Source organism: Leucopleurus acutus, assembly GCF_964270905.1.
Source record: "Leucopleurus acutus genome assembly, chromosome: X".
Lineage (NCBI taxonomy): Eukaryota > Metazoa > Chordata > Mammalia > Artiodactyla > Delphinidae > Leucopleurus > Leucopleurus acutus.
The window spans coordinates 114,029,560-114,606,275 of record NC_139148.1 but is presented as its reverse complement, the minus strand read 5'-3'; the positions used below and the strand labels follow the sequence as shown (position 1 = coordinate 114,606,275).

Here is a 576,716-nt window from a genome sequence, read left to right as displayed (position 1 = left end):
TCACTGGAAAGAGAGGTAGTCTCTCTGGCTCCTATAACATTGACTCATGGGGCCTTTATTAGGTCTTTGATGGCAGCATTTTTCATATATGTTAATCAACAAACACATTTCCACTATGAGGAGAGTACAGGTATCTTCACTGGTCTGGTTGGGGTCAATTGTATTCCTCCACATTATAAGCTAGCTCATATTTTTTGTAGAAATAAGTTTTTTTCAATTTATTTTTTATTGAAGTATAGTTGAATTACAACATTGTGTTAATTACTGCTGTACAGCAAAATGACTCAGTTATACATATATATGCATTCGTTTTCATATATGCTTTTCCATTATGGTTTATCACAGGATATTGAATATAGTGCCCTATGCTATACAGTAGGACCTTGTTGTTTAACCATTATATATACACAAGTTTGCATCTGCTAATCCCAAACTCCCACTCCTACCCTCCCCCAACCCCTCCCCCTTGGCAACCACCAGTCCATTCTCTATGTCCCTGATTCATTTTCTGTTTCATACATAGGTTCATTTGTGTCATATTTTAGATTCTACATATAAGTGATATCATATGGGATTTGTCTTTCCCTTCCTGACTTACTTCACTTGGTATGATAATCTCTAGGTCCATCCATGTTGCTGCAAATGGCATTATTTCATTCTTTTTTATGGCTGAGTAATATTCCATTGTATATATGTACCACATCTTCTTTATCCACTCATCTGTCAGTGGATACTTAGGTTGCTTCCATGTCTTGGCTATTGTGACTAGTGATGCTATGAACATAGGGGTGCATGTATCTTTTTGAATTATACTTTTGTCTGGATAATATAATTAATTTGTATATAACTTAATAAAACACTTTGTTCTCTCCTTCTTCTGCCCAGGTTGGTTCTTCGATCAATTCTAAACAACTCCAGCAGATTAATTGTCCTGAAACACCAAGCTGGGAGTAGTATTTCCCCACTCAATAGAGTCCAGTGCCCTCCCCACTGCTAACCAAATTCAGAACTTCCCAGCCTAGAAGTCAAGGCCACATCTGGGACCTTTATAGTTTTATTCTCTGTTGCTCTAAACTAAGGGATCAGTAAATGGCTAGCAGTCAATTTCTGTTGACCTGAAACAAATAGATTGCCATGTATTTCTCCAGCAAAGATGGGTTTATTCAGGATCAGCAGAGAGTTGCAATTTGGGGTCTGCAACCACAGTGAGTCACATGCAAGTCCAAGGGAAGGAGACCGAGGGGAAAGGGAAATTGGGAGGGCTGTAGTAAACAAAGAGGCCATGGCTTTTCATTGGCGGAATCCTTGCCTGGGCAGAAGAGGAGTCTTTCTTCTTCCTGTTGGGCTCTGCTATCATCACAGGGCATGAGAGCTACCCCTTCTGGTCTCCCAACTCTATTTAATTGAGGTTTCTGTTTATTAATGTTTAATATTTCCTGTATACAACATGTGCTTTCTTGGAAAGTGCTTTGGAAGAGAAGGAGAGAAGGTAGGAAAGAAAAAGTGGAGAATTACTACAGGGATTTCAACATGTGTGCATGGGTATGTACATGTACACACACTTGTGTGTGTGTGTGTGTGTGTGTGTGTGTGTGTGTATGTGTATAAGCCAGCCAACTTTTCTCATGCTCTAAGAGGACAACTTCTCCTGTGAAAAGACAACTGGAAAGAGTTACTTCTCTAGTCTATGCAGCCACTAACTGAACTACCATTATTCCTTCAACTTGCTTCAATTGGTCTTGTCTCCACCCTTTGGCTCACAATATCTGCTGTCTAGGATGTTCCACTTTCTCCCCTGCACCCATCTCCATCTTCACCTGTGAAAATCCTACCCTGCCATCAAGGTCAGGTTCAATTTCTACTTCCACTTCATGTTCCTTCCCTCTCTTCCGAGTTCTTTATGTACTGCATATGCAGTGTCAATCTCTTCTAACCTTGCATATTAGTGTTTCATGTTTCTTCCCTGATAGCAGGGCTGCCAAACACAGTTGTTCGGGTTGTGAATAAAGGTGCCTGGCTGACAGGGGCAAATAGGGACTGAAATCCATCTGCCAAGCGGGATTGGGAGTACTTGATGGGAGCACTTTTTCTAATTAACACAGATACACAGTGTGTGCTATCAGCTGTTAGATTAACAGCACTTTGAGGAAGAGACTAGATCATGAGCATCTTTGTGCCTCCCCAGCACTTTGACAAATGCTTGCTGGAGGCCTCCTTGTAGGCATCAAACACCATGACTCCTCTCTCTCTCCTTCTGATGGTTAATTTTTTGTGTCATCTTGACTGAGCTAAGGGATGCCCAGACAGCTGGTAAAACCTTATTTCTGGGTGTATCTGTGAGAGTGTTTCCAGAAGAGATTAGCATTTGAATCAGTAGAAGAATCAAGAAGGTCTACCTTCATCAATGTGGACGGGCATCACCTCTTCCACTGAGGGTCCCAATAGCACAAAAAGGCAGATGAAGGGCAAACGCTCTTTCTGTCTTCTTGAGCTGGGACAGCCATCTTCTCCTGCCTGCAGACACTGGTGCTTATAGTTTTCGGGCCGGCAATCTTGTACTAAATTATACCACCCGTTTCCCTGTTTCTGCAGCTTGCAGATGACAGCATATTGCGGCATATCTCGGCCTCCATAATCATGTGAGCCAAGTCTCGTACATATCTCTAGGTAATCTATTGGTTCTGTTTCTCTGGAGAATGTTAATATACTTTCTCACCCACCATATCCAGTTAATCACCCTGTCTTGTTGATTCTACCTCTTAAATAACCTCTCTAATCTTCTACTCGTTTCTATTTCCCTTGCTGCCCCACCCCAAGGTATTATCACCTTGCTTAGACTTCAATAGAAATCCAATAGAAAAAGTTTCTCAGCCTCCTGTCTTGCTCCCTTCCTACATCTTCTCATCACAGCTGCCAGATCATCTAAAAGAGAAAACTGACCATGTCATGCCCCATTGCCATGCCTTCGTAATCTCTTTCTGCTCCAGCTTTTCTCTCTCCATCCCTGTTAACAGCCCCTTCCCTATCCTGGGTTGCCTAATTTTACCATTCCTCAGAGACCTTATAGTCTCTCCTTTGTCCATCCTTTTCTTTCTGCCTAGATTTTCTTCCTGCCAGCTCAAGCCTTTAACTGGATAACTCCTATTCATTTTTCAGGTCCTAGTTTGGACGTCACATTCTTCGGTATCCTAAATCAACCCCAAGTTCAGGCTGGACACTTTGCCTAGATGTTCACACACACACACACACACACACACACACACACACACCTGTCCTTTCCCTGCTACACCGTATTGCAATTGTCCATTGATGTTTCTGTCTCCTCTATCAGACTGTGAGCTCGCAGAGGGAATGTAGCATGCCTATCTTTTTCGTGGTGATTTCCCTCTCCCATCTCTTCCCACAGTGCCTGATACACAGGAAGAGTCCAGTAGTTGTTTGTTGAGTGAATACTTGAACTTCAGAGGCTCATTAGTTCTTATTCAAGGATAGATTTTTTTACACACCACTTCAGATGGTGCCAGTGGTAAATTTAACTTTATAATAAGGAAGACATTTTTAAAAAGGATTGACTATCTTTCACCAGCAGTGAGTATAATGATATACATCTAGCTACACTAATTCAAATATACAGGTCAGAATGAAAAGTGTATATTTCAGGGAAAAAATCCTGTATTGTTTGAATTTAGACAGAGCATCTAGGAAAAGCGCCCCCGCACCCATTTCAGCATTCCTTTCACTGTTATTTACTCGGTGACTATGGTTTCCTTTGTCATTTAGTGGTGGGCTTTTCCCCCATGGTTTAAAATGTCTTCAGCCCAAAGTAGCATTTACCAAATCCCCCAACCAGATGTGTCCTCTCCATAACCTGAACTCTTCCATAAGAACCTTACATGGTTCTCTCATGATACCTAGTGTTGCAATTATGAGGTTACATGTCTTACCACCCATCCTACTTTGTCAGCTTCTTGAGAACAGGGACTATCTTCTTTCATTTTTGTAACCCAAGTTCCTAGCAAAATGCTTAATATGTAGTGGTATCCAAGGCATATTTGTTGAATGAATGGATGCTCTAGGCTAAAGGATTCACCTTGAGAGCAAAAAGTCTTATTTGTGGCTAAGGCATAAGCCAGGAGTAAACATCCTCTAATGCAATATACGGAATGCAGTCTCTAGTTGGCTGTTCTCCGGTCCACCAGTCATCATTCCTTTCTAAATGGTTTGCATAGCCCATATTTATTTAATTGGAACTTAACTGCACCAAAAGAAATTAATGTAGATAAAGTGGACTTCATTAAAATTAAGAACTTGTGTGCGTCAAAGGATACAATCAAGAAAGTGAGATGGCAACACACAGAATGGGAGAAAATATTTGTAAGTCACTTATCTGATAAGGATTGAACATCCAGAGTATATAAAGAACTCTTACAATGCAACAATAAAAGGACAACCACCCAATTAATACATGAGCAAAGGCTCTGAATAGACATTTCCCCAAAGAAGATATACATATGGCCAACAGGCACCTGGAAGGATGCTCAACATCATTAGCCGTTAGGGAAATGCAAGTCAAAACCACAGTGAGATACCACTTCACACCTACTAGGATGGCTCTAACAATAAAAATAGTAATAATAATAACAATAAACATAATAAAAGTTGGTGAGGATGTAGAGCAACTGGAAGCCTCCCACATTGCTGGTGGGAGTGTAAAATGCAGCCATTTTGGAAAACAGTGTTGCTCAAACAATTGAACAGAGAGTTATCATATGACCCAGCAATTCCATTCCTGGATATGTACCTAAGAGGAATGAAAACAAATACTCAACACAAAAACTCATATGTGAATGTCCATAGAAACATTATTTACAGTATCTAAAAAGTGGAAATAATCAACAATATATAAGGAACTCGTGCAACTCAATAACAGCAACAACAAAAAAACTCAATTAAAAATTGGGCAAGGCATGGACCTATATACACTACCAAACGTAAGGTAGATAGCTAGTGGGAAGCAGCCGCATAGCACAGGGAGATCAGCTCGGTGCTTTGTGACCGCCTGGAGGGGTGGGATAGGGAGGGTGGGAGGGAGGGAGACGCAAGAGGGAAGAGATATGGGAACATATGTATATGTACAACTGATTCACTTTGTTATAAAGCACAAACTAACACCATTGTAAAGCAATTATACCCCAATAAAGATGTTGAAAAAATAATCATAGCTAAAAAATAAAAAAAAAATTGGGCAAGGATCTGAACAGACATTTCTCAGAAGAAGATATACAAATTGCCAACAGGTACATGAAAAGATGCTCAACTTTCCTAATCATCAGGGAAATGCAAATCAAAACCACAATGACATTTCATCTCACACCTGTTAGAATTGCTATTATCAGAAAAAAAGGAAACTTTGTGCACTGTTGGTAGGAATGTAAATTGATGCAGCCACTGTGGAAAGCAGTAAGGAGGTTCCTCAGGAAATTGAAAATAGGGACTTCCCTGGTGGTCCAGTGGTTAGGACTCAGCGCTTTCATTGCCAGGGCCCGGGTTAGCTTCCTGGTTGGGGAACTAAGGTCCCGCAAGTGTTGCAGCATGGCCGAAAAAAAGAAAATTAAAATAGATCCACCTTATGATCCAGCAATTCTACTTCTGGGTATATAACCAAAGGAAAAGAAATCAGTATCTTGAAGAGATGTGTGCACTCTCACTTTCATTACAGCATTAGTCAGTCTTAGAAGGAAATCCTGCCATTTGTGACGACAGGATGAACCTGGGGGACATTATGCTACACGAAAAAAGTCAGACGCAGAAAGACAAATACTGGATGATGTCTAAATCTAAAATATCATGTTCATAGAAACAGAGTAGGATGGAGGGTTATTAGGGGATGGGGGGGAAAAGGACATGGAGAGATGTTGGTCAAGGGGTACAAAGTTTCAGTTATGCAAGATGAATAAGTTCTGGAGATAATGTACAGCCACCTGACTATAGTTAGCAATATTGTGTTGTATATTTGGAATTTGTTAAGAAGGTAGATCTGAAGTGTTCTCACCACTCACAAAAAAATGATAACCATGTGAGGTGATGAATATGTTACTTAGCTTGATTATGATGAATATTTAACAATTTATACTATGTCAAATCATGTTGTACATCTTAAGTTCATACAATTTTAATTGTCAACTATCACAATAAAGTTGGAAAAAGTTTAAAGATATATATATATATATATATATATATAAATTAAAGTACAAAAATAGTGGAAGCAATCCAAATGTCCATCAACAAATGACTCGAAACAAGATGTCATTCCTTCCTTAAATGCTGAAGACAATTTTAAATGTTTAAGAGAAATTAAAATTAAATAGAAATGTTTAATACAATTTACTGGTGAAGCCATCTGGGCTTGGCGGTTTTTTTGTAGGAAGGATTTTATTTATTTATTTTTGGCTGCGTTGGGTTTTCGTCGCTGCATGCGGGCTTCCTCTAGTTGTGGAAAGCAGGGGCTACTCTTTGCGACACACAGGCTTCTCATTGCGGTGGCTTCTTGTTGGACAGTGTGAGCTCTAGGCGTGCAGGCTCAGTTGCTCTGTGGCATGTGGGATCTTCCCGGACCAGGGCTTGAGCCCGTGTCCCCTGCATTGGCAGGCAGATTCTTAACCACTGCACCACCAGGGAAGTCCCTACTGTAGGAAGGTTTTTAATTACAAATTCAATTTCTTTTATAGATATAGGGCTATTGAGGTTAATTACTTCTTTACTAAGGTTTGATTGTGTCTGTCAAGAAATCTTTCTATTCATCTAAGTTGTTTAATGTATTGGATTAAAGTTTCTATGATATAAAACAAACCAAATGTGGTATATCTTCACAATGGAATATTATTCAGCCATAAAAAATGAAGTACTCATACATGTTACAACATGGGTGAACCTTGAAAACATATTAAGTGAAAGAAGGCTGTCAAAAAAGACCTTGTAATGTATTATTCCATTTATACAAAATGTCCAGAACAGGCATATCCACAGATGCAGAAAGTAGACTTGTAGTTGTCAGGGTCTGGGCAGAAACAGGAATGAGGAGTGAGTGCTTAATGAGTAAGTGTTTCTTTCCGGAGTGATGAAACTCTTCTAAAATGAGATGGTGGTGGGAATTCCCTGGCAGTCCAGTGGTTAGGACTTGTCACTTTCACTGCCGTGGCCCCAAGTTCGATCCCTGGTCGGGGAACTAAGATCCCTCAAGTTGCATGGTGTGCCCAATAAATAAATTAACTAATTAAATTAAATGAGATGGGGACAATGGTTATACTACCCTGTGAATGTACTGAAAGCAACTGAATTGTAGACTTTAGAAGGATGAACTTTATGATGTGTGAATTGTATCTCAATAAAGCTGTTATTTTAAAAAAGAAATGAACGTAAGTGTCTTATCACCCCAATTCACTTCCAGTACCTGTCAGTGCTTACATATATATTCATTTTTATATTTGTAATTAGTGAGTGTCCAATATTTTGTGTGATACTTTCTCATTTACAGTAGTCTGCTCTTATCTGCAGGGGATATGTTCCAAGACCCCCAGTGGATACCTGAAACCAAACCTTACATATACCACTTTTCCTATACATACATACCTATGATAAAGTTTAATTTATAAATTAGACACAGTAATAGATTAACAACAATGATAATAAAATAGAACAATTAAAGCAATATAGTGTAATAAAAGTCATGTGAATGTGGTCTCTCTTTCTCTCTCTCGAAGTATCTTATTGTATTGTACTCACCCTTCTTGTGCTGATGTGACATGACAAGATGCCTACGTGATGAGATGAAGTGAGGTAGATGATGGAGGCATTGTGATGTAGCCTTAGGCTACAATTGACCTTCTGACAATACCTCAAAAGGAGGATCATTTGCTTCTGGTGGTCTTGGATCATTGAGCCACGGCAATGTCGATGGATGGATGTCAGGAGCAGATGATGTCATGGTTGGGGATCCTGGGCGGCATGAAGCAGGATGGCACGAAATTTCATCACCTTACTCAGACCAGCTGCACTTTAAAACTTATAAATTGTTGGGCTTCCCTGCTGGCGCAGTGGTTGGGAGTCCGCCTGCCGATGCAGGGGACACGGGTTCGTGCCCCGGTCCGGGAGGATCCCACATGCCGCGGAGCAGCTGGGCCCGTGAGCCATGGCCGCTGAGCCTGCGCGTCCGGAGTCTGTGCTCCGCAACGGGAGAGGCCACAACAGTGAGAGGCCCGCATACCGCAAAAAAAACTTATAAATTGTTGATTTCTGGATTTTTCCATTTAATATTTTCTGAGCACAGTTGACTGCAGTAACCTCAGAAAGCAAAACCAGGGATAAAGAGGGAGCACTGTAACATCATTTCACGTGCATTTCAATGTGCTCTATTAACCTAGTTTATATGTTTGCAATTTTTAAAATAAAATTTTATCGAAGTACAGCATATGTAATATATAGAAAAGTGCACAAATTATATGAGTACAACTTGGTGGATTTTCCCAAAATGAGTACACTCAACTGTTTGTAATGTTGCATAGCAAAAATAAAGTGCATCATGATGCCATACCATAGTTTGCTTGACTATTTCCTTATTTGGGGTGCGGGAGCTTTTGAGTTGTTTTTGAATTTTCAAAATTATAAATAACAATGCTATAATCATCTTTGTATATACTACCACTGTGCCATGTTCTTTCTTTCTTTTTTTTTTTTAAATTTGGCTGCATCAGGTCTTAGCTGCTGCACGCGGGACCTTTTGTCCTTCATTGAGCCTCACGGGCTTCTCTCTAGTTGTGGCGACTGGGCTCAGTATTTGCAGTGCGTGGGCTCTCTAGTTGTGGCACGAGGCTCTAGAGCGCATGGGCTTAGTTGCCCCGTGGCATGTGGGATCTTAGTTCCCCGACCAGGGATCGAACCCTCATCCCCTGCATTGGAAGGCAGATTCCTAACCACTGGATCACCAGGGAAGTCCCCATGTTATTTCTATAGAGTATATTTTCCAAAGCAAGATTAATACATCAAAAAGTATGTCAGCTACCAGTAGACTACTTTTTCTGAAAACACAAATTAATTTCTAGTTCCACCAGCAATGTGTAACTGTACCTAATTCACCACAGCTTCACAAACATTAGGTTTTATCATTTTAACCTTTACTCCCCTAGTTTATAAGGTGTACAATAACACTTTACATCGGTTTTAATTTCTCCTCTGTCATGGCTAGGGTGACTGTTCATTTTTCTATAGGGTAGTTTGTTGTCTGTAGTCCTAACCTATAAGCTGCCTAGCTCCTTTGATCACTTTTCTAGTGGTATCTGAATGCTGATTTCATATCTTTTTTTCAATTCTAAATACATTCCAATAGTACAATCTCATCGATTATGTTTCCACCTTTGTGTTTACATCTTGCAAGCTTTAAAAAGATTTGTTTGATTTTATGTCATTTCAAAAATATCTACTGAAACGTGATAACTGATAGCCTCCATTTATTCGATAGCAAATGATTTCCCTCTTCTGTAGCTGGGGTAAAAATGTTAGTGCATTTTCTTCTTGAGGTTTTATTTTATTTAAGACTTTGAATCATCTAGAATTTATTTTATTCTGTGATTTAAGCTATCGATCTAAGTTGCTTTTCCCCACACTGAAATCCATTAATTAAGTAGTGATTTCTTTTTCTACTACTCTGTTTTTTCTGGCTTGTTGTATGTTGAGTTATTAATCAACTCTATTCTGGAATATTAATATTTTCTTCAGCATTTAAAAATTATATATCATATAGTTCTTTTAACATCTTTATTGGAGTATAATTGCTTTACAATGGTGTGTTAGTTTCTGCTTTACAACAAAATGAATCAGCCATACACATACATATGTTCCCATATCTCTTCGCTCTTGCATCTCCCTCCCTCCCACTCTCCCCATCCCACCCCTCCAGGCAGTCACAAAGCACGGAGCTGATCTCCCTGTGCTATAATTTGTTTAAAAACCTTAAAGAAAGAGTCTACAATAATTGTATTCTTCAGACCAATTATTCTAACAAGTTTGTCAAAGTCTAAAACCTCTCTCAGTGGCTTTCATTTGCATTAAATTTATATGTAGACAAGCTATCTTTATATTTGGCCTCTCAAGTATTACTTCTTCTCAGTAAATAGCATCATTATTCGTGTCTTCCTTTATTTCTCCCATTGGTATTTTATAATTTTCTTTCAGTATATCTTTATTCTCTCAAATTAAGTGAATAACCCAGTATTTAATATTTTGTCATTATTGTGAATCTCCTTTTTCATTATATTGTCTAGCTTTGTGTCACTCTTACTAGGAATGCAACTGACTTTTGTCAGTTATATATGTTGCTGAACATATTTATTATTTTTAATGAATTTTATGTTGATGCCTTGGACTTCTTTATGTAATCCTGTCATTTGAAAGGAGTGATATTTTTATTTCTTCATTCCACATATTTATAACTCATTTATTTTTCTTCTTCAATCACATTTTATTACAAAGTTAATTAAGACTGATGAGAGAGACATCCTTGTCATATTCATGTTTTTATGGAGTGTCTCCAGTGCCTCTGGCTCTTGATTTTATTTTTATCATTATTATTTTTTACTGAACAAATCATTTTAATATTGTAATATCAGTACATCAACAAACAAACATTTCTAGTTGTCTGCATAGAGAACTTTCTAATGATGGTAAGAATTCACAGTCAACCATTTTATGGTTTTAGAAAGGTCTTAGGCTCTTGATTTTAGATATGTATTTAATGATCCTGTTAAGAAAGAAAATCTTCCATACCTTTTTATTTTGTTTAGCCAGTGGAAGTTATGAATTTTAAGAAATGTCTTCTCACCATCTTTTGAAGTATCAGGCCTCAGCTCAAACAGCTCCAGAGAGGCCTTCCTTGATAACTTAATCTAATGTGACCACTCACCTGTGGTCACACTCTATCATATCACTCTCTCTCCTTTCGGCAGAATGCTTGTCACCATGTAAAACTGTTCTAGTTAGTTATTGCCTTACTTGTCTCTCACTCCCATGAGAATGGACGCTTCAAGAGAGCAGGGCTTTTTGACTGTTCACTGCTGCATCCCCAGTGCCTAGAACAGTGCCTGATACATGCTAGGCACTCAATACGTATTTTTGAAGGCACAAATGAATATAATTTTTAGACTTAATCCATTTATTTTGGCCACGCCACACGACTTGAGGGATCTTAGTTCTCCGACCAGGGATTGAACCTGGGCCCTCGGCAGTGAAAGCTCAGAGTCCTAACCACTGGACAGCCAGGGAATTCCCTAGATTTTATCCATTAATGTGGTATCTTATATTAAACTGTTTCTAAGTTTATAACACTTTTGTACCTAGCTCACAGTAGTTTTGTGTATTCTTTTTGTGATGATATTGCTTAGAATGTTTGTATCTATATTCATAAAACCAACCTATCATTTTCTTTCTTGATATTGTTGTTTTTGAGCATTTAAATAAAAACCATATCAAGAATGTAAATTGGTGCAGCCACTATGGAAAACAGTGTGGAGGTCTCTCAAAAATTAAGACTAGAACTACCATATGATCCAGCTATTCCACTTCTGGGTATTTATTCAAAGAAAACAAAAACACTAATTAGAAAAGATATATGCACCCCTATGTTCATTGCAGCATTATTTACAATAGTTAAGATATGGAAACAACCTAATGGCCCATCAACAGATGAATGAAAAAGCTGTGGTATATATACACAATGGAATGCTACTCAGCCACAAAAAAAGAATGAAAATTTGCCATTTGTGACAAAATGGATGGACCTTGATGGTATTATGCTTGGTGAAATAAGACAGACAGGAAAAGACAAATACTGTGTAATTTCACTCATATATGGAATATAAAAAAGCAAAATAAACAAAACAAATCAACAAACTAAACAAAAACAAACACTTAGATACAGAGAATAGAGGAGCAGTTACCAGAAGGGAAAGGGGATGGGGGAGAGTGAAATGAGGAAAGGGGTTCAACAGTATGGTGACAGTTGGAAACTAAACTTGTGGTGGTGAGTACGCTGTAGGGTACACAGAAGTCAAAGTATAATGTTGTGTACATGAAACTTAGATAATGTCACAGACCAATGTCACCTCAACTAAAAATAAATAAAAACCATATTTGCTTCACAAAACAAGTTTGCTAGCATACCCTTTTCTGGCTTTTTTGGACAGATTGTTTAATAGAAGGATTGTTTCTTGGAAAAATTCTCCAGTGAATCAATCAAAGCCAGGTGCCTGATTCTATATTATTTTATTTTTACTTATTTTAATTTAAGCTTTATTCATGCATAATTGACAATATATTCTCTTTTCTATTGTTTCATTTATGAATAGTCTACTCATGCTGATTCTCTGTGTCATAGTTGGCATTGCATATGTTTACATAAGTCCTCATTCATAGCTACTCAGTTATCGCTTTCAATAGCATGTAGCTGGGAATGATAACTCACTCAATCCAGTCATTCACTCAATCAACAGACACTTTTTGAATCAGTGCCCCTAGGTGCTGGTGGCACAAAAACGAATACAGTCGCTGGGCCCGTTAGCCATGGCCGCCGAGCCTGCGCGTCTGGAGCCTGTGCTCCGCAACGGGAGAGGCCACAACGGTGAGAGGCCCGCGTACCGCAAAAAAAAAAAAAAAAAAAAAAGGGGGTCTCCTGCAGCATACCCTCCTTTTTTTTTTTTTGTTTTTTTTTTGTTTTTTGCGGTACCCGGGGCTCCGGACGCGCAGGCCCAGCGGCCCTGGCTAACGGGCCCAGCCGCTCAGCGGCATGTGGGATCCTCCCGGACCAGGGCACGAACCCGCGACCCCCGCATTAGCAGGCGGACTCCCAACCACTGCGCCACCAGGGAAGCCCCTACCCTCCTTTTTTTAAACCAAGATCTGAACAACTAATTGGACTCAAACCTCAAAGTTTGTCCTGATTTTTTTCTTTTGGCGACGGTGAGGTTGCTTCTCTGTACTCTCGTAGCCACTGACTTTGTTATTCATTTTCTATTATGCCTTTGGCCCTTTGGAATTAATGAATGAATGCCACTTTCTTCTGTCTGACAACTTTAGCTGCTCTGATGGTTACCGAACTCAGGTTAGGCTGCTTGCCACTCAAAAACCAATAATTCCAGAGGCAAGTGTCAGTAGAAAGGAAACGTGCTGTAATCAGAAAAGCCAGCAATCTGGGGATAAGGTCAACTTATGTCCAGAGACCAACTCCAGAGATTCTGCTCAGCCATGACAGTTTTTAACGGGAAAAAAGGGGGGAAGAATCTCAGTGAATCATTGAAGCAGGAGATTGGGTTCTGCATCATTCTCCATTGAGTGCAGACTGACTGACTCTCTTCAGATGTTGTTTTGATCCCTGTGATCTGCCTAGGATTGCTAAGGGGGCTGTCGGGGGGTAGAGAGCTAGTCATTTTTAACTGCTTAATTCTTCATTCTTCTTTTTATCTAGGAAAAGAATCAACAGGTTAGACAAGGCAAGGTGGGCATTCTGGAGAGCATTTAAGTCAGGAGTTACATTGCTTAGGGATCTCATTCCTATAATTAGGTTCTTTTAAGGTTAGAGGGGAACAGAAATGGGCAAACAGGAAAGGTGCAAAAGAGCTGCTTTCATGATAACTCTACTTTGACTTTAGGCCACTTCAGGTAATGCGTCTCCCAGTTGCATCTGCCCTTCAGCCTTGCAATGAACTCATGGACAAATGCTACCTTATTTTCTATGTTTGACTTTGTTTCATTGTTTGGTCTTTGCCCCTCTGTCGCAAAAGTGGCTAACTGGTCCATCGAAAATAACCCTGCTCCCTCTTGCATTGTATGGAATTGCTCCTGGCAGGTAGCTGCAAAACCAGGCACTAAGTTTCCCAGTTCCCTTTGCATCTAGGCGTGGTCGTGTTCTCTGGAATGCAATGGAATGAGCTGACATGGTCTGTGTCAGCTCCAGTCTGGGGCCACTGAGAAGTCGTGGGGTTTTTCCACTCTCTCTTTGCTCTTCTGATGGCCAGGAATGGAGGACTCCGGGGTCCTAGGAGAATGGTGGAAACACAGAACGGAAGCAACTTGGCCTCTTAATTATTACAAGAAAGAAAGCTGCCCACCAATCAGGAACATCTACATTCTACTATTCAGTCAGTGAGAAACTTCTAAGGTGTTAAGCCATTGAATGTTGGGATTTATTTGGTTTATAAAAGCTAGCATCACTCTAATTAATATGCTTTTTGAACTGTCCTATCTCAAATATTAAGATCTCTAATTAAATTTAATGTGATTCTTTCTTCTGACATTTTTTCCAGTTTTATTTTATTTTTTTGTAGGGAGGTTATGTAACTTTTTTAAAAAAAAATAAATTTATTTATTTATGTCTGCGTTGGGTCTTCGTTGCTGGTGCGGGCTTTCTTTAGTTGAGGAAAGAGGGGTTACTCTTCCTTGTGGTGTGCAGGCTTCTTATTGTGGTGCCTTCTCTTGTTGTGGAGCACAGGCTCTAGGCGCGTGTGCTTCAGTGGTTGTGGTGCGTGGGCTCAGTAGTTGTGGCTCATGGGCTCTAGTGCGCAGGCTCAGTAGTTGTGGCACACAGGCTTAGTTGCTCTGTGGCATGTGGGATCTTCCCAGACCAGGGATCGAACCCGTGTCCCCTGCACTGGCAGGTGGATTCTTAACCACTGCGCCACCAGGGAAGTCCCAGGTTATGTAACTTTTATTGAGATCAATTAATTACAAATATTCTTGATGTATTCTTAAAATAATCCAGGAATGACTTTTCCGTGTTGTATTATTATATAGTGATTTGTTTATGTTGTGTATCTACTAAAGTCTTTATGTCCCTAATTTAGCAGGTATATACCACTTTACATGCAAAACTAAAAAGTAACCCAACTTCATTCCCATCCATTAAAAAAGTAAATCCTTGAGTAATTTTTAAACGTCTCGAAATTCTTATTCGGACTCTCATTGAACCCATAGTTCAGTAGGGCAAGCATTGAAGAATTTTAATAAAATGTGATAAACCCTATCATTGGGTAAGAATAGTGGTAAGGATGTGTGTGACCCATCAAGGTCTTTCAGAGGGACATTTTAAAAAACCTGGAGACTCACAGGTGTGGGGCTGGTGGGTGATACGAGAGGAAGAATGAAGTAGATGGGGACTCCTTTTAAAGCACAGCTAATGGGTATGTCTGTATATGTTCTGTGTATGTTAAGAGCAAAAGGAAGCCTCCTGAAGCTACAGCAGGAGTGACCAAGATGCCAATGGCCTAAAACAAGGTATCTGGCATTTTTAATAGGTGTAAGAGACTAGAAGTAAGAAGATACGAATTTCAGTATTCCCTGAAAGACGTTGGTGTGGATGAGGTTGATGATTGAACAAGTAGATATTTCTGAGAATTAGTTGGAAAGACTTAAGGACACTATACATGAAAGCCCCAAACAAGTCACTAGCTTTGGAGCCAAATTCATTGACCACCACTGTAGTTTCTGGATCCAGTGGCTGCGTGACTTTGGGCAAATAACAGCATGTCCTTTGCTGAGCTGTTGAGCAGATTAGAGCTATGTAGAATGAATTTAGCAGTTCTGGAACATGGTGGACATGCAGTAAATGTTGGCAATATGCCCCAGTGCCACACATCCTATAGTATATTTACATGACTATCCAGGTTGTTTTACTTTGTGTGAATTCCTAGGCACTGACCTACCTTTCTGTGCCCTCTTGGGGCCTGCAGAATTTATCCCTCTGGGGTTTTGTTGTCCTGACCAAAATCTGAGCTGTGATCCAAAATTTCGATGCAAAAGTCCATTGACAGTAGTTTCGTTCAACCATTATTTATCTTGGTGTCACATGGGGCTGACAGACATCTGAGGTCCTGATGGAGTCAGGCTTCTCACTTAGGTGAAGGCATCTGAAAATTCCAGACACAGACCGTTCACCTGCCACTAATTCCCTCTTTTCAGGAGGGCCCAGGATGCCCAACTTTCAAGGGGCTGCATCTGCCCAAAGTCCACAGCAGGCTCCTCTGTATGTGTCAGGATATATTCTTAAAATAATCTAGGAATGACTTTTCCATGTTGTATTATTAGATAATGGTTTGTTTATGTTGTGTATCTACTAAAGTCTTTATGTCTCTAATTTAGCAGTTATATACCATTTTATGTGCAAAACTAAAAAGGGAACCCAACTCCTTTCCCATCCACTAAAAAAGTAAATCCTTGAGGAATTTTTAAATGTCTTGAAATTCTTATTTGGGCCCTCATTGAACCCTCATTGAGCTTGGAGGGGACACACCATCCTGGGCAAGAAAGGGGAAAGCTTGTCCATTTTATTTTCAAATGTAAGTTGTTGCATTGTAGTTTGGGACATAAAAATTCATGATATTAGATTTTGTTAACTTTTTTATAATCGTTTCCTTGTTTAACCTCTTATTCTTTGGCTGTGATATGTGTTTTGTCTTATATAATCAGGAATCACTGTTTTACTGACACTTACATCTTTTTCTTATTGAAGTATAGTTGCCGTACCATATTATATAATTTACAGGTGTACAATATAGTGATTCACAATTTTTAAAGGTCATACACCATTTAGCATTATTATAGAATATTGGCTATATTCCCCGTGTTGTACAATATATCATTGTAGCTTATTTTATACCTAATAATTTGTGCCTCTTAATCCTCTACCCCTATCTTGCCCCTCCCCCATTCCCTCTCCCCAGTGGTAACCACTAGGTTGTTCTCTATATCTGGAAGTCTGCTTCTTTTTTGTTATATTCACTAGTTTGTTGTATTTTTTAGATTCCACATATAAATGATGTCATACAGTATTTGTCTTTCTCTGTCTGACTTATTTCGCTAAGCACAATGCCCTCCAAGTCCATTCATGTTGTTTCAAATGGCAACATTTCATTGGGATTACATTTTAATATTAACAGATCTTAAACTAGCTCTTAACTTTGAATCAATTTATGTCTTTTTATTTAAAATAAGTTTCTTGTGGGTGATAAGTTGTATTTTTAAAAAGTCATTCTATCACTCTTCTTTTTAGGAGAGAATTCAACAAATATATACTGTTCCTATAACGGATATCCTGCCAGTGTGATTCACTGAGAGGAACACTGCATTTGGAGTACAGATCGATCCAAGTCCCAGCTCCCCCATTCTCTAGATGTGTGACCTTGGCCAAGTCCTCTACTCCTTCTGAACCTTAATTTTCTTATCTATTAAATATGAACCAAATATTACAGGAATGCTGCGAGCATTCAATGAAATAAAAATGTGAAATGTCCCTGTCGGACTCTGTTGACAGTTTGCTTCAGTTTTTCTAGAACTAAAATATATTGCTTTCCAGAGGACCTTCAGGATGGCAGAAGAGTAAGACGTGGAGATCACCTTCCTCACGACAAATACATCAGAAATACATCTACACGTGGAACAACTCCTACAGAACACCTACTGACAGAGAAATAGGGAGCAGATGAAGGAGCAAGGTAAAACCTCACCAGAGCAAACAAATGAAGAGGAAATAGGCAGTCTACCTGAAAAAGAATTCACAGTAATGATACTAAAGATGATCCAAAATCTTGGAAATAGAATGTAGAAAATAAAAGAAACATTGAACAAGGGCCTAGAAGAACTAAAGAGCAAACAAACAATGATGAACACAATAAATAAAATAAAAAATTCTCTAGAAGGAATCAATAGCAGAATGAGGCAGAAGAACGGCTAAGTGACCTGGAAGATAAAATACTGGAAATAACGACTGCAGAGCAGAATAAAGAAAAAAGAATGAAAAGAACTGAGGAAAGTCTCAGAGACCTCTGGGACAACATTAAATACATGATTATTCAAATTAAAGGGGTCCCAGAAGAAGAGAAAAAGAAAGGGAATGAGAAAATATTTGAAGAGATTATAGTTGAAAACTTCCCTAATAGGGGAAAGGAAATAGTCAATCAAGTCCAGGAAGTACAGAGAGTCCCATACAGGAGAAATCCAAGGAGAAATATGCCAAGACACATATTAATCAAACTATCAAAAATTAAATACAAAGAAAAAATATTAAAAGCAGCAAAGGGAAAAACAACAAATAACACACAAGGGAATCCCCATAAGGTTAACAGCTGATCTTTCAGTAGAAACTCTGCAAGCCAGAAGGGAATGGCAGGACATATATAAACTGATGAAAGGGAAAACCCTACAACCGAGATTACTCTACCCAGCAAGGATCTCATTTAGATTCGACAGAGAAATTAAAACGTTTACAGATAAGCAAAAGCTAAGAGAATTCAGCACCACCAAACCAGTTTTAAAACGAATGTTAAAGGAACTTCTCTAGGCAGAAAAACACAACAGAAGGAAAAGACCTACAATAACAAACGCAAAACAATTAAGAAAATGGGAATAGGAACATACATATTGATAATTACCTTAAATGTAAATGGATTAAATGCACCAACCAAAAGACATAGACCAGCTGAATGGATACCAAAACAAGACCCGTATATATGCTGTCTACAAGAGACCCACTTCAGACCGAGGGACACACACAAACTGAAAGTGAGGGGATGGAAAAAGATATTCCATGCAAATGGAAATCAAGAGAAAGCTGGAGGGCTTCCCTGGTGGCACAGTGGTTGAGAGTCCGCCTGCCGATGCAGGGGACACGGGTTCCTGTCCCGGTCCGGGAAGATCCCACATGCCGCAGAGCGGCTGGGCCCGTGAGCCATGGCCGCTGAGCCTGCACGTCCGGAGCCTGTGCTCCACAATGGGAGAGGCCACAACAGTGAGAGGCCCGCGTACTGCAAAAAAAAAAAAAAAAAAAAACCATATCAGACAAAATAGACTTTAAAATAAAGACTATTACAAGAGACAAAGAAGGACACAACATAATGATCAAGGGATCAATCCAAGAAGAAGATATAACAATTGTAAATATTTATGCACCCAACATATGCACCTCAATGCATAAGGCAAATGCTAACAGCCATAAAAGGGGAAATCGACAGTAACACTGTCATAGTAGGGGACTTTAACACCCCACTTTCACCAATGGGAAGATTATCCAAAATGAAAATAAATAAGGAAACACAAGCTTTAAATAATACATTAAACAAGATGGACTTAATTGATATTTATAGGACATTACATCCAAAAACAACAGAATACACTTTCTTCTCAAGTGCTCATGGAACATTCTCCAGGATAGATGATATCTTGGGTCACAAATCAAGCCTTGGTAAATTTAACAAAATTGAAATCATATCAAGTATCTTTTCTGACCACAATGCTATGAGACTAGATATCAATTACAGGAAAAAATCGTAAAAAATACAAACACATGGAGGCTAAACAATATGCTACTAAATAACTAAGAGATCACTGAAGGAATTAAAGAGGAAATAAAAAAATACCTAGAAACAAATGACAATGAAAACACGACAACCCAAAACCTATGGGATGCAGCAAAAGCAGTTCTAAGAGGGAAGTTTATAACAATACAATCCTACATCAAGAAACAAGAAAAACCTCAAATTAACAACCTAACCTTACACCTATAGCAATTAGAGAAAGAAGAACAAAAAAACCCCCAAATTTAGCAGAAGGAAAGAAATCATAAAGATCAGATCAGAAATAAATGAAGAAGCAATGAAGGAAACAATAACAAAGATCAATAAAACTAAAAGCTGGTTCTTTGAGAAGATAAACAAAATTGGTAAACCATTATCCAGACTCATCAAGGAAAAAAGGGAGAAGACTCAAATCAATAGAATTAGAAATGGAAAAGGAGAAGTAACAACTGACACTGCAGAAATACAAAAGATCATGAGAGATTACTACAAGCAACTATATGCCCATAAAATGGACAATCTGGAAGAAATGGACAAAGTCTTAGAAAAGCAGTATTGGCAGGTCATAATTGCCAACCTTAAAAATGGACTTGAGGATATGGGGAGGGGAAGGGTGAGCTGTGACAGGGCGAGAGAGCGGCATGGACATATATACACTACCAAACGTAAGGTAGAAAGCTAATGGGAAGCAGCCGCATAGCACAGGGAGATCAGCTCGGTGCTTTGTGACCGCCTGGAGGGGTGGGATAGGGAGGGTGGGAGGGAGGGAGACGCAAGAGGGAAGAGATATGGGAACATATGTATATGTATAACTGATTCACTTTGTTATAAAGCAGAAACTAACACACCATTGTGAAGCAATTATACTCCAATAAAGATGTTAAAATAAAATATATTGTTTTCCAAAAGAAACTTCAATTTGGTTGGATCCTTGTGATAATAGCTCCAATTCCCTTAGTTTTGTGTAGGCTTTCTGTCATGATTTTTTTTTTTTCTTCTCCAGAGCATGACGGGAAGATTTGGAGGCACACTTTAAATATTTTATTTTCCTTGGGCAGGTCAATAATGTCCTTCATCTTAAAGTGGAAATATTTGATATGTACGTAGCAAGATGTGAACCCAGATTTTCTGACTCTTAAATCCAGAAAATTGCTAGTAGAAGATGAGGCAATAACTTCCCTCCTCGTCTCTCACTACCATTAAAACAAAACCACAATATCAATGACCCTTTACATAATTCAAATAATCATGAAAGGTGTGGTCGGTGGTTTAGGGCCAATGAGGTTTTATTGAATTCTGGGATTTCCCCCCCTTCAATTAACTTGGTAATCCCTAGATATAATAGGTTTCTGGATGATTAAGAGATTTGGAAACAGTGATGCAGGCTAAGCCGTATGAGAGACAACCTTGTAATGCTGCTGACTTGTTATATAATTGTCTTAAACCTGAATGCCGGTGGTACCAGACAATGCTTTGCTGTTCTCAGAAATTTTGTGAGAGCAACTCTGGCATAACAACTTTCACTTCCCAGGGAAAATACAGCTTTCCATGAGCAATCCAATTGTGGGTTTAGGGAGAACGTTTTCTGGGGACAGAGAATGAGTATCCAGTGTTGTGGCTTTGCAGTGAGATCCGTCATTGTGTGTTCCCAAGGGAAGAGGTTCAAGAAGGGCATCTCAGAGGGAAATTTCAGCCCTCCTCTGTGGCTCAAGTACGACCACGGGAGCAGAAAAGTAGATATATGGAAAGGCTAGAGCCAGGCCTGGGCTTCTGGGAAGACAATTATTTGCATGGTGTACTTTAAGTGGCATCAGAAAAGCCTCTCTTCACTACCCACTCTCTCCCTCACCCCGCCACTGATGCCAGCAACTTCACCTGAGCATACTCAGGTTAAGCATTGCCATCTTAAAAAAACACAAGGTGCCCTGGTACCAGTACCCATCCAGCTGCTAGCTCCTCTCTACGAATGAGTTTCTCAGCTCCTTTCCTTTCCTTTCTGACCACAGAGCAGGCTTGGATTGCTTTGGGAGGAAGTGTGAGTTGGGAGAGAGCTGTTACCTGCCCAATTCACATTTGCTGCAGCCATCGTAGACCCCATTCCCTTGGCATTATTGGAACGCTCCTCTGCCCATCATCTACTCCACAAAGGCTTCAAGATCCTCAGCAGGAGCCCCTGAGGCCTTTACAGGAGTCGTTCCTTTTGGCAGGCTTGGGTCAAGACCCTTAGTGGGCTCTGTGTCTAGGAATGATGGCCACGGTACTGGCAGAGGCAGGTGGGAGGTGGCCTTCTGGCTGGGGACCCGGAGCTGGAGCGGCTCCTCTCCAGGCCAGGGTCGCCTTTCCTATGCCTCTGCTTCTCAGCCCCAGAGGGTGCCCCTTGCTCTTGGGAAGAAGAGGCTCTTCTGGGCTTCCTTGAAGGCGCTGGCTGCTGAGGAGGGGAATGGGCCAGGAAGTGGAAGACCAATGTTCAAATTGCAAAGGGGAAGGGTGGAGTCCAGAAGGAAATCAATGATTTGTGGGTATGATCTCGTGTGTGTATAGGAAGAAAATGTTACCTGACTAACAGCTGGCGGAGGGGAGAGAGGAAGTAGCGAGAGTGCTGGCGGGGAGGGACACGTACGTGTCCTAGCTCCTGAGGGACCGGCCTGTGTGCCTTCCCTCCTGGTGGCCAAGGCCCAGGCCTTCTTGGGCTGTTAGACTGCCAGGGTGGGCCTGGCCAAATCCTGAAGCAGGCAGAGTCCCTCTCCCCAGCTCTGTCTTCAGGCCCCATCCCAGACCCCTTCACCCCTTTCTGCGCCCAGTACTTCTGAGTTCTCTCTAGTGCCTCCCGAGAATGAACCTAGGGCCTCATTCAAAATTTAGGGGGTGACATTTTCAAGTGGCATCCTACCCAGGGGAAGTGTTTTTTAAGAGAATGGTGGGAAGGCAGGGGAGGGCTCCCCACCAGGCCTGAAGCTCTAGTGGAGGAATTCCAGGACAAAGCAGGGGGCGGGGAGGAGACAAAACTCAGTGTCCCTGGAAGGGGGGAGCCTGGCACTGGGAGCCTTGAAGAGCAGCCCAAGAATCGCCGTCCCCAGCAGAGGGAATTCTGAGCCATTTTCCAGCCCACGACCGTGGGTCCTGGCTCTCGCCCACCCCCAGCATGCACCTCGCTAGCATTTTGGGAACAGCAGCTACCCTTGCTTTCTGCCAACTGCTGTCAGTGTACACAGTGATAGTTTAGGCCGAGGCTGTGTCTGAATGAAATCCAAACAGTCTGCCCTGCCTTACATCAGAATTCAGACAAGTGGGAAAACTCTCAAAGCCTCACCTGTTTGTGGTTAATCTCCACCAATCAGAGCCCTACACTCTAAATGCAGTTACTGAGAATTAGAGTCTCCAAATGGAGGGGAGAATCTCCTAATCCCCCTTTCCCAGTTCCAGAACCAAAGAGAGCCGAACAGAGAAGACAGCTTTTAATGGAGTCCGGGAGACTCCTAAACAAATGTCAGGTTTAGCATGAATGTGTTTAGAAAAGTCACCCAAGATCATTCTTTTGAAATCTATTGTGTAAACTGCTAGCTAGCAGGCCTCCCAGGATCATTTTGAATTTGTTGGGTCTCATAGATGAAAACTGTCCCTCAGAGATCCCAGGCAGCTGGAACCATCCTCCTACTGATAAGAAAAAAAGAGGAATCGTGAGAAGAGCATTTTAGAGCAAGAACTGAATGTATTCAAAGACAAATTAAAATTCGGAGTCAGCCTGAAGAAACATATGGCTTGAAAATGACCATTCCAACCTCTGTGGGGGAGTTTTCCATTCTCTATGCCAGGCCCTTAAGTGCATCCCTGTGGAACCAAACAGGAGTTCCCAGGCCAGTCTTCAGGCAATTGCGTCAATCAATTACCTTCCTGTTTGGTGAAGAGAGTAAGCCATTATTTACACTTGTCTTTCAGGAGCCTCTGGGAGATGCAAAATAATTGTAGTTCCCAGCAATGTGATTAAATTGTATATAAGAGTTGCCCTGCAGCTAGAGCTGAGCAGAAAAGTGAGGAAGTACTTTGTTCCAATGGGCATTTAAGTTGGAAAAGCTCGCACAGGAATTTCCAGTCAAACAAAGGACGAAGCTTGAAGGACATCATTGTAAAAGTTTGCTGGAGCTTCAGGTTGGTGTCTCCAGAGCTGGCTGGGGTGAAGGGCAGCCGGGGCCTGTGAATTAGTGGCCTGATGTGCACCTGGGAAGAGCCTAATTTTAGAGCGGGCTCTTCTGGACCCTCCAAACACTCAGCACCTCCAGGAATGGAGTCTCCAAGGAAAAACCTGGGGGCCCCTCATGAGAAGGAAGTGGGGAGACGGGAAAAGGTATGGGAAAAACAAGAGAATAAACATTCCAAAAGGTGTAAGGGAAGACTCCAGAAAATTCCTGCTTTTCCCTATGTGAAATTCCCCTACTTGAAATTTAAGTGTGTGGACATTTGTTTTTTCTTTCCATAATTTCTCAATTGAAAACTCAGGGCAAACCCCCTTGCTGTGGACCGAGACCTCAGGCTCACATCAGCCAGAAAGCACACCTGTATCAGGATGGGGAGAGCACATCGCCTTCCATCTTAACGTGTGTCTTTTGTTTGGGCAAATCAGGAAAGGAATTCCTCTCAACTCAACTGACTTCGTGGAGGAAAGGAGATCACTGGGACAGAAAAAGAAAGAGTGCTTGTCTGGCCGTCAGAAAACTTTATTCTAGTCACAGCCTGCACTCTCTTTCGGGTTTATGACGTTGGGAGAGCCCTTTCCCTTCTTGGGGCCTTAGTTTTCTTATCTTTAAAATGAAGAGATTCACAGATAGAGAGAACATTCTTGTGGTTGCCACTCTTGGTGGGTGGGAGAGGAAAGGATTGGGAGTTTGGGATTAGCAGATGCAAACTATTATATATAGGATGGATAAACAACAAGGTCCTACTGTGTAGCACAGGGAACTATATTCAATATCCTGTGATAAACCATAACGGAAAAGAATATGAAAAAAATATATACATAGGTATAACTGAATCACTTTGTTGTACAGCAGAAATTAATACATTGTAAATCAACTATACTTCAATAAAATTTTAAAAATAATTTAAAAAAATAAAATAATGCGATAAATCATCTTTCAAACTGCCTTGTCCTAGGAATCTGTCGGCTCTGAGGATAAAAGCTGTCATCTCAGGCCCTATGTGTTCTATTCAAGTTCATTTCCCTCTTTACAAAGGTCATGCTCCCTGTGGTTTAGGGCCCATACTCTAGTCTCGCATTCATTCCCATCATCTGGTAGAGTCTCCTTGGAAGTGAGCGCTTCATGAAAACACGAAGAATTTTTTTTTATTAAAGTATAGTTGAATTACAATATTGTGTTACTTACTGCTATGACTCAGTTACCTTAAGATATATTACCAGATCTCCCTAAGCATAACCTTCCTCAGTTAGGAAAAGAGTGAGAATTAAACAAGTTGACACAGATAAAACACCTACCTGTAAGGTGCCTGGGACATAGTATTCAAGCAATGTAGCCATTGTTGTTCTTGTTACTTTGCCTGGCTAATATCAAATCACCACTTCTGCGTTTGCGGTGGTAGGTGCTTAGAAGCACCTGGCTTTCACACTGGTGAGTGTTTGCTGCTGGATTCTCTGCCTCTCTCCTGCCCCTCCCCCGGCCCTGTCCATTCCTCTCCCACCTTATCTTCCTCTTCCTCCCTCCTCCCTGACCTTTTGGTTTTCCTCCCTCCCCTCCTGTTCTTTCCTCCACCTCCCTACTCCTCATACACCCACTCTCACACAAGCATCCTTTGTACCTGTCTTGGCTGCTTTCCTAGTTCAGTCTAACTCAGGATGTGACCTTAACATTCAGAACAATAGCAGTTCCCTCATACAGCCCACATGATGTGCTTTACGCATAACGACTCAATTCATCCTCACAATCCCGAGAGGTAGCTACTGTTAGTATCCCTATTTTAAAGATGAAAGCATGAAATACAGAGAGATTACATGAGCTGTTGAAGGTCACAGGACCAACGAGGGGTGGAAATGGGATTCAAGCCCAGAGAGTTTGGCTCCGGAACCTGGATTCCAGGATCAGTGCTCTTAGGCATACAGGATACTGCCTCTGTGAAGCAAAGAGATGGGAGACTCTTGTGTCTCCACAGATAATCCAAACAGTGAACAATACACTTACCGATGATTGAATAGAGTTTGAGGGTCTGTCCTTTCTGAGGTTGTCATATGCTATGAGTTGAACCTTTGCTTCTCTAGGTCATAACAGCAGGAAGGGGTGGGGGGGGCAAGATAGAGTGGTGGAGTATAGCAGGGTGTCAGAAATGGTCCCAATGAGAATGAAAATAGCCCTTCAGTCCAGACCTTCCCCAAGTTGCATCCCTGAGCAGGCCCTAGGAGCTCTCTTGCAGGCACCAGGAAGCTGAGGCTTCCAGTTCCTGCATGGGTCACCTTTGCTGTCCCACCTTGAATGGACCTCGCCCTTCCTGTTGCTGCTGAGGCAGGTCTGCCTGAGGTAGCTAAGGGTTCTCTTCCCACCAGGGTTAACAGCTGTTTTAGTAGGTCTCCTGACCACTCAGTTTCCTCAGCTGTAAAATGGGAATTGTAGGGTAGAGTAACTGTGTGAACTTAAAGAAGACAGGGTGTATAAAGCACCCTTAATACTATTCATGGCTCAGAGTGGGAGCTTTTAATAGACTTCCAAAAGGATGACCTGTACCTTTCAGTTTTTTCTTGCCCACCCTATCCTCTACCTGACTCCCCCTCCCCCACCTACTCCCAATCCTTTGTGGAAATTCTGGTCCCTGGGGATAATTCCTTGCCCCTCTGGTGCACCCTCTTCTCCATCTTCATCAGCCCCTGGTGAAGCTAAGAACTGTAGCCTTCGACATTTTTTTATCTCTTTGGGAGCTTAATCCAAGTGTCCCCCCCATCCGCCACGCAGCAAAGTGTGTGACCTTGTACAAGTCATTTCCCTTTAATGGGCTTTAGTTCCCCCCATACTAGTTCATGTTCATAACTTGGGGACCCTGGAGGTTGTGGGACGCTCTGCGAACATTTACAGGCACAGGATTACTCAAATATCTGATATCTGTGCTGAGCCAGTGCGCATGTCTTATTGGAAAGTTATGTGCATCAGTTTTTTTTTGTTTTTTTTTTTTTTTGCCACACCACTTGGCATACCAGATCTTAGTTCCCCAACTAGGGAATGTAACCCCCACCCCCTGCAGTGGAAGCACGGAGTCTTAACCACTGGACCACCAGGGAAGCCCATGTGCATCTTTAAACATGGTAGTTGCTGCGGCTTCTGGGAATTTTCCCATTGGTTAGTTCTTTTTTAAAAAAATTAATTAATTTATTTATTGTTTTTATTTTTGGCTGTGTTGGGTCTTCATTGCTGCACACCGGCTTTCTCTAGTTGCAGCGAGTGGGGGTTACTCTTCATTGCGGTGCACGGGCTTCTCATTGCAGTAGCTTCTCTTGTTGCAGAGCACGGGTTCTAGGCACGCGTGGGCTTCAGTAGTTGTGGCACGTGGGTTCAGTAGGTGTGGCACGTGAGCTCTAGAGTGCAGGCTCAGTAGTTGTGGTCCCACAGGTTAAGGGTTCAGTCCTACAAGACTGCCCTCCACCCCACCCCTGCCTTCAGATGCCAATCATAAGCCCCGGTTGTCACCTGTGCTTCTGACCAATCAGTATACATAGGAGGTTCCCATGACTCCCTCCTTGGGTTTGATTAATTTCCTAGAGTTGCTCACAGAACTCAGAGAAGCACTTTACTTACTAGATGACTGGTTTATTATAAAAGGATGTACCTCAGGAACAGCAAGATGGAAGAGATGCATACAGCAGGGTATGGGGAAGGGGTATGGCTCTTCTACGCCCTCTCAAAGCCCAGCACTCTCCAGAAATCTCCACACGTTCACCAACCCAGAAGCTCTCTGAACCCCATCCTTTTCGTTCTTTACGGAGGCTTCATTACGTAGGCATGATTGATTAAATCATTGGCCATTGACAGTAGATTCTAACTCCAGCCCTTCTTTCTTCTCTGGAGGTCAGGTGCGTGCGTGCGTGTGTGTGTGTGTGTGTGTGTGTGTGTGTGTGTGAAATTTACCATATTTTGATAAGGTACAAATAGATTCTTTACACTGTGATTTTCTTTTCAGCTCAATTTGGGTGGTGTTTCTTTAATCTAATTAAACATCTTAAGAACATTTTAAAATAACCAGAATAAAAACGAAGCCCTGAGGGGTTTCCAGGTGGGGCAAGGGCTGAAAACTTCCTCTGTGCGCTTTGTTTTGGAACCTGTAGCAGGTGGTTTGTAAATCATGTCCTCAACTCCAGAAGGTACACATCAGATAAGGAAGGGGGAAAGAGTTTCCCCCCTCCCCCACTAGTTTAATGCTTTGTTTTAAGCTTCCCCACATGAAAATCATTTACCTGACATGAAGTTAAGAGATTCTGAATGAAGAGGTCTTACTCTCATTATTGGTCCCTCTGTTTGGGAGATACTTTAATTTCCCTGGCCTAGTGGGATAGGCTGATGATTGACTTACAACAGGGGTCTCCAATCCCCGGGCCACGGTACCACTGTGAGGCCTGTTAGGAACCGGGCCGCACAACAGGAGGTGAGTGGCGGGCAAGCAAGTGAAACTTCATCTGTATTCACAGCCGCTCCCCATAACTTGCATTACCGCCTGAGCTCCACCTCCTCTCAGCTTTATGGTGAGTTGTATAATTATTTCATCATATATTACAATGTAATAATAATAGAAATAAAGTGCACAATAAATGTAATGCACTTGAATCATGCCTAAACAATCTCCCCTGCACCGGTCCATGGAAAAATTGTCTTCCAAGAAACCGGTCCCTGGTGCTAAAATGGTTGGGGACTGCTGACTTACAAGACCCCTTTTACTGAATGGTTCTGAAATGAAAGTACCAAAGGTAGAATATCACTTCCCTGGATGCCGCTCCTCGATAGCCCTTTGAGTTCTCTCTCCTCCAGCCCTATAGCTACTGCCTTGGCCTCAGGGCTGGGCTAGGGTGAGGCCAGTGAGGCACTCGTCTCTGCCGCAAAATTTAAGGATTTGCCAAAAACTCACATTTTAATGCATTATTATTATTATTTTTTGGCCGTGCTGCACGGCATGTGGGATCTTAGTTCCCTAACCAGGGATCGAACCCACGCCCCCTGCAATGGAAGCACGGAGTCTTAGCCACTGAACTGCCAGGGAAGTCCTAATGCAGTATTTTTAATATCCAAATTAAAACAAAACAATCTGTGATGAACAAAACGTCAAAAATTTAAGTACAGAATCCAACAGCACAGTTCCAAGCCATATTGGAGCCTGAGGCAAAGGAAAAAGTGTGTGTCCCTATATATGTGTTTTCATATATTTCTAAAGACTTTTTCCCCCAGAAATAGATTTTGAAAATATCATTGATGTGCTTGTTTCAATTAAATCCAGCAAAGGAAAATTATAATGAATTCTGTTTGGGGTATAAATAAAATATTGAAGCCTAAAATAATGTGAGTTTTGAAATACTTTAAACTTTTTCGTGTTTTTTTTTTAACTCTCTTAGTTTTGTGAGGTAGTGCTCCTGTTTCCCTTGTCTGGCTTGAGAAATTCAACCAGCAAACCAGCAAACGTGACTTAATTACTATCTATCTGGCACTGGACTGGATCCTGGGCATGAGACAAACATGGTAGGATAAAGTGGTTCCCTTGAAGGAGCTCACAGTCTACAGGCAGAGAGTTCAGACGATGCACTCCAGGGCTTCAGAAGAGGGAGGTGTCACAGCGGCTCCTTCAGCTCAAGGAGACTTCTTGGAACAGTGGTGGAAACAGAATGTGTGAAAGCCTACAGTATGACAGAGGGAAACCCACTGGCCACAGCATGGAGTGTGTGTAGAGGGAACTGGGAGGGGTTGAGATGGGAAAGGTAGGGGAGCCCAGAAATGCAGAATCCGATCGGGCAGCTGAGGATGGGCTCTGCAGTCGGACTGCTCTGGGTTCAAGTCTCAGCTCCTCGCTTCCCTCACCGAGTAGGTTATTTTGCCTCAGTTTGCTTACTAGTGGCATGAGGGCGTGCCGGATGTTCCCTGCCTGCCCCTCCAGGTCCTTCTCCAACCTGCTTTGTTACCAAGAGAAGGGTCTTATCAACTCTTTTTTTTTCTTTTTAGACATGCCACGTGGCCTGTGGGATCTTAGTTCCCTGACCAGGGATCGAAACTGGGCAGTGGAAGTGCTGAGTCTTGACCGCTGGACCTCTAGGAAACTCCCCGGGAGAAAGGTCTTAATGGACGGCATCAATGGGCTCCCATCCCCTCCGGCTTCTGTTTGGATCGCACTGGTGGGAGGCAGTAACAGGAGAAGGGAGAACAAGAGGAGAGTGAAGGCAGTGTATTTATTCACCAGGCTTCCTCCTTGCTTCAATGCTGTGGGTCGGCTGCATCCCTCTCCCCATAGCCACCCATAGCTTCTTTTAGGCACAGATGACCTTTTGTTCCACACCCGCCTGCAGCCTGGGTGTGGTAAGTGCCCCCAGCTGATGCAAGCTCCGGGTGCTTTGGCATCCTTTGTTGATACTGTAATGCTGCCTGTACTTTTGCAAACAATCTCTTCATTAAATTCTCCTTATTTACCTGGTTTGAATGTGCCATCTGTTTTCCGCCAGTTATTGGCACATAGTAAGTGCTCAGTAAACATTCACCCTTATACCACACGTATGCCTAGATGAACTCCTCGATGGTAATGTCTCCTGCTGGAAGTCTCCATTCTTTGCAGAGATCTGCCTGGGGCCCTGTGTTAGCCTACTTGTCAGCTAAATACAACAAAGGATTCTCAATTCTAAGTCAGCAGCTGTGCCAGGGTAAATGCCAGAACTGGCTTCCCCAACAGGCTGGCTCTGTGATGCCAGCCAGATAATTATTCCAGGCAATTTCTCCTGTCATTTTCCCCTTGGACCAGGTCCATCACTTTGTCACCTGGTTCAGAGGCTTCAGTGAGTGGTGTATCAATATTCATTACAAGCGACTGTGTTTCCATTTCGGTTTTTGTTTCTGTCTTTGGATTAGTGCAGGTCAACCTCTCGCTGAACTCACAGTCTATAAGATAAAGACCTTGACTGAGGTTCCATCTTGCCCCTCACACTCACTTATGGGAGGCTGGATGTGGGAGTGTAGCACTGTCAGGGTCTCCACAGCAATACCACTAGGCATTTTATCAAGGACCTCCACGGATGGATGTTTATGTTGTGTTGATCAGTCAGTGGAGAGGAGTTGTTGCATAAAGCTATAATTCATGGCCTTGGCAGAGATATTACATTGGCTTCCTTCTTCTCCATAAAGCTGCCAGAAATCCCAATTCTGTCCCCTCTCAGTTCACTGTTGGTGTCATCACTGAAGATGCTGTTCCAAAAACGGTGCCTCTGACTTATCCTGTTTACAAAGTTTACAGAAACTACAAACACTGTTCTGAGATGACACACATCCATTCTTCCGGGCGACTTTACAGTTACCCATGAGGTGTGGACTTAACACCTGCTGCAAGTCGATTCCGAGAGACCCCTGTTTATTATCCGTGTGTCTGTTATAGTCACTTCTCATTAAAGCAGAGCACAGCAACCCTGGAGTACTAGAAAAGTGGGAAATAAACAATGGCACAGGTAATCTAAACCACAAACAAGTGAAAGGGGACGTGAACTTGAACTCACCTACATCACACTAAACTCTATTTAACTAGTGAAGTCCAATAAATCTTTACAGATCATTTAGTACCAATCTCCTTATTTTACAGATGAAGAAAATGGTGTGACAATATCAGTAACCACTGGCATTGTGGGTAGCAGCCTTCTAGTAGTAATCTGTCTCTTAATAAATGTAAATACAACAGTGAACTTTATAAGCACAATTTTTCAGAAGTGTCACTCTGTATTTTTTTAATCACCTGACTTATTTGCATATAGTAAATTTCTAATGACCACCACTTTTCAGTTAATGCAATCAGGAGAACAGTATGCTTAATAAAGCCTTAAAAATGCACAGAGAATCTGGCAAGCCCTGCCCTGGGGAAGCCACGCAAACCTTACTTATTGTATCCACTTACGCAAACAGTCCAGCGGTCCGCATGGTGCTGCCTCTGATGTGAAACTGGGGGAGTGTTGGCTGCAGTCCAGGCCTGGGAACTGCACAGCCTCCCCTTCCTCTTCCCTGCTGATAAAGGTGCAGAAGAGGAGAAAGACATAAGGTGGGAAAAGGAATTTAAAAATGGATAAGCCAGGGCTGCTCGGCTTCTCCCCAGGCACGGCCGAGTGTCTGGTCAGGTTATCTGGAGAAAGGACGTCCCAGCAGTGTAGGTAGAGCAACCACGGCTTCATTGTCATGGACTCTGCCTGTCTGTGAGGAAATCTAGGTAGGCGGTTTTTGTGTGGTGGCTTCAGGTCACTCTGGTGTCCCAGCCCTCCAACAGGGCCTTCACTCCCATCTCCAGAGACAAAGCCCAGGCCCTGGGCTTTCGGCTTGACATTTCTCTACCAATCACAATTCCTCCTTAGGTTCATTTGAAAACACGGACATCTACACACTTGATTTGAAATGCAGGCATATGAAAAGTAAATAATCCCCCTTAATTCTGGGGAAGGGAATCCTGTTCAAACAGAATGCATACTGCCTGTCCAGCTCATCTACGGTATCATTAAAATTCTGCTTGAGCCCATTACTGTCTCAGTGTTGTGTTTCTAGGCAAGTCCCTTTGTTTGCTGTGTCACCATGTCATCCTTCTACTGTTTGCTCCCTTTCTGGAGTTGGTGGATTTGGATTTCAATACGTGCTTCATGACTACACAGGTTTGGAACTGCAGTGGTATTTTTTTTTTACCCCTTTCATTTATTTTTATTGTGAGCTTAAACAACTCTACTGGGAAAAAAAAGACTCAGGATCTCATGCACATTTAATTCATTTGTGTCACTCCAAGTTCGTTTATGATCTTGGCTGATGTACAGACCGGGTTCCTGCAGGGCTGTAATCAATGCGTACACACTGTTTCACTTAACATTATTATGTATACACATTTCCATAGCTCAACAAAGTCTGCATCCTTGTCATCTTTAATGGCCATAGAGAATTCCACCGTGGAACCGCAGCACTTTAGAAGACATCAACTGTGCATGTTTTCCTATTTGTGGGCGGCACTTCGAAATGTACTAGCCGTAAAGACAGCTCTGCTACACTCTGGCCACAAATCAATAACCAGACACAATATAAATTAAGTCACATTGGAACGAAACCTCACCAAGTTGAATTTAATCAGTATATATTGTTTCAGGGTCTATTCCCTCCTGGCTTAGGCTCCAGATGTTTCAGGTTCCAGCTATTATTCACTCAGCTTAGTATAGAAGATATGATTTGAAATAAACCTGAGTGGTTTGGGACTGTGATTCTAAGTGAGCTTGACTTTCACCTTTGAGACATCCACCTTCTGCTGGGTTCCTCTGCTTGGAGCCTCTACATTTGTCCCACAGGGAACTAGATCTATGTTGTTTTCCTCCAAGCGTTCACGTCTTTCTAATTTCCTAGCTGTTGTGGTCTGACAGAGCTGAAGCGCTGACCTGAAGCGCTGACCCGACAGCCCTGTTACACACTGCCAAGATACCACAGCGTTTCATTTATTCATGTTGCAGCTGGTTAGTCTGAGGAGTGTCAGGAATATTCTGCTATTGGCATCACGGTACATTTTACTTAAAAGGAGAGATTTACTTAAAAGGAGAGATATTTCATTTTTGGTATCTATTTGTTTTGTATCCCTTGCGAGTTGGAGTTGGTAACTGGGTTCATTTTCCTCCCAGTGGGGGGTAAGTATATAGTCTCCTGCTGAGGATAGACTAGTCCCCTGGATGTGATGCTTTAAGGCTATTCAAAACCTTTTGACTTATCTACCTGTTTCAGCCAAATTCAACATTGGGATATTACACTTCATATCTGTGACAGATTCTAGTGCAGCAGTAACATCTCTACCATCTTGAAATAGCCAGAGGAAGGACTTTACCATTTGCAAGGCAGGTCAGGTGGATGAGAGAAGACACTGAGGATTTGTTCAAAAGAAACTGCTCAGTTGCCAGGAGCTGCACCGTGTCCACGGCGGCTGCACGCTTCATTTCAGAGCAGTGCAAGCAAGACAGCATAGCACTCCCCTGTGCTGAGAATGGTCCCAAAGGACGCTCACCCCACAGTCATCCCGAGCGGCTTTCTTTGTACTTGGTATCCGCAAGGAGCCAAGAGACCTAATGAGGAGGACCTGGTGTCCTGTCCCAAGATGAAAGCTCCTGACAGACTATCAGCAGAACAGACAATTTTACCTGCAGGCTTCACCAAGTTCTCCAGGCTCATACGTGATGGCTCTCATAAAAACTGGCTCACACTGAAGGGATATATGTATATGTAGAGCTGATTCACTTTGCTGTACAGTAGAAACTAACACGACATTGTAAAGCAACTATACTCCAATGACAATTAAAAAAAGCAAACTGGCTCACACTTACAAGTTACCTGCCTAGAGTTAGGGATGCATTCTGTGGGCAGACTACAGAATTAAGTGAACTAGCCTACATGAAAACCAAGCCATGAACTTGGCCTCCTTTTAAACTATAATCTAAGCAGTTGAATTTACCAGTTCCTGCTTACAAGCCATCTCTGCTACTGGAAAAGCAATTCAGGCAGGCTTCCTACTGATAACAGGATGTAATAAGCCAATACAGTGGGTGGTCCAGGAAATTGGTCTTTTCAAGTCTGAAGAGGCAGTAAGTAGCATGGTAGTCCTTTGGATATTTAGGAAGCTCTGTTTAGTGTGCATAGGAACCTTGCACTAACAAGCCTTCATCTTTTGTTTGCTTATTGATTCATGAATTCATTTATTCAATGATTCATATATTCACTCATTTACCAAATATTTATTAAGCACCTTATGTGTGCCAGGCATTTCACTAGGCTTAGAGGCTACAGAGATGAATAAGGCAGTTTCTATTCTGGAGGGCCTCAATATAAATCAATACTGCCATTACTAATAATCACAATACTATTGTATAAATATTATTAGATTATAGAGTGATAAATGCTAAAACCAAGGCATATGCAAGTACTTAGGGATCACAGTTGAAGTGACTACTTCAATCTTGGGGCAGGAGGTGGTTAGGGAGAAGGTCACAGACTTGGTGTTGAAGGTTGTATAGGAGTTCACTAAAGAAAGAATGGCAAGGATTCATCTGGTTATTAAGATCAGACACTGTTTCATTTTAATGTAACAAGAGAAGAAAATTTCCCTTATGCAAAAAATGGTCCATATTTTTCCTAATTTCAGTTGAACCTGTATTCATTTACTCATTCATTCATTCAACATATTTAAATTTTTTCCAGTTTTATTGAGATATAATTGACTATAATATTGTATTAGTTTAAGGTGTACGACATAATGATTTGATATATGTATATATAGCAAAACAATTGTCATAATATGTTTAGTTAACGTCCATCACCTCACATAGTTACAAATTTTTTTCCTTGTGATAAGAATTTTTTGTTTTGGCCATACCGCTCCGCTTGCGGGATCTTAGTTCCCAACCAGGGATTGAACCTGCGCCCTTGGCAGTGAAAGTGCAGAGTCCTAACCACTGGACCGCCAGGAAATTCCCAAGATTTTTTTTTTTTTTTTGCGGTACGCGGGCCTCTCACTGCCGTGGCCTCTCTCGTTGCGGAGCACAGGCTCCGGACGCGCAGGCTCAGCTGCCATGGCTCACGGGCCCAGCCTCTCCGCGGCATGTGGGATCCTCCCGGACCGGGGCACGAACCCGTGTCCTCTGCATCGGCAGGCGGACTCCCAACCACTGCGCCACCAGGGAAGCCCCTCCCAAGAATTTTTAAGATCTACTGTCTTAGCAATGTTCAGATATACATTATTGTTAACTACAGTCATCATGGTGTACATTTCATCTCCAGAACTTACTTACCTTATAACTGGAAGTTTGTATCTTTTGACCACCTTCAATCAATTCCCCCCCTCCCCCTGCCTCTGGCAACCACCAATCTGATCTCTGTTACTGAGTTTGAGTTTGTGTTTTTTTAGATTCCACATATAAGTGAGATCAAGCAGTATTTGTCTTTCTCTCTCTGACATATTTCACTTAGTATAATGTCCTCAAGTTTCATCCATGCTTTTGCAACTGGCAGGATTTCCTTTTTAATGGCTGAATATTACTGCTGTGTGTTATCCACTCATCTGTTGATGAACACAGATTGTTTCTATGTCTTGTCTATTGTGCATAGTGCTACAGTGAACATGGGGCATTCATTCAATATTTACTGAGTATGTACCACATGCTTTACACTATTGTAGGCATTGAGGATACAGCTCTAAAATAACAGACAAAAATTCCTGCCCTGCTAGAGCTTACCTTTTAATAGCTAAGGAGATATATCATAAAGAAATGAGCCATATATGATACAGTAGAGGGTAATAAGTTCTTTGGCGATAAAGTAAGAAAGGGATATAGGGGATGCTCACACTTCAGGTGGTAGGTAAAGGCCTTGGGGAGAAGGTAATATTTGAGGACAGGGACAAGTCATGAGGCTACGGGGGGAACAGTGTTCCAGATAGGCCCATCAGTGTGGCTGGAGCAGACTGGGAGGGATGGTAGCAGGAAATGAGATCAGAGAGGTAACAGGAGGTCAGACTGTGTAAAACCTTGTAAAATCTAGTAAGGGATCTGGCTTTTACACTGAGACAAGAAGCCACTGGAAGCAATAAAATCATGGATGCTGGTTGTAAATCTGGTTCTCAGACTTTCGGGAAACTCCTGCACTGAAACAAGCATTCATATTTTCCAATGTAAAAAATAAAATGATTTTTTAAAGCTTTTTTTTTTTTGCAGTAAGTGAGTTTAAAACATTTCATTAAGCTAAAAAATTAAGAGGTTTTCCTGAAAGTTATTATTTTAGAATATTTTGTTCCATAACTCAGTGTTTCCCCTTATTACGCCTTGCTCCTGATTCTAACACTCTCTATACTCCCCTTTCACCCCAAATTTAGAAAACGCTGTGTGTAAGATTGCAGATGGACTGATAAGAATGTGAAGTGTATCCCAGAAACATTATCCCCAAGGAAAGGGGCAGGGAGGAGAGCAGATGTGGAATGACTTCACAGGGAGTGGGTGTTTGGTGGATCCTGAAAGAAAAAAACACTTGCTGAAGAATCCTTAAAGCGCCTTCTGAATCTCTGGAAAATACTTCTGATGAGTCTTTTAAATAAATGGGTCAATAAATCAGACAATTACAAGATCCTATCCTTGACGACCGTTACTGCTTAAAATTTAAGAACACCGATTAACATGGATTTCAGCATGCTTTTTTAAAACAAATAAACAAATTAAGAAAATAAAATATAGCTCAAGCCTTCATATTTAGCCCTCCCTAAAAACACTAGAGAGTTAACAGAACTGGTAGGTCTCTTTTGGGTATTTCTCCAAGCGGCCACTGAATGGCAGTCCAGGTAAAATTATAAAGCACAACCTTGCTGAATCCACCGTGATTAAGGGGAACTGACATAATGCTGGGGGTGAAAACATTTTCTGCCCTTGGACTCCACAGCTCTGATTCCTGCCATGGACACAGTGCAGACAAAGGCAGGGCCATTTGTCACTGGCCTGCCATTATTGAAGGCCACACATCTCTCACGGCCCCTCTGGGGAGTGTGTGAGGGTATCGTGAGCAGGTATGGGTTTATGTACATATGTGTAGGTCATGAACATTCATCTGTCAGTGCCGCTCAGATGGCACCTAGAGAGTTTCTCGTTTAGCTGCAAAATGTGCTCTTTAAATAGAACTAAATCAATTTGCAAATGCAGCCTTATTCAGCAATTTGGTGGGGTGTTAGTGAGAGAGTGGGGGAAGAAATAGTGCTGCCAACGTGGAATAGTCGAGATGAAAATAGCAGGGGCTGGGAGGTGGCAGGGAAGGGGCTGAAACGGAAGCTACCAAAATGTACTGTTACTTCTAGAAGTCAAAGCTATTCCTTGTGCCATTAGCTGGCCCCTGCTATCCTACTAAAATTGCTGTGTCCTAGTGCTTTATCTCTGAATGCCTCTCAAATGCAAGCCTTCCAAGAAGTTCAATCTTTGCCTCTTTTCTTTCCTTCTAGAGTCTTCCCCTGGGAGCTATTGTTCACTATTACAAAGAGGACTCCCATCTCCTGCCCTGGCCCCCACTAGAAGATATCTCAGCTGGACATCCCACAAACACCTCAACCAATATAGCCATTTTATGGGCTGATTTGTGCCCCCCAAAGTTCAGATGAATTCTTTCCTTTGAAGTCCTGACTCCTAGTACCTCAGAATATGACTGTATTTACAGAGGGTCTTGTTTTTTGTTTGTTTGATTTTTATTGAAGTATAGTTGATTTACAATATTGTGTCAGTTTCAGGTGTACAGCACAGTGACTCAGTTATATATATATATATATATATATATATATATATATATATATATTCTTTTCAGATTCTTTTCCATTATAGGTTATTACAAGATATTGACTATAGTACCCTATGCTATACAATAGGTGCTTGTTGTTTATCTATTTTATATGTTGCAGTGTGTATATGTTAATCCCAAACTCCTAATTTATCCCTTCCATCTTTTTTCCTTTTTGGTAACCATAAGTTTCCTTTCTATGTCTGTGAGTCTATTTCTGTTTTCTAAATAAAAGTTCATTTGTACCATTTTTTTAGATTCCACATATAAGTGATATCATTTATTTGTTTTTCTCTGTCTGACTTACCTCACTTTATATGATAATCTTCTAGGTCCATCCATGTTGCTGCAAACAGCATTATTCCATTCTTTTTTATGGCTGAGTAATATTCCATTATATATCTTAGTCAATCACATCTTCTTTATCCATTCATCTGTCGATGGACATTTAGGCTAGGTTGCTTCCAAGTCCGGGCTATTGTAAATAGTGCAGCAATGAACATTGGGGTGCATGTATCTTTTGGAAGTATGGTTATCTTTGGATATATGCCCAGGAGTGGGATTGCTGGATCAAGTCTATTTTGAGTTTTTTAAGAAACTACAGGGGGTCTTTACAGACGTAATTAAGTTAACATGAAGTCATTAGGGTGGGCCCTACTCCAATACGACTGGTGTCATAAGAAAAGATTAGGACATAGACACATACGGAGGGAAGTCCATGTGATGACAGAGGGAGAAGATGGCCATCGACAAGCCAGAAAGGGAGGCCTCGGAAGGAACCACCCTGGTGACACCTTGAGCTCAGACTTCCAGCTTCCAGAATTGTGAAGAAATAAATTTCTGTTTAAACCACCTAGTCTGTGGTACTATGTTATGGCAACCCTAGAAAATGAATACAGGTCTCAAACACAACTCAATTTCCCTATTTGTTAGTTGATGACATTGCTATTTGCACTTCACCCAGGCAGAACCATCTTAGTGCCCTCTCTCTTTTTCTCTTCTCCTTCCAACTCCTTTGCTATCCCCATGTAATGGGACCCCAAGCTCTATCTCTTCTGTCACTGAAATGTCTCCTGACTCCATCTTCTCCATTCAGTCCTCACTTCCACTGTCTTCATTCAACCCACATCATCTCCCATCTGAACCGTGCAATAGCCTCTTCAAGCATATTTTGGCCTCTCATCTCTCCCTTCTTCCACCTACCCTTCATTTTGCCACCAGTTGGCACTTTAGGGGCGAAAATATTAGCATGATTGTGTACTGATGGGAATAACGCAGTGGAGAGGGAAAGATGATGAGGCAGGAGAGAGGTGGTAGAATTTCTGGTGTTATAACCTGGCGCAGGCGAGATGGGAGGGAATCTAGTACACCAATGTGCCAGCGCACAGGAGTAGACTTAGGAACCCAGAAAGCTCATCTGTAGTAACAGGAAGGAAAGTAGAGAATGTGGTTCAGGTGTAGATAGTTTCTAGATTTGGTGGTGGGAGTGTAGAAATTCTCTTCTGACTGCTGTTATTTTCTCAATGGAAGAGGAAGCGAGGTCATCAATCACCCAAGAGTGAGAATAGTAAGGATGGGTCGTAGGTTTGAGAAGAACAGAGAAGGTAAGAAATCATCACCTAGGCCTGTGGGAGAATGGCCTGGGGAGACATAACATGATGCTAAGCCGCACTCAGAGCCCCTGGAGGTTTGTGGTCTTGGAGGTAAAGTGTGAGCATTCAGCAGAGCTTGATGTTTTCTCCAGCTCTAACGGGCTGCACAGATGCAGGTCCAGTGCTGGTGGAGAGGTGATTTAACCTGGGGGGGGGGGGCGTGTTTTGCCAGGTGAGAATAAGAGAGGAAGATGGAGACAAGGGAATTGAGGGTATGTACAAGAAAATGACCAGAAGGGTGGGCCACAGAGTTTAAGGCCAGGAAGGAAGTGAAGATTTGAGGGGCTAAGGGGCAGTGAAAAGATGGTAAGATCAGTAGACTTTAGGGCCCTATGAGGTTGAGGGATTCTTGGGTTATGGCTCTAAGGCAGGTGAGCTGGAGAGTTAGGAGATGCTGCCCAGGGTGGGAGGCTTGAAAATGAGATTCTAGGATGAGAGGCCAAGGCAGCATGGAGGACAAGATCATTGGTGGAAAGGAGTTCAAGGAATTGAGAGGCCAGAGTATATGAAAACCACTAAGAATGATGATAGGTATAGAGTTTTAGAGAGATTATGATCCTAGAGGTAATTTTTTTTTTCCTAGAGTTAAAATTGAAAGCAGGAATATACAGTTTGGGCCCTTTGGAAAAGACAGGACTCAACCAACACCAAGCAAAGCCATCTATAATTTCTGCCAACGTTGCTTTCAATGTCTGTCACATTCCCCATCGTCACCACCTCTTGATTAAAGCCAAGACCTATTTGCTTTACTGCTCCGATACACATAGCCTTTGCTAACATGTCTCTAATTTCCAAAGCAAATACCTTCACTAGAACAGGTTTTTGTCTTCTAAAATTTCCCAAGGCATCAATCCACCTTTCTGAAAATATTTACATGTTTTCAAATATAACGTGCCTTTGGCATTCACAGACTTCACTTTGAGATCTCTACCTTTAGGAGAAATCCAGGATGCCCATGCCATGCAGTGATTTGCAACTTTGCTGAGGCACAAACTTGAACTTCATTCTCTACGAGGCAGATGTGCAAAGTGAGACAATGCTTGACCAACCCTTGTTGAACCTGGATAATCACTCAGATTCCACAGCTAAGAACAGGAATTCCTATGAAGTCAAAACAATTTTGCTTCTCCTACCCCTTGTGTAAAAAAAGGCCCTGAAAAGAAAACCAGCTTCTAGTGCTGGCAGTGAAAATGAGCAAAAGTGAAGGGAATATAAGAAGGTGATGCTTCTTTTGCAGAACACAGAGGTTTTATGAGGGAAATCCCATGCTACAGTGATATTTGGGAATTTCAAGGACCTCTGTACAGCTGTATAGAAGAAAGGCAGTCTGCATATTCTTTTTCAAACACTTCTGCTCTGGAATAGGCAAAACATGTCCTCACATCCATAACCCCGCCACCACCCCCAACTGGTACTCTTTTAAATTAAGTACAATAACAAACATTCATTTTGTGTGAGAAAAATTAAAACCACAAAGAGTTGGCTCTTCTCTACACCTTATAACAGCAGGTTTCCCTCTCATGGAGATTAGGCTAAAACTAGCAATTTTGGTGTCAAACTTGTTCAAATAGGATTCTACCTGTACAGGCAAATCACACAAAGGCCAAAGAAAGATTTAGGTCAGATGGACGTGTACTTAATCATCAGCTGTGCATGTTTTCAGATCTGAAAGCCTTTTGTGAAACCCCAGGCTGCCTGCCCCAGGTAACTACTCTATTATTGAAGTGAGTTGGAGAGGACCTCTTCAGGGAGAAATTATAATTGGAAGCGCCATTTATCCTAAACTTGTATCCTAAAAGACAAGATCCTGGGCACAAAGCCAAGAGCCCCATATATTTAGAATATTTTTTAAACCCTCAAACGAGGATACATGCTTCAGTGTAAGTTTAATATTCAGGGTTCTCTTGAGACAACATTTTTATTTTTTATTTTTTTATTTTTTTGTGTTACACGGGCCTCTCACTGTTGTGGCCTCTCCAGTTGCAGAGCACAGGCTCCGGACGCGCAGGCTCAGCGGCCATAGCTCACGGGCCCAGCCGCTCCACAACATGTGGGATCCTCCCGGACCAGGGCACGAACCCGTGTCCCTTGCATTGGCAGGCGGACTCTCCACCACTGCGCCACCAGGGAAGCCTGAGACAACACTTTTAAAAGGAGGGCAAATAATAGATACTTAGCTTTATTTTAATGATATCTCTGTGCAGGTCCCTAAGGTCCCTTCCAGCCTTAAGATTCTGTGATTCTAGGTCTGGTGAAACTATTTTAAAGGACTCACTGAAGGAATAACTACAAATGAGCTACGTTGGGGTGGATTTTTAATGATCAATCGATGTGCATTGTAAGAAGTATTAGACCACATCTTGAACTACTTTGGTATCCATCACAGGGTCTAACAGAAACTTGACCTACAGATTTTTATCCAGGAAATCCTCTTGTTGACAGATTTCTTAAGAATAATGAAATTTGGGAGGGCATTGCATTATTTTTTGTGAGAGGTCATAATGATGAATTATAGACTCATAGATCTTCAGAGCTTGATGAGACCACTGGGATCATGTAATTCATATTTTCAATTTTTAAAGACATAAAAACCTTTCTTCAAATAGAATATATTAGTTTGCAGTGGGGATGGGGATCCTGGAGACCTAGACCTCTGCAGAACACAATTTTAAAAAATACTGATCTAGTCCAACCCCCTCACTCAAGAGACTGGGCAACCAAAACTAGAGAGGGAAAAGGCCTTGGCCAAGGGTACACAGTAAATCAGTGCTGAAGTCTTAACTCTCCTTTGTTTCATGGATTTTCCTGGGTTATGTCATAGATACTTTGGTTCTTAATGAGGTCCTATATCTGTGATCATTTGATCATCACAACTGTATCTGAACTGGAATATTTCCATTCACCTCTATCTTTATTTCATTGGACAGAGAGGAAGAATAAATCTAAATTCCATGGGATATTTGGCCTGGAATTCAGATTTTTAATGACATTTCCAAACCATGTGAAATGCAAATCCAATACTGACAGATGGTGTCAGGAAGCAATATTAATGGGTTTACTGTTCTTTATTCTGAAGTTCGTAATTACTGAAATTAAAGGAAGAGCAAAGTCTTCATTGCACGTATATAAAGGGAAATTAAGACAAAAAAGGACTGAGAGTTCTGTGAGGGTAGGGATATTGCCTATTATATTACTACTATATTGCCAGCAGTTAGTACAATGCCTGACTGATAGTGTGATAGTTAATTTTATGTGCCAACTTGACTGGGCTAAGAGATGCCCAGGTAGCGGGTAAAATATTATTTCTGGATGTGTCTGTGCCAGTGTCTCTGGGAGAGATTAGCCCTTGAATCAGTAGACTGTGTGGAAATAAGATCACCCTCACCAATGTGGATGGGCATTATCCAATTCACTGAGGGCCTGAATAGAAAAAAAAGGCTAAAGAAAGGTAAATTCACTCTCTACTTGAGCTGAGGCATCCATCTTCTCTTGCCTTTAGACATTGGTACTCCTGGTTCTTGGGCTTTTAGATTCATGCAGGGACTTAGATCATTGGCTCCCTAATTCTCAGTCCTTCAGAGTCAGACTGAATTACACCACTGGTTTTTCTGCTCCAACTTGCACTTGAAATTATCAAGTTGGAGGAGCAGGAAGAAAAAAGAATAGCTCAAAATTCCCTGGGTTGGCAATTTGGGCAGAGCTCAGCAAGTGGTTCACCTGGCCTTGGCTGGGTTTTCTCTTAGAATTGTAGGCAGCTGCTGGGTGGGCTGCAGGCTAGCTGGTCTAAGATGATTTGCCTCAGCAGGAATGGCATGTCTCTGCTTTGTGGTCTCTCATCCTCCAGTAAACTAACCCGGGCTTGGTCATGGCAACTGGGCAGGCTCCAAGAGAAGTGTGCAGGATCTCTTAAGGCTTAGGCTCTGAACTGATACACTCTCCCTTCTGCCATATTCTATTGGCCAAAGCAAGGCACAAGCCCAGTCCAGATTCAAGGGGTGTAATAATAGACTCCACCTCTTGGTGAGAGGAGCCAAAGTCACACTGCAAAGGGCCTGGATAGAGGGAGGAAAGGATTGAGGCCATTTTTGTAAATATCTGCAAAAGAGCCACTTCAGGGCCTTAGAACATGCTGGTTCCTTTTCCTGGAACTCTCTTTTCTTCACTCTGTTCATGTCTGGACTTTCTCATCTTTCAGCTCATGGCTTAATTGTCACCTTTTGTGAGAGGTCTTCCTACCAGCCTGTCCTGCTATTCTCTAAAATCTCGGTTGGTTTTTTTTTTCTGTTCAAGTACTTATCTCACTTTGTAATAGTATTATTTATGTGTTTATTGATTTCTCTCAATTGTACCACTATAACAAGAGTTCCATAAAGTCAGGGAATAAGTTTGTCTTTTTACCATTGTATCAATAGTATTTAGCCTAGTGCCTGGCCCATAGTAGGCCCTCAATAGAGACATGTCCAATGAATGAACTGAATAAGAGGAAGGTGATATAATTTATCTAACTGAGGAAAAGACTGAGCATTTCAGAAGAGGGTAGAAGGGTTGGCCTGGTCATTGTGATAAGCAGAACATAGCAAAGAATCAAAGGAGATCAGTAAAAAGGCCCACTGAGTCCTGACAGCCTGCATGATGTCCATAAACGGGTGCTCTCTCCCCAAGATGGTCCTTCATACCTGAGGTTAAAGCATGTGGGGCTTGAACGGACCTTGAAACCTAAGATGACTTATTTCCAACCAAGAATCAGGGCATGTGTTTTGCCAAAAGATCATTTTTCTCATTCATGATTGTGTTAAAAGAAAGAGCACTAAACATATGATGGACATAGAAAAAGTTTATTTGTTTAACAAATCACTATCACTAGAGAAATAAGATGATGAAAAATGAGGATTTATTTTTGGAAAAGGGGCTATATGTTTGTCATACTTCAGGATAACCTGGAGCCTAGAATTTCAGCATCAGAGTATCAATCCTTTATGTCTTGAGGCTTTTGGCATTCAAGCCACTGCAAATCTACAATTTTTCTGAGGACCAGCCCTGTTCCCAGCCCTACCTTGCTGGACTCTAGGTGAATGGTTCTTACCTAGGCAGATTTTTCTCCCCAAGGATTTTGACAATATCTACACACATTTTTGGTCATTACAATTGGGAGAATGCTATTAGCATATAGCAAGGTAGAGCCCAGAGGTATGGCTAGGCATCCTACAATGCACAGGATACCACCTACAACAAGAATTGCCAGCCCCTCCATTACAGCATTATTTACAAATAGCCAAGCTGTGGAAACAACCTAAGTGTCCATCAATAGATGAATGGATAGAAAAAGAAATGAAATCGGGGGACTTCCCTGGTGATGCAGTGGTTAAGAATCCACCTGCCAATGCAGGGGACATGGGTTTGATCCCTGGCCCAGGAAGATCCCACATGCCGCAGAACAACTAAGCCCGTGCGCCACAACTACTGAGCCTGTGCTCTAGAGCCCATGAGCCACAACTACTAAGCCTGTGTGCCACAACTACTGAAGCCCACGCACCTAGAGCCCGTGCTCCACAACAAGAGAAGCCACCGCAATGAGAAGCCCGCGCACTGCAACGAAGAGTAGCTCCTGCTCGCCGCAACTAGAGGAAGCTCTGGTGCAGCAATGAAGACCCAATGCAGCCAAAAATAAAATTAATTAATTAATTATTTATTTTAAAAGAAATGAAATTGGGTCATTTGTACAGATGTGGATGGACCTAGAGTCTGTCATACAGAGTGAAGTAAGTCTGAAAGAGAAAAACAAATATCGTATATTAACGCATATATGTGGAATCTAGAAAAATGGTACAAGTGAACCTGTTTGCAGGGCAGGAATAGAAACACAGATGTAGAGAACAGACGTATGGACACAGTGAAGGGGAGGGTGGAATTAATTGGGAGATTAGGCTTGATGTAAATACACTACCATGTGTAAAATATATAGCTAGTGGGAACCTGCTGTGTAGCACAGGGAGCTCAGCTTGGTGCTCTGTGATGACCTCGAGGGGTGGGATGGTGGGGGGAGGGAGGTCCAAGAGGGAAGGGATATGTGTATACATATAGTTGGTTCACTTCACTGTACAGCAGAAACTAACACAACATTGTAAAGCAGTTATACTCCAATAAAAAATAGATGAATGGATAAAGAAATGTGAGTTTTATATATATAACAAAATGTGAGTTTTATATATAATTCAGTCATAAAAAGAAGAAAATCCTGCCAATTGAAGCAACATGGATTGACGTTAAGGGCATTATGCTAAGTGAAATAAGTCAAACACAGAAGGACAAATACTGTATGATCTCATTTATATGTGGAATCTAAGAAAACCAAACTCATAGAAACAGAGATCAGATTTGTGGTTGCCAGAGGCGGGGGTGGGAGTAGGAGTGGGAAGTGGAGAAATTGGGTGGTGGTCAGAAGGTACAAACTTCTAGTTATAAGATTAATAAGTTCTGGGGGATGTAACAGACAGCATGGTGACTGTGGTTAACAATACCATATTGTGTATTTATTTTTGCAAATCTTTTTTTAAAGATTATTTTTGATGTGGACCATTTTAAAGTCTTTATTGAATTTGTTACAATACTGCTTCTGTTTTATTATATTTTATTTTATTTATTTATTATTATTATTATTATTTTTTGTGGTACGCGGGCCTCTCACCGTTGTGGCCTCTCCCGTTGTGGAGCACAGGCTCCTGACGCGCAGGCTCAGCAGCCGTGGCTCATGGGCCCAGCCGCTCCGCGGCATGTGGGATCTTCCCGGACCGGGGCACGAACCCGTGTCCCCTGCATCGGCAGGCGGACTCTCAACCACTGCGCCACCAGGGAAGCCCTATGTTTTGTTTTTTTGGCTGTGAGGCATGTGGGATCTTAGCTCCCCGACTGGGTATCAAACCCACACCCCCTGCATTAGAAGGCGAAGTCTTAACCACTGGACCACCAGGGAAGTCCCCCATATTATCTATTTGAAAGTCGCTAAGAGAGTAGATCTTAAAAGTTCTCATCAGAAGGGAAAAGATTTTTTGAACTATGTGAGGTGATGGATGTTAACTAAACTTCTTGTGGTGATTGTTTCACTATATATATGCATATCAAGTTATTTTGTTGTACACCTTAAGCGAATACAAGGTTATATGTCAATTATATCTCAATAAAACTGGATAACAAAAAAAAAAAAATCAACAACAACAGAAAAAGAGTTAGTCAGCCCCAAATGTCAATGGTGCCAAAGTTGAGAAACCCTACCGTCGAGGAAAAGACCCGGAATGAAGTACATCAGTGGGTATGGAGAAGGAATTCTGACATAAACTATGATATGGATGAACCTTGAAGAAATTATGCCAGACGAAACAAGCCAGTCACAAAAGATCAAATACTGTATGATTCCACTTATATGAGGTGCTTAGAGTAGTCAAATTCATAGAGACAGAAAGAATTATAGCTGCAAAATGCTGGGGGGAGGGGAGACTGGGGAATTATTTAGTGGGTATGGAGTTTCAGTTTTGGAAGATAAAAAGAAAGTTCTGGAGATGGGTGGTGGTGCTAATTGCACAGCAATGTGAATATACTTATTGCCACTGAATTGTACACTTAAAAACATTTTTTTTAAATAAGCAAAATATTTGAATAGACATTTATCCAAGGAAGATAAACAAATGACCAACAAACACATGAAAAGACACTCAATGTGATTAGTCATTATGGAAATGCAAATCAAAGGCACAATGAGATACCACTTCACACCCAGTAGATTGGCAAGAATCAGAAACAGAGAAAAACGCAAACTTCCAGTTATAAGATAAATAAGTACTAGGGATGTAATGTACAACATGACTAATATAATTAACACTGATGTACGTTATATAGGAAAGTTGTTAAGACAGTAAATGCTGAGTTCTCACTACAAGGAAAAAATATTTTTTCTATTTCTTTAATTTTGTATCTATATGAGATGATGTAGTCATCATTTCATGACGTATGGAAGTCAAATCATTATGCCGCACACCTGAAACGTATACAGTGCTGTATGTCAATTATATCTCAATAAAACTGGAAGGAAAAAATGAAACAAACAAAAACAAATGACAGCAGGGATGTGGAGAAAGTGGAACACTCATACCTTGTTGCTGGGATTGTAAAATTGTGCAGCTGCTTTGGAAAATAGTCTGACAGTTCCTCACAAAGTTAAACATATAGCTACCACATGACCTATCAGTTCCACTCATCGGTTTATACACAAGAGATCTGAAAATATGTAACCACACAGCTTGTATACAAAGATTTTACAACAGTATTATTCCTAATAGCCAGAAAAATGGAAGCAACCTAAATGCCCATCAGCGTTGATGGATAGATAATCAAAATGTTGTATATACCACAGTGGATTATTATTTGGCCATAAAAAGGAATGAAATACTGATACATGCTACAATATGGATGAATATTGAAAACGTTATGCTAAGTGAAAGAAGCCGGTCAGAAAGGACCATATTTTGTATGGTTCTATTATACGAAATTTCCAGTATAGACAAATATTAGAATCACAAAAGCTGACTAGTGGTTGCCAGGGCCAGAGTGGAGAGGGAAATGGGGAGTGATTGCTAATAGGTAAAAGGTTTGTTTTGAGGGTTATGGAAATGTCCTAACATTAGTGATGATTGTTTCACAATTTGGTAATATGCTAAAAAAGAAAACCCCACTGAAATGTACACCTTTAAATGGGTGAATTTTGTGGAATATCCACTAGATCTCAATAAAGCTGTTATAAAGCAGTGATAGACAATATTATTAAAAAACAAACTAGAAAAAAGTACAATTCAGAATCCAGAGTTGATATTGTTGCATTCCCACTTTCCGTTGGAAGAAATTTAACATAGACTACAACATTATTACAGAAAATTAGCCATTGATAATTTGGGTACAAATTCTAACACAAATTGTGGAGTGGAAAAAACAAAAATGGGCAGATTTCCCTCAGGTTCCGAAAAATGGTTATGTATAGCTGGCAACAAAAAGTTCAATGTCAGCAGTGCAAGCAGACAATTGGAGACAGGAAAATTATAATGTGTGATGACTTGAAAGATAGTGAAAGACACACATCGCCATAATGAAACTTGTCAATGGGTTAAGACTAGCGTTCACACTCGACTAATATTAATACTTGGTGTTTGTTTTTTTTCCTTTTAGTTGTTTCTGTTCTCCCATCATTAAAATAATTGTAACTTGTTTGCCTCAGAGATGGTCTTCAGCCCCTCGTTTTACAGACAGGGAAACCCAAGGACAGTTAGTTCCGTACATGAAGCTGGTACAACTCAGGTCTTCTCATTTCCAGGTCAGCCTTTATACTGACCTGCCTGTGCTTTGTTGAACATCTATCTGAAACCTATTTATACACTTCGTAATTTTAAAAAAAGCTTGGGAGGACCTCCCTGGTGGTCCAGTGGTTAAGACTCTGCTCTTCCACTGCAGGGGGCGTGGGTTTCACCTCTGGTCAGGGAACTAAGACCCCACATGCTGCTCCATGTGGCAAGAAAAAAAAACAAAACAAAACTTGGGAACCAATCACTAAAGTTACATTTTAATGTTTGAGAGGCAGTAGAGTGAGGTAGTCAAGATCCACTGGTCTCAGAATGAAACAGACCTGGGTTCTCTCCTGGCTCTGGCCATGACTGGCTTTGTGCCCTTGGAAAGTTTTTTCAAGTCTCTGAGCTTCTGTTTCTGCATTTTTTAATGGGGTAGTAATAGAACTTACTTAATGGGGTGGTTATGAGGATAAAGTGAGTTAGCACACGTACAGTGTCACAAACATAACACTGGCTCAATAAACTAGAGCCGTGGTGATCATGCTCGTGGGGCTGTTTGGAGCCAGGGTTCATCTCTTTGCCAGCCAGGGGGTTATTCGGAAGACCTTGATGCTGGGATGGCACTCAGTAGGCTACAAAAGCAACTTTTCAACCCCCCGTAAAGCTCCCTGGCACGCTGAAACTGCTGCCCCCTGGCTCTTCCGCTTCCAAGCTCCCATATCTTGTTTACTGTTGACGTGACCATTTTCAACTCCTACGCAGCCTATTTTAATAAAAAGAACCAAAACATTTCTCTTTCAAATTTCTCTCTCTCACCTTCCCTTTCCTCGTGCCCTTACCCATCCCTCTTTCCCCCACCAATGTACACTCCTCTGTGTCCTAGGCACTCCCAGCACAAGGGGACGGGGCTGCCAAAGCCTCAGGCTTCTCCCTGTGAAAAGATTTAGAGAAGTGATTTTCACTCTTGAGCTTGACATTTCACCCTTCTCCCTTTACCTCCAGTAGTAAGCCCTGAGACATGGACAGTCAGTCCCTTTCTCTCTCTCTCCCTCTGCCTCTCTCCCCTCCTCTCTCTCTGTCTCTATTTCTCTGTTTCTGTCTCTGTCTCCCTTCCCTCTCTCTTCCACGTCAATATAGATGCTGACCTGGAAATGAGAAGCCCTGGTTAGTGTAAGGAAATAAGTGCCCACTCCCTTTTGGGCTTTGATTTCCTTGTCTGTAAAATGAGGGACTGGAAACAATCTCTATCTGAGGCAAACAAGTTACGTGTGTGTGTGTGTGTGTGTGTGTGTGTGTGTGTGTGTGTGCGCGCATGTGTGTGAGATATTTGCTCACTAAAGAAGAGGACAAGTAGAAGCCAAGCACTTGAAATGATAAATATCTGCCCTTTCAAATATTCTTAAAATAACAAAACAAAACATTATTTGGGGAAAAGCCTTCTTAAAGGACTCTTTAAGATTCCCTGGGTGGGAATAGAAAGAAATGGAATGGAAGCAAAATGCTAATATAAAGTGAGCTCCTCCTTGGCATTTTGTATGTTCTTGATACAAATTACTCCAGTAATTTATTCATAGAAACCAGGTAAAGAGTCACAATAATGACAAATGTCAAAGAAAAGAGGGACAATGGGGCATTGAACATTAGTGCCCAGGCAGGACCAGCATCCCCTTACCTGACTTCCAAGAGTCTTTGAAAGATTGGAAGGTTTTCTTCTCAAAAGCTCTCCAAGTCAGAGGCTGTTCTTTTTCTCTCTGCTCCTGACTGTCTCTGTCTGCCTCTGTCTCCCTCTTCCCTTTTTTTGCCTCCCTCTCTTCCCTCAGGTCTACATTGCTGCCTGTGCCTGGATTTCCAGTGTGTCCTTAACTTGCAGGCAGCCATGCCATGTTATCCAAGGCTGTTTATTCTTCCTCCCTTTGGGACAGGGGGGTGACTTGGGGCATGGAGCATGCTCAGAGAGATTTTATTTGTAGTTTATCACAGCTATCCCTGTGACTTCAGTTGACTGCTGGAAATGATGAGTCTTCAGTGTGTGACACCCTGTAAAGCAGCAGAGGGCTGGCTTCAGAGAGTCGTTCACCATTCTCTGTGGGTTTTGGAAGCATGCAGACAAAATACCAAGACACAAGGCCAAATCCATGACTAGGAATATTAAAGGGGTTTGAAGTAGCAGCAGCAGCAACATAGCTGGAGTACCAATTCTGCATTTTGTCTCAGACAGCAACTGGAGAGAAATACTGTAAATGACTTTTCTGGCTCGCAAGGAGTCTAAAAATGCATATGAAAATATGCCAATGGTTTTTTAAAGCAGATTTGGATTTTTTCTTCTTCTCCAAAGCATACACAGCAATGCCAAAATGAGAATTTCCATTCAGCAGAAGCCCCCTCTAACGGAATTTGGTAAAGTTGCAGGGTACAAAATTAATGCACAGAAATATCATGCATTCCTATATACTAACAATGAAAGATCAGAAAGAGAAATTAAGGAAACAATCCCATTCACCACTGCAACAAAAAGAATAAAATACCTAGGAATAAACCTAACTAAGGAGGTAAAAGACCTGTGCTCAGAAAACTATAAGACACTGATGAAAGAAATTAAAGATGACACAAACAGATGGAGAGGTATACCATGTTCTTGGATTGGAAGAATCAATACTGTCAAAATGACTATACTACCCAAAGCAATCTACAGATTCAGTGCAATTCTTATTAAATTACCAATGGCATTTTTTACAGAACTCGAACAAAAAAACTTAAAATTTGTATGGAGACACAAAAGACCCCGAATAGCCAAAGCAATCTTGAGGGAATAAAATGGAACTGGAGGAATCAGACTCCCTGACTTCAGACTATACTACAAAGCTACAGTAATCAAGACAATATGGTACTGGCACAAAAACAGGAATATAGATCAATGGAACAGGATAGAAAGCCCAGAGATAAACCCACACACCTATAGTCAACTAATCTATGACAAAGCAGGCAAGGATATGCGATGGAGAAAAGACACTCTCTTTAATGAGTGGTGCTGGGAAAACTGGACAGCTATATGTAAGAGAATGAAATTAGAACACTCCCTAACACCATACACAAAAATAAACTCAAAATGGGTTAAAGACCTAAATGTAAGACCGGACACTATAAAACTCTTAGAGGAAAACATAGGAAGACCACTCTTTGACATAAACTACAGCAAGATCTTTTTTGACCCATTTGACCCACCTCCTAGAGTAAGGGAAATAAAACTAAAAATAAAAATGGGTTTTTATTAAAATGTCTTGTTTTACATGGTTCCTTCAGTTTCCAGTGTCTGTGCTCATGAAAATGGGATCGATCAAAAGAATTAATGGTTGTATAACTGCCAGGTGACCTCCTCCCTGGTATTTTGTATGTTGTTGATTTGATGTGTCAATGTTTCCCTGCTAATGATTGTTAACAAAGAAACCTTTCAGAGAACCCCAGCATGCTTATTGTGGCTATAATTATCTCTGGCTATCTCTGCAGCTGTCCCCAGTGGTTATTTTGGTTTAATAGAGCTGCACTATGATTGTTGGTGGGAATGTAAAATGATGCAGCCACTATGGAAAACAGTAGAAAGGTTCCTCAAAAAATTAAAATTAGGAGGAGGGGAAAGATGGTGGAAGAATAAGATGCGGAGATCACCTTCCTCCCCACAGGTACATCAGAAATACATCTACACGTGGAACTGCTCCTATAGAACACCCACTGAACACCGGCAGAAGACCTCAGACCCCCCAAAAGGCAAGAAACTCCCCACGTACCTGGGTAGGGCAAAAGAGAAAAGGAAAAACAGAGACAAAAGGATAGGGACGGGACCTGCACCAGTGGGAGGGAGCTGTGAAGGAGGAAAGGTTTCCACACACTAGGTAGCCCCTTCAGGGGCGGAGACTGCGGGTGGCGAAGGGGGAAGCTCCGGAGCCGCGGAGGAGAGCGCAGCCACAGGGGTGCGGAGGGCAAAGCGGAGACATTCCCGCACAGAGGATCAGGACTGACTGGCACTCACCAAGCCGAGAGGCTTGTCTGCTCACCCGCCGGGGCGGGCGGGGCTGGGAGCTGAGGCTTGGGCTTCAGTTGGAGTGCCTGGAGAGCACTGGGGCTGGCGGCGTGAACACAGCCTGAAGGGGTTAGTGCGCCACAGCTAGCCGGCAGGAAGTCCGGGGAAAAGTCTGGAGCTGCCGAAGAGGCAAGAGACTTTTTCTTCCCTCTTTGTTTCCTGGTGCACGAGGAGAGGGGATTAAGAGCGCTGCTTAAAGGAGCTCCAGAGACGGGCGCGAGCCACGGCTATCAGCGCGGACCCCAGAGACGGGCATGAGACGCTAAGGCCGCTGCTGCCGCCACCAAGAAGCCTGTGTGCAAGCACAGGTCACTCTCCACACCTCCCCTCCCGGGAGCCACTGCAGCCCGCAACCGCCAGGGTTCTGTGACCCAGGGACATCTTCCCCGGAAGAATGCATGGCGCGCCTCAGGCCGCTGCAACGTCACACCGGCCTCTTCCACCGCAGGCTCGCCCCGCACCTGTACCTCTCCCTCACCCTGGCCTGAGTGAGCCAGAGCCCCCGAATCAGCGGCTCCTTTAACCCCGTCCTGACTGAGCGAAGAACAGACGCCCTCCGGCGACCTACACGCAGAGGCGGGGCCAAATCCAAAGCTGAACCCCGGCAGCTGTGGGAACAAAGAAGAGAAAGGAAAATCTCTCCCAGCAGCCTCAGGAGCAGCAGATTAAAGCTCCACAATCAACTTGATGTACCATGCATCTGTGGAATACCTGAATAGACAACGATCATCCCAAATTGAGGAGGTGGACATTGAGAGCAAGATTTATTATTTTCTCCCCTTTTCCTCTGTTTGTGTGTATGTGTATGCTTCTGTGTGAGATCTTGTCTGCATAGCTTTGCTGTCACCATTTGTCCTAGGGTTCTGTCCGTCCATTATTTTTTTTTTTACTTAAAAAAATTTTTTTTCTTAATAATTATTTTTTATTTTAATAACTTTATTTTATTTTGATTTTATTTTATTTTACCCTCTTTCTTTCTTTCTACTTTTTCTCCCTTTTATTCTGAGCCGTATGGATGAAAGGCTCTTGGTGCTCCAGCAAGGAGTCTGTGCTATGCCTCTGACGTGGGAGAGCCAACTTCAGGACACTGGTTCACAAGAGACCTCCCAGCTCCACGTAATATCAAACGGCAAAAATCTCCCAGAGATCTCCATCTCAACACCAACACCCAGCTTCACTCAACGACCAGCAAGCTACAGTGCTGGACACCCTATGACAAGCAACTAGCAAGACAGGAACACAACCCCACCCATTAGCAGAGAGGCTGCCTAAAATCATAATAAGTCCACAGATACCCCAAAACACACCACCAGACGTGGACCTGCCCACCAGAAAGACAAGATCATGCCTCATCCACCAGAACACGGGCACTAGTCCCTTCCACCAGGAAGCCTACACAACCCACTGAACCAAACTTAGCCACTGGGGGCAGACACCGAAAACAACGGGAACTAAGAAACTGCAGCCTGCAGAAAGGAGACCCAAACACAGTAAGATAAGCAAAATGAGAAGACAGAAAAACACACAGCAGATGAAGGAGCAAGATAAAAACCCACCAGACCTAACAAATGAAGAGGAAATAGGCAGTCTACCAGAAAAAGAATTCAGACTAATGATACTAAAGATGATCCAAAATCTTGGAAACAGAATAGAGAAAATGAAAGAAACATTTAACAAGGACCTAGAAGAACTAAAGAGGAAACAAGCAATGATGAACAACACAATAAATGAAATTAAAAATACTCTAGACGGGATCAGTAGCAGAATAACTGAGTCAGAAGAACGGATAAGTGACCTGGAAGATAAAATAGTGGAAATAACTACTGCAGAGCAGAATAAAGAAAAAAGAATTAAAGGAACTGAGGACAGTCTCAGAGACTTCTGGGACAAAAATAAACACACCAACATTCGAATTATAGGGGTTCCAGAAGAAGAAGAGAAAAAGAAAGGGACTGAGAAAATATTTGAAGAGATTATAGTTGAAAACTTCCCTAATATGGGAAAAGAAATAGTTAATCAAGTCCAGGAAGCACAGAGAGTCCCATACAGGATAAATCCAAGGAGAAACACTCCAAGACACATATTAATCAAGCTGTCAAAAATTAAATACAAAGAAAACGTATTAAAAGCAGCACGGGAAAAACAACAAATAACACACAAGGGAATCCCCATAAGGTTAACAACTGATCTTTCAGCAGAAACTCTGCAAGCCAGAAGGGAGTGGCAGGACATATTGAAAGTGATGAAGGAGAAAAACCTACAACCAGGATTACTCTACCCAGCAAGGATCTCATTCAGATTTGATGGAGAAATTAAAACCTTTACAGACAAGGAAAAGCTGAGAGAGTTCAGTGCCACCAAACCAGCTTTACAACAAATGATAAAGGAACTTCTCTAGGCAGGAAACACAAGAGAAGGAAAAGACCTACAATAACGAACCCAAAACAATTAAGAAAATGGGAATAGGAACATACATATCGATAATTACCTTTAATGTAAATGGATTAAATGCTCCCACCAAAAGACACAGACTGGCTGAATGGATACAAAAACAAGACCCATATATATGCTGTCTACAAGAGACCCACTTCAGACCTAGAGACACATACAGACTGAAAGTGAGGGGATGGAAAAAGATATTCCATGCAAATGGAAATCAAAAGAAAGCTGGAGTAGCAATTCTCACATCAGATAAAATAGACTTTAAAATAAAGAATATTAGAAGAGACAAAGAAGGACACTACATAATGATCAAGGGATTGATCCAAGAAGAAGATATAACAATTGTAAGTATTTATGCACCCAACATAGGAGCACCTCAATACATAAGGCAAATACTAACAGTCATGAAAGGGGAATTCGACACATTCATAGTAGGGGACTTTAACACCCCACTTTCACCAATGGACAGATCATCCAAAATGAAAATAAATAAGGAAACACAAGCTTTAAATGATACATTAAACAAGATGGACTTAATTGATATTTATAGGACATTCCATCCAAAAACAACAGAATACATATTTTTCTCAAGTGCTCATGGAACATTCTCCAGGATAGGTCATAACTTGGGTCACAAATCAAGCCTTGGTAAATGTAAGAAAGTTGAAATCGTATCAAGTATCTTTTCCTACCACAACGCTATGAGACTAGATATCAATAGTCTAGAGGGAGGGAGACGCAAGAGGGAAGAGATATGGGAACATATGTATATGTATAACTGATTCACTTTGTTGTAAAGCAGAAACTAACACACCATTGTAAAGCAATTATACTCCAATAAAGATGTTAAAAAAATTCAAATTCCCATATGATCTAGCAATGCCACTTCTGGGTATACATCCCAAATAAAGTAGGATCTCAGAGATATTTGCACACGCATGTCCATTGCAGCATTATTCAAAATAGCCAAGAGGTGAAGCAGTTCAAATGTCCATCAGTGGATGAATGGATAAACAAAATGTGGTATTTGCAGAAAATGAAATATTACTCACTCTTAAAAAAGAAGGTAATCCTGTTACATACTACAGTACAGATGAAGCTTGAGGACAGTGTGCTAAGTGAAATAAGCCAGTCACAAAAAAAGACAAGTACTGTAAGATTCCACTTGTATGAGGTATATAATGTAGTCAAACTCATAGAGACAGAATGCAGAATGGTGGTTTCCAGGGGTCGGAGGGAGGGGGAAATGGGGATTTGGGTAATGCGTTTTGATTTTCAGTTTTAGAAGATGAAAAATTCTGGAGATCTGTCGCACAATATTGTGAATGTATTTAACACTACACAAGTGTACACTTTAAATGTTTAAGATGGTAAATTTTCTGTTACATGGTTTTCCCCACAATTACAATTTTTTTTTTTTTTTTTGCGGTACTCGGGCCTCTCACTGTTGTGGTCCCTCCCGTTGCGGAGCACAGGCTCCAGACGCGCAGGCTCAGCAGCCATAGCTCACGGGCCCAGCCGCTCCGCGGCATGTGGGATCTTCCCGGACCGGGTCACGAACCCGTGTCCCCTGCATCGGCAGGCGGACTCTCAACCACTGCGCTGCCAGGTAAGCCCGCACAATTACAATTTTTAAAACCACTAAAAATAAAAACAGAGCTGTACTATGAAGTTTGTTTTTGTGTGGGTCTTAGTGCCCGTTTTGTTTCAAACGCTCCCACAGTGGTGTAGCAGGAACAGTAGAAGATGGGCTCCTCCCAATGTGCTGATCGTGTGGATGGTGGGGGTAGCCCCTTAAGGCATTTGCACTCTGTCCCTCTGTCCCCAAGTCAGGTGTGGTCAGACAGACAGCTCCTCCACCTTCTGAAGACCTGGCTTTCAGAAAATTCAGGCAAAAGGTGTGCATAGAAATCCCCCCAAATCTGGCCAAACGCTTATGATTTCCAACAGTGGTACATGACACCATGAATAGTATCAGGGATTACAAAATAGGGATTCCGTTTCCCTCTTCTTTGCTAGTGTGCACTGAAGCAGCTCTGCATACCGCTCTCCTCGCCTTTTGGCTCTGTGTTTTGTTCTAGAGGAGGATGGGGTTGTTTATTATGTTTTCTGCTTTTCAATTATTTGCCTGAAAGAGGCCTGGGTCCACCTCTCAGGGAGAATGTGGTAAAAAAAAAAAAAGTGTTAAATTTAAATAAAGTGTTTGTGTTTTTTCTCACCATGATATTAGCTGCTTAAAATGATTTGAAATAATTTTACTCCTTTTCTGTAATGCAGCTCAGTTTAGGACACCAGAAACTGCTTCTCTCGCTTCTGCTCACTTCCCTTTTCTTCAATATTCCTCCCTTCTCCTTTTTAAATTTATTTTTATCTTTTCTTTTTCTCTCCCCATGTAATTTTTCTTCCTCCATTTTTCCTGTTTCTTTTGATTTATCTCCTTTCATTCTTTCTCTTTCCCTTTTCCTCTCATCTCTCCATTTCTCTCTTTTCTCTCTCCCTCTATCATCTTCATTGCGCTCTCATCCTCTCCCCTTCCCATTCTCTTTTCCCCTTTCCCTTTCCCTGTCTTATCCTGTCTCCTCTTCTCTCCCTTAACCTTAGGAAGTTTAAAGGAACCTTGGAAAGGAGAGAAATGACCGCTGAACTAGCACCATTGTATCCACTGGAGGGAGATAGGCTGCCCAGGTGTTGTGCTTCCTTCTTAGAGGCAGGAATAATTTGTCCTTTACTTTTGAGGGGCTACCCTGGCATGCCACAAACCACTGGACATCTAAAAACTGAAGTGGCATGTTCTCTGAGTCTTCATTGTGTTTTTCTCTTACCCTCTGTATACACAGGTGTCATACCAAGGCTCCCAACACACTTGCTACTTCTTGCTTATCTCGTTCAATTAATATGATGTCATCACTATAACAGACCAAAGCAATGTTCTGAGAAATGTCCTCATCCCTTTGGACTTTATTAAGACAGAGGACTGGAAAGTTAATATAGCCTTGGGGCAAAATCATAAATGCATTCTATTGTCTTGTCAGTTTCATGTAAATGTGCTCTGTCTCTGGTAATCTTTCCTGATAGGATGGAAAAAAACTTTCTTTCCAGATTTCAGTGACCACACACCATGAACCTGAGGCTGTGTTAAGTTACTCTAGAAAAGATACTATATCTGGCAGAGGAGCTACAGGTACTACTTGATTGCATGTGCAGGAGTCTGCTGTCATTCTTCAGGATCTGTCTGGTTTTTGTAGTGTCCAGTCTGGTGAATTAAATAGGAATTTGATGGGAACAACCACCTCTACATCATTTAGGTGTCCAGGGGTGGCACTGATCTCTGCCATTCATCCAGAAAAATTTGTTTTTAATTTTATTTTTATTTATTGATTTTTGGCTGCGTTGGGTCTTTGCTGCTGCGCGCGGGCTTTCTCTAGTTGCAGTGAGTGGGGGCTACTCTTCGTTGCGGTGTGTGGGCATCCAGAAAATTTTAATATACCCTACTTCTGGGGAATAGAAGGCAGTTTCGGTAATGCATGCTGTCTTCTAAGACAGAAGCCTCTTCATTGTCTGTAAGAAAGAGGTGGGCACTAGCTTTTCACAGGGAGAAGTGGGCTGCTTTTGTAGGCCTGGAGAGGAATCTAAGGACCCAAGACTTTTGTGTGCATAACCTTAGACTCACCAGTCCAAGTCTTAGGATCCCACTCACAGCCCCGACCTCAGTACCCCAAACGTGCCGGGAATGAGGATTCAATCTTCTCTGGAGATCTGCTACTCTTATAATTCATTCTTGACTCTGATATTTAGCTGCTTTTCACATTGGAAGAAGCAAAACACAAAGTCTTAGACAGCTTAATGTGAGTTAATTTAATTATAGCACCTCTCTCCCTAGTACCAGGATTCAGAAGAGCATGAGAACGCTGAATTGAAGAGTGATGGAAGGGATACTCAGAGCAGGGATGAGGATAAAGAAAGAGGAGGCGGGACTTCCCTGGAGGTCCAGCGGTTAAGATTCCACGCTCCCAATGCAGGGGGCCCGGGTTGATCCCTGCAGTCAGGAAACTGGATCCTGCATGCCACAGATAAGAGCCCGCATGCAGCAACTAAAAGAGTCCACTTAAAGATCCCACGCGCCACAACAAAGATCCTGCATGCTACAACTAAGACCTGGCGCAGCCAAATAAATAAATAAATTTTTATTTTTAAAGAGGAGGCAATGGAGAGGATGGTGGACAGAGAGTCTACAGAAGAAAAACTTCACAAACTTGGCAATATTTTGTCTTGTTGCAATGTTAGACTCCATCTGCAGCTGTTTGCCAACGAGCTAGGCTGTCACAAAACTCCAGCCTTGATGGGTGAAGAAACACCAATCTGCAGCCCTGTCAGGGGCCTTGTGGGAGCTGCAGCTTTGTTTACTGAACAATCTGGTACAAGGGGACTAATATCTTCCTACTAGGATTCTTGGCCTGAAGATCTGAGTCAGTTGTAAATACAGTAAGTTGTCCCTGACTCTAGGGCCATCATAACGAGTCATTTACCTCGGGTTGCATTTCTTTTTTCATTTTCATAAGTAAATAATTACTGTAGAACTCTGAAGAAAGCAAGTCTGAGCATTATTCTGGACAAGTGAGTATCTTGAAATGCTTTCTTTTGGGGACTTCCCTGGCCATCCAGTGGTTAAGATTCCATGCTCTCAATGCAGGGGGCCCAGGTTCGATCCCTGGTCAGGGAACTAAGATCCCACGTACTGCAACTAAGCAAGTGTGCTGCAACTACTGAGCCCACGTTCTCTTGAGCCTGCGTGCCGCAACTAGAGAAGCCTGTGTGCCGCAAGTACCCAGTGCAGCCAAAAATAAATTAATTTTAAAAAAGAAATACTTTCTTTTTTCTTTTCCTTTTATTAGGCCATGTTGTGCAGCATGCGGGATCTTAGTTCCCCGACCAGGGACTGAGCCCATGCCCCCTGCACTGGGAGCATGGAGTCTTAACCACTGGACCACCAGGGAAGTCCCTTGAAATACTTTCTTGAAATTGCACATCAGAAAGAAAATAGCCAAGGTGGTAAGTTTCTCACTAGATTACAGAAAGGGCTGGGAGACCAGCATGAATTTTAATACCAAGTGATCAAGTGGCCTTCCTGTCTATATATAGCAGTATATACAGGGAGCAGAAAGAATATGTTTATGCCATGGTTTATCATTTTTGTGCCAATCAAGAAGAACATATATACCTGCTTAACCATTTATGATGTCCATCCTACCAGCTCCAGCTATTTTTCAGCCTTCTCCTGGACCACTACAGCAGTCTCCTAATTGACCTTCCTGCCATCAATCTCATCCCCTTTCAATCTTTCCTCCCAACTGCCCCAGATAAATGTTTCTATACCACAAACGTGCCGACATCACTTCCATCTGTAACTCCCAGTTGTCTGTAGGATTAAGTTCCTTGACATGTCTTACCAGGATTGCCATGTTTTGACCCCTCCCAATAGCTCACATTTTTATTGAGCATATACTATGTGCCAGTAGCATACTAAAGGCTTTAGGAGCATCATTTAATTTTGTTTCATTTAAAGGCTTCCATTTTAAACCCTAAGAAGTATGATTATACTGCTATTTTACAGATAAGGAAACTAAGCCATAGACTCCTTAACCTCCTTGTCCAACGTCACAAGACCAGAAATTGGTAGAGTTGGAATTTGAACCCAGATCTTCTTGATGACAAAACTCAAAGCCACAACCCACAGATCTATATTTCCTGTCTCTCCAGCTTCACTTCCTGCCGTATCTTCCCTCACTTCACTTTCTAATAACACCAAACTGCCTTGTCTTTTCTTATACCCTATGCCTTATGTCTCTGCCCACATTGTCCCATAACTAGTTTTTGTCTTCCCACTTAATTGTGAAATTCTTTCAGTCAGAAACCATTGTCTTAAGCACTTTTAAATCTATATTAGTTATCTATTGCCACATAACAACATTACCACTAACATAACAGCTTGAAGGAACACACAAATACTACCACATAGTTTCTGCGGACCAGGAGTCTGGGCACAGCTTAGCTGGGTCCTCTGCTTAAAGTCTCACAGGACTGCAGTCAAGGTGTCAGCTGGGATTTCTGTTTTACCTGAGGTGTGACTGGGAAAGGATTTGCTTCCAAGTTCGTATGGGGTTGAGAGAATTCAGACCTTTGTAGGCTGCCAGACTAAGTGCCTCAGTTTGTTGGTTTTTTGTTTTGTTTCGTTCTGTTTTCAAGATCAACAATATTTTATTTTATTTTTTATAGTTTTAAATATTTATTATTTATTTAATTATTTGGCTGCATCGGGTCTTAGTTGCAGCACACGGGATCTTCGTTGCAGCATGTAGGATCTTTCCTTGTGGTGTGCAGACTTCTCTCTAGTTGTGGTGCGCAGGCTCCAGGGCTTGTGGGCTCTGCAGTTGTGGCATGCGGGTTCTCTCGTAGAGGCGCGTGAGCTCAGTAGTTGTGGTGTGCGGACTTAGTTGCCCCGTGGCATGTGGGATCCTGGTTCCCCGATCCGGGATGGAACCCACATCCCCTGCATTAGAAGGCAGATTCTTACCACTGGACCACCAGGGAAGTCCCAAGATCAACAATATTTTAAGGAGACTATTTTAAAGAATCTCAATTAATGCCAAAAAATTCATGGTGAAAAACACAACAAAGTTTTAAATAAAAACAAGATCTGAGAGTGCTATGTCAAGCCATTGGAGGCTAAGGCAAAAGGAAAAATGTGCAGCCCGATATACATGTTTTTATGTCTGTTTACTGTTTAATTACAATCAGGGCTATGTAACAATGTCTTCTACATATATGATTTTTTCCAGAACATTAGAGTAGTTAAGAAATATTAAAAAATTGAGAAGTAGATATATTAAAACTCTCATTATTTTAAGTTTAAATATTTTATTTATACTCAAGACAGAATTTGTTATCATTTTACTTTCCTGGTTTGAATAGAAGCAAACTCATTGATGATATTTTCCTTAAAGCCATTAGCCAGTTTTAAAAATACATAAAACCAGGCTTCCCTGGTGGCGCAGTGGTTGAGAGTCCGCCTGCCAATGCAGGGGACATGGGTTCGTGACCCAGTCTGGGAAGATCCCACATGCCGCGGAGCGGCTGGGCCCGTGAGCCATGGCCGCTGAGCCTGCGCGTCTGGAGCCTGTGCTCCGCAATGGGAGAGGCCACAACAGTGAGAGGCCCGCATACCGCAAAAAAAAAAAAAACCCAAAAAACATAAAACCGTCTGTATAGTGATATATAGTCATATACAGTACGTAACACAGATTCGTCCTTTTGCTTCAGGCTCCCGTATGGCTCAGCATAGCACTGGCCGGGTCCGTGACTTAAACAACCAGCCTCAAGCATCATAGGGGCTCTGTAAATGGGAGTAGAACATTCGATAATATATACTCCTCAGCTCTCCTATTGCAGCTCCTTGGGGTGGTAGCTTCTCTTTTCATAGAAAAATATCCTCAGTTTGTTGTTGATTGTCAGCTGGGAGACGGTCCTCAGCTCTTTCTCCATAAGGCAGCTCACAACACAGCAGCTTTCTTCTTCAGAGTCAGCAAGGGGGAGCATCTCTCTTAGCAAGGCAGGCATTAGGATCTTATGTAACGTAATCAGTAATCATGTATCCATAATCACACACCTTCTGTCATCTTTTCTGTATTCTATTAGCTAGAAGCAGCCACAGGTCTTGCCAACACTCAAGGGGAGGGGATCACACAATGGTGTGAACACCAGGAGGTGGGGATCGGTGGGCCACAGTCTCTCACCATCTAGACTTTGAGCTGCCATCTCACGCAACTTCCTGGAGTTGTGCATTATGACAATCCTTTACTAAGTGCTCAGTAAATATTTGCTGCCTGAAGGCACAAATAAACCAGAGTTAGACCAGCTTTGGAACAAAATTAATTGAGTGTAGTATTATAGAAAGAGTTTTAACATGGGAATCCAGAGTTTCATCAGTCTGGGTCTCAGTTTCCTTATCTGTAAAATGGGTGGCATAAACCAGTTGATCTTCTGGAAGTCTAGAACATCTGTTTTTTTCTCTCTTTATCCATCCTTAACTTCTTCATGACATAATAATAGCTAATGTTTATATAGCACTGACTTGTGCCAGATATTGTTCTAAATGATTTCTGTGTTCCAGACTCTTACAACACCACTTTGAGGTAGGTCCTTTTATTTTCCCCATTATACGGATGAGGTAGCTGAGATTCAGAGAGTTAAGTAACATCAGTCTGGCCCTGGAGTATATGCAGTGATCCCTATGTGGAACGGTCCTCCTAAAGGAGAGAGACAGAAGAGGGGGTAAAGGAGAGGAAACTAATTTTCAAGGCTTGGCTGGTTATATTTAGGATTTCCTTTTCTTTCAAGGTCAAATTTGAGGTTTAAGTGCCACAAGTCTAGGGACAGAAGAAAAGACAATTGCGGCAGCTCTTTCTTAAACCTGGCATCTCCCCAGAGCATGAAAGGCATATCGGTAGAGCCAAAGCTCAGCTCAGCCAGCCAGAAGCAGTGGGAGGGAGAAGACTCCAAAGCTCAAACAGGGAATTAGAAAACTCAATGCGGAATCCCTCCCCTGTCTGCTGCCCCAGGCAGTGACTGGCAGGCACTGGCTCCCTATGGCCATTCTTTATCTGCTTTGGCTGGACAATGCCCCGTCCATGTTTGGAATTTCCAAGTAGAAAGACAAGTAGGTAGGGGTCAGGCTGGTGTGGATGGTGGGAGGGAGCTGGGTAAGAAAGGCAGTGAAGCAGAACATACCCAAGAGTGACAGTTTCTTATTCATTAAATTATCAACTCTCTGACAGAACAGACTGAGTCAAAGTAAATCCTTATTAGGCCTTAACTGGACTGGCTTAGCCCTGACACTTTACTCTATAAGTCATTCTTTTATTTCTCTACCAGATATAATCCTATATCAAAGAGCAAGGTGTATTCTGACTTTTTATTGCTTTCCTGTGAAGTGGTGGTTTCTGGTGCCGGGGAAGATGTAGGGCTAAATCATGCATCATCGTCTCTCAACCCCTTTCTATCAAAATTATATAGAAAGTCAGAAGCATAGCAAGATGCCTACTTTGTTCTACCCTTGGGGACTACATTTTAGCTTTTTTTTTTTTTTTTTTTTTTTTTTTTTGTGGTACGCAGGCCTCTCACTGCTGTGGCCTCTCCCATCGCGGAGCACAGGCTCCAGACGCACAGGCCCAGCAGCCATGGCTCACAGGCCCAGCCGCTCCGCGGCATGTGGGATCCTCCCAGACCGGGGCACGAACCCGCGTCCCCTGCATCGGCAGGCGTACTCTCAACCACTGCGCCACCAGGAAAGCCCCATTTTAACTTTTATGGAACAGAATCAACAATTTAATGGAGAGAAATAAAAATTTATGTCCTTAATGATCACCTTGGAAAGAATGAAAACTCTGTCAACCTCCATGAGCCAGCCTGCAGACACAAAAAGGGGATGTGCAGGCAGAAAATGACTTCATAAACCCCCTGGGTATGGGGTGGGTTTTGGGACTCTGAGGCCCCGCCTCCACTGAGTTGGCAATCGTGCCTGGGCAAATTATCCCCGGGAGGCAAGGTAACTTGCTGCAGTGCTTCCGACTATGATGCCTGCTTTTTCTTCTCACATCAGAATAGCTTGCAGAGGTTTAAATTTAATGGTGGGAAATAAAATACAATGGAAAGTCCTTCTATTTGGATGAATCATTAGAAGGTTTTAATGGTAGGGAATTCAGAAAGTCCGACGTAGCCTAATAGTTAAGTAACATAATAGTTAGGAATGTGGACTCTCAAGCTAGACTGTCTGTGTTCAAGTCTGGATGCTCCCATTTGCTAGCTGTGCAACTGTGGGGAAGTTGCTCAGCCTCTCTGTGCCTCATCTGTATTATGAAGATAATAACGGCACCTATACTCACAGGGTTGTTATAAGGATTGAGTTAAAATTTGTAAAGTGTTTAGAATAGCGCATGGCAGATAATGAGACTTATGTAAGTATAAAATGAGTAGGGATTTCCCTGGTGGTCCAATGGGTAAGACTCCGTGCTCCCAATGCAGTGGGCCTGGGTTCGATCCCTAGTCGGGGAACTAAATCCTGCATGCATGCTGCAACAAAGAGTTTGCATGCTGCAACTAAGAAGTCTGCATGCCACAACTAAAAAAAGATCCTGCGTGCTGCAACTAAGACCCAGTGCAGCCAAAATAAATAAATAAACAAAAATGAGTAAATTAATATTTATTCACTCACTCACTGCTAGGTCTTATGTTGTAGATTTCTTTTTTGTTGAACACAACTACACTGAAATGTAGGTATTGTTATTCCCCGTTTATTGATATGGAAATTGAGCCTCAGACAGGTTACAGGCCACACAAGTTGTATGTTTCAGACCAAGATTCAAAATCAAATATGCCGGGACTTCCCTGGTGGTGCAGTGGTTAAGAATCCGCCTGCCAGTGCAGGGGACAAGGGTTCAAGCCCTGGTCCGGGAAGATCCCACATGCCACGGAGCAACTAAGCCCGTGCATCACAACTACGGAGCCTGTGCTCTGGAGCCCGCGAGCCACAACTACTGAAGCCCGCGCGCCTAGAGACTGTGCTACGCAACAAGAGAAGCCACCACTGTGAGAAGCCTGCGCACCACAATGAAGAGTAGCCCCCGCTCACCGCAACTAGAGAAAGCCCGTGCACAGCAACAAAGACCCAATGCAGCCAAAAATAAATAAATAAATTTATTAAAAAAAAACAACAACTGACCCTACTCAGTGCAAGCTCTGGGCCCAACTATGTCTTCACTTGGCCCTCTGACCTACTTCTTTTTGTCTAAAGGACATTTCCTCCAAATGAGAGTGTTCAAAGAATAGATAAAGTGAGCCTGTGATGCAGGCCATTGCATCCCAATTTCATTTAAACTATAATTCATTATGTTTTTCCTACATTTATTCAAGAACTCATTGTTCATTATTCTTTCATCACTCTGTGATTAGAACAATTTGTATGCATCCCTTGTACGTTGGCTAGATAATGAAATAACCATTTGTGCATTTACACAGTACTTTACACTTAGAGTTCACAGTCTAATTCACTCTATAAAGCCATTTTATCATTCTCTAACAAAGAGGGGAATTTCTAAAGTATCTGGTCAAAGGGGACAGTGCATTTATTTATTTGACAAATATTTGTTGGATACCTACTATGTGCTAGGCACTGGAACAGCAGACAAGAATCCTTATCCTTTTGGAATTTATATGCTAGAGAGGAGAGACAGACAGTAAATAAAGACGTAAAATACATAGTGTGTAGGAGGGTTAAAAAGTGCTATAGAAAAGATAAATAGAGAAGGGGGGAAGAGTGTTTGGCAGGAGATGTGTGTAATTTTAATTAGGATTATTGAGGAATGCCTATTGATAAAATGGTTTGAACAAAAACCAGAAGGATGTGAGGGAGGCAATAAACTATGTGGATACTTGGCAAAGAGTTTTCCAGGCAGAGAGAAAAACAAGTGCAAAGGCCCTGAGGCAGGAATAAGCTTAAATGTGTTTAAGGAACAATAAACTCCATTCCATTTGTGTGGAATGGAGTGAGAGGAAGGGTAGAAGATAAGGGAATGGAGAAGGGTATTGTTCAGGTTCTTATAGGCCACTAGAGGGCTTTGTCCTTTAGATGTGAGGGGAGCCACTAGAGCAGCGGTCCCCAACCTTTTTGGCACCAGGGACTGGTTTCGTGGAAGACAATTTTTCCACGGACAGGGTTGGGGGGGGATGGGGGATGGTTTGGGGATGATTCAAGCACATTACGTTTATCGTGCACTTTATTTCTATTATTATTACATCAGCTCCACCTCAGATCACTAGGCATTAGATCCTGGGGGTTGGGGACCCCTGCACTAGAGGCACAAATCCTACACCTGATTATAATCTTATATTTTAACAGAATCACTGTTTGCTGTCTTGAGAATTGACTACAGAGTAGTAAAATCAGGAAGAGGAATTAGGAAGCTACTGCAGTAACGGAGGTGAGATATGATGGTGGCTTGGACCAAGGTGGTAGCAGTGAGAAGTGACGGCATTCTGTATATATTTTGTAGGTAAGAACTGCAGGATTTGCTAAAAGATTGGATGGAGGGCCTGACAGAAAGAGAAGGCAAGGATGACTCCAAGATTTTAGGCTGAGCCACTGTTAAGTATTGGGTTGCTGTTTACTAAGACAGGAAGACTGATGGAAGAGCTAGTTTTGGTGGAAAAATAAGGAAGTTCTTTTTGGACCTGTTGGTGTGTGAGGTTGTTTGTTCCAGGGCCCAGCGGTGAGGCCAGGTAAGGACCACAGGATTGGAGATATACTAAAGTAGCCAATATTCAATTCATGAATCTCTCAGTTTATTGCACCTAATTAGCACACAACAGAGTTTAGAAAGCGTGTGGGGGGTAAGGAAGCACTCCAGGGAGAAGTCCTGGGAGGAGGTGCTTCCGCAGGAGCAGCGTCTTGGGTCTCACGACAAGCACGACAGGGACTCTAGCAGCTACCCTCTGAAGAGCGCCCAGCAGCATGGATCTGTGTCCTCCAGCGAGGAGCCTTCAAGTCGCTCGGCACAGTGGCCCCTTTTTAAGGGTAAAAGTTACTTCGGGGGGATCTTTTTTTCATTTTTTGTTTATTTTTACTTTTTGTCTTTTTAAAAATTGAAGTATAGTTGATTTACAATATTGTGTCAGTTTCAGGTGTACAGCAAAGTGATTCAGTTATATATATCATTTTCTGTTATAGGTTATTACAAGATATTGAATATATTTTCCTGTATTATACAGTAGTTCCTTGTTGCTAATCTATTTTATGTATAGTAGTTTGTATCTCTTAATCCCATACTCCTAATTTATCCCTCCCCCTCCCTTTCTCATTCTGTAACTATAAGTTTTTTCTATGTATCCGAGTCTCTTTCTGTTTTGTATTCACTAGTTTGTTTTCTTTTTTAGATTCCACATATAAGTGATATCATACAGTATTTGTCTTTGTCTGACTTATTTCACTAAGCATAATACCCTCCAAGTTGTTGCAAATGTTAGAATTTCCCTTTTTTTTTTTTTAATGGCTGAGTAGTACTGCATTGTGTATACTTACCACATCTTCTTTTTTCTTTCTTTTTTTTTTTTTTTGCGGTACGCGGGCCTCTCACTGTTGCGGCCTCTCCCACTGTGGAGCACAGGCTCCGGACGCGCAGGCTCAGCAGCCATGGCTCACGGGCCCAGCCGCTCCGCGGCATGTGGGAGCTTCCCGGACCGGGGAACGAACCTGTGTCCCCTGCATCGGCAGGCGGACTCTCAACCACTGTGCCACCAGGGAAACCCCTCATTGTAGTTTTGATTTGCATTTCTCTAATACTTAGTGATGTTGAGCAGCTTTTCATGTGCTTCTTGGCCATCTGTATGTCCTCTTTGGAGAAATGTCTGTTTAGGTCTTCTGCCCACTTTTGGATTGGGTTGTTTGTTTTTTGGATATTGAGCTGCATGAGCTGTTTGTGTATTTTGGAAATTAACCCTTTGTCGGGTGCAGCATTTGCAAATATTTCCCACAAGAGGGGGTCGTGACTCTTATTCGTGACTCTTTTCAGTTGCTTCTTCTGTTCCAGTGACGTACATTCCCCAACAAATTTCTTATCTAAAGTAATATTCCTTGTTTAGCACTTTAAGACACTGACAGTCCTACAGTGGATGTTTCAAAACTACTATGGCAGTTCACATACTGTGACTCCATTTTGAACTGTTTAAGGTCACTTAAATCCTATAAGTTTCACACAGATGAATAGAAATCATAACATAAATCACATCATAATGAAGGCATCTACTAGACTCTCAGGAAGAGATGTCTAGTAGGCAATTGGGTATATATGACTGGAGTATAGGGGAGAGATCTGGCCTGGGGAGATATATTATGGAGTCATCATTGAAGATGGCATTTAAGCCATGGAAGCAAATGAGATCACTACAGGGGTCAAGGTGGATAGAAAAGAGACTCAAGGCCTGAGCCCTGTGCATTCCAAGTAAGGGGGAATCAGGAATGAGCAAGGGGTTAGTGCAGCTAGTTGCCACTGTTTGAAGGTGGCCACCTGCGAACGGACAAAAGCGTTTATGTCTAGAATCTTGGTAAATCTAACTGATGCTCTAACAAAGACCCTCTAATGGAAGGGAAATAAATGAAAAAAAAGAAGTGAAATAATTCTTTGTATTTAAAACACTAGAATTATAGATTGTTTGAACTCAAAGGGACCTTAGAGATCTTCTAGTTCAACTCTTTCAATGTGTACAAGTGGAAACTAAGGTCAAGGTCACAGGGCTGTTAGGTACCCAACTAGAACTCAAACTGAAGTCGCCTGGCTTCCTGACACATGCTCTTCAGTGCATAGCTAGTTCCCTCAGGGCACCAGGGATGAGAATATTCCAATAGATGCAAACTTTGAGAGGCAACAAATCAAGATTTCTTCTCAGGGTCAAGAGTTGAGGTAAATAAAAGAATTATTATATCAGAGAGGAATATTACCAATTGGTGTTTCCATTTCCTTTTGATAAATCTGTTTCTAGTCAATTAATTAAAAAGACATGTGTTTTGCTCTCTGGATATCACATATTAGTACGTAAAGATAGGCTTAGTTGTTAGAAAAGGTCAGAGCCTGTGTTGCAATGCTATAGTGAGCTACTATCCCCTTCAGAAACTTCGTAATCACTTATTTATCGAGATTTTATGACGTTAAGTGTTTTTTAGGTCACAAGATTAGATGTCATTGTTTGCTAAGAAATCGCCCATCAGTGAATGACAATGTCAATTTACGCTTGTTCTTTTTTTTTTTAGTGTGAAAAATAAGTTAGACATTAACTTTCAGTCCTCTGCTCACACCAAATGGCTAGCCTGTGGTCGAAGGAAATCTATTCAATAAATCACCTTTCTCCCTCACATTTGAAACCCTGTAGTAATCAATTTGTTCAATGTACATTTGGGCTTATTTTTAGGATTTTTATCATATCCCATTAATTTGTTAGTCTATTCTTACTACAGTAACACATAGTTTTTATTACCATATCCTTGTAATTCATTTTAATATCTAGTGCTAGTCACCTCTCATTTCTCTTCTTGTTCAAAATGTTTTTGGCAGTTTCCTCATGATTATTTTCTAGATGAATTTTGGATTTATATATTCAAGTTTCAAAGCAATATATTATATTAGTATATTTGTTGGGATTACATGGAATATTTAGATTAATATAATTGAATTTTTAAAACTATTTGCACCTTCTTTTACAAGAATATATATGTCTTTTTCATTTACCGAAGTTTTCTTTTATGGTTATCTGTAGAGTTTTACAATTTTGTTTTTTTTCATATAGGTCTTGTACATATCTTGTTAAGTTTATGTCAAGGGAATTAACCTTTACTATTACTTTTATAAATGAGATGTGTTTATACATCTCATTTATATTAATATAATTATAAATGTTACTGAATTCTTAACAATTCTAACCAATTACGTTGTAAATTATCTTCTAATAATTTATCATTTCTCTGAGTTTTTAATGACATATAGTCATTTCATATGTTGATAATAATTTTCCATCTTTCTTTTTTTATATATCTTATTTTTTCTCTTTTTAATGCAATGGCTAATACTTCCAGAACAATGTTAAACGACAGTCAACACAGTGTTTTCCTTGCCTTGTTTTTGATTTTAATGAAAATGTTTCTGTTATTTCAAAATTAACAACCTTTTGTTTGACACAGGGTTAAGGAGGGTATCCATTTATTTCATATTTTATTAAGCATCACTAAATCAGGTGTAGAAATATTTTATCATTTATCTGTTTTGGTATTTACTGAGATAACCACATGCTGAATCATTTTTCCTTTGATTTATTAGACATTGAATAATATTAATTTAATCTTGACTAGTTCTTTCCTTTCTAGGGAAAAATTCCACTGGTTATCTGTGTTACTGTATTAATTCATGTGAAGATGGATTCTATTTGCTTTTCTAATATTTAAGGGTTTTATATCAATATTCAGAGATGGGATATATCTGCATTTTTCTATTTTGTCTGAATTTTCTGGTTTTGGTATCAGTATTGTCTTTTTCCATTAACCTCTTCCCCACTCAACATGCACAAACACACATACACCTTTTCAAAGTAGATAGTTAATGGATGGTCTATTTTTTTTCCCAAAGCAACCGCCTTTCTTTTTTTTTTTTCCACACTATAAAATATTTGTTTAATGAACATATGAGTGGGAAAAAGGCTTGTGCTTGCCCACTTAGGAAACTGTGGACCAGGTTTCCGAGAGGCTTATGGTATTAAAAGTTGGTGTTCTTTTTTGTTTTTTTTCTTTTGGACTCCCTTCACCCATTGTCTCCCACCCACACTCTAATTTGTGCTTATTCTTCTGAGAGTTGTTGTGGGAGATGGTTCAGGCTATCTGCCTTCAAGAATATGAATTTCCCTTGGCAAGTCAAAGCTGGCATCTTATGCAAAACACAGTAAACGGGATGGTGCTCTCATCGCCCACCCGCTCCTTAGAGTAGCACGTGATGCTAGACTGGGAAGAGAGCATTGATGTTTAGGAATAGAGTTTTGGCTTAGGTAGGTCCCAGTGTTTAGAGGTCCAAAGCTGAACTGAGCTCTGAAAGGCAATCATATGAGGCCTGGGGTTCCCATATGACTATTGCCTTCTCCCCGTCTAATGCTGACAAGGCCATGAGTAATCCTGACCAATTTTGAAACAGACTGTTGTGAAGGCACTGAATTTTCCCTTTTGGTGGTATCACATTGAGCTGGCCATTGCCTCTTCGTTCCTATCTCCCAGAGAAAGGGACGCATTAGTCTGAATTCCCCAGGGAATTCTTTCTGTGCGCTCCTTGTCAGAACTAGGTCCGTCTGAGCCTCTACTGGCCAGTGGTCATCCAGTCAACTGTAACAAACACTGCAATAGGCCAGGTGAGGGCAGCAAAGGGCTGATCATGCAGCAGGATTCGTGTCCAGCGTCAAATAATTAGCCCAGAAGGCAGATGCAAAGAGGTCCATGCCTGATGCCACGTCTTTATTAGGAAGGCCAAGGTTGCAAGGATGAGATGAGAGTGGGAAGGAGTGAAGGATGTTCCGGAGAGAAATGAGGGCAATTCAGAAGCACAAGCAGAGAAGGAAACTATAAGTGCGTGGGAGCCAAGCTAAGACCAGGAAAGGTGGGAAGGAATTTTCTGGCACCTATTTTGAGCCAAATACTTTTCTCTAATAATAAATAACTACCATTTAGGTAAAAATGAACACCATTTTTCAGTTACTATGTCTTAGATATTGTGTTAGGCTGCTAATGTTTTTACATATATACATACACACATATATATATACAAATATATTTTTATGTAGTATTTAAGCTCTGAAATCAATACATGGATAAGGGTAGCTAGAGAAGAGTCTCAAGGCCTGAGACTTGAGCACTCACTCTGTTGTTTAGAGGTGAGAAAGAGAACCAGCAAGAAGCCCTAAAAAGGAACTGCTAGTTCCTGAAGTATAAATATATGTATATTTATAATACATAAAATATATAATGTTTCCTTATATATAATCTAGTGTTATGTATAACATATGTAATTTATAATCCTAAAAAGATACACAGGGTAGGTGTTATTATCCATTTTTAATAGCTGAGGAAACTGAAATCCAGAGAAGTAATTTTCCCAAGCTCACAGTATATGGTTAAGCTGATGCACAAACTCACAACTTTCTGATTCAAAATCAACACTTTCTAAAACATCATATATTATATGCCTTACAACGTACTTCTATGAATTTATCCATTTCATCTGTATTATCTAGTTTGGTGGCATACAATTTTTCATAGTATTCCCTTATAATTCCATTTATTTCTGTAATGTCAGTAGTAAAGTCCTCTCATTGTTGATTTTTGTGTAGTTAGTATTCTCCTTTTTTCTTGGTCAGTTTAGCTAAAAGTTTGTCGGTTTTGCTAATCTTTCAAATAACTAACTTTTTACTTTGTTGATAGTCTCTATTATTTTTCTATTTCCTTTCATTGGTTTTTGCTTTAATCTTTATTATATTTTTCCTTCTGCTTGCTTTCAGTTTAGTTGGTTCTTCTTCTTTTACTTCCTTAAGGGGAAAGTTTAGGTAACTGATTTGAGATATTTCTTCTTTTTTAATATAGGCCTTTACCTCTGTAAAGTTATCACTAAGTACTGCTTTTCCTGTGTCACATAAGTTTTGTTATGTTGTATTTTAGTTTTCATTCATCTCAAAGTATTTTCTAATTTCCCTTGTGATTTTTTTCCTTTGGCCCATTGGTTGTTAAGGTGTGTGTTGTTTAATTTTCACATATTTGTGAATTTACCAAATTTATTTATCTTATGAACTTCTAACTACATCCCATTGTTGTTTTGTGAAGGTACTTTGTCTAATTTCAATCCCTTTAAATTTATCAAGACTTGATTTAGGGCCTGTGTATGGTCTATCCTGTAGTTAGTTCCACGTGGATTTCGGAATAAGATGATTTCTGCTATTTTGGGGTGGAGTGTTCTATAGTTTGCTGTCTAATTGGTTTATAATGTCAACCAAGTCTTCTGCTCCCCTGTTGATCTTTGATCTTCTGTCTAGTTATTCAGTCCATTATCGAAATTATCAAAGTCTCCAACCGTTAATTTTAAATTGTTTATTTCCCCCTTCCATTTTGTCACTCTTTGCTTCCGGTATTTTGGGATTCTGTTGTTAGGTGTATACACGTTTATAAATGTTATAATTTCTGGAGTGATTTCACCTTTTCTCATTAGAAGATGTTCCTTGTCTCTAGTAACAATTTTTGTCTTAAAGTCTATTTTGTCTTGTATTAAAATAGCCATTCCAGCTCTCTTTGATTACCGTTTGCATGGTATATCTTTTTCATTTGTTTTGCTTTCAACTTATTTCTGTCTGAATGCAAAGTGTGTGTACTACAGGTAATATATACTCAGATCATTTTTTAAAGCCCTTCTGCTAATCTTTGCCTTTTCATCGCAGTGTTTCATTTACAGTAATCCATGCACAATTAATTTAAATATTCGTAAGTTAGGATATATGTTTGTCATTTTAATATTTACTTTCTATGTCTTACAGACTTTTTGTTCTTCTAGTCCTCCATTACTGCCACCTTTTGTATTAAGTAGATATTTTCTAGTATATCATTTAAATCCCTTTAATTTCTTTTACAACCTATTTTTTAGTTATTATTTTCTTAGTGGTTGCCCTGGAGATTACAATTGACCTCTTAACTTATAACAATATAGTTCTGATTAATACCAACTAAATTTCAATAGCATATGATGGAGATTGACTGCTTAATAGGTACAGGGTGTCTTTTGGGGATGATTTTTTAAAAAAGTTTGGAACTCAATAGTGGGGATGGTTGCACAACATGATGAATATACTTAATGCCACTGAATTGTATACTTGTAAGTGGCTAAAGTGGTAAATGTATGTTATGTTTGTTTTACTACGACAAAAAAAAAAGAAGAAAAAAGGAGGATAAATTAAGACATTCCCAGATAAACAAAAAGAAAGACTTTGTTGCTAGCAAAGCTGCCCTTACAAGAAACACTATTGGCAGCTCTTCATGCTAAAATTAAAAGATAATCTCTCCACTTGAATCCACATGAAGAAATAAAAGTATCAGTAAAAGTAACTACATAGATAGATGTTAAAGAAAGTATAAAGGTACTTTGTTTGTAACTCTATTTTAATCCTATCAGATTTAGAAGATATCTGTATAAACAAGTAATTATGAATATGTATTGGATGAACCTCAAAATCAGTAAGCTAAATGAAAGGTGTCAGGCACAAAGGTCACGTACTGCATGACTCCATTTATAGGAAATGTCTAGAATAGGCAATCCATACAGACGGAAGGCAGATTGATGGTTGCCAGGGGCTGGGGAAAGGGGGAATGAGAATCAACTGCTTAACAGGTTCTGGATTTCCTTTTGGGGTGATGAAGATATTCTGGAATTACATAGAAGTGGTGGTTGCACAACACTGTAAATGTACTAAATGCCACTGAATTATTCACTTTGAAATGTTAATTTTATGTTATGTGAATCTCATCTCAATAACAAAAGAATGCAGCTCCCTAACTGATATGGATGCAGGGGACTTGGGAACCGCACTTTGGTCAACCAATCCTATGGTCAACCAATCCTAATCACATGATTTGGGCCTCCAAGGGGTGAGGATTTTAATTCTTCTGTGTTCTCTCCCCTTGAAGGCCTCTGGAGAGTCAGGTAGAAAGAATTGAAATAGCGGACCATACCATCCCCACCACACCCCCTGATTGCACAAGTGCACTTGTCTGGTTCGGTCCATTTAGCCACTCCCTCCACCCCTCCAGTTTCCCGTTATGGTGGTATGCTCCTGCCCATTCTGAAACATTATTACCATGTAGGCTCTTGGTTCTGACCATTCTGTACAAACACTCCACGCTGGAATCCTTGATTGTGATGCAGGCAGGTGTTCCCCTTACAGAGAAAGAGCGAGTGGATACTATCCCTGTCAGTCATTCTTGCCCCAACCAATCAGGATCTTTATGGGCGGAGCCGTCAACTGGCTATAAAAGGAGGGTTCTGCGTGGTCTCGGGGCCCCTTTCTATCTTGGGTCCTCAGGTGGGCGGGCGGTGAAGCAGTGCTCTCAGAGGTGACCTAACAAGGCGTTGCTCCCACCTGCATAAGGTTGGTTTAATTCTTATTTGTCATTGATAGTTGGCTAGTTACAGTGTGCTTTTTATAGAGGAGTATATAGCGTGTAGTAATATACATTAATAATATTGTAATTAATAATATACTTCGTCTGGAGGGCTTTGGATTTTTGACAATGTGGATCACTTAGCTGAACTTGGGCACAGTGTTGTGCTTTACGTTACAACATGATTGACTCTGTAATGTTTTATTTGTTTAAATATTGGTCTTGGTCATATACACCTTTGTATATGGTGTTAAGGTGCTGTTGGCTGAGCAGGTACAGGAGAGCGCTGTGGCTTCCAGGGAACTGATTTTGGCTTTTTATTTTAAATCTTTGCACGACTATTGTCACTGTGTATTTAATTCTTGGTTGGCCCCTCAGAGAGTAATTTTGTGTGTGTGTGTGTGTGTGTGTGTGTGTGTGTGTGTGTGTGCTTTTCTCGTCAGATTGCGTGCCGTTTACTCGGCAATTGTGTACTTGGCATAGCTTTATTTGTCTAAATTGTGCTCTGGTCTAGGTCCTCTTTCCCAGGTGTTATGCCACAGGGGGGAAAGTGATTTGTTCAGTTTCTATTTATAAGCAAGAAGGCCAGCAGGGTTGGGTACCAGGTTAGTCAGGACAGGAAAACGCGGGAATTCAGGCTCCTCCCCCACGCGCTGCTGACCCCGCCCCTTTGGTGAGGTGCTGCGGAGGAGGTTTGTGCTGTTGAAGATTCCGTCCAGGCAGGCTTCTGAAATCGGTAACAGTCGCCCGTCTACGTTCGTGCCTCCATGACGAACATCTTTCGTGCCTCCATAACGAACATCTAACTTCTTATTCGGGGGAAGACATCTAACTTCTATTCAGGGGGAGAATTAAATGAAAGGAAGACCGTTGTTTCTCTCAGAAACCTGACGACCGAACTCAGTGAGAGGAACCCCGATTCTCGCTTTGAGGTAAAATGGTGCTGGTATTGAATTTGTCTGGCTTGTTCTTGATTTCTACTTGAATTTTGTATACTGTTCAGTATCTCAGTGACTTTATTGCTGGAACACTAGTGATCTCCAAATATTCTCTTCCTGTATTATGTTTAGAAATTAGAAAGAGACTGTTGGTAGGATCGAAAGCTGCCTCTGCCTTTGTGACTATGAGGTACCGAGGTTTTAGGCATTGGGGCATTAACTAGCCTCACAAATACTACCGTTTCAAGCCCTAAACGTTGAAAAAACTTTTTTTTGCGGTACGCGGGCCTCTCACTCTTGCGGCCGTTCCCGTCAAGGAGCACAGACGGGACGCGCAGGCGCAGCGGCCACGGCTCACAGGCCCAGCTGCCCCGCGGCATGTGGGATCCTCTCAGACCGGGGCACGAACCCGCGTCCCCTCAGACCGGGGCAAGACCCCGCGTCCCCTCAGACGGAGGCAAGAGCCCGCGTCCCCTCAGACGGAGGCAAGAGCCCGCGTCCCCTCAGACCGAGGCAAGGGCCAGCATCCCCTCAGATGGAGGCAAGAGCCCGCGTCCCCTCAGAGCGAGGCAAGAGCCCGCGTCCCCTCAGAGCGAAGCAAGAGCCAGCATCCCCTCAGATGGAGGCAAGAGCCCGCGTCCCCTCAGAGCGAGGCAAGAGCCCGCGTCCCCTCAGACCGGGGCAAGGGCCAGCATCCCCTCAGATGGAGGCAAGAGCCCGCGTCCCCTCAGACCAGGGCAAGAGCCCGCGTCCCCTCAGACCGGGGCAAGAGCCCGCGTGTTCTCAGACCGGGACAAGACCCCACGTCCCCTCAGACCAGGGCAAGACCCCACGTCCCCTCAGACCAGGGCAAGAGCCCGCGTCCCCTCAGACCAGGGCAAGAGCCCGCGTCCCCTCAGACCGGGGCAAGGGCCAGCATCCCCTCAGATGGAGGCAAGAGCCCGCGTCCCCTCAGACCAGGGCAAGAGCCCGCGTCCCCTCAGACCGGGGCAAGAGCCCGCGTGTTCTCAGACCGGGACAAGACCCCACGTCCCCTCAGACCAGGGCAAGACCCCACGTCCCCTCAGACCAGGGCAAGAGCCCGCATCCCCTCAGACCGGGGCAAGAGCCCGCGTGTTCTCAGACCGGGGCAAGACCCCACGTCCCCTCAGACCGAGGGAAGAGGCCGCGTCCTCTCAGACCGGGACAAGACCCCACGTCCCCTCAGACCAGGGCAACAACCCGCGTCCCCTCAGACCGGGGCAAGAGCACGCGTCCCCTCAGACCGGGGCAAGAGCACGCGTCCCCTCAGACCGGGGCAACAACCCGCGTCCCCTCAGACCGGGGCAAGAGCCCGCGTCCCCTGCATCAGCAGGCGGACTCTCAACCACTGCGCCACCAGGGAAGCCCCTTGAAAAATGTTTAACTGTGGTATTTAGGTCCAGGGGTCAGGCTTGAAGGCATCTTTTTTGCGTCCACTTTGCTCATAGGATTCTTACAGGGGCGGATATTTTCCAGAGGCCACATCCACACAAGCCAATATTAGCACCTGTCAAATTTCTTTTATTGTTACTGCCTTGAAGGATCTATTGTCAGTTTCAGACAGTAGCAATGTTATGTAATGGTTGGGGTTATTCCTAAAAGTACCCTAAATGATACTAGCTGCTTTTTGATGCCTGTGATTTTCTAACTTACTGTGTTACTGGTTACTTACACCAATACCCCATGAAATGTTGTTGTGGAATCTGGTGAACAGCTCAGCCTCCCATTTCAAAGGTTTATTACCCGTAATCCTGCCTGAGTCTCTAGCTATGGTATTGAATAGAATAAACAGATTTGTTCGAGACTCCGTCTCATAGAAGTTAAGGGACATTGCCTTTTAGCCTAATATTTCCTACTTTCCCTGTGGTGTTTGATTAAAGCAGGATGAACTATGGTTCATTTTGAAGGGGCAATCAAACCTCTGAAGCAGCAGTCTCATCTGATCTGGTAGCCACAGGATGAGTGCAGTCCCTGTCTTATCTTTCACTCTGCCTGATTCGGGACCCTGGCCCCCCCAGCCATTTCCAAAAGTTCCTCTGGATAAGGAGGAAAAAAGAGGATGTTTGTCTCAGCCACTCAGCTAAATAAGTTTCCAAGTTAAGTAACTTTCCCACTGTGGTGCTAAGCTGTCCACCCTCATTAAGTCTCCTGGCAGATTTGTTCAATCATCACCTTTCTCAGGTCCTGCTGTGGAAAAGTCCAGTAATGATCAGTCTGTGGGCTTGTAACATGAAGAAGAAGGCACCAGAACCAGTAGTGAGAACCAGCCAGATGATTAAGTGCGTGTCTGTGTAGTGTTGTAGTGTGAGGTGAGGGGCGTCGGGCAGAGGGCAACTCTGCTGTCTCCTGTTTCATTAAACACGATTGAACCCCTTCCCTGGGTCTCTAGAAATGGGAACTACCAGCAGTGGCAGGGTCACTTCCGGCACTGCTGACTAGCTCTATGGTGGAGACCCTGTTTGTACAACCAGTTCCTTTAATTAAGCAGGAGAGTCTTTTGCCCCATACTTATTTGTATTCCTCTGTACACTGTGCGTGCCACTGTTACAGAGACATTGGCATAATCAAACTGTTCTGATTTCAAAGAAACCTCACTTCGCCTTTTTAACACCAAAGTTTTGATCTTTCTTTTTATTCTTTTTGGAAAGCCAGTAGCAGACAGCAGAAGGGTGGAACGCACTAGATTGTAGAAGACAAACTTCGGGAGTCAAAGGAGCTCGGGGTGCTGCTTAGCTTCCTTCGTTTCAACAGGTATGAGAATGTGGATCTGAATGTAATTTTAGAGCTCAGCTCTATGGAAAAGGGGAGAGATGAGATTCATGGACCAAGTGGGAAGCAGGGAATGGCAATCGGCCAGCCTACCTACCCTCCCTGTGGCATTTATTTGGTAGGGGTCCTGAAGGCATAGGCCAGGAATTAAATTAATATGTAGGTCATACTCCTCCAAATCTTTACCCCTCCATACATTGTTGGCCATTTTCCTGATCTGCAGACATTGCTGGGACCACATACCATATTTAATACACAGAAAGCCTCCAGTCTCTGAGTCTGAGAGACACTCAGTTCATTTTCACTCTAAGGCAAGTCTGGTAGCTCAGCTGGCTTCTAACATATTATTTCAACACTTTGTGCCACTGTTAAAAATTTTCAGTGAATTCAGGTATTGGAAGCTGGGGGCAAGGTTTGAGATTTGCATGCTTAAGGCTCCCTGACCCCTGTTGTTTCCTGTTCCATTACACAGTGGAATGAATGGGTTTGGGTGAGGTGATCATGACAAAAAGTGCTAATGTTGATTGGGTTACATTTAATGCTCCTGTATAATAAATGCTGTCTCTTGTCCCTGTCCTGGTCGTAGTCTCTGTCCAATACACGCGTCCAAACCACAAGACTTGATTGGTAAGAATTCCCCATTTGGTGCTGTTTCACCCAGATTGCTATCTGATATGTTTCTTTAAAACATGTACAGGTCCTGTGTGTGCACTTGATTTCACCTTTGCTAACTGTCAATTTTCTGGCAAGGTGTGTGGTAACTGGGTCAGGATTCCTTTCTGATGAATGATGAGATTTCCTATTAATTTGGGATTGAAGCTTTCAGAATACGGGAATACCAAATCTCAGTGCGGGGCATCTTCTAACCGTAGTTTATACACTTGGAGTTGTTGCTCACTCTGGCCTACGCTTTGGGATGTGGTCTCCCCCTGCAGCCATGTACCAGTAAGTCTTATGAGTTGCACTTACTATAATCATCTGTAGAGTAAATGCCTGCACGACGTAGCTCTAATGCTTGGTGCTTTATAACTTGCCACTTGGGTTGCTTTGGAGTCAGTCAGATCACAGTTCCAGCCTGATTCCACCAGTAACTGTCTATCCTTAATTCCTAACTAACTTTTTGAGTCTCAGTTTCTTTATCTGCAAAACAGGGATCATACTTTGCTATCAGGAATGTGAGAATTAAATGTGATAATCTTTGTAATGCACCCAGGACACAGGAGATACTCAAGGAATTAACCCCCCACTCCCCAGTTTCCTGAATGCATGTATTGCTTGGTTTAGCACCTTCCCTGTCCCCTTCCTTTAATTATTTTCTTTCCTTTCTCAGGTACAGCAAATTCCTCATAGGTTACACTGGCTTCTCTTTGGAAACCACACCTCTGTGATCTTGCTATGAAGCAAGAGGTGGCCCAGGGACTCAGAATTTTCCTTGTTCTGAGCCCAGGTTCTGTCTCTGCTAACTTGGACACCTTATACCGAGGCTGACATGGCTCAGCACCCAGTGGGATTCTAGGATTTGTCAAGCTATGCGGGCTGGAGGGTGCCTGTTAACTGGCAGTCGTAGAAAGTTCTCCTCCATTTCCTTGCCTATAACAAGTCACTTCTGATCTGTGATTAGTTCATTTAAGATTAGGTAAAAACATTGGCAATGCGAAAGATGGGGGAAAATGCTAAATATAAATATGCACTATCCTAAGATGTTCTCAAGGAGACTTTTAACCTTTAGTCTCAAAAGAACTTCTAAAGATTACCCACCCAAGGTCCAAATATCCACATTTCTTTTTGATTAGAAACTAAAGGGTCTAGCTGTTACATAGCACATTGACATTTCAAGACCTTTGAATTTTCCCTGTAATTGGTTAAATTGCTTTAAGGCCCTGGATGGCAAGGATCATTGTTATTTCCCATTAAGTGAAAAACTGAGGCTAGCAGTATTTAGACTAAGCCTTACCCAAAACCGCGTAGGGGACTTCCCTGGTGGTCCAGAGGTTAAGAATCCATCTTGCAATGCAAGGGATGCCGGTTCCATCCCTGGTCAGAGAACTAAGATTCCACATGCCGCGGGGCAACCAAGCCCATGTGCCACAGCTAGAGAGCCTATGCACCCTGGAGCCTATGCCCAGCCACAACTAGAGAGGAGCCCGTGCTGCGCAACAAAAGATCCCACGTGGCATTTAAAAAGTTGCATGGTTGATGCAGGATTTATTGCCTGTCTGACTTCAATAATAACATTTGTAGGAATGGTGAGAAGATCATGGAAGAGTTGCAGGTCATTTGTATATCTTGATGGAGACTAATTATAGGTCTGGCCCATGAGAATAAAAACACAAGTGAGAGAGAGGCTTTCTCTGTCCTGTTCATATTTGCATTCCAAGTGTCTGGAATTGATTCTAGGAGTGAACTGCCTCCTAGTGAAGGACCTTAGGTCTAGGTGAGATGTCAAAAGGGACAAGAGACATTGCTGTCTGTCTGTGTGTAGACACACACTTTAAGAAGTTCTGTCCAAAGTCTAGAAGGAGCTGATGAGATTGCCGCACTGTGGCTGGATCAGGCAGAATCTGCAGGTAACTCTAGTAGAATACTGCATTAAGACTCTAGATAGCCACGAGGGCCTCAGGAGAGCCTCGTAACTGCTAGATGCCCAAAGAGCAGACCTGTGAGCTTCTGCTAGAGTTCTTCTTCCAGAGTCAAGAGTGGAGGTTCTGCTCTCCTTGCTTGGGTCTTTCTCTAGCTGATGATGCAGCGTTTAAGGTCTAGGGACAGATTTCCCTAGAGGAAGCAGGGCAAGAGCTGCCAGCTAGAAACATGCTGGCAGCAGAGTAAAGAGAGAAGAATGATCGTTCATAGTGCACAAGGGTACATGAGTAGCTTGCTGGTCAGGGAGTAACTTTTCTAAATTTGGTCTCTTCTCAACAGATCCAGTTTTACTGTTCCCGCCTGAACTGATAAAGGCCTGCCTCTCTCAGGACGCTTGTCGAGGTGAGGACATATGAGAGTCACAGAAGAGAAGCATTTTTAATAATATATCATTTTGGGCTTCCCTGGTGGCACAGTGGTTGGGAGTCCGCCTGCCGATGCAGGGGACACGGCTTCGTGCCCTGGTCCGGGAGGATCCCACGTGCCGCGGAGCGGCTAGGCCCGTGAGCCATGGCCGCTGAGCCTGCGCCTCCGGAACCTGTGCTCCGCAACGGGAGAGGCCACAACAGTGAGAGGCCCGCATACCGCAAAATAATAATGATAATAATAATAATAATAATATATCATTTTGATTCACAAAATAAGCAAAATGGCTGCAGGTAAAGGTTTTCACAGCTTGCATGAGTGTTAATTAGAAACAGTTAGAAGCCTTGGCTGTGAGAGGCACTTGTTTAATTTAAATATCTATGCAAAGAAACTGCTCCTTATCAGTTAAAGCCATGGCTGGCACCCAGCCATCAGGAGACCCCAAAACCCATCTGTTCCCTTGCACTTTTGACCAAAGCAGTCATTCCCACACATGTAGTTAGTGTAAGTGTGTAGGTCATTTGGGTACTTGAACCCAGTGGGAATTTTGATTCCTCATTTAAGCAAAAAACACCTTCCAGCTACCTATTTGAGCATCTCTCATTTTTGGCTATCCTATAAACCTATTTTCTCCACGTGTGCATGCAGTTAGGTTGGAAATGTCAAGGGACCACAGGGGGATGTTTATGAAATTCCATAAAAATATGCTTTCACAAAGCTGAGGTTTATTGGTATTCTAGACTTCTTTTCCATCAGTCTGCTCCTCGCCCCGCCCCCTCACCTTGAACTTTTGCTTGCATCTGGGAATCAATTTTGCCTAATTTCCAAATGTTGCTTGTCGGTGGTTTGGCTGGATTCATACCCAGAATGGAAGGTAACTTGGTGCATCTTAATGACATAGATATTATCCTTATCCTGAAAGCTTTTTTCCTCCCTTCCTGTTATTTTGTTTTGTAATTTCTCAGCAGAATCAAGAAATATGTGATAATTTCATTAAAATGAGAGGTTCTCTTAACACTACAATGACCGTACTGTCTCATTTCATGATAAACTCTACTCATCATATGTAGGCATTTGTGGGAATTCATATTTTTCATGGAGTTCTAATGAGTCAAAAGTGATCCAGAAAAGACTGTCCATTGGTCACTGACTGTCCAACTATGGGGCTGACATGCATTTCCTGCAATCTGTCCGTGCAGAAACTGGGTGCACAAACCAGTCATGAAATAGAAGTTTGTGTTTTTTAGACACTTGTATCAAACTTATACCAGTACGACATTTAAAGAATAAAATAATTCCATGAGGTTTACTCATCAAAATAGTACTTCTCCCAACCTACCACCATCCCCCCATTTCCTGCTCACCATATTTATCCAGAAGTGACACATGTGATTTTGCAACTATAGAAAAACTGGTGCTGAAAGCTGCTCAAAAAATCATGAGAGCGCTAAAAGGATTTAAGATGGGGTTCTTTGGCCACTTTTTGTCTGTCTTTCTAGAGGGAGAAGAATTACAGAGGATAAATTCTCAGAAAGGGAATCAGGAGAAGGGGGAATGACAAATAAGAAATGGTCTCTTACCTTCAGGGGCCTACAGCCCAGCCCAGAAGGCTGTTGACAGCAGCACTGTGTAGAGCTGCTCCTGAGGATGAGGATAAAGCAGACAGAAGGACAAGGGCTTCTGGTGTGAAAGGTGTCATGGGCATTGTGTGTTCAGGGGGTGTCTCCTGCCCCCTTCCCCCTTCCCATTACTCCCTGTGCTTCAGCATCTCCCCGGCTGGAAAGTAACCTAAGGGGTATCACAGATCCGGGAGTTTTACTTCTATGGTCTGAGATGTAGCCAGCAAATATAGAAGGTGATGCATGTATCAGGAGGCAAAACTGTGACTTACTGTAAATACCACTTTTTCCTACACGTTTTAGCTTCAGAATATAGGCATTCAAAAGAAATGTCTAGCGCTGTTGTCACTTGATTTTTTAAACTTTCATGTGTCCTCCCACCTTCTGCCTTGTGGTTTGATTCAACTAATCGAAGTAATGGCTAAAGATGATTTCTCGTGGGCAAAGATATCACTGTAGATGAGACTTTAAATTTTAGTATCCTTGAAGGCAATCTCCGTTTGAGATGCAACAACTGCTGTAAACGCTTCATTTAGATATGTATGCCATCTATGGCCTATTTTTTATTTTTATTTATTTATTTATTTATTTATTTAGCATCTTTATTGGAGTACAATTGCTTTACAGTGTTGTGTTAGTTGCTGCTGTATATTGAATTTCTTTAATTTTTTTTTACCACCAACACAGGTATTTTCTTTCTTAATGTACATATTTAAAATTTATAAAATGAAGAAAGGAACGTGAGATGAAAATAATCTTCATCCCACCTTCTACAGATAACCATGGTTGAGAGTTCACTTCCTCACTTTCCAGTCATTTGTCTTAAACATGGATAAGTATTATTATTTTTCTACAAAAATGGGATCATACTGTAGGTGGTGTTTTGCAGCCAATTTTTTTTGTAACATCTTTATTGGAGTGTAATTGCTTTACAACGGTGTGTTAGTTTCTGCTGTATAACAAAGTGAATCAGCTATACATATACATATACATATATTGCCATATCTCCTCCCTCTTGCGTCTCCCTCCCTCCCACCCTCCCTATCCCACCCCTCTATGTGGTCACAAAACACCCAGCTGATCTCCGTCTGCTATATGCGGCTGCTTCCCACGAGCTATCTATTTTATATTTGGTAGTGTATATATGTCCATGCCACTCTCTCACTTTGTCCCAGCTTACCCTTCCCCCTCCCCATGTCCTCAAGTCCATTCTCTACGTCTGTGTCTTTATTCCTGTCCTGCCCCTAGGTTCATCAGAACCATTTTCTAAATTTTAGATTCCATATACGTGTGTTAGCATACGCTATTTGTTTTTCTCTTTCTGACTGACTTCACTCTGTATGACAGACTCTAGGTCCATCCACCTCACTACAAATAACTCAGTTTCATTTCTTTTTTTGGCTGAGGAATATTCCATTGTATATATGTGCCACATCTTCTTTATCCATTCATCTGTCGATGGACACTTAGGTGGCTTCCATACCCGGGTTGTTGTAAATAGTGCTGCAGTGAACATCGTGGTACATGGCTCTTTTTGAATTATGGTTTTCTCAGGGTGTATGCCCAGTAGTGGGATTGCTGGGTCATATGGTAGCTGTATTTTTAGTTTTTTGAGGAACCTCCATACTGTTCTTCATAGTGGCTGTATCAATTTACATTCCCACCAACACTGCAAGAGGGTTCTCTTTTCTCCACACCCTCTCCAACATTTATTGTTTGTAGATTTTTTGATGATGGCCGTTCTCACCAGCGTGAGGTGATACCTACTGTGGTTTTGATTTGCATTTCTCTAATGATTAGTGATGTGGGCATCCTTTCATGTGTTTGTTGGCAATCTGTATATCTTATTTGGAGAAATGTCTATTTAGGTCTTCTGCCCATTTTTGGATTGGGTTATTTGTGTTTTTGATATTGAGCTGCATGAGCTGCTTGTATATTTTGGAGATTAATCCTTTGTCAGTTGCTTCATTTGCAAATATTTTCTCCCGTTCTGAGGGTTGTCTTTTCGTCTTGTTTATGGTTTCCTTTGCTGTGCAAAAGCTCTTAAGTTACATTAGGTTCCATTTGTTTATTTTTGTTTTCATTTCCATTTCTCTAGGAGGTGGGGCAAAAAGGATCTTGCTGTGATGGATGTCATAGAGTGTTCTGGCTATGTTTTCCTCTAAGAGTTTTATAGTGTCTGGCCTTACATTTAGGTCTTTAATCCACTTTGAGTTTATTTCTGTGTATGGTGTTAGGGAGTGTTCTAATTTCATTCTTTTACACGTAGCTGTCCAGTTTTTCCAGCACCACTTATTGAAGAGGCTGTCTTTTCTCCATTGTATATGCTTGCCTCCTTTATCAAAGATAAGGTGACCATATGTACGTGGGTTTATCCCTGGGGTTTCTATCCTGTTCCATTGATCTATATGTCTGTTTTTGTGCCAGTACTGTACTCTCTTTTTTGTTTTCTTTTTTTATGGAAAACCAGTATATGTTTTATTTTTATTTATTTATTTATTTAATTTTTTTTAACCTCTTTATTGGGGTATAATTGCTTTACAATGGTGTGTTAGTTTCTGCTTTATAACAAAGTGAATCAGTTATACATATACATATGTTCCCATATCTCTTCCCTCTTGCGTCTCCCTCCCTCCCTCCCTCCCTATCCCACCCCTCCAGGCGGTCACAAAGCACCGAGCCGATATCCCTGTGCCATGCGGCTGCTTCCCACTAGCTATCTACCTTACGTTTGTTAGTGTATATATGTCCATGCCTCTCTCTCGCCCTGTCACAGCTCACCCTTCCCCCTCTCCATATCCTCAAGTCCGTTCTCCAGTAGGTCTGTGTCTTTATTCTTGTCTCACCCCTAGGTTCTTCATGACATTTTTTCCCTTAAATTCCATATATATGTGTTAGCATACGGTATTTGTCTTTTTCTCTCTGACTTACTTCAGTCTGTATGACAGACTCTAGGTCTATCCACCTCATTACAAATAGCTCAATTTCGTTTTTTTTATGGCTGAGTAATATTCCATTGTATATATGTGCCACATCTTCTTTATCTGTACTCTCTTGATTACTGTAGCTTTGTAGTAGAGTCTCAAGTCAGGGAGCCTGGTTCCTCGAGCTCCGTTTTTCTTTCTCAAGATTGCTTTGGCTATTGGGGGTCTTTTGTGTTTCCATACAAATTCTTGGTGGCTGCAGCCGCAGCCTTAGCGTCTCATGACCGTCTCTATAGTTTCCACGCTGATAGCCGCAGCTCGCGCCCGTCTCTGGAGCTCGTTTAGGCAGTGCTCTGAATCCCCTCTCCTCGCACATCCTGAAACAATGGTCTCTTGCCTCTTCGGCAGGTCCAGACGTTTTCCCGGACTCCTTCCCAGCTAGCGGTGGTGCACTAGCCCCATTGAGGCTGTGTTCACGCAGCCCACCCCAGTCCTCTCCTTGGGATCCGACCTCCAAAGCCCGAGCCTCAGCCCCCAGCCCCCACTCACCCCAGCGGGCGAGCAGACAAGCATCTCGGGCTGGTGAGTGCCGGTCGGCACCGATCCTCTGTGCGGGAATCTCCCCGCTTTGCCCTCTGCACCCCTGTTGCTGCTCTCTCCTCTGTGGCTCCGAAGCTTCCCCCCGGCCCACACCCTCTCTCCACCAGTGAAGGGGCTTCCTAGTGTGTGGAACCCTTTCCTCCTTCACAGCTCCCTCCCAGTGGTGCAGGTCCCGTCCCTATTCTTTTGTCTCTGTTTTTTCTTTTCTCTTTTGCCCTACCCAGGCACGTGGCGAGTTTCTTGCCTTTTGGGAGGTCTGAGGTCTTCTGCCAGCGTTCAGTAGGTGTTCTGTAGGAGTTCTTCCACATGTAGATGTATTTCTGATGTATTTGTGGGGAGGAAGGTGATCTCCACGTCTTAACTCCTCCACCATCTTGAAGGTCCCCCCTCTGGTCTATTTTTTAAACACTTCTGTAAAGAACTGGTAGCTCCATGCTTTTAACACTGTCATCTTACTTGGTCTATTATTAAAGTGACAGAAAAGCTGATTACTCTTGATATATGAGGAAAGGATGGTAGTATCGATCATCATCTTTTTATCATCCAGAGCTTGAGAATGGTTCCTTTCAGCCCTGAAAAGTTATTGTACTCACCAAAATACAGAAGAGTATTTAGACTCCACTGTAGGTGTTTTTAGATACTAATTTCTTAGTGGTAGTTTCTCAACCTGGAAAAATGATAGCTCAAAGTCTTATGCATATAAACACATGTCATGAGTGCACAGGAGACAGAGAAACTTAGGCAGTATGGAAACAAGTGAAGGGAAAGTGTGTGAACTGGGAAGTACTCAATAGGCAAGTCACAGTCAGACCATTTGTAAGGAGACCATCATCTAAGAACCTTTCAGTTCTCAGAATTAGTTTATATATTTGATGCATTTCTTTCCAAAACACCTTGAGCCCAGTGGAAAATGAGTAGTCTGGAAATGGATAGGTTTGTCTATGCAGACCTGCAGTAACATGGGAAGAGCATTTATGAATTGTAGAGATTTAAGGGTCCCTGATACAATGCTCCAAATATGTATAAGGAAGAAGAAGATACCAGTGCCCATTTTGAGTATAGGAGAGAGAACTGCCCTTTTGGCGAAGGTGAGAAACTGATGATGGAGACGGCTCTTTATTTACCATTTTCTCTGAATTCTGTATTTCTGAGTTGGTGTAGGCTTTGCTGCCCCTGCCGCTTGTGGATTTTTATTGGGTCTTTGAAAAATGGCTTTTGGGGTAGGTGGCCTCTCAACTTCTCATTTGTTTAGAGAGTTGAATTTCTGGGACAGACTTTTGCACACGAGCTGCTGTTTTGAGGGTGAGATTGTTCCGATATATTCCTCAAGACACTGTTTTCCTTCAGCTTTTCCGTAGGTCATATCTTTCTGCTGTACTTTAATCTGAAGTCATGGTTGCTGCCTGTAATATTTCATTTCCCTCTTGTGATCCCTCATTGATTTTTTGCAGGAGGGCTTAGCTAAATTTCTGAGTTTAAATTCCATACATTGATCAGTTTCTTTTTCTTTCTTATTTTGGGCTAGTTCTGTGTGCCGAGTTTCAGTGTCTTTTTTCCTCTGCTTTCTTGGTTTCTGGCCCAGATCTTTGTTTTCTTAGTATATTCTTGTTTGTGGGGTTTCACTGTGATGACATTACTGAAGCTGATACAGTTTGTGTGTGACAGAAGGCATCTATTCACCTAAATCCTGTCTCTTTTCCGTGAACACCAGCAGGCCATCTAAAATCTGCTTTAAGCTTTGGTTTTCTCCGTCCCTGCCCCGCTTAGCTAAAGTTTATCCGGTTTCATCTTTGATACATCTTTCCTAATTCCATAAATTCCTCGGCCCTGTGCCCTTAGGAAACATGCAATTCCTATATGCCAACTCACCTACAGTAGCTGCCACTAGAAAATCATCCAGTTAGTCTGTGACTATTTTATGCTGATAGTCCTGGACTTTTCTTCTAATCCGTCTAGATTTTTTGGTCTTAATCATCAAGAGGTATTTTCCTACTTGCTATTGCCATACACCTTGTGCTTCTTAATCATTTCCTGCTCATGGCTCCTTCAGTGAGTGGGATTGGAGTCATCCCCCTCTGATTATTGAGTTCTTACATCTCATCATTTCTTAGGTTCTCCGCAATCCTGGTCACCCGTTGTGATCTTTAAGAACTTAAACATCCTTCTTTATGTAATACACTCTTGAAGAGAATGTAGACCCAGGTGCATTTCCTTTTCTATTTTTATTTGTCCCTTCTGGTCTTAAAGATCTCCTATTTCCCTACCTGCACAGGCTGACTTCTAAGATCTCATACTTAATATTAAGAACTCTTACTTTGAACTTAAACTGTTTTCATTCTTCCACTGCTGATGTTCTTTGATTTGGCTGATTACTTAACTTCTCTGAACTTTAATTTCTCTAAGTATAAAGTAGAGATGATGAGATCTTCCCCAGCTTCTTAAAGGGGCTGTTATGAGGGCAGAAGGTAAAAGCATTGTTGCAATGCTGGGTCATCAGAAATACCACCGGAAATACTTGTTGGTAAGGCCAAGTTGAGTTTATCCTTATTGTGGTAAGGAAGAGTACTAACTTGAAGGCTAAATGGGGATAATTATGAGGTTTGGGAATCTGGTTAAAGGTGGCTGTTGGAGTATGGGAGATTGATTAGGATTAGGTAAGGATCATGATATAATACTTTAGGATTGGTGGACACAACAACGGGAGGTTTTTGAGACAGGGTATTGATCTCAGTCCTCTCTGCTGGAAGTCTGTAGTTCATTTGAGTATTTTTTCTGGAAGTTTCCAGAGTGAGCAACAGAATTATTTGCAATGTTTTTCTTCATGAGCAAGAGTAACCTGGAATTGTAAAGTCGTGCTGATGAATACAGTAGAATAGTAAAATTATGTTTGATAAGAGAGCTGAAGAGTAAAATCATGTTTATGTAGGCAGTGAGCTATGAGGGGGTTGAGGCTTTTAGTTCTCAGTATACAAAAGCTCTTTGTAAATGATAAGTACTATATAAATGGTGGTGGTATTCATAAGGCAAGTGTTTGCCTTGTTTTTGATTCTTACGCCTTTTTACCTAAATGCAATATTTTTCTGCTTAAATTCATTAGGAAGGGGAATCTTTATTCAAAATGACTAAACTTCTGAAATGTCATTTAGCTCTCTTTGATGCCTGGGCCCAAACTAGCTTGAAAAAGTCAAGTGTGTAACCACTACACAATTTTCCTCAACCCTTTTAGAAGGTGACTAATCGTGAGAGATAATGAAGGGCAAAATCAGGGGGTTTTAATTCCGGTTAATCCTTCAGAATAAGATAAAATGTTTGGGGGGCAAATATATGCCAACATGGTGAGTGAAACAAAACTCCTCACCTGGCCCATCAAGAGACAGCCTTCTGCCTTCCTTATCTGAAAATGCAATCTTGGTAGGGCTTTCCTTTTTAGCTTCCATTTTGGCCTTAATGCTGGCTTACTGGTTAACTCCAGCTACATGGTATATAGACTATTTTTAAAAACTCACTGGCCATAAACTGGAGAATAGGTTGTTTAACCCATAGACTAATGTAGGTAAAATATCATAAGAAGGTTATGTTTAACATTGGACTAGTGGTTAAAATTTAGTTCTCCATAGGTAGTTACTGCAGAGCCTATTATCTCTAGGCAACACAGACATCAAATCAGCATTATTGATTAGTTCTCTTTTAATTTGATAGTCAGGTGTGAATTCCTCTTAATGGATCTGACACTATCATAGAAAGTAAGTGGACACAGAGGAAAGAGTACTGAGGTATTTGACCATTGGAGTGCAAATGTGGACCATCATGAAACAGGAGAACTGGAACAGTCCTCAAAGGCTACATACAATAGAAATTTTCCTGTCTCATTTGGGAGGTAAAAACAATGAAGAAAATAAATTTGCTCAGGATTCAGAGTGCATGACATACTTGAAATAAACTCACGACAAGGCCAGACATTGAAGAGAGAATGAAAAAGCATGGCAAGAAATGATCCTTTTCTCAAGGACCTTACAATCTAGTTAGAGAGGCAAAACTAACTTAAATTTACTTAATCTGTATAACAAGTTGAGAGGAAGGGAACATTGCAATTTTGATAGAGAAGTCTTAGAAAATGTCAACGGTGGGGTGCTTCTTGCTTTGGCTTTCCAAGGATAGAGCAAAAGTAAGAATCCACGGAGGGGAGAGGGAGAGTACTCAAGAGAAAGGTGTGAGATGAGGGGACAAAAGTGGGAGGGCCCAGATAGACCTGTGATCTTCAAAGCTGAATTGCTGATTGAAATCTGCTGCCACTAGATTTACATGTTTCCCAGCACGGGTGCAACTTGGCCCTGAGTACACAGAGCCTTTATTGGATTATTACGTCTGTGACACTGCAGCTATTAGTCACACTCGGCCATAGGACCTGACAATATAATGATATTCTGTTTTTACTTCGGTCCCGATAATGTCCCAGAAGTACTGAAATTATGACCAGAAAGTTAATTTCTTTGCATTTGGACGAGAAGTAAAAGAACAGGGAATAATTCTACATTCAGGCTGTAAATCTCCAGAGTTTTTTGGACACATTTTGTGTTAACAGGTTAGGCTGAATTTTGCATTAAGCGTTGCACTTCTCCCCAGAGGAACTGGTGAGAAAAATATCTGATCAGAGCATTTTAATATTGTTCAAGGCTATCAAACAGATACTTGCACATATATGCACACACAGTTGTAACACTGATTATTTTGCAGGGTCACAAAAGGAATGGCTGTTTTGTGCCACATACTAGTTGCTTTACTGAGTATAGAAATAAAACCAGCTGCTTCATCCAATCTTCTCAGAGAAGGTTTTCTAGGAGATCCGTGTGTGTGTGTGTGTGTGTGTGTGTGTGTGTGTGTGTGTGTGTGTGTGTGTGTTTTAATACTGGGAAATTAACACACAGAACCATTTATGTTCTTATTCATATTGAATTCCTGATAAGATCAGTTAGGCCACATTCTCAATATTCTTCCCTAATATTTGGTCCACAGTCTCAAACCTTGGAGATCACTGTTCACTGGATAAGTGAAGAAGTGTCAATGTAGTGAGATAATGACCACATAGGTTATGATTGAGCTGACACTGCAATCTCGTCTCCTGCTTTGTATTGTTGTTTTCATTCCATTGTGTACCTTTCCTCTCTGGAGAACTCAAAACTCACATTTCCAGGAAGTTGACAGTTAAACAAAGGCAGCAAATTAGCCCCATTTTCAGATCGAAGAATGGGGAACCACAGTGACCTTAAATGATTTATCCACAGTCACAAGGCCTGAGAGAAGGCTTGGTCAAGGATCTGTGTCACCATTCTCTGGCCACGCTCTTGTTTGATAATTGCATCAATGTTTAGGAAGAAATGTCATGTAATTAGGTGGTTAAGTTTTCATTACTTAGACCAACTGATAAGGACTGCCATTAGAAAGTCTTTGCGGGACTTCCCTGGTGGTCCAGTGGTTAAGACTCTGCGCTTCCACTGCAGGGGGCACAGGTTCTATCCCTGGTCGGGGAACTAAGAGCCCGCCCGCATGCCGCTTGGCGTGGCCAAAAAAAAAAAGAAAGAAAAGAAAGAACGTCTTTGCCATCATTCTAGAATCCAGAGTTGTAAAGTGGTTTCTTATAAGTTTGTATCCAGAGTTAGGTTAGGGTTAGAGTTGAAATACTAGGGGTGGAAAGGGGGTAGTGACGTAGCGTACATAGTTGAATCCCATAGGAGTTTAGCCTTCCAGGAGCTCCTTAGCATGCATGCTTTATAATTACGTATTTCTAATTTCTTCATAAGCATGTTATTAGAACTTAGAATGTAGTAAGTGATATGATTGAGGTCTGGATATGGATCTAATGCTTTAAATCGGCACCCAGAAGAGTTACTGTAAGGCATAGACAAAAGGCACATGTTTTCTGTGAAGGTGGGGAAATCATTGGGCAAGATAGGAAATGAATAGAACCGTTAGATGCCCTTGGAGAAAAGTATCGTATTTATTTCTTTAGATCCCATGAAGCAGGTTTAGACAACCATCATTCCTTCCTTCATTAACTCAGCAAACAAGTATTGAATTCTATTTTATTAATAGAACAGATTGGGGACATTTAATAACTCACTGTTTAGCTTATGTGTTGAAATGAGCAATGAGAGTGAAGTACAAAGCCAGTGTTAACTCTGTGGATAGACTACCAGTTTGCTATTTAGAAATAGTTTCCAATCTCAGCTTTCCCACTAAAACCTACAATTAGTTTGAATGTTGTTGTACACTGATTACCATACCGCTTGCAGTAAAATATCACCCTCCCTTAATTGCAATTTCTTTCACAGTCTTTCCATTTGAATTATTCATCCTAGTTTTGAAAGAACTCTATGCAAATCAACAATGTAATAAATGCTTGTAGTACTTTTTTCAGAAAAATATATTCCAAATCATTTTATAAGGTGGTGTGAAAACAGTCATACGACCAACTTGGCTGTCTGTTGTTCGGACTGATTTTCTAATTCAGGCCAGTCTGTGTTCACAGGCTGTCAAGAATACTATGAAAGGGTCTCCTGAAGAGGGTGGGAGGTTAGCCCAGATGACCTAAAACGTCTCGTGCAGGTCATGTATATGTGATTCCATGACAGGCTAAATTGGTAGTAGATCAGATAGACACCATCTGCAAATGACATTTAAAGGGTTTTGAATTTTTTTTTCCTTAGAGCTGATATGGACCAAAATTCTTCTTGCCAAAGGGCACAGTTTACCTCTTCCTGTTTATGGTAGCCATTTTTCATTTGTCACACGATTTGAAGTTTATAATAGAGTATTATGTTCAACTTCATGATGCTATTGCTTTAAGTTGTAATAAATTTTTCTTCACGTGCATTTACAGAATGCTGTCATAGCTCAGCCTTGTTTTATCGAAGGACAAAAGTCGATAAGAACTTCACAGAGGTCCTTCACGTGTTAACCTATGTGTCTGAAGTGGCTGCGTGGAGAGCTGAAGCAGTGAGAGTGTGCCTGTTTGTGGGGAACGCTCTTCCAGTAAACGGGATGGTGCTCTCATCGCCCACCCGCTCCTTAGAGTAGCACGTGATGCTAGACTGGGAAGAGAGCATTGATGTTTAGGAATAGAGTTTTGGCTTAGGTAGGTCCCAGTGTTTAGAGGTCCAAAGCTGAACTGAGCTCTGAAAGGCAATCATATGAGGCCTGGGGTTCCCATATGACTATTGCCTTCTCCCCGTCTAATGCTGACAAGGCCATGAGTAATCCTGACCAATTTTGAAACAGACTGTTGTGAAGGCACTGAATTTTCCCTTTTGGTGGTATCACATTGAGCTGGCCATTGCCTCTTCGTTCCTATCTCCCAGAGAAAGGGACGCATTAGTCTGAATTCCCCAGGGAATTCTTTCTGTGCGCTCCTTGTCAGAACTAGGTCCGTCTGAGCCTCTACTGGCCAGTGGTCATCCAGTCAACTGTAACAAACACTGCAATAGGCCAGGTGAGGGCAGCAAAGGGCTGATCATGCAGCAGGATTCGTGTCCAGCGTCAAATAATTAGCCCAGAAGGCAGATGCAAAGAGGTCCATGCCTGATGCCACGTCTTTATTAGGAAGGCCAAGGTTGCAAGGATGAGATGAGAGTGGGAAGGAGTGAAGGATGTTCCGGAGAGAAATGAGGGCAATTCAGAAGCACAAGCAGAGAAGGAAACTATAAGTGCGTGGGAGCCAAGCTAAGACCAGGAAAGGTGGGAAGGAATTTTCTGGCACCTATTTTGAGCCAAATACTTTTCTCTAATAATAAATAACTACCATTTAGGTAAAAATGAACACCATTTTTCAGTTACTATGTCTTAGATATTGTGTTAGGCTGCTAATGTTTTTACATATATACATACACACATATATATATACAAATATATTTTTATGTAGTATTTAAGCTCTGAAATCAATACATGGATAAGGGTAGCTAGAGAAGAGTCTCAAGGCCTGAGACTTGAGCACTCACTCTGTTGTTTAGAGGTGAGAAAGAGAACCAGCAAGAAGCCCTAAAAAGGAACTGCTAGTTCCTGAAGTATAAATATATGTATATTTATAATACATAAAATATATAATGTTTCCTTATATATAATCTAGTGTTATGTATAACATATGTAATTTATAATCCTAAAAAGATACACAGGGTAGGTGTTATTATCCATTTTTAATAGCTGAGGAAACTGAAATCCAGAGAAGTAATTTTCCCAAGCTCACAGTATATGGTTAAGCTGATGCACAAACTCACAACTTTCTGATTCAAAATCAACACTTTCTAAAACATCATATATTATATGCCTTACAACGTACTTCTATGAATTTATCCATTTCATCTGTATTATCTAGTTTGGTGGCATACAATTTTTCATAGTATTCCCTTATAATTCCATTTATTTCTGTAATGTCAGTAGTAAAGTCCTCTCATTGTTGATTTTTGTGTAGTTAGTATTCTCCTTTTTTCTTGGTCAGTTTAGCTAAAAGTTTGTCGGTTTTGCTAATCTTTCAAATAACTAACTTTTTACTTTGTTGATAGTCTCTATTATTTTTCTATTTCCTTTCATTGGTTTTTGCTTTAATCTTTATTATATTTTTCCTTCTGCTTGCTTTCAGTTTAGTTGGTTCTTCTTCTTTTACTTCCTTAAGGGGAAAGTTTAGGTAACTGATTTGAGATATTTCTTCTTTTTTAATATAGGCCTTTACCTCTGTAAAGTTATCACTAAGTACTGCTTTTCCTGTGTCACATAAGTTTTGTTATGTTGTATTTTAGTTTTCATTCATCTCAAAGTATTTTCTAATTTCCCTTGTGATTTTTTTCCTTTGGCCCATTGGTTGTTAAGGTGTGTGTTGTTTAATTTTCACATATTTGTGAATTTACCAAATTTATTTATCTTATGAACTTCTAACTACATCCCATTGTTGTTTTGTGAAGGTACTTTGTCTAATTTCAATCCCTTTAAATTTATCAAGACTTGATTTAGGGCCTGTGTATGGTCTATCCTGTAGTTAGTTCCACGTGGATTTCGGAATAAGATGATTTCTGCTATTTTGGGGTGGAGTGTTCTATAGTTTGCTGTCTAATTGGTTTATAATGTCAACCAAGTCTTCTGCTCCCCTGTTGATCTTTGATCTTCTGTCTAGTTATTCAGTCCATTATCGAAATTATCAAAGTCTCCAACCGTTAATTTTAAATTGTTTATTTCCCCCTTCCATTTTGTCACTCTTTGCTTCCGGTATTTTGGGATTCTGTTGTTAGGTGTATACACGTTTATAAATGTTATAATTTCTGGAGTGATTTCACCTTTTCTCATTAGAAGATGTTCCTTGTCTCTAGTAACAATTTTTGTCTTAAAGTCTATTTTGTCTTGTATTAAAATAGCCATTCCAGCTCTCTTTGATTACCGTTTGCATGGTATATCTTTTTCATTTGTTTTGCTTTCAACTTATTTCTGTCTGAATGCAAAGTGTGTGTACTACAGGTAATATATACTCAGATCATTTTTTAAAGCCCTTCTGCTAATCTTTGCCTTTTCATCGCAGTGTTTCATTTACAGTAATCCATGCACAATTAATTTAAATATTCGTAAGTTAGGATATATGTTTGTCATTTTAATATTTACTTTCTATGTCTTACAGACTTTTTGTTCTTCTAGTCCTCCATTACTGCCACCTTTTGTATTAAGTAGATATTTTCTAGTATATCATTTAAATCCCTTTAATTTCTTTTACAACCTATTTTTTAGTTATTATTTTCTTAGTGGTTGCCCTGGAGATTACAATTGACCTCTTAACTTATAACAATATAGTTCTGATTAATACCAACTAAATTTCAATAGCATATGATGGAGATTGACTGCTTAATAGGTACAGGGTGTCTTTTGGGGATGATTTTTTAAAAAAGTTTGGAACTCAATAGTGGGGATGGTTGCACAACATGATGAATATACTTAATGCCACTGAATTGTATACTTGTAAGTGGCTAAAGTGGTAAATGTATGTTATGTTTGTTTTACTACGACAAAAAAAAAAGAAGAAAAAAGGAGGATAAATTAAGACATTCCCAGATAAACAAAAAGAAAGACTTTGTTGCTAGCAAAGCTGCCCTTACAAGAAACACTATTGGCAGCTCTTCATGCTAAAATTAAAAGATAATCTCTCCACTTGAATCCACATGAAGAAATAAAAGTATCAGTAAAAGTAACTACATAGATAGATGTTAAAGAAAGTATAAAGGTACTTTGTTTGTAACTCTATTTTAATCCTATCAGATTTAGAAGATATCTGTATAAACAAGTAATTATGAATATGTATTGGATGAACCTCAAAATCAGTAAGCTAAATGAAAGGTGTCAGGCACAAAGGTCACGTACTGCATGACTCCATTTATAGGAAATGTCTAGAATAGGCAATCCATACAGACGGAAGGCAGATTGATGGTTGCCAGGGGCTGGGGAAAGGGGGAATGAGAATCAACTGCTTAACAGGTTCTGGATTTCCTTTTGGGGTGATGAAGATATTCTGGAATTACATAGAAGTGGTGGTTGCACAACACTGTAAATGTACTAAATGCCACTGAATTATTCACTTTGAAATGTTAATTTTATGTTATGTGAATCTCATCTCAATAACAAAAGAATGCAGCTCCCTAACTGATATGGATGCAGGGGACTTGGGAACCGCACTTTGGTCAACCAATCCTATGGTCAACCAATCCTAATCACATGATTTGGGCCTCCAAGGGGTGAGGATTTTAATTCTTCTGTGTTCTCTCCCCTTGAAGGCCTCTGGAGAGTCAGGTAGAAAGAATTGAAATAGCGGACCATACCATCCCCACCACACCCCCTGATTGCACAAGTGCACTTGTCTGGTTCGGTCCATTTAGCCACTCCCTCCACCCCTCCAGTTTCCCGTTATGGTGGTATGCTCCTGCCCATTCTGAAACATTATTACCATGTAGGCTCTTGGTTCTGACCATTCTGTACAAACACTCCACGCTGGAATCCTTGATTGTGATGCAGGCAGGTGTTCCCCTTACAGAGAAAGAGCGAGTGGATACTATCCCTGTCAGTCATTCTTGCCCCAACCAATCAGGATCTTTATGGGCGGAGCCGTCAACTGGCTATAAAAGGAGGGTTCTGCGTGGTCTCGGGGCCCCTTTCTATCTTGGGTCCTCAGGTGGGCGGGCGGTGAAGCAGTGCTCTCAGAGGTGACCTAACAAGGCGTTGCTCCCACCTGCATAAGGTTGGTTTAATTCTTATTTGTCATTGATAGTTGGCTAGTTACAGTGTGCTTTTTATAGAGGAGTATATAGCGTGTAGTAATATACATTAATAATATTGTAATTAATAATATACTTCGTCTGGAGGGCTTTGGATTTTTGACAATGTGGATCACTTAGCTGAACTTGGGCACAGTGTTGTGCTTTACGTTACAACATGATTGACTCTGTAATGTTTTATTTGTTTAAATATTGGTCTTGGTCATATACACCTTTGTATATGGTGTTAAGGTGCTGTTGGCTGAGCAGGTACAGGAGAGCGCTGTGGCTTCCAGGGAACTGATTTTGGCTTTTTATTTTAAATCTTTGCACGACTATTGTCACTGTGTATTTAATTCTTGGTTGGCCCCTCAGAGAGTAATTTTGTGTGTGTGTGTGTGTGTGTGTGTGTGTGTGTGTGTGTGTGCTTTTCTCGTCAGATTGCGTGCCGTTTACTCGGCAATTGTGTACTTGGCATAGCTTTATTTGTCTAAATTGTGCTCTGGTCTAGGTCCTCTTTCCCAGGTGTTATGCCACAGGGGGGAAAGTGATTTGTTCAGTTTCTATTTATAAGCAAGAAGGCCAGCAGGGTTGGGTACCAGGTTAGTCAGGACAGGAAAACGCGGGAATTCAGGCTCCTCCCCCACGCGCTGCTGACCCCGCCCCTTTGGTGAGGTGCTGCGGAGGAGGTTTGTGCTGTTGAAGATTCCGTCCAGGCAGGCTTCTGAAATCGGTAACAGTCGCCCGTCTACGTTCGTGCCTCCATGACGAACATCTTTCGTGCCTCCATAACGAACATCTAACTTCTTATTCGGGGGAAGACATCTAACTTCTATTCAGGGGGAGAATTAAATGAAAGGAAGACCGTTGTTTCTCTCAGAAACCTGACGACCGAACTCAGTGAGAGGAACCCCGATTCTCGCTTTGAGGTAAAATGGTGCTGGTATTGAATTTGTCTGGCTTGTTCTTGATTTCTACTTGAATTTTGTATACTGTTCAGTATCTCAGTGACTTTATTGCTGGAACACTAGTGATCTCCAAATATTCTCTTCCTGTATTATGTTTAGAAATTAGAAAGAGACTGTTGGTAGGATCGAAAGCTGCCTCTGCCTTTGTGACTATGAGGTACCGAGGTTTTAGGCATTGGGGCATTAACTAGCCTCACAAATACTACCGTTTCAAGCCCTAAACGTTGAAAAAACTTTTTTTTGCGGTACGCGGGCCTCTCACTCTTGCGGCCGTTCCCGTCAAGGAGCACAGACGGGACGCGCAGGCGCAGCGGCCACGGCTCACAGGCCCAGCTGCCCCGCGGCATGTGGGATCCTCTCAGACCGGGGCACGAACCCGCGTCCCCTCAGACCGGGGCAAGACCCCGCGTCCCCTCAGACGGAGGCAAGAGCCCGCGTCCCCTCAGACGGAGGCAAGAGCCCGCGTCCCCTCAGACCGAGGCAAGGGCCAGCATCCCCTCAGATGGAGGCAAGAGCCCGCGTCCCCTCAGAGCGAGGCAAGAGCCCGCGTCCCCTCAGAGCGAAGCAAGAGCCAGCATCCCCTCAGATGGAGGCAAGAGCCCGCGTCCCCTCAGAGCGAGGCAAGAGCCCGCGTCCCCTCAGACCGGGGCAAGGGCCAGCATCCCCTCAGATGGAGGCAAGAGCCCGCGTCCCCTCAGACCAGGGCAAGAGCCCGCGTCCCCTCAGACCGGGGCAAGAGCCCGCGTGTTCTCAGACCGGGACAAGACCCCACGTCCCCTCAGACCAGGGCAAGACCCCACGTCCCCTCAGACCAGGGCAAGAGCCCGCGTCCCCTCAGACCAGGGCAAGAGCCCGCGTCCCCTCAGACCGGGGCAAGGGCCAGCATCCCCTCAGATGGAGGCAAGAGCCCGCGTCCCCTCAGACCAGGGCAAGAGCCCGCGTCCCCTCAGACCGGGGCAAGAGCCCGCGTGTTCTCAGACCGGGACAAGACCCCACGTCCCCTCAGACCAGGGCAAGACCCCACGTCCCCTCAGACCAGGGCAAGAGCCCGCATCCCCTCAGACCGGGGCAAGAGCCCGCGTGTTCTCAGACCGGGGCAAGACCCCACGTCCCCTCAGACCGAGGGAAGAGGCCGCGTCCTCTCAGACCGGGACAAGACCCCACGTCCCCTCAGACCAGGGCAACAACCCGCGTCCCCTCAGACCGGGGCAAGAGCACGCGTCCCCTCAGACCGGGGCAAGAGCACGCGTCCCCTCAGACCGGGGCAACAACCCGCGTCCCCTCAGACCGGGGCAAGAGCCCGCGTCCCCTGCATCAGCAGGCGGACTCTCAACCACTGCGCCACCAGGGAAGCCCCTTGAAAAATGTTTAACTGTGGTATTTAGGTCCAGGGGTCAGGCTTGAAGGCATCTTTTTTGCGTCCACTTTGCTCATAGGATTCTTACAGGGGCGGATATTTTCCAGAGGCCACATCCACACAAGCCAATATTAGCACCTGTCAAATTTCTTTTATTGTTACTGCCTTGAAGGATCTATTGTCAGTTTCAGACAGTAGCAATGTTATGTAATGGTTGGGGTTATTCCTAAAAGTACCCTAAATGATACTAGCTGCTTTTTGATGCCTGTGATTTTCTAACTTACTGTGTTACTGGTTACTTACACCAATACCCCATGAAATGTTGTTGTGGAATCTGGTGAACAGCTCAGCCTCCCATTTCAAAGGTTTATTACCCGTAATCCTGCCTGAGTCTCTAGCTATGGTATTGAATAGAATAAACAGATTTGTTCGAGACTCCGTCTCATAGAAGTTAAGGGACATTGCCTTTTAGCCTAATATTTCCTACTTTCCCTGTGGTGTTTGATTAAAGCAGGATGAACTATGGTTCATTTTGAAGGGGCAATCAAACCTCTGAAGCAGCAGTCTCATCTGATCTGGTAGCCACAGGATGAGTGCAGTCCCTGTCTTATCTTTCACTCTGCCTGATTCGGGACCCTGGCCCCCCCAGCCATTTCCAAAAGTTCCTCTGGATAAGGAGGAAAAAAGAGGATGTTTGTCTCAGCCACTCAGCTAAATAAGTTTCCAAGTTAAGTAACTTTCCCACTGTGGTGCTAAGCTGTCCACCCTCATTAAGTCTCCTGGCAGATTTGTTCAATCATCACCTTTCTCAGGTCCTGCTGTGGAAAAGTCCAGTAATGATCAGTCTGTGGGCTTGTAACATGAAGAAGAAGGCACCAGAACCAGTAGTGAGAACCAGCCAGATGATTAAGTGCGTGTCTGTGTAGTGTTGTAGTGTGAGGTGAGGGGCGTCGGGCAGAGGGCAACTCTGCTGTCTCCTGTTTCATTAAACACGATTGAACCCCTTCCCTGGGTCTCTAGAAATGGGAACTACCAGCAGTGGCAGGGTCACTTCCGGCACTGCTGACTAGCTCTATGGTGGAGACCCTGTTTGTACAACCAGTTCCTTTAATTAAGCAGGAGAGTCTTTTGCCCCATACTTATTTGTATTCCTCTGTACACTGTGCGTGCCACTGTTACAGAGACATTGGCATAATCAAACTGTTCTGATTTCAAAGAAACCTCACTTCGCCTTTTTAACACCAAAGTTTTGATCTTTCTTTTTATTCTTTTTGGAAAGCCAGTAGCAGACAGCAGAAGGGTGGAACGCACTAGATTGTAGAAGACAAACTTCGGGAGTCAAAGGAGCTCGGGGTGCTGCTTAGCTTCCTTCGTTTCAACAGGTATGAGAATGTGGATCTGAATGTAATTTTAGAGCTCAGCTCTATGGAAAAGGGGAGAGATGAGATTCATGGACCAAGTGGGAAGCAGGGAATGGCAATCGGCCAGCCTACCTACCCTCCCTGTGGCATTTATTTGGTAGGGGTCCTGAAGGCATAGGCCAGGAATTAAATTAATATGTAGGTCATACTCCTCCAAATCTTTACCCCTCCATACATTGTTGGCCATTTTCCTGATCTGCAGACATTGCTGGGACCACATACCATATTTAATACACAGAAAGCCTCCAGTCTCTGAGTCTGAGAGACACTCAGTTCATTTTCACTCTAAGGCAAGTCTGGTAGCTCAGCTGGCTTCTAACATATTATTTCAACACTTTGTGCCACTGTTAAAAATTTTCAGTGAATTCAGGTATTGGAAGCTGGGGGCAAGGTTTGAGATTTGCATGCTTAAGGCTCCCTGACCCCTGTTGTTTCCTGTTCCATTACACAGTGGAATGAATGGGTTTGGGTGAGGTGATCATGACAAAAAGTGCTAATGTTGATTGGGTTACATTTAATGCTCCTGTATAATAAATGCTGTCTCTTGTCCCTGTCCTGGTCGTAGTCTCTGTCCAATACACGCGTCCAAACCACAAGACTTGATTGGTAAGAATTCCCCATTTGGTGCTGTTTCACCCAGATTGCTATCTGATATGTTTCTTTAAAACATGTACAGGTCCTGTGTGTGCACTTGATTTCACCTTTGCTAACTGTCAATTTTCTGGCAAGGTGTGTGGTAACTGGGTCAGGATTCCTTTCTGATGAATGATGAGATTTCCTATTAATTTGGGATTGAAGCTTTCAGAATACGGGAATACCAAATCTCAGTGCGGGGCATCTTCTAACCGTAGTTTATACACTTGGAGTTGTTGCTCACTCTGGCCTACGCTTTGGGATGTGGTCTCCCCCTGCAGCCATGTACCAGTAAGTCTTATGAGTTGCACTTACTATAATCATCTGTAGAGTAAATGCCTGCACGACGTAGCTCTAATGCTTGGTGCTTTATAACTTGCCACTTGGGTTGCTTTGGAGTCAGTCAGATCACAGTTCCAGCCTGATTCCACCAGTAACTGTCTATCCTTAATTCCTAACTAACTTTTTGAGTCTCAGTTTCTTTATCTGCAAAACAGGGATCATACTTTGCTATCAGGAATGTGAGAATTAAATGTGATAATCTTTGTAATGCACCCAGGACACAGGAGATACTCAAGGAATTAACCCCCCACTCCCCAGTTTCCTGAATGCATGTATTGCTTGGTTTAGCACCTTCCCTGTCCCCTTCCTTTAATTATTTTCTTTCCTTTCTCAGGTACAGCAAATTCCTCATAGGTTACACTGGCTTCTCTTTGGAAACCACACCTCTGTGATCTTGCTATGAAGCAAGAGGTGGCCCAGGGACTCAGAATTTTCCTTGTTCTGAGCCCAGGTTCTGTCTCTGCTAACTTGGACACCTTATACCGAGGCTGACATGGCTCAGCACCCAGTGGGATTCTAGGATTTGTCAAGCTATGCGGGCTGGAGGGTGCCTGTTAACTGGCAGTCGTAGAAAGTTCTCCTCCATTTCCTTGCCTATAACAAGTCACTTCTGATCTGTGATTAGTTCATTTAAGATTAGGTAAAAACATTGGCAATGCGAAAGATGGGGGAAAATGCTAAATATAAATATGCACTATCCTAAGATGTTCTCAAGGAGACTTTTAACCTTTAGTCTCAAAAGAACTTCTAAAGATTACCCACCCAAGGTCCAAATATCCACATTTCTTTTTGATTAGAAACTAAAGGGTCTAGCTGTTACATAGCACATTGACATTTCAAGACCTTTGAATTTTCCCTGTAATTGGTTAAATTGCTTTAAGGCCCTGGATGGCAAGGATCATTGTTATTTCCCATTAAGTGAAAAACTGAGGCTAGCAGTATTTAGACTAAGCCTTACCCAAAACCGCGTAGGGGACTTCCCTGGTGGTCCAGAGGTTAAGAATCCATCTTGCAATGCAAGGGATGCCGGTTCCATCCCTGGTCAGAGAACTAAGATTCCACATGCCGCGGGGCAACCAAGCCCATGTGCCACAGCTAGAGAGCCTATGCACCCTGGAGCCTATGCCCAGCCACAACTAGAGAGGAGCCCGTGCTGCGCAACAAAAGATCCCACGTGGCATTTAAAAAGTTGCATGGTTGATGCAGGATTTATTGCCTGTCTGACTTCAATAATAACATTTGTAGGAATGGTGAGAAGATCATGGAAGAGTTGCAGGTCATTTGTATATCTTGATGGAGACTAATTATAGGTCTGGCCCATGAGAATAAAAACACAAGTGAGAGAGAGGCTTTCTCTGTCCTGTTCATATTTGCATTCCAAGTGTCTGGAATTGATTCTAGGAGTGAACTGCCTCCTAGTGAAGGACCTTAGGTCTAGGTGAGATGTCAAAAGGGACAAGAGACATTGCTGTCTGTCTGTGTGTAGACACACACTTTAAGAAGTTCTGTCCAAAGTCTAGAAGGAGCTGATGAGATTGCCGCACTGTGGCTGGATCAGGCAGAATCTGCAGGTAACTCTAGTAGAATACTGCATTAAGACTCTAGATAGCCACGAGGGCCTCAGGAGAGCCTCGTAACTGCTAGATGCCCAAAGAGCAGACCTGTGAGCTTCTGCTAGAGTTCTTCTTCCAGAGTCAAGAGTGGAGGTTCTGCTCTCCTTGCTTGGGTCTTTCTCTAGCTGATGATGCAGCGTTTAAGGTCTAGGGACAGATTTCCCTAGAGGAAGCAGGGCAAGAGCTGCCAGCTAGAAACATGCTGGCAGCAGAGTAAAGAGAGAAGAATGATCGTTCATAGTGCACAAGGGTACATGAGTAGCTTGCTGGTCAGGGAGTAACTTTTCTAAATTTGGTCTCTTCTCAACAGATCCAGTTTTACTGTTCCCGCCTGAACTGATAAAGGCCTGCCTCTCTCAGGACGCTTGTCGAGGTGAGGACATATGAGAGTCACAGAAGAGAAGCATTTTTAATAATATATCATTTTGGGCTTCCCTGGTGGCACAGTGGTTGGGAGTCCGCCTGCCGATGCAGGGGACACGGCTTCGTGCCCTGGTCCGGGAGGATCCCACGTGCCGCGGAGCGGCTAGGCCCGTGAGCCATGGCCGCTGAGCCTGCGCCTCCGGAACCTGTGCTCCGCAACGGGAGAGGCCACAACAGTGAGAGGCCCGCATACCGCAAAATAATAATGATAATAATAATAATAATAATATATCATTTTGATTCACAAAATAAGCAAAATGGCTGCAGGTAAAGGTTTTCACAGCTTGCATGAGTGTTAATTAGAAACAGTTAGAAGCCTTGGCTGTGAGAGGCACTTGTTTAATTTAAATATCTATGCAAAGAAACTGCTCCTTATCAGTTAAAGCCATGGCTGGCACCCAGCCATCAGGAGACCCCAAAACCCATCTGTTCCCTTGCACTTTTGACCAAAGCAGTCATTCCCACACATGTAGTTAGTGTAAGTGTGTAGGTCATTTGGGTACTTGAACCCAGTGGGAATTTTGATTCCTCATTTAAGCAAAAAACACCTTCCAGCTACCTATTTGAGCATCTCTCATTTTTGGCTATCCTATAAACCTATTTTCTCCACGTGTGCATGCAGTTAGGTTGGAAATGTCAAGGGACCACAGGGGGATGTTTATGAAATTCCATAAAAATATGCTTTCACAAAGCTGAGGTTTATTGGTATTCTAGACTTCTTTTCCATCAGTCTGCTCCTCGCCCCGCCCCCTCACCTTGAACTTTTGCTTGCATCTGGGAATCAATTTTGCCTAATTTCCAAATGTTGCTTGTCGGTGGTTTGGCTGGATTCATACCCAGAATGGAAGGTAACTTGGTGCATCTTAATGACATAGATATTATCCTTATCCTGAAAGCTTTTTTCCTCCCTTCCTGTTATTTTGTTTTGTAATTTCTCAGCAGAATCAAGAAATATGTGATAATTTCATTAAAATGAGAGGTTCTCTTAACACTACAATGACCGTACTGTCTCATTTCATGATAAACTCTACTCATCATATGTAGGCATTTGTGGGAATTCATATTTTTCATGGAGTTCTAATGAGTCAAAAGTGATCCAGAAAAGACTGTCCATTGGTCACTGACTGTCCAACTATGGGGCTGACATGCATTTCCTGCAATCTGTCCGTGCAGAAACTGGGTGCACAAACCAGTCATGAAATAGAAGTTTGTGTTTTTTAGACACTTGTATCAAACTTATACCAGTACGACATTTAAAGAATAAAATAATTCCATGAGGTTTACTCATCAAAATAGTACTTCTCCCAACCTACCACCATCCCCCCATTTCCTGCTCACCATATTTATCCAGAAGTGACACATGTGATTTTGCAACTATAGAAAAACTGGTGCTGAAAGCTGCTCAAAAAATCATGAGAGCGCTAAAAGGATTTAAGATGGGGTTCTTTGGCCACTTTTTGTCTGTCTTTCTAGAGGGAGAAGAATTACAGAGGATAAATTCTCAGAAAGGGAATCAGGAGAAGGGGGAATGACAAATAAGAAATGGTCTCTTACCTTCAGGGGCCTACAGCCCAGCCCAGAAGGCTGTTGACAGCAGCACTGTGTAGAGCTGCTCCTGAGGATGAGGATAAAGCAGACAGAAGGACAAGGGCTTCTGGTGTGAAAGGTGTCATGGGCATTGTGTGTTCAGGGGGTGTCTCCTGCCCCCTTCCCCCTTCCCATTACTCCCTGTGCTTCAGCATCTCCCCGGCTGGAAAGTAACCTAAGGGGTATCACAGATCCGGGAGTTTTACTTCTATGGTCTGAGATGTAGCCAGCAAATATAGAAGGTGATGCATGTATCAGGAGGCAAAACTGTGACTTACTGTAAATACCACTTTTTCCTACACGTTTTAGCTTCAGAATATAGGCATTCAAAAGAAATGTCTAGCGCTGTTGTCACTTGATTTTTTAAACTTTCATGTGTCCTCCCACCTTCTGCCTTGTGGTTTGATTCAACTAATCGAAGTAATGGCTAAAGATGATTTCTCGTGGGCAAAGATATCACTGTAGATGAGACTTTAAATTTTAGTATCCTTGAAGGCAATCTCCGTTTGAGATGCAACAACTGCTGTAAACGCTTCATTTAGATATGTATGCCATCTATGGCCTATTTTTTATTTTTATTTATTTATTTATTTATTTATTTAGCATCTTTATTGGAGTACAATTGCTTTACAGTGTTGTGTTAGTTGCTGCTGTATATTGAATTTCTTTAATTTTTTTTTACCACCAACACAGGTATTTTCTTTCTTAATGTACATATTTAAAATTTATAAAATGAAGAAAGGAACGTGAGATGAAAATAATCTTCATCCCACCTTCTACAGATAACCATGGTTGAGAGTTCACTTCCTCACTTTCCAGTCATTTGTCTTAAACATGGATAAGTATTATTATTTTTCTACAAAAATGGGATCATACTGTAGGTGGTGTTTTGCAGCCAATTTTTTTTGTAACATCTTTATTGGAGTGTAATTGCTTTACAACGGTGTGTTAGTTTCTGCTGTATAACAAAGTGAATCAGCTATACATATACATATACATATATTGCCATATCTCCTCCCTCTTGCGTCTCCCTCCCTCCCACCCTCCCTATCCCACCCCTCTATGTGGTCACAAAACACCCAGCTGATCTCCGTCTGCTATATGCGGCTGCTTCCCACGAGCTATCTATTTTATATTTGGTAGTGTATATATGTCCATGCCACTCTCTCACTTTGTCCCAGCTTACCCTTCCCCCTCCCCATGTCCTCAAGTCCATTCTCTACGTCTGTGTCTTTATTCCTGTCCTGCCCCTAGGTTCATCAGAACCATTTTTTAAATTTTAGATTCCATATACGTGTGTTAGCATACGCTATTTGTTTTTCTCTTTCTGACTGACTTCACTCTGTATGACAGACTCTAGGTCCATCCACCTCACTACAAATAACTCAGTTTCATTTCTTTTTTTGGCTGAGGAATATTCCATTGTATATATGTGCCACATCTTCTTTATCCATTCATCTGTCGATGGACACTTAGGTGGCTTCCATACCCGGGTTGTTGTAAATAGTGCTGCAGTGAACATCGTGGTACATGGCTCTTTTTGAATTATGGTTTTCTCAGGGTGTATGCCCAGTAGTGGGATTGCTGGGTCATATGGTAGCTGTATTTTTAGTTTTTTGAGGAACCTCCATACTGTTCTTCATAGTGGCTGTATCAATTTACATTCCCACCAACACTGCAAGAGGGTTCTCTTTTCTCCACACCCTCTCCAACATTTATTGTTTGTAGATTTTTTGATGATGGCCGTTCTCACCAGCGTGAGGTGATACCTACTGTGGTTTTGATTTGCATTTCTCTAATGATTAGTGATGTGGGCATCCTTTCATGTGTTTGTTGGCAATCTGTATATCTTATTTGGAGAAATGTCTATTTAGGTCTTCTGCCCATTTTTGGATTGGGTTATTTGTGTTTTTGATATTGAGCTGCATGAGCTGCTTGTATATTTTGGAGATTAATCCTTTGTCAGTTGCTTCATTTGCAAATATTTTCTCCCGTTCTGAGGGTTGTCTTTTCGTCTTGTTTATGGTTTCCTTTGCTGTGCAAAAGCTCTTAAGTTACATTAGGTTCCATTTGTTTATTTTTGTTTTCATTTCCATTTCTCTAGGAGGTGGGGCAAAAAGGATCTTGCTGTGATGGATGTCATAGAGTGTTCTGGCTATGTTTTCCTCTAAGAGTTTTATAGTGTCTGGCCTTACATTTAGGTCTTTAATCCACTTTGAGTTTATTTCTGTGTATGGTGTTAGGGAGTGTTCTAATTTCATTCTTTTACACGTAGCTGTCCAGTTTTTCCAGCACCACTTATTGAAGAGGCTGTCTTTTCTCCATTGTATATGCTTGCCTCCTTTATCAAAGATAAGGTGACCATATGTACGTGGGTTTATCCCTGGGGTTTCTATCCTGTTCCATTGATCTATATGTCTGTTTTTGTGCCAGTACTGTACTCTCTTTTTTGTTTTCTTTTTTTATGGAAAACCAGTATATGTTTTATTTTTATTTATTTATTTATTTAATTTTTTTTAACCTCTTTATTGGGGTATAATTGCTTTACAATGGTGTGTTAGTTTCTGCTTTATAACAAAGTGAATCAGTTATACATATACATATGTTCCCATATCTCTTCCCTCTTGCGTCTCCCTCCCTCCCTCCCTCCCTATCCCACCCCTCCAGGCGGTCACAAAGCACCGAGCCGATATCCCTGTGCCATGCGGCTGCTTCCCACTAGCTATCTACCTTACGTTTGTTAGTGTATATATGTCCATGCCTCTCTCTCGCCCTGTCACAGCTCACCCTTCCCCCTCTCCATATCCTCAAGTCCGTTCTCCAGTAGGTCTGTGTCTTTATTCTTGTCTCACCCCTAGGTTCTTCATGACATTTTTTCCCTTAAATTCCATATATATGTGTTAGCATACGGTATTTGTCTTTTTCTCTCTGACTTACTTCAGTCTGTATGACAGACTCTAGGTCTATCCACCTCATTACAAATAGCTCAATTTCGTTTTTTTTATGGCTGAGTAATATTCCATTGTATATATGTGCCACATCTTCTTTATCTGTACTCTCTTGATTACTGTAGCTTTGTAGTAGAGTCTCAAGTCAGGGAGCCTGGTTCCTCGAGCTCCGTTTTTCTTTCTCAAGATTGCTTTGGCTATTGGGGGTCTTTTGTGTTTCCATACAAATTCTTGGTGGCTGCAGCCGCAGCCTTAGCGTCTCATGACCGTCTCTATAGTTTCCACGCTGATAGCCGCAGCTCGCGCCCGTCTCTGGAGCTCGTTTAGGCAGTGCTCTGAATCCCCTCTCCTCGCACATCCTGAAACAATGGTCTCTTGCCTCTTCGGCAGGTCCAGACGTTTTCCCGGACTCCTTCCCAGCTAGCGGTGGTGCACTAGCCCCATTGAGGCTGTGTTCACGCAGCCCACCCCAGTCCTCTCCTTGGGATCCGACCTCCAAAGCCCGAGCCTCAGCCCCCAGCCCCCACTCACCCCAGCGGGCGAGCAGACAAGCATCTCGGGCTGGTGAGTGCCGGTCGGCACCGATCCTCTGTGCGGGAATCTCCCCGCTTTGCCCTCTGCACCCCTGTTGCTGCTCTCTCCTCTGTGGCTCCGAAGCTTCCCCCCGGCCCACACCCTCTCTCCACCAGTGAAGGGGCTTCCTAGTGTGTGGAACCCTTTCCTCCTTCACAGCTCCCTCCCAGTGGTGCAGGTCCCGTCCCTATTCTTTTGTCTCTGTTTTTTCTTTTCTCTTTTGCCCTACCCAGGCACGTGGCGAGTTTCTTGCCTTTTGGGAGGTCTGAGGTCTTCTGCCAGCGTTCAGTAGGTGTTCTGTAGGAGTTCTTCCACATGTAGATGTATTTCTGATGTATTTGTGGGGAGGAAGGTGATCTCCACGTCTTAACTCCTCCACCATCTTGAAGGTCCCCCCTCTGGTCTATTTTTTAAACACTTCTGTAAAGAACTGGTAGCTCCATGCTTTTAACACTGTCATCTTACTTGGTCTATTATTAAAGTGACAGAAAAGCTGATTACTCTTGATATATGAGGAAAGGATGGTAGTATCGATCATCATCTTTTTATCATCCAGAGCTTGAGAATGGTTCCTTTCAGCCCTGAAAAGTTATTGTACTCACCAAAATACAGAAGAGTATTTAGACTCCACTGTAGGTGTTTTTAGATACTAATTTCTTAGTGGTAGTTTCTCAACCTGGAAAAATGATAGCTCAAAGTCTTATGCATATAAACACATGTCATGAGTGCACAGGAGACAGAGAAACTTAGGCAGTATGGAAACAAGTGAAGGGAAAGTGTGTGAACTGGGAAGTACTCAATAGGCAAGTCACAGTCAGACCATTTGTAAGGAGACCATCATCTAAGAACCTTTCAGTTCTCAGAATTAGTTTATATATTTGATGCATTTCTTTCCAAAACACCTTGAGCCCAGTGGAAAATGAGTAGTCTGGAAATGGATAGGTTTGTCTATGCAGACCTGCAGTAACATGGGAAGAGCATTTATGAATTGTAGAGATTTAAGGGTCCCTGATACAATGCTCCAAATATGTATAAGGAAGAAGAAGATACCAGTGCCCATTTTGAGTATAGGAGAGAGAACTGCCCTTTTGGCGAAGGTGAGAAACTGATGATGGAGACGGCTCTTTATTTACCATTTTCTCTGAATTCTGTATTTCTGAGTTGGTGTAGGCTTTGCTGCCCCTGCCGCTTGTGGATTTTTATTGGGTCTTTGAAAAATGGCTTTTGGGGTAGGTGGCCTCTCAACTTCTCATTTGTTTAGAGAGTTGAATTTCTGGGACAGACTTTTGCACACGAGCTGCTGTTTTGAGGGTGAGATTGTTCCGATATATTCCTCAAGACACTGTTTTCCTTCAGCTTTTCCGTAGGTCATATCTTTCTGCTGTACTTTAATCTGAAGTCATGGTTGCTGCCTGTAATATTTCATTTCCCTCTTGTGATCCCTCATTGATTTTTTGCAGGAGGGCTTAGCTAAATTTCTGAGTTTAAATTCCATACATTGATCAGTTTCTTTTTCTTTCTTATTTTGGGCTAGTTCTGTGTGCTGAGTTTCAGTGTCTTTTTTCCTCTGCTTTCTTGGTTTCTGGCCCAGATCTTTGTTTTCTTAGTATATTCTTGTTTGTGGGGTTTCACTGTGATGACATTACTGAAGCTGATACAGTTTGTGTGTGACAGAAGGCATCTATTCACCTAAATCCTGTCTCTTTTCCGTGAACACCAGCAGGCCATCTAAAATCTGCTTTAAGCTTTGGTTTTCTCCGTCCCTGCCCCGCTTAGCTAAAGTTTATCCGGTTTCATCTTTGATACATCTTTCCTAATTCCATAAATTCCTCGGCCCTGTGCCCTTAGGAAACATGCAATTCCTATATGCCAACTCACCTACAGTAGCTGCCACTAGAAAATCATCCAGTTAGTCTGTGACTATTTTATGCTGATAGTCCTGGACTTTTCTTCTAATCCGTCTAGATTTTTTGGTCTTAATCATCAAGAGGTATTTTCCTACTTGCTATTGCCATACACCTTGTGCTTCTTAATCATTTCCTGCTCATGGCTCCTTCAGTGAGTGGGATTGGAGTCATCCCCCTCTGATTATTGAGTTCTTACATCTCATCATTTCTTAGGTTCTCCGCAATCCTGGTCACCCGTTGTGATCTTTAAGAACTTAAACATCCTTCTTTATGTAATACACTCTTGAAGAGAATGTAGACCCAGGTGCATTTCCTTTTCTATTTTTATTTGTCCCTTCTGGTCTTAAAGATCTCCTATTTCCCTACCTGCACAGGCTGACTTCTAAGATCTCATACTTAATATTAAGAACTCTTACTTTGAACTTAAACTGTTTTCATTCTTCCACTGCTGATGTTCTTTGATTTGGCTGATTACTTAACTTCTCTGAACTTTAATTTCTCTAAGTATAAAGTAGAGATGATGAGATCTTCCCCAGCTTCTTAAAGGGGCTGTTATGAGGGCAGAAGGTAAAAGCATTGTTGCAATGCTGGGTCATCAGAAATACCACCGGAAATACTTGTTGGTAAGGCCAAGTTGAGTTTATCCTTATTGTGGTAAGGAAGAGTACTAACTTGAAGGCTAAATGGGGATAATTATGAGGTTTGGGAATCTGGTTAAAGGTGGCTGTTGGAGTATGGGAGATTGATTAGGATTAGGTAAGGATCATGATATAATACTTTAGGATTGGTGGACACAACAACGGGAGGTTTTTGAGACAGGGTATTGATCTCAGTCCTCTCTGCTGGAAGTCTGTAGTTCATTTGAGTATTTTTTCTGGAAGTTTCCAGAGTGAGCAACAGAATTATTTGCAATGTTTTTCTTCATGAGCAAGAGTAACCTGGAATTGTAAAGTCGTGCTGATGAATACAGTAGAATAGTAAAATTATGTTTGATAAGAGAGCTGAAGAGTAAAATCATGTTTATGTAGGCAGTGAGCTATGAGGGGGTTGAGGCTTTTAGTTCTCAGTATACAAAAGCTCTTTGTAAATGATAAGTACTATATAAATGGTGGTGGTATTCATAAGGCAAGTGTTTGCCTTGTTTTTGATTCTTACGCCTTTTTACCTAAATGCAATATTTTTCTGCTTAAATTCATTAGGAAGGGGAATCTTTATTCAAAATGACTAAACTTCTGAAATGTCATTTAGCTCTCTTTGATGCCTGGGCCCAAACTAGCTTGAAAAAGTCAAGTGTGTAACCACTACACAATTTTCCTCAACCCTTTTAGAAGGTGACTAATCGTGAGAGATAATGAAGGGCAAAATCAGGGGGTTTTAATTCCGGTTAATCCTTCAGAATAAGATAAAATGTTTGGGGGGCAAATATATGCCAACATGGTGAGTGAAACAAAACTCCTCACCTGGCCCATCAAGAGACAGCCTTCTGCCTTCCTTATCTGAAAATGCAATCTTGGTAGGGCTTTCCTTTTTAGCTTCCATTTTGGCCTTAATGCTGGCTTACTGGTTAACTCCAGCTACATGGTATATAGACTATTTTTAAAAACTCACTGGCCATAAACTGGAGAATAGGTTGTTTAACCCATAGACTAATGTAGGTAAAATATCATAAGAAGGTTATGTTTAACATTGGACTAGTGGTTAAAATTTAGTTCTCCATAGGTAGTTACTGCAGAGCCTATTATCTCTAGGCAACACAGACATCAAATCAGCATTATTGATTAGTTCTCTTTTAATTTGATAGTCAGGTGTGAATTCCTCTTAATGGATCTGACACTATCATAGAAAGTAAGTGGACACAGAGGAAAGAGTACTGAGGTATTTGACCATTGGAGTGCAAATGTGGACCATCATGAAACAGGAGAACTGGAACAGTCCTCAAAGGCTACATACAATAGAAATTTTCCTGTCTCATTTGGGAGGTAAAAACAATGAAGAAAATAAATTTGCTCAGGATTCAGAGTGCATGACATACTTGAAATAAACTCACGACAAGGCCAGACATTGAAGAGAGAATGAAAAAGCATGGCAAGAAATGATCCTTTTCTCAAGGACCTTACAATCTAGTTAGAGAGGCAAAACTAACTTAAATTTACTTAATCTGTATAACAAGTTGAGAGGAAGGGAACATTGCAATTTTGATAGAGAAGTCTTAGAAAATGTCAACGGTGGGGTGCTTCTTGCTTTGGCTTTCCAAGGATAGAGCAAAAGTAAGAATCCACGGAGGGGAGAGGGAGAGTACTCAAGAGAAAGGTGTGAGATGAGGGGACAAAAGTGGGAGGGCCCAGATAGACCTGTGATCTTCAAAGCTGAATTGCTGATTGAAATCTGCTGCCACTAGATTTACATGTTTCCCAGCACGGGTGCAACTTGGCCCTGAGTACACAGAGCCTTTATTGGATTATTACGTCTGTGACACTGCAGCTATTAGTCACACTCGGCCATAGGACCTGACAATATAATGATATTCTGTTTTTACTTCGGTCCCGATAATGTCCCAGAAGTACTGAAATTATGACCAGAAAGTTAATTTCTTTGCATTTGGACGAGAAGTAAAAGAACAGGGAATAATTCTACATTCAGGCTGTAAATCTCCAGAGTTTTTTGGACACATTTTGTGTTAACAGGTTAGGCTGAATTTTGCATTAAGCGTTGCACTTCTCCCCAGAGGAACTGGTGAGAAAAATATCTGATCAGAGCATTTTAATATTGTTCAAAGCTATCAAACAGATACTTGCACATATATGCACACACAGTTGTAACACTGATTATTTTGCAGGGTCACAAAAGGAATGGCTGTTTTGTGCCACATACTAGTTGCTTTACTGAGTATAGAAATAAAACCAGCTGCTTCATCCAATCTTCTCAGAGAAGGTTTTCTAGGAGATCCGTGTGTGTGTGTGTGTGTGTGTGTGTGTGTGTGTGTGTGTGTGTGTGTGTGTGTTTTAATACTGGGAAATTAACACACAGAACCATTTATGTTCTTATTCATATTGAATTCCTGATAAGATCAGTTAGGCCACATTCTCAATATTCTTCCCTAATATTTGGTCCACAGTCTCAAACCTTGGAGATCACTGTTCACTGGATAAGTGAAGAAGTGTCAATGTAGTGAGATAATGACCACATAGGTTATGATTGAGCTGACACTGCAATCTCGTCTCCTGCTTTGTATTGTTGTTTTCATTCCATTGTGTACCTTTCCTCTCTGGAGAACTCAAAACTCACATTTCCAGGAAGTTGACAGTTAAACAAAGGCAGCAAATTAGCCCCATTTTCAGATCGAAGAATGGGGAACCACAGTGACCTTAAATGATTTATCCACAGTCACAAGGCCTGAGAGAAGGCTTGGTCAAGGATCTGTGTCACCATTCTCTGGCCACGCTCTTGTTTGATAATTGCATCAATGTTTAGGAAGAAATGTCATGTAATTAGGTGGTTAAGTTTTCATTACTTAGACCAACTGATAAGGACTGCCATTAGAAAGTCTTTGCGGGACTTCCCTGGTGGTCCAGTGGTTAAGACTCTGCGCTTCCACTGCAGGGGGCACAGGTTCTATCCCTGGTCGGGGAACTAAGAGCCCGCCCGCATGCCGCTTGGCGTGGCCAAAAAAAAAAAGAAAGAAAAGAAAGAACGTCTTTGCCATCATTCTAGAATCCAGAGTTGTAAAGTGGTTTCTTATAAGTTTGTATCCAGAGTTAGGTTAGGGTTAGAGTTGAAATACTAGGGGTGGAAAGGGGGTAGTGACGTAGCGTACATAGTTGAATCCCATAGGAGTTTAGCCTTCCAGGAGCTCCTTAGCATGCATGCTTTATAATTACATATTTCTAATTTCTTCATAAGCATGTTATTAGAACTTAGAATGTAGTAAGTGATATGATTGAGGTCTGGATATGGATCTAATGCTTTAAATCGGCACCCAGAAGAGTTACTGTAAGGCATAGACAAAAGGCACATGTTTTCTGTGAAGGTGGGGAAATCATTGGGCAAGATAGGAAATGAATAGAACCGTTAGATGCCCTTGGAGAAAAGTATCGTATTTATTTCTTTAGATCCCATGAAGCAGGTTTAGACAACCATCATTCCTTCCTTCATTAACTCAGCAAACAAGTATTGAATTCTATTTTATTAATAGAACAGATTGGGGACATTTAATAACTCACTGTTTAGCTTATGTGTTGAAATGAGCAATGAGAGTGAAGTACAAAGCCAGTGTTAACTCTGTGGATAGACTACCAGTTTGCTATTTAGAAATAGTTTCCAATCTCAGCTTTCCCACTAAAACCTACAATTAGTTTGAATGTTGTTGTACACTGATTACCATACCGCTTGCAGTAAAATATCACCCTCCCTTAATTGCAATTTCTTTCACAGTCTTTCCATTTGAATTATTCATCCTAGTTTTGAAAGAACTCTATGCAAATCAACAATGTAATAAATGCTTGTAGTACTTTTTTCAGAAAAATATATTCCAAATCATTTTATAAGGTGGTGTGAAAACAGTCATACGACCAACTTGGCTGTCTGTTGTTCGGACTGATTTTCTAATTCAGGCCAGTCTGTGTTCACAGGCTGTCAAGAATACTATGAAAGGGTCTCCTGAAGAGGGTGGGAGGTTAGCCCAGATGACCTAAAACGTCTCGTGCAGGTCATGTATATGTGATTCCATGACAGGCTAAATTGGTAGTAGATCAGATAGACACCATCTGCAAATGACATTTAAAGGGTTTTGAATTTTTTTTTCCTTAGAGCTGATATGGACCAAAATTCTTCTTGCCAAAGGGCACAGTTTACCTCTTCCTGTTTATGGTAGCCATTTTTCATTTGTCACACGATTTGAAGTTTATAATAGAGTATTATGTTCAACTTCATGATGCTATTGCTTTAAGTTGTAATAAATTTTTCTTCACGTGCATTTACAGAATGCTGTCATAGCTCAGCCTTGTTTTATCGAAGGACAAAAGTCGATAAGAACTTCACAGAGGTCCTTCACGTGTTAACCTATGTGTCTGAAGTGGCTGCGTGGAGAGCTGAAGCAGTGAGAGTGTGCCTGTTTGTGGGGAACGCTCTTCCAGTAAACGGGATGGTGCTCTCATCGCCCACCCGCTCCTTAGAGTAGCACGTGATGCTAGACTGGGAAGAGAGCATTGATGTTTAGGAATAGAGTTTTGGCTTAGGTAGGTCCCAGTGTTTAGAGGTCCAAAGCTGAACTGAGCTCTGAAAGGCAATCATATGAGGCCTGGGGTTCCCATATGACTATTGCCTTCTCCCCGTCTAATGCTGACAAGGCCATGAGTAATCCTGACCAATTTTGAAACAGACTGTTGTGAAGGCACTGAATTTTCCCTTTTGGTGGTATCACATTGAGCTGGCCATTGCCTCTTCGTTCCTATCTCCCAGAGAAAGGGACGCATTAGTCTGAATTCCCCAGGGAATTCTTTCTGTGCGCTCCTTGTCAGAACTAGGTCCGTCTGAGCCTCTACTGGCCAGTGGTCATCCAGTCAACTGTAACAAACACTGCAATAGGCCAGGTGAGGGCAGCAAAGGGCTGATCATGCAGCAGGATTCGTGTCCAGCGTCAAATAATTAGCCCAGAAGGCAGATGCAAAGAGGTCCATGCCTGATGCCACGTCTTTATTAGGAAGGCCAAGATTGCAAGGATGAGATGAGAGTGGGAAGGAGTGAAGGATGTTCCGGAGAGAAATGAGGGCAATTCAGAAGCACAAGCAGAGAAGGAAACTATAAGTGCGTGGGAGCCAAGCTAAGACCAGGAAAGGTGGGAAGGAATTTTCTGGCACCTATTTTGAGCCAAATACTTTTCTCTAATAATAAATAACTACCATTTAGGTAAAAATGAACACCATTTTTCAGTTACTATGTCTTAGATATTGTGTTAGGCTGCTAATGTTTTTACATATATACATACACACATATATATATACAAATATATTTTTATGTAGTATTTAAGCTCTGAAATCAATACATGGATAAGGGTAGCTAGAGAAGAGTCTCAAGGCCTGAGACTTGAGCACTCACTCTGTTGTTTAGAGGTGAGAAAGAGAACCAGCAAGAAGCCCTAAAAAGGAACTGCTAGTTCCTGAAGTATAAATATATGTATATTTATAATACATAAAATATATAATGTTTCCTTATATATAATCTAGTGTTATGTATAACATATGTAATTTATAATCCTAAAAAGATACACAGGGTAGGTGTTATTATCCATTTTTAATAGCTGAGGAAACTGAAATCCAGAGAAGTAATTTTCCCAAGCTCACAGTATATGGTTAAGCTGATGCACAAACTCACAACTTTCTGATTCAAAATCAACACTTTCTAAAACATCATATATTATATGCCTTACAACGTACTTCTATGAATTTATCCATTTCATCTGTATTATCTAGTTTGGTGGCATACAATTTTTCATAGTATTCCCTTATAATTCCATTTATTTCTGTAATGTCAGTAGTAAAGTCCTCTCATTGTTGATTTTTGTGTAGTTAGTATTCTCCTTTTTTCTTGGTCAGTTTAGCTAAAAGTTTGTCGGTTTTGCTAATCTTTCAAATAACTAACTTTTTACTTTGTTGATAGTCTCTATTATTTTTCTATTTCCTTTCATTGGTTTTTGCTTTAATCTTTATTATATTTTTCCTTCTGCTTGCTTTCAGTTTAGTTGGTTCTTCTTCTTTTACTTCCTTAAGGGGAAAGTTTAGGTAACTGATTTGAGATATTTCTTCTTTTTTAATATAGGCCTTTACCTCTGTAAAGTTATCACTAAGTACTGCTTTTCCTGTGTCACATAAGTTTTGTTATGTTGTATTTTAGTTTTCATTCATCTCAAAGTATTTTCTAATTTCCCTTGTGATTTTTTTCCTTTGGCCCATTGGTTGTTAAGGTGTGTGTTGTTTAATTTTCACATATTTGTGAATTTACCAAATTTATTTATCTTATGAACTTCTAACTACATCCCATTGTTGTTTTGTGAAGGTACTTTGTCTAATTTCAATCCCTTTAAATTTATCAAGACTTGATTTAGGGCCTGTGTATGGTCTATCCTGTAGTTAGTTCCACGTGGATTTCGGAATAAGATGATTTCTGCTATTTTGGGGTGGAGTGTTCTATAGTTTGCTGTCTAATTGGTTTATAATGTCAACCAAGTCTTCTGCTCCCCTGTTGATCTTTGATCTTCTGTCTAGTTATTCAGTCCATTATCGAAATTATCAAAGTCTCCAACCGTTAATTTTAAATTGTTTATTTCCCCCTTCCATTTTGTCACTCTTTGCTTCCGGTATTTTGGGATTCTGTTGTTAGGTGTATACACGTTTATAAATGTTATAATTTCTGGAGTGATTTCACCTTTTCTCATTAGAAGATGTTCCTTGTCTCTAGTAACAATTTTTGTCTTAAAGTCTATTTTGTCTTGTATTAAAATAGCCATTCCAGCTCTCTTTGATTACCGTTTGCATGGTATATCTTTTTCATTTGTTTTGCTTTCAACTTATTTCTGTCTGAATGCAAAGTGTGTGTACTACAGGTAATATATACTCAGATCATTTTTTAAAGCCCTTCTGCTAATCTTTGCCTTTTCATCGCAGTGTTTCATTTACAGTAATCCATGCACAATTAATTTAAATATTCGTAAGTTAGGATATATGTTTGTCATTTTAATATTTACTTTCTATGTCTTACAGACTTTTTGTTCTTCTAGTCCTCCATTACTGCCACCTTTTGTATTAAGTAGATATTTTCTAGTATATCATTTAAATCCCTTTAATTTCTTTTACAACCTATTTTTTAGTTATTATTTTCTTAGTGGTTGCCCTGGAGATTACAATTGACCTCTTAACTTATAACAATATAGTTCTGATTAATACCAACTAAATTTCAATAGCATATGATGGAGATTGACTGCTTAATAGGTACAGGGTGTCTTTTGGGGATGATTTTTTAAAAAAGTTTGGAACTCAATAGTGGGGATGGTTGCACAACATGATGAATATACTTAATGCCACTGAATTGTATACTTGTAAGTGGCTAAAGTGGTAAATGTATGTTATGTTTGTTTTACTACGACAAAAAAAAAAGAAGAAAAAAGGAGGATAAATTAAGACATTCCCAGATAAACAAAAAGAAAGACTTTGTTGCTAGCAAAGCTGCCCTTACAAGAAACACTATTGGCAGCTCTTCATGCTAAAATTAAAAGATAATCTCTCCACTTGAATCCACATGAAGAAATAAAAGTATCAGTAAAAGTAACTACATAGATAGATGTTAAAGAAAGTATAAAGGTACTTTGTTTGTAACTCTATTTTAATCCTATCAGATTTAGAAGATATCTGTATAAACAAGTAATTATGAATATGTATTGGATGAACCTCAAAATCAGTAAGCTAAATGAAAGGTGTCAGGCACAAAGGTCACGTACTGCATGACTCCATTTATAGGAAATGTCTAGAATAGGCAATCCATACAGACGGAAGGCAGATTGATGGTTGCCAGGGGCTGGGGAAAGGGGGAATGAGAATCAACTGCTTAACAGGTTCTGGATTTCCTTTTGGGGTGATGAAGATATTCTGGAATTACATAGAAGTGGTGGTTGCACAACACTGTAAATGTACTAAATGCCACTGAATTATTCACTTTGAAATGTTAATTTTATGTTATGTGAATCTCATCTCAATAACAAAAGAATGCAGCTCCCTAACTGATATGGATGCAGGGGACTTGGGAACCGCACTTTGGTCAACCAATCCTATGGTCAACCAATCCTAATCACATGATTTGGGCCTCCAAGGGGTGAGGATTTTAATTCTTCTGTGTTCTCTCCCCTTGAAGGCCTCTGGAGAGTCAGGTAGAAAGAATTGAAATAGCGGACCATACCATCCCCACCACACCCCCTGATTGCACAAGTGCACTTGTCTGGTTCGGTCCATTTAGCCACTCCCTCCACCCCTCCAGTTTCCCGTTATGGTGGTATGCTCCTGCCCATTCTGAAACATTATTACCATGTAGGCTCTTGGTTCTGACCATTCTGTACAAACACTCCACGCTGGAATCCTTGATTGTGATGCAGGCAGGTGTTCCCCTTACAGAGAAAGAGCGAGTGGATACTATCCCTGTCAGTCATTCTTGCCCCAACCAATCAGGATCTTTATGGGCGGAGCCGTCAACTGGCTATAAAAGGAGGGTTCTGCGTGGTCTCGGGGCCCCTTTCTATCTTGGGTCCTCAGGTGGGCGGGCGGTGAAGCAGTGCTCTCAGAGGTGACCTAACAAGGCGTTGCTCCCACCTGCATAAGGTTGGTTTAATTCTTATTTGTCATTGATAGTTGGCTAGTTACAGTGTGCTTTTTATAGAGGAGTATATAGCGTGTAGTAATATACATTAATAATATTGTAATTAATAATATACTTCGTCTGGAGGGCTTTGGATTTTTGACAATGTGGATCACTTAGCTGAACTTGGGCACAGTGTTGTGCTTTACGTTACAACATGATTGACTCTGTAATGTTTTATTTGTTTAAATATTGGTCTTGGTCATATACACCTTTGTATATGGTGTTAAGGTGCTGTTGGCTGAGCAGGTACAGGAGAGCGCTGTGGCTTCCAGGGAACTGATTTTGGCTTTTTATTTTAAATCTTTGCACGACTATTGTCACTGTGTATTTAATTCTTGGTTGGCCCCTCAGAGAGTAATTTTGTGTGTGTGTGTGTGTGTGTGTGTGTGTGTGTGTGTGTGCTTTTCTCGTCAGATTGCGTGCCGTTTACTCGGCAATTGTGTACTTGGCATAGCTTTATTTGTCTAAATTGTGCTCTGGTCTAGGTCCTCTTTCCCAGGTGTTATGCCACAGGGGGGAAAGTGATTTGTTCAGTTTCTATTTATAAGCAAGAAGGCCAGCAGGGTTGGGTACCAGGTTAGTCAGGACAGGAAAACGCGGGAATTCAGGCTCCTCCCCCACGCGCTGCTGACCCCGCCCCTTTGGTGAGGTGCTGCGGAGGAGGTTTGTGCTGTTGAAGATTCCGTCCAGGCAGGCTTCTGAAATCGGTAACAGTCGCCCGTCTACGTTCGTGCCTCCATGACGAACATCTTTCGTGCCTCCATAACGAACATCTAACTTCTTATTCGGGGGAAGACATCTAACTTCTATTCAGGGGGAGAATTAAATGAAAGGAAGACCGTTGTTTCTCTCAGAAACCTGACGACCGAACTCAGTGAGAGGAACCCCGATTCTCGCTTTGAGGTAAAATGGTGCTGGTATTGAATTTGTCTGGCTTGTTCTTGATTTCTACTTGAATTTTGTATACTGTTCAGTATCTCAGTGACTTTATTGCTGGAACACTAGTGATCTCCAAATATTCTCTTCCTGTATTATGTTTAGAAATTAGAAAGAGACTGTTGGTAGGATCGAAAGCTGCCTCTGCCTTTGTGACTATGAGGTACCGAGGTTTTAGGCATTGGGGCATTAACTAGCCTCACAAATACTACCGTTTCAAGCCCTAAACGTTGAAAAAACTTTTTTTTGCGGTACGCGGGCCTCTCACTCTTGCGGCCGTTCCCGTCAAGGAGCACAGACGGGACGCGCAGGCGCAGCGGCCACGGCTCACAGGCCCAGCTGCCCCGCGGCATGTGGGATCCTCTCAGACCGGGGCACGAACCCGCGTCCCCTCAGACCGGGGCAAGACCCCGCGTCCCCTCAGACGGAGGCAAGAGCCCGCGTCCCCTCAGACGGAGGCAAGAGCCCGCGTCCCCTCAGACCGAGGCAAGGGCCAGCATCCCCTCAGATGGAGGCAAGAGCCCGCGTCCCCTCAGAGCGAGGCAAGAGCCCGCGTCCCCTCAGAGCGAAGCAAGAGCCAGCATCCCCTCAGATGGAGGCAAGAGCCCGCGTCCCCTCAGACGGAGGCAAGAGCCCGCGTCCCCTCAGAGCGAGGCAAGAGCCCGCGTCCCCTCAGACCGGGGCAAGGGCCAGCATCCCCTCAGATGGAGGCAAGAGCCCGCGTCCCCTCAGACCAGGGCAAGAGCCCGCGTCCCCTCAGACCGGCGCAAGAGCCCGCGTGTTCTCAGACCGGGACAAGACCCCACGTCCCCTCAGACCAGGGCAAGACCCCACGTCCCCTCAGACCGGGGCAAGACCCCACGTCCCCTCAGACCAGGGCAAGAGCCCGCGTCCCCTCAGACCGGGGCAAGAGCCCGCGTGTTCTCAGACCGGGGCAAGACCCCACGTCCCCTCAGACCGAGGGAAGAGGCCGCGTCCTCTCAGACCGGGACAAGACCCCACGTCCCCTCAGACCAGGGCAACAACCCGCGTCCCCTCAGACCGGGGCAAGAGCACGCGTCCCCTCAGACCGGGGCAAGAGCACGCGTCCCCTCAGACCGGGGCAACAACCCGCGTCCCCTCAGACCGGGGCAAGAGCCCGCGTCCCCTGAGACCGAGGCAAGACCCCACGTCCCCTCAGACCGGGGCAAGAGCCCGCGTCCCCTCAGACCGGGGCAAGACCCCACGTCCCCTCAGACCGGGGCAAGACCCCCCACGTCTCCTCAGACCGGGGCAAGACCCCACGTCCCCTCAGACCGGGGCAACAACCCGCGTCCCCTCAGACCGGGGCAAGAGCCCGCGTCCCCTGCATCAGCAGGCGGACTCTCAACCACTGCGCCACCAGGGAAGCCCCTTGAAAAATGTTTAACTGTGGTATTTAGGTCCAGGGGTCAGGCTTGAAGGCATCTTTTTTGCGTCCACTTTGCTCATAGGATTCTTACAGGGGCGGATATTTTCCAGAGGCCACATCCACACAAGCCAATATTAGCACCTGTCAAATTTCTTTTATTGTTACTGCCTTGAAGGATCTATTGTCAGTTTCAGACAGTAGCAATGTTATGTAATGGTTGGGGTTATTCCTAAAAGTACCCTAAATGATACTAGCTGCTTTTTGATGCCTGTGATTTTCTAACTTACTGTGTTACTGGTTACTTACACCAATACCCCATGAAATGTTGTTGTGGAATCTGGTGAACAGCTCAGCCTCCCATTTCAAAGGTTTATTACCCGTAATCCTGCCTGAGTCTCTAGCTATGGTATTGAATAGAATAAACAGATTTGTTCGAGACTCCGTCTCATAGAAGTTAAGGGACATTGCCTTTTAGCCTAATATTTCCTACTTTCCCTGTGGTGTTTGATTAAAGCAGGATGAACTATGGTTCATTTTGAAGGGGCAATCAAACCTCTGAAGCAGCAGTCTCATCTGATCTGGTAGCCACAGGATGAGTGCAGTCCCTGTCTTATCTTTCACTCTGCCTGATTCGGGACCCTGGCCCCCCCAGCCATTTCCAAAAGTTCCTCTGGATAAGGAGGAAAAAAGAGGATGTTTGTCTCAGCCACTCAGCTAAATAAGTTTCCAAGTTAAGTAACTTTCCCACTGTGGTGCTAAGCTGTCCACCCTCATTAAGTCTCCTGGCAGATTTGTTCAATCATCACCTTTCTCAGGTCCTGCTGTGGAAAAGTCCAGTAATGATCAGTCTGTGGGCTTGTAACATGAAGAAGAAGGCACCAGAACCAGTAGTGAGAACCAGCCAGATGATTAAGTGCGTGTCTGTGTAGTGTTGTAGTGTGAGGTGAGGGGCGTCGGGCAGAGGGCAACTCTGCTGTCTCCTGTTTCATTAAACACGATTGAACCCCTTCCCTGGGTCTCTAGAAATGGGAACTACCAGCAGTGGCAGGGTCACTTCCGGCACTGCTGACTAGCTCTATGGTGGAGACCCTGTTTGTACAACCAGTTCCTTTAATTAAGCAGGAGAGTCTTTTGCCCCATACTTATTTGTATTCCTCTGTACACTGTGCGTGCCACTGTTACAGAGACATTGGCATAATCAAACTGTTCTGATTTCAAAGAAACCTCACTTCGCCTTTTTAACACCAAAGTTTTGATCTTTCTTTTTATTCTTTTTGGAAAGCCAGTAGCAGACAGCAGAAGGGTGGAACGCACTAGATTGTAGAAGACAAACTTCGGGAGTCAAAGGAGCTCGGGGTGCTGCTTAGCTTCCTTCGTTTCAACAGGTATGAGAATGTGGATCTGAATGTAATTTTAGAGCTCAGCTCTATGGAAAAGGGGAGAGATGAGATTCATGGACCAAGTGGGAAGCAGGGAATGGCAATCGGCCAGCCTACCTACCCTCCCTGTGGCATTTATTTGGTAGGGGTCCTGAAGGCATAGGCCAGGAATTAAATTAATATGTAGGTCATACTCCTCCAAATCTTTACCCCTCCATACATTGTTGGCCATTTTCCTGATCTGCAGACATTGCTGGGACCACATACCATATTTAATACACAGAAAGCCTCCAGTCTCTGAGTCTGAGAGACACTCAGTTCATTTTCACTCTAAGGCAAGTCTGGTAGCTCAGCTGGCTTCTAACATATTATTTCAACACTTTGTGCCACTGTTAAAAATTTTCAGTGAATTCAGGTATTGGAAGCTGGGGGCAAGGTTTGAGATTTGCATGCTTAAGGCTCCCTGACCCCTGTTGTTTCCTGTTCCATTACACAGTGGAATGAATGGGTTTGGGTGAGGTGATCATGACAAAAAGTGCTAATGTTGATTGGGTTACATTTAATGCTCCTGTATAATAAATGCTGTCTCTTGTCCCTGTCCTGGTCGTAGTCTCTGTCCAATACACGCGTCCAAACCACAAGACTTGATTGGTAAGAATTCCCCATTTGGTGCTGTTTCACCCAGATTGCTATCTGATATGTTTCTTTAAAACATGTACAGGTCCTGTGTGTGCACTTGATTTCACCTTTGCTAACTGTCAATTTTCTGGCAAGGTGTGTGGTAACTGGGTCAGGATTCCTTTCTGATGAATGATGAGATTTCCTATTAATTTGGGATTGAAGCTTTCAGAATACGGGAATACCAAATCTCAGTGCGGGGCATCTTCTAACCGTAGTTTATACACTTGGAGTTGTTGCTCACTCTGGTCTACGCTTTGGGATGTGGTCTCCCCCTGCAGCCATGTACCAGTAAGTCTTATGAGTTGCACTTACTATAATCATCTGTAGAGTAAATGCCTGCACGACGTAGCTCTAATGCTTGGTGCTTTATAACTTGCCACTTGGGTTGCTTTGGAGTCAGTCAGATCACAGTTCCAGCCTGATTCCACCAGTAACTGTCTATCCTTAATTCCTAACTAACTTTTTGAGTCTCAGTTTCTTTATCTGCAAAACAGGGATCATACTTTGCTATCAGGAATGTGAGAATTAAATGTGATAATCTTTGTAATGCACCCAGGACACAGGAGATACTCAAGGAATTAACCCCCCACTCCCCAGTTTCCTGAATGCATGTATTGCTTGGTTTAGCACCTTCCCTGTCCCCTTCCTTTAATTATTTTCTTTCCTTTCTCAGGTACAGCAAATTCCTCATAGGTTACACTGGCTTCTCTTTGGAAACCACACCTCTGTGATCTTGCTATGAAGCAAGAGGTGGCCCAGGGACTCAGAATTTTCCTTGTTCTGAGCCCAGGTTCTGTCTCTGCTAACTTGGACACCTTATACCGAGGCTGACATGGCTCAGCACCCAGTGGGATTCTAGGATTTGTCAAGCTATGCGGGCTGGAGGGTGCCTGTTAACTGGCAGTCGTAGAAAGTTCTCCTCCATTTCCTTGCCTATAACAAGTCACTTCTGATCTGTGATTAGTTCATTTAAGATTAGGTAAAAACATTGGCAATGCGAAAGATGGGGGAAAATGCTAAATATAAATATGCACTATCCTAAGATGTTCTCAAGGAGACTTTTAACCTTTAGTCTCAAAAGAACTTCTAAAGATTACCCACCCAAGGTCCAAATATCCACATTTCTTTTTGATTAGAAACTAAAGGGTCTAGCTGTTACATAGCACATTGACATTTCAAGACCTTTGAATTTTCCCTGTAATTGGTTAAATTGCTTTAAGGCCCTGGATGGCAAGGATCATTGTTATTTCCCATTAAGTGAAAAACTGAGGCTAGCAGTATTTAGACTAAGCCTTACCCAAAACCGCGTAGGGGACTTCCCTGGTGGTCCAGAGGTTAAGAATCCATCTTGCAATGCAAGGGATGCCGGTTCCATCCCTGGTCAGAGAACTAAGATTCCACATGCCGCGGGGCAACCAAGCCCATGTGCCACAGCTAGAGAGCCTATGCACCCTGGAGCCTATGCCCAGCCACAGCTAGAGAGGAGCCCGTGCTGCGCAACAAAAGATCCCACGTGGCATTTAAAAAGTTGCATGGTTGATGCAGGATTTATTGCCTGTCTGACTTCAATAATAACATTTGTAGGAATGGTGAGAAGATCATGGAAGGGTTGCAGGTCATTTGTATATCTTGATGGAGACTAATTATAGGTCTGGCCCATGAGAATAAAAACACAAGTGAGAGAGAGGCTTTCTCTGTCCTGTTCATATTTGCATTCCAAGTGTCTGGAATTGATTCTAGGAGTGAACTGCCTCCTAGTGAAGGACCTTAGGTCTAGGTGAGATGTCAAAAGGGACAAGAGACATTGCTGTCTGTCTGTGTGTAGACACACACTTTAAGAAGTTCTGTCCAAAGTCTAGAAGGAGCTGATGAGATTGCCGCACTGTGGCTGGATCAGGCAGAATCTGCAGGTAACTCTAGTAGAATACTGCATTAAGACTCTAGATAGCCACGAGGGCCTCAGGAGAGCCTCGTAACTGCTAGATGCCCAAAGAGCAGACCTGTGAGCTTCTGCTAGAGTTCTTCTTCCAGAGTCAAGAGTGGAGGTTCTGCTCTCCTTGCTTGGGTCTTTCTCTAGCTGATGATGCAGCGTTTAAGGTCTAGGGACAGATTTCCCTAGAGGAAGCAGGGCAAGAGCTGCCAGCTAGAAACATGCTGGCAGCAGAGTAAAGAGAGAAGAATGATCGTTCATAGTGCACAAGGGTACATGAGTAGCTTGCTGGTCAGGGAGTAACTTTTCTAAATTTGGTCTCTTCTCAACAGATCCAGTTTTACTGTTCCCGCCTGAACTGATAAAGGCCTGCCTCTCTCAGGACGCTTGTCGAGGTGAGGACATATGAGAGTCACAGAAGAGAAGCATTTTTAATAATATATCATTTTGGGCTTCCCTGGTGGCACAGTGGTTGGGAGTCCGCCTGCCGATGCAGGGGACACGGCTTCGTGCCCTGGTCCGGGAGGATCCCACGTGCCGCGGAGCGGCTAGGCCCGTGAGCCATGGCCGCTGAGCCTGCGCCTCCGGAACCTGTGCTCCGCAACGGGAGAGGCCACAACAGTGAGAGGCCCGCATACCGCAAAATAATAATGATAATAATAATAATAATAATATATCATTTTGATTCACAAAATAAGCAAAATGGCTGCAGGTAAAGGTTTTCACAGCTTGCATGAGTGTTAATTAGAAACAGTTAGAAGCCTTGGCTGTGAGAGGCACTTGTTTAATTTAAATATCTATGCAAAGAAACTGCTCCTTATCAGTTAAAGCCATGGCTGGCACCCAGCCATCAGGAGACCCCAAAACCCATCTGTTCCCTTGCACTTTTGACCAAAGCAGTCATTCCCACACATGTAGTTAGTGTAAGTGTGTAGGTCATTTGGGTACTTGAACCCAGTGGGAATTTTGATTCCTCATTTAAGCAAAAAACACCTTCCAGCTACCTATTTGAGCATCTCTCATTTTTGGCTATCCTATAAACCTATTTTCTCCACGTGTGCATGCAGTTAGGTTGGAAATGTCAAGGGACCACAGGGGGATGTTTATGAAATTCCATAAAAATATGCTTTCACAAAGCTGAGGTTTATTGGTATTCTAGACTTCTTTTCCATCAGTCTGCTCCTCGCCCCGCCCCCTCACCTTGAACTTTTGCTTGCATCTGGGAATCAATTTTGCCTAATTTCCAAATGTTGCTTGTCGGTGGTTTGGCTGGATTCATACCCAGAATGGAAGGTAACTTGGTGCATCTTAATGACATAGATATTATCCTTATCCTGAAAGCTTTTTTCCTCCCTTCCTGTTATTTTGTTTTGTAATTTCTCAGCAGAATCAAGAAATATGTGATAATTTCATTAAAATGAGAGGTTCTCTTAACACTACAATGACCGTACTGTCTCATTTCATGATAAACTCTACTCATCATATGTAGGCATTTGTGGGAATTCATATTTTTCATGGAGTTCTAATGAGTCAAAAGTGATCCAGAAAAGACTGTCCATTGGTCACTGACTGTCCAACTATGGGGCTGACATGCATTTCCTGCAATCTGTCCGTGCAGAAACTGGGTGCACAAACCAGTCATGAAATAGAAGTTTGTGTTTTTTAGACACTTGTATCAAACTTATACCAGTACGACATTTAAAGAATAAAATAATTCCATGAGGTTTACTCATCAAAATAGTACTTCTCCCAACCTACCACCATCCCCCCATTTCCTGCTCACCATATTTATCCAGAAGTGACACATGTGATTTTGCAACTATAGAAAAACTGGTGCTGAAAGCTGCTCAAAAAATCATGAGAGCGCTAAAAGGATTTAAGATGGGGTTCTTTGGCCACTTTTTGTCTGTCTTTCTAGAGGGAGAAGAATTACAGAGGATAAATTCTCAGAAAGGGAATCAGGAGAAGGGGGAATGACAAATAAGAAATGGTCTCTTACCTTCAGGGGCCTACAGCCCAGCCCAGAAGGCTGTTGACAGCAGCACTGTGTAGAGCTGCTCCTGAGGATGAGGATAAAGCAGACAGAAGGACAAGGGCTTCTGGTGTGAAAGGTGTCATGGGCATTGTGTGTTCAGGGGGTGTCTCCTGCCCCCTTCCCCCTTCCCATTACTCCCTGTGCTTCAGCATCTCCCCGGCTGGAAAGTAACCTAAGGGGTATCACAGATCCGGGAGTTTTACTTCTATGGTCTGAGATGTAGCCAGCAAATATAGAAGGTGATGCATGTATCAGGAGGCAAAACTGTGACTTACTGTAAATACCACTTTTTCCTACACGTTTTAGCTTCAGAATATAGGCATTCAAAAGAAATGTCTAGCGCTGTTGTCACTTGATTTTTTAAACTTTCATGTGTCCTCCCACCTTCTGCCTTGTGGTTTGATTCAACTAATCGAAGTAATGGCTAAAGATGATTTCTCGTGGGCAAAGATATCACTGTAGATGAGACTTTAAATTTTAGTATCCTTGAAGGCAATCTCCGTTTGAGATGCAACAACTGCTGTAAACGCTTCATTTAGATATGTATGCCATCTATGGCCTATTTTTTATTTTTATTTATTTATTTATTTATTTATTTAGCATCTTTATTGGAGTACAATTGCTTTACAGTGTTGTGTTAGTTGCTGCTGTATATTGAATTTCTTTAATTTTTTTTTACCACCAACACAGGTATTTTCTTTCTTAATGTACATATTTAAAATTTATAAAATGAAGAAAGGAACGTGAGATGAAAATAATCTTCATCCCACCTTCTACAGATAACCATGGTTGAGAGTTCACTTCCTCACTTTCCAGTCATTTGTCTTAAACATGGATAAGTATTATTATTTTTCTACAAAAATGGGATCATACTGTAGGTGGTGTTTTGCAGCCAATTTTTTTTGTAACATCTTTATTGGAGTGTAATTGCTTTACAACGGTGTGTTAGTTTCTGCTGTATAACAAAGTGAATCAGCTATACATATACATATACATATATTGCCATATCTCCTCCCTCTTGCGTCTCCCTCCCTCCCACCCTCCCTATCCCACCCCTCTATGTGGTCACAAAACACCCAGCTGATCTCCGTCTGCTATATGCGGCTGCTTCCCACGAGCTATCTATTTTATATTTGGTAGTGTATATATGTCCATGCCACTCTCTCACTTTGTCCCAGCTTACCCTTCCCCCTCCCCATGTCCTCAAGTCCATTCTCTACGTCTGTGTCTTTATTCCTGTCCTGCCCCTAGGTTCATCAGAACCATTTTCTAAATTTTAGATTCCATATACGTGTGTTAGCATACGCTATTTGTTTTTCTCTTTCTGACTGACTTCACTCTGTATGACAGACTCTAGGTCCATCCACCTCACTACAAATAACTCAGTTTCATTTCTTTTTTTGGCTGAGGAATATTCCATTGTATATATGTGCCACATCTTCTTTATCCATTCATCTGTCGATGGACACTTAGGTGGCTTCCATACCCGGGTTGTTGTAAATAGTGCTGCAGTGAACATCGTGGTACATGGCTCTTTTTGAATTATGGTTTTCTCAGGGTGTATGCCCAGTAGTGGGATTGCTGGGTCATATGGTAGCTGTATTTTTAGTTTTTTGAGGAACCTCCATACTGTTCTTCATAGTGGCTGTATCAATTTACATTCCCACCAACACTGCAAGAGGGTTCTCTTTTCTCCACACCCTCTCCAACATTTATTGTTTGTAGATTTTTTGATGATGGCCGTTCTCACCAGCGTGAGGTGATACCTACTGTGGTTTTGATTTGCATTTCTCTAATGATTAGTGATGTGGGCATCCTTTCATGTGTTTGTTGGCAATCTGTATATCTTATTTGGAGAAATGTCTATTTAGGTCTTCTGCCCATTTTTGGATTGGGTTATTTGTGTTTTTGATATTGAGCTGCATGAGCTGCTTGTATATTTTGGAGATTAATCCTTTGTCAGTTGCTTCATTTGCAAATATTTTCTCCCGTTCTGAGGGTTGTCTTTTCGTCTTGTTTATGGTTTCCTTTGCTGTGCAAAAGCTCTTAAGTTACATTAGGTTCCATTTGTTTATTTTTGTTTTCATTTCCATTTCTCTAGGAGGTGGGGCAAAAAGGATCTTGCTGTGATGGATGTCATAGAGTGTTCTGGCTATGTTTTCCTCTAAGAGTTTTATAGTGTCTGGCCTTACATTTAGGTCTTTAATCCACTTTGAGTTTATTTTTGTGTATGGTGTTAGGGAGTGTTCTAATTTCATTCTTTTACACGTAGCTGTCCAGTTTTTCCAGCACCACTTATTGAAGAGGCTGTCTTTTCTCCATTGTATATGCTTGCCTCCTTTATCAAAGATAAGGTGACCATATGTACGTGGGTTTATCCCTGGGGTTTCTATCCTGTTCCATTGATCTATATGTCTGTTTTTGTGCCAGTACTGTACTCTCTTTTTTGTTTTCTTTTTTTATGGAAAACCAGTATATGTTTTATTTTTATTTATTTATTTATTTAATTTTTTTTAACCTCTTTATTGGGGTATAATTGCTTTACAATGGTGTGTTAGTTTCTGCTTTATAACAAAGTGAATCAGTTATACATATACATATGTTCCCATATCTCTTCCCTCTTGCGTCTCCCTCCCTCCCTCCCTCCCTATCCCACCCCTCCAGGCGGTCACAAAGCACCGAGCCGATATCCCTGTGCCATGCGGCTGCTTCCCACTAGCTATCTACCTTACGTTTGTTAGTGTATATATGTCCATGCCTCTCTCTCGCCCTGTCACAGCTCACCCTTCCCCCTCTCCATATCCTCAAGTCCGTTCTCCAGTAGGTCTGTGTCTTTATTCTTGTCTCACCCCTAGGTTCTTCATGACATTTTTTCCCTTAAATTCCATATATATGTGTTAGCATACGGTATTTGTCTTTTTCTCTCTGACTTACTTCAGTCTGTATGACAGACTCTAGGTCTATCCACCTCATTACAAATAGCTCAATTTCGTTTTTTTTATGGCTGAGTAATATTCCATTGTATATATGTGCCACATCTTCTTTATCTGTACTCTCTTGATTACTGTAGCTTTGTAGTAGAGTCTCAAGTCAGGGAGCCTGGTTCCTCGAGCTCCGTTTTTCTTTCTCAAGATTGCTTTGGCTATTGGGGGTCTTTTGTGTTTCCATACAAATTCTTGGTGGCTGCAGCCGCAGCCTTAGCGTCTCATGACCGTCTCTATAGTTTCCACGCTGATAGCCGCAGCTCGCGCCCGTCTCTGGAGCTCGTTTAGGCAGTGCTCTGAATCCCCTCTCCTCGCACATCCTGAAACAATGGTCTCTTGCCTCTTCGGCAGGTCCAGACGTTTTCCCGGACTCCTTCCCAGCTAGCGGTGGTGCACTAGCCCCATTGAGGCTGTGTTCACGCAGCCCACCCCAGTCCTCTCCTTGGGATCCGACCTCCAAAGCCCGAGCCTCAGCCCCCAGCCCCCACTCACCCCAGCGGGCGAGCAGACAAGCATCTCGGGCTGGTGAGTGCCGGTCGGCACCGATCCTCTGTGCGGGAATCTCCCCGCTTTGCCCTCTGCACCCCTGTTGCTGCTCTCTCCTCTGTGGCTCCGAAGCTTCCCCCCGGCCCACACCCTCTCTCCACCAGTGAAGGGGCTTCCTAGTGTGTGGAACCCTTTCCTCCTTCACAGCTCCCTCCCAGTGGTGCAGGTCCCGTCCCTATTCTTTTGTCTCTGTTTTTTCTTTTCTCTTTTGCCCTACCCAGGCACGTGGCGAGTTTCTTGCCTTTTGGGAGGTCTGAGGTCTTCTGCCAGCGTTCAGTAGGTGTTCTGTAGGAGTTCTTCCACATGTAGATGTATTTCTGATGTATTTGTGGGGAGGAAGGTGATCTCCACGTCTTAACTCCTCCACCATCTTGAAGGTCCCCCCTCTGGTCTATTTTTTAAACACTTCTGTAAAGAACTGGTAGCTCCATGCTTTTAACACTGTCATCTTACTTGGTCTATTATTAAAGTGACAGAAAAGCTGATTACTCTTGATATATGAGGAAAGGATGGTAGTATCGATCATCATCTTTTTATCATCCAGAGCTTGAGAATGGTTCCTTTCAGCCCTGAAAAGTTATTGTACTCACCAAAATACAGAAGAGTATTTAGACTCCACTGTAGGTGTTTTTAGATACTAATTTCTTAGTGGTAGTTTCTCAACCTGGAAAAATGATAGCTCAAAGTCTTATGCATATAAACACATGTCATGAGTGCACAGGAGACAGAGAAACTTAGGCAGTATGGAAACAAGTGAAGGGAAAGTGTGTGAACTGGGAAGTACTCAATAGGCAAGTCACAGTCAGACCATTTGTAAGGAGACCATCATCTAAGAACCTTTCAGTTCTCAGAATTAGTTTATATATTTGATGCATTTCTTTCCAAAACACCTTGAGCCCAGTGGAAAATGAGTAGTCTGGAAATGGATAGGTTTGTCTATGCAGACCTGCAGTAACATGGGAAGAGCATTTATGAATTGTAGAGATTTAAGGGTCCCTGATACAATGCTCCAAATATGTATAAGGAAGAAGAAGATACCAGTGCCCATTTTGAGTATAGGAGAGAGAACTGCCCTTTTGGCGAAGGTGAGAAACTGATGATGGAGACGGCTCTTTATTTACCATTTTCTCTGAATTCTGTATTTCTGAGTTGGTGTAGGCTTTGCTGCCCCTGCCGCTTGTGGATTTTTATTGGGTCTTTGAAAAATGGCTTTTGGGGTAGGTGGCCTCTCAACTTCTCATTTGTTTAGAGAGTTGAATTTCTGGGACAGACTTTTGCACACGAGCTGCTGTTTTGAGGGTGAGATTGTTCCGATATATTCCTCAAGACACTGTTTTCCTTCAGCTTTTCCGTAGGTCATATCTTTCTGCTGTACTTTAATCTGAAGTCATGGTTGCTGCCTGTAATATTTCATTTCCCTCTTGTGATCCCTCATTGATTTTTTGCAGGAGGGCTTAGCTAAATTTCTGAGTTTAAATTCCATACATTGATCAGTTTCTTTTTCTTTCTTATTTTGGGCTAGTTCTGTGTGCTGAGTTTCAGTGTCTTTTTTCCTCTGCTTTCTTGGTTTCTGGCCCAGATCTTTGTTTTCTTAGTATATTCTTGTTTGTGGGGTTTCACTGTGATGACATTACTGAAGCTGATACAGTTTGTGTGTGACAGAAGGCATCTATTCACCTAAATCCTGTCTCTTTTCCGTGAACACCAGCAGGCCATCTAAAATCTGCTTTAAGCTTTGGTTTTCTCCGTCCCTGCCCCGCTTAGCTAAAGTTTATCCGGTTTCATCTTTGATACATCTTTCCTAATTCCATAAATTCCTCGGCCCTGTGCCCTTAGGAAACATGCAATTCCTATATGCCAACTCACCTACAGTAGCTGCCACTAGAAAATCATCCAGTTAGTCTGTGACTATTTTATGCTGATAGTCCTGGACTTTTCTTCTAATCCGTCTAGATTTTTTGGTCTTAATCATCAAGAGGTATTTTCCTACTTGCTATTGCCATACACCTTGTGCTTCTTAATCATTTCCTGCTCATGGCTCCTTCAGTGAGTGGGATTGGAGTCATCCCCCTCTGATTATTGAGTTCTTACATCTCATCATTTCTTAGGTTCTCCGCAATCCTGGTCACCCGTTGTGATCTTTAAGAACTTAAACATCCTTCTTTATGTAATACACTCTTGAAGAGAATGTAGACCCAGGTGCATTTCCTTTTCTATTTTTATTTGTCCCTTCTGGTCTTAAAGATCTCCTATTTCCCTACCTGCACAGGCTGACTTCTAAGATCTCATACTTAATATTAAGAACTCTTACTTTGAACTTAAACTGTTTTCATTCTTCCACTGCTGATGTTCTTTGATTTGGCTGATTACTTAACTTCTCTGAACTTTAATTTCTCTAAGTATAAAGTAGAGATGATGAGATCTTCCCCAGCTTCTTAAAGGGGCTGTTATGAGGGCAGAAGGTAAAAGCATTGTTGCAATGCTGGGTCATCAGAAATACCACCGGAAATACTTGTTGGTAAGGCCAAGTTGAGTTTATCCTTATTGTGGTAAGGAAGAGTACTAACTTGAAGGCTAAATGGGGATAATTATGAGGTTTGGGAATCTGGTTAAAGGTGGCTGTTGGAGTATGGGAGATTGATTAGGATTAGGTAAGGATCATGATATAATACTTTAGGATTGGTGGACACAACAACGGGAGGTTTTTGAGACAGGGTATTGATCTCAGTCCTCTCTGCTGGAAGTCTGTAGTTCATTTGAGTATTTTTTCTGGAAGTTTCCAGAGTGAGCAACAGAATTATTTGCAATGTTTTTCTTCATGAGCAAGAGTAACCTGGAATTGTAAAGTCGTGCTGATGAATACAGTAGAATAGTAAAATTATGTTTGATAAGAGAGCTGAAGAGTAAAATCATGTTTATGTAGGCAGTGAGCTATGAGGGGGTTGAGGCTTTTAGTTCTCAGTATACAAAAGCTCTTTGTAAATGATAAGTACTATATAAATGGTGGTGGTATTCATAAGGCAAGTGTTTGCCTTGTTTTTGATTCTTACGCCTTTTTACCTAAATGCAATATTTTTCTGCTTAAATTCATTAGGAAGGGGAATCTTTATTCAAAATGACTAAACTTCTGAAATGTCATTTAGCTCTCTTTGATGCCTGGGCCCAAACTAGCTTGAAAAAGTCAAGTGTGTAACCACTACACAATTTTCCTCAACCCTTTTAGAAGGTGACTAATCGTGAGAGATAATGAAGGGCAAAATCAGGGGGTTTTAATTCCGGTTAATCCTTCAGAATAAGATAAAATGTTTGGGGGGCAAATATATGCCAACATGGTGAGTGAAACAAAACTCCTCACCTGGCCCATCAAGAGACAGCCTTCTGCCTTCCTTATCTGAAAATGCAATCTTGGTAGGGCTTTCCTTTTTAGCTTCCATTTTGGCCTTAATGCTGGCTTACTGGTTAACTCCAGCTACATGGTATATAGACTATTTTTAAAAACTCACTGGCCATAAACTGGAGAATAGGTTGTTTAACCCATAGACTAATGTAGGTAAAATATCATAAGAAGGTTATGTTTAACATTGGACTAGTGGTTAAAATTTAGTTCTCCATAGGTAGTTACTGCAGAGCCTATTATCTCTAGGCAACACAGACATCAAATCAGCATTATTGATTAGTTCTCTTTTAATTTGATAGTCAGGTGTGAATTCCTCTTAATGGATCTGACACTATCATAGAAAGTAAGTGGACACAGAGGAAAGAGTACTGAGGTATTTGACCATTGGAGTGCAAATGTGGACCATCATGAAACAGGAGAACTGGAACAGTCCTCAAAGGCTACATACAATAGAAATTTTCCTGTCTCATTTGGGAGGTAAAAACAATGAAGAAAATAAATTTGCTCAGGATTCAGAGTGCATGACATACTTGAAATAAACTCACGACAAGGCCAGACATTGAAGAGAGAATGAAAAAGCATGGCAAGAAATGATCCTTTTCTCAAGGACCTTACAATCTAGTTAGAGAGGCAAAACTAACTTAAATTTACTTAATCTGTATAACAAGTTGAGAGGAAGGGAACATTGCAATTTTGATAGAGAAGTCTTAGAAAATGTCAACGGTGGGGTGCTTCTTGCTTTGGCTTTCCAAGGATAGAGCAAAAGTAAGAATCCACGGAGGGGAGAGGGAGAGTACTCAAGAGAAAGGTGTGAGATGAGGGGACAAAAGTGGGAGGGCCCAGATAGACCTGTGATCTTCAAAGCTGAATTGCTGATTGAAATCTGCTGCCACTAGATTTACATGTTTCCCAGCACGGGTGCAACTTGGCCCTGAGTACACAGAGCCTTTATTGGATTATTACGTCTGTGACACTGCAGCTATTAGTCACACTCGGCCATAGGACCTGACAATATAATGATATTCTGTTTTTACTTCGGTCCCGATAATGTCCCAGAAGTACTGAAATTATGACCAGAAAGTTAATTTCTTTGCATTTGGACGAGAAGTAAAAGAACAGGGAATAATTCTACATTCAGGCTGTAAATCTCCAGAGTTTTTTGGACACATTTTGTGTTAACAGGTTAGGCTGAATTTTGCATTAAGCGTTGCACTTCTCCCCAGAGGAACTGGTGAGAAAAATATCTGATCAGAGCATTTTAATATTGTTCAAAGCTATCAAACAGATACTTGCACATATATGCACACACAGTTGTAACACTGATTATTTTGCAGGGTCACAAAAGGAATGGCTGTTTTGTGCCACATACTAGTTGCTTTACTGAGTATAGAAATAAAACCAGCTGCTTCATCCAATCTTCTCAGAGAAGGTTTTCTAGGAGATCCGTGTGTGTGTGTGTGTGTGTGTGTGTGTGTGTGTGTGTGTGTGTGTGTGTTTTAATACTGGGAAATTAACACACAGAACCATTTATGTTCTTATTCATATTGAATTCCTGATAAGATCAGTTAGGCCACATTCTCAATATTCTTCCCTAATATTTGGTCCACAGTCTCAAACCTTGGAGATCACTGTTCACTGGATAAGTGAAGAAGTGTCAATGTAGTGAGATAATGACCACATAGGTTATGATTGAGCTGACACTGCAATCTCGTCTCCTGCTTTGTATTGTTGTTTTCATTCCATTGTGTACCTTTCCTCTCTGGAGAACTCAAAACTCACATTTCCAGGAAGTTGACAGTTAAACAAAGGCAGCAAATTAGCCCCATTTTCAGATCGAAGAATGGGGAACCACAGTGACCTTAAATGATTTATCCACAGTCACAAGGCCTGAGAGAAGGCTTGGTCAAGGATCTGTGTCACCATTCTCTGGCCACGCTCTTGTTTGATAATTGCATCAATGTTTAGGAAGAAATGTCATGTAATTAGGTGGTTAAGTTTTCATTACTTAGACCAACTGATAAGGACTGCCATTAGAAAGTCTTTGCGGGACTTCCCTGGTGGTCCAGTGGTTAAGACTCTGCGCTTCCACTGCAGGGGGCACAGGTTCTATCCCTGGTCGGGGAACTAAGAGCCCGCCCGCATGCCGCTTGGCGTGGCCAAAAAAAAAAAGAAAGAAAAGAAAGAACGTCTTTGCCATCATTCTAGAATCCAGAGTTGTAAAGTGGTTTCTTATAAGTTTGTATCCAGAGTTAGGTTAGGGTTAGAGTTGAAATACTAGGGGTGGAAAGGGGGTAGTGACGTAGCGTACATAGTTGAATCCCATAGGAGTTTAGCCTTCCAGGAGCTCCTTAGCATGCATGCTTTATAATTACGTATTTCTAATTTCTTCATAAGCATGTTATTAGAACTTAGAATGTAGTAAGTGATATGATTGAGGTCTGGATATGGATCTAATGCTTTAAATCGGCACCCAGAAGAGTTACTGTAAGGCATAGACAAAAGGCACATGTTTTCTGTGAAGGTGGGGAAATCATTGGGCAAGATAGGAAATGAATAGAACCGTTAGATGCCCTTGGAGAAAAGTATCGTATTTATTTCTTTAGATCCCATGAAGCAGGTTTAGACAACCATCATTCCTTCCTTCATTAACTCAGCAAACAAGTATTGAATTCTATTTTATTAATAGAACAGATTGGGGACATTTAATAACTCACTGTTTAGCTTATGTGTTGAAATGAGCAATGAGAGTGAAGTACAAAGCCAGTGTTAACTCTGTGGATAGACTACCAGTTTGCTATTTAGAAATAGTTTCCAATCTCAGCTTTCCCACTAAAACCTACAATTAGTTTGAATGTTGTTGTACACTGATTACCATACCGCTTGCAGTAAAATATCACCCTCCCTTAATTGCAATTTCTTTCACAGTCTTTCCATTTGAATTATTCATCCTAGTTTTGAAAGAACTCTATGCAAATCAACAATGTAATAAATGCTTGTAGTACTTTTTTCAGAAAAATATATTCCAAATCATTTTATAAGGTGGTGTGAAAACAGTCATACGACCAACTTGGCTGTCTGTTGTTCGGACTGATTTTCTAATTCAGGCCAGTCTGTGTTCACAGGCTGTCAAGAATACTATGAAAGGGTCTCCTGAAGAGGGTGGGAGGTTAGCCCAGATGACCTAAAACGTCTCGTGCAGGTCATGTATATGTGATTCCATGACAGGCTAAATTGGTAGTAGATCAGATAGACACCATCTGCAAATGACATTTAAAGGGTTTTGAATTTTTTTTTCCTTAGAGCTGATATGGACCAAAATTCTTCTTGCCAAAGGGCACAGTTTACCTCTTCCTGTTTATGGTAGCCATTTTTCATTTGTCACACGATTTGAAGTTTATAATAGAGTATTATGTTCAACTTCATGATGCTATTGCTTTAAGTTGTAATAAATTTTTCTTCACGTGCATTTACAGAACGCTGTCATAGCTCAGTCTTTTTTTTTTTAACATCTTTATTGGGGTATAATTGCTTTACAATGGTGTGTTAGTTTCTGCTTTATAACAAAGTGAATCAGTTATACATATACATATGTTCCCATATCTCTTCCCTCTTGCATCTCCCTCCCTCGCGCCCTCCCTATCCCATCCCTCCAGGTGGTCACAAAGCACCGAGCCGATATCCCTGTGCCTTGTTTTATCGAAGGAGAAGAGTCGACAAGAACTTCACAGAGGTCCTTCACGTGTTAACGTATGTGTTTGAAGTGGCTGCGCGGAGAGCTGAAACAGAGTGTGCCAGTTTGTGGGGAACGCTCTTCCACACACATGCATGTACACAGCAGGGTGGCCATATGGCAGCCTATACGCATCTTTAAGGCCAAGAGTTCTATTTGTAAAGATGCATTTTATTGGTTCTTAACTTTTTGGGGGGTCGCAGATTGAATTGATAACCTGCTGACATCGTATACCATCTCCTTGGGAAAAAAAGGCTTTTGCACATATCCATAGACTTTTAAAACTTTTTAAGAGTTTAGGAACTTAATGTAATTTAAGCAATTATTCCCTTATTTGGTCATAAGATATTTGATTGCCTACCATGTACTCCGAGCCCTGTTCCAGTTCCCTGCTGACCAGCCATGTGACCTTGGGGCCATTCTTTTACCTCCCCAACTCTAAGTTTCCTGTGTAATATAAGATTGGAGTGTTTTAATGTGATGATCCCTGAAGTCCCTTATAGTGTGTTATTTACTCAGCCTTGTTCTAGGTACAGATAGGAATGCACAGTGCAAGCATCCACTAAGGCAGGACAGTGACCAGAACCAGGCAAAAGCAAGAAACAAAGGGAACAGAGGCTGCTGTTAGGTCATTTGAGACCCAGACACTTAGGCAAAGAAACTGCGTCTCACTGGTGTGAGGGAACTGCAGCTCTGAGTCTGCTTCTATATGTGGCCTCTACATAATAATGAATGCTCATTTCATTAATCACTTTGGGCTATTGCATGTTTTTTTTTTTACTTTATTGATGGGTTGCTTTTAAACTTTTAAAAAATTGAATCCTTTTCAACCAAGTACTTAATGGGTCGAGTTACTGTTATGGGACTGCAGGAGGTCAGTGTGAGGAAGAGTGGAGTTTCACACAAACCTTTCCAAGTAGATTATATTTAAAATGTTTATGTTATTATAGGTTCTACTGAAAGCATTTCTAAAGCTCCTGGTAAACTTGTCCCTAGGCTGCTTGTGTCTCTATTTATTCAGCCTTCAAATATTCATTTGCTCATGTCGGGTGTGTGTTTGTTTTATTTTTTATCCAATATGATTTAATTTTATACTAGTGTTTGTTTAACTGAGACTTCAAGCGTGTATCAGGATGTCCAAATAAGTTCACAAATTCTGGGAGATTTTCTCCTAACAAGTAGGAATTCATCAACTTCAAATAATGACATATTAAACCTGTTAAATTGAAAATATCTTTATACTCACTCTGGAGTTTAAATATGTCAGCCAATAATAATCAGATGCCACCCAAACACTCACAGTTTTCTGAGAAGAGAAAATTAGCTGGTTTTAATATGTCTGGAAGATAAATCAGACCATCCATGTTTTATCTTTCATATGAGAAATTTATATAACTCACATTAAACACATCAGATCAACTGGAAAATTAGAGTAATTAAGTGCTAGAGGGGAAAGAATTTTATTAGAAGACCAACAAAGACACTCGTGCTGGCAAGATCATATCTGAAAGAGCTGAGAGAAAGTGCAGACACATGAGGCTAGAGGGTGTGATGAAGGAACAGGTTCCCTGAAATCCTTAGAAGTAAAGAGAGAGAGGCTGGCTAGGCCTAGAATATGCCAGCACGCTGGAGAAGAGGACAGATACTATAAAGGTTGACCTTACTCCCTTTTATTTAAATTTAAAACATTTTGAAGTAAAAAATAAAAATGCTTTTAAACATGGATGCATTTATAATGAAGATCAAGAGCCTTCTCTCCCATGTTTCTCTACCCCCTCCCTGATATTTGTTTTTAGTTTCGGCTATTTCCCTCTCTGCATATACTATCTTAATACCTATTGCTTAAAATTTTATCTTAGAAGATTGCATATTGTATTTTGCTCTTAAGGCTCACCTACTCCACTCTCGTCTTTAGTCTCTTTCCCCCAAATTTACATCACTATTTCTCTACTAGTTACCTCTGCAATTTTAGCCACTATACTTTAACATTTATCTCTTGTTGCATCAAGAGTCCATGCTTGACAAGGGCATTTATTTTGCATTTCTGTCCTTCCCTTCATTTCTTTCCCTTTTACATCCTGCACTCTGTCAAGCATACCTTTGCTTTTTACATTGTCAAGGTTGTTAAAAGCACTCTTTATTTTTTTTATAATTACCTTATTTTGTGGGGTAAATCATTAAGTAAATTCCTAAGAAAGGTATGTGTAAGGCAGAGTTTCTGAACTGTTAATTATTTGAAAATATTTTTATTTGGACCTCACACTTGATTGATACTTGGTATAGAATTGTAGATTCAAAACCATGGGCCCAGAGTTTTCTTTTTAAAATTTTCTTTCTTCTGTCTTTTGGAATCTTTTATTAGATAGATACTGGATCTGGACCAATCATCCGTAACATTTGTATTTCTCCTTACCTCTGTCTCGCACTTTTGCTCCATGTTCCGGGAACACGCTCTCAATCTTGAGAAACTTGTGATTCATCAGACGTGCTTTTCTAGGCCGCAGTGAACTCCCTACTCCCTATTACCTGGGTCTTTCCTAGGACCCATTCTTGATAGGCTCTCTTAACCTTCCCACTCATAATTGTGACTCCAACTATGGTGATAGTAGACAGAAATGTCATTATTTCTAATCTTTAGTGGTGTTCTCTAAGAAATAAAATACAAACCTCCTTTCCATAAACAAATGGGACCTAATGAAACGTCAAAGCTTTTGCACAACAAAGGAAACCATAAGCAAGACCAAAAGACAACCCTCAGAATGGGAGAAAATATTAGCAAATGAAGCAACTGACAAAGGATTAATTTCCAAAATTTACAAGCAGCTCATGCAGCTTAATAACAAAAAAACAAACAACCCAATCCAAAAATGGGCAGAAGACCTAAATAGACATTTCTCCAAAGAAGATACACAGACTGCCAACAAACACATGAAAGAATGCTCAACATCATTAATCATTAGAGAAATGCAAATCAAAACTACAATGAGATATCATCTCACACCAGTCAGAATGGCCATCATCAAAAAATCTAGAAACAATAAATGCTGGAGAGGGTGTGGAGAAAAGGGAACACTCTTGCACTGCTGGTGGGAATGTGAATTGGTACAGCCACTATGGAGAACAGTATGGAGGTTCCTTAAAAAACTACAAATAGAACTACCATATGACCCAGTAATCCCACTACTGGGCATATACCCTGAGAAAACCATAATTCAAAAAGAGTCATGTACCAAAATATTAATTGCAGCTTTATTTACAATAGCCAGGAGATGGAATCAACCTAAGTGTCCATCATCGGGTGAATGGATAAAGAAGATGTGGCACATATATACAATGGAATATTACTCAGCCATAAAAAGAAATGAAATTGAGCTATTTGTAATGAGGTGGATGGACCTAGAGTCTGTCATACAGAGTGAAGTAAGTCAGAAAGAGAAAGACAAATACTGTATGCTAACACATATATATGGAATTTAAGGAAAAAAATGTCATGAAGAACCTAGGGGTAAGACAGGAATAAAGACACAGACCTGCTGGAGAACGGACTTGAGGATATGGGGAAGGGGAAGGGTGAGCTGTGACAAAGCGAGAGAGAGGCATGGACATATATACACTAACAAACGTAAGGTAGATAGCTAGTGGGAAGCAGCCGCATAGCACAGGGATATCAGCTCGGTACTTTGTGACCGCCTGGAGGGGTGGGATAGGGAGGGTGGGAGGGAGGGAGACGCAAGAGGGAAGAGATATGGGAACATATGTATATGTATAACTGATTCACTTTGTTATAAAGCAGAAACTAACACACCATTGTAAAGCAATTATACCTCAATAAAGATGTTTAAAAAAAAAAACCTCCTTTCCTCCCTGTCTTCCCCTTAATTTCTCATGAAAATATACCTTTTCCTTCCCTTGGAAAATCATTATGCAATATAAGCATCAACTATAGACTTCTCTATTTGCCAAAACATCATGAAGGTTGCCTTTCACAATGCCATGCCTGGGGCTTCAAATAGAATTTATTTTGTGAACTTGTTTCACAGCCAATTTCTATACCCTGTCCTCTTGAATCTGGGTAAATAAAAATAGTACAAGGTCATGCATTAAATTAGCCATTTCAAAACATCCCAAGTAATAAATGGAACAAGGGGGGGAGGTTACTTGTGTAGGAGTCTCCCTATCCAGATAATTATAAATTTAAAAACCTACAGTAAGCACTCTATTCCTTTGAGCTGCTAATTAGCTCATTCTTAATTGGCAGAACGCCCCCAAAATACCGCCTTGATAATCCAAATAGTTTTTGTTTCATATATATCAACGAATCAATTTAAGCTCTACACTGCATTTTACTCCTTGAAATATATAGCATCCCTTCTGTCACAGAAATTCTTGAGACTTCTCCTGCAATAATGTTATGTTTTGTGCTAAATGGAAACTTTCCAGATGATGGGCTCATCCGGCCTCCCACTTGCTGCAAGATGCCTGGCACACTTAGCCCTATCAGTTTCTCCTGCCTGGTAATCAACCAAATCCTTCAGCTCGAACAGAGAGTCCATATTGTCAGTGGATACAACAAATGGGTGGATGAAATACGTTTTTTTCCCAATATTTAAACTATCTCGAGGTACCCAAAGCAAGATTGTGAAATAAGGGTGAGGCTTCTGATCTTAGAGCTTGATCTTAGAATTCGGAGCTAGAAGACTCTGTTGCTTTGAAGAACTGGTTCCTGTATCTTCTTTCCCATTCATTGTTAACTTAAGCTTCTCTTATTAGGGCCAAAGTTTCATATGCCATTCCTCACTTCACAACCTGTGAAAGCATACACAGATTGTAATTTTGGAAGTGACAGATGGGGGGCAAGTCTTACATACTTAGAAGTGACTGAGGGAAATAAGACCTTCAACATGCATTACTGTTCATTCTGCCTCATTGGAGCATTCATTAAAGACTCTCAAAGAATGTGCCTCTCTATATCTGGGTTTAAGAAGCAGAGAGGGCATTCCAGAAGACAGTGTCTTAGCACTTGAGAAACCATCAGTTTCAACCAATTCGTTAATTGCTCCTATATTCTCATTTTAACGTGTCAAGGTTTTGAATAGAGCAAACTTTTGTTTGTGCTTAATATTTAGAAACCCCCCATAATTATCTATTTTTACTGTATTCTGAAGCTGAATATTAAACCATCCTAGTGATGTTAAGATAAACTTAGCTTGTATAGGGTTTGGGCATGGTTGGCCTTTAAGATTACCCCAGCACATTTATTAGTGAATCTTTTACATGAACTGATGCAACTTTAAAAACATTAATTTTTACTCTAATCATAAGTGCAGTGTGGTAATCTACATAGTGTTTTTAAGCACTCAAAGCAACTGTGAGAAGAAAGATTTTTACACCCCAGGAAGAAAAAAGTAAATTTCTAGTAGGTCATTTTAAATGTTTATGTTGTGGTAAGTAGTGTTTATCTAACTTCAAGTCAAGACCAGTATCTGGACTGTTGTCAGATTTCTGTGCTCTTCCACCAATCTGCTGAACAGAATGCATTTCAACAGAGCAGAACAATAGTATTAAGAATTATTAGGACTTCTGTGTGTCGCACTGTCTCTTGCCACAGCAGAAGAGTGCTTCAACCTCTTAGAGAAGTGATTGCATAAACCCCCAAACCTCTCATATACTAAATCTCAATTTGACTGCAATATTGAATTCCATTCTGATTAATGTCCCTTTCTGTCATTCAGCATTCAACATCTTGGACCTGGGAAATGCTGGGTCACAGAGAAGGAATTGGCGATGGCCTGTTGTCATTCTTTTCTGCTTTTACAGTAACCTGCTGAACAGGATGCATTTCAACAGAGCAGAATTGTAGAGTACTAGGAATTATCAGGACTTCTGTAATTCCTGAGGCCACTTTCTTGTATCTACTATCTTGGATCATTCTTTGCTTATTAACAATCTCTTGGAGATTATTATCAGTGCTTTTAAGGAAGAGGAGTGGAAGTCAAGCAAGTAGAAGTACCATATGCTTTATTGAGGGAAGTCCTTAGCTAGAACCTGGACTTATTTGTGGAGCAGTCTTGAATTTTGTGGCTTGATGGCAGACCCTCAAAAGCAGTGGCAGTCCCAGAGCTTTGCTTTAGGAGGAGAGAAATTAAAGGAGCTAAATTAGCGGATTGTTTTTCTACTGCAACTTTCCTGGTGATCACAGGGAGCCACCAAATCTGCGATGCTCGTACTGTTACTTTTTTCCCATTGTCAGCTTTGTCCCCAGATTTTGGTTCTGTGAATAGTGGCACCCAGAACAGTAACAATTAGTATTTGCTGAGTGCTTAGTATGTACCAGCCAAAGTGGTACAAAGTGAATAGTGTTAAATTCTAACAGCTACCTGGTGAGATGAGCACTAATTCTCACTGTATAAATGTGAGATAAGGATACTGAACCTTAAAGCAGTTCAGTTCTTTCTCACCCAGTGGCACTTGGATTCAAACCCAGGCAGTTGGAGTATAGAGAAGATGCTCTTAACAGCTAAGTGTGTGTCATGGAGTCTCCTGCCACAGTGCAATGCTTGAGAGACTCAACTTTTATAAGGCTGAGGAGTTTCTGAATTTTTTAGTCTTATATTGCTAGCTGCCCTGCCCTGCGAGGAATATTAAAAGAAATTCTTCAGGGAGAATGAAAATGATTTAAGTAGAAAATCAGATCTACATTAGGAAAAAAAGAATGTTAAGAGAAGGGATAAATGAAGGTAACGTAAAATCTTTTAACTTAATTATTATTAATTTATTTGATAGGTAACTGTTCAAATAATAGTAAGAGAATATTTGCTTGATTACAGCATCTGGATAAGTGAGGCTATTGACAGCAATATTGTAAAGGATAAGAGTTTGGAATTAGGAATAATCTAAGATGTGAGCACTGCTTGTGAAGCAGCGTGGTGTTATTAGAAAGTCAAATTTTGTTTTAAACTATTGTTGATATGCTAAGAGAAGAGATAAAATAGACTCATGTAAAATGCTCAATTAAAACCAGAGAAGGCAGAAATAGAGGGAAAAAAATTAGAGCAGGGAATAAAAATGGTTACTACCATAGTAAATAGATATTAATCCATCTATATCAATAATCATTTTAAGGGCAAATGGTCTAAATATATCAGCTAAAAAACAGATTTTCAGAGTGGATGAAACTATGTTGTCTATGAGAGACCCATTTTAGATATAAATATTTGGGTAGTTCATAAGTAAAGGGATGGAGGAATATGCTATCACTAAACAAAGGAAAGCTGAAGTAGCTGTATTATTTTCAGACAAAGTAGATTTCAAAACAAGGAAAATTGTCAGGGATAAGAGGGAGCAGTACATAATGAGAAAACAGAAAATTCTCCAAGAAAACATAACAACAGTTTGTCAAAGTATGTAAGGCAAAGGAATAGAACTTCAAGGAGAAATAGATGAATCCACAATTACAGTTGGTGGTTTCACTGCCCTTCTTTCATTAATTAATAGATGAAGCAGGCAGAAAATCAGAAATGGTATAGTTGACCTGAAAAACACCATCAGTCAAATTTGATCTAATTGACACTTGGAGATTACTCCATACAACAACAGCAGAATACATATTCTCAAACTCACATAGAACATTCACCAACATAGATCACATTCTGGGCCATGAAAAACACCTAAACAAATTTAAAAGAATAGAAGTCATGTAAAGTATATACTTGGACCACAATAAGATTAAATTAAAAATCAATAATCTCCAAATATTTGGAGATTAATCAACACATTACTAAATAACACATGGATCAAAGAAGAAGCCCCAAGATAAATTTTAAAATATTTTGAACTAAAAAAAGGGAAATACAACTTATCAAAATTTGTAAGGATGCAGCAAAAGCAGTGCTTGAAGGAAAATTTATAGCATTAAATTTAGAAAGAAGAAAGATTTAAAATCAATTAATCTAAGCTTACACCTTAGGAAGCTACAGAAAGAAGAGCAATCTGAGCCTAAAGCAAACATAAGAAGAGAAATAGAGTCAATAAAACTTAGAGGAGAAATCAGTGAAATTGAAAACAGGAAAATAATAGAAAAAATCAAGGAAATTAAAATCTGGTTCTTTGAAAAGAACAATAAAATTGATAAACCTTTAGCCAGGGTAATGAAGATTAAAAAAGAGAAGACACAAATTACTAATATCAGCAAGAGGAGTATCACTACTGATAATGATGGGCATTAAATCTAAAACTTTCTAAAATAAAATCTGATTAAAATAAAATTTTTGAGGATGAATAATGATTGGGGGTTTACTGAAGGGTATGGGCTTCTCTGCAGATTACAGAGTGCATACAGAGGCTGAGCTCACAAAAAGTCTTGTTGAGTTTAGGGATCAGTCTCCAGTAGGCTATGGCTGCGGTGGATAGTTGAACAAAGATGCTAGAGAGTGTGGTTTAAGCAAGCCTGTGAATGTATTTAGGTGTCATATTTAATTGTTGCTCACTAATCTTGGGAACACTGTTGAATTAATTTGGGTGTTCACAAAAATGGAGGGAAAATTTTTCAAGGTTGAGACTGACTTGCCTTTTATTTTCCCTTAAGGGAAATGGGCTTTGGTGGTCAGTAAAAGACCAAGATTGAATATAATGAGGACTTCCCTGGTGGTCCAGTGGTTAAGACTGTGCACTCCCAATGCAGGGAGCACGGGTTCGGTCCCTGGTTGGGGAACTAAGATCCCCCATGCCGCACAGTGCAGCCCCCCCCCAAAAAAAAACAAAGATTGAGTTGAATATAATGATAACCATCTTAACAGCAGCTAACAATAACAGTGCATATCTATTGTTTTTTAAACTGCCTTAAGCCAGGGTCCTGTCAGCACATCCCAAGTGCAAATAAGAAAATCACTTTTGAATGGCTTTTAAATTTGCATTAAGAGTGATTCACCTGATGTCAACTTTAGGATTATATGCTATTTCTTTTTTTTAAATTGAGGTATAGTTGATGCACAATATTATGTAAGTTTCAGATGTACAACATAGTGATTCACAAATTGTAAAAGCTATACTCCATTTATAGTTATTATAAAATATTGACTATATTCCCTGTGCTGTACAATATATCCTTGTAGTGTATTTATTTTATACATAGTAGTTTGTACCTCTTAATCCCCTACTGCTATCTTGCCCCTCCACCCTTCCCTCGCCCCACTAGTAACCACTAGTATGTTCTCTATGTGTCTGTTTTATTTTGTGTTATATTCACTAGTTTGTTTTCTTTTTTAGATTCCACATATAAGTGACATAATACAATATTTGTCTTTGTCTGACCTGTTTCACTAAGCATAATACCCTCCAAGTCCATCCATGTTATTGCAAATGGCAAAATTTCATTTTTTTAAATGGCCGAGTAGTATCCATTGTGTATATACCACATTTTCTTTATTCATTCATCTATTGATGGACATTTAGGTTGCTTCTATATCTTGGCTATTGTAAATAATGCTGCTGTGAACATTGGAGTGAGTGTATCTTTTTGAATTAGTGTTTTGTGGGGTTTTTTGGATATGATTATATGCAATTTCAAATGTGTCCCAAATCTCTGCCTCTGAGTCACTGAGCTATTAGTGTAGCTCCTGACAAAGAGAAATCCCTTAGTTGGCTGTTCCTGGGAACCTCTAGCTCTCTGTTTTCAGAAAATAAATTCATATGGGTCAGAAAGGAGTGAGGGTGAGGAATGTCATGAGGTTCAGGCAGGAGGAAAAAAAGGCCTAACAGAATTGACACCACATCTTCCCTATTGTTAGCAAGGGATTATGGGAGGGAAGAGGTAGAAAATGGGAGTGCTCAGATATTTGGGAAGAATAGCCCAAGTGTCCACAGTTTGATGGCACCTGAACTCTACTATTCATTCAAGTCATAATCTTTTTTAAAAAAAAATTGAAGTAGAGTTGATTTACAATGCTGTGTCAATCTCTGCTGTACAGCAAAGTGACTCAGTTATACACATAGAGACATTCTTTTTTAAATATTCTTTTCCATTATAGTTTATCCCAGGAGATTGGATATAGTTCTCTGTGCTATACAGTAGGACCTTGTTGTTTATCCGTTCTAAATATAATAGTTTGCATCTACCAACCCCAAGCTCCCAGTCCATCCCTCTTCCCTCCCCCACCACCTCTCTTCTTTGGGACAAGTCTGTTCTCTATGTCTGTGAGTCTGTTTCTGTTTCATAGATAGGTTCATTTGTGTCATATTTTAGATTCCACATATAAGTGATATCATATGGTATTTGTGTTTCTCTTTCTAAATTACCTCACTGTTGGTGGGAATGTAAGTTGGTGCAGCCACTAAGGAAAACCGAATGTAGGTTCCTCAGAGAACTGAAAATAGAATTACCATAGGATCCAGCAGTCCTACTCCTGGGCATATACCTGGACAAAACTATAATTCAAAAAGACACATGCAGGGGCTTCCCTGGTGGCACAGTGGTTGAGAGTCCGCCTGCCGATGCAGGGGACACAGGTTCGTGCCCTGGTCCAGGCAGATCCCACATGCCGTGGAGCGGCTGGGCCCATGAGCCATGGCCGCTGAGCCTGTGCGTCCGGAGCCTGTGCTCCTCTACGGGAAAGGCCACAACAGTGAGAGGCCTGCGTACCGCAAAAAAAAAAAAAAAAAAAAAAAAGATACATGGACCCCTATGTTCATAGCAGCACTATTCACAATAGCCAAAACATGGAAACAACCTAAATGGTCCATTGACAGATGAATAAAGATGTGGTACGTACACTCAAGGGAATACTACTCAGCCATAAAAAGAATGGAATAATGCCATTTGCAGCAACATGGATGCAACTAGAGATTGTCATACTAAGTGAAGTAAGTTAGAAAAAGAAAGTCATAATCTTTAAAAATGGCTACCAAATACCACTGAGTACTTATTCATTTCTGTTCTGCATGGACAATGTTCTTAATAGACAGCTGCAGGACCCTGATTACACTCTGTTTTGCTTATTAGATCCTGTGGCTTACTCCCAAGAAGAGAGAACAGGTCTCATTGGTACAAAATAATCATGCTCTCAGCCCCAAAGAGCATCACCTCTGCTATAGAGTGAATTGTGTCTTCTGAAAATTCATATGTTGAGCCCTAACCCCCAAGGTGACTGTATTTAGAGATAAGGCTTTTAGGAGGTCATTAAGTTTAAATAAAGTCATAAGGGTAGTATCCTAATCAGATAGGACTGGTGGCCTTATAAGAAGAGAAAGAGAGAGATCTCTCTCTCTGCATGCGCACACACTGAGGAAAGGCTAAGTGAGACCACAGTGACAAGGTAGCCATCTGCAAGCCAGGAACAGAGATCTCCCTGGAAGCCAAGCCCTGCTTCTAAAACTATGAGAAAATAGATTTCTATTTTTTAAGCCACCTAGTCTATGGTATTTGTTATGGCAGCCCAAGCTGACTAAGACATCCTCCATTCTTCTTTCTTTAGCCACAGAGAATCAGAGGGAACAATAGCCAAAGTATTGCCTACATATAAAACACAGATAAAGAAATTCCCTGTGTGGAAGTTTGGTGTCTACAGTTGTTTAAAGGGCAATTTGGCTTGTCTCTTTGTGTTTTAATAGCAGAAAGACATTTCACATAATAATTCAACTCCGTGGCTCACTCTAATCTAGGTCTGTGAGTGGGGATTTGCATTCTTTGCTTGTGATTTACATCGCTTGACACCTAATACAATGACTCCCGCTGCAAGGGCCATTACTGCATCTGTGCAGCTCCAATCTGTCACTGGCAAAGGTCTGAGAGCTGGTGTACCCTCCATTCAATCAAGAAACTAGTGCTGGGTGTAATTAATTACATCCTTTCTCCCCAACCTCAACAACTGCTACACATCACTTCTCTTAAAAACTCAGTCAAGGCAATATTTTTCCCGTACCCACCCCCCTGCCTTTTCAGTAAATGCAGACGTGGTTGTGCAATCAATCACTGAAACCTCAGGCTTTTTTTTTTTTTCATTTCAAATATTCATGAGCATGTGTCTGTTGCAAGTTTCAAATGCATTCTTTTAAGGGTGTCATTAGTACCTGAGCTTCCTAACTAGCTACTATACTTCAGGAAGATCTTTGAAACTGGAGTTTCAGCCATCTGTATGTAAGCAGCAGCCATCTCTGTGATTGTCTTCTAGAACCGTAACAGATGCCTTATCTGATAAATAACAAACACCCATAATTTTATTGTCAACATTGCAATTCAGTGACAGTACCTAAGCACCAGTTATTCTGTGGGCTAGGTTGAATGGGCTAATAGAATGTGGGACTAGGATTTCAAGGGTAAGATTTGATATGATTATTTACGTTGTATCATTAGGCATTACACCAAATAATTTATCCAAGTGGATGGTATTCAATTTTCAAGTCACTCAGATTTTGAGTGACTGATAAATTAAGAGAATGGAGTTCATTATCGGCAGTGAGAAGAAAAAAGTGCATCAGAAGCTTGGAAAAGAACAGAGTCTTAAAACCAGCTAAGCCCATAATGCATTCCAGTGAATTGTTAAGATGCTATTATTATGTTAAGAAGTTCTCTGCTTTTCTATGCAGGTCTCTGAGAGTATTTTCTGTTGGCCATTAAGACAGAGCAAGGCAAACCAGACAGCAGTTGTGACTTGAATGCTCAGTGCTGTAAAACTGTTATGTGAATCCATTTTCAGTTTAGGTATGGAAGATGATGGTCCCTCAGTGCTGTTCGCATCATTAAAACTCAGGAGGGAAAATGTAAAGTGAGTGGAAAAGAGGAAGGTGGAAAAAATTAAGTGGAGTTGTGAGACCGATGACACTCCCACCCGGTCAGCCGCATCTACAGTTAAAGAAGTCAGTGCTGTCTAGAGGACTCAGTCACTTCTTTCAGGTCTCTGGAAGGCTGTCAACCTCTTGCCTGTGTATCAGAAGCATAACACCTGGAACGGACTCTTAACTCTGTGCACTAGAAAACAGAAATCAGAATAAGGCAGAAGTTCTTGGAGTTTATCCAGGAGAGTTTAGTTACTGAAATGATGAATATCCTCATTACGCCAACTCTCTCCTCCAACCCAACACAACTCCTTGTACTTTAGATCTTTGTATTGTTCCTCATCCCCAGAACATGTTCCCCTTCCTTGCACATAATGAGTAGACTGGAAGGGAAGAGACTCTGCACTTAGGTTAGTACTTAGGTAGGAACTTTGGGTTCTAGTCTTGGCTCAGACACTTAAAACCTCTCTGAATGTCCTTATCTGACAAACTTTGCTGTGAAGGTAAGGATCTTTTATATCTCATCAGCACCAAGAGTTCTTAAGTCTGGGCATTTACCAGCCTCAGAGAGGTTCCTGCTCTGTGGCCCATTGGCATGTAGAGGGACGTGGGATTTACTTACATCTAGAAAAGAGCATTGACCTGGCTTCTGAATTTTCACATTAAAAGATTAATCCTAGTTTCTCTACTTGTCTCAAGTACAAATCTGTTTTCTATCAGTAGTAGAAAATATTAGCGCTCTACATTTTTTCTATGCATATTTTTATAAAGACAAGAGCTCATACTACATTCATGGTTAATATCCTCCTTTCTTAACATATCCATGGCATGGGCTTCTTATAGTGCCCATATATCCTGAACCAAGTAATGTACACATAGTATATTAGTGGAGTCACTTTCAATGAAGGAGTCAGAAAGAAAAGCAATTCAAAGTAGCTTTTAAGCAAGAAAGGAATGGCATGTTACTAAGAAATCCTATGGTGGCCCTTAGTTTCACATATAGTATTAGTATTCGCTTTCATTCTATGTCTCAGTGCTGCTTTCCCTTGTCCCCTAAGTCTTGGCTCTTACCTGACACAAAGAGGCCCTATCCATGTGGTAAGAGGAGACAATTATCAGTGCTCCCCCTTGTCTACCTTGTAAGAAGAGATATATTTAGACTCTGTGGGATCCGATTGTCCCCACATGGCTCATGTACATCACCTGCACCAATCTTGGTGGACAGAGGTCACCATGATGGGCAGGCGATGCTCTGATTGCTGGCTAACTGACAAAATCAACAGCTGTTCACTACATTCTATTTCTAGTCTGCTAAGCACTCACCCTCACTGAAATGTACACAACCATCTCCCTCCTTTTCCTAGTAATCTTTGCACAAACAACCTCCTGGCTGGAATCACAAACACACTCCAACTGAAAATAACAAAAAGATAATCAAGCTGATGTTTCCAGGGATATCTGTGGAGGGGCTTCTTTTTGCAATCGTGAAATTCATTTTGTGAAGTCTTTAACAGGAATAAAAATCAAATTTTACATATTTCTCACCTTTTTGGTAGTCACAGACACATTCCCTCTTCTGCATTTAAAAATCAAGTAAGGGACTTCCCTCGTGGCATAGTGGTTGAGAATCTGCCTGCCAACGCAGGGAACACAGGTTTGAGCCCTGGTCCGGGAAGATCCCACGTGCTCTGGGGCAACTGGGCCCATGCTCCACAACTACTGAGCCTGCGCTCGAGAGCCTGCGAGCCACAGCTACTGGGCCCATGCACCTGGATCCCGTGCTCCCCAACAAGAGAAGCCACTGCAATGAGAGGCCGGAGCACCGCAACGAAGAGTGGCCCCTGCTCACCGCAACTAGAGAAAACCCACGCACAGCAACGAAGACTCAACACATTCAAAAATAAATTTAAAAAAATTCAAAAAAAAAAAGAAACTGGTTTCTTAAAAAAAAAAGTCAAGTAATTCTGAAGCCTTGTAAACATTTGGACCCCCTGTGTTCAGTTGGTCACAGATATGGCATCAGATGCCATTCCCACCCAGGTGTGCTGTCTTAGCTCCTCAAATGGATAACCAATTGTCTACTTCAGTCTCTCTTGAACTCAGACCCCACTGTCATAAATCATTTTTTCATTCTCCATCTCGGGGACCACACCTTGGAGTCCCTAAATTCCATATCCTAGTGACTCTTAGCACCAAGCTCTCCATCCAAAGGGGCTATTAACTGTTCTTGCTTCATGTTTTCCCACTGCCTTATGCTTGTTAATGTGGAACACTCATTTCTACAATTTCAGCTCTCTATATTTTACCACTCCGCTATTGACTGCCAAAATCCCATCTATTTCATACTAAAAGTGAACATGAATGTGGAATAGAGACTTAAACAGAGTGTCAGGAAACCGTTCACTGGAACTAATTCTACCATCTTAAATAAGTAGGAATATAATTATTTTAATTATTTTTCACATAGCTATATCTTGGGTTGTCAAAATTTCTATTTAAGGCTTCTTTTCAACGTGAATATGGAATTAATGATTAAAACTCAGTGTCATTTAGGCATGTTTGACTGCATGTAACAAAACGTTTGACTGCATGTAATCCCACCTACAGGGTCACATCACAGAAAGTGTGTTGGTAATAAATTCACGCCTTGTGTAATAGCTCCGGATCATTAAGGATCGATGCTCTTACAGTCTTTCATATTACTCTGCCATCCTGAACTTGTTAGCTTTCCAAATCAATTAATCTAACACGACTTTTCCTTTCCCAACCTTTGGACATAAGCCTCACGGTATTCCATGTCCAGGGCTTTTAACTGCAAGTAACAAAACAGAACTACAGTAGCTTAAATAAATACGATGGTTATTGAGTGGCTCAATGGCATCTTCAAGGAACCATGTTCTTAAGAAATCTTTTCACTCTTCATTTCTGGTTGTATTTCATCTTCATACTTGTTGTCTCCTGGAACTAACAAGGCTTCTACTGCAGCTTTCATCTTCATACTGTTGTTTCATGAGATAGGAAGCCTTCCTTATTCTAGCTGTCAAATTTGTATTCAGTTGGTAAAAAGGGAAAGTGTGAATGTTGAATGGCAAAATAGGTCTTTCCAGGCATCTCTCTTTTTTATCAGGTACACAAACTCAGTAGACGCCTGCTACTGTCTATTGACAACTGTGTCAAATGTCCTCAACAGTCTGGAAGGCGGATTAGAAAGCCACATGGAAATAAATATCATGATAGAATTTCCAGAACTGGCAAGGTATTAAGCTATGCCTACAGTCACCTTATCTGTGCTGTCCCATATGGTAGCTAATAGCTGCCTGTAGCTATTTCAGCTTAAGTACAATTAAAATTTCAGGACCTCAGTATTATTAGCCACATTCAAATGTTCAATAGCCACATGTGGCTGGTGGCTGCCATACTAGACAGGACAGATATAGTACATCTCTACCTCCGCAGAAAGTTCTGTTGCCTAGTGCTGTACTAGATGAAATAGGGTCAGTGAAGGGATAGTTAGTTCCCAGTTCTCAGAGTTGGTTTGTAGCGAAGCAGAGACCAGACACCTGGTCTCCTAATGTTCAGATCAGTATTCTTTTAAGTAGACAGCACGGCTTTCTGTACATTTCTGTCATTCTGCTTAATATTGCTTCGCATTTTCAAGAAATTATACCTATATTTTGTTGTCCTTCTGTGCTCTAGTGTGTATATGAGTGGTTGAAAATGCTGACATGGGTACTCTGCAGTGTTTTCATTCATCATTCATGGAGCCACTTAACATTTCAGTATAGCAAGGGCCTAAATGACTATAAGGAAGTCAGTTGAGAGTAGGTGAGAATTGCGGTGACGTTGAAGAAATCTGTTTTAGCTTTAATTCTGTTTTACTTTCTGTGATGGCTAAAATGCATTGCCCCTTTAATAAACCAGATGGTAAAATCTCATGTTTCTGAGGCTTAAAGAAATGAACGAGGAGTAGCTAGAGGCATACCCTTTAAAAACTTTTTAGATCCTCAGCCTAGAGAAGGGCTAGGATGGAAGAGAAAAGTACAGAAGCTAAGATGTTGTAAGAGTAATAAAGAGAAGGTAGGCTACTATCAGCTAGATTCTATGTAATAGCTAGATATAAATGGAAGCATCTGGTTTAAAGCATGTGTAAATAGCCATGGGTGATAGAGGGGAACAAAAGAAAAGGCATTAGTTAGAAAAATAGGGAATATTAGAAATAATTAAGAAATAAGAGGGCATCCCTGGTGGCGCAGTGGTTAAGAATCCTCCTGCCAATGCAGGGGACACGGGTTCGAGCCCTGGTCCAGGAAGATCCCACATGCCATGGAGTAACTAAGCCCGTGCGCCACAACTACTGAACCTGCGCTCTAGAGCCTGTGAGCCACAACTACTGAGCCCACGTGCCACAACTACTGAGGCCCACGCACCTAGAGCCCATGCTCCACAACAAGAGAAGCCACTGCAATGAGAAGCTCACGCACTGCAATGAAGAGTAGCCCCCGCTCGCCGCAACTAGAGAAAGCCCGTGTGCAGCAACGAAGACCCAACTCAGCCAAAAATAAATAAATAAATAAATTTTTTTTAAAAGAAAGAAACAAATAAGAGTGGCCATGTATTTGAATTTCTTTTTTTTTTGTCATTATTTATTTAACTGGGCTATTCCACACATAGTCAATGGAAAATATTAAACTGAGTGTTTTATTATTTATCTAAAAGTATATGAACACATTATCTGGTTTATTGCTGTCATTCTTGATTTCTTAATATAAATTAAGTTGGTTTGTGCTGCCTCAATTATCCATCATTAATCACATTGCAGCTATAGCCAGGGGTGAAAGTTAGCATCTCAGGAAGAGTAAACATCCCCCTCTGGTAGCAGGCCTTCATTTCTAAGCCCCTTTTTATAACGAAAAAACCATAACACCGAAAATCAAATACTTGGCAGTAGCCCACCCTATCGCATGAGTTAGGACATGTCCAGTATTCTTGAACATCAGCCTCATTGTTTTCATACCAAAGAAATCCAACTTTTCACATAACTCATTCCCCGGGTTCATTCAGTCTCTGGGCATGTTTTTCAAGCCTTCAGTAAGGAAGTAAGTAACCAGCATAAGGTTGGGAAGATATTGATTACTTCTAGATATGTACTTTCTTTGTTTTCACATATCCAGAAGATGTAAATGGAAATCCTTACTGTGTCTTGGGAAAATGCCACACAGGTAATCCGTGGAGAATCTGAGTTCAGGTCTTAGCTATGAGGTTGTGTGCTTTGACAGCATGTACACTGATATTTAAAGAATATAATGGAATTTGTGCTCTTGAGCAAGTCATTTACCCACAGGCTTATTTTCCTCATTTGGAAATGGGGAGTTTGGAGAAGGTTTTGTGGTACAAATGTTATGATACTGTATGGGAAATATCCCTGCCCCTCAGAGTCTGGAAATCATTAAATATGTCACCCTGTCAGCACAAATGAAAAAATGCACTGGAAATTGCTGAAAACTACTGCAGTACAAAATGCCCAGTACAACTCATGGTCTCTTTCTATGAGAAAATTGCAAGTTCCCAAGGGAATTCTAATGAATTCTGACCTTCCTCAGGAGGCACTGAGTAAATCAATGTGTTATTGATCAACCTGCTGTCATAAATCTATTTTTATTTCCTTCTTTGAGTCTCCACACTTATATAGTGAGTGGCACATCCAGCAGGAGCCTGCAGTTATCCAGCAGCTCCTCTGAGAAGTTAGCAGAGGTGCTTCCCCAAGTTCCAAAGGTGTTCTGCTTGTCGAGCAGAAGCAAGTCGGCTGTAAGGAAAAGAAAGCAGCTCTGTCACTGTAGGGTTGCTCTAGAGTATGTGGGCTTTATCATATGTACTCTCACATGTCCAGTAAAAGGCATGGAAAAGTAAAACCCATAAAGGTGTAATTATGAAAATAAGGATATTTTAACAGTCAAATCCAAATCTGTTTCAATGGTTTCAAAGTCAACCCCAAAGTAAGAACTCTTTTTACAGTACAGTTACCCTATGCTAGCCAAATCCAAACCAACCCATCATTTCACCCTGTGAATTAATTACTTGATTCGACATTTATCAACTGGGCATGTTGAAATCTGGCTCCCCAAAATATCGCTGAAACAACCTGTTGCCAAGAAAAAGCTAGCTGAGTTTATTGCTTACCACTGTAAGGGAGAAAGCCATACTGACAGGGTCTAATGGTGTTTTAGGTTAGGAAAGGAAAGGCTGGGATATTGAGACGTTGAAGTCTGTCCTAACTGTAGGGGAGCTCGATTATGATTGGGTAAAAATCATGATACAGTGGTTTAGAATAGGTGGGCATGGCACAACAGGGCTTTGGAGGCAAGAGGTTCAAAAAATCTAAGGCTATAAACTGTCAGTCAGTGCTTTCTATTGAAGAGTTGTGGAATGAACAGTAAAGCTGTTTGCAACTTGTATCTTCCTGGGCAAAGTCTTTTTGAATAGTAAGGTCATACTGATGAAAATAGTGGAATAGTAGACTCATGGTAATGTAGATAGTAAGCTATATGGGGTACATGCTTTTGGTTCTCAGCACCTATGTACTGGGGGAGTACACGTGCCCTGCCTGCCATCAGGTGCTTATGTATTTTAAAGTTCACAGAGATAAGACGCAAGAGTTGAGGGAAGAGGAATACCACTAGGTTGGGAGAATGATGGACAAATTCACGAGGGAGGTAACGTTTGAGCTATGTATGCCTTGATTGTTGGTTATGAGTTTAGAATGTTTGAGTGGTAACCTAGAGTTTCATGCTAAAGGCTATACTACTGCTTGGCTAGTCATGTCTTCCTTTTTCTTTAAGGGTTCATTCAGGGCAAGTAAAGACTTACCCATTTTGTCATAGTCCTGTGGATGGAAAATGAAAGCAGAGTCATTGGGTGAAGTTCAGCACCCCCTGCCCCCCGCTTTTTAATTGGAGTAGAGTTGATTTACAATGTTGTGTTAGTTTCAGGTGTACAGCATAGTGATTCAGTTACACATTCTGAAGGTTTCTAGGCCCTCTGAAGCAAGGTGGCAGGTTTTCTTGTCTGTGCTTTTTTATAAATGATCTCATATTTTGGGGCAGAGCTTCTTTACTTTGAGGATGTCCTCCGTTAGCACCACATAAACATCACTGAAGTATCAGTAGGGAAAGAAGGAATGAGGTGGTTTGTTGGACTCTAGGGATGCTGTTCAAGGATGCAAGTCCAGAGAAGCTGCTCATTTTCTCATTTGAGCTTTGTGAGTTCCTTTTCCTTCCAGGATGACTGAGCTGAGAGCAGAGCTCTGTTTTTTCAAACAATAGGTTAGAGACCCTGGAAGCGGGAGCACTGACTTTGATTTTTTTTTAAGAGTTCTGTCTCTCTCATACACACACACACACACACACACACACACACACACACACACACACGCACACACATACACATGCTTTTGTTAATGGCAGCAAAGAGGAAAAAAAGCTGGTATGCAGAATGAGGGACCGCTTAAGTAGGGAGATGAATGAGAATCAGTTTTTTGGGGGTTAGAGGTATGATTTAGCTTTTGGGAATTCATTCCTAAGGATATTTCCAGACAAGTTAAAATAAAACAATGAACAAATGAAGGCAACTGCATTTCTCCTGTTCAGGGAACTGATCCTTCAGATAAGACAAATTGGTGTTTTGAAGGTATTATAAGGGATTTTAATTCCAGCACTTGTGGCATTTAATACATTTTTGAGTTCGTTTTCCCCAAAAGGGCTTTGTAAATTTCCCTCAGAGCTCTTACTAGGCCTGACTGTGTCATGTGTATCCTTAACTAAGCTGAAGATGTGTTGAATTGCTGCCCTCCTTACCTTGGAAAGAAAAATGCTATAGCTCCCCCTTGTGTCATGTGAGGCCAAAAACATCCTGCTTGATCCACATCAGCAGAATCCACTCCACTAAGTATCCTAAAAGTATTTCCTCAAAAAAAAAAAAAAAAAAAAAGTATTTCCTCAAAGCTTTTTGGGGATGGGACTTTGCTATTTGTTGTACAGGAAAGAACTAGGGAATCCAGCTAATCTTTTGTGATTTCTCCCCTCATTTCCTACTTTCCTGCAGTGTATCCAAGAGAATCTTTCCTGGAGGATCACCTTTTTCTGGCAGACAGTTTGTTTGGGATGATTTTCCTCATGAGGTTGTAGTCCAGTTATCTGCCACTTAATACATCGAATCTTGTACAGTTTCTTGTCCAAATAGAGCAAGTGGAACTTGCTTTCACTGCAGCCTCCTCTTGCCCCGTCATAGGGGCCACTTCATTCTGTATCCTGACTTCTCAGCTTGAGTCAGGCACTGGTTTCTTTGCTGTTCCACCTCCAGAGTAAACATGTCAAGTTTTCCCAAGTCTCTCATACTCTAGCATATGAGTTTGGACTTAAACATTCTGGCTGCTTAATAAGTATGCAGTCAGGATATGAGATGCAGTCACACATCTCTTTTGGAAACAATTCCACAATCTTAATTCCTATTCCACACTTGACTTCCATGTGGGAGTAGGGGAAATGCCACAGCGCTCCCTATTAATGACTTTCCTCACTTCAAATAACATTTGATAACCATAGATATTCTTCACAGGTGTAGCAATTCTTATATAATGTGGTTCTTTCTACTGATTTTGCACCTTTGCAGATATCGCAGAAGAAGAGGGAAAGTCATTTTATAGGTCATTTTAAAAATTATATAAGTTAAATATACTGATTGTTTAAAAGATTTACACAGTTTTGCAATTATATCTATAGGACAAAGCCATAATAGAATTGCTTCATTAAAGTGTGTGTGCATTTGAAATTTGATAGATGGTAGTGTTCACCTGTCCAGTCTCCTGTCTCATTTAACCTGGTCTCTTCATGTCATAGTCAGTTTGATGTTCTAATAACAGTTCCAGCCCATTTAATTGTACCCCCTTCCTGCCCTGCCAGCCCTCATTTTAAAACTTTGGACACTGTTTTCTTAAGGAAAGTTAGAAGTCTTTGATCCCAACCCTTAAAGGACTCCTACTTTTCCAACTTTATGATTTCCCTTAGGAGAGAAAGTTTCACTCCACACTGACTGAAAACAAACTCATGTTCTCCAACATCTATTAACTTTGTCGTCGGTTCATATGAAGCAGCAATGCAAGGTAGCGTAGGCTAAGTGACAGTCTTTAAAAAGTGAATGCTTTGTGAATTCTGAGGCAGGAAAAATCAGGTCTGGCAATCATTCTGAATGAAGTGAGACTTGGACTAGGTCTTAAAAGGAAGAGTAGAACTAAGACAAAAATTGGGAGATTATTTGGGAACTTCAGGCAGAAAAGAAATGCTGTAAGAAGCTGAGATGGCAAAAAACACATGGACTCTTATGTAACACTAACTGAATTTGACTTAATAGGTTTTCCTCGTGCTGCCATGTTGTGGTGTATTTGTCTTACAACCTATCTGAGGTCAGGAGGACTTTATCACTTCATCTTTGGATCTTGTCCATAGTCGATGTCCATAGTTGACTCGTTATCAACAAATATTTTGGTTAGTTAAGTAAATAAGGAAATGAATGTGATACTTAGCAGAAAGGGCTATAAAATAGTAGGAGAGTTACAATAGGAGTAAAGGAATTAATTTCCAGAAAGCCTCATTTATCATAGTTTCAATGTAACAAGTATGCACTTTCTCATGAAAGAGCTTTCTTTCTTAATGAAATCATATTTAACTTCTGGAAAATAACCTGCATTCTGTTTTCCTAATCAACTATGTCATTAATAATACTAACATAATCATTTTAAAAGAATGAAAAGCAACAACAACAAAAAAGCTCCGCCAACTCTGTCTCTGAGAAAAGGTTCAAAGCTTGACTAGTTCATGGGAACAATTTGCTAGTCTAGAGATTTCTTCCCATTTTGGTCCAGGCCTCCTATGGAGAGATTTATGTGCAGTGCATGTCAAGAGGCAAAATAATGGTATTTCTCTGCTATACAACGACTCGGACATTTGCTGAGTGCAGAAATGCACCTTTAAACAGAGAAAGAAGCAGAATCTGCCCTGATCCAATCATTTTGAAAAGCCATGCACACAGAAGCTGGGGCCAAACATAATGACAGGATTTAATTGCTAATGCCCTAGAGGGAACCCGCCTCTTGATGTGTTGACCTTTAACCCAGACTTGGGAGGGTGAAAAAAGAGAGGGGATGGTTTTCCCCTCCCCCTTCCCTTCCCCCATCTGATCATGCCTGCCTCTAACCCTGTCCACATACTCTTTAACATTCATCTCTCCAGCCCCATTCCCATTAGTTACTTCCAGCTTTGGGGCCGGGGGAGAATGAACAGAAGAACCAAAAAGAAGGTGGGAGGAGATTAGGAGAAGGAAGCCTACAAGCTGTCGACAGCTGCTTAGAAGCAGGGGGCAGAAGTGCAGCTACAGAAATGGGAGCTGAACCCCGGGTCCCCTGATGCTTCTACCCCACCCCCAGTATTTCCTGAGATTTAGGCCTTTCTGTGTTTCTGTTCTCCACCCCCATTTCACCCTTTCTGGTCTATATTTATAATCACTCCCTTCTGACACCTTCACCTCCCTTTTCCCTCTTACTTGGCTATTTATGAATGGCAAAATCTTCAGCAAAGTTAAATTCAAGGCTCTGCCTATTACACATCTGCACCATGGCAGCTGGGCAGCTGAGTATAGCTGGAGAAGAAGACAAGCATGCTGATTGGTTTCGCTGTAAATTCATGGTCACTAGCCTTAAGTGGACCCTTTGTGCTGCTCAGCAAGGTTACTAGTCCATTCATTCTCCTGGTTGGTTGGTTTACAAAACGTCCACACCTTCTTTCTCTTCTTTCTCTTGAAATTTCTTCACTGTTTTCCAGCCAAGCTGGTCTGCTTTCTGTTTCTAACGTGTCAAGCACACTCCCACCTGAGGGCCTTGTTATTTATTCTTCCTCCTGCCTGGAGCACCCTGCATCTAAGTGTTTGCTTCCTCACTTCCTTCAAGACATCCTTATCAGTCAGGCCTTCCCAGGCCACTCTATGTAAGGCAGCAAGCACATCCCTGTCAGCACTGGCACACACTGTTCCCTTAACTTGATGTTTTCTTTGGCAGTTACAACCATCTGGTATTCTATATATTTTATGTTTGTATATTATTATCCCCCTGCTAGAATGAAAGTTTTATGAAAGCTTGGGATTTTTAAAAATTCTTTTTATTCTTCTATAGCTAGTGCTTAATACAATGCTTGCTAGTATGCCATACAAGTTTGTTTCAAGAATGAATGGATAATGAATGCTTGTTGGGTTTTGAGAATCCCCTCCTCCCATTTGCCAAAACCAGCATATTCATAACAATATTTTTTGTATGGTAACCATAGTTTCCAAGCCCAGATTCAATACATGTCATCTAATTGGTGGGGAAAATACCTTTCATTTTGCTCTGTCTTGGGAAATTCGGTGTGCTTATTAAGTATATTCTACCTAGAATCATAGTCTCATAGCATGGAGTCCTCAAAAGAAGCTTAGATGATCGTTTTCCAGTTAGTTTAATGGCCCCGATAGCATATTTGGCTTATCCAAGGTCACTAAACTATGTTTAGTTTAAAATAAGTGTGAGTTGAAGTTGTTGGGTTTTTCAGAGCTCTTGCCTGGCCTTTGTGGAGATACCCAGAAATTATTGGAAACCTCTATGGTAATTATCTGGCCCCGTCTTTTCTACTTAGTGCATACAGCGGCTAGCATATCACCTCATGGGTCCTTCATCATTTCTATCCAGTGAGGCTTGCTTGAATAACTGAGCAGGATTTCTCACCATATGCTAGGTTTATCTTTGTTCTCTCACTTCAAATGTTTTCAAACTTAAGAAGCTGTAAAATAACATGATAATTAAAGCTCATCACTTGTACCAAACCACCTTCTATACCTTCACCCCCACCTATTCAGGGAAATAAACACATACTTGAGTTTATATAGGTAATTACAGTTGTAATCAGATGTCAGTGGAAGAGATCTGACATAGAGATGTTACTTTCTCATAGTCACTGAGCCTAAAGGGCCTTCTGGGTTTATTCACCTGCCTCCAGGCTGTAACTACCTCCAGATTTTCTCCTTTTGTAATGAATGCTTTGGGAATGAGAAATGCATATTCAAATTTGAAAGGTGTATTCTCATTGGTTTTCAGGTTTTTCTAATTCTTGAAATAATGAAAGCATGAATGGTGGAAATATAGGATCCAGAGGGTAAATAAAAGGCTCACAAGTACTCATTAAATTATCTTACTAAAGAATTAATAACCTGGGTTTCTGGGTTCTCAAGTTTGTAGGCATGCTTTCCAAGGGCCAATTTCTTGTTTTCCCTGCAAAAGATGAGGTTAAGCCTCATCATTTTGCAGAATTGTGGGTACGGCTTGAGAAATCTCAGTCCAGGAGACCCTCTCTTTTACAAAACACTGCTCCCACCCTGAGTATGTGTCAAGCTCCAGAAAATGGCAGTGAAAGGATATTTTCCCAGATTCTCCCACTGGAAGCAAGGCCCTTTTCAATTGTGGTGTTTACACAGTGACATTTAGAGTCTAAATTGTTTAGGTACAGTGAGTGTTCACATCCTTTTGTCCCTGAGAGCACTGACCACAATACCTGGCACGGAGCAGACACTCAGGAAATCATAATCAGCATAGGGCAGATGCTCAGCAAATACTCAGTGACCAAGAAGATCAATGTAAAGTGAATTAGTAAATTAACAACAAAGCAGACATTTCTACCAGGAGTATTTTTACCTTATGGCCAGCTTCTTGACACCATAGGTCATGCCTCCAAATCTGATACAAGTAGTGCAACTTTATGAGTTTCTGGCTATACTTTGAGATCAGCAGCTAGCCCAGTGTGTTGTGCTAGTAGGTGATCAATCAAACTTACTGGACTGAGTTTGTGGGTAAAATGAGAGAAAAGTACCTTGGCTTTCATAACTTTTGAATGCAGTCGTCATCCATATGTTTTGAATCTGGTGTAGGCTACATAGAATAGTCACAAAGTTCTCTCCAGTGGAGTTTGAGAGAACAGATACATTTTAGTTTAAAATCTTCACAAAAAGCTAACAATCAAAGGAAGCCCTAAAAGCCTTTGAGTGATGCGGCAGAATCAAGAAAGGGGATTTAAGCTTAAAATGTGCCAGGAAGTGAGCAGTGGTTAGACTGCTCAACTGTGCATCAGCAATATGGTTCTTAATCTTCACTGCCCATATGATCAGTGGGTTCAAAGAAGTCTCCTTAATTCTGGAATGAAATGTAAGCAGGTTGAACTGGGAAGAAGGTATAACAAATAGGGCCATTGTTTTGGAAACACTTTCCAAAACAAAGTTTTCTCTTAACTGTGTTTTTGAAAGCAGAGAGTGGAAATGCCATGAGGGTCTAGATTATTTCAGCTATCATTAGAAAGAATGGACAACAATTTTTGATAAATACAGATCAGCTGGGATCACAGAATTTTTAAATGCAGACTAGAAGTTGTTCTGGGGTTGTATAGGTTCTCTCAAGTGGTTGAAATAGGAGCAATTAAGACTTTTTTTGTGGAGAGGAAATAAACTCTTACATAGCATCTATAGTAGGAGAGTGAACTATAAATAATCCAGACACTCGAGTTTGCTGTGGTGCTTGAAAGTTTTTAGGGCCTCGTTTCCACTATGATAAATATGATCATTCTCTCACTTGGACGTATATGCACTTTTTTTTATGTGGATGGGTGCAATCCCTACTTTACTGAACGTAGGTTGATAGATAAAATACTTGATAAAACAAAAATCTCATTAATGTATGCTCCACCAGTTTTGAGGTTTTGATAATTTGGATAGGGATTGAGCAGAAGTTTCATTTAGTATTATTCATAAAGACAGGGTTTGCTGAGCAAGTTAATAACATAGACAAGATTCAGGAAGAATATTTAACTATGCAGGAGAAAAAACTTCCAATCAATTCTTGGACATATGCTTTCTCACATAAACATTTGTAGTGCTAAGTGTTAAGCTATTCATTAATTCAGATTGGTTCACTACAGAGTTATTCAGAAATTTTAAATTTTGAGTGATTAAGTACACCTGATCCTTCCCGGCTGGCTTTGAGTACAGGGAGCTAGCTCAGGTTATGTGGACCCTGTGGCCAGAGCTGGAGTTAGCCAATTCTTCGATACCTGCTTTAAGCAGTGGTAGTTAGGCCCTCACCCCACATGGGGCAGAATGTGTGGACTTATTACCCTGGTGCCACATGAAAGAAAGGAACATAACAGGATTTGGAAGGAGGTAGATTGAGCTCTCCATCTGTTATTGGGTTGAGGGCTGCATAGGGCCTCTCACTTTCTTATTCACTTATTGTGCTTGCCTCGTGGGGTCATTCTATGACAGGAGGATTAGCATATTTTATATATATATATATATATATATATATATATATATATATACACACACATACGCTTGAGACACTGTTCATTGTGCTCTTCAGCTGTGTACTGAAAGTCTTCCAAGTGTTTAACGATTTCAGTTGAAGTGTGGAAATTAATCAGAATGGAGTCTAGTATTGCAGTGGAAAGAAGATTTAGTGTATGGGAGTAGAGTTTGAGTTCTATCCAGGCATTTCTCTGATAGCTTAAATAATTTTTCTTGATTTTCTTTACAATAGTGGTCTTGCTTCGGGAATCAAGACTCTGCCTTCATTCAACCGTGGACAGTTCTCGAAGCATATTGGTTTTATCACTAAGATCATTCTACATAGAGAACTAAAGAACTATTTCTTTGGTGTTGTCTCCAGAGGCGAATTAGCCAACAAATTGAAACTTTAAGATTGTCAGTAATTCAGGATAAGTGAATTTTATTTGTAAAGAAATCATGGCTGCTGTAATTGTACGTGGTTTGGTCCGAATAGGCAGCAAGAAAACTAAGGTGTCCAAAGTGAGAGAAGCATGCATTGAAATAGTGGAAAGAGAGAGGAATGTTATATTGGTTGTCTATTTCAATACTGGAGCATACGCAAGTTTTCAGCTAAGTAATAATATTGAAGACATCGACCTTAGACCCTCTGGAGAAGACCAAAATTATCTGCATTTACGTTTACAGACTAATGACTTATTGATTATTGAAAAATTATCCTCCGGAGATGCCGAAAATTTGAAGAAGTTCCTGGATAGAGTCCATCCTCAACCACCCGTAAGACCTGATAGGGATGGGAGTATCTTTGCCAGTACAACAACACAGAAGGCAGGTGGCAAAACTGCATCTCACAAAATACGTAAGACGTCAAGTAGTCAGTCATTTGAGAAAGAAAGAAATGAAACACCTGATGATAAGGAGATGCCTTTGTGTGCATCAGAATTGTCAACATTTACCTGTGAAGAGTTATTAGAAAAGGAATATGGGAAGAGGAGGCCATCATCTGGCTCAGAGATGAATAAGATTTTCCTGCAAGAGGATACCTGTTCGGAAGGAACGGTATCAAAGATGTACCCCTTGAGATATGTAAGCCGCAAACAGAGAGAATTAATATTAAAAGGGTTAAAACAGAATAAGGAATTTGAACTTGGACCTTCGTTCAAGATCGATTTTAGTGGAAAACATTACCTAGATGTCAGTGATCTTCTCCAAAGAGTGTCTGAGAAAATATATTTAGCATTTCTGTCAGAGTTGAAGTACGGTGAGGATGACCCAGAGTGGGGCAAACTCCAGATGATCTTTGACTTTTACTCAGAGAAACTATATCAAGGCTTCCCCAACTTGGGAAACACCTGTTACATGAATGCAGTTTTACAGTCCTTACTTTCGATTCCATCATTTGCTAATGATTTACTCAATCAGGACTTCTTACAGGGTGAAACTCCCCTTGATGCCCTTAGCATACGCTTGGTGCAGCTGCTTGTTTTGAAAGATATTTATAACATAAAAATCAAGGAGAAGTTACTTGTGAATTTTAAAAACACCATTTCAGCAGTTGCAGAGATATTCTCTGACAACGCGCAGAATGATGCGTATGAGTTTTTAGGTCATTGTTTAGATCAGATTAAACAAAACATGAGAAAATTAAACACAATTCGGAAGATTAAGATTGAATCTGAGGAAGGACATTCACCTCAGCAGGTTTCTGCTGGTAGTGCTGACACCAAGGTGCTTGTTTGCCCTGTCGCCAGTAATTTTGATTTCGAGTTGCTGCGCTCAACTAGTTGCAAATCCTGTGGGCAAATTGTCCTTAAGGCAGAGGCAAACAATTCACTTTCGGTCAGTCTTCCCCAGAGAGAAAAAGCACGTCCCTTGTCTATTCAATCTAGTTTTGATCTTTTCTTTGAAGCAGAAGAGCTTGAGTATAAATGTGAGACGTGTAAGCACAGGAGTTCTGTTGCAGTGCATAAATTCAGTAGGCTACCCAGGGTCCTTATTGTGCATCTGAAACGCTATAAATTTAGTGAGTCTGGGTCCTTAAGGAAGGATGACCAAAAAGTCATTATTTCCAAATACTTAAAGTTATCTTCCCATTGCAATGAAACTACCAAACCACCGCTTCCCTTAAGCAAGAATGCACCTCTTACTGATTTCCAAGTCTTAGAACTCTTTAAGAAGATGAACTCTGAAGCCATCAGTTCATCGACAGCTTCAACAAAGCAGACCTCAGAATCCAAGGATTCTTTGGCTCCACACATTAGATCAGAAAAAGAGTCTGAACCACAAACATGCCAGACTCTTCATAAAGCTTCAAGCTTCAAGCAGCAGCAAGGAGACCTGGGAGAAGATTCTAAACTAAATATAATAGAGTCCACATTGGTAAACTTAAGACATAGAGCAGCCATTGCAAGAGAGCTATTAGCAGTAGGCTTAATGAGGAATCTGGAAGACAGCTCCCTTTCTCTGAAAGGTACACCCACCAGCAGCCCAGATACATATCACAAAGTGGCTAAAAGTCGAAAAGGAAATAAATACAAGAGAACCAATATATCTGCAGATTTTGAGAGCATGCCTGAGACCACCGAAGAATTTTGTAAAGGTAAAAAACCCAGAATTTCAGAAGAATCTTACCAAGTGCCTGAAGAGACCCAGCAGTGTGGAGGGATAAGACTCTTTGAACAAGACCTTGGTCTTCTATTGATTCGGAGCCTTTCAGGCCCCGATGCCCAGTGGCACACAGATAAATGCAGACCTACGCAATTAAATTTCCAGGGAACCAAGGTGAGTTCCCGAGGTGTCTTGGGTTCCAATAAATATTCTGGAAGAAAGGGCTCTTCAGATGTGGCGAAGACAAAATCTTCAGCCAGGAAACCAAAAATAGAAGCCGAGATGAGAGAAAGTCATGACTATCGGCTCATTGGTATTATCAGCCATATTGGAAAGACGCCTAACACCGGACACTATGTCAGCGATGCCTACAACTTTGACAGGCAAGTGTGGTTCTCTTACAGTGATCTAAACGTATCAAGCACCCAAGAGGCCCCAGTGCAGGAGGCTAGGCTTCAAACCGGGTACATCTTCTTTTACATGCACAATGAGATCTTTGAAGAGCTGTTGGGAAGGAAAGAGAACTCCCAGCCTCATAGCACAAAGGAAGCAGTAGTCAAAGTAGACCCAGAAGTAGTAAAAGAAGTAGCCTCCGACTCACATACATCTCCTTAACATCTTTGACTATCACTTGGAAGGAAAACTTTGAACTCTAGCTAAACATGAAGAGGCAGTTAGCATCTACAACCAAAGTTAAGCAGAAACACTTACTTAGAAATAAATAAATTACTTACTTACTTAGTATAATAAATAAATAATTACTTACTTAGAAATAAATCTCTGTTCTAACCCTGATACAAAAACCTCAACCCCACAGTTCCAGCTGATAAAAATTCATCTCTCCTACTAGACCAGAACTGTGCTTTCCACATTCTAATGCTGTGGACTTTAAGCGTGGTCCTCAAACCAGTACCATAAGGAACATGGAAGGACTCGTGAGAAATGCAATTTCTTGATTCCACCATGGACCCACTGATTCAGAAACTCTGGGGAGGGAGGCTGCAAACTGATGGAGAAACACTTTTGTAGTGAGTAAAGTATCTTGGTGCTGTTGTATGTTTCAGTTGTTTATGTTTTGTAAAGAGGTTTCATTGCATTTTTTGTTTCTTATATTCATGTATGCTTTTCCTTCGTATACTTATTATGATCAAAACAGGCACACACAATTATTCTTCTGATGAGCATACTCAGTGATTTGATGGGAAAAAATAGTTTCTGAAGTCCTGGCAAAACAAATGAAAAAATCACTTGCTGAGCCCCTGGCAATGAGACAATAGTTGCTGGGGTCTTGGCAATAAATACTAAATGAAACTGGTAGTTTATGAATCCTCCTGGGCGTACATAGATGAGACTGAACACCATATCAAGTCTCCAAATTGTTTGCTAAATTCCTTCTTTTCCTCAATGCCAAAGGAGCTATATACCATCAAGTTTAAACCTTGAGGATAGGGAAGTTGACTTGCCTTCAAGAAACTGAACACCTTTTCCTGTTTGTCTGCTAACAAACAGTTCTTGGTGATCTAAGCCCACCATGCCATTTTGGTCTTATCAGAGGGGCACTTGCATTGCCTAAAAGGAACATTGATTACCAGAACTTCATCTGAAGCCTTGGACAATCTTCACTCAACATTATAAGACTAATTCCAAATTTGTTTACATAACTGTAACTTACAGTATGGTGGCCTTATTCCCTGAATTAATAAACAATGAATGCTTTAAAGTGTACTTGTAGGATTTGAAAGTCTTGTTACTGATTTGATACAATGTCAAAAAACTTGTGCCTGGATATGATCTGATTCTGGTTAAAAGCCTGATGGATCCTGAGGTGGTCATATTCTGTAATTTATGTCATTCAGGGATTTAGTAATTCTGATATTAAGCTCGTGCCTTCTCTGTAATTTAGCCTTTTGCTGTCTTTGAGGCAGTGAGTCTGTAATGCCTTGTACCTTTGTTATTAATAAATGACTTGTACTAAGAGGATTTCTCACATCATATAAAAGGAATGAACGTTCAGTCCCACCTTTACCAAAATGGGCGTGTCCCCTTGTGTATGGGGTACAGTTTTAGTACAGCTGTATTAATCCAAGAGCTTGTTGATGCTCTTAATCCTGAATAGCCTTAAAGAGGTGAACGGGAATTCAGTGGTGTGGGAAAGTTTAAAAATGCCCTCTAGAGATAGGAGGGGGAAGATGGCGGAAGAGTAAGACGCAGAGATCACCTTCCTCCTCACAGATACACCAGAAATACATCTACACATGGAACAACTCCTACAGAACACCTACTGAACGCTAGCAGAAGACCTCAGACCTCCCCAAAGGCAAGAAACTCCCCACGTACCTGGGTAGACAAAAGAAAAAAGAATAAACAGAGACAAAAGGATAGGGACGGGACCTGCACCAGTGGGAGGGAGCTGTGAAGGAGGAAAGGTTTCCACACACTAGGAAGCCCCTTCATGGGCAGAGACTGCAGGTGGCGGAGGGGGAAGCTTCGGAGCCGCGGAAAGGGAAAGCTTCAGTGCCACGGAGGAGAGCACAGCAACAGAAGTGCGGAGGGCAAAGCGGGGAGATTCCCGCACAGAGGATCGGTGCCAACCGGCACTCACCAGCCCGAGAGGCTTGTCTGCTCACCTGCCGGGGTGGGCGGGGCTGGGAGCTGAGGCTCGGGATTCGGAGCTTAGATCCCAGGGAGAGGACTGGGGTTGGCTGTGTGAACACAGCCTAAAGGGGTTAGTGCACCACGGCTAGCCGGGAGGGAGTCCGGGAAAAGGTCTGGAGCTGCCGAAGAGGCAAGAGACGTTTTCTTCCCTCTTTGTTTCCTGCTGCGCGAGGAGAGGGGATTAAGAAGGCTGCTTAAAGGAGCTCCAGAGACAGGCGCGAGCCGCGGATAAAAGCGCGGACCCCAGAGACGGGCATGAGACGCTAAGGCTGCTGCTGCCGCCACCAAGAAGCCTGTGTGCGAGCACAGGTCACTTATCCACACCCACTTCTGGGGAGCCTGTGCAGCCCGCCACTGCCAGGGTCCCGGGATCCAGGGACAACTTCCCCGGGAGAACGCATGGTGTGACTCAGGCTGGTGCAACGTCACGCCGGCCTCTGCCGCCACAGGCTCGCCCCGCACTCCGTACCCCTCCCTCCCCCTGGCCTGAGTGAGCCAGAGCCCCCGAATCAGTGGCTCCTTTTACCCCGTCCTGTCTGAGTGAAGAACAGATGCCCTCCTGTGACCTACATGCAGATGCGGGGCCAAATCCAGAGCTGAACCCCGGGAGCTGTGCAAACAAAGAGGAGGAAGGGAAAGCTCTCCCAGCAGCCTGAGGAGCAGCGGATTAACTCTCCACAATCACCGTGATGCACCCTGCATCTGTGGAATACCTGAAGAGACAGTGAATCATCCCAAATTGAGGAGGTGGACTTTGAGAACAAGATTTATTGTTTTTTCCCCCTTTCCTCTTTTTGTGAGTGTGTATGTGTATGCTCCTGTGTGAGATTGTCTGTATAACTTTGCTTTCACCATTTGTCCTAGGGTTCTATCCATCCGTGTTTTTTTGTTTGTTTGTTTTCTTTAAAAAAATTATTTTTCGTAATAATTATTTTTTATTTTAATAACTTTATTTTATTTTATCTTACTTTATTTTAATTTATCCTCTTCCTTCCTTCCTTCCTTCCTTCCTTTCTTTCTTTCTTTCTTTCTTTCTTTCTTTCTTTCTTTCTTTCTTTCTTTCTTTCTTTCTTTCTTTCTTTCTTTCTTTCTTTCTTTCTTTCTTTCTTCTTTTTCTCCCTTTTATTCTGACCGGTGTGGATGAAAAGCTCTTGGTGCTGCAGCCAGGAGTCAGTGCTGTGCCTCTGAGGTGGGAGAGCCAAATTCAGGACACTGGTCCACAAGAGACCTCCCAGCTCCATAATATGAAATGGCGAAAATCTCCCAGAGATGTCCATCTCAACACCAGCACCCAGCTTCACTGAATGACCAGCAAGCTACAGTGCTGGACATCCTATGCCAAACAACTAGCAAGACAGGAAAACAACCCCACCCATTAGCAGAGAGGCTGCCTAAAATCATAATAAGGCCACAGACACCTCAAAACACACCACCAGACGTGGACCTGCCCACCAGAAAGACAAAATCCAGCCGCATCCACCAGAAAACAGGCACTAGTCCCCTCCACCAGGAAGCCCACACAACCCACTGAACCAACTTTAGCCACTGGGGACAGACACCAAAAACAACGGGAACTACAAACATGCAGCCTGCAAAAATGAGACCCCAAACACAGTAAGATAAGCAAAATGAGAAGACAGAAAAACACACAGCAGATGAAAGAACAAGATAAAAATCCACCAGAACTAACACATGAAGAGGAAATAGGCAGTCTACCTGAAAAAGAATTCAGACTAATGATAGTAAAGATGATCCAGAATTTTGGAAGTAGAATAGAGAAAATGCAAGAAACATTTAACAAGGACCTAGAAGAACTAAAGAGGAAACAAGCAATGATGAACAACACAATAAATGAAATTAAAAATACTCTAGATGGGATCAATAGCAGAATAACTGAGGCAGAAGAACGGATAAGAGACCTGGAAGATAAAATAGTGGAAATAACTACTGCAGAGCAGAATAAAGAAAAAAGAATGAAAAGAACTGAGGACTGTCTCAGACACCTCTGGGACAACATTAAATGCACCAACATTCAAATTATAGGGGTTCCAGAAGAAGAAGAGAAAAAGAAAGGGACTGAGAAAATATTTGAAGAGATTATAGTTGAAAACTTCCCTAGTATGGGAAAAGAAATAGTTAATCAAGTCCAGGAAGCACAGAGAGTCCCATACAGGATAAATCCAAGGAGAAACACACCAAGACACATATTAATCAAACTGTCAAAAATTAAATACAAAGAAAACATATTAAAAGCAGCAAGGGAAAAACAACAAATAACACACAAGGGAATCCCCATAAGGTTAACAGCTGATCTTTCAGCAGAAACTCTGCAAGCCAGAAGGGACTGGCAGGACATATTTAAAGTGATGAAGGAGAGAAACCTACAACCAAGATTACTCTCCCCAGCAAGGATCTCATACAAATCTGATGGAGAAATTAAAACCTTTACAGACAAGCAAAAGCTGAGAGAGTTCAGCACCACCAAACCAGCTTTACAACAAATGATAAAGGAAATTCTCTAGGCCAGAAACACAAGAGAAAGAAAAGACCTACAATAACAAACCCAAAATAATTAAGAAAATGGGAACAGGAACATACATATCGATAATTACCTTAAATGTAAATGGATTAAATGCTCCCACCAAAAGACACAGACTGGCTGAATGGATACAAAAACAAGACCCATATATATGCTGTCTACAAGAGATCCACTTCAGACTTAGGGACACATACAGACTAAAAGTGACAGGATGGAAAAAGATATTCCATGCAAATGGAAACCAAAAGGAAGCTGGAGTATGAATTCTCATATCAGACAAAATAGTCTTTAAAATAAAGACTATTACAGGAGACAAAGAAGGACACTACATAATGATCAAGGGATCGATCCAAGAAGGAGATATAACAACTGTAAATATTTATGCACCCAACATAGGAGCACCTCAATACATAAGGCAAATACTAACAGCCATAAAAGGGGAAATTGACAGTAACACATTCATAGTAGGGGACTTTAACACCCCACTTTCACCAATGGACAGATCATCCAAAATGAAAATGAATAAGGAAACACAAGCTTTAAATGATACATTAAACAAGATAGACTTAATTGATATTTATAGGACATTCCATCCAAAAACAACAGAATACACATTTTTCTCAAGGGCTCATGGAACATTCTCCAGGATAGATGATATCTTGGGTCACAAATCAAGCTTTGGTAAATTTAACAAAATTGAAATTGTATCAAGTATCTTTTCCGACCACAATGCTATGAGACTAGATATCAATTAAAGGAAAAGATCTGTAAAAAATGTAAACACATGGAGGCTACACAGTACACTACTTAATAACGAAGTGATCGCTGAATAAATCAATGAGGAAATAAAAAAATACCTAGAAACAAATGACAATGGAGACACGACAACCCCAAACCTATGGGATGCAGCAAAGGCAGTTCTAAGAGGGAAGTTTATAGCAATACAATCCTACCTTAAGAAACAGGAAACATCTCGAATAAACAACCTAACCTTGCACCTAATGCAATTAGAGAAAGAAGAACAAAAACACCCCGAAGTTAGCAGAAGGAAAGAAATCATAAAGATCAGATCAGAAATAAATGAAAAAGAAATGAAGGAAACGATAGCAAAGATCAATAAAACTAAAAGCTGGTTCTTTGAGAAGATAAACAAAAGTGATAAACCATTAGCCAGACTCATCAAGAAAAAAAGGGAGAAGACTAAATCAAGAGAATTAGAAATGAAAAAGGAGAAGTAACAACTGACACTGAAGAAATACAAAAGATCATGAGAGATTACTACAAGCAACTCTATGCCAATAAAATGGACAACCTGGAAGAAATGGACACATTCTTAGAAATGCACAACCTTACAAGACTGAATCAGGAAGAAATAGAAAATATAAACAGACCAATCACAAGCACTGAAATCGAAATGTGATTTAAAATCTTCCAACAAACAAAAGCCCAGGACCAGATGGCTTCACAGGCGAATTATATCAAACATTTAGAAAAGAGCTAACACCTATCCTTCTCAAACTCTTCCACAATATAGCAGAGGGAGGAACACTCCCAAACTCATTCTACGAGGCCACCATTATCCTGATACCAAAACCAAACAAAGATGTCACAAAAAAAGAAAACTACAGAGAAATATCACTGATGAACATAGATGCAAAAATCCTGAAAAAAATACTAGCAAACAGAATCCAACAGCACATTAAAAGGATCATACACCATGATAAAGTGAGGTTTATCCCAGGAATGCAAGGATTCTTCAATACACGCAAATCAATCAATGCGATACACCATATTAACAAATTGAAGGATCAAAACCTTATGATAACTTCAGTAGATGCAGAAAAAGCTTTTGACAAAATTCAACACCCATTTATGATAAAAGCTCTCCACAAAGTAGGCGTAGAGGGAACTTACCTCAACATAATAAAGGCCATATATGACAAACCCACAGCCAACATCATTCTCAATGGTGAAAAACTGAAACCATTACCTCTAAGATCAGGAATAAGACAAGGTTGCGCACTCTCACCACTATTATTCAACATAGTTTTGGAAGCTTTAGCCACAGCAATCAGAGATGAAAAGGAAATAAAAGGAATCCAAATCGAAAAGAAGAAGTAAAGCTGTCACTGTTTGCAGAAGAAATGATATTATACATAGAGAATCCTAAATATGCTACCAGAAAACTACTAGAGCTAATCAATGAATTTGGTAAAGTAGCAGGATACAAAATTAATGCACAGAAATCTCTGACATTCCTATACATTAATGATGAAAAATCTGAAAGTGAAATCAAGAAAACACTCCCATTTACCACTGCAACAAAAAGACAAAAATATCTAGGAATAAACCTACCTAAGGAGACAAAAGACCTGTATGCAGAAAATTATAAGACACTGATGAAAGAAATTAAAGATGATACAAATAGATGGAGAGATATACCATGTTCGTGGATTGGAAGAATCGACATTGTGAAAATGATTCTACTACCCAAAGTAATCTATAGATTCAGTGCAATCCCTATCAAACTACCACTGGTATTTTTCACAGAACTAGAACAAAAAATTTTACAATTTGTATGTAAACACAAAAGACCCCGAATAGCCAAAGCAATCTTGAGAACGAAAAACGGAGCTGGAGGAATCAGGCTCCCTGACTTCAGACTATACTACAAAGCTACAGTAATCAAGACAGTATGGTACTGGCACAAAAACAGAAATATAGATCAATAGAACAGGATAGAAAGCCCAGAGAAAAACCCATGCACATATGGTCACCTTATTTTTGATAAAGGAGGCAAGAATGTACAAAGGAGAAAAGACAGCCTCTTCAATAATTGGTGCTATAAAACTGGACAGGTACATGTAAAGGTATGAGATTAGAACACTCCCTAACACCATACACAAAAATAAGCTCAAAATGGATTAAAGACCTAAATGTAAGGCCAGAAACTATCAAACTCTTAGAGGAAAACATAGGCAGAACACTGTATGAGATAAGTCACAGAAAGGTCCTTTTTGACCCACCTTCTAGAGAAATGGAAATAAAAACAAATATAAACAAATGGGACCTAATGAAACTTGAAAGCTTTTGCACAGCAAAGGAAACCATAAACAAGACCAAAAGACATCCCTCAGAATGGCAGAAAATATTTGCAAATGAAGCAACTGACAAAGGATTAATCTCCAAAATTTATAAGCAGCTCATGCAGCTCAATAACAAAAAACCAAACAACTCAATCCAAAAATGGGCAGAAGACCTAAATAGACATTTCTCCAAAGAAGATATACAGATTGCCAACAAACACATGAAAGAATGCTCAACATCATTAATCATTAGAGAAATGCAAATCAAAACTACAATGAGATATCATCTCACACTGGCCAGAATGGCCATCATCAAAAAATCTAGAAACAATAAATGCTGGAGAGGGTGTGGAGAAAAGGGTACACTCTTGCACTGCTGGTGGGAATGTGAATTGGTACAGCCACTATGGAGAACAGTATGGAGGTTCCTTAAAAAACTACAAATAGAACTACCATATGACCCAGCAATCCCACTACTGGGCATATACCCTGAGAAAACCATAATTCAAAAAGAGTCATGTACCAAAATGTTCATTGCAGCTCTATTTACAATAGCCAGGACATGGAAGCAACCTACATGTCTGTCGACAGATGAATGGATAAAGAAGATGTGGTACATATATACAATGGAATATTACTCAGCCATAAAAAGAAACGAAATTGAGTTATTCGTAGTGAGGTGGATGGACTTAGAGTCTGTCATACAGAGTGAAGTAAGTCAGAAAGAGAAAAACAAATACCATATGCTAACACACATATATGGAATATAAGAAAAAAATGCCATGAAGAGCCTAGGGGTAAGACGGGTATAAAGACACAGACCTACTAGAGAATGGACTTGAGGATATGGGGAGGGGGAAGGGTAAACTGGGACAAAGTGAGAGAGTGGCCTGGACATATATACACTACCAAACGTAAAATAGCTAGCTAGTGGGAAGCAGCCGCATAGCACAGGGAGATCAGTTGGGTGCTTTGTGACCACCTAGAGGGGTGGCATAGGGAGGGTGGGAGGGAGGGAGACGCAAGAGGGAAGAGACATGGGGATATATGTATATGTATAACTGATTCACTTTGTTATAAAGCAGAAACTAACACACCATTGTAAAGCAATTATACTCCAATAAAGATGTCAAAATAAAAAAATAAAAAAAACCCAGAAAGTTTATATAGGGAAACAGTAGGCATATAATGGTTTGAGGCATCAGATATAGAGCCAGATATTTCTGGCTTCAAATATTGGCTCTGCCATTTCCTTTGGACAAATACCTTCTTTTATTCATTCAACAAATATTCATTGAAATCCTACATTCCAGTGTATCAATTAGTGATAAGTGCTACCTACAAAGAAAAATCCATTAAGCTAAGGATCTAGAGAGTGGGGTAAGTGGAGGGGAGTTGGCTATTTTGTATAGGTCATCAGAGAAGATTTTTCTGGCAAGTTACCATTTCAAAAGGGTAAGCTGTGATAAAGTGAGAGAGTGGCATGGACATATATACACTACCAAAACGTAAAATAGATAGCTAGTGGGAAGCAGCTGCATAGCACAGGGAGATCAGCTAGGTGGTTTGTGACCAGCTAGAAGGGTGGGATAGGGAGGGTGGGAGGGAGGGAGACGCAAGAGGGAAGAGATATGGGAACCTATGTATATGTATAACTGATTCACTTTTTTATAAAGCAGAAACTAACACACCATTGTGAAGCAATTATACTCCAATAAAGATGTAAAAAATAAATAAATAAAAGCCCTTTAAGGGGAAAACCAGATTCCAAAGTTTGGGAAAGAATGTTTGTGCAGAGCACAGTGTATCTAGAAAGAGGTCTGAATGGGAGCTGAAGACTGCTGAGGTAGAGGGTGGGGGGGAAGTTTCTCAGATTGAATTAGTCACTCCCATGGAAGAAGGAGTCGCAGACACAATAATGAGAGATTTGTTCAACTTGAGTAGCACTTCAGCGGCTGAAGCAGTTGAAGGATAAGGTTGGAGTTAGATTTAGAGGAGGAGAGTGACACTTTGGTTTCCCAATTTCAGATATTTGACTTCTAATAGAACGGTTAAATCTGAACCCAGTTTACATAGGCATCAAAGCAAGAGTTTTGGCAAGAGTGCGGGAAAAGTTGTTTTGAAAGGAGAATGAAGATGCCAATAGTTTTCAGAAATTAAAAATTTTTGGTGCGGAGTATAAGGTATTATACATCTTGCACGTGCTGCTTTTTAGTGTGTCGCACTTCCAAATGCAGGGCAAATCAAAAGGGGAAGAAGGGAGGCTCTGTCCTCTGGGACAGATAGCTTGGGTGGAATCCATCACTGCCCTGTGAGAAGAAATTCTTAGTGCACAATGAGTGGCTCTGTACTATCTACCTGTTATATTGTTATTTCAAATAAAAGATTAAAAATTCTTAAGTGACTCAGTGGCTATTATTTATTATGGATTTTAATTGGTTCTCTAATTTATAGATCAGATTTCTGGGTAATTATGGATATAAAAACTTTCTTCGACACTCAATGTATTAATTTTCCATCGCTTCTATAAAAACATTACCACAAAGTAAATGGCTTAAAACAACACACATTTATTACCTTAGAATTTGGGCAGTCAGGAGTCCAAGATGTGAATCACTGGGCTAAAATCAAGATGTTGCCGGGGCTCCAATCCTTCCAGATGCTCTAAGGGGACAGTGTGTCTCCTTGCCTTTCCCAGCTTCTAAAGGCTGCCCACATTCCTTGGCTTATGGCTTCATTCCTCTACCTTCAAGGCCAGCAGTGCTCTGCAGAGTCCTCACTTGGCCATGTCTGGTTCTCCTTATGCAACCCTCTTCTACTTTTAAGAACCATGGTGAGACTGGGCCAAGATCATCTCCCTATTTTAAGGTCAGCTGATTATCAACCTTAATTCCCATTTGTCTCCTGACAATATATTCACAGGTTCCAAGCATTAGAATGTGGACATCTTCGTGGGGCCCTTACTCTTGCTACCACAGAGTAGTAGAAGGTAATGGAAAACAATCACAACAACAAAAAGCAGAATGATTCAGGACTCAGACCCTTGGGGGATAGCTTTAGTCCCCCCCACCAGGTAAAAAACCTAAAGCACCTGAGGTTTTAAGTAAGGATGAAGTAAAGTTGCAATTGGTAATTGAAGAACTAAAACCTGGAGACCAATTACAGAAACAAGGGCTATAGTAGTTTTGCATATTTTCTCTATGTTTATTATATACCTGTGTCTATTTGTATTTACTCACCGTTCTCTTTTTCTCTATCCTGCTTCCTATTTTTAATTTTATATACAAGTTATTGGAAGTTAACTTTACAACTTAGTCTTTAAAGGTAACAACAGAATATTCAGTGGCTGCCTGACTGAATTTGAGGAATAATTAATAGATCGCATGATGGATGCAATGACTTGGGACTGAGTCATCTAACTTGGGGGAACAGTGGAACATCTAAAAGGATTGGTGTATCTGTTAGGTAGAAATGTGGAGTTGTTTTGCTGCTGTATGAGAGTTCAAATGTATGTAGGGGTGCATAGGGAAGCTGAGTAACCAAAGAGATGGGCCATGCCAGTTACCAGTGTACTGCTTCTCAGCTCCAAATTTACCCTTCAGTACATGCTCTGTGACAGTGGACAGAATTCCTTTAGGCATTTCTCCTTTACACCAAGCACAAGTTGAGTTTTCTCAGTAGAGGGTGCGAGAGGTACATTGCAAGTGGAAAGGGTTCTCTTGTCATTTCCAGTTGTTGAGGTGGGTTAGCAGTGTGAGCTGTGATGGTGAGAAAAATCTAGTGGTGCAGTAACCCAGCTGTGGAATCAAAATATGTGATTCCTGAGACGTCAGAGTTCTGGCCTGGCCTGGCCTGGAGATGACTTTCCTGCTGCCATCTCCACCTGGACACCATGTGCCCTTGACTCCCTTTGATCATGTGCTTTTCCCAGGTTTGGATCCCACAGCCCTTCCACACACTGCAGGCTTCCTGCCACATCAACACCCTCAGTCCCTCTGCATGACTGCATTCCTGGCCATTGGCTATAGCCCTCCTTGTGCCCTGGAGGGTTAGCAGTGGAGACTCCGCTCCCTCTGTGTGCCTGTGCATCCGTGCCCTGGCTGAGGCTTGTCTGCATCCTGACTGCACTCCATCTGCACTCCAGTGACCACAGACCATGGTGGCTCAGGCCAACCAGCAAACTTCTCTGCCATCCAGTAGGCTGTAAGTACATCTTCAACAAGTTCTGAACCCCAGCTCTGGAAACTGGGGCCCCTTTCCAAATTTGTTCTGGGATACTCTCCCTCAACCCTAGGATATAATATAGATTTTTCTTACATTCTACAGTTACTCTTATCATAGGTTAATAATTATTTATATTGAACTTCTCCTGTTTAAATAACTGTATTTTCTATTTCCTGATTGGACACAGTCTGATAACAGAGGCTGAGCATGTGAGATGTTCTACTCTAATATTCCAGTTAAGCCCAAAGATTGTAATGTGATACCCTTTGTTTTAATTTTATTTAGTGTTGCTTTTTTGGTGTAAAGTAGTATAAAGAATGCTGACTGCAGAACCATAATATTCCAGCAGCTGGTGCGACCTCCAGCAAGAGATGGCTAGGATATCAAGCAAGCACTTCTTTTGTTTGTTTGTTTTTGTTTTGTACATTTGTTTTATTTTATTTTTAAATTTTATTGAAGTATAGTTGATTTACAATGTTGTGTTAATTTCTTCTGTACAGCAAAGTCACTCAGTTTATATATTTTTATATATATATTCTTTTCCATTATGATTTGTCACAGAATACTGAATATAGTTCCCTGTGATATACAGTATGACCTTGTTACTTATCCATCCTATATATAATAGTTTGCCTCTGCTAATCCCAAACTCCCATTCCTCCCCTTCTTATATTCATGCCTCATCTGCTAAGTAGACAACAGTAAGGACCACTAGATAGTGTTATGGGGTGATTGCAGTTCAGACAGATTCATGCATGTCAGTGGCAGGGACCTTGGGCCAGAACATCACTCTCTAGCATGTACATTCATCCATCTTCTGTCCACCTGGTTATAGTTCTGCTCTCTATGTTGACCCCGCCCAGTAAAAATATTTCAAAATAGAAGTCTTAGCAAAGTATGTTTCTGTAACGGAGAGTGGATTATTTCCCCCACTGAAAATTTCGGTGGCTGGCCAGCAGCACTGGGACCGTGACTTCCAGGTGACCCTGATCACCTCTTTGTTTTGGTGGCGATGCATGAGTGGTACAAGAAGGTTCACACCCGGCACCAGGAGCTGGGCATCACGTGCAGGGGGGCAACAGCACTGTGTCCATGCAGGACAAGGTGGAGTTCTAGCCCCTCCCCCAACAGCCACCCCCCTTCCCAGGATCAGCCATTGTCCTGAAACTCACCTGCATCAGAAATTAATCAGCTACTCTAATCAAAAAAAAAAAAAAATCTGGGGACTTCCATGGTGGTCCAGTGGGTAAGACTCTGCGCTCCCAATGCAGGGGGCCTGGGTTTGATCCCTGATGGGGGAACTAGATCACGCGTGCATGCTGCAACTAAGAGTCCACATGCTGCAAAGAAGATCCCAGGTGCTGCAACTGAGAGACGGTACAGCCAAAATAAATAAATAAATAAATAATTATAAAAAATCTGAAAGTTTCATATCTGAGATTAACACTAGCTGGGCTACTCTTTCAAATGTAATGTGTTTTGTGTGTGTGTGTGTGTGTATACACATGTATATACATATTATACATATATGCATATATTTATTTATATACATAGAGTTTTTTTTAAGGAATTGGCTAATGCAGGTTGGGGCTGGCATGTCTGAATTCTGTATAGCAGGCTGGCCAACTGGAAACTGAGGCAGGAGTGAATCTTGCAGTTTTGAGTCTGAAATGCAAAGGGCAAACTGGCAGGCTGGAAACTGCTGTGGGCTCGAGGCAGAATTTCTTTGGAAAACCTCAGATTTGCTCTTAAGGCCTTCAACTGATTGGATGAGGCCCACCCACACCATCGAGGGCAATCTCCTTTACTGACTGTGGATGCTAACCATGTCTACAAAATACCTTCACAGCAACACTTAGATTACTATTTGATTAGATAACTGGGGACTTTAGCCCACCCAAGTTGATACATAAAACTGAACATCACATGTGTTATATAAATCCACAAACTCAGTGTGCCTTAAGAAAAGCATGAGGAAAAAAGTCAGTTTTGTTAAAGCACACTATATTTTGTGTTATAATCCTTAATCATTACAAAATAAGCAAAGAATTCTTAGGAATAAAATTTCAGTTGGACACTATTAAGGACAAAAAATATAAAACCCCACTTACTAAGGAAATTGTTCCTTAGGCAACTTAATAAAACTCTCAAGCAGCTATCTATTCAGTTTCATTATTGCAAGAAGTATCATTGTTTTAGGTAGACTGCCTATTTCCTCTTCATTTGTTAGGTCTGGTGGTTTTTTCCCTTGCTCCTTCATCTGCTGTGTGTTTTTCTGTCTTCTCATTTTGCTTATCTTACTGTGTTTGGGGTCTCCTCTTCGCAGGCTGCAGGTTCGTAGTTCCCGTTGTTTTTGGTGTCTGTCCCCAGTGGCTAAGGTTGGTTCAGTGGGTGGTGTAGGCTTCCTGGTGGAGGAGACTAGTGCCTGTGTTCTGGTGGATGAGGCTGGATCTTGTCTTTCTGGTGGGCAGGTCCATGTCTGGTGGTGTGTTTAGGGGTGTCTGTGGCCTTATGATTTTAGGCAGCTTCTCTGCTAATGGATGGGGCTGTGTTCCTGTCTTGCTAGTTGTTTGGCATAGGGTGTCCAGCACTGTAGCTTGCTGGTCGTTGAGTGAAGCTGGGTGTTGGTGTTGAGATGGAGATCTCTGGGAGATTTTCGCTGTTTGATATTACGTGGAGCTGGGAGGTCTCTGGTGGACCAGTGTCCTGAAGTTGGCTCTCCCACCTCAGAGGCACAGCACTGACTCCTGGCTGCAGCACCAAGAGCCTTCATACACACGGCTCAGAATAAAAGGGAGAAAAAGTAGAAAGAAAGAGGATAAAATAAAATAAAGTAAGATAAAATAAAATAAAGTTATTAAAATAAAAAATAATTATTAAGAAAAAAATTTTTTAAAGTAAAACAAAAACGGACGGACAAAACCCTAGGACAAATGGTGAAAGCAAAGCTATACAGACACAATCTCACACAGAAGCATACACATACACACTCACAAAAAGAGGAAAAGGGGAAAAAATAATCTATCTTGCTCCCAAAGTCCACCTCCTCAATTCGGGATGATTCGTTGTCTATTCATGTATTCCGCAGATGCAGGTACATCAAGTTGATTGTGGAGATTTAATCCGCTGCTCCTGAGGCTGCTGGGAGAGATTTCCCTTTCTCTTCTTTGTTCTCACAGCTCCCAGGGCTCAGCTTTGGATTTGGCCCCGCCTCTGCGTGTAGGTCGCCGGAGGGCGTCTGTTCTTCACTCAGACAGGACGGGGTTAAAGGAGCCGCTGATTCGGGGACTCCGGCTCACTCAGGCCGGGGGGAGGGAGGGGCACGGAGTGCGGGGCGGGCCTGCGGCGGCAGAGGTCAGCATGACGTTGCACCAGCTTGAGGCGCGCCGTGCGTTCTCCCGGGGAAGTTGTCCCTGGATCCCGGGACCCTGGCAGTGGCGGGCTGCACAGGCTCCCGGGAGGGGAGGTGTGGATAGTGACCTGTGCTCGCACACAGGCTTCTTGGTGGCGGCAGCAGCAGCCTTTGCGTCTCATGCCCGTCTCTGGGGTCCGCGCTTTTAGCCGCGGCTCGCGTCCGTCTCTGGAGCTCCTTTAAGCGGCGCTCTGAATCCCCTCTCCTCGCGCACCAGGGAACAAAGAGGCAAGAAAAAGTCTCTTGCCTCTTCGGCAGGTCCAGACTTTTTCCCGGACTCCCTCCCGGCTAGCCGTGGTGCACTAACCCCTTCAGGCTGTGTTCACGCCGCCAACCCCAGTCCTCTCCCTGCGCTCCGACCGAAGCCCAAGCCTCAGCTCCCAGCCCCGCCCGCCCCGGCGGGTGAGCAGACAAGCCTCTCGGGCTGGTGAGTGCCGGTCGGCACCGATCCTCTGTGCGGGAGTCTCTCCGCTTTGCCCTCTGCACCCCTGTGGCTGCGCTCTCCTCCGCGGCTCCGAAGCTTTCCCCCTTCCGCCCCCCGCAGTCTCTGCCCGCGAAGGGGCTTCTAGTGTGTGGAAACCGTTCTTCCTTCACGGCTCCCTCCCACTGGTGCAGGTCCCATCCCTATTCTTTTGTCTCTGTTTTTTTCTTTTGCCCTACCCAGGTACGTGGGGAGTTTCTTGCCTTTTGGGAGGTCTGAGGTCTTCTGCCAGTGTTCAGTAGGTGTTCTGTAGGAGCAGTTCCACGTGTAGATGTATTTCTGGTGTATCTGTGGGGAGGATGGTGATCTCCGCGTCCTACTCTTCCGCCATCTTCTCAAATCCTCTCAGTATCGTTGTTTTAAACCGCTTTTTAAAAATGTTTTTCTTCCAAGATTTTGTTTATTTTTTAAATTTTAATTTCATTGGAGTATAGTTGAGCTACAATGTTGTGTTAGTTTCATGTGTACAGCAAAGTGATTCAGTTATATACATATACATATATATATATATATATATATATATATCTCCATTCTTTTTCAGATTCTTTTCTCATATAGGTTATCACAGAATATTGGGTAGAGTTCCCTGTGCTGTCCAGTAGGTCCCCGTCGGTCATCTATCTTATATATAGTAGTGTGTGTATATTCATCCCAATCTCCTGATTTATCCCTTCCCCCCACGTTTCCCCTTTGGGTACCATAAGTTTGTTAAACCGCTTTTTTTTTTTTTTTTGGCTGCGTTCCCTCTTCATCGCTGCTCACGGGCTTTCTCTAGTTGTGGCGAGCTGTGGCTACTCTTCGTTGCGGTGCACGGGCTTCTCACTGCCGTGGCTTCTGTTTTTGCGAAGCACGGACTCTGGGCGCGCGGGCTTCAGTAGTTGCGGCTCGCAGGCTCTAGAGCGCAGGCTCAGTAGTTGTGGTGCACGGGCTTGGTTGCTCCGTGGCATGTGGGACCTTCCTGGCCCAGGGCCTGAACCCACGTCCCCTGCATGGCAGGCGGATTCCCAACAACTGCACCACCAGGGAAGTTCTTGTTAAACCGCTTTTGCAGCATAAAGTTACTGCATAAAATTAGCAGGTTTTCAAGAATGGAATCTGACAGACACTCCTATTTCCTTTGTCTAATTCTACGTCTGTAAGTCACCAACCCCTGCTGCCTGTAAGCATCTCTGCAATGGTAGCACCTATAACATTCACAACCAAGATTCTCAATGGAAACACATACTTCCTTGCCTTTTCTGCACATTACAAAATTTCCTGTCACAGAAGTGCAAGAGAGAAAAACGGATGGATAGATAGATGAAAGGAAAAATGGCCCCTGCTTTTGTGTTATGATTTCAGAAACAGTGGAATGCCATAAAGTAAAGCTGTAGACCAGAGTTCAGCAAACTATAGTCTGTGGGCTAAATATGGCCTGCTATCTTTTTTTTTTTTACGGTACGCGGGCCCCTCACCGCTGCAGCCTCTCCCGGCGCGGAGCACAGGCTCCGGACGCGCAGGCCCAGCGGCCATGGCCCACGGGACCAGCTGCTCCGCGGCATGTGGGATCCTCCCGGACCGGGGCACGAACCCACGTCCCCTGCATCGGCAGGCGGACTCCCAACCACTGCGCCACCAGGGAAGCCCTGCTATCTATTTTTGTAAATAAAACATTATTGGGAACACAACCCTGCCGATTCATTTACATATTTACATTTACATATTACATATTATCTAACTACAGCAGCCCAGTCTAGTCGTTGTGAAAAGACCTGGAAAGCCGAAAATATTTACTATCTTGCCCTTAAAAAAATGCCCTTCTTTAGGCCACCACTCTGACAGTGCTTGAAATTCCCCGTTAGGAAGACGTCATTTGGGGATGTTCCTATTGCTATCAGAATGAGCCCTGGTTAGATACAGTCTTCCAGTGTTCATGGGGTCAGATGCTTTTCTCTTCCAAATTTTATCCTAGGGCAGAAATGAGCACAGGGATAGGAGGAGGGAGAGAGGAAGCTGGGGTATGGAGAGGTGCTGCAGAGCAGAGTATATGAGTAAAGGAGGGTGTGGACGTGAACACAATTTACCTACAAAGGGCACACACAGAGAATAGGGAGCACAGGAGGGCAGACTTGTATGGACCCTATTCCTTGCAACATCTGTCAAGGACAAGCCCAAACATAGAAGAATGGCATGGAGAGCACTACACTGAGACTTTGAACAAATACCAAAAAGATAGAGAAAAGTTTCCAGTTGAAGTGAATTCAGTTATCCTCAACAAGGATTAATTGAGTACTTCATCTATACTAGCCGACAAAAAGACTTGATCTATTTCTGTCAGTGAGGCCACCAACCTTGAAATAATAGCATCGTCTAACTCCACCCTCTCCCTCAACCACCATATATCCAATCAGTCATGTCTCTTCCTTTTCATTCATTCCCAGTGCTACCAGCCTAGACCAGACTGTAATCAACCAACTCAGTCAACTCATAATCCTTTGTGTCTATGATGTATATATGAAAATGTGACTGATAAGACCCACCGTGCCAAAGAGAGCAACTAGAGTTTGAGAGGGAAAGAACTTCAGAGAAGGTGGATTGTTGTTGTCTGGGCTGATTAGAGAAAGTTTAAAGACAGATATGGCAGCTGACCTGAGCCTTGAAAGTTGCACGGAATTCAAACATGTGGAAAAGGGGGCATCTCAAGTGAAGAGATGGGCCTAGCAATGGCATAACTATGGAATGTCTCATTCTTATATGACAACACACAGTGGCCCTAAAGAAGAATCTAAAACTCTGCCCCCTAAAGATGAGGTGGGTCATCAAGAACAGTGACTAGGGACTCACCTGGTGGCGCAGTGGTTAAGAGTCCACCTGCCAATGCAGGGGACACGGGTTCGATTCCTGGTCCGGGAAGATCCCACATACCGCGGAGCAACTAAGCCCGAGCGCCACAACTACTGAGCCTGCGCTCTACAGCCCGCAAGCCACAAATACTGAGCCTGCACACCTAGAGCCCGTGCTCCGCAACAAGAGAAGCCACGGCAATGAGAAGCCCATGCACCACAACGAAGAGTAGCCCCCGCTCACCGCAAACAGAGAAAGCCCGCGCGCAGCAACAAAGACCCAATGCAGCCGAAAATAAATTAAATTAAATTTAAAAAAACACAACTGGTCTAAGAACAGTGACCAAACCCTATGTGATCACTAAACAGCTGACTGAGCACCTCTACATTGCTCACTTACATTTAATTAACATGAGAAGATAAGCTGATTAATGGTCTCATATCCAGAGAGGCTGTTACTTATGCCTCTTATGCCCCATAATCATGGGGGAGGGGGAGGGGAATGACACCCCATACACACACCTTGCAAAATGGCACCCAACTGAAAACAAATCCAACATAAAGAAATGAAGGTGACATCCATGTCCATAATTGAGACCATGTCAAGAGATTTTACAGTCCACTGATACCTCTGTGAAATTCTTAAGAAATAATGTTATTTGTTTCTGATTTGTTTACCAAATCTGTACCAAATTATCTACCACAAGTCACGAAATAATCTTCAGGACAAATACACAAGCTAAGTTTTGGAAAATCTCTCCTTTGCTGTATCTTTTAGAAACTAATTCAATCTAGAAAGCCACTATTGAATATACATATAACTCTGCACTTTGCTACCTAGATACAACATACTTCTTCTCCTAGCCCCCAGCATAGTCATCTTCATGGCAGGTAGGAAATGACCATTGATAACTCCTTCCCCACAGGGAATCATCTCTTCATGTATTAGCACATTCCTTATAACATGCCCAAGGACCTCTTCACATCATATAATGGTCTCATGAAGTATGTACTTCCAGTTTTAAGAATAACGAGTTCTGGAAAAACAAATATCGTATATTAACGCATATATGTGGAACCTAGAAAAATGGTACAGATGAACCGGCTTGCAGGGCAGAAATAGACAAAGATGTAGAGAACAAACGTATGGACACCGAGGGAGGACAGTGGCAGGGTGGTGGTGGTGGGATGAATTGGGAGATTGGGACTAACATGTATACGCTAATATGTATAAGATGGATGACTAATAAGAACCCGCTGTATAAAAAAAGTAAAAATTCTGCATCAGAAAAAAAAAAGAATAACGAGTTCTGGGGATCTAATGTACAGCATGGTGATTATAGCTAATAACGCCAATAATATTGTGTTAGCATAATAATAGCATAATAGTGCATAGGCTTGAAAGGTGCTAAGAGCGATCTTAAATGTTCTCACCACAAAAAGAAATGGTAATTATGTGACGGGATAGAGGTGTTGGCTAAAGCTGTGGCGGTCAACATTTTATTTTGCAATATATACGTGTATCAAATCAACACGTTGTACTTTAAACTTACACAATGTTATATATCAATTATATTTCAATAAAGTTGGAAAAAAGAGAAAGAAATCCCCCCAGGAAATGGCTTATTGTAAAGAATCTTCTCAGTGATTTGGGCTGACCCCCTTGTTTACCTATGACAAGGCCAGACACAGACCCTCCAAATTCCCATTCTCTGTCTCATCAGTTGCACTGAACTATTTGTTTCCATTAACCGATCTGGACATAATACCAGCTAGTTGGACTTGAGCAGACTTTAGTCCAGCTTCTCCCCCTCCCCACAGATCCCTGAACTTTGACTCCCTCTTGGCCTCAGAATATGGAACTGCCCCTCCTTAACAACCCCTCCTGAAAATCGGCTGACCACCAAAAAGACATTCCTTGGTTAACTGCCCGATTATGCCATAGGCTCATTCCACTCCCTCACATTCAGTTCTTTTTAGTCTGAGTTCCTCCTTCCTAGAAAAAACAAAACAAAACACTTTCCCCCTGACCTTTGAGACACTTGCACACCTGATGGTCAGACAGTTTCTCCCTATGGCAATAGCCCCCCTCCTCCTATTGCAGTAGCCCCCTCCTTACCTAGGTCAGGATTATTTTTGTTTGTCGCAAAGTCTTCCTTTCCTCCATGGCATAGCAGCAAACTAGTTTTCTCCTTAGTAATCGGGATCAACCACTCTGGTTAGTAGATGAACCCCTCTTTATACCAGTTTGTTCAGTGATACAAGGAGATCAAAATGGCCAGGGGGCACTCCCCACCTCCAGTTCCCTGGAGCCATTTGTGTGACCCCAGGAGGAAGCATCCTTCCCTTGGGAACTAATATCTCCAAGCCAGTAGAGCTCAAAATTCCTGCAATGGAAAGCAAAAATGTGGGAAGTGTGTTATTGGGTGTAACAGTGACAGGAGCCATTCCCACTCTCACTCCCACCCCTTAATTCCTGGACACATGAGGATCTGTGATTTCAAACATAAACTGCAACCTGGGAGACTGAAACCCATCCTCGCAAGGTGTTTTCTTCCACTTGGCACTATAAGTGAGTCTTCGGTAAGCCATTCCACCTCTCAGTGAGGCCAGCTGCTTGTGGGTAATGGAGACTGCCGTAGACCAGTTATTTCCGTGGGTACAAGGCCATTGTTGGACTTCCCTGCTGAGAGATGAGTTCCCTGATGAGATGCAAGGCTGTGTGGATTGCCATATGTCAGGCAAGGCATTCTGGGACTCCAGAGATTGTGGTTCTGGCAAAAGCATTACCGGCAGGGATGACGAATCCATATCCAGAATATATATCTATTTCAGTGAGGACAAATATTTGCCCCCTCTATGGGAGAAGAAGTCCAGGGTAATCGATATGCTCACAGGTAGCTGGCTGGTCCTGCCGAGGAATGGTGTCATATCTTGCCCAGGCACAGCCTCCATCCCTGCCACCACGGCCACTTTGTTCATAAGCTCATTGAGCAAGAAGTCAGGTGACTGGAGAAAGAGGCTGATTGACATTCACAGACTGCATCATTCTGTCCACCTGCTATCTTCACAGTCTGTGCTCAGTCGGAGCCACCGATCCACATGCCTCTTTCCCAGACTTCCTCACATCCACACCGCTGACCCACTGTACAGCTGCCAGAAGCAGCAGAGAACCCTTTTCCTCCCGCAACGTCCCTCTGGCGCCCTCTACTGGCAAAGCTCAGCATCGTGCTCACTGTAAAGGAGGGATGTTTAAGTGAATTCTGTCCACTATTGCAGAGCGTCTATGGACGTGTGAATTTGGAGCTAAGAGACAATACATTGATAACTGGCACAGATTCCTCACTTCAGTATCATCAGCCGTCAGCTTTATTTGGGTTAGAATCCTATGTGACTGTTGAGCTAGTAAATTTCTGAAACTCAGTTTTCTGACCCCGGGAATATAGCTCCACGTTAAGGGCTTAATACTTGTATGTTTTCAGCAACATACTTCCCAAATACTTGAAAGTAAATATGTCCCCTTAGAATCTTGTCTAAGATCCTTGATCCTTCCTTTTTCTACGCCACAGAACACTTGCTTCACTTAAAAATTTTAAAACAAGTTATACTTGATTTGCATTTCTCTAACGATTAGTGATGTTGAACATCCTTTCATGTGTTTGTTGGCAATCTGTATGTCTTCTTTGGAGAAATGTCTATTTAGGTCTTCTGCCCATTTTTGCATTGGGTTGTTTGTTTTTTTTGACATTGAGCTGCATGAGCTGCTTGTAAATTTTGGAGATTAATCCTTTGTCAGTTGCTTTGTTTGCAAATATTTTCTCCCATTCTGAGGGTTGTCTTTTCATCTTGTTTATGGCATCCTTAATGAGGTACACCTCACACCAGTCAGAATGGACATCATCAAAAAATCTACAAACAATAAATGCTGGAGAGGGTGTGGAGAAAAGGGAACCCTCTTGCACTGTTGGTAGGAATGTAAATGGAAACAGCCACTATGGAGAACAGTATGGAGGTTCCTTAAAAAACTACAAATAGAACTACCATATGACCCAGCAATCCCATTACTGGGCATATACCCTGAGAAAACCATAATTCAAAAAGAGTCATGTACCACAATGTTCATTGCAGCTCTATTTACAGTAGCCAGGACATGGAAGCAACCTAAGTGTCCATCGACAGATGAATGGATAAAGAAGATGTGGCACACATATACAATGGAATATTACTCAGCAATAAAAAGAAACAAAATTGAGTTATTCGTGGTGAGGTGGATGGACCTAGAGTCTGTCATACAGAGTGAAGAAAGTCAGAAAGAGAAAAACAAATACCATATGCTAACACATATATATGGAATCTAAAAAAAAAAAAAGGTTATGAAGAACCTAGGGGCAGGACAGGAATAAAGACACAGACATAGAGAATGGACTTGAACACACGGGGAGGGGGAAGGGTAAGCTGGGACAAAGTGAGAGAGTGGCATGGACATATATACACTACGAAACGTAAAATAGCTAGCTAGTGGGAAGCAGCCGCATAGCACAGGGAGATCAGTTGGGTGCTTTGTGACCACCTAGAGGGGTGGCATAGGGAGGGTGGGAGGGAGGGAGACGCAAGAGGGAAGAGACATGGGGATATATGTATATGTAAACCTGATTCACTTTGTTATAAAGCAGAAACTAACACACCATTGTAAAGCAATTATACTCCAATAAAGATGTTAAAAATAAATAAATAAAAAGTCATTAAACTTAAAAAATAAAATAAAAAATAAAACAAGTTTTACATTCATTCTACCGTTCTGGATACCCAGAAAGGAAATTGGGATAGCTCATCTGGAAACCTGTGGCTTTAAGGTTGTACTGAAGAAAGGAAGACATTGGGAGTTTTTATACTAACACACCATTCCGCTTTGCTTCCAGTCTTTTTGGTGCAGAGAAGGTTGACTGATTTGCATTAGGAAAGGCTAGTTGGTGGTAATGAAAGTCCCCACAGCTGGCCTAATGCAACAATTACTTTCTATACCTTATTTTTTTTTTCTTGGCCATGCCGCACGACTTGTGGGATCTTAGTTCCCCAACCAGGGATCGAACCTGGGCCCTTGGCAGTGAAAGCTCAGAGTCCTAACAACTGGACTGCCAGGGAATTCCCTATACCTTAGAATTTACTGATGCTACAGGGCCTTGGGCAACGTGGGAGCCAGCAGCTTCTGAGACGGCTTAGGCCAACAGTAGATCCTCTAGTACTGGGGTATTTTTGCGTATGACGGGTATCCTTTTATCAGGGTCTACCCAGAGGGCCTAGGATGGCAACAAAATGTGCATAGGATTGTCCCCAATTCCCACAAGCGTCTATGTGGTTTTGAGGGAGACAGTTTTCCACTCTGCAACAGCCTGGTTCATGGGTGCCATTACATTAGACCGCTTTTGCTTTGGATTAATTCTTCCCATCTTTCACAGCCCACCTCTGTGTTGACTTTGACCTCACTCAGTCTCCAAAGGCTCTGCATTTATTAGCAACCTCAATTCAGTATTACCCCCAAGACTGCCTTTCCCCATAGCACCACACTCTAATCGCCTCTTATTCTCTCTTGCTTCTCTCTCCTCCCTCATAACCTTCCCTTATAGCCCATGAAAACTTTCCTTTTCTCAGTAGGCTGGTCCCCCTAACACTTGATAATAATTGCACTGTCAAGGTGAATCCTTATTTACTGAAGCTCTTCTCCCCTCTCACTGGTGGCGTTTGGGGTCTTGTGGTGAAGAGACGGGAATGGGATTCTGAAATCACTCCTGAGTATGGTAGGTATAAGGCATATTTCATTTAGTCGTATTGGCCGTTTGGGTTTCGCTCTAATGGCTGTATTTTTTTCCACCTGGGATCATATTCACAATTGTGAGGGAGAAGTTGGAGTTCAGCAGAGAGAAGTACAAGTAGGAAATGAAATGTTTGCTGAGCAGAAACTATCCTTTAGCAATAATTGCAACCATTATTGAAAATGATTATCTTCTCTATAGGATTTTCAGTTTCCTCTTCTAGAAGCTTCTAATTTTCTTTTTGCCCCTTTCATTTTACAAGCAATTATCTATAAGTGCAAGTAAAGTGCCAGGGATATGAGCTGTTATTAAAATTGAAAACTACACAGTCTGAGAATAAATGTGAAAATTGACAATACCTTTCATACAATGTCCCTGTGGGTTTTGTTCTTGTTTGTGTTAGAGGCGCGATTTCCTTAAAAAAGGAAAACAAGCTACTGTGTTTCTATTCATTATAAACCACCATACTAAGCATTCTTTTCATAAGTTGGGGTCCAATAGCCACTAAGTGAAACCTTCCCTGTCTGCAGCTCTGCCCCAAACTGCAGCTCTGCCCCAAACAAACTTTTTACTTCCCTAAGGGATAAGCTCTGAAGCTGCCTTACCTTGAACAAACTATTTAATGACTGTGCCTCAGTTTCCTAATCTGTAAAACACACAAAAAGTAATTTCTTTATCTCTGGATGATTGTGGGGATTAAAAGAAGTAACTTGTGTGAACATACCATGTATAGGCTTAAGGGTTAAACAAGTAGCAAACATGGAGGCATCTGCACGTTAGGATTACATGACGGTTACAAAACCAAATTGAAGAGTCAGGTGGAATAACCAAATAGCACAAAACATTTCCTGCCCAAGTTGTTAATATCTTAGAATTCTAACGCTCTTGCCTCCCAAGGAAATCTAGGAGTTAAAAGTAATGCTTTCCAGCTTGGTAAGCAATTACCAACTCTAAAACAATCCGTGCTCTTCCCATTTCCCTCCCCCTTCCCATCCCTCTTCCCTGTGCCATCCTTTGCACCTCAATACCATTTCTCTATGGAGTTATAGGCAATTTCTAAGCAATTTGCTTGAGTCTGGCTTCCTGGGTATTCTAGACAGGACCTAGCCAGTGGTGTGCTGAAGCTGGTTTGTACTGCTACCGGATGTTTATGCACATCCTTTCCCAACTCCACAGCTGATGATATCCATGGGTAGCTTAAACTTGGCCATGGTGGGAGTTTTCATGCCACAGAAATTGGCAAACCCTACAAACCAGGTCTTTTCTTTTTGCCTTTCAGAAAGCTGTTGTTAAACATTTACCAGCATATCTCTTTTGGGTTCTCATTTGCTTAGAGAGACATTGGTTCTCTTCCTGAAGCAGATAAGCGTGTATTTGGCTGCGTGTAACCAAAACCCCAATTGAACCATAGTGTAAACATATCTGTGTCATAGCAGGTATTACTGAGGGTTGTTCGGCTTTGCTTTCCTTAACATGTTGGCCTGGTGGTTCCTTCTTTCCATTCAGGTATTGAAGCCACCAGACAATACATTTTGCATAAGGCTACCAGTAATGTCAAAGTGTCCAGGCAAGTGTGTGTGTTTAGCTTTTCAACCTCTGCAGTAGAGAAAAGCAAGAGGAAGGATGGATGGGATTGGATTTGAGGGTAGAAATCAGCCCCAAATCCATTCATGGTTATTGGTCCCTTGATATTAACAAGATTCAGTCAATACAAAGAATGAGTTAAAGCATGAAATGGGCAGATGCTTTTACTTGGTTTCTTCTAGAAAGAGTTGTAGTCCCAACTTGATTCCATGGAACATACCTTTCTTTCCTGTAATACCATCCTCTGCTGTATGGTGTCACTTACACGTGATGACTTTGTTTCACATTGATGACTGGGGATGTGAGTCTTTGTAGAGGTCATCCCAGAGCCACTATAGCTGCCTGTTACTCATATTCCAATGCTTTTATAATCCTTTGCGGCATCCTTTGCCTGAAGTCTCCTGTCAGAAATCAATTGTCCTTAGATGCTGGAATCTGCGGTCCTGGCCAGATGCTGACGAGTCTGGTGAGCCACATCTCCAGAGCCTCTGACCCCTACTGTCTGAGTCCACTTCTAATGCAGGGTTGGTGTGGTTTCCTGCTCTCCGGAGAAAAGTGATTACGAGAAAACACTTATTGTTCATGATGACCTGTGTTTGAGGTTTGCTCTATAAGGCAGATGGCAATTTGTTTTAAACATCTTTATTGGAGTATAATTGCTTTACAATGGGGTGTTAGTTTCTGCTGTATAACAAAGTGAATCAGCTATACATATACATCTATCCCCATATCTCCTCCCTCTTGCGTCTCTCTCCTCCCACCCTCCCTATCCCACCCCTCCAGGCGGTCACAAAGCTCCGAGCTGCTCTCCCTGTGCTATGCGGCTAGATGGCAATTTATAAACTTATCATGGAAATGTTCAAACACTGGGAAGTTGAAAAGTAGTGCAAAGGAGCTTCATGTTCCCAACATCAACCCATAAGTATCAACCCATGGTCAATCAGGGTTGATCTCTGCCCCTTTTCCCATCCTACCACTATGGGATTATTTTGAAGAAAATTCCAGACATCATAACATTTCACTTGAACATGTGTGAATATGTACAGGAGCTTGCTTTTCAAAAGAAGGAACAGAAACCTTTATGAATGACTTCCATTGAATACGCAATTTACAGTGAGTAGCTGCCTAAGGCAGAGATATTTTCCTTCTTTGTAAGGGTAGAGTGGATGGAGGTGCAGAAAGAAGAATGGTGACAGGTCCTTCCTATAATATTTTAAATATTTATCTATCTATTTATTTTTATTTAATTTTTTGGCTATGTCAGGTCTTTGTTGTGGCACATGGGTTTCTCTCTAGTTGTGGTGCGTGGGCTCCAGAGCACGTGGGCTCTGTAGTTGTTGCACGTGGGCTTAGTTGCCCCGCGGCATGTGGGATCTTAGTTCCCCGACCAGGGATCGAACCCACATCCCCTGCATCGTAAGGTGGATTCTTTACTATTGGACCACCAGGGAAGTCCCTGCCCTTTCTTTATATCATACATATTTGTCATCTCATCTTGATTATAAATTAGCTAAGGAGAGACAGTGCTTATCTTATTCACATTGTATCATCAGCTTTGCGAGGTTTGGTCCAGGCCTGTGCCATTTTTTGTTTATTCAGTTTTTCCATGGTGTCAGCCTCATATACATAGTTTAGTCTCAGTTATCTGTTATATATCAGTGTTTCAAAATGGTGTTAGTTCCTGGGCTTCAGTATTGGAAAATGAATTGCAGGTATAGGGCCCTATTTAAAACTCTACCTCTGTGTTCTGCCTCTTTATTAGACCATCCTAGGCTCGAGTATAGGTAATAAGTTGCCTTCTTAGAAAAAAAATCAATACATTGTTAGTGGTGTTTTTCCAGATTAACTGAATGGATTAAATCAGCTTTTACCTCATTACAAAGTTTATTTTTGAATGGTAAATGGGGGTCATAAGATCTCAAGAACTGGGTGACTTCTGGAAAAACTTAATGACCTGGTTTCATTTGAGATGAAACAGCTCCAATCTAAGTTATTTTGTTCTCTATGACCCAATTCATAACTGGAGGCTGTGCTGATGACGCCTAGCTTTCGCTTTCCTTCCAGGCAGCTTGTGATAAAGTAGGCTAATGGTCAAGTAAAGTATCTTATGCTATTGAGCGTTAGGATCATACTTCATATTTTGCAAAGTGCTTTTTCATTATTTATTCCTCACTACCTACCTATGAGATCTCCTGGCTGTCTTATCTCCCATATTGTGGCTGAAATATGACTAACCTATGTTCATAAATGCTTCAGGAAGCTGAAATGAGTATAGGTGCTTGCTGACATACAAACACCCAGCATTCAAAATGGCCAGCCTACCCTGCCTTTGGGAATGGGGGATGCAGCTCTCCCAGAGAGTGAGAAATAATTCCATTTTCCTGTGTGTATAGAGGTCTCTGGGACTGCAGGTATGAGAGTTAAGAATGAGGGCAGTGAGGGCGCGTGATTATACTCTTGCTGCTGCTCAACAGAGAATTCCTATTTCCGCAAACACATTGTTTACCTGGGGCTTCTGCGCTCAGATAAGTTCACATGATGCCGTTTTGCTCACACTTCACTTAGGGTCTATCTTGGCTTCTGTGATTTGGATTATTAAATGAACCCTGAGTTTATTTACCCGTAGAAACTGCCCGCAGGAGGAGAGGACATTTGGCACTTTGGCAGCATGTGTGCTTGTGATGGTTATGTTTTGGAGTAGCTCCCTTTTTCTTTGTCTCAAGCTACTTATGCTAATCCTTGATCACATTCTCCTGTGGAGAAGTTTCTAGAACAGAACAGTCTTTAGGTGATTTGGTGACCTAAGTAAGCAAGGAGGGCTTCTGTCTTCCGTGGCTACTGAGGCGATCATGAATGGGAAACAGAATTTTATTTAGAGCCTCTTTCTGCTGGGTACCATTAGGTGCCACCTCCACAGACTTAGGTTGCCATGGCTCCAGACTGCTTGTAGTGCATGGCATATGCCATCAGTCCAGTGTTTCCTGCTAGCTGGTGCTTATAGATAAGTACAGCCAAACTGAAACATTAAACTAGAACAAGGACAGGAAGACAGAAATCTATTTACATTGTATATACAATATGCATATGCAAATATGAATTCTCTGGTGATTCGGTCTCAGTTAAAGGTAAGTTAGTGCTAGTTAGTTTCAGGAGGTAAAAGATTTGCTGCCAGTAGAGTCACATCTAAAAAGAAAAAAATCTTTGAATTGATATTTCTTTCTAATGATGCTATAGATTACAAGAGCCATGTGATTTTTTTTTGAGAGGCAAATTTTAAGAGAAAGTGCACTGGATTAGATGTCAGGATATTGAACTGCACTCAGATGGAGTTCTGATATTGACTAGCCTGAGAGTGGATCCTTTGCCAAGCCACCCGACCCCTCGGGACTTCTTTCTTCATATGTCAAGTAAGGGTGTTGAGCTAGATTGACGCTAGTGTTTCTTTGCAATGTTTCTGCTCTATTCCAAAAGGAAGTAGATACTAACAGGACAGCTAGTGACATATATGGTTTATTGCCAGAAGGCAGGCAGAGGATCTTATCTCAGAGGATGGTACTGGAACCTGTTTGCTCCTTTTTTCCCCCCCTTTCTCTCCCAGCAACTCATTCCCATTTGTGTACCTGATTTTTACTCGACATGTACACGCCAATCTTAGATCCAAGTGCCTTAACAACAGTTGTAGCGAGGTTTTTTCCCATGTTTTGCAGGTCTTCCCTATTTCCTGTCTAATAATGCAGCTACTGGAGCTCTTGCCCTGGTCCAATTGAAAGTCTTTCTCCAGCTTTCCACTTGAAAGCTGATTAGGTGGCCGCCTGGGTACCAGGAGCTGGCTGTTCGTGGCTTTGCAACCTGTTTACAAATGTTGTTTCATTGGCAGCACTGCTTTACTGAAGCAAGTGAGGAAAGGAAAAGGATGTGTGTTCATTGAAAACGAAACCACCTGTGGATCTTTCCAAGTAAGAACTTATGTGATGCTTCTTTAGAAATGTGAAGCATAGTAACTACCTTTCTCAAAGATGATCATTAAAACTAGAAAAGCAGACTTCCCTGGTGGCGCAGCGGTGGAGAGTCCGCCTGCCGATGCAGGGAGCATGGGTTCGTGCCCCGGTCCAGGAGGATCCCATGTGCCGCGGAGCAGCTGGGCCTGTGAGCCATGGTCGCTGGGCCTGCGCGTACAGAGCCTGTGCTCCGCAACGGGAGAGGCCACAGCAGTGAGAGGCCCGCGTACCGCAAACAAACAAACAAACAAAACAAAAAAAACAAAAAAACAAAAAAAACTAGAAAAGCCCAGTCAAGAGAGGAACTTAAGTGTCTTTTGACCATTAGTAATGACTGAGATGAGGATCGTACAGCCAAATCTAAGACAATAGAGAAACTACTAAATAGATACGCTCTTATCTGTATTATGATTAGAGCTGTACATACACTTTATAGTTTGATTTCACTCATTTGTGAACTCTTCAAAGCAGAGGCTGAATGGATTCTCAGATGGGACTAAAACAGTTTTTGTACATAGTAAATGGCATCCTAGATGTTCTGGAAAGGAAGCTGGTCCTCCAGGTGCAGGCTGCTCTAGGCTGGGGTTTGGGGGCTTGGTGTTGATACCTGAGATAAGGCACTGAGGCCCATCTGTTCTATTTGTAGAGATGAGAATAAGCCCATTGGCAGTGCCTCGGCCCCAAATCTGAAGCCAGGCAGATAGACATTGCATCCGCGATAGAAATATGAAGGGACCTGTCCAAGGTGCAGAATTCAAATAATTAAAATCTGGGATTGATAGCCAAGTCAGTGCAACAGGAAATAGTTTGATCTGTGGGTGGGGCAGCATATTTTTTAGGCACCTGGCTGGATCAGGCATCTATTATAAAATATTTGTCAGGACTTCCCTGGCAGTCCAGTGATTAAGACTCCACGCTTCCAATGCAGGGGGCGAAGGTTTGATCCCTGGTCTGGGAACTAAGATCCCACGTGCGGTGCAGCCAAAAAAAAGAAAAAAAATTTTGTCAAATTGCTTTGAATAAATGAGGTAAATGGAGTACTGGGTCTGGTTGTGTTAAAAGTGTGCATTTGGTGGCATTTTTGCAACCATCAGTACATTTGTTAGGTGCTTTCCAGCCTTCTCTCTTCATGGAGAGATGGGAGGGACAAGGGTGATGCGTATAGAAGCACTAGGGTTTTGGAAGAAGCATCCTCCCTCCTAACTGTGGAGAAGGAGAGGAAAGAAAAAAATTCTGATGCTTCTTTAGACTAAATTGGCCACGTCTCTTTTGCGGTACGCGGGCCTGTCACCGTTGTGGCCTCTCCCGTTGCGGAGCAAAGGCTACGGACGCGCGGCCTCAGAGGCCATGGCTCACGGGCCCAGCTGCTCCGAGGCATGTGGGATCTTCCCGGACCGGGGCATGAACCCACGCCCCCTGCATCGGCAGGCGGAAAAAGGTGGAAAAACTAAGGATATCTGAATAAGGCCTGTAGTTTAATGAATAGTAACTTACGAATGCTAATTTCTTAGCTTTGTACCGTTATTATGTAAGATGATAACATTAGGGGGAACTGGATGACAGGTGTTGAGGAACTCTGCAACTTCTCTGTAAATATAAAATTATTGCAAAAGAAAACGTTTGTTTAAAAATTGGGCTTCGGTAAGAACAAACCGGAGCAGTCAATGAAGCAAAGACAAATTGCTATTCAGAGTACAGATTCCCTCTCACACTGGTGGAAAATCCTTTTGGGAGATGACTGTTTCATTCGTGTGAGAAAGTTACTTAGGTGAAAAAGCCTGTTACCTCCCAGAAGATAACCTAGCTGAGTTGGGGGAGGAAAGTGTGCTTTAATTTCAGGAGAATCAAATGGTGATTTCCTTCTTTAATAGCACATTCTGTTTGTGCAGTTTTCACTGCGGTAATTGTTTTCCATTTACGTAATCAACAAAAACTGGAATAACCTTATAACAGGGTTTATATACAGTAGGCTAAAGTGGATACACAGCTTAAGCTGAAAGACAATTATGTTATTTATAGGCTTTCTAGTAATGTTTTGTAAAGATTAGTCATCTTCATTGGGCTGCACTAGCCTCCCAGAGGAGGTGCCTGCACTTTATATTGTAGGAGGTGAGAGGGCTTAAAAGTCTTCAAACCTCCTGTCCTCTTCCCACCTTCCCGCGACAGTGCCTGAAGCATCCCTGTAGTTTATTCCTTTCTTCAGTAAACATTTACTGAGTACATTAATAATAACAGCTGAAATAGAAGGAATAATTATTATGGGCCAGGTGATTTCCATGAACGCTTTTAATTTTCACGGCAACCCTATGAGGCAAGAATGAGTTATTCTCTTTGAAGCTGCAGCTGAGGGTTCAAGACTATTTAGGAAGCAAGGTCAGACAGGAAGTGAGTGGCGGAGCTGGATGAACCTGCTTTTATCTGGCTCTTCTCACTTTGGATCATCATGGTAAAATGCCTAGCACTGCAGTGAACCATGCCACAGGGGCAGAGGGCAAAGGGCGAAGAGGGAATTTCATCTGTGTGGCCGTGGGAGTGGGGAGCCAGGGCCAGTGTGATAGGCCGGAGCCCTAGATTTGAGAGTTCAGCCACAGCGTAGTGGTCATCTAAGCTGTGGGAAAAGAAGACATCTCTGAGGGAGACGAGAGGAAAGGTGAGGCCAGAGTCTTCAGTCTGCCCATGTGTAGGCGGTAGGTGGTGGAGAAGGGGCTGCTTAGGAAATAAGCAGAGGCCAGGAGAGGGGAATATCGGGGATACTAAGTGCAGAGAGAATCTCAAGAAGCCATCCAGTGCTCTGAGAGGTCAGATGTGATGGAGAATGAAGAAGCAGTGGCAGTTACTAATTTGTGTCATTTGAATTCAGGCCAGTGTAATGGGAGAATCAGACCCAGACCCAGAGGAGTTAAGAGCCGGGGGGCAGCGAGGAAGGAGAGGGGGCAGAGACAGGGTGCGTGTCCCCCCAGTTTGGTGGCGGGTATAAGAAGGGAGGAAGGACGGTGCCATTTTCGAGGCTGGGAAGTGCTGGAGGGGTGGAGGATCTAGGGCTGAGTGAGAGGGTGATAATACGCAAGGAGGAGAAGGACCATTGATGTAGCAAGACCCGGAGCAAGGGGGACGCGGGGGGGCTGGAGGGCGCCAGGCGCAGAGGACGGTGGCACTGGGAGCATCTGTGTAGAGGTCCTCCCTGAGAGAACCTTCCTTCCCCTTCCTGCTGTGTGCTCTCTTCTCTCTCCCAGTTTCTGAATAAGCCAGGGTGGTGTGCGGGGGCCGGCGGGTGGAGGGAGATTCAGAATCATCACCAAGGTCTGCAGTAGACTGGACTCTTGGCAGCTGGGGCAGCCTGAGGGCAATGTCCACCTGGGCGCTGGATCTGTGGGTGGAGTCCAAAACAAATGTCCTCTTGGTCATCATTTGGGGCTTATTTCAGAACAGAGGTGTGATTTCACCAAGCACCAAGCTTCTGATTTTAGTCTTTTATCAACACCACAAAACCACATTATCCCACTGATGATTAGATTACTCTCGCTAACATCATAATCACATTGCATACCCACATATACATCACTATTCACTTAGGGTAATCAGTTTTAATGACACTCGCTTCAGTTTCTTTCATAAATCACACACTTTTATGAGATAATGGAAGAGAAACATCTAATTTTATCTCAGACAAATGAAAAGTGAATGCGTGTGTTTTTAAATGTAGTTTTGTTGGCTTCCCACGTCCATTACTTAAAGGGGAAAAAATATCTCCTGACTTCTCTTTTAGAAATAAATGAGGCAGAAGTACAGTGGATTTTGAATACCAAAGCATTCGCTTTAATGTGCTGCAAACAAATAATAAACATAAGCTCCTCCTTAGTTGACTTTGCACAAATCTCAGCTGAATAGAAATCAATGGTTGTAAGCAGCGTGCCTGATATCCTCCCAAAGTGTTAAGGAGAAAAATCTTAACATCACACCTTTACAGGAGCGGAATCAGACTCTCAGCCAGAATAGCAATTTCTTCCATCCAACAAACATATATTGAATTGCTACTATGTGCCAGGCCATGTACAGAGATGGATAAAACACATTTTCTGTGGTACCTGTAGAGAGAGCTTCAGCAGAGAGTAGCCTTGTCCCACCCATTTTTTTAATGTCTTTTGGTATGTGTAGGTGTCCTCTATTCTTGCTTATAGGTTCCCTTGTCTTATTCATTTATTTGGTTGCGCTGGGTCTTAGTTGCAGCACGTGGGCTCCTCAGTTGCAGCAGGCGGGCTCCTTAGTTGTGGCACGTGAACTCTTAGTTGCAGCATGCACGTGGGATCCAGTTCCCTGACAAGGGATCGAACCTGGGCCCCTTGCATCGGGAGCGAGGAGTCTTATCCACTCCGCCACCAGGGAAGTCCCTGTTCCATCCATCTCTCCAAATGCACACCCAGGAATCTGAACGTGCATGGATTTTACTTCCCTCACCCACCCCCCTCCCACCGGGGAAAGACCAGCTGTCAGGAGTCCCCTTGGGATGTAACTGAGCCACCCTCCTTGGTGGACCTGCCCTGAGATCCCACCCCTGTGACTTCCTGCCCTCCCTCCCACCCTCTCCCAGTCCATCGGGAGGCACCAGATCCTTGCCTCGGGCTGTCCTTTAGGGGATCCCCGCCAGAGTCAGGGGCTCAGAGAAGGAGAGTTTCTCTCCTGCTGGGGCGAACAGAAGTCGACCTGAGGAAGCAGCATTCAAGGAGAAGTGGGTCCATCCAGTCTCTGGAATGATGGTGCTTAAACAAACCAACCAACCAGAAAAACCCCATTTTCTGCTCTTGAGCAGATGGCATGTTCTAGTTGAGAAAGCAAACACGATATATGAGCTCATTCACTAAATCCTGGTAGGTGCCAGGATAAAAGCAATTACGAGGTGAAATGGGAGCACTGAGGAGGAAGTATTATCTGTGGTGTGTGTGTGTGTGTGTGTGTGTGTGTGTGTAGTGGTGCGATTGCTTGGAGAGTCTCACAGAGGTTGTGTGGTGGCGGTGTTGGAGCTAATCTGTACTGATGAATTGGGATCCCAGGGAGAGAAGAGGAAGAAGGACATCTTGGCGACCTTTCCCCACGTATAGACTGTCCTCTGCCCTAGCACTTGTCTTTCTCCAAAATCACGTGCAAACTCTGTGTGGCATAGGAAGCTCTTTAAAATATGGTCCCATACTCTTCGTCTCCCTGAACTTCTCTTAGTATTTCCAGAACATGCGTTTTCACAGTTACTTTCCTTTGCATGTGCTACTCCCATCTCCTAGAATGCTCATCTCCCTGTTTTCAGCTTGGCAAGGTGACCCTCGTCAATCTACTACCCAGAGCAAAAGAGGACACCTTGGCAACAACCCACAGAGCTCTGTCTCCAGAGCTGCGGCTGTGTTCCCCCGGTGCAGACACGTACCGGGGAGCTCGGCAAGCAGGGACCCCTCTCTGACTTCTGGTTGACCTGATGGGATATAGTCTTGCCGCCCAGGTCTTTTCCCTGGAGAGAGAGCTCCTAAATGAGACAGGCTGGGACCTGGGACCTTTTGCTGCAGTGCTTGCATCTGGACAAACATCTCCTCCAGCAACAAAATGCAAAGAAACTTATAAGGGACTAAAAATAACTGTGTGCATGCCCAGTCGGGGCAAATTCTGGACAACAAGATACAAAGAAATCAAAAAGCCAGAGTGCCACTTCTGAAGAGCTGGGAGCGAAAGCAGGGTACTCTGCATGATCCCTGCACACAACACCACCAAAGGGGTGGGCAGACCACTTAAGCCGCCCCTCCGGCCGGACCCCTGGATATACTCCTACCCTCACCCCACAGAAGCAGTTCGCACCCCCCCGGGGAGCGAGCACGCAAGGAAGCCTGTTGTCCTCTCTCCCGCCTGCTGCAGCCTTAATTTCTTGTCAGGCCTCTGATCAATTCCTGTTGATTAAGGAGGCCAAGGACCCTAGCAGGCAACACCCACGTCCACTCACTTCCACCTATAGATATGTTGAACCCCTTTCTTTCCAGCCTTCCAACGCCAACCGCTGTGGGGAAATGGAGAACTGAGGTAGAACGACATTTTCCTCTAGTCCCATCACAAGTAGGCAGATTATAATTTTCTGTTAAGATTACCCTAAACCTAAGCCCTACACTTTGTTGATCTCTTTATCAAAATTGCCTTTGGACAATTAAGAGAAAATTTGGCCCTCGTTACAAAAAAATTTAAAAAGTTGATGCGTTTCAATCTCTAATCTTGCCCATGAGGGCTTTCCTGAGTGAGTGCAAACCTTTGGACAAAGGCCTGCTGCTCCATCCGCTTCAGCTTTCATTCGAGGTGCCTCGTTATGTCTTCCTCGGCAGCATTATGTCTCTGCTGAAGCAGAATTACAGCAAAACAAGTTAATTATTACAGAGTTGATATGATGGGCCTAGAAGAAGAAGGCTAGAATGAAGCCTTTTGAAGGAATATTATTCCCCATTGTAATAGGTTTTACTGCTATTAAGGATTAGTACACGATGGTTCCTACAACTGGATGAATTACATAAATGCTAATGTCAACATCAGACATCATTTAGAAGCGATATGGAGAAGCATTTTCTGTTTTTAAATGTCAAAACCATTTCTCATCCATCAAGTAGTAATTTTTCAATTTTCTTTTCACAAATATAGTACACTGTCAGTGCTACTGAAGTCGTAATTGATTTCACAGCTATGAAACCATGGGAAGCCAAAGGACCTTCGTTATAAGACTGAACTTGAAAATCTGAATGAGACACCACTTCCCCCAAGAACCACAAGATCAATGTACGACTGCAGCAGACAGAGCTGAACCATGCATTTACTACATCATCTTGGCTTCGGATGAGTGCCAGACGGCAGTGAGGTAGGTCTTAAGTGACCACCAAGGGCTCAAATGGCTTGCTTAGTAAAAAACACGGTGCTTTCAATTAAATGTCAAAGACAATTACATGGGAAACATCAGAGAGCTTCAGAAGTAGGACAGAAAGACTACATTTCACTAACCCAACACTCCCATTACCAACCTTCCCATCTTTTGGCATTTTGACAGAAACTTAGTTGTTCCAGGAAAGCATGACATTCCACACTCATGGAAAGGCACAATAAAAGTGCTTTGGAGTAAATGTCACTTTCCGGATAATATGTGGGTGATTTAAGGTCATGGAAGTGTGAAATGGCAGGATTCTTCTGCTTTCGATCTCTCAGCCAACATCTAGAACTCTGTTGAAATTCTTGAAGCTGGCCATCATTCTTATGGGAAAAATAAAATAAAATATCCCAACAGTCATGTCCCTTTACTGCAGAATTGACAAATCCTTTCTTTGTCATTTCCATTGGCTCTGTTTTTACCCCTTCCTCCAGTCCCACCAGTCATCAATTATTGGTGAAATGCCTAGGAGCTATGACAAATTCAGGCTGCAGTCTTCAGGCATCATGTAAATTACTGGGGTCTCCTGGTGGTTTGGAGGACCCAGCTGTTTGCCCTCTGAATTCATTCTAGAAGTATTGGACTAGAGTCAGCATAAGCCGTGGTTATTGCTAGACCAGCTAAGGAGGTATTACTTATGTCCAGCCCAGAGGTTGATCCACTACCCTCAGAGAAACCAGGAAGTGGGTTCTTACCATGACCAGTCCAAGGCCAGTCAAGACAAACTTAAGAAGAAAGGCAAGCTTGTGTTTGGCGTTCCTCTGCCCATCCTTTAGGGACCCCCATCTTTTCTGTATCCTAGGCTTAGATACCTGGGAAAGCACCTTAAATTATTAAGCCATAGTTCCCAAACTTCCTCAAGGGAATACAAGGTCAGTGAGATATTAATAGTCATTTGTTAACAACACACTCCCTGACAAGTATATTTGGGAAAGTATAATGTGCTGTATCCCTCCATGGGAGATGTGTGCAATGCCCGTCAGCACTAAATGCTCTAAGAAGCCTTGCCATTACAAGTACCTATTTATTTTATTTAACTCAGCTTTTCCTACATTTATTTGACTGTGGAGCACTTCCTTTCATGTCATAGCTGATAATGTGTTGTGAAATTACCATTCCGTGGAGTTCAGCTATCGATTAAGAGGAACTTAGGACATGGAAGCGTTTTGATGCCACTTGGAAATTTTGGGGGAGTTGGCCCCTTCAAGCAGATTTGTGATTTCATGCAACTCATCTGTGCAGAAATGTAACTTTCTTTATGTCTCTGTAACAGATGTCAACCTGCTTGTGAGCCCCCATTTCCACTGATGGAGGAAATTACTAAACCTTGCCCCTTTAAGATGACTCAGCACCTTCTGATTGGCCACCTCTTGTGGGTAATTAATGACTGATTTGCTTCTGCATTTCAACTCAGTCCATTCTAAGTTCAATACCAGGGCTTTTCTCCACTCTTTTCTCCTGCACCCCTCGTCGCCCTCCTCTTCCTCCCTCCTGTCCTTCTCCTTCTCCGCTTCCCCTCTTCTCTTCCATTTCTCTTGCTCATCTCCCACCTCCTCCTGAGGACTGTGCCGTTTTGCAGGAAGCAACCACCTTGTACAGGTAAGTGCTTTACCATATTGTGTGCCAGAGCAGAGTGTGTCATTGTGAGACCACCATACCCTTCAGAAGCATGTGGAGAAATCATGTTAATTAAAATGTATTTTCCTCCTGGAAAAAGAATAACTTAGAGCCAAAATATCAGACAGTGGTTGGCTGGACACTCTCATTAATCCAGGTAGCTGTAAGAAGTAAATAAAAATCTTTTCCAAATGTGCTTTAATATGGGAAATCGAGCAAAACCCAGCACACTGAATATTTCATGGATATCAGCCATAATGCCATGCCTTTGCAGGGGAGTTAAGAAAAACATCATTTTTTTTTTTTAATTAGGAGAGTGAGAGGGGGCACCAGTAAAATGACAAACCTGCGTGTGAAGCAGAAACCCAAGGCATACAGCAAACAGAAGATACAGGCACTGGATTTTCCTTATTTATTTTGCCTGTATTCGTTGTGCACCCGCGCATTTTTTTTTTTTTTTTTTTTTTTTTTTTTTTTTTCGGTACGCGGACCTCTCACTGCTGTGGCCTCTCCCGTTGCGGAGCACAGGCGCTCCGGATGCGCAGGCTCAGCGGCCATGGCTCACGGGCCCAGCCGCTCCGCGGCAAGTGGGATCTGCCCGGACTGGGGCACGAACCCGCATCCCCTGCATCGGCAGGCGGACTCTCAACCACTGCGCCACCAGGGAAGCCCCCATTTCTTATCTTTTTTTTTTGGCGGTACGCGGGCCTCTCACTGTTGCGGCCTCTCCCGTTGCGGAGCACAGGCGCTCCGGACGCGCAGGCTCAGCCGCCATGGCTCACGGGCCCAGCCGCTCCGCGGCATGTGGGATCTTCCCGAACCGGGGCACGAACCCGCATCCCCTGCATCGGCAGGCGGACTCTCAACCACTGCGCCACCAGGGAAGCCCTAACCAATACTTTTAAGCACCTGCTGTGTGTCATGCAGTCTTCTAGGCCTCTGGGATCAATAACCTAACAGAGATCTTTGCCTTGCAGAAGCTCATATCCTTGTGGGTGGAAATAGAAAGCAAACAATAAGCATCCTAAATTAGTAAATATATGGAATATTTGGGAGTAATAAATTCCGTGAAAAAATAGAGCACAGTAAGGGACATGCACAGTCCTTGGTGGTGATGTTAGTGGTTCGGGCAGGCAGGGGGGTTAGGCTTGTTCTCCTGGATCCTTACACAGGGTAAAATCCTTATTTTATAGGCGTACAAAATAAAGCTCAGATTGGCCGCAATTCATTTATACACACACGCTTCTATCATAACGTGTTGGTAAGGATGTGGCAAGCAAGATGCTCTTGTACAATATTCAGGGCAGTGCCTTCCTGGAGGGCAATATGGCAGCATCTATCGCCCTTGGTCATAGCAATTCCACTTCCAGATTTCTGTATAGGTCAGGATAGACTGGGTTATTTTGTGGTAACAAAGAACTCCAAAACTTTAGTGTCTTATAACAAAAAGTGTTTATTTCTGTATGTACACATGTTCACTAAAAGACCTGATCCTTACAATATGGGTGCATCTCACAAACATAATGTTGACTGGAAGAAGTCAGACATCAAAGAGGACATACTGCATGTGGCGGAATTCTTCAGTGACCCTCCAAGATGCCTGGAGCCGGGTAGGCACATATCTGCCCCTAGTTATTCAGTCAAACGCTAATCTAGGTACTGCTGTAAAGGAATTTTGCGGATTTACAGTCCCAAAGCAGTGAACCTTAAGACAGGGAGATTATCCAGGGGAGGCCTGACCTGGTCAAGTGAGTTCTTTCAAAGCAGAGCATGTTCTTTGGCTGCTGGCAGAAGAGGAAGTCAGAGTTAAAGCATGAGGCAGGTTGACATTAGAGAAATTCTCTGTTACTGGCTTGAATGTGGAGGAGGCCTTGTGACAAGGAACATGAGTGGCCTCTAGTTGCTGAGAATGACCCCTGGTTGAGAGCCAACAAGAAAACGGGGACCTTAGTCCTACAACCACAAGGAAATGAATTCTATCAACAACCAGTGAACTCTGAAGAGGAACCCAGCCTTAGAGGAGACCCTAGTCCTGGTGGACACCTTGATTTCAGCCCTGGGAGGCCCTGAGCAGAGAATTCAGCCACACTGTGCCTGGATGTTTGACCTACAGAAACTGTGAGATGATAGTTTTGTGTTGTTTTAAGCTGTGGAGTTTGTGGTCATTTGTTACAGTGGGCACATAAGACTGATACACTGTATGATTCAATTTGTATAAAGTACAAAAGCAGGCAAAACCAATTTACGCTGATATAAGTCACAATAGTGGCCACTGTTGGGAGTTTATTGACTAGAAAGGGGCTCAAAAGAGGCTTTGGGGGTGATGGTAATTTTTTCTTTGGCCGTACCGCATGGCTTGTGGGATCTTAGTTCCCCGACCGGGGACTGAACCTGTGCCCTCAGCAGTGAGAGTGCAGAGTCCTAACCACTGGACTCCCAGGGAATTCCTGATGGTACTGTTTTTTGATATGAGTGCTGATTACATGTGTATTCAGTTTGTGAAAATTCAAGCTGTACACTTAGCCTATGTTCGCTTTTCTATATGCATATTATACTTCAATAAAATATTGAAACATACATTTTGGTTTTTTACCAAAAACCCACATAAAACAACATTGTTTTTTTTAATATGTCAATTCTTATATGTACTTGCTTACCAAAAAAAGCCCCCCAACCTACAAAACGAACTGAAACCAGTGATTACCCTGAGGAAAGGGAGTGGGATTAGATGTGGGTCAAGAGAATTTTTGTGTTTTCTATGATATTTGAACTTGCATAGAGTTTGCAGTCATGAATGACTTGGGTCACTAAAGACATGAAGGTAGAAGGAAGAGTAAAGCACATGTATCGATCCAGTGTCGTATTTGAGCAGAGTACTTCTTGTCCACAGTGGAGGCACACATTCACCCAGGACTGGAGGACACTAAGACAGACCCAGCCATCCCTCCTGCCCTGTTCCATAACAGTAGCTGCCATTTGTTGGATACCTGTTCTCTGCCGGGTCCTGTAAAAGGTGCTTTATCTCTCTAATTTCTCCTGCATACCTTACAAGACAGCTGATTAGGATCATCCCCATTGTACAGAGGAGGAAACTGAGGCCCTGGAAGGCTAAGTGTTTGCCTGAGGCCAGACAGCTAGTAAGGAGTCAGATGGAGATCCAAATGCTGGTCTGACTCCAGAAAGTGTGTTCTTTCCGCTATAGTTGCCAGCTCCTCCCATGGTCTTATTGATTCTTAGTCTGGGATACATCACTGTATTATGATTCATTCATTCATTTTAAACTCTGAGTCCCTAACTCCTCCGTGGAGGTAACACCTGAGGTGTTTCCCAGATTACTTTCTTCCCCCTTACACGGTGAAGTGCACCTCCAGGCATGGGTGAGATGTCTGGGAGAGTGGGGCTGATATAGAAGGAAAGACACAGTGTCTTAGACAGGATTGACTTGGACTTGATATTGAATTCTTAAAATTCCCCAGGGTGACTGGATGCTTAGGGTGACTCAGTCTCCTCCTGGGGGCTCGGCTCAGCCTAGCTTCAAGCCACAGGCTCTGTGATGTGGATTCCAGCTTGCTCTCAATGTGATCACCCTGTATAGACTATATTAATAAACTTGGTGCAAGCACTGTAGACATGGAAAGTGAAATCCTATCCCTGCCCAGGAGATTCCAATCCTCAAGGCATAAGGGCCAAGCCATCCATCGAATTGCAAAAGACTTACAATGGAGGCAGCTGACTCGAGCCTGGACTTGACTCGGAATTCACTGAATACCGGAGAGGGAGCCTGTTCTGCAAAGGCACTCAGGTTACGGAGATGAAAGAGCAGCCTGCAGCACTTGACCAGAGCCTTTGCAGCGAACTTTTGAGAATGAAGGGCAGGAAAAGGATCTGCTCAGGGCACTCGGTTTCTTAGGCTTTTGGGGACTTCTTATGTTCTTTTACATGAAGAACAGTCTGTAAATATTCCTAAGAGGGACTGCCTTATCGTTTCAGATCAGTTTCAGGGGTCTTGGGGGAGGCACAATTCAGCCTGAATATCCTACTCTCCGCTTTTAATCCAAGTATTAGGCCACAAACTCTAGCGTATAACAGAGCTCAAAGAAGGCTTAGAGAATATAGTAATGTCTTTATAGTGAATAGTTTATATCATACTAATTCTCCCTCATTTGACAAAATCTGGCTGTATCAACTATCCAGGTTTTGATGAAATTAGTGTTGAATAAAAATTTTTCCAGTTGATATCCAGCATAAAATGTCTGTTTAGGATGTTATAGAAGAGCATCTAATGCAGATGGTAAATCACATCTAGCCATATTTCCAGACGCAGTCAACAAAGAAAATAGCCTCTCCTGCATTCTGGGTTTGCATCATCCTGGCAAATTATTGTTGTTCTCGTTGTTGTTAGTTTGCTAGCATCTCAGCTGGAGTAGGATTTGTCCTTGATAAGAGAGCCAGAAACTGTTCATTTGACAATTCATTATCTGGCTCTCTTCCAGAAGACTCTGGAACACCAAATGTCAGTTTCTGCTTTGACTTGCTACCAAACCGCTGGCGAGATCTGGAACTATGGAAACATTTAGGGTGAAATGCTGAGTGTCTTTTATTTTACTTGAACTGTGTCTGTCCCGCTCGCTCTTCTCCCTGGAAAAAGCAGCTTATTGACTTGGTCTAAAAAATAAACTATTTGTTCTAATGGAGCTGTGGATGTTGATACAAACTGTGGTGTGCTTGTGTGGCCACATACTGCTCCCTTGATGAAAGACCTCACAATGTCACGCTCTTGGTGCCATAGACGGAGGGTTGCATTTGTAGCTGGGGAGAGCTAGGACACTTAAAAAATTTTTTTTTATTTTACTGAAGTATAGTTGATTTACAATGTTGTGTTAGTTTCTGGGGCACAACAAAGTGATTCGGTTATCTATCTATCATCTATCTATCTATAATAGTTTGCGTTTGTTAATCCCAAACTCCCAATCCATCCCTCCCCCACCCCCTCTCTCCTCCAGACTTGGCAACCGCAAGTCTGTTCTCTATGTCCGTTTCTCTATGTTCTCTATGTTGTATGTTCTCTATGTCTGTTTCATAAATAAGTTCATTTGTGTCATATTTCAGATTCCATATGATCTAAGTGATATCATATGATATTTGCCTTTCTCTTTCTGACTTACTTCACTTAGTATGATAATCTCTAGGTCCATCCATGTTGGTACATATGGCATTATTTCATTCTTCTTTATGGCTGAGTAGTATTCCATTGTGTATATGTACCACATCTTCTGGAGCTAAGACACTTTTCATACAACCTCGTTGACAAGGAAGGGACTGGGTCACTGGGCACAAGGAAAGGCGATCGAAACAGTTTCTATCAGCAAAAGTTCCTCTTTCTGGGATGCAGACAAAAAGGAGGGGAGAGTGGATCGACCGGCTTTTCCAGGCCTTTCCGCCTGATGTTTGCTAGGAAACCTCTGACCGTTCCAGCCCACTGTGGAGCGTCCTCAGAGCTTTCACTGCATTAGAGCCTGTCACAGATTAGTCAGTGGCTCACTATCCTCTGGTTCACACACGTTGGCTGTATTTTCTTACATCAGTGGTAAGCTCTCTGAGAACGTGGACCAGTCTCTGTTGAAGATACTGGGGTACCCAGTAGGATATAGTTAGTGCAAAGAAAACATTTTAAAACCATATATTGTCAAGTAAGGGGGAAACTAACATCTCTTGAGCACCTACTCTGCGCTAGATCCTTTGTGAGGTGCCTGGGCATTACCTCATGTTGGCCTGTGTGCTTGGGTGGATGAAGGGGGTGCTCAGCAGTGGCAACTCCGTACCAGCTGTGTGCCCTTGACCAAGCTCCTTCGGCCCTAAGGCACACCATTTTCCACACAGATAAAGTGAGAACAACGACGGCTGCCTCGCTGAGTTGTTATGAAGGTCCAGTCAGTGTCTGTGAAAGTATTTGGTCAACTGAGAAGCCTTAGACCAAATATTATTGCTATTGGGAGCTATGGAGAAGTTTTAAAAACGAAGAAGCTAAGGTCCCAGCCTTCCAGAAGGTTATTGCATAGTGGAGTGGACAGAGTTGCTTATGACACTTCCAAAAAATAACACTATCAGATAATGTGGGTGACGTCCCAAGGTTGTGTGCACGTTGAGTTACCCAGTTCGCAGTGTCTCCATCTCTGCTTCCCTCTTTACTAAAATTCAGACTCTGAGCCCCTACCCTCCATCTCCTTCAGTGCTCTCAGAGCAGGTGCATGGACAAACGTGTGTGCGTGCACACGCACGCGCACACACACACACCCACACACCCACACACCATGATCTCTCTCCGCCCAGCTCTCCTGCCTAGGATGAGGACTATCTAAGTCTCTCTCTCTCTTTTTTTTTTTTTGCGATACGCGGGCCTCTCACTGTTGTGGCCCCGCCTGCCATGGAGCATAGGCTCTGGGCACGCAGGCTCAGCGGCCATGGCTCACGGGTCCAGCCGCTCCGCGGCATGTGGGATCTTCCCGGACCGGGACACGAACCTGCGTCCCCCGCATCGGCAGGCGGACTCCCAACCACTGTGCCACCAGGGAAGCCCCTATCTAAGTCTCTTGATGTTCCATTTGGGGACGTGATATCTCACACTCTTGGAGCTGGATGAGGATCACTGGGGCAGCGGAGTCACTGTGGAGTTTGACAGATTTGGGTTCAAGTCACAGCTCTACTACTTCCTAGCTGGGTAGCTGTAACTCTGTAAAACCCAGTTTACTCATCTGTAAAATAAGTACAACAGAAGTTACCACTTCATTGGGCTGCTGAGCATGTTAATTAAAAGAGAGCATGTAAAGTGTTTAGCCAAGTGCTTGAAACATAATAGGTGTTGAGTCCGCGAGCTCTCACTGGCATAGTTTGCTAAACATTCTGGAGTCAGCCTGCAGGAGACATGACCGTGGCCATGACATGACCGTGGCCATGACATGACCATGGTGCAGAGCACTGGAGCATCCTTGACAAAATGTTGCCCTCCCCTCAACCGCCCCCCATTACAATTCTCACCCTTCATTCATTCTTATCAACTCTTCTCACTGGGGACTTGAATATTGTCTTCTGCATCAGCTAAATCTTTCACAAGATGGTACCCACTGAGGCAACTTTCTTCGGTGGAGATGAACGTTCAACGTGTCTTTTACCAAGTTCATTTTCCCCTGCGGCTCTAATGTTGTAGCTTTCTGCATTCTCAGGCCTTTTGGCGAAATGTGGATTTTGAAAATGTGTACGTAAAAAAGTAAGTCCTTTTCCAGGTTTTGCTCTCAAGCCCAGTTAAGTCTAGTCTGGCTCGCTCTGATTAAAATTTAATTTTCATTTAGTCTGTGACATGTATGATTTCTCTAAACTAATTTTCTCTTTTCCTGGGTGGTTCTTCTAAAACATTCCCCTTCAAGCCCATTTGAGTGACAAAGAAATCCTTTTCCTGGGAGCCGCTTTGGCCTCAAGGCTAGCTTCCTCCAAATCCTTTGCGTTGCTCTGAGATATAATTTTCAGCTTTTGTATTTTATTATTCAAAACTGGAACTCCCACGGAGACCAGTCAGGAGATCAGCAATGGGTGTGCTTCTGTTTTGCAAAGACCCCAGAGGAGGCGAACAAGTGGGACGCTGTGGACCAGGCAAGGCCATTCTTGGTTTAGTTATTAGCATTATTAAAACCACCTAGGGCTTTTGTGTCAGCTGGAGGTCACTTCTCAACACTTTTCCCCAGTCCTTCAGTTTTTTTTTAAATATAAATTTACTTATTTTATTTATTTATTTTTGGCGGCATTGGGGCTTTGATGCTGCGCGCGAGCTTTCTCTAGTTGCAGTGTGCGGGCTTCTCACTGCAGTGGCTTCTCTTGTTGCGGAGCACGGGCTCTAGGTGCGTGGGCTTCAGTAGTTGCAGCATGGGGGCTCAGTAGTTGTGGCTCGCGGGCTCTGGAGTGCAGGCTCAGTAGTTGTGGTGCACGGGCTTAGTTGCTCTGTGGCATGTGGGATCTTCCCGGACCAGGGCTCGAACCAGTGTCCCCTGCATTGGCAGGAGGATTCTTAACCACTGCACCACCAGGGAAGTCCCAGTCCTTCAGTTCTTTTTTTTAAGTTTTCAAGTGTACTTTGTTTCTACAATCACGCCATATGTTAATGGGTACATAATGCTTTTTACTTGGCATCAATTATGAGTTGATTTTGAAACAATTCAGTATGAAACCAGCTGGGATGATTAGTGTTCTCTCCATTCCTTTGGGGTGACTCTGCAAACAGGGGACAGGTTCCATTCTATTCCAATTTGTGTTGCTGTGTACGCCCATACAGCAACGTGGAAAGTGGCTCCACTGGCTAATACAGCATTACCATATTTGTCATGGAAATGAGGTGCCCGCTTCTGGTGGTTCTGCCTTGCCATTGTTTGCTGAATGCTTCGAACTCCGAGACGATTTAGTGTGTTTTTGGCCAAGGGAAGCATCGTGAAGCTGAGGACAGAAAGGCGGTAACTCCAGTCCTTCAGTTTTGACTTCACCTTCCAAGTCGGTAGAAGCCCGGAAGGCTTATTTTCAAGTTTCTTTCTTACCCACTGCTCTAAGAAAGTTTGCTCCTTATGAAAGTTCTTCTTTTGCTTTTCAGACTCAGCCACTAGCTGGAGGGGCATCTTCGGTAGTGCATTTTCGCCCACACAAAGTGGGGCCCCTCCTCAGCTCTTTTAGTAGCTGGCGTAGCTTAGATCACAGCAAGTGCCTGCTGGGATGGGCCTTCAGCGTCATCTAATGCAGGCCCTCGGTTTACCAAGGTCAGCAGCTAAATCCCGGAGACGTCAAGAGACTAGCCCAGGGTCACACAGTGAGCTGGCGGCAGAACTGAGACTCTAACATTGTTTTCTTGGGCTCCGGCTTGGCGCTCTTTTTACTCGGCCACGGTGAACGGGTGTTGGCGGCCCAGCTCTGGCTCATACAGATTGAACACAAAACTGACTGTGTTTTTCAGTCTGACCGCTGTGGTTTGCTCAGCTGAACAAGTCGAAACTGCTCTGGCCAGATCGACCATTAACTTTTGAAGTGAACGGAGTTGAAAATTAGTGTCAATAATTGACAGTGGGGCTGGCCCTGTAAGTTCTGCACATTCTTGTAACCCTTGACTCTACTCCACCTCAGCTCCCAAGCATCTCCTCCACTGGCCTGTTATGCATCTTTCATCGTGTCTTATGGTGGGGATCATTCATTGGGGTCATGCACTGCCCTCTTTTTAAAAAAAATTTATTATTTATTTTAACATCTTTATTGGAGTATAATTGCTTTACAATGGTGTGTTAGTTTCTGCTTTATGACAAAGTGAATCAGCTATACATATACATATGTTCCCATATCTCTTCCCTCTTGCATCTCCCTCCCTCCCACCCTCCCTATCCCACCCCTCCAGGCGGTCAGAAAGCACCAAGCTGATCTCCCTGTGCTATGCGGCTGCTTCCCATTAGCTATCTATTTTACACTTGGTAGTGTATATGTGTCCATGCCACTCTCTCACTTCTTCCCAGCTTACCCTTCCCCTCCCTGTGTCCTCAAGTCCATTCTCTACATCTCCATCTTTATTCTTGTCCTGCCCCTAGTTTCTTCAGAACCATTGTTTTTAGATTCCATATATATGTGTTAGCATACGGTATTTGTCTTTCTCTTTCTGACTTACTTCATTCTGTATGACAGACTCTAGGTCCATCCACCTCATTACAAATAACTCAGTTTCGTTCCTTTTTATGGCTGAGTAATATTCCATAGATATCTTTTTGAGTTAGTGATTTTTACATTTGGTAGAAGCACTGCCCTCTTTCCCCTCTTTTGTAGATGTCTCCTGCCAGGGGTCACGTGGACATGTCCCACCCCTCGGCGCGATTAAACGGATCAGAGGCTTTCCTCCTCCAGGGCACACCAGCCAGGAGAGCACTGGAGAGGTGTGGAGGGAGGGTGAGAAAAGACAGCAGGTAAAGAAGACGGGTGGGGGCAAAGCCAGCCACCTGTCATTAAATGTGTGTATGTTACTGTTGTGGGAAATGCAGCCAAGAGCTCAAACCAAAGATAGAGTCAAAAGGGAAGAAGAAGGAACATTTCCTCAAGTCTACTCCTTCTAGGAACTAGACTGAGTGCGCCCCAGAGATTATTTTTGTTAACTCATACAACAACCCAGGGAGCTTGTTATAGCCCCATTTTCACGGATAAGAAAGCTGAGGCTCTGAGGGAGGAGCTCAGAGAACCCTGATGAAACCCCAGGCTGATGAGCTCTCCAAGCCTGTGCGCTTTCCTTTTTTTAAAAAAAACTCATTTCAGATTGGCTTCCTCTTTACTATACCCCTAAGCCAGCTTTTGGAAGGTACCTGGTCAGGCTGTTTTCTAAGATTGGAGACTGAGGCCCAAAGAAGTGATGTGACTGTCACAGGAGCAGAGTCTGACCTGCTGCCTATGGTGGTTTCCAGGCCTTGGGTCACCATGGCTTTCAAGGCCCTGCCTGAACTGACTCTTCCATTGGCTGTCAGTGAGAAGTGGTGGTGTCACTGTCAGGGAAATGGTGGGCAGCTCCCATCAGGAGAAGGGCAGCCACGGGTCTGCATGTTCAGAGTCGACCGTGAACCCTGGTCCAGTGCTTCTTTCTCTTGCCTTTGCACCACACGTTCATTCAGCATACACTTCACCCCGGCATCATCCTCCTCTTTTAATTTCTTCAGCCCCATGGCTTTTTTTTTTTAAAGCTAAACAAATAAAAGTCAATGCTTCATGGGGGAAAAATAGACAGTGGTTGAGAGTGCTGTCTATAACACACTCAACCTGTTTAGAATATTAAAGCTCGAATTTCAGAGCAGCGCTTTCCGTGAAGCACTGCTGCTCATTCAGTTTGGAGAGACGCATAAAACCAGCAACGAAGTGACTCAATACTTTGCATGCCTTCAATCTTTGTGACAAAAATCGCCTATAATTGAGAGTATGAGCGTTTTTTTGTTTTAAATTAGCGACAGCTGGAAAGACAGCATTGCGGCGAATGCTCAGGCTAAGGGGAAAGCATATTTTTTTTTAGTGTTTTATGCTCTGTATAAAGAATGGCAGCACTTTCTTCCACAGTGAGTTTTCAGTTTCTGTTTCAATTTGAACAGGGGACCCTGCTGTTACCCCTGCCACATAGGCTCAGAACAAGTCCAGCTGCTGATGGCCCGGTGTGCCCCCGCCCCCCACCATGTGAGTGTCACAGAAAGCAGGGGGGACCATGCTCTCGCCTGCAACAAGGCGCTGAGGGTTTGGCAGCACTTTGGCCCTGAGAAAGACAAGAAAAGTGTGTGACTTACCATGTGAGAGCAGGAAAATGCCCTTCAAGGCACAACACCGACTTTGCCTTCTTACAAATAGGGAAGCTGAGCCCAAGAGCGAACAAGTATCTTCCTCGGGGTCAATACAGGGTCTCATTCGCAGCAGTCAACACAAGAAGCCAGGTCACTGGACTCCCAGGCCAGCGCGTTCTCAGCCATCTCCTGCTCTCCTCTCAGACTCCAGCAAAACCAAATGCATATTTGGGAGCGCAGTGCTTAGTATGCAAGCCAGCCTGACCTTTATGTTCCCAGAATCGGCAACGTTTTGTGGAAACCATGGAAGGACAAGGTTCCGGAAAAATAATGAAAAGCACACCACACTGTGGAGACAACCAGAAGCCCTGATCAGACTGTGGAGTCGTCACCTTCCAAGTCCTGAATCCCAAGTACACACACACACACACACACACACACACACACACACACACACACACACACACACACACACACACACACAGAGAGAGAGACACGCAGCAACTCAGGCTGCCCTAAGAAAGAAGGAGATGCAAAACCACAGACCTGACAATTCAGCCAGTTTGCTTCCTCTTCTGCCCCCCTCCCCAATCTCCAAAATAGGGCTGATTTCTAGAGTATCAGGATCTCTGTTATTCAGTTCCTGAGAGGAACCGGTTCCTGGGAGGTGGGCCTAGCCCAGCGCTGCAAGAGGTCTCGGAACGTCCTGCCAAGGTCCAGGCCTGGCCTCAGGAGAACGTGGCGCTTTGGGACACACACAGGAAGAGTTCCCTCTTCTTAGCAGGGAGCCTCCTCACCCCAGGAAGGGTCCTCTGAGACTTGTGGGCTCCCCTACTGCCCCCCAAAGTTTCTTCCCACTTTTAGGAACCCTGATATATGAAATCCACCATGAGAGATTCACTTCTTTCTTTTTCTTATAGCATGAGGGTGGAGGAAAGGCTTGTACATGCAAATATCCTCCAGTGAGCTGGTGTATATATTCACACTAGATTGTTAGTGACATATCTGATCTCAGAAACCAGACTTTACAGCCCCTTCCTGTTCCTTCTTTGCACAGAGCAAAACCACCAACCTTGCTGCCCTTTGCTCTGAGCGTCGGACTGTATGTGAATGTGTTCCTCTTCGTGACCCAAATGACTAAGTCCTGATTGTTCCCTGTACTGGTTACCACTCTCCCACCCCCACCCAAGGCACTTCCCCATGTTCCAGTCCCACCGATATCTCTTAGAGTAGAAACTCCAGAGTTAGTTGCTGGGGGCATGAACGTGTGACCCACTGTTCCGGAAGTGTTTCTCTGGGGATCCACTGAATGTCATTATGATGGTGTAATGGTTGGGGGGGGTCCTCAGATGGCTCCATGAGGAGAGCCACATACTGGAGAGAACAAAGAGGTTGAATGGGTGGCCTGGGAGAAGGTACGGACAGCTGGCAGGCTGAGCTCCTGAGGGACCCTCGTGGCTCCCGTCACCTGCCCTCGCAGACATGTCCTACAAGCCTGGGGGCATCAGGGGAGCTCTCAGGGAAGCCAGGAGGTCTACCTTGTAAGTTGCTGCATCTGGCTCCTTGGTATAAGTCAGAGTATCCCCCCAGGATGCTCCGGACAGGTAAAATGCCTGAAATGCAGGTTTCTCAAGAATTCCTCATGCCTGTAGCCAGACAAAGGGTCTCTCACTGTCCCCGGTAGGTTGGGGGCCACATGGAAGTCCAGCCAGGACTGGGGACATCAGGGGCGGGGGTGGGGGAGGTAAGGGCAGGGGGCACAGCTGTGAAATCGCCTGAGAAGAGCCTCTGCCTTCACTGGCCCGTGACTCAGTCAGCACCTCTGAGCTTAGAGCAGCAGGTAAACACTGCCTCATATTTGGAATTGCCCAAAGGCCATGCTCACAGTGACCCAGATGGCCAAAAAGGAGGAATTAGTCCTATTTTACGGAAGAGGAACCTGAGGCTCAGGAGGGGCAGGTCATTATCCCAGGGCTGCCCAGCAAGGAAATGACAGAAACTCAGGATCCCCAGACCAGCGCTTGCTGACGCAGAGAGAATAGAAGAGGGACGGAGCAGGGTTCAGTGAGGGCCCAAATGTTCTGAGGGAGATCCTGGGAGAGGCTGTCTCTGGAGGGACTCATCTCACCGGCCCCCACCTCCTAGACAGCACTGCTCTGAGACACTGCTGCCACCCCGTGCTCCTTCTGCAATGGTGGGACTAGACAGCGGTGGGCACTCATTCACGGAAATACCAGTTCCTGGTATGCAGCAAGCTCCACCCGAACAATCGGATGGGAACCGTCCCGGAGTCCTGGGGACCTTGTTCTAAATGGACATTCCTACTTTTCTTGCTAATGCTTACATTGCTGGTCCTGCATCTGAAAAGAGCCTTTTGGACACTTGGCTTGAGGATGGTCTGCACCTATTTATTAGAAAAGGTGCTGTTAGGAAATGGATGGCTTCCTGGGTTCAAACGCTGAGGCTCTGCTGTGTGACCTTGGGCACATCCCTTTCCCTCTCTGGGCCTCAGTTTCCTCATTTGTCACATCACCTTGGATTAGATGGCCCCCCTAGGATGTAGTATTTAGTCATGTACGTTCCTTTTAATACACCTTATATGAGTGAAGGCTTCCTGTAAGCACGGGGCTTGGTGCTGAGGATTGAGCAAGAGGAGGGGGAGTAAGGGCCAGTCCCTGCTGTAAAAAAGCTCAAATTCCCATTCTGACACGTTTTTTGGTCATGCTTTTCCTTCATGCTGACTTACCTTTTCAGAAAATGCCCCCGCTTCCGTTGGAGAATGGAAATTGGCAAGGAGAGAGGGAAAAGGTCCAATTTGCGCCTTTGCTATTTTAGGGGAGGTTGAAATTACAGGCCAGAGTGTACTGATGTGCTCACTGGAGTGACCTCCGTCCCCCAAGACAGGAGAAGACCCAGGTCCTCTGCTTGTTAAGTGGTTTGAGCTCTTAGGCGTGAGGCATTATTACATAAATTCAAGCTCGCTCCAGATCCTTAGTACCCTGAGTTGCCTCAAGGGGGTAATGGCACTGCCTGCGTGTGCAGCCCGGGCGCTCGGGCCGCCGTTGCAACCGGAGCGAGAAGCGCCCGCCCGCACCACCTGTCCCCGCCGGCATTCCAGAGTAGAGGCCGAATTGGCAGCAAGCCGGCCCGGATCAGTCGCCGCCTCAGTCCGCGCGGGCCCTCCTAGGGGTGTGTCTCGCGGATTCAACTCCCAGCCGCTCCTGGACGAGCCCCTAAAGGCTTCCTCCTCTCTGGCGGGAGCCGCGCGCGCCCCTCTCTTCGCGCTGCTGGCCCGAGGCCGCCGCAGGCGGATGCACGACCTCAGGAGACGCTGGGACCTGGGCTCCCTCTGCCGGGCCCTGCTCACCCGGGGCCTGGCCGCCCTGGGCCACTCGCTGAAGCACGTGCTCGGCGCGATCTTCTCCAAGATTTTCGGTCCCCTGGCCAGGTACGTTTTAGGCGAAAGCGGGACTCGCACTCCCGGGCCAGGGCGCGCGGGAGCCGTGCGGGAAGGGAAGGCAGCCTCGAGGGGAGAGAAAGGCGCAAAGTTCCGGCTGGCCCGCGGCGGCCGGGCTCCGGGGCTCCGGAGGGGCGCGGCGCGCGTTTGGCTACGCTGTGGCTCCCTCCCCGCGCTTCCGCGGGCACCCGTAGCGCAGCGTCTCCGCTAGCAAGTCGGGCTGCCGGCGGACCCCCTTCCCCCAGGGTAACTCCGAACGCCTGGCTCCGAGCTCCCTTGAGGCGTCCCCCAAGGTGGGCAACCCGTTGCGGGCAAGAGCAGGGCTTCGGGGCGCACGGGGAAGGAGCCCGAGAGTCGGGCTAGGCGAGGAGGCGGCGGCGTGCGCGCCAAGGGGACTGGGGGCAGAAGCGCCAGGGAGAGTCCGGCGGGCGAAGCAGGATGGGGATGGGAGTCACGGAGCCACCGAGAGTGGAACAAGACGCGCGGGGGCTCGGACCCGTGGTATGAGTTGAGGAGTGGGGCAACCGGGTCAGGCGGGGTCCCACGGGTACGAAACCCCGCGAAGCGGCTCCGGAGAGCTCTGGCGCTGGGAGAGGGCAGGCGGCCAGCGGGAAGGAGTCGGGGGGAGGGGGGTGTGTGCGGCAGAAGCCACAGCGCTGAGCCTGCCGGGAAGGAAGGAAGCGGGGAAGGGCGCCGCCGCCGCCGCCGCCGCCGCCGCCGCCGCGGTGGAGTACTCGGTGCCGAGGGGAGGGGGAAAGGGGCGCTACGGCGGCGCCAGGGGGAGGGAGGCGGTACGGGCGCACGGCGAGCGCGGGCTGAGCTGCGGGATTGACGTAAGGAGCTTGGGTTTCCCCCAGCGTCGGGAACATGGATGAGAAATCCAACAAGCTGCTGCTGGCTTTGGTGATGCTCTTCCTATTTGCCGTGATCGTCCTCCAATACGTGTGCCCCGGCACAGAATGCCAGCTCCTCCGCCTGCAGGCGTTCAGCTCCCCGATGCCGGACCCGTACCGCTCGGAGGATGAGAGCTCCGCGAGGTTCGTGCCCCGTTACAATTTCAGCCGCGGCGACCTCCTGCGCAAGGTAGACTTCGACATCAAGGGTGATGACCTGATCGTGTTCCTGCACATCCAGAAGACTGGAGGCACTACTTTCGGCCGCCACCTGGTGCGCAACATCCAGCTGGAGCAACCGTGCGAATGTCGCGTGGGTCAGAAGAAATGCACTTGCCACCGGCCGGGTAAGCGGGAGACCTGGCTCTTCTCCAGGTTCTCCACGGGTTGGAGCTGCGGACTGCACGCCGACTGGACCGAGCTCACCAGCTGCGTGCCCGCCGTGGTGGACAGCAAGCGCGACGCCAGGCTGAGACCGTCCAGGTGAGTGCGCGCCCGCGGCGGAGCGGGGCCCTGGGGCGCGGGAGCGGACCCGGGCCGCGGCGGACGGAGGGCCGGGAGGCGCGGCTAGCCGCTGCCGGCGACCCAGGGAGCACCTCGGCGCCCCTGCGGTGGCGCCCCGGCGCGCGCGCTCGTGGCGCTGTGGCGGCTGCAGGAAGCTCGTCCGTTCCGACCTGGGACGGCTCCTCTCTCTGAACGCGGGTTGGCCTGCTTGGCGGCTGGGAGTGCGCGCTGGGGAAGCGGCCAGGAGGCCCGGGACGAGCGCCCCCCGGCCGCCGCCGGGACAGGGTACAGCACGCAGACTCCGCACTGGAGGGCCCGAAAGAACTATGTTCTGAGTGCAGCGTCCCTGAGCTCCTCCAGCCTTTCGCTTCTTTTCTCCGCACCCAGGTTCCCAAGCCTCGTTTCGCTCTCTCTTCTTTCCCGCTCCCGCATTTCCCCTCCCCCCGCCTTTCCCCTCGCTTCCTCTATTTGCCTTTTTCTCTTTTCTCTTTTCGCTTTCTCGTGCTTGGGATCTTGGTCAACTCCTGGCCGCTCGCTCTTTCCTTTTCCCTCCGTTTTCCTCTTTCACTTTGTTTCTCGTTCTTTCTTTAACCCTTTTTGTTCTTTCTCTTCTTTCCTGACTTTTGTCGCCTCCCTCCTCCTTTCTCTCCACTGGCTCTGCTCTCCCTGGGCGAATGAATGTCCCTCTGCGGCTGTTTGCGGACACCCAGAGAGAGCTCGTGGTACCCAGCTTGCGCCCCGCACTACTGGCTGCACGCCGGGCATCAGCGGCGCTTTGCGAGTGCGAGGGGCACCCCGCGGGTCGAAGGGCAGGTGGAACGCTGCCCCGGATCCCATGTGGGGCTCAGTCTTGAGAAACCTCTCCTGATTTACAAACTCTGAGCCCCGGAGCAGGGCGCCGCCAGCCAACTTTATGAACCCAGGACTGAATCGGAAAGAGCTGTTTTATGAAAAGCCACTTGCTTTTGAAGCTAGGGCATTTTCCTCCAGCCAGCTGCAATGCCCAGTTGCTGGAGGTCATGGATGCCATAAAGGGGGGAGGAGTAGGAAGGACTCTTTGGGGTGCAGTTGCCCCAGTCAGGGCTCCCATTCTGCGACTCTCCCTAAAACAGATGTGGGCTGCGGCAGGCAGTCCGGGGAATGGACAAGGTGAGTCTCGTTGACATGGCCATGCTCTCTGTCTCCCCAGCGAGGTGACCACAAGGGTCCTGGAGGCTGCTGCTGCTACAGAGGCTGCTTCCCTGGGCAGGCTCCCCACTCCCTCCTCTGCCTCCCCAACCCCTCATGGTGAGGGCTACGGCCATATTTTGTTGATGCCTCTTGGAATGCAAGAGCCGGGCAGTTTCTTCTGTCCAGCCCCAGACGAATGGAGCGCTCAGACTTCCTGGTCACCATTGAGATTTAGAGGAAACCTCACCCCCTACTCACTTTCCCTTCCCTCAGTTTACAGTGTCCTTTTTGAATGCTGGAATTCTGGGAGAATCTGTTGAACTTTCATTTCCCTTCCAGCACTAATCGTTTTTTTTTTCCCCCGACCTAAGAGAACCTTGACCCTAGGAAGGTTGCTACCTCAATCTGTTGTGAGAATTGTGTAAGCCATTGTCACCACAAGACTCTGGTGTTTAAGACGTTCCTAAACAGTTTGGCAATATTGAAAACAATCCCTCTTGCTGATAGAGCCTGTAGGTTTTGTGAGGGTGGTGATGTAAAAAGCTCTTGAGATTGAATTCCACAGCCGTGGCTGTGGCACAGGAATAAAAATGAAGTCTTGGCCACTGTGGACTCCCTGGCCCTGTTTGGAATTCCTCAGGGCACATGTGCCTTTTAGAATCCTTTTGGACATGTAGGTCAGGGTGTGACAGGATCTGTAGACACACATTATTATTGTGGTCTTGATTGTGTATCTGGTCTTCTGGCAGATTACTTCAGAAATTTACCATAAGATAACCAGGCCCCCTCAAGGGGAGGGTTCAGCCTCTTGGACGGCCCCCAATGGAAGCAAAATTATTTGAAATGAAATAAGATTTTCTTGATCATCAAAAGGGTGATACCACAGTGCCATCTAGTCTAGTAAAAGAAGAACCACTTTTTTAAAAAAAATATTTATTTTATTTATTTATTTTTGGCTGTGTTGGGTCTTTGTTGCTGTGTGCGGGCTTTCTCTAGTTGCGGCGAGCGGGGGCTACTCTTCGTTGCGGTGCACGGGCTTCTCATTGCGGTGGCTTTTCATTGTGGAGCACGGGCTCTAGGCGCACGGGCTCAGTAGTTGTGGCACGTGGACTCAGTAGTTGTGGCACACGGGCTCAGTAGTTGTGGCTCGCGGGCTTTAGAGCGCAGGCTAAATAGCTGTGGTGCACGGGCTTAGTTGCTCCGTGGCATGTGGGATCTTCCCGGACCAGGGCTCGAATCTGTGTCCCCTGCATTGGCAGGTGGATTCTTAACCACTGCGCCACCAGGGAAGCCCAGAAGAAAACCCACTTTTTTTTTTTTTTTTTTTTGCAGTACGCGGGCCTCTCACTGTTGTGGCCTCTCCCGTTGCGGAGCACAGGCTCCGGACACGCAGGCTCAGCGGCCATGGCTCACGGGCCCAGCCGCTCCGCAGCATGTGGGATCTTCCCGGACCGGGGCACGAACCCGCGTCCCCTGCATCGACAGGCGGACGCTTAACCCACTGCGCCACCAGGGAAGCCCGAAAACCCACTTTTTAAAGAGTCAGAATTACTGGATCTTACGGTATTCACCAAAATGAAATAGAATTTGCTAGAGAGGGGCTTCCCTGGTGGCGTAGTGGTTGAGAGTCCGCCTGCCGATGCAGGGGACACGGGTTCGTGCCCCGGTCCGGGAAGATCCCACATGCTGCGGAGCGGCTGTGCCCGTGAGCCATGGCCGCTGAGCCTGCACGTCCGGAGCCTGTGCTCCGCAACGGGAGAGGCCACAGCAGTGAGAGGCCCGCGTACCGAAAAAAGAAAAAAAAATTGCAAGAGAAACACATGGTTATCCCAAGGGCATTTCTTTTATTTCCTTAATTCCTACCCACCTCCAGAAATCTTCATCCTGAAGAGTAGTCATAGCCGGAGGGTTCCAGAATTTCCCAGGATGTTGACAAATCCCTGCTTACAGGACCAGTTCTGTGAATTCTGATAATCTGTGTGAGAGAAGGTATGCACAAGTGTGTGACAGTGAGAGAGAGAGAGTGTGTGTGTGTGTGTGTGTGTGTGTGTTAAAAATTTAGACAGAGGCAGTTGTGCTGGTGGTGATGCGTGAGGCCGAGGAGATGCGAAAGTCAGCCACGAGGAGTTCCTGTGTGGAGCAGGCTTCCATGCCAGCTGCTGGTGGATCTATGCGCCACTGAGCTGAGCAGAACAGCAGCTCAGTCTGTTTGGCCTGGGAGTTCTGACACCCGGGCCTTCGTTCCAGGCCAGCCATGAACCAGCTGTATGACCTTGGACCAGAGTCTGTCCCAGCCTTGTCTTGTGGAGAGTGCATTCCAGTTTCTGATGAGCTTTTCCATCCCTTGTCTCTGGTGTGTCTCTGTAAACTTGCACTGTGTGTAGGAGTAAGGCAGCGTGGGCAAAAGTCTCCCCATTTGTCCCATGAGACAGAAGCCCAAGGGGGTTGAAGGACTTTCTCAAGGTCATTGGGCTCTTTAGTGACACAGCAGGGACCTTACTCCAGCTGTGGCTGCTTCCACAGCCCTTGCTCTGTTGACTGTGACTCCATGAACAAGGTTTTTAAAATTTTATTTATTTATTTTGTGAAAGCACAGTGAGGTATTTCATGTGAGTCATTACCACAAAATGAACACTCAGTGCATGTTAACTGGTATTGTTATCAACTACATCATCACCGTTTCCAGGCATTTTTACACATGTGTTTGAACAAGTGATTGGACCAGGGTTGCCGCAGCCATTGGGAGAAAAACACATTTCTACCTCCCTGAGGTTTTATGCTCACCAGGAGAAGGTCTCGTGGCTGGGTGGCAAAGGGGCCTCTCATTGCCTAGTCAGAAATCACTGCAAAGCTGAGAAGGATGGGAGGACGCTGGGGACCTGGTGACTAAGCGTCAGGAAGAGGCCTCAGCGGCGACAAGGGCCACCTTTTGACTCACAGCCATCCATCCACATTGGTGGGGGGCACACGAGAGGCCACCGTGGCTGCAAGCCAAGACCTGAATTCTGCTCCCACTGCTACATTCGAGATGCTTCCCTGCCTCAGCGGATGGTGAAGTGCTCGAGTGATATGTAACGGCTGAGTGGAAACGGCTGCCATCATGTTGCCTGGAGAGGACAAAGAGAGAGAGTGCTTGGCTGGCAAAAGGCACAAATTGTTTATTAAGAATCATATTTCTTTTCAAAAAACCTAGCAATTGAATTTCATGCATCTATTGTTTAGGGGCCAGAGAAAGGTCCTGCTCAATCTAGAATTACCAAGACTGTTTCTGAAAATGTATCAAATCATGGTTGCTGACCAGCTCTTCAAACTCCCGAATTCTGCAGGCTTTTCTCAGGCCAAATTCCCTCCGTTTATAGCCAGCTCTAGTGCATCACTGGGTCTGTGGGAGGAACTCCGAATTGGGCACCAAGAAACTGAACCAGCCTCATTCTTCTTCCCCAAGCACTGTGCTGGCTGGCACACTCGGGTGGTGGCTGGCGGCAGGGGAAGGTCAGGTTCCATGGCTACCCAAGTCAAAGAATCTGATCATCATATTCACGTTGCATCCTAGACGTTTAGTATCTCTACATTTTGCAGCAGTCTTACGGAAGAGTAATTAATCGTCACCTAGAAACCACTAGGCTATCACTGACAGGAAAGGATGACAAGGCATTTACATGGAGCATAGCCTTTTCTCTTTCTCTCTTTTGTCTTCTTTGTGGTCACTCCTTTTTAATACCTGTGGTAAAGGCTTCCTTTTCTTTCCCTTTCTTGTTTAAAGGTGGCTCTTTTCTTTTCTTTTTTTTTGGCTGTGTGCAGCTTGTGGGATCTTAGTTCCCTGACCAGGGATCGAACCCGGACCCCAGCAGTGAAAGCGCCAAGTCCTAACTGCTGGACCACCAGGGAATTCCCAAGGTGGCTCCATTTTGATAGAGCCGTGTCTTAGCAAGAAGTCCATAGTGCACAAGCCTGCTCATGGCTCACATGCCCACACTCCACTCCTTCCCTCCTCCAGTGAAGCAGGACAACATGACAGGCTTTGGTACAGGGCGAGGCAGCGAGTGAATGGACTGATCCAGGCAGCGATGCCGTCCTTCTGGTCCCTCAGGCTGTAGGCCACTGGATTCTCATAGGGTAGCTTCAGTTAGCTGGGGATGCTAAGAGGATACTAAGAGCTGGTATTACTCCCCTACCACGTATTTCTCAGGAGAAGGCGAGAAATTCACCATGATAACATCTGTAGAACTTCAGCCGTAGTAGTTAGCATCTTTGCCCAGATGGCAAACATGTTGCTGGCAACCCAACAAAGCTCGAAGTTCTCAAGGTGGTATAAAAAGCTACTCAGAATTAGATATTCTTAATAGTAATTTTAGATTAGTGCTGTTACATGGCAATAAGAGTGTTAGAGCTTGTCTTTTCTAGATATCAGTCATCAACTTAAGTAGCATGAAATGACACTAAAGAATAGTCACCTCTTCCCTCTGTCATTCGTTAAACAAAATTCTGCAAAACTGCCCATTATATTCCAGGGAAGACGTGTCATCTTTGCTCTCACAGAGCTTACAGTAGAACAGAATAATCTGGTGTTTTAGATATTTAATAAAGAAGATGGATTTTGTTTGAAAATGATTTGAATATCAATAATGTCTTTCAGATGTCATATCTTTACCAGAATATGTTTTAAAAATAGGGCCTTCCCTGGTGGCGCAATGGTTAAGAGTCTGCCTGCCAATGCAGGGGACACGGGTTCGTGCCCCGGTCCGGGAAGATCCCACGTGCCGTGGAGCGGCTGGGCCCGTGAGCCATGACCGCTGAGCCTGCGCGTCCGGAGCCTGTGCTCCGCAATGGGAGAGGCCACGACAGTGAGAGGCCCGCGTACCGCAAAAAAAAAAAAAAAAAAAAAAAAATAGAGAAAAGTCCATCTGTTTATATAACAGTTTAGGTCTAATCAGCAAACTTTGTGGAGTAAGTATTATGACCTCTGCCCAGTGCTAGCAGTTGGGGGAGATTAGAGCCTAGACAAATCCAAAAAAGCCAAGGTCACCATCTTTAGCCTCAAGGTCATTAAGATTAGATAGTAAAATGCAGAACTGTGTCATGTATAGGTGGGGGTGGGGGAGTGGGGAGGAACATGTGACTTGGGGCAGGTCCATCCCCCTCTGTAAAAATGGGAAATTTAAAGGAGATGCTTTCTAAGGCCCTTTCCTCTCTAAAGTATGAGGAGCAGGCCAGAAAAAGGAGACATCTGTTTGGAAAGGCTTCTAGGAATAGGTGTGTTGTATTTAGAAGAAAGGAAGCATTGTGGGTGGGCGTGGCATCCTCATGGCATTGTGAGGTCAAGTCACCTCACCTAGCCAGGCCTGGCCAGACCTGAGAAGGTTCATGCCTGGGGGAGGGTTAGGGAGCCTCATTGTAGAGATCCTGGAATGGCAACAAGGAGGTTGAACCCCAGTGAGTATGAGAAGCTCTTGCATGGCAGGGATGTAAAAAACATAAAAGTAAATGAAGGCTGTAGTCCAGTTAAAGGTACCACCCTGATTTCCAGTCTGGAGTTGAGGTGGTACCATTGACAAAATGGAGAGGTTGAGAAGGCGATCTGCTAGGGGCTGCGAGGATACCAAGAACTGTGACCGGTCTAAGTTGCCTAGGCTTCTAGTGGCCAAGGCTTATAAGGAAGTGAGAATGGGGGCTCTGGACAGGTTAGGACTTCGTTGTATATGTAGGAGTCTCTGAATCCAGTTAGTCTGAATTCACAATTGGCATTATTATTTAAATGATAGCTGCAATTCACATGTGGGACTCTCAGCCAGGTAAAAGGCTGTTTGAAGAGAGGAAAAGACCGACAGTTATGATTACATAAAAATGAGAAGTGTTCATCTGTCCAAAAATAGCCAAAATGAAAAGGCATATGGCAAACTGATGAAAATATGCACAACAAATAAAACAGACAAAAGGCTGACATCGTTCCTGGATAAAGAACTTGTACAAATTGATTAGAAAAACAAAGGATATGACCAGACAATTTGCAACAGGGGAACCACAACTAGGTTACAGACACAGAAAAGCTCTTTAGCCTCACTGGTACTAAAGAAATGCAAATTCAAATAATTATATATAGGAAAACCTTTTTGCCTGTCTAATTAACCTGGATTAAAACAAACAAACAAAAAACTCGGTATACATCACCACCACCACCAAACAAAAAAAGATAGTAGCGGGGCTTCCCTGGTGGTGCAGTGGTTAAGAATCCACCTGCCAATGCAGGGGACACGGGTTCGAGCCCTGGGCCGGGAAGATCCCACATGCCGCAGAGCAACTAAGCCTGTGCACCACAGCTACTGAGTCTGCGCTCTAGAGCCCGCGAGCCACAACTACTGAAGCCCATGTGCCTAGAGCCCGTGCTCTGCAACAAGAGAAGCCACCGCAATGAGAAGCCTGCGCACCGCAATGAAGAGTAGCCCCTGCTCGCCACAACCAGAGAAAGCCCGTGCGCAGCAACAAAGACCCAATGCAGCCAAAAATAAAATAAAATAAAATAAATTTAAAAAAATAAATGAAGTAGTGGCTGTTATAATAATCATTATTATTTAAAAAAAAAGATAGTAGCCAGTGCTGACAAGGGTGTGGTACATACCATCATTCTCATATGTTGTTGGTGGGACTATGTTGGAATAATTCTTCCCGAAATAAAATAGATAATATCAGCAGAGAACATTGAAAATACTTACTTCTTTGACCCATGATTTGTTTGCTGGGATTTTACTGAAAAACAATCCTGTACATGTTTTTCTATGACTCACTCATTTATTTATTTATTTACAGATATTTATTGAATATCTCTTATCACGGTGCTTCCAGGAACCAGGAAGCAGGTAGATGTGGTCCCTGGCTTCATAGAGTGGGAAAGGTAGACGTGAAACAAATAATTCATTACTTAAAATTGTGAGAAGCGCCATGGGGAAAAGCATAGGGTGATGTGAGAATGGTATCTTAGGAGACTACCATTATTTGTTAAGTTATTTGGAACTATTCACGAGTGCAACAAATCGGAAAACTCTGCGTCCACATATAGGAGAATGGTTCAAGAAATCTCAGTACATCCACTTGAGGGATTATTTCAAAACCATTTAAATGTCCTTTTTATAGAAAATTGGTAGTGATTTAATGCTAAGGGAAAAAGAGATAGACAGTTATGGGCCCAGTATGACTACAATTATGTGAGAGAGGGGTTGAGGAGGGAGAGAGGCAAATCATCTTTCCATCCCTCTCAAATCTAAGCATAAAAGGCAAAGAATGGAAGAAAAATACCGAGATATCAATAGATCAATTAGTGACTTATTTTCTTTTCCTGTTTCTCTGAAGGATTTGAATTTCCTATACGAGTATGCGTTACTTTCATAGTAAAAGTAAATATTAACAGTTTTAAAAATGATGCTTTATAATGGCTGTGATAAATTACACAGGCTGCTTCTTGGTTTCTAAAACTGTGGCTGGTTATTTCATTAGCCTCTTGATATTCTGGGAGTCCTTAATGAGGAAAGCAGCCTCAGCTAAATAAACTCACAGACTGAAAGGCAGAGGTGATAAGTCAGGCATCAGCTGTTGATTTTTCTGATGATTGGCTGTTATCATATTCCGAGGAATCCATGAAACTCTTATACCAGTACAGTACAGAGATATTTGAGTGGATTTCTATTGCTTGTGCTCTGTTTAAAAGTTAAATGAAACTGGAAATTAATAATGGCACACAGTTGGAAATAAAAGGCTTACTCTGCTCAGCCAGAGCCACCCAAGATAGCCTGGATTTTGAATCTTCGTGAGCCTCTTTTCAAATGAACTGACACCAGAGCTAATGGTCTGGCTGGAAGAGCAAAGTCTTGGGGTTGGAGAAGGGCTGTAGTTCTAAACGTCCACAGCCGAGAGCTTAGATCAGTTAGTGCATGTGTTGCCCTCATCCAGGAGAGAAGGGGAGTGTATTCTGCGGGAACAGCCTCCCCCCAGAGCAGTTTCACTTCATAATAACATTGCCCCTGGTTAACTGTAAATTGACTAGAACACTTCATTCCTCAACTGCTCTGGGTATCTGAGGGGCCACTAAATACAGTAAGGTTCAGAATCTTATTGTTGAGACTCCATGGAGACTACATTCTAGGTACAAGTTACTTTGACAGCGTAAAGAATGTGCTTCACACTTGGAAAGCTAATACCAACATTCTGCGCCAAATAAGATGAGATATTTATTTATTTTCCCCCCTATATATTTTAAATTTTTATTTATTTATTTATTTGACTGCACCAGGCCTTAGTTGTGGCATGCATGCGGGATCTAGTTCCCTGGTCAGGGATTGAACCTGAGCCCCCTGCATTGGGAGCGCAGAGTCTTAGCCACTGGACCACCGGAGAAGTCCCAAGATGAGATATTTAGTCATTGAGTTTAGAGAAAATAAGGATATGCATGGGAAGGTTCCTTCTTCCATTAAAGTGTAATGAAGAATCCAATTAATGGTATATGTCTTCTAATACAAAGTCATTGTAAGCTTAGAGAAATATTTGTCTAAACTTTAGTAAAATATTTATTGGCAGAGGAGCTTTCCTAGCTTTGCTAGGTATTGGACTTCGCAGATTATTCAGTTGGTCTTATTGCGTCCCATTTGTTATTTCTGCTATTTTGCCTCTAAGAACAGTGTTGAAGACTTTGACACATTTCAGAGCATTACACTAAATAAATCTGTCTTGCACATTCCACTGTGCTTTTTCTGGGATATTATAAATATTCAAATATAGTCACACATGCAAATTCAAAATAAAATTCAATACATGCAAATTCGGCATAAATTCCATATTTATAACTTAGCGATAGTTTTGAACTTGTTATCCTATGATATAAATGTATCAAATATGAGCTCATGGGAATTACCAATAAATATATTTTTCTGATTAAACTGTGGGTTCTTTTTTAGTCACAATTTAAGCTTCAATTCTGGGATATATTATAAGAGAATAATTTGCACTTCATTTACTCTGAATTGTCAAGAATCATGTTCTTTCCCGATGTAAATGTCTGCAAAAAGGACTTCTTATTCACTGTGCTTGCTTTTTGAATTTTACCAGCAGGGATGCCCTGTGAGCCTTAGAGAATTGGTATTTTTCTTGTGAAGAGTATAGTTCTTTTTTTTTAATAAATTTATTTATTTATGAATGTATTTTTGGCTGTGTTGGGTCTTCGTTGCTGCGCACGGGCTTTCTCTAGTTGCAGTGAGTGGGGGCTACTCTTCATTGCAGTGCACGGGCTTCTCATTGCTGTGGCTTCTCTTGCTGCGGAGCATAGGCTCTAGGTGTGTGGGCTTCAGTAGTTGTGGCACGCGGGCTCAGTAGTTGCGTCTCGCGGGCTTTAGAGCACAGGCTAAGTAGCTGTGGTGCACGGGCTTAGTTGCTCTGCGGCATGTGGGATCTTCCCAGACCAAGGCTTGAACCTGTGTCCCCTGCATCGGCAGGCAGATACTTAACCACTGCTCCACCAGGGAAATGCCAGTGAAGAGTTAGTTCTAATGAATCACTTCCATGCACTTTTCTGAAGGAATACAGAGCAATTGAAACGTGTGCAATGCATTGGTTTACATCGGATGGATTAGGCTTGTGTGTGCTATTCCTTGCATTAATTGACTTTTTCCCATAACTGTATAGTATCAACTCAGATTCATTCATGGAGATCATTGGACTTTTGCTAACTTCCTACAGGAGAGTGAATGCAAGCAAAGAGTGTTTTGAAATTGACTAGAGTGACCAGGTTACAGCCAGGAAACATGGAGGTACTTTTAAAAGGCCCATTGATCTTGGCAACCAACTCCTCAGTTATTACAATGAATAGAAGTTGACTAAACTCACCAGTTGAAAGACATAGATTATCACAACCGATGAAAATACAAAATCTAGCTATATGCTGTGTATGAGAGACAAAGCTAAAACATTAGGACACGGATAGGATTGGAATAGATATACTATGCAAATACTAACCAGAAGAAAGCTGATGTAGCTAAATTAACTAAGGCAAAGCCTTTTTTGGGGATAAACAGGATCACTGAATAATGATAAAATGTTCAATTCTTCAGATAACAATTCTAAGCCTGTATGCACTTAATACCATAGTTTTGAAATATATAAAGCAAAAATTGACAGAGCTACAAGGAGAAATTGTAAAATCTACCAACTGATTTCAGAAATTGATAGATGAAATGAACAAAAAATGAGTAAGGGTACAGAGGATTTGAGCAACATGGTTAACAAACTCAATATAGGAGACCAGCATCCATTTAGAAGAATACACATTCTTCTCAAGCACATATGGAACATCTTTGAAAATAGACCATATACTAAGCCATAAAGTTGGTCTGGAAAAACTTCAGTGAGAAAATATAGACCATTCTGACTATGCAGTGCTTAAGAAAGAACAAGGGATCCAGCCATACCTGAGTGCACGAGAAGGATCATTAGTAGTCTGATATATTTGGAAGTATTGTGAATCCTTCACCGACCACATCAAGCTTGTTAATTCACACGCAAGAGTGAAGAACTCCATGTTAGTATCTATATAACGTACATCAACGATTCAGCACCTAGCATATAATATGTGCTAAAAAAATTATGGCTATGATTATTACTCAAATTTTGCTATTACCCATTTGGGGAACCTTTGCATCTTCAGAGAACTATAAAGATATTTGCATTTGGCAAATTATGTAGCAGTAATGGAAGAACTTGTCCTTTGTGAAAAAAATCTCCGTCACATATAAAATACTCGGACAGTTCTCCAAGGTTCGTTTGGGTGAACATTCACAAGGCTCTTTCACACAAACATACAGATATCCAGCAAACTCATAAAAATACACCAAATCAAACTTTAGAAAAATCATATCTAAGGTATCTATATGCACACACATACACAGTGTTTGTAACATCTACACTACACATGTTATCTGTACGGGGGTTTGCAAACTTCCAATCAAATCTTGTCTCCACCTATTTTTGTAAATAAAGTTTTATTGGAACACAACCAAAGAAAAAGTGAAGAACTCCAAGACTTAGGCAAAGAGAAGTGCTGTAAAGTGATGGTTTGACCCATGTAGCTTGGCCTGACTTTCCATGAAGATGTATTAGTGTTTTGGGATACCTACTGAGCCAGGTGCTATGCCAAGGGCATAGCATATATTTTTCTCATTTAATCCTCGAAATAACTCTCTGAGGTAGATGTGTAAAAAACCCATTTAAAGAGGAGAAAACAGATAATTGGATGAGATATATAACCTGCCCAAATATACACAGCCAGTCAGTGTTGGAGTTGGCATTTAAAACCAACTGGGCCACATGGCATGTCTGATATGTTATAATGTCTACTAAATTCTCAGACAAATCTCCAAAAGCCCTTACCATCCACCCTTTGTTAATTTATTGTTTTTATTGACGTATAGTTGATTTACAATGTGTTAGTTTCTGGTGTATAGCAAAGTGATTCAGTTTCATACACACACACACACACACACACACACACACACACACACACATACACATACACATATAAATATTTTTCAGATTCTTTTCCGTTACAGTTAATTACAAAATATTGAATCTGGTTCCCTGTGCTATACAGTAGGTCCTTGTTGTTTATCTATTTTATATATAGTAGTGTGTATCTGCTAATCCTAAACTCTTAATTTATCCCTCCCCCCACCCCTTTCCCTGTTGGTAACCATAAGTTTGTTTTCCGTGTCTGTGAGTCTGTTTCTGTTTCGTAAATAAGCTCATTTGTATCATTTTTTTAGGTTCCACATATAAGTGATATATAATTTTTGCCTTTGTCTGACTTATTTCACTTAGTATGGTAATCTCTAGCTCCATCCATGTTGCTGCAAATGGCATTATTTCATTTTTTTGTGGCTAATATTCCATTGTACCACATCTTTGTCCATTCATTTGTTGATGGACATTTAGGTTGCTTCCATGTCTTGGCTATTGTAAATAGTGCTGCTGTGAACATAGGAGTGCATGTGTCTTTTCTTTTCTTAATTTAAAAAAAAATTTAAAATAATTTTATTTATTTATTTTTAGCTGCATCGGGTCTTTTGTTGCTGTTCATGGGCTTTCTCTAGTTGCGGCGAGCGGGGGCCACTCTTCGCTGTGGCGCACAGGCTTCTTGTTGCAGTGGCCTCTCTTGTTGCAGAGCATGGGCTCCAGGCACATGGGCTTCAGTAGTTGTGGTGCACGGGCTCAGTAATTGTGGCTCGCGGGCTCTAGAGCACAGGCTCAGCAGTTGTGGCTCAGGGGCCTAGTTGCTCTATGGCATGTGGGATCCTCCTGGACCAGGGCTCGAACCCACGTCCCCTGCATTGGCAGGCGGACTCCCAACCACTGCACCACCAGGGAAGCCTGCATGTGTCTTTTCAAATGAGACTTTTCTCTGGATATATGCCCAGGAGTGGGATTGCTGAATCATATGGTAACTCTATTTTTAGGTTGTTAAAGAGCCTCCATACTGGTCTCCATAGTAAAAGCCTTTACCCTCTCTTTTGGCTATGTGTCTATACAAACTAAGTGGAATGGAGACCTGCAGTGACTATCTGGGAATATCAGGATCCAACATGTTAACTGATTTTTTTAAAGCACCTTTTAAAATGTTTAATAAAAATTACTCTCTAGGGACTTCCCTGGTGGTCCAGTGGTTAAGACTCCATGCTTCCAATGCAGGGGCCATGGGTTCGATCCCTGGTCAGGGAACTAAGATCCCATATGCTGTGTGGCATAGCCAAAAAATTAAAAAAAAAATTACTCTCTAAAGGTAAATCCTGCAGCTCTTCTTTTCCCCTCTTAAACAAGGATTTAGATATCCAAGATATTGTAAATGCTTTCAACAATGATTTACACAGAAGAATTATGTTTTAGGGGGAAGAAAAGAAAGGAGTTACGTTAGAGGAAAGATTTGGGGTTTTTTTTCCAGATAAGGAAAATGAAGACCTCAACTGTATTTTAATTTATGCCCCATGTGGGCCTAAAATGTGGTGCACCCACTTCACAAGATTTGTAAGAGGCCGAAGCATCTTACTCCTTCTGGAATGTTGGCAGTTGCCTTATTAGCAATGTCAGTTGCACTGCTATGACCTGGCCTGTTTCTATAAATGACCATTGCTTTTTTTGCTCCCTTTGGTCTGTGTAGACACAGCCTTTGGAGGGCATTGTGAATGAGTTCAGCCAGGGCATCTCACATAATCTCGCGTTATGAGGAGCCAGTGAAATAAAGCTTTCTCTCAAATTCAAGTGAGGCGTCCCAGAGAAAATGAATCTTGAAGCCTGCTCTTATGCCAGGGGCTTATCATGAAGATAATAGAAGTGCCTTATTACTGAAATAACCAAGTGAGAGTAGCAAATTCCCATAGGAGTGACTATTCTCTCTCCTTTGGAAGAGGCAGCTTTAGAAAAGAGCCATTTAAATCTAAAAAAGATGTATATACATATATGGATATATGTATATGTATAACTGATTCAATTTGCTGTATGGCAGAAATTAACACATTGTAAATCAACTATACTCCAATGAAAAATTTTTTAAAATTACAAAATAAAAATTAAAAAAGAAAAGAGCCATTTGAGAGAATGTGGAAATTAGCATGGGCCTACCAGGCTGGCAGGCATAGTGCGGGCAGCAAAGAAATTAGGTTGAAGGCATAGAAGGATGGTAAAAAGATGCCCAATACAATCAGAGGAGTTTGACCTTGGGATGATGGTCACCTCAGCAGATGCCTCACGGCTGAGACTTTGCTACGTAGAAGATTAACTCCCACAACATCTTGAAGGTTGAAAAACCGTTTGAGCCTATTTGCCATATACACTAGAGGCAAACATATTTATTATTTTTGTGATTGGTTCTGCTGAAAGTGGTTCAGTACGTTCTATGACTGTAATAGGCCAACTAAAACTTATTAAAGCAGTGTCTTTTTAAAAAAAATAAATTTATTTATTTAATTTATTTATTTTTGGCTGTGTTGGGTCTTCGTTGCTGTGCGCAGGCTTTCTCTAGTTGCAGCGAGAGGGGGCTACTCTTTGTTGTGGTGCGTGGGCTTCTCATTGTGGTGGCTTCTCTTGTTGCGGAGCACGGGCTCTAGGCGTGTGGGCTTCAGTAGTTGTGGCTCGCGGGCTCTAGAGCACAGGCTCAGTAGTTGTGGCGCACGGGCTTAGTTGCTCCACGGCATGTGGGATCTTCCCGGACCAGGGCTCGAACCCGTGTCGCCTGCATTGGCAGGTGGATTCTTAATCACTGCACCACCAGGGAAGCCCTAAAGCAGTGTTGAAATGAGGCATATAGGTGTGAATGATGCGTAGTAGGTTATTTATGAAAAATTACTTCAATAAAAATTTTAATGGACATGCAGAAATGATTTTATGCATAAACACACTATGAGATTAATGAAAGATAATTAGACTAATAGGAGAATATGGAGCCGAAGAACGGTATTTAAAAAACATTTTGCATTGCTGGACAAAAAGGTCTGTGTGTATGTCTCCTTTTACATAAGGATCTAGGCTTAGTGTCTCTACTCTCAATTTGTTCTTTGAGACTTGGAAGCAAAGCAAAAGAAAAAAAAAGTATCATTTTAGCATTAGTATAGCATTTTACAATCTTCTGGCAGCTTTTGTATTTATCGCCATATGGGTGTACGTTAGATCTGCATCTCCCTCTCATTTATATGTTTATGAAGTTATAAAGATATACACATGTGCACACAAAATAATTAAGCAAGTGATATGTGTTTGACAATGTGTGGTGACTTAATGCCAATTAGAGAGGTTTAAAAAAAAAACCTTGCTTTTCTAATCCAGTTGCTTGCATGCTTTTTGGTTTATACACTTAAGGACAAAATCCATTTAAAGCGCCGCAATTTGCATACATGCAGCTTGGAGTGGGACTTCTATTTATTCCAGATGGCCTTGAAAAATTATTATTGAGGAGCTTAGAGACCTGGAAGTCACAAGATCCATTAGGATGAGACTAAAATCGCACTTTTTCGTTTCCAACAGTTTCTCCTGTTCAGGAGGGGGTATACTTTTGACTTGGGGGGAGCTGAAGGTATGTGGCTTGCCTAGGCTGTTGAATGCAGCCAAATTAGCTCAGCTCATCCCTCAACGAGGGAGTCCTGTGTTTGCAGGCACCTTGCCTAACCCTGTGGTAGGAAAGTGGCTCATCGTTTTTTAGAGTTCAGAAGAATGCTCAGTTAAAGGCTGCATACAGGATTTGTATGCATGGAAGTTAGCAGTTACACTGACGACCTCTGCTCTTTGAAAAAATACGGTTGGATTGGAATGAGCAAGATTGTGATGCTCCCCATTGAATGTCATGTTTGTTTTGCTTTTGAACCATAGTGATGAAACCATTATTCATAGTAGGAAGGTTCTGGTTCCAGGATCAAGGGACTGGGTGTGGGGTCTCAGATTGTGACCTTTGGCTGGGAACATCTCTAGAGAATGTCACAGAGGTCAGATTTCCATTCCTACAGCAAAGAAGGGACCACAAACATCCAGCTCTTGTGGTTTGCTGAGGTCTGAGTCCAGGATGCAACTCTTTCTGGTTAATAGAGAGGAGCTCTTGTCTGCAAGGAGCCTGCTAAGATGGAGATATCCAAGTGCCAGAAAGCCTGAGGTCTGCACAGCTGTATCACCTGGCTTTTGGTTACACACCTTGGTGGTCTCTGAATTTAGCTTAGTACAAGAAACCTGAAGGAAAAAAACAGCTGTTCTCCCAGAACTTCAAGCAGATGGAAATAGTGAAGAAATAGGAGTTTTGATTGAAATGTCAGAAGCTAAAGTTGGGTCTGAGAAAGAGAAATACCACTGGGAAAAAAGGTAAACTCCTGCCATAATTAAATGGCAGATTGCTTCTTAGTGACTCTGACCTTGCCCTCCCAGGTAGAGCTTTGGGGACAGCGTATCCACATCTGCTTCAGGGCCCTAGAGGGAGGCAGTGGTCTCCTGCAAACTGTCAGCTTTAATAGTGAGCACCTTAGGTCTCTGGGCCACTACTGGCTTTCAGTTTGGAATTCTGGGGCACCATGGTCCTGCTGGATTAGGAGTGAGAGCTAGTTTGGGGTTCCTCCTATGACTCGCATAATTCAGAGATTCATCCAAGCTGTTGCTTATAGCAATAGTTCATTCTTTTTTATTGCTACAGAGTAATTCATGGTAAGTATGTACCACAGTTTGTTTAACCATTCAGCTGTTGAGGGACATCTGGACTGATTCTAGTTTTTGGCTGTTAAGAATAAAGCTGCTATGAACATTCCTGTATAGGCTTTTGTGGGACGCTAATTGTTCATTTCTCGAGGATAAATGCTCAAGAATGCGATTGCTGGGACGTTTGGTGATCACATGTTTAGTTTTATAAGGAACTGCCAAGCTGTTTTCCAGAGTGACACTGTATCATTTCACATTCCCACCAGCAATGTATGAGTGATCCCATTTCTCCTCATCCTTTCCAGCATTTGGTGTTGTCATTATTTTCTTATTGTAGCCATTCTGATAGAGGTGTAGTAATATCTCATCGTGGTTTTAATTTCCCTTTCCCTGATGGCTAATGATGTTCAACATCCTTTCACATGCTTATTAGCCATCTGTAGGTCCTTTGTGGTAGTAGGTCATTTGCCCATTTTCTGATGGGATTCTTTGTTTTGTTTTTTTTTTTGAACTGTTGAGTTTGAGTGTTACTTACATATTCTGTATTTCCTCCTGGCTCATTGCTTGCCTTTTCAACATTTTCCCATGGTATTTGACAGAGCAAAATTTCTAATGTTTTTTTAAATTTAAATTTATTTATTTATTATTTTTGGCTGTGTTGGGTCTTCGTTGCTGTGCGCCAGCTTTCTCTAGTTGCAGCGAGCAGATGCTACTCTGTTGTGTGCAGGCTTCTCATTGCAGTGGCTTCTCTTGTTGTGGAGCATGGGCTCTAGGCGCACGAGCTTCAGTAGTTGTGGCTCGTGGGCTCTAGAGCGCAAGCTTGGTAGTTGTGGTGCACAGGCTTAGCTGCTCTGCATCACGTGGGATCTTCCCGGACTAGGGCTCGAATCCATGTCCCCTGCATTGGCAGGCAGATTTTTAACCACTGCACCACCAGGGAAGACCAAAATTTCTAATTTTGAAGAGCTCCACCAGTCTTTCAGTTTTTTAAAATTTATTTATTTATTTATTTTTGGCTGTGTTAGGTCTTCGTTGCTGTGTGCAGGCTTTCCCTAGTTGTGGCGAGTGGGGGCTACTCTTCATTGTGGTGCACGGGCTTCTCATTGTGGTGGTTTCTCTTGTTGCGGAGCATGGGCTCTAGGCATGCGGGCTTCAGTAGTTGTGGCTCGTGGGCTCTAGAGCGCAGACTCAGTAGTTGTGGCGCACAGGCTTAGTTGCTCCGTGGCATGTGGGATCTTCCTGGACGAGGACTCGAACCTATGTCCCCTGCATTAGCAGGCGGATGCTTAACCACTGTGCCACCAGGGAAGTCCCAGTCTATCAGTTTTTCCTCTCATGGATCATGATTTAGTGTCAAGAATTAATTGGCTAACATGAAAAGATGCTCCACATTGCTAATTATTAGAGAAATGCAAATCAGAACTACAATGAGGTATCACATCACACTGGTCAGAATGGCCATCATCAAAAAGTCTACAAATAATAAATGCTGGAGAGGGTGTGGAGAAAAGGGAACCCTCCTACACTGTTGGTGGGAATGTAAACTGGTGCAGCCACTATGGAGAACATTATGGAGGTTCCTTAAAAAACCAAAAATAGAGTTGCCATATGATCCAGCAGTCCCACTCTGGGGCATATATCTGGAGAAAACTCTTAATTCGAAAAGATACATGCAACTCCTATGTTCACAGCAGCATTATTTACAGTTGCCAAGACATGGAAGCATCTAAATTTCCATCTACAGATGAATGGATAAAGAAGATGTGATATATATATATACACCTATACATACATACACACACACAATGGAATATTACTCAGCCATCAAAAAGAATGAAAAAATGCCATTTGCAGCAACATGGATGGACCTAGAGATTATCATACTAAGTGAAGTAAGCCAAAAAGAGAAAGACAAATATCATATGACATAATTTATATGTAGAATCTAAAATATGATAAAAATGAAATTATTTACAAAACAGAAACAAACTCACAGACATAGAAAACAAACTTATGTTTACCAAAGGGGAAAGGGTGTGGGGGAGGGATAAATTAGGAGTTTGGGATTAGCAGATACAAACTACTATATGCAAAACAGATAAATAACAGGGTCCTACTGTATAGCACAGGGAACTATATTCAATATCCTATAATAAACCATAATGGAAAATAATATGAAAAAGAATATATATATATATATGTAACTGAATCACTTTGCTGTATACCAGAAATTAGCACAATAGTATAAATCAACTATACTTCAATTTAACAAAAGAATTGGGACTTCCCTCGCGGGGCAGTGCTGAAGAATCTGCCTGCAAATGCAGGGGACATGGGTTCAAGCACTGGTCTGGGAAGATCCCACAAGCTCCAGAGCAACTAAGCCCATGCACCACAACTACTGAGCCTGTGCTCTAGAGACTGTGAGCCACAAGTACTGAGCCCACATGCCACAGCTACTGAAGCCCACGTGCCTAGATCCCGTGCCCTGCAACAAGAGAAGCCACCGCAAGGAGAAGCCCATGCACCACAATGAAGACTAACCCCTGCTTGCCACAACCAGAGAAAGCCCGTGTGCAGCAATGAAGACCCAATGCAGCCATAAATAAATAAATAAATTAATTAATTAAAAGAATTTATTGCCTAGCCCTAGATCTTGGAAATTTTCTTCTATGTTTTATCTAAAAGTTTTACAGTTTTAACTTTTATTACGTCTATGATACTTTTTATGTTATTTTCTTATTTAGACACACTCCACACTATAATATTCACCCTTTTAAAGTGTACAGTACAGTGGCTTTTAATATATTCACAAAGTTGTGCAATCATCGCCACTGTCAAATTCCAAAAAAGTTTTCATGACTCTAAAAAGAAATCCAAAACCATTACCAGTCACTGCCCATTCACACCCAGCTATCTTATGGGTGTGAAGTGGTACCTTACTGTGGTTTTCCTTTGCATTTTCCTGAGGAGTAATGGTGTTGAGCATCTTTTCATGTGCTTATTGCCCATTTGAATGTCTTCTTTGATTCAGATCCTTGCCATTTTTAATTGTTATTTTTTCTTTTTAGTATTAAGTGTTCTGTGTACATTCTAGATACAAGTCCTTTATTGTATTTATACTTTGCAAATACTTTTCTCCCATTCAGTGGGTTGCTTCTTCACTTTCTTCATGATGTTCATTGAAGCACAAAAATTTTAAATTTTCATGAAATCCAATTTAACTGTCTTTTCTTTTGTCTCTCATAAATGCTTTGCCTAACCTAAGATCACAAAGATTTACTCCTGTATCTTCCTCTAAGAGTTTCATAGTTTTATCTCTTACATTAAAGTTCATGATCTATTTTGAGTTATTTTTTGTGCATATTGTAAGAAGGGGGTCCAACACGATTCTTTTCTATGTAGGTATCAGTTGTCCCAGAATCATTTGTTGAAAATACTCTTCCCTTTATTAAATTGGTACCTTTGTTGAAAATCAGTTGACCATAAATATATGCACTTATTTTTGGATTCTTTTTTTTTTGCGGTACGCGGGCCTCTCACTGTTGTGGCCTCTCCCTTTGTGGAGCACAGGCTCTGGACGCGCAGGCTCAGCGGCCATGGCTCACGGGCCCAGCCGCTCCGCGGCATGTGGGATCTTCCCGGACCGGGGCATGAACCCACGTCCCCTGCGTCGGCAGGCGGACTCTCAACCACTGCGCCACCAGGGAAGCCCTATTTTTGGATTCTTAATTCTATTTTATTAATCTATATGTCTGTCTTTATGAAACACCACATAGTCTTTGACTACTATTGCTTTGTAGTTAGTTTTAAAATCAGGAAGTGTGACTCTTCCAGTGTTTTTTCTTCTTTCTCTAGAATGTTTTGGCTATTCTGGCTACCGTGACTTTCAGTGTGAATTTTAAAATCAGCTTATCAATATCTGCAAAGAAACCAACTAGGATTTTGTTAGGGATTGTGTTGAATCTGTAGATCAGTTTGGGGTAATATTACCATCTGAACAATATTCAGCCTTTCATCATTAAACATGATGTTATGTCTGGGATTTTTCCTAGATGCCTTTTATCAGATTGAGGAAGTTCTTTTTCATTCCTAGCTTGGTAAGGGTTTATTATTATTATTTTTTATCAATGAATGGGTGTAAGATTTAGTCAAATGATTTTTCTCTATTGAGATAATCATAGTATTTTTCCCCCTTTATTCTTTTGATATGGTGTTCTTTTATTCCCCCTTTATTCTTTTGATATGGTGTTTTATATTAACTAACTCTTTGATATTAAGCCAACCTTGCATTCTGGGGATAAATCCCACTTTGTCATGGTGAAGTGTCCTTTTTATATGTTGCTGGATTGGGTTTTCTAGTGTTTTCTTGAGGATTTATGTATCTGTATTCATTAGGGATATTGGTCTGTAGTTTTCTTTTCTTGTGATGTGTTTTTCTGGTTTTAGTATTCGGGTAATACTGACCTCATAGCATGCGTTGAGAAGTGTTCTTGCCTCTTCTGTTCTTTGGAATAGTATGTGAAACTTGGTATTAATATTTTGGTAGAATTCACTAGAGAAACACTTTGGGCCTGGGATTTTCTTTGTGGTAAGTTTTAAAATTATTTATTCAATGAATTTAATTTTTTAATAGTTTGATTCAGATATTCTTTTTCTTTTTGAGTTAATTTCAATAGTTTGTGTCTTTCTAGGAATTTGTCCATTTTGTCTAAATTATCTGGTTTGTTGGAATACAGTTATTCATAGTATTCCCTGGTAATCTATTTTAGTTTTAAAGGATGGTATTAGTGGGCTTCCCTGGTGGTGCAGTGGTTAAGAATCCGCCTGCCAATGCAGGGGACACGGGTTTGAGCCCTCATCCGAGAAGATCCCACCTGCTGCGGAGCAACTAAGCCCGTGTGCCACAACTGCTGAGCCTTCACTCTAGAGCCCCTGAGCCACAACTACTGAGCCCGTGTGCCACAGCTACTGAAGCCTGTGTACCTAGGGCTCGTGCTCTGCAACAAGAGAAGTTACCGCCATGAGAAGCCCATGCACCACAATGAAGAGTAGCCCCCACTCACTGCAACTAGAGAAAGCCTGCACACAGCAACGAAGGCCCAATGCAGCCAAAAAAATAATAAAAAAATAAGTAAATAAATTAAAAAAAAAGGATGGTATCAGTGTCCCCTCTTTCTGTTTTGATTTTAGTAATTGAGTCTTTTCTCTTATTTTCTTGATCAGTCTGGGTTAATATTTGTCAATTTTGGTTGATCTTTATAGAGAACCAACTTTTGGTTTCATTGATTTTCTTTCTTCTTAACTCTCAATTCCCACTGTAGTCTATAATATTTCTTTTCTTCGCTTGCTTGAGGTTTTATGTGTTCTTTATTTTCAAGTGTTTTGCAGTAGAAAGTTAGGTTATTGAATTAAGATCTTTCTTTTTTTAAAAAAAATATAAGCGTTTACTTTGTAAACACTGTAAAAAAAATACAGCATTTACTTTGTCTATAATTTCCTCTAAGCACTGCTTTAGCTGCATCCTATAAGTTTTGGTATGTTTTTATTTATTTATTTATTTATGGCTGCATTAAGTCTTTGTTGCTGCACGGGCTTTCTCTAGTTGTGGCGAGCAGGTTCACTGCGGTGGGCGGGCTTCTCATTGCAGTGGCTTCTCTTGTTGCGGAGCACAGTCTCTAGGCACGTGGGCTTCAGTAGTTGTGGCTCTCGGGCTCTAGAGCGCAGGCTCAGTAGTTGTGGTGCACAAGGGCTTAGTTGCTCCACGGCATGTGGGATCTTCCCGGACCGGGGCACGAACCTGTGTCCCCTGCATTGGCAGGCGGATTCTTAACCACTGCGCCACCAGGGAAGTCCCTGGTGTGTTTTGTTTCGTTTAAATTTATCTCAAAGATTTGCTAATTTCCCTTGTTCTTTCTTCTCTTAACCATTGATTATTTAAGAGTTCATTGTTTGATTTCCACATATTTGTGAATTTCTGAATTTCCTTCTTTACATTATTTATAATTTTATTCCATTGTAGTCAGAGAACATATGTTGTATGATTCATTCCTTTTAAATACATTGAGGAGTATTCCATATCCTAACATATGGTCTGTCCTGGAGAATGTTCTGTGTGCATTTGAGAAGACTGTATTCTGCTGTTGGTGGTGAAGTGTTCTATAGATATCTGCTAAATCTTGTTGGTTTATTGTACTGTTTAAGTCTTCTATTTCCTTGTTGATCCTTTTCTGGTTGTTCTATCCATTACTGAAATTGGGATACTGACGCTCCAACTATTATTATTGAATTTTCTATTGCTCCCTTAAATTCTGGCAGTTTCTGCTTCATGTGTTTTTGGGCTCTGTTGTTAGCTGCATGTATATTTGTGATTGTTATATTTTCCTAATGCATTATTCCTTTCATCACTATAAAAGTTCTCTTTTTATCTCTAGTAACGTTTATTAAAGTCTGTTTTCTCTGATGTTGGCATAGGCATTCCATATTTCTTATGGGTTTTGTTTCCATGATATATCTTTTCTCCTCCCTTTTTACTTAGATTATTTCTTTTTTTTTTTTACATCTTTATTGGAGTATAATTGCTCCACAATGGTGTGTTAGTTTCTGCTCCATAACAAAGCGAATCACCCATACATATACACATGTTCCCATATCTCTTCCCTCTTGCGTGTAATATGTGTTTCTTGTGGATAACTATAGTTGGATCTTGTTTTTTAAAAAATCCATCTGACAGTCTATGCATTTTGATTGGAATGTTTCACCCATTCATGTTATTGATAGCTTGACTCAAGTCTGTAACATGATTTATTTTTTTAAATTTATTTATTTTATTTTTGGCTGCATTGGGTCTTTGTTGCTGAACATGGGCTTTCTCCAGTTGTGGCGAGCGGGGGCTACTCTTCGTTGTGGTGCTCTGGCTTGTCACTGCGGTGGCTTCTCTTGTTGCAGAACACAGACTCTAGGCACGTGGGCTTCAGTAGCTGTGGCATGTGGGCTCTGTAGTTGTGGCGCATGGGCTTAGTTGCTCTGCAGCAGGTGGGATCTTCCCAGACCAGGGCTCGAACCCATGTCCCCTGCATTGGCAGGTGGATTCTTAACCACTGCACCACCAGGGAAGCCCAACATGACCTATTTTGACTAAGTTGGAATCTTTCCCATTAACTAATTCATTCAGTATGTACTGAGTACCTACTATGTGCCAGACACTGTGTCAGGTCTTGGGATTACAGAGCTGGCAGTGCCATAGGCATCGACTTTGGAAAGTTCTCAGACTACTGTGGGGAGGTAAATAAACAAATAGGGTGATCAGTGCTATAATAAAGGGGAGCACAGGTTGCTGTGATGATGGAGAGAAGGGCGTCTCAAACGAGGAAAGACTCTGCTGAGGGAGGTGACACCTGAGCTGAGTCCCCAATGATCCATCACCAGACAAGTAACAGGGTAGAATCTCAGGAAGCAGCATGAGTAAAGGCATACCTACAAGAAGAAGTAGGGCTTGTACTTAGGGGCTGGGATGAGATCTGTGATCTCAGAATTAGATAGAAACCAGGGCACACAGAGCCTTGCAGGGTACAAGGCATATTTGGACTTTATCCTGAGAGCAGAGAGAAACCATTGGGACATTTTAAGCAGGGGAGTAATGTGCTTTGGTTTGTGTTTTAACTAAATCGCTTTGGCTGCTGTGTGGAGAAGGGACTGGAGAGGGGTGAGAACACACAACAGGGAGCCCAGTTGGAAGGCTGTGGAGTAGTGCTGGGAAGAGGGGTTGGTAGCTTGGCTTGGGAGAGTGGCTGTGGGCCTGCAGAAAGGTGAATGGATTCAGGAGGTATTTAGGAGGAAGACTGGAAAGAATGTGGTGACTGAAGGGTATGGATAGTGGGGATGAGAGTTGGGGGCAAGGAATTTCCTCTAAGGTTTCTGGCTTGGGAAGACTGGAGGAGGAGCTGTGATGGGCAGGGGGATGGGGGATGAGACTAGTTATGTTTTGTTTTGTTTTAAATTTATTTATTTTTATTTATTTATTTTTGGCTGCATTGGGTCTTCATTGCTGCATGCGGGCTTTTCTCTAGTTGCGGTGAGCGGGGGCTACTCTTGGTTGTGGTGTGCAGGCTTCTCACTGTGGTGGCTTCTCTTGTTGCAGAGCACAGGCTCTAGGTGTGCGGGCTTCAGTAGTTGTGGCTCGCAGGCTCAGTAGTTGTGGCTCGTGGGCTCCAGAGCTCAGGCTCAGTAGTTGTGGCACATGGGCTTAGTTTCTCTGCAGCATGTGGGATCTTCCCGGACCAGGGCTCGAACCTGTGTCCCCTGCATTGGCAGGCGGATTCTTAACCATTGTGCCACCAGGGAAGCCCCGAGGCCAGTTTTTTACACAGGGAATTTGAGGAGACTATGGAGTCACCATGTTGGGACGCCCAGAGGCAGTAGATCTGTGCGTTGAGAGATCAGGGCTGCAGATACAGGCTCGGAGTCACGAGGTGCTTATCTCATTGTTAAATTTAAAGTAATTTCTAAATATGTAAGAAATAAATATTATTTGCAATATATAGATAGATTGTCCTCACTAGTTGGTGAGGGTAAAATCAGGGAAACTGGACCTAAATAATAGTAGAAAGAATGAGAAGAGACTGTTTGGAATGGATTGACAAGAGGAAGCCATGCAGAATGGTGTGAAGGCCTTACTGGCGTCAGCCCAACATCAGGGCTCTAAGTGAGGGAGAGCCAGAGCACCTCTCAGCTTTGGTGTTTGGATGCCCATTGTTTCCCATTGCATGTGCCAAGCCCAAGAGCCCTGGTGAACAAACGTGCATTCGTGCCATGAAGTGTGTACACTGAAGGATAAATACCTATATTTATTTTTTCTTCCCTTTCTCTACTATCCAAAAGCTTAGATTTCTCTAGATCACAGTAGTTCAAGAAGAAGTAAGAGTTTTAGGGTAAGATAAGTAACATTATGGGCATTATCTATAAGTGATCAAATTACTAATGGAGATATTTATTCTCAGGAATCTAGAATCAGCTATTCCATCTTTTGGAAAAAGGGGTTTTATTGAGGTATAATTGATGTACAAGAAACTGCATATATTTAATGTATACAATTTGATGAGTTTGGACATAGGCTTATGGTTCTTGTTTCAATGACGACATCATCACCACAATCAAGGTAATAGGCAAATTCATCAACTCCGAAAGTTTCCTTGTGTCCTCCTTTTTAGATGTGTGGTGTGGTAAGGACTATTAACATGAGTTCAGCTCTGTCATCTTCATCCTAGGATTTGGAGTCATAAAGACCTGGGTTAAGTGATGGCTCTTTCACTTACCACTTGTGAGACTTTGGGCAAATCACTTCACCTCGTTCTGATCCTCGATTCCCTCATTTGTAAAATTTGTAAAAACTTCACGGGATTGTTCTGAGGCACAGATGCTATAAGGTAAGTGAAAGGGCTTTATAAAGTATAAATTGCTGTTTAAGTATTATTTAATCATTTAGCTTCTGATTTCATTGTAAAATGTCAAAGTGTTATTAGAAAAACTGTGAGAGAGACTTCCCTGGTGGCACAGTGGTTAGGAATCCACCTGTCAGGGCAGGGGACATGGGTTTGAGCCCTCGTTCAGGAAGATCCCACATGCTGTGGAGCAACTAAGCCCATGCACCACAACTACTGAGCCTGAGCTCTAGAGCCCATGAGCCACAACTACTAAGCCCATGTGCCACAACTACTGAACCTGAGAGCCACAACTACTGAAACCTGTGCGCCTAGAGCCTGTGCTCCGTAACAAGAGAATCCACTGAATGAGAAGCCCGCGCACCGCAACAAAGAGTAGCCCCCGCTCGCCACAACTAGAGAAAGCCCGTGCGCAGCAACAAAGACCCAACACAGCCAAAAAAAAAGAAAAAGAAAAAGAAAAACTGTGAGAGTGTTGTTAATATCAGAATGTGTTGCTTTATTTAAAAGCTACTCGTTTAGTCCATTTTCCTCTAATAACAAAGAATATCATTAAGTAGTTATTAGTATCTGTGTATCTATGTTCCAAACCTCAGGCTAACCAAGGATTGATTCTATCCAGTTTTTGTCCAGTCTTAGAGGAACACATATGAGGGTATCTATTGATGACTCATTTACTATTTCAAATATACTTATGTAAAAACCTAAAATGTATCAACTTCCATGGCTTCGTAGCTATCGTTACTCTCCCCTTTAGCCTGAAGTGTTTTAATGGCCCCAAAACATTTATATTATCTGATTTTTGCATATGTTAGGTGAAGCTTGGAATTATTAGTGTTTTCAATGTGTTCTATAAATATTCCTGGTTTCCAGACTGAGCTAGATATATTAAGAAGAGATGAATTTCAGCTCATGTGCATATCCAAAGGATTTTAAGATATTTTAGCTTACCTTTGATGACGTGGAACAGGTGAAGAGCAAAAGACTTTACCCAATGATGAATTTTAACTGGGGAATAGTTATTGTAAGGAGTCATGTCATCTTTGCCAGATATTTAATCTAGTGTTGGATGCTAGAGGGGAAAATTACATTCTTGCAGAAATCCAGGCACTGCAAAAGTTGTATGGAGCTCTGTGGACATTTCCTGATGCCTAGAGATTTGTTTTTCTAATTGTACCTCTGAGTGATGTATTTACAAATGCTGTTACATATGGCGAAGGGCTGTGGTAGATGGTACTGTCCCTTGGGGCACGAGTTCCTGGGTTCCATTCCCAGCTCAGCACAGTAACTCTGGACAAAGCCCCTAGTTTTCTCTGCTTCTGTCTCTTTAATGGCAAAGTGGAAATTAATACTTGCTATCACTGAACTCATGAAGATGCTAGATTGATAATCAGATCATGCCTTAAAACGACTTTGAGTTCTACTGAGAAATGCATTGTTCTCAAATTGAGTCTGTGGTTTTGTAAGTATTGTCAGAATATTGTCAAATATTGTCAAGAAACCACTGGGGGAGCAAAACACATAGACCAAATAACAGGGGTTAGTGACATCAGTAAACAGAGATGGAAAGGATGGCATTGAAGAAAGCAAAGAGGAAAGTGTTACTCTCCAAGCAGGAGGGAACCACTGAAATGCTGGTCAGATTTAGATAAGGACCATAGCCTGGTGGCTTGAATGGCTTTTGCTCTCTTGTTGGTAATGAACTGAATTTGAAGGGGTAGGGTAAATGGAGGCAACCAGTGGTTGAGCCAAGGTGATACTCTCCGTATCTGCCTAGTAGGTTTTTTAAAAATTTTTATTGGAGTGTACTTGATTTACAATATTGTGTTAGTTCCTGGTGTACAGCAAAGTGAGTCAGTTATACATACACATGTACCCACTCTTTTTTAGATTCTTTTCCCATATAGGCCATCACAGAGTATTGAGTAGAGTTCCCTGTGCTATACCGTAGGTCCTTATTAGTTATCTATTTTATATATAGTAGTGTGTATATGGCAATCCCAATCTCCCTGTTTATCCCTCCCCCTTCACCTCGTAAGTTTTTGAAAGAGTGTTTAATTGTTCAAATGCTACTGCTGCTTTAATGTCTATAGCTTTTAGACTTTACTCCTTTCAAGGATGTGACCTGTAAGGCAGCAGATAGAAATGATAGCTTATCAGCATCTAATGAGCCAATGATCTACCCTGTCAAATATTCTCCTACGTCGTCCATCCAACCACAAAAATTGAAAGAAAGAAGTCCCGGGGCCCTGACTGAGTCATCGGTGTGTCTAGTTGAAGGATGACGTGGGCATCTCATTGGCTGAGCAGCTTGAAGAGAGGTCTGCGTTCAGCCTGAGCCTGCCCAAGCAGGGTCCTGGCTGGCTCTTGACCCGCAGTATGAAAGTAGGAAGGTGAACTTGTAGCCTGTGAATACCTCAAACATGGCATTCACCATGCTATTGCCTTTTTAAAAAATTTTGTATTACCAGATGTGAGCTCTCTAAGGCCAGGGACTGTCTTTCTTGTCTGTCTTCTAGAGCCTTTGTCCATAGCAGTCAATTAATGTTTGTTGAATAAGCAGGATAACTTTCAAGCACCATAACTCCAACCTGTTAAAAGCCAAACCATTTTGTCTTTTAGTGGATGGCCAGCTTTCAAAGGAACCAGAGTGCTTTCTGAACCAGCACTTCTCAACTTTATTCTGTGCACACGAATCACCTGGGGATCTTGTTAAAATGCAGATTCTGAATCGGTAGATCTGGGATGGAGCCTAAGATTCTTCATTTTTAACAAGCTCCCAGGTGATGCAGGTGCTGTTGGTCTGTATACTACACTTTGAGTATCAAGTGTCTAGACCTGGGTCTCTGCCTCATTTCCAAAACTTAATCCATCATCAAGTCTTGTTCGTGCTATCGCTTCTGTCCCAATTCTGACCATGTGTCTCTGTTTCTGTTGCCACAGCTTTATCTGAAGCCTTCATATTATTTTGCAGGGATTAGTGTAATAGCTTTCATCTAATCTCCCTGGCTCTTTCCCCTCCACACCATTCTCTACACTGCAACCAAAGTGATATTTCTCAGATACATTTCTGATCATGTTTACCTTTGTAGCCTTCTATGCAGGGTAAAATAGTAACTCCTCTGTTGCTACGTTGCCTTTATATTAGATGGGAGCAGGGGCAGGGGCAAAACAATGTGAGACTTGAGGAACCAAGGGTTTAGGGTGGTGGTGGACCAATTAGGGGCCAATTCATGCATAAGGGCTGCCTACACATACTGTTCCATCCATCTCTCCATTCATCCGTCCATCCTTCCAGCCATCATCCATTTATCCATCCATCCATCCATCCCTTTAGCCATCCACTTACCCATATAGCTAGCCAGCCAGTTATCCAGCCACCCAGTGGACCATCCATCCATCCATCCCTTTAGCCATCCATTTATCCAGCAAGCCAGTTATCCAGCCACCCAATTGACTGACCATCCAGCCAGCCAGTTATCCAGCCACCCAATTGACTGACCATCCATCCATCCATCCATCTGTCCATCCATCCATCCATCCACCCATCCACCTATCTATCCGTCCATTTGTCCATTCAGTCAGTTAGCCAGCTGGCCAGGAACCCAACATGCTAGGACTGTTGGCTCTTGGACCAGACAGTCAAAAAAGCCTTTTCATGTCATTTACGATAAAACCGCAATAACTTGATATCCATTGTTTCAGATTCTCTGACAGATGAGATATCTCAAAGTTTTCTAGTCAAAATATTTGCTGTTCTGGGCCCAGTCAATCCAAACTCCCTTGCTCACATTCTTTTTTCATTTGAATTACTGAGAATTTTAGTGTACACTGAGTAACAATTTGTTACAAGTCCCATACCAAAAAGATGATTTGCCATTTCCTTTTTCTTTCATATTTCTCTTGTGCTTTTATCCAGGGTTTGGTAGATGGTGAGTGTGTGCAGATTCTGAGTGAGGTGTGAGCTTTGCTGATACTGAACCCATCCAGGGCATGGGATGTAGCTTGTCCCGCCACAGAGCCGACAGTGGCTGCAGCTACGGTAGAATGTCACATTTCCACGATCACGTTTTTTTGTTGTTGTTTTGGCTTTAGCAAAGGAGCCCACCTGTGTTTGCTGAGACCTACTCTATCTGGGATGACCAGATTTTAGGGGATGGGGAGAAGAGGAAGGAATGCTATTCTTTTAGTGGGCGGATGGGTGGGAGGAATCTATCTCAGGAATTCTTAGCTCCCTGCTTTCCAGTCTTTAGCCAGCACCCCCTCTGTCCCCACCCTGGCTCCCACCTCTGGAGTGTGGTTGCATTTATGGGAGAATGCTGAGCTCTGTTGACATTTGGTAGCGTTTGTTTTCTTCCCCCTTTAATTTAAAAACTCATCACAGGGGTTGTTCTTTGTTCATCTTTCCTGGTTTTTTTGTACACTGACTAATGCTTACAGCTGGCTTTCTCGAGAGAGACGTACTGGGAAGATCAATCAAATGAGATCTTAAAGGGTAAATCAGGTTTTCAAATGTGTTCAGGCAGCTTCTATTCACTTCATTGAGAAGAAGTGCTTCCAAGGACAGAAATTTGCCCAGTGAAATGCCTCCCAAATTCAGCAGTCATGCCTCGGATGGCTGTTTTGCAGCCTGAGCTTCCAGCTCTGCTTAGATTTCAAATGACCATTTCAAACTCGAGCGTGAGGGGGGAAATGAAGTGCATTTGACATGAAGGAATTTGCTAATGGAAGATCAAAGTTGTAAAAAGTGTACCTTCACGTGCGTTACTGGAGGGTTGTGAGGGGAGGGTGGGAAAAGGAAGCTGCCCAGAATACCTTTTTTCAATCATTTCACGTTTTCTTTAGTTGTTCAAGAAGACTCAAGAAATACCTCATTTGAAATGAACATTGTATTGCAGGAAAAAAATGCAGAGCTTGTTGTTTAGGCTTTAGAACTCAGTGCTGCAGTCTTGTGTATTCATAGGTGTCCCAAATGAAAATTTTTATCATTGAAGTTGCCTGATTCTGAGCAGAAGGTTTGTGACCACCTTGTAGAAAATTTGAAAACCACGTCTCATCTTTTATCCTCTTTTGCTACATTAAAGTCTGGTTGTACCTACGGGATGAAATGAATATTGTAGCCACTTGCCTTAAGAGATTAGCCTGTCTTTACATAGTGACCTTTGGTGACGTGTCCTTGCAGGGGTCTAGTCTGCTAGCTGTTAACTATGGGGGCTTGATCGGAGGATCCCCTCCGCCTATTACACACATCTTAATGAGTCCCTGCCACTGCCACACCAGGAAAAGCAAGTTATTCCCATGAGCCCTTATAGGAAACATAATTAGGCAGATGATTTTGTCAAACATCACCCAACATAGCCCACCATCCAGTATGAATTATTCCTTCATTACATGCTTTTCTAGACAGGCCCTGTTCCCCTCTGTTAGCAGGAAAATTCAGGACTGACTTCCCTAAAGAAGCAGCATGGGCTTAGGGTCAGCCTGAAGGTGTGATCAGAAGAGTTAACAAGGCTTTCTTGCCTTCTGCAGGTCATTTGTTCTGAGGTATGGCCGTCATCTGCTTCCAGAACTGGGACGGTTAAGCTGAGGGTGACTGGCTGGCTGCCAGCAGGACGTGGGGTTTTTTGCAGAGTAAACAGAGCGGGGAGCAAGGCTTCACTGACGACCACCCAGTAAGAGAGACCATGCCGTACCTGCCCACATTCCAAGGAGGAAGCAAATGGGCTTCAGTGGAAATCCACTTCTGAAGGCTTTCTTGAGGGGAAGGGGTGGGAGAAATGCCTCCTATCTCGAAAATGATGGCTGTCCATGTGTTTTATATGTTGGGCTCACACCTACAGTTTCATGGGACAGAAGGGTTCTGCTCCTACAATGTTTGAAAATTGACCTAATGCAGCCTGTTTGTTCTGCAGGGGTTCAGAGAGAAGGTCATGCAGTTAGTTACTGGGTGGGCTGGGACTAGAGCTTGGGCCTCTCGGCTGCCGTCAGATGCTCTGCACCATGTCATAATGCCTCTCCTCTATGGTTGTATTGCATCTCCAGCGAAATTGCCTTTGCACGCAGGTGTTGTAAACTCTTCTTATTAGAAGTTAGCAATAATCACGACGTTTTATGTTACTATAGCCCTTTGCATTTTACTGAGCTGTTTTATATAAACCCTTTCCTTCTGTCTTTACCAAAGCTTGTGAGATGGGGGCAAGGAGGGATATCATCCATTATCATTATCATTATTATTATTAATAATACTGTCATCTTCATTCCATGGATGAGGAAACCGGGGCTCAGGGAGGATAAGCAAATGGTTCAAGGTCATGCAGACAGTGACAGAACTGAGATGACTGTGCCTGGGTTCTGACTTCCTCAATGCCCTGTTGGTACACATCAAAGCAAAATGTAAATCTAAAGGTAGATCTTGAGAAACGCGATATTGACTAGATGCTTGCAGGAACATCATTTCACTGCTGAATGCCGCTCCTCTACATGAGAGAGATTGAGTCACCAGTATCCCAGAAACCCCAAGTCACTGGGTGATTTTACCTACAAGTCGTCGCCATAGCCTGAGCCCCGAGGACTATGTTATATTGAATCTCGGTGTTTATAGTAACAGAGGTAGCTAAGGTTCAACAATGGGCTTATGGCCAATGGCAGTGCTTCTTACACCACCAGTGAGAGGGCCTAGCCAAGGAGGAGCTGAGACTGGTCCCAAAGGGCAAGTCTGCCAACGGTCCAGTGGCTAATGTGGGGATTAGCTGTTGCTCTGGGTAATCTGTGTCCAGTTCAGGCTGGCTACAGGGGATCCTCAAAGGCTTGTTTCACTTGGCTCCTTCTTGGTCTGCTGCAATTTCCCCCTTTTCTGCACGTCTTTCCTTTTAAAAATTCAATGAGACATTGGCATTTTTGGAAAGTTGATCATTTTTAAGCTGGCATAGAATTGTTTCTAAATGTTAATACTTAAAAAAATTGTAAGGGAAAAGAAGAAAAGCCCCGCCCACTTGTTTGGTCCCTTTTGAGAGTAGAGTCGGTACCAGTTCCGCGTTTAGGGGTGCAAGCCCAACTCAGCAGGCCTATTGGATGTCCACTGAGGTTCAGAAGACAAAGATTTGGTCACACCAAGAAACTGAATCTTCTCGGTGCTGGCCCTGGGCCCTTCAGGTCAGGGCCAGTGTTGGCGAGTTGGCCGCCTGGAAAATGGTCCTGCCATTCCTTTGAGTTTCTCTTTTGTGAATGAATAGGAAGTTTCCATTTACAAAGCTTTATGATGTTAATTTCACTTAATTCAAGGGGAAAAAAAAGCCAAACAGGCAATTATAAGTAAACCACCCTAAGTAACATTTGGCAGTTAGGCTGAAATTTTACAGTCTGTGGTTTTCCTCAGTTCTGAACACGGACAGGCTTCAGAGCCGGAAGTGAGTTACGTTGACTTGGTACTTGTCAGACAAGGGCCCCTTTTCGCCTTGCTTGGGTAGATTATCAGGGTAGTAACTGTCAGTGGATTCAGTAACTCCCCGGTAAGTTTAAGCATCTGTTTGTGGGTTGTTAAAGCGATGATATCACACGGAAAGCGCACTGTCAGGGGTATAAACGTTAGCAACATGATGGCACCTTAATAATCTTTTCCTCCCTTTGCAAGAGCAGAATGGGGGTAAGCACAAGGGTCTTTTTTTATTATTATTGAAGCAAAAATTTCACATTCTAAGATAAGATGTTTAGTCAATGAGTTTTATTTAATTCAATTGAAATAATTCCATGATGACTTAATAAGCCAAAGTCTAAAAGGGTGGGTAAGAGGACAGCATTTCAGAGCAGGCAATGTAAAGCCTGAGAGAGGGGGAGAGGCAGAAAGGGGGTGGTGAGCCAGCCACCATTTGCCAGCACAGTATCAATCAATACAATGCAATATTTGACTTGGTGGAACAGACTTTTTATGGTTAATATATTTCTGAATCCCAAATCAGGGAATGCTAGGTCATTTCAATTGCTATACCCTCATACAGGGCCTGGCATCGGGTTAGGGCTCATAAGTTGACTAAGTGTGGAGGACTGAGTTTTGGACGATGCCGCCTAAGGGTCATGGGGTCTAGTGATTCACGAAGGTGAGCAGGACACAGAGGCAAGAAGAGAAGCCATGGGCTGGGAGTTTCCATAATGGGTCAATGGAAGGGACAAAGTCTACCAACTGGAAGAGCACAAAGATGAACATTTGGATTTGACAAGAAGGTTCCAAGAGAAATAATAGTGCAATTTTAGGGAGTTAAATTCTGAGCCACAAACCACAGATGACCCTGACGTCTTTGTTGGTTGTAAACACCTTTCCAGCCCCGTACACAGTGGGGTGCCACAGCCTACATTGATTAAACTATGTATTATATTGAGTTGAATTGAGTGCTGTCTGGGAGAGGGAAGGGAAGTGCTCAAGTGCCTCTAGAAATGCTAACCTGGGCCTGACACCCGGGCAGCTGGGAATTTGGGATAGGCGCGTGAACATGTAGGCTGTCTAGATGTAGAACAGGCGACTCCCAGAGCAGGGAGGACCTGTAGATTTCATTGAGACCAATCCCTTCAACGAACAGATGAGGAAACTGAGGGCCCATGAGGGGAAATGACTGACCCAGGTCACCCACCATGTTAGTTGCACAGTCAACACTAAAATGGAGGCCCTCTAATTCTCCATCTAGAACTTGTTCCCCTTTACACTTCATCATGACTTTGCAATGGAGATCACCCAGAGGAGGGTCAGGAGACTCAGAGAATTAAGTGACTTGCCCATGGTGACACTAGTGACTGTCTGATTGTAGAGTCTATGGATGTCATGAGAGGAATATGTCACGATAGACGGTTTTGTGGTGGGAGGAGGTTAGAACTCCTTAAGAGGGATTCTCAGGAAAGGCTACTCTGAGGAGGTTACATGTGAGCTGAAAGCATAGAGAATATAAGGAGGAACTAGCCATGGAAAAGATGGGGGAAGTCCAGGCTGAGGGAATAGCAGTTGCAAAGACCCTGTGGTTGATACGCTCTAAGAACCATTGATGAGATCTTGGCTTGAGCCCTTTGTGGAGGTTATTCTTTGACAGACCCACTGGTCAACTGTTACTTTGCTGGTGTATATAACTCAAGAGTTGGCCTCAGAAGCTCATGTTGCAAAATGCCCCTTAAAACTTGTCTGTTACCTGCTGAGTTTTTGGTAAGAGCAGGATGGATCAATGGAGTATAACGGGGACCAGGAACAGTGGGAAGGAAATTAGTTAGGAATGGCCTATTAAGAGTCTGTAGGACCAGCAGAATGGCCATCATCAAAACATCTACAAACAATAAATGCTGGAGAGGGTGTGGAGAAAAAGGAACCCTCTTGCACTGTTGGTGGGAATGTAAATTGATACAGCCACTATGGAGAACAGTATGGAGGTTCCTTACAAAACTACAAATAGAACTACCATATGACCCAGCAATCCCACTACTGGGCATATACCCTGAGAAAACCATAATTCAAAGAGTCAGGTACCACAGTGTTCATTGCAGCTCTATTTACAATAGCCAGGAGATGGAAGCAACCTAAGTGTCCATTGACAGGTGAATGGATAAAGAAGATGTGGCACATATATACAATGGAATATTACTCATCCATAAAAAGAAACAAAATTGAGTTAGTTGTAGTGAGGTGGATGGACCTAGAGACTGTCATACAGAGTGAAGTAAGTCAAAAAGAGAAAAACAAATACCATATGCTAACACATATATATGGAATCTAAAAAAAAAATGGTTCTGAAGAACCTAGGGGCAGGACAGGAATAAAGACGCAGATGTAGAGAATGGACTTGAGGATATGGGGAGGGGGAAGGGTAAGCTGTGACAAAGCGAGAGAGTGGCATGGACATATATACACTACCAAATGTAAAATAGATAGCTAGTGGGAAGCAGCCGCATAGCACAGGGAGATCAGCTCCGTGCTTTGTGTCCACCTAGAGGGGTGGGATAGGGAGGGTGGGAGGGAGACGCAAGAGGGAGGAGATATGGGAACATATGTATATGTATAGCTGATTCACTTTGTTATAAAGCAGAAACTAACACACCATTGTAAAGCAATTATACTCCAATAAAGATGTTAAAAAAAAAGTCTGTAGGGCCAGGTTACTGGTAAAATACTGACAAATATTTCACCTCTAAGACTTTTAGTATACGTCATGCTGCAGGATTCCTAGAAATATTTTTTCCGCTGTCTGTCAGAGGCTCATATTTACAGAGGCAAATGGATCAAAGGCAAGGGACTCCTAGCTGCTAGAAACATGAAACCATCCCTGTGTGGGCTGGGCCCTGGAATGAAGCAATACAAGGCCAGGATGTTACTTCCGGCTCTGGAACTGACTTGTCTTTGACCCTGCAAGTTTTAATTTTCTGCTTTCTGTGCGATATGCATGAAATGTCTCCTCTTTTCCTTTTTAACACAATTGTAATTTCATCGATGGGATTCATGAAAGCATTAATAAAATCCAAACTCTCTGTAGTATGGATCATCAGGGTGTTCTTGGTTGTGATATAAAGAAAAGTGTGTTCTTTGAAAGAGTGTGGATAAGTTGCCTTGTACATTGCCTACAGAGAAAAGATAATGGAACCCAAATGTGGCCTCCTTATTTCCCCCCCTCCTTTTTTTCTCCCCGCTTCGTGATAATGCTTTTCAAGGTTACGTTCTTTGATATTCAATGTTGTTGAAGGAGAATTAGTTCTGAGATTATTTGCCCCAGCTCCAAAGCAGAAAGTATTTTACTAAAATAGGATCCTTAGATTTGTTTGGATCTGCTGTTCATTCCTAACAGAAATTCCAAGAACTGTTGGTGACAGTCAAGATTCATAGCAACCTGTTTTCACAAGAGTTAGAAAGAAAAGAATACAATTCTCATAAGGCTCAGGTCCAAATTTGAAGACTTTCTGGATCTTGGGATGGCAAATGGTGGAGTGAACGTGAATATATTAGGAACTCCTGTTCACATCATCATCTTCTGGCCACTTAAGAGTGGAGTTTAGGCGGGATGGGTGGGTGTTTCTCAGGTCCTCATTTACTAACACCTCTGTAGCTATTTAAGTAATGACCATTCTCACTGGTCGTGAAATTATGCTTTGTGCAATCCTACCACCCGAAGGATCTCACTACGGGCCAGAGGTGGTCACAAGAAATCATTGCTGCTGCTGTAATGCTCCATTATGCAAAGACTAAACCACAAAATGAAGTCATGTACATTTTTGCCTTTGAGAAGTGTTTGGAGGGAAACCAGGATATGAACTATTGCCAAGTGAAATATAATGCCACAGAAAAAAAAGAGAAGATACTGTAAACGTAAAATTATGACAAAACTGACCATCTGGGTTACATATTAAACCACAGCTCTCAATTTGTTATGGTTTGAGGAATGACTTCACAGCGTGCGCCCCTTCCCCTTCCTCAGTCTCAGGAAAGGGTTTTATTTTCATAAATGTAGTTAGCAGAAATTTTGCCTTAACTTCAGTCGTGTTTTTTTTTTTAAAGTTCAAATCAGTAGTTTTTAGTAAAGACCCTGTGTTTACTTACCCCTTTACATTTAGCCTTACTGTATGGTCTTGCATTGCTAATTCCATCTTAGCCGTGGGAAATACACCAGTGTGTAGCCACTGGGCCATGAGAGAAATCAAATCAATGCCGTGTTGACAGTTGAAAAATCTCTCTGCCTGGATTCAGGAAACAAACGCCTGTTCAACTCACTTTGGAAATCCTGGCATTTTCATATTTTGAGACCACTGAATAGTAGCCCTGTTCTGATAATTGTTTAAAAGTATTTCACTTAGAGCAGGTTTGCTCAGGCAGAAAATCATATTTATATGTTAACCTGGCTTTAACACCTCATAGCTACCCATTGTCTCTAATCAGAAAAGACAGCCTGGTGATTGGCTTCATGCTGGTTGGGGTCCAGCACACTGCAGGCTTTGGAAGTACCTAATTCCAAACTGGGGATTCCAGTGGAGTTATTCTATGGGTCTGGCTTTGAAACATTTCCATTCTTTCTAATTTAGGAAAGCAATGGCACAAACAACCCATGTATAACTCAGCTGCTTTGATGGGACTCTCAAGCCCGCCCCTAAGTTTTTTTTTTCCTTTTTTTTTTAACTTTTTGGGATACATAATTCACATACCATACAATTCACCCATTTAAAGGGTACAATTCAGTGGTTTTAAGTGTATTCACAAAATTGTGCATCCAAAACCACAATCGATTTTAGAATATTTTTATTACCCCCAAAAGGAACCCCATACTCCTTAGCCTTCACTCCCAGTCTTCCCTTTTCTCACAGCCCTGACAACCACTAATCAATCTACTTTCTGTCTCTACAGTTTTAATATAAATGCAAAAATGTAATATGTGGTTCTTTGTGACTGGTTTCTTGGTTCATCTATGTTGTAGCATCAATCAGTACCTCCTTTCATTTTATTGCTGAATAATATTCCATTGAATGGATGTACCACATATTATTTACCCATTCATCAGTTGACGGACATTTGGATTGTTTCCACTTTGTGACTATTGTGAATAATGCTGCCATGAACATTTGTGTGCAACTATTTTTTTTTCTTTTTTTTTTGGCCGTGCCTCGTGACTTGTGGGATCTTAGTTCCCTGACCAGGGATCGAACCCTGGGCCCTCGGCAGTGAAAGCACAGAGTCCTAACCACTGGGATGCCAGGGAATTACCTGTGCAACTATTTCTGTGGGCCTATGCCATCGTTTCTCTTGGGTATATACCTTGGAGTGGAACTGTTGGGTCATATGATAACTCTATGTTTAATCCTTTGCAGAACTGCCAGGCTGTTTTTCAAAGTGGCTGCACCCACCAGCAATGTATGAGGGCTCCAATTTCTCAACATTCTTGCCAACACTTGTTACTGTCAATCCTTTTCATAACCATTCTAGTGGGCGTGAAGTGGTATTTCATAGCAATTTTGTTTTCTAATTTTTTTAAGAAGGATATTTATTTATTGATTTATTTTTGGCTGTTTTGGGTCTTCATTGCTGCCCGCAGGCTTTCTCTAGTTGTGGAGAGCAGGGGCTACTCTTCCTTGCAGTGCACAGGCTTCTCATTGCAGTGGCTTCTCTTGTTGCAGAGCATGGGCTCTAGACATGCGGGCTTCAGTAGTTGTGGCTTGCAGGCTCTAGAGCGCAGGCTCATTGATTGTGGCACACGGGCTTAATTGCTCCATGACATGTTGAATCTTCTCGGACCAGGGCTCAAACCTGTGTCCCCTGCATTGGCAGGCGGATTCTTAACCACTGTGCCACCAGGGAAGTCCCTTGTAGTAATTTTGACTTGAATTTCCTAATGACTAATTCTGTTGATCACCTTTTCATCTGCTTATTGGCCATTTGTATATTTTCCTTGGATAAATGTCTATTCAGAATCTTTGCTCATTTAAACCTTGGATTATATGACATTTTGGTAGTGAATTGTAATACTTCTTTATATATTCTAGATATGCATCTCGTATCCGTTATGGAATTTGCAAAACTTTTCTGCCATTCTATTAGTTGTGTTTTCACTTTCTTGATGGTGTTCTTTGCAGTACAAAAGTTTTTTAATTTTGATGATGTTCACTTTGTTTTTTCTTTTGTTGTTTGTGTTTCTGATGTCATATCGAAGAATTCATTGCCTATCCAAGGTCACAAGGATTTACAGCTACCTTTTCTTCTAAGAGTTTTATAGTCTTAGCAGTTACATTTCTGTCTTTGGGGCATTTTGAGCTAATTTTTGTATATGGTGTGAGGTGGGAGTCCAGGTTCATTCTTTCTCATGTGGATATTGACTTGACCCAAAACCATTTGCTGAAAAGGCTATTGTTGGCAGTTTCTTACCCTACCTCTGCCAGAGTGGTCTCACTCTGGCACCTTCTAGCAAAGCAGACATGGAGTTGAGGTGAGCTGTCTTTGGTGGCAGTGGCACCATAACCACACTCCAAGTTTTCACTTGTGATGATCTGTTCAGTCTCAGTGACATTAATTTGGATCCACTTACAGAAACTTATGGGATTCCTTAGCTAGAGTAGCATTTCATTGTTGCAGAGAGGTAGTGGAGAGTTAATGGGTCACATTATGGGTAAAGCAGAAGACTCCGTATCTAGTGAAGAATGGTATGGGCATGTCACAGCTCTGTCTGTTGCCCCACAATTTTGATGCCTTGGTTTGGCTACTAAACTTATGGAGTTATTACAGGAGATTTCAGAAAGTGACAAGACAAGGATGTCTACATTCTTCTTCAGTATTTCACTGGAAATCCTAGACAGCATAGTAAAGCATGAAAAATAAAAACATATGAGAATTGAGACGAAACAAAACTGCTATTTTGCCCAGATATGACTGTACAAATAGAAAATCCACAAGACTCTTCAAATAAATGTTTAAACTTAATGAAAGTTAAGCAAAGTTGCTTCATATAAAGTTAGTATAAAAATCAGTTGCATTTCTACATATAAACACATTAAATACTTAGGGAAAGTAACAAAAGCAGTACAAGACTTCTCTGAAGTTTATAGAAATTTATTGAGAAATAGTAAAGATGGCCTGCCCAAGTGGAGAGATAAACTGCATATATGGATTAGATAATTAGATATTATGAAACTGTTAATTCTCCCCAAATTGATCCACAGATCCAGTGTAATTGCAATCAAAATCCCAATTATTTTTGTGGGACTTGTTAAGCTGGTTTTTAAACACAAGGGAATGGAAAGAGCCAAAAAGAGACGAGATATTCTTGAACAACCACAAAATGGGCTAACCTGCCCCTCCAGACGTCAAGCTGCAATAAATCAGACGGTGTATTAATGCTGGAGCAGTTGTGTAAACCGTGGAACAGAATTTGAGAAACAGATCCAGGAATACATGGACTTTGACATACCTTAGAGGAGGCATTGCAAATCAGTGGTGAATGGATAGACTTTTCATAAAGGGAGTGGGACATTTGGATATCCATATAGGAAGAAAAGTTTCCCAGATTACTGCCTTATCATACAAACAAAAAAAATCAATTCTAGATTTATTAAAAACCTAGATGTGAAAAGCAAAGCTAAAAAGCCTTTTGAAGATAACATAAGAGAGTGTCTCTATGACCTCAGGGTAGAAAAGACCTTATTAAACAAGTCATTAAAAAGTGAGAACTGTAAAGGAAAGGTTTTACGTTCAAGTTCATTGAAGTGGAGTAACTTTCTTCATCAAAAGATACCATAAGGATAATAACAAGTCACAAATTGGAAAAAGATATTTGCAAAAACATTACACATGGTTGAATATCTAGAATACACAAAGAACTACAGCTGGGAAAAAAAGAAAAATAAAAAAATAAGTGAAAGACCAATAAGTACTGTACAAAAGGAGAAAAACTAAATGGCCAATAAACAAACATTTATTCAGCCTTGTTAGTAATTAGATATGCAAATTAAAATCACACTGAGACACCATTACACCATGAAATTAGCAAAAATTAAAGTGTCTGATACACCAAGCATTAGTACTATGGCAATTGGAGTCTGACCCACTTCTGTGGGAGTGTAAGGTGATACAAGAAGGTTGGAAAACAATTTGACAGTATCTACTAAAATCCAAAATCCTGTATGCATACCCCTATGACTCAGCAATGACGTTCCTAACTATAGACCTTAGATATTCCACCATGAGAGATACAACAAAAATATTCATAGCGGCATAGTTTGTAATAGTGAAAACCAGAAATGTTTATCAATAGGACCATTGACAACTTGTGGTATATTCATACAATGAAATATGAAACAACAGTGATAATGAACAAGCAAGAAGTAAAGAGATAATGACCACAAGAGTCAGGATGTGGAGACCTCTGGGTGTGCAAGGGATGTTACTTGCTGGAGAGATCTGAGGGCTTCAGGGCTGTGATCAGTGTCCTATAGCTAAACTTAGGTCATGGCCACATGAAGCCTTTGCTTCATAATCTTTCATTTTTACATATGGGTGAAAACATTGTATGCTATGATTAATTTGTAAAATGAACATGTCAATTACTATGACATAAAATACACAGTAATGTTTTTAAGCCAAGAAGCAGAATTGTGGTACAAAAATGCTTTTTTTGAGCTTGTTTTTTTAAGAAAACATGTAGGTTTTGAAATATTAGCATGCAAACAATGTCATCTTTTTGTACTGCAAAATAATTGTCATAAATCCTATGTAATAAAAATTGATATTATGGCATAAAAAAGGTGATTGTTTTCCCACTGAATTGTTTCCCCATTGGCTTAGCACCCTTGTTGAAAATCAGTTGACCATAAATATTAGAGTTTATTTCTCTATTCTCAATTCTGTTCTATTGACCTATAGGTCTATTCTTATGCCAGTATCACACAGTCTTGATTAATGTTTTGAAATAGGGAAATGTAAGTTCTCCAACTTTGTTCTTTTTCATGAATGTTTTGGAAAGAAATTCTAGCTCTTTTCTATTTCTGTGTGAATTTTAAGATCATCTTGTCTTTTTTTTTTTTTTTTTTTCGGTACGCGGACCTCTCACTGCTGTGGCCTCTCCCGTTGCGGAGCACAGGCTCCGGACGCGCAGGCTCAGCGGCCATGGCTCACGGGCCCAGCCGCTCCGCGGCATGTGGGATCATCCCGGACCGGGGCACGAACCCGTGTCCCCTGCATCGGCAGACGGACTCTCAACCGCTGCGCCACCAGGGAAGCCCTCAGCTTGTCTATTTTGCAAAGAAAGCTGGGATTTTAATAGGCATTGCATTGAATCTGTAGGTCAATTTGGAGAGTATTGCTATCCTAACTGTATCAAGTCTTCTGATTCATGAACATGGGGTGTCTTCTCATTTCTTTTGGTGCTCTTAATTTCTTTCTACAATGTATTTTAGTTTTCAGAGCATATATTTTGCACTTATTAAATTTATTCCTATGTACTTTATTTTTAGGATGCTATTACAAGTGTAATGGTTTTCTTAATTTCATTTTCAGTTTGTTCTTTGCTACCGTATAGAAAGATAATTGATTTTTAAATGTTGACTGTGTATCCTGAAACCACCCTGAACTTGTTTGTTAGTTCTGCTATAATTTTAGTGCATTCCATAGGATTTTCTATATATAAGATCATGTTATCTGCAAATAGAGATAGTTTTACTTCTTCCTTTTCAGTCAGGATGCCTTTTATTTCATTGTCTTGCATAATTACCCTGCCTAAAACTTCCAGTACAACGTTGAATAAAAGTGGCTAAAACAGACATCCTTGTCTTGTTTCTGATCTCAGGGAGAAAGCATTCAGTCTTTCACCATTTAGTATAACTTTAACTGTGGATTTTTCCTGGGTGCTCTTTCTTAGTTGGAGGAAATTAATGCCCCCCCTTTAACCCATTGATTACCAGAGTGGATTTAGGCGGCCCTGCTACTTTGGAAAGTGCAGCCTTTTTCTTAAATCTTACTCCATTTTATGCCTCTAAGAGATGCATGATTTTGCAAAGACTACAAACTTCTTAGTTCGAAGAGGATCCTCCTTGTTCTTCACTCCACATATAATGAGTCTCCATCGCAAAATAAGCTCTTTGGATCCTTTATTCCCTACAGACCAGACTTCTTAAGTTATTAGGCTATGGGTGACAGACACATTTCATTTCCTGTGATAATTCTGATATTTTGGTAGTAGCTTCCTGAAGCCAAGGGATCTGAGGCTATGTATAGCCTCAGTGCTGTCATTAATTAGCGATGTCTGCCACTGGTCTGGTAGTATGGAAGTGTGCAAATAGATGCAACCCCTGGAGTAGGCTCTGCCTGTGCCACAGTCAATTCCAGTGTCTCTTTGTTTTAAGTCTTTGTCCGCCTTGCTGCTTCTGCATAATTTGGTCTTGTGGCCCCATACTCCTTTATATAGCCTTCTCTTCCCTGGTTCTCTGTTACAAAGCAGTATTCCATGTCTCCTATAAACTCTCTTCCCTTCCCTCCTCTGACTCTTCTCTCAACATATCCCTCTAGCTTTCTAAACTGAGCCTTGGATCCTTTTCTGTATCTTCCATGTTTATACTTAGCATGTTCAATCTTTCCTGTAGCTTTCTCATCAAATGAAGTATATTTATAATGGCTCTTTTAATGTCCTTGTATGCTAATTTTATGATTTCTGTCATTTCTGAGTCTGTTTCTGTTGATTTTTTTCTCCTTGCTTAAGAGTTCTATCTTACTGATTCTTTGCATGTCTGATAATTTTTATTGGATGTTGGATATTATAAATTTTATATTGTTGGGTGCTGGATTTTATTGTATTCCTTTAAATATTATTGAACTTTGAACTGGGGTGCAGTCAACTGGAATCAGTTTGGTCCTTTTGAAGCTTGCTTTATGCTTTATTAGGATAGTATCCGTGCAGCCTTTAGCCTAGGGCAAATTTTGTCCCACTACTGAGGCAATACACTTATGAGGGCGCTAATTAATGCCCCATGTATTACAAGATCTTTCCACTCTGCTGCTGTCCGTTTGTGTGCTTCTGGGGATAGTTCTTCCTACTTTATTTTTCAGTGATTCTTTCCTTGGTCTTGGGTAGTTTCTTCCCCATATATGAGCAGATGAATACCCAGCTGAAGACACGAGGGGACCCTTCTGAAGACCTCTGGATCTCTCTCCTGTGCAGCTCTCTGGTATTTTTTCTCCATAAGTTTTAACTGCTTCGGTCTCCCCACACTATGATCTCTGTCTCTTCAACACACAGAAGTCACTGGGCTCTGTTTCTATTCCCCGTCCTTGCACTGTAGCACAGAAATCCTCTCCAGGCAGTAATCTAGGGCAGTTGTCGTGTTTGCCTTATTTGTTCCCCTTCTCTCAGCGATCACAGTCCTGCACGGCCTGTTGTCCAGTGTCTGTAAACTATTTGTTTTCATATATTTTGTCCAGTTCTCTAGTGGTTTAATTTGATTCCTTTTACTCCATCATGGTTGGAAGCAGAAGTTGTTAATACATATTTGAGATGTCAGATTGAATTTACAGTGGCCCCTCAAGTGCTGATTTTTCAGCTTATTAAAATCCAGAGTAGCTTATATATATTTACCTGAAGTCAGTAAAGAGAGCGTGTATAAAAGGATACCTTTTTTGAACCTAGTAGTTAGTAGAAGTATCTAGAAGATAAAACATTTTGTTTTCTGAACTACTGGGAAGATGCAAGGCCATTTAAAGCACTGACTCACTCTAACAACATACTGGTTAAGGTGATATTTAGCAGCAGAAATGACTCATCTGAGACTATACAACGAATCCAATTACTCCAGGTCCCAAATGGTAAGAATTGAAACTCATCTGTTACTAGGGTTGTAGATAAAAGAGGGTAGCGCATAGGTTGAGAGGCTTCACATCTCCATTTTCTTGTATGTTCCCTACTCCTGGAGCTGCCTTCCCTTTTTCTTTCTGCATGTTTAGAGACCCAGGTCGTATCAATGATCTCTGGACAATAAGAGCTGCCATTTATCCAGCACTTACTATGCGCCTTGCACTGTAATAAGTACTTTATGTATTCTCTTTCACTGAATCCTCACATTGTGCTACTACTATTACCATTTTAGAGGTGAAGCAACTCAGATACAGAGAGGTTTAATTATGTACTTAAAGGCCATACAGCTAGTAATTGGCTGAGCTAGGACCAGAACCCACACCTTTTGGGTGCCATAATCTGTATTTCTGCCTTCATATCTCCATCTGAATTGTTAAGAAAGCTAGGCTCTCCTGTTTTTCCATATTAATTTCTACATCATCTGGCATCTTTCTACCCACCCCCCATATCTATTTTAGGCTACCCCTGGCCCAGGAAGAGCATGGATGTTACTCAATAACAGGTATCTCTCAATCTCTAAAATGTTCCACATTCTGATTGAGTTCCATCTTACAGTTCTAGGTGGTGGACTTCCTTATTGTCTCCTGCTCAGACCCTGCTCATTTCTGCCTTTATTTATTTATTTTTATAAATTTATTTATTTATTTTTGGCTGCATTGGGTCTTCGTTGCTGTGCACGGGTTTTCTCTAGTTGTGGCGAGCAGGGTCTACTCTTCGTTGAGGTGCGCGGGCTTCTCATTGTGGTGGCTTCTCTTGTTACGGAGCATGGGCTCTAGGCATGCGGGCTTCAGTAGTTGTGGTGCGTGGGCTCAGTAGTTGTGGCACATGGGCTTAGCTGCTCCGTGGCATGTGGGATCTTCCTGGACCAGGGCTCGAACCCATGTCCCCTGCATTGGCAGGCGGTTTCTTAACCACTGCACCACCAGGGAAGCCCTCATTTCTGCCTTTAAATCTCACGTTCCTTCAAAGCCCAAGACTTGGCTCTTTCATGTTGTCTTTCTTGGTGGACCACGTCCTGCAGAAATCCTTCTGACACTTATCAGCACTTGCTTTGGATTTGGTTACATGGTCTTTCTGACTTTCTCATGTGGTACACTGACTCTCTAGTTGTTTATGACATATCACCCCTATATTTATATTATAACCTGCTCCAAATTCCCAATCATAAAGTATTCACTGAGTTCTTAATATGAGCAAACAATGAATTTAATATTACCTTTAATAAGAGAGGCAATCTTTCCACTCTTAATGTTTGTGAGTCCTCCAGTTATTTAGTATGGGGATCTGCCAGGAGACAAGATTAGAATGATGCTCCTATAGAAGCAAAAGAGGCACCTGAGTTGTGTAAATAGTTTTCGTCAAGCTTGTGAACTATACACTGTAGGCATGCAGAATCACTCAGTCCATTGATAAGACCTAAGGCAACAGATTAGAAACCACAGGCCAGTGTCCCTAGGTAGAAGGGACAGTTGATAGCAGAAAGAGGAAACAGGTTAATCTAACAAGTACAACCAGCTGCTAGATAGTTGTTTCCATGTCAATATCATCATTGAGCATCATGTTATAACTTGATACAGTGACAGATATTCCTAAAGACCCTGAGACAAATGTATATAAAGTCCTCATCAAATGCCTGACACATGTAAAGCACTGAATAAAGCTCACACACACATATTTGAATGAAAAAGTTATTATAATCATTATACTTTATATATATCATCATATACAGTATACTATATGTATACTATATACATTATACTCTGACTTCTTTAAAGTCAGAGAAGTATAAAAGACACATCTTAGAATAATTTCCATGGAAGTAGTTAGAATTTAAAAATGATTGTAGTTCATTGAGAAGTACCTTCAGTTATCACAATGCAACACTGCTTTCTCCAATGCGGCTGAAAAAATGAGGAGCCCTTGTATTTCACAAAAGAAGAATTTCTTCTCTCTACACGGTCAGATTAATGAACACACTTTAAAATAAAATTATGTAATTGCTACATTCTTCTTGGTGGCATGCTCTCTGTGCTAAATTTAAGTGCCAGTGAAAGGTAATGGGTTAGAGGAGGACAAGTTTAATTTCTTAGTTTACTGGAGTAGTGAAACTCAAAGGATCAGTGATAGAATTTGACCTGAGTGACAAGAAGAAGGAAGAGGTTTCGGTTTTATAGGTAAAATAAAATTGGCTGTACTTGAAGTGAAATTTGAAAATATATATTCACTTAGTTTTCTTGGTAATATTCTGTTTCTCACATTAAACTGGACTTCCTGCCCTTCAGCCCATGTTCTCCCTTTGGAAACTGTATCATCTTTTAAAATGTAATAGGTGACTTTCCTAGTCATCTTTTCCATTACAAAAAAATAGGTCTATTTTTTCTTAGTAATTTGAAAGCTATTGTGGCTGTGTTGTGATGCCATAGCCCCAAAATGGACTTCACAAGTCCATCTGTAATTCCATCACAAGCACCCCAGTGCTGACCTGCTGGGTGCCAGAGGTGAATCGGGACATCTCCACGTTATGCAAAGCCCCAAGCACATCAAATAGAGAGGCTAGGCGAGTTGTGGATGAAGCTCCTGCGATGAGGTGGAAGGAGCACTGAATTTGCAGTCTAAAGGCCTGGATTCTGGACCTGGCTCTGTCCCTGACCATTTGGAAATTAGTCTCACGGTGTGTAGTTAGGAAACGCAGCAACCCGTATACCTCTAGGAAATGGACATCCTCTTTGGTGACATTAGATAGACCCCAACACCGTCTTCATTCTTCTTCACTCTCGTCTTCCTCGGCTTCAGTCAGACCATCTTGGTGCGATGGCCCCTCCACCTTCCCCACTACCACTCAGGCCCTGGGTGTCTCCCAGTCTGGGAACTCTGTTGGATTTCATGAACAATGCTAGCTGTGTGACATTCGAACTTATATCCTGAGCCTTTGCTTCAGTGTTCCCCGTTACGCCCAGAGGCACACATCTGAGAAATGGTCAATAGAGCCTCACACCCCTAATTTTGCATGCATAAGCCCCGTGAGCCATCTGGTCCTCTCATCCCACTTAGAGCGATTGCACACTGCTCTCATTTCCTTCCATTTACATCTACAGAGAGGTTTTTTAGTTTACTAAGCACTGACATATGACAGTTGTTAAGATGTAATAAAAATCTTAACAGTAAGAACATTAAGTGCCATTTGTCAAGTGATTACTATGAGTCAGGCACAAAAACCCTTTGACATATAGATAGAGTTGAGGAAGCATCCTCACAGAAGTTGAGGGATTTGCCCACAGTCACGTGCTAGCAAATAATAGAGCTTGGTCTCAGAGCCTAGGTCCTCATTCTACCACATCTCACTGCTTCTTTAGGCCCTGATGTCTCTACCATACCCATCAATGTTTCTCAAATGTCATGTGTATATGCATCAACTGGGAATCTTGTAAAATGCAGATCTTGAGCCAGTACCTCTGGGATGAGACCTGGGATTCTGTGTTTCTACCAAGTTTCCAGGTGATGCCAAAGCTGCTGATCCGTGGACCACATTTTGATTAGCAAGAGCATCCACTATCAGGAATACAAGGGACTCAAGAATATTATAACGTGACTGGGCATGTTAAACAAAAGTATCGTTGAAGTGATATTACAGGGTAAAGTGTTCTTTTGCTTTTAAAGACCGTATTGAATATGATGCTCAGTTCTATTGACAAAACGTTTTGTTCCTTCAATTAACAAAATCTTTGTAAAAATTTAGGTGACGGAATGCACCATGTTATAACACTTTTACTCTACTTGTGACTTCAGCATGACATTGGTGACATTCTAAGCAGGGGCCTTTGAATGTGCTTCAGGAAGTTTCTACACTTCCCCTGCCCAAGATTATAGACAGACTCATTCATGTATGTGTATATGTGCATTTTCTGAGCAAAGGATCTGGAATTGTTCATCACACTCTCCTTGGACCTGTGAACTAAAGTAAGTTAAGAACCACTGCATTTTTAAGGTTAACTTAATATATGCCCTGCAAACAGATTGTACCTTCTTTTTTTCTTTCCCCTGTGCTGTTTGATTCCACTTATACGAGGTGCCTAGAATAGTCAAATTCATAGAGTCAGAAAGTACACTGGTAGATGCCAGGGGCCAGGGGGTGGGGAGTGGGGAGGGGGAATGGGGAATTAGTGTTTAAAGGGTACAGAGTTTCAGTTTAGGAAGGTGAAAAACTCGGGAGCTGGATGGTGGTGAGAGTTGCACAACAGCGTGAATGTACTTAGTGCCACTGAACTGTACAGTTAAATAGGGTTAAAATAGTATGTTTTATATTATGTGACTTTTACCACAATGAAAAAAACATTAAAAAAATAAAAGGAGGTGTTGAATATAAAGAGTTAAAAAAAAAAGGAAGAACCACTGCTACAGCAGAAATGTGCACTCCTTCAAATGGTTCTGGAACTTCCCTGTTACCAAAGCCTTGACCAAGAAGGGTACATAGTAATATATACAATTTATTTGTATCAGATGCTGTGAGTTCCCAGGCTGCTGACTACATAATTGAAGCCCTTTGAAGATGCCAGTTGATAGCTATAATTAGGTAAAAATAAATGTACTAGACCCTTTAGATAACTTTCCTAATGACTGTCAGCCAAAGCCCAGGCAGAAGTACTCCCCGAGTTCCCTAGAGTTGAAAGCCAGTGACCTTCAGCTTCCCTCCCCCACCCTTGTGATTGTCATTAGAGCTGTACCTATGTGACAGCCTCAACCAGCAGCATGGTGGGAGTGAGGTCCATCTGTACTTATCCAGGTTTCTTCACTTTCAACATCTGTAACCACAAAATGGGTTTGATCAATATTGGATCATTAGTCACCAAGAAGTAATTACAGAATTAAAAATAAAAAACAATATATGCACACAGGCTTGTGGTACTCTAAGCACACCAAGCCATTCTGATGATTCAAGCTGGAAACAGGTCTTATCCTGATAATAGCCATCAAAGCCCACACTTTAAACCAATATCCATTCATGTATACATTTCCATATTTTTCATAGAGCTGAGTGCTTGGGAGCTATGGCCCTGGAGTCAGACTGCATGGATTAAAATTCGAATTCTTCCACTTAATAGCTGTGTGACATTGGACATGGTACTTGTCCTCTCTGTTTCTTCTTCCTGCATCATGAGCATAATGATTGTAATAATGATATGCTGACCTCATAGGGTTGTTTTGAAGATTAAATGAAATAATTTCTGTAAAGCACACAGCCCAATGCCTGGCACACAGTATGTATTCATAGTTATTATATTCTCTAAGCCAAAAATCATGTGTCTTTTTTTACAGGAGCATTGGGTATGAGGAGTTAGTGTTGCTTATAAAGCTGAACTCTTGAAGTTAGTGGGGGAGAAATTAGAAATCTTTGTGTTATCTATCGTAGTCTTTCTACCCATCACCTACTTACTTCTGCATTGATGACTGGTCTAATGCATCACTGCTTCTCTGCTCTTCTAGCTTTCATGATATGCATTTCTGCTCCATTTTCCTCCACTCATGTACCCAGTAGCACAGTCACACAGTTGATTTTTTTTATTTTTATTTTTCCGGCTGTATTGAGATATAATCAACATATAAAACTGCGTAAATTTAAGGTGTATAACGTGATGCTTTGATATACGTATATATTGATATAAATATATACCACAGTAAGGTTAGTTGACACGTCCATCACCTCACATAGTTTTCTTTTTGTGTGTGTGGTGAGAACATTTAAGATCTACTCTCTAAGCAACTTTCAAGGACAGTTGACCCTTGAGCAACACGAGTTTGAATTGCAGGGGTCCACTTATAGGTCTTTTTTTTCCCACTAAGTACGTAGTACTGTACTACAGGATCTGTGATTGGTTGAATCCGTGGATTCAGAGCACACATATGGAGGAACCACGGACACGTAGGGCTGACTGTAAAGTCATACGTGGATTTTCAACTGTGCAGAAGGTCGGTGCCCCTAATCCCTGAGTTGTTCAAGGGTCAACTGTATACGATACAGTGTCGTTAACTATGGTCACCATGCTGAACACACATTTGATCGTATACATTTTGTATGTGGCTCCACTCCGAAGACCTCAACCTGTGACACATTTGTTCCTGACTACATCCATCTCTTCCTTTCTCCCCCTCCTGAACCTGCTCTTGGTACCCTCAGGACTTGGTGGTCTTCATGCCTTTCCTTTTTGACTCAGTACGGAAGTTGCTCCCCATTTTCAATTGCCCCCCCACCATGGGTTGAGCACTCAAAAAGTTAATGAAATAGACTCTACTAAATTTATAACACATCTTCTCAGATGAGATTCTTCTCTCTAAACTTCTTTACTGCATGTATTTTAATTTTGAGGTAGAGGGAGGTGGGAAAATATGGAAGGAGCCAGGAAGACATGAAGGTGTGCTTGAGAGAAAGGAATATATCAGTGAACAAGCATCTTGTTAGCATTTGTGATGTAGCGGCAAGTCCTGGAGAAGTTTTGACTTGCATCTGGAGACCTGGAGCGTCCCTACAGAAGCTGGACACCGACTACTTGGCACTCATTTTGAAGAGGGGCTCCTGTGTTAGGTACAAGGTTGGATTAAAGTGTCCCCTGAAGTCTAGCTCAGTGTACCATTGGGAGTGTTGTGTTCTAATAGGCAAGAATAAGAAATGGAGGAGAAGTGCCAAGAGCTATAGTGATGGGAAAAGAGTTTCATGTCCCCACAGGTCCTTCGGCTGCTACGTTGACTGTTTCCCCATTAGTCAATGAGCTGCTACAGCACAGAAAGTAAGTCTTTCTTTAAATCTTTTTTTTAAAATTGAGATATAATTGACATTTGACATTCTATTCGTTTCAAGGATACACTATGATGATTCAATATTTGTATATATTGCAAAATGATCACCACAGCAAGTGTGAGTCTCCTATTTGTATTTCCAGTGCCCAGAACAGAGGCTTGTACCCAGGATGTGTTCAATTGATGTGTAATGGATAAAAATAAATTGAATTGAAGATTGAACTGAACTCAAAAGCTAAGGTTCCTTCTAGCCTGAAAGCGTGGATTCCTCTGCTTTCAACCATGACAGGTGTGGCTAAGTCTCCTGGAGGGAAAACCCTGTGCTCCTTTTGTTTTTAACCACCTCTTTGTGGTTGGATAGTATAGGTTTTCAGTCAAGTCCTGGGAGGTTGTCAGTTTCCTGTTGTACTTACCAGGATGTTACAGGATTTCAAATAAGCTCCAAACAGTATGTTTCCAGGAGTTGAGATATAGCCACACTTTCTATACATACCATGGTCTGAAAGCATGTTACTCTTTAGAATAAGCATTCTTCTTTTTGATGCACAGGATTTCTTCACGGAGTGGCTGTTAGGCATTGGGAAGGGGCATTTCACACCTCAGCTTGGCCTTAGCAGGACTCTAGTTACAAGGTGGAATTCCTCAAGAGGTTAGCCTTTGCACTATCAGCTACTTTGCATGTGGTTTAAGACTGGACCATAGAACTCACTGTTCTTCTGCTTAGGGAGAAAGAGGTTGAAAGCCCTCGAAACTGGGTTTTGCATTCCAGTTTGCTAATTAAACATAGATGTTAATTCCTTAAATGCTTGTAATTAGTAATTCTTGTGATTTGTATTGGTTTTTGTCAGGCAGTCTGGGGAGCTGGAAGCAACTGGGGCATTGCTGGCTTTGGTGAAGTTTATTTCTTTTTATGAAATTCTTCATCTTGGAAATGGGGTTTTCACATATTGCTTTCCCAGGCATCATTACTGATTTTCTGGGTTTTATTTCAGGGATGGGACTGGTTTGGGGTGCCAGGGAAGCATGTTGTGGTGCTCTGTATTAAAGTTGTAACATCCAAGAAAATTTTCTGATTGTATGTGGTGTCTAAGATGTGGTACCTTATTGAAAATGTTCCATATTTTGACTGTATGATGGGTTTATTATCCTTGATTTATATTCCAAATGATCTTATTTTCTTTTGATTAATATTTTGTGCAGTTTTTGAGATTCTATTTTGCTTTCTAGTGTCATTTCCATGCATTTCATTGGCATTTGCTATCATTCACCATCTTTGAGCATTAAAAACAAAGCAAATACATTCTTTGTAGCCTAGAATCTCTCTTCATTTTAAAATTCACATTGAACATGAGCTGAACCAATTACCATAGCCTTGGTAGCAGCAGTTAGTTTACAACTGCTTATTGCTTGGAATAATACATCTTGCTAGCAGGTTTTCTTAAAAATCCTATCCTTCCAAATGACTCTTTTCCCCGCACTTTAAAAAATATTCTTACTCTTGTGGTTCCATTCTCTTGGAATGTTATTCAATTCCATCTTCTACTTGATCTTCAAGGCTACCCCTCTAAGAAGACTCTCCAAACTTCCCTCCCTCCATATTTGAAATGGATGGCTTTGTCACTGCATATTGGTACAGTGGGGCTTCCTCAAGGCCTCTCTTACCCTCCTTGCCAAGGCGCCAGTGAACTCTTGGCTACTGTTGCCATTAGGTTGGCAGGTACTTGAGAAAAGCAAGTATGCAGATTGGATCTGATCCCTACAGTGACTTGCATAGTGCCTGACGCATGCATGTTTGTTGCATGAACAACCTTCCTTATTATATTGAGCTGATCCTTTTGGAGAGCACTGGTTGAATCAAATGGAGTGTGTGAAACCGGATCTGACCATAAGTTGACAGAGCTGAAGGGTTAGAGTTGGAAGACTTAATTTAAGCCCCAGACCTGCTACTGATTAGTACTGTGACCTTCAGTTACTTCACTTTTCGGAGCCAGTTTCCTCATTTTATCTATTGTACATATTAATAATACTTGATGTAGATAATTTGAAAAGTTGCTGTGAGGATTAAAAGAGCGAGTATATGTATAAACCTTTTAGAAACTGCAAGTGTATACACATGTAGTAAATTTCCATTTTGAGAGCCTCATATTTCTTGATCTGTAAAAGAGAGATGATAATACCTACCTTTCTTATTGGGTTATGGCGAAGATTAAGTAAGGTAGCATAAGATGACATACGTGGAAGTGCTTAGCAAATAGTAGGTGTTTAATCACTGTTGCCTGGATGTAAATTCTCTTCTGTGGACTGTCCTGATGTGGGGCTTTCCCAGGTCCTGAAGAATGTGTGTGGAAGTCAGGCTGCTTGTGTCTTGGATTGGACACAGCTTTTTTCTTTTTTTTTTTTTTCAGCCTTGCTAGCTCCAGCTTCTTACTTGAAATTGATGCATTTTACAAAATGCAAAGTAATTAAATTTCCTAGTACATGTTTCCAGGTCTTTGAATGGCAGCCAGTAAAAAAGGCTAAATATTATTCTTTTAGAATTCATGTCCTTGATGTGGAGGAAATATCATATTTACTTGCACATATTCCCACCTCGGATTTTGAGTAGAAAACGAAGAAAAATGTTTTCCCCTCTGAATCTCCCTCTTGAAGATGTTATTTGTATTGAAACAGCTATGGCAGCTGCCAGCACAGGAGCGTGATTTTCCTTTGCCAAGGTAAACCAAAGGTTAAAATCACAGAGTGAAGTAATCAGGCCCCTGCTGTTGGGCTGGAACGTGAGCTGATTCCTTGCAGTCACTCAATGTTCTGCCCCCTCAAGCTGTCTCTCACCTCCCTCCCACCATAAAGGAGTAGGTGTTCCTTCAGGACGATTCACCACCTCCCTCCTTCTATCCCTGTGTTTTCCACCTACACTTACTTCCAAAAACCTCTCCACCCTATGGTTGATGTTTCTTTCCAGGGACCAAAGGCAATCAAGCCTGAAAACTAAAATTCAGTGGATAAACAAGGTCCTACTATATAGCACAGGGAATTGTATTCCATATCCTATGATAAACCGTAATGGAAAAGAATATGAAAAATAATGTGTATATATGTATAACTGAATCACTGTGCTGTACAGCAGAAAGTAACACAACATTGTAAATCAACTCTACTGCAATTAAAAAAAAAACTAAAATTCACAAGAAAAGGCAATCCTAAATGTAACCCCACTCCCTGCCCATTACCTGAAAATAAGCTGTTATTCTGTCTCCAGAATACCACTAAAAGAACTATTGAAAGAGAAAGGAAGGTCAGGAGATCCAGATTCCAATGAACATAACACCTGATGCCTGTGGAACCCTGGATGGGTCTCAGTTCTTCAGTAAACGGGGACTGGTATCTCAAAGGTTAATAAAGTTTGCCTAAGGTGACTGTGGTTTAGGCCTTCCATTCTCACATAAATTACCCATCCTCCAGTCCCCTTTGTCCCTTGACATTTTCACCACAAAGGAGCTAGGGGTGCTCAGAGGGATTACCTAAGCAAGCCCATATTTATCACAGGACGGGATTATAGACCTGCATTTTGGAAAAGAGGTATTTCAGGATTTTCTCAGTATTGAAGCCCCTCATTGTGGGACTGTGGTGGTTTTTAAATCCCCTGCATTGAAATGATTAACCAGTAAAACTTTCAGTTACAGCATGTTTTCCAAAGAAGCTGAGATTTTTCTTTCAATGACTCTCTCTTTGGATTTTTCACTTCACATCCTTTTGGAGACCCTGAGGCAGTATTTTTTTTTTTAAAGAATCTGAAAAAGAATTTATCGATGTCTCTCTGTAAGTGAATCAAGTGGATATAAAGCAGAAAGAAACACAGCATTGAAAATCAGCTCTACCCCTTTATAAAAATATAGATAAAATACAAAAAAAAAAGAGAGAGTGAAGAGAGAGAAATTCTTACAAAATTCATTCAGGGGTGGTGACGCAACTTGGAGTCACATCATCTGGACCCACAGCTGTCCTGGGTCCTACGGCTGGACACTCGTGGGGCTGAGCGGCTTGGTGAGGATGTGCCAGCAAATGCAGCCCCACTGGAGTTAATACTGCCTGGTCCCCATTCCATGGGTCCCAAATCTCCAGGTGCAGGGGACCCTTCCTACAGCTAAAACATGCCTGGGACACCCAGAGGATGGTGGACTATCTGGTCGGGAAGAGTTTGGAAAAGTCACCTCATCTCTACATCTCCTGGTTGTCAGGCACCCCCCTCCAGCTGAGGCAGTATTTTTGTGGGCTAACAGAAAACAGAGGGTTGATGTAAAACCAAGTGTTCCCTCACTCCTGCTTCCTGCTCTGCCCCCGCCCCCCACAAAGTTTTATGTTCTTGAAAGTGTGCTGAATTTTAAAATAAAACATCCACTTCTCATCTCAGCCTTGGACACTTTAGCCTTAGGTGTGTTTTTTTACAGATATATTACATCCCCATGTCTATCAGCTAAAGAAAATGAATTCATTCAAGGTCTCCTCTGCCATCCATCAAGGGCCTCCACTAGGAACTTTCCAGAAAGATCTGTGCTAATTGCAAGCTAACCAGTTACCTAGCCCATAACAAAATGCTCAGACATCTTGGGTGCTGCTTACAGATGGAGGGAGAGAGAGGAAGCAGCTGGCTGGGTTCCTTACTTTTTTCACATGCTAGCCTGCTAACCTATGCAGATGGGGGACTTTGGGACTGCTCATTACCTCTCAAACAGGGCTGGGCATGTAGACACTGGAGCTCCATCTCCAGAGAGCTGAACTCTAACTCAGGGTCCTTGAACCCTTTAAATCCTGAACTTGAGCCTTGAACTGAAGGAAGCATTAAATATAAGCTCCATGTTTAAAATCAATTGAACTTCCTCCCCACTCTCTACTCCTCCCAGGGACAATGTTAGCACCTTGTAGTCCTGCTATTACTGACAAGATGGCAAGACATGCCACCAGCTGGGACCGTATTCTACAACCTGAACTCCCCCCCTCCCCCCCGCCACCTGTCCTCTGCCCCAGGCTTTGGCACTCCCTGCAGTTTCATTGCTTTGCTTGTGAATCATGCTTCTTGTTAGAGGGTAGCCAACGGCTTTCTTGTCACTGGGAAGTGGATTTCATTTCCTCTCCTCCTGGACTTCCGCTTTGTGATCCATGGCCGTCTCTGAGGTGGCAGGGGCAATACCCCCGACTCTCCGCTGCCCACATTCTGCCGTGGGTTTCCCTTCTGGAAGGGGGGTGGGTGGGTGTGGGAGAGCCTCTCCCACATGGTGGAACAGACAGCCAAGTCCAGGGAGGCCTTTGGCAGTCACTTTGGCCCGGATATTGTGCTGGACCAAGACTGAGCTAGGATTTGGGTTTTTCATTTTCACACAGCCGGTTTGAGGGGGTGGAAGCACAGGTGGGATTCTGAGGACTCCTGAGTGGAGTAGCACTGGGGGGAGGGTTTGGTCTGAACCTTGAGAGAGTTCCCATAAGCACCTCCAGGAGGGTTTGGCATCCTGGGCTGTGTGTGTGGAGGCTTTTTACCATGACCTGTCTCTTTGGCTTCTCTGTGCTCTAAGGAAGGTGTTTCACAATTGAAACAAAGTTGTATTGATGGTTCTGCTTATCGATTCAAATTCTTCCTTTTTGCAGGGGCAGCTCTAGGATAAATTCTTCTTGCCAGTTTTTATGGATCACTTGTTTGCCTAAAAGTACACACAGAGAATTCCCAAGGCCCGAGTGAGAATTGTGGGAAAGTGCCTTCTTGGGTCTAGGGCAATTCTGCAGCTTCAGGGTTATTGATAAACCTGGCAGAGGGCAGCGTACAAAGCCTCTGGCTGCTTGGGGAGAAATCTGGTGTTTGGGGGCTACTCTCAGGAAGTAGGAGGGAGTTGTAGAAAGCTGTCAACTGCGTAAAGATGATGTCTCGTCACTTGGGGGGGACAGTTTGTCTGCTGTTAGGTCAGTGAAGCTGTGGATTCATGTTGCAGGAGCCTGAGTTGAGGGCTGCTCACAACCTTACCCTCTGTCCAGGTCAGTTCTCTCGGCTCTGAGTCCCATAACACATTCTTATTCTTGATCATTAAGTAGACTGACACTTCTGTTCTTAACCAGTTCATGTGTTTGCTGAACTGATGGCTGCTCATGTCATTAAAGCTATTCATTCATTCTCTCACTCTTGTTCAATCAAAAAGTGTGTTTCAAAATCAAGTCTATGCTGTGCATTATAGTTGCATAAGTATGAATGGATGCTTCAGGCAAATGCAGTTTAATGAAGTTTGCCATGGAGGCTTCTGTTTCTCAAGTATTTTAATATCTTTTCATAACCAGAGGTCTGATGGCAAGGGGAAATTGCTGGGAATGAGAGCTTTGGAATAGCATAATATTTAAATGCATGAGCAAGGGCCCGGAATCTCTTAGTGTCCACCCATGGAATAACTTAGTTTCCCGTCTTCCCCAGGGGGAAATTTAATAGGATGAGTGGCGATAGAAAGAGCAGCAAGCTTATGTCACCGATACAGTAGAAAGAGTGATCTGGAGCAGCGGTCCCCAACCTTTTTGACACCAAGGACCAGTTTCGTGGAAGACAATTTTTCCATGGATGGGGGCAGGGAGGATGGTCCAGGCGGTAATGCGAGCGATGGGGAGCGGCAGATGAAGCTTGGCTCTTTGCCTGCCGCTCACCTACTGCTGTGCGGCCTGGTTCCTAACAGGCCATGGACCGGCACCTGTCCGAGGCCTGGGGGTTGGGGACCCCTGACCTGGAGCATCCTGCTCTGGCCTTGTGGTTCTGTGGTAGCAGCAAGACAGCAAAACAGAGGAGTTGGTACATTACATAGACTTGTCGCTGAGTACCCGATCACAAAATGGCCATGTTACACATTTCGGTGCTTACCAGGGCCAAAGCTTCCCCTTCCTTTCTAAGTTTTTTTTTTTTTTTTTTTAAATCCCTGAGAGGTTTAATTGGCCTTAATGCAGTTTGGGGAGATTGCAGGAGGTGATGCGCTGGGTTGGAAAATGGCTTGCTGACTCAGCCGTGGGCCTTAGCAGCACATTGCCTTTACTCCTGAGGACTCGAGGAAGGAAGCGCTTGGACCTCTCCAGACCTTTGATCAGCTTGCCCAGAAAGAAGGCATTTTATTGATTGTTTCATGGCTATCTTTTTTTTATTGTTCAAAGTATCTATGTTGTAAAGTGTCTTGGTACAATATGATTCTGAAATGATCTCACAATGAGTTATTTATTTTTCTTACTTTCAAAAACAGCAATCTTGGTAGTTTCTTAGTATCCCAAAGGAACAGGGAATCAGCTTCTGTCTTAGCAGTCCATTCAGGCTGCTATAGCAGAATACTATATACATTCATTTCTCACAGTTCTGGAGGCTGGAGAGTGTTAAGTTAGGGCACTGGCAAATTAGGTGTGTGGTGAGAACTCGCTTCCTGGTTCATAGACTGCCATCTTCTAGCTGTGTTCTCACATGGCCAAAGGAGCTCTCTCTGAGGTCTATAAAAGGGCACTGATCCCATTCATGAGGGCTCCATCCTTATGACCTAATCACCTCCCAAGGGCCCCACCTCCAAATACCATCACACTGGGAGTTAGGATGACACATATGAATTTGGGTGGGGGGTGGGGGGTACAAACATTCAGTCTGTAGCAGCTTCTTGTGAACTTTTTCTGGTTGTGAATATTAAATATTTTAAATAATAAGCAAATCTACAGAGTTCATATGATCATATTAAGGGATTCTGTTAAATTACAAGATTTATTATTATGTTTGCAAAATAGTACTGAGGCACTTGATTTGTTTCAGAAGCACTCCACTGGGAATTAGTGCACATGGGTTTTGTGACTCTGCCACTAATTAGCTGAGACCTTGGGTAAGTCACTTCCCCTCTCTTCCCAGTCAGCGTCCTGATCTGTAAAAATGAGGGGTTTCTTAGTCCCCTCTAAGTCCCTCACCAGCATTAACATTTTAAGGTTTAAAAAAAGCCCATAGGAGACAGCCTAGTCTTTGGAATCTTTTCCACATTGGTAGTTTAAACAAATGGAGAGGTAGTTGAAAGACTGACTTTAAAATCTAGTACAAGGACTTTACCTACAGGGGGATTTTAACTGATTTCTTGAGTAAGACTATGATCAATTCCCAGTTCTCTGCACCAGTAAAGGACAACTGATGTGGATCACTTGAAGGTCTTCCCCACCTGCACTCCCACCTCCAGTAGTTCTAACTTTTGTGCCTCAGAGTGATATTGGAATGTGTTCATGTCTTTGCATATACAACTAATCATGGTGAGAAGTGCCCCCTAGGAAGGTGTTTGGAGGCAAGGGAAATTAGTGGCCGGGGGAGTACCTTCACACTGTTGGCAACTTAAGGAATATTAAGCTCACCAAGAGTTTATCACACTTTGGAGGAATTATTTTAACCAAATTTATAAGACACTGCTCTATAACTATAAAGTGCCTTTTCATTCATTTGCTAATTATATTGTCAACTGACACTGATTTCTGAAACCCTTAAGGTGGTACCCTTTAGTGGGGATTCCACTTGGGACACCAAGTTCTAAACTAGTGAATGCTCCATGGATGATATTTCCACGAATATGATCTTTTTTCCAGTAGAGATTGTTCTGCTGAGATGCCAAATCTCAATCCTGAAGAATCAGAGCACCTTTTGGAGTTATTTTCCAGGGCTGAGCACATGCTTGTCCACCTTGATTAGACTGATGTATTCCTTCTGCTTCCTAAGCCACTGATTTATAAATGGTCTCTTGCTGTGAGGTACAAATATGAGTTCCTGATTAAGACCCTTTTCATTTTACCAGTAGAGACTTTAATATTTATTTGAAAACAAGTGTAGGTCACACTTTTACTACTACAACAACAGTTACCAGAAAGTGTTTACTGTGTGCCGGGTTGTGTGCTAAGTGCTTTCCATGAAGTATCTTCTTTAGTCACCACATCAACCCAGATGCAGATCTGTCCAAGAGAAATTTCTGCAATGATGGAAATGTTCCACAATACCAGTATTATCCAACTCTGGTAGCCACTAGCACATGTGAATACTGAGCACTTGAAATATTTCTAGTGGAAACAAGAAGTTGATGTTTTAATTCTGTTTGATTGTGATTCATTAAAATGTAAGCAGCCAGTGTGACCAGTAGCTGCAGTATTGGACGATGCAGGTATGAGGTATAAGTACTTTCATTATTCTCACTTTACATGTAAAGAAGCTATGGATCGAAGAGGCTAAATAATTTTCTCAAGGTCACAGAGCTAGCAAATGGCAGAGCAGGGATTTGATTCTGAAGCCAGTGTCCTTATTTCGTTGCTATTCTGTGGTCACCACTTAGACGGTGCCCCTTTTGTTGTGTCCAGTTTGTGAAGAAACACCTGGATCCAGTACACTTGTAATTAACCAAAGAAAGAAAGCTGATAAATACAAAATAAAGGACAACAGTCATTAAAACAGCATGAACCTGGTCCTCCAATAGTATTATGGCTAATGGAACAGAGGAAAAGGTATATAGATATGAAAATAGATAACATTGTATTGTGTAATTGAAATTTGCTAAGTGAGCAGAACTTAAATGTTCTCACCAAAAAAAGAAACAGAGATAAATATGTGAGGTGGTGGATGTGCTAATTAACTAGGACAGAGGAATCCTTTCATAATATATTTGTATATCAAATCATCATGATGTACACATTAAATATCTTACAGTTTTGTCAATTATCTCTTAATAAAGCTCAAAGAAATTAAAAAAGGGAAAAAGAAAATAGATGTTTGTTATATTTATATTCATTTATGTATATAATTGAATACATGGTAAACTGGACATTATGAAAGAATTAAGGAAGAGAAGAGCTACTTAACTGGTTTGGGGAAAACTGGTTATCAAATAAATAAACATAAGCTCCTAACCTGATATATTACAGGAAAATAGATTCCAAGAGGCATATGATTCAATTATTAAAGAATAAACTTATTAAAAAAAAATCAAATCACAAGAGAAAAAACGGCTGAAAATTCATTTAAGAAACCATCTGTTATGTGGTAAGTTCTGAAGAAATCATGAAGGAAAAAAATTACGGATTTGAATAATTAAGAAGTAAAAACTTAATGAACAATAAAAATATACTTAGAATAAAAAGGATGACAGATTTGGGGAATATTTGCAACAAGTAAGACAGAAAAGGGTGCTAATTAGATTTTCAGTAAGAAAAACCTTAGGACACTCAGGTAAGTTAATGGAAAAGAACATGAACAGACAATTGACATAACAAGGGATGCAAATAGTGAATAAAACTTATGGGGAACAGTTGAAATGGGGCTTTTCAAAGAGGTACAAGTTAAATGATGACAAGACAGCATCTTATACCTTTTGAATTTAGAAAAATTTAAGAAAATAATAATTCTCTGTGTTGGAGAGAAGGTGGTAAAACTGATGTATTTATATGTTGCTTGTGGCAGGTGAAGTTATTCTGATTTAGAAAGCAAATTTGATAAAATAATCAAGAATCATAAAAACGTTTATTACCTCTGACTTAATGATCCCCTCCAAAAATTTATCTGAAGAAAAAACCCTTAAGGAAAAATTTACCTCCTTCCACCACTAAATCTTGAAAGTGGAAAAAAAGTGTACATATTGATTGAATTTGTGAAGATTAAAAATTATAGCATTAGTCCTAATAAGGAAAGAAAGGGAAGCAATAGAAAATATCCAGTCATTGGTGGAGGTGGTTAAGTAAATTATGATAGGTACACTCTAAGGAATATTATACATCTGTTAAAATGATCATTACGGCCACTATGTAGGAACATGGAAAATGGTCATAGTGGCAAATGAAAAACAGTAGGATGCAGATTCATACCTGGGCTAAGTAATATTTCAACCATGTCCCAAGATACACATGCATATGGACCCAGACTACAAAGGAACTCAGGGAAATGAAAACAGTTGGTATATTAGGGTCATGGGATTGTGGGTGATTTCTTTTTCTTACCAATGTCCTATTTAGCAATGAATAAAAATATAGAAATGAAAACATGAACAGACAGTCGCAGACGTGAATTATATTCATAAAGCACTGTTGCTTGTTGGAAGCTGCCCCTTTCCCCACTTTGTCCTCAGACTCCTTGTTTAGATGAGCAGCAAGTGACTGGAACTATCCGACCTTCATTGGAACACAATCAGTAGAAGAAAGTACTGCTTTATGTGAAGAGATTTATTCTGTGATGGTTGGCAGGAGAAAGGATGTACAAAGACTCTGTGTGGGCAGATTCAGCAGAGGTAGTGGGAATGAAAGAGGAGGCCATCTGGTAGAATGTGCTGTGGCAAATTAAACTGCAGATTATGAACATGAAATACCAGAAGAAAATCCAAATGCAGTGGACTTGGAAAAAGCCCAGCTGAAGCACTATAAAACAAATCGACTACAGACTGACAGTATGCCACTCATAAGCTCAGATATGCCCATTACCAAGGAGAACATCATTCAAGCCAGATTTTGCAGACCACATTCTATGTGGGAAAAAATCAACAAACTGCCCCCCCACCCCCGCCGCACACACACAGATGCCTTAGACGAGCTACTGTTTCAATGAATATGGTAAATGCAGAATTAATAGGAAGGCATTGGGTTTGATTTGAGAGTCGTGTTCGTTGATGAACTCTAACACCCAAACCAGACATGTATGTGGATATGCACTGTGTTTCCTTCCTACCCTCCATGCATCCCTTCCATCCTCCCTTCCTTCTCTCCCCTGACCCCCGCCTTTTCTTTCCTTCTTTTCCTAAGCAGTTCTGGTCCCTACCCTTTAGTGCATATTCAGCGACTTCTGCTTTTTCCCACCTTTTGTGCTTTGACTGCTTCCATTAGAGTGTTGGTAAATTTGTCACGATCCTTGTCTGTATAGAGTTCTTGCTGTATTTCAAACCTCTTTATGGCAGCTCTGCTGTTAAGTGTGCTTTCAATGACACCGTGGTTCTGCTGTGGCTTTGGAGTGGGTTTGGTTTTCTTTCCAAAGAGATAGCTCCATGTGATGGCTTGATTGAGGAGGGGCACAAAAGCAGTGGATGTGTTTGAAAGGCTGTCACTGGGAAGAGGGACTTGGATATTTCCCATGTGGCTAGAAAGAACACAATAAATCCCAGTGGGAGGTGGATTTCAACTCTGGAAAAGGAAGCACCTTCTAATATAGCAGGTCAAAGATGGTATGTGTTATTTCCAGGGCCGACATGTCTGGGTGTACGATTTGTTCATTGTACAACGGTACCTGGCTACGGAAATGAATGAGAGATGAGATGCAGCCCGTGCTTTGCTCACTAAGCTCTGGATTTCAGAATGGGGCCATGTCAGCCGGGAGGAAGGGGTGCCTGGAAAGAGCATCTTTGAGGCTTCCACATAGAGGCACCACATGTGCTAGGGGTAGCCCCAGCTGCCCCAGGAGGGGAGTGCCTTCTCTCCAGTTCGATTGCTAGCAAGGAGAGAATGGCTTAGCTTACACACTAGAGGAAGTGTTCACTTTTCCCCACCATCACCTCATTTCCCAGATGTGCTTTGACTCTACCGCCCTACCGAACAATCCCCTTCTCTCACCTTGTCTGTGGCCATCTTGCATCTTCTCATCTCACATATGCTAACAACATCCACATTAAGACTCCCACCTTCCTGGAGATGGGTAGGTGCCATTATGCACAGTGCTGGGTTCAATTCTCATTTCGGAGAATGTGCCTTCTCTCTTTTTTGTTGCAGAAGATCAGCACCCCATTCTGGCCCACCCCCTAGTGCTTTGTAATGACTGCAAGGGATGATGCAAACTGAATGCACTTTGAAAACGGTTAAGAAATGTCATTACTTGTATTATTAAATGAGACCCTGTAACATTAGGTAATCAACAGGCTCAGAACTCCACTAAAGACACTAATATGTCTTTAGTGGCGACAAGTGCTGCTTGTTTTGTCATCAGGAATTCCCCGACCACTGCAGTACATAGCTGAGTTTCTATTCATCAACCCCCATGCAGGGCTGACATCCACACCATCATCTGGCTCTCAGGGTATAGCATTTGGTAGTTTAGTCATCCTTTTGTGTGTACATTTTGTTTTCCCCAAATAGACTGCAAACTCCTGGCGCTGGGTGCCATGCCATATACTCTCTTGGAATTCCCAACAGGACATCATATAATACATACTTTTTGAGTTGAACTGAATTAATTCTTCCTTTTTACTTCTCTCCCTCCCTTCCTTCAAGAAATATTTTATGAGTGTCTGCCGTGTTTCAGTCATCGTTCTAAGGAACAAAACAGACAAATGTCCCTGCCTTCATGGAGCTTTCTACTCTTGTCCCGATCTGCCTTTTACTAGTTGTGTGTGGCCTCAACCAAACCACTTCTGTCTCTGGGACTGTGTACCCTCCTGTGTACACTAAATGTTTCCATCTTTCCTTCCTATTGTTTTTTCTTCAACCATCTTCTCCACCTTTACTTGCTTTCTTGGTCACGTCTTTATTTTCCCACAATTCAAAATCTTGAGTACTAGAAGGAAAATAACAAGGATGCCCTCTTTCATATGACTCATCTTTGGGTATTTCTATAGCTCTATTTGCCTAGATCATTCTTTTCTCTTTCTCTGTTATAGATTTTTTTTTTTAGCCCAAAGACAGTGCCTATTTTATTTCCACCTTGAGTGCCCAGTTCACAATGTGCTTTTACTCAGTTTTTCATGTATTACTTTGGATTTTCTCCCATTACAGCATCAACCTTCTTTTGTTTATTTCGTTTAGTCTTCTGTACTGAGAGCAGCTCCCAGAGTTATAGCCTTGGATTCTCGAGCTGCAGGAGATTGCTTGTTTAACCATGATCAATCCTCAGGAGAAAATTGGGTCTTTTTTCTCCTATAATTTTATTTGTTTAAATCTTGACTGCTTATAGTAAATATCCTCTCAGAGATAATTTCATTTCCAAATAATTTGGTATCTGATTTGATGCAGCTTGAGTGTTTATTTTGGGGATATCGTTTTTCTTTTATAATGAGTTTCCCACAATAGCTTTGTTTAATGTTGTCACATCTTCTTTTTGCCAGGCTGCCAGCAGGATTCTGGTTAGCTTTCCTGGAGTAATATTAGTTTACTAGTAGTAATTAGCTCTCAAGAAAGTTCTTTGTTAGCAGTAGCATTTGGTTTTCACCAAAAAAACAAAAACAAAAACCCCCAATTTAAAAAATGTGATTAATTTTTAAAATTTTAAGGAAATATACATTTACTCCTATATGATTTTTATAGTGTTTGCAATCCAGTGATCATTTTCATATTATTTAAGTTTCAGTTTCAAGATGCTAAGGTAGATTTATATTTACGTATTTTCTAAGTCAGGAACTAAATGTATTCTTTTAGGAATGTATACTAATTCAGGTTTATTTATTAAATGAGCTTGGTCTAGGGAGATGAAGCTTCTATTTTCGATTCATAATTTCACACATGTCAAGTTTAAATTTACATGAGAACTCTAATAATGACCTGTCTTTGGTGGTTGTTTCCAAGATACCATGAGCATTGTAATCAGCGATAAGGAAAGCACTGACCAGCTCAGGGAACCACATATTAGTTGCCTGGCATGAAAAGGAAATACTTCATTTCAGAAAGTCACTTTTCTTCTTAAGCAAGGAACAGTAAAAGTCACTTTAAACTGTTTCAAATGAATTCCATATGGCAACTGGGATGCATCTCAAGATTTGGGCCATGTAAATTTGAGGCACCTGGGAGAAGAGAGTTGACTCCAGTCCAACAACTTCACAAATTTCTACTTAGTAAATCACTGGGAACCGCTTATTCTTATTCTTGTTCTTGTTCTTATTCTTACTCTTATTCTTATTCAAATCAGTTGTTTCATTTCAATACATCTATAGAAGGTAATCTTCTTGCTGTGTCTTCATAGGGTGGAAGGGTGAGGGAGCTTTCTGGGGCCTCTTTTATAAGGGCACTAATCCCATTCATGAGGGCTCCACCCCCATGACCTAATCACCTCCCAAAGGCCCCACCTCCAAATACCATCACATTGGGGATTAGATTTCAACATGAATCTTGGGGGGACAAAAACATTCAGTCTGTGGCAGTTTTACTTCCAGATTCATGGGTCTGGAAATGTTACACACATGTAATGGTTTATGCTCTTTAAAATGCTTTTGCACTGATCTCAATTTTATTCTGCCTAGTGGGGCAGGGATTCTCCATTTCATAGGTGAAGACATTGACTTACTCGAGGGTCCACTGTGTGTTAGAGACAGGAACTGGGACGAGAAGAACAGTTTTTCTTTTTCCACAGCACTCGGCCATTGCAACTACATTTTGCTCTTTCACTCACATTGACATTAATAGGTTAGTACCAAAATCCTTTAAGACACAGGAGGAGTAATTAAGTTTCAGTCTCCTCAAACAAGATATCCATCTATAAAAAGATGGATGTTGTAGGACCATGAAGATGGCAGTCTTAAAAAAAATCTCAGCAAAGAATAGTGTTGTGACTAGCGATGGAATGAAAGCTGTGAGAATTGCACAGATTCCAAAATGCTTTTAAACCAGGCTGCTGGTCCTCTTTCCACATGGGGAGTGTGGTTGTGTGGTTTGTGGGTATTTGTTTGTCCCTAAGTGGCTCTTGAGCTCCTGCTTCAAGCCTCCCACAGTCCCAGCCCAAGGCTCACAATGCCTCACCCCCCAGGGCACAATTCATTTACAATCACAATGTAACATTTTAGAAGACTTGGTGTTTTGGGGAAACAGTGGGGCCAACTCTTGATTAGTTACAGTCTGGTTATCCTTGTTGGAGAATATTCTGCCTCATTTTGCTTCCCGCTGTCTGCATGCCTACCTTTTACTTTTGTAAGCTCCAGATTCAAAGTCTGTAGGATTGGAGAGGGGAGGATGGATGGAAACAGTTTTACTTTCTTACAGCTCTTGCAAGTGAAAATAGTTAAATGAGGATGGGGCTGACACTCTTGGTATGGTGTGTTGGGAGATTGTGGATCTCAGTTACCTGTGCTCATGCTGTTGCCCAGGACTACAAATTATCGGCAGCTGGCTCTAAATGAAAGACTAGATAAATCTTGATTTGAAGTTACCTAGTGTCTTCAGGATGGCAGGGAAGATCTCCAACAGGCGGCAGAGACTGGGGCTCTCAGCCATGTGTTGGCCTCCCATTTGGAACCCCTTTCCTGCTTTCATCAGAACCTTGACACGTAAATGACTAACTTGCCGTGGCATCCATTTATCCATTTTATAGAATGGCTGTAGGTAAGTACAGGGCCATAATTTGAATCCTATACTGGGATGGGTCCCCAGGCTCATTAACTGATGACAGGATAGGAGAAGACTTTGACACCTACAGATTCATTAGAGAGCTGGGCAGATTTATGTCAAGGAGGTCAGCCTTGGAAACTTGATGCATTTCTGTGGGTGGATGGCAGTGCAGATAGGCAAGAATGATGCTTTAAATTGAATCTGCATCTGCACCAAGAATGTTTTGCTATAGTACTGCCTGTCCCAAATCCTAATTGAAGAGGAAAGTGAATAACGTATTGATAGTCTTTCTGAAATGGATTTGAAATAGGGCTGGAAATCAGAAGCTGAGAAGAGGGATATACAAACATTTATAAAGGTGGACCCTAATAAATGGAGCGTACTATGATTACATTAATAACAGACAATGTCTTATGCTATCATACATAATGTTAAAGCCTCTCTTTGGTTACTTTTACCCTTGCTGACACCACGGCAGTTTTGGAGGCTGCTGGTGGAGGGAAATAGGCTGAAAATTTCTTGGAGTGTATCTTTTCAATAATGCAAAAGACATAGATCAGTGTTTCTCAACCTTGTTTTCATGATTATCCCTGTAAGGAAGAAGGTTAAATTCAATTTAACTTATCCTAACAATAGCAATTAAATACTAAGGAGTAAGATTTTGGCCGGGAGGAGGGTAGGATTGGATTGTGAAGGGCCACAAACCACTGTAATATCTGAGATTTTTATTCACCCTCCCTAAGAATGAATTTTCTTCCCCTCGTGGGCGATATTGCCCTTGTAGAAAATGCATGATAGATCTGTGAAACCAGACAATTTGTGAAGTGATATTTAATTGTCCCTAGTTATGGATATTGTTTCCACCGCCCACATGAGTTATCGCCAACAGGAGGGCAGTAACACTGCTTAGGTTCTTACCGTGTATTCGATACTTCCCAGGCGATGTTTCATTTAATTCTCACCACAACTCTGAAGTTGAGAGGTTAAGCGATGTTCCCAAATTCACACAGTGGCTTGAACCCAGGTCTTTCTGATGCCAGAGATGACGGTCTTTCTATAAAGGAGGGTGTTTATTTCTAAAGTTGATTTTGGAATCTCTGGATTGCCTTTTGGATACAGTTGCATAGAGGTAGAAGTGAGGAATTTGATTAGAACTAAATTTTATCTCTCTCTCCTCCCATCCCCATGGGTTAAAATGTGCTTCCTAGTATGGAAGTAACTAGGAAATAGTTATGGAACCATTTGGAAATAACCTTAGTTTCTTGATCTGTGTGGAGATCTTAGCACCTCTGTGAATTGCATACATTGGATATGGTTAATAATCTAACAAAGATTTTATAGATCTTATACTAGCCTCTACATAGATTCATGGTTCTGCATTTTACCAAAAATTGACTTCCAATTGTAGAGTTGGAAGAGGACAATAGATGACAAAGAATGTTACACAAATAGCAGAGCCATGATCACTTGCACAGAATTGGTAAAAAAAAAAAAAAAAAAAAACCCAAAAAACCAAAAACAAAACGGGGACGGGGGGCAGAATAAGCTGATTTTCAACATGCAGTGCCTGAGAATTAGCTCTGCACATAAAACCGAGCCAGGATACTTTAACCTGGCTCTGGGGAGAGAATACATCAGGTTGTATTTCACGTGGGTGTGTATGATGTGGAAGTGTGTGTGTGTAGATGTAGAGAGCCGTTTCTTGTCTGGACTTTTTAGCCTTTATATTTAAAGTAAATTATGCCCATACATATGTATGTGTAGATTTCCCACCTGTGCTCTCACAGATGTTCTCTAACACACCCAGCCCCCAACCCTTTCTTTCTCCCCACTTGGCAGTTGTGCAAGTAAACAAAACTAGAAATACTGGGTCCCACAGTAGTTAGTAACTGATTGGTAGGTGCTCCTCTCATTTTAGACATGGAGAAATTGAGGTCCTCAGATGCCACACAAAGTGAAATTCAGATTGCCTGACTTGAACTGGCATATGGCATTGTCTGTCTGCCATAATTGTTCCTGACTCTTTGCTTCTTAGAAAAAGAGAGAATGCAAAAAATATGTTGGCAGCTGCATCTGGTGGCCAGAGAACAATTCTGGGCCAGAGGTAAGCTTTACAGTGAACAAAAAGTGGGGAAAGTTGACTCACCAGAGCATGTCATTTTTAACTTAATAATACATTGGTTAGAAAATAGACTTCAAGAAAATGGAGATCTTTCTTGCAAAAATATTTTTAAAATAAAAATTTGAGGGCTTCCCTGGTGGCGCAGTGGTTGAGAGTACGCCTGCCGATGCAGGGGACACGGGTTTGTGACCCGGTCCCGGAGGATCCCACATGCTGCGGAGCGGCTGGGCCGGTGAGCCATGGCCGCTGGGCCTGCGCGTCCGGAGCCTGTGCGCTGCAACGGGAGAGGCCACAACAGTGAGAGGCCCACGTACCGCAAAATAAATAAATAAATAGGGCTTCCCTGGTGGTGCAGTGGTTGAAAGTCCACCTGCCGATGCAGGGGACGCGGGTTCGTGCCCCGGTCCGGGAAGATCCCACGTGCCGCGGAGCGGCTGGGCCCGTGAGCCATGGCCGCTGAGCCTGCACGTCCGGAGCCTGTGCTCTGCAATGGGGGAGGCTGCGGCAGTGAGAGGCCCGCGTACCGCAAAAAAAAAAAAAAATTAAAAAAAAATAAAAATTTGAGAGAATATTATAAAATCATATACCATATCTTTCCCCAAACACAAAACTCAACTGAAATTTGACTTTTGGTTTTGGGAAGCCAAAAGTCGATCCATCTCAATGTAGAAGATGAACAAGTGATTGCTAGTCTGTGAAGAGAGCCTTCTGCTAGGAGGTGGCTGACTGGGTACTGGGTCCTAACTTGTTTTTCCATGGACATGCTGTGTGACCTTGGTCAGGTGAAATCACCTCTCTGGACCTTGATATCTTTTTCTGTAGTTGTGTATACAAAGTTCATTTGATAGATAATAAAATATCCTTGGTTGATATGAGGTAGGTACAATAAATATGGATCAAACCTTATTATTTGTGTATTAGGTAAAGCAGAGCTGTTGACATTCACAGTGTCACCAAGTGAGTAATTTATAAAATCAGTGTGCCCCATTGAAACATTTCTACCTTTTCCAGATTTTTTATTTTATTGAATACTTGGGTTCTGCTTAGGGTGAATGCAGAAAAGTATTGTTTTTGCAGTGCTAATATTTGTAGTACAATGGTCCCCATAGGTGGGAATGATTGTCTGATAATGTTAGCATAACCCCTGTGATCTAATGTGGGCTTCTGTGATTATAATGATTTTGATTTGAAAAGACAGTTGTGTTTGGCTGGCAACCTCCCCCCTTGATTTTTTCCATATAAAGTTCTTTGGCTCCTTGGAAGCCATGCTGTACAGTATGTGTAGTTGGAATACCTTCTGCTCCTTGCATCCAGGTTTTTGACTGTGTCTTTGCATTGTCAGTGGGAGGGCTGGAGAGTTAATATGCTGTGTTGCCTGAAGGCATAAAGGCACAAATTATTTCTGCAATCAAAAGTCACCACAAGGGATTTATTACAAATTATAACAGAGAGAAAAGCAGACACTAAAAGGAGATTTTTATCTTTGTTTGCTTTTTATTTCAATGGCTTGCTGAGCTTTATCAGTATTTAATGAAGAAGGAAAAAGAAGACCTCTTGAAACCAATGCCTTTGAATTTTATCTAGTTACCAAAATTCCCCCTCCCACGGACACTTTTTTTTCTTTTTTTTGCGTGACTAGCTCAAGGACAAGGAGATTTCTTTTTTTCCCCTTTTAAGATAAGCTGTAATGGAACCTGGGCACATTTGAGAATGTGCAATTCAGCTACATTCATCTGTATTATTTAGAAAGAACATAGGACTCTGTAAGCATGCATCTTTCTCATCACAGTTGACCCTTCTATCTGTTTGCTTGTGACTGACCTTTGCAGTTATTGGGATGTTGGTATTTAAGAAGGTGCTGTTTCTAGAGTTGGAAACCTCTGTGCTCCCACCACTTTAGGGTTTCCTACCTGAACGCTGTTGGCTTTCAGTAATAGGTTTCATAAAGGAGGCTCCTCGGGTCGGCATAGAATTTTCTTGATGGTCCCTGTTGAGTGATTACCGGCTGTATATCCTAGACCTCTTACCTATGTTTCAGGAGTGAAGAGACCGCCCATTTGCTGTTCCCAAGAGTCCATGGCACAAGTCTATGAAAATGGCCCAGTGACCGCCAGGTGAATGCATGCTAAGCGTCACAGAAGCCAAGTGCCAGGAAAGTAGAAGGCCCCACTCCATGGAAGAGGGCCAGGAGTGCTAAAGGGCGCTCTTCCTTTGAACAGAAAGGATCTGGAAAATGGTTTTCTTTGTTTCCGTTTGAGAAGGTGTTGGGCATGCGCTGATGCCAGACGGCATCCTGTGACAGGCTCACGGCCATGGCAGCTACCCTAGCGGGGCACATCTCCAGGCACCGAGGCAGTGCTGAGGGAGGCAAATTGGAGGACCATATTCCTCCCAAAGGTAGTGAGAACAGGTGATCTTTTTGAGCCCGTGTTAAGCCTGGTACTGGGTAAGGTAGGCAGCTTCGGGTATGTATGCTTTCACAGGGCTGCCTTCTTAGCCTGCTCTGAAAAGAGCACGGTGTTGGCAGCGTTCCGTTCGCATACTTGTGAGAATCTCAGGGCTGGAGGAGCTCTTAAAAGTCATCTACTCCACCCACTCACCCCCATCTGATGCACCAGCTGCTTCTACAACCAAGTTGTCATCCTTGCCTATGCATGATGCTTTCAGAGACAGGGCCCTCGGAACGCATTCCATACATCAAGTTGAAATGTTCTTCCCAATTGCTCCCATCTAGCGGTGCTAGCTGGGCTTCTTGGAAACACACAGCAATCTAATTGTTCTGCATTATGCCAGCCTTTCAGAGCTTTGTGTGCCATCCCACTTCCACCCTTTCTAGTCTGGTTTGGGTTCTTTCAAGTGGCCTCGAATGCGGTAGAGATGAAGCAGAGAGGAATGAAAGGATGACTTTGAGATAACAGGGGAAGGGTGTTCCCTTCTCTCTCAGTCAGAGCGTGGTTGGTTCACTTGAACAAGAGAAGGGCTTGGGATGAAGTGTGGCCCAACCATTCCTCTGATAAAGCAGTTTGGATTTTGCGTCTCGCTTTCAGTCCCTTGGATAAAAATAGGCACCTGCATTTCTGTACCCCTCTTAACCACGTTCAGATATGCTCCCCCTGTGCTGCTTTCTCCTTTCTCTGTCTACTCTCCCTAGCTTTAAGAATGCAGCCCCAACCCTGTTAGTTCCATTAATGGCATTCTTGTACCAGAGATTCCTCTAAGCCACACGTGTCCATATTCCTTCCGTATTCCTAACCTGTACTTGTGAAGGTAGATTTGTTGACACGTATCAGAACCTTACACTTATTTCTGTTTAATGTCGTCCAGTGAGAAATCACATCACTATAACTCGTTGAGATCTTTGGGACTGGCCAGATTGGCACACACCATGAGCCAGCCCATTTTCAGTACTTTCAGCTTCACGAATGAGCCTCTGTTGCTTCTGATGGACAGTTATTACCAAATTCAGAGACCTTTCCTCTTACCTAATGCAGATTGTTCTCCTGGACTGACATGGACTTCCGTGGCAGATGGGCTGGTGATCATTAAGAAGGGCTAGGCTTCATCTCCTTTTCTTTTTTACTTTTTTGGTACTCTCAGACTTCCCTAATAGAGAACTGGTGTGATCTAGAATGACATTTGTATCCACTCTTGTCCAGTCAGATTAGCAAGAGAGAGAGTTTAGCTAAGCGCCACTGCTCTGCAAATGGAACCTCCAAATGCCACATCAGCAGAAGGAAAAGTATTGACCTCCGTAGTGCTGGGGGAAAAAACCAGTGGTGACTAGATTGTTGCTTGGCAAAATCCATTCACTCCAAGTGCTATTCCAGGGCTATTAGCTCTACTTGCCTAGACAGAGATGGAGAGAATCACTGCTAATGGTGGGTGCATCCTGCTGTCTCTACTGTGATCTGTTTGAAGGAAAGCTTTCTTGCCTCTATTCTGACTTCTGCATCAGGCTGGGCTCCAGTTGTGCCAGTTGCTGGCTTAATGACCAGATTGTCTCCACTGTTGCTCAAGATCATCAGCCTCTCATTTCAGCTTTCAAGTATATTATATCCCACAGACAAATCACAAGAGATGAGCTTGGTGTAAGAACCCTACTAAGGCATTTCCGATGTCTTATTTATTGGGCATCGATAGAGAATGAGCTATTCCACTTGAGTGAAATTAACTATTAATGGAAATGTTTTGCTTCCAAGGGCCAAAAGTGCAATTTTTGATCCTAACTTGTAGAGCAGAGGTCAGCAAACTACAGCTGGCAAGCCACATCTGTCCTGTTTTCTGTCTTTCTAGAAGACACAAGCTGAGAATGGGTCTTACATTTTTGTATGGTTGAAAAAAGTCAAAACAAGACTATTTTGTGACATGTGAAAATTATATGAAATTCGCATTTCGGTGCCCAGATATAAAGGATTATTAGAACGCAAGCCACAGTTATTTGTTTACACGTTGCCTATGCTGCCTTCTTGAAGTAAAAGCAGAGTTGAGTAGCTCGGGTTTTTCTGTAACATCTTACAAACTTTTTGGCCAACCCAATATTTACTATCTAGCCTCTTATAGGAAAAGCTTGCCAACCCCTGGTCTAGAGCCTAATTTTTTAAAATAACTCTTCATTTTGTGACTTCTAATCTGTTGGGAGTTGGGAGAATAAACTTCTTATGAATAACATATTTAATGGGAGTCTTTTGGTATCTGAGTGTGGACTCAAGGAACTGTGGAGAGTTTTGAGACTGCTAAATAAGGCGTCTATTTCTATATATAAAATTGCAGTCTTGGAGCTGGAAGGAATATTTCAAGAAGCTCACTAAAGTTGCTGTGTTGGGTGTTTCTGGATTCTTTATACTCATCTAATAGCCTCTCAACCTAGGGTTGTACAGTAACTTCTAAAGTTCATAGGCATTTTAAAGGAGTGCCTCCTTCTTCTGAATAGACCTGAAGGTTGTTCAGTTTGTTACGTTCATTCAGCAGAATTCTTGTGCATTTCCTACGTGCCAGTCAGTAAGTGTGGAGACGCTTCTCTGAGATTTTCCCAGATGTGGAATGTTAGGGGACTTCTACCTCAATTTCTTTGAGAGTAACCTGGTATTAAATTATTATTATTATTTTTTGCTTATGGCCATTTGTCTCCTTTATATACACAGAGATAATAGGAAACTAACTTTGAAATTTCAGCTGCTTGTTTTATATATATGAATTACATCTTTTAACTGGGAGAAAATCCTTGAAATTTATTCATCTGTATAATTTTTATGCTTAGAATTAATTCTAAGGTTAATCAGTGATTGAGACTCAGCCTCTAAATCAACCCCACCTCTAGATAAACACAGTTATATATTTATTATAAATATTATAATTATGTATATATATTTCTATGTAATTAATATTTATTTCCCCCCAGAACCTTGGGTTTAAACGCTAGAGAGACTATTACAGCACCCAGAACATTATATTTTAGTAGTTCATTTTGGATGCCAGGACTATAGTTTATTCTCCTTTGTATCCCAAGCATTCAATTCATGCTCAGCACATAGTAGATACCTGTTAAATGTTTATTGAATTGAATGAAATTGACTTTCATTAAGACAATATCCTTGAGATTTCTTCATCCATATAATTTTTATCCTTAGGGATTTATCAGTGATTGAGACTTATCCTCTAAATATCTCTGGCATCTCATGAATATTGTCAGGGGCGTGTTTATGCTAGATCTGCATTAGGGCAGTGGTATTTTTCTTTTTTAAACATCTTTATTGGAGTATAATTGCTTTACAATGGTGTGTTAGTTTCTGCTTTATAACAAAGTGAATCAGCTATACATATACATATGTTCCCATATCTCTTCCCTCTTGCGTCTGCCTCCCACCCTCCCTATCCCACCCCTCTAGGTGGTCACAAAGCACCCAGCTGATCTCCCTGTGCTATGCAGCTGCTTCCCACTAGCTATCTATTTTACATTTGGTAGTGTATATATGTCCATGCCACTCTCTCACTTCGTCCCAGCTTACCCTTCCCCTTCCCTGTGTCCTCAAGTCCATTCTCTACTTCTGCGTCTTTATTCCTTTCCTGCCTCTAGGTTCTTCGGGACATTTTTTTTTTCTTTTTTTAGTTTCCATATATATGTGTTAGCATACGGTATTTATTTTTCTCTTTCTGACTTACTTCACTCTGGGCAGTGGGTTTTGATCCCACTTTTGGGGTCCCTGTGGTGTCGGGAAGGGACCAGGGGAGTAAAAAGTGGTTGGCTGGGAGGTCATTTCTCATTCTGCTGACAGCCAACCTGGCTGGGCACGTCATTTGGGAGCAGAGTGGAAGGCAGACGCAGTAGCAGCTCTGAGAGAAATGAGAGAAGAAGAGAAGGGGTATAATTAGCTAAAGAAGGAAGACTCTGAATAAAACTTAGATCCAGAGCTTAGGGTTCAAAACTTACATACCCAGTTAGACAAGAAACGTCATTATTTGCACCTGCAGATCAAGATGGAGAGTATGCAAAGATCATGGAACGTTCAGGATGGAAAAGACCTTAGAGACCTAGGTTTCCAGCCCTCTAGAGCGGTGGTTCTTAACCTGGTTGGTCCACACGTTTCCTGAAGAGGCTAGGTGTCTAGACATCTTTCTGGAGAGGGGATTCAGAGCTTTCATTATTTTCTAGGAGGTCCAGGATACCCTCCCATCCCCCCCCCCCCAAAAAAAAGGTTCAAAACCAGCTCTCTAAATGTGTGACCTCTCCATAGGGACTCTGATTAATAGTGGTTGAACGGTCTCATTTAAACCTTTCAGTAATGGTGAAGGTCTGACTTCGTGAGGCTGCACAGCTGGAATTGTTAGGAAGTTTTTCCTCATATCGAGTGGCAATTTATCTCTGTGTAACTTCCCCCAAATTCATCTTATTAGTTTGGTTTCTGTCCTATAAAGGAAAGGAAAATCAGTTCTGCTCCTCTTCCGTGCTGCAGTCCTTTGAACATAAGAACAGTTTTTAGGCCTTCCTCAGGGTGACTTCCCCAAGCCAAAGAGCCTTTCCAAACCTCATATACCTGTGGCTTCCAGACTCTTCCCTGTGTGTGGGAAGAGTCTAGTGTGTCGTTGTCCCTCATAAGGTCATGGCAGCTAGAACTGAAGATAGTGTTCTTTTTTTTAATATTTATTTATTTGGTTGCATTGGGTCTTAGTTGTGGCATGTGAACTCTTAGTTGCAGCATGCATGTGGGATCTAGTTCCCGGACAAGGGATCGAATCCGGGCCCCCAGCATTGGGAGAGCAGAGTCTTAACCACTCACTGTACCACCAGGGACATCCCCGAAGATAGTGTTCTTTGGGTGTTCCGACCAGCACAAATCAGAACACGATTATAACCCCATTGTTCTAGCTAAAATATTTCTATGAATGCCTAATTCATTCATTTTTGTGATAGCCACTTCACTCTACTACTGATTCATGATGATCTGACTGTTGATTTGCCAGCATGTCCTTCGACGTGTTTGTAGGTTTGGCTCATGGATCTATTTATATCCACTATTCTAGCTGGAAAGATCAAATTATGATAATGAAAAGTTACTGTCATTATCAAAAAAAAAAAAGTTATCGCACAGGTGCCCAAATTGGGGCAATCGTGCGCATGTATGTAGATGAGTACGTTTTCCTTCAGGAATTAAAAAAAAAACCCTCACTTTACCTTTATTATTCTTATTGCTAAAGAAATCCTGACATTTTTCAGAGTAAACACCAAAAACACATGTGAGTAGTACAGTATTCAGTAAGAATGTTCAGACGTGAAAATACGTAAGTGATTTATTTATCATATGATCAATTATTTGTTTGTGAAGGAATTTTTAGGATTTTTATTTGGAAGTCCTGGGGATATAGTGGTAAACATCAGTTCAGGTAGCATTCGGGACATTAAATAGATATAATAATTATGAAGAATTTATTTGCAGTAGAAAATGGTCACTTGTCATTTATAAGATGAGGAAGTGAGAGCCAAGTAGGAGGTGGAGATACCTCCTCCCTACTGACGCACTAAAAAGAGTGACTACTGCTAGGGCTATCTGGAGTGAACAGAGCCAAGAAGCCCACTGAGTGGCATGTGTGTCCAAAGAGCTGTAAGTAAAAGGCAAAAGTGTCCTTGTGTCAATGTGTAGTGGCTCTGCTCCTTAGAGAAAGAAAGAAAATGGTTTCTTAATGTCATTTTCTTCTAAGTGGCTTGCTGTTAAATCATTAGCGATAGATCCAGATACTTGTAATGCAGCTACAGATCTCCCTCTGGTCCCAAGTCTACAATGAATTGTAGGCAAGGACCGAGCAGGTAGAACAGGACCCTCATATGGGAATACAGTCATCAGGATTCGAATCCTGCAGCAGCTTCTTTCTGTTGGATGCACTGATTACCAGTGAGGGGATTCTGTGTGTCTGGAAAGCTTCCGTGTGCATTCGCAGAGCCATCATAACCAGAGCCCAGGGAGGGGGGAACGAGGGGAGGGGGGAGAGCAGGCCAGCCTCGAAGCACTGTTTTCTCTCTGTCCTCCTCTCTCGGGATTTTCTGGGAATAAAAAGGAAAAGATTTTTCTGATAGTTTAGCAAAACATTTAATTAGAAGTGGTAATGAAAAGTCATCACAGAAGCACAGTGCGTTTGTATGATGAGTTAGACTTAACATATTTAAGGGTACTTGCCCACAAGCTATTTGGTGATTAGAGAACAATCTACTGAAGTGGCAAACAAACAAATACAATCACTCTGTGAAAACTGAATATGCTTACATTAGCTGCATATAATTCCTACAAAACCAAAACTGAACATATATGGTCCCCACAAAGAGGCGGAAAACCTCGTCAGGGAGCATTTGCCTGCCTGAGCTGTCATTTGTGTCTCTCCAAGGAATGGCTTAGAGCCGAGTCTGGCCGCTGGCAAGCTGTAGGGTGAGTTGATCTGTTCAGTCAAAACTGGTTGATGTAGTGACCGAATTTCGCTAGTGTTTTTATTTTTCCCCTTCATACAGACAAAACCTCTAAATTCATTGGGTTGAATTTTTCTAACCTTTAATCATTTGTGTTTGCTATCATGTCTTCATAGCCAGTTTCCTACTTACTCAGTTTCTTTCATCTTCGATCTTCTTAGACTTTAAGAGATACAGTTACTTCATCTTTCCTTTGATCTTTACCTGATGGGTGTGTCAGCTGTGTCCATCAGTTTCACCCACCTGTTTCTCTGAAAACACGAGATAAAATGTTGAACCTATTACCATAGGCCTATGGATTATAAAAATAACAAGCTGATTTAGTTTTAAAAAACTGTGCTTTGTGAAAATAATCAGTAAAGCTGCCTTTTTGTCTTAGTAAAACCTGACACATGGTTCCTTGCCTTCTTTTTTACTTTTCAATTGGCTATACGAGTATCAGGTTCAACTGAAGGCTACTTCTGGAAATCTTCAGGAGAGGGGCTTCCCATTTTATATGGTAGGTCACTAAGTTGACTGTTGTAGCCAGAACCCCTTCAGTTTGCTCTTAATTTTTTTTTTTCCTTAGATTTTTTTTTTAACATCTTTATTGGAGTATAATTGCTTTACAATGGTATGTTAGTTTCAGCTTCACAACAAAATGAATCAGTTATATATATACATATATTCCCATATCTCTTCCCGCTTGCGTCTCCCTCCCTCCCACCCTCCCTATCCCACCCCTCCAGGCGGTCACAAAGCACCGAGCTGATCTCCCTGTGCTATGCGGCTGCTTCCCACTAGCTATCTACCTTACGTTTGGTAGTGTGAGAGCCTCCTTGCCAGCAAGAAGGCTCCTTCCTTGTCCAGTCTGATAAATGAGCTTCATTGCCAGCAATGCCTCTGTGCCCTTGAACTCCGTAATCAGTATCGTGCCTCTGGTTGCTCCCTAGGGAAGGGTCAGTGGTCTCTCTGCTGCCCAGTTTAATACCCATTAAGGATATTCACAAGACGTAAAGAGTCTCCCACAGAGGAGGTGCTGGAGGAGAACTTGTGGAATATATGGAGGACCCAGGGTGGAGCAACTGAGCAATGTTTATGCTGATTATAGATAATTTCTTGATTTGGGAAAAAGTCAAACTCCAGATAAGAAAAGCGGTCCCACTGGAGACCTTTGGAGAAATGAGCAATAGATCTAACACGCTTCTCTGGAACTCTCCAAAAACTAGTAAGTCACAAGTTTCTACTTCTCAGGTGGCTCTACCTAAGAGTCTAGCTCATTATTTCTAGTAAAAATAACTTAGAGACTGAATTTCTTTCAAAGGATAAAATTTAGTGAGTGTGTGAGATCATGCAATTTTATTTCTCTCACATGGGCTTTTAAACCATTTATAACTAGAACTAAGAGCAACTTTGTTGCACTTAAAAAAATGAAGCTCTGTAAGCCTACTGCTTCCTGCTGACCTGCTGCAGTTTTCAAGTTGCTTTGGGATTTTTATGAACCATCCCAGTGAAGTTCATCAGAAGCAAACACGGTTTACATGATATATGAGAGAGAAATATAAAATGTTCAACATAACCATTTTATTATTAAAAACAGGGAGGCTACAGCTTGATTTAAGAATAAGTCCTAGGGAATTCCCTGGAGGTCTAGTGGTTGGGACTCTGCACTTTCACTGCTGAGGGCCCAGGTTTGATCCCTGGTTGGGGAACTAGGACCGTACAAGACATGTGGCACAGCAAAAAAAAAAAAAAAAAAGTCCTAACATTTATGCGTGTTTGTGGCTCTATGTATGTATTAGAATTGGTATCAGTTCCCAGTCATGGCCGGATAAGGGCATAATGGTTATAGAAAGAGCAAAGTAGAAGGAGTGGGAGCGGGGTGGGGGAGGGAAGGGAAAGAGAAAAGGAGAGTAAAATAAATATTTAATGAGCACCCCAAATGTGTCAGGCACTGTGCTAGGCGTTTTCACACACAATTTCATTTAATCCTCGAACTATCCTTGCAGTGTACACACTTTTCAAATTCCAATAATATGAATAAAACATTTGGCAAGACTTTTTTAGAGAGAGGGAGAGGAGGAGGGTGGGAGGAAGGAAAGGGGGAAAAGAAAGAAGGAGGGAAGGTGTATTGGGGAGGAGAGAGACACCAAGCTTGCCTCATTTCAGAATGTTTGAACTTTTGGGAACCTGCATTTTTTATCTCAATATTCTGAGCCCCCCCCCCCACTAAGTCCAATTGTTAAACTAATTGGATCATTGTGGGTATAATGTGGATAAGAACTGAGAGAGACTTGTTTCATGGTCAGGAGGAAAGAGATTAGGCCCCGTTCACAGCTCTTCAGCTGCTCTTATTAGCCTTGCAGAAGCTCTTTTCTAAAGAGGATATATCCCCAGTTCCATGGGGATCTATTTTTTATCCTCCAATTCTGCTTCCAGAACATTATCATTTTGAGCAATTCTTGTTTGCTTCAGATTTAATGGTGCTGGGAAGTGGGAGGCTCCTTTTACTCTTAACTTGTCACCTGCAACTGCATTTTGTAGCGAATGGTATAGAAACCCAGAACCACTTTTTCCAAGTTCAGGTGTGACCCAGAAAAAAGAAAACCTTCTTGCATTCTTCTGAAAGTAATACGTTTGACTTCGGAATTTCTGTGTAAGTCCTTTCTTAGTAGGAAAAAATAAAATCCACCTTAAAATGATATAATATTAAATACAGTATCGCCAAGTGGAGTCTAATTTCAATTCACATATTGAAATGTATAATTCTGGGTCCTAGGAGCCAAAACCCCTTTAGACCACCCCTTCCATCCAAGCCTATCACTTGGCGATCTCATAGCTCCCTTGTCTATAAACACCATCTGGTGAGAGTGAGAACATTGCTAATGACCTACATGCTTTTGGATGCACAGAGACCAGAAGCTAGTTGTTAGGATCTAATTGGATGAGTGGCATCTTTGAGAACAGAACTGGTGACTCTTCCTGGCAGGAAAAGGGTAGGAGGGCAGGAGAGGTAGGTAGCGTGGAGGGGGAAAGTGTGTGGGAAGCTTTGCTGTAGGCTTGCCAGAATCTGGTGAAGTACAGGGTGGGGAAGGGGGAGAAAGCCAGTGTTTACAAAAAGAGTAAGATGGGTAAAGGATTCATGATAATTGAAAGGATGTTTTTGTGTAAGTGAGGAAGAATACAGCCATAAAAACATAATTACTGCAAAATAGGCTGCATTAGACCAAAGGGCCACTTGATGACTACCACTGTGCCTCTGCTGTAAAGAAACCAGCTCTTTCGTAAGGAGGAAAAACATGGGTATTATGTCTATTTGCATACTCGTGTTAGTGGCTCACAGTCAAGCCATTAATTAAACAATAAATTCTTGCAAGATAGGACTTGATCAACTAATGCACAGAGTACGGCCAGTAGTTTGAGAGATGAGAGGATGATTCCGGAAACAGGGTCAAGCCAAGAACTCTCTGGACACCCGCTGGGTACCTGCAGTCCCAGGTTTAGAAGAGTATAGACCAGTTTGAATGAGACATTATATCTGTTTGGGGGTTTTCTTTTCCCAAATGCTACTCTGTAAAGGATGGTTTGCCTGGACTTATGAGAGCGGAGCTAATGAAAGAAAACAACAGGACTGTTCCAGGGGAGCCTGCTGTAAAGGGTCCCTGTTTGAGTTAGGGAATCAGTGACACTCCCTGCAAGGCAATTACAGTGACGCCAGGCTTTTTGGTAACTTTCCTGTGGTCTGTGGCCAGTGGGGCAGCTTTAGCCCCACATGGACGAGGGGTCTATATTTAGTTAGAAACATCTGTCTAAGAAGTCAAGGGGTCATTTTTGATTAGTTTTCCCTGTTCGGGACATAACGGAGCAGACCCAGGTAGGCGTGTGAATGGCATCTGTTTACACACAGGTGGCGCTTTGCTGTTTTCCTGGGCAATCATTTTTCCCGCTTTTCCTGGAGGAACTCCTAGAATCACAAATCACAATTTGTGGCTCACCCTGGGTAATGAGTCATTGGATGGAATTTCATTTGGTAGATTTAAAGAGAGTTAGTGTTGATCTATGAAGCCAGATGATTTAAGAAATTGAAGCAGTAACAAGTAAATTGCTTTTCTCTTGTACTGCAAAATGCTTTCTAGGCATTTTCGACTTTTCTTTTTAAAATGGATTTATAATACTATTTCTCGCCACCCCAAGGCTCAAGTAAACCCCTTTGCTCTGTTGAATCCTAAATGGCTCCTTGTTTCGCACAAACAGATTGTCCAGTAGAGTTTTGAATATCTCGGTTTAGACTGTGGGAGCTAGAGTTTTTTAATTGTCCTGGAAACATAAATGAATATACACTTCCTTTTAGAGGCTTTATTTCTTCTGACTTATGAAAAAACTGTGCACATCCAAGTTCAAATTTCATAGTCTTTTTAAAAATTTTATTTATTTTTTTATACAGCAGGTTCTTATTAGTCATCAATTTTATACACATCAGTGTATACATGTCAATCCCAATCGCCCAATTCATCACACCACCACCACCACCCCATCTCGGCTTTCCCCCCTTGGTGTCCATACGTTTGTTCTCTACATCTGTGTCTCAAATTCTGCCCTGCAAACCAGTTCATCTGTACCATTTTTCTAGGTTCCACATATATGCGTTAATATACGATATTTGTTTTTCTCTCTGACTTACTTCACTCTGTATGACAGTCTCTAGGTCCATCCACGTTTCTACAAATGACCCAATTTCGTTCTTTTTTATGGCTGAGTAATATTCCATTATATATATGTACCACATCTTCTTTATCCATTCATCTGTCGATGGGCATTTAGGTTGCTTCCATGACCTGGCTATTGTAAAGAGTGCTGCAATGAACATTGGGGTGCATGTGTCTTTTTGAATTGTGCAAGAGGGTTCCCTTTTCTCCACACCGTCTCCAGCATTTGTTGTTTGTAGATTTTCTGATGATGCCCATTCTAACTGGTGTGAGGTGATACCTCATTGTAGTTTTTTTTTTTTTCGTTACGTGGGCTTCTCACTGTTGTGGCCTCTCCCATTGTGGAGCACAGGCTCAGCGGCCATGGCTCACGGGCCCAGCCGCTCCGCAGCATGTGGGATCTTCCAGACCGGGGCACAAACCCGTGTCCCCTGCATTGGCAGGCGGACTCTCAACCACTGCGCCACCAGGGAAGCCCCTCTCATTGTAGTTTTGATTTGCATTTCTCTAATAATTAGTGATGTTGAGCAGCTTTTCATGTGCTTCAAATTCCTTAGTCTTATAATCAAGACCTGCCATGGACCAACCCGCCCTCACTCGCCTTTATTTATCTGTTCATCTGGGAGGGCGGAGGAGGTGCCCTAACATGTGCTGACTGCTAGAGGGGACACAGAAAAAAGAACAAGCCTGGCCCCTTCCTTCAGGCCACTCACTGGCTGCTGAGCAGGACAGATAAGCAAGTGGACACTTCCTGTAAAGTATGTTGAACTGTTTGCAAACTGCTAGGGGGTGGGGCGGTCACGAGGGAGGCTGGAAAGAATTTCTCTGCCCGAGAGGTGGAGAGACCAGAGAGGCTCCCAAAGGGCCTTTTCTGTCTTCATAAATTCTCTTCCCATCCCTTCCCTTGTGGACACATGCCCCTCCCCCAGCAACCTCAAGGTACCCCGTTGCCAGGACCCTTGAGAGTCAGTCATGGTTAGCGACAAATTGCAAGTGACACGTGAAAAATGATCCTTCCATTAATTGTCTGCACATCAGAGAAACTCCACAGAAGTGTAGCCAACTTGATTTTGAGCTCATTGAGGGCAGGCACCATGTGACTTAAAGTTTGTAACCCCAGAGCCCAGCAGACAGTGTTGTCAATGGTTGATGCTCAATAAATGTTTCAGGGGCTTCCCTGGTGGTGCAGTGGTTAAGAATCCGCCTGCCAATGCAGGGGACACGGATTCAAGCCCTGGTCCGGGAAGATCCCACAAGCCGCGGAGCTACTAAGCCCGTATTTATTTGCGCCACAACTACTGAGCCTGCGCTCTAGAGTCCGCGAGCCACAACTACTGAGCCCACGTGCCTAGAGCCCGAGCTCCACAACAAGAGAAGCCACTGCAATGAGGAGCCCACGCACCGCAACGAAGAGTAGCCCCCGCTCGCTGCTACTAGAGAAAGCCGGTGTGCAGCAACGAGGACCCAACGCAGCCATAAATAAATAAATATATAAATTTATTTATTTAAAAAAATAAATGTTTCAAGCTGCCGAGAAAAAAAAAGTCCCGCAGGAGTCTGGAGGAGGGGACAGCTGATCCCACATAGGGAATCCTGGAGCCATGCTGAAGAATGTGTCGAGACGAATAAGATCTAAAATTTGAAAAAGGACTTGGGACAGGTCAGGGTGCTTGCTACCGGAATAGGTGAGGCATTGAAATAGGAGAGTGAAATGAATATAGCAGATTTCTCATCAGTCTGGTTCTCTAAAGCACAGGGGCCACTTGGTGAGTCTGGAGTTTGGTGGCTACAAGGAGACATATAAATGTGCAAGAATTCAATTCATACAGCTACAATTAGATGAGGGCTTCCAGGAAGATGCTGAGATGAGGCGTAATCATTGGGTATTGTTTAGGCGAGCAGCTGTCCTTACTGGGTTGCGGTCAGAGATGGGGGCAGGGGACTCTGTAGGTCTGTTTGATGGAATTGGTCCTCCGTCCTCCTCCTTCTGTGACACTGCTCATCCGTGCAGCTTTACATCTCGTATGTATTTTCCACTGTGGTGGCTTTTGTAAGACACAAGGTGAACAAACTGCTTATTAAGGTAAGACAATGGAGGCCCCATTTTCAAAAGGTTAAGATGTACTCGAAAGTGTCAGTGCATCCCAGGAATCATTAACAGTGTACGGAATGCACAGCCTGGTATTTTCCAAAGGCCACACTAACCTTTTCAAGCATGGGGCAGGCTAAAAGGAATAGATTTCCTCACCATTTGATGAGCGGATAAATCTTTTAAATGCTTATTTTTATTTGCTCACTGAAAATCATCTCTGTGGAGTTCAACACAGGGAAATGAATCCTGAACATTTTAGCAACTCACTTAAAATACCATTAGAGAGCACTTGGCTTATTAAAAGCTGAAAACAAAAGACGAGGACCCCTCTGGTGCTAATAACACCTAGAGAAAAAGCCAGAGCCACCTATGCCCTCGTGTTTGCCAAAAGTGTCTTTGAGTTAAGTTTTGCCAAACCTTTTTTTCCCCTTTAAGTACACCCACTTTTCTATGTAGTTGGCTCAACACTGCTATTTGCATAATTGTCATATTTTTCTGCTCCCCAGGAGGTCTGTTAAGCGGAAAGGTGAACTATGAAGCTTTGCCAAAGTGCACATTTATGTGCAATGTGCAATTCTCAAATCAGGAAGAAAGTTATATCGTTTACATTGAGTTTACCTTACATTTAGAAACTGAGGATTCAAAACTTCTTGCCCCCCGAGCCAGGTTTAACCTGCTTTCCTAAAATGTGGCCAAAGAGCAATTTCCTGAGCCTTGACTCTTCAAATAATGTTGTTGCCATCAGCCCTGACTTTATCAATGACCTAAAGCAAAGGCATTTTTCTTTAAGCTTTGGTTTAACAATAAGATTTTTCAGTTGGAATCATGGATTTCCTCACAGCTGGGACATGTGTTAGCTATGAGGTAACTGTCAGACAAATCCTTTAATCCCCAAAGTCTCAGTTTGTTGAACTGTGAAATGGGAGACATCTTTAACTCGAAGTGTATTGAGTGTTTGTGTGCAGGTCTTGATACATATTAGATGTTTAATAAATATGTGATATTGTCTTTTTCTTTTTCCTTCGTAGCAAGAGGATGGCATTGAAATGAATCAGAGGGCTTGAACTTTGGCATGGGGAAGACCTAGATTTGAATTCTGCCTCTACTGCTTTCTGTGGCCGGGGAAGGGACACAGAGGGCTGCATGATCTTGGGCAGATTACTGAGCATGGGAGCCTCGGCTTTTTTATTTGCCCAGTGGGGTTAGATAATAGAAATATGTACCTCCAAGTTTGTGTTGTGAGGATTAAGTGAGATAGTGCATATAAAAGCATGTAAGTGCTCAATGAGTGTTTGCTGTGGTTAGTATTATTATGTCCTTCACAGCAGGCATTATCATTTTGGGATTACTGCTGATGGTGCCCTGAAAACATATTCCCTCCAGATCTGCTAGGTTTTGTCTCATGACTTTTCATATTTGGAGATGGTGGAACGTGCAACTTCCCTTCCTGCGAATGCGCCTGGAAGCCTCTTGCCCACTTCCTTCCTGAGGCGGGACTAGTTTCTTGCAGGTTTCCTGATTGCTTTGTGCTTCTGGCTGCAGCCTGAGGGCATCAGATTGCAGTGCGGAATGGAGGAAAGGTATTCTGTGTGTGATAGTGATCAGATCAGGAAGATAACAGGACACCAGGCATCCGGCATTTGACAGCTTGTCACACGGGTCACTTTTGAGCCCTAGTTTCCCCTTGACAAGGTTAGCCACTCATGCCAAGGGTTCCATGGGCAGAATTCTAGCTGAGCAGTAAACTCTGACAGAGAGGGAAAAATGTAGGCTGGCAGGAAGGCTGGTGTGGCCCTAGTGTCGCAGCCTGGGACTTATAGTCATATGAATGAATCGCTCATCAACTGGTTTTGGTCCAGGACTGATGCAACTTAAACTGATCAGAATAAAAGGGAGTGTCATACTCCAATAAAGATGTTAAAAAAATAAAAAGAAAACAAACAAAAAAAACAACAAACAAAAAAAAAAGAATAAAGGGGAGTGGAAAGTATCTAAATTTCTAATAACAAGGAGTTAGATATATTATCATAAATCTACTTTCTGGACTATTATGTAATTATTATTTTTAAATGAAAACTTGGTAATTCACATTAGAAAAGGCTTATGTTATAATGTTAGCTGAATAAAACCATACAAACATATAAATATATTTTATACTATATAAATTTAGTATAATTAGAAACTTAACAACAGTAGGCAAATCTGCAAAGACAGAAAGTATATTAGTGGTTGCCTAGGATTGGGGGATGATGGCTAAGGAGTGTGGGGTTTCTTTGGGGAGTGATGACAATATTCTAATATTGATTGTGATGAGGGTTGAATATACTAAAGAACATTGACTAGTACACTTTAAATGTGTGAGAAGTATGTTATGTGAATTATATCTCAACAAAGCTGTTAACAAAAATCAACAGCAACAAACCTTATACATAGAGAAATAGAATAGAAAGAAATTTGCCAAAAGGCTAACAGTGGATATAATTTGGTGCTGAATTATGACTGCTTTTTTAAATCTATTTTTCTCTATATCCCTATGTTTTCTATAGTGATCACATAATTACTTTAATATTTTAAAATGAAAAACCTATTTAAAAGGCAAATAAGTAAAATTGAATTAATATCAACTTTTTTAGCTCACAGAATTTAAAATGTAAATAATAAAATATAAAGGATAACAATTATTTTTATACTAAATGAAAATTTAGCATAAGGTGGATGGCCCTGTGTACTCTGGATTAAATGTCAATACTCAGCTTTTTCATTAATATTTTAGCTTTTAAACAGCCTCTTCGATAAGTGGTGCTGGGAAAACTGGACAGCTACATGTGAAAGAATGAAATTAGAAAACTCCCTAACACCATACACAAAAATAAACTCAGAATGGATTAAAGACCTAAATGTAAGGCCAGACACTATAAAACTCTTAGAGGAAAACATGGGCAGAATACTCTATGACATAAACCACAGCAAGATCCTTTTTGACCCACCTCCTAGAGAAATGGAAATAAAAACAAAAATAAACAAATGGGACCTAATGAAACTTAAAATCTTTTGCACAGCAAAGGAAACCATAAACAAAATGAAAAGACAACCCTCAGAATGGGAGAAAATAGTTGCAAATGAAGCAACTGACAAAGGATTAATCTCTAAAATTTACAAGCAGCTCATGCAGCTCAATATCAAAAAAACAAACAACCCAATTCAAAAATGGGCAGAAGACCTAAATAGACATTCCTCCAAAGAAGATATACAGATTGCCAACAAACACATGAAAGAATGCTCAACATCATTAATCATTAGAGAAATGCAAATCAAAACTACAATGAGATATCATCTCACACCGGTCAGAATGGCCATCATCAAAACATCTACAAACAATAAATGCTGGAGAGGGTGTGGAGAAAAGGGAACCCTCTTGCAGTGTTGGTGGGAATGTAAATTGATACAGCCAGTATGGAGAACAGTATGGAGGTTCCTTAAAAAACTAAAAATAGAGCTACCATACGATCCAGCAATCCCACTACTGGGCATATACCCTGAGAAAACCATAATTCAAAAAGAGTCATGTACCACAGTGTTCATTGCAGCTCTATTTACAATAGCCAGGACATGGAAGCAACCTAAGTGTCCATTGACAGATGAATGGATAAAGAAGATGTGGCACATATATACAATGGAATATTACTCAGCCATAAAAAGAAACGAAATTGAGTTATTTGTAGTGAGGTGGATGGACCTAGAGACTGTCATACAGAGTAAAGTAAGTCAAGGGAAAAACAAATACCGTATGCTGACACATATATATGGAATCTAAAAAGAAAGAAAAAAAGGTCATGAAGAACCTAGGGGCAAGACGGGAATAAAGACGCAGACCTACTAGAGAATAGACTTGAGCATACGGGGAGGGGGAAGGGTAAGCTGGGACAAAGTGAGAGAGTGGCATGGATGTATATACACTATCAAATGTAAAATAGATAGCTAGTGGGAAGCAGCCACCATAGCACAGGGAGATCAGCTTGGTGCTTTGTGACCACCTAGAGGGGTGGGTTAGGGAGGGTGGGAGGAAGGGAGACACAAGAGGGAGGTGATATGGGGATATATGTATACGTATAGCTGATTCACTTTGTTATACAGCAGAAACTAGCACACCATTGCAAAGCAATTATACTCCAATAAAGATGTTCAAAAAAAAGAAACAAACAAAAATATTTTAGCTTTTAACAAAATTGTCAGACATAATGGTAGATATAGAACAGAAGACCTAAATATTGTTGATGGGGAAAATCAGTGATAAATATGATAATCTTAATCAAATTATTTCTCAGAATTGATATCCATCATGGTTCATATTTAGAGCTTTTGAATGTTTCCGAATGTAAAATAAAAATTCTCTTTCTAATTGTAGGAGAGGAAAATAATTTTTTTATGTATTTTCTTAGGTTCTGTTATTGGGACCTGCAAATTACACTGACAAAGACATTAACAGGAACAAAGGCATCCAAATTAATTAATTAATTTGGCTGCGTCAGATCTTAGTTGCGCCATGTGGGATCTTTTTCTTTTTATTAGTTGCAGCATGTGGGATCTTTAGTTACGGCATGTGAGCTGTTAGTTGTGGCATGTGGCATCTAGTTCCCTGACCAGAGATCGAACCCGGGCCTCCTGCATTGGGAGTGTGGAGTCTTAGCCCCTGGACCACCAGGGAAGTCCGCAAATTTTATTTGATGTCAATATTTTACTTTTGTTGCATTATTCATATTTATTTAAAATTTATAATTATGACCCATGATACTACACAGTATAGATATAACATTGTTGCTTACAGTTATTATCTAAATGAGAATTATTTAACCAAGTGTTAATAGCATCAATGTTCTGGGGTTTGCCTTATTAGATTCACATAGTTTGTTTCTGAATACATCTCCATCCAGTTATTGAACATTTATCTAAAATCATATTTTGCTTTAAAATATGGAACTCATACAACCTGAGTCAATATTGTCCTTTGGAAGAGTCAAATGACAAATTCCAGGATTTGATTGGCAAAAAATGTGAAAACTTAGAGGTCTGCTGTTGTTAATACCCTTACTAGAAATTCATTCCTCCTGAGTTCTAGCCTCCAACATCTCTACTTTGAGCACTACTGAAATCTCCCTCTTACATTGTTTCTGTACATATGTGACTATATGTGTGTGCCTGCAGTATGCAGACGTGAGTGACTCTGTGTGCATGCATGTGTGTGTGTGTGTGTATGCACATACTGCCTGTGAGTGTGTGTGTGATGTTAATATTTTACTTTTTAAGTGCATTTACTTTTCTTCATAGAAAAGAAAGAAAGAGCCAAAGAGGTGGCTAAACGCTTATATACTATTTTAGCAAATGGTGATATGTTTGTGGACAAGTGACATGGCAAAGGAAAAGGGGTTCTACGAGTGGAAAATTGTAGGAAGGTAAATATATGGGGAAAACTAATGGAAGATAAAGGTTATTTTGGCAAGGTTTGTTTGTGCAGACCCATCTCCGTGTTGACTTTCTGTCTCCAGTGATAATGCATGTCTCCTCTTCCTGGTTCAGGAGATTGGAGAGGAGGCCGCTTTCACAAGGGGAAATTTATACTCTGCTTCTTGGCAGAAAGGGGAAGGGCGAAGAATTCCTCTGTGTGTACTGTTTCTCAGTTGCCTTCAACTCAATATAATCCTTATGCCAACGTGGCGTCTTTTGGGGCGGCACATTCTGATCCCCTTCGTAGTCATAATGCATCCCAAATTTACATGTCTTAATCTTCCATCCAGTTTATAAATTCAAGCAAGAATTATATTAATCTTTATTAAAAAGTTCAGAGAAGTGATCTTCAAACCATTAGTACTGAAGGACTGGTGGGAAGATGAACTTTTTCAAGTGAATAATTTGATAAAATCTAGTCTCTCCATTGAAGTTTAATTCTGAGGGTCAATGACTCCCCAGCGATCCCTCCCCTCCCCATGGCCACACGTTATTATCTTTTGTCTCCTATAATTTTGTCTTCCTCAGCCTCCCCATCCAGAAAACTCTTGGTTGTTCTACAGTTTCTTCCATTAAATAGCTCAAGTCCTAAAAATTTCAGAGAGAGGGGAATGTTCAGAGTGGTCTTATTTATACACCACCAGACCCTTTTCAACATTACTGCCATGCTTTTTATACTGAAAGGCAAGGAACAGCTGCCTCGCTCAGCTTTGGTGTCCAGTTCAGCTGTTTCATATTCATCCTGTTGCCTTAAGCATCTGTTGACAGGTGGAAAAGCTCACTGTGAAGAGAAGCATTGTTGCCTTGGGTGGCTTCGGCCTAAGACAGGCCTGACCCCTTTGTTTGCCCCTGGAACAGAACGTGTGCGTTCCTCCCAGCCCTCATTAAGTACAGCTGTTGGGTACATTTTAGTAGATGAGAACCATTTCCACAGCATCTCTGTTCTGAGAACTGAAGGGCAGTGTCCAGGATGTAGTTGGACGAGGCCTGTGTGCAGTGGAACGTCTGTTAAGTGGCTGGGCCTCACTCTGGAGAAGTCAGCCCAGTATTAGTCCTCCTTGTCTCAGAAATAGAGCCTTTCACTTGAATCCCCTCTTAGGCCCTCATTTTGTACCAGAGAACCTGGCAACTGAAAGGCTCTTTTGTTGCAAACCTTCATTCTACAGATGAGGAGACCGATGACCCTGTTACCTAAGTGTCTTGCTTTTAACAAAGCCAGTTCATGGCGTTTTGTCTGCCATTATTAATAATATCACAGTATTTCAGAGTTGTTTTCCCGGCCTCTTTTTGTCAGGTTTCTGGAAAACCTCTTTCTCCTCATGTTTATGATTTGGGCCTTAATCCAGGGTGTTGAAATTATAGATTGGTCACAGGATTTATAGTTAGCTTTCAGAGACCTAAAAAGAAGACAAGTTCTGGAAAAATGAAAGTCCTGAGACAGTTTCCTGAGTACTGTTCTTTGAAATTTGAAAAATAAAACAAAACAACCCCCAGCCTCCCCCTGCCCCCCACTACCTTCTGTTGTATTCTACGTATGTAACCATTCCCATGCACAGTGGTAGAAAAGTACGTGTGGATTAATGGAATTTATGTATTCACTGGAGGTAAAATGCCCTGGGAATTTCTGCATGGGGTGTAAAAGCTTGGGCCTGGGGACCTCACTAATGACTTTTCAAGAGCAGTTCTTTACAGAGCCCAAGTCTTCAATCTTGTAACCGGACCATCAACCCCAGTGACAGCCCACTTTGAAGGAGGCCTCATAAAGACAAGGTTCAGGCTTTTTTTAATGGCTTTAGCTAATGGAAAACCTGGAGGGGGAAAGTGAAATATGCCCTCAAACTTCATACAGGTAAAAAGGAGGACATCTCTAGAAATTCTGAGAAGCGACAGGAATTTAAAAATTTGGGTTCCAAATGTAAGAAGTAGCAGTGGGTGATGAAAAACACTTGAAAGTGCTTGCTTTTGTTATTGCCAGTGAAAAAAAAATGTGTCTCAACTTGTTTGCCTCTGGATCACCCACCTAGCAGAATAAATAAGGCTGATCAAAATTTCTTAGGAAACAGCAAGGATCTGAAGAACAAAGCTAGTCATCTGAAGCTTTACCTCTGTGGTTGTTTTCCCATTTTAGGCACTGGATTCCTGGTCTGATATCCATCCTAGCGAGGCCTATGTGATCTGGGGGATTTACATTTGCATGTTTATCATTGCCTCTTTCTCTAAATTTGATGCATTTATGTAAAAGTGCTCTGGAAAATATTTAAAGCATGGTACTAATATAAGAGAATCCGTGTAGAGTCTGGTATTATCTTGAGAAGTATCATTTTTTTAAGCTAATGTTCATCTTTCTGACTTGATACCAAAGACCCTGGTGCAATTGATAACAGTAGGACCATCATGAGACCCGTAGGTTCCCTATAGTTTGACTTTTTAAAAAAATGGTAAAATTACATTTCATAGAAAACACAAGTGGTGGATATGTTATACACAGACACAGAGTGAGTCTAAGACAACTTTAGGACAGAGACTCAAACATTTACTACAAAATTGTTATAACAAGAAGAAAGTGTCCACTTCTTATGGCATAATATAATTTTAACATCTTAATTGAGGACTCTTCAGATTCATATTATCTAGTACTTTAGCACCTCAGATATTACTATTTTTCAAATAAGAACTACACACAAGGTTTTGTATCCTTTTTTAACCTGACATTCACAGAACATAACCTAGTCACTCACGAACAAGTGCATCTTCCTTGCAGGCATTTGGCCATCATCCTACACATAGATTTTCTCACATTTCAGATTATTTCCTTAGGAGCGATACCTGGAAATGGAATTACTGAGTCAAAGGTTCTGAATCTATTTTAAGGCTCTTGATACATGGTGGCAAACTGCTTTCCAAAAGGCTGTGCCAGTTGACGTGTCTGGCAGCAGCAAGACCTGAGTCTTCCTTCAGGCCTGCACGTGCGTACATTAATCATTCAAAAAATACCTTAAATTTATTGGAGTATAGTTGATTTACAATGTCGTGTTAGTTTCAGCTGTACAGCAAAGTGATTCAGTTATACACACACACACACACACACACACACACACACACACACACACATATACATATATGTATATATATATTCTTTTCTAGATTCTTTTCCCTTATAGGTTATCACAAACTATTGAACATAGTTCCCTGTGTTATACATTAGGTCCTTGTTGATTATCTATTTTATATATAGTAGTGTGTATTTGTCAGTCCCAAACTCCCTATTTATCCCCTCCTTTCCCCTTTGGTAACCATAAGTTTGTTTTCTGTGTCTGTGGGCCTGTTTCTGTTTTGTAGAAAAATTCATTTGTATCTTCTTTTTTTTCAGACTCTACATGTAAGTGATATCATATGATATTTATCTTTCTTTTTTTAAATGAGATATAACTTGCATACAGTAAAGTACAGAAGTCTTCAGTGCATTAGCTTGGTGAATTTTCACATAGGTACATCTGTGAAAATGCTACCCAGATCAAAATATAAACTTAGATATTTGTATTTCCATCATCCACAGAAGGTTCCCTCCTACCCCCATCAGTATCTACCCCCTCTTGGAGGTAACCATTATTCTGAAAGGTCCTCATTTTCCAGTGATTTCTGAAAGTTTCTTCTCTCATCTGAAGTGACTTGACAGGTGATATCTGAGAGGAGATCCCCGTGTTCTTGGACCCACGCAGACTTCTCCCACCACATGTTGGCAGGTCAGAGCAGACCTGCACCGTCTTTATTTTATTTCTGCCCAATTGCCTGTATGGAGCTTAGCTTCTTATGTGCTCGGGTTGTCTTAGGATCACTTGTGACTGTGCCCACCATATCCACTACCGTTTTTTTTCTTCACCCCAGGAATTAACAAAACCAACTGCCATCTGTAGTGAACCACATGAGGTAGCAGGTAGGGGTGATGAAGGTGTGTTACAGAAATAAAGCAGAAGCGATGCTGCCTTTGAAAGAAACAGCCCCTCACCCCGCCTGCCCCTAGCTGTCTTCTTTCTATAGATTAGTTAAAACAGAGGGCGTGTGAAGTGCTTGGTTTGCAGATCTTGCAATACGTTGCCAGGGCAGAATTGCCCTTTGTACTGAAGTCCTTAGGAAGTAGATTTAAAATGGAGTCTCCTAGGACGAGTAGGACTGGCTGAGGATATGGTATGTTTGTGTTGGTCACTCTGCTTTGAAGTGTGGGATCAGAGAGTGGATACTCACTTGCTCAGACTAAGGGGTCATTTTGCTGTTGATTTTGATGAAAATCATGGCTCCTAATTTTCCATGAGAGCTTTATTCAGCCGACTTCATCTTTACTGAGATAGACTGGCTCTTCATGGGTTAAAAAGCACCTGAAATCCTCTCTAGTAACCAGATGGAGATCAACTTCAAGGCTAGGGACATCATGGGCAAGAACTTAGGGCTCAACAGCAGTTGCAGGTATACATTCCAGTGTTCAGGTCAGAAACCGAGACATCTAGCCCAAACCGAAAGATGAGGGAGCCAATCAACAATGATGGAGTGTCTTCAATAGGCCAAGTACAATGTTAGGTGCTCTCATCTGCTGTTACTCATTTAATATTCACAATTAGATAGGGAGGATATTATTCCCCTTTGCTGATGAGGAGATTGAACGTGTCCAAAGTCTCATAGTTAAATTTCTTCTTTGCCATCCCCTCTTTTCCCGCTATTGATACATTTCAAGATGTGTATCCTCCTCCTGTTTTCCTTCTCCTTTTCATCCTTTTTGTCTTTTGCTGTAACAGAGTGTACCATAACAAATGGTCTCTGATCCAAGGTGGCATGCCCTTCTGGGTCACCTCCAACCTTGATTCCCTCGTGAAGGCTTCCCTGACACTGTGGACCTTAGGAAGCCCATGAGCCTATGACCTGGAGTATATCAGCAGCCCCCATGGCACCTATAGGGGTTGCACGCACAGAGCACTCAGTGATTCCTAGGCTCGAATAACGCTGTGACAAAGACGAAGTTCTGATTCGGAAGGCGGCTTTCGTAGCCACAGTCTATATAAAGGCACAAACGGTCTCTGACTGTTCCAAGGGCTCCTGAGTGACTTCTGATCAATAGAAGCTCTTTGGTTCCCCCAGCTACTGCCTTAAAATCAATATCATTATCCAACACTGATCATTCAGTGTATTCCTTTGCCACCCTCCCCACTCGCATGCATAAAGCACTTGACCGTGTTTTATTTTAGTATTTCACCAGGGAGCTTTCAAGCTTCTTAATTAATAACAAAAACATATTAAGCTGGAAAGAAACGGCCTGACTATAGCGCATTCCTTTACCAAGTATCTGCAGACAGGTCCTCCATCTGGCATACGCACTGGGAGCTCCCATTCTCTCCAAAGACTCGTGAACGTTCACACCTACAGCGCTAGATCAGAACAGACATGAAATTCCAGCACCAGCAGGTTGTTATAGGCGTTCTCCGGAAAGAACAGTGGTAACATAATTAGTGCATCTAATTATCAGTGTTTTCACACGCTTTATATTTTCCAAGAACCACAGCAGTGTTATGCAGTTGAAATATGATATGTGTCACATATATAACGTAAAATTTTCTAGTAGTCACATTAAAAATGTCAAAAGAAACATGAAATTAATTTTAATACATTTTATTTAATCTGATATATCCAAAATATTATCATTTCAACATGGAAGTACTATAACAGAGACTTTACATTCTGTTTTGGTACAAAGTCTTGGAAAATCAGGTGTGTAATATATAATTTACAGCACATCTCGTTTTGGACTGGCTACATTTCAAGTGCTCGAGAGCCATATGTGGCTACTGGCTACTATATTGGACAGCACAGGTCCAAAGAAACTTGTAGTGCAACGTTTCCTATAAAGATGGAACTACATTTGTTCATGGGCAAATTAGAAAACAAACAAACAAAACGGTGTGTTTATGGAATCCCCACTCTATGCTAGGCACTGATGGGGGAGACGAAAGAGTGCAGGACAGCGTCTGCCGTCAAAGCAGTCACACCTGAGAAGTGAAGTCATTCTGATTGTAATTTATAATGTATCCAACCCCAAGGTGGTTTTTGTGATTAATTCTCAAGCAAGTGATTTAGCTCGTAAAAGACCGTGTCTTTAGAAGAAAACGTAATCCTTGCTAGTTGAAGTAGTCAGGGATGTTTCATGGAGGACAAGGGACATTGGACAAACACAATATTTACCTGAGATGGAGAAAGGGGAGAGCAAACAGGTTAGGCACGGGGTACAGCTCGAGCAAAGGTGTAGGATTGCTTAAGTATCAGAAGCATCGTAAGACAGTGAGTAGATTAGCTTGGCTATAACTGGGAGTTCACATAAAGGGAATTGTAGGAAGAGAGGTGGGATTTCTTTTGGCCATATTACAGAGAGGGGAAATGTTTAGAGAGATGGCTGAGGTGCTTTCCGTTAATAACCGTGATGAAAATAACAATAGCAACCAGCGTTTGAGTGATTAGAAGTCAGTCCCCCTACTAAGTGCTTTATATGTATTATGTCATTGAATCTTCCAAATGAGAAAGCTCAATCTCTAGAGAGGTTGAGTGACTTGTCTAAGGTCACACATTTCGAAAGTTGGCAGAGCAAAATTTTGAATCGGAGTGTAATCTGAGCCCAGAGCATTCACCTTAACTATTAGCAGTTATGCTCCTGAGAAGGTTGGGGGCAGTGATCTGTGTGCTTTGTGTCATGGGAGGTCCCCACCTCTATTGACAGAGGTACTACAGGCATGCTGAGGTACCACATCGACATACAGTAGAAAATCTCCAGCCAAGGATTCTCAGCAGTTTGTTTCTTCTGAAGAGATCCAAATGGGCCCAGTTCACGTGATACCTCTGGGACTTGACTGCAGTCATTAAACACGGGTCTTTATAACCAGTGTCCCATTAGTTGGTTTCCTCTTTTCTCTTTCCTCAGTACCGCAAAGTCATGCTAGAATACTGGAATCTTCGTAGACCATTTAGGTCAATGCTCTGATCTTATAAAAAGAGCAAACTGAGGCCCAGGGAGGAATGGACTTGCTCAGGGTCCCACAGCTGTAGAAGCGGCAGAGCTAGACCCTCATCAGGGTTCTTCCCACCCAGAGAGCTATGCTAACATTTTCCAAAGGCTTTCTCAATAGAAAACAACATATTCAGAATAGGAAGTGTATTTCAGTGACTTCGAGTAATTTTTTAGCTGTCTCAGGCTTTTTAACAATTGAAAAACTGTATCATAGATGATAGGTATCCCTGAATTAAGAGATGGATTTCAGCAATGACTGCTCTGAAATGAGTTTATGGTAAGTGGACTCAATAGTCTTACGAACTTTGATAAAATCAGATGTCCTTCAAATGGAAAAAATGTCGACCCTGCTGAATAGAATAAAATTGTGCTTAGGAATGCAGCAAATCTTTAAAACGCACATTTAAAAGAAAAGCACAGACTTTTAAAATTAAAACCTTACTCTGAATACGGTTCCAGTTGGAGTACGGATCATAGAAGAAAAATGCTTAGAGTTAGAAAACGTACTCAGATGACCACAGAGTGGAGGCCAGGCATTCTGGTACCTTCCTTATCTGACAAACTGCTCACTACACAACACTCAGAGGCCCTCTAAGTCTGGCCTCAAATGTCCCACCACTTTCCTTTACCGTTTTTCTTCTGACCTCTAACATCATTTAACTTTATGGACTCCTTTGCCCAATAATACATGGTCTGTTTTTGTACTTTTCTTGGAAGAAATAACAGCCTAGAAATTGAAGGCCTGAAATAGCTGGTTGCTACTTAATGTTTGATGCTTTTTCTCGTGTCTCCCGGGTCCTGGTGTTTGTCATGCCCTTAAGCAGGGCGAGGAGGGACCAAAAGAGGCAAAGGCAGTCCCTGCCATAGTGAAGCGCAGTCATTTTAGAGAACAGAACAAAACTCACAAGACAGTTAGCAAACAAAAAATAATACAAGATAAACAACGAGGACAAGCCATATAGCACAGGGAACTATATTCAATATCTTGTAATAACCTACAATGAAAAGAACCTGAAAAAATATATATATATAAAACTGAACCACTTTGCTGAACACGTGAAACATTATAAATCAACTATACTTCAATTAAAAAAAGAAAATATTACAAGAGTGTGCTGCATGCTGTGCAGATCTTGGGTGGAGTTGGATTAGATTGCTTCTGTGTTGCATCGATAGATTGGTCCATGTTGACCATTCCATTTCTGAACTTCTCCCAGAGGGACAAGATGGCAGAGTTTAGGCCCCCAAATTTACCAGATGTAAGTTCTCTTCAAGCATGACGAACTTCTCCTTCGAGGAATGTTCCTAAAGTGGGTTCTCATCCCATGAGTTTAGTGCATAAAAAGGACTCTGTAGTCAAATAATTACATGCCCTCCTCTTGGAAACTGAAGAGACACGTTAGTATATTAAAGGCTTTTAGAAGTCTTGCAGCCTTGACTTGAACCCAGTATTAACCAAACTGATCTGCCTACAGAACCTTTCTTTTTTGTTTAAAAAAAAAAAACATGTTTAGTTATTTATTTGGCTGCGCCGGGTCTTAGCTGCACCACGTGGGATCTTCATTTTGGCAGGCGGGATCTTTAGCTGTGGGAACTTTAGTTGTGGCATGTGGGATCTAGTTCCCTGACCAGGGATCAAACCCGGGCCCCCTGCACTGGGAGCACAGAGCCTTAGCCACTGGACCACCAGTGAAGTCCCTGCCTACAGAACCTTAATTTCATAACCCGTATTCTGTGGGCCTGGTGGGGTCCAGCAGAACACACTGATTGTCGGCCCCCATTACTGGCGAAATGCCTGATTCGGTTACAGCTCTGTCAGCCCCTGGACATTCCAGATGGAAGTCTTGAGCAGGAAGTAAGAAAGAGAAGTGAGCCCGAGCTATTTTCACAACAGGCTTCTGACTGAAACAACTTCCCTGTGTGTGGTTGATAAACATTTTCCCTCTCTTAAGGGAAAGTCATGCACAGAAACAAGCACATATAAATAATTTACCAAGCTGTAATATGCTATAAATAACAAGCCTACTAAATAATGAATTAACCCAACTGCTGATTCATAGGTAAATGTCTCTTGTAAAGCAGCATTTTTATGGATTTTACAGCTTAGTTAATATCCACTCATATTTCATTAGGATGGTTCGGGTGAAGTATTGGGGTAATAATCTGGATATATTTGAAAGGAGCTCAGGCAGAGCTTGGGGAGCTGCCAGGATCCCTTCCTTTAAGCCAGAGCCTGAGGGGCGCTGGGCCTTACCCTTCTCTTTCCTCCGTGTTCTCAGTTTGCCCAGCTCCTCCATGCAAGCCTGACATGCTGTCCTCTCTGAGACCATGGGCAGGGATGGAGGTCGAGGTAGCTCTGGACCAGTGGAGGGAAGAGAGGCAGAAATCACTTGGGCCTACTGGACAGAGCCAGCTCATCTGAGATACCATGACATCAGTACACAGACTCTGGGGCCCAACTCTTGGTACTTTGATCTTTACTCTATCACGTATTAACTTTGTGACCTTGGGCAAGTCCCTTAAACTCCTTGTGGCTCAGTTTCCTCATCTGTAAAACAGGGACAATAATAGTACCTACTTCCTCAGGTTCTTCTTTTTCTTTTCTTTTAAACAACACACATTTATTATCTCACAGTGACCTACTTCCTCAGGTTCTTATGAAGATTAAATGAGTTTGTATTGTCAAGTGCTTTGTATTTGTATTTTTAACTGTTAGCTATTATATTCATTGGGAAAGGACTGATTTAGACTCTTTATTTTGGATTTCTCCAGCCCCAGTGTTGGACTCTGAGAACTTAGCTCCTGAGGGATTGGAGGGTCTGGTCGGGGGGGCCACTCAGATACCTCCTCTTGCTTCCAAAAAATAGGAATGGGAAACAGGAACTGTGATTTCATGAGAGTCAGGAAAAACTGCTTTTGACTAACTTTCAGTTATTAAAAGTAAGAAATGTTTATTTTAAAGGAATTTTATATATTTTTATCAGTGAGGGTTTTTTGAGAAGGAGGTGGCAAGAATGATCAGTCAAGTCACTTTGAAAAGGAGGAGATGTGGGACTTCCCTGGTGGTGCAGTGGTTAAGAATCTTCCTGCCAGTGCAGGGGACACGGGTTCGAGCCTTGGTCCGGGAGGATCCCACATGCCGAGGAGCAACTAAGCCCTTGCGCCACAACTACTAAGCCTGAGCTCTAGAGCCTGCATGCCACAACTACTGAAGCCCGTGCACCTAGAGCCCGAGCTCTGCAACAAGAGAAGCCACCGCAGTGAGAAGCTCACGCACCGGAACGAAGAGTAGCCCCCGCTCGCCGCAACTAGAGAAAGCCCGTGCACAGCAACGAAGACCCAACGCAGCCAAAAATAAAATAAATGAATAAATAAATTATAAAAAAAAGAGGAGGAGGAGATGTGAATTTCACAATCAAACCTTAATTTGTTCATTGGAGCTGATGCCAGAATAGGAAGGCTGCTGTTCCCTACATGTGGTGACACCCAGTGCCCTGGGACGCGGAGCATAGAAATGGGCATCCTTGTTGTTCTACTTCCCCTCAGGGATGGAGTGGGAGTAAGTGTATTGCCCTTTATGCCATCACACCACCAACATAAACCCCACCACCAGCCTGATGAGTGGAACAGCAGCTCAGGGCCTTGCTTCAATTTGTGGCTGCTTACAGGCTAGTGATGAGATGCCCTTTCCCCAAGTCTTCCAGTCAGTGATCAGAGCAGACATTCCTGCTTAAGCCACGTTGTAGATTTAGCTCATCACAGCGATTCTTGACAGCAGTCATCTGACGCTCCCTTTGCCCTCCCCTCCCTGGGTCGTGCTGCCGTTTCTCTGCATGGTAGTCTTGTGGTTTGGTCTTCAACTTGCTGTCTGTCCCTCTTTCCCACATGTTACATGGACTTCCTCAGATCCTACCAGGAGGGCCACTTGTCCATTCTTCCTTCTCTATCTCCTGGGTTCAGAAATCTATGGGGGTCATTCCTGGTCCTCTGGCTGCCCCTCCCCCACCATCTACCCCAGCTTTAGGCTGAACCCGTGGCTGTGCCCAACTTTCTGCCCTTTAAGGTAAGGTGATCACCTTGGCTTGGGCCCTGCCTGTTAAGGTTTTTCATCTGTTTTGTAGAAAGACAGTAGCGAGGAAGCAGGGGGCCTTTGGACTGACAGGGTTGAACTCTCTCGAACATTTTCTTAAATGCCTGGTACTAAGAGGTATAGCCACTAGCTTGCAGTAGACCTCAGGCTGGGGAGGTGCCTTTTAGAATAGCCAATCAGCACAGTGCCTTCTAAAAGAAAGGAAGAGCCACCCCCCTGCTGCCTTGCAGCCTTCTCTCTTAGCCTTTGGAATGAAAAGCTTCACAGCTCACAATTACCATTTGGCTAAGCCCCTTCCTCACCCCTACCGCCGTGAAGTGGAAAGAAACACGCTGGTGTGACATTCACTTTGACAAAGCTCTTTTTCTTTTCTCTACTTCTCCAAAAAAAAAAAAAAAAGCCAAAAGAAATAAAACAGTTGCTAAGCTACTGGGTGGGCCCTATCCGTGTGTTTTGTTGCCATCCCAGCTTTAAGGACTCGTATTATCACATATTCAGCAGCTTAAACTAAAGAAGAGGGGAAAGGGGGATGTCGGAGAGGGCTCCTTTGTCAGTTCCCTTGTCAGGTCAAGTGCTTGGCTCTGGGAATGCAGGTGACCTGGAGCGTGTCAACTACCGATTCTGTCTCCAGGTGGGAAAAAAGGAGGGGGGATTTCTTTCCAATTCTCAAACTGGTCCCAAAGAGGATGCTGTTTGGGGGCCTTGTCTTTCTTTTATATTTGTTTCACAAAGGTCAGCTCTCAAGGAAGCCTGGGTCACGTTCTTAGTTCTCTAAGCATTCTACTTTGCACACATCACATGCAATTGACGCTACTATGGGACCTGGGCTCCAGTTGGCCCTGGTGAGCTCCTAGCTCAATGTTCCAGGAAGCCTACAAAGCCAGACCTTCCGTACTTTTCCCTAGATTGCTGTACTATATTATATTGTTTTGTGGCTCCTGAATTTTCTTTGCAACACTGTGTCAATCCCAGGTTAAGCAAGTCTTCATTTAACCATGTTCAGTTGACCTTTAAATCCTGCATATTTAGAACTTGTTACTGTCTACAAATGCCAGACCCCCAGTGGGTACTGAGGATCACTGCCCCACTCTTAGTCCAAAGGCATTAACACCAAGAATGGCAGGAAAGGCTTTCCCAACACCGCTTTGCAGCATCGTCTCAATCGTTCACAACGGCCTAATCCACCCATCACGCGTTGGTTCTCAGTGTGGGGACAATGGGAACCTTACTGACTTTAGGCTTGTTTTCATCAACTAGCTCATTCTGTGTAAAGTTAGGTTTAGAAAAAAAAATCTTATAAAAAAATTAATGCAGCCTGGGACACGCTTTGTGGAGGCTACATTGAAAATATATCTTAAATAAAAACCCAGGAAATTGTCCCTTCTGTCTCTCACCTGTCATAAGAAGCAATAGAATTCTATAGCCCATTCAGTAGCATATTTAATTAAGCAACCTATCTGCTGAATGCACTGGGGGTTGGCTGACAGTGCTTTTCACTGCTGATTTGGATGACAAAGGATGTGGTGAGATATTCAACAGTCTGGTGGAATGGAAAGAAACTCCCAATTGGTCACACCTACCTATTTCTCTTGGCATGTTGCATTCGCTGCTCTGATAATACAGAAAATAGACTGTCTTTTATTTATTGAGAAAGTCATTGGACACCAACGTCTTGCCTTTGCTCTTCCACAGTGAGCCCTGACTGAGTTTTGCACACATTCCCATTACAGATGAATAGAGGTTTCGTCGTAGGTGGGAAACTTTTAGCTTGTCATTTTCAAGAGAAAAGATGTTTAGGTGCTCATTTGTTTTGGTGGGAGTTATTGCCTATCCCTAGGGTATGATAGTATTAGTGACAATTATTGAGTGTTTACCAGACACAGGCCAAAGTATTCCATGTATTACTCCTATGTCTTCCTGTGAAGTAGACACTATTACTATTCTCTTTTGCAGATGAGGAAACTGAGGCTCAGAAAGCTTGAGTAACTTGCCTCTTAACTAGTGAGTGATAGAGTGAGGCTTGGGACCTACAGCTCCTCTACCCTTCAGCCCATGTTCTTAACCACTAGTCTACTTTGTCACTCTAGGAAGCCAAAAGGGTTTGTGATCCCAATACCATGATTAATATTAGGTGGGGGAATTACAAAGCTTTGTGGGGGGATCTCTCCTCTGAAGTCAGGTCTGTGATGCCTTGGGGAATCCACAAGGACCTTCAAATTAGATGCAAAGGTATATGTGTGTATTCTGGGGAGCTGGGCCAGTTTTCATCAGCTTCTTGAAGAAGTTCATGACACAAAGATGGTTAATAACTTCCATGTATACCTAAAGTGCATACGGTGCTTGCTGTGTGCCAGGCTTCATATACACAGTGCTTTATATACATGAATATAAGCAAACTCATTTCATTCTCACCACAGCCATAGGAGGGTATGATTATCACGCCCATTTTACAGAGGGGGAAACTGAGACTAAGAGAGGTAAGTTGGCCAAGGCTACAAAGCTATAAGTGTCAGCACCAGGAGGTGAAGTCAAGCAGTCCAGCTCCTGAATCTTTGCTTTGAACCACTTTTGACTGCAAGCTCCTTTTTGTTCACTTGCATATCTCCTACCACAGTGCCTGATATGTAGTGAGTTTTATGGGTATTTGTTGAATTGATTTGCATACTGCTGACCTCATGTAGATTTTGTCTTAAGAGTCATTCTTGAAAGTCTGAGGCTCCATATATCTTGACTGGATGAATGAAGAGAATCAACACAGTCAAAAGATAATTTATCAGAGATTTTCAAGACGGGTGGCTTGGCCAAGCATTGGCACTTTGCTAGTCAGGGCTCCCTGGAGGGCTGTTGCACGGATCCCCAAGCCCATTCTTCTAGATTGTTCAGAGGGGTTATAAGGTACCTCTGAGTATGGGCTAGGTAACTTTGATGGTTCCATGAATGTAAGTGGAGTTTTGCATCCTAATTACTATGCATAACTTCCACTACCTCTTATCTCCAAGTAATTAAGCAGAAGCCACTGAAACCTTTTGCATGTTGGCATGAATCAAGTCTAGGTCTCTACATGGTATTAGTGAGGGGAGGGTGGAGGGGCACCCAAGTTCTGTTCAACGGCCCAACACAAGTTCCACTGTAGTTGAGTTTCTAGGTTGGAGCATTCTGAAAAATCGGAGCAATTGGATGTGATTGTGGAGGGTGCAGGGTGAGCTGGCGAGCCCGTGAGTAACAAGGTGGATCAGCTTGAGTTTTTAATCACCTTGATTACATGTTGCAAAAGTTTAACTTTGCGGCCTCCACTGTTCCCCTCATTTTGCCTGCTGCGGTCTCATTTTACTTTCCATTTTATTCTCTGATCACTGCCGATGAGAGCCCTGAGTCCACGCTGCTTCTGTTGCCTGCCTCCCGGCCTGATGGGCCTCTTTGTACTGAGGCACAGAACCCAGCTGGCGGCTGGAGTTCCCAGGGCCCGGAAGCTTCATTACTCTTTGTTGGCAGTGAACTCCAAAGTTACTGGCTTTGGAGTTGGGTTTTCTCAAGTATAATAGCTTAACATTTGTTCTCAAAGTTGAAGGTCCCCCCCCCCCCGCCCAAATTAATCAAGATGCATGAGCTAATTGTAAGCCAACAAATATTTTAAGAAAACTGCCCTCCAGTAGAGACCGTTGCACGAACTGCAGACTCTTTTCCCAAAAATTAATATGCTTCTTTTATTTCCTTTGAGGTGGAAAACAGTTGTTGACAAGGATTCCCTACGCATTTGGTTCAAATAACTAATTTTGTACCTGAAGTACTAATTACAGTAGAGACACCATCTTTTCCTATTAGATCTCTCACTTGAAGAACTCAAAGCCATTTATAACCGTTGGATCTTGGGGGCTAGTTTAATCAATTCGTGGGCAGTGTAATGGTGAACACTGTGATCAGAAATATAGCTAACCTCTTTAATTGAGCCCCTACAAATTCAAAGGTAATAATTCAGACAGTGAGAACAAAATAAGTCTATGACAAGAAGAAAGTAAGTTGGCAAAGGGGTTATTTAAACTGCCAAGTAGAGCATGCTTTTAGAAGTGCCAGTTCATATGTGAAGAACTGGTAAGTAGATACAAGACATTCCATTAATAGACTCAGAATCTGAAGGTTAAAAGCCATATAGCACAGCTGTTCAGTACTCAAAAAACATTTGTTGAGCAATGCTATGTTCTGGACCCTGAGAATACAATTATTTTGGTAACAGCTTTATTGTGATATAATAAAAAGAACATAAAATTCACCCATTTAAAATGTCAATTCAGTAGTTTTGAGTATATTTAGAGTTCTGCAATCGTCTCTATAGTCAATTTTAGAGCATTAATCACCTCAGAAAGAATCCTCATATCCTAGTATACTCGCCAATCCCCCCATCTCCCTCACCCCTAGGCAACCACTACGGGGCACAAATTTGATTAAAACACAAGATCTGCCTTTGAGGGGTTTGAACCCTATTGAAAGAGATGCCGAGCAGATAAAACGTACCCACCATAGCCTCCTAGAATGTTGATGCTGAGAGGGACCAAGCAGATCATGGGATATAATCTTCTCATTTGACATATGAGGAAACTGAGGCTCAGAGAGGAGAAATGATTTGCCTACGGATACACATATAGCAGAGCCAAGATGAAAATTCATGTATGCTGCCATCTTAGCATGCTGCAACGCTAATTACAATACGAACTTTTGGAGCTCAGTGGCAGTTAAGAGCATGGATTCGAGAGCCAGACTGTCTGGATTTGACTCTCAGCTCCTCGTTTTATAGGCTGTGTAACCTCAGGCAAGTCACTTAATCTCTCTGAGCCTCAGTTTCTTCTGTTGTTGAATTGAAGTAATAATTGTACCTACCTTACAGGTCTGTTGTGAAGATTAAATGAGTTAATGTATGTTAAGTATTTAGAATACTGTTTGCAATAGAAGAATTACATAAGTGGTTGTTATAATGTTATTACCTAGTCATTGAACATGAAAACATATATTTTATTAGATCCAGAAATAGACTTTACATATTTGTTCTTCAGCTTTTAAACCCTGACTGCCCTCATGCAGAGTTTCTATTCAGTTTCTTCCAACATATACTTTTGAATGTTGGGTGCTGGGTATAAAAAAGATGTTTAAGAAATAGTCTGTAGACTTAAGGAGTTCAGAGTCAAGTGAACAGATACGGCAGGTGAACAGATATGTAGCTCTAAATCAAACTATAGGAACTGCCCCAAATGAAGTACACACGAAGTATAGAGGGTATTGGAAAGGCTTCCTGAAGGCAGTGGTATTTGATTTGAGTTTTGAAATCTGAGCCGGATTTCATCAGGTTGAAAGGGATGAGAGAAGTCATTCCGTGGTAGGGTAACAGCAGAAGCAGAGGAAAGCAAGTATTTGCCATGGTCGGAGAAAGGCTAAGTGTTCTATGTGTCCAGAGCATAGCAGGTGAGCCTGAAAATATAGATTGGGACTGTACTCAGTAGGAAAAGGGAAGAGAATTGATAATTATGGGCCCCTACTATGCACCAGGCTCTGTAAAGTACCAAGTACTGAATGTGTATAAGGTAACTCACTTGATTCTCACCATCATCCTGAGGAAGCAGATGCGAAGAGGTGGAATAAACTGATGAATATCACACCTAGCAAGTGGCAGAGTCTAGATTCAAACTGAGATCTCCCTCTGAACCTACTGCCCACACTCTTTCTACGTACCACAGTAACCCCTGGACTTGTATGCCAGTTTGGACATTATAGAAAATGGGAGCTTAGAAGGTTTTTGAATATGGAGGAAACATGTACTCATTGTAGTTTATTTATTATTTATTCGTTTATTTATTTACTTTCTATGGCAATAGGGTAGAGGACGGTTTAAATGGAGGAAAGATGAGAGACCCAAAATAATCAGTTGTGACACTTTCACAACATGTAAAAGGTAGTGAGTACATAGACTAGGACCATGGAAATGGAGAGGAAGAGATACAAGTAAGAGAAGCTGACCGGACAGGACATGTGACCAATGTGATGTGGTCAGGGCAGAGATGAAGGAGAGTCAACCATGAAGGCCTGGTTTTCCAGCTCATATGATGTGGTGGATCACGCTGCTACTCAGTGAAGTAGGAAGCCTGAGCAGAGGCATGGAATTAGGGAAGGAAGGAAAGTGAGCTCAGTTTTGTTGCACTTGGACTTTCTCTGAGTCTTCCAAGTGTAAATGTCCAGTAAGCAGATGGATATATTGGTCTGAAGCTTGAGGGACAATAAGGACAGAATCTGGGCAGAAGAAATGTAGCAAAGAATCAAAACCAAGGAAGCAGGAAGAACTGAAGGGGACCAAGAGTGAGCGAGAGAGATCACCAAAATCACTGGAGAAGGGAATTTCAATAAGGAGGGTGTGGTCGGTATTGTCAGGTGCTACAGAGTCACCAAGTCAGATAGACTGAAAAATGTCCCTTGGATTTAGCAATTGGAGAGGTTATTGAGGAATAGAAAGCAGACCAAGTCTCTATTGGGGTGGAAATCATGTGGCATTGGTTTAAAATATGAATGTGAAGTGGATATCTGGAGACATTGAGTGTAGACTACTCTTTCCAGAAACTTGTCTAGTAAGGTGGAGAGTGATGGCAGAATCTTGAAGACAAAACATATCTTAGAGAAATTATCTTTATGATGGGGAAATTTGATCACATATTTTGAGAGAAATGAATCAGTCAAGAGGCAGCTAATAAATGGGGAGAGATAAGATGTGGACTTGAGCCCCTTCTCTGAGATAGGGTTATGAAGAAAGGATGCACAAGGCATTGATAAACTAAGGACTTTTTTCGACAGAGTCTGAGGCTTTCCTGATTAGTTCCTTCTTGAATTCAGAATTCGCTACTTGTCTAAGAAACCTTGCTCCATTTATACCATGTAAAATGCTTATGGAAACAACAATAACAAAAAACAAACAACTTGATTAAAAATGGACAAAGGACTTGAATAGATATATCTCCCCCCAAAGATATACAGATGGCCAATAAGCACGTGAAAAGATGCTCAACGTCATTAATTATTAGCAAAATGCAAATCTAAACCACACGTCACACCCATTCAGAGATGGTTAAAAAATACCCCCAAAGAACAAAAATAACAAGTGTTGGTGAGGATGTGGAGATGTCGGAACACTTGTGCGTTGGTTGGATAATAGTTCTGCTGATCAGGGCCAGGCTTGGCTGGGCAGAGCTGGACTCACTCAGTTGCAGTCAGCTGGCGGGTCAGCTAGGGGTTGGCCTTTCTAGGATGGCTTCAGCTGGGATGGCTAGTATCTGCTCCACGTGGATGCTCATCCTTGAGAAAATTAGCCCAGACTTGTTCTCATAGCACAGCACAGGTCTGTCATACAAGAGAGCAAGTGGAAATGCACAGAAGCTTTTCAAGTCTCTGCTTGTATCTCATTTGCTAATATCCCACTGGCCAAAGCGAGTCACATGGCTGAGTGCAGATTCGGAGTGGGAGGGGTCTACGGAGTTAGAGGGCAAAGGGCAAGGCTATAGAGAGGCCATTAACTGGGGGAACTAATGCAGTTAATCTACTCTAGAATGCTTAAGGAAAGTCTGAGAATCTGCATATTTAACGAGCATCCCAAAGTGATTCTTATACAGGCGATTCATGAGTAACATTTCAGAAACATTAGTCTGGTGTCTCTTGGCACCAAGATTGGAACTGTGATCATGAAAGGTTCAGAAACCTGTGGGTTGTGAGTCGGGGAGAAAATATCCTCTTCTTCAGCTCTATCTCATGATTCAGGCCGCTTGGTCTCTTGAGGGCAGAGACTTAAACTGAAGCTATATCTGTGTTTCAGACAAGCTCATATAGTCATTTACTTTTGTACAAAGAACAATGCAGTTGGAGTAAAGCTGATAAGCTATTATTTTTTCAGTGCGAGTCAGGAAGGCATTGTTGGTTTGTTTTGTGTTGCTCTTCATAATATGTAATTTCCATCCCAGGGAAGCTCATAGTAGTGGAAATGAAGCATAGAGGTGGTATATGGGGCATGTGATAGGATCATAAAGTGGAGACTGTTGCTTGGACAAGACCTTTCTTAGAATAGTAATCCATGCAAGGAGAACATGAACAGGAAAGAAAAGAAACCAGGAAGAAACTCCACAGGGACTTCCCTGGTGGTCCAGGGGTTAGGACTGGGTGCTTCCGCCGCACAGGAGCCCGGGTTCAATCCCTGCTTGGGGAACTAAGATCCCACGTGGTGCGTGGCCAAAAAAATAAAAAAAAAGGGAGAGAAAAAGAAAACTCCATTTATTTAGCCAGTTGTGTGAGGATTTTGTTCCTCAGACCCTTAGTCAAAATGTGGGATTAGAGATATGCTTGAAGATGTCTGTCCCCTATGCGGATCATGCGCAAGCGCAGTAGAGGCAGGAACCATGATATTGTGGATCCCGACAGCAGCCATAGTGCCTGCCACAGAGTGAGTGCTGAAAACACTTTCGTTGAATGAACGTCTGCAGATTTCTCGGATCCATTCTCACAGATTTTTTAAAAAATAGATCTTTATTGGGTTTTTTCTTACCTTCTTATTTACTTATTTATTTTTTAACATCTTTATTGGAGTATAATTGTTTTACAATGGTGTGTTAGTTTCTGCTTTATAACAAAGTGAATCAGCTATAGATATACATATATCCCCATATCTCTTCCCTCTTGAGTCTCCCTCCCTCCCACCCTCCCTATCTCACCCCTCTAGGTGGTCACAAAGCACCAAGCTGATCTCCCTGTGCTATGCGGCTGCTTCCCACTAGCTGTCTGTTTTACATTTGGTAGTGTAGATATGTCCATGCCACTCTCTCACTTCGTCCCAGCTTACTCTTCCCCCTCCCCGTGTCCTCAAGTCCATTCTCTACATCTGTGTCTGTATTCCTGTCCTGCCTCTAGGTTCTTCAGAACCATTTTCTTTTTTTTTTTTTAGATTCCATATATATGTGTTAGCATACAGTATTTGTTTTTCTCTTTCTGACTTACTTCACTTTGTATGACAGACTCTAGGTCCATCCACCTCACTACAAATAACTCGAGGCACATGAAAAGATGCTCAACATCACTAATTATTAGAAAAATGCAAATCAAAACTACAATGAGGTATCACCTCACACCAGTCAGAATGGCCATCATCAAAAAATATCTAAACAATAAATGCTGGAGAGGGTGTGGAGAAAAGGGAACCCCCTTGCATTGTTGGTGGGAATGTAAATTGATACAGCCACTATGGAGAACAGTATGGAGGTTCCTTAAAAAACTAACAATAGAACTGCCATATGACCCAGCAATCCCACTACTGGGCATATACCCTGAGAAAACCATAATTCAAAATGAGTCATGTACCACAATGTTCAGTGCAGCTTTATTTACAATAGCCAGGACATGGAAGCAACCTAAGTGTCCACTCTCAGAGATTTTGATTGAGTAGGATAAAGAGTGTTCCTTGCAGCGTAGTCCTGAAGCCACATGAATCAGCGACACCTACTTATAGAGTTTGTTTAAAATCTGTTGTCTGGGTCGCACCTTCCACTTGTTGAGTTTGGTGCATGAGAAACCCTCCTTTACACATTTGAAATCCATGAATTGATGTCACTGCCACTCATGCAGTCTCGTCCGGCGGTAGTGGCGTGCGTCTCATTGGCTACCCTGGCCCCTGCTGAGAGACCACTAGAGGGAAGGCGGTGGTCCAGTGCTGATCTGACAACCACCACCCGCCAGCTCTCCTCACATGGAACTGAGGGTGCTCGTTTAGCATGTCATTTAGTTTCAATTCCCTTGTGTTTGCCATTTTGTGGACTCTTCCCCTGGGGAGCCAGAGTTTAAACTCACACCATATTGTCATCTTCTTTATTCTAAGGCATAGGAGGTGGCTCTCCACCCCCAAAGCAATCATAGAGTCCTGGAGTTCTGAGCTGTGAAGTATCAGTTTCTTCCAGGAGGCTTTCCTTCCCCCGTGTCTTCGACAATGTCAACTTTCCAAGAGCTGGGATTTGGAAGGAAGTCGAGCAGTGAGCCTTGGGGAGTGAACTGACTGGGTGGTGCCCTCCCAGGCATTACCTGGGCCTGTAGGGTGAGGAACTGCAGAGTTTCAAGATAAAATCTCCTTTGCCCCATAGCCTCCAGTTACAGGAAACACATCACAGGCACAGTTTTATTTATTTATTTTTAACATCTTTATTGGGGTATAATTGCTTTACAATGGTGTGTTAGTTTCTGCTTTATAACAAAGTGAATCAGTTATATATATACATATGTTCCCATATCTCTTCCCTCTTGCGTCTCCCTCCCTCCCACCCTCCCTATGCCACCCCTCTAGGTGGTCACAAAGCACAGTTTTAAATGGCAAAACAAATGGGATACTTTTTTCCCTGTCTGGAAGAAAAGTATGTTAATTTAAGTGTGGAGCATGACATTTGGAAATGTGAAAAGAGGTTTTTGGGAAGTCGTTGGGGGTTTGAGTGGAACAGCTCCCTTTCTGTGTGTCTCATTTTTTTGTTGTTCATCCTGTGTCTTATTCAGATGATAATTTTAATGCACCCATCTGATCTTCTGGAGCACAGATTTAGGGAAAGCCATTTTCTGAGCAGCTCCACAGGGTAAGATCTGCAGATAGGTGGGGAAGGGCTGTTGAGGACACTTCTGGAATGCAAGTGAATGCACCAAGCCAGCCAAGCTTGAAGTGTCTTGTAGGCTGGGGATCCTCGAGTGCAGTTGCATAAGAGGATTCAGGAACTTTCCTACTGGGAGCAAATGGCCAGACACCGATGCTGAGATTCTCCCAGCCCTCTTGAGGGAGTGCAAACAGAAGCCCTCTCTTGTCACGACATTACTTCCCGTGAGCCTTTTAGCGCTGGTGCTGTTTTGCTCTGATGCCCAGAACCCTCTGCCTTCAGTCACTTTCTTAGTGTCCTTTCACCTTGCTTGTATTTCAGCCAAAACCATGCCTCACAGCAAAGAATCTATCAGCTGTTTCTTGAATCGTTTCTAGTCTTTTAAGGTGTTAACATGCTCCATTTTGCCACATTCAGCAATTTTGCCTGCTCTGACATGAGCTCGATAAAGAGCTACAGAAACTGAGTCAAGAGAGAAGCCAATGACACTGTCCACTCCCTCCTCCCCATCGCCCACCCTGCCGACAATCATCTCCATCCAGCTCTGCCCATCTGGCCCCTTTCCTTTTTAGGCTACCTTTATTGTTTTATCTCAGTCAGCTATGAAAAAAATCAAGCATTTAAAATACTTGTTGAAAACTCAAGGAAAATCAAGTTTCAACACCTTAGATTTTAATTGAATCGTGGCTGCCTTAGGTCCGCTCGTTCATGTACTTGAGAGTATTGTCATTTGCAGCTGTTGTATTCACATCTTCCTGAGACAGGATTTCATATTACTGGCGTAGTCCAACGAGAGTAGACCTGGCAGTCCCGTTCTATACAAAGTGTGGTAGCAGTAAGGAGCGTGGGTCTTAGAGTCAGTCCGATGTGGTTCCAATCCTGGCTCTTCTACGTAGTAACCCCAGCCTTGGGCAAGTCAGTTTCACCTTTCTTATGTCTCAGTTTCCTCATTTGTACAATGAGGACACTAGTCCCAACCTCACAGGTTGGCTGTAAGGATTACATGAGAAACTTCCTTTAAATAGCTTAGCACAGGACTTCCCTGGTGGCGCAGTGGTTGAGAGTCCGCCTGCCGATGCAGGGAACGCGGGTTCGTGCCCTGGTCCGGGAAGATCCTACATGCCACGGAGCGGCTGGGCCCGTGAGCCATGGCTGCTGGGCCTGCGCGTCCGGAGCCTGTGCTCTGAGACGGGAGAGGCCACAACAGTGAGAGGCCCGCGTACTGCAAAAAAAAAAAAAAAAAAAAAGCTTAGCACAATCCTTGGCACCTATCATGGGTGCAGATGTCATCAAAATTATTGTTACTTCCTTACCCCCTCAGGTAGGAATAGTACAGGCTGCTACACATTGTTCCTCCAGGACAGGGCTTAGCAAACCATGACCCAAAGGCCAAATCCAGTTTGCCTGTGAGCTAACAATGATTTTTACATTTGTAGTTGGTTGCAAAAAGATTAAAAGAAGAGTGCTATTTGTGGCATGGCGAAATGACATGAAATTCAAATTTCAGTGTCCATAAATAAACTTTTATTGGAACACAACCATGCTCATGCATTTACGTATTGTCTCAGGCTACTTTCACTCTACAACGGTGGAGTTCAGAAGTTGCACCAGAGATCATATGGCCTGGAAAGTTGAAGTATTTCCTATCACGCCAATCCCTGCTCTAGGTCACTTAGCAGTCTGGAAGATCACAGGGACGGATAGTTTGGGAATTGCTTGCAGATTATCACTGCTTATATCCCTCAGCTCTTGTCTGTGTGTGTCTGTGTTGTGCAGAGTGATTTATAAGGGGAGAAATAATACAAGTCCATGTAGGACAAATGAGATGACGCTTTTGTGGCATTTTAGCTAAGGGTTCACTTTGTGCCTTGGAGGGATTAGGAAGAATTTAAGAGTAGTGGCAGAATTGGTTAGATGAATGTATAGGTCCTTTTGTTTTTCTTGCTCCACCAGAACCTTCTCTGCAAGGAGGAGAGAATGGATGATTAGCTTCTCTTTGTAAAATGGATTGAATTGCTCTTATTAGGTGTACCGTCATTCTGAGGAGTTGGTTCTAAATGTGACACACCAAGGCAAAGTCTCATCTCAGCGAATATCACCTTAACACCCTGTTCTCCCTAAAAAGGCAATTTTTGTAGAGAAATGTAAAGCCTCAGAATATCCAGCTTGGAAGGAGCCTTGGAGATCTACAGGGATGATATTCATATTAATATCCCTTTGCTGATAGAGATACAATATCCTGTGGGGAGGCAGAATATTGTATAATGTCCTAGTCCATTCAGGCTGTTCAACGAGGATGGCCTTTAATAGGTGTTTGTGTACTGGAACTAATTTTAATACCTGCAAGATATTACATTTCATATGCTTTACAAAATTTGCAATTATCGAGATACACAAACATAATACCCAGTTTGGAATGAAAGGGGGAAGGGTAGGAATGTTTACAGTTCAGGAGCTGCTCCCTGAGTGCATACTCTGGCCTCCTTAATGAAGTGGCTTCTCAGGAGGGATGAGGTATGTATGGGGCCAGGGAAGACGTGGCTGAGATCTGGAGGGCTGGTGTCTGAGGGGAAAGGTGTGTATTTAGCTGAGTTGTGCAGACATAGCAATCTGGGGCTCTCTGTCGGCAAGGGGTCCTAGGCTGTGAAGCTGCATGTGGGAAGGGTGAGAGACTGGCCTGCCACAAGGGGAAGGAGGAAAGCAGGGAGGCTGGAGAAGAGGAGCTTTTGGACCAGATCTTGCTGAGAAGATCTCAGAACCTCCAACTCGTCCCCTGCTCTTGATTCCTTCACACTTACGGGACTGGTGTTAGGGGAGATGCACTGTTTAATATTTGATTCTCCCCTGGTGTGCCCCATGGTTCTGTGTACAACCAACAAGCCAAGCTGACAAAGACCAGCGAAGGCCAAAGGTGGCCCCATGTGTATAGAACTGACACTCCAAGTTCATCAGATACATCATCTACCAAACAGTCTTACCTTACACCCTGAAGTGTCCTTCTTTGTAGGGCTGGGCCTGGCCCCTTTTGCCCTCTAGCCCTCCTTCCCTTCATGCTGTCCCCCGGGCACCACAGTGAACATCTACAGACAGTGACAACCAGTAGCTATATACACCAGCATTTCCGCTTTGTACACTGTACTGGTGTAGACTTCCTTTTTTTTTTTGCGGTACGCGGGCCTCTCACTGTTGTGGCCTCTCCCGTTGTGGAGCACAGGCTCCAGACGCGCAGGCTCAGCGGCCATGGCTCACGGGCCCAGCCGCTCCGCGGCATGTGGGATCCTCCCGGACCAGGGCACGAACCCATGTCCCCTGCATCGGCAGGCAGACTCTCAACCACTGCACCACCAGGGAAGCCCTAGACTTCCATTTTGATGAGGTTTGGATACAGGGTGGAAATCTGGCTATTTCAATAAGCTGCTTTAAAGAGGAATCAATTTGAATGCCCGAACTACCACCCCAGTAGGACAGCAGAGCCCATGACCCTGTCTTGTGACTGGATTTTTATAAAAAGTTCTATTGGAGTATAGTTGATTTACAATTTTATGTTACTTTCTACTGTATGGCAAAGTGAATCAGTTATACATATACACATATCCACTCTTGTTTAGATTCTTTTCCCATATAGGCCATGACAGAGTATTGAGCAGAGTTCCCTGTGCTGTACAGGAGGTCTTTATTAGTTATCTATTTTATATATAGTAGTGTGGATATGGTGACTGGATTAAGCAGGAGAACAGCAGTGCGCATGGCTAGAGGTGTTGACACCATGCAATGTAATGACTCGTGGGCTTCAGCCTCTTCCCCTACGATAAGGCCAAGAAGGACCCTTCGATGTCCAGCCTTTGGTGCATGTGTTTTCCTGTATCTGTGCCTCTTCTAAGCGGTGGCTTGTATGATGGACGTGACCGACCTGGGGCAGTCGTGACACTGTCACTGCACTGGAATGTTGGTAACTCCCACAGAATCGTTCAGCCTCCTAAGCTCAGGGAAGAAGCCTGAGTAAGAAAACCATATGTCAACAGTCACTGGAGTCATACTTTTATAAAGGCATAGGCTTAAAGGTGTAAATAAAGCCAATTATTTGAGTTTGCCATTGATTTTCATGTATAAATTATCAATATAGTTTTGATTTAACAATAAAAATAACAGCCTGGAGTTTTATGCCCTGCCATGGCGGTTATGCAGTTGCCAACATGAGCCTTCTGCTCTTAGGCTCTCTCTTTGTACAGGGAAGCAGGTGTTAAAGTTATGCCTGCTGATTCAGAAGAGCTACCTTTTTTTTTGAGTACTTACTATATGCCAGGCATTGTCAAAGTGTCTACAGACGTTATCTCATTTAATACCACCAGTAATTCTAGGAGGTGGATTACTATTTTTATACACAAGTTACAGATGGGGAAACTGAGGCTCAGGGAGTCGCTTGTCCAGAATTCTTGAAATTCTAAGGCAAATCTGCCTGACTTCCAGTCCCAGCTCTTTGCACCGTGTTTGTGAACTTCTGCAGGACGCTGCTCTGGGAGGGGTGTCCCTTAAGCAGTGTCTTAACGATTCGGCAGAGATAGAAACCTGGAGTTTTAGAATGGAAAACTAGGAAAGAAGGTAAAAGGGAGCAATTTCCTGGGAGACTAGGAAAACCTCAGAGGAAGTTCTAGCTAGTAGGGACCAATGAAGGGAAAACTAGGCAGAGAAGCTGGCCACTTAGCTAACCAAGTAGAGACAGCTCCAGGCCTACTAGGAACTGAACAGAATATTTAAAACTGGGCAGGGGTGGCCATGGGCCTGTCCAGGCTTCCTGTAAATGTCCCTTTTCCCCAGCTTCCTTTTCATGGCCATAGTCAAGGAGCGACAGTGCACAAGGCCACACGACCACGTTCCTGAGGAAGGAGAGAATGGGGGTGGGGAGAATAGGCTCATTACTGGGGCAGCATCCTCTAGGGAGACTCCAAACTTGGCGTGATGACTGTAGTGGCAGGAGAGCTTTCAGCCCCCTTCTCTGCTCGGGTTGACCTCCCCTTCCTGACCAGGTATATCTGAAGCCACTCTTCCTTGGGTGTCTGAGACTGGAAAAATCACAACGTCTCTGTTGAGCGTTTTTGTGCACAGACCACTAGGTGCAGAGGTGAAGGTGCATTCCTGGCACCCCGCTGTTCCCCTGGTCTTGAGTGAGTTTTCACCTATTATCAGCTGTCCTTGGGAACATTAGTTAGCTTCCCAGAAGTTGAGCAGGAAGTCTTCTAGAGGGAGCAGCTGGTCTGCTCTGTTTTTCGAATCTCCAAGTTGATTTTGGAATGAAGGTTTGTTTTCCCAGGAAAGTGTTACTACTTTATAGTCTCCCCCTCGTCTGTGAAACTCAAGAGAAGGCAGGCAGCCTTGCCGCAGGAGCAGACCGCAGACTGTGAGGACAGAGACGAGAGGCATCTGGTTTTCCCTTCAAATCAAAGCCAACTACAAAGGTAGTGTGACACACACTTATTGAGATACGTTACCAGCATTGCGCTGCCTGGTCTTCAGGCAAAAGCAATAAGCAGAGTACATAAATGACTGTCATTAGTTTTATGTGTCCGAGGTTTCATTTTTCTCCTGGGTTGGGTTTTAAACTAGCTAGAGTAGCACCATGATAGCTTTCTCTAGTACCGTGTTTGGCCTCACTTGTCCTTGCCACCAGCCTTTCACACACAACCCCATTAAAGAGTATATTTCTCTAATTACATGTTATGCAGGTATTTTGTGTTACAGTGTTTAATTGTATTCATTCAAACAGGTCGCAGTTAAAGTCTATAAACCCTTTAAGCCTTTATAAAAGCTCCACCATCCACCTTACAGCTTAGCATTAATATTTCCTCTGGAGAGGAAAAACATCTCATCCTGTATTTCTCTGATGTACCATTTTTTTGTTATCAATAAAAACAAAAGACACATGTTTAATTGGATCCCTTAGGTATCGATTAAAAAAAGATTTGGATTCCTTGCTAGCCAGGATGGTTCCATAGAGCATCTTAGAACTATCCTTTTTCTCACATCCTTTGAGGATGCACCCAGTTTAACGTTTTCCTTCCAACTACCATGTGATAAGGTAAACAAGTGCTACCCACTTGAGTGCAGGCAGCAGAAGTTCTCTGGGAGAACAGAGGTCTGCTGCACACAAGGGACCCTAGAGAAGGCCACCTCAAGTTCTATTCCCATGTTGGGCCAAGGGAGGAAGGAAACAGATAGCAGCCACCTGGCACTGAAATCCTGCTGACCTGGGGGGGTCCAAGCAGTTGGAAGTTAACTGTGTAATCCATCAGAGGACAATCCTAACAGGTCCCCTTTCTAAATCAAAACAGTTAATATTTCTTTCCACACTTTATCTCATAATCAATATTCAATTTTCAAGGCAGTGAAACTAATCAAATCATATAAAATGAATCTAGCACAAGAGGAGGGAGGTAGAATGAGTAAGCTGCAAGGGGGGGCTGAATGAGAAAATAGGAGAATGTTTGTAACTATAGGATGTCCTTCCTGTGGATTAACTTCTATGGGAAACCGGAGCTAAGCTCTGTGACATGGGGCTAATGAAACACCAGGATCAGGAGGCAGGAACAATACTCAGAAACCAACCAAGTTCTTGCGGCCCTTGTCTCTGTGGTATTGGAGTGTTTCTAGTGATGAGATTGGGCATGTAATTCCTCTGGAGCCCATAGTTGTAGACCATGGTATGATGGGGTTCTCCTGCACTCCAAGACAGGCTGTGGGCTTGACATAGGCACGTGGGGCAGCAGTCAGCATAGGGGATGGTGGGAGTGAGATGCTCTGGACCACTATTCTGGCATCTAGACTCTTGAGAATTGGTTCTCTCACACCCCACCTTACCTTATCTTTACTGTACCCTTTCATTACAGCCTTTGCCAGCAGGTAAGGAGATCAGCGTGTCCTGTAAGGTCTTTCCAAGAGAAGGAGAATAATAGTTTATATTTACTGAGGACTGTTGAAATGCACGAGGCATCTCACACGTAGTATCTCATTCAATCCTTTCCATAATCCTGTGTTATCCTCACGTTACAGATGAAGGAAGCGATGCTCACAGAGAGGTTATCCTGTCATTCATACAAAACCAGTCAGTGGCAGAAGCACAATCAACAGCTCAAAAATGAAAGAGAGCACAGTATTTCACATGGAGATTGACACTGACTGTGTTGGGGATGAAATAAAGTGACCCAGGTATCAATGTTTAGGAGCTTACATGGGACAGCATTGTCCTACTCCATAGCACTTCACCTTTCTAATTAGTGTCTAATTAGAAATAGTTCCAATCAGATAGACATTTCCAGAAACATTTGTAATTATCCCAAGTCCTATCCACCAGTTTCTCTGAAGGGGCTTTCAAGGCCTAGAAACTCATTTCTTATTAATGGTGCTGATCTGCCTCTTAAAGGTTCTTCCCTTGGCTATAGTTGACCATTCACCACAAAGAACCAGGATGGTGCCTTGCTTTTCTGATGGGCCACTAGAAATTGTCAAAAGATCGTTAGGCTCAAGGACATAAGTTGCTCATAATCCAGTGCCCGGGGGAATGGACTTGCCAGAACTTTGTAAAATGGAATGATGCTACTCTAGTAATTTATTTAACGAACATTTACTGAATACTGACTCTGGGTCAGGCCCCTTGCTGGGTTCTGGGGACACAAAGATGAAGGAATTCCCATCCTTGGGAAATCCAGGGGAGAAAAGAAGTAAAGAGATAATTATAAAACCCTTGGATAAGTACTACTATGAAGATATGCAACGCTTTTTGCTGAGTGCTTTGGGAGTGTGGGCACTTGTGACTTCATGGCTGGATGGTGGCAGCTCAATTAGAAGATCTGGAGGCCTGTCCACACTAGACTTGACATCAGCCTCAAGCCAAACACTTGTCTTCTCAAATGATTTTATTTTAACAAAATCAATTTTTTATTATGTGAACTCAAATGATATATTCTGTAGAGGTTTACTGAACCATTTTTTTCCCTTTAAAATAACTAATAACTATATGTTTTGACATGCTTCAGGGGATACATTTATAAAGTAGCACAGATAGGACAGTGCTGGGATACATCAGTGTGCTGTGAAGCTTGAATCAGTAACATACAAACAACTGCACCTTAAAAAGCATAAAGAAAAGCAAAATGCTAAAGATCCTTAGGTACAAAGAGGCAGCGTGACAGAGGGAGTGATGACTTGTAGACAGGAAGTCCAGGGTCCCTGCTGACTCTTCTGCTGAGTGCCCCTGGGAGGTCCCTGTGCCTCTCTGGACCTCAATTTTGCTGGTGGGTAGAATGGGTGGTGGATGAGAATCTCAAGCCCTACATTCCTTTACGAGTTGCTAAAATCCTGGACATCTCTGACAGCTTCCTGGTGAGGTGGCAACCCTTTTGCTTCCTTCCTTGCATGGGCCGCTTCTTCTCCTAATGTGCACACGTGTGTACATATGTGCACACACGTGTACATACTACACCACCAAGCGAGAGAGAAAGAACTGGACCCAAACGCCTATTTTCACTCGAGTCTGAAAATGACAGCTATACTTTTACACAGTCCAGTATTAAATGGAATTCCATTTTCTTTGTCAAGTTCCAGACAGAAGAAAGAGCCCAGAATTCCAATAGTGATGGGGTTCTTGGCAAGCCCTTTTTACAGGGTGGTAAGGTAATCAATCTGCAGTTCGGCAGTCTGAAGGCCTCATTTTTCATCTGACTTGGAAAATACCAGGGGCTTGGGATTACGGCATCCAGCCACACGACTTTGCTTTAAGGTTAATATACTTTTTTCCATCAATTACGTTGTGCTCTTCGTCCACCAAGTACCCACTGCAATCAAGGAGAAAGGGCATGACAGATTAAACGAATCTTTGTGTGTTTTCAGCATTGGTGGGCTACAGACTTCTTGGACTTGGAGTTACTTGTATTTATTTGAATTCAGGCCAATACCCTTTGTCAGGATGCATTTGCCTTCCCAGAATCCACTTGTGAGGGAGCAGCAGGTGGGCTAATCAGGGAGTACTAAAGTTTTCTGGCTCAAAGAACATAATGCAGTTTATTTACAGATCTAACCATTCACCTCTGCCCTACATTTTCCTTTCCTTTCTATGATTTTAGCACTTAGGGTTTACAGTAAGCTCTCAGTTCCTTAATGTAGATGGAAAAATAATAAGAAAGTGTACAGAAAAACCCCAAAGTTAGCAGAAGGAAAAAAATAATAAAGATCAGACCAGAAATAAATGAAAAAGAAATGAAGGAAACGATAGCAAAGATCAATAAAACTAAAAGCTGGTTCTTTGAGAAGATAAACAAAATTGATAAACCATTAGCCAGACTCATCAAGAAAAAAAGGGAGAAGACTCAAATCAACAGAATTAGAAATGAAAAAGGAGAAGTAACAACTGACACTGCAGAAATACAAAGGATCATGAGAGATTACTACAAGAAACTCTATGCCAATGAAATGGACAACCTGGAAGAAATGGACACATTCTTAGAAATGCACAACCTTCCGAGACTGAACCAGGAAGAAATAGAAAATACGAACAGACCAATCACAAGCATTGAAATTGAAACTGTGATTAAAAATCTTCCAACAAACAAAAGCCCAGGACCAGATGGCTTCACAGGCGAATTCTATCAAACATTTAGAGAAGAGCTAACACCTATCCTTCTCAAACTCTTCCAAAATATAGCAGAGGGAGGAACACTCCCAAACTCATTCTACGAGGCCACCATCACCCTGATACCCAAACCAGACAAAGATGTCACAAAGAAAGAAAACTACAGGCCAATATCACTGATGAACATAGATGCAAAACTCCTCAACAAAATACTAGCAAAGAAAATCCAACAGCACATTAAAAGGATCATACACCATGATCAAGTGGGATTTATTCCAGGAAAGCAAGTATTCTTCAATATATGCAAATCAATCAATGTGATATACCATATTAACAAAATGAAGGAGAAAAACCATATGATCATCTCAATGGATGCAGAGAAAGCTTTCGACAAAATTCAACACCCATTTATGATAAGAACCCTGCAGAAAGTAGGCATAGAGGGAACTTTCCTCAACATAATAAAGACAATATATGGCAAACCCACAGCCAACATCATCCTCAATGGTGAAAAACTGAAAGCACTTCCACTAAGATCAGGAACAAGACAAGGTTGCCCACTCTCACCATTGTTATTCAACATAGTTTTGGAAGTTTCAACCACAGCAATCAGAGAAGAAAAAGAAGTAAAGGAATCCAAATCGGAGAAGAAGTAAAGCTGTCACTGTTTGCAGATGACATGATACTATACATAGAGAATCCTTAAGATGCTACCAGATAACTACTAGAGCTAATCAATGAATTTGGTAAAGTAGCAGGATACAAAATTAATGCACAGAAATCTCTGGCATTCCTATACACTAATGATGAAAAATCTGAAAGTGAAATTAAGAAAACACTCCCATTTTCCATTGCAACAAAAAGAATAAAATATCTACGAATAAACCTACCTAAGGAGACAAAAGACATGTATGCAGAAAATTATAAGACACTGATGAAAGAAATTAAAGATGATACAAACAGATGGAGAGATATACCATGTTCTTGGATTGGAAGAATCAACATTGTGAAAATGACTCTACTACCCAAAGCAATCTACAGATTCAATGCAATCCCTATCAAACTACCACTGGCATTTTTCACAGAACTAGAAGAAAAAAACTTCACAATTTGTATGGAAGCACAAAAGACCCTGAATAGCCAAAGCAATCTTGAGAACGAAAAACGGAGCTGTAGGAATCAGGCTCCCTGACTTGAGACTATACTACAAAGCTACAGTGATCAAGATAGTATGGTACTGGCACAAAAACAGAAATATAGATCAATGGAACAGGATAGAAAGCCCAGATATAAACCCACACCCATATGGTCACCTTATCTTTGATAAAGGAAGCAAGAATACACAGTGGAGAAAAGACAGCCTCCTCAATAAGTGGTCCTGGGAAAACAGGACAGCTACATGTGAAAGAATGAAATTAGAACATTCCCTAACACCATACACAAAAATAAACTCAAAATGGATTAAAGACCTAAATGTAAGGCCAGACACTATCAAACTCTTAGAGGAAAACATAGGCAGAGCACCCTATGACATATATCACAGCAAGATCCTTTTTGACCCATCTCCTAGAGAAGTGGAAATAAAAACAAAAATAAACAAATGGGACCTAATGAAACTTACAAGCTTTTGCATAGCAAAGGAAACCATAAATAAGACGAAAAGACAACCCTCAGAATGGGAGAAAATATTTGCAAATCAAGCAACTGACAAAGGATTAATCTCTAAAATTTACAAGCAGCTCATGCAGCTCAATATCAAAAAAACAAACAACCCAATCCAAAAATGGGCAGAAGACCTAAATAGATATTTCTCCAAAGAAGATATACAGATTGCCAACAAACACATGAAAGAATGCTCAACATCATTAATCATTAGAGAAATGCAGATCAAAACTACAATGAGATATCATCTCACACCAGTCAGAATGGCCGTCATCAAAACATCTACAAACAATAAATGCTGGAGAGGGTGTGGAGAAAAGGGAACCCTCTTGCACTGTTGGTGGGAATGTAAATTGATACAGCCACTATGGAGAACAGTATGGAGGTTCCTTAAAAAACTACAAGTAGAACTACCATATGACCCAGCAACCCCACTACTGGGCATATACCCTGAGAAAAGCATAACTCAAAAAGAGTCATATACCAAAATGTTCATTTCAGCTCTATTTACAATAGCCAGGAGATGGAAACAACCTAAGTGTCCATCATCGGATGAATGGATAAAGAAGATGTGGCACATATATACAATGGAATATTCCTCAGCCATAAGAGGAAACAAAATTGAGTTATTTGTAGTGAGGTGGATGGACCTAGAGTCTGTCATACAGAGTGAAGTAGGTCAGAAAGAGAAAAATACCGTATGCTAACACATATATATGGAATCTAAAAAAGAAAAAAAAAGGTCATGACAAACCTATGGACAAGATGGGAATAAAGCCGCAGACCTATTAGAGAGTTGACTTGAGGATATGGGGAGGGGGAACGGTAAGCTGGGACGAAGTGAGAGAGTGGCATGGACATATATACACTACCAAACATAAAATAGATTGCTAGTGGGAAGCAGCCGCATAGCACAGGGAGATCAGCTGGGTGCTTTGTGACCACCTAGAGGGGTGGGATAGGGAGGGTGGGAGGGAGGGAGACACAAGAGCGAGGTTATATGGGGACATATGTATATGTATAACTGATTCACTTTGTTATAAAGCAGAAACTAACACACCAGTGTAAAGCAATTATACTCCAATAAAGATGTTGAAAAAAAAAGAAAGTGTGGCAGAGATTCACTCCCCCCCACTGAAAATGTAGGAGGTTACTGACTCCAAAGCATCCTTGCCTCTCTTGCCCCTTCCGGGGAACTGGACAGCTCTGTTGCCCGTGTTCCATGGGTTCGGCTGTATGTGTAGATTTATTTCAAAGCCACACTGCTGTTCAAATTTGAGCATTGCATTTTATGGGATGGGCACTGAAAGGACAAAGAATATTCTTCAGAAACCACTCCCATTAAATTTACCAGTCCATGTGTGATTGCCACTTTCAACACAATCAGGGCACAGCCATTCCCTTTTTATTGAAAACATATGGTGGGTATTTAGAGCTAACCCTAGGCCAGACCCAGTCATGGTGCCATCAAGCAGAGCAGGAATTAAACAGGGGAAAATTGTATCCAGGTGGCAGGAGGAATTCAGTAGGTGGGATGTGGAATATTTATTGTTAACGAGCTTTCATAAGAACAGAAACAAGTTAGATGTGATTTGCAGGTCCGTAGGAAGGCAATATCTGCCTATAAAGGGGAAACTTGGAGAGGATTCTCAGTACGTATGTACCTCTCCCTTGACCCAAACCATCCTTTTGCCCCCCTTCCCCTGAACATGCTTAATAAATATGATTAAGCTTTGAGAATTTATTAAAAATAATATCTGCCAGTGGTCAGTAAGTGCTCCAAGCCAGGCACCTTGATAAAAGTTTTATTCACATTTTCTTTTGTCATCTTTGCAAGGATCCTGCAAGGTGGAGGTTATTATCCCCATGTTACAGATGAGAAAACTGAGGCTCAGACGTTAAACCAACCGGATCTGCCTAAGCAGTCCTGGGAATGGAAGCATGTGGGTCTCTCTCCCAGGGAGGTTTCCAGACAACCCACATTACTTTAGCCCCCAGTACTGTAGTCAAGGAGAGGGAAGAAGGCAAGAGATGGCTTTGAAACACCTGCCAAATGGCATCGTCACCATCTCCTTCCCTCCCAGTGTCAGTGGAGTGGAGGGAAGGTGTGGTCCCAGCCAGAAAGGGGAGGAGAGGGGAATAAGCTGGAAACAGATTTATATTTCTCCCAGTTGAACTACCTTTCCCTTTGTCCCCCTAGGAATTCCGCCACCTGCAGGTTTTCAGGGACCATCAAACTGAGACTTCAGTCCTGGGCAGTGGAAGGGGGCTAGGTGTCAGAAGATACAACATTAAGGCCAGCTTTACCAATAATGAGGCATGTGACTGTGGACAGATCACTTAACTACATCTTTTGCATCTGTACAGTGAACTTCATAATCCTTTCCCATTGTGTATTACTCAATCATTGTAAAGATTAAATGAGATTATGTGAAGGTATTTTAGAAGCCTGAAGCTCCACATAAATATAAGTGATTATGAGAAATTTAAGAGAGGGTAGTCATGTAACTGACATCATCCGTTAGACGAGAGTAAATTGGTACTATCCACCCGCCTTGGTGGACAAGCTTCCTTGTCCTTAAAGCACATTTCTGGAGCAGAAGGAAGCGTTCATCCAAGCCCAAGCACCACATTTTTGTATAAGAGCTAGTTTGAGATTTAAATGAACCCTGTCTCTCAAGACACAGCTTTGCATCTATTCTGCATTCAAATTTATTTATCTAGAGACAAAATTGTGCTTTCTTTAATTCTACTCATAGCATATGCAAGCAGATCAAATGAGGTGCTGATCCAGCAAAATGGCAAGTAGCCTTTTGCTTCCTTGAAATTGCTAATTTTACAAATGGCAGAGTGTTGAAACATGGCACAGAATATCTATTTTACTAGAATCTGGCAACACGGGCACATATGGTCTTAACAAGAATGAATCAAACACAATTCCAGGATTATAATTAAGCTGTGGCAATTCCAAAAGGAATAACTTAACACGAACAAAGTCAGATTTAGATTTGCTGTTTGTTAGCTTTCCCTTAGGCTCCTTCCTCGGCACATTATCGGCAACATAGCTACTTTGATTTCTTGCTCTGAGAAATGTTTAATTGGAAAACACCAAACATTTTCACCTTGACTCTAATTGTACTTGATTCAACGTCTGTATACCATGCTTAGAGTATCATATGTCGTAGAATATGAGAAGACCGACCATAGAGGTCAAGACAAATGTTCTTATATAAATATTTAGGTTAATGCCTTTTCCCACCAAATCTGAGCTTCTAATCAACTCCCTGGTAGACCAATCAGGATTAATAAGGAAGATAGGGACCATTTATAGAATCTCTCTCTTCTCTTTCTCTCTCTCTGTCTCTCTCAATCTTGATCTCGATCTCAATCTCAATCTCTCTCTCTCTCTGAATGCTCTTTCTACCTGAAGGAAGGGACCACATCCCATCCTTGTCTCTAAGGCCAGCAACTAGCATAAGGCCTGGCATGTAAAAGGAGTTGGTTTGGAGATTTGCATCCTGCTTCCAGGAAACACTCTCAGGGAATCCCCTGGAGTTGTTGTGGACCGATTTTGAGCCCTATTTGATAATTCAGCACCTATACCTTAAAGCACATATGAACCGAAAGGTGGAGATAGCTCAAATGTCCATCAACTGATGAAGAGATAAACAAAATATGGTCTATCCACACAGTGGAATATCATTCAGCCATAAAAAAGAATGAAGTGCCAGTACATGCTACTGCATGAATGAACCTTGAAAACGTTATGCTAAGTGAAAGAAGCCAGTCACGAGATCCCATGTTGTATGATTTCATGTATATGAAATATCCAGAATGCCACAGTTATAGAGACAGAAAGCAGATCAGTGGTTGCCAGGTGATACGGGCAAGGGGAAGATTGGGAGATGACAGCTAAAGCATATGAAGTTTCTTTTTAGGGTGTTGAAAATGTTCCTAAATTCATCGTGGTAATGGTTGCACAACTTTGTGAATACACTAAGAACACTGAGTTATACCCTTAAAATGGGTGCATTGTATGGTATATGGATGATATCTCAATAAGGCTGTTATTTTAAAAAAGTTTACCCCAAATGGTTTTGATGTGCACTTCCAGTTCAGAAGCCTGGGCTAGCCTAAGAGGTCCCAATCCCAGTTTTGATTCCTAACCCTTTTCTCTTCCCGGATCTTAGGACCTTCAGCTTCCTCCCAGCCCACCCGGCTGCCCCCTAGCTTTGGTTCTATTACCCAGAACAGAGGACTCCCTGGAAGAGAGTTGATGCCTTGGTGGAAGAGGGGAAACAAGAACTTTCAGTTTCAAGCTGTGTCTACAGCTAGCCATCACTCCCACTTGGGTAGCTGCTTTACCATGAAGATTGGCACCCCGTTATTCCCCACTTATGTTTTAGCAGGGACTTGCAGAACCCAATTCGGGTTACTCCCCTGTGAGACTGAAATAGCCTGGATATTTTTCTTCCACAAGAATGCAGTGTTTCTATTAAGAAAAGCAGCTGCTACAGACAATTTTTTTCATGTTTCATATAGGAAGTGGAAACTTTCAAGGAAAAAAAGGAGTCGATTTTTAAAACTCTGGTTTAACATGTCAGACCTAAAGCATTGAGCTCTACACTTCATTCGTCATCTCTTTTTTTCCTGCTTATTTAGAGAAAGGAAAAGGAAAACTTTCTTGCTTGTTCAATCCCCAAGCCACTTGCACTTTCTGGCTTTAAAGGGAACCAGTCCAAAGTAAGGAAATATTATTTGGACGCCTGAAAAAGAAAATATTTTTTAACAAAGTGGATGGTGACTTCTAACCATCATCGATGAGTATAAATACTTTCTGTTAAAATCTCATCAGGGAGCACATATTTCTAGGGAGATTACACTGCAATTGAAATTATAAACGGGGTGCTTATGGCCCCTTCCTTTCATTCAACTACAAAATATTGATTAAAAATAAATATTAAATAAATATTTATTTGTTAAAGATTAATTGTGGTATTAAGTGTTTAAAATGTTGGTAAAAATTAAAGCTTTTGTCACAGTAGACCATGGTCTGTCTACTTATAGCATTTTTCCCTAGGATGGTTCCCTGAATATATTACCAAAAATACCTCTATAATGAGAAGTGATAGTCACCATTCCACGTCCTTGAACTTGAACGTATCTTAACACAACATTTTCTTTGAAGAGGATTTTTAAAAATCATTTAACCAAAATTTTAAAAAATCAACATACATCTTAAAGTTTATGGTCAGCCCCTCTTTCATTGTCCTCTGGTACCCAGAGCAGTGATGTTTTTAGAGATATGTGTCTCTTTTCTTAATTCATTTGTGGTTGAAGAGAATGATTCTGAACACAGTATGAAAAAGAGCCAAATACTGAGACTTCAAGGATTATTCAAGACACACTGTAATGAGTTTCATGACCAGAAAGAAAAGAATGGCTTGGGTGATTGAAAGGATGGAGGAATGAATGCGCAGATGAATACACGTCATGCATTCATTCAAAAATACTTCTGAGTACGTAATTTCAATAGTGATAAGTGCTATAAAAGGCAAAGAATCAGGTGCTATGAGAGTATATATGAAGGGTCTCTGACCTAGCGTGGGAAGTCATGTTTAAGCTGAGACTTGAAGGTGAGTAGGAGCTAGGAGACTAAAGCTGGGGAGAGGGTCTAGGCCAAACCCGAGTCCAAAAAGGGAGGACAAAGAGAAGAAGAAAGTAGTAGAAATGAAGACAGGAAGCAGAGAGAGTGAAGAGAATGACAAGGATTAAAGATGCAGCTTTGAGGATGATGGGGCACAGCTGGTGATTCCTGAGAAAAAGAAGTGCTAAACCTTTGTAATCTGGAAAACTCAGTTAACCAGAATGACTCGTTCCTCAGTTAGGCCACAAATCCAGGATTTTAGTGGAAAAGCAAGCAGACTGGCCCTGGACATTCTCAGCAGATTCCGCTCTTTCTACTTCAGTATCTGACAGAGGTGCCAAGATGACAGAGAAATAACACAGTCATTGAGTTGGAAGGGGACTTAAGAGTTGTTTAGTACACCTTTCATTTTACAGTTAAAAGCAGTGTTGATAGCTAATCCTTACAAAGCAATGCCCACGTGCAAGTCACCGTTCTAGTGTTTATATTAACTCATTTAATCCTCAGAACAATGCTATGAGGTAGAAACCATTATATTCCCATCGTACAGATGAGGGGCTGACTGAGGCACAGAGAGGTTAAGCGACTTGCCTATGGTCACACGGCTCATAAGTCATGCCATACACCTTGGGCATAATCAACTAGTCTGTATCTTTCAAAATCATATAACTGTTTAGTGGCAGGTCCAAGAATGGAGCCCAGGTTTTCGGACTCCCAGTGCAGCGTCCTATGTTAACCAGAACTCTGGTGCTCCCTCAATCGGGCATAAATTGATCAAATAAGTTTATAATCCCCCAGTAACTGCAGGTATACAAACAAACTCGTTATCCCCCGTCTCCACTTTTTTTGAATGTTTCTACCTCTGAGAGGGAGTGAACCCAGCCTACTTCTACAACGGGCAGCCCAGAATTTTGCCCTCCATCTTGGCATTGCCATTTGAACAGTGAGTGTTCTGGAGCTGGCAGAAGGTACTTTTGTGCTTCAGTTCAATTCAGTGGTCATGTCAGAAGCCAGCCTCCAAGTGTCCAACGATGTTAATGTGTTTCTTTGTCAGTGATTTAAGGGTAAATGGGCTTCATTATAGGGTGATGTGCTGAACAGGAGACTCAGGTATGAAAAACAATGCTAGAGAATAGATTTCCGGGGTGGTGAGTAAACCTGCTGTCAGGATTTGCAGAGATTTGATTGGGAAGAAAAACGCATCTCTGCTTCATCGTTTCAAAGCAATTTCATGCTTCAGTTCTCCATACTTCTCTGTCTTCCGAGGGCTGCACTTGGGCTTCGGCGGCATCAGCCTGAAGTCTTTGAAGTCTCGTGTGATGGAGTCGCTGTGTGAGCGCTCTCTGGGAGTGATGTAGAAAGCTACATGGCAACACTTGATTTTGATAGAACAATTTAATCATACTCTTTTGCCTCGATTAAGTTGAAAAGACTCAAATGCAGCTGAAAATTGAAAAGTGTAACTGAATGAGAAGGTTTATATCAAATATTGAAAAGGTTAAGAGAGAGCTAATAGATGTTTTAGCTGTTACAACTGGGGCAATCTGGAGTCACTCGGGTCCATAGTGGTGGACAAGGACGTTCACTTTTCTGAAATGAACCAGGGAGGAGGTGGGGTGAGATGGAAGGACAGATTCTAGAGAGCCTTCCCAAGGGGGGGTGTCTGGTGCCTGGTGGGTGCATGAGTCTATTATGTTAAGATTTCAAATGCCATGTGGTCACTTCTTTAGGACCTTTTTTGAAGGTCTGTGGGGTTGTTTTTTTCCCAGCTTTCTTGACATATAATTGACATATTGTGTAAGTTTAAGGTATACAGCGTGATGATTTGATAAACATATATTGTGACATGATTACCACAATCAGACTAGTTAACACATCTGTCACATTGCATAATTACAGTTTGTGTGAGTGCGTGTGTGTGTGCATCTGTGTGGTGAGAATGTTTAAGATGTGCTCTTTTAGCAACTTTCAAGTATATAGGACAGTATCATTAACTATAGTCATCTTGCTGTACGTTCCATACCCATCACCTATCATCTTATAACTGAAAGTTTCTACCCTTTGACCAACATCTCCCTGTTTCCCCATCCCCTGGCAAAACCACTATTCTACTCTTGTTTCTATGAGTTCAGCTTTTTTAGATTCCACATATAAGTGAGATCAAACAATATTTGTCTATCTCCGTCTGCCTTATCTCACTTAACGTAATGCTCTCAAGATCCATCTATGTTGTCACAAATGGCAGGATTTTGTGGAATTCTTTCTTGATGCCAGCCCAGCCAGATGTGGCTTCCTTCAGTGGTGTGGTTGGTGTCTGATGAGAGAAAGCATGAGGGGGATTCTCATTTACCCTCACGCATTGTGTGCTAGGCACTGGGTCTGGGTATTTTGCAAGTAGTGGAGCCGTGTTCTCAATTCTGGCTGCACAACTGAATCACCTGAGAAGCTTTTCAAAAATGCAGAGGCTCAGTTAAGTTCCATCTCCTAAAATTTGGATTCATTTGCTCTTGGGTGGGGGTCTGGGCATTTGTAATTTTAAAATTTTCTGTCAAAATAAAATTTTAGAAAAAAAATTGTGCACATGTGTTTGAAACTGTTGAAATGCCAGGTTTTCTGTACAAGTGTTTTTGTAGTTAAACTTTAGGATTTTCTTTGTTTTTTAAGAAGTCGATTTGGGCATTTGTAATTTTAAAAACCCCTCAGGTGATTCGATGTACAGCCACTGACTGTACATGTGGAGAACCACTGACTTCAAGAGTGTCTCATTGCATAGAGAACAGACTTGTGGTGCCAAGGGGGAGGGGTGGGGGAGGGAAGGATTGGGAGTTTGGGATTAGCAGATGCAAACTATTATATACAGGATAGGTAAACAACAAGGTCCTACTGTACAGCACAGGGCACTATATTCAGTATCCTGTGATAAACCATAATGGAAAAGAATATGAAAAAGAATATATGTGTATAACTGAATCACTTTGCTGCAAAGTAGAAATTAAACACAACATTGTAAATCAACTATACTTCAATAAAATATATTTTTAAAACTAGCATTTCTGTGGCCTCTATGGGGCTAAGGATGGATGCTGACCTTTCATAGAAACCTGGCGGCTTCAGTACTCATGGTACCTGGTGGTTCCTCCGCAGAGCACTCCGACAACAGAAGACAACCGTGCAAAGTGACACAAGAGTTCACCGTGCACTTTCTGGTGCCCACGTAACCCTGTCTCTAAAATGATGGCTGCTTCAGATTGTGATGATTGACTTTAGAAAACAAGGTCTGGGGCTTGGGAGGGAAGAGGCAGCGTGTGTCTGGGAGGGTTTCAGGTTCCTGACAAAATGAAAATTCAACAGAGATTTACAGACACCCTCCCCGCCCATCACATCCATCTATGTCAAGATTTTGAGTTTGCAAAGGAATCCTGACATCATCTCATTGTCTCTGTGATTTAGGGAGCGAGAGTGAACCCTTATGGAGCACCCACTCTGTGCGAAGCAGTGGGATCTGTACATTCACTCTTATGTTACCCTAGTAAATAATTTAATCTTCACAGTACCCCATGAGGTACCTATGATTACTGTCTTCGTTTTGTGGATTTAGAAACTGAGGCTCAGATCACTGACATAATTTACCCAAGGTCACACAACCTGGGCAAGAACCCGAGTCAATCTAACATGTAATTGAAGTAAGTCCCCCCTGGGGAAACAGAATAACTCTCATGCCTCTTGGGCATCACTTGTCATGACCCTCCTCTCCCATGTCTCTTCGTAGGATAAACAACTTCTGTTCCTTCAGATTATATTTCCAAATGTGTTCTAGATTTGACTTCTCCAGAGCCTCACCTTCTGTTCTTTCTTGCTTTCCTGAAATCTGGCTTCTTGTCCAACATTTCCAATGAAACTATCCTCTCCCAGGTCACTGATGACCAGCTCGTCAAACCCCACCCTAATAATCGGCCCATACCCAACCTGTCTTCATAGCATTTTGCACTAATGCAGACCACTCTCTTGAATTGGGCAATCTCATCCATTCCCGTGGACGTACCATCTCTATGCTGGCAACTCCCAAATCGACCTCTGCAGACTTGACCTCCCTGCTGAGCTTCAGACTCATCCATCCAGCTACCTGCTGGGCTTTCTCACTCGGGATATCCCACAGGTACCTAAGACTCCACACACCCCCAAAAAGGAATCCAGCATTTCTCCTAACCACCACTCTACCTCGGTCCTGCTCTTTTCTCTTTATTCCTTATCATGCTTCATGAGTGGAATCGCCCCCCACATGATCTATTCAATGCCAAGCCAGGAACTCAGGCGCATCTTTTCCCTCACCCACTCATCTAGATCAATCTTTCAAGTTCTATGGATTCTACTCCATGAATATTTCTCAAAGCTGACCTCTCTTCTCTCCATGCCCATGACTCCTTCTTTACTTAACCATCTCTTGCTTAGAGTAGTTCAAGAGCTTTGTAATATATTGCTCTGATTCTACTTCACAAGTCTGTTTTCCATGCTGTTGACAGAAGGATCTTTCAAGGCCCTATTCAAACTGTTCAGTGGCTCTGTGAACCTACATTTCCCAAAGTACATTCATCGCACCCTAGTTTTATAGGGTGTGAAAAATGGGACTGTGGTCAGGTAGCGTCAGGAAAACCTATATACTATACTTCTTTCCTCTTGGAGGTTCACATTATATTAAATGTCCCGAGAAGTCCTTCCGTTACAAGCACGTGTTTTTTTTTTTTATTATTGAAAAAAATGTTTTTTTAAATTTCAGAAACAGTTTGTCAGTTTGTATTTCATGAGGCACTGGTAGGTACTCTACTGTTTGCTATGCCAGATATGCCCTAATATGTTTCTTTTCTTTTGAAACAAAGCCAGAACTCAAACTCATTTTTCCCCCCAGAAAAATCTTTATAGTTCCTTGGAAGGATCTTTACCCTCAGAGATGTATCTATTTCCGGAAGGTGGAGCAAAATACAGTCATTTACTGGGGCCCTCTGATATTCTGGGAAAATTCCTAGAGACAGATTCCTCTGTCTTCCAGAGGCTGTATACTGCCTGGGTGTTTGTGTGACACCATTCTTGACACATTCAGGCAATACTTTAGAATTGAGACTCGGCCAGATGGTTCCTCAGCTGACTTTCCCAATCACACCTCTTAAGTCTCTGCGATGTATTCTATCATTGGGGTCCTCAGGTCTCTAACATCCAAAAGGGATGCACTCAGCCCCCATCTGGGACGTACTCCCCTTGCTCTTTCACTCGGTCCTTACAGGAATTGTCCTGAGATGGCAAATTGCATGAGGACTTGATGTTGTCATGCCCATACCTCTCTCTGCTCCTATCCTCAGGGGGCTGTCTTTGCTTTGTTGTCCCAAAGTCTCTTAGAGGAACAAGGAGGGCTGTTGTCGCTCGTGTGTCTAATATATGATATTTGTTAGAGAACCCCATGCAGCTCACAACTCTGGTATTTTCCGGTGTCCTCTGAGGCAATTCTTAGCGTCATACAAGCATGTTTAACTTTGAATATTTCAGCGCCTCAAGTGGATTTCATCATGGAGTCACCCCTCTTCCCCAAGCTCACATTTTTCGGTGTGCGGCCTGCCAACAACCTTTGGCAGGACACCTTTGAGAGCACAGGGTGAATGCTCTGCTCCTTGGCATGGCATCCAAGGCGCTTTTCTTCCTCTGACCTTTGCTCATCTGTCTAGCAAACCCTCCCCCTTAAGCCCTCGCTGCTCTCAGCATTCTTTTTTTTTTAAAGTTAATTAATTTATTTTTGGCTGCGTTGGGTCTTCGTTGCTGTGCGCGGGCTTGCTCTAGTTGTGGCGAGCGGGGGCTACTCTTCATTGCGGTGCGCAGGCTTCTCACTGCCGTGGCTTCTCCTGTTGCGGAGCTCGGGCTCTAGGTGCGCGGGCTTCAGTAGTTGTGGCTCACGGGCTCTAGAGCACAGGCTCAGTAGTTGTGGCACACGGGCTTAGTTGCTCTGCGGCATGTGAGATCTTCCCAGATCAGGGCTTGAACCCGTGTCCCCTGCATTGGCAGGCAGATTCTTAACCACTGTGCCACCAGGGAAGTCCTGCTCTCATCATTCTTAAGACTACCCTACTTCCTCACACACCTCTGTGTTTTTGTGCCTTTCCTTTGCCTGAAAAGCCATTCCCCTCCCCTCACCACCTTTACCTACCTTCAGCCCATCATTGGAGACTCAGCTTGACTGTCTTCTATGATTCTCTGATTCTCTCCAAGGCAGAGTTAGTCACCCCTGTTTTTTACTTCTAATGTTTGTATATATCTTGAATATGACATTTATCACGAATGAAATGATTTCATTTCTAGGTAACCCTGTAATATTTCAAACCAATTGGATTATTTCTATATCTTTTCATTTCAACAATATCATTTAAAAAAATATTATTGAAGTAGAGTTGATTTACAATGTTGTGTTAATTTCTTCTGTACAGCAAAGTGACTCAGTTATACATATATATGTATATATATGAAAAAGATATCTATATATATATCCATATCATAAATATGTATATATATAAGAATATGAAAAACAGTACATATATACGTATATGTATATGTATTATTTTTCACATTCTTTTCCATTATGGTTTGTCACAGGATATTGGATATAGTGCCCTGTGCTATACAGTAGAGCTTGTTGTTTATCCATTCTATATATAAATAGTTTGTATCTGCTAACCCCAAACTCCCAATCCATCCCTCCCCCATCCCCCTCTTCCTTGGCAACCACAAGTCTGTTCTCTATGTTTGTGAGTCTGTTTCTGTTTTGTAGATAGGTTCATTTGTGTCATATTTTAGATTCCACACATATATCATTCCACCAATGATACCAATGGTATCATTGGTATTTGTATTTCTCTTTCTGACTTACCTAGTATGATAATCTCTAAGTCCATCCATGTTGCTGCAAATGGCATTATTTCATTCTTTTTCATTGCTGCATAGTATTTCATCATATATGTACCACATCTTCTTTCTTAGCTTTTATTTTTAAATTTTATTGAAGTATAGTTGATTTACAATGTTCTGTTAATTTCTGCTATACAAAGTGACTCAGTTATACATATATATATATATTCATTTTAGTACTGTTTTCCATTTTGGTTTATTGCAGTATATTGAATACAGTTCCCTGTGCTGTACAGTAGGTCCTTGTCATTTACCCATCCTATATATAACAGTTTGCATCTGCTAATCCCAAACTCCCAATCCGTCCCTCCCCCACATCCCTCCTTGGTAACCACAAGTCTGTTCTCTGTATGTGTTAACACCATCATTTTGGATTCATCACTGACCCAATAGGAAAACAATCCCATCCTTTGTAGTTTGTGGTAAAGCAGTGGATGTGAGAAACCTCGTAGCTAGGTATGGACTAGAGCACATCTCAATTAGTGTGCTTGTTAGTGAGTTCAGCTACATGGCATGCGCCACTGTGTGCTGCCTCACCTTCATGGTGTGATGATAGGCTGGATTGTAGGTGGATAATCACACCTTGATGCAGAGAAACCCAAGGTCACCTGAGCCCCTGTTCCTAAGAGAGAAGTTCAAGACACAGCTCCAGAGAGTTCGCCTGGATCTTTCTCCAGTCATCTTGGGGCTGGAGGCCTGTGAGTAGTGGCCCACACCATGAAGGCTACTCCCTCAGCAAGGGAAAGAAAATATTCATTGGTGAGGGCTTCCTTTGTGCAGGCACTGTGCTGACTTTTTCTACTCATTATCTCATCTCATCCTCGTGGCAACCCCAAAGGTAGGAACTCTTATTTCCTTCCTGTTACAGGGGAGAACACCAAGGCTCAGGAAAGTGAAATGACCTGCTCGAGGTGGTCTTAGAGCTCCAGGCCCTAACCCTGCCACCAGCACTCCCTTGCTGTATTAGCTTGGGCAAATTGGTTCATCTAGCTGGGTCTCAATTTTCTCCCTCGCACAGTAGGAATAATACTAGTGCTTACCTTGCGGAATGATCATAAGGTTTCAGTGATACGATGTATGCAGAATGCTTGGCACGTGGTAAGTAGGCTATAAATGGTAGCTATTATGGGCTGAGGTCAGAGACATTGTTTTCAGCCAAGATGAAGGGGAAACAAGAGGACAATTTTGTATTAAAGGAGAGTTTGGGTCCAGAAACTCTTTGGACTATGAAAAGGTCACACTTCTCAGACATCCAAAGGAGGCTCCCTTCTCCAAAGGGACAATGGTGACACTTCTCAAGGAGCCAAAGGAGGCTCCATTTTAAGGGCAGTGAGGGAGATGGCAGCCAGGGTGCAAGAGCTCTTGATGGGAGAAGGGCTGGCCATGTGGAGGCTGAAAAAGGTCAGTAAAGCTTGGCTCTGGTGCAAGTCAGGGATGGGCTCGGCATGAAGTCCATGCAGCTGACCTTGCACATGCACAGCGGTTTCTAATGCCTTCCCTGTGGGCGTAGCGGCATCCACTCCTGTAAGAACTGCATCTGATTGATGTGGAGGACCATCTGGGGCAGGGATGCAAGTGAAAATGGGTAGCTGATGGAGAGTAGAGCGAGAACAATAGAGTCGGAAGTCGGACCGCATGGGTTGGAATTGTGACTCCTCCCCTTGCTGGCTGTGTGGCTTTGGTTCCCCACTACCTCTCTGGGCCTCAGTTTCTTCATATGTAAACTGGAGATGGTAAGAGTACCTACCTCATAGGATCGTTGGGAGAAATAAGGGAATTTGTGCATGTATTTAGCACAGACCAGGCACATGGTAAAAATCTCAAGAAATACCAGTTATTGTCATCCTTATTGTGTGTGCTGGATGTCGCAAGGGAGAGATGGGGAGGGAACCATGAGGAAGCTCGTAGGACTTGCTGAAATCATCCCAAATGAATGGTCCTCAAGTCGACTTCTGCAAATATTGCATTTGCCTCCATTAATTAAAAGAAGCTTTGTGTTCTTTTCTTTCAAGTTTATTTTGTGGCTGGGATTTTAATGAGCTTTTTAAAAGACTATAGAGATTTTGATCCAATTAAAAACTACCCTCTCAGATATCAGCATCTGACAGTTACAGTGTACTCTTTCGGGCATTTCCTTGATATGATTGTAACGTGATATTTTTATCTGGTGAAAATTATGAGTTTTCACTAATTCTTAGATTAGATGAGGTTTAATGGCTAGAATGCAGCCTGCACGTTTAATCTGATTCAGAACAGCTTCATTTACTAGATGGTCCTCGTGGGTTTGGGGAAAGGACGTAAAGTATCTTCAATGTGGTGTGAAGCATGTTTTAAAGGATGGAGTCTCTTGTTTTCAGAATGGATTGAACCGCCGCACAATCACAGCCACTGCCCAGCTACACACAGCACTTATCCCAGCCCGAGCTCCAATAGGTTTTTTTCTTTTGACTTGGTCCAGCCCTCCTTTTCCTGCTGGCAGTTTCTGTGCCCCTTACCTTCACCCTGTGCTGCTGGACTAGGTGGCTGCTGTCTAATTCAACACCCACACAGCAATTCTCTCTGCATTCGTCCCTCCATTCCAGGATACTGTCTTCTTGTTTTTACGGGTTTTTTTGGAAAATGTTTAGAAACACTTTTTGAAAAAAGTAGCACTGATGATCAGCTAAATGTTTTGATATAGCTTTTCTGGAAGTGTGAAACGTTCTGATGGCTGCCAAGTGTCAAGAAGACCCTGGAGAGAAAGAAAAGGCCAACTCCAGCTTCCTTAAGACAACTTCTTAAAAAGATCTAGGGCTGGGACTTCCCTGGTAGCACAGTGGTTAAGAATCTGCCTGCCAATGCAGGGGACACGGGTTTGAGCCCTGGTCCAAGAAGATCCCACATGCTGCGGAGCAGCTAAGCCCATGTGCCACAACTACTGAGCCTGCACGCTAGAGCCCGTGAGCCTCAACTACTGAGCCTGCGCTCTGGAACCCGTGCTGCACAACAAGAGAAGCCACTGCAATGAGAAGCCCACGCACCGCAATGAAGAGTAGCCCCTGCTCACTACAACTAGAGAAAAGCCGTCACATAGCAACGAAGACCCAACGCAGCCAAAAGTAAATAAATAAATTAATTAAATAAAAAAAGAAAAAGATGCAAGGCTTTCCATTCAGCTTCGCACACTCCCCAAGTCCTTCCAAATTAGTAGAAGGTAAATCCATTAATGACTCATCCCAGTATTTGATATCCATTTTTATAGCTACTATATTAGGTTTTGAGTTGACTTTATAATTCAGTGAACTTGTGTTTTGCATGTTGAATACGTACATCATTGTATTCAGACGCCACTGTTTCTTTAAAGAACTTAGAGAGCCATGTTGTTTGTGAATTTCTTAGAGAAGCAATATTATGATGTGATTATGATTGGTTTAGGCTCTATGCATGGTAATATCTGTGATATACTTGATGCCTGTGCTCTGGTCTAGATTGTAGCATTGCTTCCATGGGGAGATGTATTCTATGACAGGGACTTGGCTCCTAGCAATGAATGCATCACACCGAAACTTGAGAACGGAGCCTAGCCCAGAGTTGACCACGCAGTGGCAGCTCATTAGATGTCTTTTGAATGGCTGAATTAATTGTTTCTCATCTGCCCAGCCACAGCTGAGTGGAAAATGAAAGCTTGAGACTTCTATTCTTTCTAGTTCCATCACAATCAACAATTTGAGACACTCCCATGGCTACTTGCTGTCCCCATTTCCTTACTGAGAGTCATCCATATCATAAAAGGCTTAAGAAGAAAGGGCACTGAACATAAGTCTAAAGTGACTTTTTTTTTTTTTTTTTTTGTGGTACGAGGGCCTCTCACTGTTGTGGCCTCTCCCGTTGCGGAGCACAGGCTCCGGATGCGCAGGCTCAGCGACCATGGCTCACGGGCCCAGCCGCTCCGCGACATGTGGGATCTTCCCGGACCGGGGCACGAACCCGTGTCCCCTGTCTCGGCAGGTGGACTCTCAACCACTGCGCCACCAGGGAAGCCCCATAAAGTGACATTCTTTAAAACTGATAAACTCCATTAGATAGAAAAAGGATAAAAGCAAACCCATTTTAGATGAACTTTTCTTCTCTTTTACTCAACCGGATAGATGGTGACATACAATCAGCACACACATTTGTCAAGCAATGCTGTCAGGGATGCTCGGCACTGGGTTAGATGCTGTGAATGGCAGTGGTCCTGCTCAGAGAGCTTCCAATCCAGTTGAGTAGACAACACTTATCTATGTGTGAATCAGGGTTTCACAACCTCAGCACCAGTGACCTTCTGGGTGGTATAATTCTTTGTTGTGGGATGTTGTCCTGTGGATATTGTAAGATGTCCACGTTATAGGATGTTTAGCAACATCCCTGGCTTCAACTCACTGGATGCCAGTAGCACCCCTCTCCAGTTATGCCGGGTAAAAATGTCTCTAGACGTTGCCACGTTTTTGGTTCCCCTGGGATGCAAAACCGCCTCCCTTTGAAAACCCCTGGTGTTATGTGATTCGTCATGTGGATGAGCATATGACTGTCAAATGAGGAAGTAAGAGGAAGAGGGGATACACTGGAGTGAATGGGCTCGAGTGGTCAAGTCTTAAACTGGATCTTAAAAATTTTAGGGGTGAGATTTTGATAAGCAGGGAGGTCATTTCAGATGGAAAAAACATCACAAGCTGTGCTTCCAGACTGAAGTGCATTTGGTGGATTTGTGGGAGGGCCTGGTGAGTAGATGGCCTGGCTTGAATGGAGAAGGAAGAAGATAGTGGAAGGCTAATGGGTGGGAACCACTAGATGTCTGAGAGTAACAGGATACAAAGGGTATATAGGTAGGGACTTTACTGTACTTTATAGGATGGGATGGAGGGAGGATGGACAGGACCAGGGCCATAACCCCTTCATCCTTGTTTTTACAAAGAGAGAGGGCAATATCAAGTTGAAAGAGACAGCACAGATTCCTCATGCAGCAGTGGCATCTCTTAGTGGTGTGTGCACTAAACATCTGATCACTCACATAGGATGGGCTCTGCAGATTTGTTTTTTTCTCTTCTTTGTATGAGTTTTGGCGATCGGAAGATGTAGATGCTGCAGATTTGTCTTCGAAAGTTAATTGTCATGCTCGTCACATTAATATACTTCATTAGGTCTTTTACATTAGCTCCTGGGGCTAAAATCCATGCTCTTCAGACAGTTCTCTTTTCAGCTATGTTGTATCTCCCTCACCTTTCAAAATTTTCTCAATTTTGCCTACACGATCTCTCCTCCAATGATATGGTACACATTGTCTGATGAACCGTTCACTCCATGATCATACCATTGTTAAGCACACCTGAAGAAAACCATTCTTTCATGGTTTATTTTGGTCAAAATGTATAATATACACATTGACGAGATTAACAACCTTCTGGCATGTAGGGTGTTCATAAAGCATATAACGTGTGCTTTTTACATTTCAGTAACTTAGGGGTTCGTCTAGCAGACCACCTATATATAACCAGCAACTAAATGTGCATGTTTGAAAGGTTACGGTAGCAGCATATTCCCAGGACTTTTTATTTCAAGACTTGAGACAAATGAAAATGGCTGCTAAACAGTGAGCTCCGCACTATGACTATAGTATCACTGAAGCACATACTAGCTGAGGGAGGAAAATTCACTTGGTTTATTAGCAAAACCAAAACCAAAACAAAACAAGATACGGCACACATTATCTGATTCTCTGTGGCACAGACCAAGGCCAATATGGGCTGGAAAGCTGTGGAACGTTACCTGGAGAAGGACAAACTTATGCTGGGCCTTGAGAAGTAACATGGAGAGAAAGATGTGGGCGTATTGAGTAACATGAGAAGAGAACTAGCATGTTGTGTTTAGGGAAAGGCTGGACGCCTTGCCCAGCAGGAGCAGGGAAGGAAGATATATTCAGGGGAAGAACAGCAGCTGAGGTTGGATGGACAGGATGCCCTGGCTCTGAAGGTAGGGCCTTGAAAAACTACTCAGTGTTGTCAACAGTGGTAACCACTGTAGTCCATGGAGCAGAGATGCACCAGGAAGAAAATGGTACTTTGAAGAAGAAAATCCCTTTGAACAGGCGCAGTCTTAGAGAGTTCTGTGACCTAAGTTTAAGTAAAACCAATTGTGGTGATTTCTGTAGCTATGATTCATGCTGATCAGTTCACTGAAGGTGCTTTAGACCAACTTCAAGTTCCATTGTCTACTCCTTTCATGACTCATTCTATGGCTTTCCCCAAACAGATAAGGTGTCCTTGCACGAGGAGCTGGAATTCAGCTTCATAGTAGTTTTGAGCCACTGTCTGTAGGAGCTGTTTTTCTAGAAGCAGGACTATTTGTAGTCAGTATTAAAAATAACTGTATGGGGTGGAGAACGGAAAAGAGCCACGAGCACTGTTTTTTAAGTGAACAAGGAGGTTCAGCAGCTTTTCTCCCAACCCCCAAAACCTTGTCTTTGGGAGTTCCCCCAATCCTAAGATCACACACACCTGCCAGAATGCGTAAAGCTGGGTTGTTAGAATGTCCCCTTACTGAGGGCAGGGGCTTTGCTATGCTCGTTGCCCTATTCCCAGCACCAGGGGCAATGTCTGGCACAACGGTAGGCCTCCAACACTTCTCCGTTTGAATAATGTACTGTTGAATTAATGAATTTTCAACGTTTGACACACATGTTATCTGAATAATTATCTTAATTTCCAGCTTCCCCACTTGATATTGAGTTTTTTGTAAAATCCCAGCTTTATTGAGATGTAACCCACATAGCATATAATTCACACTTTCAAAGCACACAAGTGAGTGTTTTTTAGTATATTCACGTAGTTGTGCCACAATCACTAATTCCAAAACATTTTTAACACCCCCCCAAAAAAGAAACACTGTCCCCGTTATCAGGCCCTCCACATTCCCTCCTCCCCCAGCTCCTGGCAGTCACTGATCTGTTTTCTGACTCCATGGATTTGCTTGTATTGAACATTTCATATAAGCAGAATGGTACCATACGTGGTCTTTTGTGGCTGGCTTTTTAAATTAATTAAATGATATCAAGGTTCATCCATGTTGTTGCAGTATCAGTCCTTCATTCCTTTTTATGGCTGAATAATATTCCACATTCTGTTTATCCATTCATCCATTGATGGACATATGGGTTGTTTCCACTTTTTGGCTATTGTGAATACTCCTACTGTGAACATTCATGCACAAGTTTTTGTTTGATACCTGTTTTCTGTTTTCCTGGGTATATACCTAGGAGTGGAATTGCTGGGTCATATGGTGATTTTATGCTGAACTTTTTGAGGATCTGCCAGACTGTTTTCCAAAGTGCCTGCACCATTTTACATTCCCACCAACTGTGCTCAAGGGTTCCTGCTTCTCTACATTTTTGCCAATACTTGTTATTGCTTGTCGTTTTAGGATAGCCATCCTAGTGGGTTATAGTTGACTTTTGCAATTATAAATATACTTATGGAATACAAGTGAGAAAAGCTTAAAGTGTTGTTCCTTTGCATCAGAAATGGCCACAAAAAAGTGCCAGTACAATATTTTCCATCTTGCATCTTTAGGGTTTTTGTTTGTTTGTTTTTTTGTTTTGTTTTGTTTTGTTTTTTGTTTTGAGTATAGTTTACAATGTTGTGTTAGCATTTTTAGTTTGAGGTGGTGTTGTTTTAGTTCCTCATAGGGTTAATGAGAAAGAGAGATTGGGGATCTGCTAAACCAGATTTTAGCACTTTTCTGGTTCAGGGTGTGACCATCATAAGAAAAGATGCTCTGGGCCTTGAGATAGCATGGAAAATTCTAGAAATATGCCATTTGACAACGTTTGTGCAGAAACTGCTTCTGTGCCAGTGTGTTACATTTGAAACCACATTTTGTATGTTCTCAACGTTTACACAGATCTTGAGAAAATGAAATTGAATTTTATGCCTCTTTAATTTGATTTGAGACCATGACCATGCCATTTCTTTATAATAATTCCAAGAATGTATCCACTATATGACTTTCATCTTATAGTAATTACAACCATTTACCATGTATAGAGCACATAGTTTAGGACACCATAAGTCACATTCCATGCTAATCGCTTTTCTGAAAATAAAGTGTTCTGTTGTACAAATCCAAGAACAATGATGGGGAAAAGAAAATCAATTGATATATCACATCAAAGAAGAGATCAAAATGAAGACGTCAAATATATGCCAAAGGCTCTCTCTCATAAATTACAAATTGTGAACTCACCCCAAACTTTATTTTTAGACAAATAAAATAGCTTGAAGTCTCATTGTAAAATCTATTTCAAAGATGATTTGGTGACAGTATTTTCCCCAAGGCCTTGCCAGTTTTACATGCCAAAGGCTTCCAGTGTGAGTAGGGTTCCAAGGGACCCAAGCCCAAGCAGTCAACTTAGACTTTGAGATCTAGTCCTTCATGTAAGGACAAGAAGCTCATTTTTTGTGATCTGCTTCCCATTGCCTTCTTTGGGGACTAACTGAAGAATTAAAAGTTGTCTCCCTTTCTAAAGTTATATGCAGGGCACAAAGAAGGGGTTTCGACAGCTGCTTCTCGTCATTCTGTGGAAAAAACTTCCGAGGTGAAGAATACCCCCAGGTCCTCCAGATAGTTATTAGATTTCTCACTCGTCTTTTCCCTTCACATGAAGAAGTTTGGTTCCTACCCCTTCTTTTTTTTTTTCTTTGCGGTACGCGGGCCTCTCACTGTTGTGGCCTCTCCCGCTGCGGAGCACAGGCTCCAGACGCGCAGGCTCAGCGGCCATGGCTCACGGGCCCAGCCGCTCCGCGGCATGTGGGATCTTCCCGGACCAGGGCACGAAGCCGTGTCCCCTGCATCGGCAGGCGGACTCTCAACCACTGCGCCACCAGGGAAGCCCCCTACCCCTTCTTTATAGGCAATATCTCTTCAGGAAGATTTTTTTTTCAGATATTAGAAGTCACACATTAGAAAACAAATTTCAAAGCCCAGAAAATATACAGAAGGAAAATTAAAAATCACCTGCTGTCTCACGAGCCAGAGAGCACCACTTTGACTTGCTTCCTTACACTGTTCATTTGCTTGTGTTCATTCACTCATTCTTTATTTCACTCAACAGATATTTACTGAACACCTACTATATGCCATGCAGTGTGTTAGGATGTAAATTGTACATACACATGCTCCTGATTTTCTTCATAATAATTATGTTTATAGTTATTGGTATAATATCTGTCTCCCCTCATACTCTAAACTCCAGGACCATCTTATTCGCTAAACAACATACTATGACCACTTACTAGTCATTATACATTCTTGGAACATAATTCTTTTTTTTTTTTTGTGGTACGCGGGCCTCCACTGTCGTGGCCTCTCCTGTTGCGGAGCACAGGCGGACGCGCAGGCTCAGTGGCCATGGCTCACGGGCCCAGCCGCTCTGCGGCATGTGGGATCTTCCTGGACCGGGGCACGAACCCGTGTCCCCTGCATCGGCAGGCAGACTCTCAACCACTGCGCCACCAGCGAAGCCCCGGAACATAATATTTTTAATGGCTGCATAATATGTCTACCATAATTAACTATTTCTCTATTGTTGGTCATTTAAGATGTTTTCATATGTCTTGCTTTTATAATTATGTTTGAACATTATGTCAAAAGGTATACACATTTCTCTGGCTTTTGTTATATTAGCCAAACTGTCCTCTAGAAAAAGCTCTACCAATTTAAGCACCTAGTGTATGAGTATTTCTCAAATGCAGTTAAAAAGGGAATATCAAAATGGCAGACTCAAGGAAGTGAAAGACTTAGCAATCCATCCCTCTGCCTGCAGGGAGAGTCAGAATGACTACCCTGCACCTGGAGGAAAGGAAGTTAGTTTAGGAGAATTGAAGAACACTTGGGAGAGCTCTCTCAGGTTAGTGCCATTGTGATTTGGGGCCAAGAAGAGGCAGTGGTGCAGATTGTTTATTTATATAAGTTTATGAATTATCTTTACAGAGCTAAGAGTGAGTTGGAGAAATGGTGTTGACATAAGCTCAGAAAAGCAGTCCAAATATTGATTGATTCTCAGTTATGTGTGAGAGCCTGAGTTACGTGCTGTGAGTGATACGGAGTGACACCGTTCTTGCCCTCAAAGAGACCAAAATCCAGTTGCAGGGAAAAGTGTGGGCATCGGAATCTGAAAGACCCGGGTTTTAGTTCTGACTCTGCTACTTATCTTAGCAATGACCTTGGGGAGGTTACAGAGTGTGTCTGGTCTTAGTTTCCTCATCTGAAAAATGTGGTTAGTGATAAAGCTAGTGTAAATAGGAAGTGAGACCATGCGTGTTAAGTGCTTATCACAGTGCCGGGCATGTAACACAGTAGCTCTCAGGAAATGGAACTACCACTGCTTTAGTAATGATTTCTCCTATCTTCCAAGGATTTTATGGAGATTAAATGAAATAATGAATGCAAAATACTTAGTACTATGCCAGCATCAAGTTAAGAAGTGATGATGATATTGACAACCCTTTTGGAGAAAAGGAAATCTATCATAAGTGAGTTGTAACAGTCATAAAAGAGCAGCAGAAGGATAGGCACTCTTGTCCCAGCAAAGGTGAGTCTGGGCACATACTGCTGAAGATAGTGTGGGCTCTCCAAGTCCCATGACACCAAGACTTAGGAAGATCAGTTGCTCAGAGCCATTGCAAGTTCTGCTCCTCTCAGCTTGTGGTGCAAGTTCTGCCCCACTCCCCTCTCCTCCTTTGTACTCACCTCATTCAGGGCACCTGGAGGGCATTTTGTCTCTGTGGAATCGTGAGGGCGTGCCTGTGGCTTGCCTGGAATTGTCTACCAAGGCCAAAGATTTTGAGGAGCAGGTGATATTCTTCTCTTGTGCCATCACTAAAGAATAGCTTTTGTAGCTTGAAATGAGACAGGGTATTCAAGAGCTCTAAGTGTCTGGCAAAGAAGTCAGTGGCTGGAACAGCGGCAGTGGATGTCTTCGAAATGTAATTGATGCATACGCTTTTCCCCCTGAGACACTTTCTTCTTATGGGTTGGAAGCTGGTCTATTTCAGTGATGTGTGCTGGCTTCTCCCTTCCTGAAGCCGATGTATTCAGTGCCCCAGGTTGAAGAAGAATGAGGAGAAATTAACTGTTGCTCTGAAGTACTAATGCTGCAGGCTTTTGTGAAATAAAACCTTTGTTGAATGGAAAATATGATTGTCTTCCCACTTTCAAAAGTTACTTGTTTACCTGTTGCTCATAAAACTCAGGGTAATTTGTGCTTGGGAAAAGATATTCTTTTGTCTGATGGGTTTCATTTCAGCACCATAGACTTCCCTGAAGATTGCAAAGCTATTCTGTTGCTACACATTTATAGAGCTTGCCCTGAGGAAGGAGAATTAGTGTCTGGTAATACCTTTCTGCCTGCCAATTTTACCTCACTGATTCAACCTTTGGAACTGATTTAATCAATGGATCAGCACATTATTCAAAGGGGGAATGCTATTACAGAAAAGCTTTCACGAGGGCTGATGATTCATACAGACACTATTCAGGACTTTTAATCACATCACATAAAAGAAGCAAATTTGAATGTTGCTTATGCCTAGAATTTTGATGAAAAATAAAATATTAAGCAGCACTTAGGAGAAGCCCACGGCTTGGATTTATGTGTGCAGACCTTTCTTCTGGGAAAGAATACTTAGAATGGTCTAGAAAGAAGATCCACGAAAAACCAAAGTCACACCAATGGACAAGCCTAATGAAAGGGGGAGAAATGAGAGGTTGACCGTGATAATTAAGCTAAAGTGCTGTGCCTAGTTCCCGATGGCCAGTGTACTCCAGTAGAAAGAGTGCCAGCTTTGGTGGCAGAGTCCTGCGTGTGCATAGCTCAGCTCATTTGTCAGGCAAGTGAAGGTCTCTGATCCTCATTTGCCTCATCTGTCAAATGCGGGTTAGTAATACTTACTTCCCAAAATGTTTGGTGAGGATTATTATTATTATTTTTTTACTTATAAACAGCAAACATTTATTTTTCACAGTCCTAGACGCTGGTTAGTCCAAGATGGTGGGTCTGATAAAGTATTTGGTATCTCTTTTACCAGGCAGGTCCCACTCACCTTGAGGGTTGACCCCGTGGAGCCCGTTTGTAGACATGGATGCTTGGGTCATTACCAAAGCACTCTGCATAAGGAGGACGGCATTTCGTCTTCAGGATAGCCTGGCTGGGTCCACTCACTAAGTGGAAACACCATAACATCATGGTTTTTAAAAAAAGGCTTGGCATTCCATTCAGGAGTAGTATTGAATCCTGGTTCTCCTGCTTAATAGCTATATAGTGTTGGGCAAGTTGCTTAACCTCTCTGTGGGTTTTTTTCATCATTTGAAACGTGAGAATAAAAGGAGAGCAATGAAGTGTAAGTGAAATTAGGCATTCAGGGACTTCCCTGGTGGCGCAGTGGTTGAGAGTCCGCCTGCCGATGCAGGGGACACGGGTTGGAGCCCTGGTCCAGGAAGATCCCACGTGCCGCGGAGCAGCTAAGTGCGTGCGCCACAACTACTGAGCCTGTGCTCTAGAGCCGGCGAGCCACAACTCCTGAGCCCACATGCCACAACTACTGAAGCCCGGTGGCCTAGAGCCTGTGCTCCGCAACAAGAGAAGCCACTGCAATGAGAAGCCCGTGCACCACAATGAAGAGTAGACCCCGCTCGCCACAACTAGAGAAAGCCCGTGCACAGCAACGAAGACCCAAAGCAGCCAAAATAAATAAATAAATAAATTTATTTATTTTTTTTTAAAAAAGAAAAGATATTAGGCATGCAAAGCACAGAGCACCGTACCTGGCATGGAGGCTCATTAAAGGGCAGTTGGGAAGAGTGGCAGCTGCCAATAGCAGTGGCATAGTTGCCCCTTGAGACACAAGTTCTCGGCCATGTTGAAGTCACCTGGAGCAATTAGCTCCACTGGAGCTCTCTTTGAGAGAGGCCACGTTCCTAGTCCCTGGTCTTTTCTGCCTGCCTAGAACCTGCTGATCTTGCATTGACTATAGAAGGCCTTTGTAATTGGGCTGCTGAGGCCGGACAGATTTGAGCTCCATTCCTGGCTCTGTCATTTTCTAGCCATGTGACACAGAGCAAGTTAACTTACTTAACTTCTCAGCCATAAAATAATAAACAGTTATTTACTGAATAGTGTTATTGAGTGAATGAAATGTGATAATCCATGTGAAATCACTTCACCTTGTCAGCGGAACATAACAGGTGCCCAATAAAGGTGTCTTCTGAAGTACGGAAGCAAGACTTCATTACACGCAGTATCATTTTAGAACTGAGTGCATTTCATTGTATTAAATTGATGTGATAATTGGTGATACGTACATAGCAACCACAGCACCACAGAATGTTTTCTGGCTCAGAGCTGTTCACTTTCCTGCCAATATGGATAAAAAGGTGTTCCTATAGCCCATTAAGGTCAATGTTTTCATGATAGAATGGGTTAGACCCTTACCACTGAAAGTGTGGTCTGTTGACCAACCACATGGGTATCATGTGAGACCTTATGAGAAACGCAGAGTCCAAGGCCCCACTCCAGTCCTACTGAATCAGATAAGTGCCCCAGGTCATTAGCTTCTAATCCTAGGATGTCATTGCTACAGTGTTCATTGGCATACTTGCTACATCACTATTATTTGATTGTTACAGTGCTCTAGTTTGCTGGGCTACATACACTATGTACTGTTCTTTTCCAAGAGGGGAGTGAGCCCTAGAGAAGCTGAGCGTTTTTGCTCTGGGTCAAGTGACCTACTTAGCGGCAGGGCCAGGATTAGACCGCCGAGACCCCAGCATTCCAGTTTCTGACACCGTCCTCCGTAGCCATTGTCTTTGCAACCCAATTTGCTTCCCTCTCCAGTGTCTGCCATCTGTTCATCACTCTTGCTTCCCCTCAAATCCCAGGTGGCCAGCCTTATAGTCTACCTTTCTTAGATATGTTATCAACCATATCAGGGTAAAATCTACATGATTTAGTAAATTAATGATGAAAAAATTCATTTACCCATAATATTGACTACTGTTAATGTGTTTTGTAGTAATATTCCAGCTTTCCTGGTGCAAATGAACACTATACTGCAGTAGCTTTCAAACTTTAGTTGCGTTCATTTTACTTGTGTTTGAAATACCAATTCCTGGGCCCCACGAATAGGATTCTGGTTCCTGAGTCTGGCCTGGGGCTCAGGATCTGTGCTTTTAACATGCTCCTCAACTGATTCAGTGATTCTGTTTTTTTCTTTCTTTTTTGCTGTGCTAGGCATCTTGCAGGATCTTAGTTCCTCAGCCAGGGATTGAACCCACACCCTGGGCAGTAAAAGCTTGGAGTCCTAACCACTGGACGACCAGGGAATTCCCCCAAGTGATTCTAAGGTTTGTAGACCAAACTTTTAGAAAACTGCTTGGCTTTAGAGCCAGACTGCCTGGCTTCAAATCCAGGCTATGCCACTAATTAGCTGGAAATCTCGAGCTTTGATATCCTTGACTTTAAAAAGGGAATAACAATGCCTAGCTACCTGTAAAAGAATGAAGTTAGAACACTTCCTAACACTGTACACAAAAATAAACTCAAAATGGATTAAAAACCTAAATGTAAGGCCAGACACTATCAAACTCTTAGAGGAAAACATAGGCAGAACACTCTATGACATGAATCGCAGCAAGATCATTTTTGACCCACCTCCTGGAGAAATGGAAATAAAAACAAAAATAAACAAATGGGACCTAATGAAACTTAAAAGCTTTTTCACAGCAAAGGAAACCATAAAAAAGACAAAAGGACGAAAAGACAACCCCCAGAATGGGAGAAGATATTTGCAAACTGGCAAAGGATTAATCTCCCAAATATACAAGCAGCTCATGCAGCTCAATATCAAAAAACAAAAACAAAAACAAACCAACCCAATCCAAAAATGGGCAGAAGACCTAAATAGACACTTCTCCAAAGAAGATATACAGAGTGCCAACAAACCACATGGAAGGATGCTCAACATGACTAATCATTAGAGAAATGCAAATCAAAACTACAATGAGATATCACCTCACACCAGTCAGAATGGCCATCATCAAAAAATCTCCAAACAATAAGTGCTGGAGAGGGTGTGGGGAAAAGGGAACCCTCTTGCACTGTTGGTGGGAATGTAAATTGATACAGCCACTATGGAGAACAGTATGGAGGTTCCTTAAAAAACTACAAATAGAACTACCATATGACCCAGCAATCCCACTACTGGGCATATACCCTGAGAAAACCATAATTCAAAAACAGTCATGTACCAAAATGTCCATTGCAGCTCTATTTACAATAACCAGGTCATGGAAGCAACCTAAGTGTACATCAACAGATGAATGGATAAAGAAGATGTGGCACATAGATACAATGGAATATTACTCAGCCATAAAAAGAAACGAAATTGAGTTATTTGTAGTGAGGTGGATGGACCTAGAGTCTGTCCTGCAGAGTGAAGTAAGTCAGAAAGAGAAAAACAAATACCGTATGCTAACACATATATATGGAATCTAAAGAAAAATGGTACTGATGACCCTAGGGGCGGGACAGGAATAAAGACACAGACGTAGAGAATGGACTTGAGGACACGAGGAGGGGGAAGGGTAAGCTGGGACGAAGTGAGAGAGTGACATGGACATATCTACACTACCAAATGTAAAATAGATAGCTAGTGGGAAGCAGCCGCATAGCACAGGGAGATCAGCTCGGTGCTTTGTGACCACCTAGAGGGGTGGGATAAGGGAGGGTGGGAGGGAGAGGCAAGAAGGAGGGGATATGGGGATATATGTATACATATAGCTGATTCACTTTGTTATAGAGCAGAAACTAACACACCATTGTAAAGCAATTATACTCCAATAAAGATGTTAAAAAAAAAGTAGTTTGCATCTCTCTCTCCCTAACCTGCAACCTCCTTTAGGACAGAGGAGGTGTACCACCCTGCACCCCACTCCCACTTCATGCAGCCACAGCTCTGATACACAGTGCTTGGTACTCAGCAGGGCTCGAAAATTTATTTGCTATATTGACCTGAAGTTCTTGAAGTGAGAAAACCTGGAACTGAAATACAGCAGACTAGAATCTCTTTACTCTCCCAGGCCTGAGCAAGTGAGAGGTTACAGAATAAAATTAGGAGATGGTGGGTCTTCTCTGGCTTGTTCCTTCTGCAGTACGATTGGGTGGAAATGTCCACAAGAAGTGCACTTGGGAGGACCACCATGAAAACCACACCAACAACCGCAGTCCTTTTAAAAAAATCATAGTCAGAGGGAGGACATTTCCTGAAATTTCACTTTTGGTTCTCTTTTTTCTTAATTTAATTTTTAATTGAAGTATAGTTGATTTACAATGTTGTGTTAATTTCTGCTGTACAGCAAAGTGACTCAGTTATATAATATATACAATCTTTTAAATATTCTTTTCCATTCTGGTTTATCCCAAGTACTGCATACAGTCACCTTTGGTTCTTGAAGGAAGGAAAAGCCCATCCCTGTAAGTGTCCATTAATTTGGTGGGCAGGGGAGACTCAGCTTGTCCTGTGGGGAATTTCTGCATGGGCACCCAACAGACAGATCAGGAGGGATGGTTCCCTTTAGGACTCATGAAACAGGAGGCTGGTTGAATTTTCTACTTTTCAACTGGCTGCTTGAGAGTTTGTAGACAGTGTGTGCCCCCATATCCTCCACTTCACAGAACAGGGATTTGGTCCCTGAGAGATGTAATGCAAATGTCATGTCATAGTCTCTTGGACTGCTAACGCTGAAGGGATTTTAGCCATCATCTAGATTACGAAGCAGAGAACACACACCATTATTCTTTCACTTTTTCTCCAAGAATATCACTGATTGTTTAAATGCCTTTCATGGTTGGTTTCCTGCATTACATCCCATTCCCAAATGGTTAGTATTTCTTGGGTTCAAAGTCTAACTCTGCCATTGACCAGCTGTGTGACCTTGGGCATGTCACTTGCCCTCTTGTGGCCTCAGTTCGTTTTAGAAAAGAGGCAAACTGGATTGGTGGATCTTTGGGTCCTTTTTAGCTTTGAATACAAAAGATTCTCCCAGAAATAGAATTGTGCTATTCCTTTTTTGGGAAAATCCATTCTTTCCTCATGTTGAAATAATATCAGTCTAATGAGTCAGGTAACCATGCTGTAAGAATTGTCTCACAGAGTCTAGAAGGAGGGAAGCACGGATATATGCTGAAGTATGTTTCTCCCATTAGATCTATTTTGGTATTCCGAGTGACATTTGTTCCTGCATTGCTGACATTGCACGCCAACATGCTATCTGGCAGGGCACAAACTGATTAAGACCTATTCCGAGAAAACATATACTCTCTGATTGAAATCCAAACACATTGATTGTTTTATCTCTATCAGGAGAGATCGATCTCTCTTGGGTGATGGATGACAGCTCCCCATACCACTCCATCTGCCAGCTGGACAAGGGGTGACACAGGCAGCTTCCAAGGCTTGTGGGCTGAGCCATTAACTGTGACAGTCAGCTTCAAACCCTCAGTCACACTGTCATGTCCCTAGCATGGTCACAGTGAGCAACATTAGATGTGTCACAGCTGAAAGATGATTCCTACACTGAGGCCTTGGTGGCAGGAAGCTTGAACAATGGCAGGCCCATCTAAAAGCTTCTGTACACGGGGGGACCTGGAGAGATTTGAGAGCAGAGCACAGCTCTTACAGAGAGGACATGTGGGGTCTGAACTGCGTGCTGCTTCTCTGCGCCCCAGCATGGTAACAGGAACGCCCCAGAAGGCTTATATCCCAAGTATTTATGAGCTAAATGTAATGTTTCCCTCTCTCTGGGAATGCCCAGTGAATACCACTTATATTTGCACAGAATGCTTGCATTTCACCAAGTACTTTCACATTCATTAGCTCATTCGGTTCTTAAAACTTTAATCATGGGACATGGATAGAACTTACGCCTTTACCATGTTAGAAGTGAGGAATTAGCCCCACAGCCCACTCTTCAAGGCTTGAACCCATGGCTCCTAGTCCCAGGATTCTTTCTACTATTTTGAGCTGTTCAGTTATCCAAGCCTAGAGATAATGTCTGCAGGTCAAGTAGTCATAGCAGCTCACATTTATTGAGCTCTTGCAGTGGCCCAGGGACTTTATGTAATTCTCATTTAATCTTCACAGCAACCTAATGAGGACAATATTATTATTGTAATCCTCATTTCACAGAAGAGGAAAATGAAGCTCAGAGAGGTTAAGAAACTTGCTCAGGGTTACATGATCGTAAGTGACAGAGCTAAGACTCAAAACCAGTCCGTTTGGCTTCGGACTCTATGTTTCTTAACCATGATGCTATGCTGCTGGCAACTCCCTGTCACCTACCTTGTCCAAAAAGGTTAAGACTAGGAAGAATATGAGTGGGTTTTATTTCCTGCACTATGTTAGCAGCAGAGGCCCAAGGGGACATGCTATTTTAAGTCAGTCTTCTGGCAAGAGCTGCTAGGAGCTAACATCATGTCAGTATAGACCAGTATGCCCACAGGCCATTTCTGGGTTCTTTCTGGCCTCTGCCACTCTAGCCCTTCTCCTTGACCTCGCAGTCCTTTCCCTCTGGATCCACAGAAATATTGTCACTCCTCTTTGGAAACCCTTTTAGATGACATGTGTAGGGTTATTATAGAGAAATATTTCAGATTCAGTATTATTTATTCCCCACTTACTTCTAAAAAGGGCCCGAAGGGACTCCCAATAAGAACTATTAAGTAATTGAAACTTAGAAAGAGATCTGAAACCTTGCAGAAGAAAGGCAAGGGAGAAGAGGAGGTGAAAGTGGTTTCCATCAAGGACTTGGGATGGAAGTCATTTCAAACGTTTATTAAGCCCCGTGCACTGGGTCCTGGGACTGCCACTGAAAATGCAGAGCTGAGTCAAACACAGCCCCTGTCCTCAAGGAGCTCAAAATCCAGGAGCATTAGAAGGATCCGAGGAGCATTCAGTTTGCCTTTGAATTCTAGCAAAGACAGTAAGTGGAATGTGATGGGTTGTTTAGTACTCATCTGATAAATGGAGTTCTGTCTCTTCTTCAGGAGAGACAAGCTTCTTTAAAATACTAAAGAGTAATGATAAATTGTCATTTTATATCAATAGTAGTTAATACTCCTTGAGAGCTCACCATGTGCCAGTCACTGGGCTAAGCGCTTTGCATTCGTTATCCCATTGAGTCCTCACCAATATCCCCATGATGTATGTATAATGAGCCCCATTGTACAGATGGGGAAATTAAGGTGAGGTGGAATTATCATGTGGACTCATATGTCATATAAGGAGTGATATCTTTAATGGAGTTTTTGCAGAGGATTCAGACCTGCCTTTCATAAAGCCAGTGCACTCATCCCTCTGCCATTTCGGTCTTCTCTGTCATTCTGCAGGAAATGGCTAGGAATATACTGTCTCCAAAGGCAGTGACTGTAGCCATTGTGCTTTGGTATTGCCATTTGGGACCTAATGGTTCAGAAGATGCAATAACTTTCTTCACATGGACCAATTACCCAAAAAACTCCCTTTTTAAAGCAGCAGCATGAGCTAGAACAGGCACTTCATTATCTGCCTCTGCCCATGGGGAAGTAGAGATGCTGGTGAGAGGATGATTGGCCTGGGAAATGGGAGGGCTTGGGATCTACACTTTCAGGGTCAAAGAACTTCGTGCCCACTCCCGGGATTGGCTTCCCAGGATGCTCTGGTGCTGGCTTGCCCCCTGCAGGAGGGCGCTCCTGGGGTTTGTCTCGCCGTGGGATCCCATTGGCAGCCTCTCCCCTCTCACAGCAGCAGTGGGCCTATTGACTTCCGGGCACTCATTTCCCAGGGCCCTTTTCAGTCCCTGAGAGCCACAAGTTCTTTTCACTCTGGGAGTTTGCAGAGGGGGCCGCACCAAGGAGAACAGATGTAGTTACCCTGTGGAGCGCTTTAATCTAGGGAATTGTGCTCAGACAGGTAAAAAGTAATTTTCCTTCTTTTCCTGCATCTTTTTGAAAGTTTCTAGGGTCAACTAGCCAGGACTCTGCAGCCTTCTCGGCTCCAAAGCAGAGGCAAAAGTCGTTTCTTTCTTTATTCCTTGAATAAGTTGGAAGGGTCTTAGATAGAAAGTGATCTTTTTTTTTTTCCTCATATCTTATCCCAGGAAACAGCGCTCTCTTTTTAGTTAAGCTGAATTGAATACAAATCATATCACCCCAAATGGAGTCATTACAAGTCTTTTTAGTAATCAGAGTATTATTCTTTTATTTTTATTGGTTACATATGGAACATCTTGTTAAAAAGCCAGTGCCTTCGGCCTGGGCCTCAAATTCTCTTTTCCCTCAGACAAATACACTTAGCAAGTGAGGGATGCCCAGATTTCAAGAGTGAGTGAGTTATATGTGTTGAGAGCAGAGCGGGAAGGTGGGCATTTACCAAGCCGGTTCCCCTCTATTGAATCAAATAGTTCTCATTGTCTCTCACACGCCTGCTGTCTCTTCCCCCCCCCACACACACACGCACACGCACACGCACACGCACACGCACAGACACGCACACAGATGCATTCTCCTTTCTAAAACTTGTCTTCACTCTGAGTGCATATTCTCCTTCCTTCCTCACCCTATCCCACCCCACCCCACGTTACTGCTCTTCTGGTCGCCAGTGCCCCTGCCTTCCTAACTCTGCCATATCAAGCTTTTCGTGTAAAGGAACTGAACCTTTGTGGGCAGAGAAGTCTCTTCCTGCTGCAAACCAATGGGGCACGTGTTCCCTCAGGAGATGTCAGCTGCGAAGGGCGTGCCATAAGTTGGAGCCAAGTCTTTACTCATTAGCTGTGTGACCTTGAGCAGAACTTTGAATCCTCTGAGCCTCAGTTTCCTCAGTGAATCATAAATGGAACCTACTTCGTAGGATTATTGTGTGAAGATTCGGTAAAAATAAGGCATATAATGTAGCATACGGCTCAGCTCAGAGTAATCAATAAATCTTGGCTGTTTTCACCAAGCATTGTGATCTTAGCTGTTTTGCAGGATTTTGCTTCATCTTGATTCTGTTTCTTTGCTGCTCAGGACTCAGAACAAGCTTCTTCCTCACCGAATTACTTGCTTTTTAAAATTGAGGTGAAATTTACAAAACAGAATTCACCATGTTAAAGCGTACTATTCAGCGGCATTTAGTGCACTCACAACGTTGTGAAATGATCACTATCTAGCTCAAAATATTGTTATCAGCCCAAAAGGAAACCCTGTACCCACTAAGCAATCACTCCGCACTCCCTCCCTCCACCAGCCAAATTATTTGCTTTGAAATCGATTTCTTTCGGATTGTAAGCCATTCCAGAAATCTGAGGAGTTCAGGAAGCTGAATTATAGATAGTAATAGTTTTCCAGAAGTCAGTCAGAAATGCATTCCTAAATAGAAGAGACTCTGATAGCCTAGGACTGACTTATCAGAGAGCAGAGCGGACAATCCAAAGAGATACACTCTCATTCCTTCCTGCCAACACAGATACCGTCTCTTGTATGCTTGTCTGTCCTACTTCACATTATTTTCTTTGTCTTGTGGCTGAAAGAGAAAACGGGCTTGAAACTTGGAGTGAGGGGAGGGATGGATTTTTAACACCCCTGTCCACAAATTATGGGAAAGCCTGGGGAAGGAGGTGAGCAGGTCAGTGTCTTTGCATTGACTTTCCATCCTGCCACATTCCAAGAGAGGAATTTTAGTCTTGGGAGGCATGTTCCAGATAACCCTCAGGGAAAATGCAACCCTTTGAAGTCTCGGCTTGTTTCTGCAGCTGCTGATTTCTTCCCGCCGCCCAGGTTGGAGGGGCCCAGGTCATCAGCACTCAGGGGCAGCCTGATTGGCTACTTCTTTGCAGCGGGTCAGTTCGTAGGCTTCTTGCACCAGGCTGTGTGAGGAAGGGAAAAGGCTGATGAGTCAGCTGCAAAGGACAAAAGAGAGAAGCTCCAGTTAGCTCAGGAATCAAGTAAGAAGTGGGAAAAAGGACAAACACTGAAGAAGGCTCATTGGTGAAAATACTCTCCGATTTGGCAAATGTCTGTGAAGGCCTGGTATTGTGGCCAGTTTGTCTGGTGAGGCTGTGGGCCTCCCTGAAAAGGCTTCTCTCGCCCTTTGGAGCCAAGCTTGGCAAGCTTCTTGGTGTAGTTAATGTTCAGGCAGATTGTGTGGGGTTCAGGACTTCTAGTCAGGCCTTTTTGGTTGCTCTATCAGTTTTTAAAATCTCTTTAAAAAGTTTGATCGAGATATAATGGACATCTTAACATTGTATAAGTTTAAGGCGTGCAGCACAATGATTTGAAATATGTATATATAGCAAAATGACCACCACAGTAAGTCTAGTTAACATCCGTCACCTCGCATAGTTACAATTTTTTTCCCTTGGGATGAGAACTTTTAAGATCTACTCTCTTAGCAACTTTCAAACATACATACAATATAGTATGGTTAATTATAGTCATCGTGATGTATATTACATCCCAGAACTTATTTATATTTAAAAAATTTATTGAAATGTAGTTGACTTACAATATTATATTGGTCTCAAGTATACAACATAGTGATTCGATATTTTTATAGATTACACACCATACAAAATTATTATAAAATAGTGACATCCCTCTGACTTATTTATTTTATAACTCGTAGTTTGTACCTCTTAATCCCTTTCACCTATTTCGTCCCTTCCCCCACCCCTAGAACTTCTTTATCTTACAACTGGAAGTTTGTACCTTTTGACCACCTTTACCCACTCCCCCCTCCTCTCTACACGCTGCCTCTGGCAAGCACAATTCTGATCTCTATTTCTATGAGCTTGTTTTTTTAAGATTCCACATGTCAGCGAGATCACGCAGTGTTTGTCTTTCCCTGTCTGACTTATTTCGCTTAGCATAATACCCTCAGGGTCCATCCATGTTGCTGCACATAGCACAGTTTCCTTCTTTTTTATGGCAGAATAGTATTCCCTTGTGTATATATACCACATTTTCTTTATACATTCATTCCATTCATCCGTGGATGAACAGTTATGCATCTTTTCTAAGAGCAGCCTCTTCCTAGGAAACCATCTCCCTACCTTGGGCAACTTTGCCATAGTTTATAAGACCAGAAAGGGAGTAGGGAAGACTAACACATTTTGGCAACTTTGCTTTGATGGGTGGTGAATGGGGTTTCTCATATTAATTCTAAAAGTAGCTAGACACATAAGGGAGCTCTGTAATTTAAATGTGCTTCGTCTGGAGTCTTGCTCTAACTCAGTGATCCTCACACTTTAGCCTGCATCGGAATCACCCAGGGTGCCCATTCAAAATTCAGACTCCTGGGCCCCATTCTTGTAGAATCAGAACCATGGTGAGACCACAGAAACAACTCTTGGGCAAGTAACTCCAAGTGATTCTGAGGTAATTGGTCTTTGAACTGAACTTACTGAAACACTGCTCTCAGGAGTCATATGGAAGGGAGGGTAGGAATAATCTGATTATTCACAAAAGTTATATCAAAGAGGTACATTGAAAAGGAGTAACCCCAAAGGAGAGCTTCTCATTCATTTCTGTTTATTCCTGGTTCCTATTTTACTAAGAGAGTTTTAAGTAAGTGGCCATTATTTTTTTTTATTTTTTTAACATCTTTATTGGGGTATAATTGCTTTACAATGGTGTGTTAGTTTCTGCTGTACAACAAAGTGAATCAGTTATACATATACATATGTTCCCATATCTCTTTCTTCTTGAATCTCCCTCCCTCCCCCCTCCCTATCCCACCCCTCCAGGCGGTCACAAAGCACCAAGCTGATCTCCCTGTGTTGAAAATACATTAAGTGAAATTGTAGGACTAGTTTCTAACACTTTTAGTTTTAACCTCATCCATGAGCTGAAATTTGAAAAGTGTTCTTGAAGACCCATCTCTGCATTTTAATAAATAGAAATATTTGAAGTTTTCCTGCTCAAGGGTATTTTGTTTTCTCATGTTTGTTCATTTTGGGAAGAATGAATTTTGCCTCCTATTCATAGGGCAGGAGATTCAGTGGCTCCCACTGAATTAGTTCTTTCTGTTCCTTGAGGAAAGAGCTTAATAGAAAAAAGACTGCATTCTGGAAACTGAATGATTTTTTATGTTGCTACAGTTAGATGGATTCCTATAAATGAGCCCCAAACAAAATGGTTAAATCTCTCTTAAAAGGCAGATATTTCAAACAAAGGGGAAAGTTTCTGAACAGCCCAAGTCTTATTTTGGCCTGTGGCATGTGTTTGTCTCAGAAAGACTTTTAGAAGTATCATAAAAACACCAGAGCATTGCCTAAATCACCCCTTCCTTCAGCTGGGCCTTCAGCTAACTTTTCACTTATGGAGGGGAAGAGGGAAGAGGGAGAGGCAGACAGAGAAAGACACAGAGACAGAGACAGAAAGACACAGAGATACACACACACACACACACACACACACACACACACACACACACACAGAGTCCCCAGTGGGCCAGCCTCCACCTGGGACTCCCTCCACCCGATTCTGCAGTCTGATCACACCCATACACGACCCAGCATCTGCCCAAGTGCCACCAACCATGCTTCCCTGCTCCCTGGCAGAGAGTGGCCCAGAGAGAAGTTTCCGGAGGCAATTCAGTGAGCCTTCCAGCCTGTCTTGGTGCCAGAAATCAAAGTGACTCCATCCTTGAAGCTTGTTTCTGAAATCCTCCAGCAACTCTCCAGAAGGCTCGCCTCTCTGCTGGCTGCATCTCAGAGATGCTGGCTTTCGACTGTGGGAACTTCTTTTGCTGGTAGCACATTTGAGGTGAGTTACAACAACCTCCTCCCTCAGCTTCAGCTTCCTGTTCCTAAGGGTGAGTTAGACAGTTAGTCTCAAATAGCCCCAGCTGTTAGGGCTTCCCAGGGGGCCCTCCCTGTGAAGTGGTTTTCCCCTTTGGTAATCTGGATTGCTTCTAATGAGGCCGCCTGCTTTATCTTTAATAGACGATGCTAGATTGCACATGTATAGCCAAATGGCACCTTTTGCCCCAAGGGTTTGAAGAGTTTTCTGAGATCACTCTTTTTTTATATATCTCAATTTATTTATTTATTTTTGGCTGCGTTGGGTCTTCATGGCTTTGTGTGGGCTTCCTCTAGTAGAGGCGAGTGGGGACTACTCTTCCTTGTGGTGCGTGGGCTTCTCATTACGGTGTCTTCTCTTGTTGTGGAGCACAGGCTGTAGGCACACAGGCTTCAGTAGTTGCGGCTCACGGGCTCAGTAGTTGCAGCTCACGGGCTCAGTAGTTGCGGCTCGCGGGCTCAGTAGTTGTGGCTCGTGGGCTCAGTAGTTGTGGCTCGTGGGCTGTAGAGTGCAGGCTCAGTAGTTGTGGCACACGGGCTTAGTTGCTCCGCGGCATGTGGGATCTTCCCAGACCAGGGATCGAACCTGTGTCCCCTGCATTGGCAGGCGGATTCTTAACCACTGCACCACCAGGGAAGTTCCCTGAGATCACTCTTGAGAGCCTTGGACCCAATGGCATTTTCCTCACTGTGGGTGAAAAATTTTTTTCCTTTTTTCCCCATAGAGCTGGCTTAGTTCTTCTGCTCTGGGGTACTATGTTTGTTTAGGGAAATGACTCTTTGGCTCTCAAAGACACACACACACACACACACACACACACACACACAAAAGGGAATGGGAGAGCAAGATGGAGAGAGACTGGGGAGGAAGAAAGAGAGCATGAGAGAGTGAGAAAGAAAGCGAGTTCATAATCATGTGTGAGATCAAGGTCGTGAGAGCTGTGGGAGAGACAGAAAGAGAGGGATAGAGGAAGCTCAGGCAAGAGAACACCCAGGAGTGTGAGCGACCTCGAGAAAAGAGTGCCCACAGAGCAAAGAGAATGAGACGTGCCGGAAGCCACAGGGCAAGCCAGATGGAGAGCATGCAGAGCCCAAGAGAGAGGCCAAAGGGAAGAGGGAGAAGGGGGAGTGAGCGCTCAAGGGGCAAATGAGTCAGCAAGAGCGGTTAGCAAATACCTGTGGGCTGATTAAGTCCAAAGCGAATAGCCACTGCTCCCAACTTGGTAAGTAAGTGAGAGTGGAAGAGAAGATGCTAGGGGACCGGACATACATCCAAAGTGGAACTTCTGGGCCCTCCAGACACACATGCTCAGTGCTTGTGCAACCACTTTAAAGACCCAGATCTCAATTGGAGTTGCACATACACTCCCCCCTCCATTGATATTATCTGAAATTATAAAACAAATGTCATCATTAAACACAAAGGAGAGCATGGTAACTTTAGAGTATACTTTTTTCATGCCACCTTCCCATCCACAGACTCATATTAGATGGCTTTACTTAGTGGTTCCCAAACATCAGACCTGGGGTCACACTGGATAGATGTCACAGACTCCTTCATGTTAAAATGGCAGGTTCCTCCATGTTGATTGCAGCACTATTTATAACAGCCAAGATATGGAAGCAACCTAAGAGTCCATCAACAGAGGAATGGATAAAGAAGATGTGGCACATATATACAATGGAATACTACTCAGCCATAAAAAAGAACGAAATTCTGCCATTTGCAGCAACATGAATGGACTTGGAGGGCATTATGCTAAGTGAAGTAAGTCAGACAGAGAAAGACAAATACTATATGATATTACTTATATGTGGACTCTAAAAAATACAACAAACTAGTGAATATAACAAAAAAGAAACAGACTCACAGATATAGAGAACAAACTAGTGGTTACCAGTGGGGACAGGGAAGCAGGAGGAGCAATAGAGGAATGGGGGGAAAAGGGTTATTATGAGATTATATGAAATCATGTGTGTGAAACTTTTGAAAATTGTAAAGCACTTTAGAATTTTTTAAAAATAATAAAATTTTCTAAACATTGCAAACAAATAAAGTGGCAGGTTCTTGAACCTTTTCCCAGAAAGTGTGATTTAGGAGGGCTGGGCTGAGGTCTGGCAATCTGTAGTTTTAATACACAGCTCTGTTGGAGATTCCGATGCCCAGTGGACCTTAAGCGGCACCCTTTCCTAGGAAGCAGTCACAAGTTCAGCTGGGTCAGTGACTCTAAGCCCGACTGCTGACTGCTCCATAGCAGTGCCCAAACTATGGTGATGTGAGTGAGGCAGTCACCTCGGGTACAAAACTTAAGGGGGTGCTAAAAATCTCGGTAATCAGAGTAAATAATATTTTGATGATACGTTTTACTCAAAATAAATGCAGAGAAATCCAGGGTGAACCACATGTGAAACTTATACATAAAGACAGTCTCCAGCTCTGCCCTTGCACACTCCTGCCTCTCTTGCCCAACCCTAATGCCATCCCATGTTCCAATTAAACTTTATTAACAAAAACAGGCAGATAGACTGCAGGCGAGAATTTATTGATTTGATTTTTTAGAATATTGCATTAAAACATGATTTATCCAAGTAGCGCTCATATCTTGGTTGCTAATAGCATTCTCCACTAAAAGTAACCAAGGCTCCTTGGAGAAATGACTGATGCTAGGAATGGGGCAAGAAATATACAGGATGAGCCTGGAGTATCCTGTAGTGCCAGAAAGTAAAGAAGTGCTAAAAAACAAATAAAAAAATCCAAAAAGCAAAACATTGATGGGGGTATGGCACAGGAGTCAGCTGAAAGAACTACCATGGCCAAAGCTGGAAAAAATTGAGACATAAAATAAATTAGGTAGTATTGGGAATTCCCTGGCAGTCCAGTGGTTAGGACTCCATACTTCCACTGCCAAGGGCGCAGGTTCAGTCCCTGGCCGGGGAACTAAGATCCCACAAGCTGCGTGGTGCGGCCGAAAAAAAAAAGCAACTGAGAAAAGAAACGGTAGTATTGGAGTATAACACAAAGTATAATATAAATATCAGAGTCCATATTGATATAAATTAATGATTAAATAAATGTGTAAGAAGAAACAAATCTCCTGTGCAGGGTAATTCCAAATAATTTGTATAAATACTCTGCCAGGTGATCAAGGCCAACGCCAACAGTCATAGTCATAAATCATGTGGATAGTACATACCCTTGATATGGTTGGTGTGATAAGAATGACACTTTATCTCTGTGGTCTTCCTGTCAGTAATCCAGAGCCCTGGTCTAAGCATGAGAAAATATCAAGAAAAGTCCAGTAGAATGGCATCCCATAGAGTACCTGGCCAGTACTTTTCAAAATTGTCAAGGTCATCAAATACCAGGAAAGGTGGAGAAACTGTCATTGCCTAGAGGAGCCTAAGAAGATGGACAGCTAAATGTAATGTGGGATCCTGGAACAGAAAAAAGTGAAAATTAAGGAAATCTCAATGAAGTATAGACTTTAGTTCATAATAACATTGATTGTGGCAAAGGTACTTTACTAATCCAGTATGTTAATAATAGGGGAAACTGGGTATGGGGTATATGGGCACTTTCTGTACTGTCTTCACAATTTTTCTGTAAATCTGAAACTATTATAAGATACAAACATTTACTCTAAAAAGCATCTTGATTACTGAGTGTTTTGACGCCCCCTTCAATTTTACACCCAAGGTGAGTGCCTCACTTGCCTCACCCTAGTCCTGTCCAGCTGCCTAAATACAAAACAAATTTCTAGCGCTAGTTTCCTGGGAGAGAACTGTACATACTGCCCTCTTGGCCTACATTCTCTTTATTTGTATATAAATAAAACCATAGTACTCTTTCCCCCCAACAAGCTTCTCCTTGGAGTAGGCTGTATTACACTCCTTGGCTTCTGACAAGGAATTTCTTTCGAGAAAGCTTAGTGGGCATTTCCGAAAGTTGCAGCTTTCCAGCCCTGTGAAGAGGCCAGGCAGTGGTCAGAAGCCGAAGCCACAGAAACAGGGTGTCATCCAAGAGAGGTCACCCTTCTGTGCCCAGCCAGCCAGAGCTTTCCCCGCAGCTGCTTTATTCCTGCAGAGGAAAGCTGTCTTCCCAGAGCATACAGAGGCCATCTTTGCTTCCTGGGTCTGCCCCTCAGCCAGAGCTCTGGAAACCCCGCCCTTTGTCCCAGAAGGTGACAAGACCAGAGTAGATTTCATCCTTCCTGTTATTTACTCTCTTGCCTCTTTTCCCTCTTTTCACATCAGTACTGACAAGAGAAGACAAATATCCATTTAAGGCATAATGTCATAGGCACAGACCTCTCCCCCACCCCTCCGCTTCCCCTCAGTGTCTCTACCCTGGTCCGAGGTAGAGACACTGCTTTCACTTTATTCCCCCAGGTGACCACATCAATGAAAGCACAGTGTGGAACCAACTTGAGCTCTTCCGGTTTCTGACTTGACTCTGGTGGAAAGATTTGTTTTGTGGGGAACTGGGATCCAGGAGGAGGTGGTGCTGACACTAGCTCGGAGCGTACCATCTCATCTCCGACGGGCATCTCTGCAAGAAGATCCTTCAAAGCCAGGCGGTGTGATTCCCATTGGAATAAGTGGCTGAATCTGGTGTCTGTTCTTTAACAGCTCTGCCACTTGGGGGTTAGCAGAGGGAAGTACTAGAAAATGCATGCCAGAGACTCCATCCGGTTTCATGTATAAGAACATTGGCTCCAGCTTCAAACAGACGGGTATCAATCTGAGCTTGTGAATTTCTTCCCTGTGTGATCTGGGCAAGTTACCTAGCCCCATAGAACCTCCATTTCTTCCTTTGTGAAACAGAGGGGACAGAGAGTTGCTGTGAGATTGGGACTGGGGTGGGGCATACTTCCACTAGAGTACAGACCCAGGAATTACTCTGGAGACATGTTGCAGGAGGCCTGCGAGTTTTGCAGGGCTGTTTCCTTCTTGCTGATTGATTAATCAGTGAGAAATGGCTCAGGAACCAAAGTTGGCCCTTGGGAGAATGCCGGAAGAGACGGCATGGAAAATAATGGTATTCCTAGGTGGGATCCCAGGGCACGAAGGTTTCTTGACCTTCCTTTTCCAGGTGCACAAGAAGGAGGGAGTACTCCTTGGTGAGGAGGGGTTCCCAGAGGAGAGTAGCTGGGGGGGGCTTGTCCCCCCTTTCTCTCCTGTTCGGTCAGGCCACATACTGAAAACTTTGCATTTGAAATGTGTGATGACCCCTGTCCGGGCTTTGCACTCAGGTCCCTGGGAGCCAGGGGCAGCCCTGAGAACGGGCAGCGTCATGCATCTGGCCTCCCAGGTGCAGTCCTGAGAATGTGCTGATGGAGTTTAGTTTTAATAACAATCATAACTCAGGAGACCTACTCTTTACTTTTTTTGATTGTGCAGCTGAAGAGTAGATGACCTCATTGAAAAGTGGAGGATGGGGGAGGGGGGATAGAAGCAGCTGTTGCCACAGGAAACAACTCCCCTTGTGGGGCACACTGCTCCTAAGGGTTCTTTGGGGGTGGGCTGGATCCAGAACGGCAGCTGTCCTCTCCCCAGATCTTTCTTTGTGTACCCAGAGGTTGGGCTGAGCTGTGGGTGACTAGACTGTGGATTAAGAAACCATGTAGAGCGTTTCCAAAACAAATCCTTGGCCTGTAAAGTCTCCATCTGGCTTGCTCTGCAAGGACCCGTGGACCTGTGATTTGGTGTTTGTGGCTTAGTATATACTCTCAGCTTTCACTGAATCAAAATTCAAGAGATATGCATTAAGCGTTCAAGCCCGTGGGTGAATACGTAAGCCAAAGCCTTGCTGTGTGAGTGGTGTAATTTTAGGTACCAGCTGCAGATTGGGGTGGTAGGGGGTGGGAGTTTGGGATCAGGGGAATTTTCCTGGGTACTTGTTAAATCCCAGCATTTTGAGAGCTTCTCTTCCTGCTGCAGACAATGCAGCTACACAGCATTGTCTGTTTGGGCAGCTACACAGATACATCCAAGTTATTCTACCCAATTCCCAGACCCTTGGCCCATCACACTGCAGAAATCAAGTACCGGAGCCAAAGAAACCCCAAACAGATGTCTGTAGATAAAAACAAAGCTAGCAGCACTACTGTACAGCCCACATACTGTTGTAGTTTTAAAAATAGATGGTTGTGGCTTTTGGTTTACTTGTTCACTCCTTACCCCGTTTCCTGTTGGTTTGATACCAACCGGGCAAGGTGGCTTGCGGGCTTTCCCTGGTTCTTTTTGGTGATCGGTATCTTTCCTTACTAAAAAGCAAAACGGAACACCTCCCCCAGATATTCCAGTCCGTCCACATCTATTGAGCACCTACCGGGTTCACGGGCCCGTTCAGGCACTGGAATCGGAGGAGGGTGTTACAAGCGCACATGCGCAGATCGGACCTTGTCCAGTCTGGAGATAAAGCCTGGTCCGCCCAGATTGTGGTGGGAGGTTGGCTGGGAGGAGGCTGTTGGCTCCTGGTGTTTCACAGGAAAGTTCAAGAAGGGAGCTGGGAAGTGTGGCCTCCAAAGCCCCCCACCCTGGTTAATTGGCTCTGTTTCTGAAATCCACTGACTGGTATCCGAATGGGCCTAGCTCGTGTTCAGGGCTGAGTGTTGAAACTTCATTAGCTCTTTTCAAAGCCCTTTTCCTATTGGTATAGAGGTTCCTCTTCACACTGCCAGTTTCCTTGAAAGGTTTGTCAGCTGCTCCTGATAGAATCACTTCAAATTAAAATGCTTCGTTCCAGGGGATACTTTATTTACAGCCAAGCAACTGTAACTAGTGGCACTCCTCCCACTAGGCTGCAGTGACTATAGATCTTTGATACTGCTGAACGGCTCTGCCAAGGGTTCCAATTTGCTTTTATACAAGTGAATCGCCCAATTCAAAATAAATGTACCAGGCTGCCTTTGCTCTTTCCGTGCCCCCGCGCTACGCCATTCCCCATAGGCATGTAGCCCGCAGTTCAGTGCTGTCCAGCAGCTGTCTGCCTCGCACAGATACATCATGTTGGTCTACCTGAACTAAACAGTGCGTGAGCTTGATTGCAAAACATCTGGTGAGTTTAGTTAAGGAAATAGTTATTTCTGCCCCAGGCTCATGTGGCTAGAAGATGTACCTTCCCAAGCCCTCAAATCAAGTGTGTCTGTGGCGCCACATTTCATTTTGAGGCTCATCAAATTTTATTGCTGTAGAGGACCATTTTATGACATCACTGCTGAAGGCTGCGTTTACCAACCCCCCACCCCCCAAATTCGGTTCAAGTTCTGAAACTTTCTCTGGGCTGAGCTCAGGGTTAAGTGTTCCAATATCAGCTGCAGCCCTTGTCCTCAAGAAGCTCACAGTCTCTCAGGGGCGACAGGCAGGTCACCAGATGGCCGTTGCATCATGGGATACGTACTATGATAGCAGCGAGAACAAGAAGTGCCAGGAGAATCCAAAGGAAGGAAGGATTACTTCTTCCTGGGAGGGGATAGAGTCAGCAAAGGCTGCTCGGAGGAGGTGATATTTGAGCTGGGTCAGGTGGGAAAGCTATTCCAAGCAGGGAGACGTGTGTGAGGAAAGGCACGCACGCATTTGGGGAAACTTAGCTGAGAGACGAGAGACCTCCCACGGTTGGTGGTTTTGCAGGGAACGATCTCAGTAAAGAGCACCTGGCTATAGAAAGGTTCTTCCCAACTGTGAGCCCTTAGGACTCAGCCCCACCCTGGTCAGCATTTGCAGATGAGCAAGTGGGTGTAGTTTGGATGGCTGCTCCTGGGGTGCCAAAGTTTGGTATGTAGCCGCCTTCCCCTAAATGGTGGCAACAGTGACGACGGCCAAGGACGGCAGCTTTGTGGGAGAGAGAAGTTAAATCTGAGATTTATTTTGGTCCCATTACCTGCAGTTCTCTTCTGAGCGAAGCTTAACAAGAGGCAGACTCCTAACGCACTCCTGAGTATCACCAAAGTGTTCAGGGTTGGCATGAAAAGCCGAAGAAGATGAAAAGAAAGAAAGGAATAAAAGGGTCCTTCAAAAGAGAAGAAGCAGACAGTAATGGCTGTAGGATTTGGAATCGCTTTTCTCTGATTGGCAGGTGGGAACTGCAGCTTAGCTGTGGTGCAGGGTAGTTCCCTTTTAATGCTATTATTGATACAAGACTCCCTGTTCCCACAGAGAGAGCGATGTTGGGGAAGAAAGGAAATATTTGATGTCTGATTCACAGGCATGCTTACTGGCCCATATGCTATGGCAGAGAAGCAGTAGCTTTATTTTGAAAAATGTCAACCTTTTTTTTTGTTGTAGTTGAACACACAGACAAGGTTTTAAGAAAGAATTTCATCATTTCTTAATATAAAGGTTTGTTAATAAAAGTATTTTCCAAAGAATATAGCTCATCATTTTTTTTTTATTTTGAAAAATCTCAACCCTTTTTCCTATATTTTTTTCAACCAGAGGAAAATAATGTAGGGCTTTTGTTACTAATGGTGAGCCTTTCACGTGGCTTTAATTTCCAAATCTTGCAAGCCCGCTGTTTCCTTACCCTGGTGGGAAGCAGAATGTCAGCCTGCATTCTGAAGGGTGTGAGCCTCGAGGAACAGCATCCTCTGGTGGCCCCAGCATCCACAAAGAGATGACAGAGGCCACCGTGCTGACTGGCTGGGTTGTTCTTTTTGCCCCATGTCTGTCTGACCTTGGACAAGCAGAGAATCGGAAAGCATCAGAATTGGAAGGGGCCTTGGAGAGCGCAGAGCCCAACCCCTCCTTGTACCAAGGGGAAAATGGAGGCCCAGAGAGAGGAAAGGACTTGTTCGTGGTCATATGGCTTACGGAGGAAGAGCCGGGGTAGAACTCAGGCTTCTTTTTTCTAGTCCTCTTTGCACCGACCACAGGCTGCAATGCCTCTCCCAGAAGCAGGCAAGAGCAGCAGATTACTCTCCGGAAGGCGCAGGGGAAGTGTTTGAATTGCTGCCAATAGGGAAAGGGATGGAGGAGAAAGAGGAACAGGCCTACTTGCCGCTCCCCTCCCCCAGGTAAACCGCCCTGTTTCTTTCTAGTCACATTTCCCTACCAGCGAGATTGCTGCCTGTTTCATGTGCCTTGTAAGTAGAGAATCAATGAACTTTCTCAGGTTCAGAGGAGGTTCGCGTGGGAAGTCTTAGTATTGACCTAAGCCCCCTTTTGGCACAGCTTTTACCCTCCAGTGGCCATAGTGGGAGGAAGGGGTCTGCGTAGTTTAGGCATCACCTCTTCCAGGAAACGTTCCCTGGTTTCCAAGACTGAGCTGCGCATCCCCTCCCCACCTTCGCCCTTATCACACTGGATGTATGTCTCTGTTTACACGTCTGTCTCCCTTGCTTTGAGCTCCTCAAGAACAGGGACCACCTCCTCTCCATTTCCCGGCGCATAGCACAGGGTCTGGCCCAAAGTGGACAATAAATGTTTCTTGAATGACTGAGGACTCAGATGCCCACGGTAACAAAGCTTGACTCTTGTTTCCTCAGCAAATTAAAAAACACCCAGCAACTCCAGAGCGAGAAAATGGGAAACCCAAGTGAGCTCTTTGTTCCTTGCTGAGAGTGATACTTCCTGGGACTCTGTAAGCCCCAGTGCTGAATAGCCCTTCTCTGTGGTATGTCTGCCAGGGACATACCAGTACAATCCTACGGTGTGTTTCTTTCTGGGTGCCTGTGACTGTGGACTTAAGAAAACAGGATGGAGGTTGTTGACTAGATCATGGTTATACTAGGAGGCCATGGCTGAATTCTGTCATCCTTCACGAAACATCACAGGGGAGAGGCATCTTCCAAGGCGGAGGTGGGGGGATTATGACGAAGGCAGAGCTTCAGGTCAGAATACTTTTTGCCTCTTAACTAAATGGTTTGGTGTTGGTTCTCTGAACTTCTAGTGAGTTCTCCAGGTTTGCATTTAATGGTATTCCTGTTCCTAAAAGCCACATACGTGCAGAATCCTGGGTCATCGGAGGCAGTGTTTTTAGCTTAGATGCATTTGCTCCAGGAAAAGCCTCTTCTTTTCGCACTGTGGCCAACGCTGGAGCAGCAAGGGCAGCTGATGATGAGCCACAAGAGACAAAGAGCTACTTTCAAATTCTTCCCGGTCTGTGTCCATCACTCTCAACAGTTACTGTACATTCGAAGCCTTTTATCAAAAATTAGAAATTAGGGCTTCCCTGGTGGCGCAGTGGTTGAGAGTCTGCCTGCCGATGCGGGGAACACGGGTTCGTGCCCCAGTCCGGGAAGATCCCACGTGCCGCAGAGTGGCTGGGCCCGTGAGCCATGGCCACTGGGCCTGCACGTCCGGAGCCTGTGCTCTGCAAGGGGAGAGGCCACAACAGTGAGAGGCCCGCGTACCGAAAAAAAAAAATTGGAAATTAATGTAAGACTCTAGGGAAGAAAAAATCAAAACTGACACAAGATTAGTAGGAAGAAAAACCTGATGCTCAGGCCCTACCCAGACCAATTCCATCAGAAGCTCACGGGCCAGGCTCAGGCATCAGTGTTTGACAAACTCTCCAGATAGTCTACTGTGCAACCAGATTTGAAAATCACCGGTCTAAGCAGAAGGGGATAACGTGTTTACTCCTTGTTCTCGGTTACTTCCTAGGGGGTTCTAAAAAGAGGCAATCCTTTAAGCCAGAGCTCTCAGAATTTCTCCCCCGTCCAAGTCTGTGAGGGTTTGAGACACTACAGAGAGAGATACTAAATCTGCTCTCACCTGAGCTGTGTCTGAGTGGATATAAACATGTGGGTGAGGGTAGAGTATCTGGATGATGCAGTTCTCTTCCCATCATGTCTTATAAGGCCACGAGGCACTAATGATTTTGTCTTTGACTTCATTAGTCTGTCACAGCATCTGATTCTGCCTCACAGATGACAGAATTTCACATGGACTTAAAAAAATGGCTTCCAAAGTACACTCAGAATAGTAGGGCCAAAGCAGTTTTATGGCAAATTTTAAGTCATTTTAAACTGTAAGTTTTTATTTGTTGCATGCTTTCCGTTCATCCCTGTCTTTGATCTGAAAGTGTGGTGGGCACATGGTAGTAGCAGATCTTTGACTTTGGGGCTTTTGAGGTTTGGGGCTTACAGAGAGAGCTCTTGGTGGGAGGAGGCCTGTATTGACATAGCCCTGAAGCAGCCTGTCAGTGTATTCTGTGCAAACAGGTCAGTAGAGTGAAAAAACAATCCAGCCAACTGACTGTTGGACTGATAGGTTATTTGATTGACAGGGCTGGTGGAGTCACACAGGAAAGCTGGACCACAGCACTGTAGCCCGGGAGGCCAGACAACCAGCTGATGCTGAAAGCATCTGCTTAGCACACACTGGAGCCCGGTTGGCTCAAGCTATTAAGACCAGAGAGGAGTGAAGACATCAAGTGCCCTGGGACACTATGAGGATGGATGGATCTTTTCCCTCATGACCCCCAAGCTTCCTCTTGAGCAATCTGAGAGGAAAGCTCAACTCTGGAATCAGACCCTGGAGCTTCTTAGCTGTGTGAACTTGAGCAAGTGACTTGACCTATCTGAGCCTCAGTTGCCTCATCTATCCATATTACATACTTCATAGGGTTGTTGGGAGGGTTCTATGAAATTAGACATGCAAAATGCTAGAAAAATTATTACTGCGAATACATAGAATACATCGAATATGGTAGTCCTGATGATTCTTATGAAAAATAATGGTGTCGTAAGTAGAGTAGATAGGACACAGGCTTTGGTGTCAGATGATCTGGGTTTGAATTCTGGCTCTTCCATTTCCTGACTCAGTGGCTTGAGCAAGTAGGCTAAAATCTCTTGGTTGGTCCCACTTCCCTCATCCTCTGTTGGAGCTGAAGAGTGAGATGATGTAAGCATTTAGCACTATGCCTGGTATGTGAGTGGTCCATAAATGATGGTTATTATGATTACCAGTCACCATCATCATCCTGACGGTTGCTAGGGAATTGCGCTAGTTCTTCAGCCACTCCTCAATGTGACACCTTCTCTTTCCTCCCTGCCATTCCCTTCCCTTTCATTCAGTCATGCTTCAGCTTGCCATTTTCTCCCACAGGGAGTGTTGGATACAAAGTAGACCCTCGACTTATGCTGCTGCAGAGCCTGGCCTCCTTGTCACACTGCTTCATGCGTCCCTCTGTTTGCTGATGCTGAGTTTCCTGTCAATGATCACCCCGAGGTCCTATTGTAGGGATGCTGTGAAACCAGGTCTCCGCAGCTTCTACCTGTCTAAGCCTTAGCTTGCAGCTTTACCTTCATCCTTGTCAAATAGCGCTTGGGTTTTGGCCCCTGAGTCCAGCCAATCACCAGCTCTTGATTATTTTGGTTGGGCTTTTTAGGAGGCATTGTGCGTTGATATTTATTTGGGCGTGTTTGGGTCTTGCAGAGGCCAACTGGGGTGCTACTCACATCACCATCTTCCCCGTTATTCTCTTTGTGCTTTTGTAAATCTTGAATTGACACACCTACTTCGTACTTGGCCTTGCTGAGAACGCTGACTGCTGCATCTACACACTCAAACAGGCATTGTGGGATAGCTGGTGGCATCTATCTGAAATATTACCATTGTGCATAGACATGCCTCTAAGGGCTCACCTTGTACCTTAAATCTTTTAAGTGGTGAGGAACATGAGAAATGTGTGTGATTTTAAATATTGACCCTGGGCTTCATAAAATCCGAAAAATTATTTAGTGCCACGGAAAAACAGATGTTCATGTTCATACGAGACACCGTAGTAAATGTCACATATGGTCTCAGTTTCCCTTTCTGTAGAATTGGTAATGGGATGGGAATTCGATGAGAACATCATTGAGAGAGTCTGACTCCAAGTTTGACTTATTCAATCCAAAGACCTAAGCATAACCCTGTTAATATTAGTTCTGATATTCCAAGTCTCCTAAGTGAGATACATTGTATAACACTTCATCATGGGACTGAAAACAAACACACACACAGAACTTCTATTAGCTTATTTGCAACAGCAACACCACGTCGTCATCATCATCGTCATCATCGTCATCACAGTAGTAGTTTGCCTTGTATGTTGTGAGGTAGGTACTTTTATCATCCATTTTATAGAGGAAGACACGGAGGCTCAGAGAGATTTGGTCGCTTGCTCAAGGTCACACATCTGTAAGCTTCCAAGCTGACACAATCCCAAGATGATTGCCTCCAAACCTACGCTGGTTCTCCTATACCATGCTGCCTCTGGGGTTAGAACAGTTGTTAAAGGACCTTGTCAGTTTGCTTTCCATTCTCTGCTCCCAGGAACGTTGCCGCAGCTTTCCCCAACAGCCCAGGAGCTTTGCCCCTGTTTTCCTGAGCAGCCTCACTGGTACAGCCGGTTAGGCTGTGGCAATTCCGAGTCCCTACAATGCAGCAGCATCCACCCCGCTACAGCACCTGAGAAGCACGTGGTCCTTACTGACAGCTACAAGCACAAAGTAGGTAATTTTTCCTTTTCAGACACAAAGAAGTAAATCAAATGATACCTCAAATAGAGCAGAGGAAAAGAAGGAACAAACAAAGTAGGAAGAAATGCATTCCCTCTTCTCTGACCCTCCAGCCAATGTCCACAAAGCCGCATTGTCTATAAAGGCGTAATGCTTGCTTTTCATCTCCTTGCACACCAGTGATCCATGTTCCCAGAGGCGTTTAAAGGTTACCTGTATTTAACTGTCAGCTGACTTGATGTGCCTGATTCTCATAGCAGCTGCTTCCTCAGTTTCCCTAGCCTTGGGAACGCTTAGCTTTTTGCCTAACCAATGGAGGATTGCCATCAAGTGGTCGTACTGGGAACTGCACTGCTTAAAAAACAACAACAACAAAAATCAGTCTTGTATTTCTTTTCCCTTTCTGAAGGCAAACTCCATCCATTCCTCAATCCTAGTTAAGGGATTAACCATACCCTTTCTTCTTCTCTTTTTTCTTAGTCTTTTGTAAGTTTTGGTGCTCATTAGCTCTTATACAAGAAGCAGGGCAGGAGAAGTAAATGCAGGGAAACACAAATCACTGGCGGATTTCAGTATACCGCCTCCCCGCACCCCCCACCCCAGCCCCAGTCCCCCGCCACTCCTGCTATTGTACGTGGTTTGCTGGGAGAGTAGCTCTAGGAGTTTCTGATGGGGTTGGGCTCATTCAAAACACCACTGTTCTCCTTTCGTATTGATGACTCAGAACTTATTACGTCTGCAGAGTGGTGTGAATTATAGATTCTGAAAGGGGCTAATACAAAAGACAATTCACAACGGATTATGGACAAATAGCTAATAAACAAAAGGCAAAAAATCAACTTCTCTAGTAATCAATGAACTGTAAATTAAAACTAAGAATGGAAATTATTTTTACGTATAAAATTGGCTGAGAAATGTTGAAAATCAAAATTCCCAGGATTGGAGAGGATGCAGTGGAATGGATGTTTTGATATAGTGCTGGTAAGAGTCATAAATTACTCACAGCCTTTCTGGAGAACATGTTGGCAGTGTGATCAGGAGAATGAAAGATGTGTGTATGCTTTGACTCTACAGCTTTGCTGCTAGAAATTTCACCGAAAGAAATAATCAGATACAAATGTTTATGTATAAGGATCTTTACTGAAGCATTACTTAGAAAAAAAAAAAACTATAGGTCTCTGAATATCTAAACAGTGTTAGTTAATGTAAGGTATCATCGTAGACTAGACTATTACTCAGCTATTTATCAAAAACCGTGTCCTTAGGGAATATTCAAGGATTTAAGGTTATAGGAAATTGTTTATGGTATAAAAATATTTTTTAAAAAATCCTCTCAAGATACAAAACTAATTGTATCCCATTTTGTAAAACATCCCAATTTTGAAAAAGAATAAAATGCATAGAAAAATTACTGGATGTAAATAGTCATCATCTCTAAGACAGAGGATTATTGGTGGTTTTTTCCTTTTTCATACTTTTCTATATTATCCAAGTTTTCTATAAAGAGTATTATTGATTTTATAATCAGAAAAAAACTAGTAGAAATTTTTTAAAAAAGAGGATTGGAGAATGACAGTTCAACTCAAATACGTGGTCACCACTAAGAAAATTATGAAAAGCCTGTACATTCCCAGCTCACAGAATTAGTGCTTAAAAGGACCTTGGATGTATCTAGTGTCAACTCCACCAGTGCCACTGCAATCCCCTCAGTGATTTCTTGGCACACGTCAGACAGCCTCTCCTTAAATGTTGAACTCACTCACTGCCTCTGGCAGCTGCCTCTTCAAAGTATAATAATAGTGATAATCCCATACGTGCATCAGTGATTTACAGTCTATAAAGCTTTTAAAGGTAACATTTTGTCTTACAACACCGGGAGGCAGGAAGGGCAAGTGCAATTGCCTACATTTTCCAGATGAGCATCCTGAGTTTAAGTGACTTCCGATGGTAAAGTGACTTGTTGTGTCACTGGTTAATAGCAAAGCCAAGGCTGAAATTTAGGTGTCCTGACTCCCAGTCTGAGGCTCCTTCCATCCCTACCTAGTATCCAGTGTTCAGTTTCACACAAGTATCTCCTTTGCTTGAGCTTATGTTGGTCTTGCTATAGCTCAAACTCCTCCACGGTACCTTGTATATAGTCTCCTGGGTCCCAGAAGATGTGCCTGGATGTGGGGCTACGTGTGAGCCAAGGCCCAGAATAGGGCAAACATGGAAAGAGCTCGGGGGAGAATGGGGAATCCAATGATTCTCCCTTGCTGCAAATCGTGGCAGTCTCCACTCAGGAACCTGTGACCATATTTATGAAACGTTGTTTTCATAAACTGCTGGTTGTTCAATAAGGCATAAAATAGCCAGTATACGATAGTTATTTGCTCTATAAAATCGTTTTTGCAACACAGCTTCAATGTCATAGCAGTTACTGCATTTCGTTTAATTTCCTAAGAGATGTACCACAGTAGATTAACTGTTGATATCAAAATGCAGGGGTCCCCTTCTTGCTGTCAGCAATCTTGTTCCATTCTTTTCCCGCAGCTCTGCATCCCTCCTTGGGAAAGCATTTCTATACTTCTACTGCGTGGTCTGGCCACAGACCCATAGGGATTTGTCAACGTCATAAAAAAAGCAACAGGCAGAAAGACAACTTTCTTTGACCTTGGGAAGGTGTCTGTGAGTTGGATAAAGCAAACCAATATTCAGCCCATGATAGGGGAGCCCATGTACACAGATGGTCCCCATCGCATCCCCGGGGCTATCAGGAAGGGTAAACAAGACACACAGGTGTTATCACTCTAGCTGGGGCGGCAAGGGAAGTGAGAAGGAAACAGCCAGAAAAGATGGTATAGACTGACTCTTCCACGTACAATGAGAGTTCCAAGCGGGAGGTGACTCCCTGAGGGCTGCTGCTTCAGGTTGGACCTAGGTCAGAAAACTGCTCTGGCCTCGACCCGAGGATTGTTGAACAGACCCAGCTTGGTGGGTTGGAGGACGGGACAGGCACTGGCTGTGAGAGCCAACACGGTGAGGTCCTGATCCAACCCTGCTGGCGTCTGGCCTGGTGCAGAAGCGCCCATTACCAGGAACTCAATCTCAGCACCCGGCGGGAGGCTGCCCAGCCCTCCCCATGCCTAATCTGCCGGCTGCCACAGCTGCCACTTCCCCGGCCCGCCCCGGGCGGGGGCCTTCACTCTCCCCTAGGGGGACAGGACATGTTCTAGCAAGAGAAATGCCCGAACAGCTGTGCTTGTCCCTTCCGCTGCTTTGACTGTTTTCCCAGAATTGGCCTGAGGGATTCAGTGAAATGATTCAGGGAAACAATGAGTTGATCCAATTAGAAAGTTGGTCAAACTGGTGTTTAGGCTGAATTTATTGTAGAAGAGAGGCTTGGAGGGCCAGGCCCAGGCCAGAGTTCCTGACCATCTCACCCTCCCTGTTGCTAAAGGTGACAGGAGCTGGGGGTGAAAGGGTGAGCCCCAGTTGAATAAATGGAGAAGCAGAGAGCCATGTGCGTGTTTGCTGCCACCCAGCTGCTGACTCTTGTCTCACTCCTCTGCCCAATAAGTTGTCATGATAGCGATGCCTGTCTGGAAAACTCCAGAAACAGTTATCTAGCAGATGTTAGGATCTGTGAGGGGACCATGTGATTTACAAAGAAGGAACTCTCAGGCCCACACATGGATATGGAGATTAGCTCTGGAGCCAGATTTCACTATGCTCCTCAGTTTGTCCAGGTTCCTGGAGCCCAGGTTATCTTTGGTCTAAGAGTCTTTTTTGTAAAAAAAAAATTGAAGTATAGTTACTGTACAATATTATATGTTACAGGTGTACAGTATAGTGATTCACAATTTTTAAAGGTTATACGGCAAAATATTGGCTCTATTCCCTGTGCTGTACAATATATCCTTGTAGCTTTTTTATTTTATACATTACAGTTTGTACCTCTTAGTGCCCTACCCTATCCTGCCCCTCCCCCTTCCCTCGCCCCACTGGTAACCACTGGTTTGTTCTCTGTACCTGTGAGTCTACTTTTTTGTTATATTCACTAGTTTGTTGTATTTTTTAGATTTCACATATAAGTGAGATCATACAGTATTTGTCTTTCTCTGTCTGACTTATTTCACTTAACATAATGCCCTCCAAGTCTATGTTGCTGCAAATGGCAACATTTCATTCTTTTTTATGGCTGAGCAGTACTCCATTGTGTATATATACCACATCTTCTTTATCCATTCATCTGTTGATGGACACTTGGGTTGCTTCCATACCTTGGAAATTGCAAATAATGCTGCTGTGAACATTGGGGGTGCATGTATCATCTTTTCAAATTAGTGTTTTTGTTTTTTTGGATATATACCCAGGAGTGGAATTGCTGGATCATATGGTAGCTCTATTTTTAGTTTTTCAAGGAACCTCCATATTGTTTTCCATAGTGGCTGCACCAATTTACTTTACCACCAACAGTGTATGAGGGTTCCCTTTTCTCCACATCTTCATCATCATTTGTTATTTGTGTCTCAGTCTAAGATTCTTTTGCTTGGCTCCCCACAGAGTCTAACTACTTGACCTTGGCCAAGTAGCACCTTCATTCTGGGCATCAGTGCTTCCAAAGTGAGAGCATTAAGTCAGATGAGCTCTGTGGTACCTTCTAGTTCAGGTAGTCATTCTGTGGGGTTAAGTTTGTCATCTTTTGGTCCAAACTGCAATTGCTTTCCTGGGATGCCCCCAGGAGTCTCGTCTCCTACTCATATTCTTATAAACTCGACTCTTTTCCATCTTTATCCCCTACCAATCTGGACATAGCCCCTCTTTGTTCCTTTCACAAGCCTCTTTGAGGTTTATTTTTAAGAAGAGCAAGGAGGACTCTTGTATTTATCTAAGATACTTTGACCCATCACCTGATACCACTCTTCCATTTTAGGTTTGTTTTTTTTTTTTCCTTTTTTGGCTGCACTGTGCGTCACGTGGGATCTTAGTTCCCTGACCAGAGATGGAACCCGCGCCCCTTGCAGTGGAGGCTCGGAGTCTTAACCACTGGACCACCAGGGAAGCCACCTCCATCTTAGGTTTGATCTTTCATTCATTTATATATTCATGGATTCATTCTCTCACTCGGCATTATCAAAATGGTGTGCTTACTTTGCGCTAGGGCTGGGCTGGGTGGTGTGGATGCATAAGAACATGCAACACAATCAGTTTTGTAAGATGTGAGTTGATTTGCAATGCACCCTGCTGGAGTCTGCACTACCGCACCGCCACCCCTGTTGGGAAACTGCAACTAACAGCGTATCATTAGGAATACAATCAGCTACCTGTATTTAACACTATCGCAGTTGATTAAGTTATAGGCTAAGCAAATGAGAATAGCGATTACTCAAAAGATGTTTAACCTAAAAAATAGAAAAAGGTGTGCAAATAAGCTAATAGAAGCTCTGTGTGTGTGTGTTTTCAGTCCCATGATGAAGTATTATACAATGTATCTCACTTAGGAGACTTGGAATATCGGAACTAACATTAATAGGGTTATGCTTAGGTCTTTGGATTGAATAGGTCAAACTTGGAGTCAGACTCTCTCAATGATATTCTCATCGAATTCCCATCCCATTACCAATTCTACAGAAAGGGAAACTGAGACCATATGTGACCCTTACTACAGTGTCTCTTTGCTCAGAACAGAGCTGAAGTGCTGTAAAGCCCCCTTTCAGGTGAATAGTGCTAAATCCTGATAAAGCGTGTGGAGCCCTCACTCTCCAGCTCCAACTGTTCTGTCTCTGCGGTGTCCTCAGGCCCAAGGTCAGCCATATTCCAACTCCGTTTGGAATTCCAGAGAAATCATAAATGGAGCAAGCCTTGGGAATAGGCTTCCTATTTAAACTCTGATGACTGATGCCAAGAACTCCCCTCACACACCTTTGTTCCAGATTGCTTGTGTGCTCAGACCTTTACAACTCATCTGACCCTGAAGGCATGATTAATTGCCCGAATTCCTTGTTGCAGACTGGATTCTGCCACTTGGTTGGCATCTCACACACCTTTTTCTTTGGAACATCTTGGAGTCTTTACATGTTCTTGACACCTGCTTTGACCTTCTAGATCCTTGACCTCTTGCCCTCCTGTTTATGGAGCCCACCTCCTAACCTGCCTTACTTCCTGCTGTCCTGATGCCATCCCTCTTCAGTGAGACAATGACCATTCTGGGCACATACAAGCCTCACTCCCAGGAAGCGGAAGCACCAAATGACAGCTGTGTGTGTGAGGAGTGGATTCCAGACATTGACAAGATCTCGTTATTTTTCCCTCTTGTGTTTACATCTTTCAAGTGTGTTTGAAAAATCAAGAAAAGAATACAGTTGTTTCCCAAATTGAAATGATAGTGAAATTGCCTTTTTATTTATTTATTTTGTTGTTCTCATCTTTTCTCAGACCTGTTCTCCCACACCCTGCCACTTCCCCACCCCATCTCCCTACCAACTTTCTCTCCGGAAAAGCTCTACCCCATGGCAGCTGTGCTGATCTCCACTCCCATGCTGTATCTTTCCAGGGCTTTCTGTCACTATCCTTTCTGTTCTTATTCATAGATGACACAGCTAATGGTGATATCCAGGCCTATGCAGGTTGGGTTGAAAGGGCCAACATGGCATGTTGTTTTCATAAATATCGAGCTTAGGTTTTAGCTGCTTTTGCCCCATCCCTATGCTTTTCAGGCATCCTGTTGCCTTTGCTTGTGAAGAGACAGCCCCTAGGACTGTGGTGATTCAAACGAGTCACTGTGGTGTGATTTAGTCCAGTGGAAGAGCACTGAGTGCCTACTACATCCAGGGAAGAGTAGAGCTTCAACCCTTACCCTGGGGGCCCATGTGAGGAAAGACATGTCTTAAGAGAGGGGGAAAGGCCATGAGGGTTCACAAGCAGGAGTGACTTGTCTCTCAGCTAGTTTTACTTTTCACTACCTCTTACCACCTCACTTCTGCTCCCATTTTAAAGTCCTGATTCCCTAGGCTTGATTGACATTGTGCTATTTTCTCTGTTTTTGTTTCTTTGTTGCCAGATCTTCCTTCTCCATACCATTATCTGGGATTTTTCAGAGGCTCAGTCCTCTGTCTTTGCCTTTCTTTCTCTCTACATTCATGTCAAGATCTCATAGACTATCACTGCTGTGAGGAAAGCTTCAGTGTCTCCAGCCCAGACCTGCCTCCTGAGTTCTAGCTCAAAGGTCTCGTGGACATTCCTATAGGCATGTGTTGCCAACCTTCCAACTTCAGGCTATACCATCACTATCATCTCTCTGCCATCTGCATATCTAATCACTTTGGCAAATTTTCTTGATTCTACTGAGGATCCACAAAACAGTTAGCAGCAACCTTCGATACTATCTAGTATGGAGTTTTCATTGCCTCAGAGAGTTGGAGGATCAATAGTAAGGTTGAGACTAGAACCCAGATTCAAAGATCCCTAAGCTTTCGCTTTTTTAACATCATACTACCCTAAAGCATAGATAAAGTTCATAGGCTCCAGAAACAAGTGACTGGGTTCAAATCTCTACCCAGCTATACCATTTGCTAACTTTGACCTTGGGTAAACAGCTTAATCTCTCTGTGCCTCATCTGTAAAATGGAAATAATAATACATTATCTTAAGGTACTGCTGTTAGAGGTAAATGAAAAAAATATCACAAAGCACTTATCATTGGCTTGAGTGTGTCATCTTACTTCCAGATCTACTGCTGCCGCTCTTCTCGAAGTTTCCACACTCTGTTAATCTTACCTGGTCTTCCTAATATGGAAACTTTAGACTCAAAAGTCTTTTCCTGCTCTGAATTCTATCATCCTAACCTTTTAAGGAATTCAAATCAAACTATAGTTTCAACACATTTTGAAAAAGAGAGTTTCTGTAAATGTTCATACCTCGGATTAGAGCAAAAAAGGTAAAACGGAGAACTCAGTAAGTACTTATAGGGTAACTTGTAAAAATTATCCTTTGTTAAGTTTGAGAGGGAAGTGAGAGCGACCCTAGTCTAGACTTAGGTCATATCAGAAAGAGTGGGCTGATTGGTTTACTTGTGGGGATGGGGGACCATAGGATCATACTAGATCTGCTAGTTAACAACCTGTTCTTATTTTCATTTAACAAAATACCTTTCTCATGTATTGTCAATGAGCAATATCCTTTTTTGACCGTAGTATATGTGTAGATTTACTAGACGGACCCTAAGAGACTGGAGAATGCACGGGAGAATAGATTTCTGGAAGTAGAGGGGTGTCTAAAGAGGTGGGAATAATCTTGGAGCCATTGAGAAAGGGGCTGGAACAGCTGACATCTTTCTGTATGTGGAGAGGACAAAAGGAGGAAAGTCAGAGGGGGAAGCATGGCTAAGAACCTGTGGGTCTAATTTCCCTGCTGATTGCTTAACCTAAATATCTTCAAACCTCATGAACTGCTTTCTAAGACAATATCATTTAAAATCACCTCCGGGGATAGCACTTCTATGTCTAGTTACCTTCTACAGTCAGAGCCCAAAGAACTTCAGAGATATCTGTATACAGATGAAGAAACGGAGGCCCAGAGCGCAGAGGGAGCTGCTCGAAGTCCTTCCAATGGTTCAGTCCTTCATGGCACAATGAGCACGATTTACCTGGCTTGTGTGTGTGGAGAGGGCACAGATGAATCTTTCATATTATCATACACATACCTAAGAAACTGAGACCTTTGTGCCCTTAAGACAGAGAACCAAAATCTTGACTTTTTTCTTCTTTAAAGGGTGGAGTTGCAGGCCTACTTTGCTTGACCTTTTTTAGCTTTGATAAAGGCAACCGTGATTCATGATGCATGAGCCTGGGTCTTTGAAACCGATAAGAAATGGTTTGTTCATTGAACATGCAAACAAATTACTTTCCAAGGGCTGAAATTTAAACTGACATTAAGCTCCAAGAACATCTATATTTAATTATACATAAAGGCAAGAAAACAATTTGTAACCTTAAAATAGTAAAATTAAAAAAGAAGTCCCACCTATGCAAATAATTTATTTCATTGCAACACTACCCTTTAGTTTTGCCATCATTTGTCTGTATTAGCAGTGCTGGTTTTACCAGTATTTCCAGGGCGGCCCTGAAATTTGAGCTTAGATTGGAAATAAGCAGTTAGAGCAGCTCTCAGGGCAGGCTGATGCCATAGAGCCAGGGAGTGTGTTGGCTTCTAACAAATCTTGCCCCTTGGTGGGAGGAATACTAACGAAATACAATCAATCTATAATAATGTATTTCTCTCAGGATGGGACTTGAGGGTCAAAATGTAGTGGGAGGAACACTGGCAAGAAAGCACAGAGATTTGGTTCCTAAATCTGACCTAGGGCAGAATCTGACCCTTCTCCACTCTGGCCCCCAGGTTCCTTATCTAAAAGTGAAAGACTTGGATCCAATGATCAAATTGGAAGAAAAGGGGGAGAATGTGAACTGAAACGTATGAATCAAGTAAAAATGGCTTGGTTATCTCTAAATGCCCCTTACTGTCCCCTCATCCCCACCCACGTGTGTGCCTACGCTAGTTTTCCTCCTCCATTGAGCAGAGCCTGGAATTGTGGACCAAGCAGAGGACTAGGGGGCCAGGCTAGCCGATGTCTCACCCCAGCTGTAACTCTTTGCCTTTCTGTCTTTCAGTTTCCCCATGTGTTAAGTGAGGGAGTTGGGCTCTCGTTGGCTTCTCATCTGCAGTGCTCATTAGCCGTCCATCCCTAACTGACCGAAGCAGAATTTCCCCTGGCTCAGGGCCCCGAAGTCCTGTGTGTTTTAAATGGCTTCCCAGGGACTTCCCTGGGGGTCCAGTGGTTAAGACTCGATGCTTGCACTGCAGAGGGCGCGCGTTCAATCCCTGGTCGGGGAACTAGGATCCTGCATGCCACTCGGTGCAACCAAAAAAAAAGGCTTCCCAGGTGATTGATTCTGCTGTGGACTTCTGGCTTAGCATCCTGGCGCTACCCAGTCCCATTTGGGGAGATGAGTGAGAATTTTAGATGGGTCCTTATCAGGCATTGTGTGCCCTGCAGCTGCCACTCTGGTGGTACAGGGATTAGCCCAATACTATATCCAGCTTGCCCCTCCCAGCAGTCTTTTCAAAGGAATGGAGGTGTTCCTTGGGCAGAAGGGCAGGAGGCACAAAGGCATCCTCTGTGGAGTCACCACATGGCCAATCGCCAAGACACTGCTCTTAACTTCCCAGTTGTTGCCCATGTGGGCCTTTCTTGAACCACCCAGGAACCAGATTAAATTAATTGATTCCTGGCTTTAAAAAAAATCCCTTCTCTGGTGGGACGCATGCTGCTTATCAAGATGTGCTTAGGAAGCCAGTACCAGCTTGAATTCTTTGTATTGCGAAGGCCGGGGCTGGCTTGATTCAGATGCATATGGTGGTGGGGCAGGGCAGCCCATTGCCTGCTTTTCTCTCTCTGTGGATTTAGCAAACATGGAGCATTCCGGGCCAAATGTGCTTGCCAAGTGGGACCCAGGAGGCACTGGGGGCAGCCCGAGCTGGATATCAGAGCGCCTAGCACAGTGCCGAGCACAGAAAGTTCAACCGATGGTAGCTGCTGTTGTTATTTTAATGGCAACTCAGGCAGGGGAGAGAACCTGAATCCAGAACCGACGGCAGAAGACCCGGATGTAACCCCAGCTGTTCTTGCCTTACGGATCCATAAACCTCGCCTTCCCTCATTTCCTGGTTTCTAAAATGAGAGGGCCGAACTGATCAATTATTTTCAAACTTGCACCCTCAGGGTTCTGCAGAGGTATCCAGAGGGCTGCCTCAGGGGCATGGAAGGTAGAGAGGAGGCTGAACAGGCAGAACTCAGACCCTCCAGCCCACCCCCCAGAGCCCCCGGGCTTTGCACAACTCCCATTCACAGCATAGTCCGTGTCAGCGGTTCTCAGACTTTTCCGTTTCAGGACTCCTTTACACTCAATTACTGAAGCTCAAAAGAGCTTTTATTTATATGGGATATATCTATTGGTATTGACTGTATTTGAATTTAAAACTGAGCAATTTTCGAAAACATGTATTAACTCAAAGTAAGAATACATCTATTACATATTAACATAACATTTTTTATGAAAAGTAAACTAACTTCCAAGGCAAAAAAAAAAATAGTGGCAATGTTTTATATTTTGTAAATCTCTTTGATATCTGGCTTTATAGAAGACAGATGAAATCTCATATCAGCTTCTGCATTCCATCCCTCATAATATGTTACTTCGGTTGAAGGATAAGAAAATCCAGCCTCATACACCCATATTTTTGGAAGAGGGAGGACCTCAGGGACCCCCCGCAAGGGTCTTGGGGACTACCATCATGCCACACGTTGAGAACTGCTGCTCTACATGAATGATGCTCCTTGGAGTTGTACACTTCGCATCCTGGGGACAATAAACGGCGGCTCTCATCGCCTTTCCCTTCACCCCACCCCCTCTTCAAACTGAGCAGCTCAGGTTTTGTGTGTTTTATATACTGGAGTTATTGGAAGATTTTTGTTTGAAAAGAAGGCTGTGTTTCTAAAAGTATTTGAAATCCACCCACCCAAATCTTAGCTTACTGAAGATCCAAGGATCTGGGAGGTGATGGGGGATCCTTGAGATGCTTTCCCCAGGCTTCCTCTCGCCAAAGAGAGCCTCTCAGGCTTTGAGGAGGGGCATTTGGGATCATGACTCAGCTCTTCAGGGATGGTGGCATGTCATCTTGGCAAGTGACAGTCTCAGCTCAGGAAAATGGCATCGTATGGCTTGAAAGATTTAATACTGCTTCAGAGTGGAGCTCACCTGCCCAGGGACTGATATAGGCTGGAGGAGTGGATCGAATGTTTGTCGAGCTGTCTGATCACTGTGCGGGGGAGAGACAGGCCATAAGGGCAAGTCTCAGTGATATACGCCATCATCTTTAGAGCTCGACATACTTCATTATTATTTATGTCCTAGGTATCTGTCAGATCTTTATTCCAAGGGACAGGAGCCAGTGCCAAATACCATGGGATCTAAGTGCTCTCACAACCCATTGATGCTTCTTCCAATTTCTTGTCTAATAGAGAAGGCTGTGCTGCTCTTTCCCTGACTGCCAGAGTCATTATTGATTTCATGTCATTTCTTTCATAAAATTACCTCCTGGGTTTTGCAGGGCTTGGTTCTTATAGCTGAGAATGCTCTCCTCCCACTTCTCTACTGGGCAAGATACTGTGAATCCTATTGATGTGGGTCAGGCGAATGGTTCCACAGCCAGCTTGCACACGTTCCCCTTTAGGCTGTGAGCATGCGCAGAGGCACTCCCAGAGCTGTGGCAGTACTCTCCTCTTTGTCCTCATTTGCTTTGTTTCTCCCACCAGCCTAAGCATTAATTAAGGGGCCCAGCGCCTAATGCCCAGTATTAGGGTCAATCATTTGGGTTAATTGGGTGTCTCCAATGTAATGGAACTCTTCTCTGGGAGTAAGAACTAAAACTGAATCTCTGGGAGAAATTGGAACCCTTGTAACTTGCTGGTGGGAGTGTAAAATGGTGCAGCTGCTCTGGAAAAACGGTTTGGCAGTTCCTCAAAAAGGTAAACATAGAATTACCATATGACCCAGCACTTCCAGTGCCAGGTATATACCCAAGAGAAATGAAAACATAGATCCACACACCAAAGAACATGTACATGAATGTTCATGGCAGCATTAATCATGATAATAAAAAAGTAAAGGCAACCCAAATACCCATCAAAGGATGAGTGGGTAAACAAAATGTGATGCATCTATACAATGGAATATTGTTCAGCCATAAAAAGGAATGAAGTGCTGATACGTGCTACAACATGGATGAACCTCAAAAACATTAAGCTAAGTGAAAGAAGCCAGACTAAAAGGGCCAAGTGGTATATGATTCCACTCATATGAATTATCCAGAATAGGCAAATCCCTAGAGACAAAAAGCAGATTGGTGGTTGCCAGGAGCTGAGGGGAGCAGGGGGAAGAAAGAGTGACTGCTTCATGGGTACAGGGTTTCCTTTTGGGATGATACAAATGTTTTGGACCTAGAGACGGGTGGTGGTTGCACAACACGTGAATGTACTAAATTCTACTGAATTGTATACTTTAAAATGGTTAATTTTATGTTATGTGAATTTCATCTCAACTAAAAATATGCAAAATAAACAAAAACACCTGAAACCCTTGCTGCTAGCCTCTCTTGGGCTAGTTTCTCTCATCGTGGGCCATGAACTCCTCCCCAGTGGAAAATGAGCTTACCATAGCGTGTAGGTACTTTCAGTAGTTATGTCCTGTGGAGGTATATTTATGATACATGGTTTTCCCACTGCTTTTCTCACGATTTGCTCATGGACGGCAGGGACCGTGTCTCGCTCATCCTCGTATTCCCAGTGTCTCAGCACATTCCTGGCACGTAGGAGACACTCAATAGATGTTTGTTGGGTGAATCCTTGGATGTTTTTGTTGTATCTTCTTATTCATCTCCACGGTGTACTCCCATGGTGCTAGTCATAGATGTACCATAGCAAGTGGCAGGTGCTCAGGACAGACTGTGGGCTTGTCTAGTGGGTAGGGATGACATTGTTTGATGCATTTTATTTATTTATTTACTTTGGACAGCTATACAATGGAATATTATTTGGCCATGAAAGGAGTGCAGTACTGTTATATGCTATAACGTGGATGAACCTTGAAAACATTATGCTAAGTCAAAGAAGCCAGTCACAAAAGGCAATACATTATATGATTCTATTTACTCGTAATGTCCAAAATAGGAAAAACCATAGAGACAGAAAGTAGATCAGTGGTGGTCAGGGCCTGGGAGGGGTAGGGGGACGTGGTGGTGACAGCTACCATTTTCGAGGTAATGAAAATGTTTGAAAACTGAGTGTAGTGATGACTCCACATATCTGTGACTATACTAACAACCACGGATTTGTACCCTTTGAATAGGTGAATTACATGGTTATGTGTGTTATATCTCAATAGAGCTGTTGAAATTTAGATATAGGTCAGAAGGATAAAGAATAAAATTTGAATCAAAGACAAGTGTGTCCTTGTTTTGGGAAAGATGTCCATCCAAAATCTACAATAACTACCCTGATATATTCAAAGGGTTTCTCTAGAGAAAGATTCCTTTACACTGGGCTTCCTTTACAGCAGCAGCTCGTGTGGGCTTTCAGATCTTTACCTATCTGATGAGGGGCTGGGGGCAGGGTAGCTTAAAGCCAGAATGTGAAGGGCAACTGCCGACGGTTGGGCAGTCGGAGATTGATCAGGATGTGTGTCAGTGGGAAACTAGGATTCGGTTTCCACAAACCCAGCTGCCTGGTGGTTTCTCTACTGCCTACAGGATATCCACTGCCCAACTCCCCACCCTACCTTGATCGGGAAGAATGAGCAAATAGCCTAATGATGTGCCAGTTGGGCAATTAGCAATTCAGCAAGTCCAGCTTCAAATAAGCAGTTCCAAATTCTTCCTCTGACTCCTGGGGACTGCCCCACTACTTCAGTGCCTGTCCACTTTCCGGAAGGAAGAGACACCGATCTGCCGCCATGGGGCTACCGTCGTAGGGCTGAGGCAGGACTCCTTGAGGGGAGCTGTGCGTGGAGATGAGCACTGTCTAGTGCTGTATGCAGACTCCAGCTGGATCCCTTGCCTTCAGGCACCAAGAAACTCCCACAGCATCATCCCACTTAGCTGACAGCTCAGATGCCCTTACTTCCCAGATGGGCAGCCTCAGCAGCCTCGGGTGACACCACCAGTTCTTGTTGCGGGGGAGGTGCGTGGATTACAAAGCCCTCAGTGGTTTTGAAGGACTTCATAGGTAACCCTGATGGCTTCCTGTTTTTTCTTGGTTCCCAAGGCCAAGGACAGTACAGAGTTGCTCCTTGGAAGCTGAGAACCAGGCACTGACCAAGGCTTTGTTGGATGTGGGTTTGCAGATGAGGGCTCACCCCGTTTTCACTACAACTGCAAAATAATGAAGGCATTACAATTCACTTGTAACTTGAAGGGGCCTCCTTTCTATTTGGGAGATGACCACAGAGAATTGAGGGGGCAAAAACATAGGTAGGGCAGAAGGCACGTAGACTTTGGAATCAGACCAACCTTCAAGTCCCAGTCTTTAAGTAGCTGCCGGACCTTTGGCAGCCCCTTCTCTCTGAGGCTCAGTTTTGTCACTTGTACAAAGAGACAGGAAAGACCATATTTCAAGGTTATCGTTCCAATTAAACAACTAAGCCCAGCCTTCATGCCTGGATCCCTACTGCTGACTCCCAACTGGCCTTCTCACTCCCATCCCTCTATCCTAGATGGCCACATTCATTTTCTTGTAGAGGACCCTGGTACTTAAAAGACACAAACTGGAAGTCGTGAGGTCTGGGAGCTGGTTATTGCCCTGTTACGTACTAACTGTGTGACTTTGGACGAGTCCCCTTCTCTCTCGGGGCCTGCAAAAAAGCAGTGGGTGGTCTTAGAATGGTCTCTAAGGTACCTTCCAACTTTGATAGGTTTTAAAGCTACATCCAGGTCAAATTGTGAGTGGCCTGGCTCACCCTGCTTAAGAATGAATTCCTCCATCATTAGACAAACACAGCTCCTTCCCAAGGCAACAGTTCTCCTCTTACTACTGTAATTACATGGGACTTCTTGGAATGAGGCATGTACTCCTGTTCCTTCCTGTTTTTTGCCTTGGTCAACTTGCCTTGGATTTTCTAGATTTGAAAATATATATGATTTAATATATATATGATTTAATCAAATTTTCCTATAGATAAGGAAATATAGGTATAATAGCAAGAAGCACCCCTCACTTCCACCCTGCTGTGGAGGGAGGGAGCGGGGGGAGGGGAGAGAGAGTGAGAGAGAGAGCGCGCGCGAGCGCCTGCGAGCACTGATCTGCCTGCCAACTTCCTTTTCCTACAGGCCCCTAGCCCACCCACTGCCACCTGATTTACGTCCTAGGGGAGTAGCATAGCTGCGGTAAAGATTTACACTAGGTTTTCATCTTCAAATGAGCTATTTCCTCCCTTCCTTGCGTAGTCAAGTGCTTGACACTCACTGCCTGCAAATTTATCCTGAAATTCAAAATGAAAAATGGTCCCACAAGAAGCTTGAAGAGAGGCACACAACGAATCACTTCCGAGCACACTGTGGGCTTGTACAGTAACTAGAGGGCAGCCCCTGCTCTCAGTGCAGGTTTCACGTGCACAGAGAGATTATTTTCTACGTGTGTGCCTTGTGGAGGTGTGGCACATAGCGTAGTAGGGAATACATAAGATTTGGAGTCAGGGCAAGGGGTTAATTTCCAAAATATACAAACAGCTCATACAACTTAATATCAAAAAAAACCCCCCACAAACAGCCCCATCAAAAAAACGGGTAGAAGACCTAAATAGACATTTCTCCAAAGAAGACACAGATTGCCAACAGGCATGTGAAAACATGCTCCACATCACTAATGATTAGAGAAATGCAAATCAAACCCACAATGAGCTATCACCTCACAGTGATCAGAATGGCCATCATCAAAAAGTCTACAAATAATAAAGGCTGGAGAGGGTGTGGAGAAAAGGGAACCCTCCTACACTGTTGGCGGAAATGTAAATTGGTGCAGCCACTATAGAAAACAGTCTGGAAGTTCCTTAAAAAACTAAAAATAGAGCTACCATATGATTCAGCAATCCCACTCCTAGGCATGTATCCAGAAAAGATGAAAACTCTAATTTGAAAGATACATACACCCCAGTGTTCATTGCAGCACTATTTACAATAGCCAAGACATGGAAACAACTCAAGTGCCCACCAGCAGACAATTGGCTTAAGAAAATGTGATGTATATACACAATGGAATATTACTCAGCAGTAAAAAAAAGAACAAAATACTGCCATTTGCAGCAACATGGATGGACCTAGAGATTATCAGACTAAGTGAAATAAGTCAGACAGAGAAAGACAAATATCATGTAATATCGCTTATATATGGAATCTTAAAAAATACAAATGTACTTACTTACAAAACAGAAATAGACCCACAGACATAGAAAACAAACTTATGGTTACCAAAGAAGAAAGGGAGGGAGGAGGGTTAAATTAGGAGTCTGGAATTAAGAGGTACAAACTACTCTACATAAAATAGATAAGCAACAAGGATTTACTGTATAACACAGGACAATATTCAATATTTTGTAATAACCTATAATGGAATATAGTCTGAAAAATATATATCTAACTGAATCACTTTACTATACACCTGGAACTAACACAATATTGTAAATCAATTATACTTCGAAAAAATATTAGGAGTCAGGGAATATTGAATATTCTCATCTCAGCACCTTCACTTATTAGGTATGTGACCTTGAGCAAGTTATTCTCTGAGCTTCGCCTAAAAACAGCTTCACCTGTAAAAAGATGAAAATGATGCCTGCCTCACAGGTACAGTACAGCTTAATGGGTAATGAGCTTGGGCGCTGGCATCCTGCAATTCTGGATTTGGGTTATTAGTTGTACGAGTCCCTCTGAGCCTCAGTTTTCTCATCTATACAATGAGTATAGACTTCTGCTCGGGATGAAATAACTCCTGTAAAGTGCATGGTGCCTGGCATATAGGAAGCACTCATTATTTAATGGCTAATAGTACGATTGTTGTTGTTTGTCATTTAGGTATAATTTCCAATAATTCTAGAAAAGATATTCTGTGTACTCTTCCAGATGATCTGTCACACTTGTCCCATATTTTGGGTTTGGGGGGCAGAAACACTCAGGGTGTTTTTGGTACCTGGTTTTGAAACTTCAGTTAAGACATGAAACTGAGAATCTTGCTATAAAAGGAAACCTGCTTTCTCGTGAAAACCCAGGCTTTGCCTAAAAATGGTGCTACATCTTCACATGGGAAGGTGTCCAAAGTCCACAAAAATGTCGAACCGGTCATGAATTTTCAAAAAGCGGTGCATCCATCAATAGCACCAAGTTAAATCCAATCATGAATATTACATCTGCCAAACTGAAAGAACTGTTTGGCCTGGGGGTCTCAAGCACAGCCCTGGACCTTTTGATTTGTCACACTGATAGAGACTAGCAAGATCTATGTGGGCAAGAGCAGCAGTGGCTTAAAGTCTTCAACACAGATTTTAAACAATGGAGTCCATTATACAGATGTTTTGTTTACTTCTTCCCAAACATCTGGACAATGAGGGGTATTTTTCATTTTTTTAAATCAAAATGGTTGGTTTTAGTAAATTCAGCAGGTTTTATTGAGCACCTGTTTTGTGCCCTCTGTCAGATATTGGAGATCACAAGGAGGTCACAGTTTTGTTGAGAAAAGTGAGACTGACGGGTTTGAAGCAACCAAAGACATTTGGAAGAGCTGGGATTCGAACACAGTTCTGTCAGCTCCAAAGCCAGTGCTGGCTCCACCCTAGCACGTGCCTCTTTCTTCACAGACCTGTCGGTTCCCTCTTTGGGGCTGGCTTGAGGGAAGTTTCAGACCCAAGCCACTGGCTCCTGCCATACTTTGACATCAGCAGAGATAGAAGCTCCTTGAGGAAAGCAAGTGACATATGTCCAGGATGGACCATTCCATGTGTTGTTACTGTCTGATCATCTTAGTGACTTGGCTGAATATTTCTTGAGAATGATCTCGATCTTTATTTTAGTGCTTGCCGAAGCATTGCTCCTTAGGGACTTTGTCATGCTCTGTGTTTTAAACATGTTAAAATGTGAATGCTTTGTCTGTGTCAGCATCCACTATTTGGAATTCGATAGAGGAACAGCCTCTTGTGAAGCGGAATGTAAAAGGTACAGTGAAAATCTTCCCTGCTGAGTTGAACCAGTGCTGAGATAGCATTCATTGTGGATATTCCAGATCCCTAAATCCAAAATATGGAAATAATGGGATAAAATAAACCGTAGAAATACACACGCACACACGCACATTTGTATTTCTATTATAAGTGAAACATTTTCAGGCTCTTGTTATCAGAAAGCAAGCCCTGTTATACCCAGAACATTTCTAAGGGATTCTTAATGGTCTATCCTTCCCTTCAAATCAAAAGTATGTATATGATCAAATTGAGGAAACACAGTGCTGGAACCTAACATACAAATACAGATGTTTGCATCTGGGAAACTCTAAAACACGTTCAAAAATCACTGTCAGGACTTCCCTGGTGGCACAGTGGGTGAGAGTCCGCCTGCCGATCAAGGGGACACGGGTTCGTGCCCCGGTCCGGGAAGATCCCACATGCCGTGGAGCGGTTGGGCCCGTGAGCCATGGACGCTGGGCCTGCGCGTCTGGAGCCTGTGCTCCGCAACGGGAGACGCCACAGCAGTGAGAGGCCCACGTACCGCAAAAAAAAAAAAAAATTACTGTCAACTTTTTTTTTTTTACATCTTTATTGGAGTATAATTGCTTTACAATGGTGTGTTACTTTCTGCTTTATAACAAAGTGAATCAGCTATACATATATCCCCATATCTCTTCCCTCTTGCGTCTCCCTCCCTCCCACCCTCCCTATCCCACCCCTCTAGGTGGTCACAAAGCACCGAGCTGATCTCCCTGTGCTATGCGGCTGCTTCCCACTAGCTATCTGTTTTACATTTGGTAGTGTATATATGTCCATGCCACTCTCTCACTTCGTCCCAGCTTACCCTTCCCCCTACCCGTGTCCTCAAGTCCATTCTCTACGTCTGCGTCTTTATACCTGCCCTGCCCCTAGGTTCTATAGAACCGTTTTTTTTTACATTCCATATATGTTAGCATATGGTATTTGTTTTTCTCTTTCTGACTTACTTCACTCTTGTATGAGAGACTCTAGGTCCATCCACCTCACTACAAATAACTCAATTTCGTTTCTTTTTATGGCTGAGTAATGTTCCACTGTATATATGTGCCACATCTTCTTTATCCATTCATCTGTCGATGGACACTTAGGGTTGCTTCCATGTCCTGGCTATTGTAAATAGAGCTGCAATGAACATTGTGGTACATGACTCTTTTTGAATTATGGTTTTCTCAGGATATATGCCCAGTAGTGGGATTGCTGGGTCATATGGTAGTTCTATTTGTAGTTTTTTAAGGAACCTCCATACTGTTCTCCATAGCGGCTGTATCAATTTACATTCCCACCAACAGTGCAAGAGGGTTCCCTTTTCCCCACACCGTCTCCAGCATTTACTGTTTCTAGATGTTTTGATGATGGCCATTCTGACTGGTGTGAGGTGATACCTCATTGTAGTTTTGACTTGCATTTCTCTAATGATTAGTGGTGTTGAGCATCCTTTCATGTGTTTGTTGGCCATCTGTATGTCTTTGGAGAAATGTCTATTTAGCTCTTCGGCACAATTTGGATTGGATTGTTTATTTTTTTGATACTGAGCTGCATGAGCTGCTTGTAAATTGGAGGGTTTTTTATCATAAATGGGTGTTGAATTTTGTCAAAGGCTTTCTCTGTATCTATTGAGATGATCTTATGGTTTTCTCCTTCAATTTGTTAACATGGTGTATCACACTGATTGATTTGTGCATATTGAAGAATCCTTGCATTCCTGGGATAAACCCCACTTGATCATGGTGTATGATCCGTTTAATGTGCTGTTGGATTCTGTTTGCTAGTATTTTGTTGAGGATTTTTGCATCTACGTTCACCAGTGATATTGGCCTGTAGTTTTCTTTCTTTGTGAACATCTTTGTCTGGTTTTGGTATCAGGGTGATGGTGGTCTCGTAGAATGAGTTTGGGAGTGTTCCTCCCTCTGCTATATTTTGGAAGAGTTTGAGAAGGATGGGTGTTAGCTCTTCTCTAATTGTTTGATAGAATTTGCCTGTGAAGCCATCTGGTCCTGGGCTTTTGTTTGTTGGAAGATTTTTAATCACAGTTTCAAAATCAGTGCTTGTGATTGGTCTGTTTAAATTTTCTATTTCTTCCTGGTTCAGTCTTGGAAAGTTGTACTTTCCTAAGAATTTGTCCATTTCTTCCAGGTTGTCCATTTTATTGGCATATTGTTGCTTGTAGTAATCTCTCATGATCCTTTGTATTTCTGCAGTGCCAGTTGTTACTTTTCCTTTTTAATTCTATTGCTTGAGTCTTCTCCCTTTTTTTCTTGATGAGTCTGGCTAATGGTTTATCAATTTTGTTTATCTTCTCAAAGAACCAGCTGTTAGTTTTATTGATCTTTGCTCTCGTTTCCTTCATTTCTTTTTCATTTATTTCTGATCTGATCGTTATGATTTCTTTCCTTCTGCTAACTTTTGGGTTTTCTGTTCTTCTTTCTCTAATTGCTTTAGGTGTAAGGTTAGGTTGTTTATTTGAGATTTTTCTTGTTTCTTGAGGCAGGATTGTATTGCTATAAACTTCCCTCTTAGAACTGCTTTTGCTGCATCCCATAGGTTTTCAGTCATCGTGTTTTGTCATTTGTTTCTAGGTATTTTTTGATTTCTCTTTGATTTCTTCAGTGACCTCTTGGTTATTTAGTAGTGTATTGTTTAGCCTCCATGTGTTTGTATTTTTTCCTGTAATTGATATCTAGTGTCATAACATTGTTGTCAGAAAAGATACTTGATACGACTTCCATTTTGTTAAATTTACCAAGGCTTGATTTGTGACCCAAGATATGATCTATCCTGGAGAATGTTCCATGAGCACTTGAGAAAAATGTGTATTCTGCTGTTTTTGGATGGAATGTCCTATAAATATCAATTAAGTCCATCTTGTTTAATGTATCATTTAAAGCTTGTGTTTCCTTATTTATTTTCATTTTGGATGATCTGTCCATTGGTGAATGTGGGGTGTTGAAGTCCCTTACTATGATTGTGTTACTGTTGATTTCCACTTTTATGGCTGTTAGCATTTCCCTTCTGTATTGAGGTACTCCTATGTTGGGTGCATAAATATTTACAATTGTTTTATCTTCTTCTTGGATTGATCCCTTGATCATTATGTAGTGTCCTTCCTTGTCTCTTTTAATAGTCTTTATTTTAAAGTCTATTTTGTCTGATATGAGAATTGCTACTCCAGCTTTCTTTTGATTTCCATTTGCATGGAATATCTTTTTCCCTCCCCTCACTTTCAGTCTGTATGTGTCCCTAGGTCTGAAGTGGGTCTCTTGTAGACAACATATATACGGGTCTTGTTTTTGTATCCATTCAGCGAGCCTGTGTGTTTTGGTTGGAGCATTTAATCCGTTTACATTTAAGGTAGTTAGCGATATGTAATGTCCTATTACAATTTTCTTAATTGTTTTGGGTTTGTTATTGTAGGTCTTTTCCTTCTCTTGTGTTTCCTGCCTAGAGAAGTTCCTTTAGCATTTGTTGTAAAGGTGGTTTGGTGTTACTGAATTCTCTTAGCTTTTGCTTGTCTGTAAAGGTTTTAATTTCTCTGTTGAAAATGAATGAGATCCTTGCTGGGTTGAGTAATCTTTGTTGTAGGTTTTCCCTTTCATCACTTTAAATCTGTCCTGCCACTCCCTTCTGCCTTGCAGAGGTTCTGCTGAAAGATCAGCTGTTAACCTTCTGGGGATTCCCTTGTATGTTATTTGTTGTTTTCCCCTTGCTACTTTCAATATTTTTTCTTTGTATTTAATTTTTGATAGCTTGATTAATAAGTGTCTTGGCGTGTTTCTCCTTGGATTTATCCCGTATGGGACTCTCTGTGCTTCCTGGACTTGATTGACTCTTTCCTTTCCCATATTAGGGAAGTTTTCAACTATAATCTCTTCAAATATTTTCTCAGTCCCTTTCTTTTGCTCTTCCTCTTCTGGGACCCCTATAATTCCAATGTTGGTGCGTTTAATGTTGTCCCACAGGTCTCTGAGACTGTCCTCAATTCTTTTCATTCTTTTTTCTTTATTCTGCTCTTCGGTAGTTATTTCCACTTTTTTATCTTCCAGGTCACTTATCCGTTCATCTGCCTCAGTTATTCTGCTATTGATTCCTTCTAGAGAATGTTTAATTTCATCTATTGTGTTGTTCATCGTTGTTTCTTTGCTCTTTATTTCTTCTAGGCCCTTGTTAAATGTTTCTTGAATTTTCTCCATTCTATTTCCAAGATTTTGGATCATCTTTACTATCATTACCTGAATTCTTTTTCAGGTAGACTGCCTATTTCCTCTTCATTTGTTTGGTCTGGTGGGTTTTTACCTTGCTCCTTCATCCACTGTGTGTTTCTCTGTCTTCTCATTTTGCTTAACCTACTGTGTTTGGGGTCTCCTTTTCGCAGGTTGCAGGTTCGTAGTTCCCGTTGTTTTTGGTGTCTGCCCCCAGTGGGTAAGGTTAGTTCAGTGGGTTGTGTAAGCTTCCTGGTGGGGGGGACTGGTGCCTGTGTTCTGGTGGATGAGGCTGGATGTTGTCTTTCTCGTGGGCAGGATCGCATCTGGTGGTGTGTTTTGGGGTGTCTGTGATCTTATTATGATTTTAGGCAGCCTCTCTGCTAATGGGTGGGGTTGTGTTCCTGTCTTGCTAGTTGTTTGGCATAGGGTGTCCAGCACTGTAGCTTGCTGGCCATTATGTGGAGCTGGGTCTTAGCGTGGCGATGGAGATTTCTTGGAGAGCTTTTGCTGTTTGATATTACATGGACCCTGGAGGCCTCTGGTGGACCAATGTCCTGAACTTGGCTCTCCCACCTCAGAGGCTCAGACTTGACACATGGCCGAGCACCAAGACCCTGTCAGCCACACGGCTAAGTATCAACTAAATCAGATATGGTTGAGCCTCAAGGTATGATTCATCCTGGGAAAAATGACTCTCCAGCCGTGAACCACTATATTGTTTCTCTGTCTTCTATCTCTTGCCTCTCTGAGCCACAACATTCCATGGAATCCAGAATTATATTATCACAACCCAACTTTCTTTTGTTCAAGCGGAACGCATTGCAGTTCTCAGACGTCACTTTTCCTTTGCTCTTTACTGTCAGGGTGATGTACTGGAAGTCCTTATTTCTTTCAGCTTGGGCCTCGTGGTGCCTCATTCTCCATCCAGCCTGTTCTCACACGTTTCTCATCACCTGCAGAGACCTTTTTCTTTTTCTTTGTGTTTAGTCTAGTGTCACTTGCTCAAGGTTACTGAGTGTAGAAGCGTGGCACCAGGCACTTCAGAACAGAGTTCCTTGTGCAAAAATCAATCTCAACTTTTTAAAAGAAAGAGAGTCACAGATATAGAGAACAAACTAGTGGTTACCAGTGGGGAGTGGGGGGAGGGGCAAGGTAGTGTGGGGCAGTCGGAGGTACAAAGTATTGGGTATAAGGTAGGCTCAAGGATATATTGCACAACACGGGAAATAGAGCCAATATTTTGTAATAACTGTAAATGGAAAGTAACCTTTAAAAATTGTATATAGTTTTTTATTATTTTAAAAATTACTGTTAACTTTTAATTGATAGAGTCGGCCTGTGTCTGTGCACCCTCTTTTATAATTCAAACAGCGCCCCGGCATCATGAGTGGGAATGCATCTCAGCAGGGAGCATAAGCAAGGTTTTCTTTTAAGGCCCTCCCTTTTTTTTTTTTTTTGGTTTTTGGTTTGCATTGTTTGTTCAGTGGCAAAACACTCCTTTCACTGCTTTCTGAAAGACTGCATTGTCAAGTAGGTGCTTTAGAGATGCTTCAGAAAGAATATATCTTGACACAGCCAAGGACAAGTTATAGCTAAACCCATTTCCCACGAAAACAGGAATCCCTCAGTCTCCAGGTTCTTAATTAGATCAGCGCTAGAGGGCACTCTTATGATGCCAAAATGGGAGGATTTTACCAAAAACTGGTGGGTAGGGGTGGGGGGGGGGGAGCTGATGGGGCGGTTTCAGCAATGACTGCAGATAACAAACAGCTTAGGGAAGACCTCTGCAAATGAGAATTGCCTGACTTGCCAATAGGTAAGCAAACACTCTTTGAAAAGGACTGTAGCAATCTTCCTCATCAGATCCACTTTGTTTCCAAAACGTGCTTGGTATTTTGGCAATACAGGGCCCAGGTATTAGGCATTATTTCTCAAAAGGAAAAGAACAGAAGAATCGCTGATGGTTACGGTGTGATGTAGTCAACGTGCGGGTAGGCAGAAAACAAAACCTGAGAGAGCAGCTTAGGAAAATGTGTTTACAATTTAACAGCTACTGGAAAGGAAGAATTGAAAGTCCTTGGGGTCTTTTAGGGTTGTTTTCCCAGTCTTTTGCAGCCATTGCTCTTTGAGTTGTTCTGAAGGGTTGTGTGGTTGTATGTGGGGACACAGATGCCTGCTTGCCTGCTGCCCTAGGCATGCTTTGGTGGACATGGGGTGGGTAGTACCCTGTCAGGGAAAGGGACCTGTAGAGCTGGATCCTGGTCTTGGCCCTGCCACTGAGGCAGTCTGTGATCTGCAGCAAGTCCCCGCCTCTGCAGAGACTTGGGGTCAGGAAAGGGTTCTGCAACACTAATGGTTTCTAAAAGATAGATCACCCAGAGACATCTCCCAGCCCTTTGGAGTCTGTGATTGATGATGGTAGGAAGACCTTTCAAACCACTTGTTTGACCACTTGAGTTTTGAATCCAATGTTGGGTTAAAGAATGACTCCATGCTGTTGAGAGAGATGGTACTAGAAGGATTCCAGCCCAGAGCAGCTGATCTGCTCATATTAATCACTCCTTCAGGTTTCCTACCCAGTCCAAGTATAACCTCAGAGAGTGACCACAATTAAGCCATCAGTAGCTCTCCTTAAATTGGCTTATTATGCAGAATTTAGGTAACTCCTGACTTACACGCCGGGCACTGGCCAGAAGGTCACGAGCATGCACAGGTGCAGTTCCCTGAGGAGCCAGGGAGGTCTGGAGACCTAATGGAAAAAGTGGGCCAGTGAAAAGAAGCTTGTCTACTCAGCCTTGGGCCCTAGAGTCTCTCAGAGCAATGCAAGAGTGTTTCTCTCAGCCTTGGTTGGTAAGAACCCAGGCTCTATTCATAGGAATGTTCCGGAGTCACATTCCTTATAGAGTCTTAGAATGTTCTAATGAACAGGGGCCTTTGGGAAAGCACCTAGTCTAACCCCCTCACTGTGCAGATAGGGAAACTGAGAGCCGTCTTCCCCTCTGGAGAGTGGACTGGTGAGGGGTCACACAGCAGAGCTTGCATGAGGACCTCGGTCTTCTGACTTCTCGTCCAGGCCTCTTTCTGTTCCCTTGTGCTGCATTTGTCTCTCCCCACCCACATGACTCCAGCAAATAAGAAACCAGCAGCTGGGCTTCCCTGGTGGCGCAGTGGTTGAGAGTTCGTCTGCCGATGCAGGGGACACGGTTCGTGCCCCGGTCCGGGAAGATCCCGCATGCCGCAGAGCGGCTGGGCCCGTGAGCCATGGCCGCTGAGCCTGCGCGTCCGGAGCCTGTTCTCCGCAGCGGGAGAGGCCACAACAGTGAGAGGCCCGCGTACCGCAAAAAAAAAAGAAAAAGAAACCAGCAGCTATGAACCACAGGGTTTTGACATAGCCAACGAAGCTCTCTGTTATATATTCTACACTGTATTGTATATAGTGTATTTAGGTGGTATAAATGGAGAGGTATGGGGACAAATCCCTATCAAAAATATGTCCTCTCTCGCAGACGTAGAGAATGGACTTGAGGACACGGGGAGGGGGAAGGGTAAGCTGGGAGGATGTGAGAGAGTAGCATTGACATATATATAGTACCAAATGTAAAATAGATAGCTCGTGGGAAGCAGCTGCATTGCATGGGGAGATCAGCTTATTGCTTTGAGACCACCTGGAGGGGTGGCATAGGGAGGGTGGGAGGGAGGGAGACACAAGAGGGAGGAGATAGGGGGATATATGTATATGTAGCTGATTCACTTTGTTATACAGCAGAAACTAACACACCACTGTAAAGGAATTATACTCCAATAAAGATGTTAAAAAAAATGGTTCTGAAGAACCTAGGGGCAGGGCAGGAATAAAGACGCAGACATAGAGAATGGACTTGAGGGCACGGGGAGGGGGAAGGGTAAGCTGGGACGAAGTGAGAGTGGCATGGACATATATATGCTACCAAATGTAAAATAGCTAGTGGGAAGCAGATGTATAGTACAGGGAGATCAGCTGGGTGCTTTGTGACCACCTAGAGCGGTGGGATATGAAGGGTGGGAGGGAGACGCAGGAGGGAGGAGATATGGGGATAGATGTATATGTATAGCTGATTCACTTTGTTATAAAGCAGAAACTAACATACCATTGTAAAGCAGTTATACTCCAATAAACATGTTAAAAAATGTCCTCTCTAAATGTCATGGGATTGGAGATTGAACCATTTTTTAGAGGGTCCTTCCTGTGGATCTAGAAGACTCTGTAGTCTTAAAATGTTCCTGTTCAAAGGCAAGGATAGGATTGAAATCTTGTCAGCTGTCAGGGAAAGTAGGCCAGGAGGATGGGTCTGGAAGCCAGATTTAGTATCTGGGGGGAAGGAGGCCATTATGATAGGAGCAGTCAAGACAAACTCAGGAGGCCTCAGAGTTGTGCCAAAGGGGATGAAAGCAAATACTTACAGAGTAAAGGTTGGAAAGGATATTCTGGATTCTAGTCTTCTGAGACAGACTCTGAAGAGCTCCCTTTCTTGGAGTTTGCACAGTTTCTGGTAGGCTTGGCGTGGAACGAGGAAGAAAGCAGAGTTGTCAAACAGTAGAACATGCATATTGGGGGATACTCCTCCCCCATAACAATAAATATGGTTGCTTTCAACATGGCCTTGTACATGTAGATGTCCTTGAACTGTGGCTTTGAAAAGCTGCCTGTGTTCCCAGGGTGGCAAGAGGGCTCAGCCACAGGAGGCTAGGAGGCTTGACCCTGGCCTGCCTTACACTCAAAATACTGTTGGACAATTCTCTTACTAGTTTTCTTCCCTGGATAAAAATAATCATGCACAAAAGTTATTGAGTTGTGTCCCTGGACGTGGTACTTTGCTACGGGATTTCTAGACATGATTTCATCTAATCCTCACGACCACTTTTGGGGGCATGCATTGTCCTGTCTACACAGGGTGTTGACAGTTGGCTTCTTTTCTGATTGGCCAGTGCCCATACCGTATTGATTGTTAAATATGTTGAACATCATTACTTGTGTGGATACTATACTTGTTCCCATTTTGCAGATGAGGAAATCAAGGTTGAGAGGTTAAGGCACCTTTGCAGTATCATACAATTAGTAAGCGAAAGAGCCTGGACTAGAACCCAGTCTGTGTGAGACCTAGGCTTATTCCATGGCCCCCCACTGCTTCTCAGGCTTGTGCATGAGCAAAAGGTTGAGGCCAGGCATCATTTTTATAGTAGCTTTAAAGTAAAGAAGACAAGTAAAGAAGACGAGTTGCTTTTTTTTTTTTTTTTTGCCTGGGGCCTTAAAAATCATCCAGGCCGTTCATCTGGCTTCTGCATTTTCCCCCACCAGTTTGAATAAGAGTCCTTCTATAAAATAGATAACCAACAAGGACCTGCTGTATAGCACAGGGAACTACACTCAATATCTTGTAATAACATGTAATGGAAAAAAATCTAAAAAAATGTATAACTGAATCACGTTAATATACACCTGAAACTAACACAACATTGTAAATCAACTATATTTCAATAAAAAATTTTAAAAGTACTTAATGGTAATTAGCAATAAAGATATAAAAATTGGGAAAAACAACAAAAGAGTAAGAGTCCTTCACCTGGGACTTTGTGTAGGACACCTTCCCATTTAGGGGACCAGATTCAACATACAGAATAACATATACTGCATTTGGCCTTCAGATACCAAATGAGGATGTGGCCTAAGATACAAAAGGAGGTGGCAGGTAACTGAGCAGCAGTATATTAGGTCAGACCAGGATGAGAGTGGAAGGGCATCCTACATGGGAAGAAGGTGGGAGATCAAGGGCACAGCAGAGCAGCTCTGGGTATGGGAGCAAACCAATCCAGTATCACAAATCAGAGAGCTTGAATTGGCCGTTTGCTTGGCAGCCCTGGAACAGTGGGAGGTAATTGGTTCCCAGAGTGTATTGTCTGCCACAGATTTGCCATCAGACCAAAACAGTGTTGGTGGGTTTTTGTTTTGTTTTGTTTTAACCACCCTTTGCAAAATATGAGCATCTATTTAAGCCTTTATCTGGGAGAGTGTGGCTGTGGAGGTCTCTGCTAATTGACAGCAATCGCCAACATCCCAGGCTCCCAGCAGATGAAGCAGCTGCACAAGCAGAAAGAGAAGGGCGGGTGGGTGTTAATTGTTTATCAATTAGATTTTCCTTGTTATTCTCAGTTAAGTTTACTTGTAGAACTTTTCCATCCTAGAGAACCAGCCACTCTCTATTTCAAATAAACAAAGCTGTTTCCCTGGACAGAATGATGATCGGCTGCATTTCAACTTGGCTGTTATTGTTTTGGCCACGTTTTCATCTACTTGTAGGCTCAGACTGTGGGGCTCTGGGCTCTCTGAACTACTAATGGCATGTTGTACTGAGAAAACGACTAGAGATTTCTGTCCTTTTAACTAACTTGGCACCAAAATGAAAGGCAAAGCTATTAGAGAATTACAAAAATATTGGAACTGGAGGATTTTTACAAACCACCTTGTGAAAATCCCTCTTTTCATATGGCTCCCTGAGAGAGTGGAGAAGACAATTTGCCCAAGATCAAATGAGTCATTGGCAAAACAGGATTAGAAACCAGGAGTCCAGATTTTTAGGCAGAGGCTCTCGGATTTTTACATCATGCTGTTTTTCCTACATCTTAATTTGGATCCTTAATGTCAAAGTGAATAGATAGCTTCACTTTTTACAAAATTGAAGTATAGTTGATTTACAGTGTTGTGTTAATTTCTGCTGTACAGCAAAGTGATTCAGTTATGCATATCCATACATTCTTTTTTATATTCTTTTCCATTATGGTTTATCCCAGGGTATTGTATATAGTTGCCTGTGCTTAGAAAGCTTCACTTTTTAAATTCTGAAGCATTAAGCACCTACACTGAGAATCTAAATGCCAGGGGGTAGGTGTCATCATTTGAGGTTTCTAGTTAGCATGAATCCCTATCTGGAGTTTTGGAGGCTCCCAAGTCTCCCCCTCCATTCCCATTTTTCCATTGATATATATATATATATATGTATGTATATGTGTGTGTGTGTGTTTTCCCTTCATTTTCATCTTTTCCTTTTCCTGCTTTTTTTTTTTACATCTTTATTGGAGTATAATTGCTTTATAATGGTGTGTTGGTTTCTGCTTTATAACAAAGTGAATCAGTTATACATATACATATGTTCCCATATCTCTTCTCTCTTGCGTCTTCCTCCCTCCCACCCTCCCTATCCCACCCCTCTAGGTGGTCACAAAGCACCGAGCTGATCTCTGTGAGTTATGCGGCTGCTTCCCACTGGCTATCTGCCTTACGTTTGGTAGTGTATATATGTCCATGCCTCTCTCTCGCTTTGTCACAGCTCACCCTTCCCCCTCCCCATATCCTCAAGTCCATTCTCTAATAGGTCTGTGTCTTTATTCCTTTCCTGCTAATTTAACATTTAGGTAGTAGCTGTCACTTGAGAGATATTTGGTCCTATCTTGAACCTTGGTCCAGAAGGTTACTCTTACTGCTTCTTCTCCAGCCAGTGTCTGGGTCATGGGCATGAGAAGCACAGCTCCTTTTGTCCACCACCTGCTGTTGCTTTCTCAAGAGGTGGCTTGCTGAGGGCTGATGAGTCCAATCTCAGAGTGGTACAGAACACTAGAGCATCCAATGAGAAAAACCCTGCTGGGATGTGGTACCCCACAGTATTATGAAGCTGCCATCTAGAGACTTCTTGTTTTCACAGTATTTCAAGGTATATGCACGTGGAATTCTATGAACAGCAAATGGCCTCACTAAAAAGAAACCTGGCTTACAGCCTTTGGTGGGGGGCGGGGGGAAGTTTCCACATGGAGAAATCATGAAAAGAAATAATGTCCTTTCCAATCAGAAAGAGAAGCCTTTCTAATACAGATGTTGAATCTGATGCCAGTGGATATGTTCTCCATACATAAATACATAAATAAAACTAGGAGAAACATTTTCCTAGAGTTCATAACATACAGTATATTTCTGTGGAACTCTTTTCCAAACAGATGGTATAAAAACATCTTCCACAAAATTGTAAACTCTGTGAAGGCAGAGATTTGCGTCCGTTTTACTCACTGCCGTATCCTTAAGTACCTATAATGATGCCTGTCACATAATAAATGACACATTTTTTGTGGGGGGTGATTTTTTAATTGAATATATTTGACACATAACATTGTGTAAATTTAAGGTGTACAATGTGTTAATTTGATACACTTATATGTTGTAATATGATTGCTGTTATAGTGATAATTAGCACCTCTATCACATTACATAATTATCCTTTCATTTTATTAAAGGGTCTTTTTAAGAAGATTCCATTTAAGAACCTTTCCAAAGAGTGTGTGCGTGTGTGTGTGTGTACGTGTAAGTAAAATGGACTTGTAAAGTTAATTCATTTTTTTTCTAATCAGTATGCCTCTCCTTTTTATCTTTTTCCTCATGGCATTTGATTCACTTCCGATGACTGCCCACCCTTTTGATTGGTGCACCTGTAACATCTTCCTGGCTCACCACTGAATAATCCACCTCCGGCAACCTGGACTCCCAGGTAAGGCAATGAGCTTCCAAAAGTGTAATCCCTGAGCAAACTTTAATAGACAGTTGAGAAACTTACATAGAAAGTTTTAAAAAAATCTCAAGAGGCAAAGTTAAATTTGCTCTGGTCCCCATAGACATCAATATACATAAATTATGTACGTACTTATATTATTTGAGGATTTCTATTAATGCAGCAAAAGTAAAATTATAGTTTTGGAAAGGGCTACATATTTGACTTTGGAATTTTCTAGCACTAAGATTCAACATATAACTTTACGTTTTCATGTTGTTGTTGTTTTTATTTTTCACCCAAAGTTGTATTATATTTTGTTCATGAAGCTGAGTGCAGTAGAAGGGGTACTACCCTTTCTTCACTGTGTAGGGAAACTAAGTCATGGGGTAGGCCAGAATACTCTAGATTACTTCTTTCTTGTGGCCGGAATGGAAGAGGATCACATTGGACCCTGGATGGTGAGTCAGCTAATGGAGGTGTCTTGTCTAACAGATCTGATGTCATTAACTACATCACTTTTGTTTTCATAACACTTGCTTCTCCACCAGTCTTAACAACTCGTAGAACTAGGGAAGGGGGCCTTAGCCATGCCAAGAACTGATGATAAAAGAGCTGTATATTGCTTCTCAAATGCTGATGCAAGGCCTCTGCTGCTAGTTGTGCTATGAAAAGTCTCTCTTACCTCATTCCTAAAGCCTCCAGATATATTTGATGTAAAGGAACACTTCTCTCAAGAAAATATCCAGGCCATATAACTCGCTGTGGGCACAAAAGTGTTACCACATTATAATATCCCATGCTTAATATAGTAAAACAAAAAGCTAACTGAGTCCATTTGAACTCTCAAATTAGCAATTGACCCGTGCACAACTTCCCAGTCCCTGCCGATATCAGAAATTCACATAGTAGAATTAGTATTTTGTGACTCTTAAGACACATATTATGAAAACAGATGAGTAATTTTTTAAATGGAGAGACATTGCTTACTTTGATGGATGTCTTGCATTTGGGTGGAAGGAACTAGTGCTGATTTATGTATCACTTTCTGTGTGCTTTGAATTTTCATCTGTTTGAAAAGCATCCGCAAAGTCTAATCATTCTTTCTTTTCTTTTCCTTTTGTTACTTGTGTTTCATATATCCCTGATGGTATGAAAAATCCCTGTAAATTCCTCCTAGCTTCTTTCAATCAGGCATTTCTGTTTTAGGGATGCCATAGTGCTTGGTTTGGTATGGTCTGGGTTTTGGTTTATTGACTTTTGTTTTTTGCTTAGATTGCCATCGCATGTGTGAAGGGGAATGCAATTAGTTACGACCGAGTGGAGGATCTATCATTCTCAGCCCATAGCCCTTCAGAGGTTTGGCTCTCAGTGCTGCCCTGCCCCTTTAAGCCCTCTGATTCATAATCCCCCACTACATGAGAGGAGCTAGTGGGGAGCAAAGTTGGGGAGCCATCCATGAGCTGTTGCCTTGCGGTTTGGAAAACTTTTATTATTTTAATTCCTCTCTTACCAAGCTCTTGCTAGCACCTGGTTTTACTGTTCCTTTAACAGGTGGAGGATTTTTCAGATTCTAGATGCAGCAAGGTAAGTGACAATGGATCTTTAGCTGAAATGAACCCAAGTGAGCTAGAATAAATAAACTCCGCCATTGCCTATCAGTTTAATTTCCATACAATAAATAGTTTGGTTTCCACTTGGACAGATTCTTTTCAGGGCTCTTTTTTAGTTTAAAACAGCTGAAACTACTGGAGCTTATAGTCTCAGCTATAAAGCTGACCTAGTTCAGAAGTGGGACGGAAGTTCAGGGCCAGCACCCCAGACAGTTGGGCAGTAGGTTACTAGCTTCTTTTCGTTTTTGCTGAAATTGGATGACACAGCAGAGTGTTCTGTTATGAAAACCCCACCATCAGCAAAGTTTTCTCCATGGTGCTTCAGGCCCACCTGCCTGTCACTAGGCTGGATGGTGGTTTAGGGAACACCTAGGTCAGCATTTTATTGAAGGGAAATCAATTACTGGAAAATATCAGGGACTTGTAAAGTATGTACATGTGTAGACTTGCAAGGTAGAGTGATCCCATAGGCCAGGGGCCTTTGTGACATAAACTCTGCAGCAGAGCAAGTCTAATCAAACACAGGAAAGTTCCTAACTGTCAGGGGGAGGGGCTGTTGAGAATGTGACAGAATAGTGTCTTTCCAGGCAACGACTGTTGCCACAAGCTGTGACATCATATTGCCATCAGTGCTGAAGAGGCGGTGAGAATTGTAAGCCGTTTTGTAAATGTGGCTCTCGTTGCTTGGCACGTGGTCTTCTAAGATCATCCTGCCCACCAGTACCGTATTTGGCCTATTCTAGGCTTATTGGCTCCATAAAGGTTTACCAGTGTCTCTACTTTCTCTTCCTACCCACCTACATCATTTGTTCCCTAGCCAGATAGCTTAGGAAGAGCAAAGGTTATAGGATTCCTCCACTAGGGCAGACTCATTAAAATAGAGCAGATCGACCATATCTTAGATGCCCAGTTTGGCTTTCAGTAGCTGGCCTTCCATATTCCCATCAGGGCCTCAGTGGATTTATTTGACATCTAAGAAGAGTAAATTCAGGGTTTAATTCCATAGTCAGATTAAAATTCATTGAGATAAATGGTATAGACACACATAGACAGCTAATCACACAATAGTAGTATAGGAGGGCATTTAAGCATCGGAGATTGGATGTGTCATGGTGGCAAGAGTACTAGGTATTGCCACTAACTAGTGGGGTGACTTTGCTCAAGTCCTATGTCTGCTGTGAACCTTGACCTCCTCATCTGTAAACTAAAATGGAGTGGATGACCATTAAGATAATGGACAATTAACCTAGGGACTATTATTCCTATAATGGCTTTCACAGGTAAAATATTGAGAATTTTGTTTTATTTTTGTTTTGAAATTTGCTCCATGCCAGAATCATCTCTCTCTAACAGTTTTGCTATGTTACAAAGCAAATCTTGACTTATTTCTTTATGTTTATTATGGGGCTGATCAGTTTGACCAGAAGTTATTATCAGAATCATTTATACCTGCTCTTAGTTTGTGAGAAAGGAAGAGAGGAATACAGATGGTGAGATGGAAAAGAATTGGCTTTGGTAAACATCCCATGGGGGCCATGTTTAATTCTGAATGGTGGACTGAATGATGTATGAAAGCTATTTGCAAGGCTAGCATGTTTTTCGACCACTAGTAAAATAATAAAGCAACAATTCATTTGGTAATCCCCATTGTACATGCACTTTTATAAATACACAAGATTATGATTATCTCTGCCTCATAATTAACAATTTGCATAAATGCTTGCTATTATTCAGTTGTCTGAATGGATTTTCTAATCCAGAGAAAGGAGGGAACAGTCAGTGGGAGCCATCCCAAACGCCTTGCCTTATTGCTTCACACATGCACAATTAACAGCGATGCTAATTGTTTCAGACCAGAACCTCATTTGTTTTTCTATAGACAGCAAAAACATTAACTGCCGGGGTGTTTGCCACTCTCTCTTTCTCTCTTTTTCCTATAGCCAGCCGTATTATAAGGGCTGCAGTTGGTTGGAAGCAAATTATTTGGCTGGATTTTCAGGGTATCGTTTTGTGATGGAGTTTCCAAGCTTCTACTTAAGTTAGCAGTTAATGCCACAAACAACCAAGGACTATTTTTATACTATTTTAACAGTGGGCCCTATAAATTCTATAAATTTAAGGAATAAAAGGATACTGACATACAAACCAGTTCTGCTGCTGCATTTACATTCTATTTCATATTCCATACCTTTAAAACTATTGACATTAGACCTGCATATGAGAATCATAAAAAGTCAAGGCTGGAGGAGGCCCTTAAGATTATCCTGTGAAATTCCCTCACTTTTCAGATGAGTTTGTCAGTAATTTGAATATCAGTAACAACCACCAAATCAATGATGCCACACTTTTTTTTTTTAACTTTCGAACCCTTGGGAGCTATTGTAGTAAATACATTTGAATTATAACTGGTTGTTTTGGAATCATACAGCTTCAACTATTTTTTCCAAAAAAGTGAATCAGATTTTTAAAAATATGCCTTTATACAGTTTGCCTAAACATAGCCATGATGTTGATGGTATATATGTGAAAGGCGATGTCCTATGCAAAGCCCTTGGCAATAGGAGACACTCAACCAATGTATCAGCTCTCTTCCCCTCATGCACAGATTACCTTGCTAAGGTCAGCATATGGAAGTATTACTTCAGTGATTGAGAGTATGGGCTTCTAGAGTCAAACTGTCCTTGGGTCTGATCCTGGTGCTGCCACTTTCTAGCAGTGTGACCTTGAGTCATTTCTTTAACCTCTGTGGACTTTGTTTCTTCACATATAAAACGTAGACACCTTATAGAGTTGTTTCAAGGATTAAACTGAGATCGGGCATATCAAGTGCTTAGCACTGTTCCCGGCACCTAGTAAACAGTCAATAAATGGTAGTGGTTATTACCACCATTGTCTGGTACACCCAGTACCAGCCTCCTTCAATACTAATATTTCATCTTATGGTGGTTTGGTGTACGTGCATATACACCTATTCACATCCGCATATGGGCACACAGAGTTCACCCGAAAGACTGCTTTCCCAAAGGCTATCTGTGACCACCATGTTTCAAACTCCAGTGGCCTCTCTGGCTTCAATATTCTTGAGCTCTTCGGAGGTTGTGGAACTCTTACACATCTTCTCTTGCTTGAAAGCGTTCCTCAGTTATCTTGGTTTACCTCCTGTCTTCTTCTCAACGCTTCTTAAGTTTCCTTTGTTGGATCTGTTTTCACACACACACACACACACACACACACACAGCGTTCCTCCTCACCGCCCCCCACCCCGCCCCTTTCAATGAAGCAATTCCCAAGGTCCTGCCATTGATCTGCTTCTCTTCTCTTGCTATGCTCTCATTCTGGGTAATTTCATCTCCTGTCATAGCTTCACCTTTCACCTCTACACTAATGATTCCCAAACTGACCTCTCTAATTCTTAACTTATTCCGGAGCTCCAGGCTAACTCCAATTTCCAATTGCCTGCTGAGCATCTCCAGGGCAGGATATCCTAGGAGGCTGAAGTGTAGTCTGGCTTTTGTCATCCTGCCTCAGGAATGCAGATGAGGGAATCTAGCTTCAAGAAGTATTAAGAGTCGCGGCAGTCGTCTGAGCAGAAGTAAAAGTAGTCTAAGTTAGCAAAGTGGTTCAAACCCAGCTTTCCCGGGAAAGCATGACAAGTTAACTGTGAATTTCTGTTATGAACTGGAGATACAAATTGGCAATGGAAACTTTCAAAGGTGTATGTTTTCTAGGGAAGAGGGGACAGCTCGCCTAAATGAAAATGGAGATCAGTTTTTAGGTGCTGGAATGTTGGTATGTTTGAGGAAATGTTAATTAAAATGATCTTTCTTGGGACAGTTTGTATGGTGAATCTTGCTTCGGTGTTTTGTTATACAAACATACATGCCCAGAGGACGGATAATGTCTTCATCCTGAAGGATGAGCATGTGGGAATAGACACATACACACATGCCTGGTCAGATATACCTGAGATTTTGAATGTGTAAAAATAATTCTGTCAGAGGGGAGATAGACTTTTTCCTTCATTTATTCTGCGAATATTTACTGGACACCTACTAGATGCCACACTCTCTGTGGAGCAACAGGCTGTCAATACAGACATACAGAGTCTTTGTCCTGAAGTGTCTAGTACAGTTTTCTTTAGTTATATGCAAGTACATTGAGAGTTTAATTTGGTCTCAAATATCTGCAGTGTGTGACAGGTTATTCAATGACTACAGCCCTGCTGAAAATCGTAATGACCAAAGAGGAACTTAAGGGAAATAAAGACAGTGCTAAAGTGGGAAAGGAATGTGCCTAAATTCCAATTAGAAATTACTTCCTTTAACTTTAGCAAATACTGAATTACTTTGGGATTTTACATTTCAAGTTGGCTCTCGGTGTTTCAGAGTAGGAATGATTACGTCTAGCCTAAAACTTAGAGCAAAGGGATAGACAAGTCTTGGTTAATGTGTATAGTATTGTTAGGAGAACTCTTTCTAAACGAACTATTCTTACAGAAGCTACAGACCTAGCTTATAGCATTAGCACCGGGGACAATATTCCTTTTGAAGGAGGGTGACCTTATTCCCCTCCTTCCCAAAATTAAGTACAATCCCTCCCAGTTGAATTACTGCCCTATGGAATATGTGGAGGTCATCAGACCCTGCAAATTGTAATGGTCTAGAAAACTGGGTGAGTTCCTTGCCTTCCTGGGTGCACCCCAGCTTCCTCTTTAGAAATTTGGCGTGGCCCTTTGTTTGCAAGTCTTAAATCCAAGTGTTCTTGGACACAGCTGTCCATTTCAAAGTCCCCTTCAAGGTTACCCTCAGGTCCCAAAGATCCCTCATTGCATTTGTAATCTTGGAAAGCAAACTTGATGCCCCAAAGTCCTGCTATGGATCTGTAGATGGTACCACTCCCCTTTCACGGTGACAGCACCCCCTTCAGGACCTTCATGGCACAAAAGCTGTCCTAATAATGGTGCACATATTGACCAGCGTTCCCATTCCTCTTGCCCTAAATGAGTTAGAGACGTTGATGTACTTCTCTTATTCTTTTTGAAAAAATTTATTTATTTTATTAATTTATTTTTGGCTGCGTTGAGTCTTTGTTGCTGCATGCGGGCTTTCTCTAGTTGTGGCGAGCGGGGCTTACTCTTCATTGCGGTGCGCCGGCTTCTCATTGCGGTGGCTTCTCTTGTTGCAGAGCCCAGGCTCTAGGCACACGGGCTTCAGTAGTTGTTTCTCGCGGGCTCCAGAGCACAGGCTCAGTAGTTGTGGCGCACAGGCTTAGTTGCTCCACGGCATGTGGGATCTTCCCGGACCAGGGCTCGAACCTGTGTCCCCTGCATTGGCAGGCGGAGTCTTAGCCGCTGCGCCACCAGGGAAGTCCTACTTCTCTTTTTCTAACTGGAAGTAAGAATAATAAAAACATCCTTGAATTTATAGTCTTGGATGTGTTTATTCTCAGTTTGCCTCAATTGTAGTCTAACATTTTTTACCTTTCTCAAATTTATTCATTCAAAACATATCCACTGAGCACTTACTATGTTCCAGGCACTGTTCTAGGCATTGGGGACAATAAGACAGGCAAGGTTTCTGTTCTTGTGTTTCTTAAAGGGCATGTTGGGTGTATGTGTGTGAGCGCGCACACTCACATGCACACGTGTTGGAGGGAGACAGGAAATAAACAAATATACAAGCTAATCTCAGAGAGTGATAAATGTCATGAAAAAATAAAACAAAAGTGGACAGAGAGTGACTGGATGGGTGGAGTGTGATCAGGGTGAAGTTTGCTCTTTGTTTTATTGGTTTTGTACAGATTTCACCAACACTTTGTATGGGCTCTTTGGTTTCCTCTATTTCATACTTTCCTGGATTCAGTACCACTTCTAATTTTGCTGATCCTGGCCGTTCTGTCATTAGGACCACCTCCCCTTAGCTAGTCCTGAAGTATAACCCAAAGTATGCTCCCTGTTAAACTTCTGTTCCATACTTTTCTTATCTTTGTCAGCATTAGAATTCGGCAGATTAACCCACTTCCCTGTCATAGAATGTAAATAAGCCTACTAACCCTTAGGGATATTCTACTTGATTACTCAAAGCACTTTTGTTACTCAAGACAAACGAGCTGTTGAAAGAAAAACACAGGCATGAAAGGTTAGTAATTGTGGTGACGTTTAGTTTTGCCCACTTCTGTGGGGGGAAGAGCCCCGGCTTGAGGATCAGAAGAGAAGGGTCTCCCTGCTATATGGCCTTAGACATAACACTTCCTTTCTCTGAGCCTGTTTCTTCATCTATAAAACCAGTGTTCCAAGTAGATGATCCCTAGGTTCTTTCTAGCTCTAAAGTGGTACAATTAGTTGTTTTCAGAGACGTGGGCCAAGATCTCTTTTCAACATTCTGTTTAATTTTGTAAAGTGGATGTGTAGGAACATTTTCCAGTGTATCAGAACTGCATAGATTAAGCATACGTTTTCCAGCAAAAGCCAGCTCTACAATTCTTGTAAATGTCACAAGAAGTTAAAACATTGCTTCTTGTTTTAACCTCTGCCAGCGAGGGCAACAATTCAACACCACAAACGTAACTGTCAACTTCTTATATGTGAATATCTGAAAATTCACTGTCTTTTCAGCCTGCCCACAGGAAATCTCCAAAAAGAACCAAATACCACTGAAACGAAGGAAGGCGTTCTAAGTTGGCTTCAAAATGACATGGCATAGGTGTTGCCCACTAGTGTGTTAGGTGCCAAGAAAAGCATCTTAACTCTTAGAGGGCCACTCAGGATTCTTGCAGCCATGGCTGTGCTGTCTGCCTCAGAACCTGGCCAAAGCCCAGTTAGGAACTAAAGTAGGAGTTGGAAACTTGCCTTCCCTAACTTCCCCACACCTTCCCTACATTTGCTGCACTGGGCTTTGTGGGAGAAGATGGGGAAGCAGGAAGCGCAGGTTTGGAGAGGGTGGAAGAGATAGAAAGTCACCAACATCTGAAGTCCACTGGCAACTCCCTTCTATGTTGCTACTATTCCACTTATTATTCAGATACTCGCCATGTTCTAAACACAAGAATCAGCTCCATGACTAGATTTTAGGAATTCAGTCTTCTGAAAGTCCAGAGAAAAGTTGGGCCTGATTTTGTGGTCAGGGAGTCCGAAGAAGAAGATCCAAGAGGGTTTGGAAACTCCAAAGAAGTGCGTCTCTGATTTACCGTCACAGTATCTTGACACTGAAGAAGACTAGAGCTTATGGAAAGAGGTGACGGAGATAGCACAGAGAGTTCCTGTATGGCTCTCATTAAAAGGCTGTAATGTTGTGCGGGTGAGGAAATAGATACCCACCAAGACAGTGACTTATCTAAGTACACACAGCTAGTTTGTGGCAGACTCAGAACAAGGATCTAGGTCAACTGCATCCTGTCTGGGGCCTTGATTTGGAATTACCTGTGCTACCTGGGAATCTTGTTTGCTTGCTTTTGCTGTTTAATTCTGGGTGCTACTTCTGTTCACAGCACTGGTAGTTCATTATTCTCACAGAAGTTTATCAATGAAAGGAGGCAAAATCCCTCAGGAATAGGTAAAGTGCATTTATTTTGGAGGCTTTGGGGCCAGCTGCTAGTCCAGGGTCACAAAGAGGAGAGAGTAGCTGGATTGGAAATAGAGCCTAAAATGCAAGATTCAGTTGAAATAAATGAAGACAGGAAGAATCGTGGCTATAGACTGGGGCTCCATGGTTAAGTGTATACATCATTTCTTTAATGCTCATTCTTAATTACAGCTCTAGCCCTTTCTCCATCAAAAGATTTAAATGTCTTTTATTTTAGGTTCTCAGTACCTTGAATCCTTTTCCAGGTGTGTGTTGCCTCTGCCTTGTCTTTCTATTTCACTCTTCTAGATGGTTTTTGTGTGTGTGTGTGCAATATCTTCTGTTAGTTTGGTCTCACTGTCTTGTCCAGAGCGTTCGTAGTACAACTATGTATCATAGGAGATCTTATGAGCACGTAAAATGGAGAACACTATTTTACAAGGTAGAAATTATTAGATTATTTCTGCTCCCCTTCCAGAGTTGAAATATTTCCTATTTGGCAAATAGCCTTCTTTGAAATTCTAAAATTGCACCTAGGAAAAAAAAATGACTGTCACTGTGGCACCATGGGGCTTCCTGTCCCTTCACTTTCATTGGCTGCCCATCCAATTTGCTCCGTTGATTTTCTGGACAGCTCAGCATCGCCTTATCAGCCAGATACTGGAATTATAAAGGGGCTTCATCAAGGCCTGATGCAGTTTGAAAACTTTTCAACTTTCATAATTTGGGCCCTGGGTATGCCAGACACCATGTGTAAACGGCATTTGGTTGCACATTGGTCTTTTTCTCATGGCTTTTACAATTTCCAACTTTATTTCTGCTCGCCACGGGGCACAGTTTACCTTCTCTTTTCTGGGAATTCTTTTTTTTTTTTTTTTTTTTTTTGCGGTACGTGGGCCTCTCACTGTTGTGGCCTCTCCCGTTGCGGAGCACAGGCTCCGGACGCGCAGGCTCAGCGGCCATGGCTCACGGGCCCAGCCGCTCCGCGTCACGTGGGATCCTCCCGGACCGGGGCATGAACCCGTGTCCCCTGCATCGGCAGGCGGACTCTCAACCACTGCGCCACCAGGGAAGCCCTCTCTGGGAATTCTTGTTCATTTTTCGGGAGCCCTAAAAGAAGGCTGCTCATGTACAACTGTGGAATGTCAGAGTCGTTCTAAACGGGCATAAGTGGGCCTCTTAGTGGCCTTTACTGATTGTTCCTATATTAACATGTAAATGTGCATAAGACTTTATGAGGAGCCTGTGCATAGTCTTTCTGTGATTTTTTCATATGAATTGATTTGACAATGTCAGAGATGATGCATGAGGCAAAATAAAGAGTTTCTTAAGCCCATTACAGCTTGTTTGCATGAAAAGGAATAAAAGCTACAGGGAAGAAATGAACATTATGTGATGCTTTCACAAACACCTTTTAGACCATAGCCTACCTTCCGAACCTATGCAGGGGAAAATAGTCACTGGGATATTCTTTTGCTCAAATAACCTTTCTCGACTAATTAATGAGACAATTTCTGGTTATGTGGGAAACACTGAGGGTTTTCTGAAATTCATAAGGGTGAAATAAACTACGAGAACCTCAAAAAATTAATTAGTTTTAAATGCTGGTATGTTTTTTGAGAAAATGAAATAGGATGACAGGATAGGAGCTTTGAGTGAAGATTCCCTGAAAACCATACAATGTTATATCATTGAAGAGCCATGTGGTTTAATACTCGGTGATCGTAAAACCTCATGTTAAGCCATCCACCCGGAAAGTTCTGTAAGCCTCATTTATTCCTTTCTATATGAGCACCTTCAGTGTCTATTTTACAATGCTAGTAAAATATTTATAAATAAAATAATACTCTTGAGGTCGACTTTAAATTCAATCTACATGAACGTGAGTGCTAGAGCACTGCATGTCTAATCTGAGTGCCCAGTGAAAGTGGAATAACTAGGGGATGGTCCCCTTTCTCAACCTTCTGTCCTATAGCAATCTCAAGCACAAGAACTCTGATTTCCTCTTCTCATGGAAGAGGTGTTCCACCTCTTTGCAATAGGCACTCTCGTTCACTTCTTTTCATGGCCTGCAATCAAATGTGGTTGGCACTCAGTCATATTGAGACTGAAGGAAACAGGTGATGGCCATCAGTAGATTTGGGGGAGCCAGGAGGGGACCTCCAGCTTGGTGATTGTCTAGTGCTGTAGTTGAAGATCTATTTGTAATTAATTTGTTCAATCATTACAGAGATATTTATTGAGCACCTCCCATAAGCCAGCACTATTCTTAGTGCTGGGGATTTGACAGTTGAATAAGACAGGTAAAGCTCTCAGGGAGTTTACATTCTGGTGATGGATACAGACCATCCAAAGTAAGCAAGTCAATAAAGCACGTCCAGATTGTGATAGGTGTTATGAAAGAAATAAGCAGAGTGCTAGATAGGGAATGGGTCATCTTTGGGATAAACTCACTGGGGACAAATGTTATCCTTTGTGGGTGGACATGATTTTTGGAAACATCAAAAATGACGTGGAGCCCGGTCTCATATGGAAGATCAAATTGATGGATAATAGTTTTGGTCCCAAATGAGGGTTATATGTACTTAATGTAATATTTTTTGAGTGCCAATAAAAATACATTCTGTGCTGAGTAGTGCTATACACTTCTCTGGGTTTTTTTTTTGCGGTACGCGGGCCTCTCACTGCTGTGGCCTCTCCCGTTGTGGAGCACAGGCTCTGGACGCGCAGGCTCAGCGGCCATGGCTCACAGGCCCAGCCGCTCTGCGGCATGTGGGATCTTCCCGGACCGGGGCACGAACCCGTGTCCCCTGCACCGGCAAGCGGACTCTCAACTACTGCGCCACCAGGGAAGCCCTACACGTCTTTGTTTTTAAACGCAGTGAAAGGAGTCAAGCAATGGGTACTGTCCTTCAATGATTATTTAGGCATATTTCGCTATCAATAGCACTGTCTCTATTTCCCTGCTTTTCTTTTATTCTGGTTAATCCTTGTGATCATTGGCAAATGCACTTTAACTATTGTGTTGGTAAAAATTATCCTAGGATTGGGAGTGGGATATAAAATAAATATTGAGATATTTCATACTATGTAATACAGCTGTAATGCATGAAACTTGGTGATGACAGCTTATAATTTAGTCCTTTCATTTTATTAGCCCCAATAAAATGAAATTTCATTTATGCTATTTTGTATCAAATAAATCTGTAGAATGCTAATATACCATTTTGATGAGATATAATCAATTTGAGTGTAAAAAAAAAAGAAAATGTTTATAAGCAACAATGTTAAGATGAACGGATGAAGGAAGCCATGATAGGAGAACCGAAAACCCTTTGTGTGCTCCTTCCCGTGCTAACGTAAGTGGTGTCCACTTCTCTTTAGTGATTCCATGTGTTCTAGAGATCTTGATTGTGTCCTCAGTAAAGAGGGCTAATAAAGATGCTTTTGTAAAATGGGAGGAAGCCAATGATTGCCATTTAATTGCATCTTTAGTGTCATTTTAGCCCCCCACTTTGAAAAGCATTGATCTGCTCTGGGGGTGTCTACTTGAGCAACTGCTCTGCCAGACACTGTGCCAGGCACTGGGGGCACAAAGGTGAATCAGAGAGAGATGCTACCTTTATGGTACGCCCAGTCGAACTGGGGAGACAGGAATAAATGTGTGACGGAATATGGCGCATGCTAATATAAAGGTACACGGGGGGCTTCCCTGGTGGCGCAGTGGTTGAGAGTCTGCCTGCCGATGCAGGGGACACGGGTTCGTGCCCCGGTCCGGGAAGATCCCACATGCCGCGGAGCGGCTGGGCCCGTGAGCCATGGCTGCTGAGCCTGCGCGTCCGGAGCCTGTGCTCCGCAACGGGAGAGGCCACAACAGTGAGAGGCCCGCGTAACGCAAAAAAAAAAAAAAAAAAAAAAAGGTACACGGTTAGTACCTTAAAGAGTCTGCGCTAGGTTGAGGCTATTGGGTCAGAAGCGACTGAGGGAACTATTCTATGAGAGCAAGTGATGGAGCAGGTATGCTCATGTTCTTTACCTGAAATAAATCTCTTTGCAGCCTTGGTATGATTCACCTGCATACATATTGGAGTTTGGGACTGACATATACACACTACTATACATAAAATAGATAACCAACAAGGACCTACTCTATAGCACAGGGAACTCTACTTTTGTAATAACCTATAAGGGAAAAGAATCTGAAAAAATAGATATATATGTATGTATAACTGAATCACTTTGCTGTACACCTGAAACTAACACAACCTTGTAAATCAACTATACTTCAATTTTACAAAATCTATTTGCCAATTTTTAAAGGCAGGTAGAATTGTGAAATCTAGCTTCAAAATAAGTGGAGTTTATAAGGAATATTCTAGAGTTTGTCGTTGAATGCAGAATCAGACTGGGTCAGAGTAACCCTCAGCTGACCTGTTGTGAGAAGCCAGCCTTGATTTTCTTTCTTTTTTCTTTTTGCAACACCAGCTCCATTTCTAGCAGCAACTGCAGCTGAGGCAAAAGCAGATTCATTGCCTGTTTACATCAAATGCTAAATAGCCACTGAGCAGAGGATTAAGACAGCCCTGTCTTCTGGGAGCTTATAATCTAAAACAGACAACAACTGGAAACCATATCCGTCACAAAGAAATATGCTCATTTCCTTTCTCATATAAATTCAAAGAAAACAGAAAGTGGCAAGTCACATTCTCCAGGATTTGTGAAGCCTCTAGAGAGCATTCTCTCTGTTTTTGTGACTTTTCAAGTTGAAAGCTGTTTTGTGTATAATATGCAATAGATTATAGTGTTATTTTTTCAATTGGGGATGAAAAAGCAAGCAATATTCTTTCTCTTTTTTTTTAACTATCAACAAGTTACACTGGAAAAGTATGGATCAAATTAAAAGTGGATTCTCAATTTGCCATGGGGAAATATGCACAGTATTTTAAATACTCTAAGGTCAGGGTCAACTTGGGGGTAGAAGAGGTATCATAAAAATTAATTCAAGTAACTAGCCTTGAGATATTTCTGAGTTATAATAATCCCACAGGTGAAAGCAACATCTGTGGCATAATGAAGGTGCTTAGTTTGGCCTTTTTAGCAAAAGGAGATATTACCAAGACATGACCGAAGCTTGGAGCTGAGACAATGCAGTAAATTAATGGGGGTTGACGAAGTATTTATGTTACAGGGATGCGAGCATTTGTGAGAAAATGTTGCAAAAGTAAGGCACGTGCCAAACCAAGATTAATTTCCCAAGGCTTGTGTGTGTGAGAGACAGAGACAAAGACGGAGAGAGGAGCAGAAATGCAGAGATAAAGAAAGGAAGACGTTTTGTAAAATTTATTTTTTATTTTTTTATATTCTTTTCCATTATGGTTTATCACAGGATATGTGAATAACTGAATCACTTTGCCATGATTAACACAGCGTTGTAAATCAATTATACTTCAATTTAAAAAAATTTTTTAAAAGAAAGGAAGACGAACAAAGCAGCAAGAGGCTGAGTCAGAGATGGACGAAGACCAAGAATTGAAAATCAGCCAACTTGGGATTAACATTCTGATTCTGCTGTTAAAATCACTCTGAGACCTTGGTTCAGTCACTTCTCTTTGGGCCTCAGTTTCTCCATCTGTAAAACGAGGGGTTGTGCCAGAAGGCGACTCTATGGAACTTACCAACTCTCTAGTTCTACTTTTGGGTGCTAAGGAAATGAAAAGGCCAGGCAGGTGGGTAGGTAGAAAATATACACAGACAGGTGTGCAAACAGACAGACAGACTGACTGCAAACATGCGTCTGCTGGCTTCACAAAAATAGGATAAGGCCAATATTAGGGTGGGCCAATGGACATTGAATTACAAAGCGGACCAGCCAGATCCGCAGAATACTCTTTTCACTTTTGATACTGCCACGATGATCTGAGGAACTGGCAGCTTTCCTTTTCCTGGCACTGGCCTAGCCCTCTGAGGGCCACTGTCGTCGTTTTCTGACTGGTATGGCCGTCTTTCTTTCCTCTACAGGCTCAGAAGAGTAGCTCTGTGAGGATCTGTAAATGACCTCTCATACCCAAATGGAAGGAGAACTCAGATGTCAGACTTTGTACATATGACCATTACTTCAGCTCCCCCAACAGAACCTTCTATGGGGGGGGAGGGCGTGTAGGGAGGGGCTAGTACCACTTGAGGATGAGGAAACTCAAATAACCTACCATGCATTTTCATGCCCAGCTCTGTCTGCATACCTGTCTGTGTTTCGAAAGCTCTGTGGATAATTTGGAACACATTGTGTTCTCCAGGCTTTCCAATTTTACCACTTTTAATTTTGTGAATCTAGTTTGCGGGGTTGGGGAGCTGATGAGAATAGTTAGTACTTGTCAAGCTCCCAGCAGCCAGCAAATGACTTTAGTAAGGGGCTAACCAGGTACCTAGAAGACAAATTGAGTGCAGCAAAAAATGAGGCTCCAGACAGGTTGTAGTATGTGGTTGATTTCACTTTTGTTGGTTTATGCAATAAACAAAACACTGTGATTTTCTTGCTTTGCTTACAATTTACCAACTCCCCCTAAAATAATAGCCCAAGAGTTTAACTTAAGGGTGCATGGCCTGATGGTAGGTCCCCCTCCAGATGAATTTGATTGAATGTTGGTCTCTCTGTGGCATCTAAGACTCCAGTCTGAAGTTATCCAGATCTTCATATTCTGCTGCTTGTACGTGTTAGAAGAAAAGAAATTTCATCAATAATGTGTTTCTTCAGTGAAAGATAGCTCGTCAGGGAAACAGGATCTGCATCGCACCCATCAATATCGTACTTTCTTAAGCAGCTTTTGCCATCACTAGAACTGCCGCTTTATCAGGCCAAACAAGTCCTGAGAACAAAGGCCAGGGTGGTGAGCAAGATGGGTGAGGACGCCAGGCTGGCTTCAGGCAAGGTTGTTCTTACACTATGTGGCTGAGGACGTCAGTTGAGGCACGTGGAGTCTGCTTGGAGAGGATGCTGGAAGGCTGAGGATAGGCTTGGCTTCCATGTGCATCGCCGGCCTGAACTCTCCCCTGGTCTCCAGACTCGTAGAGCCAACTTCTCAGCCCCAATTGCCACTGGAAGCTTAATTGGTATCTCAAACTTCACCTGCCCCAAAACCAACTCCTGACTTTCCCCCAAAACTTGTTGCTGTAACAATCTTTCCCACCTCAGTAAGTGGCACCTCTACTCCCCCAAGGCCTCAGAGTATCTTTCATGTGTCTTTTTCTCTCCCAGGCCACATCTAATCCATTAGCAAATTCTGCCTGCTCTGCCTTCAGGATAGATCTGGAATCTGACCTCCCTCACCACCATCTCCTCTGCATCTTCTTCCAAGACACCGTTTCTTTTTATTTATTTATTTATTTATACTGGAGTATAATTGATTTAAATGTTGTGTTAGTTTCAGGTGTACAGCAAAGTGATTCAGTTATACATACATACATACATACATATATATCTGTTCTTTGTCAGATTCTTTTCCATTATAGGTTATTACGAGATATTGAATATAGTTCCCTGTGCTATACAGTAGGTCCTTGCTATTTATCTACTGTATATATAGTAGTGTGTATCTATCAATCCCAAACTCCAAATTTATCCCTCCCTGACCCCCTTTCCCCTTTGGTAACCATAAGTTTGTTTTCTGTGTCTGTGAGTCTGTTTCTGTTTTGTAAATAAGTTCATTTGTATCACTTTTTTAGATTCCACATATAAGTGATATATGATATTTGTCTTTCCCTTCCTGACTTACTTCACTCAGTATGACAATCTCTAGGTCCATCCATGTTGCTGCAAATGGCAATATTTCATTCTTTTTTATCGCTGAGTAATATTCGTACACACACACACACACACACACACACACACACACATCACATCTTCTTTATCCATTCCTCTGTCAATGGACATTTAGGTTGCTTCCATGTCTTGGCTATTGTGAATAGTGCTGCTATGAACACTGGGTACATGTATCTTTTCGAATTAGAGTTTTCATCTTTTCCAGATATACACCCAGGCATGGGATTGCTGGATCATGTGGTGAGATCAACTCTCTTTTTAGTTTTTTAAGGAACATCCATACTGTTTTCCATAGCAAGCCACCATCATTTCTTACATGGGTCACTGTCAAAGGCTGGTTCCCTTGCTTCCACCATTGCTCCCTTACAGCCTGTTCTCCACGCAGCAGTCAAGCTGAAATCAAGATCCTTTGAAAATGTTAATTCAGGTTTTGTCACTCCTTTGTTCAAAATCCTGTAGTGGCACTGCATCTCACAAAGAATACAAGACTGAGGCCTCCCCAAGGCCTGCAAAGGCCTGCAATAGCCTGGCCCCTCTTTTCTCACTGACCTCATATTTTATTGCTCTGTCCTGTGCCCATCCTTCTGTAATCACACCCGTCTCCTTGCTTCACTTTAAACATACCAGGCCTGCTGCTACCTCAGGGCCTTTGCACTTGTTCTTGTCTCTGCCTGGAAAGCTCTTCCTCTAGATATTTGCAGGGCTTGGTGTTTAAATTCAATCAGGTCTTTCCTCAGATGTCACAGGAATAAGATTGCCAAGAAGGCTGATTCTTAAAAAGAGGTCACTAGACTTGGCCAGCAGGCCGTCACTGATGATCTCTTAAGAGAGCAGCTCAGTCAAATGGTGGAAGAAGAGATGGGTTATTTTCTAACCATCTGCATCCCTTACTAGACTGTGTGCTGTGGAGTTCAGCGCTGTTGTCTCATTCATCATCGTGTCTCCAGTGTCCGGCCTAGTGCCTGAAACCCAGTAGGTTTTCAGTCAATGTTTGTGGAATGAAGGCAGGAGTCTTATTTTTAAACAATCGATTCCATTAAAACACATTAAATGAATGTTGTGATGGCTGCGTCAGTCTTCTTCAGGGAACATGATTGTAAAATAAGACCTGTGCGTTCATTGCAGACCCGTTCCCTGAGTACTGACACATGATGTGGTGTTAAACACGTGACTTAGAGGTTTCCGGGGCACACGGGGATGGGCAGGTAGAGGCTGAGATCATCTTAGGTCTCTTAAGGAGGTAAGACAATCTCTGCTTGTGTACTAACTAGCTCACTTTCCTTTAAAAATCCCTCTTTTAGAGACACTGGAAGAGTTATTTAAACTCAAAAGCTATCCTTGGGGTTAAGCAAAATCTTAATGTTTTTAGCAGTGTTCATATAGTTTACACTCAGCTGGTGGTAAAAAAAAATACATTTAATGTAGATTCCTCCAATGATTTTAATTGGGTTCAGCCTTCGCCTTCTTTATCTCCCCTCCTTTATTTAACAGTGGTGCTGAAGTTCAAAGCACAAGCATAGCATGGCCGTTCTGTTTATATACTGCTGCTCCTTTCAGGCTCTGCCCTCTGAGCTCCTTCCCTAAACACCAGTTAGAGAACCTTGGCCTTCCCTGAAACCCTTTATTCCTAGAGCCTGTTGACACCAACAGTGAATGCCATCCTCCTTTGCTGTCTGAGGAGTATGTGAAGGTCACTTCTGCAGCGTGGGCTTACAGGAACATCTAAGCCGATGGCTGGGAAATCTCGGCAAGACACTGCTCCCATTTCTATCATTGCCCTGAAGCCAGGTCAGCCTGCAGATGTCCAAGTTACAGACTTCAAACCCTCTAGTTCCTGAAAGTGACTGTGATTTGTAACCTATTCCTAGGGTCAGCCCCTAGGGGCTGCCCTGGTGTCTGCCATGCTTATCATGTGAGACAGTCAGCTATATGGGAAGAAAGACAGTATCACAAGGATGGCCCAGAATAGGTAGTCACTCTACCATCCTTTGAGGTCATTTCATAGTCCTGCATGAGAGGATTTTTCTCTGACTCCCTCTGCTATAAATCAAAGACATACTAAACACTTATATGCCATCCAGACTCATTCAGAAAACATTTGCTGAGGGCCAATCGGCCTGTATGTAAAGGAGGTGAGGGAAATGCCAAGATGAAACACAGTCCACTTATCCTCAAAAGAGCCCACTGTCCACAAAAGTTGGACATAAAGATAAAGTGTAGAGAAATCTTATGATTAAATGCGATATAATCAGATTTGAACAAAATGGAGCCTGGAGGAAGAGATTGATGTTGCCCAGGACTGTGGAGAAGAATACACCGAGGAAAAGGCAACCACTGTAGGTTTTTAAAGAGAAGCTGGAGTTTGCTGGGAGGCTGAGATGGAGCAGGGCAGTCTAGGCAGAGGAAGCCGCTTTGTAAAGGCCCGGAAGCAAACACAAGCGTAGAGGATCTGGAAAGGACAGTGGTGTGGCCTTTAGAAGATGCGTGAGGCTGGGTTTCATCATGGAGGGTCTCGGAAGCCAGGCTGAGATGCAGACCTGGATTGGTAGGCAATAGGGAGCCATCTGAGGAGATCCAGCAAGGGAGGGATGAAATAGCCATTTTGTCCAAAGATGATAATAGCTCAAGAGTCCGGAGGGTAGAATGGGGTGGGTCAATGCTGCAATCCCATCACTTGTCCTGATCTGTGTTATGCTGAGCATGGGGTGAGAGCTCCTTGTTCCAAGGCAAAAGCCTTCAGTAGGAGGCTGTTTGTAATCATGCCTAAAATTACTTCATTATTGGAACCCGTGTTTGATCTGTGATTAGGAGTTGGATTAAGAAATCAGGTAAATCAGCCATTGAAATTGTAACCATAAATTGTTCTATAAACAACCAGCTACCCCCCCCCCCAGCCCAAGGGACAAACCTGGAAACAGATGCTTCTGTTGTTTATCTCCCAATGGGTTTGAGCCAGTGCTTTTGAGCCGTGCACAAGTCAGAGAGCCATGCCTTTATCCCTCACATGTGGAGCAGTCCTGCTGTGCCTTGTCAGACTAAGACACCCAGGGAGTGTGGAACTGTTCAAAATACGCAACTTATTAAAATTCGCCTGGTGAAGGGGAAGGGGTTTACTTTTAACGGAACTGAGGAGACACTGCCTAGAGTTCAAGATGAAGAAGAGTTAAAGAGAAAAATCCCTCAGAGACTGTTGCTGTTTGAGTGATTTGTTGGAAGTAGTTTTCATCCTGAAGGGTTTTATTCTAGGCCAAAGGCATTCAAATGCTACAGCCCATCGAGGTATGTATTCCCGTAAAACAACCTTAGGGCTTATTGACCTTTTCTTGTCTGGGACCTCACTGCGCTTAACCTTCCAGATGTGTGATAAACAGTCATAACTTATAAGTCAGATCTAAATTTTGTTTCGGAAAGAGTGGCAGCGACCAGACAATTATGGCAAATGAGGCAACTGACTGTGCAAGAAAAGCACCTCCTCTGTTCCCATCATGCCCAGTGATAGCCAGACAGGAGCAGCTAGAAGTGTTTATTGTTTGATCATTTTTCTGACATTGAGGTAGCAAGCTTCACTTTCGTCCTTTGTCATCAGTTCTGACTTAAAACGCTTAGAAATCGTAATGTGGAAGGGTCTTTCAGGACCTTTCCAAACCCTTCCATTTTACAAAATAGGAGGAAGGCTCATGGAAGTTAGGTGATTACCCTTTGTCCTCAGCTAGTCTTCAGCAGAAATAGAGCTAGAATCGGGTCTATAACCCAGATGTTTCACTTTATTAGATGAGAGCAGGCCTTCATCTGCTGCTTGGGGACAATTCCAGCAGCCCAGCAATAACTCTGGCTCTTTCACAAAAATTCATGTTGACACGTTTGCATCCTTGACACTTGACATAATAATACCACCAACTATCACTAACACTTGCATGTAGCACTTTACAGTGTGCACAGTGCTGTTCACCATAGCATCTTTTTTTTTTAACATCTTTATTGGGGTATAATTGCTTTACAATGGTGTGTTAGTTTCTGCTTTATAACAGTGAATCAGTTATACATATGTTCCCATATCTCTTCCCTCTTGCGTCTCCCTCCCTCCCACCCTCCTTATCCCACCCCTCTAGGTGGTCACAAAGCACTGAGCTGATCTCCCCACCATAGCATCTTGACTGCAACTGCCAGTGTTGTTGATGGCTTTATCGGTGGCGTTTTAAATGATAGTGTGTTGTACATGGGATCTCTTTTCTGAAGTGGAGTTTGAATGCTTTTTTTTTTTTTAAAAAAAAAGGGACTGAGGAAGGTTTTACTTTATGTTCCTGTCATTATTATTTATTTTTGGCTGCATTGGGTCTTTGTTGCTGTGCACGGGCTTTCTCTAGTTTCGGTGAGCAGGGGCTACTCTTTGTTGCAGTGTGCGGGCTTCTCATTGCAGTGGCTTCTCTTGTTGTGGAGCACGGGCTCTTAGGTGCACAGGCTTCAGTAGTTGTGGCACGTGGGCTCAGTAGTTGTGGCTCACGGGCTCTAGAGCGCAGGCTCAGTAGTTATGGCGCACGGGCTTAGTTGCTCCGCGGCATGTGGGATCTTCCTGGACCAGGGCTCGAACCCATGTCCCCTGCATTGGCAGGCGGATTCTTAACCACTGCGCCACCAGGGAAGTCCCTGTTCCTGTCATTTCTAAAAAGATTTGTGAATAAAAGCATCAAAACGTTCTGTGTGTGAGTATTGGAAGTGAGTCCAGAATTGGAATGGACTTAAGATCCAGTGGGCAGTTCTGGGAGACACGTCAGTGGAAGATCCTAGGTCAGGAATAAATACTGATAATGGATTTCCAGATACTGCTCTTGAGTTCTAAAAACACGGTGAAAAGGAACTGTGGTTACTAAAAAAAAAAAAATGGAAGAAAGAAAGAAGGTGAAGGCAAGAGGCTGAGAAAGGGAGAAGGGAAGAGGTGAGGAGAAACCTCTGTATGAGATTGGAACTTACAAAAATTATGTCTCTTTTTCTCCAAACTCATACATTCACTGAGGTAAACTGCTGCTATTTGAACATAAAGCACCTGAATTTCTCTGAGCTTTCTACTTAGAAGTTAGTACCTTGGGAAACTGAAGACTCTTTTAATGTCCTAGGGAAGTTGCTGATGTGGGTTTTATATTCAGAGGTCGGCAAATTACAGCCTCGAAGCCAATCCAGTTCATTGCAGGGATTTTTTGTTTCTGTTTTGTTTTGTTTTTGCATGGCCTGTGAGCTAAGTATGGTTTTTATTTCAAATGTTTTTTTTTAATTAAGAAAAATATTTTGTGACACTTCACAATGATATGAAATTCCCATTTCAAAGTCTGTAAAGAAAGTTTTGTTGGAATGTAACCACATATTTGTTTACGTGTTGCCTGTGTCTGCTTTTTTGTTGCAGCACCAAAGTTTGCAAATCCAAAAATATTTACTATCTGGTCCTTTACAGAAAATGTTTGTCAACTCCTGCTTTAAATAGAAGTAGCTTCCTGATCTGAAAGAGTTAAATAACTTTCTCTGAGCCCCAGCTCTTAACCAGAGGGGAGTTTAGACCCTGGGACACTCTGGTTCAATAGAACTTAATTCAGTGACTTACACTATTAACCACCATACTTTTAGAATCAAATTAGAAAAATGGAATCTTGTGCTGACCGTCTAACTATAAATTGTATTCTGTAGAGGTGCGTGAGATGTTTAAATTTACTAAAATGTAATATTAAATTTCCTAATAATCCCAGATGAGATTAAGCGGAAATTTTATCATTTGCCCTTTGTAATGACCTGCTTCATATAACCACCAGCAAGCAATCTGGGGTCTGCCGGCTATTTGAGGACACATTTGGTATTGATTAACTGTAGCTTAAGCCTGAATGGTTAAGTCAGCACTTTGACTTAAAAAAAGGTGTAGATTCTAATACCTCTAATAGCAACAGTTTTTAGGTTGTTGGGACAGGCAGTTGTTTGTACTGATTTCTGGCTATTACTCGTCTATTTGTTGTGGCATCTCCCATCAAAATGCCATACAAAGCTGGGCTTTCCAAGGGCGCTTTTGAATAATGGGATTCAAGCAGGAATTTAAATACTCACCTAAAGCTTCTTCCTGGATCTCGTCGCTAAGGATGAGGGAGGGTTGATCCTGGCTTGGGACAGAGGCTCAGGAGATAAGTGAAGGAGCTGAGGGTCGGCCCTGGAAGGTCAGTCAGGAAGGCACATTTTACACCTTGAGACATTCAACCTATGAATCATTTCTCATGCAGTTTAAAGACATATTTTGCGTTGACTAGCTGTCATTTAAGCCCATACAGTTAAGGCAGTTTTCTGCTTTCTGCCTCTTTCCCAAGCAACTGTATTAGCTGCAGCTTAGAGCTAAGAGAAAAGGATGGATTCTGTGCCTAGTTGAGATTATTCTCCTAGCTGAGAGGGTCAATGGCCTTTCAGCTTCACATTTCCATCACTGCCTCTTTGAACTAGATTATTTTGAGTACTGTACTTTGTAATTTTCCCATTAGTTTCTATGTTTCTAATCAATAGTTTCATGCAATTATGACCTTACATTTCCAATTACATTTTATCTTGGAGATCTTGCTATTTTTCATGGGTTTCTAGAGCTCTCTTGTTTTTTGACTCTTGTGAAGTCTAGGAGAAAGGTTTCCCCCCAGCCCCATCCCCTGGCTTTTATACTCTGCTAAAGTCATCAGAAGCAGCTTGAATTTGTATTTCAGAAGTCTTCTCTGTAATCAAAACAAAGCTATCCTCTGATGGGTCTGGTTACTCGACTGAAGATTTGAACGAGGATTCTCGGAAATGTCGAATTATCGGTGCCCTCTGTCTGGGCAGGTTACAACCAATTTTCATTGTAGTTTCTTGTATGATCACTGGTTCACATTTCAAATGTTTCACCTGAATACTCTAGATGCTGTTGTTTAGTTGATAACCTTGAACAATTTCCAGTTGGCCCTTCCTTATCCCAAAGGGGTGTCACTTACGATGAAATTCATTCAGAGAAGTATTGATCCCTCAGCCATCAGACGGTATTTATTCTCCCCCTCCCCCAACAAAGGGTGCCCTTCATGGGCCCAGAATGCTCGTATTGCCTCTAGGTACGATTGTTTATTCAGCAAGGGCCTTCATTAAGCTAAGCAGCGCTATGAGGTAATGAGGCTTGCTTTACAAACATAGCAGAACTTATCCATCCAAATGAGCCCTGGCTCCCTGGTGCTCCTTTTCATCATCCTGCTTCGTCCGTGGAGAAAGTAATAAGTTGGAGGGTTCATCCAAACCCCTCCTCCCCTCCCCTACTGCTGAGATCCCCAAGGGACCTGTCCTCAGCTTCTATTCCAGATGACCCACAAGGAGAGCTGACACGTAGATAGAGGGCATCCAGGCAGCTGGGCAAAGAAGTCCAAGACTGGCAGAGAAAGGAAAAGCCTGAATATAGTGGGCACAGGAGAGGACTTCTATTAGTGTATAAAGGTTGCACAAAACCAGACTATTATGAACTAATTATTCTTTTATTGCTCTTAAATGTACCATGACCGAGCTGCAAGGGGCAAGGAAGAGGGCTCATTTGAGTGTCCTAGAATTTAATATTACAACTCAGTAATTTCTTTGAGAGTCGAGAGCACATAATATTTTTGGATCACTCGAGCTTTGCCTGTAGCAGGTGGTAAGTGGGTTGTTGTTGAAACAATAGTAGAGGACAGCTGTGAACTTGTACAGTAAGGCCTCGACTGCTATAACGAGTATAAAATCAGAATCATCAGCACATATTAATTATAAAATAATTAAATTGTTGTCATCTGACATCTCCCGTTTATCACCATCATTAGTCTGTGAAGTCAGGTAGTGAGATTGTCTTGTTTTACCCCATGTTTCATCTGTGTGAACCGAGGCGTACCAATCAATTGAGGGACTTGTGTGATGGCTTAGAACAAGGACCCCAATTTTCCGTCTGTTCACGTGGTGCTCTTCTCAACAGTCTGGGTGAAATCAGGGGCTAGCCTCCCTCACGGTCACTATTTACAAAAGTCTAATTAATACCTCTCCCTCCCTAATGAGATACTTTTCTTGACTCCAGAGCCATGCAAGTGACGTCAGAATGCCGAAGTGAATTACTGGGCTTGTGTCAACCCAGGCAGGGATGAAAAATTACCCCAGTGAACTTAATCCAGGAAACTCTGCATTAGTCTTCAAACTCCTGCACTTCCCTGGTGTTGTCTGACACTGGTTAGGATAGTTAATGTGCTTTTCAATAACGTTATGTTTAATGGACCTTTGAAGGCACTGACATACGAATCTATTTCCTTACGCATCAGCAGAACTATTTCCATTAGAGAAGTCAGTGAAAGATCACATGTTGGGAGGAGCTACAAAAAGGGGGGCATTTCAGCTTGGTACCTGGACCTTTCATCTTTACGCACTAAGAAAACTCTCAAAAACGTATCCAGGACTACTGACACTAGGATTTATTTCTAATCAAAAGGAGAATGAAGCCAAAGCACAACCGTGAATAAAAGAATGGAACAGATTTGTTTTTAACAAACATAGCAGGATTAATAGATGGAAAAGGGTGCCGATTTCTTCAATAGAATCAAGCTTTCCATGTAGCTGCATTGGTTACTACGTTCGACAGCTGTAGCATGTTCTCTTGACTCTGCCCACTGAAGGAGACATCTTTGTCCTTTGAGCTTGCATTAGGTTTTTGGAATCAGTCAAATGTCATCAGAAGGTAATTATGATGTACTAACTGGATGATCAAGCTGGGTTCTATGGTTAGGGCCAAAAGTGAGGTGTGACCACACAGTCGTGAATGATATTTCTTATATATTTCATAAATGTCTGTGAAGATAGTTCCCAGAGAAGAGCCCTAGAAACGTTGTGAATGCCGGCAGCATCCTTGGAATCTGTATACAGCCTCTTCAGGTGACAACTTTAAGAGGACCAGCATTCACTGGGTATAATATAGGCCCTGGATTCTTGCTAAAGATCTGTTTCAAGACTTTGTCACGCTGCCTACCTTGACTACTTATTTGCCAAGTAACTCTGAGCCTGGTTTTCCTTCCAGCAATCTGGATGGAGCTAGCATCTTTCATGAGTGTAAATTTACAAAAGTCTAATTAATACCTCTTACTTCCTAATGAGTTACTCCTTTTGACTTCATTGACTAGCAGGGCCAAATATGTGATGTCAGAATTCCCTAAGTGAATTACTGAGCTTGTGAAAACCTGGGCTGGAATGAAAAATCACCCCAGTGTATTTAATCCAGGAACAATTAAAAGGCCAGAGAATTAATTAATGTGGGTTTTAATTTGTTAAGGTCTTGAAAGAGGGAGCCTTTTTGTTTGGCCTGGTGCCTTTTTGTGTCTTCTTTGATTAAACGGGAGTATGCCTTGGGGAAAAGTTATCTATTTCCTTACTCTTCCTAGGTAAGCTATGAGCAAGAAAGAAAAAAGTGGTCTCCGAGCCTGCAAAGAGCATCAGATCACTAGATTTGCAATTCAGGTGATGAGCCAGTGCCCTGCCTTGAGGAACTGATAGGAGGCATAGAAGGAGAATTGCCAATAGAAGGAGGAGATAATGATAAAAGAGTTTGACAGGAGAGCAGTGCCCCAGGGGTCCCGAACAAAGAATTAGAAAGAAGTCCAAGGGAAACTGGGAGAAGAAAGCCATGGAAAGCCCCAAGCCCACTGACATAAGACGACTCAGTGGGATCTATCCTTTCTGCAGTCCAATGAGCGTGTGGTTTGGGGAACCATTGGTCTAGGGCCCATGTTCAAATGCATGCCTCTAGGTTTTCCACCCTCTCCCCCAGTAGCCGCTTAGATCACCAGGAAGGCTGCACCTACACCACATTATCGTAGCTGCCTGCAGGTTGCTGCCACTAGCTTACCTTCTAACAAGATATCCTCAGCTGCTAAACACGGATGAATTTTATAGTCTGGAAATTATACTGCACTCAACTTCACTCTTTAAAAATATTTTTATTGGAGTATAGTTGATATAAAATGTTGTGTTAGTTTCTGCTGTACAGCAGAGTGAATCAGTTATACATAGACATATATCCACTCTTTTTTATATTCTTTTCCCATATGGGTCATTACAGAGTACTGAGTAGAGTTCCCTGTGCTATACAGGAGGTCCCTATTAGTTATCTATTTCATATATAGTAGCTCAACTCGACTTTTTAAAAAGTCTATATAAGATACTGTCCTATGGAGAATGCGTCTGTATTTCCAGAAAAATCTGTGCTTCTTAGACTCAGCACCAGGAATAAGTTTGACTCTCCTGACAAAAGGGTGCCCTTCCTTTTTATCTCAAGTTGAAAACACTGTTATCCAACTTGTTTCCCTTATGGCCTTCGTTGCTAGGAAACTCAGAGCTAACTCTAGCCGTCAATTTCAGTAATCCTGCTGCCTAAGATTTTGAGAAGGAGTCTCTCTCCCTTTTAAAAATATGTTTATTGATCTTGTTTTTTCCCAGGGTCGTATTATAGGTGTACCTTAGGATAAGCTACCTTTAATTTGGGATAGTGGTAGGTTATAAATTACAAAAAATTATTGCTGTGACCTAGCCTGTGATGGTCTAACACCAACCTGCATTCTCCCTGGCCCATGCTACTATCCCTGACCTTGTGCTCCTTGGAATAAACTGTGTTTCCGTTAGTCACAGCCCCTATTTCCACAATAGATTTGATGCTTTTCCCCTATATATTGATACATCTTTCACCGTAATTTCTAGATGCCTCCAAATATCAGAAAAAGTGGGAAGGGAGTGCATAGAGCAGCGTTCACCGCCCTGTTTTTTTCTTATCTCTGGAGCCAGTTGTATAAAACTGCCAAGAAGGAAATTTCCACTTAAGCCAGAACCTTTCAGCACGGGGATCACTGACCTGTGGCAGTTACTGATGCTAGGATTGCGGCTGTTGGTGCTCTACTTGACTTTCAGTTTGTGGCCATCACTTGACAGAATTAAAAATTGACTCTGCTCCGTCTGCTCGTTTGTTGAAGGGCACAGTGTGTTCCAGAAGAGATGCTGTCTAGGAAAACAAAGATTCTGTACCGTGCCCAGAAACCAAAATTAGATGGGTCGGGACCCAGGCCTGCAAGCTGTTGACTCCCTGGAGTTCATGGTCTTGCATGGACCATGGATAACCTTTCTCTAGAACCATGGGCAGTTGGACAATGTGCCTTGACAAGGTCTGGCTGAGTTTTGACATTCTGGCAAGCAGGTGGTAAAGGCCATGACCCCTTAATTTAAACAACAGTCCTACCCAGGCCTACAAGAAATGAGTAGAGCAAGAGCTCCTGAAGGAAATTCAAAGAAAAAAACGGCAAACCTCTTTGAGAGTAAGAGGGTCACACTTTTCCTCTGGGGTTTCAGCTCCCTCTTGAGTGTCTGGAACTTGAACACTGAACGGTCCTCCCATAAGCCCCAGATAAGCTGAGAATATCAAAGGTAACCTTAATAAATCACACTGAGAAGACAAAAGAAAAACACAATTAGCATTGAGTAGACAGGAGTCACAAAAGCCATAATTCTGAGAATCCCAGGAGAAGCATTGAACAGCTTTAGGAAGCACATTTCCTTTGCCCCTGAGCCATTATACCCATTTTATGCATCTATCTGGGTGCCTTTCCTCCCAATTCTGGGTTCCCCTGAGATAAATACCACCTTGTTTTCCTTTAAGTGTCAACTCTTGCTTTCCCTGGTTGGATCTTTTGTGCTGCTTCCAGGGTCCCCCCACCCCTTCCAGGGCATGATGATTAACTGACATTCTTGAACCCTGATGAAGGTTCCAGCCCTTCAGAGCTTAAGTTATCTGCCTATCTCACAGGCAGTCATTCTTTTTCTTTTTGTAAAATAAATTTATTTATTTATTTTTTGGCTGCATTAGGTCTTCGTTGCTGCGAGCGGTCTTTCTCTAGTTACAGCGAGCGGGGGCTACTCTTTGTTGCGGTGGGTGGGCTTCTCATTGTGGTGGCTTCTCTTGTGGAGCACGGGCTCTAGGGTGCGTGGGCTTCAGTAGTTGTGGCACGTGGGCTCAGTAGTTGTGGTGCACGTGCTTCGTTGCTCCGTGGCATGTGGGATCTTCCCAGACCAGGACTCGAACCCGTGTCCCCTGCGTTGGCAGGCGGATTCTTAACCACTGCGCCACCAGGGAAGTCCCGAGAATCATTCTTTACAACCCGTCGCTGGGGTGTTCTGACCCATCTATCCCCCATTGAGAGGGATCTGGTAGTGGCTTACTATGGTTTAACATTCATGGCGTTCCTTCGTAGACAGCGTCAATAACAGAGTGAAGACAGTCATTTCCTCACAAAGGCTGAGGGAGTTAAGGAAGAGGGGAGGATCTTCTGATAGTAGGATCTGCTCCCAGTCAGTAAGGAGGACATTTTTCATGAGGACTTTGTTCTTTACTTCATTTAGACTTCTGCAGTAATAAGCTTCATTTGTGCCTTTCATGTTTTTATCACTGTAGTTTTCTACCTCTCCACTTCTCCATTTTCCCTAAGGCAAGAAGTGCTCCCAGACAGGGAGATCTTGCATTGTGATTTTAGTGTTTGCTATAGAGAAATCTATGGACACCCAGGTTGTACAGGTTTAAAGAACTTGTTGATAGGAGGTTGATTGTTTAGTAGCTGGGGACAACTAGAGGGCCGTTATTTCAAAGCACAGAACCTATCTTGCAAAGAGGTGACAGAGATGATATCAGGACTCTCAGGAAGCCCAGGCCTGCCCAAGTGCAAAACAATTGGGTCTTGGCACGTGGCTGACTTGAATTCTGATCATTCCAGAGCCAAGATTTTCTTGAAGTTTCAAAACCAAGGGGGGAGCAGTAAGGCCCCTTTCTGATTTTGTACATAATAGAGGAAGCACACAACAGGAACAATAATGAAAAGCAGACTAGTTCTTTCTTTGGGAGATTATAGTCATATTCGCATAAACTTTAGTACACTTGCTTCATCTAGTTTAGGCACTAAAACAGTTTCTTGTTTTATTGACCTATGTTTCAATAAATAAGGCCAGACTGAAAAAAATATGTCTGAAGCCTATAATTATGGATTTGTTTGGCACAAGATGCTTCCTTCAGCATACTTCAGATCATCTTTTCCAGGAATTGATGAGAACAGGTTGCATGTGATCAAGAAGGCTCATTCTCTATCAAATACTCTTGGCATTATAAGGGACAGCATGACTGATGAAATACCACAGCTAATCAGAAAAGTGCACTAGGAGAAAGCAAGATGGAGCAATTGGAACCCCAAGACACAAAACTGTCTTACAATCAACAAATGAGTCTCTTCTGATTGCAACATTCCTGCTTCCAGATCCAGTTTCTCCTTTGGCTTGCATGAGCCCACTTTCTCCATTCTAGCTTGTCATTAATCTTCCTCCCAGGCTCTTCTTTTCTCATTCTACACACTCTCCCTGTATAATCTCTTCTACTCTAAGATTTTCAACTGCCACCAATATGCTGAAGACTCCCAAGTCTCTGGAGACCATTCTTCAGCTGAGGTATATGTAGCTGCTTTGCCTCCACATATCCAGTTGTCAATGTGTGTCCCACAGGCACAGAAAACTCAACATAACCCAAGACTGAACCTCTCATTTCCTTCCACATACCCTCCGCCCTCCCAAAGGCTTCCCCCCCGCTTCTTGTACTACTTGTGTTGGCAAATGGAGCCGCAGTTCATTCATGTTACCTCATCTTTGGTCCCAAGCCTTCCTGCCTTGTTCTGTATTCTGTAGGGGCTCTGGCCAGGTTTGCTAGGTGCCAGCCAGGTTGTATCATTAACTCAATGTCCATGCTTGGATACCTGCCTTGGGTCCATCCATTCTCCTCTCTGAACCCTACTTTCTTGTCTCTAAGGAGCTTCTAGCTCCATATTTCTGAGTCTTTCCATTGCCTGAGGTGGGGTATATTCAATAAAGAGCCTTAATCTTTAGCTTAGCTAAGTGCTCTGTGTTAGACTAGACTGTTACTAAAAACTCATATTCGTGGAAAGAAGTATATTGTTATAAATTATACGAAGCCTAGTATTTAACAGTGATTAATGGGTGATGGAGAACAAGATTTGTTTCCGTGAATTTTCAGTATTTTAATCTCCCATGAACATACACAGTAGAAGAATGCTCAGATTTCCAAATTGGAACACAACAGAAAGAAGCTGATTATTGGGTTTCACTCGGAAAAGAAAATTAGAAGTTGCCTATACACATCATAGAACAGATAATATTTGCAAAGGAGCCCCTACTTAGAAACAACATGCAGTCAAACAAATGTGTGATCCCTGAATGAGTGATGCTTGAGCACTTTGAAAATGGAAATATTTTTGAGCCTTAACTGTCCCTCTCGATATAAATGAAGAGAAACCTTTAAAAACCTTTGCTTTAGAGGCACAGAGCTGTTAAGAGACATACTGGAGCAGAGTTGAGAGAACTTTCCTTTCCTAAATACACCAGAAAGCATTTTCAACACCTTGTTGACATGGCCCTTCTATTTTATTTCTAAGGAGCCAGCTGCACTTTTATTTTTATTTATTTATTTATTATTATTTTATTTTATTTTTGACTGTGTTGGGTCTTCGTTGCTGCATGTGGGATTTCTCTAGTTGCAGCGAGCGGGGGCTACTCTTTGTTGTGGTGTGCAGGCTTCTCATCACAGTGGCTTCTCTTGTTGCAGAGCATGGGCTCTAAGTGCACAGGCTTCAGTAGTTGTGGCATGTGGGCTCAGTAGTTGTGGCTTGCAGGCTGTAGAGCGCAGGCTCAGTAGTTGTGGCGCACGGGTTTCGTTGCTCCGTGGCACGTGGGATCTTCCTGGACCAGGGCTCGAACCCATGTCCCCTGCATTGGCAGGCGGATTCTTAACCACTGCACCACCAGGGAAGCCCCCAGCTGCACTTTTAAATCTTGAATATATTCACCCCCTTAGAAAGCACTTAAGATGTGGAGTTCAGCCACAAGAATGTATTTGAATGCTCCTGGCTTTGGACACTAACGTGTAGCTAGAGAACTGGTGCCCTGAAGCCCCAGTGTTAAGATCAGAGGCCTTGGTTAGGCAGGACTAACCCTGCCTCCATCACCCAACCTGTCCAAGATCATCCAGCTATTACAAAGATAGGGTATGACCCCAGGTCTGCCTGATGCCAGCGCCCATGCTCTTTCTACAACTTTAGAGTTGCCTTCAGTTCGTTTGGCAATGCCAGTCTCCAAAGTTGCTGATTCCCACTGGTTTTATCCTACTTGACTTTCATATCAGTGGGCATTGAAGCTCAGTAATGGCACTGTGATAGGCTATCACCTTTGTAGGCCTACGGTGTGGTCTGATATGTCATTTGAACAAAAACCCAAAGGCACATGACTCTGTTACCAGACCTCTAACTTAATATGTGTTAGTCTGTTCAATTCAAAAAACATATGTCAGAAGCCACATTTATCAGGATGCTTAGCAGTCAACAGATATTGAAAACCTTCTATATGACAGATGTCATAAGAAACTTTATGAACAGATAGGAACACAATTTACCCTTGTCCTCAAAGAACTTAATATATAATGTGCAGGCAGAGTGGACGTTCTTGAGAATCCCATAAGAACACAGTAGAAAGTAAAAACAAAGTAATTATTCACCAGAGAAAAGGAAATGAATAAATGATCAGTTCCTGCCCCCGCCCCCAGCGACGCCCTTGGCTCACGTCATTCTGAAGTAGAAAGTCAGAATCGCACTTCCAAGGAAATGGACAGACTTTTCGTTTTCCCTCTGTGTGCTAATTCCTGCCACAGCAATTGGCCTCTTTGGCTTTTCCTAAAAGTTCACTGAGACTTTTCTGGCCTCCTCTGGGGACTCCTTAATGCATAATGTTCACCAACTAGGCTCCAGTTGTGAATTTTTAATTATGCCAGATCATTTTCAGTAAATAGAACTTCAAGCTCAATTAATGCTGTCGGATCCAATTTTGGTCTCACCTGCTCTGAGCTCCACTCTGTGGTGTTTGCAGTAATTTCCACTTCCTCAGGAAAGAGGAGCTTCTCCAGAGATGGATGTTGGCGGCCCTTGGCGTCTGCCTTTTCCTGACTCAGTAGCAGTACGGGGGGGATATTTCATCCAGAAGATTCTAATCGTGTTGCCTGGAAAGCTGGGGCAATGGATACGGCAGACTGTGATCCCTCAGTGGCCACTAAGTGTGGCTGTCTCATGCTTCTTGTGAGGCAGTGGTTCTCCCCACTTGATCTTAGCAGAAAGGCGGAGAAGCGATGAGGCAGTGGCTCTCAAAGGCCAGCAACGTCAGCATCACCGGGAACTTGGTCGAAGTGTAAATTCTCAGGCCCGCTTCCTAGAGCTGCTGAATCAGAGACTGTGGGTAGGACCCAGCTATCTGGGTTTTACAAGTTCTCCAGGTTATTCTCATGTCTAAGTCGATGAGCCACTGTTGGCAGATAAGTGTTTCAAACTAAGGATAGGCATAATTCGTTCTGTTTTCTGAAAATTCTCATAACCCAGGTTTCATTTTCTGATTTCTGATTTTTTTTGATTTATGATTTTTAACACAAATCATAAATTTCATCATAGTAATTCAGCTTTACCTTTGCCTTCCCTGATTCCCCTAAGCATAGGTGGTTGCCGTCTGGTTTATTTCCCTAGTATCTTTTCACACTTGCTTTGTCCCATTTGGTACAAGGTGTTGTTTTGTATCTGTCAACGTGCTTGCCTCCTGCACCAGCCTTTGGGCTGCCTGAGGGCAGGAACCTTGTCCCACTCATCAGTATATCCCCAGGGCCCAACAGGATGAAGGGCACACAGAAAACACACAGTAAACGTTTTTGAGTGAATATATTATTTAATGTTTTATAAGTTTCAAAACTTTGATGTGGCCTTAAGAAGTAGGACTCGCAGAAGTGGAAACTGAGACCCAGAGAAGTTAGGTGATTCGGTGGGTCGATTACAGATCGAGAGCTTGAGGCCAAAGCTTGCCTCAATTTGGGAAAGGTAATGGCCACAGGTCCTTAAACATTGCCCTCCTGAACTCAGCTCAACTCAGGAAGCCTGAGGTACTTTGGCTCTTCAAGGGCAAAGCCCTTGATTTGCTCCCAGGCAGGCTGCCCCATCCCCAACCGTGATGTTACTAGTTGTGTCATCCTTGTACCATTAGGAATGCTAAGAGAGGGTGACTGAGGATGCCAATTCGTAAGGCACAGTGCAAAGGCTGAGAACAGGAAAAGGGAAGGGAATAATGCCAAAAAATAGGAGTGGATTTTAGCACGATCGATGGGAGGTATAGTCTCTGATATGTGGTTAGTCCTTGGGAAAAGGGAGCAAAGAGGAAGGGACACGAGCTGCAAGTGAAGCCAAAGTCTAAAGCTCAGTTTTGCTTCTCTGCCAGGCTGCCCTCCTTACACTGAGGTGACAGCAGCCTGGGATGTACTTTGCGAGGTGTCGTTGGGAAATGGGTTGACGATGATTGCCACCCACCACTACTCTTGGTGTCCAGCTCGCCTTGTGACCTGTAAGCAGTCTGGCTGGGCTAAGAGGATAGGGAGAAGCAGCCTATGGGCACAGACCCATAGCAGCCTATGGACCGAAAAAGGCTTGAGGCCTGTACTTTCCCTCAGTAACTTTAGCATTGAACCCTATACGAGTAAGTGAACTGGCTCAGGCTCTTTTCTTTGAGCCCCTGGGTTATAAGACTTTGGAACCCACTTGTAAATCATCACAAACTGGGGTGGAAGAAAGCGGGTTCCAGTACAGGCTGTCGCCCGCCCCAAACATCCGCTCGTTAATCACAATGGATTGCTGTCCCATCAGGCTTTGCGGCTTATCTCACAGCTTTGACTCCCACTTGGGAGCGATGACTGTACATCTGACCCTGTCTCTTTCTTCTTGAGCTGCTGTGCCATCTCTCTAATTGCCTTTTGGACACTGTCCATCAACACCCCAACTCGATATGCTCCTGGCCAAATCCATCATCTTCCCCTCTAGTCCAGATCCCCCTCTCAACGAATCTGTCTCTTTCACTGGCACCTCTGTTTTCCCAGTCATTCAGCTTCCAAACCTTATCAGCAGCCTCATGTAGACTTTATTCTCATTCTCCAGATGGAGTCAGTTCTCAAGTTCAGTCATTTCCTTTTGCTATGCCGTGCGTGGTTTCCTTCTTTCCACCCGTGTAACAACTATTCTGGTCCAGGTTCCCGTCATATTTCAGGTCTCAATCACCCTAAACCATCCAATACCAGAACTATGATTTTTTTTTTTTGCTTCTCAATCCCCTATCTGATGGAGGAACCCAGGGCTAGATGTGAATGCAATAGTGGTGAGACACAGTTCCAGTGGCCTCTGATAGTCTGTAGCCAACATCCAAGCTCTTGGTAAAGACTTAAGTGAATAGCCAGCCGAAATGAGAAAATAATATCATTTAGGAACTGATCATGTTCTTTCCTGATGCCAGTGAGGCATTCGAGGATGTGACCGCCTTCCCTGGGCAGAAACAGCACGTGCCAAGAGGTGAAGAGAGCAAAAGGGCAACAATAATCAATAAGCTTATTGCTCCAGTCCCCAGTGCCCCTGTGGTGAGTTGTTAGAGTGAAAAATTAATGGAAGGGGAGAGGCCAAGATAATGCGAGCGTCCCAGCTGCCTTTTCCAGGAGCTCTGCAATTACAAAGTAATTGTGTGCTTCTGTGTGAATGGTCTACCTGATCAGCTGAGTGCCCTCTGCTTTAGAGAGGAGAATCCTAAGACAGAAGGAAGTCACATGCCTCCCTGGCAGCCAGGATTAGAACTCAAGATTCCTGAGTAAATGCTTTGAATGCCTGAGGTTGTTTCTGAGAGACTGTAGTCACAATGGGCTTCACAGCAATAAAGATGAGCGTTTTCTCTTGTCTAAAAACCCTCAGTCATTGCCCACAGTTAAGCAAAGGGAACCTAGGGGAGGAAGCTAAAGGAAAGCACAGCTTAGTGAACTGAACTTTCTTTGCTTGATGGTTAATAGAAATCATAGATCATGGGAAGAGGATGCTTAAAGAGACATGGACTCGACTTTAGACACTTCGGGTAGAAGAAAATGAAAAAGTTTGGAACCAAGAAAGAAAACCACTCAGGACATAACCTAGCAAGACAGAAAAATGAAATGAAGAATCCTCACCAGCTCTAATTAAAGGAAATCAATATTTGAAGAGCTGTCTTGCTCAGTGACAGGACAAGGGCAAAAATACTTCAGCAACGTGAGCCTCTTAGAAACTAGAAAAGCAGGCTTTCATGGGGAAGCAATCATGATTTAAAAGGCTTCAAAAGACAACCACTCGGTGGGTTGATATGTTGTAGAGGGCACTCAGGCACCTTTTGGGAAGGAGATAGATGAGCTTCTATGCCTGCTAGACTCTATATTTGTAAAGCACATTTCCTTATCCTGGGAGCTCTAAGAAGCCAAGGGTCATTTCTAGGGAGCAAAGAGTAGCTACCGTTTCCCCAGAGAGACTTGAAGTAAACCCTTAGCAATAGCTTGGGTTTCATCTCTGTTACCACTTACAAGAACACACACTGGAAAAACACTAAAAGCCATACAAATGCAACAGACTTTCTGTTGTTATTCACGGCGCTAGCCAACCATCCTAGCAAGTCCTTTCTAAGCTCACCTCTTTGTGATCCACGTGATGATCAACCATCAGTAACTGGAATCCAGTTTTCCCGGACCGTTCTTCCTTAGGCGTGGAAAATATAGGACATGTGTGTCACCACTTCCTTCTCTCCCACCGGTGCCAGATATTGATACAGTTGGCACTCCTTTTCCACTGAGCCGAAATGCAGCTTTTTCATTTATTTGTTCAACAAATATTTTTTGGAGCGCCCTCTTAAGAGCTAGTTGGAGAGATGGATAAACAGTAAAATAGAAACAACACTACAGGCACCCCATGCTAAGTGCCAAATAAAAGATATGTAGACAATGAGTATTATAGCCCAACTCGCTCTTCCGAAATACAATTTCAAATTCCTAGGGCCCTGAAAATTAATTTTAAAAAATTCAGTGCTGTTTTAGTTAGAGCAACACAACTATTTCTCATGGGTCTGAGATGAATTAATTCCAAAAAGAGCTTACGAAGTACTACCGGAAATGCAGAAGTTTCTGTATGCCACCCATCAAGAAAGTGAGTCGAGGGTGTTTGAAACTGCTAGGTTCTTCTCCCTCAAGTACCTCTCTGACCTAAGAGAAAAATCCAGATTGGAGTGGATCTGATTGCTATTTTGGGTTAAGTACCCTGGATGCCATTTCAGCATCAAATTATTCAATCAGAAACACTTTGAAAATGCTGAAGAGTTGGGTTAGTCACAGTTTTCCCACCTGGATACAATGTGCATAATACTGCAGGATTTTATTTTTCACTTTTCTGGTGTTGGAGACATTTGTGGAGCCGATGGAAAATGGTTTACGATACATGTTGATGGACAGCCGACCAAACAGACAGAGCGAGTGCTGGCATTCATTAAGTTTTCCTATCAGGAACCCACCTGGAATTGTATCCATAGGTCTTTGATGAGGCTGGCTTGGGAGGGAGAAAGGAAAGAATCTTACCGCAGGAAAAAGATAGCTACTCCTAAGGAGTGGGAGAAGCCTGGATCCATGCCCCCTGGGATTTCAGGCCATAGCTTTTAATATCCCAAAGAGGAGATGAAGGTCAAAAGGGCTGACAAGTCGTCTAGAGACAGACAAAATAATGACAACTGGGGTGCGCCTGTTTCAGATGTGTAAGTTGGAAACTAGCTCTAATTCCAGGCAGCCCCCCCCCCAATCTCATATACCCCCAAGTTATCATCCAGGTATCCCAAAAGCAGGCAGGGCTTATTCCTGTAAGTGCCTGGGATTGCCACATGCTTCTTTCAGTGGTCAGCATCCTCGGCAGCATCTTAATCTTTGGATCATTGACCCATGTTTTTTCAGATCTCTGAGGCTCCCAGACAGTCTGCAGTTGCAAGATTTTCTCTTTCTCTCTCGTGGAGCACTTCTGGAAAACTTGGGGTCTCTCTTTCTCAAAGTTTCAGAATCATAGCATCTTGTCCAGACTTACGTACTCAGCCTGGAACTTTGAGGGGGAGCTCTTTTCCCTCAGTGTTAGGCCAACCTTTCTATACAACAGTTCCTTAGTACATCTACAGAATTAAACTCCTAGGATCCAAGCCTGCCACCATTCTGCTGGCCACTCCCCCACTTTCAGATACCTTTTGCCACTGTCAGTGGATCTGCTATTGGCACGGAACAAACATTTTGAGTTACTTGATTACTTTCACCTCCAGTCTTGGTGCCGTACCTTCCGTCTGTGATTTTTCTCTGAGCGAGTTTTGTGTTTATTCCACTCAGATCTGCCCTTAAAGGATTTGGCACTTGGTCAGAGGGGGTCCTTATTTCGATCACTTAAAGGAAGACTGCTCCAGGACCACCACCTCCTCCCACCTCCAAAGCAGCTGTTAATAAGGTCGCCACGGCCAGCTGACAGCTTTCCCAGATGTCCTGCGGTGCCCTGCATTGAGCTTAAAGAGGGTCACTTGTCATGCAGATTTTAAAGGACCCTTGCCTCGCAAGGCACAGACTTGGGAATACAGCAGTGGGAATGGGTGTCTTTTATTCAAAAGAACGTGGATGCCTGAACTTAGTGACTCGGGAGACAGGGTGTTGAGTGACCACCTACTATTCTGAACCTAGCAGCCTGCAAGATCAAAAGATCCCTTGTTTCAGAAGGCTTCCATCAAAGTTTCCCGCTGCCTCCAGTTTGAGTGAGGGGGTGGGAGGAGGAAGGCTCAGTGGCCAGTGAGCTGAACGTGGAAGTGAGGGAATTGAGACTCGCTTGAATTTTGCAACACACAGCGTATTTCATCCTCTGCATGAGACTGCTGCAGCCTTCTGGAAGAGACACTTATGAATTCTTCTGAGTTCCAGTCTTTTGTCCAGTTATCACTTCGTTTCTGAGGGGGGGTTCTGAATGAGGATGGTAGCTGCTATGGTCCCAGGGATGGTTAAGGAGTTCTTTGCCAGGAAGTCAGCGTGGATGGGCAGGGGCAGTGCTGCATGAGTTCTTCAGCACTTCGTCTCAGCGGGCTTCTGACATCTCCTAGGGGACAGACTGTGCGCCTACTCTCTCCAGAGCCACCCACCCCAGCAGAAGGATTGGCGCTCACCTTGGTGACTCCCACTTCAAAGGAGTGCTTTGGAGCCCTCCTGGACACTGAATCCTACCTGCTGGAACTTTCGCTATCTGTCTGATTAGCCCTGTGCTCACACACATCTGTATTGCCTTGGCAATCGCCAGGAACCCGTGATTATCTCTTGTTCCAGTCACATCCACGTAGCCACTTAAAGCTGATGGATGTGAAGCAGAATACCTTTTGTGACCCACCCTCTCACCCTACCTCACCCCACATCTAAATACAGCTACTTGCAGGCATCTATTTCTGAGGTACTTAAAAGATTCATAAATATCTGGAAAGCTCTTTGACATTCTCTGAGACAATATTCTGTGCCTTTGGAAGGCTCTATTATACTCATTGAAAGCCAAGATATGCATTTTTCTTCTTTACCTTCACTTTTTGTAAAAGGTTATGCTGACGTAGATCTTAGTAACAAAAAAAAATTCTTTCTGATGAAATCAGGATAAATAATTCCACACATCATCAAGTGGGGGAAAAGGCTTTGAACTGGTTTCCATGGAAATCTGGAGATGAAGTAAAGTAATAATTTCAAGGCAGAGCAGCTGAATTGAAGATAATGGTAAAAATAGTTTGATAAAGAAAATAGAATAAAGTAATCAAGAAGCCTCCAATCAATTATTCCTTTTTGTTTACCTTCAAGTGATTAATTTGTCTGCGTTTATTAACCTGAAGAGATTAAGCAGACCTTCCTAGTGATTTATTTCGTAATTGTTTCCAAGGTTTGACATAAGCTGTGGAGTTATTGAAGGTGCAGATCTAAATTCAATTACTCATGAAGCAGGTGGTGCCTCACCTGAAAGAATATCTGAATTCACGGCCTTCCCATGTTAACATTATGAGTGAAAATTATTAATTTATCTGATAGTATCTCCCAAAGACTTTTAGAAGTCATTTGGCATCCACATACTTCACAACAAGTCAGCAGCTTCAGAACTGAACTAGAAGTACAGAGAACCCAGAGACAGGAAATAAAGGATTTTATGTTAAAGACTAGTTAATTTTTTTGGCCAGAGCCTCTCTTGAGGCCTGGGCTGTGGCACTGTCATTAATGGCATCCACCAGCTCAAGCTCTGAATGCCAAAAGAATAGCTTTCTTTGAACTTGACCAATGGTTCCCACTCTCTGTACCTTTGAAGGACAGCACTGGATAAGATCACGCTTTATTTTGACAGGCGAGAGAGACAGAGAGACACATGCATGCACACACACGCGCGCGCACACACACACACACACACACACGGGGGGGGCGTGGGGGGAGAAGAGAGATTAAGATATTGAAAGAGAGACGCCTTGAAAGTCTTTAAATGAAATAACTAATTTCTTTTTGTCTCTGTGGTCATTGTTGTATATATTTTTCTATTCTTTCTGTGGGTATAGTAAGGATAGACGGGGTTCTCCAAACACTAATCCAGGCGCCAACTCTCCGTCATCCACAAAGGCCCGGAACACATCTAAGAACGGGAAGTAAGTGAAAAGTGCCCCTGTGCATCCAACATAGCTGTCACCAAGCCATGTACTGTCCTCATTTTGTCATTCATTCATATTCATTCAAAGATTTGCAGAATGCCTTCTGTGTGCTTTGCTTTGGGCTAGTCACTGGGGTATTTAAATGAGTAAGGCATGTGTCAGGAATATTGGGTGCATGAAGAACTAAAGAAGGGGGAGGAAAGGGAGGGGGAAGTCAAGAGATGGCTTTGGAAAGATAGCTTTTAGGGCTGATTGTGATGGGTAAAGACTTATAGCAATGCAAGATTTGGGCTATGAGTCTCAAAAGTTGAAGAAAGAAGAAGCAGCGGCACTGATCAATCGTTTTATGATTTGCAAAATCCATGAAAATCTGTCTTTGATCCATACACTAAGATTTGGGGTGGATTTAGAAGAATCTGGAAAGCCATTCCATAACTATCCTGGTTTAATTACATTTGCATTGTAACCATGTCACTGATGTACATGATATGTGTATTCTTTTCCTAGCGACTAACCTGTACCATGACCTAACCCAAAACTGTCTTTTTGTTATTGCCAAAAACTTGTATTGGCTGAATATTTGTGATGTTAGATTTACCTCTTTGGGCTGATTCCAGAAAGCAACATTGGCCAACCCCTCCCTTTGGATTCAGCAGAGAATGGCAGTCTGAAACAGTGTGATCCCATGCAGATGGCATACCTCCAATTAGGCGCTCCCCCTTTGAAGTGGCTTCAGCCCTTTGGTGAATGACTCGGGTCCTCTTGTAAGCCCTCCGTCTCAGGACTGTGGGGCATTGTGACGGGCAAAAATACATCCCCAAAGGAGAACCCAGCCTGCATCTAGGAGAAGATGAAAGATGCCTTCATCATGCTAAAAGCTCTAATCTAGCAGTAAGATATATCACTACAAGAGCATGGCTTTGCCATGAAAGGTGAATTTGTAACGGTCATATATTTTATGTATTCAGCATTGGACCATAAATGCTGCACTTTGAATATGATCTTATTTTCAACTCCCAAAGTGAAAGAGCTATTGGCTCCCTTTTTTTTCTCCCTTCTCCTCCTGAATACCATTTCAGGTTTGCATATAAAGTTGAATGTGGGCTATCTTGGAGAATATCAAAAGCAGTGGTGAAGACAGAAGACGAAATCTCAGAGCAGTTAGAACTCGTTTCAGTTATTTATTGCTGAGCACCACAATCAAAATGCTGAATAAATTATGAAGGAGGGGAATTGATACACACATTCCCAAGCAGCTGAATGTTTCCAAATTAGTCCCAATTCATCGTCAGCATGCGCCCACGGTTAACAGAGATAGCCTTGGAGAATCGCTTTGAACTCCATGCTTGCAGAAACGGCAGGCCCTGGTCTGGGTATCTTGTACACACCTGTCCTGCTGACAACTGCAGGGCACAGTCTCCGTTTATTAGGCCCTCATGTATAATTAAGGATGTTTGTGATTGCTGTTGCACTTTGAAAGGAGCATTGTTTTGTTTCTTTTGGCTTTGCGGGAACCCAGACTCTTACCTTGTGAATGAAGAGTCCCCGTGGAGCAGTCGGTAGAATTGGAGTTCAGATGACATAAAGAACGCATAGCTAATACCATACCCGGCTTGTTAACAGTAGGAGGCCTGCATAAATACATTCTTAAGTAGATAAACATGATCTTATATCCCACTTGCTGGATTTGGACACCTCCCAAATCTGCCATGGTGAGGGCCTCCCTTCCCGCACGTTCTGAGCTAGGTGTCTTTTATCTGCCATGTACGTGACTCACAGATTGTGCTGGTTCTTTACAATTTTTCTTTCTTTTCGGGGATTATTAATGAAGATTAAAAAGTTCTCCAATAGACAGTATTCTCTTCAAGGATATGTTTCAGTTTCCCTTTCTCTTATCTCCCATCAGTTGGCGGGAAGTTGTTGGGGTTTTTTTTTAACTCTTTTCTGCACATTTTCTCCTCAGGATATTTTTGTCAACAGCAGCAGTACTGACCTTCCATGAATATGGTGAGACTATCCGGGGGGGCATTTTCCCACACTCTCTAGAACAGTGTCTATCAACGTTTAGGCTCGTGTGTTGTTATAGTTCAGAGACAGTGGTTACTTCTGGGTTTGGGAGTGTGTGGGGGGAGGCAGGGAGCTAGGTGGGCTTCTGCTCCCTGGGGTTTTCCCCGTGGTGCCTTTCACAGTGGACAGCATCCAGGGTGGGTGCTGTCCTGCTGGGTTTTCTCATGTTATTTGACCTCATGACAGGGGGATAGCAGTTTTTAAGAATTCCTCTGTTATTTTGAGGCCAGATACAGGCTGGGAGACAGAAGGTGTCTTCTTTTCTTCTCTGGAAAGAAACTGGCCTCCTCTGTTTTCGAAGACAAGTCAAGCTGCCTCAAATATACCTCATGACTAAAAATAGTAACAACTAGTATGTGTTGAGTGAGTGCTATGGGCCAACCTCTGTCCCCGAGCGCTTGATACAATTCGTGTCATTAATTCTCACCCACCAAAAGCTCAGGAAGTAGGCACTATTATTATTTCCATTTGATACACGAGGAAATTGAGGCTTGGAGAGGATATTGTGTGCCTACGTGGGGCCTCCCAATGAACAATTTTGGTAAAACCCTTCTTTAGCACCAATAATAGTAATAACAATCAGTAAAATCTATCGAGCTTTGACTTTGTGCCCTCGTGCTAGACCCTGGGCCACAGAGACAAATGCAAGATACGATAGGTGCCCTCAAGGAACTCAGTCTTCATAGAGGACAGAGGATGGCGACATGGCGTTTACAGTGAGGCAGTCACGGGGCGCTGTTGGTGGGGAAGACGTCATGTGGGGATATCAACGAAGGCTTCTGAGAAGTGACCCTTGAACCCATTCATTTTCTCCACTTACCCCTCAGGAGGCAAGGCCAGGTCAGAAGAGCAAAAGGCAAATTAGTCACTAAGACAGACAGAGTCCTTTAATGTTGATAGAAAAACAAGTTAAAGTTATGGATGAGGTCAAAGCTAACACTGAATGGCCAATTCTTTTTTTCCAACTTCAATCCATTTGGGGCCAACTGCCATGCAGCGCAGCATGCCGAGTAGCTTAAGAAACCTACAGTGTGAAAGTTGTGTCATTCTGCTTGCTCCATTTTATTGCCTGGATCTGAAGCTGGGTACCAGCCCTCTGTTTCAGGGAGGAACAGATGGAATGGGATATGTCTGAGCAGCAGAGCCAGACTACCCTGGCAGTGACTTTCAGGGAGGTACATGCAGTTTCTTCTATGCTAACAGTGAGCCAAATTGACAGGACAGGGAAAAAAAGCAGTGCAGAGCCATACCACTGAGATCAGGAAGCATAGGTTTGGCAGAGGTTAATCAGAGACCAGCCAGACCAGGCCACCATATTTGATTTGTTTCTCTTCGATAATGTGAATCTGTTATTCTGTCTGACACATCAAGCCACAGTCAATCCTTTTGCTGATCCATTGGGTTATTCCCAGCAAGCACTTAAACTGTCAAGACTGAGCATACATGGTAGCCACAAGGAGCCATTACAGATTTTCTTTTTGTACCTGAACATGTTCACACGTCACATGAGACCAACACTTTTGCTGACCTGATAAGGACTCAAGAAGGGTCAGTCACTTTCCCAGAGTCACGTGTCTAGTTCATAGCAGAGGTCAGCCTAGAATCCTGGTTTTCTAATACTTGTCCTGTGCTCTTTCTACGGCAATGTGTGCTGCAGTTCTGCTCCCAGATAGCAAGACACTTCGGCCAATTGCACCACACAAGGCTTGGAGCCTGGTCTCAGGATGTCCAGCTGAGTGCTGTGCCCTTTGTACGTCACCATACCTGTGTGGGTGGGTTCCGTTAGCCTCTGTGAAAATGGAGCCCTTGGGGAGAAATTGGAATCATTCCACTTAAAAAAAAATGTAGGGGTAGTGATGATGAAAGGAAACAGCATGTACTTTTCAAACACTTTACTTTTTCTCAAAAATAACATCATTTTGGTTGTGTTTGGACAGTTACCCTTTCTCAATATTACTGTTGAGCTATCTCGAGCCTTTAACACACCCCTTCATCAAGAAAGCAATAAAGAGAACTCGTAGATCACTATAGCTGTTCTCCTTCAAACCAGACAACCAAGGCTGAGGGGGTGTGTGTGTGTGTGTGTGTGTGTGTGTGTGTGTGTGTGTGTGTGTATAACATTCAGAGGCATCAATTTAAAAATTAGATTGCAGGCAGTTGCAGATGAGGCTGGAAATGAATCAATCCTCTCAGCCTGAGGTGTTTTTCACATAGGCTCAGGCTATGGAAAGACAAAGACCAAGTTCAATGTTCAAATACTGGTGAAGGCCAGGAATATTGCAGGACCAGGGCAGAGCACCCAAGCACAGTGCCTGGTAGACGATACCATAAATGTTGAGTTCGGTTCCATAAATATTGGCTTAAATGAATTAAGCTGGGGAGGGGATGCTAAAATGGAGAAAAAGGAGTACAGAAGGAGGATATGAGATGGTCAAGTCAATTCTTACTCACTTTACACTTCTAGCCAGAGCCGACCCTGGTAGCAGATGCCACAGGAAGACTGATTCCAAGCTGTTTTTGCCAAAATTGTCTCATAACGGACAGGCCTGTTTATCTTTTCAGCAGTCTCTAGATGAGCAGAGTCAGGAGCACATAGCTTCATAAATCAACTAAACACACCAACAGTCCTTTGGTTTTGGTTGGCAGGACCCAAACGGAAAACTTGCCTGCTTTAGAGAGAAGAGGTGAAGCCTTGCTTGTTCTGTGTGGATTCAGTGTGGTGCAGTTTTATGTTCAGATTGAATTGTTTACATGTGCATCACTGGAGTCCATGTCCTGTGTACTATGATCTCATGATTATGTCATTTCCTCTCATTGAGAGCCCTGTATTTCTTCTAAGACAGTAGACTGTGACTACCACTAAAACCCCTAGTTTTGCCTCTGTGTATGAAAGAGAGAGAGAGAGAGAGAGAGAGAGAGAGAGTGTGTGTGTGTGTGTGTGTGTGTGTGTGTGTGTGTGTGTGTATTTTCACTTCACATTGGTGGTATGCTGTATGAGCATAGCAATCAAATGGTCAAGTACTGAACTTTTCAAATAAGCGCTGTAGTTTGATGTGATGATGATGTCAATAGTGCCTTAGTTTAGCTATTAGACTAAGTCTAATATCACAAAAGCTTGTGAAAAACCAAAGCCCCAAACACTCTCTCTCTCTCTCTCTCTCTCCACGCCCTCCCTCCCTCCCCCTCCGTCTCTGCTGTTGCTCCTTTGTAGAAAAAAGCAAATGACAAAAACATAAGCCAATGTCAGAATGTATTCCTAAGAACAACTTGGAGTGGAGTGTGCCTGAGAATCAGTACATTTATAGCTGAATTGCCTTTTCCCTCCAATATTCGCCAGCCAGGATAGTGCGAGACTTTTGGTCACAACAAAAATGTCAAATCTACCCCAGAAAGTATACTCATTAATTAGGCAGGAAAGTAACATAAGACATTTGAAAAGGACTTTTAATAACAAGGGGTAAATAACACATAGGCTTGGCATATTTTGAGGTTTCACCTAGTGCTAACCAACTGTAGATGGGGCTGTTCAAAGATCTCTTTAAATAAATTAATCATGCAGCCTTGTGTGTATTTGAAAGGACATCAGCTTTGGAGTCAGATAGACCTGGATGTGAATCCTGGCTCTATCACTGATTAGCTTAGTACCTACCTCATTGGGCTGTTGTGAGGATAAAATAAAATCCAAGTAAGGCTCTTCTAGTGCCTGGCACATGGCAAGTGCTTAATAAGTGTCAACTAGTGATTATGCTTGCCTCTGCTGCCAACATACTGCAGCTGGGGACAGTGTGACCTGGCCAGCATGATCCTGACCAAGTCAGAGCTCTGGTTATCTGCTTTGCCAGCTCCAGAAATGGGGAAGCAGACGCCCCAGCACCACTGGCAATACATAAATAATGCCCACAGATTGAGACAAGAAATTACTGGAAGATCCAGGAAGAAACAGTCCAGTTATGGAAATATTCCCTAGGGGGTACACGTGCATCTCTGTGATGGTTAGGATGTAGAGTATACTCACTAACATCATAAATCCCCCTAAATATCTGACTGTCCGTGCTGACCCTGGTTCTCCAGCTTAGTCAAGAAGGGTGTTGTGCTAATGGAGCCTTAGGAGGCAGGTGTCATTCTTCTCCCTTCTCACCTGCTGCACAAAATCACAGACGCAACATGCTGCTCTCTAGAGCAGGGGTCCTCAATAACTCCTTTCTCCTCTGTGACATACATGGTTGAGAACTCTCATTGGCATTGCTCCAGGGGACCTCAGGGTTACGTCCACTTGCCAGGTGCTGGCTGGAATTCTACTCCTCTCTCACTTGAGAAGGCCTAGGAATGCAAAGAGGAGGGATGTTAAGTAGGATTCCTCCGTTTTCCTCTGAGTAACACATCTCTCTCCGTCTCTGTCTCCCTATTGCAGTCCGTGTCTCTCTCCGTCTAGAACTCCCTCTCTTTCTCCCTTCCTCCTTCCTTTCCTCCCTCCTCCCCCATCCAACTATCTATCAATGCTCCATCTTGCCTTTATACCCCAATATTTTTAGCTTTCAGCCTAGCTCTTTCTGAGCTGAAGGAATTACAGAGGCTAAATCAATGGCATCTTCTAATGCCTCCAGGCCAAACGTGTTGTTTTTCAGACAAATAACCAGTGAAACATGGCCCACTATGGTTTGCAGTACTAAGAGAGTATGGGGGGACTTCCCTGGTGACGCAGTTGTTAAGAATCCGCCTGCCAATGTAGGGGACACGGGTTCGATCTCTGGTCCGGGAAGATCCCACATGCCGCGGAGCAACTAAGCCCATGCACCACAACTACTGAGCCTGCTCTCTAGAGAGCCCGTGAGCCACAACTACTGAGCCCGCGTGCCACAGCTACTGAAGCCTGCGTGCCTAGAGCCCATGCTCCGGAACAAGAGAAGCCACCACAATGAGAAGCCCACGCACCGCAAGGAAGAGTAGCCCCTGCTCGCTGCCACTAGAGAAAGCCCACGCGCAGCAATGAAGACACGATGCAGCCAAAAATAAATAGATAAATTAATTAATTTTAAAAAAAGAGGGCAAAACTATTGTGCTATCCAGATAATTACTATGAATCCAACACTGACTAAAAATCTGGAGTGTAGAAGCATTTAAATGTAGAGTAGAAATTTTTAATTTGTTGAAATCCAGTTTATCATTTTTTTTCTTTTCTGGATTATGCTTTCGGTAGCGTATCTAAGAAGTCTTTCCCTAACCCAAAGTTGCAAAGGTTTTCACCTATGTTTTCTTCTAGATGTTTTGTAGTTTTGTTTTTACATTTAGGGCAGTTTTCCAATTTGAGTTAAGTTTTGCATATGGTGCAGGGTAGAGATCAAAGTTTTGTTTTGTTTCACATATGGATATCTAGTTGTTCCAGTACCATTTCTTAAGGAAAATATCTTTTCTCCATTGAACTACCTTAGCACATTTGTTGAAAATCAAAAATCAATTTTATATATATATATATATATATATATATTTCTAGATTCTTAATTGATCAATATTTTATCCCTATGCCAGTTCTGCACTGTCTTGATTACTCTAGCTTTATAATAAGTTTTGAAATCAGATGGTGTGAGTCTCCCAACTTCATTCTTCCTTTTCAAAGTTGTTTTGGATATTCTAGGTCCTTTGAATTTCCATATGCATTTTAGAATCAGCCTGTAAATTTCCAGAAAAAGAAAAAAAAACTTCTGGGATTTTGGCAGGGATTGTGTTGAATCTATATATCAAATTTGGGAAAAACTGACATCTTAACAACACTCAGTCTTAAAAGCTATGAAGACAGTGTATCTTTCAATTTACTGAGATCTTTAGTTTCACTTAGCAGTGTTTTGTAGCTTTCAGTGTACATGTTTTTCCGAACTTTTTCAGATGTATCCCTAACTATTTCATACTTTGGATGCTATGGCAAATAGTATCCTTTTATTTTAACTTCTAATTGTTTTTCCCCAAGTTTCCATTATTTTTATAAAATTTTTATTTTATATTGGACTATAGTTGATTTACAATGTTGTATTAGTTTCAGGTGTACAGCAAGGTGATTCAGTTGTACATATATAAGTATCTATTCTTTTTCAGATTCTTTTCCCATTTAGGTTATTACAGAATATTGAGTAGACTTCCCTGTGCTATACAGTAGGTCCTTGTTGGTTATCTATTTTATGTATAGTAGTGTGTATATGTCAATCCCAAACTCCCAATTTATCCCCCCCCTTTCCCCTTTGGTAGCCATAAGTTTGTTTTCTATGTCTGTAAGTCTGTTTCTGTTTTGTAAATAAGTTCATTTGTATTATTTTTTTCAGATTCCACATATAAGCGATATCATATGATATTTGTCCTTCTCTGTCTGACTTACTTCACTTAGTATGATTTCTAGGATATAGAAGTACAATTGATATTTGTATACCAGTCTTATATTTACAAACTTGCTAAGCTCACATATTAGTTCCAGGAGCTTTTTGGAAGATTCCATTGGATTTTCTACATAGACAATTATATCACCTGTGAGTAAAGACAGTTTAATTCTTCTTTTCCAATATGGATGCCTTTTTTCCTTGCCTTATTGCACTGGCTAGAACCTCTAGTATGGTATTGAATAGCTATGAGTTATTTGGTGTGTAAATAATTCCTACCTGTTTAGCTTTGTAAAAAAGACACATTAAAACAACGGAGTGATAGTTGGACAATGGAAGTGTCCTCTAAAGATGATATTTTGGGGACAAATGAATGATCGCTGCCTTTATCAAAAGGTCAAAGCTAGATTCCCAAAGTACTGCACAGAAATTTCATCAGAGAAAAAGATACTATCCTGGGGAGGAGGAGGAAAACAAAAAGCAAAAAACAAAATGAAAAATAGAATAACATACACTCTTCCCTTTATTCTCATTCGTATTTTCTCCCTCTCTTTTCTCTCCCTTCTCCCCTCACCCCTCTCCCCCCTCTCTCCCTCCATGAGTTCTTCAAAAGAAACAGTGTGGTATAGTGGTTAAGATGGCAAACTCTGGAGCCAAGTCATTGCTTTAAAATCCCAACCCTTCCCTGGGTAAGTTCCTTTATCTCTCTGTGCATCACCTTCTTCACTTGTAAAAAGGGGATACTAATAGTGTCTGCTTCATAGGATTTTCTTGAGGATTAAATTATTCATTCATTCAAAACTTTTATTGATTACTTATGAGATACCAGGTACTATTGTAGGCTCTGGAGACACAGCAAAGAAAAAAACAGACAAAATTCTTTACCCTCATGCCCATTCTCGTGGAGGGATACTGTCATTAAACAATTAAGTAAACTATATAGTATTTTAAAAGGGAATAACTTATAAGGGGGGAAGGCAAGGCAGAGGGATAAGGAGTGATGCAGACAGGAAATTAGTAAATTTAAATAAAGTGGTTGGAGAAGACCTCACTGAAAGGTGACATTTGAGGAAAGGTTTATTTTATTTAAATAAGGTAATACAGTTAAAAATTAGAACCATTCCTCACATATAGCAAATATATAATAACGCTTTTTATTAACTACAATTTATTGAGTGCTTTTTATGTGTCAGGCATTGTGCAAAGTGCCTTACGTAATATTATCTTGTTTAATCATTACAATAGGTCTATAAAGCAAAGGTTATTATTAGCTCTTTTTACTGACAAGGAATCTGAGATGACGTTGACTTGTTCCAGGTCACGTAGGTAATAGATGATGGGGCCAAGATTCCAACCGTGTCTGGGCTTGTCCCACGAGGCTGAGTTCATCCATCCTTTCTGAAGATGCCCTTTATGCTTGAGGGACTATATTAGACCTACATTCACAAGGATCAGAAGACTGGTCCTGCTGCTGGAGGCCTTAGTTGGAGGGAAGAGTATTGAGTAGGTAGAAGGTTCTTCAGGGGCCATGGAATGTCGTGAAATCCCACCTTCCTGTTAGCATTTCAACTTGAAGATAAAGGTGCTCTTCCCTGGGACCCCCACACCAACACCTGGCCTTGACACTTTCTTTACTATGTGTGTTGGGTGCACACAATCTGAGAATGGAGGAGTGGGGTGGACAGAAATACATACTACATTACTGGTCAATGGCCATTGCTTCATTACAGCACATGCTTTGGGTTTTCAGAATGGTTGTTTGCTAAAGATTAAACAGAAAAATAATGAGGCAGGACTCAGCTCACTGATGATTGAACTATAAATTTTGCCCAGAAAATGCTGGTGATGCTATAAAATTCAGGCCACCATCTGTTATTGCTTGCTTGAAGTAGCATTTGTATTGGATGATTAAGATGTCACATGCATTTGAAGCACAAATTGATTCCCAGGTACCTAGCATCCCTGGGTGGTGAAGATGGTCCAAGAAGAACATCACGTTGCTTGAAGGATATATTTATATGATATCACAAGCCACAGTTTTGGGTCACTTGATTGGGGTTGATTGTGGATGGAGATGGGGACAACTGAGAAAATGAACTGCTTGAATTGGCTGGGTAATTTAATGAAAACGGTCAATTGACTATTCTGTGTCAACTAGTTCTATGCAGTTTGGCAGACCTGAGACATGTTTGGCCATCACTGTCTGCAACGCTCAGAGTGAATTGGGGGATACATGTGAGGCGGGAGGGAAGCAAGTCTGGTTAAGCCCCAAATTCCTAATACTAAAAAGAACCCATTACTTTTATAGTATTTTATAGTTTGCAAAGAGCATTCTCATCCATTATCAACAAACGTATGAGGCAGGAATTATATCTACAGCTCACAGATGAGAAAACTCGGGCTGAGAAAAATGACATATTGTGCCCCAAGCCACATAGATAGTAAGTGGCAGAGCGATGAATGAAACCAGGGCCCATTTTTCTCTAAATCCTAAATAATTTTCCCTACTCCATAGAGCCCAAGAGCAGGCTACTCTTCAATTTGAGTCAAATAATTCTAGGTACCTGACCAAAAAAAAAAGCAAAACATACTTTACATGCAGGTAGAGAACTTACAGAATTCATTCCCAACAAAAGCAGTAAAAGACTGCCAACTATAACAAGGGCCAGGATTTTTAAATAGGCAGTAACGTTTGTTGAGTGCTTCTTACGTACCAGGCCCTATTCTTTTTTTTAATTAGTCAAATAATTTTATTTTAAGGAAAACAAATTTGTACCCTAACACCAGCTAAAAGTTTTTATAAGAAAATTGAAGAAACTTTTACAAAATGCTGAACATAATTTTGAAGTTTAGAGAGTGACTGTGAAGTAAAAAATGACTATATTTATCATGATTGTAAATAATGATATATGCTCTATAAGTTCATTGGGATGGTCACCAATGGGTTGGTAATGAATCCCCAAGAGTAATAACCAAGTAACCTCAGTAACATCAGCGAAGCACCAGGCCCTATTCTAAGTGCTTTAAATGAATGCATTTTCTCATTTAAGCTGAAAACTGCCCCCTGACGTTGGTTCTAGGAGAGCTCATCACTTGCTTCAGTGGCATGGATCTTATCCAATCCCAAAGGTCCCCTTCAGGGTGGATGTCCAGGCACCTCAGCAGAGACAAGCTTTGAGTGTGGCTGGCTTGTGGACCTGAGCTGGGGGCAGTGATTCTCCAAGCCTCGGAATCTAAAGAGTTTTGGTTTTTTGGCATCAAAGAGCATAATGACAGAAGTAAGAGTGCTGGGCTTGTTTCCAAGGGCCTCAACAGTGTCCTCTTTTCTCATCGTTGAGGAAGAGATGTGTTCTCCACGGGCTTTCATGAGATGCTCTCTACTCAGCCTCTGCCTGTTTACCTTCATTTCTCCCATTCATGCCTATGGAACCTTCCAGGGTGATCAGGCTATTTTGTGCCTTCACAGTAGGCACCAGGGCACCTGCTTCAATTGTGATCTTTGTCAGAAAATAGTTTGCTGCCTCTACCCGCCCACATCCCTTTCCCAAGACTGCTCCTCCTTCTGTGAAATGCAGATAATCCTTCTCGTCACTCCCCCGGCATCCCTAGGAGGGTGTGAAAACAAGCAATAGCATGTCTCTAAAGACCTTTCAAAAAATAGTTAGTCCCACATACACTCTTTCTAGTGTTTTCAGGAACTTTGGACAAAAGTGTATCTCCACGTAAGCAAAGTTGACAGGTTCAGACTCTTTCCCTGAGAATGTTGACTCTCCTTCTGCCAGGTCTGCTGCGGTTGCCCCTGTTACCCCACAGGCCATCATGCCTTTTCACAATCATGTGGCTGGTGTGACACCAAATATTCATTTCTCTACTTTCCTTCTTTAGTATCCACATTTCAGGGACTACTTAGACATAACCAGCTTTGTCCTTGTAAACACGTTCATTTTGGAGGCCGTGGGTTTCTTTACCTGAATATCTGGGTCTGTGTCACCCACTTGGTGGCAAGGAAGAAACAAATGCATGGCTGTTGACTTGTTTTTCATCATTCTTGTAAAGTTGGAGTCACTGTTCCCATTCATTACCAAATGCTTACAATGGACAAGGCATTCTGTGCTAAGCTATAGGAGTACCAAGACAAAGGTTTATTCTCCCTCCCACACTCCCCCCCGTCTGCAGATGCCTCCTGGTGGGGAATCTACCTGTTCATTCTGTCACCATTCTCTATTCCTATTTTGTCTTCTAACAGATGAAAAAGAGCTACAAAGAAGTCTAAAGAAGCTACTTGGGCTCATAGAGCCATCACGGCGCACTTAACCACATCCTTCCTTTGTGTAGTCCAGCGGTTTTCAATCTATGTTCTGAATAGCTCTTGGGTTCAGAAGCAGGACCTCAGAGCCTGCTGAAAGTGGGGATAATGGGGAGTCTAAAGTAGTAAATAGATGGGGCTCCAGGCCTCCACTCCACCTCTTCCTGAGTGACTCCATTTTAATCTGTTATATATATATATCGGGGTCTGACTAGATTTCATTTTTTTAAAGCCCTGCTGCTTAGAATGAGTTTGATAACCATTGGTCCAACCCAGCCTGAGGATATTGGGGGAGCAGAGTATGGGATACCAGCCTTTCTCCACCGTTCCCCAGCTCCCCAATGACAGGCAAAGCAGCTCTGGCTTTTGGGCAGTCTGGCAGTCCCCTTTCTCAATTCTGCAAGCTCTTAAGAACAAAAACAAAAAACAAAAGAAGAAGTAAATTGAAAAAAGAGATACTTCTCTTCTTATGGCCAAATTGCTCTGAACAGATGAAAGGAACCAGACTGACAGGTGATTGTTCTCTAGATTACAGCCCTAAACCCAGGCTGAACCTGAAATGCTTGGAGGGAAAAAAATGCCACAGATTTTGAGTAATGCTCCCCAATTGGCTTCTGCTCTGAAGACTAAATGAACACACACTATTTCCACTCCATTTCCTTAAACTGGCCTCTGTGCTAGGCTGTAATGAAACCTGTAGGGGAGGAAAAGACCATTAGCTTTGGGAAGAGGATTATTTTAGTTGCTTAAGCCATCCTCTCCCGGAAAACATTCTAAGGCGGGTGTTTAGGCTAAAGTCTGTATTGTTATTTTGAACGCCATTAGAAGGCTTGGAAGGTTTTCTAATATTTACTCATTGTAGGTATTCTATATAATCCTATATACAATTTTATTATAATTTTTAAACTCACTCTCTAGTGTTTTATTTTATGTTCACTGACTAATTCAGCTTTATCACAACTATCTAGTGTCATCATTAGCCCAGCCCTCCCCTTGGTTATACTGGTCTCCTCGTCCGCCACATTCCATTTTTTTTCATACCATTGCACCTATCTTTTCTTTTTTTGGCCGTGCCACACGGCATGTGGGATCTTGGTTCCCCGATCAGGGATCGAACTCGTGCCCCCTGCATTGGAAGGTGAAGTCTTAACCACTTGACCACCAGGGAAGTCCCTTAAGACAGTATTAAATAATTGTGTTTGGTATATTCTGATTTAAAAGTTCAGAAGGTTTTTTTTTTTTTTTGCTGCACCATGTGGCTTGTGGAGTCTTAGTTCCCCGACCAGGGATTGAACCTGGGCCCTCAGCAGTGAAAGCACAGAGTCTTAACCACTGGACCACCAGGGAAGTCCCTCAGGACAGTATTAAATACTTGTGTTTGGTATATTCTGATTTAAAATTCAGAAGGTTTTTTTTTTGTTGTTTTTTTTTGGGGGTTTTTTTGCTGCACCATGTGGCTTGTGGGATCTTAGTTCCCCGACCAGGGATAGAACCTGGGCCCTCAGCAGTGAAAGCGCAGAGTCTTAATCACTGGACAGCCAGGGGATTCCCCCATTGCACCTACCTTGAATGACCTGTCTACACCTGTCTAAATCCTAGTTGTTGGAAAGAGCTCACTCTTTCAGTTAGGTTAGGGATGGGTTCATATCCCAGCTCTAGCATCTTAGACAAGTTACTTATTGTCTTTGAGCCTCAGTTTCCTCATCCATAAAATGGGGGGAATAATTAGACCTCTCTCTACTAGAGCTCCTTTGAGGAGTCAGTGAGATAACTTATGCAAATATTCTGGTCCTCATGGGTGCTCATTAAATGGAATTATTGTTACTACTCATACTGTAAAACACAATTAATATGCGTCTTCCTCCTTCACGTCTCTCCTGATGCAGCCTGAGAGCATCCCTTCCCCCTTTTGAACAATATCCATTTATCATTTAACCAGGCACTAACATGTGTTCGTTAAGTCAATCAGCAAATATTGTACATCTGGTATGTGATAGGCACAGTACCAGATGCTGGGGGTGGGTGGGAGTAGAGAGGTAGATGTGAGAGAAGGAGGGGAGGAGGTGAAGAAAGCATGGCTGAAACAGAAACAGATTCAGTCACTGCTCTTAAGCATGTTATTTTCTTTCTTTTTTCCCTTGGCCGCACCATGCGGCATATGGGATCTTAGTTCCCCAATCAGGGATCGAACCTGTGCCCCCTGCAGTGGAAGTGCACAGTCTTAACCACTGGACCTCCAGGGAAGTCCCAAGCATCTTATTTTTCAAGTAGAGAAGATGCTGATAGATGCAGATACCTAGAATCCAAGGAACAGAGTGGTGTGCTCTGTAAGGAAGGTGCAACCAGAGACACAGCTGGAGGAGTGTGCATGCTGCATAATAAAAGACAAAGTTCTGGAAGTAACAGCTCTCATTCTTATTGTTCACTTTCCCCCTGTTTGCTGATGTCTCCAGCTAATGTACGGCTATGGCTCCTTAAGGAAGAGTAGGTGGAATTCTTTTCTCTTCCACAGTGTTCCAGAGTACATCATCGTGCTCTTAGTGTATGCACTGATATGAGACACTTCTGTAAACTGTCCATAGGAAACAGAATAAAGTGTCTGCAACACACTCTAGAAAAGACCGCCTATTCTCTTGTTTCATCTTATTGCAAGGGTAGAACACTAACGCACTGTAACTCAATATGTGAAAACGTTAAAATGACTTAGCCCTATGTTTTCAATGAACAGATGAATAAATAAATGAATCCTTCTCCTGGAATCTTAAAGACCCTCAAGATTATTTTAAACCAAGAGAATTGTGTTGGGGATTTGGGTATCGAACCAACTGTAGGACTCCTGGCTTTCCCCTGAGCCTGTGAGATTACAGACAGGTGCAGGGAGCGATTCTGGGATGCTCTGACCCCACAGGCCTCTTTATTTTATTTTTTATTTATTTTTTATTTATTTATTTTTTTGCGGTATGCGGGCCTCTCACTGTTGTGGCCTCTCCCGTTGTGGAGCACAGGCTCCAGACATGCAGGCTCAGCGGCCATGGCTCAAGGGTCCAGCCGCTCCGCGGCGTGTGGGATCTTCCCGGACTGGGACACGAACCGGTGTCCCCTGCATCGGCAGGCAGACTCTCAACCACTGCGCCACCAGGGAAGCCCCAGGCCTCTTTATTTTAACCCATCACTTGTCCCTGCCTTTCCAAACTGGTGTCTGGGAAATATAGCCTGGTCATGCTTTTGGTGGATGTTGGTTCTAACCATCTTGCCATAGCAGGCTGCTGCCAGGCCTCTTGGAAGTCAGACCTCCTCCCCCATCTCAGCACGCAATTCCCCTCCCCTCCTCTTCACCTTCTTCTGCTGTATCCCCACAGTAGCCCTTATCTTCATTAACTGACTGGCTTTTTCCTTAGTACACCATCCTTTTAAGGCAGATTCCAATGACTTGGTATTTGTCCTAATTGAGACTGGGCTGGGCCCAAGCATTGACGGGAGAAAAACAAAAACCCCTGAAAGTTGAAAGACTGGGATTCTAGCCGCAGACCTGATCCTTGTTAACTCTGCCACCTTAAAAAAGTCACCTAGCCTCTCTGAATCTCCATTTTCTCTGCTGTTAATGTAGGGACTGGCTTTGCTGACTAAAGGAGAAACAAATAGCTAGACAAGCCCCCATCACCACTATTCACACAAATAATGGAGCTAGGAACACGAGATCCTTTCCAGGTAATTAACTAGTGCTGCATTTTAAGGGTGGTGGGTTGGGAAGATGGGCTTGAAAGTGGGGGAGGAGTAATTGACATCGCCCAAGCTAATGTTCATAATGGTCTATTAAGAACACATTTAAAAGAAATGGCCTACTTCTGTAGTCTGCTACCCAGGACAACAAGCCAGTTCACTCAAAGTGGTTTTGGAATAGGGCTATAAGCAAACGCCTTTAAGTAAAACATAGAGCTGCTTTGTAGAAAGCAGAAAAGTGGAGTTTTCCTCTGATACATTTAAAAATGGTCACTTTACCATTGCCAAACTTCATTACCACACCCAAGAGCTAAAGCTTTGAGATTAATGATCGTCATCCCAAAGAGAAGTCATTGACTGTTAAAAGAAAAAACTAAGCAGCAGCACATGCTCTTTACTATTCTGCATTCTTTGAGAATTAATGTCAATAATACTATTGCAACATTTTTCAAAATAAAGGATGGAGTTTTCTAATTGTCTAGTAAAAAAAAAAAGGTCCAGGGCTGAATCCCCAGAGAAAAAACCTGAGTTTAAATAATTAACACCACAAATCTCTGGTAATTGTGGAGTGTTTGCAAGTGCCTTAATCAGCATGGTATGTCTGAGTGGCCCGTTTTAATTTGATCACACTGATTAAGTTTCTGTAAGCTAATATATGTCTCATTTCCAATTCTATTAAATGAGAATCTCCTGCCTTTCCTAGATATTATCAAAATGCCCTGATGGGCGCAGACTGGGCTTGGTATTCTCAATTGCTACTGACCTCCTGATTGTATAATCTTTGTATTAAATGAAATCAATGAAAGCACAAATTAAATTCAGCAAACTTTACGGAGTAAATATGTTTTCCCCATACTTTTGTTATATTTTCACCTCGAGGTGTGGAGCGCATTAGTTGGAACTCATTGATTACCTTTAGCGATAAATTTTACAGGGCTCTCTCCCCTTATATACCAATTCCTGGAACTGTCCATCCTGTTGGAAGGCACTGTAAAAGTGGGTGATGAATAGGCACTCTCCCTATTATATATGTATTATAGTTGTGCCTTTTTGGGCTCTTGGTAAAAGCTATCTTATGTAAATGCAATTGCTTTGTAAATGTAAATGCCTAGTGGGTCATCCATCACCCTGGAATTGGAGGAAACAGAACAATAGGGGGAGGTGTGAAAGAAACCACCTAGGGACAGGAATGAAGAAAATTGCTAAGTGGGTAAGGGATTGAATCCCTGAAGCTAGAGAACTTGGTGAAAGGGGCTGGGACAAATTTATGGTTACCAAAGGGGAAGTGGGGGGGATAATTTAGGAGTTTGGGATTAACAGATACACACTGCTATATATAAAATAAATGAGATCCTACTGTATAGCACAGGGAACTATATTCAACATTTTGTAATAACCTATAATGGAAAAGAATCTGAAAAAGAATATATATATATACATATATATATATATGAATCACTTTGATGTATACTTGAAAGTAACACAATACTGTAAATCAACTATACTTCAATAAGAAAGAAAGGAAGAAAGAGAGGAAAGAAAAAAGAAAAGAAAGAAAGGACAGGCAGGGAGAGCTGTGTTGGAATTGCCCCCGGCTTGCACCTCCAGAGCCCTGAAAAAGCCTTCCTTTCTTGAAGTCTTGAAGACTGGCTGTACTGAAAGAGATACGGGCCTTGTCGGTGTAGGTCTGAAGCAAGAGGGACTGAGAAGGAAAGCCCACCTTCATTATTGAGTGGGACCAGGGCACTCTGGGTGCCTGTCTTTAGCGGGTCTGCCAAACCCTTCCCACTCTCAACAACCCGCAGGGGTCGTGAGAGTCATCGCTGGAAACGGTCCCTTGGGATGACAGTCCCTTGCCTCACTGAAGAGACCCGAGGCTGCTAGTTCCCAAGCCCTAGCTTTCTTACTCGTGCCTAGGAGTATTTAAGAACTATTTCTTAAAGTTGAGTCATGTGTATCATATAAATAGAGAAGAAGGATTATGTAAGGACATGAATATATCAGGGATCTCTCGCTTTATACAATAGATAAACTCTGGGGGAATTGTTAAGTGAATGAATTATGTGGGGCACCTAGAACCATTCTTCCCTTGGGTGTGCTTTTGGTCCCTTCCCCCAGCACCTGCAATCTCCAAACAGTGCCTTTCCTCCCAAGAAAAACTCTTTGTCTCGTGTCCCATACCTGCAAAGATATTTATTTCCTGTCTAATAAAGTACGTGCTAATAAATTTGAACTAATGATTATAAGAGACTAAATATGTCAGTCACCCTAATGCTCAAAGAATTTCCTGTAATGGTTGGAGACAGATTTGGGGTCAGAAATAATGCTGTAAGAGTTGATCCCAACCCCTGAAGAGTATATAGCCTAGTTACAGACGGAAAAACAAAAGAATAGCATGTGAATTGGGAGTTGGGGTTAGCAGATGGAAACAATTATATATAGGATGGATAAACAACAACGTCCTACTGTACAGCACAGGGAACTATATTCAATATCCTGTGGTAAACCATAATGGAAAAGAATATGAAAAGAATGTATATATATGTATAACTGAATCAGTTTGCTGTACAGCAGAAATTATCACAACATTGTAAATCAACTCTACTTGAATAAAATAAATTTTAAAAATAGCATGTGTAAAAATACAGGGAAAAGAGTCAAGGACTGACTCTAGCTGCTCCTGTTGCTCAGAGCAGGGAAAGAGCAAGGTCATCTAGATGGAGCCCGGTGCAAGGGAAGAGCCTTGCGCTGGCACCCAAGGGTTCAAGGACGGCTAGTAAAGAAGATGAGAGCCCGTGTGGACAGGCTTTGGATCACAGGAAGGCAGGAGGGAGAGCACCTCCACTTGCCTTTCCCTTCAGTCTCTCCCTGTCTCTTAGACACCTCCACACCCCACCTCATGCCACTTCCTTTGTGTTCCACTTTCTCCTCCCTCTCTGCTCTTTCCTCTGTTCTCCCTTCATCCTTTCCTTTCTTTACCAACCCCTCGAGCCTGCTTTCTTCCTCTCCATCTTCTCCACTCCTCTAACCTCTACTTCCCTTCATTCTAGTCTTCTCATGAGTCCTTTTCGTTCTCCTTTCTCTCAGTCTCCCTCATTTAGTTGCCGAATCAGTTTAAATAAGGACCAGAGGGGAGCAATGGGATCCAGGAACCCCGAATATGGGTACCCCCCAAAGCTTAAGCCCAGTGGAGGGCAAGTGGATCCTCCCCACCCTTTTGAGAAACCACTTTTCCTCAGATCCCCCTGCTGGTGGGTCCAAGTGCTCCTAGGTCGGCATGTTCTTTGCCTAACTGTGTGTCTGGCACCCATCTGTCCTCCGCCCCGCCCCCTTTGGCTTTAGCTTTGCCTCTCTAGCATCTGTGCAACCACTGTTGGGAAATGAATGAAGCTAAGTTGTTAGCTGCAAGAAGCTTAACATGGGGCAGGAGGAGAATGCTTTGTCAATGTAAAAAAAGGGGTGGGAGTATCCAAGAGCTTCAGGAGGACAAGAGAGGGCTTTTCCCCAAACACGTTTAAGCAAGGCAATACAGCATAGAGGTCCAGAGCGTGAGCTCCACAGCCACCCTGTTGGAGTCTTGAATGCCAGCTCCTCCTCTTATGACTGCGATTTTGAAGGAGTTGCTCAACCTTTCTGTGCCTCAGTTTCTTCATCCATAAAAAGAGGATGATAGTACTATCACCTGCCACATAGATGGTGAGAATAAGTAAATGAATTACTCCATGTTAATCACTCAGACTCACGCTTAGTAAAGGGTCCGTGTACACTTGCTGTAACTGAGTATGAGTGCATGCAGGACTTCTCTGAGGTCTTTAAAGACTGCTTGGTCCATGACGCATACTTGTATGTTTTGTGCAGAAGGCTTTTCTCAGTACCTAAAGAAGTTGGCCTGTGTTCAGATAGGGAATCATGCGAAGCTGTTTCCAATGTCAAGGGCAGTGGCACCTGTCCCTTTACCCCTGGAACCAGACCATTTGCATGTGTACTTCCCACGGGTCTCAATGGATAAGGACCAAGTAAAAGCTGCCCGTAACCTAGCCCAACCTGAACGGACAGCTGCATCAACGTGGCCATGAAGATCACCCACACCCCTCAGCTGAAGTGCATTTATCATTCCGAAGTCAAACGTTGAACAGGTGGATAACTCCAGAGACTCGGGTTTCTGATGCCATTTAACACTGAAAATGGTACCCAGAAAGAGACAAATAAATGCTTGGGTGTAAAAATATAGAGAGCAGGTATAGAACAGTCTAAGTTTTTCTTTTGTAAGCCTTCAACTTCTAGTTCTGACTAATGTAAACCTGGGCCTTTTGTGGCTGGATAACAATTCCACGATGGGGGTGGAATATTTTTAACTTCTTTTCCTCGATCTTCTTTCATGTCTTTAACCTGGTGGCATGAGAATATGTAGTTCCAGCCTCCAGCCCAAGGCCAAGTCAGAAGACGTGTTAGGCCGTTGCTTTCTCTGAGGACCCGAGTTTTGGTTTGGTCAATGGAAGTACCCTTGTGAGTGGCGAACAGCTAACTGGCACAGCCATTGCAGTCCAGGAGCCTTGGGAGGGGCTCTCAGAGCTAACTAATGTTTCCTTAAAAGATCCTGAAACGTGTGTGGGGTAACACATATTTTATCATAGTTATTCTGGCTCTGCGAGTGCAATGAAAATGTTAGCCTTGGCATATCAATCGTGTTTTACAGATGACTGTAATTTCCTGAATGTCAAAACTCCAAATTTTTCTACTAAGCAAACTTTTCAGTGGCAAAACAGATTGCTTCCATAATGTATCACTGTGGACAGGAAAAATGAAATCTTTATGCACTGTATTATGAATCAATGAGGCATTGAGATTCTTGGAAGGGTGAGTGGACTCTGGAAAATGAAAAACTGCCGCTATTCCATCTCTACAAACCGCTGCTCAGGGAGTGGAGACTTCGGCAGCATTCAGCGTGCGGGCCCCAGAAATATTGGATTCAGGTTGAAACCAGTTCCTGTCCTTCCCTGCATTTTGATGAGGTAAATATTGCTGTAATTAGAGTGTGAGTCAGGGCATTGAACAAACCCTCCTGACACGATTCCCTTTGCTTCTGGGATGATGTCTCTTTTGGGTGATTGATAAAGGGACCCTGAGAGGACTTCGCATTTCACTAAGAGAAAAATAATATTAATAGCAAATAATTGTGGAACACGTACCAGGCGACCTGCATCGTGCTAAGCACTTTACATGGGTTATCTCATTGAAGAAGCACAACACCGTGAGATTGGTGCCTAGAGCTGAGGAAACGAAGACCGAGAGGTTAAGTAATTTGCCCAAGGTTCCATAGCTGGGGCTTGCTTCCAGAACTTTCTAACCCCAGAGACAGAGCTCTTAAGTACAAAGTATTTATCAGTGGCTGACTGCTTCTCAAGACTCGGGGTCAGCTACGTCCATGGGGAGAGAGGAGAAGAGATATAAAGAAGACCCAGTCCTACCCTCTTTCCACTATGCCCTTGGCCTTGGAGGGAAAAGGGGACTTGGACATGAACACCAACATCGCAAAGTCAGATGAACAGAGTTCCCGGAGAGAAGTCACGATAACCCTTTCTACAGACTCCAAGGAAGATGTGGCTGCTTCAACTATGGCCATCAGGAGGAAGGAAGGCTGGAGAAGACCTGTTGGGAGAGAGGTAGAGAGGAGCAGGCAGTGTGCCTGGGGGACCAGCAGAAGCAGAGGCATGAGGAGGCTTGTTAGGCACAAGGAGGGAGAGTTTGGTTGGCTGAGCGTGTGGGATTCCATGTGCAGGGGAGCAGGGATAGGATGGAAGATACGTCTGGACCAGTAACTTAGTGATAAACCGTGGGCATTATTCAATGAAAAATCAGTCTGCTAATTTTCCCGGCAAAGCCTCGTGCTTTACCCTTTATATCTTTGCTTTTACATTTACTTTTAAACCAGAGATTCTTGACGGGTCCTTAGCCCCCCAGAATTCTAAGGCTGCCACATTTGCCTTTGGTGTACTCAGTTTTCTTCCTTAGTTTCCTGTTTCTTCCTCAAAACTTGATGCCCGTCTCTTTACATGTCCTGCACACCACCTTTCCCCCTCCCCAACGTGAGATCTGATGATTAAACTTACAGGAGGGATATCTTAGAGGTCATTTAGACCCTCTGACATCTAAATGACTGATAAGTCTTAGTGGCTTATGACCCACTACCCCCTATCGCCTGTTCCCCACCCCCGACACAGGAGGCAGATCCTTAAAGGAATGGAATAAACCTTACATTGTGGTTTCCCGGCCAACTGTGAGAGGGGGAGCTCTGCTTCCCAGCACCCCTGAAAATTCTGCCACCCAACGAGGCTGGCCCTGGTTGCATGTCCTATTAGGGTGTTGCAGAAAGCTCTGCACCGCTTCACGCGAAATTCCTTTCATTCTCAAATAAATGAGCACAGTGGCATGAAGTAGCGAGACAAGTCTAGACGTGGGTTTCAGACATAGGTAACTTGATTCCTTACTAGCTGTGTGACCTTTCACCTGTCTGTGCACTAATACCTGCATCTATGAAATGGACTGGACCTGTCTATTTCACAGGCATGTTGTAAAGATCTAATGAGAGAGAAAGAAAATGTGCTTTGTTAAAAAAAAATCTTTGCGATAGAGAACTTTTCAGAAGAAGAGGACAAAGAGAGTGTTATGCCTTCAAAAATGTTTGGAATAATAGATCTTTAATCCTTGAAAATGACCTGAGAAATAGAAATATTTCAAATTATTTAAGAACCTCAAAGGTGACTCACTTGTCACCTGAACTATGCTTGGTACACTGAAATGCGGCAACACCGGCCTCTCCAAAATGTACCTGCCCATATTTCAACTGTCAACACATTTTCTCACCACACAGAAGGTGAAGGTTGCTGTGTTCTCCCCTCACACATTTCTTGTAACATCTTGACTCCTGAACGTTAAATGGGAAAGAGGTGGGGCAGGGCAACAAGAGGACTTCAAAAATAGCCCTAGGGAAATCAGACCTTAGTGTGTTCATGACTGATTCATGATTCTGGAAAGGAAAAGCAGTCTGATCAAAACCATCACCAAATGGCCTCATTTTAAATTCCTGTGCTTTCTTTGAGCATAAAGGATCAGGCATCCTGACTGAGACTATTGAAGCAGACTTTCACCGGCATGCAGTAACCAGTCACCTGCAGGCTGTGAAATTCTCTCCTAAGTGAAGAGGGTGCAGCACTGCCCCTCAGGGGATGCCTCTCTAGAATGGAAATCCTTCTGGTGATGCCAAGTACATGACACTTTGATGAATGGAGTTTTTCTAAGAACTTTCTTTCCATATCTAAGGTTCTGAACAGCCTAAGCTGAGAGAGTCCAGCAGGAAAAGGCAAGAGGAAAGGGGAGGTGTAAGACAGGGATGGTGAAGACTGGAGGACAACAGCTTCTAGCCATCATGAAGGACAAACAAAATTCTAACTAAGGGTGAGATTTGGGGCCTCAGTGAGGAAGTGTTTGAGGGGAAGGGGCCTTCTTCACCCTTTCAGGTGGTATTGCATGTGCAACAGTCTCTCCTGGCTAGGGAATGCCAACGCTGGGGCCGGAGGAGTGGCAGCAAGCCAGAGGCAGGGTAATGTTGGGAGTAAGAGGCCTGTGTGGCTTGGGGAATAATGCCCTTGAGCTCTGTTTAGTGGTGAATAATCTGAGAGGAGGAGCTGATGCACAGAGAGGTGGAAGAAGAGAAAAAAGAATATCCTGGCCAATTCCAAGGCTTGATGGTAAATGTTCCATTAACTGGCCCACCAGTCTGCATTCCCATAAGGTGCTAGGCCCAGTGCTGAGATGGGAGACATGCCAAGGAGTCTTTTTTGTTTTAAAATAATGCTGTACATACTATTTGATTACCATCTTTTTTTTTTCCCCCACACCGCTTGGCTTGTGGGATCTTAGGTCCCTGACCAGGGATTGAACCCCTGCCACAGCAGTGAAAGCACCAAGTTCTAACCACTGGACCACCACGGAATTCCCCCAAGTAGTCTCGACCTTTAAGGAATGTACAGCCCGGTTGGAAAGACAAAACAAGAGAAATAGACTGTTCAGACAGCCATTGGGGGCTTAATGTGCAACAGAGAATGGTAGGGAAAACAGAGAATTGGTAGTTAGGGGACTTGGGTTACGGTCCTAGACCTATTGCTGATGAGTTGTGTATCCTTGGGCAAGTCACTTCCTTTGTTTGAATTTCAAACTTCATCTGTAAAATGGTAGTTCTATATTTTGTCCTGTGTGAGGAACGAAAGATATAAGAGCAGTGAGTCATCCATCATTTCACATGAAACTTCTGATTGTTGTTGACCAGCCTTCCCTTTTTCCTTCCTTCCCTGCCCTCCTCTCTCCTCCCCTCCTTCCTTCCTTGTCCCAGGATATCAGTGGATTTTTTTCAGATGACCTTTCTAAAAAACCATTGTGGGAAGGGGGATGTCATTTAGAGTAATCATCTGGGGCCTTCAATCCAACTTCCTGTGGGTCACTATGTCTGAGAATTAACCTTGATTCCAGGGAGAAAAGCCAAGCCCCGGGAGAAAGCTCTGTCGGTGGTTCCTGCAGCATGTAAATGAATCTGACTCCCCACTGACATGTCTTCAGAGTCAATGATTAATGGAAGATTTCGAGGGTGTTGCACCCTCAAGCATTTGCCTTCGATTAGAAAATCAGAGTCAGACATCTCTGTCTGAGCATTGACTTTTTTTTTTACAACTTTATTAGAGTATAATTGCTTTACAATGGTGTGTTAGTTTCTGCTTTATAACAAAGTGAATCAGTTATACATATACATATGTTCCCATATCTCTTCCCCCTTGCGTCTCCCTCCCTCCCACCCTCCCTATCCCACCCCTCCAGGCGGTCACAAAGCACCGAGCTGATCTCCCTGTGCTATGCGGCTTACCACTAGCTATCTGGCCATCATCAAAAAATCTAGAAACAATAAATGCTGGAGAGGGTGTGGAGAAAAGGGAACACTCTTGCACTGCTGGTGGGAATGTGAATTGGTCCAGCCACTATGGAGAACAGTATGGAGGTTCCTTAAAAAGCTACAAATAGAACTACCATATGAGCATTGACTTTTAGTCCTTCTTTATGGCTTTCAAATCTTACAGTGGAGAATAAGTGAGCTTCTAACCAAACAGAGGGGCTGCCTTTTCCTGAAGCTGGTTCCTGTTTGTCGGTCACCTTGAGCATGATCTTTGAAACTTGAGGAAGGAGTCAGTGACTTGGTTTCGGATCACGGCTCTGCCACAGACGGTTCATGTGACCCCAGGCAAGCCCCTATCTTTTATCTCTGGGCTCTGCTGTTCTCGTTTGTAAAATGATTGGACCAAATGACCTCCGAGGGGCTTGCCGGCCCTGCTATTCTGTGCGAAATATGGGTCTGTGGCCTTCACCTGTGGGTGCTGCCATCAGTGCCCGTCACGAGGGGTTCACTTTCACCAGGTGGGCCGGTTGATGCACACAGAACCTGGTTCTCCCCCATCTGGAGAGCAGCTCCCCACTGTGACTAGAAGATGGCCCCACCCCTTCTCAGAAAAATAGGGCTCCATCTGGCCCAAGATGCTGCTTGGAAAGTGCCACCTCAAAAGAGTTGCTAGGGAATTCCTTGGCGGTCCAGTGGTTCGGACTCCGCGCATTCACTGCCGTGGACCGGGTTCAATCCCTGGTCGGGGAACTAAGATCCCGCAAGCCGTGTGGCGGGGCCTAAATAAATAAACAGAGTTTCTACTCTGTCAAAAATTGTGGGATGTCTGTGCTTTCTCCAACCAAAATGGAACCAGGACTTCTATTTCCCAACATCTGTCACTGTCTGTTTTCACACACTGTAAGTTTTCCCACTCTGGCGCATTTTGGACAGGTACAAAAATATCTTTTCCCCAGGACTCGGGTCATTCCAGTGCGATACTCAGTTGTAAACTGGAGAAGCAGCCTGTGACTGGGCAGCGGCTGGGAAGGGCACCACTGCTTCCAGAGAAGGTCCTCTTTTGCCTTAGAGGGGAAACACGGTTATCCAGTCTCTTATCTACTCAAAATCATTCTTTCTGCTTCAGCACAATCTTTCTGTCTTTGGTGCCCCTTCCTGTACTCACTCCAGCGTGACATGGGATCCTTTGTTGAGGTAGGGAGGTCAGATGGGGAATTAGTGAGTTCGTTTTCCGTTTCCAGTGTTATCACTGTGAGGAAACCAGGCTGGGCCTGGTGCTGTGTATGACGCTCATTTCCACACACATGCAGCACAGCCGCGTTATCCAGTAATTGTGACTCTTGCAGCCTGAATACCTGCAGAGAAAAAAAGCTCTCCCAGGGGAAAGGAGGTACGACCCTGCCAGCCCTGGAAATTCTGAATGGCTCCCGGTCTTCACAGTTTAAATGGTAAACGAGGTCTGTTTTCCCCACAAAAGCCAGGGTTTGCGCTTCGTCTCTCTCAGCACCTTACAACAATATTAGAGCTCATTAACACCAACCCAGAACACGAGAAGGGCAGCCTTCATCGAGGGGGAAACTTTTCCCTTGTGCTGTTCTGGAAAATAGCACGATGCTGAGAGCAGGCATTTATCCCCACCAGTTCTCCTCTAACGATTTCTCCAAAGCACACCCGAGGTGCCGGCTCAGAATGACCTTAAATGCTATTTGTTGACGGCCTACCATCTGCAAAAGGCCTGTTACTTGAGTCCCTGTCTTTGGGGAAGTCCCTAAAGCAAGGATCCGGAGGGGCTCCAGATTTCTCACAATCTGGAGATGGCAGGGGAGCCAGCTCTCTGGTTTCCTCATCTGTGTGATGGGTAGTGGGGGCCCCCAGCTCTGCCATGCTCACGTCCCATTGCTCTGAGGGGCTCACAGAAACCACGGACCCAGCCCCTCCTTTCACATCCTGGCATATCCAACCGCCCTCCTCCTGAAACTTCCTGCTCTGGCCAGGCCAGTTGTGCCCTTGGCCTGTAGCTCCTTAGGCTGTGCTCAGTGCCCAGGTCCAAGTGGGGATGTACAACCCAGAGAGAGCACAGCAGCTGCAGGCTCAGATACACCTGGCCAAAGACCAAATAGGGCACCATCAGCCAGGGCGGAGGGCAGGAGTCTGGGCTCAGGAGTCACACGGACCTGACAGACAGTCATTAGCCAGCTTTGTGATTTTAGGAGGACTGGATAACATCTTTTAGCTGAATACCCTAATCTGTACAGCAACAACAGTTATAACAATGACAACAATAGTAACTAACATTTGTGCGGTGCTGGCTTCCAAGCTCGGTTCCAAGAACTTTATATATATCACCCATTTTATCTTCACTGACACCCACGACAAGAGATACCAAGGTCGCTTATCCAAATAGCAAGGCATCAGCCATGGTGGTCCCAGGGGAGGCATTTAGACATTTGTCCCGACTTCCTCCTGTCCCCTGGGGGGGTGAAGTTTACCCCTTTTCACCTCTGCCCGCTCTTTTGGAGGAAGGAAGAAAACCAACCCCTCTCCCTGGCTGCCCCAGATGCCAACCGTCAGGGGATGACAGTTTGCCAGGGGGATGCCACATGGAAACACTCAGGAAGCTGAGAAATACCATGTGGGGAGGGAGAAGGCAGGAAGCCTGAGTCTGTTAATCAGTGGCAGAACTGGTCTCCATGGGACATAGATAGATCGTACCCCTTCACACTGAAAGGGTTTTTCTCTAAAAGTTCTTTCCACCTCAGAACCACACTGAGTATTAATGATCCGAGACTCACAGAGTAATTTTAGAATGCAGAACATTTCAGGGGGCAGTGTAAGCTGCAAAACTTTTCATGCTGCCAAGCAGTTGCATGGACTCTGGGTCAAGTCTGGTAACTTATGGGTCATAAAGCTTGGAATTTCACATCTTGTTAAAAATCTCAGCTTTCTCACTGTTTGCAAAAGTCCTTAGATTTATGTACTTTGGAGCCTACCGGGCTTTGGGAAGGAGGAGAGCTAGATTTCCTTTAAAAAGAAGTAAATATCACCAGGACTTATTGTGTGAAGAGTTCCACGTTGGGTTTGAATTTACAGACATAAGAAATCTTCTTTTCTTCCCTTTCACCAAATAAGAAACCATCATTCTCCTGCCTTGTAAAAGAAAGAAAAGAAGAATGGCATAGAAAAACATCCTTCTGTTTAAGGAAATCCCATTTGTGCTTCGTTGAATGTTCCCTCACAATACACACAGGCTAACCTTCAGTTAACCAGGGTGGGGGGGAAACAATTAATTAAGGCACTGATTAAGGTGTTATTTTACATACACAGAACTGCTCCCTTGGGTGAGGTGTGAAGACTAGCAGAAAACTCCCTGCAAGGAGAACCGGATGGCTTATTTGGGGGGTGTGAGAACTTCAGCCTTTTCCGAGTTGGTTTTATGTCCAGTAGATGCTTTTCCTGGAATGCCTGTGTACCACTAAGGACTCTAAGTCAACCCATTCAAAGAGCCAGTGAAAGTCGTGGTTGTCTTATAGATCAGTGGGCTCCCAAGGATTGGTCCTTTTCCCCACCTCTCCTGGGTTGCCCGGGAGAGCCTGGCCTAGTTGTGAGCATCAGCTTGAAGGAGAAAAAGAGAGAAATTCAGCATCCAGATCATTTAGGTCTTCCTAGTGTTGTGAAGACAATCAAGTGATCGTAAGTAACGCACTTTACGTGCCTGTAAGGCCTCACTCTTCTCACTAGACTGAACATGACTACTAAGCCACAAGACTGTTTTGACAAATGTACCAAAGACGACACATCTAAATGAGCATCCACCCACTTCAAAGTTGTCCCCTCTTCAAGTCCCACACTTCTTTTTAAAAAAAGTTTTTTAAAGGCCATGAGAATTCACTGTTCTTTTTAAAATTAATTAATTGATTTGTTTTGGCTGCGTTGGGTCTTCGTTGCTGCGTGCGGGCTTTCTCTAGCTGTGGCGAGCAGGGGCTACTCTTCATTGCGGTGCGCAGGCTTCTCATTGCGGTGGCTTCTTTTGTTGAGGAGCATGGGCTCTAGGTGCACGGGCTTCAGTAGTTGTGGCACACGGGCTCAGTAGTTGTGGCGCGCAGGCTTGGTTGCTCTGCGGCATGTGGGATCTTCGGACCAGGGCTCGAACACTTGTCCCCTGCATTGGCAGGCGGATTCTTAACCACTGCGCCACCAGGGAAGTCCCAAGTTCCACACTTCTTTTATGAGGCTGCTGCCACTGCTGATCACAGCATTTATGGGACTCCTCTTTGGGGACTGCTGGTATATGAGTCGCACAAGAAAAGCAGTTAAAATGGTAACCCCAGGGCTTGGGGGATCCAATCGCATCAGAGGCATATTTGCCTTTGAATCATTTAACTATACTTTCGTTTCATCTGTGTTCATATATTAATGTTGTTTGATCTGCAAGCCATCCTCCTTGCTTTGACCGAGTTGTTTACATGCAATGGGAGGACCCGTGCAGTTGGTTTAGACATCACTAACCAAGGAAGGAGACCAGACCTTCAGCATTAATGACCCAACGTCATGTACAGCCCCCCTCCCAAGTCTACTTAGGACCACCAACCACAGTTCTTATTTCTGTACCACTCATCATTACTCCAAGAATAAGATGTGCAAGGGCTGAACTTTAAAAATAAAACACAAAACTAAGCTACAGGTATACCAAAATGTTCAGTCCTATTGATTTGGGCTAAGAATTTGTTTCCTTTCTTAAATTAACTTTTTATTGATCACTCCTATGACCTTAACTTGTACAGTTTTGCTGGTCTTCTTCCATAAAAAAATGGCTTTAATATTTATTTCCACTTTGAGTGGTGCAGGAAAAACCTTATTGTGGCCTTTTGTGAACCAGTGGCCTTAAAGGAAAGTAAATGTTTACAGCATAATCCTCATAACTTTGCTCAGGCCAAGTTCCCTGGGCTTTCCCTGGACAGCAATGGGCATCCTTAGACTGGTTTTGTCATGCTCTTTCCTCTTGGGGTCACTTGTCCACACTCTGGGCACTCCTGGGATCTCTGAGGGACTTTTGATATCTGAAGCCACATGCCTAGGACAGTGGTTCTCATACTCGAGCACACGTCCATCAGAATTTCCCAGAGGGCTTGTTAAAATAGATCGCTAGGCTCCAGCCCCTGAGTTTCTGCTTCAGTGGGTAGACCCAAGAATGTGAATTCCTAACAATTTATGAAGTGATGCTGATGCTGCTGCTTGATTCTGGGGCCACAATTTGAGAACCACTTCCTTAGCTTGTTCATAGGAGCAGAAGTCCTAGGTTTGTGTCCCAGCAGTAGGATGGGAAGAATCCAGGTTCTAGAGTCAAAGAGAAACTGGTTCATGTCTGAGCATCCCTACTTTAACTTGTGACACTGGGTCAAATCATATCTGTTAGTCTCAGCTTCTTCATCCTCAAAATGGGAATAATAATATCTGATTCACAGTATTGTTGGGAGTTAATGTGTAAGTGCCAGGCACGAAGGCTCTCAGCTCCTGGCTATGCAGTTGGTGTAAGGAAATGCCTGCTCTCTGCAGTCAGACGCTTCCCCTTCTTGAGGGTCAGTGGGCTCTTCCAGGCACGGTTTATTGTGCCATCCTAGGTAATTAACCGACACAAAGACAGGAGCTACTAAAAATACAGGCCTTCAGCCCAGGAATATTCCTTGCAGTTAGGTTGATTCCCAAGAGCTACTTGCAATTTGTGACTTGTGGGCAAATCTTTGCCTCTCAGGGCCTTGATTTCTTCACCTGTAAAGTGAAGACTTTGATTTAGATGATTTGCCATCTCAAAGGTTTCTTCTTGCTCTGCCAAGTCTCGAATTCTGTGACTTAGAACTCAGGTACTTATTTCAGAATAATCTCTTTCAATGAAAATGAAAACTGTATGGTTCTTGTTTTTATCCATTTACTTACTCTTAATATCCTTAAACTTCCCAGCCTTCTTTAACATTGGGCTACTACACAGAAAGCCAGGGACAACTGCTAAATATAACTAGATCTCCTTCATAGCTAAAGCGCCTTAAAATGTTCCGGCACAGGTGTAAAATGGTATATCTGTTATTTAATACTGACATCTAGTGGTTTTTCCTTATCAAAGAAAATGATAGGCATTTTCCCATTAGCTCATGGTACCCTCTGCTGCTTCTGCTACAGCCATTCATTCAACAATCTTTTATTAATCACTTATTTTATGTCAAACATTGTGCCAGGCCCCGAGGAGCTCATGTTGATAAATGCCACTCACTCCCTACCCTTCCAGAGCTCACAGTCCAATGGGTGAAGCAGACAAATCACTAGACTATCACAGCCCATGGTGATAAATGCTAGAATAGGAGAATACCAGCACAGCTGGAACAGAGGAATACCAGGGCAGTTAACTCTGCCCAGGAAGGTCAAGGAAAGTGGAAGAGGCAATCTTTGGAGAGCTGAGTCTTGGAGGTTTCCAGGTAACGTACACAGGACAGATCGAAGCCCTTCCAAAGAGTAGGCACTCCATATACAAAGGAAAAGGGCCTGTAGGATCTTTGCCTGGGACCAATTTGGAATATTAAGATTACATTTGCATACTTGGAATGTAGCGTATAGAGCAGGGTTTCTCAACCTTGGCACTACTGATAATTAGTCAATAGTCTGCATTGTAGGCTGTTTAGCAGCATCCCTAGACTCAACCCACTAGATGCCAGTAGCACCTGACCCCCAGTTGTGGCAACCAAAATGTCTCCAGATATTTCCAAAGGTCCTAGAGTCAGGGAAGGGAAGTGGAGGGGGCGATGCAAAATTACACATGGTAGAGAAAGACTTGTGTAGAGATAAGGCTGGAGAGAAAGAAATGTTGTTGCCAGGTCCCACAAGGTTGTGTCTGGCATGTGGAAGAGCTTGAACTTCATGTCATAATTGATAGGGAGCCATTAAGAGGTCTTAACTAGGGAGTGGTAGGTCAGATGCGTGCCATATGGGGGTGTGGAATGGATGTGAGGCTGGAGACAAGGAGGTGGCCAGGACGCTGATGCAGTGATTGAGTAGAGACGTGATGAGTGCCTAACTCCAGGCAGTGGTAAAAGGATGGATTTGTGAGCTCTTAAGAACTAGAATCAGCAGGACTCAGGGAAAATTCAGACGTTGGAGGTAAGTGAGATAGAGAAGTCAAAGACGGCCTCCAGGTTTCTTGCTTGGACAGCTCTTTCTTCTTTGCTGTTTTTCCACAATTGCTTACCAATGACACATAAAAGTTGGCCTAGACTTGTAGAGGGTGGCAAACCTTTCACTGTGTCCTGCCTGTCGAGAAACCATGGGCATACAAAGGCACCAAACAATGGTCTTTAAATCGACTTGGGTAACTGAGGGGGTCAACTCGGGTAACTGAGGGGGAGTCATGACCGTAAAGATGTGACACCTGGTCATCTTAATGAAATGACATGGTTGGTCACAAGATATTCCTGTCCAATCACTACTAACTGAAACATACTAACTGAAACAGGCTGAGTGTGATTTTTCTGTGGCTGAGCTTGGCTCACTCGTTTAAAATTAAATCAGACCATTCAGCAGCACCCTTCGGGTTTATGTCAACTCGAAGGGAGATTTCCAGCAGCTACCAAAGATCTGCTCTCACCTGCATCTTGTTCTGTTTTAATCAATGCCTGGATCCAGGCATTGCCAGAAGAAAAGAAGAAGATATGGTGAAGATATTGGGCGATATGATCAGAATCCAGATGCGTTTTGACAGGCTTAGACTTCCTCTACCAAGAAGAAGTTAAACAGGGCCACAAACAAACTGCATCGGTTCTGGACAAAGGAGATTGGGTTTCCAAATGGCCTGTGTGTAAAAGAATGCAAGAAGGTCGTTGACAGCGTGTCAGTGCTGTGGCACGTCTGCCAGAAAGGCTGATGAGGCCACGTGAAGAGAAATGGTGTCAAGAATGAGGGGGGAGATAGACTGTCCCTACTTGTTCCTTGTCAGACTGTGCCTAGAGGGCATGTTCCAATAAAGTGGAATATATTCAGAGGCAAACAAAAGGATAGTGAGGGGACCTGAAGCAGTGGAGAGAACAGTTGAAAACCATATTTAGCATGAAGAAAAGAAACCTCGGGGTACTGGAATGCTGTCTTCAAATACCTGAAGCCACACTTGTGGAATTAAAAACCGATCCTAAGTAAGTCCTCAAGGTCTGAAACTACCACGTTTTGCTGACAACTCCACGTCTGAAGCCCAGATCACTGTCTGAGGCTCTATCTGTCCATTCAGCCAGAGACTGGGAGGCCTCCTTACCCCTCCTTCTCTCTCTCCCCTATATTCATTTTGTCACTAAGTCTTGTTACTTTGACCTCCTAAATCTCTCTAGTCTGCTCCCTCTTCTTCTGTCTTGTTTTCTATAGTAACCTCAACTCATTTCCCCAATTCCACACACCATATACAGTGATCTTTCTAAAACGCAGACCTCATCATGTTACTCCCTTGCCTAAAACCCTTTCAAAAGGCCTCCCTGTTGCCTTCAGAAGTCTAATTCTTTTCTTTTTCCTTTTTGGCCATGCCACGTGGCTTGCGGGATCTTAGTTCCCTGACCAGGGATTGAACCCAGGCCCTCGGCAGTGAAAGCGTGGAGTCCTAACCACCGGACCACCAGGGAATTCCCAGAAATCTAACTTCTTTAATGTGGCATCTGAGGCCTTCCACGATCCGGTCCGTAACTACCTCTCCATCCTCCATTCTGGTCACTGGCCCGTAATTCCCAGTAAGATGTTTCCTGTGCCCTTCCTCCACACACAGCAGGCTAGTTTATGCCTCTGTGCCTTTGCTCATGCTGACCTTTCTGCCTCATACTCCATTCTGCTCTTTTTGCCTCATCTAATTCTTCCTTGTTTTTCAAAATAAAGCTACAGAAACTCTTCCTCTCTCATTAGACTAGGCTGAGAATCACTGCAAGGTGCTTTCTTTGTGCCTTGTCCCTGCTCCAGTCATTAATAGCACATTAGAATGGAATGCTCCGCTAGGGGCCCCGAGTCTTAGCCCTCTAGGCATCCCCAGGACCTCTCTCAGTGCCAGGCACACAGGTGCTTGAACAGAACTGAGCTCTGGAAGAGTGCCACCCATGTTTCTGTGCCTATTTGCCTCTCCACTCACTGCGCCGTTGGCTTGGCTTTCATATCCTCAGTTGCTCTGGGTGGGGAGATGGCTTCTCTGACATTTCCCTGACAGCTCTTCACTCAGAATAATGAGCATCCTCGATCCTTTGCCCAACAAAACCTTCCAGGGGTTATTCTCACCTGCCTTCCCACCTCCAACACACTATGCCATTTGGGAGGCCACTGGACAGTCTTGGAGACCCACCCTTCAGCGGATCTTCCTTTTCATCCAGGGGATCTTTTTCCAAGCAGCATCAAGTGTTTCCAGTTGAGGCAGTCTGGCACCCCGGGCCTATCTTCCCTGGAAGAAGGGGGCTGCTGGCAATCACTGACTCTCCAGAGCTATTGGCATCTGAGTGGAGGGCAGCTCTCATCACTAGCACGTGTGCGTGCACGCGTGTAGACGCCTCTAATTTCTCTGCTGCTGTGATAATCCCTACAGTGTGGAGACCGAGGCTGCGCACCTTGGACGGCTCTCCTCTCATAACGGCACTAGGAGACCTTCATCTGGGAGGAGTCGCGCATCCATAACATGAGAGCGTCTGTGAATGTCTGCCTCTGCCTTCCTGTGCTGCCTCTCTCTCTCTCCACATGGGGATGGTGCTTTGGTCCAGACACTAACCCTGCTGGTTGCGATCTGTCTACTCTGAAGGACAAGGGAGAGATTTTAGGTAGGAGAGCCGCAGGCTTGCACAGGGGTGCACTCTAGAATTTACCAGAAGATGTCACTGTAGGCTTAAACCAGTAAAGCAGAGGACTGTCAGCTGAGCATGAAGGTGACTCCATCATGGGGGTTTAAAACACCCATTTATGATGCATGCCTGGAAAAGCTGGTTGAAAGACTAATCCAAATGTGTCACTGCACTTCATAAATGTCTTTTTTTTTCCAAATAAGCAGACTAATTGCCACAAAGCTATGGCCTCAGGCCTAGCATAAAGGCTTGATAATTCCGTACTGAAGGAATGAATGAATGAATACCAAAGCTAGGAGTGGAAGGGCAGAGCCCATGGGAACAGCAGTCACCTTTGTTGGTCAAGGAGGCTACTGGGGAACAAAAGCTGCTACTCGTTAGCAGTGGGTCTCTACAGAGATGAATTTGAGTGGCACCAGCAAAGTCAGGTCCCAGGAAAAGCACTGAGAAGAGGTGAAGGTCGTCTTGGCCCCCTCTCCGGCCTCACTCCCCAATGCTTCTCCTGTGCCCCATGCTTGTTTCTGCCAGAAAATCATAGAAGGTGATTTTTAAAATTTTCTATAATTTTTGCCAGACACTTAGATTCTCCAGAGTTTTTAATATAATGAGGCATGGCCTTCCCAGTTCCAAACTCTTCCCCCCCTCTTCCCGAGACAGTTCATTAAAGAAGTAATTAAAGGAGTTATGAAGATTCTGCTTTGTGCCTGGTACAAAGCTGAAATGGACGAGATAAGAGTTGGAGAAGAATGCCTAAAGCCCCTGCCCTGGAAAACCTAGTTTAAGCAGAAATACAAACAACTGATTGCAATTCAGTATCAAAAGTGTTTTCACAAAGGTTCAAGTGTGGAAGTGACACTGAGGAAGAGGTGATGGCTGGCAGCAAGGGGTGGGATACATTTGCTCAGAGGAGAGATAGTACTTGGACTGGAACTCGAAGGATGCCTAGAATTTTCAGTTAAAGAAGGAAGGTCACGCCAGGCAGAGGAAACACCATGCACAGAACAGGCACACGGGATATAGATCCCAAGGTGCCTTCGTTGCTCAAAGCCCAAGACTTGGGAGGAGAGTCTGCTTAGAGGATATCAGCCACCAGACTCAGAGAACCACCATCCCTCAGATGGGAATGAATAAACTTCAGAGAAGCTTCAAGCCATTCCCCAGGTTTCTTTTCAGAAACTAAATGTTAATATTCAGCGTTTATTGTTGTCTTCCTTCCACGATAGGCCGGCTCATCCACGACCTCGTCCTTTATCCACTGAACCTGAGTGGAAGCTCATTTATTATGAAAGCACAACTGCTGAGTTGCTTTTCCCTGATCACATTATAAGCTGGGATGCTTCTGGGGTGTGTGTGTGCGGCGGGGTGTGTGTGTGTGTGCATGCACCTATGTATGGGTGTGTGTGGGTGTGTGGTTTCAATGTTTCCTAGTCTGCTATTTGAGCAAAGAACTTGATCAGTTTGCAGCTTTAAATTGAAGACAGCCACACAGCAAAGCCTCCACACATGCTGACATCAGGGTGTCATTTCTGTGGGTAAAGAAAAGGGGCATTTTGGAGCTGATAGAGTTAACTTGCCTCTGCTGGGAATATTAGAACGTGAGCAAAGGCTGAAACCAAGGTAGTAGCTTATATATATGCCATTGGCAGCTACCATATCTATTTCAGTCAGTGACTAACCACAATGTCCATTTCTGGAGGCCCCCCGGCTGCGCTGCGTATCTCCACATTCCACTGCCATCACGTAGGAGCCATGATGTTATGACAACAGCCAGAATCAAAAGCATCATATCACACACTCTTTCAATGAAGTTTTGTTCTTTAATAAGATATCCCGATTAGGCTAGATATTAGAAAAAATGCTTTTGTGTATTTAGTAAGAAAGATTAGAACTTGAACTCACTTGTCAACCTCGTATCACTTCAGTGAAATCACGTGTTTCCACTGAGTCTCCGTTTCACGATCAGTTCATGGGGGCTTGGGGGTGGGGAGTATGAAATAAATGAGGTCATTGGGAGGACTTTGTCGTTGGTTGGAGAGAGAGAAAAGCAGGGAAAGGAGGGGAGGGGAGGGGAGTTTCCGCGGATGTAGTGCTTTAGCTGCAGTACCAGCGAATTGGGTGAAAAATGAGCTCTCTGGACTGGCTAGTGGGACTCAGAGAGGGGACGATAGCACAGTTCACAGGACAACTGCCACCAGATCGCCATCATTTCCCTTTTGCCTTCCTTCCTGACCAGTGAACATCACATATGCCATGCACCTCCCGGACTCCACTTATGTCACCCGAATCCCTGACCGTTGGCCTTTGTGCTTTGTCCATAGGAACTTCCACTACATCACCATCCTCCGTGACCCAGTGTCCCGGTACCTGAGTGAGTGGAGGCATGTCCAGAGAGGGGCGACATGGAAAGCGTCCCTACATGTCTGCGATGGAAGGCCCCCAACCTCCGAAGAGCTGCCCAGCTGCTACACTGGAGACGACTGGTCTGGCTGCCCCCTGAAAGAGTTCATGGACTGTCCCTATAACCTAGCCAACAACCGCCAGGTGCGCATGCTTTCTGACCTGACCCTCGTCGGCTGCTACAACCTGTCGGTCATGCCCGAAAAGCAGAGGAACAAGGTCCTCCTGGAAAGCGCCAAATCGAATCTGAAGCACATGGCGTTCTTCGGCCTCACCGAGTTTCAGCGGAAGACCCAGTATCTGTTTGAGAAAACCTTCAACATGAACTTTATTTCGCCGTTTACCCAATATAACACCACTAGGGCCTCTAGCGTAGAGATCAATGAGGAAATCCAAAAGCGTATTGAGGGACTGAATTTTCTGGATATGGAATTGTACAGCTATGCAAAGGATCTCTTTTTGCAAAGGTATCAGTTTATGAGGCAGAAAGAGCATCAGGAAGCTAGGCGGAAGCGTCAGGAACAACGCAAATTTCTGAAGGGAAGGTTCCTTCAGACCCATTTCCAGAGCCAGAGTCAGGGCCAGAGCCAGAATCCGAGTCAGACCCCAAACCTAAATGCCAGTCAGAATGTGACTCAGAATCTGATTCCGAATCTGATTCAGAATCTGACTCAGAGCTCGGGTCAGAATCCGAGCCCGAAGGAGAATCGGGAAAGCCAGAAGCAGAGCCCTGGCCAAGAGCAGAGCGATGGCAACACCAGCAACGGCACCCATGACTACATAGGCAGTGTAGAGAAATGGCGCTAAATGGCTCCCAAAGGCTTTTGCACACTTCTCCCAAAGCGCCAGTCAAAATAGGGCAAGTCTTCAAACATGAGAGTGTCCAAACACATCCTGCTTCCTTAAGTTTGGAAGTTACAAAAGTTAAGATGTTGCCTTTACAGTTGCCTTTCAATTCAGTGTTCTACTGTGCGTGGGTAAAACAAATTTCAATATGTAATTAAATTGTCTTTTTTTCTTTTTTGTTCGTGGGGAATTTATAAAATCCAAAAGGCAAACCAGACTCATCAGAAATTGCTGTTTAGATATTTTCAGAAGTTCTTAAATTAGTCATAGAGACAAAATGAAAACATAAAATGTGGCCGTTTAACTTATAGCTAAGAAATGGACTTTACATTATTCATGATACACTGTTGAAACCCAGTCTTGGAAGCAAACATTTTTTTCCAGGGGTAAGCATGAATATAACACAAAAGAAACTAAAATTAAACACGAAACTGTTCATTTTCTTCTGATTTTAACAAGGAATCTATTTTAAAAGAATAAGAACTGATGGTAGAGTTTACCAAACTGTAGAAAATGAAAAACTTCTCTCCCAAACATGGGTAGTTTTATGTAAAAATATTGGCTTTCGAGTAGAACGGGACTCATATCTTGTTATTTCAGAGATGTTTAAAATTTTAAACTTTTTCTGCCTTCTACTATTTAAAGGTTTTAAACAGGGTGTATCTCATATTAAATAAAACACTTTTTCCAAATGGAGTACCAATGCAAAGATCTAATTTCCAGATGATTTCTGGGCACTGTAATTTCAACAATTCTGGACTCTTTTTGGCACTGCTTCTCATTCATTTTAAAGCTTCTCCGAGTTGTGCTCATTCCAAACTAACCCGTTTTAGAATCTTTCTTCATCATCTAAATGGTGTGTTGCTGAATTCATTGTGATAATATAATCCTGGATTAAAGTCGGGACTTTCTTTCTGTAGAATTGTCTTATCAATGTTTGTGTAGTGAGGTCCTTATCAAGAAACTCTTGAACAGGATAATGTGTCTTAAAATATTGCTCAAGTTATTATTCTTGATCAGATAGAATTAAACCTGAATGTGAATAAATTGTTATTTACTTTTTGTGCATTTTTATTGTAATGTTTCCAGTTGGGCTCGCTATTTTCTAGCCCATTAGTTCTTTTTCATGTTGACAGAGTATAGACAATTACAAGAGAAAAAACAAGGCTAGAAGAAGCACTAGGATAGTCAGCATTATTCAGTAACACCAAAAGCTTTACCTCCATACTTTGGGTGAACCGTGTACCAGGTTTTGATTTGAGAAAACAAAAGGCAGGAGTGTTCTGCATTGAGGTTAAACATCAGAAGCATATGGATTGAAGAAAGTGATTTGGTATTGGAAGTCTGTGCAGAAATACTTTTAGGGTATCAACTGCGAATTGCGCAGGGCACAAGGAAGGATGTAACCCCCCGTGCAAGCAGGCATCCTGATTCTGGGCAGTTTCCATTTTACGGGTTTTGCTATCCTTTCATAAGGACTTATGCTAAGCCCCTGGCTGTCAATCAAAAAGGCAACTGGAAGTGGCATTTATGTTTTCACGAGGGACATGCTTAGAAGTGTGACCATAAAGTCACATCTTGTACAATCTGCTCATTTGCATGATCTAGTTTCATCTGTAATAATAAGGCCACAAGCTGGACAAGAAGCTGAGTACTTGGTTAAAAAATAAATGTTCTAGACTCTGCACTTGTATCAGTAGATCTAAATTTTGTTTTGTCCGACAGTATCGCAGTCCTGGGAATCTGAGAACTGGAAAACTGAAAGGAAAAAAATTTTCAAAATCCAAAACATCTTGAAGTCAAACTGTTTTAGAGTGAAACTATTTTGTGTACTTTGTGTTTTTAAACTAATGATTCTGTAGATCACTGTGGTATTTCAATTTTGTTTTGTTTTGATTGATATTGTTTGCTCTTAAAACTGATAGGTACTGCTGGAAAGCAGGTTGAAGCCCGAGCCAGTGGAAAAGCTGGTTACAGAAAAAAATATTTTGTGTTATTGCTGTGGTGTGCATGGTTTGCAGAGATTAAGTGCATTTTCTCTGTCTATACTGATTTATTGTATATAGGGGACGTTATAAATATACATTTTGGTCACCATCATGTAAATCCCATGATTTTGACTGTAAACATCTTTCCAGTGGTGTAGCTTTACAAACCATTCACTGATTTTTGTGTAATTTAACAATAGATATGAAATAAACTTTAAATTACAGGCTCTGAGTAATTTCGTGATTTCAAGGTTTGCAGCCACTAGACATTATGACATCACAGAGAGAATTTTCTTTTCTCAAGGAGTTTCTTTTTGTCCTCTCAGCCACCAGGTATGGAAATGAGATGAGCCATTCTAATCTAGCACACCCAAATGGCCTTAATTTTGGGTGCTTCCTTCTGGGAGCCCGCAGTGTGTCCTCCTTTGAATAAAACAAAGTTGTCAATGAAAGACAAAGTTGAGTGTGCATTTTAGTCAGCTTGGGCTGCTATAACAAAATACCATAAACTGAGTGGCTTATCAACAACAGAAACTTATTTCCTACAGTTCTGGAAGCTGAAAGTCTGAGCTCAGGTGGCCAGTATGGTCGGGTTCTGATGAAGGCCCTCTTAGTTGCAGAAGTCTGTCTTCTTGCTGTGTCCTCATATCACAGAAAGTAGCTAGCTAACTCTCTGGCTTTTTCTTATAAGGGCACTAATCCCATTCATGAGGGCTCTGCCCTCATGACCTAATCACCTCCCAAAGACCACACCTCCACATACCATCACACTGGGATTAGAGTTTCAACATATGAATTTGGTGGAGACAAACATTCAGTCCATTATGCTATGCAAATGAAATATGTGAGTGTTTTAATTTAAAAATTATTAAAGGAGATACTCGCACATCTAAGCACATGTTGAAAAGAAAAATAGCACTTTTATTTTTTAATCTATCCCCTCTGTCTAGGATAGACGTTAAAGGTGAGCATTAAAGTATTGGCTTTTAAAGTTATGAAGACAATATGCTCTAATTGTATTCAATGTACATATCTTTCCAAACAAACTTATGGTTAGGACTATGGATGGGGATGATTTGTTCTTGCCCTTTTGAAAAGAGAATTTAGATGTCAGTTCATAGGATTAGAGGGAAGAAAGCTACAAAATTTGGGGGGTTTAACTATACTCAGCCTGCAAGCTATTCATACTTTAAAAATTCTGCCCATCAACTGTTCATTGAGCAATAATCGGGTGGTCAAAGGTCCTGACTGCAAAAGGGTCCCATGGCTTCCCCTTGGGAGGAACTGTGAACAGGAATGTAGAGGTCAAGAACTTGAAATATCTAGGAAATAAAGATTATTTCCCTTTACCCTCCAGGAGGCTACTCTTGGAGAGTACTTACTGAAGTGGGGAAAATGTTGAAAACCTGCCCTATCCTTCTGGACACAGAAGCTGAGCAAAGGGTCTACTGAGGTAGCCCAAAAGAGCCATAAAACATCACAGGACAGGCTTTAGACAACTGCATTCTCCCCATGCCTGAGACACAGAAGAGACCAACATTGTAGTCCAGGCTGGTGATATGCAACTCCCAGCTTTCTTGCCCTGTGCTGAGGAGTACTGCTCTCTTGTCTTCACTAGGGATTAAACCAAGCAAATAAACAAAGCCCAGGTGTTTTCTAAAGAGTCTAACAAGACGCAGCTATGCTGACTCCAAATATAACCCCATGGGATTGTGGAATAAGGCAATCCTAATCTCTCAAATGGCCAAAGTGAAGTGAGTTGACAGTTTTAAACATCAAAGGAATTAGATCAAGACCTCAAAAATCCTAAAGTAAATTTATAACACATCAATCAGACCTTCAGAACTAGCCTTTAGAACTGCAGGAGAAAACTGTCTTGAGGACAAAGCAAATCAGCTGTTTGTCAGTGCAAGTGACACTGTTTGAGCAGGGGTCCCAAAAGGACAGACCTGGGGCCAAATGTGGCTCTCCACCTGCTTTTGTAAATAACAGTGTATTAGAACACGGCCATGCCCTTTTCTTTGCATATTTCCTCTGGCTGTTCTCATACCCCAGAGGCAGGAGCAGTTGCAACATACATCTAATGGCCGGAAACCTAAAATATTTATTTTCTCGCCCTTGAGAGAAAAAAATTGGTCAACCTCTGAGCTAGAGAGCCAATCAAAATTTCCCAAATAGTAAAATCTTGGCAGAGTTTATAATGATTCCAGAGTCAGAGAGAACAGAAGGGTGTGATTCAAACAACACACTTCCCAATAAACCAACAACACACCAACGTTTATGGGGTACCTACTATTATATGAAATGCACCACATTAGGCCTAAGAACAGGGAAGAATCTGATCTTTCCTCAAAGGATTAAGGAAATCTAAACCAAATGCTGTGCCAGAGAGTATAGTTAAAAGCTTAATTCGTTCTTCAGTGGGTGTGTGTGTTTGATTACATGGTTGTAAAAACTGCAAATGATATAGAAACATGTAAATAAAAAATGAAATGACCAATTACCTACACAATTCTCACTCCCCCAAAGTAACTAGTATAATTATATGATTTCTTCCAGACCTCCTTGTCCTTTTCACATTCAAATCTAATCCCCCCTTCTCTCTCCCCACACACATATAATATTGATAACAAAAATGAAACCATATAGTTTTCAATGTTACTCAGTTTCCATTTTTTTAAGCTCAACAATGTATCCTGGTTTTCCTTCCAAAATAGGAATATAGTGGATGGTTGACCCTAAGCCCCTAAGCCCCCAAACTGATTACTGCTGATGTTACAGGTTGAGAATGTTGGCTCTGGATCCATACTGCCTGGGTTTGAATCCCAGCCCCACTATTTACCAGGTCTGTGACCTTGGGGAAGTCACTAACCCTTCCATGCCCCAGTTTCCTCCCCTGTAAATGGAGAAAATAATAGCTCCAACTTCAGAGGGTTGTTGTGAGAACTAAATGAGTTCATATTTGTAAAGCACTTAGAACAGTGCCTGACATAATATAAGCTTAATACGTATTTGATGGCACTATCATTATTATTGCTACGAGTTTGAAACCTAGATGTCTGATGGATGCCTGTGTCTTTGATAGCTAAAGACTGACTCTGAGATGAAGAATTGAAAGTGCTGGCAAGAAAATAAGCCAAAAGTAGTATATGTCCTGTTGTGATTAAAAAAAAAACTTTTCTAATTAAAAAAATATATATCTATAACAAAGGTTACATAATTAAATGTATAAAAGACCTACCCTAAGGTTTACTTCTGAGTTTTGAATGTAACCAGTGACAGATCTCCTGAAAGATCTAATCCACAAAATGCCAAGTGAGTCACCCATACTCCCTCCAGCAGTGAAAATGCATGATGTCCCTGACTGATTGGGGACCTACTTTAGTGCACTTACCAAAGATGACTCACCAGCAGGCCCCTTCCTTTCCCACCCACCTCCCCACCCAACATTGTCAGAGTATGGGCCTGTCTTCACAGTGAGATCCCAGAGGGCCCCAAAGATCTAGCTGCCTCCCTCACCGGTCTGGGTGGGTGCTTGGAATTCCCACAGTCCAAGTCTCTACTCTGGGTGAAAGCAGCCTCTGCAGAAGACCCTATTAAAATGCATCTATGCCACCTAGGAGAGAGGAAGGAGAGTAACCCATTAAAAGCACCTCCTAGTTTATCACGTTAGCAGTCATGAAGGGCCCTCAGGGAAGGGGACACACAAGTCTTGTAAATTCAGGTAGTTCACTTCACTTTTAAAAAAAGAAAAGAAATAGAATAGTTTGCTTCCCTCTCATTTGAATTTTAAAATTTTGATCTTATTGCCTGAAGGGCAGGATAAGGTTCAATAAACCTCATCAAGTCTCACTAAATTGTGTAAATTCTATTCTCATTGTGCCTGGTTAAATCTTGTGACTTCACAAAGCTCAGTAAGATTTACTGATGCCTAACTGGGCCTAAGAAAAGTTTAACAGTTTTTGTGACTTAAAAATGCTCTACTGGATTTCATGTGACTCAGGAGGACCTGAAAGGAATTGTCAAGTCTTAGCAGCGAGTGCTTTAACCATAGCTTGATAGGCCCTAATCAGCCAACTGGAGCCCGACCTCACCAGCTTTTTCAAGGAAACACAAGAGAGGTTAATTCAAACACAAGAGTGGTTTTTTCTCTCAGGCCCGAAAAAGGTCTTCTGTCCCTGAAACTAGCTAGAGCAGGACCATGCGTCCATCAAGGGCCTTGGGATTACGTGGCAAAGACTTCGTGAATTTGACCCAAGAGGCAGATTTAGGCTTTGCAAAAGTGAACAGGTAAGAAGGAAGGTTAAGTAAGGAGCCTCAGCACTGACTTGTTAAGATGAACAGGACTTATCAAGAATGAGTTTGACCTAAACAGTCATCAGTAGTTACCCAATGCTCTTCAGCATCTGTCGCTGTTGGAAACATGCTTCCCCCAAACTCCAGGGAACTTGACAAGGCACTCCCACTTACCAGCACTCCCACTCACCAGCACTCCCACTCAAGGTCAGGTTTCTATGTAACCCACCTGAATGGTCACAATACCTTCTTAACTATTCTCCTGCCCTCAGCCTCTTTCTTGACCACCACACTCATCTTCCTAAAACTGCATCTCAAGACCTAATCCATGGACCTGTGGCCTCAGGAGCTTCCCTGATGTGTTTGTTTAAAGACGCAGATTCCCTGGGCCCCACTGCAGAGGTTCTGAATCAGAATCTCTGGTACAAAGCGAGAGATCCTGCCTTTTTGGGTGAGATTCTAAAATGACCGTAAGGAGATTCTAAGACGCGCAGTTACATTGGAGAGCTACTGTCCAAAATCGTATGTCTGATCACCGCACTGCTCTTCTCAGAAAGTGCTGGGAGCTCTGCACCGTCCTCAGATGGAAGTCCGCACTCATCAGCTAAATACACAAAGCTCTCTATAATCTGACCCCCACTCTCTGCCCATGCTCATCATTGAATGCCACCTGACTTGAACTTGAACTTTTGCTTCAGGCTAAAGTTCTTGTCCCAGGCATCGGACTTGCAAAATGAATTTGAATGGAAGTTTTTGAGATATCATATATTCTAACAGGCTCTATAGAAAATCTTATTTTGGCTGATTGCCATCTTAACAGAGTTTTAATGAACTCTAATAAGCCTTGGCCTATTAGCTGTGTGACCTAGGGTAAATGACTTCATCTTTCCGATCCTAACTTTCCTCATTTCTAAAATTGAAATTATAATAGTACTTACTCCATAGATTTGTGGTAATAATTAAATGAGTTAAAACATGCAAAGCATTTTAGAACAGAGTTCTGGTTCTTTGCAGTTTGATTGGATTAATACGGGTAAACATTTCTAGCACTGAAGCAATTTATTATTTTGGACTAATTTGTTTTATTCATTCAGAAACTTTTAATGGAACACCTACACTGTGTTTCTTGGTAATGTTTTACATTCTTCCCCCACCCCAACCATTCAGTGAATTCTGCTAAGTTACCCAGTAATTGAATTCACTATCACTAAAAGGAAATATTTCCCCAAATCCCTGCAGAAACTAGATTTCTATATATTTTTTCTTTCTATTTTTCTCTTACTCTCCCCTCATGGGGTCCAGTATTGTATTTTACACCTACTGGGTACTTTGTTGGACACAGTAATATCTGTGTAAATTTGGCAGGTACCCTTTTTGGATAGATAAGAACAATGGCTATCCTCAACAATGCTGGGAATCACTATTTAGCAGATGCGCAAAGTGTACTTGGCTCTGTACTCAGAATTCCCTGTGTGTTGACTCTAGTACAGGCAATGAACACATCAGCCGCAGGCTGTGCATTTTCCGTGACGATCATGATTTCTATTATTCTAATCCATTGTCAGTCCATAAGTTCCAGTTTTTGTCCTGAAAACTATGATTATCTTTAGTATTAGTACTAAATTTTAGCATTACTTCATGCATTTAATTTTAATCCCTGGTTGCATATAACCAACAAAATGATACAGTTGTAAATAAAGCCCACTCAGCGACTATCTTGGAGTGTCGTTCTAAGATCTTTAGTCTGGCATTCAAGGCCTTTCAGGATCTGGCACTTGCCTGTGTTAACACCTGCCCCTCACACTCCAGGCAGCAGCCAAGAGGAGCTATTTGAGTTCTCCCATCATCTCTCATTTCATCTAGAGGCATTTGACACATGCTGTTCTCTCTGCCTTAAATGCTATTCCGTATCCCCCTCACTCTTGCCTTTTCTATCACTGTCGCATGTTCCCCCACCCAATAACGCACACACATAAAGGCACCCTCTTAGCACAGGTAATCTCTGCTCCTCTTTCAGACTCTGCTTCGATGTCACCACTTCCGGCAAGTCTTCCCTGACCCCCTCCTACCTGGATTTAGTCATCTCTCTCCTGTGCTCCCCCCAGCCTCCATGTCAACCCCCATCTCAGCACTCATCCCAGAATAGCAAATAGTCTTTTGCATGAATGCACAGGACCTTGTCCTCTTTGATTTATATGCACTTCACAAACTTGATAGGGGTAAGAGTATCTTTAAGGGGTGATGAGTTAAGCTGTCTGAGGCCATTTCTACCATTCATTCTTCTGGTTGCCCATTTCCCTCCTCTGATGGGATGTGAGCCCCAGGAAAGCATGGGTATGGCCTGTCCCAGTCATTTTCATAGGTCCAGTGCCCTGGTAGTCATTCATTCAACAAATATTTAACCTACTATATGCCCGGGTGTGTGCTCATCTAGGATATTCAGATATAAATGGAAGAGATATGACCGCCCCGCTCTTGGGGAGCTTACAGTCTAGCATTGGAGACTGATACTAATCAAAATAGTTTACAAGTCAATTATTATGCCAGACCATGCTAAATGCCATGAAAGAAATGTATAGAGGAAAGTGATAAAGGGTAACAAAGAAGAAATATTCAGGGTGAACAAGGAAGACTCCTTTGGGAGGTGACATTTAAACTGCAACATGAAGGATGAGACGGAGCTAGCTGCACAGAGGCAGTGCGTCAGAGGAGAAAGGGAGCACATTTTAGGTACTCAATACATATTTGTTGATGAATTAATTGACTGAGGGATATTGAAATGAATTCTGCTGCAAAGGCTGTTATCATGAAGGGTCATTTGTAATGGAAAGAACAATCCTGATCTCTATGTTCTCTATCTTGGATTTTCCTCTCCAGGCAGCTCTGGACCATCAGCGGTCTAACATCAGTCCTTGAGCTGCTAGTTCTTGAGAATATGGCGGCTGCGTATAGCAGGGGGTGCTGCCCCAACTCAGCCATTCACTGAGTTCTTAACAGGCCCCAATGCACATGACCCAGCATCCTGGTCCCTGGCCTTGGGCAGCCTCCCAACCTGGGAACTCCTCTCTAAGAGCTCTCTTCCAGCGATAAATAAGCTTTTATGTGACTTGATAGGATGTTGTTCTCTTTGATTTATATACCCTTTGGAAAACTTGAGAACCGTAGGCATATCCTTAGAGGTGATGCAGTAGGATGTTTGTGGTCATTTCTATATACAGTTTGATAGTGGATCCTTGGTCAGGAAGATAATCTGACAACACTTTTAACCTCTCTTCCGGAACTTATCACATACTGCCTTGAATTTTATTTTTTGTGTGCCTGCCTTATCTCCCTTACTGAACCGTAAATATATTCTTTAGGGTAAAAGTGTGCTTTTTTAGGCATCTTCTGTCTCCTATTATTGACTTGCCCATCACAAGACCTGTGTGTTTGGATTAGATTTTTTCCTGTGAGGAAATGTATTGGGGCTTTCTTCATTGAATTATATTCTTGGGAAAGCTTCACTTAAGTTCAAGGGCCGTTCGTGGTGTAGTGAGTTTCTTTGTGTGTGGTCCATCCGTAATGTGGCTCTATCAGTCAGAGGTTAAATCAGAGAAGCAGAACCACAAGGATATCTATCTATCTATAAAGAGATTTGTTTTAGGAATTTGGCAAGACACAGTTGTGGGAGCTGGTTCGGTCATCTTTGTAACGTAGTTATCTTTATGTCTGATGCTGAAGCTTAAAGTCCACAGGGCAGGCAGTTGGGAAGGAAAGATGGATGTAAAGTGGAGGAAAGCAAGAATGTGGTGGAACTCATGAGGATGGATTGAAACCCATGCCAGTACTTGTTGCCTTGACCTTGATAGCATGGCTGTCCTGAAGAGGCCAGGACACTTTGTCACAAAGTGCATACCCGGTCCAGAAGTTGGAGAAGCTGAAGGAGGATACAGGGAAAGATGGAACAGTTGCAGGCCCAGTCGCATCCTTACAGCAACAAGGTGAGCCAGCAGATAAGCGACAAGGTGTGCAACATGGTTGCTGCTTCCTTTCTGAATCTGTCTTGGGGACCACTCTAGCTGAAACATCCGGAAAAGGGAATACTGGGAAATGTAGCTTGGCCTAGGCAAGTGGGTTCATTACAAAGCCAACACAGTGGCTTTGACTCAACCCCCATACTTTAGAGCCAGTAATCAAATGCTCCTTACTCCTTCACAGTAGAAAAATATAACCTGTATCCTTCAACCCTGCTTGAGTGTGTCAGACTTCCCTGTTTGACTCAGTGTACTTTGAACCAAACATTGTTACTCCTTTAAATATGTCATATCGTCACAGCCCTCAGAGAAACGCCATCTTATGGAGCTGACAGGTGATTTTCTTCCGCAGTGTTTAAGCTGATTTTTTTGATTTGTCGCTGTTGTTTTTAATGAGGACTCTTCCTTGGGTTCTTCTGCCTCTTAATAGTTCTTCAGAGGCTATGCAGGATTATAGGGGAGTTGTTTAAAAATCAAACATAGACCTGCTATGTCTATGGGTAGGTGATATTGGTGATTGAAAGAAACAGTACCTTTGTGAAGAATTTATTCTGGAAGTCACTCTTCTGACTTTCAGGATTTCTGATTGAGTTGTTAGAGCTGATTGAGGCATTGAGGCCGTCCTGACAGGCCAGAGAGAGAGAGAGAGAGAGAAGGACTTAGGAAACACAGTGGGTAAGCCTTGCTAGCACAGACTTTCCTTTCCAGTTTGGTGGCTGGAAAGAGAAAAAAAGAAGACAAGATGGTGATGGATGTTTTGCAAGGTTTCAGCAGAGAGGATCTTGGCAGGTTGCCTACTAGCAAGGAATGTGCAGTTTATAGGCATGGCCACAAGATGGTGCAATGACCGTGTACATTGTGTACACAGGGGAGGGGGCTGGGGATAAAGGCCCTCTGAATATTCAGCTTTTTTTGTCTTTCCATATGGGGCCTAAGCTTTGGGAAGACAGCAAATGTGGAAGGGAGCCAGGGAATTTGAATGTTTTACCAAATATTATCTGCAGTGTTTGAAAATGAAGAAAACCTATTTACAGCCATGCTTGGCTCTGAAATTGTAGTGATGAGTAGTGGGTATGTAGTCTGTAAATCTGTCAGCTAATCATGAGTTCTTTGCTTTTTTCAGTTACATGGCAAGCTAATAAACTGTGGCATAAATTGGCACATTTTATACAACAGATTCTGTTGCCATTGGACGTGCTTGACGGGTTTTGGGGTGGAATGGGACACAGAGTTTTGGCCCCTCTAACCATATACTTTTCTCTTGAGGCCTGGATGAAGAGTTTCATTTACTTTATGCCACTTAAGTCCTGTACAGGACAGTGAAATAGCAGCAGTTCAAGATGGCTTAAGAGTCTTAATGCAAGTATGTGTTGCTGTCTCGTCTGTCTGGGGCTCGATGAAGGTAGATTGGTTCATAGCACCCATTAGCAGCATGATTCCTAAAGGTAGGCATGTGACCTGGAGGGCCTGGCTAAAATGTCATAAAATATAGGATTTTGAAGTGAGTGAAAACTACCTTTAAGTGCTTTAGAAAAGAATTCACAACTCAACAGGTAAAGTATGGCTCAGCTTTAATAATACATTGGTCAGAAAGATTAGCTATATGTACATAACAGAGAATGTAAAATGGTATAAATTTTATTCTATTCAAAAATAAGACAATTTAATACTAGAATTTGAAAAATTGTTGGTTTTCTAAACAGAAAATCCTATAGAAAGATAATTTTAAGATATTACAGAAAATAAAAGACAAGTGAAAGTCTAGAAGAAAATAACTATACCATATATGACAAAGGGTTAATATACATAATTACAAAGAACTAATATAAAACCAACAAGGAAAAGATAAACAAGCCAACAGCCAAATGAATAAGGATCTTTGAACAAGAAATTTACAGAAAAAAAATATAAATGGCTAATTATCATATGAAAAGCCCCTAGGTACTGGTAATAGGAAAATACAGATCCAAATGAAAAAAATAGCATTATTTTTGCTTCTCAGAAAGGGGAAAAAAGATAACATCCAGGGTTGTTGATGGTATAGCGAAAGAGATACTCTCATATACTCTTTTTTTTTATTTTACTTTTTTACTTTACTTTTATTTTATTTTTTATACATCTTTATTGGAGTATAATTGCTTCACAATGCTGTGTTAGTTTCTATTGGACAACAAAGTGAATCACCCATATGCATACATATATCCCCATATCCCCAACCTCTTGTGTCTCCCTCCCACCCTCCCTATCCCACCCCTCTAGGTGGTCACAAAGCACCGAGCTGATCTCCCTGTGCTATGCAGCTGCTTCCCACTAGCTATCTATTTCACATTTGGTAGTGTATATATGTCCATGCCACTCTCTCACTTTGTCCCAGCTTAGCCTTCCCCCTCCCCGTGTCCTCAAGTCCATTCTCTAGTAGGTCTGCATCTTTGTTCCCATCTTGCCCCTGGGTTCTTCATGACCAGTTTTTTTTTTTTTTTTTTTAGTTTCCATATATATGCGTTAGCATACGGTATTTGTTTTTCCCTTTCTGACTTACTTCAGTCTGTATGACAGACTCTAGGTCCATCCATCTCACTACAAATAACTCAATTTCGTTTCTTTTTATGGCTGAGTAATATTCCATTGTATATATGTGCCACATCTTCTTCATCCATTCATCTGTCGATGGACACTTAGGTTGCTTCCATGTCCTGGCTATTGTAAATAGTGCTGCAATGAATATTGTGGTACATGCCTCTTTTTGAATTATGGTTTTCTCAGGGTATATGCCCAGTAGTGGGATTGCTGAGTCATATGGTAGTTCTATTTGTAGTTTTTTAAGGAACCTCCACACTGTTCTTCATAGTGGCTGTATCAATTTACATTCCCACCAACAGTGCAGGAGGGTTCCCTTTTCACCACACCCTCTCCAGCATTTATTGTTTGTAGATTTTTTAATAATGGCCATTCTGATCAGTGTGAGGTGATACCTCATTGTAGTTTTGATTTGCATTTCTCTAATAATTAGTGATGTTAAGCATCTTTTCATGTGCTTCTTGGCCATCTGTGTTTCTTCTTTGGTGAAATGTCTATTTAGGTCTTCGACCCATTTTTTAATTATTTTTTTTTGATATTGAGCTCCATGAGCTGTTTGTATATTTTGGAGATTAATCTTTTGTCCAATGTTTCATTTGCAAATATTTTCTCCCATTCTGAGGGTTGTCGTTTCATCTGGTTTATGGCTTCCTTTGCTGCGCAAAAGCTTTTAAGTTTCATTAGGTCCCATTTGTTTGTTTTCGCTTTTATTTTCATTACTCTAGGATGTGGGTCAAAAAAGATCTTGCTGTGGTTTATGTCAAAGAGTGTTTTTCCTATGTTTTCCTCTAAAAGCTTTATAGTGTCCAGTCTTACACTTAGGTCTCTAATCCATTTAGAGTTTACTTTTGTGTGTGGTGTTAGAGAGTGTTCTAATTTCATTCTTTTACATATAGCTGTCCAGTTTTCCCAGCACCACTTATTGCAGAGGCTGTCTTTTCTCCATTGTATTTTCTTGCCTCCTTTGTCATAAATTAGGTGACCATATGTGTGTGGGTTTATCTCTGGGCTTTCTATCCTGTTCCACTGATCTATATTTCTGTTTTTGTGCCAGTACCATACTGTCTTGATTACTGTAGCTTTGTAGTATAGTTTGAAGTCAGGGAGACTGATTCCTCCAGCTTCATTTTTCTTTCTCAGTATTGCTTTGGCTAGTCAGGGTCTTTTGTGTTTCCATACAAATTGTAAAATTTTTTGTTCTAATTCTGTGAAGAATGCCTTTGGTAGTTTGATAGGGATTCCTAGCTATGGCACTAAGAGAAGAGAAAGAAACAAAAGGAATACAAATTGGAAACGAAGAAGTAAAACTGTCACTGTTTGCAGATGACATGATACTATGCATAGAAAATCCTAAAGATGCCACCAGAAAACTACTAGAACTAATAAGTGAATTTGGTAAGGTTGCAGGATACAAAATTAATGCACAGAAATTTCTGGCATTCCTATACACTAACAGTGAAAAATCAGAAAGAGAAATTAAGGAACAATCCCATTTATGATTGCAACAAAAAGAATAAAATACCTACGGAGGCAAAATACTCGTATTCAGAAAACTACAAAACACTGATGAAAGAAATCTCATATACTCTTGAGAATAAATTTTAACAGGAATTCTGGATGACAATTTGGCAGCTTCTATCAAAACTTCTAATGTGTATGCCAAGAAATTCCACTTTTAGGAATGTCTCCTCTCCTATAGAAATACTCAATATGTGCCCAAATTTGTGCATATGAAGATGCTCATCACAGCATTGTTTATGCTAGAAAAGATGGAAAACAATCTCATTTTCTATCAATTAGGCCAGTGGCTAAATAAACTGGCATATCAATACTATGAGATATGCAGTTGTTAAAAGGATTGAGACAGAACTATATGTACTGACATGAGCCAATCTCCAGTCTATATAGTTTTTAAAAATGTGTGTGCGTGTGTGCGTGTGTGTGTGTGTGTGTGTATAAACATACAGAAACAGATCTGGGAGGACACACTACAAACTGATAATACTGATTAGCTCTAGCTCTCCAGAGGGGATTTGGATTGACAATGTGAAGGAACACATTTTGCTTTATATACTTCTCTCTATATTTTTAATAATAAGCATGTGTTAACGTATTATGAAATTTAAAAATAAATTTATTTTAAAAGATATTACTAGGATTAGAAAAGTTACAGCCTCTCTTCTCAAAGCTTCACAGGTGCCCAAATAATCCTCAGTAAGAAATCTAAGAGCTAAGACCTACGTGAGATAAAGATTAACAACTGTGTGCTCCTAATACCCCTTAATTTTGTTCTTTTCAGGTCCACAGAATTCGCTTTTATTACAAGTTTTTCCTGGTTGTCATCTGGTTGTAGCCCTGCAAGGGATGATGGGAGGGGTTGGGGTGAGGAGCAAGAGGGTTGGCTAGAAAAGCATGTTTTTCTTTCCTTCAGCCTCCTTCGTTGCCTTAACTCATTGAAGAATGTTTTCCTCTTTACTTTTTGTGTCTTTTCTTATTTTAGGGCTTTCCAAATTGCACTTCTACACAATCATGCAGTTTTCAGTACTTGTCATTAGGATTCTGTGATCTGGCTAGATGTGGACTTTTGTAAAAGCATTCCAATGTTCTTTCCAGGGCTCTGGGGAATTGTCACTTCAGCCAAATCTATTTCTTGCTCTCTCACCTTTTCTTTCTTCCCAGGGACTAAAAATGACATAATCCATTCTGGGATCCCCACAATTGCCCCACAATTTCCTCATGATCACCTGGGGACCTCTATCATGGTTTTTGGTTTGTTACAAAACATTTGCCTTCTTAGACTGCATTTTGTTGAATGTTCTTGATTTCTGAGTATTTTATATGCTTTTGCACCAGGGTAGCATCCATCAAGCCTCCATCCACATTCAACTCCTTAAATATTTACCCTCAGAGGAAAAATTGCCATGATGAATGCTATCCATTTTAGCCGATTAGTTCACCTTCTTTGCTGAGTGCTTGCGTTAAACGCACTCCTGAGGCATATTTTGCAATTTGCGCCTCACTGTACTTTTTTCCAACAGGTATATTAGATTGCGGGTCACATATCACCATCAGATTTTGACCTGCAGTTATATTTGTAAATGACTTTTCAGCCTTTTCCACTAGTTGCCTTAATCTTTATACCTACACAGAGCTCCTTTTCTGAGATCCCTATCATTTATGTGCTCTCCACCATAACTCCCTATGACCTCCTTTTTGCCTTATCCTAGAAGATAGTATGTGTCAAAGACTAGTGTCTTCCTCTGCCCATCTTTCATATACTCTTCTAGATCTATTTTCTTTTGCTGGAGAAAGTTAAAACTAGCTACCATATATTATGGAATTTCTTATCTCCGGGTTGAAAATTTTCATTACTGTATTTTCCTGTAATGAACAGGCATATTTGCCTTATACCCACTGAGTACTGATGAAAATATTAAAGAGCATCAGCATTAGGTCAGTCCCTTGAGAAACACAACACAGTGTGCTTCCCTGCCTCTGGATCTTATTGAACTATCAAAACCTAATTTGTCAATATCATCCTCTAGTGCCAATTGTATATGGTCTGAACCATATTTTTCAAGCTCGCTAATGAGTAGGTCATTGCCAGGAGTGGAATCAAAAGACTTTCTAAGGTCAATACATGTTATGTTGCTTGGTATCCAAAATCCATTAGACTTGTCATCTGTTACCAACAAAAATTACATTGTTCAGCAGTATTTTTTTTCCTTCATAATGTAGTGTTGATTGTTACTCAGCACCCTGTGCTGTTCTTACCTTTCTTTTTTTTTTTTTAACATCTTTATTGGAGTATAATTGCTTTACAATGTTGTGTTAGTTGCTGCTGTATAACAAAATGAATCATATGTATATGATTCACAAAGCAGTGAGCTGATAGCAACCTAAGTGTTCATCAACAGATGAATGGATAAAGAAGATGTGGCACATATAAACAATGGAATATTACTCAGCCATAAAAAGAAACGAAATTGAGTTATTTGTAGTGAGGTGGATGGACCTAGAGTCTGTCATACAGAGTGAAGTAAGTCAGAAAGAGAAAAACAAATACCGTATGCTAACACATATATATGGAATCTAAAAAAAAATGGTTCTGAAGAACCTAGGGGCAGGGCAGGAATAAAGACACAGATGTAGATGAATGGACTTGAGGACGCAGGGAGGGGAAAGGATAAGCTGGGACGAAGTGAGAGAGTGGCATGGACATATATACACTGCCAAACGTAAAATAGATAGCTAGTGGGAAGCAGCTGCATAGTGCAGGGCGATCAGCTTGGTACTTTGTGTCCACCTAGAGGGGTGGAAGAGGGAGGGTGGGAGGGAGATGCAAGAAGGAGGAGATATGGGAATATATGTATATGTCCAGCTAATTCACTTCGTTATAAAGCAGAAACTAACACACCATTGTAAAGCAATTATACTCCAATAAAGATGTCAAAAAAAATTGCTTCGGCTATTTAGGGTCTTCTGTGTTTCCAAACAAACTGTGAAATTTTTGGTTCTAGTTGTGTGAAAAATGTCATTGGTAGTTTCATAGAGATTGCATTGAATCTGTAGATTGCTTTGGGTAGTATAGTCATGTTCACAACATTGATTCTTCCAATCCAAGAACATGGTATATCTCTCCATCTGTTTGTATCATCTTTAATTTCTTTCATCAGTGTCTTATAATTTTCTGCATACAGGTCTTTTGTCTCCGTAGGTAGGTTTATTCCTAGGTATTTTATTCTTCCTGTCACAATGGTAAATGGGAGTGTTTCCTTAATTTCTCTTTCAGAAATTTCATCATTAGGGTATAGGAATGCAAGAGACTTCTGCATATTAATTTTGTATCCTGCAACTTTACCAAATTCATTGATTAGTTCTAGTAGTTTTCTGGTAACATCTTTAGGATTCTCTATGTATAGTATCATGTAAACTGCAAACAGTGGCAGTTTTACTTCTTCTTTTCCGATTTGGATTCCTTTTATTTCTTTTTCTTCTCTGATTGCTGTGGCTAAAACTTCCAAAAGAATGTTGATATAAGAGTGGTGAGAGTGGGCAACCTTATCTTGTTCCTGATCTTAGAGGAAATGGTTTCAGTTTTTCACCATTGAGAATGATGTTGGCTGTGGGTTTGTCATATATGGCCTTTATTATGTTGAGGTATGTTCCCTCTATGCCTACTTTGTGGAGAGTTTTTATCATAAATGGGTGTTGAATTTTGTCAAAAGCTTTCTCTGCATCTATTGAGATGATCTTATGTTTTTTCTCTTTCAATTTGTTAATATGATGTATCACATTGATTGATTTGCGTATATTGAAGAATCCTTGCACTCCTGGGATAAACCCCACTTGATCATGGTGTATGATCCTTTTAATGTGCTATTGGATTCTGTTTGCTAGTATTTTGTTGAGGATTATTGCGTCTGTGTTCATCAGTGATATTGGCCTGTAGTTTTCTGTTTTTCTGACATCTTTGTCTGGTTTTGGTATCAGGGTGATAGTGGCCTCATAGAATGAGTTTGGGAGTGTTCCTCCCTCTGCTATATTGTGGAAGAGTTTGAGAAGGATAGGTGCTAGCTCTTCTCTAAATGTTTGATAGAATTCGCCTGTGAAGCCATCTGATCCTGGTCTTTTGTTTGTTGGAAGATTTTAATCACAGTTTCAATTTCAGTGCCTGTGATTGGTCTGTTTATATTTTCTATTTCTTCCTGGTTCAGTCTTGGAAGTTGTGCTTTTCTTAGAATGTGTCTATTTCTTCCAGGTTGTCCATTTTACTGGCATATAGTTGCTTGTAGTAATCTCTCATGATCCTTTGTACTTCTGCAGTGTCAGTTGTTACTTCTCCTTTTTCATTTCTAATTCTATTGATTTGAGTCTTCTCCCTTTTTTTCTTGATGAGTCTGGCTAATGGTTTATCAATTTTGTTTATCTTCTCAAAGAACCAGCTTTTACTTTTATTGATCTTTGCTATCGTTTCCTTCATTTCTTTTTCATTTATTTCTGATCTGATCTTTATGATTTCTTTCCTTTTGCTAACTTGGTCTTTTTTTATTCTTCTTTCTCTAATTGCTTTAGGTGTAAGGTTAGGTTGTTTATTTGAGATGTTTCTTGAGGTAGGTTTGTATTGTTATAAACTTCCCTCTTAGAACTGCTTTTTCTGCATCTCATAAGTTTTGGGTCATCATGTTTTCAAAGCTAATTTGTTTCTAGGTATTTTCTGATTTCCTCTTTGATTTCTTCATTGATCTCTTGGTTATTTAGTAGTGTATTGTTTAGACTCCACGTGTCTGTATTTTTTACATTTTTCCCCCTGTAATTGATATCTAGTATCATAGCATTGTGGTCAGAAAAGATACTTCATATGATTTCAATTTTCTTAAATTTACCGAGGCTTGATTTGTGACCCAAGATATGATCTATCTTGGAAAATGTTCCATGAGTACTTGAGAAGAAAGTGTATTCTGTTGTTTTTGGATGGAATGTCCAATAAATATTAACTCCATAAAGCTTGTGTTTCCTTATTTATTTTCATTCTGCATGATCTGTCCATTGGTGAAAGTGGGGTGTTAAAGTCCCCTACTATGAATGTGTTACTGTCGATTTCCCCTTTCATGACTGTTAGCATTTGCCTTATGTATTCAGGTGCTCCTATGTTGGGTGCGTAAATATTTACATTTATTATATCTTCTTCTTGGATTGATTCCTTGATCATTATGTAGTGTCCTTCTTTGTCTCTTGTAATAGTCTTTATTTTAAAGTTTACTTTGCCTTATATAAGAATTGCTACTCCAGCGTTCTTTTGATTTCCATTTGCATGCAATATCTTTTTCCATCCCCTCACTTTCAGTCTGTATGTATCCCTAGGTCTGAAGTGGGTCTGTTGTAGACAGCATATATGCGGGTTTTGTTTTGTATCCATTCAGCCAGTTTATGTCTTTTGGTTGGAGCATGTAATCCATTTACGTTTAAGGTAATTTTCGATATGTATGTTCCTATTACCATTTTCTTAACTGTTTGAAGTTTGTTACTGTAGGTCTTTTCCTTCTCTTGTGTTTCCTGCCTAGAGAAGTTCCTGTAGCATTTGTTGTAAAGCTGGTTTGCTGTTGCTGAATTCTCTTAGCTTTTGCTTGTCTGCAAACATTTAAATTTCTCTTTCGAATCTTAATGAGATTTTTTTTCTGTGTAGAGTAATCTTTGTTGTAGGTTTTTCCTTTTCTTTACTTTAAATATGTCCTGCCACTGCCTCCTGGCTTGCAGAGTTTCTGCTGAAAGATCAGCTGTTAACCTTATGGGGATTCCCTTGCATGCTATTTGCTGGTTTTTCCCTTGCTGCTTTTAATATTTTTTCTTTGTATTTAATTTTTGATAGTTTGATTAATATGAGTTTTGGCATGTTTTTCCTTGGAGTTTTCCTGTATGGGACTTTCTGTGCTGCCTGGATTTGACTATTTCCTTTCCCATATTAGGGAAGTTTTCAACTATAATCTCTTCAAATATTTTCTCAGTCCCTTTCTTTTTCTCTTCTTCTTCTAGGACCCCTTTAATTTGAATATTCATGTGCTTAATGTTGTCCCTGAGGTCTCTGAGACTGTCCTCAATTATTTTCATTCTTTTTTCTTTTTTCTGCTCTTCAGTAGTTATTTCCACTATTTTATATTCCAGATCACTTATCTGTTCTTCTACCTCAGTTATTCTGCTATTGATTCATTCTAGAAAATTTTTAATTTCATTTATTGTGTTGTTCATCATTGTTTGTTTGCTCTTTAGTTCTTCAAGGTCCTTGTTAAAAGTTTCTTCTATTTTCTCCATTCTATTTCCAAGATTTTGGATTATCTTTGCTATCATTACTCTGAATTCTTTTTCAGGTAGACTGCCTATTTCTTCCTCCTTTGTTTGCTCTGGTGGGTTTTTAACCTTGCTCCTTCATCTGCTGCGTATTTCTCTGTCTTCTCATTTTGCTTAACTTACTGTGTTTGGGGTCTCCTTTTCGCAGGCTGCAGGTTCATAGTTCCCGTTGTTTTTAGTGTCTGCCCCCAGTGTCTAAGGTTGGTTTAGTGGGTCATGCAGGCTTCCTGGTGGAGGGGACTAGTGCCTGTGCTCTGGTAGATTAGGCTGGATCTTGTCTTTCTGGTGGGCAGGTCCTCATTCTGTGGTGTATTTTAGGGTGTCTGTGACCTTATTATGATTTTAGGCAACGTCTGTGCTAATGGGTGGGGTTATGCTCCTGTCTTGCTAGTTGTTTGGCATAGGGTGTCCAGCACTGTAGCTTGTTGGTTGCTGAGTGGAGCTGGGTCTTAGCGTTGAGATGGAGATCTCTGGGGGAGCTTTCACTTTGATATTTCGTTGGGCAGGGAGGTTTCTGGTGGACCAATGTCCTGAACTCAGCTCTCCCACCTCAGAGGCTCAGGCCTGACACCCGGCCGGAGCACCAAGACCCTGTCAGCCACACAGCTGGGGTCAAGTGAAAGAGGCCCTAAACCATCAAAAACTATTTCCCATGTCCATCTGGGAGATCTGAGCAGCACGGGTGTGGGCTCTTCTCTGTTCTTCCCTTTCTTTTAATTTTTATGTGAAATCATTTTTTTAAATGCTGTCCTGCGAGTAACATGAGATTTATTTTACCTTTCATGTCTATGTTGACTGTACCCTTTCTTGAAAGGTAGGTGGTGCCTTTGTCCTTGTTATGATCTCCAGGAAACGCTGGCTTCCAAGAATTTTCAAACATGGTACAGTAGTTTTTCAAAGAATCTAAATGATTCTTTAAACATTTTAGGATGCAAGTCCTAAGATACTGTTTTGAATTCTCAGTATCAATTAAGATTGCTCAGTACCAATTCATGGAGATTTAAGCAACCCATGTTGCCTGCTGTGTTTTTAAGTGTGTGTGTGTGTGTGTGTGTGTGTGTGTTTGTGTTAGTCTCCTTTGACTTTTTAATTTAATTTATTTTTAAAAATTCAATCATTTTATTTTATTTTTTTAAACATCTTTATTGGAGTATAATTGCTTAAAATGTTGTGTTAGTTTCTGCTGTATAACAAAGTGAATCAGCTATACATCTACATATATCCCCACAACTCCTTGCTCTTGCGTTTCCCTCCCACCCTCCCTATCCCACCCTGCTAGGTGGTCACAAAGCACCGAGCTGATCTCCCTGTGCTATGCACCTGCTTCCCACTAGCTTTCTATTTTACATTTGGTAGTGTATGTATGTCCATGCCACTCTCTCACTTCATCCCAGCTTACCCTTCCCCCTCCCTGCATCCTCAAGTCTATTCTCTAGGTCTGCGTCTTTGTTCCTGCCCTGCCCCTAGGTTCTTCAGAACCATTTTTTTTTTAGATTCCATATATATGTGTTAGCATATGGTATTTGTTTTTCTCTTTCTGACTTACTTCACTCTGTATGACAGACTCTAGGTCCATCCACCTCACTACAGATAACTCAATTTTGTTTCTTTTTATAGCTGAGTAATATTCCATTGTATATATGTGCCACATCTTCTTTATCCATTCATCTGTTGATGGACACTTAGGTTGCTTCCATGTCCTGGCTATTGTAAATAGAGCTGCAATGAACATTGTGGTACATGACCTTTTTGAATTATGGTTTTCTCAGGGTATATGCCCAGTAGTGGGATTGCTGGGTCATATGGTAGTTCTATTTTTAGTTTTTTGAGGAACCTCCATACTGTTCTCCATAGTGGCTGTATCAATTTACATCCCCACCAACAGTGCAAGAGGGTTCCCTTTTCTCCACATCCTTTGACTTTAATGTCATGTTTTCAACCTCCTCCCCACACACTCAAAGAACCACACTATTTCCTCTTCCTCTTCTTGTAATATTACATATTACAATATGTAATATTTTCCTATACATCAGTTGTTAGCAGGATCTTATTCCTTGCTTTGGCTCACACCATTTTATCTTTAAATATAGCTGTTTCAAATCTTTTGAGGGCTAGAGAAAGGTATTAAGAAATAAGTCTGCTTCCTAAATGTTCTCACAGGTAGTTTTGTTCCAATCCACTTGTACAACAGACTGCAGTTGTTAACTCCTGGAAATATCACTGGGGATGGGGATAATGCCTGAGAAAGCCTCTTCTGATCCTACAGTGGGGTTTCATATTCAGAGTTTAAATGACTAATCTCCAGTTATGTGAACCCCATGCTTTCTCTCTACATAGTACAATGTCTTTTAAAATAAATATATACTAGGAAGCTGTCCTCTGCTGTTTAGATTCCTGCCCCACTTTGTATCATGATTCTGTTTTCATTAATGTAAGTGTAAAAGTTAGGAGAGTAATTTTGTGAATACAGGCCGACCGTCAAACCCATCTTCATATTTTGGTAAACAACAACAAAAAAACCAAGAAAAGATAAACAAAACAACCCCCCCCAAAAAAAACGTGAAATCAAAAAACAAAAAGCAAAACCTTTTACTGGAAATTTACTCATCTTTGTTTCCTATCAGAATTGGTGGGGAAAAGACAACAATACTATTATAACCAATAATAGCTAATTTTTATTGAGTGGGTACTTTGAGCATGCCTTTGTGATAAGTTGTTTTATGCAATTAACCCCTATGTTATACTTGGAGTAAATGGAAGTTCAGAGAATTTAAGTGACTGGCCCAAAGTCACACAGGTAAAGAGTGACAGGGCTGGTCACTCTTTAGGCCACTCTTTTTTTTTAATTGAAGTATAGCTGACTTACAATGATTCAGGTATACAGCAAAGTGATTCCGTTATACATACACATTTGTGTATATATATATATATATATATATATATATATATATATATATATATATATATATATACACACACACACATATATATATAGTATTCTTTTTCAGATTCTTTTCCATTATATGTTATTACAAGATATTGAGTATAGTTCCCTGTGCTAGGCACTTGTAGTTTTTCTATTTTATATATAGTAGCATGTATATGTTAATCCCAAACTCTGAATTTATCTCCCCCCCCCAGCCCCGTTATCCCCTTTGGTAGCCATAAGTTTGTTTTCATGTCTGTGAGGTAGGCCACTCTTCAGTAGACTGGAGCTGGGTAGTCTGAAGGTCTGATATAACATTTTTGACATTTTACTGTCCAAGAAATTAGCATCCATATTATAATTTGTGGCATATTAAATTCTGTTAAATAGATTATTTAAATAAAGAGTATTGTTCTATTATAAAAGAACTATATGTTCATATTAGAAAATTCAGGAAAAAATTCACACCTAAATCCTACCATTTTGTTGTATTACCTTTCAATCTTTCTTTTATGCATAATTTTTCTTCTGATCTGTTTGTCTTACAAGATTGTGAAAATACTGTACATGTAATGTTGCATACTTTAAAAAAATTTATCTTTAAAGCATAAACATTTTCCCTGCTGTGTTCTTTTTTAAAGGCTACTTGGCAATTGAATGAATGGAATCTATAGTTTACTTAGCCTTTTCCATATGATTTAGCATTTAGGCTGTTTCTGTTTTCATTATTATAAATATCACTGTATTTAAAGTCTTCATTGCTAAAGCTCTGGTGTATTTGGAATGATTTCACAGAAATGAAATTACTGGATCAAAGAATGTGAACCTCTTTAAAGTTTTGGATAAATGTCAAGATTGATTTCTGAGCTGGTTGTATCAATCAACAATCTCAGGGCTTGAAAGACAGACACGAAGCAAGAAATATTTCCTTAGCTGCCTGAAGGTATGCCTGAATTTTCATTATTTGATTCATTAGTAGAATCATAGAAGGTTCAAGCCAGAGAGATGCTGGGAATTACACAGGGTAATATTTCTTTATACAGACAGAAACACAGAGAGACTGTGATTCATGAAAGTTCTCCGTGGGAATTAGAAGAGCCAGGAATTGGAATGAGGACACTTGACTTCAGTTACATGTTTCTTTCCACTACTGTTCCACATATCCCCATTTTGAATCTTGCTGCTTTTTCCATCTTATAAAGATCCCATGAGTATTTACATTTTTAGAAAGGGTTATAGAAAGAGGGAAGAGCCTACGACAAAGGCATTACTGATGGTGGAACACCTGGCCCAAGTGAGGGAAATATTTTGGACAAGGAGGTTTTCTTGGTCATATCCAGTTGCACTCTGTCGACTGCCACCACCTCTGCAGTCACACAAGACCAACGGTATTCAGAATGGTTCTGAGAGAAGCTCCACTCTGCTCTTCTGACATCAGGTAGTCATTCAGTTGTTTTCCTGGACTTACTATGGGGCATCTCAGAAATAGAAAACACAATTCTGCCCTCAAGAGACCTAACAGTGGAAAGGAGAAGGCAAGAATTGTGTTCATCACAAAATGAAAGCGATGTTAGTGTGTACAGCATAGATAATTCAGGCTTTAAGGAAATTTTAGGATGGGGGTATGTGGAGAAGGTTCTGCATAGGAGTAGAGTAGAGCAAGCCTTTAATAGATCGGCAGGATGTGGATAGGCTGCCAGGGAGAAGGCATTCTCCCTTTAATTAAGTTAAGAGGGTATGGGTGGCCTGCAGCGAGGATCTGCCTTGGTCAGGGAGAGGCTTAGGTTAGAGGGAAAGAGGACTCTAGAAATACTTGAGAACATCTGGTCCACCTGCCTCATTGACTAGATAATAACAGCCACAGAAAACATTTATATCACACTTACCAAGTACTGTCCTAAGTCCTTTGCAGGTATTAAATCATTTAATCTTTATAACAATTCTATAATCATTATCCCCATTCTACAAATGGGGAAACTCAGACATGGAGAGATTAAATAACTAGCCCAGGGTCACACAGGTAATAAGTGGTGTTGTGGTATTTGAACCCAAGCAGTCTGGCAACAGAGTCCATGTTCTTAATGCTGCCTTACATGAGGGGAAAAACCCCCAAGCTCAGAGAAGGGAAATGACTCACATTCATGATCATGGCCTTTAAAGCTGTATGAGACTTGCACTCTGCTTATTCCTCTAGCCTAGTTTCTCTCACTCCCCAGACACATCTCCACAACACTGAATAGTCCATGGTTCCCCAAACTCATAGTGGCTTTTCATGTCTCAAAGGAGGGCTTCAGTGCAGCAGAATGAGTCTGGGCTTTGGAGTCAGCATGCCTGGGCTCTCCAGTTCCAGCTTTACCATGTACACAACTCTATTGAACCTATGAAGTCTCAGTTTGCTCTTCTGTAAAATGTGCATAATAATGTGTACTTTACAGGGTTGTGTGGAGATTTGAAATAACATATAGAATGTACCTAGTACAGTATAGTACCTATAACATAGCAGGTACTCAAAGATAGGTTCGATGATGATGATGTCATTTTTGCCTCTGGGCCTTTGTGCATGCCGTTCCTTCTATAGAGTATGCTCTAACCCCCTTTCTTGATTAGTTCTATCCACGCTTCACAATTCAATGTAAACACCACCTCTTCCAGGGAGTTTTCCTAGGCCCCTTCTCCTAGTCTCCTCCTCTATGGGAGCACCTTTGTGCTTCCATAGCACCCTGGGTGGACCTGAGGGACAGTACATTTCCTATCAAGGTGTTAGTCATGCAGTTCCTTCACTGTCTACATTTTCAAATGCCCAAACTCTGGAGGCCACTGATCTGAAGTTTCACTCTGGACACAATCTTTCTTTTTTCATTTCCAAAAATGCATATTTAATAGTGCTCATATTTGAGTCCCCTCTTCTCCATTAACTGAAGGTGACTATTCCCATTTCTTCTTTACTTTCCCCTTCAGTGAGTGTCGTCCCTGTATTGGGAATTGGCATTAGGTGTTATCCAAACCTTGTGCTACTCAGTCTTCTTAAGGACTCTGAAAAGATACATTAGTCCTCTCTACAGGTGGTGAAACCGAGGCTCCGTGGATTTAAATAACTTGCCCGAAGTCACAGCTGGATGCTTCACATGGTGCTCTGTGTACAGCAAAGTTGCATAGAGATCTTTCATGCTTCTGTCTGGGCCAGTGGCAGTTGAGAGGGATAACTGTTTGGAGGCAGGATGAAGCATCAGGCAATCAATCTTCCAGGCAAAAGTAGGAAAATATCCTGGCCTGCCACTCACTGGCTGTGGGAGCTTAGCCCACTTAATTCACCTCTGTTGCCTCGTTTCCTAATCTTTAAAATGTGGATAATAATAGTATCAACCTCACAGAGTTACACAGAGAACGAAGTCAGTCAATGCAGTTAAAACATTTAGCACAGTACCTGGCACATGGTAAGCACTCAGTAAATGTTGATCATTGTTTTTAGGAAAAGAGGAGGCGAGACCAAATTATTAATAATATTATTATTGCTAATAAATCCAATAGGGCATAATCCCATAGTAGCTTCAAGTTAAGTCAGGTAAGAGGTTTGGACACTAGGAGGGCATAGTGACCTAGACAGGGTATCAGCAGTTATCTATGGTCAGAAGCAAGTAAAGAGTCAAAAGGTAACAAGGTAGTTGAAACAGTGACAAGTCTTGAAATAAACCACGTTGTCATTTCATTCTTTCACAGAGAGGCCAAGCCAGTCAGGGGCACACCCCAGCCTTTGCAAGGTACACTGGAATAAGTGCTGGGAATTTTGAGAGAGACGATAGCTCCAAAGCATTGGGAATGTCTCAGAAGTAATACGCATTCACTGTGGAAAAACAGAAACCACAGAGACAAAAAAGTTAAAAAATAGCCACTGTTAATATTTTTATGTTTATCTTTCTATATTTTCCTCTGTATATATATATATATATATATATTTTTTTTTAACATCTTTATTGGAGTATAATTGCTTCACAATGGTATGTTAGTTTCAGCTTCATTTTTAACAAAATGGAAATCATGCTGTAAATACAAATTTTTCTTAAATTAAAAATACATCTTGAATATCTTTTCATGTCATCAAGTATTCCTCCACAATACAATTTCTTAAACCTGTCAAAATGTAATTCTTATTCTACAGCCACAGATGATCATGATGTGAAAGAATAAGGGGAGAACCCAAGAAACTGGTGCATTCTTATGGGAAGCTTGTGGATATGCTCGCCTTTGAAAAAGGATGAGTTCAAAACCTGGCAAGACAGGATTCCGAGCATTGCATCTCAGTGTCATCTGCAAATTTGATCATTGTGTCTTTTCAATATTTTTCCACTCATTGATTGTGGCAGCCATGATAATGTGCATTGCAGACCTCCAACTCCAGAGAACATAAATGACCAAAGGCCCCAGCTGCTGTGCTCTGAGATCCTCTGCGGAATTTGACCTCTCTCCTTTGCTTCACAGGGTCAGACTTACATTTCAGTCTGAGACCATTCCCAGCTTCTCCAGCTCCCACCCTGCCCCATTTTCTCACACAGTTGTTTCCTCTGATGAAATTGTTGCACATTGAATCCTGTCTTGGTCTCTGCTTCTTGCAGGACCCGATCTAGCAAATTGATTAATGGGAACACACGAGAGCTGGTGTCAAAGGCTTACTGTACATGTGAGTAGTCTCACTGCACGTTACCAATGAGCCAGCAGATGCTGCTGCTGCTAACCCCTAATGATCCTGAAATACTCTGGCTGCTGATTCACCTATACCTGGTCAGAGCCATTTGACCCAGCTAAATTCCTGGGGCTGGCAGGAACCAAATCTACTTCGTGGATACTGACAACTAATGCTTTGTAGAAGATACTTCTTTTTTTAAAATTGCAGGTGCCCGCAATGTTCACTGCAGCACTATTTACAATAGCCAAGACACAGAAGCAACCTAAATTTCCATCGACAGTTGAATGGTTAAAGAAGATGTGATATGTATACACACACACACACACACACACACACACACACACACACACACACGATGGAATACTACTCAGCCATAAAAGAAGAATGAAGTAATGCCATTTGCAGCAACATGGATGGACCTAGAGATTATCATACTAGGTGAAGTATGTCAGACAGAGAAAGACAGATAGCGTATGATATCACTTAAATGTGGAATCTAAAAAGATGATACAAATGAACTTATTTACAAAAACAGACTCATAGAGTTTGAAAACAAACTTATGGTTACCAAAGGGGAAAGGTGGGGGGGGATGGATAAATTAGGAGGTTGGGATTAACATATACACACTACTATAAATAAAATAGATAATCAACAAGGACCTACTGTATAGCACAGGGAACTCTACTCAATATTCTGTAATAACCTATATGGGAAAAGAATCTGAAAAAGAACTGAGCCACTTTGCTGTACACCTGAAACTAACACAACATTGTAAATCAACTATACCCTAATATAAAATTTTAAAATAATAAAATAGAATAAAATTTATGGAAAAAATGTAGGTGTCCTAGCTCACTTATGGTCTATGAAACAAGCCAATTCTCCTTGAAGGCCAGCCTGGTTGAGCAGCTACAAGTTGATCCAGATGATATAGCATCCATCCAGCCAGCTCCTTGGTTAAAGCCATTGCTCTCAGTATCACCATTGCCCTTGCCAATAATTATAAGAGCTAACATTTACTGAACACTTAATCTGTGCCAGGCACCATGCCAAACTCCATGCATGCACCATCTTATTTGATTCTCATAACTACTCCGTAAGGTAGGACCTATTTTTTTCCTCAGAGATGTGTTTGCTGAAAGCCACATAACTAATAAATGGGACCATTTAAAGTCAGGTCGATCTCATTTCACAGCCTGTACTCTTAACTACTAGAATGAGCACACTTTGAACACATTAAGAAAGCTTTTCCTGCCAGTTATATGTCCAGGTCAGGACCTCAGTCTTCACTCACTCAACCTTATTGCTCAGTAGTGACCTTCCCCAGACCCAAATCTCACTCCTGGGTGGGAAGTGGTGCTAGATGGGGTGGACTTGGGTAAGAAGTTGGGTCTAAATTGTCGTGCAGGGAACCTGAAAAAAAGACTTGGGTACAGGAGCTTCTGGGGATCCATTGCGTGTGTTATGCTTCGCAATAAAACAAGTTAACACCAATAACAACAAAGGTCTTTAATGTAATAGCTAACACTTATTAAATGCTTTCTATGTGCTAAAAATAAAAAAAAATAAATTGTCATGCAGGGAAGTTTGTGGCTGAGAAGACAGCAGGTGTATTCTAATCCCAATGAGCCAGCTAGCAGAGGAGCTGGGATTAGAGGAAAGCCTGTCCATTTCACTCTTTACATTTGGGGACACTATGTTCATGAATGATCTAATTGAGCAATCATGGGCTACAAGCATAAAAAGTAAATAGAAATTAGTCAGGCAGGGCTTTTCTCCCCCAAAAGTCTAGAGTGATTTTACCCAGAGACGGAGTCCTCATTTGTTCTGTTAATACCACCTCATGGCATCGTGACTGCTTTAATTGCTGCCATTCCTCCCGTGGCAGATGAAGTATCTGTTCTTTTTTGACCCGTGGGATGCACACACCGACTATCACTTGAGTCAATTAGGAAACTACTGAGTGTGTGTTCAGTCACTCAGCCCACACCGATGCTGGATGTGTGGTAGTTGAGTATTAGCGCCATGGCTGTGTCCTGTTCCCGCTGTTCTCTTCCTTCCCAGCTTCTCCATTTCAGCAGTGTGGTGACATAGCTGGTCGTGCTTCAGTGAGGTCCCTGCTGTTGACACTGAAGTCAAGGTGGGCTTCGCAGCTGGGTCTCCACACCAGTGGCAAACAAGCAAGAGGGGTCAAGACTGCAGTTTTCTAGGAAATGGGAATCTTTGGGCAAATTCAGTAAGTCTTTATTAGGCCCTTATTATGTACCCCTAACTGGGCTCGGTGCTGAAGGGAGGGGGTAGAGAATGAAGGAGGAAATTCTTCTCCATCCTCCTCCACCTCCTCATTGCTACTGTTTATTAGGCACCTACCACATGGTACCGGCATACATTATCTCAGCACTCAGAGCAGCCTACAAGCACTACGCCCATATTGCAGATCAGGAAACTGACTCGCAGAGCAGCCAGCTGAATCACTTCTCCAAGTTCATATATAGCTAGTACCAATGCCTATCCACAGGTAAATCATGTTCTGTTGGAGGTTTAAAAACGTGTAAAGGTAAAATTGATTTAGTTAACATTATGAAAGAGTATATGGCAAATTAACAAATGTAATAAACCCCAGAGCTACAAGGCACATTGTTGATAAATGTCATGGTGGGGGTAGGGGATGGGAAGGAAGGAGAGAAGTTAAGGACAGCAGCTATGTCCTGAAGAACATGGAGTTTCAGGGAATTCCCTGGCAGTCCAGTGGTTAGAACTCCATACTTTTGCTGCTGTGGGCCCAGGTTCAATCCCTGGTCGGGGAACTAAGATCCTGCAAGCCACACACTGTGGCCAAACAAACAAACAAAAAACAACATGGAGTTTCAACAGCACTTGGGAAGATGTATAAGACCTGGATAACGGAGGGAAGATGGAGAAGGTTCCAGGTGGGAAGAATCATATAGACAAAGGCATGTGGCTGACAAGGAACCCAAGGAGGGCAGTGCTAGGCTCTGGACTAGAAGCGTGTGATACTGTAATGAGCAAATCACATAAGAATCCCTGTTTTCAGGGAGAGGGAGAGGGTGTGGAGAAAAGGGAACCCTCTTGCACTGTTGGTGGGAATGTAAATTGATATAGCCACTATGGAGAACAGTATGGAGGTTTCTTAAAAAACTAAAAATAGGGCTTCCCTGGTGGCGCAGTGGTTGAGAGTCCTCCTGCTGATGCAGGGGACACGGGTTCGTGTCCCGGTCCGGGAAGATCCCACATGCCGCGGAGCGGCTGGGCCCGTGAGCCATGGCCGCTGAGCCTGCGCGTCTGGAGCCTGTGCTCCGCAACAGGAGAGGCCACAGCAGTGAGAGGCCCGTGTACCACAGAAAAAAAAAAAGGCATATTTTAAAGAATAATGTTAAAGAGAACACCTGTGTAACTTCCACCCCAGTTAAAAATAGAACAGTGTCATTTCATATGGAGAGATTAGATATGGATGGACCACAAACGTGATACTGAAGCAATTTTAACACATTACAGCAGAACTTGGCATATGCATTGCAGTTTTTGGATGAATTTCTTCCCAATAAAACTTGTTGTAAATAGAAAAAAATATTTAGAACAGTGCCAGCATCTTGGAAGCTCCCTTTGCTTCTTCCTCACTTTCTTCTTCTCCCGCTTCCTCACAGAGCAAACCACAGTGCTGACTTTGCATTACTTGTTCCCTTGCTTATCTTTCCCTTACCTACAATACCCAGTAGTACCCCCTGAGCGTGCATCTCTAAAGTTTAGTTTGCCTGCTTTTAAAAAACTTTATGTAAATTACGGAATTATACAGTACGCTGTTATGAATGGCATGGTTCACTCTTTGTGAAATTGATCCATGTTGCTGCATGAACAGGTAGTTCATTTACTTTAACTGCTGTGCAGCAATCCATTTAATAAAAATCTTCTAGTCTTAAAAAAGAAAAAAAATTTCACTGTTTATTCATCCACATTATTATTATCATCAGCATTATTATCAGTATTGTTATTACTAATATTCGAGCTGCTTGCAGTTTTGAGCTATTACAAACAGTAGTATGAACATTCCTGTGCACATCTCTGAAATACAGGTGCCCAAGGGTATACATCTAGGAGTGGACTCACTGAGTCAAAAGTATGCATTGAAGGGAGAAATAGAGACACAGATTTAAGAACAAATGTATGGACACCAAGCGGGGAAAGCGGGGGTAGGGGGGTGGTGGTGATAGTATGAACTGGGAGATTGGGGTTGACATATATGCACTAATATGTATAAAATAGATAACTAATAACATGCTGTATAAAAAAATTAAATTAAATTTAAGAAAAAGCAGGCTCAGAGCCATAGCTCACAGGCCTAACCGCTCCGTGGCATGTGGGATCTTCCCGGACCGGGGCACGAACCCGTGTCCCCTGCATCGGCAGGCAGACTCTCAACCACTGCGCCACCAGGGAAGCCCGACTACTTCCTTCTTGCCAATATCGTGGGTCTCTCCTTGTGGTTTTCATTATCCTTCTGTTCAAATTAATTTCTAATTTTCATTATAATTTATTATTTCACCCATTTAAAATGTTTCTTAATTTACAAATGTATTTTCTAGTCATCTTTTTCGTTATTGATTTATAGCTTTATTGCATTGCTGTAAGCTAAAGTGAATTGTGTAGTTTTGAAGACTGAAAATTTGTTGAAGCTCTAATTTTATAAAAATGTGCTATGAATGCTTGGGGGAAATGTATATTTTGCAGTTTTGTGGTGTTAAGATCTCTTTTTGGCCCTTATGTATTTTATATACTATTTACATCATTTTCCCCCTTTTTTTCCGGCTTGTTCTATGGATGACTGAGAGAGGTGTGTTTGAAATCTCCCATTATTGTGGGTTTTTCTATTTCTTTCTCTCTTTTTTTAACATCTTTATAGGAGTATAATTGGTTTAAAATGGTGTGTTATTTTCTGCTTTATAACAAAGTGAAACAGTTATACATATACATATATCCCCATATCACTTCCCTCTTGCATCTCCCTCCCTCCCACCCTCCCTATCCCACCCCTCTAGGTAGTCACAAGGCACTGAGCTGATCTCCCTGTGCTATGCAGCTTCTTCCCACTAGCTATCTATTTTACATTTGGTAGTGTAGATATGTCCATGCCACTCTCTCACTTTGTCCCAGCTTACCCTTCCCCTTCCCCATGTCCTCAAGTCCATTCTCTACATCTGCGTCTGTATTCCTGTCCTCATCCTAGGTTCATCAGAACCTTTTTTTTTTTCTTTCAGATTCCATATATATGTGTTAGCATATGGTATTTGTTTTTCACTTTCTGACGTACTTCACTCTGTATGACAGACTCTGGGTCCAACCACCTCACTACAAATAACTCAATTTCATTTCTTTCTATGGCTGAGTAATATTCCATTCTATATATATGTGCCACGTCTTCTTTATTCATTCATCTATCGATGGACACTTAGGTTGCTTCCATGTCTGGCTATTGTAAATAGAGCTGCAATGAACATTGTGGTACATGACTCTTTTTGAATTATGGTTTTCTCAGGGTATATGCCCAGTAGTGGGATTGCTGGGTCGGATGGTAGTTCTATTAGTAGTTTTTTAATGAACCTCCCTACTGTTCTCCATACTGGCTGTATCAATTTACATCCCCACCAACAGTGAAAGAGGGTTCCCTTTTCTCCACACCTTCTCCAGCATTTATTGTTTGTAGAGTTTTTGATGATGGCCATTCTGACTGGTGTGAGATGATATCTCATTGTAGTTTTGATTTGCATTTCTCTAATGATTAATGATGTTGAGCATTCTTTCATGTGTTTGTTGGCAATCTGTATATCTTCTTTGGAGAAATGTCTATTTAGGTCTTCTGCCCACTTTTGGATTGGGTTGTTTGTTGTTTTCATATTGAGCTACATGAGCTTCTTGTAAATTTTGGAGATTATCCTTTGTCAGTTGCTTCATTTGCAAATATTTTCTCCCATTCTGAGGGTTGTCTTTTCGTCTTGTTTATGGTTTCCTTTGCTGTGAAAAAGCTTTGAAGTTTCATTAGGTCCCATTTGTTTATTTTTGTTTTTATTTCCATTTTGCTAGGAAGTGGGTCAAAAAGGATCTTGCAGTGATATATCATAGAGTGTTCTGCCTAAGTTTTCCTCTCAGAGTTTGATAGTGTCTGGCCTTACACTTAGGTCTTTAATCCATTTTGAGTTTATTTTTGTGTATGGTGTTAGGGAGTGTTCTAATTTTATTCCTTTACATGTAGCTGTCCAGTTTTCCCAGCACCACTTATTGAAGAGGCTGTCTTTTCTCCACTCTATATTTTTGCCTCCTTTATCAAAAATAAGGTGACCATGTGTGTGTGGGTTAATCTCTGGGCTTTCTATCCTGTTCCATTGATATATATTTCTGTTTTTGTGCCAGTACCATACTGTCTTGGTTACTGTAGCTTTGTAGTATAGTCTGAAGTCAGGGAGCCTGATTCCTCTAGCTCCGTTTTTCTTTCTCAAGATTGCTTTGGCTAGTCAGGGTCTTTTGTGTTTCCATACAAATTGTGAAATTTTTTGTTCTAGTTCTGTGAAAAAGTCCAGTGGTAGTTTGACAGGGATTGCATCGAATCTGTAGATTGCTTTGGGTAGTAGAGTCATTTTCACAGTGTTGAGTCTTCCAATCCAAGAACATGGTATATCTCTCCATCTGTTTGTATCATCTTTAATTTCTTTCATCAAGGTCTTATAATTTTCTGCATACAGGTCTTTTGTCTCCTTAGGTAGTTTTACTCCTAGATATTTTATTCTTTTCTTGCAATGGTAAACGGGAATCTTTTCTTAATTTCACTTTCAGATTTTTCATCATTAGTGTATAGGAATGCGAGAGATTTCTCTGCATTAATTTTGTATCCTGCAACTGTATCCTGCTGTGTGTTTCTCTGTCTTCTCATTTTACTTAACTTACTATGTTTGCGGGTCTCCTTTTCACAGGCTGCAGGTTCGTAGTTCCCGTTGTTTTTAGTGTCTGCCCCCAGTGTCTAAGGTTGGTTTAGTGGGTTGTGTAGGCTTCCTGGTGGAGGGGACTAGTGCCTGTGTTCTGGTGGTGGAGCCTGGATCTTGTCTTTCTGGTGGGCACGTCCACATCTGGTGGTGTGTTTTGGGGTGTTTGTGGCCTTATTATGATTTTAGGCAGCCTCTCTGCTAATGGATTGTGTTGTGTTCCTGTCTTGCTAGTTGTTTAGCATAGGGTGTCAGGCACTATAGTTTTCTGGTCATTCAGTGGAGCTGGGTCTTAGCATTGAGATGGAGATCTCTGGGAGATTTTCACCTTTTGATATTATGTGGAGCTGGGAGTCTCTTGTGGACCTATGTCCTGAACTTGGCTCTCCCACCTCAGAGGCACAGCCCTGACGCCTGGCTGGAGCACCAAGAGCCTTTCATCCACACGACTCAGAAAAAAAGAGACTGAAATAAAGAAACAAGAAGATAAAATAAAATTAAAAAGTTATTAAAATAATTATTTAAAAAATTCTTTTTAAAGTAGAAAAAAAAGTAAGAAAGAAAGAAAGAGCAACCAAACCAAAAAAAAAAATCCACCAATGATAACAAGCACTAAAAACTATACTAAAAAACCCCCAAAAACAAACGTACAGACAGAACCCTCAGACAAATGGTAAAAGCAAAGCTATATAGACAAAATCACACACAGAAGCATACACATACACATACACACTCACAAAAGGAGAAAAAGGGAACAAAATATATATGTCGCTGCTCCAAAAGTCCAGCTCCTCAATTTGGGATGAGTCATTGTCTATTCAGGTATTCCACAGATGCAGGGTCCATCAAGTTGATTGTGGAGCTTTAATCCGCTGCTTCTGAGGCTGCTGGGAGAGATTTCCCTTTCTCTTCTTTGTTCTCACAGCTCCTGGGGTTCAGCTTTGGATTTGGCCCTGCCTCTGTGTGTAGGTCTCCTAGCGGCATCTGTTCCTGCTCAGACAGGATGGGGTTAAAGGAGCAGCTGATTCAGGGGCTCTGGCTCACTCAGGCCCGGGGAGGGAGGGGCACGGAGTGCGGGGTGAGCCTGCGGTGGCAGAGGCTGGCGTGACGTTGCACAAGCCTGAGACGCGCCGTGCGTTCTCCCGGGGGAGTTTTCCCTGGATCCCGGGACCCTGGCAGTGGCGGGCTGCACAGGCTCCCGGAAGGGGGGTGTGGATAGTGACCTGTGCTCGCACACAGGCTTCTTGGTGGCGACAGCAGCAGCCTTTGCGTCTCCTGCCCGTCTCTGGGGTCCGCGCTTTTAGCCGCGGCTCGCGCCCGTCTCTGGAGCTCCTTTAAGCAGCAGTCTTAATCCCCTCTCCTCACGCACCAGGAAACACAGAGGCAAGAAAAAGTCTCTTGCCTCTTCGGCAGGTCCAGACTTTCCCCCGACTCCCTCCTGGCTAGCCGTGGTGCACCAGCCCCCTAAAGGCTGTGTTCACGCCGCCAACCCCAGTCCTCTCCCTGTGCTCTGACCGAAGCCTGAGCCTCAGCTCCCAGCCCCGCCCACCCCCGCGGGGGAGCAGACAAGCCTCTCGGCCTGGTGAGTGCCGGTCGGCACCGATCCTCTGTGCGGGAATCTCTCCGCTTTGTCCTCCGCACCCTTGTTGCTGAGCTCTCCTCCGCGGCTCCAAAGCTTCCCCCCTCCACCACCCGCAGTCTCTGCCCTAGAAGGGGCTTCCTAGTGTGTGGAAACCTTTCCTCCTTCACAGCTCGCTCCCACTGGTGCAGGTCCCGTCTCTATCCTTTTGTCTCTGTTTATTCATTTTCCTTTTGCCCTACCCAGGTACGTGGGGGTTTCTTGCCTTTTGGGAGGTCTGAGGTCTTCTGCCAGCATTCAGTGGGTGTTCTGTAGGAGTTGTTCCACGTGTAGATGTATTTCTGATGTATTTGTGGGGAGGAAGGTGATCTCCACGTGTTACTCTTCTGCCATCTTGAAGCTCCTCCTTTCTATTTCTTTTTATAGGCCACTTATATTTTTGAGACTATGGTGTTAGGAGACACAAATTTAGAATTGTCATATTGTTGTGAATTAAGCTTATTCTCATTACAAAAAGAGATCTTTTAAAAATAAATTTATTTATTTTATTTGTTTATTTTTGGCTGTGTTGGGTCTTCATTGCTGCGCACGGGCTTTCTCTCATTATGGCGAGTGGGGTTTATTCTTTGTTGCAGTGTGCAGGCTTCTCATTGCGGTGGCTTCTGTTGTTGCAGAGCGTGGGCTCTAGGCACCCGGGCTTTAGTAGTTGCAGCATGCAGGCTCAGTAGTTGTGGCTCATGGGCTCTAGAGCGTGGGCTCAGTAGTTGTGGCACATGGACTTAGTTGCTCCGCGGCATGTGGGATTTTTCCGGACCAGGGATGGAACCATGTCCCCTGCATTAGCAGGGGCATTCTCAACCACTGTGCCACCAGGGAAGCCCCAAAGAGATCTTCATCTCTAGCAATACTTTGTGCCTCAAAGTCTATTTTAACAGATATTAACCTTGCTACACTGTATTCCTTTTTTCAGCATGTTCATGCTCTATCTTCTTTCCATGTTTTATTTCCAACCTTTCTATATCTTTAGCGTTCTGCTGCATCTCTTGTAAACAACATTTAGTTGATCTTTTTACTAATTTAGTCTGAAAGTCTTTCTTATTACCTAGGGCTTTTAGTCCACTTACATTTGATTTAATTAATTATGTCTTTGGATTTATATCTACCATATTACTTTTGTGATTTCTAATTGGCTCAGCTCCTCCATTTCTTTTGTACCCTTGTTCTGTGTTTCTTTCTCCATTATTTTAGATGGGTTTAGTATATTTTCTCATTCAATTTTCTCCTCTACTACTTTGGACGTTATAGACTCTGTCTTATGCTTTTAATGTTTATCTTTGAAATGGCAGAGTGCATACTTAACTTACCAAAAATATTTGGCTCATATTCTTACTCTCCTGGACAATTATTAGACCTTGTTACACTACCTACATTTATTCTTCTCCTGATATAGATAGAGAGATATATATGTAGACAGATTTGCTATATATTTTTTAGTTCGGTTCTCTTCACCCCACAAGGCATTATAATTATATAATCAGTATATTTTTAAAAAATTATTTATTTTTGGCTGCTTTGGGGCTTCGTTGCTGCGTGCAGGCTTTCTCTAGTTGTGGCGAGTGGGGGCTACTCTTCGCTGCGGTGCACAGCCTTCTCGTTTCGGCGGCTTCTCTTGTTGCAGAGCATGGGCCCTATGTGCGTGGGCTTCAGTAGTTGTAGCTCTCAGGCTCTAGAGCACAGACTCAGTAGTTGTGGCACACGGGCTTAGTTGCTCCGCGGCATGTGGGATCTTCCTGGACCAGGGCTCGAACCTGTGTCCCCTGCATTGGCAGGCAGATTCTTAACCACTGTGCCACCAGGGAAGCCCAATCAGTATTTTTTTTATTGAAGTGTAGTTGACTTATGACATTGTGTTATTTTCAGGTGTACAGCATAGTGATTCAGTGTTTTTGCAGATTACACTCCATTATAGGTTATTACAAGATAATGGGTATAATTCTCTTGCTATGCACTACATCCGTGTTGCTGGTCTATTTTATATCAGTATTAGATATAATACTGGGTGGCTCTGGGCTTAACCTTCTGTCACCCACACCTCAGAAGGTTGTGACAATTTAAACTGAGATGCTCCAGGTTCAGTAAATGCCCTTAGTTCAGAAGTACTATTAATGCCCAGCTACGTATCCAAGTTCCAGCCCTCACTTATATTTTGGCCTGGTAACTACTAACTCTTTTTCAAGCTCCTCGATGCTTTAAAGATGTTTGGAATATTTCATTCAACATTTTTAGTTTAGTGTGTGTGTGTGCTTTTTTGTTTTTTTTTAAGGCAGGAGCATCAGGCAAGATAGTTATTCTGCTAGAACACCAGAAATAAACTTGGCGTTGTCTCTTTTTATGCAATTTCATTTCAGTCTCTTTCTTAAATTTTGCAGTACATCTGCTTTAACCACCTTTTAGTTGTTTCTTTCTTTCTCAGCTCTGACTTTACCTCAGGAGTTTCTTTTTTTGTCTCCTTCTATACTCATCTCATTGGAGTGTCAAAAAAATAATAACCCTAATCAGGTCTAAAATGCATAAGAGTAATGATAGTGATGCACTTGAATCAAGGAGAAATTCATAAATTATGACATGAAAGTATACTCAGAACAAGTGCCATGAACTGCTAAAGTCCTTGAAACTGTCAAGGACCCCTTCAGAATGTCAACAAAAGTACCTGCCTACTTTTCTCATCTTCCTCTTATTAAACCTGCTGTTCCTTAATTACCACCATCATTCAAGAGAAGTTAAAAAAATCTATTTTTTCTGTTTTATTGCAACAATGTAGTTTTATACTAGTTTTAAATCAAAAACTCAACGTTTGACTTGTATTTTGTTTATCTTCAGGAGGATATTTTGAAAACATTTGAGACTTCCCACAGCCACCATGTATAATATCTTGGTGTACCAAACATCTGACTTACAAATCAATCTCAGGACCATAACCTGTTTTTAAGATAGGGTCCACTTATAACTCGGTTTTTAAGAAATTTGTTAAAATAATGTTACAACCACATTAAAGGGCATTTAAAAAAAAACGTTTTCAACCTCTACCAACTAAATATAACTATTTTCATTTCCCCACATTCCCTTCCAAAATTTATGTATGGGCTTACACAACTTACTTAGGTGTAATCATGGTAAATATACAATGCTGCATTTTCCTTTTGAAACATTTTAGTGTTTCATAAATACTCCTTCCTCTTATTACACAATTTCTTGTCCATCATTTTCAATGGCTGCCTAGTCTATTCCACCAAGCTGTAAATTTGCTTAATAGTTTTCCTACTGTTGAGCTTTTAAGCCATTTCCACATTCTTCCCATTATACTTTTGTAAACGTGTTTGTGCATGTATCCATTTGCTTCTTTCGACTTGTTGCTTAGAAGTTTCCAGAATTGAACTTATTGGGTTTGAGGCTGATAATATTTTATGGCCTTTGATACAGATTGGGCCCTAAAAATATTGTACCAATGTATCCTGACACCAAGAGGTGATGGGTATGCTCGTTTCCCTTGACAGCAATCTAAAAATTTTTTTCTTTGTTTTTTTGCTAGTTGAATAATGTGTATAAGTGGTGCGTGTATTCAACATGTTTGTTGAACTCATACTGAGTTAGGCATTGTGCCAGGTACTACAGACATTGAGATGAATAAAATGTGGGCACTGCCTAGGAGGAATTCACAATCTAGTGGGATAGATGAGGAGAAGAGAGTGTGGTATAACAGAGGCCTGTATACATTTCCATAGGAATGCAAATGAGGGGTAGATTAAATATATGCGTTTACCTCTGTTTTTCTGGAACATAGGCAGACTTACCATGGAAGTTGGTTCCTGCAGAATGTGTTGGAGTTTCCCAAACTGACAAGGGACATCTCATTTTGGTTTTTGTTTTCATGTGTTTGTTTTCTGTAGTTTCTCTTGCATGGATTACCTGTTTATTTTATTGTGTTCTTCAACTGCATTAATAGTAATATTTTTAGGAACTTAGTATCATAACAAAGCAAAGCTAACAAAGATAATAATGTCACAATAACCATTTGCTGGAAGAAAAAGAGAAAGGGTCATAGTGTTGAGTTGAGATATAGGAGAGCATGACTGCCTATCTCTGAAAGAAAGGTGGTACTCCCAAGTTCACTCTCAAGACTAGAAGAGTCATCTTGATAATGACTTTCAAAAAAAGACATGTCTACTTTCTTCACGAGCCCATATTCAGTTTAGATATAGTACTTCATTTTAGAAATCATTTAATAATTCATTTATCATTGAATCATGGCAGAATGGTTCCCAAGTTCTGGGCCAGGCTTGTGAGCTGGCTCATCATGGATTAACGATAAGCAGTAGAATGTCATAGAAAGAGCATGGACTTTGGAGTGAGACAACCTGGGTATAAGTCCCGGGTTGACCACACACAAGCTGTATTGCCTTTCTCCTGTTTTTACCTTCTCAGAGTCTATTTTCTCATCTGTTAAGTTGGGGGTTAATCATACCTACTCCCTAATGATGATATTAGTGTTCAATTAGGTAATAGGTATAAAGTAGTTAGCAAAGCACATGACACATAGTAGACATTCAATAAATCCTAGTCTTGTTTGTTGTTGCTGGGTTGGGAAGATAAGACACACTTCTAGGAAGGACTAATTCTGTTCCACCTTGTTGATTATAGCATGGGTTAACTAAAAAATCCTGGCAAGGAGACTCCCCACACCCTAAGATGGGGAAAGTCATGTTATGAATACACAAATAATCTGATAAGATAACAGAGAGGTAGCAGCTCTGAAATATCAATACTTTTGAGGCAGGAAGTGGGCTAGGGTGCTATGCTCTGGCAGGCCGAATAAATGCAGAAGTCAGCAAGGCTGCAAAGCGTGTTCTGCTTTCAATCAACCAATAAATTTCATGTTTCAAGTGTGTGCTTCAGTAATATCACCTTTCCATTTACAACCAGAACAGAAGCTCAGGAACATTGAAAACCTGATTCTGAAGGACTGTCCTTTAAGGCCCTTGAGCCCAAGCCCTATTTTCTAGATGAGGATACAGATGTCATCATGTGCTACTTAGTGGAGATTTGATTCAGAAGGAAAAAAAATTAGATTTCCTTACTTTTCTGGTCCATTTCCATTAGATCAATAGTCTACAACCTTTAGAACCACAAAGAGGTTGAGAATTGGTTAGAAGCACTGTGGAGCATGTGGAAAATGAACTGAAAGCAATTTCTGGGTGTGTTTTGTAGTGGTTGTTACCAGGTGGGCCTGAGTCCTTTTTGTTTAGAGTCTCTCAAGTATGTATGCTCCGCCAAAGGCCAGCACTAAAAGGAACATACATGTGAAGAGGCCACTTAGCATCACTCTCCTCGCTGCAGTGAGACAGCCATTACTTTTCATTAAATAAGTAATATTCTGGGCAATCCACTTACTCATCATCAAAGGCCATTAGTAGCTACTCTTTGTCACACACAAACCCTAATGGAGCTCTATCAAGAGTTTTACTAAAGAGTTGCTAATTTTCAAAGAGAAAATTAGTAATGCTGGAAGCAGAATTTAGATTTACCTCTAAAGCTCTTCTAAATATCCTCCCCTTTCCCCTCTGCCATCGAAAAACAAAGCAACCTGACACTACTTATGGTGAGCCTCTAGCAGGAAGAACCCCTCCCCAGTGGCTGCAGTTCAGGCTTTGGTCACAGGGGAGCACACTGATCTCTCAGCTGAAAGCTCACAGAACACTTGCCTGCTTCTCTGGTCTTTTTGGACCTCAGTCTGTCCAGTTTGAAGGCCAGGTCATTTAGTGCTGCCAGCAGGCCACAAAAGAGTCCTCTTTTATGCAGACGCCAACTCTTCCCTGTCCCAGTAGTTCAGTAGGAGATCTTTGCCTAGGCTAATTTGAAAATGCAACAGTAGAATGAATGGATTTGGGTTGGCCGGTGACAACAAGTTGTTTTCATTTCCTGGTGGCAAATCTGCGTAGTGGGACAAGAAGGGTCTTAATTAACAGGTGTGGCAGAGAAAGGTGGCCTACCTACATGGCCTCAGGTAAGATCTGGGAGAATCCCCTCCCCACCTCCACTTTGTTCTCACTCATCTTATCTTCGATCCATCCCATTGGTTTCATTAGTGTCCTCTTGAAAATTCATTAATGTCCAAATGAAAATTCCCCTAGATTTTGGAAAACTTGGTGTAAATTGTTTGAGTAGATCATTCTGAAAGTTCTAGCATGGGCATTGGTGCTATTTCTTGGCTAGATATTCAGAGATAAGTAGGACCAAGGAGTAAGAAACCAGAGAAAATTAGGGCAGAGATGCTTAAACGTTATTTTCATGAATAACCCATAAAAAAGTGAAACTTGATTTCCTTGGCCATCTGGTCGTTCATGAATTTAATTTTTGGCTTTTACATAATAAATAACAGACCAGAGAGTGACTGGATATCTTGTTTCCTTTGCTGGGTTCAGGATTAGGAGATAATCCTGAGACTGTTCATTGTATATTCTCAACACATGTAGACATTAAACCCATCAGGAGGCAGGGTACTTTGTGTTTGCCAGAAGACCATTCCAGTTGCAAATGCTTTTTAATTAACAGGGGCTTTGTATCAGCTTTCCTATCTACCCAGCTAGAGTTCCCATGACTGGGCAGGTGCATCCTGTTGTGTATTACAGAACAACAAAGAGGAGTACAAGGGCAGGGACACTTCAGACAATTATGACCAAAGAGTACCTGCTTCCCTGCCCTCTGCTTCCAGCTAATTCTGTTGTTCCTCCTGCTGAATTCCCCAAAGAAGTTTTCTTTAAGCAAACTATGGCTCTGGCTGCTTCATTCATTCATTCAACAAATATTTACTGAACACCTGCTCTGTGCTATGTGCTGGGGTAGGCCCTGGGCATATAGTGCTGAACAAGGACGGCTCACTATCTAAGACTGAAGGCACTTATTCATGAAACCATAAAGGTAAAGTGAGATCAATATTTTAGTGCCAGAAGTCTTGGAAAAATTTCCCATGTGGATTGATCACCCTTTTCCCCCATAGTGTTTCTTTTTCTGCATTTAAAAGCCTGCCTCTCTGATGAAAATGGACTACCCCACTCTACAATGCCAGGGAATCCTAGGGAAGATGTCAGTGCCCACACTACCCAGCAATTTGATGTGGCAAAGAGTACTCCCATAGCCAAGAGCTAGTAGGATCATAGAACCCAGAGTCAGGACTACTGACACACATGTTATATACAGCACACAAGCAACTGGATTTGGCATATGGGGCCAGATGGGGGCAATGGTCTTCCTAGTTCCCCATTTTACCACTTGGCCAAACCAGCAGACTTATTGAAACCTGATATCTAGGGTCAATCCTTTTACCCATAGTGGGAAGGGATAGGGGTGAGAAGAAAGTAATTACACATAAAGATCATAGAATTTCAGAGCTGGTGTGGTCCTCTATACACTTGATACCCATAGTATGGTCCATGGACCAGCAGCATAAACATCACCTGGGAGATTGTTGGAAATGCGGAATCTCAGGTTCCACCCCAGACCTACTGAACCTTGATCTGCCGTTGCACGAGATACCCAGGTGAGTTGTAAGCATATTAAACTTTGAGAAACAGTGCTCTAGATCAGTAAGTTTCAACCTTTCCCCCCGACACCCACATATTTTTAAAATTTAATTTTATTTTTTTTATACAGCAGGTTCTTATTAGTTATCTATTTTATACATATTAATGTATATATGTCAATCCCAATCTCCCAATTCATCCCACCACCACCACCCCTCCGCCACTTCCCCGCTTGGTGTCCATACATTTGTTCTCTACATCTGTGTCTCTATTTCTGCCCTGCAAACCAGTTCATCTGTACCATTTTTCTAGGTTCCACATACATGCGTTAGTATACAATATTTGTTTTTCTCTTTCTGACTTACTTCACTCTGTATGACAGTCTCTGGATCCATCCACGTCTCTGCAAATGACCCAATTTCGTTCTTTTTTATGGCTGAGTAATATTCCATCATATATATGTACCACATCTTCTTTATCCATTCGTCTGACAATGGGCATTTAGGTTGCTTCCATGACCTGGCTATTGTAAATAATGCTGCAGTGAACATTGGGGTGCATGTGTCTTTTTGAAGTATGGTTTCCTCTGAGTATATGCCCAGCAGTGGGATTGCTGAGTCATATGGTAATTCTATTTTTAGCTTTTTAAGGAACCTCCATACTATTCTCCATAGTGGCTGTATCAACTTACATTCCCACCAACAGTTTCTGCCCATTTTTTGATTGGGTTGTTTGCTTTTTTAATATTGAGCTGCATGAGCTGTTTATATATTTTGGAGATTAATCCTTTGTCCATTGATTCATTTGCAAATATTTTCTCCCATTCTGAGGATTGTCTTTTCATCTTGTTTGTAGTTTCCTTTGCTTTGAAAAAGGTTTAAGTTTCCTTAGGTCCCTTTTGTTTATTTTTGTTTTTATTTCCATTACTCTAGGAGGTGGGTCAAAAAAGATCTTGGGGTGATTTATGTCAAAGAGTGTTCTGCCTATGTTTTCCTCTAGGAGTTTTACAGTGTCCGGTCTTACATTTAGATCTCTAATCCATTTTGAGTTTATTTCTGTGTATGGTATTAATGAGTGTTCTAATTTCATTCTTTTACATGTAGCTCTCCAGTTTTCCCAGCACCACTTATTGAAGAGGCTGTCTTTTCTCCATTGTATATCCTTGCCTCCTTTGTCAGAAATTAGTTGACCATAGGTGTGTGGGTTTATCTCCGGGCTTTCTATCCTGTTCCATTGATCTATATTTCTGTTTTTGTGCCAGTACCATATTGTCTTGATTACTGTAGCTTTGTATGTAGTCTGAAGTCAGAGAGTCTGATTCCTCCAGCTCCGTTTTTTTCCCTCAAGACTGCTTTGACCACTCGGGGTTTTTGTGTTTCCATACAAATTTTAAGATTTTTTCTTCTAGTTGTGTAAAAAAATGCCACTGGTAATTTGATAGGAATTACATTGAATCTACAGATTGCTTTGGGTAGTATAGTCATTTTCACAATATTGATTCTTCCAATCCAAGAACATGGTTTATCTCTCCATCTGTTTGTGTCATCTTTGATTTCTTTCATCAGTGTCTTATAATTTTCTGAGTACAGGTCTTTTACCTCCTTAGGTAGGTTTATTCCTAGGTATTTTATTCTTTTTGTTGCAATGGTGCATGGGACTGTTTCCTTAATTTCTCTTTCTGATCGTTCGTTGTTAGTGTATAGGAATGCAAGAGATTTCTGTGCATTAATTTTGTATCCTGCAACTTTAGCAAATTCATTGATTAGTTCTAGTAGCTTCCTGGTGTCAACCTTAGGATTCTTTATGTATAGTATCATTTCATCTGCAAACAGTGACACGTTTACTTCTTCTTTTCCAAATTGTATTCCTTTTATTTCTTTCTCTTCTCTGATTGCCGTGGCTAGGACTTCCAAATCTATGTTGAATAATAGTGGTGAGGGTGGACATCTTTGTCTTGTTTCTGATCTTAGAGGAAATGCTTTCAGTTTTTCACCATTGAGAATGATGTTTGTTGTGCGTTTGTCATAAATGGCCTTTACTATGTTGAGGTAGTTTCCCTCTACGCCCACTTTCTGGAGAGTTTTTGATCATAAATGGGTTGAATTTTGTCAAAAGCTTTTTCTGCATCTACTGAGAATCATGTGGTTTTTATTCTTTAATTTCTTAATATGGTGTATCACATTGATTGATTTGCGTATATTGAAGAATCCTTGCATCCCTGGGATAAATCTCACTTGATCATGGTGTATGACCCTTTTAATGTGCTGTTGGATTCTGTTTGCTAGTATTTTGTTGAGGATTTTTGCATCTATATTCATCAGTGATATTGGTGTGTAATTTTCTTTTTTTGTAGTATCATTGTCTGGATTTGGTATCAGGGTGATGGTGGCCTTATAGAATGGGTTTGGGAGTGTTCCTTCCTCTGCAATTTTTTGTAAGAGTTTGAGAAGGATGGGGGTTAGCTCTTCTCTAAATGTTTGATAGAATTCACCTGTGAAGCCATCTGGTTCTGTACTTTTGTTTGTTGGAAGATTTTTAATCACAGTTTCAATTTTATTGCTTGTGATTGGTCTGTTCATTTTTTCTATTTCTTCCTGGTTCAGTCTTGGAAGCTTATACCTTTCTAAGAATTTGTCCATTTCTTCCAGGCTATCCATTTTACTAGCATAGCATTGCTTGTAGTAGTCTCTTATAATGCTTTGTGTTTCTGTGGTGTCTATTGTAACTTCTCCTTTTTCATTTCTAATTTTATTGATTTGACTCCTCTCCCTCTTTTTCTTGATGAGTCTGGCTAATGGTTTATCAATTTTGTTTGTCTTCTCAAAGAACCACCTTTTAGTTTTATTGATCTTTGCTATTGTTTTCTTTGTTTCTATTTCATTTATTTCTGCTCTGATCTTTATGATTTCTTTCCTTCTACTAACTTTGGGTTTTGTTTGTTCTTCTTTCTCTTGTTCCTTTAGGTGTAAGGTTAGATTGTTTATTTGAGATTTTTCTTGTTTCTTGAGGTAGGCTTGTATAGCTATAAACTTCCCTCTTAGAACTTCTTTTGATGCATCGCATAGGTTTTGGATCATCGTGTTTTCATTGTTATTTGTCTCTAGGTATTTTTTGATTTCCTCTTTGATTTCTTCAGTGGTCTCTTGGTTATTTAGTAATGTATTTTAGCCTCCATGTGTTTGTGTTTTATACATTTTTCCTCTGCCAAAAAACAGGCCTTTATCTTCGAATTCAGTGCCCGTGAAAAACTTTCTTAAACTCATTTCATTGGATTCTATCTGGATATAACAGAAATTTTAGGCAGCTATTCCATTCAGGCTAATGTATGGAATAATGTATAATCTACTCCCCCTCCTATAAAAGGGCTTAATTAAAGTTAGGATCTTGCTCTTTAATCATCTAAGGCAGAACACAGGGCACAGCCATTAGACAGCTCCAAGTGTCAAAATGGGCCATCTTTAAACTGGCTGCCTGGTTTTTAAAATGTTAGCTTTTGCTTCTTTCTCTTCCTGTAATAATTTACTTTTTATAACTTACCAGCTAAGAAATTATTTGGGCACTGTTAAGTCATCTCTTACCTAACACCAAAATATATTCTTTTCAAAAGAAAGGAGAAGAAAGTTTTCGGAGACGATGACCTTGTTTAATTTGACTTTTAATTTGATTTAATTTTAATTTTTTATTTACAGAATTCATATGCTCTCACTCCTCCTCTGATCTGGTATACCTTTCTGAATCTAGCTTTGTGAGAAAAAATCTGTTTATTTTTTTAACCCCAACTTGGAAATGATGAGTGCTTGCCTGGAACAGATCATTTAGCCCCTAGCTTCTCAGTTAATGTTAAAGCACATCCCTTTTATTTATACCCATTCAGGGAATGGTTACAGCTTTAATTAGCAGCAATTTGAAATTTCTCAACTACTCAACAGAGGAAAAGTGACGTTAATGCTCAATTGCAGAGTAACGGGAGGCATAATTATCAAGGGCAGAAGGGCACATGGGGTGAGCTAGCACTCAGGAATATGTAGGAAATTAATTAACCTTGCTGAGGACCAACAGTCAGGAACTTGTCTTGAACATCAGGCAAAGGAATTATTTTTATTGTTTACAAATATGTTGTTTAATAACAATGATTAGCCTTTCTGCTTCCATTGACCTGATTAGTTCTCTTACCATACACGGTAAACAGCAGCGGTAGAGAAGGGAGTTGTTCAGGAGCAAAATAAACATTCTGAATCCCAAGATGGTCAATTATAAACATGGGATGTGGCAGTGGGATATTTTTAACAGCTGTATTGAGATATAATATAGTTCATTCTATATACATAGAATACAGTTCACCCATTGAAAGTGTACAATTCAGTCGTTCTTGGTGTAGTCATCACCACTATCTAACTTTAGAACACTTTTATCACTCCAAAAAGAAACCCCACACCCACTAAACAGCGACTTCCCTGTCTTCTCTCCCCTCAGCCCCTGACAACCATTAATCTACTTCCTGTTCCTGTAGATTTACCTATTGTGAATATTTCAGATAAATGGAATCATATGAAATGTGACCTCTTACCTCTGGCTTCTTTCACTTAGCATAATATCTTCAGGGTTCATCCATGTTGTATCAGCACTTCATTCATTTTTATAGATGAATAATACTCCATTGCATGGCTATACCACATTTTGTTTATCCATTTATTAGTGGGTGGACATTTGGGTTGTTACCTATTTGGGGCTATTGTGAATAATGCTGCTTTGAACATTTGTGTACAAGTTTTGTGTGGATATGTGTCTTCATTTATCTTGGGTAAATACCTAAAATTGGAATTGCTGGCTCATATGGTAAGTCTATGTTTAGCAGTTTGGCCAAGGAGTTCTTAAGCCATGGTCTTTGACATGCTTTTCTAAGTTTAATTGAATTTAAAGAGATTGTAAATGAACACGCTGCATAGGTTTGAGTCTAATTTTTTTCTTGTTACCATATGTGAAGTTGTATTTAAAACTCAAAGTAAGTTCATAAAAAAACATGAATCCTTCAATTTGCCTCCTAATTAGATGATTAATCACATCTGTACATTTTAATATCTTATGCACATAAAATATCTAGAAAAGGAGATGATTATGTAAGTGATAATGCATGAACTAATTTTGACGGTTCCCTGGATGTTCCTCCCTTAAGATGAATTTGCCTGAGAAGAAGGAAAAAAAATAGCTTTTGCAATTTGACACGTAAGGAGTCTGCTATGTTCCTAGTTGTTATGACCACAGGTGTGACAATATCAGAGCTTCGGGGGTCCTACTAAAGTGTAGTCAAGTCATATTCAAATGGAATGAAGTCAAAGTGATAGTGGTAAGGAGGGTTTGGAAATAATCATTGGGAAAAATGGGGCCAACTTTGAGGCTCGCTGCTCTTCTATGACAATTTTGGTGGACAGTACTCAGACAATAGCAATATCATATTTACGTAGTGCCTTTGTATAGCCTGGCAGTGTGATAAGTGCTTTACATGCATCATTTCATTAAACCCATCTTACAGCTGGGGAAACTAAGGCCCAGAAGTTAAGTAACTAGTTCAAGGTAACGCTTATAATAAGTAAAATTCACAAGTCAGGTCTGTCTGAATCTACAGTTCACACTCTTTTTAATTTTTTTTTTTAAATTGAAGTATAGTTGGTTTAAAATGTTGTGTTAGTTTCTGGTGTACAGCAAAGTGATTCAGTTTTATATATTATACACACACACACACACACACACACACACACACACACACACACACATATATATAGTTTATATACATTCTTTTTCATATTCTTTTCCATTATGGTTTATTATAGGACACTGAATGTAGTTCCCTATGCTATACAGTAGGGCCTTGTTGTTTATCTATTTTGCATATAGTAGTTTGTATCTGCTAATGCCAAACTCCCAATCCATCCCTCCCCAACCTACCCTCCCCTTTGGCAACCACAACTCTGTTTTCTATGTTTGTGAGTCTGTTTCTCTTTTGTAGATAAGTTCATTTGTGTCATATTTTAGATTCCACATATAAGTGATAGCATATGGTATTTGTCTTTCTCTTTCTGACTTACTTCACTTAGTATGATAATCTCTAGGTCCATCCGGGCTTCCCTGGTGGCACAGTGGTTAAGAATCTGCCAAAAAGTGAGAGAGTGGCATGGACATATATACACTACCAAACGTAAAATAAGTAGCTAGTGGGAAGCAGCCGCATAGCACAGGGAGATCAGCTCGGTGCTTTGTGACCACCTAGAGGGGTGGGATAGGAAGGATGGGAGGGAGGGAGACGCAAGAGGGAAGAGATATGGGAACATATGTATAACTGATTCACTTTGTTATAAAGCAGAAACTAACACACCATTGTAAAGCAACTATACTCCAATAAAGATGTTAAAAAAAGAAAAAAGAATCTGCCTGCCAATGCAGGGAACACAGGTTCGAGCCTTGGTCTGGGAAGATCCCACATGATGCGAAGCAGCGATGCCCATGCGCCACAACTACTTAGCTTGCGCTCTAGAGCCCATGAGCCACAACTACTGAGCCCACGTGCCACAACTACTGAAGCCCGCACGCCTAAAGCCCGTGCTCCTCAAGAAGAGAAGCCACCGCAATGAGAAGCGCGCGCACCGCAGAGTAGCCCCCACTCCCCACAACCAGAGAAAGCCCGCACACAGCAACGAAGACCCAACGCAGCCAAAAAAAAAAAAAAAAAAAAAAAAACTCTAGGTCCATCCATGTTGCTGCAAATGGCATTATTTCATTCTTTTCTCTGTAGAGCCCACACTCTTTTTTTTTTTTTTTTGCGGTACGTGGGCCTCTCACTGCTGTGGCCTCTCCCGTTGCGGAGCACAGGCTCCAGACGCACAGGCGCAGCGGCCATGGCTCACGGGCCCAGCCGCTTCGCGGCATGTGGGATCCTCCCGTACCAGGGTACGAACCCGTGTCTCCTGTATCGGCAGGCGGACTCTCAACCACTGCGCCACCAGGGAATCCCGAGCCCACCCTCTTAACTACCTAAGCTCTACTGCAAGGACAGCCTAACTTCACAACTACTAAGTCTCCTTGCCCCACCCAAGAGCTTTAGAGAATTGTTTTTTCTTCCATACATTCTGGCTGCCAAGTGGCAATGGAAGTAGGTGGTCTCAAAATGGCCCTCCTATCTCCAGATGTACCGTACAAATAGCCTAGAAAGGAATAGGAATCTGTTCCTCTAGCTCTAACTACAGTTAACTACATGTTTTGGATTTTCCAAGAAGGAAAGGATAGGAAGAGGAAAAGAGGGCCTTGCAATCCTTTCCCTGCCCACATCTCCATTCTCACCTCCATCAACTCCTGCTCTCATACACTATGCTTCCCTCATACTCAACACCCAAATGGTCATAGTATCTTGCACATATGATGTTTCTTACCTTTCTCACCTCTGGCCTTTGCTCAGATTGCTTCTATTGTGTGGAATGCCCTTCTACTCCCCTTAACCTGGAAAATCTCCCAATTAACCATTAAGTTTCATCACCTACTTCAGGAAGCCTTCCTTAACTCTCCTTTGGTTCCTTCATAATGGCCTATGCATAGCTTTATAGTGTCAGATTTTTCATACTGTATCTTAATTGTCTGTTTCTAGGTCTTCGGGCCTTAATTTTGACCTCCTTAAGAATGAAGAGTCTAATGGAGAACAGTATGGAGGTTCCTTAAAAAACTAAAAATAGAACTACCATACGACCCAGCAATCCCACTGCTGGGCATATACCCTGAGAAAACCATAATTCAAAAAGAGTCATGTACCACTATGTTCATTGCAGCTCTATTTACAATAGCCAGGACATGGAAGCAACCTAAGTGTGCATTGACAGATGAATGGATAAAGAAGATGCGGCACATATATACAATGGAATATTACTCAGCCATAGAAAGAAACAAAGTTGAGTTATTTGTAGTGAGGTGGATGGACCTAGAGTGTGTCATACAGAGTGAAGTAAGTCAGAAAGAGAAAAACAAATACCGTATGCTAACACATATATATGGAATCTAAAGAAAAATGATTCTGATGAACCTAGGGGCAGGACAGGAATAGATACAAAGATGTAGAGAATGGACTTGAGGACATGGGGAGGGGGAAGGGTTAGCTGAGATGAAGTGAGGGAGTGGCATTGACATATATATGCTACCAAATGTAAAATAGATAGCTAGTGGGAAGCAGCTGCATAGCACAGGGAGATCAGCTCTGGGCTTTGTGACTACCTAGAGGGGTGGGATAGGGAGGGTGGGAGGGAGGGAGACGCAAGAGGCAGGAGATACGGGGATATACGTATATGTATAGCTGATTCACTTTGTTATAAAGCAGAAACTAGCACACCATTGTAAAGCAATTATACTCCAATAAGGATGTTAAAAAAATGAACAGTCTATTTCATCTCTCTTTGTAGTCCCAATACCTAGTACAATGATTGCCACACACAGAAAGTGTTCAATAATGATTGTTGAATGAATAAATGAACTAATATTTGTGGAGCACCTATTATAGGCCAGGCCTTTTAAAGATATCAATTCATTGAGTCCTCAAAATAAACCTGTAAGGAATATAGAAATATGCCCATGTTGATAGGTGTAGGAATTAAATTACAGATTTACTCAGTTATTAAGTGATGGTGGGCTTCCCTGGTGGCGCAGTGGTTGAGAATCCGCCTGCCAATGCAGGGGACACGGGTTCGAGCCCTGGTCTGGGAAGATCCCACATGCTGCGGAGCAACTGCGCCCGTGAGCCACAACTACTGAGCCTGAGCGTCTGGAGCCTGTGCTCCGCAACAAGAGAGGTCGAGACAGTGAGAGGCCCGTGCACTGCGCTGAAGAGCGGCCCCCTGCTCGCTGCAACTAGGGAAAGCCCTCGCACAGAAACGAAGACCCAACACAGCCAAAAATAAAAAAAAATAAATTAATTAATTAAGTGATGGTGCTGGGATTCAAACCCAGGCCTCAATGACTCCAAAGTTTGGCTCTGTCCATGTACCCTTACCGTCTCTTACCATAGAAAATTGACTCTGGATTTAAAATACCTGTTCTCTGTGGCCATATACCATGGAAATGGTCCCCAAGTTCAAACATTTCCATGTACAAGTTATGTCTCTCAGATGTTCTCTCACACTTAAAAGCAACTCACAATGCCTCTGTCGTACAGTATACCCTGATTTTTATTTGACATTTTTGTGAATATAGTCATAGAAGTTTGGCTGGAATTCAATACCTGATTCTTCATGAAGCTCTATCATTGACTGTTTTAGACTATGATTGATCACCTCACTGTGTATGTCAAAGGCAAGCAGAGGTGACTTTCTACTACTTATAATCATGGAAAATAAGGTCAAAGGACTTTAACAAAAGATAGCGATAGAAATTCAAGGGTGATATACCATTTACTGACAACACTTTCATAAGATTAGTTTTGGTTAAATAATTGAATATTTTAAAATTCACACAGAATCTAATTGCATCATCCAGATGGTGAGCAAGGGCTCCTGGAAAGGCTCAGAGGATTTTAGAAGTCTTTGTTAATGCTTAGAGATCTCTTACACCTCCTTTCTGATATCAGTGAACATCTTTGCCTGATTCTATCAAGCAGTAATGGAGCTGGTTTATGATCTCAGAAGCATTGCTGGAACCACCAGATTTGTTATAAATAGTCTGCTTTGACATAGATCATTGCACTCACCCAGCACAGACCTCATTCTTTTTCTATCTAAATAAGAAATCATCACAGGCCACCTCCATTGTTATAGGCCATGAAACTGCGTTCTTCTAAGTTACTAAGAGGCACTCTTCCTTTTTCCTCTTCAGTCTGTGTTCAAAGTAGAAACATAAGTGGCAGAGCCAGAATTCAATGCTTCATCTGACCCCAAGGCCCATGTCCTTCCCACTACATTACGTTGCCTCCCAAGTTCAAATCCGTTGTTGTTCTCCCAAGTCAATGGAAATGTTCCCCAAATTCAAACATTTCAGTGTCCAAACCACCTCTTCCTTGTGGCCCTTTCATTCCAAGAAGTAACAGAAAATATCCTCCATGCTTTTCTTTAGCAGGAAGATTTTATGTCATTCAGAAAAAGGTTTATTCTGCTAACCATAGCAATAAGAGATTTACAGGAATCAATTTTCTTGAGGACTCTTCAAGGAGTATTGCATAGGATACTTCATCTATCTTGTTCTTAATTACGCAGAAGCCTTCCAGCCCAACTGTCAATGTATCTCTATCCAAAGATGGGAATGCTAACACCTTATTCCCTTCTTTAAACATCTGTGACTGTGCTATCATTTCTCATCCTCTGATCTTACCCAGCTTTGGCTGTATTTTCCCAAACTGAAACAAAGAGTTCAATTTCTTTGATTTTTAAACTGTATGTGATCCTCGACACACTACCTAGAATCAGGTATGTCTGTTTGCAAATAAAGAGCTTGAAATTACAGGTGTAGACTGGAGATGGTTGTCAAAGAAAAGGGAGGTGGAATTTCAATATTTTGATCTCCCAAATGAAGGGGAAATGATGTGATGTTTGTAAGCATCAAAAAACTGTCAAAAGTACATGAAACCAAAAGCAATTATACTCCAATAAAGATGTTAAAAAATAATAATAGTAATAGTGGTAGTAATAATAATAATAGTTTCTTTAAAATTCAATCTTAAGTGATATGAAATAGGAAGCATAGTTTTATAGGTTCTCAAAGTCTTTTTATATTTAATAAACTGGTTTTACTAATTTTTCTAAGTAAAAACTAAAATAAAAAAGCTTATTGAGGGGCTTCCCTGGTGGTGCAGTGGTTGAGAGTCCACCTGCCGATGCAGGGGACACGGGTTCGTGCCCCAGTTCGGGAAGATCCCACGTGCCATGGAGCGGCTGGGCCCGTGAGCCATGGCCACTGAGCCTGCGCGTCCAGAGCCTGTGCTCCGCAACGGGAGAGGCCACAACAGTGAGAGGCCCGCGTACCGCAAAAAAAAAAAAAAATGGTGTTAGGAAAACTGGACAGCTACATGCAAAAAAAAAAAAGAAAAAGAAAGAAAGAAAGAAAGAAACAAACTAGACCACTATCTCACACCATACACAGAAATCAACTAAAAATGGATTAAAGACTTGAATATAAGACTTGAAACCATAAAACTAAAGGAAAACATAGACAGTACGCTTGCTCTTTGACATTGGTCTTGGAAATACTTTCCTAGATATGTTTCCTCAGGCAAGAAAAACAAAAGCAAAAATAAACAAATGGGACAACATCAAACTAAAAAGCTTCTGCACAGCAAAGGAAACCATCAACACAATGAAACGGAATGTATTTTTGAAACAAAATGCTCTTAGCCAAGGGTGTCGACTACGCAAACTCTTATGGCAGCTGATGAGGGAATTGCTTTAAACTAGATTTTTCAGACCATTAGGATCTTCCTTACCTGTGTCATGACTGAACTTCTAAAATTCTTGAACACTTAATCACATTTTTATTTTTTTGTTTATTTTTCACACTCTGAAACAAGTATAGCAAGCCCAGAGATGGCTACAAGGAATTCTGAACCAATGTTGAATCGAGAAGCCGTCCTTCTCTGCACTGTGTCATACTTTCTGTGCAGTTTTTGTTGGGCTAACCTATCCACCTCTGCAATCTAGAGCACCACTCTTTCAGCTTTCAGAGCAGTAATTACTGTCTTCTACTTGCAGTGCATGCTGCCTTTTCCTCCCCTGCCTCGTGCCCCAGGTTCTTAATCTACTTACTCTGAACTCTGGTTCTCTTAGCTTCGATCATGTGCCTCCTTGTCAACACCTCATCTCTGCTTTCCATGGACCTAGTCTGCCCACCTACCCCAGAGTTCTTCTTTAAACCCACAGTCCCACCTGTTGCCCACCCCCCCACTTCCCATAAAGGAGCTCTTCTAGTAGGGTAGCTCTCTGAGCTTTGTGAGATTCCTGCTCCATAGGGTGAAAATTCCCTTTCCATCACCAATATTTTACTCTCCTGTTCCCTTCACTGGCTTGTCCTAATGGAAACTTGGCTTTTCTCAAACCCAGTGACCTCTCTCAGACCATTTATCTAACATAATTATTCTGCTATATATATATATTTTTTACTATGTATCTATTTTTAAACCAAACGTGTGTGTGTGTGTGTGTGTGTGTGTGTGTGTGTGTTCACAGTCACAAGGGAGGTTTTGGATTACCTCTAATTCTCTTTTGAATTCGGATTTTATTTATGCTATTTGCTTTTTTATTGAGATCTAATTCATATACTATAAAAATCACCATTTTAAAGCATACAATTCAGTAGTTTTTAGTATATTCACAAAGTGTGCAACCATCAAAATGATCTAATTTCAGAGTATTTTCATCACCTCAAAAGGAAACCCCATACCCACTAAGCAGTTGCTTTCCATTCCCCTCTCAGAACTTTGGCAACAACTACGTAATCTACTTTCTCTCTGTATAGATTTATCTATTCTGGACCTTTTTTATAAATGAAACCATACAATACGTGGTCTTTTGTGGGTGGCTTTTTTCACTAGCATAATATTTTCAAGATTTATCGATATTACATCATTAAAATCTATCCCTTTTTATAGATGAATACTATTCCATTGTATGAATACATCTCGTTTTATTTATACATTCATCAGTTGACAAACATTTGCGTTGTTTCTACTTTTTGGCTATTGTGAATAATGCTGCTATGAACATTCATGTGAAAGCATTTGTTTGAATATCTCTCTTCAATTCTTTTGGGTATATACCTGGGAGTGGAATTTCTGGGTCTTATGGTAATTATATGTTTAACTTGTTGAGGAGTTGTCAAACTATTTTCCACAGCAGCTGCAAAATTTTACAGTTCCATCAGCAATGTTTGATGATTCCAATTTCTCCACATCCTTGTCAACAGTTGTTACTGTCCATTTTAAAAAATTATAGCCATTCTAGTGGAAGTGAATTGGTATCTTATTGTGGTTTTGAGTTGCATTTCCTTCATGACTAATGATGTTGATCATCTTTTTATGTGCTTATTGGCTATTTGTATTTCTTCTCTGGAGAAATATATATCCAAATCATTTGCCCATTTTTAATTGGGTTATTTGTTATTTTATTGTTGAGTTATGGGTTACTTATATATTATGGATACAAGACTCTTATGAGATTTATGATTTGCATATATTTCCTGCCATTCTGTGGGTTGTCTTTTCACTTTCTTGATGATGTTCTTTGCGGCATAAAAGTTTTTAATTTTGATAATGTTCAATTTATTTTTTCTTTTGTCGCTTATAATTTGGGTGTCATACATAAGAAAAAACATTGCTAATTCAAGGTCTTGAACATTTACCCCTATGTTTTCTTCTAGGTTTCTTATAATTTTAGCTCTTATGTCTAAGTCTTTGATCCATTTTGAGTTAATATGGTGATATGTAAGGACTCAAATTTATTCTCGTGAATGTAGATATCCAATTGTCCCAGCATCATTTGTTGAAAATATTGTTCTTTCCCTGTTCACTTGTCTTGGCACATGTGTCAAAAATAAATTGACTGTAAGTTTGAGGGTGTATTTCTGAACTCTCAATTTGATTCCATTCATCTATATGTCTATCCTTATGCAAGTACCACACTGTTTTGATTACTGGAGGTATGTAGTAAGTTTTGGAATAAGCAAGTGTAAGTCCTCCAACTTTGTTCTTTTCTGAGATTGTTTTGCCTATTTTGGGTCCCTTGAATTTTCAGCTAGGGTTTTGATAGGGGGATTATGTTGAATCTGTAGATCAGTTTGGGAAGTACTGCCATCTTAACAACATTGTCTTCCAATCCATGGCACATCTTTCCATTTATTTAGGTCTTCTTTAACTTCCTTTAAAAATGTTTTTATAGTTTTCAGTGCACATGTCTTTCTCTTCCTTTGTTAAATTGGATGCAAAATATTTTATTCCTTTGACAGTACTGTAAACGGAATTGTTTCCTTCATTTCATTTTCATATTGTTCATTGACACTGTATAGAAATACAATCGATTTTTGTATATTAATCATGTTCCTTACAAACTTCGAACTCCTTTATTAGCTCTAATAGTTTTTTTAGTGGAATATTTGTGATTTTCTGTATGATACAAGACCATGTTATCTATGAATAGAGATTGTTTTATAGCTTCCTTTCCAATCTGCATGCCTTTTATTCCATTTTCTTGCCTAACTGCCCTGGTTAGAACCTCCAGTAAAATGTTGAATAGAAGTGGCAAAAGTAAACATTTTTGTCTTGGTCCTGTTCTTAGGGGGAAAGCTTTAAGGCTTTCACAATTAAGTATGATGCTAACTATGAGTTTTTCATAGATGGCCTTTATCAGGTTAAGGGAGTTCTCTTCTATTCCTATTTTGTTCAATGATTTTATCTGAGAGGGTGTTGGACTTTGTAAAATGCTTTATTCTGCATATATTGAGATGACCATGTGATTTTTGTCCTTTAATTTCTTCATATGGTGTATTACATTGATTGATCTTTGTATGTTGAAGCAACTTTATATTTTTGGATAAGCCCCATTTGGTCATGGTATAAAAATCCTTTAAGCTGCTAAATTTAGCTTACTAATATTTTGTTGAGGATTTTTGCATCTACATTGACCAGACACATTGGTCTGTAGTTTCTTTTCTTGTGATGTCTTTGTCTGGTTTTGGTGTCAGGGTAATAATGGCCTCATCAAATGAGCTCACAGGTGTTCCCTCCACTTCTATTTTTTGGAAGAGCTTGTGAAAACTTGGTGTTAATTTTTCTTTAAACACTTGGTAGAATTCACCAGTGAAGCCATTTGAGCCTGGGTTTTCTTTTTTTAAAATTATTGCTAATTCAATCTCTTTACTTGTCATAGCTTTTTTCAGATTTTCTATTTCTTCTTTGAGTCAGTTTTGATAATTTGTATCTTCCTAGGAATTTCTCCATTTTATCTGGGTTATTGAATTGATTGGCATACAATCATACATAGTATTCCCTTATAACTCTTTTTATTTCTCTAAGGTAGGTAGTAATTTTTCATTCTTAATTTTAATAATTTGAGTTTGCTTATTTTTTCTTTATCAGTCTAGCTAAAGGTTTGTCAATTAATTTATCTTTTCAAACAATTAACTTTTAATTTGTTGATTTTTTCTATTGTTTTTCCATTCTCTATTTTTAAATTTACACTCTAATCCTTATTTTTTCATTTATTTCTTTCTTGATTTGGGTTTAGTTTTCTCTTCACTAGAAGGGTGGAAAATTTTTTCTTTAATTATAAACGTTAGCTAAATTTTCACCCCCTAGTGCTCTGGGAGTTACCTTCCTCAATTATTTTGGTGACTAGTTCATGGTTTTCTCGTCTTCCCTGCCTTCCCTTGGTATATACTTGATGACTTCAGCAAACAGAATGGCATCCTATCCTCAGCTCCATTGAGCCCAGACTCCATGCTACATTAGTTATGCACCATACTGGTGACTTCCTGAATTCCAATTTCATGAAGAAATGCTCTTTCTCTGAGATCTTGCACTTAGTTTCCCTCCATTAACATTCTAATTTGGACCAACTACTCCTTTCAAGACTCACTATTGTTACTTATCTGACAAGTCACTAGTAGGGTGCCTGGCTCATAGTAGGAGTGCTAAGAATATGAGTCCCTTTCCTGTTCCCTCTTATTCTTTCTCTTATCGATTCTTTTTTTTGGCTGCCTTGGGTCTTAGTTGCAGCACATGGCATCTTTGTTGAGGTACGTGGGATCTTTTGTTGTGGCACGGGCTCTTCGTTGAGGCACGTGGCACATTTTTCTCTTGTTCCACTCACTTTCTCTCTAGTTGTGGCATGCAGGTTTTCTCTTCTCTAGTTGTGGTATGCGGGCTCCAGAGTGCATAGGCTCTGTAGTTTCATGGCACATGGGCTGTCTCATTGAGGTGCGTGGGATCAGTAGCTGTGGCGCATCATGTGGGATCTTAGTTCCCTGATCAGGGATCGAACCCGCAGCCCCTGCATAGGAAGGTGGATTCTTTATCACTGGACCACCGAGGAAGTTCCTCTCTTGTTGATTCTTGTCCACACTCTCCTCAATGCTATTTTTGGTTTTTTTTTGTGTGTGTGGTACGCGGGCCTCTCACTGTTGTGGCCTCTCCCGTTACAGAGCACATGCTCCAGACACGGAGGCTCAGCGGCCATGGTTCATGGGCCTAGCCGCTCTGCAGCATGTGGGATCTTCCCGGACCGGGGCATGAACCCGTGTCCCCTACATCAGCAGGCGGACTCTCAACCACTGAGCTACCAGGGAAGCCCCCTCAATGCTTATTTTTAATCTCCATGCAACTCATGCCTCACATATTCTTCTACCCACCCAGGTCTCTCCTTCACTTGTCTGCCTATGTTCTGAAGAAGATAGAAGCTATATAGTATGAGTTTTCAATGCATTCTCTCTCTCTGTCCATCCTCCAAGGCCTTTCCTTATATCTCAAAGATATTGATGCTGCTCCCCCAACAGAGTATTACATTTTCTTCAGTTCATGGTCAAAACCCTAGATTGAATCATTGGCAAATGCTCCATTATGGAGTGGTACTTCCACCGGACTGGACAGAAGCTTGGTGAAAAGGCTCATTTGGTGAAAGGGAGTGGTCTCTATCTCTGCTGCCTTTACTTTTCACCATCTATTCTCCCTTGAATCCATGCACTTTGGCTTCCTCCTGCAATACTCAACAAGTTTTTTCAAAGATATCCAGTGATATCTAAAATCTGGAAACCATAGCCTTTTCTTCTAATTCCATCCTCCTCTGTGACTTCACCATAGGATTAACATGGAATGTCTCTCCTTTGTGTCTTTTGGGAAAACATATCTGGAATTTTCCTATACTCTTCCCTATCTGCTTTTCTTACTCTTACCCCATAAGTATCAGCATTCCTCAAAGTTATGTCCTATGGCTCTTCATTTTTCTCTTGTTCCACTCACTTTCTCAAAGTATATATGCATTCCTACCCCCTCAGCTGTCTTCTAGTTGTGGAACACTTATAATTCCTCCTTACACCTGTCCTCCTTTCTGTGCTCAAGCCTATGTGTCCAGCTGTATGCTGAACATTTCTACTGAGATGCTCAATTGCTGCCCAAAACATGCATGTTGAAAACACACCATAGCCTCTTTCCTTCACAGTATTCTCCTGTCACAAAGTTTCCATTTCTATCAATGGCACCACCACACTGTCAGTTACATAGACACAAAACCATTCTTGCCTTGTCCTTCCCAACCCCTCAACCACCAAGCCCTGTTGATTCCAATTCTTCCATTGAAATAACAGACACCTCTATATGTTCTTTTATTTCAGTTATTACCATTACTCTTTTAATTCAAATCCTTCTTGTAATATGTCAGAATTAATTAATCTCCTAAGTATTTTCTTTCCTATAATTTCTCCCATATCCTTGTTCTTACTACACTAAGGCACCAGATTTTTTAAATTAAACATTTATTTGTCCATGTTACTTCCCTGCTCACAAAGCGTCAAGGACTCTCTACTGGACAAAGTACAAACCCTTTGTGATGCAGTTAAGTCCCTGTACTTTCTGGCTCCAACACAGCACTTTGTTCACACATCTATTAAAGCCCTAATTCCATTGTTGGGTAATTACTCATTAATGTGCCTGTCACCCTCACCGAACTATGAGTTCCTAGAGGCCAGGAACTGCTGTATTCATCCTTGTAGCTCTAGGCCTGGCTCATATTGCATGTTCAATACACAGAAGTTAACGTGAATAACATTGTTGTAATTTTAGATCATAGAAATCACCTGAGAGTGGAGTGGATAGGTGGGTGGTCCAGTATTGTCCTTGTCCTTTATATGAAGGAGCCCTTTTTTCTCACAGTTCTTCCTCTCCTACTTTCTCAAATGGAAAACAACCCTTCAGATTTCAGGATTGCAGTTGGTTGCTGTAGATTTTATTACCCTGTTTGTTCTGTCACATGCACATCTAATTGCTCCTCACTTGACACCGTAAATGTTCTTTCACTGCACGAGACTGCCAAAGAATGGTCAGTGTATCCTGACCAGAGGCCTGCAGGTATACTCTGATTGGCCACATCCATGAATGGCTCCCAGGAACCCAGCTGCATTCATGTTCTGCCTTTTGTCAAACATTAGCCAATGTGACCAACTGCAAGTCTGAAAATACTAATGACATTGCAGCCTGGATGTTGCTATAGATGTTGAGAGTTCTAGCTAACTTTTAAGGGTTCAATCATGATGAGCTAAATTTGTAAATGCTGTTAGCAAAGTGAAAGAGAGAAGGTTCTGTGAAAAAAATGGGAATATTCAATAACTTTACATCTGTATTTAGAGTAATTAATTTAAACATCCATTTTACCGCAAATCCATCTAAGA

The 576,716-nt window shown here is 42.3% G+C and overlaps 3 protein-coding genes across 5 annotated transcripts; 2 read left to right on the top strand and 1 right to left on the bottom strand.

Annotated features, from left to right (window-relative positions):
• Window positions 1-169,130: 169,130 nt before the first annotated feature.
• USP26 (ubiquitin specific peptidase 26) lies at window positions 169,131-171,893 on the top strand (the record flags this gene model as incomplete). The annotated part of the gene is made up of 1 exon (XM_082865143.1): window positions 169,131-171,893. One exon carries the CDS (start codon window positions 169,131-169,133, stop codon window positions 171,891-171,893), a length of 2,763 nt encoding a protein of 920 aa, XP_082721269.1.
• Window positions 171,894-218,611: 46,718 nt separating this feature from the next.
• Window positions 218,612-218,911, bottom strand: LOC309978187 (cytochrome c oxidase subunit 7B, mitochondrial-like; the record flags this gene model as incomplete). Its single annotated transcript, XM_082864547.1, has 1 exon — window positions 218,612-218,911. The coding sequence occupies one exon, from the start codon at window positions 218,909-218,911 to the stop codon at window positions 218,669-218,671; it is 243 nt and encodes an 80-aa protein (XP_082720673.1). The 3' UTR covers window positions 218,612-218,668.
• Window positions 218,912-224,778: 5,867 nt separating this feature from the next.
• HS6ST2 (heparan sulfate 6-O-sulfotransferase 2) lies at window positions 224,779-513,821 on the top strand (the record flags this gene model as incomplete). 3 transcript variants are annotated; one of them, XM_082865354.1, is made up of 5 exons in its annotated part: window positions 224,779-225,206; window positions 226,073-226,591; window positions 436,309-436,341; window positions 475,302-475,388; window positions 512,936-513,821. In XM_082865354.1, 5 exons carry the CDS (start codon window positions 224,779-224,781, stop codon window positions 513,819-513,821), a joined length of 1,953 nt encoding a protein of 650 aa, XP_082721480.1. The 3 variants fall into 3 exon arrangements, with proteins under 3 accessions (XP_082721480.1, XP_082721481.1, XP_082721482.1); XM_082865355.1 differs by lacking the exon at window positions 436,309-436,341; XM_082865356.1 differs by lacking the exons at window positions 436,309-436,341; window positions 475,302-475,388.
• Window positions 513,822-576,716: the final 62,895 nt, after the last annotated feature.